Genomic DNA, 576,716 nt, shown 5'->3' on the forward strand with positions numbered 1-576,716 from the left:
CTAGATCTTTGCAAGTCCTTTCCACGCCTCTGATTGGACAGTTGGAGAGCCCGTCCGTGAGCATTTTGAGGGGCCTGTTTGGGCAAGGCCGCACCAGTTGCTCAGGTGAGCTGTAGGTGACGCAATGTTCAAGGCCATTTTTTTGGTCCAGTTTGTCTTCGCCCCTTCTTTCCTGGAGGCTCTAATCCCATGAGTGTAAACAATTAAGGGGTGATCGAATTAAGGTGTTTAAGAGGGTTAAGGGGGTCGATGGGGTAGATAGAGCGAAACTGGGCCAGAAATCACGATCCCTAGGGGTCCGTACGATGTGCGCACGGACCCGTAGAGGCCCTGCAAGTTCCGGGTTCAGGCGCGCAAAGCGCATTCTCCTAAACCCGGCACTTCCGAACTGTCAAAATGACAGTCCCAACGCATCCCCGGGAGAAGGGCCTTCGCGGGCAGAGATTTGGGCTATTCATCCAACTTCTGCCCAGCGAATGCCCTACAAACTCTTACGCCTGGTAAGGCCTGCTTTTATCAGCGTAAGAGTTTTAAAAGGTAGAAAAACTTATTTTATTTAAAGTGTTCTTTTTATTTATGTGTGCGGTTTTTTTTTCGGGATATTCTCATTGACAGTAACGGGAGCTCAGAGCTTTCATTACTGTGAATGAGAATACTACATTGCGATTGGTTGGTCCGGCCCACGTGATCCCAGGATACACATACTCTCCTGGGAGACGTGGCCCTCTGCGCTAGGCTGTGCAGCCAGGCCTCGGAGCACAAGTCTACGTACCTCCAGGACCACCAGGTATTTCATTAAAATGTTTTCGGTCAGAGGCATCCCCCCACAATGGGAAGCCTCCGACTGCAATTTTTAGCACAATATTTCCTCTGGTGGGTTGAGTCCAGAACAAGGGCGGGTATAACTTTAAAATTAGAGCTGGACTGTTCTGAGATGCTATCAGAAAGCAATTCTTCACACAAAGGGTGGTGGAAATCTGGAACTCTCTCCATCAAAAAAACTGCTGAGGCCGGGGGTCAGTTGAAATTGAAACTACATTCCTTCCCGAATCCCCTGCTAAATCTCTCTACCTCTCTCTCCTCCTTTTAAGTCGTTCCTTAAATCCTACCTCATTGACCAAGCTTTTGGTCATCTGTCTGTAATATATTTGCTTCATGGGTTCCTTTGTTTAAGAATTCATAGCAACACATTGTTGGTTTATTAACAAAAGGTTTAACAATCACACTACACATGATCAGTTCATCCACCAGGCTCATTTATGGATCCCCCGAACCCAACTGGCTGGGGTTTTATTGAGTCTTGTGAACATCACGTGACTGGCTAAGCCACTCACAACTCAACAGCTCTACAACTATTTTTGTAAAACGTTAATACAAGTGCCCCCTTATTAAAGGGGCACTAAAACTGACACATTAACCAATAAAACTTTTTAAACCATAAACGGTCAAATTAAAATTTGGTTGCCCGGGGTGATGATGCACACCAAACCTGGTAGCATACTCACAGATGCATACATTACACTGTCCTAATATGTTTGTTGCTCTGTCATATTTTGCCTGTTAGCGCTCCTACAAAGCACCTTGGGACGTTTTGACTGTGTTGAAGGCGCGACATACATGAAAGCTGCTGATGCTTAACACAATTAGCTTTCGCTCCCCCAGTGGCTTAGTAGGCAAACTGCACTTCGATTTTCATTGTCGCGGATGTTGCCATCGATAAACAGGCCTGAAATTTAACATGAGGGTCAAGAGGAAAGAGACATGGGAATGGAGAGAGCAAACATGACTTTTTATTGAGGCACATGTAACAGTTTAACAATCAACCAATGCAAGAAAACAAAAGAAGGTACAGCAAACAATTAGGAAAGCAAATGGTTTGTTAGCCTTTATTGCAAGGGGGTTGGAGTATTAGTCATAAGAACATAAGAAATAGGAGCAGGCGTAGGCCATTTGGCCCCATGAGCCTGCTCCGCCATTCAATAAGATCATGGCTGATCTGATCCTGGGCTCAGCTCCACTTCCCTGCCCGCTTTCCATAACCCTTTACTCTCTTATCACTCAAAAATCTGTCTATCTCAGCCTTAAACATAATCAATGACCCAGCCTCCACAGCTCTCTGGGGCAGAGAATTCCACAGATTTACAACCCTCAGAGAAGAAATTCCTCCTCATCTCAGTTTTAAATAGATGTCCCTTATTCTGAGACTATGTCCCCTAGTTTTAGTTTCCTCTATGAGTGGGAATATCCTCTCTGCATCCACCTTGTCGAGCCCCCTCATTATCTTATATGTTTCGATAAGATCACCTCTCATTCCTCTGAACTCCAATGTGTATAGGCCCAACCTACTCAACCTATCTTCATAAGTCAACCCCCTCATCTCCGGAATCAACCTAGTGAACCTTCTCTGAACAGCCTCCAATGCAAGTATATCCTTCCTTAAATACGGAGACCAAAAGGGTATGTAGTACTCCAGGTGTGGCCTTACCAAGACCCTGTACAGTTGTAGCAGGACTTAAGAGCAAGGAGTGATTATAGGGCTTTGGTGAAATCGTACCTGGAGTTCTCTGTACAATTTTGGTCTCCTTACCTAAGGAAGGATATATTTTCCTTGGAGGCAGTGCAACAAAGGTTCACTAGATTGATTCCTGGGATGAGAGGGTTGTCTTATGAGGAGAGGTTAAGTAAAATGGGCCTATTTTCTCTGGAGTTTAGAAGAATGAGAGGTGATCTCATGGAAATGTCTAAAATTCTTCAAGGACTTGACAGGGTAGATGCTGAGAGGCTATTTTTCCTGGCTGGAGAGTCTAGAACTAGAGGTCATGGTCTCAGGATAAGGTCTCGGCCATTTAGGACTCGAGAGTGTTGTGAATCTGTGGAATCCCCTACTCCAGAGAACTGTGGAAGCTCAGTCATTGAGTATATTCAAGACAGAGGTCGATAGATTTTTGGACACGAAGGGAATCAAGGGATATGGGGATAGTGCGGGAAGGTGGAGTTGAGGTCGAAGATCAGCCATGATCTTATTGAATGGCGGAGCAGGCTCGAGGGGCCTAATGGCCTACTCCTGCTCCTATTTCTTATGTTCTTAAACCTTTTCAATTGCCAGTAAAGATTCTGGTCAGAGATGTTATGTAATGCAATGTTCATTACTGAACTGTAAAAATCCATTCTCTCTTTTTCTGAAAGTGAGTAACTTTTGACTGATTTGAACACTGCAGCCCATGCTAAACGAACTTTAGGGAAGTTAAAATTCTACCTGTGTGAGAATCCCTGTGAAAGGAGTGTGATCATGGGAAGGCGCCAGGGAATCCATCTGAATCAATCGCTCTCGGCATTTCAGTAGGCAGCAGGGTTCAGTAACTGGGAGCATATTGTTTTTTTAACCGTCACTTACATCAGGCTGTAAGACAATCGGAGCCTGAGTATTGTATTGCAGCCACAGAAACAAAATAAATAATTGAACTCATTCACCCATGAGAATCTTCCACAGCTGGAGAAGGCCAGGTATTCTCAGCCAATCACTGCCGGCAAACACACACTTGTAGAAAGCCCGAAATAGTTCACGAAAACAAAGTCACTGTTGAAACATTGTGTTCAAACTGACCCGAGGCTATCAACGACCCCTTACAGCTATAGACGTACCTCAGGACAAAGAGCATGCTGAGCTGTGGTTAACCAAACTCACTTTCTTTCAAAGTATTAAGTGTTCTGAACATTTGGGGGAAAAAAAACTCCAGTTCGGTGTCTAAAGAAAAAGGTTTCTTTTGTTCGATCAGAGTTCAAAATTGTGAATTGTTAATGGAGTGATGGAAAGTATGGTGGTTAGGGGCTGCGTTGCTGCTGATTGAATCAGGCAGGGTATGGTGGCATAGTGGTTACTGGACCAGTAATCCCGAGGCATGGGCTAATGAGCCAGAGACATGAGTTCAAATCCCACCACGGCAGCTGGGGAATTTAAATTGAGTCCATTAAATTGAGTCCATTATTGGGGGGTACGGTAGCACAGTGGTTATGTTACTGGACTAGTAATCCAGAGGCCTGGAAAAATGATCCAGAGCTCTGAGTTCAAATCTCACCACGGCAGCTGGGGAATTTAAAGCCAGTAAATAAATCTGGAATGGGGGAAAAAAAAGCTAGCATCAGTAGTGGCGACCATGAAACTATTTATTTTCTATGTTTTCTACAGTCCTCACTACTAGGGGAATCAAGGGGTATGGCGAGAAAGCAGGAATGGGGTACTGAAGTTGCATGTTCAGCCATGAACTCATTGAATGGCGGTGCAGGCTCGAAGGGCCGAATGGCCTACTCCTGCACCTATTTTCTATGTTTCTATGAATCTGGAATAAAAAGCTAGTGTTAGTAATAGTGACCATAAAACTACCGAATTGTCGTTTAAAAACCCATCTGATTCACTAATGTCCTTTTTGAAAGAAGGAAATCTGCTGTCCTTACCCGGTCTGGCCTGACTCCAGACCCACCACAATGTATTTGACTCTTAACTGCCCCGTGAGAAGGTGCTTCACCGCCAACTTCGCAAGGGCGATTAGGGATGGGCAATGAATGAACAAAAGAAAAAAGGTTCGCTGCTGTGGTGCATTCTAATACAGAGAGAATGTTTCCGCTTGTGGGGAAGAGCATAACTAGAGTCCATCAATATAAGATGGTCACCAAGCAATCCATTCGGGAATTCAGAAGGAACCTTTACCCAGAGAGTGGGGAGAATGTTGGAATTGTTGCCACAGGGAGTGGTTGAAGCGAATAGTGTCGATGCATTTAAGGGGAGGCTAGATAAGCATATAAGGGAGAAGGGAATAGAGGGTTACGCTGATATATTTAGATGGGGAAAGACAGGAGGAGCTTCGAGTGGAGGATAAACACCGGCATGGACTGGATGGGCCGAATGGCCTATTTCTGTGGCATATAAAAACATAACATAAGAAATAGAAATAGGAGCAGGAGTAGGCCATACGGCCCCTCGAGCCTGCTCCGCCATTTAATACGATCATGGCTGATCCGATCATGGACTCGGGTCCACTTCCCCGCCCGCTCCCCATAACCCCTTATTCCTTTATCAGTTAAGAAACTGTCTATCTCTGTCTGTCTTAAATATATTCAATGACTCAGCTTCCACAGCTCTCTGAGGCAGCAAATTCCACAGATTTACAACCCTCTGAGAGAAGAAATTCCTCCTCATCTCAGTTTTAAATGGCCGGCCCCTTATTCTAAGATTATGCCGCCTAGTTCTAATCTCCCCCATCAGTGGACACATCCTCTCTGCATCCACCTTGTATATCCTATGTAATGCAAAAGCAGAATAATATGGAGTAGGTTATCAATGAGGAGGCATGCTTGATGGTACAGTCCATGGTCAGGGTTGCCCATGCCTTCGCTGCAGGAAACTCTGAGCCAATGAGTTAAAGCAGGATGGAGCGATGAGGTGACGACAAGCTTGGTTTTTGAAGGCCAAGGTTACAGAGGTAGGAAAGGGAGGGGGAATGAGCTTGTACAAGTTCTTCCTCAGCTTTGACATCTTGGCAAAGAATGAATTAGATTGGGATTTCGCTGCAATGAGGATGAAATGAGGAGGGAGTGTGGAACAATATTTTTTCCACTTGGGAGAAATAAGAGGCAAGTTCAAATGGACAAGGCTAGATGCGCACAGAAGCAAAATACCGCGGATGCTGGAATCTGAAATAAAAACAGAAAATGCTGGAAATACTCGGCGGGTCAGGCAGCAGCTGTGGAGAGAGAAACGGAGTTAACGTTTCAGGTCGATGACCCTTCGTCAGAACTGGCGAATGTTCACAATGAACAGATTCGTAAGGAGCAGTGAAAGGGGGAGGGGAGGAAAGAACAAAAGGGAAGGCCTGCGATAGGGTGGAAGATAGGAGAGATTAGAGAGACAAAAGGGATGATGGGCCGACTTGAGATTGTAATGGCAGAAGTTAGAAAATGATTAGTTTAGATAGGGTGTGTGTTGTGTATGAATAAAAAGACTGACCAGATGCTGTGAGCTCAAAGTAAAGTGTGACCTTAGTCTTTTATTGCGGGTCTCCAAAGTGCCTCTCCAGCCTGTGAGGCCTCCTTAAGTACAGGTGCTCCCAAGGGATTGAGATTCCAGGGGATGGGCCCTCTGGTGGTTAAACAAGGTATTTACAGATTTACATATATAACAGTGCAAATAGAGGAATAATTACCATCTGCCATGGGAAACAGAGAGAAAGAAAAAAATACATAAGATCGGGGCAGGGGGTGGGCAGTTTAACAAAAGGAGGAAAGTGAGCATAATATGGGCAGAGGTTATGGTCTGAAATTGTTGAACTCGAGGGCTGTAAAGTGCCTAAACGAAAGAAACATAGAAAATAGGAGCAGTAGTAGGCCATTCGACCCTTTGGAGTCTGCACCGCCATTCAATATGATCATGGCCGATCCTCTATCTCAACACTGAGGTGCTGTTCCTCGAGCTTGCGTTGAGCTTCATTGGAACAGTGCAGGAGGCCGAGGATGGAGAGGTCCGTTTTGGGAATGGAGTGGGGAATTAAAGTGACGGGCGACCGGAAGCTCGGGGTCACACTTGCGGACTGGCTGACGAATGGCTGTACGAGCACGGATGGAATAGAGATGAGAGAAGCTGCGATGGAGATGAGCAAGAAGCGCATCACACGTCCGAGCACGTTGGCTCAAGTGTAATTTTCCCTTTGCCCGTGTGCTAAAACCACCCTCGTTTCCAGAGAGTAATTAGAATCTTTTCTCCACATTTTGAGAAGAGTGAAATTGGTTTAGATACGGAGATTGAGGCAATGCAAATATCCAGGCTTTATTCTTTCATGCTCCGATTTTCGCCCCCTTTATTTCTCGCATTAGTTTGCTCTGTTGTTAGTGAGACCTTTTGATCCTGCATGTGTGTGTTTTCTCGCTGTGGGGGTGGCAGTAATTGGGTTTGAGTGGAAAGTTGGCATTTCATTCACTTGACAGTTCCAATGTTTAAATTGTGAAACAAGCCGGTTGCTGGCACCCTTCCGTGCCAGGCTTGGTCCCGCTAATATTTATATATTTCATTTTTATGTGGTGAATCTGTAGTTTGGGGATCCAGGACATTGTGAGCTCCAAAATGAGTGCTGCTTTTACCAACGCATACAACCAGAGCACTTATATTGTCAGAGGTGTACGGTAGCATTGTGGTTATGTTACTGGGCTAGTGTTCCAGAGGCCTGGGCTAATGACCTGGAGACCCGGAGACATGAGTTCAAATCCCACCACGGCAGCTGGGGAATTTAAATTCAGTGAATTAAATAAATCTGGAATTAAAATACCAGCGTCAGTAATGATGACTGTGTAACTACTGGATTGTCGGGAAAAAACTCATCGAGCTCACGAATGTCCTACATCAGAAATAGAAGCAGGAGTAGACCCTTTGAGCCTGCTCTGCCATTTGATAAGACCATGGCTGATCTTTAGGGAAGGAAATCTGCCGCCCTTACCCGGTCTGGGCCTATATGTGACTCCAGACCCACAGCGATGTGGTTGACTTTTAACTGCGCTCTGAAATGGCCCAGCGAGCCACTCAGTTGTGACCAACCCACTGCAACAAAGTCAGCTCTGTGGGACTACGTTCACCACACGGACTGCAGCGGCGGCTCACCATCCCCTCTCCAGGGCAATTTGGGATGGGCAATAAATGCCAGCGATGCCCACACTCTGTGAACGAATGAATTAAAAAAAAATAGGTGAGGTTGACTACTTCAACTTTTATTTTATTTTGTGCCCCCCCGATCCCCACTGTAAAAGTCCACGACCAGCAGCTTTCCAGCACACACACACTCACTCTCATATCGTTGTGTGCAATACCGCAAGGACTTTACCTAACTTTGTTAGGCCTCAGTTTATCTGGTGGTTGTCACATTGCCATTCGTGGGAGCTTGCTGTGCGCAAAATGGCTGCCCCCATTGCTCCATTCCAAGTGACTACACTTCAAAAAGTACTGTGTTTGGCTGTAAAGTGCTTTGGGACGTTCTGAGGTAGTGAATAGGCGCTACATAAATACAAGATCATTTCATTCAGTCACTCATTCCTCAATGAAGCCAATTAACCCAATTTCTGAGCAAGGAGATGATGTAGGGTAGCCTGCTTCACAAATGCCTGTCGGCATAGAAACCATCCCTTTTATATCGTAAGGTGGACTTAAAACAAGGACGTGTTTATTTGTACTGCAAAAATGGCCAACATGCTCCACCCTTTGGTTCCGATTGGTCCCCTTGGAGGATAAGCCACACCCTGAAGTTTCACTGGAATGTGTCACTGGAACCGCCCATCCCAAGGTCTCACTGACTTTGCAAATTGTAACTTGATCCACTTTGACTTCCTGAAGTGACACAGGACAGAGCTCCCCAGAAGACAGCAAGGGCCAGCCAAAGTGCCTTACCCCAGTCCAAGTGCGTGCCTCCCCCAGCCGAAGTGCCTTACCCCAGTCCAAGTACAACCGCCCCCCCCCCCCCCCAGCCAAAGTGCCCCGGGGCCGGGAGGGGGGTGCTGAGCTTGACAGTGGACGAGGCTTGTCGCCTGTCGGTCAAAAAAGTGCAGTACGGGCGGGGGAGTGGGGGGGGGGGGGGGCTTGACAGATGCCTGTCTGTCAAAAAAAGTGCAGTACAAATAGGTTACATCGTTACATGCAAAATGGATTCACAGTTGGTGTTTGTGATTATTTAACTGTTGCCAGCACCTTCCCCGCTGGCCAGGGATGATCTGAACCTGGCAGTGGCAGTAGAACACCAGCAGAGACAGGGCCAGGCACGACAGGGAGTAGGCTTCGGGCCTACCTTCAGAAAGTTGGCACTGAGCATTTACACCGGGGGTTCAGTTGACCTTGGCCTGGAAAGCTACCTCCACTGATGCTCTGCAGCGTCTCCGGTGTGTTCTTCCAATGGACACTGCAGTTGATGGTGGTCAGTAGAAGAGGCTGTGGATACTGAGTGAATTGAAATTTTTAAGCCTGAGATCGATTGACTTTTTTTCGGCAATAGAGCATATGGAACAAAAGTCGGTAAATGAAGTTGCAGAGGTAAGCCGGGATGTTGGAACAGGCTCGAGGTGCTCAACAGTCTACTCGTCTGTTTTTACTTTTAAAATGGGATGTGGGCATCGCTGGCAAGGCCAGCATTTATTGCCCATCCCAAATTGCCCTTGAGAAGGGGGTGGTGAGCTGCCGCCTTGAACCGCTGCAGTCTGTGTGGTGAAGGTACTCCCACAGTGCTGTTGGGGAGGGAGTTCTAGGATTTTGACCCAGCGACGATGGAACAGTGATACAATTCCAAATCAGAATGGAGTGTGACTCTGAGGGGAACTTGGAGGTGATGGTGTTCCCATGTGCCTTCTGCCCTTATCCTTCTAGCTAGTAGAGGTCACGGGTTTAGGAGGTGCTGTTGAAGAAGCCTTGGCGAGTTGCTGCAGTGCATCTTGTAGATGGTACACACTGCAGCCACGGTGCGCCGGTGGTGGAGGGAGTGAATGTTGAAGGTGGTGGATGGGGGGCCAATCAAGCGGGCTGCTTTGTCCTGGATGGTGTCGAAACATAGAAAATAGGTGCAGGAGTAGGCCATTCGGCTCTTCGAGCCTGCACCACCATTCAATATGATCATGGCTGATCATGCAACTTCAGTACCCCATTCCTGCTTTCTCTGCATACCCCTTGATCCCTTTAGCCGTAAGGGCCACATCTAACTTCCTTTTGAATTTATCAACAAACTGGCCTCAACAACTTTCTGTGGTAGAGAATTCCACAGGTTCACAATTCTCTGAGTGAAGAAGTTTCTCCTCATCTCGGTTCTAAATGGCTTACCCCTTATTTTTAGACTGTGACCCCTGGTTCTGGACTTCCTCAACATCGGGAACATTCTTCCTGCATCTAACCTGTCCAATCCCATCAGAATTTTATATGCTTCTATGAGATCCCCTCTCATTTTTCTCAATTCCAGTGAATATAAGCCTAGTCGATCTTCATATGTCAGTCCTGCCATCCCGGGAATCAGTCTAGTGAACCTTCGCTGCACTCCCTCAATAGCAAGAATGTCCTTCCTCAGTTTAAGAGACCAAAACTGTACACAATAGTCAAGGTGTGGCCTCAATAACGCCCTGTACAACTGCAGTGAGACCTCCCTGCTCCTATACTCAAATCCTCTCGCTATGAAGGCCAACATGCCATTTGCCGCCTTCATCGCCTGCTGTACCTGCATGCCAACTTTCAATGACTGATGTACCATGACACCCAGGTTTCTTTGCACGTCCACTTTTCCTAATCTGTCGCCATTCAGATAATATTCTGCCGCCTTGTTTTTGCCACAAACTGGATAACCTCACATTTATCTACATTATACTGCATCTGCCATGCATTTGCCCACACACCTAACCTGTCCAAGTCACCCTGCAGCCTCTTAGCATCCTCCTCACAGCTCACACTGCCTCCCAGCTTAGTGTCATCTGTAAACTTTGGAAATATTGCATTCAATTCCTTCGTCTAAATCATTAATGTATATTGTAAATAGCTGGCGTGCCAGCACTGAACCTTGCGGTACCCCACTAGTCACTGCCTGCCATTCTGTAAAGGATCCGTTTATTCCTACTCTTTGCTTCCTGTCTACCAACCAGTTCTCTGTCCACGTCAATACATTATCCCCAATACCATGTGCTTTAATTTTGCACACTACTCTCTTGTGTGGGACCTTGTCAAAAGCCTTTTCAAAGTCCAAATACACCACATCCACTGGTTCTCCCTTGTCCACTCTACTAGTTACATCCTCAAAAAATTACAGAAGATTTGTCAAGCATGATTTCCCTTTCATAAATCCATGCTGACTTGGACCGATCCTGTCACTGCTTTCCAAATGCACTGCTATTACATCTTTAATAATTGATTCCAACATTTTCCCCACTACCGATGTCAGGCTATAAATGGTCTATAATTCCCTGTTTTCTGTCTCGCTCCTTTTTTAAAAAGTGGGGTTACATTAGCTACCCTCCAATCCATAGGAACTGATCCAGAGTCGATAGAATGTTGGAAAATGACCACCAATGCATCCACTATTTCTAGGGCTACTTCCTTAAGTACTCTGGGATGCAGACTATCAGGCCCAAGGGATTTATCGGCCTTCAATCCCATCAATTTTCCTAACACAATTTCCTGACTAATAAGGATTTCCTTCAGTTCCTCCTTCTCGCTAGACCCTCAGTCCCATAGTATTTCCGTAAGGCTATTTGTGTCTTCTTTAGTGAAGACAGAACCAAAGTATTTGTTCAATTGGTCTGCCATTTCTTTGTTCCCCATTATAAATTCACCTGATTCTGACTGCAAGGGACCTACATTTGTCTTCACTAATCTTTTTCTCTTCACATAGCCATAGAAGCTTTTGCAGTCAGTTTTTATGTTCCCTGCAAGCTTACTCTCATCCTCTATTTTCCCCCACCTAATTAAACCCTTTGTCCTCCTCTGCTGAATTCTAAATTTCTCCCAGTCCTCAGGTTTGCTGCTTTTTCTGGCCAATTTATAAGCTCTTACTTCGATTTAACACTATCCCTAATTTCCCTTGTTAGTCACGGTTGAGCCACCTTCCCCGTTTTCTTTTTACGCCAGATAGGGATGTACAAGCTTCTTGATCGACCTGGATTGAGAAACTTGTGTCGAGCTTCTTGAGTGTTGTTGGAGCTGCACTCATCCAGGCAAGTGGAGAGTGTTCCAGCACACTCCCGACTTGTGCCTTGTAGATGGTGGAAAGGCTTTGGGGAGTCAGGAGGTGAGACACTTGCCGCAGAATACCCAGCCTCTGACCTGCTCCTGGAGTCCCAGTATTGATGTGGCTGGTCCAGTTAGGTTTCTCATCAATGGTGACCCCCAGGGTGCTAATGGTGGAGGATTTGATGATAATAATGCCATTGAATGTCAAGGGAAGGTAGTTAGACTCTCTCTTGTGGGAGATGGCCATTGCCTGTCACTTCGGAGGGAAGGGGGGGGGGCGGATTTTCACTGGCTGGCAGTAATCTGGCATTGCAGGTTACCCTCCATAATGGAACCTGCTGGATTTTCATCCCATTGATTAAACGTCCCCTCCATATCTCTCTGTTGATTGAATGGTGGGGACACGACCATTTTATTCTTGCGCGTGATCTTGGCAAAGAATGATCAGTGCTTCACGTGTCCAATCCCAACAGGTTCAGTGAGGTCACCACTACATTCCAGTCCTTAACCAGTACTTGGCATTTACTATTATAACAGATCAATAATATTGATCAATATAACAGATCAATAATATTGCCACCCATCTGGATATGAAGAAAGGTTGAGCAGGTTGGACCTGTACTCATTGGAGTTTAGAAGACTGAGAGGTGATCTTATTGAAACGTATAAGATTTTAGGGGGCTTGACAGGGTAGATGCAGAGAGGATGTTTCCCCTCGCGGGGGAATCTAGAACTAGGGGGTATAGTTTCAAAATAAGGGGTGGCCCATTTAAAATGGAAATGAGGAGGAATTTCTTCTCTCAGAGGGTCGTGAATCTTTGGAATTCTCTACCCCAGAGAGCTGTGGAGGCAGGGTCATTGAATATATTTAAGGTGGAAATAGACAGATTTTTGAACGATAAGGGAGTCGAGGGTTATGGGGAGCTGACGGGGAAATGGAGCTGAGCCCAAGATCAGATCAGCCATGATCTTATTGAATGGTGGAACAGGCTCGAAGGGCCAAATGGCCGACTCCTGCGCCTATTTCTTATGAGGTTATGTTCTTATGAACCATGCTGCACCATTTTTGAATGGGTTGTCCAGAAATTTCTCAGATGTAAGCCAAGGCACAAAAGGTTCAGGTTTTAAAATACATGTGCATTTGGCCCAATTTACTTCTGTGTCAGTGGTTGTGGAGGAATCGGTTATGAAGGTTATTATAATCAAACACCAGGCCCGAGCTCTCTGTGCACCATTATACAGCTCCCTATCCAGTTCTGGACCTGGTAAGCGATGGCATTTATAACCAGAATACAATCATATATATTTTTTATCTGATCACATTCCTGTGAAGCGCCTTGGGATTTTTTACTGCAACAATTTTATTTATGTAGTGCCTTTAATGCAGTAAAAACGTTCCAAGGCGCTTCACAGTTATGTTATAAGACAAAAAATAAAATAAATTTGACACGAGCCACGTAAGAAGAAATTACGGCAGGTGACCTAAACCTTGGTCAAAGAGGAAGGTTTTAAGGAGCATCTTAAAGGAGGAAAGAGAGGTAGAGAGGCGGAAAGGTTTAGGCAGCGTGTTCCAGAGCTTGGGGCCTAGGCAACAGAAGGCACGGCCACCAATGGTTAGAACATAAGAACATAAGAAATAGGAGCAGGGGTAGGCCATTTAATACAATCATGGCTGATCTGATCATGGACACGGGTCCATTTCCCTGCCCGCTCCCCATAACCGCTTATTCCCTTATCGGTTAAGAAACTGTCTATTTCTATCTTAAACTTATTCAATGAACCAGCTTCCACAGATTTAGAAACATAGAAACATAGAAAATAGGTGCAGGAGTAGGCCATTCGGCCCTTCTAGCCTGCACCGCCATTCAATGAGTTCATGGCTGAACATGCAACTTCAGTACCCCATTCCTGTTTTCTGACCATACCCCTTGATCCCCTTAGTAGTAAGAACTACATCTAACTCTTTTTTGAATGTATTTAGTGAATTGGCCTCAACAACTTTCTGTGGTAGAGAATTCCACAGGTTCACCACTCTCTGGGTGAAGAAGTTCCTCCTCATCTCAGTCCTAAATGGCTTACCCCTTATCCTTAGACTGTGACCCCCGGTTCTGGACTTCCCCAACATTGGGAACATTCTTCCTGCATCTAACCTGTCTAAACCCATCAGAATTTTAAACGTTTCTATGAGGTCCTCTCTCATTCTTCTGAACTCCAGTGAATACAAGCCCAGTTGATCCAGTCTTTCTTGATAGGTCAGTCCCGCCATCCCGGGAATCAGTCTGGTGAACCTTCGCTGCACTCCCTCAATAGCAAGGATGTCCTTCCTCAGGTTAGGAGACCAAAACTGTACACAATACTCCAGGTGTGGCCTCACCAATGCCCTGTACAACTGTAGCAACACCGCCCTGCCCCTGTACTCAAATCCCCTCGCTATGAAGGCCAACATGCCATTTGCTTTCTTAACCGCTGCTGTACTTGCATGCCAACCTTCAATGACTGATGTACCATGACACCCAGGTCTCGTTGCACCTGTCCTTTTCCTAATCTGTCACCATTCAGATAATAGTCTGTCTCTCTGTTTTTATCACCAAAGTGGATAACCTCACATTTATCCACATTATACTTCATCTGCCATGCATTTGCCCACTCACCTAACCTATCCAAGTCGCTCTGCAGCCTCATAGCATCCTCCTCGCAGCTCACACTGCCACCTAACTTAGTGTCATCCGCAAATTTGGAGATACTACATTTAATCCCCTCGTCTAAATCATTAATGTACAGTGTAAACAGCTGGGACCCCAGCACAGAACCTTGCGGTACCCCACTAGTCACTGCCTGCCATTCTGAAAAGTACCCATTTACTCCGACTCTTTGCTTCCTGTCTGACAACCATTTCTCAATCCATGTTAGAACACTACCCCCAATCCCATGTGCTTTAACTTTGAAAAATAATCTTTTGTGTGGGACCTTGTCGAAAGCCTTCTGAAAGTCCAAATATACCACATCAACTGGTTCTCCCTTGTCCACTCTACTGGAAACATCCTCAAAAAATTCTAGAAGATTTGTCAAGCATGATTTCCCTTTCACAAATCCATGTTGACTTGGATCTATCATGTCACCTCTTTCCAAATGCGCTGCTATAACATCCTTAATAATTGATTCCATCATTTTACCCACTACCGATGTCAGGCTGACCGGTCTATAATTCTCTGTTTTCTCTCTCCCTCCTTTTTTAAAAAGTGGGGTTACATTGGCTACCCTCCACTCGATAGGAACTGATCCAGAGTCAATGGAATGTTGGAAAATGACTGTCAATGCATCCGCTATTTCCAAGGCCACCTCCTTAAGTACTCTGGGATGCAGTCCATCAGGCCCTGGGGATTTATCGGCCTTCAATCCCATTAATTTCCCCAACACAATTTCCCGACTAATAAGGATTTCTCTCAGTTCCTCCTCCTTACTAGACCCTCTGACTCCTCTTATATCCGGAAGGTTGTTAGTGTCCTCCTTAGTGAATACCGAACCAAAGTACTTGTTCAATTGGTCCGCCATTTCTTTGTTCCCCGTTGTGACTTCCTCTGATTCTGACTGCAGGGGACCTACGTTTGTCTTTATTAACCTTTTTCTCTTTACATATCTATAGAAACTTTTGAAATCCGTCTTAATGTTCCCTGCAAGCTTTTTCTTGTACTCCATTTTCCCTGCCCTAATCAAACCCTTTGTTCTCCTCTGCTGAGTTCTAAATTTCTCCCAGTCCCCAGGTTCACTGCTATTTCTGGCCAATTTGTATGCCACTTCCTTGGCTTTAATACTATCCCTGGTTTCCCTTGATAGCCACGGTTGATCCACCTTCCCTTTTTTATTTTTACATCAGACAGGGATGTACAATTGTTGTCGTTCATCCATGCGGTCTCTAAATGTCTGCCATTGCCCATCCACAGTCAATCCCTTAAGTATCATTCGCCAATCTATCCTAGCTAATTCACGCCTCATACCTTCAAAGTTACCCTTCTTTAAGTTCTGGACCATGGTCTCTGAATTAACTGTTTCATTCTCCATCCTCATGCAGAATTCCACCATATTATGGTCACTCTTTCCCAAGGGGCCTTGCACAACGGTATTGCTAATTAATTCTCTCTCATTACACAACACCCAGTCTAAGATGGCCTCCCCTCTAGTTGGTTCCTCGACATATTGGTCTGGAAAACCATCCCTTATGCACTCCAGGAAATTCTCCTCCACCATATTGCTTCCAGTTTGGTTAGCCCAATCTATGTGCATATTAAAGTCACCCATTATAACTGCTGCACCCTTATTGCATGCACCCCTAATTTCCTGTTTGATGCCCTCCCCAACATTACTACTACTGTTTGGAGGTCTGTACACAACTCCCACTAACGTTTTTTGCCCTTTGGTGTTCTGCAGCTCTACCCATATAGATTCCACATCATCCAAGCTAATGTCCATTCTAACTATTGCATTAATCTCTCCTTTAACCAGCAATGCTACCCCACCTCCTTTTCCTTTTATTCTATCATTCCTGAATGTTGAATACCCCTGGATGTTGAGTTCCCAGCCCTGATCATCCTGGAGCCACGTCTCCGTAATCCCAATCACATCATATTTGTTAACATCTATTTGCACAGTTAATTCATCCACCTTATTACGGATACTCCTTGCATTAAGACACAAAGCCTTCAGGCTTGTTTTTTTAACACCCTTTTTCCTTTTAGAATTTTGCTGTACAGTGGCCCTTTTTGTTTTTTGTCTTGGATTTCTCTGCCCTGCATTTTTCCTCATCTTCTTTCTGTCTTTTGCTTTTGTCTCCTTTTTGTTTCCCTCTGTCTCCCTGCATTGATTCCCATCCCCCTGCCATATTAATTTAACTCCTCCCCAACAGCACTAGCAAACACTCCCCCTAGGACATTGGTTCCGGTCCTGCCCAGATGCAGATCGTCCAGTTTGTACTGGTCCCACCTCCCCCAGATCCGGTTCCAATGCCCCAGGAATTTGAATCCCTCCCTACTGCACCACTGCTCAAGCCACGTATTCATCTGCGCTATCCTGCGATTCCTACTCTGACTAGCACGTGGCACTGGTAGCAATCCCGAGATTACTGCTTTTGAGGTCCTACTTTTTAATTTACAATCCTCTGAGAGAAGAAATTCTTCCTCATCTCAGTTTTAAATGGACAGCCCCTTATTCTAAGATTATGTCGCCTAGTTCTAGTCTCCCCCATCAGTAGAAAGATCCTCTCTGCATCCACCTTGTCGAGCCCCCTCATAATCTTAAACGTTTCGATAAGATCACCTCTCATTCTTCTGAATTCCAATGAGTAGAGGCCCAACCTCCTCCACCTTTCCTCATAAGTCAAGCCCATCTTTGAGCAAAGGCGCTATGCAAATTCAAGTTGTTGTTTTTGTATTCCCCAGCAGGATAGTGAGGAGGGTGTACCTACATCATTTTTTGTGTTGAGGTGCTTAAGGGAATGGATCTTGAGCCAATGAGTTCTCAGCCCTGACTTCAAAAATAAATCTCCAGTCCGCCATGAATAGCAATGAAGAGCTACCTCCATCTACCACTCACACACATTGCATTTATTCAAATTACTCCAACACCCTCAATCATGAATTCTGCTCCACATCTTACATTTCAATTAGGGAATAACCTTGAAAAATCTCTAATTGATTATATGTGCCAACATTTTTCCATACTTCTTAACAGACTTTGATGTCTCTTGCTTGAGCGACAACCCCATAACAATTGATTTTTTTTTTCCCTTTTGGTGACCAGATATCTGACTCTGCAAAATTCTGAAGCAATTTCTGAAGGATACATGGTGCATACAGAATGTTTTAGTCTATAGTGGTGCCTTCCTAGTAATGATATTCCATCCCTCGCACAAAGTTTCATACTCTGTGTTCATATGTTTACTTAAAAAGAAGCCACTTTATTATATGTCATATTTCCTTTGTTCCTTTTTACTTACTTTCTAATATCTAAAACTGGATTAATGAGAAGTACAGATGGAGATGATTCAATGATCTACAGCATAGGATTTGGCCCATCTGGTCTATGCCGGTGTTTATGCTCCACACGAGCTTCCTCCCACCCTACTTCATCTTACGCCATCAGCACATCATTCTATTCTTTTCTCCCTTATCTACTTATCTAGCCTCCCCTTAAATGCATCAATGCTATTAACCTCAGCTACTCCTTGTCAGCCATGGCTCAGTGGGTAGCACAATTGTTTCTGAGTCAGAAGGTTCAAGTCCCACTGCATGAAACTTGAGCACAAAAATAATCTAGGCTGACACTCCGATGCAGTGCTGAGGGAGTGCTGCACTGTTGAAGGTGCCGTCTTTCGAATGAGACATTCAATTGAGGTCCTGTCTGCTTCCTCAGGTGGATGTAATGCATTCCATGGCACTATTTCAACAAAGAGCAGGGGAGTTATCCCCAGTGTCCTGGCCAATATTTATTCCTCAATCAACATAACAACAAAAGCAGATTATCTGGTCATTATCACATTGCAGTTTGGTGGGAGCTTGCTGTGTATAAATTGGCTGCCGTGTTTCCTACATTACAACAGACAAAAGGAATTCATTGGCTGTAAAGCACTTTGGGATGTCCTGAGGTTGTGAAAGGCGCTATATAAATGCAAGTCTTTTTTCTTTGCAATAGCAAGTTCCACATTCTTGCCTCTCGCTAGGCAAAGAAGATTTTCCTGAATTCCTTACATTAGAGCACTCCTCAGCCTTCAGAATATGATGAGTTCTGAACCATTGTAATATTAGGCCAGCAAAGGATGAATAATGTAGGTTGTAAAATGAGAGAAGCATTCTCCTTGTTGTGAGGTAGGAAGAGACGTTACATAACCTTTCATAAGGTGCAAGAAATGGATTGACTTGAGTTCATGCTAGAGCAGATTGTGGAAGGATTAAGCTTGATGGATCTTTGATGAATAAAAGGCTTTAATATCAATGATTATACAACAGTTTTGCTAAGCCACGCTCTGTTAATCACTTGCAGAACACGTTTGCCAAACAATTCTTTTTTTTAATGAAGATGACCACAGCCGAACTCTCTGCTCACCTGATTACAAATTTTGAATATTTTTGTTTCAATCGTGAATGCAAATATCATTGGAGCTCGTGGCTGGGTGGAGATTGTGCGATGGTGGGAGAGCTGAATTGATAAATAGCGAATAAAAACCGAAAAATGCTGGAAACACTCAGCAGGTCAGGGCAGCAACTGTGGAGAGAGAAAGAGAGTTAAACGTTTCAGGTCGATGGAAAAAGTTAGCGCTGTCCCCGTCGGAGAGAAGAGCAGCATTTCTTCAAGGTGGCAGCGAATTCAACACTAATACAGAAAACGCAAAATACTGCGGATGCTGGTAATGTGAAATGAAAGCAGAAAATGCAGGAAATGCTCAGTGGGTCACTAACCTGAAACGTTAACTCTGTTTCTCGCTCCACAGATGCTGCCTGACCTGCTGAGTATTTCCAGCATTTGCTGTTTTAATTTTACATTTCCGCCACCCGCAGTATTTTGCTTCCGTAATAACTAGGGAAAGCTGCTGGAGAATTGATTAGGAGGAGTTTGGAAACCGAATGATGGATGTAGCATTTTGGCACTTTTACATAATTGGCCTGAAAGGGAGTACATTTTATGTTATGTTGATACATGGTGAGATTCAGCGGAGAGAGGGATAGCTCCCACAGCCACTTAGAATATTGATTGGATAGGTTCCAGCCGGGATCGCAGATGAAACAGTCAATACTGGAAAATACTCAGCAGGTCAGGCAACATCTGCGGAAAGAGACATGGAGTTAATGATTCAGGTCATAAGAACATAAGAAATAGGAGCAGGAGTCGGCCATTTGGCCCCTCGAGCCTGCTCTGCCATTCAATAAGATCATGGCTGATCTGACCCTTGACCTCAACTCCACTTCCCTGCCCGCTCCCCATAACCCTTGAGTCCATGATCGGATCAGCCATGATCGTATTAAATGGCGGAGCAGGATCGAGGAGCCGTATGACCTACTCCTGCTCCTATTTTTTTATCTTATGTTGTTCTTATGACTCCTTTATGATTCCAAAATCTGTCTATCTTCACCTTAAATACATTCAATGACCCAGCCTCCACAGCTCTCTGGGTTAGAGAATTCCAAAGATTCACGACCCTCTGAGAGAAGAAATTCCTCCTCATTTCCGTTTTAAATGGACGACCCCTTATTCTGAAACGATGCCCCCTAGTTCTAGATTCCCCCGCGAGGGGAAACATCCTCTCTGCATCCACTTTGTCGAGCCCCCTCAGAACCTTACACTTTTGAGGTCGATGACCTTTCATCAGAACTGGGAGATGTTAGAGATGAACAACCTTTACGCAAGTATGGAGCCATGGGAAAGGGGGCGGGGACAGAACAAAAGGGAAAGGTCTGTGCTTGAGTGGAAGGCAGGAGTGATTAAATGACAAAAGAGAGGAGGATGTAATGCAAGAGGAGGTGATAATGAGATAAGTATAGAAACAAAAGATAGTTCCAGACGAGATGTAAATGGTTACAGCAGAGGAGAAGGAAAGCTTGCAAAATCTGGCAACAAGAAAGTTCCCGTGGCCCAGGAAACGTGACAGAAATAGAAAGACTTGGATTTATATAGCGCCTTTCATGACCACCGGATGTCCCAAAGCTCTTGACAGCCAATGAAATACTTTTGGAGTGTAGTCACTGTTGTAATGTTGGAAACGCGGCAACCAATTTGCGCACAGCAAGCTCCCACAATGTGATATTGACCAGATTATCTGTTTTTGTTATGTTGATTGAGGGATAAATATTGGCTAGGACACCAGGGATAACTCCCCTGCTCTTCTTCGAAATAGTGCCATGGGATCTTTATATCCATTTGAGGGAGTAGACTGGGCCTCATTTTGAAGCCTCATCCAAAAGACAGCGCCTCCGACAGTGCAGCGTAGCGCTCCCTCAGCACTACATTGAGAGTGTCAGCTTAGATATTTTTGTGCTCAAGTTACTGGGGTAGGACTTGAACCTACAACCTCTGACTCAGAGGCAAGTGTGCTGCCCACTGAGCCACTGGCTGACCCAGAAAGACAGGTAGGTGCCGAGTATTAGCCCACACCCAGTGGGGGAAGCTGGTAACTAAAGGTTGAGACCACTTTATTCTTTAGATTGAAAAATATCCTGTCCTGGCTACATGCGTAAATAACATTTCTGGCCTTGTTGCAGGGTGGGGAATTGAACAGCGACTGCATGATATCTGTGCAACCCAAGGCATACCTGAGAAATTCAAATAAATTGCAGTTAAGCTGGCTAGTATGCAAAGACCTTCCACTTCACTGAACTCCCTTACGTGTGATTCATAACCAAATGTACATTAGTATTAATGGAATATTTCAGTGGCCTTTCCATAAATTATTGAACACTCTTTCTTCACTTCTTACACAACAGACACGATTCTAGTTTACAGCCCAGCTGGATGAGTTCTACCAATAGGTGCCCTTTGAAGCTTCCTCACAAAATATCCCAGGCAATATCGTGCCCCCCACTCCCCCTGTTGGATAATGTTCTGCCATCTGTGATGTTCAGGAGTCAAAGGGCATTGGTCCTGGTGGATAACGCTGATTGTCATTCTAATCAAAGTCAGTGGGAAGCAAACCTCAGTTGCATTTTGTCCTGGCTAATTCATTTTATTATTGTACAGTGGCAGTGTCAGCTGTGGCTCAGTTGGTAGCACCCTTGCCTCCGAGTCAGAAGGTTGTGGGTTCAAGTCCCACTCCAGGGACTAGAGCACAAAAAAAATCTAGGCTGACACTCCCAGTGCAGTGCTGAGGGAGTGCTGTTCTGTTGGAGGTGCCATCTTTCAGATATGACATTAAACTGATGTCCCATCAGCTCTCTCAAGTGGATGTAAAAGATCACATGGCACTATTTTGCAGAAGAGCAGGGGAGTTATCCTCTGTGTACTGGCCAATATTTATCCCTCAATCAACATAACAGAAACAGATAATCTGGTCATCATCACATTGTGGGAGCTTGCTGCGTACAAATTGGCTGCTGCCTTTCCCATATTGCAACAGTGACTACACTCCAAAAGTACTTCGATGGCTGTAAAGAGCTTTGGGATGTCCGGTAGGCGTGATATAAATTCAAGTCTTTCTTTTGATAACAACAACAACTTACATTTATATAGCACAGTGAAGCATCCCAAGGCCCTTCAAACAAAATTTGACACCGAGCCACACATGGAGTCATTAGGACAGGTGACCAAAAGCTAGTTTAAAGAGGTAGGTTTGCCGTCAGGGGCTTTTTGAAGGAAGGAGAGAGAGTTAGAGAGGCAGGAGAGGTTTAGGGAGGGAACGCCAGAGCTTGGGGCCAATGAAAATCGGGGAGGCGCAAGAGGCCAGAATCGGAGGAGCACGGAGAGATCTCAGAGGGTTGCCGGGCTGGAAGAGGTTTCTGGGATGAGGAGGGACGAGGACGTGGAGCATTAAGAACACAAGGATGCCTTCGCTCTCTGTGCATCTGTCCATACTTCTGTGCCTGAATCAGATAGTTCGGTGAATATTTAGCCAATAACAGGACACTAAATTAAGTGGCGCAGTACGTAGTATAGATGGGAACAGAAAGTTCCCACTCACTTAAAGTTGATTGATTAAGTGAGTGGGAAAAACTCTGGCAGGTGGAGTTCATCGTGAGGTCAGGAAGCATTTTTTCGCACAATGGGTTCTGGATATCTGGAATTTTCTCCCCCAAAAAGCTGTTGTCAACTGGTCACTTCAAAACTAAGATTGATGGATTTTTGTTGGGTAAGGATTGCCCATTCCGAATTTCCCTTGAGAGGTTGGTGGTGAGCCACCTTCTTGAACCGCTGCAGTCCTTCATACAGGTTGAACCTCCCTTGTCCAGAACTCCCTTATCCAGAACCACCCCTCATCCACAACCATTCCCGGCCACCGGGTGGCGCACGCGCCGAACTCCGACATGAACAAATTGAAGTCCTTCTTCGCTGCCGACTCCCGCAATCGCTGGCCTGACCCCGCGATCCACCGCCCCCCCCACCACGCCCCCTCATGATCTCTCTGCAGCACTCCCTGCCCCAAGCCAGCCAGCCCCGATATTCTCTTGCTCAGTACCTGTACCATCCAATTTAACGTGACCGCCCCTCGTCCGGAAAAATCCCTTATCCAGAACAGGCCAGGTCCTGAGGGTTCAGGATAAGGGCGGTTCAACCTGTACCTCTTTGTAGTGGTTTGTTACAACTGAGAGGCCATTTCAGAGGGGCAGTTAAGAGACAACCACATATCATAGAAATTTACAGCACGGAAGGAGACCATTCGGCTCATCGTGTCCGCACCGGCCGACAAAGAGCTATCCAGCCTAATCCCACTTTCCAGCTCTTGGTCCGTAGCCCTGTAGGTTACAGCACTTCAAGTGGACATCCAAGTACTTTTTAAATGTGGTGAGGGTTTCCGCCTCTACCATCCCTTTCAGTCAGTGAGTTCCAGAACCCCACCACCCTCTGGGTGAAAATATTTTCCCTCAAATCCCCTCTAAACCTCCTACCAATTACTGTAAATCTCTGCCCCCTAGTTGTTGACCCCTCTGCTAAGCGAAATAGGTTCTTCCTATCTACTCCCCTCATAATTTTATACACCTCAATGGGGTCTCCCCTCATCCTCTTCTGTTCCAAAGAAAACACACAGTCCAGACCGGGTAAGGGCGGCAGATTTCCTTCCCTAAAGCAAATTAGTGACCCAAATGGGTTTTTACGACCATCCGGGTAGTTTCATGGTCACCTTTGCCAATTCTAGTTTTTAATTCCAGATTTATTTAATTAACTCGATTTAAATTCTCCCCTATTGCCATGGTGGGATCTGATCACCTCTCCGGATCATAGGTTTAGGTTTTTGGATCACTAATCCAGTAACATAACCACTATGCAACTGTATGGAGAGAGTACTGGGAGATCTGGAGCAAAGGTGGGTTATTGGAGCTGAGATACAGATAGGCCACGATCTAACGAATGGCGGAACTGGCTCGCTGGATTGAATGACCTACTTCTGTCTCGATGTCCCTACATAATAGATCAATGCAAACACAAACAAAACTACCAGGCTGCTAAGCTTGCCGCCGGCTATTGACATAAAATAAATTTAACGTGTTGTAGATGAACAAATAGTCGATTGTACACGATGAACGTCATTTGTGGAACGTCATGGTTAAGTAATGTCCAGTCATGGTGATTTCACTTTATTTCCCTCGAGGGCAGGGGGATTGAGGTCGTTCAAAAACAAATATAAGTTTACTCAGAAGTCTTTGTGTCTTGTCTATTCACCGCACTGGATATGATATCTTTTATTGGGGTCAGCTTGTCACATGGTGAAACCCAGCACCCAGCTTATGAGTTTCCAAACCAAGTTATATGAGAAATCCACATAACATTAAATCAACATTCACACCCTCCACCTCCGGCGCACCGTGGCTGCAGTGTGCACCATCTACAAGATGCACTGCAGCAACTCGCCAAGGCTTCTTCAGCAGCACCTCCCAAACCCGCGGCCTCTACCACCTAGAAGGACAAGGGCAGCAGGCACATGGGAACACCATCCACCTCCACGTTCCCCTCCAAGTCACACACCATCCTGACTTGGAAATATATTGTCCGTTCCTTCATCGTCGCCGGGTCACAATCCTGGAACCCCCTCCCTAACAGCACTGTGGGAGCACCTTCACCACACGGACTGCAGCGGTTCAAGAAGGCGGCTCACCACCACCTTCTCGAGGGGCAATTAGGGATGGGCAATAAATGCCGGCCTTGCCAGCGACGCCCACATCCCAGGAACTAATATATATATTTTTTTCAAACGGTAGAGAGTTCCTTGCGCGCTCGATACGGAGTGCACCCAATCTTGTCCGCACCCGATGTCAACAGGCATGGTCTTTTCAGCAGCAGTCACTGGCTAGTGAGCAGAAGCAGGAAATCTTTTCTCACCACCGAGCTCGACGGGCACAGGCTGGTGCTAGAACGGCTGCAAACGCCCTGGCTGTAACTCAGCCCAGATCCATCCTTCACAACTCGGTATAACACTCTGGGGCATTGCACGCTCCGTCCGGCCCATCACACCAACCCTAAAAAAGGGGAGGGCTTTGCGGCGGTTTCTAAATGGTATAAGAAACAAAAAAGCACACCCGGAACGTCACGGATTTAAGTGGGAGAAAATAAGTCAAACTCTAAAACGACTGGCAGTATTTTTACTGGTACGGCTGACATTTTGCAAATTTGTTAACGACTAAAAAACTGTCTCTCGGATCCATAAAGTTAATTTCATCTTCAGGTTCTAAATTGACTATCGCCGTAATTGCTGCCTCTCTCACTCTCGCTCTGCAAAAGGTCACTGGTTACGACAGTTTTGATTTTGTGTGTGCTGTTTTCTGTTGTTGCAGGAGCTGGAGCCGTGCAGATGGACCGAGTCAGCAGGAGCCTGTCGGACTTAGGACATCTCGCCCACGGCCTCGCTCCCCCGCGCCTGAGTCTCGGAAGGGCCGTTTGAACGAGAGCCGTTTACGCCGAAGGTGCTGGGGTGGGGGGGTGGTTGGGGGGTGGGGGGGGGTGGGGGTGGGGGGGGGGGGGTGGAAGAGTGGTGGTGGTGGGGGCGGGGGTTGGAAGGAGGGTGTGAGAAATCCCCCAACGAAAAGAAAAAGCACGAAGGATGCTCACAGGAAAGCTGCGTCCCGGATTTGAAAGCAAATTGAGAACTGTGTCAGCTGATCTGTTTTCCAAACCGTCGCCAAGCATTCAGTTCACCAGATACCAATCCTCTGTCACTCAGCTCCCCGGGGCCTTCCTGAAGAATTTAAACAAGGGGAAAGATATCAAAATACTCTGCTACGACAGCCCTGTGTGATTATAAGATTACAGTCTGCTCAACCAGAGCGTGTCTCGTCAGACGGGAATTTGGACAACTCGAATTATCATCTCTCTCTGGACAGAGCGGTGTGGGGAGGGGGGGGGGGGTGTGTCCGTTCCCTCCTCTTCCTTATTGACGACAGAACGTAAGTAGCTCTTCGAACTCAACGACGATGACAGCTACCTTATGAACGATCGCCTCGGGATCTCTACCAGGCTTTTTTTTTTTGATTACTTTTTTGTATCGAAAGGCAACGCGAAACCGATGAAGCACAAGTCGAGAGGTCGTCCCGGCAACTGAACAGTCGTGCGGCCATCCTCAGCCGCAACGTGGATTACAAAAACTTTGCCACGCCAGTCGATTTTTTTTTCCCGGTTGAAATAATACTCGATTTTTTTGTTTTTTTTGTTTGTTTTAACCCGCGGTCCTGAATTACAAAAAAAAACAGCGCTTAACAGAAGGTTATGAGTCGGGAATGGCCAGATTAGCGCTAAAGATCCAGCGGTATTTCCGACGGAAGCCAGTCCGATTCTTCACGCTGATCATCATTTACCTCATGGCCGGCAGCTTGGTGTTCCTGCACGCGGGCTTCGCCGGGGACAGCACCATGCCGGGCAGGACCCCGCTGCCCGGCGACGGGGCGGCGAACGGGGCCCTGGGCGGCTCGACGGGGGCGGCGTCTGCTGTTGCCGCTGCTGCCGCCGCCGGTGCAGGGGGCCTCCAGCAGTTCGCCTTCCTGCCCTTCGGCCGGGCCGACAAGGAGGCGGCGGCGGTGGCCGGGAGGGAGCAGCGAGCCGAGGAGCCGCCGGCCCTGCCGCGGCGGTACGGACCCCCCTGGCTGAAGCCGGTCTCGCAAGACCCCGCCGACAGGCCGCGACCCGGCGAGCACGTGGGCAGCTGGAGCCGGGCCCTGAAGGGGAAGATGTCCAGGGACCAGGACGAGAACAAAGGTAGGTCGAAAATAGCGGCCGCTTTGCTGCTTCTCTTGTCATTTGTGGATCCGGCCTTTACTGCGAGGGGTGGAATCGCGATCGTCTGACCCTACATCTCGAGCGCTTGCCCAGGGGAGAACCCCACCGTGCCACACGAGCGAGGAAGGTTGGTGCAGTTTATTTATCTCCGTGGCAACGGGTTAGTTTTCAAAAACGTGGAGATTTCACATCCGTAGAATATATTCAAATGCATGCATTTTTTGAAATGGGAATGAGCACTGGGATATAAGTCTCTGGGGACACTTTGTGAAGAATTACCACTGCAAATGCTTCATTCACCAAGACTGGGTTGACCCTGCTATCAATCCTATGTAAATGAGGCTCGTAGTTGGTATTCTATACCGTGTCAGTTTGACATGGGTATTTTACCCTCTCTTTTTTTTAAAACCATTTGATGGCAATGTGACAGAAGTAGAGCTCCACTGTGCATCAAGCTGGAGCATTGTGTAATACTTTGTGAGGTGGCCTTACGTAAGCGAAACAATGTGAATTTAAAACGGGTGTCCGTTACATAGTGTCTACGGCACAGAAACAGGCCATTCAGCCCAGCAGGTCCGTGCCGGTCTTTATACTTGTTAGATCGCTTAATTTCCAATGAAATGCAAACTCCGATTGTAGTTTTAATGTAACTTTATTCTGGCAGCAGCAACAAGCTCTTGGCTTTAAGCCAGGCCTTTGTCCTTCTGAGACCACATGGCCAAAATGGCTGTACTTATACCTGGTTCAATTTACAGAAAAGAACTCGCCTTCTTTGACCTTATTGGCTCATTTGATAGTCTGTTAACCTTTAATTGGCTCGCTACCCAAGGTGCTAAAATGTCAAGTTGATTGATGACTTAATGCAATGTGGTCTGTGTTTTTTTCAAGCTGCAGAGCTTGAATTCTCTATCAATACTCCACACGAGCTCCTCCCACCCCTTTCATCTCACCCCATCAAACAACAAGGAACAACTTACATTTAGACAGAGCACTGAACATAGCAAAATGTCCCAAGTTGTTTATCAAGAGCGAGAGCGATTTAAAAAAAAAATCTTTTTGACACCAAGCCTCATAAAGAGATATCAGGACTGATGACTAAAAGCTTGATCAAAGAGATAGGTTTTAAGGAGCATCTTAAAGGAGGAGAGAGAGGTAGAGAGGCGGAGTGGTTTAGGGAGGGAATTCCAGAGCTTGGGGCCCCGGCAGCTGAAGGCACGGCCACCGATGGTGGAGCGATTAAAATCGGGAATGCTCAAGAGGCCAGAATTGGAGGAGCGCAGAGAGCTCGAAGGCTTGTAGGGTGGGAGGAGGTTACTGAGGGGCGAGGCCGTGGAGGGGTTTGAAAACAAGGTTGAGGCGTTTAAAGATTTGCATATCCTTCTATTGCTCTCTTCCTCATGTGCGCATCCACCTCAAATGTCGTGGCTGAGAGTTGGGGCTGAATATTCAGAGGTTCTGAACAACTGGCCTGATTTCACAACCAGCTTATTGGAAAAGGTGCACTGCTGATTATTTTGGGTCCCAACGTCAGCGGGTGGTAAATGGCAAGCAGTCCCGCTCCTGTTCTTCTCTGCCTGGTATCTGTGAGGCCCAGCTACTGGCACACGGCACAGACCAGTATAGCTCATGAGCTGCGTGTTTCCTTGCCTCACTGCCTCCTGCCTTGCTGCTGTATATTCACTGGTAGTATGACGGAAACCCCTCTTCCGTATGTGAACTGACGTCAAGGAATCATAGAATGCTTTGGCCTTTATTGCAAGTGGGATAGAGTATAAAAGCACGGAAGTCCTGGTACAACTGTACAGGGTATTGGTGAGGCTGTTCAGAGAAGGTTCACTAGGTTGATTCCGGAGATGAGGGGGTTGACTTATGAGGAAAGGTTGAGTAGGTTGGGCCTCTACTCACTGGAGTTCAGAAGAATGAGAGGTGATCTTATCGAAACATATAAGATAATGAGGGGGCTCGACAAGGTGGATGCAGAGAGGATATTTCCACTCATAGAGGAAACTAAAACTAGGGGACATACTCTCAGAATAAGGGGCTGCCCATTTAAAACTGAGATGAGGATGAATTTCTTCTCAGAGGGTTGTAAATCTGTGGAATTCTTTACCCCAGAGAGCTGTGGAGGCTGGGTCATTGAATATATTTAAGGTGGAGCCAGACAGATTTTTGAACGATAAGGGAGTCAAGGGTAAAGTGGAGCTGAGTCCATGATCAGATCAGCCATGATCTTATTGAATGACGGAGCAGGTTCGAGGGGCCAGGTGGCCGACTCCTGCTCCTATTTCTTTTGTTCTAATGGTTACAGCACAGAAGGAGGCCATTTGGCCCATCGAGCCCGTGCTGGCTCTCTGCAAGAGCACTTCAGCTAGTCCCATTCCCCCGCCCTTTCCCCGTAACTCTGCACATTATTTTGTTTCAGACACTTATCCAGCTCCCTTTTGAAAGCCACGATTGAGTCTTTCAGCCAGTGCATTCCAGATCCTAACCACTCGCTGCATAAAAGGATTTTTCTTATGTTGCCTTTGGTTCTTTTGCCAATCACCTTAAATCTGTGTCCTGTGGTTCTTGATCTACTCTATCTACTCTGTCCAGACACCCCATGATTTCGAACACCTCGATCAAATCTCCTCTAAACCTCCTCTGCTCCAAGGAGAACAACCCCAGCTTCTCCAGTCTATCCACGTAACTGAAGTCCCTCATCCCTGGAATCATTCTAGTAAATCTTTCCTGCACCCTCTCTAAGGTCTTTATATCCTCCCTAAAGTGTGGTGCCCAGAATTGGACACAGCGCTCCAGTTGAGGCCGAACCAGCGTTTTATACAGGTTCATCATAACTTCCTCACTTTGTTAAAATGCTTCTTGCAAAGTTACATGTGACGGAGCAGCTCAGTGGGAATCCTTTCCCCCCCACCCCCCCATCCCACCCTCCACACTCCCCACCTTGCACTTCTTCTGTCTTGGTGTTGGAGAAGAAAAGCAATGCACAAAATTATCTGGAGATGGGCAGCTTTCTGGAGGAGATGGTGAAGAGGGTGAGAGGCGACGGGGCCATCTCCCTCATGCATTGACATCTGAAATCACCTCATACCTTTGAAAAGTTAATGTCTGCTGTTTTGCAGATGGAGAGAAGTTGAAACTCTTTGAAGAGTCAGTCCCATGGGGAGCACATCGTGGAAATTTGAGCGTGCAATTCCTTCGATTTCCTGACCGTTGAGTGAGTGGGGAAATCATGGACAGTGGATGGCAGGTTTTCTGATGTGCTCCCCTGATGGGATGGGCTCTCCACCCCCTATACAGAAAAATAGTATTACACTTCTGAATGAAAGGTGAAAGAGCTATGGGACTGAAATTGCCTTCCATTCGAAGTGGGGCGCACGCGCACCCTGTTTCTAGTGGTTTTATCGTTGAGGTAGCCTCTTGAGTGAAATTCTGCTGTTTGCCATTTTTTTCAGGCGGACCGGAAGTCAGTCATATTTGGGGTGGATATGAGGCGGTGAGCACACTAGAGGGGCGGAAGTTGGGGGCGGCGTGTTATAGACACCGCCGCTATTAGTCATCATTATAGGCAGTCCCTCGGAATTGAGGAAGACTTGCTTCCACTCTTAAAAATGAGTCCTTAGGTGGTTGAACAGTCTAATGCGAGAACCACAGTCCCTGTCACAGGTGGGGCAGATAGACGTTGAGGGAAGGGGAGGGTGGGACTGGTTTGCCGCACGCTCCTTCCGCTGCCTGCGCTTGGTTTCTGCATGCTCTCGGTGATGAGACTCGAGGTGCTCAGCGCACTCCCGGATGCTCTTCCTCCACTTCGGGCGGTCTTTGGCCAGGGACTCCCAGGTGTCAGTGGGGCGTCCGTGTAACGTTTCCTCCGCCCACCTTTGCCTCGTTTGCCGTGAAGGAGTTCAGAGTCAAGCGCTTGCTTTGGGAGTCTCGTGCCTGGCACGCGAACAATGTGGCCCCGCCCAGCGGAGCTGATCAACTGATGTCATCACGGCGGCGCGTCACCACAACTCTCCCCTTCACTTAACGGGGTCAGCCTGTGCGATTTTTAAAGGTTGGTCGGCTGGGCCACCAGGGAGGGTTTCAGCCAGGCCAAGAGGGGGGGGGGGGGCGGGTTTGCCAGGCTGCCTGTTGGCGGCTCGGCCGAACCCAGGGGGCATAATTGTCGACCCAACATGGTAGTCGGCCGACAAAAAAAAAAACATGGCGTCAGCGGCAGTGCGCCCTCCATTTAATGGGAAACCGCACCGCCATTTCAGAAGGCCGCAGCTTCACCACTGAGCAGGTTTTGGCACCGCCCGGCGGGAGGAAGATTTTCGCGGTGGAAATTCACCACGGGGGCGGGGACACGACATTAGCGACACAATCTGTGATGATGCACTTAGGATGGATCGGCAGCAGCGGAGCGGTGGTGAGCGGGTCAATGCCAGGATACCACGGGAGCAGATTTTGATAATGGCGGCCATTGCATGAGAAGCCGTTGGCCAATGCGCTCCGCAGCGTGACCGCCGATTTACGGTGTTAACGGGCCTGAAGGAAAGGGGCAATTTCAGCCCCTGTGTGTTCGCTTGTTCATTTAATATGCTCAGCCCACAGTTTGCGCAATGTCTTTGAACTTCGCTGTTGGAAATCCGGTAATTTGTTCGCGACATTGGTTTTACCTTGGGACAGGCAAGAGCACTCTGGGAGCTGAACAGAATAGAAGGTATCGGAATGCATGATTGTGATATTATTGGTTGTGTTGATACTCCATCTCTCTTCCTGGCATCTGTCTGAGGCTGGACCAGATTGTTTGCAACCTTGGTGTCAGATTTGACTTCGTCATGAGCTTCCAACCACATATCCACGGCATCTCAACAACCGCCCACTTCCACCTCTAACTTCGCCCTACTCCACCCCTGCCTCGGCTAATTTGCTGCTGACACCCTCATCCACACCTTTCTTACCGTTTGACTTGAATATTCCAACGCACTCTTGGCCGGCCTCCCATCTTCCCACCACCATGAACTTCAGCTCGTCCAAAACTCGGCTGCCCAAGTCCTAACTCGCACCAAGTCACGCTCTCCCATCACCCCCTGTGCTCGCTGTCCTACATTGGCTTCCAGTTAAGCAACGCCTCAATTTTAAAATTCCCATCCGTGTTTTCAAATCCCTCCATGGCCTCGCTCCCTCCCTATCTCTGTCATCTCCTCCAGCCCCACACCCCTCTGAAAGCTCTGTACTCCTCCAATTCTGGCCTGATTCTAATCGTTCCACCATCGACGGCCGTACTGTCAGCTGCCTGGGCCCTAAGCTCTGGAACACCCACCCTAAACCTCTCTACCTCTCTTTCCTCCATTATGATGCTCTTTAAAACCTACCTTTTTGACCAAACTTTTGGTCATCTGCCCCAATATCTCCTTTTATGGCTCGGTCGTTAAAGGCGCTATATAAATGCAACTTGTTGCAGTCTTCAACAACTTGTATTTATATAGCGCCATTAATGTAGTAAATCATCCCAATTCATAAAAATCAGGCTTATTAAGAAAAAAATCAATCTATACTAGAAAAACCTATGGAGAGTATGTATGTAGGATAATGAATATACTTGGTCAACGGTACTCCTGGGTACGATCCCAACCAACTGAGGGGATGTTTACCATTAAGACCACCAACCTTCAGATCAGGGGAGGAAGAGTAGTCGGAAAGGCAGCTACGAAGACATCTCTTACATAGAATGTACAGCACAGAAACAGGCCATTCAGCCCAACTGGTCTAAGCCGGTGTTTATGCTCCACACGAGCCTCCTCCAACCCCTCTTCATCTCACCCTATCTATTCCTTTCTCCCTCATGTGCCCTTACCTTGCTGCCTCTTGAATGCATCTATGAACTATTTAATCGCATCTTAAAAGAAAGACTTGCATTTATATAGCACCTTTCACGACCACCGGACATCTCAAAGCGCTTTACAGCCAATGCAGTACTTTTGGAGTGTAGCCACTGTTGTAATGTGGGAAACGCGGCAGCCAATTTGCACACAGCAACCTCCTACAAACAACAATGTGATAATGACCAGATAATCTGTTTTTGTTATGTTGATTGAGGGATAAATATTGGCCAGGAGACCGGGGATAACTCCCCTGCTCTTCTTCAAAATAGTGCCATGGGATCTTTTACGTCCGCCTTGGTCTAATGTCTCATCCTGAAGACGGCACCTCTGACACTGCAGCACTCCCTCAGCGCTGCACTGAAGTGTCAGCCTAGATTTATGTGCTCAAGTTCCAGGAATGGGACTTGAACCCACAACCTTCTGACTCAGAGGCAGGAATGCTACCCACTGAGCCGCAGCTGACACTGTCTTAAATTCTGACAGGGATTTGGATCGCTTACTTAAATTACAGGGTTGCAAATTCTCAGTTAAATGCAACGTGGTTGACTCTTAACTGCCCCTCTGAAATGCCCACTCAGTTGTACCAAACCGCTGCAAAGAAGTATTGTGGACTGCAGCGGTTCAAGAAGGCGGCTCACCACCCCTTCTCTAAGGCAATCAGTGATGGGCAATAAATGTCGGCCTTGCCGGCGACGCCCACATCCCATGAACGAGTTTTTTTTTAATTCTATTTGTTCAACTATGCCCTGTGGTCGCGAGTTTCACATTTGTTCAACACTCTTGCTCAACAGTCATTGGAATACCAAAGCTAAATTATTGGTGTCACAGAGCTCCAGGGCATCTGTTATTATTTTTTATGTATCTGCTACATACAGTTTTTTGGCAAGGTTATATTGTCTTGGTCCCTCTTATGTTAACGGTGCATTACCTATTGTTGATCTATTCTGATGTCTGCTTTGAAATATTAATGACTGTAATAACACTGTTGCAGTTTATGGCGTCATGTGAGCCCCTGCAGCTAGATTACTTGCTTGTAATGACTCTATTAGTCTTGCCGTATATTGTTCAGTGCAGTAGACAGTAAAGTATGAATTTATATTGCATAAAGTATGAGTCTCCTGTTAATAACCTAATAGAAACAAAGTAGATCACTGGGCTCAAGCCTTTCTATTTTTGACAGGTCCTTTCCCACTGACCCATCTGCTCACAAAATCCCTCAATCCTTTCACTGCATCTAATTGCCTTTTGAATCTATTTGTACTGCCTGCTTAAGTGTCTTTCTGTAACTTACACGGTTAACTAGAGTTTTTTTTAACTATAATCGAATTTCAAGTTTGGGAAATGAAGAGGCAATGCAATTAAATGTCCAACTTGAACCATTGAGTTGCATCTTAAATTCTGACAAGTATTTGGATCATTTATTTAAGTGACAGGGTTCAACATTCTCAGTTAAATGCAATGCATTCCGTTTTATGGTCGCTCCTCTCGCTGTCGATATGAGAGTTCCCCTGATGGTGCCCTGGTTTGGAACCCAGCCACAATCCTTTCATTATCCATCTAATCCCCGCCCGGAGATACTGCACTCGATTTCTACGGTAGCGGAAAGTCTCGGCTCGAGACTCATTAGCAGGCCGCTCCCCAACGCCCCGACCACAAAGGGGGGCCGGACGTCCGCGGGGAGCTGCTTGCTCGGCCTTTGAGATCAGGCAGCAGGACGCCTCTGCTGGGGACCCAGGGGCCAAGGTCCCTGGCACACGGTGATTGCTGCGGGAGGGGAATTGGTGGTGGTCGGGGAAGTAAGTATTGGCCCAGAAATCCTGTTCGGCTGCTTCCCGCGGGCGATCGGGTAAAAAAAACTTTAAAAAGATGCGCACCTACCTGTTCCTGCTGCGCCCACGCGAGTTCCCGGTCCTGAGGCCTCCACTGACTGCGCGTCGCAGCGCGTGCACGTCGGGTCGTGCGCAGGCCTGGAGCAGGAGTCACATGGCTCTGGGCAACCAATCAGGTATAGCATGTTCTCATTCATAATAATGGGAACTCCCGTAAGTTGGCATTCCCATTATTATGAATGAGAAACAGCCCCCAAAACACACACAACCAATAATTAAAAAATAGAAAAAAATACTCATTTTTATTAATTTAAATTAAAGTTATTTATGTATTTAAATATATATTCCAATTTAAAAAAAAAACATTTTTCTAATTATGGTTTAAAATAAACTTACTTTAGTGGGGAGGCTTTTTAATGATAAGTATTTTTATAATTTTATTTTAAGATGTTTTTGTGTATTTTAAAACTCTTACACCTGTACCAATAGGCTATGCGTCTGCTTTTATCAGGCGCAAAAGCTTTGAGGATATTTGCTGGGTAAATCCCGCAATCTTGCCCTTGCAAATGTCCTCACTCCCGAGATACGGAAGATCTGTCCAGCTCCAGCTTGACAGATCGGAAAAGCCAGTTTTCGGCACCTGCGTATTGTGCGCTGAAAACCGGCTTTTGCGATGCCTTCCCGGTTCCGTACACACTCCGTACACACTCTGTACACACTCCGTGCACACTCTGTACACACTCTGTACACACTCCTTATGGACCCGGTGAGGCCGGAATTTCTGCCCCATTGTCTTCAGTAGAGGAAGGGAGAAAATTGGGGAGAATTTTTTCAAAATACAACAACTTGAATTGATATGGCGCCTTCAACATCGTGAAATGTCCCACGGTGCTTCACGAGTGTTATCAATAAATATTTTTGACACCGAGCCACATAAGGTGATATTTGGACAGGTGACTAAAACTTGTTCAAAGAGGTCGGTTTTAAGGAGCGTCTTAAAGGAGAAGGGAAAGGTGGAGAGGCGGGGAGGTTTAGGGAGGGAATTCCAGAGCTTAGGGCCCAGGCAGCTGAAGGCACGGCCGCCAATGGTGGAGCGATTAAAATCGGGGATGCTCAAGAGGCCAGAATTGGAGGAGCGCAGAGATCTCGGGGGGTTGTGGGGCGGGAGGAGATTACAGAGATAGGGAGGGGCGAGGCCATGGAGGGATTTGAAAACAAGGAGGATTTTAAAACCAAGGCATTGCCAATTTATCAAAATACCTGTTCTTTTCCTGCCCCCACACTTGGTCCTGCTTTCTAGTCCAACCCACACTGATGAGGTAAAATCCTCTTTAAAATGACCCATTACATCTCATTGCCATCCCTCACCTTGCGATGCACAGCACTCACCAACAAAATACAATGCCCTGAAATTGCGGCCTCCCCAGGTCCGTACGGAGTGTGTACGGAGTGTGTACGGAGTGTGTACGGACCCAGGAAGGCTTCGCAAAAGACGGTTTTCAGCGCACAATACGCATGCGCCGAAAACTAGCTTTTCCAATCTCTCAAATTTTGGCTTGACAGATTCTCTGCATCCCTGTAGCCAGGACATCCACGCAGGCGAGACCATTTGCCCATCTCTTGCGCAGCGAATGTCCTTCAAACTCTTGCGCCTGGTAAAAGCAAATGCATAGCCTACTTTTACCAGCATAAGAGTTTTAAAACATATAAAAAACATATAAAAATAACATTTAAAACCACATTTTGCTGTTTAAAAGCCCTGCCCACTAAGATAAGTTATTTTAAATATGAGTGACAAAACTTTAAAAAAACATTGGAAAAATGTTTTTTTTTCGTAAGACATTTATTAACTTTAATTTAAATTAATTATGTGACTTTTTTTTTTCTATTCTTTTATTTGTGTTTGGGTGTTGTGGGGGGGGGGGGTGTTTCTCATTCATAATAATGAGAACTCCTACTTACGGAGTTCCTATTATTATGAATGAGAATACTTTACCTTGATTGGCTGCCCAGTGTCACGTGACTCCAGCCCCAGCCCTGCGCATCTGCAAGATGTGAACGCGCTCCGATGAACCGGGAGAGGAGGCCTCTGACCAGGATCGCCGGAGGGCGCAGGAGCAAAGAGTAGGTGCGCATCTTTTTTTTTTACTATTTTCTGACGCGCGCCCGCGGAAAGCCCAGCACCGGGATTCCAGGCCCATTAACGTCATGTGGAGGCACCAACCAACGTAAAAGGTTTGAGCTTTGCCAGAGTTCCCTCTGTGCAATTCCTGGGAGATCCACCAAGGGTTAACTTCTTGGTAGACACAACAAGGGTTATACTCCTGGGAGATACATCAAGGATTAACTTCCTGAGAGACACACCAAGGATTAACTTCTTGGTAGACACAACAAGGGTTATACTCCTGGGAGATACATCAAGGATTAACTTCCTGAGAGACACACCAAGGATTAACTTCTTGGTAGACATACCAAGAGTTATACACCTGGGAGATCCACCAAGGGTTAACTTCTTGGTAGACATACGAAGAGTTAGACTCCTGGGAGATCCACCAAGGGTTAACTTCTTAGTAGACACATCAAGGGTTATACTCCTGGGAGATACACCAAGGGTTAACTACTTGGATGACATGCCAAGGATTAAATTCTTAGGAGACGCACCAATTGTTACACTCCTGGGACACACACCAAGGATTAAATAACTCAGTTTGGTCAGGAATTAATTAATTGATAAATATACGAAAGCACTTCAAGCACCACCTCTATATTTACCACCTATAGTTTGTACAGCTGTGTGCTGATTTGTTACCTTGTAGGATATGTTGAACCCACTGTGTTACACACCTGCAGTGTATGTGAATAAATGAGTGTTGCTAGACCCCGAACGCTATGAATCAAAATGGCAGGAGACAATGTTTTAAAAGTGTTAGAATATTAATTTCTCTCTCCAGTTTTGCCTTTTACTCTCCTCCACTATTGAAGGTTTTGACCGTTACTGGAGGCTGGCTCCACAGGCAGCACTTGGCCTCCAGAAATTTGCCCAGGTGGCAGTTATTCATCTTTTGGCCTTCTCTATGGGTGGCAGGGTATCCAGTTGTGAGCCCGATGTTGTCCATACCAGGCACACACACTTCCAGTAATGTCAGGTTAGATGCAGGAAGAATGTTCCCGATGTTGAGGAAGTCCAGAACCAGGGGTCACAATCTAAGAATAAGGGGTAAGCCATTTAGGACCAAGATGAGGAGAAACTTCTTCACTCAGAGAATTGTGAACCTGTGGAATTCTCTACCACAGAAAGTTGTTGAGGCCAGTTCGTTAGATATATTCAAAAGGGAGTTAGATGTGGCCTTTATGGCTAAAGGGATCAGGGGTTATGGAGAGAAAGCAGGAATGGGGTACTGAAGTTACATGATCAGCCATGATCATATTGAATGGTGGTGCAGGCTCGAAGGGCCGAATGGCCTACTCCTGCACCTATTTTCTATGTTTTCTATGTGTCCTTGGACAGCAGTAAGGGGCGTGGAAACCCCGGCGATTTTCCCTCACTGCATTCCAAGGATGAATTGCGCTGTTCCATACGAGACCAGAGGTCTTCTGTTTACTTCAAAGACATCCCCAAAGCAACCATCTCCATGATGCCCCGTATCATTATGGGAAACAAGGAGGTGAACAGATTAACGATTCTGATATTAGTCTAGTGGTCATGGCAATGGGCAGAGGAAACGTTACATGGACACCCTCAAAGCCTCCCTGATAAAGTGCAACATTCCCACTGACACCTGGCCAAAGACCGCCCTAGGTGGAGGAAGTGTATCCGGGAGGGCACTGAGCGCCTCGAGTTTCATCGGCGAGAGCATGCAGAAATCAAACGCAGACAGTGGAAAGAGCGTGCGGCAAACCAGTTCCACCCACCTTTTCCCTCAATGACTATCTGTCCCACCTGTGACAGGGACTGTGGCACTCATATTGGACTGTTCAGCCACCTAAGGACTCACTTCAGGAGTGGAAGCAAGTCTTCCTCGATTCTGAGGGATTGCCTATGATGATGATGAGTGGCAATGATACCGGACTGGAGGGTTGTGAGTTCAAATCCCACCATGGCCAATTGGAAAATTGAAAGTAATCAATTTCTGAGCTGGTACCAGAGCATGAGCATGGAACTTGCCGGATTGTTGTAAAAACCCAACTGGTTCACAAATGTCCTCCAGGAAAGGGAGTCTTCCACCCTGACTACCCAGTCTGGCTGACATGTGACTCCAGTGCAGTGCTGAGAGAGTGCTGCACTGTCGGAGGTGCCGTCTTTCAGATGAGAGATGCTTTGAGATGTCGGTGGTCATGAAAGGTGCCATATAAATCCAAGTCTTTCTTTCCAGGCCCAAATTATATGGTTTACTTTTACTGCTCTCAGGTCAACTAGGGATGGGCAGTAAATACTTGCCTTGCATCTGTCACCCACATCCCCAGAAATGAGAAATGTGAGGTGAAAACATAACTTGCATGTAGCTTCCATTATGGGCCAATAGGTAAATGCCCAGTGTGGAACTGCATCATGCAGACCAGAACTGTCCCAGAGTCCCTGCGTTGAGTTAGCGGATCTCAACTCCTTTGGTAACACAGGAATTTGAGTTGACTTCAGGGGTGGGTTCCACCCCTGACTATCGTGCAGTGATCTCTGGTAGATTTGGGCCTATGGGGGAATTGTTGGGGGTAATATATTAGCATGGATGGTGGATTAGCTAACGAACAGAAAACAGAGAGTCGGGATAAATAGGTCATTTTCTGGTTGGTAAACGGTAACTAGTGGGGTGCCACAGGGATCAGTGCTGGGGCCTCAACTATTTGCAATCTATATTGATGACTTGGATGAAGGGACCGAGTATAATGCAGCCAAGTTTTCTGATGATACAAAGATCGTTGTGAAGAGGAAACACAAAATCTGCAAAGGGATATAGACAGGCTAAGTGAGTGGGCAAATGGATTATAATGTGGGAAAGTTTGAGGTTATCCATTTTGGCAGGAAAAGTAAAGCAAATTAAATTATTATTTAAATGGAGAGAAACTACAAAATGCTGCAGTGCAGAAGGACCTGGGGGTCCTTGTGCATGAAACACAAAGTTAGTATGCAGGTACAGCAAGAAATCAGGAAGGCAAATGGAATGTTGGCCTTTATTGCAAGGAGGATGGAGTATAAAAGCAGAGAAGTCCTTCTACAACTGTACAGGGTATTGGTGAGGCCACATCTAGACCACAGTGTACAGCATTGGAGGCAGTTCAGAGAAGGTTCACTAGGTTGATTCCGGAGATGAAGGGGTTGAATTATGAAGAAAGGTTGAGTAGGTTGGGCCTATACTCATTGGAGTTCAGAAGAATGAGAGGTGATCTTATCGAAACATATAATATAATGAGGGGGCTCAACAAGGTGGATGCAGAGAGGATATTTCCACACATAGGGGACATAGCCTCAGAATAAGGGGCCGCCCATTTAAAACTGAGATGAGGAGGAATTTCTTCTCTCAGAGGGTTGTAAATTTATGGAATTCTCTGCCCCAGAGAGCTGTGGAGGCTGGGTCATTGAATACATTTAAGGTGGAGATCGACATATTTTTGAGCGATAAGGGAATAAGGGGTTATGGGGAGCGGGCAGGGAAGTGGAGCTGAGTCCATGATCAGATCAGCCATGATATTGAATGGCGGAGCAGGCTCAAGGGGCCAAATGGCCTACTCCTGTTCCTATTTCTTGTGTTAAAACCTACCTCTGTGACCAAGCTTTTGGTCACCTGCGCTAATTTCTACTTATGTGACTCGGTGTCAAATGTATTTGTTTTGTCTTAAAACATCCTGTAAAACACCTTCGAATGTTTCAATATGTTAAAGGCGCTATATAAGACACAAGTAGTTGTTGTAATTCTTTAATCTCTTGCGTTCGTAAAATCCAAAAGCCCACTGCTTAAAAATAAATCCACATTTGAGATGGCCAGCTCCTGGTCGCCTGGATGGAAGTGTCTCCGATCAGAGATCACCTCAGGAAACATCTCACCGACATAAATCGTCCGCAATTGGTGAATCTCTAAAATGGACAGAAAAACGCCAGAAACGCCCGGCCAGTCCATTACCATCTGACAAAAAAAGGAGAAAAGCTGGGCTGGGTTCCAGATCACGACCCGAGCTGTGATAAAGGGTTTCCATCTGAAACCTTCATCTGTCTTTCCCAGAATGGAAGGACCGACCGGATTGCTGGCATTCTCCGAGCTTCTGACACCGACACGAGGCGCAGGCAGGAGCCACGAGCCTGGACTACAGTTTGAATGCGTTATGTATTCAGCAAATGGCTACATGGCACGATTAGCCCAAGAGACTCGTTAGACTTGTTCCAGATTCCGGACATAACCGCCGCTGTATTATAATATGCCACCTGGAAGGTGTTATTGTCAAAGAACGAGATCTTTTTCCCCCGCACACTTTTGGGCACCTAGCATCAAGACAAAACTACAGATTAAAGCTCCCTTCACTCTGCCTGAATAATTGATCTTACCCGTGACCTCGGAGCAACACTCCTATTCCAGCAGTCTGACATATCGTAGGCAGCACTGCACGGCGGCAACGTGTTAACTGGGGCAGTAGGCCGAGACGGCCCCAAATTCATTCCAAAGGGATCCCGATATCCAGCTGAGTTTGAGACGAGACCCCCGCTGTTTTGAAAGACGGGGGCCTCGATTTTAAGTCGGGGGAAGGTTTTTGGTCAGGTGGGTAGCGGTGTGAGAGCGCGGTGTGAGCCCCAGGCTGATTGAAACCGCCGGGCCTCATTTCAATCCCGTTGGTCAACTTCTTACCCAATCCGGGCAGACGGTCGGCGGGAAGTGGGGGGGAGAATCACGGTGCCCCGAGGCCCCCCCCACCTACACCAGGGTAGGTGTGTCGGATCAGCCAGCGGGTCCGCCTCGCCGGTTGGGGGGGCTCATGAACAGAGAGGGGAGGGCAAATCCATGACAGACGTCCGGTGGTCGTAAAAGGTGCGATATAACTGCAAGTCTTTTCTTTCTTTTTCCATTCATATTAAATGACATGCAAATAATACAGCCTGTTCTCCATTGGAGCTTAGAAAAATGAGAGGCGAGCTTATTGAAACATATAAGATACTGACATGGCTCGACAAGGTAGATGCAGAGAGGATGTTTCCACTCGTGGGGGAGACTAGAACTAGGAAGCTTTGTTTCAGAATAAGGGGTCGCCCATTTAGAACTGAGATGAGGAGGAATTTCTTCTCTCAGAGGGTTGTAAATCTGTGGAATTGAATATATTTGAAGTGGAGACAGATAGATTTTTGAGCGATAAGGGAGTCGCGGGTTATGGGTAGCGGGCGGGGAATTGGAGCTGAACCCAAGATCAGATCAGCCACGATCTTATTGAATAGCGGAGCAGGCTCGAGTGACCGTATGGCCTACTCCTGCTCCTGTTCTTATGTTCTTATGTAAATAAATGGGATCTGCCCGAGAGCCTCCCATGGCTCAATAACCCATTGGCACTCGCCATTGACGCACGTGCAGGAAGAATAGCCACTTGAGCAGGTGCAGAGGGCACCCTGTATCCGTAGATGCATAGCCCAGGGAAAACCCGGCACCCTCTGGGAGAGACAACAACAACAACCTGTATTTATATAGCGCCTTTCACATAGTGAAACGCCCCAAGGTGCTTCACAGGAGTATTATGAGATTAAAAATTTGACACTGAGCCACATAAGTAGAAATTATGGCAGGTGACCAAAAGCTTGGTTAAAGAAGCGTCTTGAAGCAGGAAGAAAGGTAGAGAGGTGGAGAGGTTTAGGCAGGGAGTCCCAGAGCTTGGGGTCCAGGTAACAGAAGGCACGGCCACCGATGGTTGATCGATTACAATCAGAGATGCTCAACAGGGCAGAATTAGAGGAGCGCAGACACCTCGGGTGAGGAGGGGGTGGTTGTGGGGCTGGAGGAGATTACAGAGATAGGGAGCGGCGAGGCCTCGGAGGAATTTGAAACTGAGGATGAGAATTTTGGACATCGAGGTGTTGCACAATGGCTGGCTTCACGATTGTTTCCTCCTTAAATGAACCCGCCCGGTTCATTCCAGTAACCTTTCTGGCTGGTTTGAGCTGCTACCTTGACATTTATTCGCACAGTGATCTTTCACACCTGTGCAACACTGCGCCAGTGAAATGCACCAAGAGCATATGTGCCCGGGAAGGAGTTCTGGCAAAGCTGTAAAAATAATTAGCAGTAATTAACAGGCGAGAGAAGCAGTGATGGAAAACGTCACAGTATTAGTTCCCCCAGTGACTGGCCAAAAAAAAAGATTCATTTAAAGAGGAGCAATTATTCTACTTTACAAAAGGTCTAAGTTTAGTCCCCACTAAACACTTTCTGACAGTGTTGTTTTCTCTCACGGTTCCCTCCCTGCCTCTCCTTAAGCTGCGGACTCTCACTGGAGTACAATCTATCGGTGCTTTCTTGCTCTCCAGTCGAGCCTTGCCGTCCCCTGATTGTTGTCCGGCGAAGATATTCCGACTTAAAGCCTAACGTTTGTGGGATTTCACGTGGGTGAACACCTGAAGTGAAATTGAGCCACTGGGAGCAGGGTGGGGGGGGGGGGTCCCAGGGCCCGATCCCTACTCTGTGCTACAAGTGGCTCAGTGGGCAGCCTCCGGGTCAGAGGGTTGTGGGTTCATGTCCCACTCCAGAGACTTGAGCGCAACAAAATCTAGGCTGACCCTCCCAGTGCAGTGTTGAGGGAGTGCTGCACTGTCGGTGGTGCCGTCTTTCGGGTGAGACGTTAAAACCGAGGCCCTGTCTACCCCCTCGGACACTATTTTGATGAAGAGCAGGGGCGTTCTCCCCGGTGTCCTGATCGATATTAATCCCTCAATCGAGACCGAAAACAGATGATCTATTTCGTGGCTGTTTGTGGGAGCTTGCTGTGCGCAAATTGGCTGCTGCCTTTCCTGCATTACAGCAGTGGCTACACTCCAAAAGTACTTCATTGGCTGTAAAGCATGTGCTGAGGTCATGAAAGGTGCTATATGAATGCAAGAACTTTCTTTAAGATTTCCGATCTCAGCCCAGAGAGTGAGCGTAGTCTTTGGAGTCTGTCTGCCCCCCGAATTAGCAGCAAAAGTGAGCCAGGTTCCAGCTTCTGATTATTATCCAGTGACCCTTTGCTGAAAATTGTATGTGTGCACAACAGATGATTTGTGGTGTCGTGCTCCATCCATGATTGGAAAGCCTGTTTGTATCCCATCCCGTACCAAGTCCTGCCCACCCATCGCTCTTTGTCCTTTCTGACTTGTATGGGCTCCCGTGTGAATCAGCAGCTTCACGAGAGAAGGAGAGCATTTTTCTTTACCCCCCCACTTCCAAGAAACAGAAAGTGAATAGAATTATGGCTTTCTCCCCCCGGCCCCCCCCCCCCACCGCTCCCAGTCAGAAACCCCCCCATGTCCCCTCTCTTCCCCCCCCATCTGCCTCCCCTCTCTCCCCTGTCAGCCCCCCCCCCCCCCCGCACCCCCCACACACAGTCCATTTTCTCCCTCCGTCACCCCCCTCTCCCCCTGTCAGGTGCCCCTAGACCCTTCTCTCCCCAGCAGCACCTCGTCCCAAATGTTTTCCCGACAACTTGGATCATGAGCGCATTGTTAAAAGCACCAAATTGTATTTTTTTTTTAAAGAGGTCGTGTTCCCTTCAAGAACTTGGACGTACAATTGATTTTCTTTTCAGCTGCTGTAACATTCTCTTCCCCGGCACTAACTGTACCTGAAGTTGCTGGAATTGTCTGCAGCCGTGTGTGACCGGGCGTCAAGTTGCTTCGCTCCCAACCTGACCTCCCAAGGCACTCTAGTTTATCATACTGCGTCCCATTGCATCGCACTTGTACACAACTTTCCACTTCCATCACTAGCGTGCTCCTTGAAGATAACCAAATCCGCACCTTACATTGTGTCAATGAGTGGACCAGAGAAAACTGGGTACGGAGATGATATCTGGAGAGACTGGAGAAACTGGGGGGCTTGGTGCAGGGCAGGTTAAGAGGGGCTTTGATAGAGGAGTTCAAAATCAATAATGATTTTGAAAGATTAAATAAAAGAGAGAAATTGTTTCCATTGGCGGAAGGGTTGCCAGCCAGAGGACACAGATTTAAGGTACTTGGCATAAGAACCAGAGGTGGCCTGAAGAATCAATTTTTTTTTACACAACAAGTTGTTGTGATTTGGAACGCGCTGCCTGAAAGGACGGTGGAAGCAGATTCGATAGTAAAATTCCAAAGAGAATCGAATAAATACTGGAAGGGAAAACAGTTATAGGGCTGTGGGGAAAGAGCAGGGGAGTGGGATTAATTGGATAGCTCTACCAAAGAGCCAGCACGGGCACGACGGGCCGAATAGCCTCTGTAATGTATGCACCTGTGAATATGCTAAAAAAAAGAAACACCAGTATGCTCGCGGCCTTCCGCGAGAGGTGGGCGCCGGAGGGACTGCAGTGCATCATCACCCCTGGCAACCAAATTTCAATTTGATCCATTTAATGTAAAAAGTTAATTTGTTTAATTTGTTGGTTTTAGTGCCCCATAAAATGAAACGCTTGATTTATTGTTGAGCAAAATTAGTTGTAGAGCTGTTGAATTGAGAGTGGCTTGGCCAGTCACGTGATGTTCATAAGACTCACGATTCACGACGAGGCATGCGGTTTGAATGGATGAACTGGTAATTTTACTGCGTGATTGTTAAATCTTTATTAATAAACCAACTAGTTCTCAATGTGTTGCTGTGAATTCTTCAGCAAAGAACCCATGAAGCAAATACATTACAACCTCCTTCTGTGCTGCATCGTTCTATGATTCTATGAGAATTTTAAGTATTGAGGCAATGGGGGACCAGGAGCCAATGTAGGCCAGCAAGGAGAGGGGCAAGGGTTGGTATATATAATCTGTGGTCAAGCTTGTGAGAATTCTTACACGTCGTACCATTCAGCAGTTTCTGCTGATCTGAAAAGTGCAATGCGAGAAGGATGGCAGTGGACAGAGGTGTTTGACATTGACTTTCACCCAAGACTTGTGCATGATTACAAAGCTGCCTGGCGGAGGAAATATGACAGACGGGTCTTCTTAATTTTTCCCTACTATTCCCGGGATTTCACTTACTCCAAGTGATATTCCAGATCAGAAATAGTCGGATCAACCAAGTGTATTAATCTAAATTTTGTAGGTTCGGACGCCAGAGACCAAACAACTTGTTGGTTTTAAGAATATCGACAGAAAGTATAAACAAGTTCTACGTCTATACTCACTGGTAGGTTATCCATCGGGGTCTGCCACTGCTTCCCAATCCAGGAGAGTTTTCAACACTGAATACCAAAGATTTACTGGAAGCGAGCCCAATGTCAGATGACTTGCGCTAAACCTGTCATGTGATCTTTATGTAGTTTATGCGACTACACACCAGTAGATGGCGATGGCGCACTACGTAACTTCAGTCACGCTGGAATGAGGCTGTCGTTTATATAGAAGATAACACAATTTTGCGTGGTTATAAACCTCGCACCTTATCAGAATAATAATCAGCTGAAACCTCGACATGGGTGGGGCCGAAATTCAGCTCCCCAATAAAGCCTGTTACCACCGGATTGCGGCAGTCAGGCGTTGGAATCCAATGGCCGCCGATTTCTGGACAATGGCCGCCGCCAGCAAAATTCAGCAGGGGGGGGTTTCTGACGGTCCCCACTTTCGCCCTGGCACTGCAGAGAGGCCGTAAGTGCGTCATCAGTGCGCGCACTGCCAGGAACCACCATCTCCCTTGAAATTCAGCCCGAAAAGTTTTACGCCCGCTGCGCGGTGCCCCGGAGAGCTTTTTTTGTCGGCACACTTTTCATTCCGGTTGAGCCCTGGCAGTGCACCGGCCATTAAAGGCAAGGGCCCAATGCCGCGCCCGCCATTTTATTTTTTTGCTGGCCGACTTCCACATGTTAGCCTTGATCGCACAAAATACATTCTCATAATACTTCTGCGTTGTAAAGCAATACTTCTGCATTGTAAAGCTATTTTTCCTATTGTACACATTCCTGTAGTCATAACAACTAAAGGTAGTAATGACAACTTCACCCAGATTCTCTCCCTTGGTGGACATCCTGGATAGATGCACGTTGGACATCTTGGGGGAGTTAAGGGTTCACAGTCGAACTTCTTTGTATCTTGGAGCAACAGGCTTTCCGATATAAACAGGATGGCTTTGAATTGCTGTGAGAGGAAGGCATAGCTTGTCCTTTGATATGAAAAGTACTTGTGTCAGGAAATACATGACAATACTGATGTCACCCATGAGTGGTTAAAGTTTAGTTTTAAGGAAATAGATATAGTTAGGGTATTAAACATTGCAACACCTGTGAATTCATCCCTTTTCGACTTGGAAGCAAGTCATCCTCGCTTCGAGGGACTGCCTATGATGACGATGATGATTTAAACATGGGTAGGTGGTATCCATTTGGTGCAGTGTAGAAATAGAACAGTTGGTAAAGCTTTTTCAAAGTTTTCAGTAGCAGTTAGTTCAGGAAGTCTTGTTTAAGGGAAATAGCTCTGGAGTCAACAACTGCAGCTGTGTGTATGAATAGTCCATTTTCAAAGGATTTGGGAATAGATACGTCATACAATCTTATCAATGATATTTTCCTACAGTGTCAGCTGTGGCTCAGTGGGTAGCACACTCACCTCTGATTCAGAAGGTTGTGGGTTCAAATCCTACTCCAGGGACTTGAGCACATAAATCTAGGCTGACACTCCCAGTGCAGTGCTGAGGGAGTGCTGCACTGTCGGAGGTGACGTCCTTCGGACGAGATGTTAAACCGAGGCCCCGTCTGCTCTCTCAGGTGGATATAAACGATCCCAGGGCACTATTTCAAAGAAAAGCAGGGGAGTTGGCCCTGGTGTCCTCGCCAATATTTATCCCTCAATCAACATAAACTCGTTTTGTTATCTGGTCATTGTCACATTGCTGTTTGTGGGAGCTTGCTGTGTGCAAATTGGCTGCAGCATTTCCTGCATTAAACAGTGAATACACTTCAAAAGTACTTCATTGGCTGTAAAGCACTTTAGGATGCCTGCTGTCTGTGAAAGGTGCTATATAAATGCAAGTCTTTATTTTCTTTGATGTTGTCAAAATATGGTGTATAAAGGACTATGATTTTCAATAGGTCTTCAGAGAGCTCCAGAGATACACAAACCGAAAAGCCACTTTCTGTTTACCATGAGGCTGATCACCTTTACTGTGTGTCAATAAAGTCTGCTCCGTTTACTCCACTACGAAGTGTCTCAAGCTTACACGAAGCGAGTTGTTGTAAATCAGAGAAAGATGGAGGTTGACTGCTAACATTGACAAACACAGCTGTTGGCGGGTTTTGGACAGATTCAGATGGCTGTGCAGAGTTTGCACCCAATTTTCCGTGGCCAGACCATTGGCATAAACTCAGGCGCAAATTTGGATGTCTCCAGGGAGCGTGCAAGTGGTGGGAGTGGAAAGCTACGTGTAAGTGGAGACCTGATGGAGGTCTTTAAAATGATGAAGTGTGTCGGAAGGGTAGACGTAGAGAAGATGTTTCCACTTGCAGCGGGAGTCCTAAACTCGGGGCCATTGGGGCTAGACTTGTTGCTTCAGATCGCTGGGCCCATTTCACATCGGTGGGCTATCGCTGAGCCGAAAGTCACAATCCCAAAAATGGGCAATGTTCCAGCGATCATCAAGGCTGACACATCGTCAAGGCTGGAACTTCACCCATTTTTTGGGCCTTAGCGATCTGAGTGGAAAGTCGAGCCCCATAAATATAAGATAGTCACTAATTAATCCAATAAGAAATTCAGCAGAAACTTCATTCCCCAGAGAGTGGTGAGAATGTGGAACTTGCGACCACAGAGAGTGGTTGGGGTGAACAGCACAGATGCATTTAAGGGGAGAAAGGATTTTTTGAAGTGTGATGGGAAGAGGCTCGGGTGGACCATAAAAGACTACTTCATTGGCTATAAAGTGCTTTGTGAGGTCCTGAAAGGAAAGTCTTTCTTGTGTACAAATGGGCTGACCTTGGCAGATGAAGTAAGGCTGCTGCATTGCTTTTATGCTCTGGTGTGTGTCTCATGGCCTGGCAAGGGTGTGAGGGCCTCTTTGTTGGACACTGGGGACCAGTGAAGGGCCACAGGCTGCCCTTTGTGGGCCAGGCACTTTCTCAGTGGGAAGGATGGGGCACGAGGTGGGGTGGTCATTGGTGTCCGGTTGTTGGGGAGGGCAGAGGGGCAAGATGACCAATTGTCTTTCATTTATTTTACGGTGAGCTCCTTGTTGGGGCCCATTCCAAACTGTCGCTGCAGGTTAAGAGCAGTGTTTAGGCACTATAATCGCATTAGAAGGAAAGACAGACTTGCATTTATATAGCCCCTTTCACGACCATCAGATGTCTCAAAGCACTTTACAGCCGATGAAGTATTTTTGGAGTGCAGTCACTGTTGTAATGTAGGAAACACAGCAGCCATTTTGCGCACACAAACAGCAATGTGATGATGACCAGATAGTCTGTTTTTGTTATGTTGATTGAGGGATAGCGATTGGCCAGGACACCGGGGATAACTCCCCCTGCTCTTCTTCGAAATAGTGCCATGGGATCTTTAACGTCCACCTGAGAGAGCAGACGGGGCCTCGGTTTAATTTCTCATCCGAAAGACAGCACCTCCGACAGCACCACCTAGAAGGACAAGGGCAGCAGGCGCATGGGAACACCACCACCTGCAAGCTCCCCTCCAAGCCGGCACGCCATCCCACTTGATATATCTTCCTTTCCTCCGCTGCCGCTGGGTCATAATCCTGGAACTCGCTCCCTATCGGCAATGTGGGAGCACCTTCACCACACGGACTGCAGCGGATCCAGAAGGCGGCTCACCACCACCTTCTCAAGGGGCAATTAGGGATGGGCAATAATTGCTGGGCCTTGCCAGCGACACTTGGGAATTACTGAATAAAAAAACGACGGCAACTCCCGGGTGCGATGTCGGAGTGACCGCTGGTTTGGCGACCCGCGAGATGTCAGTTCCTTGCAGTCAGTTGGGAATCATAACAAGTGGGCCTCACATCATTTGACGGACAACAGCTGATGGATCGGCTCGCTTTATCAACTGGCAAACCCCTTGGTTGACTTACATTGCGATACATATAATAGAACAAGATTTACAACTATTCGTTGGAATGAATCCTCAGTTTTGAGGCAGGAGAAATATGAATAGCTGCAAAGTAATTATTGGAGCTTAACATCTGGACAATATAACCTTTGGTCCATCGTAATACATTAAGCTGCCGTGAGTTCAGCTTATGTTCCTATTGCACCAAGTTATTGCAACTGGAGGCCAGGAACTTGTGCCTGGAATCAGGGACTGGGTGCCAAGATGACTGGCTTGATCAAACAACAGGTTTGATTTCCAAGCTACTGGCGCCAACGTGTCCCTTCAGCCACACTGCGCTCAACTCGGGGCTCATCGCACCTTCTTTCACCATCTCCTATCTTGACTCATTGTGGGAGGGGGGTAATATTAACCTCATCCGCCCCTCGGGGAATCCACGGGATCGGGGGAGCGCGGTTTTATGCCCCGCCCAATATTATTCTCGGTTGACTTCACCGGAATCGGGCGGGCTGTGAACCAGGGTTGCATTGCTCGTAAAATTGTCCCATTCTTGCCCGGGGACTTGTCAGAGCGCCTGAACCTCCTCCACAATGTGGATGTGCCACTCCTACAAACTTAGCATTATTTCCTACATTACAACAGTAACTACACTCCAAAAAGTACTTCATTGGCTGTAAAGCGCTTTGTAACGCCTGGTGGCCGTGAAAGGCGCTATATAAATGCACGCCTTTCTTTCTTCTTTCATTCACCCACAGTGGTAGGATACCACATGTGCACCCAACGCACGCCCACACTCCATGCAAATGACCAAAAAAAACCAGAAATGCAGGCACTTTGACGTCAGTCCAGCCAGAGCCTACTTCCAGCTTTCTGATTTTATACTCAATGGGAATGGAGTATAAAAGCAGGGAAGTTCTGCTACAACTGTACAGGGCGTTGGTGAGACCACACCTGGAGTACTGCGTATAGTTTTGGCCTCCTTATTTAAGGAGGGATATACTTGCAGACAAGGTGCACGAGGTTGATTCCTGAGATGAAAGGGCTGTCTTCGGAGGAAAGGTTGAGCAGGTTGGGCCTATATTCATTGGAGTTTAGAACTAGGGGGCCATAGTTTCAGAATAAGGGGCCGCCCATTTAAGATGGAGATGAGGAGGATTTTTTTTCTCTGAGAGTCGTGAATCTTTGGAATTCTCTACCCTAGAGAGCTGTGGAGGCTGGGTCATTGAGGTGAAGATAGACATATTTTTGACCGATAAGGGAGTGAAGGGTTATGGGAAGTGAAGTTGAGGCCAAGATCAGATCAGCCATGATCTTATTGAATGGCGGAGCAGGCTCGAGGGGCCAAATGGCCTACTCCTGCTCCTATTTCTTATGTTCTTATGTTTCCATTTACTGGGCACTCGAGCACAGACGCCAGGGGAAAGAAAATCTGCCCGTTCGGCCATTGCCGTATGTGACCCTCTGGCTGACAAAAGGGCAATGGTGGCCCAGATTGGGCTCCATCCAGCACCTGCCCAGAATGCACCACAGCCAATCGCCATTCAGGAAGTGTTTGACTGGAGCATAGTTTTACAATTGTTCACACAGATTATGAAGAAATATAATTGGGATGAAAACGTGTCATAGTCTCGGCCTGCCAGCACGAACTGGGCACAGGGAAATATCCCTAAAATGGCACCGAAAATGAAAAGTGTGCAATGTCTTTCAGCCTTGGGTTGGTTGACACTCCCTCGCCAGACCCCAACCCCTGTGGAATCCCAGCCATTTGCTATGAGAACTGTAAGGACTGCATGCACTCCCCAACATAAGGATTAGGAGCAGGCCATTCGCCCCTTGAGCCTGGTCCGCCACTCAGCAAGATCATGGCTGATCTTCTCAACTCCACTTTCCCTCACTCTCCCCATATCCCTTGATTCCCTTAATATCCCAAAGATCTATCGATCTCAGTCTTGAATATACTCAACGACTCAGCATCCACAGCCCTCTGGGGTAGAGAATTCCAAAGATTCACCACCCTCTGAGTGAAGAAATTTCTCCTCATCTCAGTCCTAAATGGCCGACCCCTTATTCTGAGACTGTGACCCCTGGTTCTAGACTCCCCAGCCACGGGAAACATCCTCCGTGCATCTACCCTGTCAAGCCCTGTAAGAATGTTGTATGTTTCAATGAGATCACCTCTCATTCTTCTAAACTTTGGCTGGAAGTCTAGGACATGACACTGAATTCCCTCCAGTATCAGTCATGGGAACGTCTGTGTTGGGCTATGATCGTATGTTCAACAACATAGTATTTTACTTGACAGGCAGTCAAGATCCCTGTGTCACGAAGCAACAGGTCATATTTTATGTATTCTTTCGGTTGTTGTCAGCTGTGGCTCAGTGGGTAGCACACTCGTCTCTGAGTCACAAGATTGTGGGTTTAAGTCCCACTCCCAGCACAAAAGATCTAGGCTGATGCTCCAGGGGAGTGCTATCAGAGGTGTTGTCCTTTGGATGAGATGTTAACCCATCTGCTCTCTCAGGTGAACGTAAAAGATTGCATGCCATTATTTAGAAGAAGGACAGGGGAGTTATTCCTGGCCAATATTTATCCCTCAATCAACATAACAAAAAAACAGATTATCTGGTCATTATCACATTGCTGTTTGTGGGAGCTTGCTGTGCGCAAATTGGCTGTTGCGTTTCCCACATTACAACAGTGACTACACTTCAAAAGTACTTCATTGACCGTAAAGCACTTTGAGACATCCGGTAGTTGTGAAAGGGGCTATATAAATGCAAGTCTTTCTTTCTCATTATTTCTGCATGATATAAAATGGAGCCTTGCCAACATTTTAATTTCTCTTAAAGTCTCTCGCTATAAAACTTCATAAATAGAATGGCAGCTTGTCTCAGTGGTACCATTCTGGTTTCTTTGGGGCCAAGTTTCAGCCTGATTTGCTCCTATTTTTTTGGAGCAACTGGTTTAGAATGGAGTATCTTAGAAATTTGAATTCTCGGCATTTAGTTTGCTCCAGTTCTAGTCAGTTAGAACAGTTTCACTTTGGAACAGAATTTTTTTTTCAAAAGGGGGCGTGTCCGGCCACTTACGCCTGTTTTCAAAGTTTAGGCAGTGAAAACTTACTCCAAACTTACTTCGGGCCCCTCCCACAGTTTTGGGCGCCTGGAGCTACTGCACATGCGCGCCCACTGTAGCGCGCATGTGCAGAGGTCCCGGCACTGTTTTCAGCGCAGGGACCTGGCTCCGCCCCCAACAGCTCATGCTCTGCCGTGCCCAGCTCCAGAGGACCTGCAGGGAGCAGGAGAATAGGTGAGTTTCATTTAGGCGCACTTTGTGGCGCGAAAAACGGGCGTCCAGGAAACGGCGCAGCCCGAAACTTGGGCCCATAGAGTCAGAAGGGTTTGGGTTTGAACCCTGCTATGGGACTTGAGCGCATGTATCGGCTGATATTTCAGTGTAATATTGGGGAGTGCTGCTTTGTCGGAACTGCTGCCTTTTGGATGAGACACTCAAAGGAAGGCCTGTTAAAATCACACGGTCTCTTTTTTTGAAGAACAGTAGAGATCCCTCCCAGTTTCCTGGCTACTATTCATCCCTCAACCAAAACCATCAAAACAAATGGACTGGTCTTTTATCTCCTTGCTGTTTGTGGGGAGCTTGCGAAGTGCAAATAACCGACATGGTCCTAACTCGCACCCAAATCCCGCTCACCCATTATCCCCTGTGCTCGCTGACCTACATTGGCTCACGGTTAGGCAAAGCTCAATTTTAAAATTTGCATTTTTGTTTTCAAATCCCTCCATGGCCTCGCCCCTCCCTATCTCTGTAATCTCTCCAGCCCCACAATTTCCCAAAATGTCTGCGATCCTCAAATTCTGCCCTCTTGAGCATCCCTGATTATAGCTGCCCAATCATCAGTGGCCGTGCCTTCTGTTGCCTGGGCACCAAGCTCTGGAACTCCCTCCCTAAACCTCTCCATCTCTCTACCTCTCTTTTATCCTTTAAGACGCTTCTTGAAACCTACCTCTTTGACCAAGTCTCCCCTAATATCTCCTTACACGGCTCGGTGTCAAATTTTGTTTGTTAACGCTCCTGTGAAGCGCCTTGGGACATTTTACTACGTTGACATAAGAGCATAAGAAATAGGAACAGGAGTCAGCCATACGGCCCCTCGAGCCTGCTCCACCATTAAATAAGATCATGGCTGATCTGATCATGGACTCAGCTCCACTTCACCGCCCGCTCCCCATAACCCCTTATCCCCTTATCGTTTAAGAAACTGTCTATTTCTGTCTTAAATTTATTTAATATCCCAGCTTCCACAGGTCTCTGAGGTTGTGAATTCCACAGATTTGCAACCCTCTGAGAGAAGAAATTTCTCCTCAATCTGTTTTGAATGGGCGGCCCCTTATTCTAAGATCATGTCCTCTAGTTCTAGTCTCCCCCATCAGTGGAAACATCCTCTCTGCATCCACCTTGTCAAGCCCCCTCATAATCTTATATGTTTTGATAAGATCACCTCTCATTCTTCTGAATTCCAATGAGTAGAGGCCCAACCTACTCAACCTTTCCTCATAAGTCAACCTCCTCATCCCTGGAATCAACCTAGTGAACCTTCTCTGAACTGCCTCCAAAGCAAGTATATCCTTTCATAAATATGGAAACCAAAACTGCACGCAGTATTCTAGGTGTGGCCTCACCAATACCCTGTATAGCTGTAGCAAGACTTCCCTGCTTTTATACTCCATCCCCTTTGCAATAAAGGCCAAGATTCCATTGGTCTTCCTGATCACTTGCTGTACCTGCATACTATCCTTTTGAGTTTCATGCACAAGTACCCCCAGGTCCCACTGTACTGCGGCACTTTGCAATCTTTCGACATTTAAATCATAACGTGCTCTTTGATTTTTTTTCTGCCAAAGTGCATGACCTCACACTTTCCAACATTATACTCCATCTGCCAAATTTTTGCCCACTCACTTAGCCTGTCTATGTCCTTTGGCAGATTTTTTTTGTCCTCCTCACACATTGCTTTTCCTCCCATATTTATATCGTCAGAATACTTGGTAAGGGCGCTGTCTATATGCAAGTTGCTATTGTATAACAATGACTATATTTCAAAACTAATTCTTTGGCCGTGAAGTGCCGACAACATGAAAGGTGCGATTTGATTAAAAGATCTTCTTCTTAAATATGTTCGACCTCCGAGGTAATTAAGAAAAAGACTCCACATTTATCTATCTCCATATGCCAACGATTACTCTCTATCCCTCACTGCCGCTATAGCCCAGAATCATTGTGTCCTGTATTAGATCATCTAACTCAACATCCGGCCACGACCTCCGTTTGCTCTATCATTCTACCTCCCCCCCCTGTAACCTTCAAGCTTGCTCCCAGTCATAGGTTTATCCAGCTCTTGACTGAATAAGATACTTGACACAATATCAGGTGTATTTTTCCATACTGCACAGCATGATGGCAAGAAGCCTTCTCTACGCTGCAGGATGAATATACATTAGACAGGGAGACTAACGAGAGGGCAGGAAAGTAACTAGGACATATAAAATTCGTGAGCGGCGAAATATATTTTTAGCTCAAATAACACAGAGCCTACTTTTCTGAAACTGGGAGGCCATGATGGGTGAGCAGATTAATGGGTTGTGAATATTAATTAGATTAATTAAAAGGTTTTTTCCCGAGAACTCAAAGCTGCACACTCTATATTTATGAATACATAACTGTTGTGATCGACAATATATTCGTGTGCTCTCAACAAAGAGACAGCCGTTCTGTCAGTTTGTGTAAAGGGAGAAGCCAGGTTAATGTATCGGGTGCTCACCCTTCATTCAGAATGCCAGTGATCAGAAACCTGGGAGCAATTTTAACCCGACTCGCTCAGCAGAAACCTGGCGGCTGGGCAGTTAGAATCGCTCTCGCTCGCACCTGTCCAAAAGCCGGCGTGATCGCCACATCTGCAATTTTAACCTGGGCAGGCAGCAAGGATAGGCGCCCGGAAACAACAGGGTCCTTCTTAACACATGCATGTCATCATTGAGACACGACTATAATTTTAACTCGGGCCTGAGGTGAGTGGGGAATCTACCTAGAGTATGTCAGCTGTGGCTCAGTGGGTAGCACATGTACATAGAAGGCATTTAAAGAAAGACTTACGTTTATATAGCGCCTTTCATGACTTCAGGACATCCCAAAGCGCTTGACAGCCAATGAAATACTTTTGCAGTGGAGTCATTTTTGTAATGTGGGAAACGCGGCTGCCAATTTATGCACAGCAAGCTCTCACAAACAGCAACATAATGACCAGATAATCTGTTTCAGTGATGTTGTTTGAGGGATAAATATTGGCCAGGACACCAGGGATAACTCTCATACTCTTCTTTGAAATTGTGCCATGGGAACCTTTGCGTCCACCTGGGAGCAGACCTCAGTTTAACATCTCGTCCGAAAGCTGGCACCTCCGACAGTGCAGCAGTCCCTCAGCACTGCACTGGCAGTGTCAGCCTAGATTTATGTGCTCAAGTCTCTGGAGTGGGACTTGAACCCACAGCCTTCTGACTCAGAGGCAAGAGGCAAGAGTGATTCCCACTGAGCCATAGCTGGGATCAAAGAAGAGCAAACTAGAGGGATGGAGTTGTTCAGGGAGGGATTTCTGGAGAGTCCGGACAAGAAGCTCAAAGCTTTGCCAGCAACGGTGGGAAGGTGGCAAGCTGCAAAAGGCTGAGGATTGGAGGAGTGTAAATTTAACCTATTGGGGGACAGATTTGGTCTAGGTAAGTGAGGACAGTGCTCCTGGATAAATGGGACCTAGTGTGGGAACAGGATGCATTTTATACAAGCTGAAGTTTGTGCAGGATGAGATGCCAAGAAGGAGAACTGTGTTCACTTGGTCCACGTTGAGCAAGCTGGCCACGGTGGGAGTTGTAATCAGTGACGAGGAAGTGGAATTTATGGCAGGGCCAAAAAAAATGCTAGTTTCAGTGCTCCAGATGATCAGCTGGAGGAAATTGTGGCGTACCCATAACTTGACGTTCGATAGGCAGTCTGCTCCCACGCAAGGTCAAGGGAGGCCAAGAGTTAGATGCTTCACTCGAGCCTCTTCCCGTCTTTCCTCATCTAAGTCTATCAGCATAACCCTCTATTCCCTTCTCCCTCATATACTTGTCCAGCCGCCCCTTAAATGCATCGATACTATTCATTTCAACCACTCCCTGTGGTAGCCAGTTCCACATTCTCAGATCTACGTCCTGTTTGTGGTGGATGTTTCCAAGGGACAGCATGTAAAGGAGGACGAGGGAGGTTGCCAAGGACAGAACCCTGGAAGAGCTCTGAAGGTTACAGCGCAGGGGGCGAGCAGAGAAGATGTTACATAAGAACATAAGAATTAGAGGGATGGAGTTGTTCAGGGAGGGATTTCTGGAGAGTCCGGACAAGAAGCTCAAAGCTTTGCCAGCAACGGTGGGGAGGTGGCAAGCTGCAAAAGGCTGGCTCGAGCCTGCTCCGCCATTTAATAAGGTCATGGCTGATCTTCTACCTCAACTCCACTTTCCTGCACTATCCCCATATCCCTTGATTCCCTTAATATCCAAAAATCTATCGATCTCTGTCTGGAATATATTCCATGACTGAGCCTCCACAGCCGTCTGGGGTAGAGAATTCCAGAGATTGACCACCCTCGAGTGAAGAAGCTCCTCCTCATTTCATCTCAGTCCTAAATAGCCGACCCCTGATTCTGAGACTGTGACCCCTGGTTCTACACTCCCCAGCCAGGGGGAAACATCCTCCCTGCATCTACCCTGTCAAGCCCTTTAAGGATTTGGTATGTTGCTGGAGATGCACTGGCTGTGTTGGGATAGATTAGGAGGGGAACCACAAACACAGGCTGGACAATGGGGAGAGCTGATGGAGGAATATGGACTGGTTCACCATAGGAACTGCGACGGAGAGTGTGAGGAGTAATAATAATACGCCACGGCCATTGATGTTTGCGTATTCAGCCAGAACCGTCTTGGTGCTATGCGCAGGTAGATTCCAACAGTCTGAGCAATGAGCGATGAGGCAATACTGTGTGTAATGTATTTGCTTCATGGGTTCTTTGCTTAAGAATTCATCGCAACAGATTGCTATTAAGAACTAGTTGGTTTATTAGCAAAGGTTTAACAATCATACTACACATTACCAGTTCATCCACCAGGCTCACAACCACCTGCCTCATCGTGGATCCCCCCGAACCCAACTGGCTGGGGTTTTATTGAGTCTTGTGAACATCATGTGACCTGGCTAAGCCCCTCCCAACTCAACAGCTCTAAAACTATGTAACTATTTTGAGCATAACGTTCAATCAAGTGCCCCTTTTGGTAAGGGTACGGGGACCCATAAATTTCCAAATAAAACTTTAAAGTAAACTTAGTTCAAATTAAAATTTGGTTGCCGGGGTGATGATGCACTCCAATCCCTCTGGCGCCCACCTCTTGCGGAAGGCCGCGAGCGTACCGGTGGACACCGCGTGCTCCCTCTCCAGAGACACCCTGGCGTGAATGTAACCGCGGAAGAGAGGCAGGCCGTTGGGCTGAACGATCCCCTCAATCGCCCGCTGCCTGGACCGGCAAATGACCCCCATGGCCAGGCCCAGGAGCAGTCCTACGAGGAGGCCTTCCGACCTGCCCGCTCCCCTCCGCACAGGGTGCCCAAAGATCAGGAGTGTGGGACTGAAGTGCAACCAGAATTTGAGAAGCAGCTCCTTCTGTGAGCATACTCACTGGTGCATACATTAGACTATGTTCGAGAACCTTGGAGAAAGAAGACCCGTCTGGTTTATGTCTATTTTAAATAGACTTTTAAATTTAAATGTCTATTTTTAATTTAAAGCAGGTACATCCATAAACTAGATGTCACAGTGAAACTGCCAACTTTACTAAATTTACACGGTATAATTGTTTTTCAGATCTCCACAACAATAATTACCCTAATGATCCTATTTACTTACAAAAATGAGATTAATTAAACATAGATTTCCCTCGTAACTTAATAAGTCTGATCATTATGCAGCAGGGGGATGACTTGATGTCGCACTTATTAGGCTTGTAGCTTAATGAATTGTGCTAAACCAATCAAATTTACTTATGAAATGTGGTTATCTACAAAATAATATGTGCTGGATCTTTGGCTTTGATGATTTTGTGGCGGTAAAGTTAGCCCCCGGGAACAGTTTGTGTCTCAGTCGGTAAGTTTGGGCAGCTGAGCCCTGAGTCAGGGGACCTACCGCTAAGGGAGGCATTGTACACTTCTCTGGGGGCATTAGGGTGGGAAACTCCCGAGCTAAAGAGCCGGGCCGGGAACACTCCGAGAGAGGCCGGGGGGGTGGGAAACAAAACCAAAAAAAAACCCGCCACAAAAACATTCCCTAAACATTGCCCACGCCGCCACAACACAAATCACAACAAAAATTAAAAGAGAAAACAGTCACACTTACCTTGGGAGTCCATCCCTGACCTCTCCGCTGTCGGGATGCTTGGGCCCCCTGATTTCCCAGGCGGTCAGTGCGGGAGAGCTGCGGGGTGGATGGGTCGGGCAAGTGTCAAGTCTCGTGCCGGTGTCCTAACCAGGGGGCATTGCACACCGGGCGCAGCTCTTCCGGGCCGTGCTGCTCCGCGCCGACACTAAACCGGACCCGAGGATCGCCGCGGGACATTGGAGGCTGACCGCCCGCCCAGAACACCTCACCCCCGCCATTGCCCGCCGCTCCGGGGCGTAAAACGGAGCAAAGAGGAGGTGGAGAGGAGGTGCCCGACCAGTCTGCCCCACAGCGCGCCCTGCGCTGACCATCCCATTCCAATTCCAATATTCGCCCTATCTTTCCTCAAGGTGCCAACTCTTGCTGGGCACAGTAGCACGGGTGGCAAAAGGCCACAGATACCTCACTCGTGTCTCCACGCTTCATACATAAGCTTCGCCAGTGAGTGTAGGCAGGTTATGCTACCACAGAGGCTTCACAGCCAAGCCTGATCCAGTCCCCCGCTTGACGTCCAGTGCGCATTTGGAATAGGAGTTACCACCTAATGGTCATAATAAGTAGGAGGTCTGGCCGATTGGCTTGGATTAGCTGACAGCTTAACGTCAGCTGTGGCTCTTGCTTCTGGGTCAGAAGGTTATGGGTTCAAGTCCCACTCCAGAGACTTGAGCACATAAATCTAGGCCGACACTCCCAGTGCTGAGGGAGTGCTGCACTGTCAGAGTTGCCGACTTTCGGATGAGACATTAAACCGAGGTCCCATCTGCTCTCTCAGGTGGACGTAAAAGATCTCATGACACTATTTCGAAGAAGGGCAGGGAAGTTATCCCTGGTGTCCTGGGTCAATATTTAACACTCAATCAATATCATTAAAAAAAAACAGACAATCTGGTCATTACCACATTGCTGTTGGTGGGAGCTTGCTGTGCGCAAGTTGGCTGTCGCGTTTCCCACATTACAACAGTGACTACACTTCACAAAGTACTTCATTTGCAGTAAAGCACTTTGGGAGGCCGGGAAAGGCTCTATGTAAATGCAATTCTTTCTTTCTGCCTCAGCACAGGCGGGAGATCAAACTTACGACCCTCCTAAGTCTGTAGCTCAGTGTCACCTCAGGCTTTTACCTGAAGCAGACTTTCCAATTCAAATCACTATTTGTAGATCTTACAATCACGTAATGTTGGTGCAGGTTCAACCCGTTACTGTAAGTTTAGGGACCAGCGAACAGTCATATCTGAATGTTTCAGCCAGGCTATTAAACTAAATGTACCTTTTCGACACGAGTGTGCAAACCAGGGAGAACTTTGTCCAATCTTTGTGTGGTCACCATGGAATGCCAACAACTCTAAGCAGAAGGGAGAAGGGATCAGCAGTTGCTATTTTAAGGGATTTATTTTTTTAGCATTATTTAGGATTGGGAGTTGTTGGCAAGATCAGTATTTATTGCCCATTCCCTGTTGCTCGAGAGAAGGTGACGATGGGCCGCCAATTGAACCGCTGCAGTTTAAGTGTCCTGGGTAAATGTCTATGCCCATGAGTCTCTTGTCCCGCTTGATCCAGCTGTTACTCCCAATTTGTCCAGCAGAAAAGATTTACGAGAGATTAATGTGCAAAGTTAAAGCACATGGGATTGGGGGTAGTGTGCTGACATGGATTGAGAACTGGTTGTCAGACAGGAAGCAAAGAGTAGGAGTAAATGGGGACTTTTCAGAATGGCAGGCGGTGACTAGTGGGGTACCGCAAGGTTCTGTGCTGGGGCCCCAGCTGTTTACATTGTACATTAATGATTTGGACGAGGGGATTAAATGTAGTATCTCCAAATTTGCGGATGACACTAAGTTGGGTGGCAGTGTGAGCTGCGAGGAGGATGCTATGAGGCTGCAGAGTGACTTGGATAGGTTAGGTGAGTGGGCAAATGCATGGCAGATGAAGTATAATGTGGATAAATGTGAGGTTATCCACTTTGGTGGTAAAAACAGAGAGACAGACTATTATCTGAATGGTGACAGATTAGGAAAAGGGGAGATGCAACAAGACCTGGGTGTCATGGTACATCAGTCATTGAAGGTTGGCATGCAGGTACAGCAGGCGGTGAAGAAAGCAAATGGCATGTTGGCCTTCATAGCGAGGGGATTTGAGTACAGGGGCAGAGGGAGGTGTTGTTACAGTTGTGCAGGGCCTTGGTGAGGCCACACCTGGAGTATTGTGTACAGTTTTGGTCTCCTAACTTGAGGAAGGACATTCTTGCTATTGAGGGAGTGCAGCGAAGGTTCACCAGACTGATTCCCGGGATGGCGGGACTGACATATCAAGAAAGACTGGATCAACTGGGCTTGTATTCACTGGAGTTCAGAAGAATGAGAGGGGATCGCATAGAAACGTTTAAAATTCTGACGGGTTTAGACAGGTTAGATGCAGGAAGAATGTTCCCAATGTTGGGGAAGTCCAGAACCAGGGGTCACAGTCTAAGGATAAGGGGTAAGCCATTTAGGACCGAGATGAGGAGAAACTTCTTCACCCAGAGAGTGGTGAACCTGTGGAATTCTCTACCACAGAAAGTTGTTGAGGCCAATTCACTAAATATATTCAAAAGGGATTTAGATGAAGTCCTTACTACTAGGGGGATCAAGGGGTATGGCGAGAAAGCAGGAATGGGGTACTGAAGTTGCATGTTCAGCCATGAACACATTGAATGGCGGGGCAGGCTCGAAGGGCCGAATGGCCTACTCCTGCACCTATTTTCTATGTTTCTATGTTTCTATGAGAATAGTTCCAGTTCTGTGGATAGATTGGAGAAGCTTGGGTTGTTCCCCTTGGAGCAGAGAAGGTTGAGAGGAGATTTGATCGAGGTGTTCAAAATCATGAGGGGTCTGGACAGAGTAGAGAGAGAGAGAAACTGTTCCCATTGGCGGAAGGGTCGAGAACCAGAGGACACAGATTTAAGGCGATTGGCGGAAGAACCAAAGGCGACATGAGGGAAAACCTTTTTACGCAGCGAGTGGTTAGGATCTGGAGCGCACTGCCGGGAATGATGGTGGAGGCAGACTCAGTTGTGGCTTTCAAAAGGGAGTTGGATAAGTAGCGGAAAGAAAAAATAATTGCAGGGCTACGGGGAAAAGTTGGAGAAGTGGGACTGGCTGAGTTGCTCTTGCAGAGAGCCGGCACGGGCTCGATGGGCTGAATGGCCTCCTTCTGTGCTGTAACCGTTCTATGACATCATCAATTGTCATCATTTAAACACATTTTGAGAATGTAACTGGACCAAGATTGGCTGTTGAAGTTATTTGAAATTCATTTCAATTCTGAGTTCTTAAAGGGGACTGTGAGAGTGACCACCACTCTTCCACACGTCAAAAAACTTTTTTGACATATTATTTGCTCTAATTATGGACAATTACTGAACCAAAAGCAAAATGCTGTGGATGCTGGAAATCTGAAATAATAAGCAGAAAATGCTGGAAAGATACTCAGCAGGTCGGGCAGAATCTGTGGAGAGAGAGAAACAGAGTTAGTGTTTCAGGTTGGTGACCTTTCACCAGAACCAGTACGGCTTTTACAAAAATCAGACAGCTTTTGTTTTGTCTGATGCTAGCCCAGAAATGATCAGATTTGTTGAATTCAACAACAACTTGTATTTATACAGCGCCTTTAACGTAGTGAAATGTACCAAGGCGTTTCAGAGGGGTATTATGCCGTATAAGTAGAAATTAGGGCAGGGCTTGGTCAAAGAGGAGCATCTTGAAGGAGCAAAGAGAGGTAGAGAGGTAGAGAGGCGGAGAGGTTTGGGCAGGGAGTTCCAGAGCTTGGGGCCCAGGCAGCTGAAGGCACGGCCACCGATGGTTGAGTGATTATAATCAGGGATGATCAAGAGGGATGAATTAGAGAAGTGCAGACATCTCGGGGGGGGGGGGGGGGTTGTGGGATTGGAGGACATTACAGAGGTAGGGAGGAGCGTGGCCATGGAGGGATTTGAAAACGGGTATGAGAGTTTTGAAATTGAGGCGTTGCTTAACCGGGAGCCAATGTAGGTCAGCGAGCACAGGGGTGAGGAGTGAACAGGACTTAGTGCGAGTTAGGACACGGGCAGCCGAGTTTTGGATCACCTCTCGTTTATGAGGGAGGCCAGCATGGAGTAGAGCTAACGATACTTGAAGGTCGAAAAAAAATCATTGATAGAGCCCCTGTTCTTTCCCCACAGCTCTATCAAAGAGCCGGCACAGGCACGATGGGCCGAATGGCCTCCTTCTCTGCTGTATCATTCTCCGATTCTATCTTTTGTAGGGGGTTTTACTACGACCTTTGAGCCCCCATGGCTTACGCCTGGCCTGTGGGGAACTTCTCTGAGCAGTTTCGAAGTGCTCCTAACCCCTGGTTCTGGACACTGGACTTATCACAGAAGTAATAAAGCAAAAGGCAGACAAGTGTGTGTTTGGAATGAATCGAAGGTGTTTAATAGAAAATTGAAGGCACCAAAACTTTATTTCAGACAAGTGAAAACTACCAAACTTTAATGCAACATAACAATCACGGTCAGGCAGAGCTAGAAGGGAGGAAGAAGAACACACAAAATTAGAGTGTATCTGTCTAAACCAAAAGGAAAAAAACGCCTCCGAACACCCAAACCATACTGACTGGGTCTACACCTTTAAGGTCAGAATTATACTTGCCAATGCAGCTTTAGATGTTATCTTCAGGGATGGTAGGCTTTGTTTCCCAGCGACGGGAGAGTTGTTTTATTGACGTTGGAGACCCCGCTTGATTCGACCACTCGTAGAGGGCGGGTGGTAAGCTCGATCGTCGCTGGTTGGCCCCTGGTAATATGGTGGCAGGTTCTTCTGTTGGTTTCGATGGGGCCACTTGGGTTTTAATCCCAAGCTGGACCTTGGTGGAGTTCGGGGCCTGGTTGCGGCTGACCGAACTGAGTGTCACGCTCTCGGTTGCGGTTTTGACTTGGCCTCCTTTGGTTGGAGCGAGGTTGCTTGTTGGTACTTTGCTGGTCAGCAAAATGCTGGAGACACTGCGAACACTTGGGCACGCACACGAACACTGACGCGAACACTCCCTTGCTGGAGAAGGTGGAGCCTAGAATCTCCAGACAGTCCAGCACACACAGGTTCTCCAGGGCCTAGTCTCAAGGTCCCAAAAGTTAGTCCAAGTTTCCACACAAGGTGTACACACACTGTCATGTATTCAACCAGCATTGTAACCTATGTAAAATCTGACCTAAGTTGTACACTGTGAGAACACTGACCACTAGGTGGCGAACTTGTGGGAGACACTCCTAACCTAGACCTTCAGATATAAAAGGGGAAGCTCCACCCACTTCCTTCACTTGAGTGCTATGAAATAAAGGACAGGTCACAGACTGACCTTCTCTCAAGCATGGGCCTCGTGTGCATTTATACTGTATAGTAAGGACGTATCACACACATGCTGTTTTTGGGGCTCCAGGCTTCAGATCCTTAACAGGAGTTTTAAACTGGCACAGTCCGAGACCAAGATGGATTCCCCAAACCAGGGAATTTTGGTCAATCCTTACACTTTGCACTTAGCACCTTGTCAGCAAAATGGAGAAAGATTGCAAAGTGCTGCAGTACAGCGGGACCTGGGGGTACTTGTGCATGAAACACAAAAGGATAGTATGCAGGTACAGCAAGTGATCAGGAAGGCCAATGGTATCTTGGCCTTTATTGCAAAGGGGATGGAGTATAAAAGCAGGGAAGTCTTGCTACAGTTATACAAGATATTGGTGAGGCCACATCTGGAATACTGCGTGCAGTTTTGGTTTCCATATTTACGAAAGGATATACTTGCTTTGGAGGCAGTTCAGAGAAGTTTCACTAGGTTGATTCCGGGGATGAGGGGGTTGACTTATGAGGAAAGGTTGAGTAGGTTGGGCCTCTGCTCATTGGAATTCAGAAGAATGAGAGGTGATCTTACCGAAACGTATAAGATTATGAGGGAGCTTGACAAGGTGGATGCAGAGAGGATGTTTCCACTGATGGGGGAGACTAGAACTAGAGAACATGATCTTAGAATAAGGGGCCGCCCATTTAAAACTGAGATGAGGAGGAATTTCTTCTCTCAGAGGGTTGTAAATCTGTGGAATTCGCTGCCTCAGAGAGCTGTGGAAGCCGGGGCATTGAATAAATTTAAGACAGACAGAGATAGACAGTTTCTTAACTAATAAGAGGATAAGGGGTTATGGGGAGCGGGCAGGGAAGTGGACCTGAGTCCATGATCAGATCAGGCATGTTCTTATTGAATGACGGAGCAGGCTTGAGGGTCCGTATGGTCTACTCCTGCTCCTATTTCTTATGTTCTTATGTAGTCGTCGTTTGCAACATCATCCCATTACATTTTAAGAGGTCTATCTCACTCCTGGGGTAAGTGCTGTATCCCAATTGCTCCCACTTACTTTGCCGCTATGTCTCTCCAGGGTTTGTGACTCAGCCGTATGAAAACGATTTACTCCCATTGCAAACGAGCAGCAGCATAACAGAGCCAAAGTATGTTGGTGCACAGCCCAGCCCCAATACCAATTATGTTGCCATGGCATTTAGCGAAATGGCTTTGGCATCATTCAGCGTGCTCGGCAGGACGGAATGTGAGTAGCAGAATGCGCTACTGAGAGCTGCAGTGTCGGCTCGGCTGTGTTTTGATCAACTGAGTGCAGAGTAAGTTTTGGCGTGCCACACAGGATACAATTATCGCGCCTTTGAAGTTTTCATTCAGGCTGGCGCTGGGTGCTTTGCTGGAAGGCCCAGGAGGATGTTGCTGTTTTTTTTGTTTGAGTTGCAGCTTCCTGCAGGTGTCGGCACGCGGGAGGTTGCGGAGCATGAAATCCATCGCTGGGAGGACTGAACAGGCAAACCTGTTTGTTTGCGATTTCTTGTGAGCCACACCGGACAGCAAGGGGCTGAGATGGGGGGGACAACTGGCATAGCAGGCTTCAGGCCAAGTGTGGAAGACCTCATATAAATCGGACGGAATTCGTAAAGGACATCCTGAAGCGGAATAAATGTGGTGCTAATCACACCTCGGTTCTTTTTATACCAGAATCAAACATCCAGCCACAGTAATTTCCTATTTGGTCTTTCATGATAAGGGACATCCGTCCATTCAGTGTCGCGATCAAGCAGTCCTGGCTCAGGAAGACTCACTATAAATAGACCCGCTTAGCAGCTGGGCTTATATTTGGCTTGCAACTGGATCTGCGTGGCCCGCAATCTGGAAACACTGGCACTAGCATGGGTTTTAAATCATCTTTCTTTTCTCTCTCTCTTTCTCTCCCTCTTTTTTTAAAGCTTTCTCTCTCTTTCTTTCTTTCTCTCTGTCTTTCTCTCTCTCTTATTTCTTTCTCTCCCTCTTTCTTCCTTTCTCTTTCCTTCTTTCCTCTTTTGTCCTTTCTTTCCTTCCTTCTTGCTTTCTTTCTCACAAACCACCACAACCTACCAACTAAGTGACACAGTATCCTAGGTGGGATCTTGCAAAATCCTGGGTGAAAAGAAAGAATTAACTTGCATTTAGATAGCGCCTTTCACAACCTGAGGAGGTCCAAAAGCACTTTGAAGCCACTGAAGTCCTTTTGGCGTGTCGTCACTGTTGTAACGTTGGAATGTTTGTGTAACACGATACAACTTCTCTCCATCCCTCTGCCGACACAGCTTATTTCTTGCTATCGAGACACAAAATGCTGGAAATACTCAGCAGGTCAGGCAACATCAGTGCAGAGGGAAAAAGCCTAGAAATTCGGTACTGCCCCGTTTGGGGGCGGTAATGCTCGAGAGACGCCAGGCATAGCACCAGGCACCGAAGTGCCGCCCCTCTCGATAAATAGTCGGAAATTGTTGAACTTGGTGTTGAGTCCGGACGGCTGTAAAGTGCCGAATCGAAAGATATCTTGCTGTCAGGTTCGGAATGACTTCAGTGCATCATCATCATCATCATCATCATCATCATCATAGGCAGTCCCCCGGGAAGACTTGCTTCCACTCTAAAAATGAGTCCTTAGGTGGCTGAACAGTCCAATACGAGAACCACAGACTCTGTCACAGGTGGGACAGATAGTCATTGAGGGAAAGGGTGGGTACGACAGGTTTGCCGCACGCCCCTTCCGCTGCCTGCGCTTGATTTCTGCACGTGCTCGGCGACGAGACTCGAGGTGCTCAGCGCCCTCCCGGATGCACTCCCTCCACTGAGGGCGGTCTTTGGCCAGGGATGTTACACTTTATCAGGGAGGCTTTGAAGGGTATCCTTGAAACACTTCCTCTGCTCACCTTTGGCTCGTTTGCCGTGAAGGAGTTCCGAGTCGAGCGCTTGCTTTGGGAGTCTCGTGTCTGGCATGCGGACAATGTGGCCCCGCCCAGCGGAGCCAATCACTGATCAAGTGCAGTGTATCTGTGAGCTGCGGAGATGTGCTTTCCACATGTAGAGAAACAGTGACTGCTCCTCAAAAGTAATTCATTGGCCATGAGGCATCCCGAGGATATGTTAATGTGCTAGGTGAACACAGGCTTGTTTCCCCAAGAGTCTTGCTGTAAACAAGGTAAAGATCTAACGAGTGCTGGTAATGATGTGGGGGAGGGGGTGGGGGAACGGAATCTCTGTTTGACTCTCTAGAAATATTGAACATAGAAAATTCTCCCTTGTCAGTGGTGAACAATGTAGCAAGCCTACTTACTGATGTGTATTGATCACTTGACTGTTGTACTTGTATCAAAAATATGAAATAATTGCACTCCATTCTGACTGATGAGCTTGGCACCAGCTAGCTGCCAAGGCCCCATGATGTAGCTTTTAATGGTCCTGCTCAGCCGCATTGATCACTGGCTATCTTTTATCAGCTCATGTCAGGCCAGTTCCCTGACATAAACCTCAACTGCTTCTGACCACCGAGGTCGATAACCATCTGCTTCACATGCAATAAGTGCTTCTGGAGAGGCACACAGGAGACTCAATCGAACGTTAAGCATTTTATATATATATAGATATATATATGCTGCTGTCTCTTCCTACGCTGCTCGGCACATTATTATTTGGTTTCAAAAGCCCCAATTATCTGCTCTGCACCGGCAGGATTCAGTAAATTCTTCGTCACAACTGTCTACATAACAACAGCGACTGCATTTCAAAAGTATCACATCAGTCGCGAAGTGTCCTGGGATGTTCTCAAGCTCTGATGAGCTACTCGAGGACGTGCCAATTCTGTTTCTTTCTTACAAAAAGAAGCTTGTATTTATGGAGCGGCTTTAATGTGGCAAAACATCCCAAGGTGCAACAGGAGTGTTAGTGAGAGAAAATATTTGACACCGGGCCACATAATGAAAAATGAGGGCAGGTGGCCAAAAGCTTTGGATAAGTTTTTAAGGAGCGTCCTAAAGGAGGAAAGAGACGTAGAGAGGCTTAAGCAGGGAATTCCAGAGCAAAGGGCCCAGGAAACAGAAGGCACGGCCGCCAATGGTTGAGCGATTATAATCAGGGGCAGATTTTGAGGAGTGCAGATATCTCACGGGTTTGTGGGGCTGGAGGAGATTACAGAGATAGGGAGGAGTGAGGCCATGGAGGGATTTGTAAACAAGGATGAGAATTTTGAAATTGAGGCGTTGCTTAACCGGGAGCCAATGTCAGCGAGCACAGGGGGTGATGGGTGAGCGGGACTTGGTGCGAGTTAGGACACATGGAAAGGAGAAGTCAAATTCCAATATTAGACCATTCCCATTTTTGGGAATGAAGAGATGACATCTTAACATAAGAACATAAGAATTAGGAGCAGGAGTAGGCCATTCAGCCCCTCGAGCCTGCTCCGCCATTCATTGAGGTCATGGCTGATCATCTACCTTAACTCCACTTTCCTGCACTATCCCCATATTCATTGATTCCCTTAATATCCAAAAATCTATCGATCTCGGTCTTGAATATATTCACAGCATCCACAGCCCTCTGGGGTAGAGAATTCCAAAGATTCACCACCCTCTGAGTGAAGAAATTTCTCCTCATCTCAGTCCTAAATGGCTGATCCCTTATTCTGAGACTGTGACCCCTGGTTCTAGACTCCCCAGCCAGGGGAAACATCCTCCCTGCATCTACCCTGTCAAGCCCTGTAAGTATTTTGTATGCTTTAATGAGATCACCTCTCATTCTTCTAAACTCTAGAGAATATCGGCCTAGACTACTCAATCTCTCCTCATAGGACAATCCCCCCATCCCAGGAATCAGTCTGATGAACCTTCATTGCAATCCCTCTATGGCAAGTATATCCTTCCTTCGGTAAGGAGACCAAAAATGTACACAATACTCCAGGTATGGTCTCACCAGGGCCCTACATAATTGCAGTAAGACATCTTGGAGCCGAAATTCAGCCTCCCAAAAAGGCCTCTCGGATTTGCGGTGGAATGGCCGCCGGCAGCGAAATTCACCTCGGGGGGTGGGAGGGGTGTTTCCAACAGGCCCCACTTTCACCCCGCTGGTGCTGACCCATCCTAAGTGCGTCATCAAAGCGCGCACCGCCAATCTCCCGCACCTCCAGCCAAATTCGCTGTGCAAAATCTTTGATGCGACAGCTTTTTCTGTCGGTGCACCCTGTTGGAAGTGCGTGCGACATTAAAGGGGAGGGCGCACTGCTGTGGCCGCCATGTTTATTTTTGTCGGCCGACCTGTCGGGTCGGGCCGACAACTATGCTCCCCGGGTTCGGTCGGGCCGCCAACAGGGTGTCAGGCCTCGAGCCCGGCCGAAACCCTCCCTGTTTTTAAATGGCGAAGGCGCTCCCCTTTAAGTGAAGGGGGGGGGGGGGTGGGAGCCGTGGTGATGCACAACCGTCTTCTCTCTGTGGCTGAGGAGCTCCGCCTGGAGTCACAGTGCGGATTCTGTCCGCAACAGGCGCGATCTTTATGGTGCAAGAGAAATGTTGGGAGCAGCACCAACCCTTGGGCATGCGCTGTCTTTGACCTGACAAAGGCCTTTGACACTGTTAACCGCGAAGGATTATGGAGCGTCCTCCTCCGTTTCGGCTGGCCCCCCCCCAAAAGGTTTGTAGCCATCCGCCGCCTGCTCCACGGCGACACGACATCACTGCTCCGCTGCTGACTCACAGTGACGGAGACCCCGGTCCGCCTCCACTCCCGCCCCTCTCGTTGGCAATCCGCTCACCCCCCCCCCACTTCCACCCCCATTATGACCGACTTCCGATCCGCCTGAAAAATACAATGACAAAGAGCTAAATCCCGCGAGAGAGGCCACCTCATCGGGCGCGACGGTGAAAACACGTTAAAAACGTTAGGTACGCCAGGTTTCCGGCGGACCCGAATTTCTTTACTGTTGTACTCAAATCCTCTTGTAATAAAGGCCAACATACCACTTGCTTGCTGACTTGCTCCAGTTTTAGTCCCGTTGCCATGGCGAAGCACTGTGACAATGCTGTGAAGTTATTGAGGGTGTAGTTAAGAGTCTTTGGGGACACTGAAACACGTCAAGAGGTGCCACTACCCCAGGGTAGCATTGCTACCAGCAGCAAATCTAATTTCTACTGCCACAAATGAGCATTTTTCTGGGCAGGAACTGGATGAACATTGAGTCCGCCCAAGCAAGCTAACAATTCAGTTTTCCTCATTAAGGAGCACTATGAACCCCAGAGTATTGGAGAACCATTTCTATTTGAAACATTCTTTGTAATGTCACCATCATCTTCATAGGCAGGCCCTCGGAATCGAGGAAGACTTGCTTCCACTCCTGAAGTGGTGGCTGAACAGTCCAACACGAGAGCCACAGACCCTGTCACAGGTGGGACAGATAGTCGTCAGGGGAAGGGGGATGGTGGCACGGATTTACCACACGCTCCTTCCGCTGCCTGCGCCTGGCCTCTTTGCGCTCGCAGCATTGAGATTCGAGGAGCTCAACGCCCTCCCGGATGTACTTTCTCCACCTAGGGCAGTCTTGGGCCAGGGACTCCCAGATGTCTGTCGCACTTCACCAGGGAGGCTTTGAGGGTGTCCTTGTAGCGTTTCCGCTGCCCACATTTGGCTCGTTTTTCCATGAAGGAAATCCGCGTAGAGCAATTGCTTAGGGATTCCCGTGTCTGGCACGCGGACAATGTGGCCTGCCCAGCGAAGCTGATCAAGTGTGGTTAGTGCTTCAATGTGAAAGAAGCCCAGCTCTCGGGAGAATGGATGGTGCAGTGCGCGCAGTATGGTGGCAAGAACGTGGGGCCTGAATGGTGCAATGGGTTTTCATTGATTCCTTTTCACCATCAGTCCTTGGTTTGAATCCAACCCAGACTGTTTGGGCTGAATATTCCTTCTCTCTGCTGACTGAAAGGACCCTAAATGAAATGGCCGTGGCTCAGTGCGTAGCACTCGCGTCTCTGAGTCAAAAGGTTATGGGTTCAAGTCCCACTCCAGAGACCAAAATCTATGCTGACACTCCAGTGAAGTGCTGAGGGAGTGCTGCACTGTCAGAGGTGCTGTCTTTTGGATGAGACGTTAAACCCAGGCCCCGTCTGCTCTCTCAGGTGGACAGAAAAGATCCCAAGGCGCTATTTCGAGGATGAGCAGGAGGGGAGTTATTCCTGGTGTCCTGGGACAATATTTATCCCTCAGTTGACATCAGTGAAAGAGATTATCTGGTCATTAACACATTGCTGTTTGTGGGAGCTTGCTGTGTACAAATTGGCTGCCGCGTTTCCCACATTACAACAGTGCCTACACTCCAAAAGTACTTCTTTGGCTGCAAAGTGCTTTGGGCTATTGTGAAAGACGCTATATAAATGTAAGTCTTTTTCTTTTTAGCTTGGGCCAGTCTCAGTACATTTGCTGGCGGGAGCAGTTTAACATTGCAAAACTGCCCCTCATCTGGCACTAATTGGCAATGAATCAGCAATTACATTCCGATCACTTGCCATGTCGGAGTTCCGAGCAGAGCGAGCGAGCCCCAGGTGCGCAGAGGACACGTTTCAAGGACACCCTCAAAGCCTCTTTGATAAAGTGCAACATCCCCACTGACACCTGCGAGTCCCTGGCCCAAGACCGCCCTAAGTGGAGGAAGTGCATCCGGGAGGGCGCTGAGTACCCAGAGTCTCGTCGCCGAGAGCACGCAGAAACCCAAGCGAAAGGAGCGTGCGGCAAACCAGACTCCCCACCCACCCTTTCTTCCAACCACTGTCTGTCCCACCTGTGACGGAGACTGTAATTCCCGTATTGGACTGTACAGTCACCTGAGAACTCGCTTTTAGAGTGGAAGCAAGTCTTCCTCGATTTCGAGGGACTGCCTACGATGATGACGTTCAGAGAGGCCTGGTGTAGCAAACAAAACTATCTCACAGGTCTTGTCTTGGAATTGGGCTGGTGCACATTGAGGGGACAGAGTTGAAGGAGCTTTAATCTACAACAGGCCATGCTATTTCCTGACTTGGGCATACTCGAGGCTGATGCTGGGGGTCGGAATGAGAAGCAATCCATGCTACCCGACTAACATCGCTCACCTTGATGGGACAAAAAAAAAAGACAGGTCTATCATGACATAATTTACTTTAACCGTCATCTAATGACGGATGGTGGCATTTGCTTAGCAATACAGGTTGAGTGATTTGCAGCACCATCATCAAACAAGAACAGCAAGTGACTTATTATACCTTCATTGGCTGAGCAAGCGTTCCGCCCTCGCTATAAACTTGCTTTGGAGCAGCTACTTGGCACCTTCTGTGGATCAGCTTTTCAAGTACAAATAAATGCCGAGCTTTCTACACTTAATTATGTTGCCGCTCTATTTACATCTCTGAAGTAATGTTGAACTGCAGTCGTGGCTTTGATCAACACCAACATTGGGAGTGGAATTAAAATTCTTACCGAGGAAAACCTGCAGGTCCAGGGAACTGATTGGAGATTGGATCTTCGTACTTCTTGGGCAGTCGAGGATGCCTTGCTTCCACACTAACACGAGTTCTCAGGTGACTGATGAGACCAATGCGGGATCTACAGTCTCTGTCACAGGTGGGGCCGATGGTGGTTGGAGGGACGGCTGGGTGGGGGGCTTGGGTTTGCCGTGCGCTCCTTCCGCTGTTTGCGCTTGGCTTCCGCATGTTCCCAGCGAAGAGCCTCGAGGTGTTCGCCGCCTTCCCGAATTCTTCTCCATTTTGAGCAGTCTTGGGCCAGGGATTCCCAGGTGTCGGTAGAGGTTGGATAGCTCTGGTGTGGACTTCTTCGTTGCACAGGCCTCCTTTTCTTCTTCGACTCATTTGGAATTTAAGATTTATGTGTTGCGAGGTTGCACGTATGTTCACAAAGGTTTCTTCCGGGTCAGCATTTACAGTGAAATTCCAAACAGGTTCTCAAGGAACATGCTTGTGATTGTGCTGGAAACGTGCATGAATGCAGTAGTGGGTTCACAACGTAGAAATCGCAAGAGGGAGAAATGGTCTGTCCGATCCCACTAATCGTGCTGGTGTTTATCTTTCATGCAAAGCGATCAGAAGAATTCTTGCCCAACACCAAAGCAAAATACCGCGGATGCTGGAAATCTGAAATAAAAACAGAAAATTGCTGGAAATACTCAGCGGGTCAGGCAGCACCTGTGGAGAGAGAACCAGAGTTAACGTTTCAGGTCGATGACCCTTCGTCAGAACTGGTGAATGTTCTGAAATGAACGGATTCTTGATGAGCGCTGAAAGGTGGGGGGAGGGGAGGAAAGAACAAAAGGGACGGTCTGTGATCGGGTGGAAGGCAGGAGAGATTAGAGAGACAAAAGGGATGATGGGCCAAATTGAGATGGTAATGGCACGAGTTAGGAAACAAAAGATGAGTCTAGATAGGGTGTGAATGGCGGAATAATTACCAGCTGCCACGGGAAACAGAGAAAGAAACAAAATTAAAAAAAAGGAAAAAAAATTTTAAAATTCTTGCCCTGTGTGTTTGTCTACGGACCGGTTCCAAAGGATGTTCTTGAGTGAGTCAAATGAGAAGAATATAAAGATTGATGTAGCCACCAGGAAAGGCTGCCAAAAAATGGGTACTCTCATTGGCAGCATGAAAAGGAAGGGTGTACTTAGATGAATAAAGGTCTCTGTGGTTCACCAAGGGCTCAATCCATATTACAAGCATTTTCAGTGTCGTGCCAAATATGCTGACTTGAGGTTATAGGTGCCGCACATGTTTGCGCTGAGTATTTGATTTTCAGAGGGTAGTTTGTCATGTCCATACCGATAGGATCAGCTGTGGCTCAGTGGGCAGCACTGTTGCCTCTGAGTTCGAAGATTCTGGGTTTAAGTCCCACTCCAACAACCTGAGCACATAAGTCTCGGCTGACACTTCCTGTGCAGTGCTGAGGGAGCGCTGCACTGTCGGAGGTGCCATCTTTTAGATGACATGTTAAACCGAGGCCCTATCTGATCTCAGGTCGACGTAAAAGATCCCATGGACTATTTCGAAGAACAGCAGGGGAGTTATCCCCGGTCCTGGCCAATATTTATCCCTCAATCAATATAACAAAAATAGATTACCTGGTCATTATCACATTGCCGTTTGTGGGAGCTTACTGTGCGCAAGTTGGCTGCCGCGTTTCCCACATTACAACAGTGACTACACTCCAAAAGTACTTCATTGGCTGTAAAGTGCATTGAGACGTCCGGTGGTCATGAAAGGCACCATATATATCCAAGACTTTGTATCTTTTTCTCTCTGCAGTCTGTGTCAACATCAGGTTCTCAGAGGTCAGGAACTGCACTGACCTATGTGCAGGATAAATTCTTCTCTATTCTGGCACAATAATCTATCCGAACCATAGGCTTCACAGAGCAAACCTACTGCCTTGCCATGTCAAATGACGGGTAGCAGTGTACCTTTCACCCATTGAGGACTATTGGGGAGGGTGGGGCCAGATTCTCCCTCTGTGCTGTCCATAACCAAGATCATGCAAATGTTTCCAGAATTATAGACTGGTGCAGCACATTTGGCCCATTGTGCCTGTGCCAGCTCTTTAAAAGAGCGATCCAATTAGTCCCACTCCCCCTGCTCTTTCCCCATAGTCCTGTCATTGTTTTCCCCCTTCACAAGTATTTAACCGATTCCCTTAGGAAGAATGGATTGACAATTTCATTACACAGAGCACACAGATAAATCTCTCTACGTAGGTGCTGCACGTGATCATTTGCTGCAAGACCCCTGCCGGAAAGATGAGTCATTCATCCCGTCATTCTTAAAGTCTGATGCCACAGGTAAAGGGTCAGTGTGTTAACCCACCATACCGATCTCCTGCCTAATTATCTATGTCAAATTACCCATTCGGGGGAGAAATTCGGTCGTGCTCCATTTGGGGCGTGAACTTGTGAAATCTAGAAAAATTAGCGGCAGGCTCTAATGATTCTCAGCTATCTCTAAATTGGATGTTAGCACTGCAGGAAGGACATGGGGCACTAAATCGAGCGCTGACACCTCCGTTGGAGCACTAAGCCATGCAGGGCAGGGCGGGAGTCGCGCAGCGCTGCCAGTATCCGAGGCTCCTTCCCTCCCGTAAAGGGAAAGGGCCCATCGCTGCAAGTTCCGCATTGGGATTAATGAGCCGGTCCCTGACGGCAGCCCAGATCCGGCCCGAACAGCCCCGAGCACTCCGGTCGAGCGAGTGCCGGGCTGATCGATCGCGGCCGAAGGAAAATCAGAAAAATATCCACTATGCATGTGGAATTGTTTTTCCTTTCCCGCTTTAAACGTTCCCTTTAACTTGCACGCGCCCCCCCCTGCCCCCCCCCCCCCCCAAGCTTCCAGCCTCCTGAACAATGCCTCCTGCAGCTGTCGGTGTTGTCGCCTGGCGACGCTGCAGGGGGCAGAACTGAAAATTTGGCTCCGGAGTGATGCGCAGCATGATAACGTCACGATCTCCGGGTGTAGGAGATGGTGGTGCTCTGGGCTGCCATCGCCGCAAACCTCACGGAGAAATCAACGGGAGTCGTTTTTCTTGCTGCGCTCGGTCAGTAAGTCAGTAAGTGCTTGGTATAGCCCTTTCCCCCACACCCCTCCCCCCCCGTGCCCCCTGGAGGTGATAACAGGAGGCATAGAGGATGCCAATTTCTAGGCCATAGAGTTATACAAAGCCTACAGCACAAAACCAGCCATTCGGCCCAACTGGACTATGCTAGTGTCTGTGCAATCCCATCCCTCCCTGTGTTATTCTTTTTCTTATGTAACATAACGTTACTGCCTATTTCAACTTATTGTTGCTGTTTGACCTCATTTACTTCCTTGTGTTCCTCTAGCTTCTAACTAGCACTGTCCCTATCCCTGTCATCTCCTCCAGCCTCACAAACCGAGATGTCTGCACTCCTCTAATTCTGCCCTCTTGAGCATCCCTGATTATAATCGCTCCACCATCGGCAGCCTTGCCTTCAGCTGCCGAGGCCACAAGCTTTGAAATTCCCTCACTGTCCTACCTCTTTGACCAAGCGTTTGGTCATCTGCCCTACTATCTCCTTATGTGGCTCAGGTGTCGAATTATGTCTCATAACGCTCGTGTGAATCAGCCTTGGGAGGTTTTTGCGATGTTAAAGGCCGCTATATAAATAAAAGTTATTTTTGTGAAAACCTGCTTTATTTCTTTTCTACCCTGAGTTTCTCTATCAGTAGGTAACTGAGGAACCTAATTTTTAACCTACTCATTAGGGAAGACCTTGTCAATTTGTTCATCACTTGTGGCTTTGTCAATGGTGGGTTAGGCAGTCTTCTTCATTCAAGGCAAAACAATAGTATTCCACTTACTAACTGCCTCCCCTGTTTATGTAAAATGATCATTGAGCTACTGCCCTTTGGCTGGGTCTGGTAGCTCCCTTGTTATTCTGTGGTTATTCATGCAGTCCCCCATAGCTGTATCACTTATCACTGAATTAGAACCTAATCAGCAAGCGATGATGGATGGGACTGCTATGATCTTCGACAGGTGCTTTCCAGACTGTCCTTTCCCACTCAGCCCCTCTCTGCTTCCTATTATCTCCTGAGAAAATTAAACGGAGGCAAGATGCAAGTGTTCAAGCAGAAGCGCCACATTCGTCGGCAGGGAAAGTCAAAAGGCCTTATCCACAAGACGGAAGGAAAGCTAATTATTGCGCTCATCTTCAAATTGTAACTCCACTGGTCATGATAATTTAAATTGACATTTGGAATATTCCTAGCAGATGGTGAGCCAGAATTTATTGTCGGCCGGGATAGAAGTACATGCCGCCTTTCATGTTTCGGGGCATGTGTAATGTGTCTCTAGCAATTAACCTTGAGAAAAATGACCTGTTGTGGAAATTGATGTAAATGCATCCTGGCGGCTGGTGGATTCCGCCTCCAGGAGCTGATGGGCACGGCGCTGGATGCACAGTCTGTTGCTGTCGGGCGTTGGACGTCCTTGTCGTCCAATCCTAACGCGAGAAGAACTTGCCAGCTTTATGCTGACATTTTTCTCTTAATTGTTGAGAAACCTGGTGAATGCCCATAGTTCTGGAGGCCAGCCAAGGCCGAAACGAGTAGGCGAGAAGGTGGGGTGTATTAAGAAAGACTTGCATTTATATAGCACCTTTCACAACCACCGTACATCCCAAAGCGCTTTACAGCCAATGAAGTACTTTTGGAGTGTAGTCACTGTTGTAATGTGGGAAACGCGGCAGCCAATAGGCACACAGCAAGCTCCCACAAACAGCAATGTGATAATGACCAGATAATCTGTTTTTTTTTTGTTAAGTTGATTGAGGGATAAATATTGGTCAGGACACCGGGGATAACTCCCCTGCTCTTCTTCGAAATAGCGCCAGGATCTTTTACAGGGCCTTGGTTAAACGTCTCATTCGAAAGCGCCTCCGACAGCACAGCACTGAACCGAACTGGAGCATCAGCCTAGATATTTATGTGCTGAAGTCTGCTGGAGTGGGACTTGAACCCACAACCTTCTGACTCAGAGGCAAGTGTGCTACCCAGTGAGCTGACAAGAGGTAGCCGCTCGCTAAAGCCTGTACCTTGTAGGTCGGTAGGAAAGAGAAAATAGTGCCTTCACAACCTCAGGACCAAAGCGCATTACAGCCAATGAAGCCAAGGATGACTCGGGGAGTACAGAGCTCCACAAGACTGGGGCGTGATATGTTTGATGAGATTCTGAATATGAAGGGATGGGAGCTGCAGTACTTTGGAACATATTGTATATGTTCCTTCAGAGATAGAACACCTCACTGGTACTTTTCACCTTTTGGAAGTTCCATCGAGTATGAATGAAACACTTCCAATCAAACCAATGCAGTTCAAGTGAGAGTGAGCAGTTGAACTAACTATCAGCCAGTTGGAAGTCGTTGAGTATATTCACGACTGAGATCGATAGATTTTTGGATATTAAGGGAATCAAGGGATATGGAGATCGGGCGAGAAAGTGGACTTGAGGTACAAGGTGGAGGTATTGAATGGTGGAGCAGGCTCGAGGGGCCGAATGGCCTACTTCTGCTCCTAATTCTTATGTTATGAAAGCCACGCAAATGCCTGATCTATAGCATCTCCAACAGTTACCATTTACAAGCGAGTGTCCATTGTATTCCTTAGCTCTCTCTTCATCATGCATCAAGGGAGGTGAAGCTTTTCTCTGAGCTGACATTTCACCCTCTTTCCTACACTGTTAGGTAGGGTTACCAACCCTCCAGGGTTACGCTGGAGACTCCAGTGGTCAAAGACTAATCTCCAGGACACCGCTGCGATCAAAACCAGGGAGAAAAGTCACAGGGACATTAAAAAGAAATTCTGTGATTTAAAAAAAAATTTCTTTGATCATTTTTGTTTATTAGCTATAAAAATATTGGACTTGGGGAAATAAGATGCTATATGACTGAGAGTTAAGAAGAAAGAAAGAAAGACTTGCATTTATATAGCGCCTTTCACGACTACTGGACGTCTCAAAGTGCTTTATAGCCGATGAAATACTTTTGGAGTGTGGTCACTGAAACATCCAATCGGGCAATGAAGAGCCCGTTCACTTTCATTGGCATAGGAAGGCAGGGCTCTATGAGAATGGACATGCCGGGCAAGCAACGGCGAGAGTGTGTGGATAGGACAGTTGGAGACAGGAGATCATGTGATGAAGCCTCCAGGAATACGTCCAACCAGAGATAACAGCCTTGCCTCTGGGCGTGATAAGAGAGCAGGATGGCAAAGTCTGGGATTCGGAGTGTTACCGTTGAACAAATCTGGCGAAGTGCAGATTTTGAGGCATTGGCTTAACAACTGAGACACCAGCTTCACACTTATTTAGCAACATCAAGCTGCACATGTCACATGAAGGGAGTCTCGCCTTCCTCAGGGCTTTGCCTTTCTCTCTCTTTTTCTCGCTATCCCTTTTTAAGAACATAAGAAATAGGAGCAGGAGTAGGCCCTATGGTCCCTTGAGCCTGCTCCGCCATTCAATATCATGGCTGATCATCGACCTCAACTCCATCTTCCCGTCCGATCTCCATATCCTTTAATTCCCTTAGACTCCAAAAATCTATCTATCTCAGTCTTGAATATATTCAGAGACTCAGCCATCTGGGGCAGGGAAATTCCAAAGAATCGCAATCATCTGAGTGAAGAAATTCCTGCTCTTCTCTGCCTTAAATGGTCGACTCCTTATCCTAAGTGTGTGCCCTCTCGTTCTAGACTCCAGGCAGGAATATCCCCTTTTCCTTTCCATAGCCCACCTCGAATTATGTGAGCTGCACTGTTTGCGTTTCGACATGTCTGCTATGGCTCACTCTTACCTTAGTCAGAAGGTTGTGGGTTCAAGTCTCACTCCAGAGACTAGAGCGCAAAATCTAGGCTGACACTCATTGTGCAGTGCTGAGGGAGCGCTGCACTGTCGGAAGTGCCGCCTTTCAGATGAGACGCTAAACCGAGGCCCCGTCTGTCCTCTCAGGTGAATGTAAAAGATCCCATGGCACTATTTCGAAGAAGAGCACGGGGAATTTTTTCCCGATGACCTGACCAATATTTATCTCTCAATCAACGGCACTAAAAAAAATATGATCTGGTCATTATCACATTGCTGTTTGTGGGAGCTTGCTGTGTGCAAATTGGCTGCCGCGTTTCCTTCATTCCTACACTTCGAATGTACTTCATTGGCTGCAACGTGTTTTGGCATGTCCTTAGGTGGTAGAAAGTGCCACATAAATATAAGTCTTTTATATTTCTTATTCTTGTTTTGAGAGATAATGGAAGCAAGCGAAGTCTATGAAGCTAGGTCTAAGCCAGCATTCACTGTGGTTCCTATTCGAACTCGCGTGCCACTGTTTCTCCATGTTCCCCACTCCTGACAAAATGGAACCAATGATCTTCCACTGTTTGTGACGTCAACTGGACCTCTCAACGTGTCACTCTAACCTAATCATTCCCAGGTGCCCATCACTCATTGTAGTAACCAAAAGAAAAGCTGTGAAATAGAAACTATTTCGATTACCAATTATCTTAGCCGATAAGGGAATAAGGGGTTATGGAGAGCGAGCAGGGAAGTGGACCTGAGTCATAGAAACATAGAAAATAGGTGCAGGAGTAGGCCATTCGGCCCTTCGAGCCTGCACCGCCATTCAATAAGTTCATGGCTGAACATGCAACTTCAGTACCCCATTCCTGCTTTCTCGCCATACTCCTTGATCTCCCTAGTAGTAAGGACTACATCTAACTCCTTTTTGAATATATTTAGTGAATTGGCCTCAACAACTTTCTGTGGTATGTAATGTAGTGACCAGAACTGTACTCAGTACTCAAGCTGCAGCCTAACTCGTGTTTTATAAATTTCTAGCATAACCTCCCTGCTCTTATATTCTATGCCTTGGCTAATAAAGGAAAGCATTTTGAATGCCTATTTAATTATTTTAACAACATGTCCTACTATCTTTAAGGACCCATGGACATACACTCCAAAGTCCCTGATCGGATCAGCGATGATCGTATTAAATGGTGGAGCAGGCTCGAGGGGCCGTATGGTCTACTCGTGCTCCTGTTTCTGATGTTCTTATGTACCATTTCCATTTCAATTCATCCCTTTTGTCTCTCTAATCTCTCCTGCCTTCCACCCTATTACAGACCTCCCCCTTTTGTTCTTTCCTCTCCTCCCTCTTTCAGTGCTCCTTAAGAATCTGTTCTTTCCGAACATTCGCCAGTTCTGACGAAAGGCCACCAACCCAAAACATTAACTCTGTTTCTCTCTCCACGGATGCTGCCTGACCCGCTGAGATTTCCAGCCTTTTCTGTTTCTATTTCAGATTCCAACATCCGCGGTATTTTGCTTTTGTAAAAATTACCCCCTTTAGGATGTCACTGTGTTTAAACGGATTATTTCAGCCTTAACTTCATCACTGCAGGACTTAAAAAATCCCTAGTCCCAGGAACGTCCTCCAACAAGGTTCATCTGCAGCCACTTCATTAGCAAATGAACACTATGATAAAGTATAAGTATGTGAGTCAATGAGACAAACATGACAGTGGTTCTTAAGGGAAAGAATGCAGTCTGTGTGACAGTGGGACACTGTCCTGCCAAGCTGTGAAAAAGACAATTCTTGAGCAGAACGCTATCTCTCAGCAAGCAGCCTATCATTCACAGCTTGGAGGATCAAGTGGTCACTGTTGTAAGATGGAGGTTATTACTGGGAACAGCATATCTTTTACTGGAAGGATAAAGGCTGCAGGCAGATTGAGAGTTTAAGACTGCTTGTCGATTTGAGCAAAAGAAAAAGAAGCGGTTAGTGTCAAAATTACAAGGGCACACACGGCATTTGTGCTCCTCATTTTGCCATGGCAACCGGAGGAAGGACTACGTTGATAGTTAACGGTGCTTCATATTCCCGAGCATGTGCCCTAATCAACTAGGATAGAGAAGGCACGTTATATTGGTTTTGTATATTTTTTCTTTGAATCACATTTCAAATTTCAAAATTCTCATCCTTGTTTTCAAATCCCTCCTCGCCCCTCCCTTTCCCTATAACCTCCACCTGCCCCACAATCCTCCCCCGAGATGTCTGCGCTCCTCTAATTCTGCCCTCCTGAGCATCCCAGATTGTAATCGCCCAACCATTGGTGGCCGTGCCTTCTGTTGCCTGGGCCCCAAGCTCTGGAACTCCCTGCCTAAACCTCTCTGCCTCTCTTTCCTCCTTCAAGACGCTCCTTAGAACCTACCTCTTTGACCATCTGCGCTAATTTCTACTTCTGCGACACAGTCTCAAATTTTTTATCTCATAATACTCCTGTGAAGCGCCTTGGGACATTTCACTACGTTAAAGGCGCTATATAAATACAAGTTGTTGTTATTATTCTCTCCTTTCCTTTCCAAAATGCATCGGCTCTCGCATTGTTCCACAGGCACCTTGCCTGCGTGATCATTCTTCATGGGTGGAGCTTAGAGAGTGCAGGCCGGCTGCTTGACCATGGCAGGCACTGCAGTTGAGTTTGATCCTGCCCCTCCCCTGGTGTCCACTCTCCAGCAGCGATGGTACTTATTATCTGACACCCTGGTTGACTGTACCCCCGCCCTAGCCGAGTGTAGCACCTCCACTGTTACCGTGCCTGAGCTAATTCGACACAGACAGGCGGTTGAATATGGAATATTTCTGCTTTGCATGGCTCAGTACCACACATCATCATCATCACAGGCAGCCCCTCGGAATCGAGGAAGACTCGCTTCCACTCTAAAAGTGAGTTCTCAGGTGACTGAACAGTCCAATATGGGAATTAGAGTCTCTGTCGCAGGTGGAACAGACAGCCATTGAGGGAAAGGGTGGGTGGGGAGTCTGGTTTGCCGCACGCTCCTTCCGCTGCCTGCGCTTGGTTTCTGCACACTCTCGGCGACGAGATTCGAGGTGCTCAGCGCCCTCCCGGATGCACTTCCTCTACTAAGGGCGATCTTTGGCCAGGGACTCCCAGGTGTCAGTGGGGATGTTGCACTTTATCAGGGAGGCTTTGAGAGTGTCCTTGAAATGTTTCCTCTGCTCACCTTGGGCTCGCTTGCTGTGTAGGAGTCCCGAGTAGAGCGCTTGCTTTGGGAGTCTTGTGTCAGGCATGCGAGCAATGTGGCCCACCCAGCGGAGCTGGTCGAGTGTGGCCAGTGCTTTGATGCTGGGGATGTTGGCCTGATCGAGGATGCTAATGTCGGCGTGTCTGTCCTCCCAGGGGATTTGCAGGATCTTGTGGAGACATCGTTGGTGGTATTTCTCTAGCGATTTGTGGTGTCTATGGTACATGGTCCACATCTCTGAGCCAGACAGTATCACATAGGGCATTGCCAAAACGCTGTTGAGGTTCGGGGTCAGTTGAAGTGTTGAAAGCTGAGCTTGACATATTTTTGTTAGGCCAGGGTATTAAGGGGTACGGGACCAAGGTGATTCGATGGCGGGTCGAGGGAGTTAAGATGTAGATCACCCATTGACGGAACGGGCTTGAGGGGCTGAATGGCCTAAGGTAGCTCACTAAGTGATCCATCCTGTTTAAATACTCCCCATGCTTCTCATAAGGCTCTCAGTTGTAGCTCTCTGGTACCAGTTGACTGGATCTTGGCCTCCGGCTTTTTCATGTTGCGTTTAATGATGAATTTAATGTATTATGCAGCTCATCATGAAATCCAAAATACTTTATCCTAAAGACCAGCGTTCTAATGAAGGCCAGTGTCGATTATCATCCATCATTTTGTTTTTACAGAGATCATTTATTTTTCATTGCAATAATCTGCTTGAACACTCTCCCAGCGCAGGAGATTTTTGAGTAGTGCCCACGAGGTTCTCCGTACAAGCTGTGAACAAAGGTCTGACCGTTCCCAATAACCAAATAAATAATATCTAAGTAAGACAATAGGAAGAACTTGCGTTTCTATAGTGCCTTGCACAACCTCAGGACATTCCAAAGTGCTTTACAGCCAATGAAGTACTATTGAATTGTCGTCACTGTTCAAATGTAAGAATGTACAGCAGGCACCTGAGCACCTCGAGTCTCGTCGCCGAAAGCATGCAGAAATCAAGCGTGGGCAGCGGAAGGCGCGTGCGGCAAACCAGACTCCCCACCCAACCTTTCCTTCAACCACTGTCTGTCCCACCTGTGACAGAGACTGTAATCCCCGTATTGGACTGTTCAGTCACCTGAGAACTCACTTTTGGAGTGGAAGCAAGTCTTCCTCGATTTCGAGGGACTGCCTATGATGATGAATGTAAGAAACGCGGCAGCCAATTTGCGCACAGCAAGCTCCCACAAACAGCAATGTGATAATGACCAGATCATCTGTTTTTTTTCTAGTGATGTTGGTTGAGGGATAAATATTGGCCAGGACACTGGGGATAACTCCCCTGCTCTTCTTCGAAATAGTGCCCTGTCATCTTTTCCATCCCTCCAAGGTGGCAGATGGATTTAACGTCTCATCGAAAATACAGCACCTCTGACAGTGCAGCACTCCCTCAGCACTGCACTGTAGTGTCAGCCTAGATTTTAGTGCTCAATTCTCAGGAGTGGGACTGGAACCCACAACCTCCTGACTCCAAGGCGAGAGTGTTGCCCACTGAGCCACGGCCGACACAATAAAACCAACATGCTCTGTGCCACTTCGATTCAGGTATCGAAAACGAGTTTGCCATTCGTACGCACGCTCCTAATTGCAAGCTGGCACTGCGTACGGACATCCAGTCTAGCTGTATTGCCACTTTGATGGTGTCTTCCCAGTGATGGCACTAGTGTGAACATGTGCTGGTGGAATCCATGCTTCCAATGCGTTTTGACGAGATTCAGATATTCTGCAATAGAGTGAAATGTGTTTGATCGTGATGCAGGCATACTATCCCTGATTCAGAATCAAAAGATACTTAAAAGGTAAAAATGATTGTGTATCCTTCAGAGTGCTGATAGACAGGGGAATCAAACATAGAATCATCGAAATCGACTGCGCAGAAGGGGACCATCTCGGCCCATCGTGTCCGCGCCGGCCGACAAAGAGCCGCACGGCCTTCGGTCAGCAGCCCCTGAAGGTTACATATAAACCTATGAACAATGAACAATGGTGGACAGGTAAAGAGCACCCGGCCCAACCAGTCCGCCTCACACAACTGCGACACCCCTTGCACCGAAACATTCTACACTCCACCCCAACCGGAGAATGCTTGTATTTTACAGGAGAAATCACTCGAATACAGATTTACGGAAGGTAATGAGGAGCGCTGATAATTTATATGTGTTTGAGAATGAACGCGAAGCTCTCTACTAATGCAGCAGAACCATTTAAGACAATACTGGAAAAAAAATCTTTGACTCCTATCTAATAAAATCTGTGTTTTAAACTTGTTCATGGGATTTGGGCAATGCTGCCATTAATTGCCCCATCACTGACTACCCTGAAAGGGTGGTGGTGGGACTTTTCTTTGAACCACTGCAGTCTCTCACAATGGTGTTAGGTGGACATTGCAAGGGCTGGATTTTCGTTCTTGGCTGATTTCGGGGCGGTAATGGCGGCAGGGCAGTAAAGTTTGCGCCCGGGAACAGTTTGCGACCCAGTTAGCAAAATTGGGCAGCTGGGCCCTGAGTGTGGGGCAGAGCGTTGAGGGAGGGGTTGCACCCCTCTCTCAGGGCGCTGGCCGGCTGAGCGTAGGAAAATCCCGAGCTAAACAGCCGGCCTCGGAGCGCGCTAAGAGAGACCTGGGGAGCAGAACAAACCTGAAAATATCCACCAAAAACATTCCCAATAAATAGCGCTCCTCATTATCTTCCATAAATCTGTGTTCGAGTGATTTCTCCTGTAAAATACAAGCATTCTCCGGTTGGGGTGGATTGTAGAATGTTTCGGTGCAAGGGGTGTCGCAGTTGTGTGAGGCGGACTGTTTGGGCTGGGTGCTCTTTACCTGTCCGCCATTGTTCATTGTTCATAGGTTTATATGTAACCTTCAGGGCTGCAGACCGAAGGCCGTGTGGCTCTTTGTCGGCCGGCGCGGACACAATGGGCCGAGATGGCCCCCTTCTGCGCTGTAAATTTCTATGATTCTATGTTTGATTCCCCCGTCTATCAGCACTCTGAAGGATACACAATCATTTTTACCTTTTAAGTACCTTTTGATTCTGAAGCAGGGATAGTATGCCTGCATCACGATCAAACACATTTCACTCTATTGCAGAATATCTGAATCTTGGAAGCATGGATTCCACCAGCACATGTTCACACTAGTGCCATCACTGGGAAGACACCATCAAAGTGGCAGTACAGCTAGACTGGATGTCCCTACGCACCACAGCATAAATCGCAAAAAAATAAAGAAAAAGCAATCACGCTTACCTGAGGTGGACATTACTTACCTCACCAGGTGTCACAGGCGGTCCCAGCAGGGGGCGCTATGCAGCGCTACGGGTTGGACGGGACTCAAAAATCGAGTCGGTGTCGCAACCAGGGTCGTTGCACACCGGCTCGCCTCTTCCGGGTGGTAATGCACCGCGCCCCGCCGAGACCGGCCCCGAAAACCCCAGCGGGGTGCTGGAAGCTGGCTGCACTCCAGGAAGAGCTCCCCGCCGCCATTGCTGCCCCCTCCGGGGTGCTAACAGAGGCGGACAGGACCGGAATATTCAACAGTTTGACCCAGCAGTGATGAAGAAACAATGGCATATTCATTCCGTCTTTCGGAAGAGACGTAAAACCAAGGCCCTGTTTGCCTTCCCAGGTGGTCATAAAAGATCCCATGGCATTATTTACTGGGACAGCATAATGGGCTGAATGGCCTCCTTCAGTGCTGTAGATTGAGTAGACTAGGCTTATATTCTCTCTCGAGTTTGCAAGAATGAGAGGTGATCTCATTGAAATATGCAACATTCTTACAGGGTAGGCGCAGGGAAGGTGTTCCCCCTGGCTGGGGAGTCTAGAACCACGGATCACAGTCTCAGAATAAGGGGTCGGCCATTTAGAGCTGAGATGAGGAGAAATTTCTTCACTCAGCGGGTGGTGAATCTTTGGAACTCTCTACCCCAGAAGGCTGTGGAAGCTCAGTCATTGAGTATATTCAAGACAGAGATCGATAGAATTTTGGATATTAAGAGAATCAAGGAATATGGGGATAGTACAGGAAAGTTGAGTTCCCACTCCTCTGTTTCATCCACCAGGCTCACAACCGCCTGCCTCATCGTAGATCCCCCCCAAACCCAACTGGCTGGGGTTTTATTGAGCCTTGTGAACATCATGTGACTGGCTAAGCCACTCACAACTCAATAGCTCTACAACTATTTTAAAGTAAACTTTAAATCAAACCTTGTTAAAGAGGCACTAAAACTGACAAATAGTCAAATTATACTTTTGAAAAACTATGGTCAAATTAAAAGTTGGTTGCCGGGGGTGATGATGCACTCCAGTCCCTCCGGCGCCCACCTCTCGTGGAAGGCCGCGAGCGTACCGGTGGACACCGCGTGCTCCATCTCCAGGGATACCCTGGCTCGGATGTACCCACGGAAGAGAGGCAGTTATTCGCGCTGAACGATCCCCTCGACTGACGACCCCCTCGACCGCCCGCTGCCTGGACTGATTAATGGGCAACAGCTCGACCAACCTTTGAGCATACTCACAGGTGCACACATTACAATGAGAACCATCCTCTGAGTAGGCCGGTCCATGCCTGTGCACGTGTGATGGCATGTCGCAGAATCGAGTGAAATTCCCTTATCACTTCGATTTTATTCTCAACCAAGGCTGGTAAGTAAGAGCGGTGACAGGTTGCGAGAGTGCCCAGGGGCTTCTGGGGTTTTGCTCGATGGTAGCTTTTAACGAATTCACTTTTGTGGCAAACAGGCGATTTGAGTCAACTGCAGTATTGTATTATCTGGCAATATCTGAATTCTTACACTGCACACTGTAGTGAGGGCTCCTACCCTTCAATCAGTTATGGTATGGCCCTGTAGCCCCTAGCTGCCATTTATATTGTAGAGCTACGTGACAAGCTTATTTTGCCCGAGTTCCTGTTGCGAAGGGCAGGTCATCAATCACTCCTGTGAAGGGTATTCAATCCTTTCCAGTAGTTTCTGACTTGAAAGAAAATACATTGGAAGCTGCCTTGCCGAAAGGTGTTGCATTATGGGTAGCAGGCTGACAGCACAAAAGTGCAACATCAAAGGAAAGAAATACTTGCCTCGATATAGCACCTTATCCGGCCTCTCAAACATGTCAAGGCAAAGCACTACGCACACAATGAATAACTGCACTGCAGAAAGCAGTGTCTATGTAAGGAAGGAAAGAAAGACTTGGATTTATATAGCGCCTTCCACGACCACCGTACATCTCAAAGCGCTCTACAGCCAATGAAGTACTTTTGGAGTGCAGTCACTGTTGTAATATGGGAAGCGCGGCAGCCAATTTGCGCAAAGCAAGCTCCCACAAACAGCGATGTGATAATGACTAGATAATCTGCTTTTTTGTTATGTTGATTGAGGGATAAATATTGGCCAGGACATCGGGGATAACTCCCATGGTCTTCTTCAAAGTAGTACCATGGGATCTTTTACGTCCACCTGAGAGAGCAGACGGGACCTCGGTTTAACGTCTCATTCGAAAGACGGCACCTCCGACAGTGCAGCACTCCCTCAGCACTGCACTGGAGTGTCAGCTTAGATTTTTTTGTGCTCAAGTCCCTGGAGTGGGACTTGAACCCTCAACCTTCTGACTGTAGAGGCGAGAGCACCACCCACTGAACCACAGCTGACATAGCAGCCATTTTACGCAGAGCAAGATCCCACAATCACTAATGAGAGGAAGAGCTGAATTAATCTGAGCTTTAGTGGTATTGGTTCAGGGAAGAACTTTTGCCCCGGATGCCTCCCGGCTTTTCTTCAAACCTTTCATGCTTGTTGGGAGAATCGAACCTCCCAACAATTCAGCATTGCTGCCGTGTTGTCCTGGTGCACCAGCCTGTATTATACGCTGAAGTGGGGCTTGAACCCACAGCCTGCTGATCAGCCCAGAGTGCTGCCAGTTGAGGCAAAATGGGAGACCAAACTAAATTAGCTTTGAAGGGTCTCCCCTCTTTCCCTGACTACCAGGAGCCATGCTGAGGGAGGCTTCCTCCAGTTACCCGCCAAAGTGTTCATTCTTCCAGTTCGTGCTTGGACAGTGCTTACTGGCGAGCGAATCCAGTGGGATAGGATCCCGGCCAAGACCCATCCAGCACTCATTCAACATCTGTACGAGTCTTCCTCTCGGCTGAGCTCATTAGAATGGACAGCAGCCCTGTCTGATTTTTAGAATTTCTTTCTCCCCTATTGCACAAGAAATGAAGGCTAATTGTAGCACCCCAACTGCTACCCCGGCCGAGGTTGGCTCACTGAGCACAAACCGACCACTTTCTGCTACGCTTGACTGTGCACCATATCATGCAGTGCATCTGCCTGTTAAGCTATCAAGCTGGGAGAGTATAACAACATAAACTTGAATTGATGCAACACCTTTGACGTAGTGAAATGCCCCAAGACGCTTCACAGCAGCACAGTCAGACATAAAATGTGACACCAAGCTAAAGAAGGAGACATCAGGACAGGCGACCAAATGCTGGGTCAATGGGGTAGGTTTTAAGGAACGTCTTAACAGAGAATTTATACAGCGCTTTTCACGACCACTGGATGTCTCAAAGCACTTTACAGCCAATGGACTGTGGTCACTGTTGTAATGTGGCAAACCCGGCAGCCATTTTGCACACAGCAAGCTCCCACAAACAGCAATGTGATAATGACCAGATAAACTTTTTTTGTTATGTTGATTGAGGGATAGATATCGGCCAGGACACAGGGGATATCTCCCCTGCTTTTCTTCGCAATAGTGCCGTGAGATCTTTTACGTCCACCTGAGAGAGCAGACGGGGCCTCAGTTTAACGTCTCATTCGAAAGATGCCATCTCCGACAGTGCGGCGCTCCCTCAGCACTGCACTGGAGTGTCAGCCTATATTTATGTGTTCAAGTCCCTGCAGTGGGATGGTTTAGGGATGGAATTCCAGAGCTTAGGGCCCAGAAGACTGAAGGCACGGCTATCAATGGTGGGTCAAAGGAAGTAGGCGATGTACAAGATGCTAGAGTTGGAGGAACGCAGTGTTCTCTGAGGGTTGTCGGGCTGGAGGAGGTAACAGAGGTAGGGAGGGGTGAGGCCATGGAGAGATTTGAAAAGTCATTTATAGTGCGATATTCTGGTGAATAGTCCTTGTTGAGATCACAAACACACTGGTTAATCTTACTCTCACCCTTCTTCCCAGTCATTATGTGATATCTTTATCACTATCTGTCGCATTACTTAGCGATGGGCCAAAAAGGTACTGGCTGGGTGATTGGCCTTCAGTTGAACTTACAAGTAGCCATTTGCCCATGGTGGTTCTCACCTCCCATAAACGAAGCAATTTATTCACGGCTTTTTGCTGCTGCAGTTTGGTGAATAATCATGCAAAGTGAAAGAGATGAAAGTATTAAATAGACATTTTATCTGAGATGCATTATAGCACAACAGTGTCTTTACATGATAGCCATAAAGTTAAGTGAGCTGTTGCTGGTTCCCATTTATAGTGCCATGATGGGATGAATTTATATTGCATCCTCTTTCCTTACCAATTAAAGTAAATGATAGCTATTAAACTGGCTTCTCCTTCCATTTATTCTATCAGCGCTAATCTTCCAGGTTTATTTAATGCACTTACTTTGCTAACATTGGGGAAGTGCTAATACATCAACTGTGAGCTGTTTGTCATTAAGCAAACACCGCAAAAAAATGTCGGTATTTTCGAACGCTGTCGATTATTTCCATTAAAAGGAGGTGCTGCGTGCATTGTGCACCCCAAGCCCTCACACTCGGATAGTGAAGGGCCCCCCGGCTCGATCGTCAGTCTGGCCCAAGGTAACTCGACCTGATCGCTATCTGGTGACTCCTGCTGCAAAGTGTAGCCATCGGATCAGGACAGCGTCAGGTTCAACTACAATGCCTCCCATGGTCAATCAGTGTGTTGGTACTCGCTGCCTGAGCTCTCGCCTGCAGCATTGGCAGGTGGGAAGGATGAAGGGAGGGGAGGGAGGGAGGAGAGAGAGAGAAAGGAGGAGAGAGAGAGAGAAAGGAGGAGAGAGAGTGAAAGAAGGAAAGAAAGAAAAAGAAAGAACGATTAAATTCTTTATATTAACTTTAGCTTTTATAATTTTCCTTTAACCATGTTCTGTTAGTAAAAGGGATTCCAGTCACAGTGGTTGAGCAAGGCCATGAAACTGTCTTTGCATACTCTAGGCATGAAAAGGCACCTGCCATACATCTGGAAAATTATGGAGCGAGTCAAGTAATGGGGAATTATTCTTGTTAAAACATAAGTGATTGCAGCTAATTGGATGAGGTAATACTTTGAAACATGCGGATCCTCACATAGCTGAGAGTGAAAGGAAAGGTATAACAGGAGGGGCTCTGGAATACAGAATACCGCGGGTGCTGGAAATCTGAAATAAAAGCAGAAAATGCTGGAAATTCTCAGCTGGTCAGGCAGCATCTGTGGAGAGAGAAACACAGTTAACGTTTCAGGTCGATGACCCTTAGTCAGCTGTCAGAATAGATATTTCAGAATTTGAAAGGGTCAGTGAGGGGTTGGCCGACTGACACTGTCGAACTGTACTCCAGCATAAGTCAGGAGAGGAGGAGGGGAACAGAGGTCAGCATCTCATAGAATCATAGAATGGTTACTGCACAGAAGGAGGCCATTCAGCCCATCGAGCTCTCTGCAAGATCACTTCAGCTTGTCCCAATCGCCTGCCCTTTCCCTGTAGGTCTTCAAATTTCTCTCCTTCGGTTACTTATCCAATTCCCTTTTCAAACCACCCTTTCAGGCAGTGCAGTGCATTCCACTAACCACTTGCTGCATAGGAACGTTTTTTCTTGCATCGCCTTTGCTTCTTTTGCCAAAAACCTGAAATCTGTGTCCTCTGGTTCTCGACCCATCCGCCAATGGGAACGGTTTCTCTCTACCTACCCTGCCCAGAACCCTCATGGTTTGGAACACCTCGATCAAATCTCCTCTCAACCTTCTGTGCTCTCAGCAGAATAACCCCAGCTTCTCCAGTCTAGCTTCTAGCTTACGAAGGAAGGTTGAGCAGGTTGGGCCGATACACATTGGAGTTTAGAAGAATGAGAGGTGATCTTATTAACAGAGAAACATAGAAACATAGAAAATAGGTGCAGGAGCAGGCCATTCAGCCCTTCTAGCCTGCACCGCCATTCAATGAGTTCATGGCTGAACATGAAACTTCAGTACCCCATTCCTGCTTTCTCGCCATACCCCTTGATCCCCCAAGTAGTAAGGACTTCATCTAACTCCCTTTTGAATATATTTAGTGAATTGGCCTCAACTACTTTCTGTGGTAGACAATTCCACAGGTTCACCACTCTCTGGGTGAAGACGTTTCTCCTCATCTCGGTCCTAAATGGCTTACCCCTTATCCTTAGACTGTGACCCCTGGTTCTGGACTTCCCCAACATTGGGAACATTCTTCCTGCATCTAACCTGTCTAAACCCGTCAGAATTTTAAACGTTTCTATGAGGTCCCCTCTCATTCTTCTGAACTCCAGTGAATACAAGCCCAGTTGATCCAGTCTTTCTTGATAGGTCAGTCCCACCATCCCGGGAATCAGTCTGGTGAATCTTCGCTGCACTCCCTCAATAGCAAGAATGTCCTTCCTCAAGTTAGGAGACCAAAACTGTACACAATACTCCAGGTGTGGCCTCACCAAGGCCCTGTACAACTGTAGCAGCGTATTGAAACGTATAAGGTTGTGAGGATATTTCCCCTCGTGGGGAAATCTCGAACTCGTGACAGGGGGCATCGTGACGTGGTGAAAGGCACAATGGAGATGCAAGGCTTCGTTTAACAGACTTGGAACCACGGTGACAATTAAGGAGCTTGTCATCATTGCATTAGGCTGTTCAACAGCTTTAATCAAAAAATATAATTACTGCAGAATGGTAGCCGATCCTCACCGGACTGTCACTGTGCTAATTGTCCTTGGCTTATTTCACCAGTCGCTTCATTTAGAAAAATTTGATCATGAAATTATACCCTTTTATATCCTTTTAAGCCTATATTGTTGAAAATATTCCCCGTTACCTCCAAGGTAATTAGCAATTAGCGATGAACGCGGGTAAATTGAACAATGACATGTTTGGCAGTCCCCACACCTAATGCTATCAATGGATTACCTGGCTGTAGCTTCACATCCCTTTGAAGCATTATTTTGATCTGAACATTTCCGAGCCAAGGTCGCCATTCAATCTCAGGGGCGGCATGACACATTGTAGCTCAATGGATTGAGATCATTGAATGTGCGAGCCGCTGAACTGTGTAAGATGGATGAGTCGCTTTACACTGGGGGCCAATCCCAATTTGGATTCTAAATTTGCTCTCTCTGTGTAAAAATGCAAATCCCAAACTCAGATTTTTTTTTTTTGTTGCAAAAATGAGTCATTTTGAAGGCATTTATTTGCAAGTTGCCAAATGGAATTGGCGGAATTCAATGTCTGTAGACATGTGAAAGAAAGAACTTTGCTTTTATACAGCGCCTTTCACAACCTCAGGGTGTCCCAAAGTGCTTTACTGTCAATGAAGTACTTTTGGATAAAGTTGATAAAGTGCAACATCCCCCACCGGCACCAGGGAGTCCCTGGCCAAAGACCGCCCCAAGTGGAGGAAGAGCATCCGGGAGGGCGCTGAGCACCTCGAGTCTCGTCGCCGAGAGCATGCAGAAATCAAGCGCAGGCAGCGGAAGGAGCATGCGGCAAACCAGACTCCCCACCCACCCTTTCCCTCAACCACTGTCTGTCCCACCTGTGACAGAGACTGTAATTCCCGTATTGGACTGTTCAGTCACCTGAGAACCCACTTTTAGAGTGGAAGCAAGTCTTCCTCGATTTCGAAGGACTGCCTATGATAATGATGACGTTTGGAGTGTAGTCACTGTTGTAATGTAGGAAACGCCGCAACCATTTTGCGTGCCGCAAGCTCCCACAATCATCAATGTGATTATGACCAGATAATTTGTTTCAGTAGTGTTGAGTGAGGGATAAATATTGGTCAGGAGAAATTAGACGAATCCAATCTTTCTTTCCCTCTTTATTTCTTAATTCGCGCACAGTAAGCTCCCACAAACAGCAATGAAATAAATAAACAGATCATTTTATCAGACTGGGGGGAAGTATACAGTGGTGTCCCTCAAGGGTCAGTATGAGGGCCACAGCTCTTTTCGATATATAGTATTGGTCTTGGGTATTGGAGGCAACATTTTAAAGTTTGCAGATAGGACACAACATTTGGAAATGTAGTTAACAGTGAGAAGGAAGTAAGGCATCCTTACGAGGATGTGAGGTAATTCGCAGGCAACCGACAAGATATCCACGCTGTTACACCGGGAAGCTTTGGCCTGGCTATCTGACTTAGATATTAACATTTGATTTGCTTTGGTACGACCATTCAGAAGAAGGAGAATGAGGAGGATAGTAGCAGAATTCAGAAGGACACTCATAGGGAAAACTAAAACTAGGGGGCATAGTCTCAGAATAAGGGGCCGCCCATTTAAAACTGAGATGAGGAGAAATTTCTTGGTCGGTGGAATTCTCTGCCCCAGAGAGCTGTGGAGGCTGGGTCATTGAATATATTTAAGGTGGACTCAGACAGATTTTTGAGAGCTAAGGGAATAAAGGGTTATGGGGAACGGGCAGGGAAGTGGAGCTGAGTCCATGATCAGATCAGCCATGATCTTATTGAATGGCGGAGCAGGCTCGAGGGGCCAAATAGCCGACTCCTGCTCCTATTTCTTATGTTCTTATGACTGGTTGAAATGGGAGACACATGGCAGATGAGATTTAATGCGGAGAAGTTCACCAATAAATCCAATAGGGAATTCAGGAGAAACTTCTGTAGCCAAACTGTGGTAAGGATCTGGAGCTCACTACCACAAGGAGTAGGTGGAGGCGAGTCAGATAGAGGCATTTAAGGGGAAGCTGGATAAACACGAGGGAGAAAGGAAAAGGGTGAGATGGAAATGGGTGGGAAGAGGTTTGTGTAGAGCCTCAACGCTAGTTATATAGAATGTCCTGCACAGAAACAGGCCATTGGGCCCAACTAGTCTGTGCTCGTGTTTATACTCCACATACGTCTCTTCCCATTCTATCTGCCTCATCGCAGCCTTTCCGCATATCTCTCGATTCCCTTTTCTCTCATGTACTCGTCTAGTTTCTTTTTGAAAGGCTCTAACCTATTTGCTGCACCCACTTCCTGTGGTAATGAGTTCCACATTCTAGCTACTTTCTGTTGGGCCATCATCATCAGCACAGGCAGTCCCTCAAAATCGAGGAAGACTTGCTTCCACTCTAAAAGTGAGTTCATAGGTGGCTGTACAGTCCAATATGGGAATTATAGTCTCTGTCACAGGTGGGACAGATAGTCGTTGAGGGAAAGGGTGGGTGGGACTGGTTTGCCGCACGCTCCTTCCGCTGCCTTCTGCTTTCTGCATGCTCTCAGCGACAAGACTCGAGGTGCTCAGCGCCCTCCCGGATGCTCTTCCTCCACTTAGGACGGTCTTTGGCCAGGGACTCCCAGGTGTTGGTGGGGTTGTTGCACTTTATCAGGGAGACTTTGAGGGTGTCCTTGAAATGTTTCCTCTGCCCACCTGGGGCTCGCTTGCCGTGTTGGAGTTCTGAGTAGATCGCTTGCTTTGGGAGTCTTGTGTCAGGCATGCGAACAATGTGGCCTGCCCAGCGGAGCTGGTCGAGTGTGGTCAATGCTTCGATGCTGGAGATGTTGGCCTGGTCGAGGACGCTAACGTTGGTGCGCCTGTCCTCCCAGGGGATTTGCAAGATCCTGCATTTCTCCAGTGATTTGAAGTGTCTACTGTACATGGTCCACGTCTCTGAGCCATACAGGAGGTTGGGTATCACTACAGCCCTGTAGACCATGAGCTTGGTGGCAGATTTGAGGGCCTGATCTTCGAACATTCTCTCCCTCAGGTGGCCGAAGGCCTGTCCATATGGTCTGTTTCTCTGCTGTACATTCTATATACTTCTACATTGTTAGAACCTGCTTCTGTGTCAGAGGCCATTGTCCGATTAGGATATGCTAATATTGGAGATTAGTCGGGACAATGAGGAGTAGCAGAACAGCAGACTGATTGGCTACATTTCATGTGAGGTGTTAGTTTCAGGATTGACCAGATCAATGGAAGCCCCCCCCCCCAGCAGTATCACATTAGCTATCTGGGATTGTCTAGGTCATCCGGTTCCTTTTGTAATGATAAGGCAGGATGTCAGGTTAAACTGATTAACAGTTAAAACCATCAAGATGGTTATTATGTCATCATGCGATATGAATCTGGAGGTTTGGTAAGGTTGTCTTCGATATACATTCTGGGCATCATATGATATGACTCGAGCGGAGGGTCTTTAAGGGTGGCTGGAAGGTTTTTGACGGGGTGACAAAGTACAGGGAGCAACCTCCTTGCGGTGGGAGCTCACGGGATGGTCGGACTTCCCACATCGCGGAGGCCAAGGCTGATCACCTTGGGTCTGCAGGAAACCAAGCTGTACGAGTCTATTGTATAAACGTAACAGTTCTTATACTATTGGTGTCTCTTAATTTCTCTCTCTTAGGCAGTCCCCCGGAGTCGAGGGTGACTTGCTTTGACTCTAAAAATAAGTTCTCAGGTAACTGATGAGTCCGATGCGGGACCCACAGTCTCTATCACAGGTGGGGCAGACGGTGGTTGGGGGGACGGGTGGGTGGGGGGCTTGATTTGTCGTGCGCTCCTTCCGCTGATTGTACTTGGCTTCCGCGTGCTCCCGGCGAAGAGACCCGAGGTGTTCCGCGCCTTCCCGGATGCTCCTCCTCCACTTTGGGCGGTCTTGGGCCAGGGATGCCCAAGAATCGGGGGGGGGTGGGGGGCGGGGGGGCGGTGTTACATTTTTTCAAGGAGGGTTTGAGGGTGTCCTTGAAGCATTTTCTCTGCCCTCCTGGGGCTCGCTTGCAGTGATAGAGCTCGGAGTAGAGCGCCTGTTTCGGGAGTCTTGTATCAGGTGTGAAGACCATGTGGCCTGCCCATCGGAGCTGATGGAACGTGATCAATGCTTCGATGCTGGGGATGTTGGCCTGAGAGAGAACGCTGACGGTGGTGCGCCTATCCTGCCAATGCATTTGCAGAATTTCGTGGCGGCAGCATTGGTGGTGCTTCTCCAGTGCTTTGAGATGCCTGCTGTACATTGTCCATCTCTCTGAAGCACATAGGTTGAACAGGTTCCCACTGGTTCTATAGTTTAATTCCACTCCAACTTGTTGAGTATGAGGTGGATAAAGTGGTACATCCCCACTGACACCTGGGAGTCCCTGGCCAAAGATCGCCCCAAGTGGAGGAAGAGCATCCGGGAGGGCGCTGAGCACCTCGAGTCTCGTCGCCGAGAGCATGCAGAAACCAAGCGCAGGCAGCGGGAGGAGCGTGCGGCAAACCAGACTCCCCACCCACCCTTTCCTTCAACTACTGTCGGTCCCACCTGTGACAGAGACTGTAATTCCCGTATTGGATTGTTCCGTCACCTGAGAACTCACTTTTAGAGTGGAAGCAAGTCTTCCTCGATTCCGAGGGACTGCCTCTGATGATGATGAGGGATATATGAGGGTGGCTATCACAACTGCTCTGTAGCAATCTGTCTGCGTCATAAACTTGCATTGGGATAAAAAGCCTGCGCCTGAATCACGAGGAATCTTTTAATGAAGATTTAAGAGATTTCCTTACATACGAAAGTATGAATTGATGCATTTTGGATAGAAGAATGAGGAGAGGCCAAGAAAAGAATGGTGCAATTTTAAGTATCAGCAAACTCCGCAACAGCCCAATAGATTCCAATTTAACCACAGCAGATCAACTCAAACTTCCGCGCAACTTGAAAATGCAACCCTAAGGCAACCCGGTGCTGCTTTGACTGAAGAGTCACAGTTAAGGTTGCGCAAATTAACCAGTTCCAATTGATTAATTGACTGGAAATTTTAATCAACAGATACTGACACAATCAATTAATCTCTTCTCGACTTGTCACGGGGCCAACTGGTAAGGGATTGGCGCAGTGCTTGTGTGCGCATATTGGATGGATCTGCATGTTCAGCCAGGATCGTACAGAGAGTGCTCACTCCAGTGTGACAAACACTGCCGAGGAGGTTTTTTTGAGAGTCCAGGGTGGGCGGGGGGGTGAGCTGGGAAATCAACACTGGACAAAAAATGCAATTAAATGAACTGGAGGTGGTTTTTCTTGTAACAGCAAAAGCACCTTTTAACAGAGAGCTTGTATCTTTTTTTAAACATAACCAAATATTTGATAGCTTCTCACCTTGTGTATATTTTAAAAGTCGAATATTTCTCCCACCCAGTTCTCTTGACGTAATTGGGGTACACACGAGTGCTCATCAGCTCAACACCAATATTTGTCCCTCAATCAACATAAAAAAAAAGCCCCAGAATATCTGGTCATTATCACATTGCTGTTTGTGGGAGCTTGCTGTGCACGAATTGGCTGCTGCGTTTCCCCACGTTACAAAAATGACTACACTCCAAAAGTACTCCATTGGCTGTAAAGTGCTTTGAGACATCCGACGGTCATGAAAGGCGCTATATAAATTCAAGTCTTTCTTTCATATCAGTGGGAGCTATGAAATTCGTATGTAAGGTACTATCATGGAATCATAGAATAGTACAGCAGAGAGGGAGGCCGTTCTGCCCATCGAGTCTGTGCCGGCTTTTTCGAAGAGTAGTCCCAATCCCCCCGCTCTTTTCCCATATCCCTACAATTTTTCTCCTTCAAGTATTTATCCAATTCCCTTTTGAAAGCTACTATCGATTCTGTTTCCACCATCCCATCAGGCAGTGCATTCCATCATTCCATACAAACATAAGAAGTAGGAGCAGGAGTAGGCCATTTGGCCCCTCGAGCCTGCTCCCCCCTAAGAAGTAGGAGCAGGAGTAGGCCATTTGGCCCCTCGAGCCTGCTCCCCCATTCAGTAAGACTATTCCAACACACTGTTGGCTGGCCTCCCACGTTCTACCCTAACCTGAGCTCATCTGAACCATCATCATCATCATAGGCAGTCTCTTGGAATCGAAGAAGACTTGCTTCCACACTAAAAGTGAGTTCTCAGGTGACTGAACAGTCCAATACGAGAATTACAGTCTCTGTCACAGGTGGGACAGACAGTGATTGAGAGAAAGGGTGGGTGGGACTGATTTGCCGCACGCTCCTTCCGCTGCCTGCACTTGTTTTCTGCATGCTCTCGGCGATGAGACTCGAGGTGCTCAGCGCCCTCCCGGATGCACTTCCTCCACTTAGGGCGGTCTTTGGCCAGGGACTCCCAGGTGTCGGTGGGGATGTTGCATTTTATTAGGGAGGCTTTGAGGGTATCCTTGTAACGTTTCCTCTGCCCACCTTTGGCTCATTTGCCGTGAAGGAGTTCCGAGTAGATCGCTTGCTTTGGGAGTCTCGTGTCGGGCATGCAAACAATGTGGCCCGCCCAGCGGAGCTGATCGAGTGTGGTCAGTGCTTCGATGCTGGAGATGTTGGCCTGAGCGAGAACACTGATGTTGGTGCGTCTGTCCTCCCAGGGGATTTGCAGGATCTTGCGGTGACATCGTTGGTGATATTTCTCCAGTGATGCGTTGCGTAAAAGCCTCTCCAGTACCTTGCCGGAGTGGCTATTCTCAATTTACGAGTCCAGGCGGTGAGCACCAACGGGCTATTTGGCTGCAGTAAGCAGCACAGTCAAACCAGCTCCTGTCCTTGACACACGCACGCACTCATTGTCTTGCGATCAGGATTCAGGTGCCCTGGATGATTTTATTCCCTTCTTTGTAGTTTGCGGCTGATAGACACGGCTACACCTGTAGATTTCACCGATTTCAGCACGGATTAAGGATCAAGTCAGGAACTGTCATAGAAACATAGAAACATAGAAAATAGGTACAGGAGTAGGCCATTCGGCCCTTCGAGCCTGCACCGCCATTCAATGGAGTTCATGGCTGAACATGCAACTTCAGTACCCCATTCCTGATTTCTCGCCATATCCCTTGATTCCCCTAGTAGTAACACCACTGTATTGCTGTATACACTCAACACAGATGCGCACCTTGACCACAGGGGGTGAACTTGTGGGAGACACTCCTTACCTGATCACTCAGGTATATAAAGGGAGTTCCCACGCAGGATCATCACTTCTGGAGTGCTGTAATAAAGCGTTAAGGTCACTGAGTGGCCTTGTCCCTGGAATGTGCCTCGTGTGGTTTCATGCTGTAGAGTAAGGACTTTACAGGAACTTACCTATTCGTTGCTGCTTCATTTTTCATTCAACCCCCAACCACGCTGGAAGAACATCGAGCATTTCCAAAGAATGCCAATTGATTAACCCTTTCCTTTCCCTCGTCTGCTTCTGTTGATTGACTTAGTAGTTGAAATATTTTTTGCCCGAGTAGTGACTTGGGGGAGAAATTGGCCTCCTTTGCACCTTCCATTAGCATCTCCAGGGGGCGATAGCGGGGCGCTACCGGGTCTGCGCCCGGGCGCGGCAAGAGCACCAACGACCGCGAACTTCCCCTGCAGGTCAGCGGCAGCGGTAAACTCTTAACGCCACGATCCCCTGCACCCCGGAGACCGTGACGTCATGGTCGTATGCAGCGCCCCGTTACCGCCCCGGGTGCAAACGTTAGTTCCGGCCCCTGCAGCATCGCCGGGCATCAACACCGGCAGCTGCAGGAGGCGTTGTGAGGTCGGCTGGCCGCTTGGAGAGCGGTATTTAAAGGCATCGCTGGTGAGGTAGGGGAAACATTTTCATTGAGCCCTCAGGCCATACTTTTTTAACATGTTCTTCTGCCGCGGCCGATCAGCCCCAAGCGAGCAGGAGGGGTTCGATTTGTTGCCGAGCCTGCAGCGATGGCCTGTCCCTTTAAGGGAGGGAAGGAGCCTCCGATCCCGGCTGCGCTGCCCGGGACATTGAGCTGCACTGCACCGCTACCGCCCTTCCTGTGTGGCGTAGCGCTCCAAGGGAAATGGCCGCGCTTGATTTAGCGCACCACTTCCCTCCTGGATCGCTAAGCTGGAAGTTTGCGTCTGCTAGAATTGGGTAATGCCCGGCGATACGTTTGTGCTCCCACAAAATGTTATAGAAACATAGAAAATAGGTGCAGGAGTAGGCCATTCGGCCCTTCGAGCCTGCACCGCCATTCAACAAGGCGGTGCAGGCTAGAAGGGCTGAATGGCCTACTCCTGCACCTATTTTCTATGTTTCTATGTTTCTATGTTTCTATGTTTCAATAAGATCATGGCTGATCATTCACCTCAGTACCCCTTTCCTGCTTTCTCTCCATAACCCTTGATCCCTTTAGCCGTAAGGGCCATATCTTATTCACGCTTGAATACATCTAACGAACTGGCCTCAACAACTCTCTGCGGTAGGGAATTCCACAGGTTCACCACTCTCTGAGTGAAGAAATTTCTCCTCATCTCGGTCCTAAATGGCTTACCCCTTATCCTTAGACTGTGACCCCTGGTTCTGGACTTCCCCATCATCGGGAACATTCTTCCTGCATCTAACCTGTCCAGCCCCGTCAGGCAACGACGCAATTCCTCGCCGTTTATTTCTATATCCCTCTTGGAAAAACTCCGATGCGGCCATCAGCAATTTTAAACGTCATTTTTTGACGTCAACTGACAGGGAAGAAAAGAATTTCGAAGCAGCTCAAAATTTTTTGTGTAATGTCCTTACACACTACTATAAATTCACACGTGGCACATTCTGCAGACAAGGTCACTCTGTGACCCGAACCTTTATTCACAGGGCCAAGAAGTGATGACCCTGCGTGGGACCTCCCTTTTATATGCCTGGATGACCAGGTAAGGAGTGTCTCCCACAAGTTCACCCCCTGTGGTCAAGGTGTGCATTTCTTAGGTGTATACAGTATTGCAGTGTTGTTACATGAAGGTTACAGTTACATGAAGGTTACATACATGACAATTTGTATCGTTTTTCAAAATGAATATGCATGGGTAATCACTCCATTCATTAATAGGGTATTTTCCACTTCGACCCTGTGGCACTGAAGCAAATATTAATATTGCAGAAACAAAAGCTGCTGAAAAATCAGCAGTAGCTTAATTGTTGTAATATAAACCATACACAACTGAAATGTGCTAATTGGGTTGGGTAATGTATTGGTTGTGGTACTGGAACAGTAGTCCAGAGAACGTGAGTTTAAATCCCACCATGGCCAATATCCCCTGTAAGCCATGCTTTGTTCTGGTCGGCCTGCTCCTTTGATATTTCCGCGACCTGCATGGGACCTTTCAGATTACTGCCCGGCCGCGCAGCTTCGGGGGAACATTGGCCATTGCGGTTTGAGAATTTGAATTCAGCTATAACTCTAGATGTGACTATTCCAACGCACTCCTGGCTGGCCTCCCACATTCTACCCTACGCAAACTTTGAGCTCGTCCGAAACTCGGCAGCCCGAGTCCTAACTCGCGCCGAGTCTCGCTCGCCCATCACCCCCTGTGCTCGCTGACCGACATTGGCTCCCAGTTAAGCAATGCCTCGATTTCACAATTCTCATCCTTGTTTACAAATCCCTCCGTGGCCCTCGCCCCTCCCTATCTCTGTAATCTCCTCCGGCCTCACAACCCCCCGAGATGTCTGCGCTCCTCTAATTCCGGCCTCTTGAGCATCCCCGATTTTAATCGCTCAACCATCGGTGGCTGTGCCTTCAGCTGCCTGGGCCCCAAGCTCTGGAACTCCCTTCCTAAGCCTCTCCACCTCTCTACCTCTCTCTCCTCCTTTAAGACGCTCCTTAAAACCTACCTCTTTGACCAAGCTTTTGGCCATCTGTCGTAATTTCTTCTTGTGTGGCTCGGTGTCAAATTTTTGACTTATAACAGCCCTGTGAAGCATTTTGGGACGTTTTACTACGTTAAAAGCGCTATATAAATACAAGTTGTTGTTGTATAAAAAGTCTGGAAATAGAAAGCTGGTATTGATAAAAGTGTCCGTGAAGCTGTCAGATTGTTGTAACCACCCAAGTGATGTCCACTCCAGCCCCACAGTGACATCATTGACTCTTAGCTGCCCACTCAGTTGCATCAACTCACCACTCAATGGTACAGGAAGAAGTCTCATCACCACCAGCTTTTTGGGGCAATGAGTGACCAGCAATAAATGCCAGCCTTATCACATCGCGAGAATTAATTTGGAAAAGAATACCTAAAATATAATTTTGAACAAGGCAACAATACTTCACCTCTTCTCAAATGGGTGGGATTTCTGTCCTCTGTAACCCTGACCCACTTTTCTTGCATAATTCGGGCTTTGCAAATAGGCCCGTCTCTTGCATAAGAACATAAGAATCAGGAGCAGGAGTAGGTCATTCGGCCCCTCGAGCCTGCTCCGACATTCACTGGGATCATGGCTAATCTTCAACCTCAGCCCCCCTTTCCTGCACTATCCCCATATCCCTTGATTCCCTTAATATCCAAAAATTTATCGATCTCTATCTTGAATATGCTCAGCGACTGAGTCTCCACAGCCCTCTGGGGGAGAGAATTCCAAAGATTCACCACCCTCTGAGTGAAGAAATTTCTCCTCATCTCAGTCCTAAATGGCCGACCCTTTATTCTGAGACTGTGACCCCTGGTTCTAGACTTCCCAGCCAGACGGAGACATCCTCCCTGCATCTACCCTGTCAAGCCCTGTAAGAATTTTGTATGTTTCAATGGGATCACCTAAATTCTTGAGAATATAGGCCTTCTCACCACCACGTGGAAACCTGCCACGTCAGGGGAGGAGGAGGTGGAGGAGGAGGAGAAGGAGCAGGAGGAGGAGCAGGAGGAGCGGGGGAAGGAGGGGGAAGAGGAGGTTGAGTAGGAGGTGAGGAGGGAGGGGAGGAGGAGGAGGAGGAGGAGGAGCAGGAGGAGGAGGAGGAGGAGCAGGAGGAGGAGGAGGTGGAGGAGCGGGGGGAGGAGGGGGAAGAGGAGGTTGAGGAGGAGGTGAGGAGGGAGGGGAGGAGGAGGAAGTGAGGAGGAGGAGGAGGAGCAGGAGGGAGGAGGGGGAGGAGCAGGAGGTGAGGAGGAGGAGCGGGAAGAGGAGGAGGAGGGTGAGGGGAGGAGCAGGAGGGGGGAGGGGGAGGAGGGGAGCCGGAGGTGGAGGAGGAGGGTGAGGGGAGGAACAGGAGGAGGAGAAGGAGGAGGAGGCTTCTGGCGGCACTGCAGTGGGACCAAATGCTGCTGTTTGTCCAAAGACTGAAGATGACAAACAATTCATTCACCTGTCCCAGGAATCTATAAAAGACCTCAACACGCATTGTGTTGGGAGGTCTCTGGCCCTGAGCTCTCTGTTACATGCCCTTCCCTTAGAGTGTGAATGCAGGGAGATTAAAACCGTAGACAGAAATGCTCCATGAGTCAGGTTTTGTTTGCCAGGCTCAGAAGATTACAATGCAGATGGATATATAGAAGTTATTTTGTTTGAAGTCAAGCAATACAACCCACTGATGCTTATTATTTTGTATTATTACATGAAGACAATTTGTACTGATTGAATTAAGTGACTAATCATAATTTTTGCTCTGTATGTTCATTTGCTGTGAAATTAAGTGGCTTAATGATTCATATCTGGACTCGGCTTACCCAGTGCTTCCTCTGTCCACCTTCAGACAGAATAGCGAGGCACAACAAGCGACAGGATTGTGTGCCAACCTGTCCAGATTGACCGGGCCTCTCCCCAAACTGGGGCTTTCTCTTCTGGAGCCCGCTGTTAGCAAACCCAGGAGGGAAATGCTTCACGGTGCCGGGATTCCTACGCTGGTGTGAAAACAGCAAGAACGTCCGTCACTTAAACACGTTTTCACAATTCGGCTGCGCTGAAAGAGCCGAAGGATTCTCACCCTCCCCTCCATTACTGCTCTTTATATTTATTCGTTCCTGGGATGTGGGGGTCACTGGCAAGACCGGCATTTATTGCCCGTCCCTAATTGTCCTCGAGAAGGTGGTGGTGAGCCGCCTTCTTGAACTATTGCAGTCCATGTGGTGAAGGTGCTCCCACAGTGCTGTTAGGGAGGGAGTTCTAGGATTTTGACCCAGCGACGATGAAGGAACGGCCGATATATTTCCAAGTCAGGATGGTGTGTGACTCGGAGGGGAACGTGGAGGTGGTGGTGTTCCCATGCACCTGCTGCCCTTGTCCTTCTAGGTGGTAGAGGTCGCGGGTTTGGGAGGTGCTGCCGAAGAAGCCTTGGCGAGTTGCTGCAGTGCATCTTGTAGATGGTACACACTGCAGCCACGGTGCGCCGGTGGTGGAGGGAGTGAATGTTGAAGGTGGTAGATGAGGTACAAATCAAGCGGGCTGCTTTGTCCTGGATGGTGTCGAGCTTCTTGAATACTTTTAGAGCTGCACTCACCCAGGCAAGTGGAGAGTATTCCATTACATTCCTGACTTGTGCCTTGTAGACGATGGAAAGACTTTGGGGAGTCAGGAGGTGAGACACTCGCCGCAGAATACCCAGCCTCTGACCCGCTCTTGTTGCCACAGTATTTATGTGGCTGGTCCAGTTAAGTTTCTGGTCAATGGTGACCCCCAGGATGTTGATGATGAGGGATTCGGCGATGGTAATGCCGTTGAATGTCAAGGTGCGGTGGTTAGACTCTCGCTTGTTGGAGATGGTCATTGCCTGGCACTTGTGTGGCGCGAATGTTACTTGCCACTTATCAGCCCGAGCCTGAATGTCGTCCAAGTCTTGTTGCATGCGGGCATGGACAGCTCCATTATCTACGCACACTTATTGGCCCCAAAATTGCGCAAACAATACTGGCAAGGTTACGGCGCCCGCCATTATTGGTGTGTGAAAAAAAAAACAGCAATTAGTGGTGAAGGAGCGATACACTGTGAGTTACCCAGCGTTGCAGATTACTGGACGATTTCCGGCGCTCTGCCGTCAGCCTTGCGAAAACGGGAGTTTGTCCTCAACCTCCCACTTCCAACAACTTGTGGCTTAAAATATGATCTGAGGGGTGAGATAAAAAAATCCGATTCACGACACTCACCGCAACACGCCCCGCTCCAGCAATTTCTGGGCCATTGCCTAAGAAAGAAAGAACTTGCATTTCTATAGCGCCTTTTTGACCTCAAGGTGTCCCAAAGCGCTTTTCAGCCAATGAAGTACTTTCGGAGTGCAGTCACGGTTGTAATGTGGGAAACGCGGCAGCCAATTTGTGCACAGTAAACTCCCACAAACAGCAAAGTGACAATGAGCAGTTTTGTTTTGTTGGTTGAGGGGTAATTATTGATCAGGACACTGGGGATAACTACCCCTGCTCTTCTTCAAAATGGTGCCATGGGATCCAATCCTAGGAATAGGAGTAGGCTTTCAGCCCCTCGATCCTGTTCAATTTAGATCCTGGCTGATCTGTATCTTAACTCCATCTACCCGCCTTGGTTCCGTAAGCCTGAATACTCTTGCCTAACAAAAATCTATCAATTTCAGTTTTGACATTTTCGATTGACATAGCCTCAACAGTTTTGTCGGGAACAGAGTTCCAGATTTCCACTATGCTTTGTGTGAAGAAGTGCTTCCTGACATCACCCCGAATGGTCTCGCTCTCATTGTAAAGTTATGCCCCCTGCTTCCCACCAAAGGAAATAGTTCCTCTCCATTTACTCGAGCAACTCATTTAATCATCTCAAACACTTCCATTATTTCACCCCTTAATCTTTTACACTCAAGGGTATACAAGGCACCTCCAACAATGAGGACATCCTCCCTGGAGTGGGACTTGAGGATAATATTGTTAAACCACCTACCACCAAGCTCATGGTCTACAGGGCTGTCATAATACCCGCTCTCCTGTATGGATCAGAGGCATGGACGATGTACAGAAGACACCGCAAGTCACTGGAGATATATCACCAATGATGTCTCCGCAAGATTCTGCAAATCCCCTGGGAGGACAGGCGCACCAACATCAGTGTCCTCGCCCAGGCTAACATCCCCAGCATTGAAGCACTGACCACACTCGATCAGCTTCGCCTGTCAGACACGAGGCTCCCTAAGCAATTGCTCTACACGGAGCTCCTTCATGGCAAACGAGCCAAAGGTGGGCAGCGGAAACGTTACAAGGACACCCTCAAAGCCTCGCTGGTGAAGTGCGATATCATCACTGACACCTGGGAGACTCTGGCCGAAGACCACCCTAGGTGGAGAAAGTTGAGCTCTTCGAATCTCAACGCTGTGAGCGTGAAGAGGTCAAGCGCAGGCAGCGGAAGGAGCGTGTGGTAAATCAGTCCCACCCCTCCTTCCCCCGACGAATATCTGTCCCACCTGTGACAGGGTCTGTGGCTCTCATGTTGGAATGTTCAGCCACCAAAGAACTCACTTTAGGAGTGGAAGCAAGTCTTCCTCGATTCGGAGGGACTGCCTATGATGATGATGATACACTATTGTATAGTTGAATATTGGACAGTACTGGCATACTCCTAAATAAAAGACATTCGGACTGTTTACAAAACTGTGCTATCCTAAGGCAAGATCCTAAACTGGTACCAATCCCAAATGTATACATGATTTCCTCTGGCAATACATTTTTTGTTCAAATATGGAATGGAGTAGGACCCCTGTAGCATACACCTCAGACTAGGCTTGATCATAAATTGAGTGCCAGGCTTTTGCAAGGTGCCAACTCAAATAGAATTTTAGTTGATATATATTGTTTTTAATGTTTACAGTTACTTCAAGCTTTAGTTACATAGCAGCACATATAGAAGAGTGCAGGACTGGACAAACACCATTTCAGTCCATCGAGTGCAACTTTAACTGTTTAGGATTTTTCAATGTGGGATCCTCGTAGGCCGAACAAAGATGACTTTCATCCCAGCAGTCAGAGCTAGATTTAAACTAAAAGCACCAAGAAGTGAAAGGCCAGTGTTTAACCCACTGCACTACCCAAGCAGCTTAATGTCTGACTTAAAAGAAAAAGAAAGACTTACATTTATATAGCGCCTTTCACGACCACCAGATGCCTCAAATTGCTTTACAGCCAATGAAGTTGTTTTGAAGTGTAGTCACTGTTGTAATGTAGGAAACGCAGAAATCAAGCGCACGCAGCAAACGGAGCGTGCGGCAAACCTGTCCCACCCATCCCTTCCCTCAATGACTATCTGCCCCACCTGTGACAGAGTATTGGACTGTTCAGCCACCTAAGGACTCATTCTAAGAGTGGAAGCAAGTCTTCCTCGATTCCAAGGGACTGCTTATGGTGATGGGGTAGGAAACACAGCAGCCAATTTGCACACAGCAAGCTCCCACAAACAGCAATATGATAATGACCAGATAATCTTTTGTTGTTATGTTGATTGAGGGATAAATATTGGCCCCAGGACACCGGGGATAACTCCTCTGCTCTTCTTCAAAATAGTGCCATGGGATCTTTTACGTCCACATGAAAGAGCAGACTTTAATGTCAGTTTAATGTCTCATCCGAAAGACAGCACCTCCAACAGTGCAGCACTCCCTCAGCACTGCACTGGGAGGGCCAGCCTAGATTGTGTGCTCAAATCTCTGGAGTGGGACTTGAACCCACAACCTTCTGACTCAGAGGCGAGAGTACTGCCCACTGAGCCACAGCTGGCACTGTGTCATAATATGCTGATGTTATGACGGTTGGGTGGCTTTTAAAAAAAAATCATCTTAGGATTTAGGCAACACAGGCAAGGTTATCATCCACATCATCATCATAGGCAGTCCCTCGGAATCGAGGAAGACTTGCTTCCACCCTTAGAATGAGTCCTTAGGTGGCTGAACAGTCCAATACGAGAACCACAGTCCCTGCCACAGGTGGACCAGACAGTCGTTGAGGGTAAATGTGGGTGGGACCGGTTTGCTGCACACTCTCTCACTGCCTGCGCTTGGTTTCTGCATGCTCTCGGCGATGAGACTTGAGGTGCTCAGCGCCCTCCCGGATGCACTTCCTCCACTTAGGGCGGTCTTTGGCCAGGGACTCCCAGCTGTCAATGGGGATGTTGCACTTTATCAAGGAGGCTTTGAGGGTGTCCTTGAAACGTTTCCTCTGCCCACCTTTGGCTCGTTTGCCTTGAAGGAGTTCCGAGTAGAGCGCTTGCTTTGGGAGTCTTGTGTCTGGCATGCGGACAGTGTGGCCCGCCCAGCGGAGTTGATTAAGTGTGGCTGATCAAGGTTATTGCTTATGCTCTCTGTTGGCTTATAACTCGGACATATCGAGCAGTATTTGCAAAACTCCCTGACATATTTACATAGAATTACATTACTTCGCATTTACAGCACAAGACCAGGCAATTCGGGTGTTTATCTTCCAAGAGTCTTGTTCCGAACCTCCTTCATCTAACCCTGCGAGCAAATCCTTCTATTCCTTCCTCCCTCATGAACCTATCTAGTTTCTCCGTAAAAGCATCAGTGCTATTCTCCTCAACCACTCCTTGTGGTAGCGAGACCCATGTACTAACCGCTCTCTGGGTAAAAGAAGTTTCTCCCGGATTCCAATGTTTACATGACAGCACAAAATATCTCAGTGCGATCGGCGACCAAAGTGGGACACTATCGGGAACAAATCTGGCTTGGTAGAAAGCAATGGCCGATCTGGCATTTTCTCTCAATCCGTATTGTGAAACGCGTGGGTATATCCTGCAGTTACCACTGATTTCAGATAAACAAGGCTTAGTGCTGAGCCGAATGATGTCAGAACAAAACGTTTGATTTCGCACCGTGAAGTCTATTTGTTCAGGTTCAGCGGTATCGCTGCCTGTTAGGGATAAAGGCCACATTTTGTAAAATTGGAAAAAAAATATTCTCTGCTTCAGTTCTGACCTTCGGCTGTTCATTGAGTAAGGTTAAGAATGAAACCTTGTGTTCCTGAGTGCGAGCTGTACAAATTGTCCCTTACTCATCTGTGTTGTTATTGAAGTGTTGTGAAGAATGGATTCTATTTTGTGCTGTCAGCAAACACCATGGGAGGGTCAGGAATTTTGCCTTTGGGCAATAGAGTAGAATGCGAGATATCGATTAAATGGAAATGTTTAACGGGCAGGCTGAATCAACATCGCCCATGTTGTGCTGTAGCCCAAAGTCAAAATTATCCCCAGTGACCCCAGGACATTTGATGGAAGCACCACAGGTACATTTCATCTGTGTTTTGGCTTAAATAAAGGAGAGAATAAGAAAGAACTAGCATTTATAAAGAGCCTTTCATAACCTCAGGGTGTCCCAAACCGCCTCGCAGCCAATGAAGTACGTATTTGATGTACTTAGTTGTTGTAATGTAGGAGACACGGCTGCCAATTTACACACAGCAAGATCCCACAGACAACAATATGATAATGACCAGATAGTCTGTTTTTAGGAGTTGGTTGGGAAGCAAATATTGGCCCAGGACACCAGCGATAACTCCCCTGCTCTTCTTTGAAAGAGTGCCAGTGGGATCTTTTGCGTCCACCTGAGAGAGCAGACGGGGCCTCAGTTTAACGTCTCATCCAACAAGATGTCCATGTCAAGATGAGCAGATAACTGTTGCTTGGTTCAGTGATACTGCCTGCACACCATCTACATGTACCAGATTACTGCAGGGACCGAGGCTTAGGTGTGATAACGGATTGAGTTCCATTGGAAATCCATTAAAACTAATATGGAGTTCAGAAGTGAGTCGATTCAAAAGTTCACCTCCTTTAAAAACAGAATTTATGAAAGTCATTTTCTCAATGAGCACTCACAGTGTGCTGAGTTTCCTCCCCCCTCCCCATCCTCCCATCAAGGTGTATGACGGGAAATCACAGGAAAACTGCTCATGGTTTTCCAATCATTAACAGTGAGGCACCGCATCAGAAGCACACAGACATAAAAGCAAAGTAGCATTTCCTTTTTAACCAGGACAAAGCAGGCCGCTTGACTGGCCCCCCATCCACCACCTCAAACATTCACTCCCTCCACCACCGGCGCACCGTGGCTGCAGTGTGTACCATCTACAAGATGCACTGCAGCAACTCGCCAAGTGTTCTTTGGCAGCACCTCCCAAACCCGCGACCTCTACCACTTAAAAGGACAAGGCGCACGGGAGCACCATCACCTCCACATTCCCCTCCAAGATACACACCATCCTGACTTGGAAATATATCGGCCGTTCCTTCATCGTTGCTCGGTCAAAATCCTGGAATTCCCTCCCTAGCAGCACTGTAGGAGCACCTTCACCACACGGACTGCAGCGGTTCAAGAAGGCAGCTCACCACCACCTTCTCAAGGGGCAATTAGGGATGGGCAATAAATGCTGGCCTTGCCAGCGATGCCAACATTCTAGGAACAAATTTTTAAAAAATGTTCTCATTTTTATCAGTCATTTAGATTCGTGTCTTTGCGTTGCAAGATAATAATACAGAAGTGCAGCTCTCTTCTATTTTTGATTATTGCTGTATTTCTGCCCTCTATCTAGTGTTACCCTGACAATTAATATAAATGTTGCAGAGAGCTGTCTAGAATGCAGAAATCCACACGAGATGGGATCCGCAGTCGATAATGTACATGTAGTCTAGGATTTGCGTCCGACTGAGGAAAGGAGGTAAATGCTCTGATATCTTCTTTCTGGGCATTAGAATGGCATTGCACCTTTTATTCAACCAATGAAGAAATCTTATCCGTGGCTCAGTGGGTAGCCCACTCGCCTCTGAGTCAGAAGGTCATGGGTTCAAGTCCCACTCCAGAGATTTGAGCACAAAGATCTAGGCTGACCCTCCAGTGCAGTGCTGAGGGAGCGCTACACTATTGGAGGTGCTGTCTTTCGGATGAGACATGAAACCGAGGCTTTGTCTGCTCTCTCAGGTGGTTCCTATGGCATTGTTTTGAAGAAGAGCAGCGAAGTTACCCCCGGTGTCCTGGCTGATATTTATCCCTCAATCAACATAACAAAAAAGCAGATTATGTGGTCATTATCACATTGCTGTTTGTGGGAGAGCTTGCTGTGTGCGAATTGGCTGCCGTGTTTCCTATAGTGTAGCAGTGATTACACTCCGTTGGCTGTAAAGCACTTTAGGGATGTCTGGTTGTGAAAGGCACAATATAAATGCGAGACTTTCTTTTTCCCGTAGGTTAAGCCACACCTCAAAATCGTGGATTTGGAATTTAGTACATTGGCTAATTTTAGGTTCATTTTTCAGAGCCTAAATAAAAGTGGATATCCACAACAAAAGAAACCAGTGAAGAGTACAATGCGTACTTCAGCAAATCAGAGTGTGAGAGGTAGCATGAGCGTGTCCAAATTGAGCTCTGTTAATGCACAGCCAGCTTTCAGCTAGTGCATACCATCTTTGTACCAGTGAAAACGTGCATTTAGATAGCGCAGCATCATTTGGTCATAAGTTCCCAAATCGCTTCACATCCAATGAGTTACTTTTGCAGTGTGACCACCGTTATATCGGCAAATACCGCGGCCCATTTGCACACAGCAAATGAGATTAATGACCAGTTAGTTAATCCTCTGCGGTGATGGTGGTGGTGTTTGTGGGGAGAATGTTGGCTTGGACACCGTGAGGACTCTGCTGCTGCCTGAATAGTGCCATGAGTTCTTTTATGTCCACCTGAGCAAGCAGATGGGGCCTTGTCTTAGTGTCTCATTAAAATAAAATTAAAACTGTGACAGCTTGAAACGTAGAAACATAGAAAATAGGAGCAGTAGTAGACCATTCGGACCTTCGAGCCTGTACCGCCATTCAATATGCTCATGGCTGATCCTCTATCTCAACACCATATTCCCGCTTTTTCCCCATACCCCTTGATGTCTTTTTTGTCTAGAAATCTATCTATCTCCCTCTTAAATATATTCAGTGACTTGGCCTCCACAGCCTCCTGTGGTTGAGAATTCCACAGGTTCGCCACCCTCTGCGTGAAGACATTTCTCCTCAGCTCGGTCCTAAATTTCCTACCCCGTATCATGAGACTGTGACCCCTTGTCCTAGACTTCCCAGCCCCGGGAAACATCCTCCCCGCATCCAGTCTATCCAACCCAGTCAGAATTTTGTACGATTCAATGAGATCCCCTCTCATTCTTCTTAATGCCAGTGAATACAGGCCTAGTCAACCCAATCGCTCCTTATACGACAGTCCTGCCATCCCAGGAATCAGACTGGTGAACCTTCACTGCACTCCCTCCGGCAAGTTTATTCTTTCTTAGGTAAGGAGACCAAAACTGCACACAATACTCCAGGTGCGGTCTCACCAAGGTCCTGTATAGCTGTAGTAAGACATCCTTGCTCCTGTACTCAAACCCTCTTGCAATCTATGACAGGAACAAACTTGGCCCATGCTTATGGGGACAAAATCACTGGATATAAAGGAACACTCTAGGGGCGGGGGGGGGCGTCCAACCAGCTTCGTGAGAGTTCGTAGAATCATCGAAAGTACAGCATAGAAGGAGGTCATTCAGCCTGTCATCTTTTGCTGGTGCTAACTCTGCCACAGGAACTATCCAGCCCAATCCCATTTCCCTGCCCTATACCCATGTCCTTTCATGGTCTGCAATTTCAAATACTTATCCGGTTCCCTTATAAATGTTTTTATTGGATGCTGACTTTCCTTTTGACACTGACGAAACAAATTCTGACCTGCCCAGATAGTTGGAAAGCAGCTGTGCTTGGATTGATCTATTTATTTCAGCGAAATTCTGTCCATGAATGTGCCTCCATCATACTATGTAGACAGTTTAGATAAATACATCCTTGGGGGCATTTTCAGCATGGCTTAAATATCTGAGCATGTTGGAGGCAGAACCCCGATATAAAGTCCGAGTTTAGATATCGATAAACCTATTGAAATCGGAAGTGCATCAGTTTCCCCCCTCACATTGCAAATCATGCAACGGCCCTGACAATGGAAGTGGCCCCATCTTATCATCAAAGCTGAAGGCTGTGTGGGGGTCAAACGACTCCAGTGATGAATCGTAAAATCTTACAGCTCACAAGGAGACCATTCGGCCTGTCGCCTCTGTGTCGGCTCTTTGAAAGAGCTGTCAAATAGAGGAGATAAAATGTAAGTCACATTTAAAAAAAAAAAATTAAATTGGAACAACTGTATTTGGGCAGGTACTGCTTCCCAATGTAGCGACATTGACTGGCATCAGATTATGCCAATCAATCTCCGATCTCTGCGCTCCTCTAATTCTGGCCTCTTGCGCATCCCCTATTTTAATCACTCCGGCATCGGTGGCCGTGCCTTCAGCTGTCAAGACCCTAAGCTCTGGAACTCCCTCCCTAAGCCCCTCAGCCTCTCTGCCTCTCTCTTCTCCTTCAAGACGCTCCTTAAAACCTACCTCTTTGTCCAAGCTTTTGGTGGCCTGTCCTAATATCTCCTTATGTGGCTTGGTGTCAGATTTTGTTTGATCACACTCCTGTGAAGCGCCTTGGGACGTTTTATCACGTTAAAGGCGCTATATAAATGCAAGTTGTTGATGTTGTACAACAGTTCCCGGCAGCTGAGTCAGTGACGACTCACCCACCTCGGCCCCCTTCACAATCGCACCTGGCTGCAGCTTGCACTGCGTACTAACGCGGCATAAATTGCTCTCTCGCTTGCAAAATAGCCATGCCTTGCAATTGGAAATGGGAACAATGCAAGGATTCCAGTGTGAATAGCTCATAAAAACATAAGAAATAGGAGCAGGAGCAGGCCATACGTCCCCTCGAGTCTGCTCCGCCATTCAATAGATCATGGCTGATCTGATCATGGACTCAACTCCAATTCTCCACCCGTTCCCCATAACCCCTTAACCTCTTATCGTTTAAGAAACTGTCTATTTCTGAGTAAAATTTATTCAATGTCCCAGCTTCCACAGCTCTCCGAGGCAGCGAATTCCACAAATTTACAACCCTCTGAGAGAAGAAATTTCTCCTCATCTCTGTTTTAAATGGGCGGCCCCTTATTCTAAGATCATGCCCTCTAGTTCTAGTCTCCCCCATCAGTGGAAACATCCTCTCTGCATCCACCTGGTTAAGCCGCTTCATAATCCGATACATTTCGATAAGATCACCTCTCATTCTTCTGAATTCCAATGAGGAGAGGCCCAACCTACTCAACCTTTCCTCATAAATCAACCCCCTCATTCCCAGAATCAACCGAGTGAAACTTCTCTGAACTGCCTCCAAAGCAAGTACATCCTTTCCTAAATATGGAAACCAAAACTGCACGCAGTATTCCAGGTGTGGCCTCAACAATACCTTATATAGCTGTAGCAAGACTTCCCCGCTTTATACTCCATCCCGTTTACAATAAAGGCCAAGATACCATTGACCTTCCTGATCACTTGCTGTACCTGCATACTATCCTTTTGTGTTTCATGCACAAGTACCCCCAGGTCCCGCTGTACTGCGGCACTTTGCAATCTTTCTCCATTTAAATAATAACTTGCTCTTTGATTTTTTTTCTGCCAAAGTGCATGACCTCACACTTTCCAACATTATACTCCATCTGCCAAATTTTTGCCCACTCACTTAGCCTGTCTATGTCCTTTTGTAGATTTTTTGTGTCCTCCTCACACATTGCTTTTCCTCCCATCTTTGTATCATCAGCAAACTTGGCTACAATACACTCAGTCCCTTCTTCCAAGTCGTGAATGTAGATTGTAAATAGTTGGGGAACCCTGCCCCCTCCCCACGCCCAGCCCAAAGTAAAGGCAAGACACTGCCACTTCCGCTTCCTTTCAACATTACTTGTTAATGTCATTGATATCTTCGCAGAGAGGTCAGCGGCCACACAAACCGTTCTGTGGCTGGTGGTGAATGGCCGCATTTAACGGGACCAGCCAAGGGTTCGATTCACCCAGGACAATTGTGGCAAATGGATTTTCTGCTCACCAAATGACTGAAAATAGCTGAGCACGAGCTCGATACTGCTGTTACCACACTGGTTAACCCCTCTTAATGTGTCTAGTAGGTATTGCTGGCTCTGCTTCTCACCCAAGAGAGCTTTTTTCCTTTCCTGCCTGTTGAGGGGGTCGTTTTAACCTAAATGGAATGTTGGCCATTATTGCAAGGGGGATGGAGTATAAAAGCAGAGAAGTCTTGCTACAACTGTTTGGGGTATTGGTGAGGCCACACCTAGAGTACTGCGTACTGTTTTGGTCTCCGTATTTAAGGAGGGATAGACTTGAATCGGAGGCTGTTCAGAGAAGGTTCACTAGGTTGGTTCCTGAGATGAAGGGATTGACTTATGAAGACAGATTGAGTTGGTCGGGCCTATACTCATAAGAGTTCAGAAGAATGAGAGGTGATCTTATTGAAACATATAAGATACTAAGGGGGCTCGACAGGGTAGATGCAGAGAGGATGTTTCCCCGTGGGGGAATCTAGAACTAGGGGGCATAGTTTAAGAATAAGGGATCGCCCATTTAGAACTGAGATGAGAAGAAATTTATTTTCTCTGAGAGTCGTACCCCAGAGAGCTGTGGAGGCTGGGTCATTGAATATATTTAAGGCAGAGAGAGACAGACTTTTGAACGATAAGGGAGTGAAGGGTTATGGGGAGCGGACGGGGAAGTGGAGCTGAGTCCATGATCAGATCAGCCATGATCTTATTAAATGGCGCAGCAGGCTTGAGGGGCCGAATGGCCTACTCCTGCTCCTATTTGTTATGTTCTGTGAGTGCCACACAATCGGGTACAGGACTGCAGTGGAGAGTAAAATCAGGCGGGGCGTAAAACCAATGTTGTTCCCCGATCCCGTCCATTTTCCGACAGGCAGGATGAGTCAAAATTGCCACTGATACATCCCTGGACCCAAGATCATTTTCAAACACACAAAATCCATGCTTATTAAAAACAGATTCATTAATAATGAAATCCAGCAGCAAATCCTCTGTGGCAAATGCTCATAGGCTGATCGGCTGATTATTAAAACGTGTGGAGGTATAGGCTCCGACAGAACCCCAACGGTTTGGGACTAAAAGATACAGAAGAGAAAAGAGCTGAAGGGGAGTGTATTTATCAATTGACAGTTCCTCAGAAGAAATGCAGTTTTCATTTTGCATAATTGCTTGTTTAAGTACTTAAATGAGGAGGTCTTCTCATCAGAGCCTGTCGTCTGAGAGATTTCATCTTTGCCCACACATAAGGATGAAAATTGTTGATGGGAAGTGTCTGGGTTGCTGTCTGTTGCCATGTGAACCGTTTCCTGAGCGTCTTTCACAATAATTGCTTCATTTGTATTTGCCAACTTTCATTCTAAGCTTCTCAAAATATCGTGTCGTGGTGAACTCGTACCAGAACCGATGCTCAGCACCCGCAAATTTCGGCAAAGTACTTATGATGATATGCGCCTCCGAATGCAGTGTCCCTTTAAGAACACAGGGGATCTGGTTCAATTGTCGGCTGTGCTGCATTTAAATGCCGTCGCCATAAAATAATGAGAGGGGATCTCATATAAAATTCTGACGGGATTGGACAGGTTAGATGCAGGAAGAATGTTCCCGATGTTGGGGAAGTCCAGAACCAGGGATCACAGTCTAAGGTTATAAAGGGTAAGCCATTTAGGACCGAGATGAGAAGAAACTTCTTCGCTCAGAGAATTGTGACCCTGTGGAATTCTCCATCACAGAAAGTTGTTGGGACCAGTTCATTAGATATATTCAAAAGGGAGTTAGATGTGGCCCTCATGGCTAAAGGGATCAAGGGGTATGGAGAGAAAGCAGGAATGGGGTACTGAAGTTGCATGATCAGCCATGATCATATTGAATGGTGGTGCAGGCTCGAAGGGCCGAACAGTCTACTCCTGCACTTATTTTCTATGTTTCTATGTCGCACCCAATAGATGACGGACCTTCCAATTGGACATGGTGGCAGAACAGAATAAAAGATTTTCAAACGGTCAATATGAATCAAACCCGGTGAAGTACTAGCGTTCTGCCATTAGGTGTCACTAGTAAGTTTTATTTTAAAGTGTCAGCCGTGGCTCAGGAGGCAGCACTCTCGCCTCTGAGTATCAAGATTGTGGGTTCAAGTCCCGCTTCAGGGACTTAAGCACATGATCCAGGCTGACACTCCAGTGCAGTGCTGAGGGAGCTCTGCACTGTCGGAGCTGCTGTCTTTGTGATGAGATGTTAAAACGAGGCCCTATCTGCTCTCTCAGGTTGACGTACAAGATCCCCTGGCACTATTTCAAAGAAAAGCCCGAACATTCTTTGGCTGCCCTGGCTGACATTTGTCCCTTAACCAACATTTAAACCAGATTATCTGGCAGCGGTTGTATTTCAAAGAAGAGCAGGGGAGTTCTCCCTGGTGTCCTGGCCAATATTTATCCCTCAACCAGCATCACTAATGTTATCTGCTCATTATCTCATCGCTGTGGGAGGGAGCTTGCTCTGTACAATTGACTGCCGCGTTTCCTACATTACAACTTCAAAAGTACCTCATTGGCTATAAAGCGCTTGGGATGTTCTGAGGTTGTCAAAGGCGCTATATAAATGCAAGTCTTTCTTTTTTCTCTCTCTTTCTCTCTCCAACAGCATCCGGGCCGGGTAGAATAACAGAGGCAGTCGCTTGTCTCGGGTGTAATGCCGCTTAGATATGTGGCAAATTGAGACTGGACTGGTCACAGTTCCCTCAACACAAGAAATAAATCAGCTGCCAATGTCAAAAGACTGCATTCAATTTGTTGTTTCAAATTAAATCAGAGTCGTTATTTCGCAGAGAGCTGGCATGGATTCTCAATATTGGCAATTCTGCCATTAGCTGTTCTAAAATGAGGCAAGATCCTCCTTTAACAAGCGGCATAAAGGCTGAGGCGTCAGAAACATAGAAACATAGAAACATAGAAAATAGGTGCAGGAGTAGGCCATTCGGCCCTTTGAGCCTGCACCACCATTCAATAAGATCATGGCTGATCATGCAGCCTCAGTACCCCACTCCTGCTTTCTCTCCATACCCCCTGATCCCTTTAGCCATAAGGGCCACATCTAACTCCCTTTTGATTATATCTAATGAACTGGCCTCAACAACTTTCTGTGGTCAAGAATTCCACATGCCCACCACTCTCTGAGTGAAGAAGTTTTTCCTCCTCTCGGTCCTAAATGGCTTACCCCTTAGACTGTGACCCCTGGTTCTGGACTTCCCCAACATCGGGAACATTCTTCCTGCATCTAACCTGTCCAATCCCATCAGAATTTTATATGTTTCTATGAGATCTCCTCTCATTCTTCTAAATTCCAGTGAATATAAGCCTAGTCGAGTATGACATTTTAAATTCAAGCACATCCTCTGCCACGGTAGAAAGCCTACGGGCAATGTTCGCCGCCCACGGTCTACCGGACATCTTGGTCAGCGACAATGGCCCGTGCTTCACAAGCACTGAATTCCAGGACTTGATGGCAGGCAATGGAATTAACCATGTTAGAACGGCACCGTTCAAGCCGGCCTCAAACGGCCAGGCAGAACGAGCAGTGCAGATAATCAAACAGGGAATGCTCAGAATCCTAGTCGATCCAGTCTTTCTGGTGTAAATCAGTGTTAAACTACATTGGAATCCAATACTAACTCGCACCAAATCCTGCTCAACCATCACCCCTGTGCTCGCTGGCCTACATTGGCTTCCCATTAAGCAACGCCTCGATTTCAAAATTCTCACCCTTATTTTCAATTCTTATTACCCGCCTTGGTCCTTACTATACAGTATAAATGCACACGAGGCCCATGCTTGAGAGAAGGTCAGTCTGTGACCTGTCCTTTATTTCATAGCACTCAAGTGCTGGAAGTGGGCGGAGCTTCCCCTTTTATATCTGAAGGTCCAGGTTAGGAGTGTCTCCCACAAGTTCACCACCTAGTGGTCAGTGTTCTCACAGTGTACAACTTAGGTTGGATTATACATGGGTTACAATGCTGGTTGAATACATGACATCACCTCCCCCCCCAAAGTCTTATTGGGATCACAGGTTAAGTCTCTCTGGTGGTTTATGCTCCCTTGTAGAGCGCCTGAGTTGGGGCTCCGGTTGTTGGGCGCTGGCCTGAGTGTCTGCTGTTTGCGGTGCCTCAGGCCTGTCCGGACTGCCCACAGTGACTGGGCTCTCCTCCACTTGGTTCCTGTGTTCGGTCACCGGTGGAGGAGTGAACTCTATATCGTGTTCTTCCTCTGCTTCTTCTATGGGGTTGCTGAACCTCCTTTTTGTTTGATCCACGTGTTTGCGGCAGAATTGTCCATTGGTAAGTTTAACTATCAGAATTCTATTTCCCTCTTTGGCAACCACAGTGCCTGCGAGCCATTTGGGCCCTGCAGCGTAGTTGAGGACAAAAACAGGGTCATTTACATCAATACATCGCGCCCTCGCATTCCTGTCATGGTAGTCATATTGTGACTGGTGCCTGCTCTCGACAATTTCTTTCATGGTGGGGTGTATAAGGGATAACCGGGTTTTGAGCGTCCTTTTCATTAGCAGCTCTGCGGGTGGAACCCCTGTGAGCGAGTGTGATCGCGATCTATTGGCCAACAGGAGGCGTGATAAGCGACATTGTAGGGAACCCCCTTGGATTCTGAGCATCCCCTGTTTGATTATCTGCACTGCTCGTTCTGCCTGGCCGTTTGAGGCCGGCTTGAACGGTGCCGTTCTAACATGGTTAATTCCATTGCCTGCCATCAAGTCCTGGAATTCAGTGCTTGTGAAGCACGGGCCATTGTCGCTGACCAAGCTGTCCGGTAGACTGTGGGCGGCGAACATTGCCCGTAGGCTTTCTACCGTGGCAGAGGATGTGCTTGAATTTAAAATGTCACACTCGATCCATTTGGAGTAGGCATCTACTACAACCAAAAACATTTTCCCCATGAAAGGACCTGCGTAGTCCACATGGATGCGTGACCAAGGCTTGGCGGGCCATGGCCAGGGGCTAAGGGGGGCTTCCCTGGGCGCATTGCCCAGCTGGGCACATGTGTTGCACCTGCGAACACAAAGTTCCAGATCTGCATCTATCCCTGGCCACCAAACGTGTGACCTGGCAATTGCCTTCATCGTGACAATGCCCGGGTGCCCATTGTGGAGTTCTCTGATGAACACCTCTCTGCCCATCTGGGGCATGACTACGCAGTTTCCCCACAGTAGGCAATCGGCCTGAATCGAGAATTCATCCTTGCGCCTGTGAAATGGCTTAAATTTCTCAGGGCTTGCCCTGTACGTGGCTGCCCAGTCCCCATTCAGGGCACATTTCTTGACTCGAGACAATAGCGGGTCTCTATTTGTCCAGACTTTAATCTGACGGGCTGTCACGGGTGAGCCTTTGCTTCCGAAAGCTTCAACAGCCATGACCATCTCAGCAGCATGCTCGGTAGCCTCCTCAGTGGTGGCTAGTGGGAGCCTGCTGAGTGCATCGCCGCAGTTTTCGGTGCCCAGTCTGTGCCGAATTGTGTAGTCATAGGCGGCTAACGTGAGTGCCCACCTCTGTATGCGGGCCGATGCGTTTGCATTTATGGCCTTGATGTCGGCCAAAAGGGACATTTGTGATCTGTCTCCAGCTCAAATTTCCTGCCAAAAAGGTACTGGTGCATTTTCTTTACCGCATATACACATGCGAGCGTCTCCTTTTCTACCATCCCGTAGCCCCTTTCTGCCTGGGACAGACTCCTGGAGGCATAAGCTACTGGCTGTAACTGACCCTTGACATTGACATGCTGCAACACACACCCGACACCATAGGACGACGCATCGCACGTTAACACAAGTTTCTTACATGGGTCATATAGCATTAACAGATTGTTGGAACATAACAATTTGCGTGCTCTATTAAAAACCCTTTCCTGGCTGTCCCCCCAGACCCATTCGCGACCTTTGCATAGGAGCACGTGTAGCGGCTCTAACAGTGTGCTCAATTTGGGAAGAAAGTTACCAAAATAGTTCAGGAGCCCCAGGAATGAACGCAGCTCCGTCGTGTTACGGGGTCTGGGTACTCTGTGGATCGCTTCCGTCTTGGACGCAGTAGGGCTGATCCTGTCTGCTGCTACCCTCATCCCCAGGAATTCTACCTCTGGAGCTAGGAAGACGCACTTCGCCTTTTTCAGTCGCAGCCCTACCCGGTCCAGTCTGCGTAGCACCTCCTCCAGATTGTGGAGGTGTTCTTCAGTATCGTAACCCGTAATGAGGATGTCGTCCTGAAAAACCACCGTCCCTGGAATCGACTTGAGGAGGCTTTCCATATTTCGTTGGAAGATCGCGGCGGCCGAGCGAATCCCGAACGGACATCTGTTGTACTCAAACAGCCCCTTGTGTGTCGTGATGGTGGTCAGCTTCTTCGACTCACTCGCCAGCTCCTGTCCTCATCGCCATTGATACGTCCTTACTATACAGTATAAATGCACACGAGGCCCATGCTTGAGAGAAGGTCAGTCTGTGACCTGTCCTTTATTTCATAGCACTCAAGTGCTGGAAGTGGGTGGAGCTTCCCCTTTTATATCTGAAGGTCCAGGTTAGGAGTGTCTCCCACAAGTTCACCACCTAGTGGACATTGTTCTCACAGTGTACAACTTAGGTCAGATTATACATGGGTGACAATGCTGGTTGAATACATGACAGGTTCTGTACAACTTAATACCGTTGCATAACAAAAATCTCAGTTTTGAAATGTTCTATTGACGCCTACGCCCCAGTCTCTCTCTCCCCCTGATCTCTCTCTCTCTCTCCCCAGTCTCTCTCTCTCTCCCCGGTCTCTCTCTCGCTCTCTCTCTCCCCTCAGTCTCTCTCTCTTTCCCGAATCTCTCTCTCTCTCCCTCCCCCCAGTCTCTCTCTCTCTCCCCCAGTCTCTCTCTCTCTCTCTCTCTCCCCCCAGTCTCTCTCTCTCTCTCTCCCTCCCCAGTCTCTCTCTCTCTCCCCCAGTCTCTCTCTCTCTCTTTCCCCAGTCTCTCTCTCTCTACCCCCAGTCTCTCTCTCTCTCTCCCTCCCCAGTCTCTCTCTCTCTCCCCCAGTCTCTCTCTCTCTCCCCAGTCTCTTTCTCTCTCTCTCTCTCCTCAGTCTCTCACTCCCCAGTCTCTCTCTCTCTCCCCAGTCTCTCTCTCCCTCCCCAGTCTCTCTCTCTCTCTCTCGCACCCCAGTCTCTCTCTCCCTCTTTCTCTCCCTCCCCAGTCTCTCTCTCTCTCACTCCCCAGTCTCTCTCTCTCCCCAATCTCTCTCCCCAGTCTCTCTCTCTCTCTCTCCTCATCTCTTTTTCCGTCCCCAGTCTCTCTCTCCCCAGTCTCTCTCTCTCTCTCTCTCTCCCTCCCCAGTCTCTCTCTCTCCCCCCAGTCTTTCTCTCTCTCTCCCCAGTCTCTCTCTCTCTCCCCCCCCCCAGTCTCTCTCTCTCTCCTCCCCCCCAGTCTTTCTCTCTCTCCCCCCAGTCTCTCTCTCTCTCTCTCCCCAGTCTCTCTCTCCCTCCCCAGTCTCTCTCTCCTCAGTCTCTCACTCCCCAGTCTCTCTCTCTCTCCCCAGTCTCTCTCTCCCTCCCCAGTCTCTCTCTCTCTCTCTCGCACCCCAGTCTCTCTCTCCCTCTTTCTCTCCCTCCCCAGTCTCTCTCTCTCTCACTCCCCAGTATCTCTCTCTCCCCAATCTCTCTTCCCCTCTCCCCAGTCTCTCTCTCTCTCTCCTCATCTCTTTTTCCGTCCCCAGTCTCTCTCTCCCCAGTCTCTCTCTCTCTCTCTCTCTCCCTCCCCAGTCTCTCTCTCTCCCCCCAGTCTTTCTCTCTCTCTCCCCAGTCTCTCTCTCTCTCCCCCCCCAGTCTCTCTCTCTCTCCTCCCCCCCAGTCTTTCTCTCTCTCCCCCCAGTCTCTCTCCCTCTCTCTCTCCAGTCTTTCTCTCTCTCTCCCCAGTCTCTCTCTCTCCCCCTCTCCCCAGTCTCTCTCTCTCTCTCTCTCTCTCCCCAGTCTCTCTCTCCCTCTCCCTAATCTCTCTCTCTCTCTCCCCCCAGTCTCTCTCTCTTTCCTCCCAGTCTCTCTCTCTCTCTCTCTCTTCCTCCCCAGTCTCTCTCTTTCTCCCCCAGTCTCTCTCTCTCTCCCCCCCAGTCTCTCTCTCTCTCTCCCTCCCCAGTCTCTCTCTCTCTCCCCCAGTCTCTCTCTCTCTCCCCCCAGTCTCTTTCTCTCCCTCTCTCCTCAGCCTCTCACTCCCCAGTCTCTCTCTCTCTCCCCAGTCTCTCTCTCTCGCACCCCTGTCTCTCTCTCCCTCTTTCTCTCCCTCCCCAGTCTCTCTCTCTCTCTCTCTCACTCCCCAGTCCCTCTCTCTCCCCAATCTCTCTCCCCCTCTCCCCAGTCTCTCTCTCTCTCTCTCCCCCCATCTCTTTCTCCGTCCCTAGTCTCTCTCTCCCCAGTCTCTCTCTCCCCAGTCTCTCTCTCTCTCTCTCTCTCTCTCTCCCTCCCCAGTCTCTCTCTCTCTCTCCCCCCGTCTTTCTCTCTCTCTCCCCAATCTCTCTCTCTCTCTCTCTCCCTCCCCAGTCTCTCTCTCTCTCCCCAGTCTCTCTCTCTCTCTCTCCCCAGTCTCTCTCTCTCTCTCTCTCTCTCCCTCCCCAGTCTCTCTCTCCCTCCTCAGTCTCTCTCTCCCTCCGCAGTCTCTCTCTCCCTCCTCAGTCTCTCTCTCCCTCCGCAGTCTCTCTCTCTCCCTCCCCAGTCTCTCTCTCTCTCTCCCCAGTCTCTCTCTCTCTCCCCCCAGTCTTTCTCTCTCTCTCCCCAATCTCTCTCTCTCTCTCTCTCCCCTTCCGCAGTCTCTCTCTCTCCCTCCCCAGTCTCTCTCTCTCTCTCCCCAGTCTCTCTCTCTCACCACAGTCTCTCTCTCTCTCTCCCTCAGTCTCTCTCTCTCTCTCTCTCTCCCTCCCCAGTCTCTCTCTCCCTCCTCAGTCTCTCTCCCTCCGCAGTCTCTCTCTCTCCCTCCCCAGTCTCTCTCTCTCTCTCCCCAATCTCTCTCTCTCACCCCAGTCTCTCTCTCTCTCTCTCCCCAATCTTTCTCTCTCTCCCTTTCCCCACTCTCTCTCTCTCTCTCTTCCTCCCCAGCCTCTCTCTCTCTCTCTCCCGTCTCTCTCTCTCTTCCCCAGTCTCTCTCTCTCTCCCCGTCTCTCTCTCTCTCCCCAGTCTCTCTCTCCCTCTCTCTCGCCAGTCTCTCTCTCCCTCCCCAGTCTCTCTCTCTCTCTCTCTCCCCCTACCCCGTCTCTCCCTCTCCCCCACCCCAGCCTCTCTCTCTCTCTCTCTTGATCCCCAGTCTCGCTCTCTCTCTCTCTCACTCCCCAGTCTCTCTCTCCCTCCCCAGTCTCTCTCTCTCTCTTTCTCATCTCTCTCTCTCCCTCCCCAGTCTCTCTCTCCCTCTCTCTCACCCCAGACTCTCTCTCCCTCTCTCCCCAGTCTCCCTCTCTCTCTTTCTCCCCACCCCCCCAGTCTCTCTCTCTCTCGTTCCCCAGTCTCTCTCTCTTTCTCTCCCTCCCCAGCCCCTCTCTCTCTCTCCCCAGTCTCTCTCTCTCTCTCACCCCAGTCTCTCGCTCTCTCTCCCCAATCTTTCTCTCTCTCCCTCTCCCCACTCTCTCTCTCTCTCTCCCTCCCCAGTCTCTCTCTCTCTCTCTCTCCCCCGTCTCGCTCTCTCTCTCTTCCCCCAGTCTCTCTCTCTCTCTCCCCCGTCTCTCTCTCTCTCTCTCTCTCTCTCTCTCTCTCTCCCCAGTCTCTCTCTCCCTCTCTCTCTCGCCAGTCTTTCTCTCCCTCCCCAGTCTCTCGTTCTCTCTCTCTCACCCCAGTCTCTCTCTCTCTCTCTCTCTCTCTCTCTCTCCCCCTACCCCATCTCTCTCTCTCCCCCACCCCAGCCTCTCTCTCTCTCTCTTGATCCCCAGTCTCTCTCTCTCTCTCTCACTCCCCAGTCTCTCTCTCCCTCCCCAGTCTCTCTCTCTCTCTTTCTAGTCTCTCTCTCTCCCTCCCCAGTCTCTCTCTCCCTCTCTCTCACCCCAGACTCTCTCTCCCTCTCTCCCCAGTCTCTCTCTCTCTCTCTCTCCCCCCGCCCCCCCCCAGTCTCTCTCTCTCTCTCGCTCCCCAGTCTCTCTCTCTTTCTCTCCCTCCCCAGCCCCTCTCTCTCACTCCCCAGTCTCTCGCTCTCACTCCCCAGCCTCTCTCTCTCACTCCCCACTCTCTCTCTCACTCCCCAGTCTTTCTCTCTCTCCCTCCCCAGTCTCTCTCTCACTCCCCAGTCTCTCTCTCTCTCTCTCCCTCTCTCCCCAGTCTCCCTCTCTCTCTTTCTCCCCACCCCCCCAGTCTCTCTCTCTCTCGTTCCCCAGTCTCTCTCTCTTTCTCTCCCTCCCCAGCCCCTCTCTCTCTCTCCCCAGTCTCTCTCTCTCTCTCACCCCAGTCTCTCTCTCTCTCTCCCCAATCTTTCTCTCTCTCCCTCTCCCCACTCTCTCTCTCTCTCTCCCTCCCCAGTCTCTCTCTCTCTCTCTCTCCCCCGTCTCGCTCTCTCTCTCTTCCCCCAGTCTCTCTCTCTCTCTCCCCCGTCTCTCTCTCTCTCTCTCTCTCTCTCTCTCTCTCCCCAGTCTCTCTCTCCCTCTCTCTCTCGCCAGTCTTTCTCTCCCTCCCCAGTCTCTCGTTCTCTCTCTCTCACCCCAGTCTCTCTCTCTCTCTCTCTCTCTCTCCCCCTACCCCATCTCTCTCTCTCCCCCACCCCAGCCTCTCTCTCTCTCTCTTGATCCCCAGTCTCTCTCTCTCTCTCTCACTCCCCAGTCTCTCTCTCCCTCCCCAGTCTCTCTCTCTCTCTTTCTAGTCTCTCTCTCTCCCTCCCCAGTCTCTCTCTCCCTCTCTCTCACCCCAGACTCTCTCTCCCTCTCTCCCCAGTCTCTCTCTCTCTCTCTCTCTCCCCCCGCCCCCCCCCCAGTCTCTCTCTCTCTCTCGCTCCCCAGTCTCTCTCTCTTTCTCTCCCTCCCCAGCCCCTCTCTCTCACTCCCCAGTCTCTCGCTCTCACTCCCCAGCCTCTCTCTCTCACTCCCCACTCTCTCTCTCACTCCCCAGTCTTTCTCTCTCTCCCTCCCCAGTCTCTCTCTCACTCCCCAGTCTCTCTCTCTCTCTCTCTCTCCCTCCCCAGTCTCTCTCTCTCTCCCCCCGTCTTTCTCTCTCTCTCCCCAATCTCTCTCTCTCTCTCCCTCCCCAGTCTCTCTCTCTCTCTCCCCAGTCTCTCTCTCTCTCTCTCCCCAGTCTCTCTCTCTCTCTCTCTCTCTCTCTCCCTCCCCAGTCTCTCTCTCCCTCCTCAGTCTCTCTCTCCCTCCGCAGTCTCTCTCTCCCTCCTCAGTCTCTCTCTCCCTCCGCAGTCTCTCTCTCTCCCTCCCCAGTCTCTCTCTCTCTCTCCCCAGTCTCTCTCTCTCTCCCCCCAGTCTTTCTCTCTCTCTCCCCAATCTCTCTCTCTCTCTCTCTCCCCTTCCGCAGTCTCTCTCTCTCCCTCCCCAGTCTCTCTCTCTCTCTCCCCAGTCTCTCTCTCTCACCACAGTCTCTCTCTCTCTCTCCCTCAGTCTCTCTCTCTCTCTCTCTCTCCCTCCCCAGTCTCTCTCTCCCTCCTCAGTCTCTCTCCCTCCGCAGTCTCTCTCTCTCCCTCCCCAGTCTCTCTCTCTCTCTCCCCAGTCTCTCTCTCTCACCCCAGTCTCTCTCTCTCTCTCCCCAATCTTTCTCTCTCTCCCTTTCCCCACTCTCTCTCTCTCTCTCTTCCTCCCCAGTCTCTCTCTCTCTCTCTCCCGTCTCTCTCTCTCTTCCCCAGTCTCTCTCTCTCACCCCGTCTCTCTCTCTCTCCCCAGTCTCTCTCTCCCTCTCTCTCGCCAGTCTCTCTCTCCCTCCCCAGTCTCTCTCTCTCTCTCTCTCCCCCTACCCCGTCTCTCCCTCTCCCCCACCCCAGCCTCTCTCTCTCTCTCTTGATCCCCAGTCTCTCTCTCTCTCTCTCTCTCTCACTCCCCAGTCTCTCTCTCCCTCCCCAGTCTCTCTCTCTCTCTTTCTCATCTCTCTCTCTCCCTCCCCAGTCTCTCTCTCCCTCTCTCTCACCCCAGACTCTCTTTCCCTCTCTCCCCAGTCTCCCTCTCTCTCTTTCTCCCCACCCCCCCAGTCTCTCTCTCTCTCGTTCCCCAGTCTCTCTCTCTTTCTCTCCCTCCCCAGCCCCTCTCTCTCTCTCCCCAGTCTCTCTCTCTCTCTCACCCCAGTCTCTCTCTCTCTCTCCCCAATCTTTCTCTCTCTCCCTCTCCCCTCTCTCTCTCTCTCTCTCCCTCCCCAGTCTCTCTCTCTCTCTCTCTCCCCCGTCTCGCTCTCTCTCTCTTCCCCCAGTCTCTCTCTCTCTCTCCCCCGTCTCTCTCTCTCTCTCTCTCTCTCTCTCTCTCTCTCTCCCCAGTCTCTCTCTCCCTCTCTCTCTCGCCAGTCTTTCTCTCCCTCCCCAGTCTCTCGTTCTCTCTCTCTCTCTCTCTCTCTCTCCCCCTACCCCATCTCTCTCTCTCCCCCACCCCAGCCTCTCTCTCTCTCTCTTGATCCCCAGTCTCTCTCTCTCTCTCTCACTCCCCAGTCTCTCTCTCCCTCCCCAGTCTCTCTCTCTCTCTTTCTAGTCTCTCTCTCTCCCTCCCCAGTCTCTCTCTCCCTCTCTCTCACCCCAGACTCTCTCTCCCTCTCTCCCCAGTCTCTCTCTCTCTCTCTCTCTCTCCCCCCGCTCCCCCCAGTCTCTCTCTCTCTCTCGCTCCCCAGTCTCTCTCTCTTTCTCTCCCTCCCCAGCCCCTCTCTCTCACTCCCCAGCCTCTCGCTCTCACTCCCCAGCCTCTCTCTCTCACTCCCCACTCTCTCTCTCACTCCCCAGTCTTTCTCTCTCTCCCTCCCCAGTCTCTCTCTCACTCCCCAGTCTCTCTCTCTCTCTCTCTCTCTCTCTCTCTCCCAGTCTTTCTCTCTCTCTCCCCCAGTCTCTTTCTCTCTCTCTCCCTCCCCGGTCTCTCTCTCTCCCCAGTCTCTCTCCCTCGCCAGTCTCTCTCTCTCGCCCCAGTCTCTCTCTCTTTCTCTCCCCAGTCTCTCTCTCCCACCAGTTTCTCTCTCTCTCTCCCCAGTCTTTCTCTCACCAGTTTCTCTCTCTCCAGTCTATCTCCCTCTCTCTCTCTTTCTCGCTCCCCCCGCCCAACCCCCCACCCCCCATTCTCTCTCTCTCTCTCTCTCCCCAGTCTCTCTCTCTCTCTCTCTCCCCCCAGTCTCTCTTTCTCTCTCTCCAGTCTCTCTCTCTCTCTCTCTCTCCCCCTTGGCCATCACAGATTTTTCGGGGTGAGAGTTCCGAATGTCTGCTCCCCTCGGTGTGAAGAAGTGCTTCCTGACTTCACCCCTGAACGGCCTGGCTCTAATTTTAAGGTGTCAAACGGTAGGGCCAAGAATGGGACTGAATACCTTTTTCAAATAAAAATTAGACTGACATGTGTAAAAATACAGACTTGCTTTCACTGAAGCTTATTTCAAAACTATATTTACCACCAACACAAACAAAATCTATTCAGAAACGGGCATCCTGGGAAAAGTCCGCCTATATTGGCTGTTGCAAATTAAATTCAGGATATAAAAGGTTAAGACAACTTAATAGTCCAAGTTTAAGGACGCTAATCCTGAATATCTAGTTGTGCTGAAACAGAGTCCCATGGGATTTTAAATCTCAAGTATTAACAGTCTTCCACCTTGTGATAATCCATTTAGCAGAGATTTTCAGGCTTGAACAATGAGTAAAAAATTAGGTCAGGACACTACGCTGAATGTAGCATCAGTAATGAAGCTTCAGAATACACTTAAAGGAGCTCCTGCTTGTGTGAGACAGAACAGGATGATCTATGGCCGTGTTGATTGCTTGCGGAGGCTGAAATTTAGTACACAGCCCACCAATATGCACTCTGACAAATTAATTCCTCTCATTCTGATCTCCGGTAATACCTGACAACAGGGAATTACGGAGAACTTATATCATGGCTCTGCCAGCACGTCAATGGACATGTCATTCATTTAATAAGAACATAAGAACATAGGAAATAGGAGCAAGAGTAGGCCATATGGCCCCTTGAGCCTGCCCCGCTATTCAATACGATCATGGCTGATCCGATCATGGACTCAGCTCCACTTCCCCGCCCGCTCCCCATAACCTCTTATCCCCTTATTGATTAAGAAACTGTCTATTTCTGACTTAAATTTATTCAATGTCCCAGCTTCCACAGCTCTCTGAGGCAGTGAATTCCACAAATTTACAATCCTCTGAGAGAAGAAGTTTCTCTTCATCTGTTTTAAATGGGCGGCCCCTTATTCTAAGATCATGCCCTCTAGTTCTAGTCTCCCCTATCAGTGGAAACATCTTCTCTGCATCCAGCTTGTCAAGCCCCCTCATAATCTTATACGTCTCGATCAGATCACCTCTCATTCTTCTGAATTCCAATGAGTAGAGGCCCAACCTACTCAACCTTTCCGATAAAACATTATTAATCATGTCGCGGCGAGGCTAAATGTGAAGCAGAGCTGATAGCCAAGCTGCTTAAATATTAGAATAAAAGAGAAACAATGGCTGAAGAGTGGATAAGCCAAGAGTACAGATCGAAGGTGATTACATAGAAACATAGAAACATAGAATATAGGTTCAGAAGTAGGCCATTCGGCCCTTTGAGCCTGCACCACCATTCAATAAGATCATGGCTGATCATTCACCTCAGTACCCCTTTTCTGCTTTCTCTCTATACCCCTTGATCCCGTTAGCCGTAAGGGCCACATCTAACTATCTCTTGAATATATCCAATGAACTGGCATCAACAACTCTCTGCGGCAGGGAATTCCACAGGTTAACAACTCTCTGAGTGAAGAAGTTTCTCCTCATCTCGGTCCTAAATGGCTTAGACTATGTCCCCTGGTTCTGGACTTCCCCAACATCGGGAACATTCTTCCTGCATCTAACCTGTTCAGTCCCATCAGAATTTTATATGTTTCTATGAGATCCCCTCTCATCCTTCTAAACTCCAATGAATACAGGCCCATTCAATCCAGTCTCTCCTCATATGTCAGTCCTGCCATCCCGGGAATCAGTCTGGTGAAGCTTTGCTGCACTCTCTCAATAGCAAGAATGTCCTTCCTCAGATTAGGAGACCAAAACTGAACACAATATTCCAGGTGAGGTCTCACTAAGGCCCTGTACAACTGCAGTAAGACCTCCCTGCTCCTATACTCAAATCCCCTAGCTATGAAGGCCAACTTACCATTTGCCTTCTTCACCACCTGCTGAACCTGCATGCCAACTTTCAATGACTGATGTACCATGACACCCAGGTCTCGTTGCACCTCCCCTTTTCCTAAACTGCCACCCATTCAGATAATATTCTGCCTTCGTGTTTTTGCCCCCAAAGTGGATAACCTCACATTATACTGCATCTGCCATGCATTTGCCCACTCACCTAACCTGTCCAAGTCACCCTGCAGCCTCTTAGCATCCTCCTCACAGCTCACACCGCCACCCAGCTTAGTGTCATCTGCAAACTTGGCGATATTACACTCAATTCCTTCATCTAAATCATTAATGTATATTGTAAATAGCTGGGGTCCCAGCACTGAGTCCTGTGGCACCCCACTAGTCACTGCCTGCCATTCTGAAAAGGACCCGTTTATCCCGACTCTCTGCTTCCTGTCTGCCAACCAGTTCTCTATCCACGTCAGTACATTACCCTCATTAATTAAATAGAGGTGACACGAGAGAAAAAAAAAATTAGTGGTTAGGATTTATTTTTTTATTCATTCACAGAATGTGGGCATCGCTGTACCCTGGGGTTATGCCCGCGTTGTAAAAGACCAGAGCGCAGAGTTGTACAGGTTCTCCGTGGGCACGAATGCACTGCCTGATCGGGTGGTGGATACAGAGTCCAGAGTAGCCTTCAAAAGGGAGCTGGATAAAGACCTGGAGCAAAATTTGCAGGGATATGGGGAAAGAGCGGCGAGGGGAGCGGGATTGTGCATTGTTCTTTGAGACAGCCGGCCTAACTCGATGGGCCGAATGGCCGCCTCCTGCCCTGTACTAATCTACGATTCTATGCGCACGAGTTTCCAGTTGCTCTAAAATTTGATGGTCAATTCACTTGAATTTATAATCAATTATTTCTTCATTATTATTATTATTATATGGTGAAGGGCCAAGTCCCATAATGGAGGCCACTGACAAAATTGGAAACAACAACATCAACTTGCAGTTATATAGTGCCTTTAACATAGTGAAACGTCCCAATGTGTCTCACAAGAGTGTTATGAGATAGGAATTTGTCACCGAGCCGCACAAGTAGAAATAACTGTTTGTGAGAGTTTGCTGTGAGCATTTTAGTTGCTTTACAGCGATGCACATCTCTCCTTCTGTCTCCCTCCCCCTCACTGGAGGAAAGAGTGGATTCAATTATTCAAAGTCGGGTTACTGTACATCAGAACCAGGCCCCGTTTAGATAAACGTGAGATATAACAAGAACCAGCGGTTGGGTGACACCAAGCTTGCGTTTCGCAAGTGGTGTAGGTGGTCGGGGGGTCGGGGGGGTGGGGTTGGGAGGGCAGGCGAGTGGTTCTGAGGCCCGAGGGTAGACGAGCCAGAGTACGAGATGTGTCTTGGTTTTGACACAGTCAAGATGCGGGGAGGCGGAAGTGGCTGTGGTACAACGTATTTGAAGGTAAAGAAAGAACTTGCATTTATATAGCGCCTTTCACGACCACCAGAATTCCCAAAGCACTTTACATCCAATGAAGTACTTTTGGAGTGTAGTCACTGTTGCAATGTGGGAAACGCAGCAACCAATTTGCGCACAGCAAGCTCCCACAAACAGCAATGTGATAATGACCAGATAATCTGTTTCAATGATGTTGTTTGAGAGATAAATATCGGCCAGGACAAATTAGAAGAATCCAATCTTTCTTTCCCTCTTTATTTCTCTTTCGGTATTAAACGTAACTCTGGTTCACCCCATTTCTCTTTTCTTTATCCCTAAATCTCATTGGTTGTGGAGATAGATTGTTGGTTGTTCACCAAGATCCCACAGGCCCCGTTGCCCTGGCTGCACCATTATCAGCTGGCCTTTCCAGCAGTTTGCAGTGTAAAGAATTTTTTGAGCTGGAACACAAAAAGAAAGACTTGCATTCATATAGCGCCTTTCACAACCACCAGTCGTCTCAAAGCCCTTTACAGCCAATGAAGTACTTTTGAAGCGTAGCCACTGTTGTAATGTGAGAAACGTGGCAACCAAATTGTGCACGGCAAGCTCCCACAAATAGCAACGTGATAATGACCCAGATAATTTGTTTTTTGTTATTTTGATTGAGGGTTAAATATTGGCCCCATGACGCACCGAGGATAAATCTCCTGCTGTTCTTCGAAATAGGGCCCTGGGGTATTTTACGTGCACCTGAGAGCGCGGACGGGGCCTCAGTTTTAACGTCTCATCTGAAAGACGGCACCTGCGACAGTGCAGCACTCCCTCAGCACTGCACTGGGAGTGTCAGCCGAGAGTTATGTGCTCAAGTCCCTGGAGAGGAGAAGGGGTAGGGAAAGAAATCGAATAAACGGGGCAGGCGCTCCAACAAGTTCTGGTCCCTTGGGGTTTTTTTTTTGTGCTAAGTGATGGATTGTGCCCTACAGGCCTCAGTGTGTCCCACAGGGAACCTAAGCAACTCTGTGCTCCTGTCTGTTACACCCTCCCGCTAGGGGGCATTGTCTCAGAATAAGGGGGCTGCCCATTTAGAACTGAGATGAGGAGGAATTTCTTCTCTCAGAGGGTCGTAAATCTGTGGAATTCTCTGCCCCAGAGAGCATAAGAACATAAGAAATAGGAGCAGAAGTAGGCCCCTTGAGCCTGCTCCGCCATTCAATAAGACCATGGCTGATCTGATCATGGACTCAGCTCCACTTCCCTGCCCGCTCCCCATAACCCTTCACTCCCTTGACGCTCAAAAATCCGCCTTAAATATATTCGATTACCCAGCCTCCACCGCTCTCTGGGGTAGAAAATTCCACAGATTTACAGCCCTCTGAGAGAAGAAATTCCTCCTCATCTCAGTTTTAAATGGGTGCCCCCTTATTCTAAGACTCTCTCCCCTAGTTTTAGTTTCCCCTATGAGTGGAAGTATCCTCTCTGCATCCACCTTGTCGAGCCCCCTCATTATCTTATATGCTTCAATAAGAGCGGTGGATTCTGGGTCATTGAATATATTCAAGACGGAGATAGACAGATTTTTGAACGATAAGGGCGCGAAGGGTTATGGGGAGCAGGCGGGGAAGTGGAGCTGAGTCCGTGATCAGATCAGCCATGAATGGCGGAGCAGGCTCGAGGGGCCAAATGACCTACTCCTGCTCCTATTTCTTATGTTCTTATGCTCTCTCACTGCAGTCCAGTGTTCCCAGCAGCTGAGTACGTACATGTTGTAGAGCTGAATTATTTCTTTGGCTATTCACGCCGCAGCTGATCTGAACAGGGCCGGGTTCTGATGTACAATAACCCGACTGTGATTAATTAAATACATCAATCACTCCTTCCGCCAGTGAGGATGGGTGGGTGAGGGGAAGGGAGACAGAAAGAGAGATGTGAGTCACTGCGAAGCAACTATAATGAGCACAGGACATTACTGGGGCATTAATGCAAAGTACCTTGTACATACTTAGCCTGCGCTGGCCGATGCGTAATTTATTCATGCTCTCATTATCTGCCTGAAGTTTATGGCCCTTTTGTACTGGAGGTTGAGACTGGGGCCTGATGCAGAGTGGTGCAATTCGCTAACACTGGATTGTACTGTCAGCTCCACGGTGCTGTAGCCCCGGGTTTGAGGTGAACGCAGAATGGTGGCCCATGTACTGTGCACCTTTCCGATTACCCTTGAGTAAAGTTATGAGACCGACAGCCCTTCTCCACATTTCCCCTCAACATGTCACCTTACTTAAGGAAGGATATACTGGCTTTGGAGGGGGTACAGAGACGATTCACGAGGCTGATTCCGGAGATGAGGGGGTTACCTTATGATGATAGATTGAGTAGACTGGGTCTTTACTCGTTGGAGTTCGGAAGGATGAGGGGTGATCTTATAGAAACATTTAAAATAATGAAAGGGATAGACAAGATAAAGGCGGAGAGGTTGTTTCCACTGATCGGGGAGACTAGAACTGGGGGGCACAGCCTCAAAATACGGGGGAGCCAATTTAAAACCGAGTTGAGAAGGAATTTCTTCTCCCTGAGGGTTGTGAATCTGTGGAATTCTCTGCCCAAGGAAGCAGTTGAGGCTAGCTCATTGAATGTATTCAAGTCACAGATAGATAGATTTTTAACCAATAAGGGAATTAAGGGTTACAGGGAGCGGGCGGGTAAGTGGAGCTGAGTCCACGGCCAGATCAGCCATGATCTTGTTGAATGGCGGAGCAGGCTCGAGGGGCTAGCTGGCCTTCTCCTGTTCCTAATTCTTATGTTCTTATGTTCTTATGTTTACTCGCAAATAAGGCCATTGCCGTAATCTACTCCAGCCCCACAACTCCCCCCCCTCCCACCCCCGCCGAGATGTCTGCGCTCCTCTAATTCTGCCCTCCTAAGCATCCCTGATTATAATCACTCAACCATTGGTGGCCGTGCCACCTCTCTACCTCTATTTTCCTTCAAGACATTCCTTAAGTGTTACCTGTGGCTCAGTGGGTAGCACACTCACCTTTTGGTCAGAAGGTTGTGGGTTCAAGTCCCACTCCAGACACTTTAGCGCACAAATCTAGGCTGACACTCCAGTGCAGTGCTGAGGGAGTGCTGCACTGTCGGAGGTGCAGTCTGTCGGATGAGATGTTAAACCGAGGCCCCGTTTGCTCTTTCAAGTGGATGTAAAAGATCCCATGGCACTATTTCAAAAAAGAGCAGGGGAGTTCTCCCTGGTGTCTTGGCTAATATTTATCCCTCAATCAACATCAATTATCTGGTGATTATCACATTGCTGTTTGTGGGAGCTTGCTGTGCGCAAAATGGGCTGCCGCGTTTCCCACATTACAACAGTGACTACACTCAAAATGCTTCATTGGCTGTAAAGCGCTTTGAGGCGATCGGTGGTCGTGAAAGGCGCTATATAAATGTAAATCTTTTTTTTCTTTTTAAATTCCTAACTCTTTGACCAGTCTTTTGATCATCTGCCGTAATGCTGCTCGGTGTGACATTGTTGTCGTCCTATAACACTCCTGTGAAGCACCTTGGGACTTTTGACTGCATTAAATATAATTTGTTGTTGTTGATGTTGATTTTGTGGATGATTGCATTGACATCCTGGTTTGAACTCAAACTTGACTCCCGCCGACAACTCCCACCCTCCGATAATATGAGGTTCTGTTGGTGGTGCCGAGGGAGGGATTGGATTTAGCATCTTCTTGCTGCAATCATTCGAGGTAATTGCTGGGCCCCGGAAAGCTCCGGCTGGCTACAGTAGTGCTCGAGACCAGAGGAGACAATTTTATTTTGTTTTCCAATGCAGTAATAATGTGCCGGTGTGATCGATGGGGCCTTGTCGCATTGTGTTGTCTGGTAGCTAAAGCCTGGGTGTCTGAGGAAAGTGCTCGTGTTCTGGGCAAATGTGTCAGAAAACCTGGACCATCAAAAATAAGCCTTGCACTCACTTCTCTGGAGCCAGACAGCATTGCTGTGTCTGTAGTTCCGAGTGAAAATGGATGATGGATCAACCCAGAAGTCGAGCTAAAAGGCAGAGTGTGGAGCTGTGACGGGCGCTGCTTTGACACACATTTGTGTCAATCATAAGTTACCAACAGTGATGTTACCATCGAGATGCCAAATTCCTCTCTCCCTTATGTCTCAATGCAGTTTGGGGTTTACGTTGACAGCAACTCCGATTCAGCATTGTCTGATTTCAACTTAAAGAAAGACTTGTGTTTATATAGCGCCTTTCACGACCTTAGCCAATGTCATAGTGCTTTACAGCTAATGAAGTACTTTTGAAGTGTAGTCACTGTTGAAATGTAGCAAATGCGGCAGCCAATTTGAGCACAGCAAGCTCCCACAAACTGCAATTAGGTAAATTGCCCAATCCACTGTTTTAGGTGGCGTTTGAGGGATAAATACCTGGGAGGACTAATACGAAAGCAAAATACTGCGGATGCTGGAATCTGAAATAAAACAGAAAATGCTGGAAACACTCAGCGGGTCAGGCAGCATCTGTGGAGAGAGAAACAGAGTTAACGTTTCAGGTCGATGACCCTTTGTCAGAACTGACCTGACCTGCTGGGTATTTCAAGCATTTTTTGTTTTTATACCTGGGAGAACGCTTATGCTCTTCCTTGAAATTGTGCCACGGAATCTTTTACATCCACCTGAGAGAAAGTTTAACGTCTCAGCTGAAAGACGGTGCCTCCGACAGTGCAGCACCCCCTCAGCACTGCACTGGAGTGTCGGCCTGGATTATGTGTTCAAGTCTCTAGAACATAAGAACATAAGAAATAGGAGCAGGAGTAGGCTATACAGCCCCTCGAGCCTGCTCCACCATTTAATACGATCATGGCTGATCCGATCATGGACTCAGGTCAACTTCCCTGCCCGCTCCCCATAACCCACTTAATCCCTTATCGGTTAAGAAACTGTCTATTTCTGTGTTAAATTTATTCAATGACCCAGCTTCCACAGCTCTCTGAGGCAGCGAAGCCTGAGAGAAGAAATTCTAAATGGGCTGCCCCTTTAGAGTGGGGCTTGAACCCATGACCCTGTCACTCAAAGCTTAGAGTGCCCCTGGGATAAGAAGACAAGAGGAAATGGTGATGGAGCAGGTGGGGGAAGAAATGGATGAAGAATAGACCTGCTAACTCTGCAGCTTTCAGTGAGTGTCTCACGTGGAATGAGACTGCAATCGCAGGCTGGTGTGTAACCACACCAAATGAGCATCTTCTATTTTGCTGTCACTATGACTGTGGGGATAGGCCTGCCTTCATCATTGTCTCCTACCTGTTTGGCTGTGAAGAGAAAACAAGAGATCAAAAAGCAAGGAAAAGAAAGAAAGACTTGGATTTCTATGGCGCCTTTCACAACCACTGGACGTCGCAAAGCGCTTTACAGCCAATGAAGTACTTTTGGAGTGCAGTCACTGTTCTAATGTGGGAAACGCGGCAGCCAACTTGTGCACAGCAAGCTCCCACAAACAACAATGTGATAATGACCAGATAATCTGTTTTTGTCATGTTGAACGAGGGATAAATAAGGCGCAGGACACCGGGGATAACTCCCCTGCTCCTCTTCGAAATAGTGCCATGGGATCTTTTATGTTCCCCTGAGAGGGCCTCGGTTTAATGTCTCATCCGGAAGGTGGCACCTCCGACAAAAGTCTCTAAAATGAAGAGAAAAAGAGGATGATAGAGAAAAGATGGCTTTATTAAGGATTCTTGGCCATCCCCCGTGGCCCAAGTGACAGATCCAACTTAACTTGGTTTATTTTGTTGGCGCCGGTCAACGTCTCAGGAGCCTGGCTGTGGCGGCTGGAAATCTCGCGCCTGGAATATGTCCCATGTGGACAGCTCTGCTGAAGGCCTGGCATGTGGTGGAGAACTCTTTGGAGATTACCGACGCACTGTCCTGATCCTCCACCCTGCTGACCATTGGCGAATAAGGCACAGCAACAGGACGTGAGAATGGTTCGCTCACTTTCTACCCAGGATCCTGGGCAAGAGCAGAATGTCCCAGTTTATACGCTGTTGATCTAAAACTGGAACCCTGGTGTGATAGATTGACAGAGAGACAGATGTGAGGATGAATGGATGGAACCATTTCAAGTGTTTAAAAGACACAGCTGATCACAACGAGAACAACTTGAATTTATATAGCGCCTCTAACAAGGCGCTTCACAGGAGTATTATGCGAGTAAAAATTTGACACCGAGCCGCATAAGTAGAAATTATCGCAAGGCTTGGTCAAAGACGTAGGTTTTAAGGGGCGTCTTGAAAGAGAGGGAGAGAGGCGGAGAGGTGTAGACAGGGAGTTCCAGAACTTGACAACAGAAGGCATGGCCACCAATGGTGGAGTGATTATAATGAGGCCAGAATTAGAGGAACGCAGACATCTCGGGGCAGGGAGGGGAGGGGGCGGTGGTTGTGGGGCTGGAGGAGATTATAGAGATAGGGAGGGACGAGGCCATTGAAAATAAGGATGAGAATTTTGAAATTTTGGCAAAGACACTTAAAGTCAGCGAGCACAGGGGTGATGGGTGAGTGGAACTTGGTGCGAGTTAGGACACGGGCAGCCGAGTTTTGGATCACCTCTGGTTTACCTAGCGTAGAATGTGGGAGGCCAGCCAGGAGTGCATTGGAATAGTCCAGTCTAGAGGTAACAAAGGCATGGATGAGGGCTTCATCAGGGGATGAGCTGATGCAGGAGCGAAGATGGGCGATGTTACGGAGGTGGAAATAGGCAGTCTTAGTTACGCTGCAGATATGTAGTCGAAAGCTCATTTCAAGGTCAAATATGACACCAAGGTTGCGAACAGTCTGGTTCACAATTATAATCCAAGAATTCTGAGGAAGATAAAATAAAAGCTATGTAAAAAAACATCCTATTTTAACCAGACACCAAAAACCCTTGGAAGTCAAAAGAGATCAAGACATATTTGCATATTTAAACTACAAATTCTGGTGTTGTAACAGAAATTAGGAATGACTTGATAAGCTAAGCCTTGTGAGACTCAAATAGAAACTCCTCAGGTGTGACCTTGTACCAACAGGATAGAGAAAGTATACTGGGAGCAGGATTTCCTGATGCACCGAAGCAGCAGAACGAAAGGGCATGGGTTCAGGGCTGTGAGGAGCATGTTAGGACATCCAGTAGGAAGTACTTCTTCACACACAGGCTGGCTGTCAGGAACGATAGTTGAGTCCTGAACATTTGTTTAAGAAGCAGCTCGATGCTGCAACCACACACACACACACACACACACATCATTGACCCACCCACTAACTACACAATGTCCTGGGCGAGTCAGGGTAGGTTTGGTAAGCTCGTGGTCAAATAGATTAAGGGGCCCTCTTCAGCTTGAAATCAAGTGATAAGAAAATTGGACGGAGGTGCAAAACTGGCTTACTGATTCGCAAGTTACCCATATTTCCGCGACCATCCGAGGAAAATTTCTGCCTCAATATCTCTGACTCATTTTAACCCTACTCGCTCGTCAGAAACCTGGCAGGTGGGCAGTTAAAATCGCCCTGGCTCTTACCTGTCCGATAGCTGCCACGATCGCAACATCTGCATTTTTAACCCGCACCTTTAAGCGGGCAGCAAGGACACCTGCCCGGAGTCAACAGGGTCCTTCCTCACACGTGCAAAATACCGCGGATACCGGAATCTGAAATAAAAACAGAAAGTGCTGGAAACACTCAGCAGATCGGGGCAGCGTCTGCGGAGAGAGAAACAGAGTTCATGTTTCAGGTCTGTGACCCTTCGTCGGGACTGGCGAAAGTTTGAGATGTAACAGGTTTATTCAGGAAGTGCAGGGGCAGTGAAAGGGGGAGGGGAGGAAAGAACAAAAGGGAAGGTCTGTGATCGGGGGGGAAGGCAGGAGAGATTAGAGAGACAAAAGGGATGATGGGCAAAACTGAGATGGTAATGGCAGAAGTTAGGAAACAAAAGATGAGTCTAGATAGGGTGTAAATGGTGGAATCATCATCAGCTGCCATGGGGGAGGGGGAGGAGGTTTAAAAAAAAGGGGGGGAAAAGTATGGCCAAAGGTTATGGTCTTAAATTGCTGAACTTGATGTTGAGTCCATAAGGCTGTAATGTATCTAATTGAAAGATGAGGTGCTGCTCCTCGTGTTGGATCCTTGTTTACATAGGCTGACGGTTAGTGTTACGACTCCTGTTCCAAAAATGACCACCCCCCCTTCCCCCGCCCTGACCCAGGGCCGGCAATGGGGCAGCATCAGAGCATTGGGTAGAAGGGCTATCCTGTCAGAACTTCACCCCCAAGGAGGAGAATCAAACCCACAGAATCTTCCATTTTCTTTGTCAGCAGTGAGATTTTCCATTCGGATGATCTAGTGCCTACATTAACTGAGGCCCCGACTCTGCTCTCTCAGGTGAAAAAAATAGATCCCATGGCACTATTTCAAAGAAGTGTAGGGAAGTTCGTCCCAGTGTCCTGGCCAATATTTTATCCCGCAATCAATATTACTACAAAACAGATTATCTGGGTCATTATCACATTGCTGTTTGTGGGAGCTTGCTGTGCCCAAATTGGCTGCTGCATTTCCCATATTACAGCAGTGATTACACTTCAAAAGTACTTCATTGGCTGTAAAGCGCTTTGGGGTGTCCGGTGGTCATGAAAGGCGCTATATAAATGCAAGTCTTTCTTTCTACATTGGGGGGGCCACTGAGTTTCACATAGATTATTACGTGGAGATGAGGGGGTTGACATGAGGAAAGGTTGAGTTGGTTGGGCCTCTATTCATTGGAATTCAGAAGAATGAGAGGTGATCTTATCGGAACGTGTAAGATTATGAGGGGGCTCGACAAGGTGGATGCAGAGAGGATGTTTCCGCTGATAAGGGAGACTAGAACTAGAGGGCATAATCTTAGAATAAGGGTCAGCCCATTTAAAACTGAGAGGAGGAAGAATTTCTTCTCTCAGAGGGTTGTAAATCTGTGGAATTCGCTGCCTCAGAGAGCTGTGGAAGCTGGGGCATCGAATAAATTTAAGACAGAGATTGACAGTTTCTTAACCGATAAGGGGTTATGGGGAGCGGGCAGGGAAGTGGACCTGAGTCTATGATCGGATCAGCCATGATCTTATTAAATGGCGGAGCAGGCTCGAGGGGCCGTATGGCCGACTCCTGCTCCTATTTCTTATGTTCTTATTGCTGTTATTTTTCCAATGGATTGAGGTTTCTAAAAGCATCTCACTAGTAAAAGTGAAGATGGTGATATTTGTCCAGTGTTGCACTTTGCACCCAACCTCAGTATTAGGCAGATTCTAATTAGGAACTACTTCTAAGGAGGCTAACGTTGGACCTGATCGTTAGCAAGGCCGCCCTGGCCGGATGGTGTCCACATTTGTGCTGTTTTCCCTGTGACATTAGAGCGGAGGATAACCAACCATCTGTCCCTCAGTTACTGCCAGGGCTTCAAGAGGGCTGCTGAGCTCTGCCAGCCATCTGAGGGGCTTTCCCCCGAGCCAGACAAACCCAAGAGCCACAGTTCTGTGCTCAACGAAAGTAGTGTAGATGGCAGGTTGTAGCCTCACATCGGTTGCTAACAATAATATCCTGGGAGTAGCAAAGCAAACAAAATGCAGCCAGGGAATCCTGTCCACGTCGTCACGTGGCTCCAGGGCCACATCTGGCCTGGTTAGTTTTCGTGTAGCCCGCATCAACAGGAGGCCAGTATTTGCTAGTCAGTGCACAGATTACAGCAGTGGCAGAGTCTCCAGACATTGGATTCCAACTGATAACCTGTCATTGGTACAGCAATAGTTCACTGCTCGCCAGCATTATTGAGCATTGCTATGAGCTTGAATCATCATCATAGGCGGTCCCTCGAACGAGGATGACTTGCTTCCACATGAGTTCACAGAGGTTTCAATGAAGGACCCGATATTCCAGTCCTGAACTCCAATTGAAGGGGTGGAAGATGCCTGTGCGTGGATTTTATTAACGTGTGGTGACTGTTGCACACCAGCCACCACACGGGCTTGACAGAGCTCGGTCTTTATCCAGTGGCAAGGGATGAACCAGGATGACTGGAGACCTGCTCTGCTGCATGGACCTAGTGCGCACACATATCGCAGTGTGGGCTGGCCCGTGCTGCCCCTGGGCCCCGTACCCTCATTCGTCACAGCTTTGCCACTCTGGTTGCCCTGTAGGAGGTAACATTAGAGAGAGGACATTTTTTCTTGTGTGTGTGTGTGTGTGTGTGTGTGTGTGTGTTGCTGCATTTGAAACCGGGAAAATGATATCGGAGCATAGGAACAGCAGGAGGCCATTCAGCCCCTCAAGTCTGTTCCACCATTCAATTAGATCACGGCTGATCTGTATCTTAACTCCGTCGACCCGCCTTGGCTCCGTAATCCTTAATACCCTCAACTGACCCTCCCATGGCAGCTGCTGATGATTCCACCAGTCACACCCTCAATTGACACCCAGCCTCAGCAGCTTTTGGGGCCGGTGGTGGGCAGGGGGTTGTGTGGAGGGAGGGTATGTGGGTGGGTGGGGAAGGTGGTGGGGTGGGGGGTGTGTGGGGGGTGGGGGAGGGGGGAGGGTGTGTGTGGGGAGGGTGTGTGGGGGGTAGGGGGGAAGGTGTGGGGGAGGGTGTGTGGGGGAGGGGGGAGGGTGTGTGGGGGGAGGGTGTGTGGGGGGTGGGGGGAAGGTGTGGGGGAGGGTGAGTGGGGGGGGGGGTTGGGGTGTGGGGGGTGGGGGGAGGGTGGTTGGGGCGGGGGGGGGGGAGAGAGAGTTCCAGATTTCCACCACCTTTTGTATAAAGAAGTGCTCTCTGACATCAGCCCTGAACAGCATATCTCTAACTTTAAGGCTGTGTCCCCTTGTTCCGGATTTCCCCACTAGAGGAAATAGTTTCTATCTACCCTTTTAACTCCTTTAATCATCTTAAACAACAATAACTCAGATAAACACCTCAATTACATCACCCTTAATGTTCTATACTCATCTGCATATCTGGTTGACTGACAAATTCCTGGCAGAAGTGCTTCAATCCTAAAATCTTTTTCCAACTTCTACCATCAAGTCGGCCCATCATCCTTTTGTCTCTCAAATCTCTCCTGCCTTCCACCCTATCACAGACCTTCCCTTTTGTTCTTTCCTCCCCTCCCCCTTTCAATGCTCCTTAAGAATCTGTTCATTTCGAACACTTGGGTCATGGACCTAAAACGTTAACTCTGTTTCTCTCCACACATGCTGCCTGACCCGCTGAGATCGCCAGCATTTTCTGATTTTTATTTCAGATTCCAGCATCCGCAGCATTTTGCTGTTGTAAATAATTGTTCTATTAATTGCCGCTCTTTAAAAAAAAAACACACCTCGAAAGGAAAGCGCCCACTTCTTAAAATAAATAATTTTATTTTCTGCTCGATGGTATCAACGGTTTCATCTTCCCATTTCGTTATTGGAGCTCGTGCGTATTTCGCTTGTATAAATCATTAGGAAAAACTCAGAGAGTGGAACATTAATCTTCCGTGTAAAGCACAGCAAGGGAACACTCTGTTCTCTGCATGAACCTCCAGCAGAAACCATTTCTCATTACAAGGCATGGCATGATGTAGAATTGATGTCCCAAACAAAGTGTAATTAGGCGACTGGATTTCAGAGTTCAAAGGGAGCAGTGGATCGCGTTCAGATTGTGAACTCTCGTGCAAGCATTGACTACAGATTCAGTTGGCTGTCTGTGTCAAACATCTCGCCGAGAGCAGGTGGCGGAGGCTTTGCGTCTCGAGGTGGCCTGGGGGGAATTGGCTCGAGCTCGCCAGTTTACATAAATCATCAGCTTTGCGAAGAGCAGAGCAGCTACTTCCAAGCTGTGTTGGCACTTGAGCTGAAATTCTTTATTTAAACAGCTGGAATTTAAATAAACACGCGAGACCAAAAGAGAGAGAGAATCAAAACCCCTGGAAATCTGAAGGAAAACAACAGTTGGAAAACATCGGTGCGGCCTTAGGTCAGTCAGACAGCTTAAACATTGCCAGGGCGAAGGTTCATTTCACAAAGAATACCACCTGAGAGATTAACTTCTGACCAACCTTTTGTTTTTATTCGAAGAGGAGGTCCTTGGGTTTAGAAATAAACAAGAAAAATAAATGTGTGTTGAGAGAATTGTTTAATATACAGCTTTTAATTTAGTTCCACCATCCCACAGTAGATAACCAGGATTTCAGTCTGGTGCACTCATAACGAAGGATGAAACTGAGTACTGTGCACAGTGAGCAAGTGTGACCTTAGCTCCTTTAATAAGACTCCAGAGTGCGGGTGCCTCATGGGTGGCCTGCTTATATACTGAGCTCCCATTGGATGCTGGGATCCCTTGGGACTCCAACAGGTGGGCCCCTTTGGTGGTCAGGTGTCATGCAGGTTACAAGGACGTTAAATACATAACCCAGTCCATCAGGAAATCTCATCATCATAGGCAGTCCATCGGAATCGAGGAAGACTTGCTTCCACTCTTAAAATAAGTCCTTAGATGGCTGAACAGTCCAATACGAGAATCACAGTCCCTGTCACAGGTGGGACAAGGGGTGGGTGGGACTTGCTGCACGCTCTTTCCGCTGTCTGTGCTCAAATAGATCTATCCTGGTCGTGGGACTGACATTCCTCAGTGTCCTTCATACTTCAGGTGCTGCACGTGATATAGGTAGTGTGCCGGTCAAATGCCAGAAAAGTGGTAAATAAATTTCCAATGAAAAGCTACGAAGGATTCACGAGAATACTGAACCCCGAGACAATCAGTCAGCAAAGCCGAACACCAACATAGAAACTGTGGCAGAGATATTGGGTCGCGCCCCGTTTGGGGGCGGTAACATCCGACGGTTGGGACTTTTTGCGTCCCGCTCTCGGAATTGGAGTTTCCGCCCCCGAGAGGAAGTGGAGCACAAAGAAACCTGCCTTCCTTCTTCCCTTGGGTGCTAACCGGCTGGACGGGTCGGGAGCGGGGCTCAGTGCTACGCACTAGGCTGCATAGTGCTGCCGCATAAGAGGGGCTGTTCCCCTTTCATTAAAGGTTTGAGCCCAAGCTGCAGACTCTGTAGGGACCCTCCCTGGACCACCGTGGAGCGGGGGTGCCGTACCACCAGCCCGCCACGCCAGCAAGCTGAGCGTTGGGCTGCCAGATGGCGGCACGGACCCCCGCGTTCAAAGTTCCCAACGGGCTGCAAGAAGTAAGTCGGCACGTTTTCTTTGCGCCCCGTCCGCCGTCTCCCCGTGAACTTGCGCTCCGCGAACCTCCCGCCGCCCCGTTCACGTCCCCTGAAGCAGTCGCTGTCATCGCCCGGCGCACCTTCAGGGGGCGGGGGGGGGGAAGGGCGGGACAATTTTTGTTCCGGGGCGAAAATGAGGTGCTGCGCACAGTGACGACATCTTCATCACCGGCGCAGCGGAACGGAGGGGGCGCTACGGGTTACCCTCACCACTGCACTCCCGCGGAATTTAGCGGCTGTTGTTAGCATCGCCGATGAGTTATTTACACCCCGTTGGCACCCCCGGGTCACAAACGACCCCAATTTCTCCCCCTATGAAACTGTTGAAATTTAGTAAAGACTTTGTCGACTGCCTTTGCTTGTCATTGAGTTGAGAACCACGGTGCAGAAAATAATGGTCGTAACATAATTGTCAGGGGAGCTTGGGGTGTGGGATCGAATCCACACTCCCCTGAGGTTCTGTACGTGCGATTTATGAGGATGGGTGAGTAACGAGGCACCAGTCACAGTGGGTAAGAGTGCAAAATGGCTAATGTTGTTGATTTAGAATAGTAAACACAAAGGTAGAGGGCATAGGAAGAGGTCGTGAATAGCAGTAATGGCACAATCTCACTCAACAACACGAAAAATTCTCACAACAGGGAAGGGGAAGATAAGAGGTTGAAACATTCCATCCACACACAACCCCACCTCCCAATTCCACCCTTCTTACCAATTCCTATCCTAAATTGAGTCTGTGAGAGGGTTTTGGCTATATTCACAATCCTATCAACTCTGGGGTTCTGGGGGCACTTATTTCAGCTCGGGGTCCCTCTGGGGTGGGTTTCACGTTGTTGGTCGGTTCGGTTTTCCTCCTCGATGTTGCGTCGGTTTCTTCTATTTGCCTCTCGTGTAAGCTGCTGGAGTTAAGCACACCTTCCCCAGAGCGAGGGCCCTGTGAAGAGTTGACTCAACTCCCCTTTAACTCAACTCCACCACAACGAAAACTGACTCCCACCTTCTTAACTCAACTCTACAACTCAATGCAAAAGCTGACTCCAACCTCCAGCCTCCAACCTCCAAAACCTCCCAAAACCTCCAACTCCAACCTCCAACCTCCAACCTCCAAAAAAACCTCCTTGCGTGTTTCTTATAGTCCGTTCATCTTCGCGCCAAAACTGCATGCCATTGTCTTGGGTCTTCCTTGAATAGAATCGGGTGTGAATGGCAGTTCGATGTGTATCGATCTGTCTGGAATGGGAGATTAGCCACACCTCCTGTATCCTGTCGCTCGCTGATGGGGTGAATGAAGATGATTGTTCACTAGCTCGACAGAGGAGCCACTCTGTCTGGGCTGGCCAAAATGATTGCATCAGACCTGTGGGCCTTTGTTTAATTATTCAAACTGATACCCATTGTGTTGCCTTGTGTATTACTGGGGAGATTTTGCCTGGACATGTTGCCTCTTCGGTGAGGGTTTTACACGAAAAGCTGGAAAAAATATAAAGTTGCCTTGTATCCATTTTCCTGGAAGAAACTGAATGTACACTCTTCCCCCTTACGGTAGCTGGCTCATCGCCCGTCGGGTTCCGAGCCCCTGTAACACTGTCTCTTACTGTACAGGGTGGCCAGAGTCCCATCATCCTCCGCGGTTTACAGGCTGTTGGCTGCAGTTGGTCATTTTAAACATGGCATCTTCCCATTCTCCCTGCCACATGTCTCCGTGGTTGGTTTTGCAGAACCTTACATAATGAAGATAAGTAAAATTAAAAAATTCTTTACTTATCCACGTATTGCCATCTTTGTGCGTTTGAAACGTGCCGATGTTTCCCAGTACATTCGAGGTGACAATCGTGTGAGCGGGCCTCGCCGGAGGATCGTTTTCTAGAGAAAAGAAGAAAGACTTGCATTTCTATAGCGCCTTTCACGTCCAGAGGACGTCACAAAGCATTTAGAGTCAATGAAGTGCTTCTTTGGAGTGTAGTCACTGTTGCAAAAATATGTAGGAAATATGTAGGAAACGTGGCAACTAATGAGTCGTAAATGATGCGTATTATTTTAGAGTATTACGGCAATAATATTGTAAAAGGGTGTATGAAAAGTTTATGTTGTTGGGAGAATATAAAGAAAGACTTACATTTATATAGCGCCTTTCACGATCACCGGGCGTCTTAAAGCGCTTTACAGCCATTGAGTACTTTTGTAACATGGGAAACGTACAGCTCCCATAAACAACAGTGTGTTAATGGTCAGATAATCTGTTGTTGTTATGTTGATTGAGGGATAAATATTGGCTCAAGACACTGGGGATAACTCCTCTCTCCTCTGCCATGGGATCTTTTATGTCCACTTGAGAGAGCAGACGGAGCCTCGGTTTAACGTCTCATCCGACAGTGCAGCGCTCCCTCAGCACCGCACTGGAGTGTCAGCCTAGATTTATGTACTCAAGGCCCTGGAGTGGGACTTGAACCCACAACCTTCTGACTCACAGGCGAGTGTGCTACCCACTGAGCCACAGCTGACACTTCAATCGACAAAGATTGCCCCTTAAGTGCGATATGAAAATCAGTTCGTTTTAGCTTCTTGTGTTCTGGCAGTTAAGCGTGTTGTTGGCACAGGAAATATTTCGCATCTGGGATCTGCCTCGTCATATAATCTACCAATCACTTTCATTCTCACATCTTTTCTTTTGCGGCAGCGTAACGGCCCATGGGATAGCGAGATAAAAAAAATCATATCTCATGGCTCTTCATAATGCATTCGGTTCATGCAATAGACTGGAAATCAGACAAAGTTAATTAGGTAAAGAGTTGAAAAATGTGAGTTTCATAAAGCTCCATCCCTTTGTACTTTGCTTTTTAAGCTGATCAAGGCAGCGCGGGTTCAATCAATTCCATTTTTATTGTGCTTTCATATACTTTTCTTTTGAACTTCTCCACATTAAATTTCAAAGGAAGTAGTATTCCAGTTATTACAACACATTTTTGTTTGAGTTGAGAAGGGTGGAGGGTGCCACCAAAATGGAAACAGGGTAGCAGAGAGTTCAACAGTTTCAGCTCATAACCTCTGCCCATATTTTTTTTTTCCCTTTCCTTCCTTTTTTTTTACAAACCCCCCCATTTTTTCTCTTTCCCATGGCAGCTGGTGATGATTCTGTCATTTACACCCTGTGTAGACTCATCTTTTGTTTCCTAACTTGTGCCATTACCATCTCCTTTTTGGCCATCATGCCTTTTGTCTCTCTAATCTCTCCTGCCTTCCACCTGATCACAGACCTTCCCTTTTGTTCTTTCCTCCCCTCCCCCTTTCACTGCCCCCCGCCCCCCCCCCCACCCCACCGCACTTCCGTAAGAATCTGTTACATCTCAAACTTTTCCAGTTCTGACGAAGGGTCACAGACCCGATGCTGCTATCACCACGGATGCTGCCCTGACCTGCTGAGCATTTCCAGCATTTTCTGTTTTTAGTATAGCAAAGAATAGAACTGTTTAATAGATTTAATGCTCTTAAAGGTTGATATTTCTTTCTTTTCCCGTGAAGGGATGGAGATATCAAGGATTGTCCGAAGGAAGGTATCCAAAATAATCCTCAGCACTCGTAGCTAGCAGAGGCTCAAGGATTTGGGCCTTTTTTCAAGAAATAGTGGAAGAATGTTGCAAAGGTTGTTTTTTTTAAAAAAAACCTCTAGGATTTGGCTTGGGATATCTGATCTTTTTAAGTTCATCTTTCCTCCTTGCTTTCCACCGACTGACACATGAAAAACCTGAGGAAACATCTCCAATTCAGCCTCGACTATACATCTCATCAATAATGCAAGTTCTCTGCTCACTGTGTGTCACTTTCAATTATGGTTTCTTCAAATCCATCCGAGCTGTCCAGACACATAACAGTGAGACTTCGGGGACTGATATTAAGAGTATCACTGGTAGAAATGTCACCTTTCACTTCATGGAAATAATGTCACTCACTAACTTCTCTTCAAGGACCAGAATACCAACGTATCCATTGCTCAAGGGCCACTCAGGAACGACGCACCACAGAAGGATGGGATACACATGTGATTCCCCTCACACCGCGTTCTTGCTATCAATCATTCCACTGTCAAGGTTCGACAAGTGAAGGCTAGCCATCTCCCCACTGGACAAGAAGGAAAAATAAATCTGTAGGACCAGTGATTCTATTGTCTGGTTCTATTTTAATGGGACTCTGCTTGGAGGCTAGTATAACCTTGCCTCCCAATTATATACCCTTGCTTCCTTTTACTAATGAACAAGTAAAAGTGAGGCAGTAGCACTGACACCTAGCTGAGTTTTTTTTATTCATTTACAGGATGTGGGCAACACTGGCAAGGCCAGCATTTGTTACCCATCCTTAATTGTCCTGGAGGAGTTGGTTTTGAGCTGCCTTACAAGGCTTGACAGAGTAGATGCAGGGAGGATGTTTCCCCCGGGCTGGGGAGTCTAGAACAAGGGTCACAGTCTCAGAATAAGGGGTCGGCCATTTAGGACGGAGATGAGGAGAAATTTCTTCACTCAGAGGCTGGTGAATCTTTGGAATTCTCTACCCCAGAGGGCTGTGGAGGCTCAGTCGTTGAGTATATTCAAGACAGAGATCGCTAGATTTTTTGATATTAAGGGAATCAAGGGATATGGGGGGTTCAGGAAAGTGGAGTCGAGGTAGAAGATCAGCCGCGATCTCATTGATTGGCTCGAGGGGCTGAAAGGCCTACTCCTGTTCCTAATTCTTATGTTCTTTATATTATGTTCTCATACAACTGAGTGTCTTGCTGGGCCATTTGAGAGGGGAAGTTAAGATTAACCACATTGCTGTGGGTCTGGAGTCACATCTAGGCCAGACCGGGTAAGGACAGCAGATTTCCTTCCCTAAAGGACATTAGTGAACCAGATGGGTTTTTATGATAATCCGATAGTTTCGTGGTCACCATTACTGATACTAGCACAACATCTCACTGCCAGACAGGCCATGAATGGAAGCCTGGAGATGCATGGAGTGGGAATTCTGCCAAGGGTCACAGGTGAAAGGGCAGTGTGCCGCAAAGTGGACCCCAGGATTCCTTACCATGACTCGCACCAAGTCCCGTTCACTCACCACCCACTGTGCTCGCTGACCTACATTGGCTCCCGGTCCACCAACATTAGCGTCCTCGATTAGGCCAACATCCCCACCGAAGCACTGACCACACTCGACCAGCTACTCGGAACTCCTACATGGCAAGCGAGCCCAAGGCGGGCAGAGGAAACGTTTCAAGGACATCCTCAAAGCCTCCTTGATAAAATGCAACATCCCCACCGACACCTGGGAGTCCCTGGCCAAAGACCACCCTAAGTGGAGGAAGAGCATCCGGGAGGGCGCTGAGCACCTCGAGTCTCATCGCCGATTGCATGCAGAAACCAAGCACAGACAGGGGAAGGAGCGTGCGGCAAACCAGACTCCCCACCCACCCTTTCCTTCAACCCTGTCTGTCCCACCTGTGACAGAGACTGTAATTCCCGTATTGGACTGTTCAGTCACCTGAGAACTCACTTTTAGAGTGGAAGCAAGTCTTCCTCAAATTTGAGGGACTGCCTATGATGATGATATTGGCAATGCCTCGATTTTAAAATTCACCTCCTCATGTTCAAATCCCTTCATGGCTTCGGCCCATATATCTCTGTGACCTCCTCCAGCCCTACAACCTGCCAAGGACACTGCGTTCCTCCAAGTCTTGTGCATCTTGTGCATCCCCATTTCCTTCGCTCCACCATTGGCGGCTATGCTTTCAGCTCCCTGGGACGTAAGCTCTGAAATTCCTTCCCCAAACCTCTCCGCCTCTCTACCTCTCTCCTCCTTTATTACGCTCCTTTGAAACCTACCTCTTTGACCAAGCTTTCGGTCACCTGTCCCAATGTCTCCTTCTTTGGCACGGTTTCAGTTTTTGACTGATTATGCTCATGCGCAACGCCTTGAGATGTTGTACTACATTAAAGGCACTATATAAATGCAAGTTGTTATTGTTGTCTTATGAATACCCCTGAAAAAATATTTTAAAAGTCGCTGTTTGGTTAGTGAACCTCCATTTGGATGAATATGAAAACTCATTCCTATAGAAGTGAGGCTCTATACTTTTCACACCCATTGCCAGCAGCAAGCACTACCAGGTCAGCTGTGATATCACAGAATCATAGAAAGTTACCACACAAAAGGAGGCCATTCGGCCCATCGTGTCCGTGCCAGTGGACAAAGAGCCTAATCCCACTATCCAGCCTAATCCCACTTTCCAGCTCTTGGTCCGTAGCCCTGTAGGTTACGGCATTTCAAATGCACATCCAAGTTCTTTAAAAATGTGGTGAGGGTTTCTGCCTCTACCACCCTTTCAGACAGTGAGCTCCAGACCCCCACCACCCTTTGGGTGAAAAAAGTCCTCAACTCTCCTTTAATCCTCCAACCAATTACTTTAAATCTATGCCCCCTGCTTATTGACCCCTCTGCTAAGGGAAATAAGTCCTTGCTATCCACTCTATCCAGATCCCTCATAATTTTATACACCTCAATTAAGCCTCCCCTCAGCCTTCTCTGTTCCAAAGAAAACAACCCTAGCCTATCCAGTCTTTCCTCATAGCTACAATTCTCCAGTCCTCTGTATGCTTTCTAGATGTGGGGTTGGTACCAAATAAATTTGCTTCTACTCTGCCCCACAAATGCATCATAACTCCAGACCTCAGAAGACCACTCCCTGCCACACTGATGCGTGAGGTCATGCACTTTGGCAGAAAAAAATCAAAGAGCAAGATATTATTTAAATGGAGAAAGATTGCAAAGTGCCGCAGTACAGCGGGACCTGGGGGTACTTGTGCATGAAACACAAAAGGATAGTATACAGGTACAGCAAGTGATCAGGAAGGCCAATGGAATCTTGTCTTTATTGCAAAGAGGACGTAGTATAAAAGCAAGGATGTCTTGCTACAGCTATATAAGGTATTGGTGAGGCCACACCTGGAATACTGCGTGCAGTTTTGGTTTCCATATTTACGAAAGGATATATTTGCTTTGGAGGCAGTTCAGAGAAGGTTCATTAGGTTAATCCCGGGGATGAGGGGGTTGACTTATGAGGAAAGGTTGAGTAGGTTAGGCATCCACTCATTGGAATTCAGAAGAATGAGAGGCGATCTAAGAGAAACGTATAAGATTATGAGAGGGCTTGACAAGGTGGATGCAGAGAGGATGTTTCCACTGGTGGGGGGGAGACTAGAATGAGAGGGCATGATCTTAGAATAAGGGGCCGCCCATTTAAAACAGAGATGAGGAGAAATTTCTTCTCTCAGAGGCTTGTGAATCTGTGGAATTCGCTGCCTCGGAGAGCTGTGGAAGCTGGGACATTGAATAAATTTAAGACAGAAATAGACAGTTTCTTAAATAATAAGGGAATCAGGGGTTATGGGGAGCGGGCAGGGAAGTGGAGCTGAGTCCATGATCAGATTAGTCATGATCGTATTAAATGGCGGAGCAGGCTCGAGGGGCAGTATGGCCTACTCCTGCTCCTATTTCTAATGTTCTTATTTTCCCCTGTCAGCCTTCATGTACCATCGCTCTCGGAACAAGATTAACAAATTCATGACTAAGTGTTGAATGTCGAATTGTTGTGTGCTGTGGATTCACACCCATTCGCAACTGCTGGATAGGTTATATAGTCTTCGACTCTACAGACACTAGTTCAACTTTCAGACAAAGATCTTTGACAAGCACTTTCCAAATAAACCTTCGCAGCAGATTCTTGGATCGTTGTGTATTTTTTTTTTTTTACGAACTCTGTCTGCACAGCAGTCCCAAGAAACAGCTGTGGTTTTCTTTCTTTTTTCTGTTGAGAACTCATTCATATGCCAGGTTTAAGATATTCAGGAGAAAACTTCTTTACCGGGAGAGTGGTGGGAATGTGGAACTGGCTGCCACAGGGAGTGGTTGAGGCGGATAGCACGTGCGTTTAAGGGGAGGCTGGACAAGCACATGAGGGAGAAAGGAAGAGAAGGACATGTAGCTAGGGTGAGATGAAGAGGGATGGGAGGAGGCGCGTGTGAAGCATAAACTCCGGCAATTTGGGCCGATTGGCCTGTTTGTGTGCTGTACAGAGTTCTGTGTACAGTTGGTGTTGAAACGTTGAACCTGCATTGACTTTCCCAGTCAAGATCTTCCCCCTTTTTGGCCGCAGTATGACGATCTCATTGTCGGCCTGAAACTCTGTGAGAACAAAATGGTGGCCCTGACCCTAAGCCAGAGGCCAAATTATTTTTGTTGAAGGCATCCAGATCACGATCAAGAAGAGTCCAGTATGATTCAAAGATTAAATTCCTTATTCCGCACGTGGAGAAAAATCTGCAAAGCGATATAGACAGGCTAAGTGAAAAATTTGGCAGACGGAGTATAATGTGGGAAACTGTGAGGTTATCCATTTTGGCAGAACTAATTGGAAAAGCAAATTATAATTTAAATGGAGAAAAATTGCAAAGTGCTGCAGTGCAGAGGGACCTGGGGGCCCTTGTGCATGAAACACAAAAAGTTAGTATGCAGGTACAGCAAGTGATCAGGAAGGCAAATGGAATGTTGGCCTTTATTGCAAGGGGGATAGAGTATAAAAGCAAAGAAGCCCTGCTACAACTGTACAGGGTATTGGTGAGACCACACCTGGAGTACTGCGTACAGTTTCGGTCTCCGTATTTAAGGAAGGATATACTTGCATTGGAGGCTGTTCAGCGAAGGTTCACTAGGTTGATTCCGGAGATGAGGGGGTTGACTTATGACGATAGGTTGAATAGGTTGGGCCTATACACATTGGAGTTCAGAAGAATGAGAGGTGATCTTATTGAAACATATAAGATAATGAGGGGGCTCGACAAGCTGGATGCAGAGAGGATATTTCCACTCATAGGGGAAACTAAAACTAGGGGACATAGTCTTAGAATGAGGGGTCGCCCATTTAAAACAGAGATGAGAAGAAATTTCTTCTCTCAGAGGGTTGTAAATCTATGGAATTCTCTGCCCCAGAGAGCTGTGGGGGCTGGGTCATTGAATATATTTAAGGCGGAGATAGACAGATTTTTGAGTGATAAGGCAGTAAAGGGTTATGGGGAGCGGGCGGGGAAGAGGAGCTGAGTCCATGATCAGATCAGCCATGATCGTATTAAATGGCGGAGCAGGCTCGAGGGGCTAAATGGCTAACTCCTGCTCCTATTTCTTATGTTCTTATGCGGCTTTCTTTTTAATGCTAGTGCAGAAATTGATTGCTGCCCTTGTGCATGCAGAATTACTGATAGTGAGCAAGGTATGGGTTAATAAAAACCAACTGTGTGGTGCGACTCACTTAGCTGTGGCTACAACAGATTTGTTTTAAATTAAAAGTCTCCAATTGAACGGTTGGCCCCTGAGGATGTGAGGCTATATCCAGCATCATGTGAAAATACTGCTTCTACAGTGGCCTTACCTAGGATTGCAAAGGGACACGACAATTTCTGACTGCAGTTGTTTTTCGGTCCAGTCTCATTCATGAGAACAGGATGTCTTGCTATTATTTACTTTGGCACATTTGAAATATATTGCGAATGATGCCAAGGCCACGTTTTTTCCTATAGAGCGGTAAGCTGAAATTTTCGCTTCAAATCGCCCTCTTGGTCCATTTATCTGCCTTGCTTAGCTCTTGCTGTCACGTTCCTCTGACATGTTTTGATGCCCTCTGCCCCGATCTCACCCTGGAACGCTCTGCACATTTTGTTCCTGATCTCATATCGCTCAGCATACTTTATACGCCTTATCTGATCTCAAACCTCACCTCGCCTCTCCCCAGCACACGCTACGCTCCCTATCCTAACAGTGTCAGCCTTTGCTCAGTGGGTAAGCACTCTGACCTCTACGTCAGAAGGTCGTGAGTTCAAGCTCCACTCCAGATAGTTGATCACGTAATCCAGGCTGACACTCCAGTGCAGTGCTGAAGGAGCGCTGCATGGATGAATTGGGGAACTCCCTTACACATCTTCAAATACTGTACTGGGATCTTTACCGTCCACTTAAACATACTGAAACACTCAGTTTAACATCTTATCTGAAAGGTGGTGCCTCCAACAGTGAGGCACTCCACTGAATTGTCAGCCTAGGTTTTACTGGAGATTGAATGCTCAAATCTTGGATGTCAAGTAGCATATGTGTCTTCAATGATCTATCATGCTTGGATACTGGATAACTCAGTGCTAGCCTGTAACGATCTTGTAGTTCTAGTGTAGAGGGAGTCTTCAATTTGTGTTCCCGATTAATCAACGTTACTGGTCGTTGAACCTGATCTTCTGCCTCCTTCATCCACATAGAATCATAGAACTTTAGGGCACAGAAGGAGGCCATTCGGCCCATCAGTTCTGTGCCAGCCGATAATGAGCTATCCGGGATAATCCCACTTTCCAGCTCTTGGTCTGTAGCCTTGTAGGTTACAGCACTTCAAACTGCAATGAGGGTTTCTGCCTCAACCACCCTCAGGCATGATGACCAGCACTATGGGGAGAACACCAGTGCTGTGCTTTGAAATAGTACCCTGGGATCTTTTACGTTCATGTGACAGGGCATCAGTTTTAACATCTCACCTGATGCTCCCCCCTCAGTGCAGTGCTCCCTCAGTGCAGCGTTCCCTCAGTACAGCGTTCCCTCAGTGCAGTGTTCCCTCAGTGCAGCGCTCCCTCAGTACAGCGTTCCCTCAGTACAGTACTCCCTCAGTGCAGCGTTCCCTCAGTACAGCGTTCCCTCAGTACAGCACTCCCTCAGGGCAGTGTTCCCTCAGTGCAGCGTTCCCTTAGTGCAGCGTTCCCTCAGTACAGCGTTCCCTCAGTACAGCACTCCCTCAGTGCAGTGTTCCCTCAGTGCAGTGTTCCCTCAGTGCAGCGTTCCCTCAGTACAGTGTTCCCTCAGTGCAGCGTTCCCTTAGTGCAGTGTTCCCTCAGTACAGCACTCCCTCAGTGCAGCGTTCCCTCAGTACAGCGTTCCCTCAGTACAGCACTCCCTCAGTGCAGCGTTCCCTCAGTGCAGCGTTCCCTCAGTACAGCACTCCCTCAGTGCAGTGTTCCCTCAGTGCAGCGTTCCCTCAGTACAGTGTTCCCTCAGTGCAGCGTTCCCTCAGTACAGCGTTCCCTCAGTACAGCACTCCCTCAGTGCAGTGTTCCCTCAGTGCAGCGTTCCCTCAGTACAGTGTTCCCTCAGTGCAGCGTTCCCTCAGTACAGCGTTCCCTCAGTACAGCACTCCCTCAGTGCAGTGTTCCCTCAGTGCAGCGTTCCCTTAGTGCAGTGTTCCCTCAGTGCAGCGCTCCCTCAGTGCAGCGTTCCCTCAGTACAGCACTCTCTCAGTGCAGCGTTCCCTCAGTGCAGCGTTCCCTCAGTGCAGCGTTCCCTCAGTACAGCGTTCCCTCAGTACAGCACTCCCTCAGTGCAGTGTTCCCTCAGTGCAGCGTTCCCTCAGTACAGCACTCCCTCAGTGCAGCGTTCCCTCAGTGCAGCGTTCCCTCAGTACAGCACTCCCTCAGTGCAGCGTTCCCTCAGTGCAGCGTTCCCTCAGTGCAGCGTTCCCTCAGGGCAGTGTTCCCTCAGTGCAGCGTTCCCTCAGTACAGCTCCTCCCTCAGTGCAGCGTTCCCTCAGTACAGCTCCTCCCTCAGTGCAGCGTTCCCTCAGTACAGCTCCTCTCTCAGTACAGCATTCCCTCAGTGCAGCTCCTCCCTCAGTGCAGCGTTCCCTCAATACAGCGCTCCCTCAGTGCAGCTCCTCCCTCAGTGCAGCGTTCCCTCAGTACAGCTCCTCCCTCAGTGCAGCGTTCCCTCAGTACAGCTCCTCCCTCAGTGCAGCGTTCCCTCAGTACAGCTCCTCCCTCAGTGCAGCGTTCCCTCAGTACAGCTCCTCCCTCAGTGCAGCGTTCCCTCAGTACAGCGTTCCCTCAGTACAGCTCCTCCCTCAGTGCAGCGTTCCCTCAGTGCAGCGTTCCCTCAGTGCAGCTCCTCCCTCAGTGCAGCGCTCCCTCAGTACAGTGCTCCCTCAGTACAGTACTCCCTCAGAACAGTTCCTCTCTCAGTGCAGAGCTCCCTCAGTACAGCGTTCCCTCAGTGCAGCGCTCCCTCAGTACAGCTCCTCCCTCAGTGCAGCGTTCCCTCAGTGCAGCGTTCCCTCAGTACAGCTCCTCCCTCAGTGCAACTCCTCCCTCAGTGCAGCATTCCCTCAATGCAGCACTCCCTCAGTACAGTTCCTCTCTCAGTGCAGAGCTCCCTCAGTACAGCGTTCCCTCAGTGCAGCGCTCCCTCAGTACAGCTCCTCCCTCAGTGCAGCGCTCCCTCAGTACAGCGCTCCCTCAGTGCAGCTCCTCCCTCAGTGCAGCGCTCCCTCAGTACAGCGCTCCCTCAGTGCAGCTCCTCCCTCAGTGCAGCGCTCCCTCAGTACAGCGCTCCCTCAGTACAGCTCCTCCCTCAGTGCAGCGCTCCCTCAGTACAGCTCCTCCCTCAGTACAGCTCCTCCCTCAGTGCAGCGCTCCCTCAGTGCAGCGCTCCCTCAGTGCAGTGCTCCCTCAGTGCAGCGCTCCCTCAGTACAGCTCCTCCCTCAGTGCAGTGCTCCCTCAGTACAGCTCCTCCCTCAGTGCAGTGCTCCCTCAGTACAGCTCCTCCCTCAGTGCAGTGCTCCCTCAGTACAGCTCCTCCCTCATTGCAGCGCTCCCTCAGTGCAGCGCTCCCTCAGTACAGCGCTCTCTCAGTGCAGCTCCTCCCTCAGTACAGCACCTCCCTCAGTACCGCATTGGGAATACCAGCCTAGGCTTTGTTCCCTTGGCCCCGGTTTCCATAAGCTGCAAGGCCCGCCCATTTGCCACCCGAAGGACCGCCGATGGGCGCCATGGGACCGGGCGGTACTTTGCCTGAAAGATTCCTCTAAAAGAGGTGGCAGTACTGCCCGGCGGGCAAAATAACTGCTTACACCGTCAATCTGGGCGGCAGCGGGCGGGAGCTCTCGATCTCGGCGGCAAATGAGCTTGCCACCCAAGTGCCGCCAAAGATGGAGTCGGGCCCAGGGAGGGGGGGAACTCTGAAAATTAAAAAAAACATTACCAAAAAAAACCCACCGGAACACCTTCAGGGGACCCAGGTAAGTCGCTGTAAAAAATGTTTTTCGTTAAAGATGTTCACTAACCTTTTCTTTAATGTCTTCATACCAACCGTTGGGGTTAGACAAGCCTCCACACAGCGCTCCTTCCCCTTGCTGGTGCCGACTCCCGCCGATTCCCGACCGCACCAATCTGGCATCTCGGTGGGCGGGAGGCCACTTTCGGGACTTGGCCGCCAGAACACGTCAGTGGGTGGTTCCTGGCGGTGCTCCCCTCCCTCCTGCTCCAGCCCGAGTGGAAAGTAGGAGCGAGGGAGAAAATGGCAGTAAAACTCGCCGGCAGTTGGCGGTAAGGCCACCAATATCAGGGCCCCAAGTGTCCGGAGTGGGGCTGTGAACCCACGACCTTCTGACCCAGAGGTGAGAGTGCTGACCACTGAGCCACGGCTGGCATCTATGTTGTGCTCGCTCAGTAACCTCCCATCCGGGAACTGCCAGCCATGAGAGGACATCTGCTCCATCCAATGGCTGAAATGAGGATAATTGGTTTGGAGGAGCTACAACATCTGATGGTGTGAGGGAGCCGAATTAACAGACGCAGATGGACATAAGGCAATCAGTTTATTCATGTTTGTTGTTGCTTGCTGTCAACACTGAAAGAGACATTGGGGCAATTGCTCAGTCCTGGTTGGGGACCCAAGCTCACAAGAGAGGAAGGTTGAAACTATTACAACTCTTCTCTCCAACCTGTGCCTTGACAACTGATACATACCAGCAATAGGCGCTCCGGACTGTGCCAGAGCTACTTTAATAATTCCGAAAGTAAGATACTCAGAAAGTGGTGAGAATGTGGAACTCGCTATCACAGGGAATGGTTGAGGCAGATAGGTTAACCCTTGCCACTGGATAAAGGCCTAGCTCTGTCAAGCCCGTGTGGGTGGCTGATGTGCAACGGTCACCACACGTTAAAAAAATCCACGCACAGGCATCTTCCACCCCCTCAATTGGAGATCAGGACTGGAACACCGGGTCCTTCATTGAAACATCTGTGAACCCATGTGGAAGCAAGTCATCCTCGTTCGAGGAACCGCCTGTGCTGATGATGAGATGCTTTCAAAAGGAAACTATACAGAAGAGAAAAGGGAATGGAAAGATATGCTGAAAGGCTTCAATGAGGTAGATATAATGGGAGGAGACTCGTGTGGGGTATAAACACCAACATTAGTTGGGCCGAATGGCCTTTTTCTCTGCTGTATATTGTATGTAACTATAGCCACTGAGAAACTTCTGACTGTCATTTTTTAATAAGATACTGTGGTTGGACTGAAGTCAGTTCCCTACTCAATTATGGGCAATTCAACTTCCATGTGAAATATAGGCTTCTCATGCAATGAGGTAGCAGAATAGGGTCATTGCATTATATTTGCCTTCTGAGATAATCATTGTGCTGATTGCATCTCTGTTTGATGCTTTCACTATTTTTTCTGGGCTAAAATCATGTTTTCAATTGTGATTGAGGCAAACCTTTGTGCTTATAGTGGTTACACCTGTCAGTGAAATACTAAGATAATATCTCATCGACCGAGACCAAAAACTCAAGTAGAGAACAGACAAGCTGGGCCTCACTGATGTCTCCATACGAAAGAAACCTTAAGGCAATGTACTGGGAATATACAGAATTACAAACTGCAATATCTTTCTACTTTTACTTAAATTGCAAAGGCCGAGAGCTCCTCTCTGTTGTGAATGCAGCGCCTGTCATTGGACTGAGGCTTTTAGGCTGGGAAGACCTCGTTCAATGTCCGGGCTGTGCTGAGTTATCATCATCATAAGCTGTCCCTCGAAATGAGGATGACTTGCTTCCACGCCAAAAATGGATAAGTTCATTGGTGTTTCAATGAAGGACCTAATATTCCAGGTCCCGAACTACATGTTGAAGGGTGGAAGATGCCTGTGCGTGGATTTTTTTAACGTGGGGTGGCCGTTGCACACCAGCCACCACACGGGCTTGACAGAGTTAGGTCTTGGTCCAGTGGCAAGGATTAACCAAGACGACTGGAGACCTGCTCTGCTGCACGGGCCGAGCGCACACACACATAGCAGTGTGGGCTGGCCCGTGCTGCCCCTGGGCCCTTGGCCCCGAATGCACGCCTCACCTGGGCCCCGATCACGTCCCGCTACAATCTCTCGCTGCTCCTTCGCCCGACCTCGCTGCTCCTGCTGTACCTGCCCGCGCTCCTAAACTTCTAAACTCCAATTAGTATAGGCCCAACCTGCTCAATCTTTCTTCACAAGGTTGATTCCTGAGATGAAGGGGTTGCCTTATGAAGAAAGGTTGAGCAGGTTGGACCTATATTCATTTAGAAGACTGAGAGATGATCTTATTGAAACATATAAGATTGTGAGGGTAGATGCTGAGAGGATGTTTCCCCTCATGGGGAATCTAGAGCTAGAGGGCATAGTTTCAGAATAAGGGGTCACACATTTAAAACGGAGATGAGGAGAAATGTCATCTTTCAGAGGGTTGTGAATCTTTAGAATTCTCTGCCCCAGAGAGCTGTGGAAGCTGGGTCATTGAATATATTTAAGGTGGAGATGGACAGATTTTTGAATGATAAGGGAGTCCAGGGTTATGGGGAGCAGGCGGGGAAGTGGAGTTGAGACCAGGATCAGATCAGCCATGATGTTATTGAATGGCGGAGCAGGCTCAAGGGGCCAAATGGCCGACTCCTGCTCCTATTTGTTATGTTCTTATGATTGCTATCCAATGACCCCTGTTGCACTATGTGCCCATGTGGAGATTGGGTAGAATAAGAACATAAGAAATAGGAGCAGGAGTGCTCCATCTCCCAGAATGTTTGTGACATCCTGGATCTAAGGTGGCCAACCCTCCAGTATTGCTCAGGGGTCTCCAGAAATTAAAGATAAATCTCCTGGACACAACTTCCAACAAACTTGGAGAACAATGATTGGTGCATTAGAAAAAGAAATATTTTTGTTTTCTTTGAACCCTTTCATTTCTTAGGCTGTTGGCCTGACAGTCCAAAATCATCCAATTGGGTAATGTAGAGTCTGTTTGATTTCTGATTGGCCATGGGAAGGTGGGACACTGCAAGGGTGTAAGTGTCAGGCACGGATTTGGGGACGGGGAGGTTGGAGACAGGAAGGTCATGTGATGGTTCCTCCAAGAATACGTCTATCGGAGTTGGCAACGTTGCCTGGAAATATTGGGTGTAATGTATTTGCTTCCTGGGATTTTTGCTTAAGAATTCATAGTAACACATTGCTATTAAGAACTAGTTGGTTTATTAGCAAAGGTTTAACAGTCACACTGCACATTACCAGTTCATCCACCAAGTTCTCAACTGCTTACGTCATCGTAGATGACCTAGACCCAACTGGCTGGGGTTTTATTGAGTATTGTGAACATCACGGGACTGGCTAAGCCATTTCTAACTCAACAGCTCTACAACTATTTTGTGTAAAACTTTTAAATCAAGTGCCCCCTTATTAAACCGGCAAATTAAAAAAATTAAACTTTTTGAAACTTTAAACGGTCAAATTAAAATTTGGTTGCAGGGGGTGATGATGCACTCTAGTCGCTCCGGCGTCCAGCTCTTGCAGAAGGCCGCAAGCGTACCGGTGGTCATCTCCAGGGACACCCTGGCGCGAACGTAACCACGGAAGAGAGGCAGGCAGTCGGGCTGAACGACCCCCTCGACTCCCACGCTGCCTGGACCGGTTAATGGCCACCTTGGCCAGGTCCAAGAGCAGTCCTACGAAGAGGCCCTCCGACCTGCCCGCTCCCCTCCGCACCGGGTGCCCAAAGGTCAGGAGCGTGGGACTGAAGTGCAGCTAAAGATCGAAGAGCAGCTCCTTCAAATAATGAAAGAGGGGCTGCAACCTCACACACTGCATATACACGTGGAACACGGAGTCCTCCAGGCCTTAGGAAATGCAGGCAGCCTGGGTGTCTGTGAACTGACTTAAAAACTTTTTGCATGGGATCAACAGCTCTACAAACCTGTGAGCGTACATTACATTGGGTAGATGAAGTGATCCCGTGCTTCCAGCACTTGAAGGACGCGCTGGTGGGAGAGAGGGCTACAGTACTGTGGAGTCTGTGATCTGTGCTCCATTTTGAAAGGTGCCCTCCCCTCTGCCGTGCACATGGGATCACTGTGGTTACCTCTTTGGGAGAAAAGGAGATGAAAGTTGGAAAAAGAATCGAGTCGTGATGGCATTGAGAGAACCGGTTTGGAAGAGTTAGCGAACCTGAAAGCTCTGAGGGGATTAACATGCACAATAAATTAGGTGTGCACCGGGATTAATGGCTGTTTCTACACTGATGTTAATCCAGCTTTCCCGCAAGTTCCCCAAGTGTGTTTCCATTGCGGGCTCATCAATATCTAATTTCTTAGAGATAAGCATTTGATTTAAAAGAAAATGAGATATGCAAAATCGATGTTGGAGTGAGTTATAATTCATTGTAACAGGATATTTTTTTAATAAAGAGTTTGAATCAAATAAAAGCAAGGGGGACAAAATGGCCCTCCAGCCCGCTGGGAGAGGGTAACTTTCCGGGGCATTTATCGCGCGGCACAAAAGGGTCGGCGCGAGGCGTCGAGAGGTCAGCACGCACGGCGATGACATCATGGCCGTGCGTGCGCCAGCCTAGGGCGCTAATCACGGGGCACGTCGCTAACATAACAACCCCCCACAAAACTCCAGGGCAATTTTCCCGGAAGCACTGTCGATCTCTTACGCCCCGCCCGCCGGGCGTTAACCTCATTGCGCCCTGTTAGAAGGCACTAATTGGGCTATAAAAAAAAAGGGTAATTTCGCCCACAAGATTTCAATTAACTTGAAGCATGTTTCATGCTAAGGTAAAGTTGGGAGAGATTTTGTGTGAAGTGCAATTCTCTGCGGAGGTTGGCGGGGGAGATGCGATAGTTGCAGGAAATGTCCACGAGTTAACACAAACTAACATGGCCGCCGCAATTACCATGGAGACGCAGAGATCCTCGTGGAGAGATGATCTCTCCCCTTCATTACTCGAATGTAAAGAATCAGCACACTGCCTGTCACCTTTTGGCAAATTGTTATTTTATTGATAGAAACAGTTTGCGGAATCAGTGTGTTTCCCTGTCCGGGGCAAATCGAGTGTAGTTTTGTTTTAATATTTCAGTGCTTTTTTCATTGACTTTAATTGCCTTTGAGAACTGACCCTATCCACCCAGAAACTAAAGAGAAGGGACTTTTTTGCATTGCACCTTACCACATCCTCAGGATGTGTCAATGCCAATACAGCCTTTGATCCTGCCTTCAGTCACTGCCTCCGAACCCTCTCTCCCACCACTGCTTGGTGTCTGGCGATTGGTTGAATGTGTCGGTACTTTGAGATGTTTGCTGATGTTAAGAATGCCATACTAATGCAAATTGTTGTTAACGATGACCAGCATTGGATGAAGAGTTGGTTTGTGAAGGATTTCGCACACTGCTGTATCTACGAGAATGCTGTATTTTTATCGGCGAAGGAGATATATGAGTTGGCAGCGAATAGGAAATAAAGAGAAAAGAAAGGCTTGCATTTATATAGCACCTTTCACCACCGCCAGCATGCTCCAAGTTAATTGAAATCTTGTTTTTATTTGTTTTGAACTCTTTTAAAAAAAAAACTGTTGCAATGAATTATAATTCATTTTAACATCGTTTTTGCATATCTCAATAAAAAAAAAATCAAATATTTATCTTGAAGAAATTCATCATCATCAGCAGTCCCTCGAAACAAAAAGGGATGAGTTCACAGGTGTTTCAATGAAGGACCTAATATTCCAAATCCCAAACTACATCTTGAAGGGTGGAAGATGCCTGTGCGTGGATTTTTTTAACGTGGGGTGGCCGTTGCATACCAGCCACCACACGGGCTTGACAGAGCTAGGTCTTGGTCCAGTGGCAAGGATTACCCAAGACTAACTGGAGACCAGCCCTGCTGCACGGGCCGAGCGCACACACACATAGCAGTGTGGGCTGGCCCGTGCTGCCCCTGGGCCCACGCCTCTCCTGGGCCCCGGCCACTTCCATCTACAAACCCTTGCCACTCCTTTGCCCCTCCTGCTGTGCCTGCCCGCACTGCGATCAGCGACCTGTCTTCGCAGCCGCCGCCCTCCTGCAGTGGTATGCTGCCGTACGCTGCTCCCTCTGATGGCCTCGGCCTGCTGATGGTCTTGCAGGCCTGGGACCGTGCCGATTTCCAGGCCAGGCTGCCACACGCTGCTCCTTCAAATGCAGCCTTTCAATCACATATTGATGAGCCCACAGTGGAAACCTACTTGGGAAACTTGCGGGGAAACTGGATTAACATTAGTACAGAAACAGTCATTAAATCTGGAGCACTTTACAGCCAATGAAGTACTTATTGAAGTGTAGTCACTGTTGTGATGTAGGAAATCAGAAAAGCCACAAAATATTTGGGTTTTGTGCCCGAGTCCATCTTGTGTTCACAGTGTAAAATGTTTCATGGCTCAACATTCACCACTCAACTGCGATCACAAATTACAACAACAACTTGTATTTATATAGTGCCTTTAATGTAGTGAAACGTCCCAAGACACTTCACAGGAGTATTATGCGATAGAAATTTGACACCGAGCCGCATAAATAGACATTAGTGCAGGTGACCAGAAGCTTGGTCAAAGAGGTAGGTTTTAAGGAGCGTCTTGAAGGAGCAAAGAGAGGTAGAGAGGTGGAGAGGTTTAGGCAGGGAGTTCCAGAGCTTGGGGCCCAGGCACAGCCACTGATGGTTGAGTGATTATAATCAGGGACGCTCAAGAGGGCAGAATTAGAGGAGCGTGGACATCTCGGAAGGGTTGAGGGGCTGGAGGAGATTACAGAGATAGGGAGGGGAGAGGCCATGGAGGGATTTGAAAATAAGGATGAGAATTTATGAAATTGAGACGCTGCTTAACCGGAAGCCAGTGTAGGTCAGTGAGCACAGGGATGATGGGTGAGCGGGACTTGGTGCGAGTTAGGACACGGGCAGCCGAGTTTTGGATCACCTCTAGTTCACGTAGGGTAATTAGAAAGCAAAGACACACAATTTATTAGATATTATTTTTCTTCAATAATTTTAGAACATTAGAAAACGTGGAATAAGAAAAAGACCTTTAACCCTCTAGTTCCAGATCATGTAGTGTCTACCTTAACCTGGACTCTACCCAAATTGTCTGATCTCCTGAAGAAAGGTCCCTAAAAGTTATCAAACAGGACACCAGAACGTTGATCCATGATTGCATCTCCACCATTCAGACTTGGTCTGTGGAACGGCCTGCACAGGAGATCATCAGGCATGTGGCCTCACATGCCCAATTTGATTGGTGCTTTTGAGATCCAGCTGGTGACACAGGTCCTTTAAAAATTTACCCTTAAGTCTGAAATGCAATAGCGTTTTATAATTTCTAGTAAGCCAGAAATATCAGAAGAAAGAAAGAAAGAAAGAAAGAAAGAAAGAAAGAAAGAAAGAAAGAAAGAAAGAAAGAAAGAGAGAAAGAAAAAAAGAATGAATTTGTTTAACAACTTTCATGACCTCACTATTGTGTTCCGAACACACATGAGACTCAACAGGGAGGTTAAAGTAACAGTGACCTCAGTCTTTATTAAGACACTCCAGAGTGAGGAACAGGCCTTGGGGGCCGGCTTATATACAGTGCTCCCAAGGGATGCTGGGATCCCTTGGGACTTCAGGGGATGCGCTCCCTGGTGGCAGAACATGGGAGTGCATGCTTTACAGATACACAACATCACTCCCCCCCGCAAAGTCAAAATGAAAATTATTTACAAGGTGAGGCAGTCGGGAGCCTTTCTTTCCCTGGTGGACCACCTCGGTACAAATATCTGTTCTGGTGTGTTGGCTGTGCCCTCGCTGGGCTGGCGTGTTGTTGGTCCTGCAGGGCTGCTAGGTGAGCCTGGCCTTGCTGGGCTGTTGGGCGTGATGGGTTCAATTTCCTGGTCTGGGGTGGTGTCGTTGATCCTTTGGGTGTGTGTTGTGGGCTCGAAAAAGGTGGTGTCTGCTGTGGGTTGTTCAGGGCAGTCTGTGAAACGCTGCCTCATTTGGTCCAGGTGCTTTCTGCAAATTTGTCCATTGTCTAGTTTGACTACAAACACCCTACTCCCTTCTTTAGCTATCACCGTGCCTGCGATCCAATTGGGACCATGTCCATAGTTCAGCACATACACAGGATCATTCAGATTAATTTCCCGTGACACAGTGGTGCGACCATCATTTACATTTTGTTGCTGCCACCTGCTCTCCACCTGATCGTGCAGGTTGGGATGAACCAGCGAGAGTCTGGTTTTAAGTGTCCTTTTCATGAGTAGCTCAGCCGGGGGCACCCCTGTGAGCGAGTGGGGTCTCGTGCGGTAGCTGAGCAGTACTCGGGACAGGCGGGTTTGGAGTGAGCCTTCTGTGACTCATTTAAGGCTCTGTTTGATTGTTTGTACTGCCTGCTCTGCCTGCCCATTGGAGGCTGGTTTAAACGGGGCCGAGGTGACATGTTTGATCCCATTGCGGGTCATGAATTCTTTAAATTCTGCACTGGTGAAACATGGCCCGTTGTCACTGACCAGTATGTCAGGCAGGCCGTGGGTGGCAAACATGGCCCTCAGGCTTTCAATGGTGGCGGTGGTGGTGCTTCCCGACATTATTTCACATTCAATCCATTTTGAAAAAGCATTCACCACCACCAGGAACATTTTTCCGAGAAACGGGCCCACATAGTCGACATGGATCCTCGACCATGGTCTGGAGGGCCAAGACCACAAACTTAGTGTTGCCTCTCTGGGTGCGTTGCTCAACTGAGCACACATGCTGCATTGCCGTACACAGGACTCTAAGTCAGAGTTGATACTGGGCCACTACATGTGGGATCTGGCTATCGCTTTCATCATTACCATATCCGGGTGTGTGCTGTGGAGATCCGAGATGAACGTCTCCCGTCCCTTTTTGGATAGCACTACGCGGTTACCCCACAACAGGCAGTCTGCCTGAATGGACAGCTCGTCCTTTTGCCGCTGGAACGGCTTGATTAGCTCTTGCATTTCAACGGGAATGCTGGCCCAGCTCCCATGTAGTACACTGTTTTTTTACTAGGGACAGCAGAAGATCTTGGCTGGTCAAAGTCCTAATCTGGTGACAGGTGATTTATCATTTTCAAACGCTTCCATGACCATCAACAAGTCTGCGGGCTGCGCCACCATCAACAAGTTTGCAGGCTGCGCCATTTCCACCCCCGTGGTGGACAATGGTAGCCGACTGAGAGCATCCGCACAGTTCTCGGTGCCTGGCCTGAGGTTGACGGTATAGTTATACGCTGATAGCGCGAGTGCTCACCTTTGTATGCAGGCTGAGGCATTGGTATTTATCTCCTTGTTTTCAGCGAACAGGGATATGAGGGGCTTGTGATCGGTTTCCAGCTCAAATTTGAGGCCAAACAGGTACTGATGCACTTTCTTTACCCCAAACACACACGCTAATGCCTCTTTCTCAATCATGCTGTAGGCCCTCTCGGCCTTAGACAAGCTCCTGGAGGCATAGGTGACAGGTTGCACCTTCCCCGCAACGTTAGCTTGTTGTAATACATACCCGACTCCATATGACAGTGCATCATATGCTAGCACAAGTCTTTTACACGGGTTATACAATACAAGCAGCTTGTTGGAGCATAAAATGTTTCTGGCTTTCTCAAAAGCAATTACTTGATTTTTTTCCCAATACCCAGTTCTCACCTTTACGCAATAACACATGTAGGGGCTCTAAGAGGGTGCTTAACCCCGGTAGAAAGTTACCAAAATAGTTGAGGAGTCCCAGGAACGACCGCACGTTCTGTGACGTTCTGTGGCCTGGGCGCATTCCTGATAGCCTCTGTCTTGGCATCTGTGGGCCGAATGCCGACCACCGCGATCTTTCTCCCCAAAAACTCCACTTCTGTTGCCATGAAAACGCATTTCAACCTCTTCAGCCGCAGCCCTACGCAATCCAGTCACTGGAGGACCTCCTCCAGGTTTTGTAGGTGCTCGACGGTGTCCCGACCCTTGACCAATATGTCGTCCTGAAAAACCACCATGCGTGGTACCGACTTGAGTAGGCTCTCCATGTTTCACTGGAAAGTCTCTGTAGCTGACCGAATTCCAAATGGGCATCTGTTGTAGATGAACAGTCCCTTATGCATGTTGATTAAGGTGAGGCCCTTCGGAGACTCCTCCAGCTCCTGCATCATGTAGGCCGAAGTCAGGTTGAGCTTGATGAACATCTTGCCTCCTGCCAGCATCGCAAATTGGTCATCTGCCTTCGGTAGCAGGTATTGGTCCTGTAGCGAGAAACGATTAATAGTTACTTTATAATTGCCGCAAATCCTGACCGTGCCATCACTTTTGAGTACTGGACAATCGGGCTGGCCCACTCACTGAATTCCACTTGGGAGATGATGCCCTCGCTTTGCAGCCTGTCAAGCTCGATTTCTATTCTCTCCCTCATTACGTGAGGTACCGCTCGATCCTTGGTGAATGGGTCATGCCTCTGGGACCAATGGATCCGGACTTTCGCCCCAGAAAGGTTTCCAATGCCTGGCTCAAAAAGGGAAGGAAATTTGTTAAGAACCTGGGTACATGAGGCCTCAGTGACATGTGATAGCGCTCGGATGTCATCCAGCAGATTTTGCCCAGCCAGCTCCTTCCAAGCAGTGTGGAGCCATCGCCCGGGACAATCCAGAGTGGCAGTTCGTGCACCATGCCCTTGTAGGTGTCCTTGACCATGGCGCTGCCCAGGACAGTGATGAGCTCTTTGGTGTACGTTCTCAGTTTCGTGTGGATGGGGCTCAGGGTTGGTCTGAATGCCTTGTTGCACCACATTCTCTCAAACATCTTTTTACTCATGATGGATTGGCTGGCGCCAGTGTCCAGTTCCATGGCTACGGGTCGGCCATTCAATTTTACGTTTCGTCATTTCGTCGAAAATGTGTGCACCCCATGTACTTCAGCATCTGCCTCCTCTCTCTCAGGCTCAAAATTGCTTTGATCCACCATGGACCAATTTTCCTCTGCCACGTGGTGGTTAGCAGGTTTTGCAGAGCTTGCAGCTCATCTGCAAGCTCATTGGAGGTGCCCCATTGTCCCATAGCTCTTGCAAACATACCCTTTGAAACGGCATGAATAGGCTGAATGAAAGCCTCCACAACGCCAACAAGGTGTGAATTGCCTTGCATTCATCCTTTGTTGTGGACTCTGAGTCATCTGGGTCACCTGAGGCCTGCTGGCAATTGCAGACTCGTGGTTCCTGCCCTGTACATTTCTGCTCGCAAACACAGTTCCAGTTAATTTATGAACATTGCTAACACTTGTGTGCTGAGAGATTTGTTTGGTGTTATCACTGGTGGACATAAATGCCTGTGCTATCGCAGTGGCCTTACTGAGGGTCTACAGTCAAAAGTTTTCGTAGGATGGCCTCGTGGCCAATGCCTAGTACAAAAAAGTCTCTAAGCATTTGCTCCAGGTAGCCATCAAACTCATATTGTCCTGCAAGTCGCCTTAACTCGGCGACGTAGCTCGCCACTTCCTGACCTTCAGATCGCTGGCACGTGTAGAACCGATACCTCGCTATCAGCACACTCTCCCTCGGGTTAAGATGCTCCCGAACCAGTGTACACAGCTCCTCATACGACTTATCTGTGGGTTTCACCGGAGCCAGAAGATTTTTCATGAGGCTGTAGGTTGGTGCCCCTCAGACTGTGAGGAGGACCGCTCTCCTTTTTGCAGCGCTTCCTTCTCCGTCCAGCTCGTTGGCTACAAAGTACTGGTCTAGCCGTTCGACATAGGCTTCCCAGTCCTCACCCTCCGAGAACTTCTCCAGGATGCCCACAGTTTGCTGCATCTTTGCGTTGGATTCGTATACTCGTTGCCAGTTATTGTGTTCCTAACGCAGATGAGACTGCACACAGGGAGGTTAAAGTAACATGTGACCTCAGTCTTTATTAAGACACTCCAGAGCGAGGAACAGGCCTTAGGGGCCGGCTTATATACAGTGCACCCAAGGGATGCTGGGATCCCTTGGGACTTCAGGGGATGCGCTCCCTGGTGGCGGAACATGCGAGTGAATGCTTTACAGATACACAACACTCACGACATCCCAAAGCGCTTTAGATCCAATGAAATACCTTTTGAAGTGTCGTCGCTGTGGTTCTGTAGGAAATGCGTCAGCCGATTTTCGCATAGCAAGCTCCCACAAACAGCAATGAGATAAGTGACCAGATCATCTGTTTTAGTGATGTTGGTTGAGCGATAAATTTTGGCTTTAGGACACGGGGGAGAACTCCCCTGCTCGTCTTCAAAGCAGTGTCATGGGATCTTTGACATCCACCTGAGATGGAAGGCAGGGCCGGGTTTTAACGTCTCACACGAAAGACGGCTTCTCCGACAGTGCGGCTCTCCCTCAGCACAGCACTGGAGTGTCAGCCTAGAGTATGTGCTGCTAGTGCGTAGCACAGCAAAGTCTAACAATCAAATGCACACCAACATTTCATCTTCCTGAGTGCTTATCGCTAAAATAGAGCAACACCTTCACCACACGGGTGCAAAATCGAGACACTTTTGCATTTGATGGACTGAGGATTGCTGTATTTTCTTATGCTTTGTATGGCGTAACTGAAGCTCATCTTCAAATAAATAATTGGTCAAGGAGAATGTTTAATGGTTCATGTTGGCTCCAGATGGGTACACACAGCTAATACGGGTCAACTAATTAATATAATTACTCTCAATAAGAAAAGGTTTGATGTCATTGGTGCCCAAAGGGATTTATTGCTATACACGAGCAAAGCAAATATTCTGTGTAGCTTCCCTAAGACAGAATAGAATGGGCCAGGAGGATACACACACAATATGTTCACATCATACTGCCGTGGATGAAGGTTTCAGGTCTATTGGGAGGTTATTGTTGAAGATAACACGCTAAGAATGCAGATTAATCCGGCCTGCTTAGCTACAAGGATTATGCAGCATCATTTCTTAACCCAGCATATTTTTCAATATGACCGCATTGCTTGGCAGCTTGTGTTAGCCGTGGCTCAGTGGGTAGCACTCTCGCCTCTGCGTCAGAAGGTTGTGGGTTCAAGTCCCACTCCAGGGACTTGATCATATAAATTGAGACTGACATTCCAGTACCGAGGGAGCGCTGCACTGTCGGAGGTACAGACTTTCAGATGAGACGTTAAACCGAGGCCCCGTCTGCTTGCTCTAGTGGACCTGAAAGATCCCATGGCACTATTTACCAAGTTCAAAAGAAAAATATATGAAAGCACAATAAAAACAGAATTGATTGAACCCACACTGCCTTGATCAGCTTAAAAAGCAAACTACAAAGGGATGGAACTTTATGAAACTCACATTTTTCAACTCTTTCCCAAATCAACTTTGTCTGGTTTCCAGTCTATTGCATGAACTGAATACATTATGAAGGCCTATGAGATATGACTTTTTATCTCGCTATCCCATGGGTATTTGCGCTGCCAAAAAAGAAAAGATGCGAGAATGAAAGTGATTGGTAGATTATATGACGAGGCAGACCCCAGATGTGAAATATTTTCTGTGCCAACAACACACTTAACTGCCAGAACACAAGAAGCTAAAACGAACTGATTTTCATATCGCACTCTTAGTTGATTGAAGTGTCAGCTGTGGCTCAGTGGGTAGCACACTCACCTCTGGGTCTGAAGGTTTGTGGGTTCAAGTCCCACTCCAGGGGCCTAAGCATATAAATCTAGAGCTTTGACACTCCAATGCAGAGCTGAGGGAGCGCTGCACTGTCAGAGGTGCCGTCTTTTGGATGAGATGTTAAACTGAAGCCCCATCTGCTTTCTCAGGTGGACATAAAAGATCCCACGGCACTATTTCGAAGAAGAGCAGGTGAGTTATCCCCAGTGGCCTGGCCAATATTTATCCTTCAATCAACATAACAAAAAAACAGATTATCTGGTCATTATCACTTAATCATTGCCTGTTTTTTGGAGCTTCCTGTGCACAAATTGGCTGCCACATTTCCTACATTACAACAGTGAGTACACTTCATTTGCTGTAAAACGCTTTGATGGGTCAGGTCATGAAAGGCACTATATAAATGCAAGTCTTTCCTTCCTTTCTCTCCTTTCTTCCTTCCTTTCTCTCCTTCCTTCCTTCCTTCCTTTCTCTCCTTCCTTCTTTCCTTCCTTTCTCTCTTTCCTTCTCTCCTTCTTTCCTTCCTTTCTCCTTCCTTCTTTCCTTCCTTTCTCTCCTTCCTTCCTTCTCTCCTTCCTTCCTTTCTCTCCTTCCTTCCTTCTCTCCTTCCTTCCTTTCCTTCCTTTCTCTCCTTCCTTCCTTCTCTCCTTCCTCTCCTTCCTTTCTCTCCTTTCTCTCCTTCCTTTCTCTCCTTGTCTCTTTCCTTCCTTCCTTTCTCTCCTTCCTTCCTTTCTCTCCTTCCTTTCTCTCCTTTCTCTCCTTGTCTCTTTCCTTCCTTCCTTTCTCTCCTTTCTCTCCTTCCTTCCTTTCCTTTATTTCCTTCCTTCCTTCTTGATGTAAAGCGTGCACTAGCGAGTCAACAGCCCACTTTACACCATCCCACAAAGCCCTAACGTCCCTTCCCCCCTCAAAGCGGTACAAAGCAACACCAAGTTGAAAATTTGTCCCTGAATGGTATAATGAAATGAAACTGGAATTGTTCAGTTGTTAATAATCACAACAGCAATAGCTATTGGGGACTTGTTCCCCTCTAACTCTGCGATGAGAAAAATCTCACCCGGTATGATTCCAGGAAATTGGATGGTAATCATTTATGACAGTGGGGAACTGGACAAGATTATCCAGTGCAAGGGTCTCAACTTGATTCTTTTGTGACAGCAGCTAATGGATAAGATATGGAGGAGGGAGTGAGCGATAACAGGAAGTGTGGTGAAAAAATAGTGATCTAGAAATTCCTCTCGGGGAACGGGGTATCGAATCGGCCGGCCGCTATACGCAGTGCCCGATATTCAGTTTCATTTTAGGAGGGGAGGATTAAGAGTACAACAACAAGAGGACATGTGAGAAGAAGAAAGGCGACTCGACTCATTAAACCCGTTGTCTGCAGCCGACCATGTACGGTTTACATTGTCACAGGCTCATTTCCTGAGGGAGGTAAAATTTTGCAAGCTGTGAAATATATTCCCGACTTTCAAAAGTAACTGTGCAAAACAACCTGCAAGTGATCCATCTAACATTACAGTCCGCATTATTCATCCCCAACTGATTCTATTCGACAAATTGCAATCCCCCACAGTAAATCAGGTGTGGGCTCCACGTACTCAGGCTGTGTTGTGAGTGTTGACACTTGTGGTTCCTTGTCTTGTTTTTAACTGATCTTAGAAGAAAGGGAAGCTCAGAAGGATTGTGAGGTTTCTGTGTTTGCCGAGTGATTCCGATCACAAGTGGAAAGCATTCTTCCAGTCCCATCATAACTGGGGCAGAAAATATTTGGTATCGGACTTGAATGAATGCAATGGGTTTTACGGTCAGCGGCGAAGGAACGGTGCTCACCGTTTATTACGCTTACGGCTTCCCACAGCCTTTTCATGGGCTTTTGAGCGGCAACTTGCGGTCATCGGGAGTCCAAACGCCCTCTACAGGGCATCTGGTACCTATGTGAACAGGGAAAGCACAAGCATGTCTCTTCAACCAATCATAGTGAAGAATCCTGACTGAGCAGTGCAGAGTCTAAACCAGGAAGTGTAAGTTAAAATATTTAATTCAATTGCAAATCAGGTACAGAAAGCAAAATAAAGAGAGGGAAAGAAAGATGGGAATCAAAGTGAAGAATCCTTATTGAGCAGCGCAGAATCTAAACCAGGAAGTGTAAGTTAGAATATTTAATTCAATTGCAAATCAGATACAGAAAGCAAAATAAAGAGAGCAAAAGAAAGATGGGATTAAGAGAGAGAGATCAAAGCAACAGAAAGATAAAGTTAAAACAATTACTTTAATTTTTAATTTAAAAAAAGTCTCCAACAATCATTAAAATCTGAAGGAATGAGACATCACACTTCTAAAAGTAAATTTTCAGTGCCAGAGAGGTTGTTTGGTAATAATGAAGATAATCACCAACGTTGCCTTTAAGCTGCACATCCGCGTAACTCTCTGTCGGGCCGCGCAGTCTGGGATCGGCTTTGCCAATGTTAAGTTTCGAGCGTTCTTGAAACTGTGAATGAGGCGCGCAGCCTGTTAAAGGGGCCATGCATCCAAAAAACATCAGGGAGAACATTGATTATCACACCATTAAAAATTCACTTACACTTGAATGGCGTTTATGCCCCACACGAGCCTCCTCCCACCCCTATTGATCTAACTCCAACACCTATTCCCTGCTCCCTCATCTGCTTATCCTGCTTCCCCATCAATGCATCTTTGCTATTCACCTCAATCACTCCCTGTGGTAGCGAGATCCACATTCTTATCACTCTCTGGGTGAAGAGGTTTTTCCCTCAATTCCTCATTGGATTTATTAGTGACCATCTTATATTTATGGCATCTAGTTTTGGTCTCCCCCACACAACTGGAAACATCTTCTCTACGTGTACCGTGTCAAACCCTTTCATAATCTTCAAGACCACTGTCAGTTCACCCCTCAGCCTTCTCTTTCCTAGAACAGGTAGCTTCTGGGCTTGATCTGGAGTCTGCGGAGTTAGCTGCTGCTACAAAGGTAGAGAACAGGGGGCATCGCAGTTGGTCCTAGTCTCCTTGAGCTGGGCAAGGGGCAAAAGAGCTCAGCCAGGGATCTTGGCATGCACTGACCTGTACAGGAAACCACACACACACAGGCGGGTAAAGTCAGGATGGGACTCTTCTGTGACACACTTACGGTCGAATAGCCCGACGACCATCAGTGTTAAGGTAACGAGTGGGTCATCAGCACTGATGAAAAGTCAGGAACAGACAAACAAGGGGAAACGGGGAAGATTAAAAAAAACTAATCTATTTGATTCATGGGTTCTTTGCTTAAGAATTCATAGCAATACATTGCTATTAAGAACTAGTTGGTTTATTAACAAAAGGTTTAACAATCACAGTACACATTACCAGTTCATCCACTAGGCTCACAACTGCATGCCTCATCGTGGATGACCTAGACCCAACTGGCTGGGGTTTTATTGAGTCTTGTGAACATCACGTGGCTGGCTAAGCCACTCACAATGCAACAGCTCTACCAACCTGTGGTGCATACATTACACCAACAACAAAAGAGGTTGATTTTAACAGCTGATTAACAAAAAAAAAGCTCAAGACTGAAAAGGTAATGTTTCCAAAGAGATTTTGTAAGCTGTAAAATTTTTGAAGCCTTTTGGCGTTTCTCCTTTTAAATATCACCCTTCAGAAACATCAGCTGGAGAAGGCAGCTTTCTACAAGAGCTTTTTAAACAAATTTCAAATTGCACTGCTGTTTTTCCTGGAAAAAAAATGTCAAAGCCACTTTGAGAAAGATATAATTTTTTCTCCATTAAAAATGCATTACTTCATCTGAACATTTTACTTTTAAAATTTAATGCGAAGGCTCAATCAAAGAAGAAACCTCTGGTATTTTTTCCTGGCCTTTTACCGGCATGAGATGCATCCATTTAAAGCCTTGAAGTTTTATTAAAGCTATATTTTTCTGCCGCGGTGACCTGGGACAGAAGGTAATGTTTTCCATCAGGTTTCTTCCCTAATGCCTCTTTAAATCATTGTAATACATTGTGATATCTCATGAAACTACTTATACATTCAGCAATGTATCTGCACTTAGTGTTCTTTATCACTTTCCCAAGGCTGAAATGCGTTTACGATGCAATCAGAAAATAGGGGAAATTTAAATTCATGGCTCTTTGTCGTCCTTGCTTAGACTGCCATTTGCTGCGATGGTGTTTGCTGTCCGACACATTCTAATGGCCTCTGTCCTTCGGAATTCAGCAGATATATTCTGGCTTGTGAGGGCTGCTGAGATATTGTTCAAATTAAACTTCTTCCGGTATTTAATTTTAAGGATGGCTATCAGCGGTGAAGATTGTGCTTCAGATAAAAACAGACAATGCTGGAAATACTCAGTGGGTCAAGCAGCATCTGTGGAGAGAGAAACAGAGTTAACGTTTCGGGTTGGTGACTCTTCGTCAGAACTGGCGAATGTTCGAAATGAACAGATTCTTAGGGACCACTGAAAGGGGCAGGGGAGGAAAGAAGAGGCACGCGATCGGGGCCCAGGAGAGGCGCGAGTTCGGGGCCCAGAAGAGGTGAGGGCCCAGGGGCAGCATGGGTCAGCCCACACTGCGATATGTGTGCGCGCACTAGGTCCGTGCAGCAGAGCAGGTCTCCAGTCGTCTTGGTTAACCCTTGCCACTGGACCAAGACCTAGCTCTGTCAAGCCCGTGTGGTGGCTGGTGTGCAACGGCCACCCCACGTTAAAAAAATCCATGCACAGGCATCTTCCACCCTTCAACATGTAGTTCAGGACCTGGAATATTAGGTCCTTCAATGAAACACCTGTGAACTTTTTGACGTGGAAGCAAGTCATTCTCGGTTCGAGGGACTGCCCTATGATGAGGGAAGGTCTGTGATCGGGTGGAAGACAGGAGAGATTCGAGAGACAAAAGGGATGATGAGCCGACTTGACATGGTAATCGCAGAAGTTAGAAAAATATTAGATGGGGTGTGAATGGCGGAATAATTACCAGCTGCTGCGGGAAACAAAGAGAGAGAAAAAATACATCAGAGCAAAATAATGCAGCATTTTGCTTTTGTATTAGTGCTTTAGATAACATTGGTTTGGTATTTTGGTGCCCCATGCAGTCACTATTTTGCTTCAGTCCTGGATCCGATTCTCTCAGCCTGGTAGCGCTCCTCTGATAATATGTAGTACAATATTTCACGTAAATATAGGTCTAGAAATTGGGCACCACCCCGTTTGGGGGCAGTAACACTCGGGAGGCGCGAGACTTTATGGCAGGCGCAGAAGTTTCGCGCCCCCCCCCCCCTCCCCCGGGATAAATTGGGGTCACCACCCGCAAAAGAAAAGCGCTCCACCAGAGTGCCGGGCTGAGCGATCGCAGCACTGACCCCGCGACCAAAGCAACACTGGAGCGGAAAGCGAAACCGAGATTGTCAGTGTCGTGTCTCTGCACCTTGTTACAAACTCACACGAGGCATGTATATATATATCAGACACGGTCACTCTGTGACCTTCACTTTATTCTCAGGACCAAGGAGAGCTGACCCTGGGTGGGACCTCCCCTTTTATACCTGGAAACCCAGGTGAGGAGTGTCTCCCGCAAGCTCACCCCCTGTGGTCAGGGTGTGCATTTCAAGGGTGCAGGTACAGTGTGCATGAGTTACAGTTACATAACTATTGTCATTGCAAGACGGTGAAATACATGACAGTCAGCAACCTCCCCAATATGTTTCACCAGGCACGCGCCCCCTCAAGCTGTCGCTGTTACCGCCTGGCGCAGATTGAGGGGGGCGGCGAAACCCAATTTCGGGGCCGGGGAGCTCATGGGGCGATGCGCACGGCGATGACATCACGATCGCCGGGCGCAGATGATCGTGGTACAGTCACTGCTAAACTCTCGCCGAATTTAGCCGGTGTTGTTAGCAGCGCCATGCCCGGTCGCAAAGTCATTTGCGCCCCATTAGCGCTAATGAGGGGCGCAAATGCATCCAATTTCCCCCCCCATAGTGTGCACCATTTAACATTGAACAACGGGCCTGAGGACCATGCATATGTTCAATGCAAATGCTCATTAAATTACAGAAACAGGATAAACGATGTTGCTCCGTGTCCTGGGGCTCTCCTCCTTTATGCCTCCTGCTCGGCTCCTGTTTCCCCTCAGGTCAGCACCAAGCTCATGGTCTACGGAGCAGTGGTGATACCCGCCCTCCTATATGGCTCAGAGACATGGACTATGTACAGCAGGCACCTCAAAACTCTGGAGAAGCACCACCAGCATTGCCGCCGCAAGATCCTACAAATACATTAGCAGGATAGGCACACAGTGTCCTCACTCAGGCCAACACCCCCGGCATCGAAGCACTGACCATGCTCAACCAGCTCCGTTGGACGGGCCACATTGTCCGCATGCCTGTTACGAGACTCCCGAAGCAAGCGCTCTACTCTGAGCTCCGACACGGCAAGCCCCAGGTGGGCAGAGGAAACCCTCAAAGCCTCCCTGAAAAAAGGTGCAACATCCCCACCGACACCTGGGAGCCCCTGGCCCAAGACCGCCCCAAGTGGAGGAAAAGCATCCGGGAGGGCGCTGAGCACCTCGAGTCTCGTCGCCGAGAGCAAGCTGAAGCCAAGCGCCGACAGCGGAAGGAGCGTGCGGCAAACCGGGTTCCCCACCCACCCTTTCCTTCAACCACCCTTTGTCCCACCTGTGACAGAGACTGTAGGTCCCACACTGGACTCTTCAGTCAGCTGAGAACTCACTTTCAGAGTGGAAGCACTGCGGCACTCTGAGGGACTGCCAATGATGTTGATGATGATCTATAATATATAAAAGAAATGTTGTTCATAGCACTGCTTGCTGACAACACTAAGTTAGGTAGCCTCCCTGATAAAAGTGCGACATCCCCACCGACACCTGGGAGTCCCTGGCCAAAGACCGTCCTAAGTGGAGGAAGAGCATCCGGGAGGGCGCTGAGCACCTCGAGTCTCGTCGCCGAGAGCGTGCAGAAATCGAGCGCAGGCAGCGGAAGGAGCGTGCAGCAAACCAGGCTCCCCGCCCACCCTTTCCTTCAACCACTGTCTGTTCCACCTGTGACAGAGACTGTGGTTCTCATATCGGACTGTACAGCCACCTTAAGAACTCATGGGTTAGAGTGGAAGCAAGTCTTCCTCGGTTCCGAGGGACTGCCTATGATGATGATGATGAGGCGGCACAGTAAATAGCGCAGATGGGAGCAGAGAGTTTGCAAAGAGACATCGATCGATGAAGCGAGTGAGCAAAGTAGTGGCCGATGGAGTTCAATGTGGGGAAGTGTGAGGTCATCCACGTGGGACCGAAGAAAGAGCGATCAGAGTATTTTCTAAATGGGATGAAGCCAGGAATTGCGGATGAGCAGAGTGTTCGAGAGGTCCAAGTGCAGAAATCGCTAAAAGCGAGTGGACAGGTCCAAATATTAATCTAAAATGCAATGCTGGCCTTTATGTCACGGGGGTGGGGTTGTGGGTGGGGGGGGGGGAGCGGTGGCTGGAATACAAAGTGGGGTAAGTTATGCTACAGTTATATAGAGCTCTGCTTACTCCCCATTCAGAGTGCTGCATTCAGTTCTGGGCACCGAGCCGCGGGGTGGATATATCGGCCTCGGAGGGGGTGCGCTGCACAGATGCGCCAGAATGATACCGGGGCTGAAAGGGTTAAATGACGAGGGCACAGACCTTCCCTTGAGTGCAGAAGGTGAAGGTGGCATGGGCAGGAAAGAGCTGCAGGACGAGAAACAGAAGTAAAGGAGGAGAGAGCACAAATAAATCAAAGGATGGGCAAAGTCTCGCGGCTGTGTTGTTCCATCGCACGCCGCCAATCCGAGAAAACTCCCACCTCTGGCTCTCGCTCGGGAACCAGCCTTCAAGTTCGTTAAAATATGCACTGCATTTTAAGATAGCAAAAGCACAGTGAAGGTTTTGAGCAACTTAAAGCCAGGCTCCCTCAGCTCAGATCGGGGAACATGACTACAGGGTTTTCCCCAGGGGGCAACAGGTTCTCACAAGCAGCTTCCCCGAAATGACCCCGGGGTCGTATTTTAGTTATTTAAAGCAGGTACCTGTACTGCGTATATTTTTGTTCACCAAGGGCATTGAGGATTAGGGAACCAAGGTGGGTGGGTGGAGTTAAGATACAGATCAGCCACGATCTTAATTGAATGGTGGAACAGGCTCAAGGGACAGAATGGGCCTATTCCTGTTCCTGTGTGCAATGTTATTACTGACCTCCAACTGATAATTACAGTAGCAGATGTTTAAATAGCTGAACAGGCTTCCTAGCTGTGTACAGGGAAATCACCTGTTCACCTCCACCCCTTGCCTCAGCTCATCTGCTGCTGAAACCCTCACCCATGCCTTTGTTACCTCTAGACTTGACTGCTCCAATGCTCTCCTGCCCAGCCTCCCATTTTCCATCCTCCGTCAACTGGAGATCATCCAAATCTCGGCTGCCCGTATCCCAAGTCCCGTTCACCCAACGCCCCCTGTGCTCGCTGACCTACATTGGCTCCAGGTTAAGCAACGCCTCGATTAAAAAAACTGTTCATCCTTCTTTTCAAATTTGTCCATGGCCTTGCTATCTTTGTAACCTCCTCCAGCCCTAGAATTCTCCGAGACCCCGCACTCCTCCAATTCTGCCCTCTTGCACGTCGATCGATTGTAATCGCTGCACCATCGATGGCCATGCCTTCTGTTGCCTCGGCCCTAAGCTCTGAAATTCCCTCTCTAAACCTCTCCGCCTCTCTACCTCTTTTTCCTCGTTTATAACGCTCCTTAAAACCTACCTCTTTGACCAAGCATTTGGTCACCTGCCCGAATATCACCCTATTGCAGCTCGATGTTAAATTTTGTTTGATAATGCTCCTGTTCAACGCCATGTGGAACATTTTACTAGGTTAAAGGCGCTATATAAATGCAAGTTGTTGCTAAAACTTAGGTTGCATTATCCTGGGCACTGGCACAGACTTCCCGTTGGGAAGTTGGAGACATTTAAATGTTTGTAGATAAATGTATGTAACTTTAACCGCGGGTAGCGTATTTACGGTCTGATTTTCCTTACCGCCCATGTCTCCTGCCTTTCCTACATTGCAACAGTGACTACAGTCCAAAAGCTTCATTGGCTTAAAAGCACTTTGAGACATCTGGTGGTTGTGAAAGGCACTATACAAAGGAAAGAAAGACTGACTTGCATTTATATACCACCTTTTACGACCACCTGACATCTCAAAGCACTTACAGCCAATTAAGTACTTTTGGAGTGTAGTCACTGTTGTAATGTGGGAAACACGGCAGCCAATTTGCACGCAGCAAGCTCCCACAAACAGCAATGCGATAATGACCGGATAATCTGTTTTTGTTATGTTGATTGAGGGATAAATATTGGCCCAGGACAACTCCCCTGCTCTTTTTTGAAATAGTGCCATGGGATCTTTGACCTGAGAGAACAGATGGGGCCTCGGTTTAACGTCTCATCGAAAGACGGCACCTCCGACAGTGCGGCGCTCCCTCAGCACTGCACTGGAATGAGGAGCCTGGATTTTGTGCTCAAGTTCCTGGAGTGGGACTTGAACTCACAACCTTCTGACTCCGAGGCAAGTGTGCTGCCCACTGAGCCACGGCTGACACTGACATAAATGCAAGTCTTGCTTTTTCTTTTTGTTATTTACTCTAAGCAGATATTTTGTGGCGAGGATGACTCAAAATGACCATTTGTGTGAAAGCAGCAGTAGAGCGAGACCATGATTGGAGTACAAGGGCAGGGAGGTGTTGCTACAGTTGTACAGGGCCTTGGTGAGGCCACACCTGGAGTATTGTGTACAGTTTTGGTCTCCTAACCTGAGGAAGGACATTCTTGCTATTGAGGGAGTGCAGCGAAGGTTCACCAGACTGATTCCCGGGATGGCGGGACTGACCTATCAAGAAAGACTGGATCAACTGGGCTTGTATTCACTGGAGTTCAGAAGAATGAGAGAGGGGACCTCATAGAAACGTTTAAAATTCTGACGGGGTTAGACAGGTTAGATGCAGGAAGAATGTTCCCAATGTTGGGGAAGTCCAGAACCAGGGGACACAGTCTAAGGATAAGGGGGAAGCCATTTAGGACCGAGATGAGGAGGAATTTCTTCACCCAGAGAGTGGTGAACCTGTGGAATTCTCTACCACAGAAAGTTGTTGAGGCCAATTCACTAAATATATTCAAAAAGGAGTTAGATGAAGTCCTTACTACTAGGGGAATCAAGGGGTATGGTGAGAAAGCAGGAATGGGGTACTGATGTTGCATGTTCAGCCATGAACTCATTGAATGGCGGTGCAGGCTAGAAGGGCCGAATGGCCTACTCTTGCACCTATTTTCTATGTTTCGATGTTTCTATGTAAATGTTGTTTTAATGAGCTGAGGAAAAACCTAATAGGAAGGACCTATTTCCCTTAGCAGAGGAGTCAACAACCAGGAGACATAGATTTCAAGTAATTGGTAGGAGGTTTAGAGGGGATTTGAGGGGAATTCTTTTCACCCAGAGGGTGGTGGGGGTCTGGAACTCACTGCCTGAAAGGGTGGTAGAGGCAGAAACCCTCACCACATTTAAAAAGTACTTGGCTGTGTTATATATGCAGACTGTAGATATACTCTCTGTGTAGTCACTGTATAGTTGCATAAGATGGAGACTGGTTTATCTGATGTACTATCAATAAGGTTTGCACTGTGTATATACATGCTGGCACCACTAGAGGGTGCAACTGGTGGAGACCGGGGTTTCCTGCCCTGATGGCAGGGGCTGTATAAAAGGGGAGCCACCATGCTTGTGCCTAACTCTGGAGTTACAATAAATGGGACTAAGATCACAACAGCTCAAATACAATACTAGGCCTCGTGGAGTCATTCATAAGAGTATTAAAGACGTAACAGGTTGTGCACCTGAAGTGCCGTAACCTGCAGGGTTACGGACCAAGAGCTGGAAAGTGGGATTAGGCTGGATAGCTCTTTGTCGGACGGCACAGACACGACGGACTGAAATGACCTCCTTCCGTGCTGTAAATTTCTATGATTCTATGAACCTATTGCTTCCACTGTGTTATTTAAGAGGGCAGAAAGTGATAGGTAAGTAAGTGCTTCTTTAGTACTCTCAGTGCAGCTAATAAATAAACTTGACTACATTTTACTTCGTTCCTGTCTTCTGCGGACCTGTGACAGAAGAACATAAAAAGCGTATAGCATGGAAACTGGTCATTTATACGTAAGAAATAGGAGCAGGAGTCGGCCATTTGGCCCCTCGAGCCTGCTCCGCCATTTAATAAAATCATGGCTGATCTGATCTTGGGCTCAGCTCTGTAATAAGTCTGATTTAAATCTGATTGCCATTGCAATGAGAGCTGGCTCCGATTGTGCTAAGCAGATTGTTCAGGAACGTGCGGGCTCGGGACTGATGGTTCAGCAGAGGTTAGGCTGACCCTTCAGGGAGTCTCCGCGGAGCTTTTAACACAAGAGCATCTGCAGAGCACTCTGCCTCGAGCAGGCTATTAATAATGGGAGAACGAATCCGGCCCCAGTTGTAGCGAGTCCCTGCAGTGTCATTTTGGGAACAGTGCAGCATGTAATTAGAAATAAAACTGATAAACAACAAGGGGAGCTTTCACAAAGTGCAGGAGCGTGGGGTAATAAATCATTTACTGGCAGAGCACAATGCCAGGGCAAGATAGCTCACAAAATACATCAGAAATATTTAAAAATAAGCAAGGGGAATGCTGCTTATTGTCGCGGAAGCGAGCACGTTAAATCCACTGGGATATACCATTCTTGTCATGCAAATTCAACGTTCATTTATTAAGGTGATAATCATAGTGTTCCTTTTACGGAAAAAAAGATTAATTATAACTGTATGGAAAACTCATTATGCTCCAGAGGAGGAGTTTGTTTTTTTTTACCACCGTGGCTGCGATTCAAAGTACCAGAAGGTCAAAATCATTGACTAGTGCTGTCGGAGTATATAAAAAAGTTATGAACAAATGATCTTTTGCTGTTACAAGGATTTCTTTCACTTTTTGGCTCCAGAGTTAGCACAGAGCTGTAAATGACAGATTATGGCGTACTGAGTTGTAGGCCGGGGAGTGGGAGGAGCAGTGTGGTGGCCTAGCCCAGCAGGCTGAGCAGCCCCCGGCCTGCGAGCACCATCGGAGCAGGCCGGGAAGCGGAAGGAGCAGTGTGGTGGCCTAGCCCAGCAGGCTGCGCGGCTCCCCCGGCCTGCGAGCACCATCGGAGCAGGCCGGGAAGCGGAAGGAGCAGTGTGGTGGCCTAGCCCAGCAGGCTGCGCGGCTCCCCCGGCCTGCGAGCACCATCGGAGCAGGCCGGGGAGCGGAAGGAGCAGTGTGGCAGCCTACCGCTCCAGGGAGCAGCACGTGCTGGAGCAGGAGAGCAACGGCAGCGAAGAGTGACATCATCAAGATCCAGGTCGGTGATTGGAGCGTGGGGCAGGTACAGCAGGAGCGGCGAGGTCGGGGCGAAGGAGCGGCGAGAGATTGTAGAGGGACGTGATCGGGGCCCAGGAGAGGCGCGAGTTCGAGGCCCAGAAGAGGCGAGGGCCCAGGGGCAGCACGGGCCAGCCCACACTGCGATATGCGTACACACTAGGTCCGTGCAGCAGAGCTGGTCTCCAGTTGTCTTGGGTAATCCTTGCCACTGGACAAAGACCTAGCTCTGTCAAGCCCGTGTGGTGGCTGGTGTGCAACGGTCACCCCACGTTAAAAAAATCCACGCACAGGTATCTTCCACCCTTCAACATGTAGTTCGGGATCTGGAATTTTAGGTCCTTCATTGAAACACCTGTGAACTTTTTGACGTGGAAGCAAGTCATCCTCGGTTCGAGGGGCTGCCTATGACGATGATGGTAAATGATGTGATTGGAATGTCTATGCATCAGACTCATTGTATTTTGCGCTGTGGGTCGTATGTGAGTGCACTTGTCAAAAAAAACAAATGTGCAGGAAATTAAATCCCAGTGAAGGGTGTAAAGAAGCCATTGTTTTTTTTATATAGAATGTACATCAGAGAAACAGGTCTTTTGGCCTAACGGGTCCACACCAGCCTCCTCCCACCCCTCTTCATCTCACCCCCATCAACATATCCTTCTAATCTATTCTCCCTCATGTGTTTATCTAGCTTACCCTTAAATACATCTGTGTCATTCACCTCAACCACTCCTTGTTTACAAATCACTCCATGGACTTGCCCCTTCCTATCTCGGTAATCTTTTTCAGCCTCACAATCCCACAAGATGTCTGCGCTCCTCAAATTCTGGCCTCTTGAATATCCCTGATTCTAATCGCTCAACCATCGGTGGCTGTGCCTTCAGCTGCCTGGGCCCCAAGCTCTGGAACTCCCTCCCTAAACCTCTCTGCCTCTCTGCCTCTCCTTCCTCCTTGAAGACGCTCGTTAAAACCTACCTCTTTAAACAAGCTTTGGATCATCTGCCTTATTATCTTCGGTGGCTCGGTGTCAATTCTATCTGTTTGTCTGTAACACTGTTGTGAAGCGCCTTGGCACGTTTTACTATGTTAAAGGCACTATATAAATAAAAATTATTATTATTGTGGCAGTAAGTTCCACAATCTCACCACTCTCTGGGTAAAGAAGTTTCTCCTGAATTCCCCATTGGATTTATTAGTGACTATCTTTTATTTATGGCCTCTAGTTTTGCTCTTTCCCACAAGTGGGAACCTCTCTTATGTCGACCCTATCATAATCTTACAGACCTCCATCAGCCTTGTCACTTTCTGGAGATTAGGGCCTATGGCATGTTCAATCTTTCCTGCGAGGTATAACCCCTCAGTTCAACCCCGCCCAAGTATGGCATAGAAAAACGCATTGACCTTTACTGTGGCAGATCAGAGGGGTCACCGGCAGCGATGAAATTATGCAGGGGGAAAGCGGGCAAGGCCGTGATGGGAGGGGCGGGTTAAATCAGAGCTGGAGAGACAGAATGGGAGAGTGAGATGAAAGAAGAAAGAACTCGCATTAATATAGCATCTTCCATAGCATCCCAAAGCGCTTTGCAGCCAATGAAGTACTGTATGAAGTGTTGTCACTATTGTAATGTGGGGAAACGTGATAGCCAATTTGCGCACAGCAAGCTCCCACATACAGCGATAGGTTTGTTCATTTTTCGTTGTATGATGGGACTATCAGGATGGCAGAAGGCGAATTAGCTGGACCTTGCTATTTTTTCATGCAGCAATGGGACGTGAGATTAAGATCAAGGGAAACAAGGCACAGCATAGCTGGAGCTTCTAATCACAGCACGGCAAGCAGCCCCTCCCCCACGCCCATGCCTCCAATTCAACAACTTGTGTTTATATAGCACCTTCAACGTAGTAAAACATCCGAAGAAGTTTTGCGAGATACAAATTTGACACCGAGCAGCATAAGTAGAAATGAGCGCAGGTGACCAAAAGCTTGGTCAAAGAGGAAGGTTTTAAGGAGCGTCTTGAAGGAGGAAAGAGAGGTAGTGAGGCAGAGAGGTTTAGGCAGGGAGTTCCAGAGTTTGGGCCCCAGGCAACAGAAGGCACGGCCACCAATGGTTGAGCGATTATAATCAGGGATGCTCAAGAGGGCAGAATTAGAGGAGCGCAGACATCTCGGGGGGAGGGGGTTGTGGGGCTGGAGGAGATTACAGAGATAGGGAGGGGCGAGGCCATGGAAGGATTTGAAAATAAGGATGAGAATTTTGAAATCGAGACTTAAAGTTGCTTAAACAACTTAAAGAACGAAAGACTTGCATTTATATAGCTCCTTTCACAACCTGAGGCTAAGCCAAAGCATTTTACAGCCAATTATGTACTTTTTTTGAAGTGTGGTCACTGTTGTAATGTTGTAAATGCAGAAACCAATTTGCGCACAGCAAGCTCCCACAAACAGCAATGTGTTGATGACCAGATCATCTGTTTTTTAGTGATGTTGTTTGAGGGATAAATATTGGCCAAGGCACCGGGGATAACTCCCCTGCTCTTCTTCGAAATAGTGCCATGGGATCTTTTACATCCACCTGAGAGGTCAGACGGGGCCTCAGTTTAACATCTCATCCGAAAGAAATAGTTGCTACCAGAGAAAGAACACATGAGAAGAAATGACTTTCAACCTGACATTTGATCAAAAGCAGCTACTCATATTACATAACATAAGAAGAAATAGGAGCAGGAGTCAGCCATTTGGCCTCTCGAGCCTGCTCCGCCATTCAATAAGACCACGGTCTGATCTACTCTTGGCTTGAACTCCACTTCCCCGCCCGCTCCCCATAACCCTTGACTCCCTTATCATTCAAAAATCTGTCTATCTCCGGCTTAAATATATTCAATGACTCAGCCTCCACAGCTCTCTGGGGTAAAGAATTCCAAAGATTCACGACCCGCTGAGAGAAGAAATTCCTCCTCATTTCTCTTTTAAATGGGCGACCCCTTATTCTGAAATTATGCCCCCTAGTTCTAGAAACCCCACGAGGGGAAATATCCTCTCTACATCCACCTTGTCGAGACCCCTCAGAATCTTATATGTTTCAATAAGATCCCCTCTCATTCTTCTGAACTCCAATGAGTATAGGCCCAACCTGCTCAACCTTTCTTCATAAGTCAACCCCTTCATAACAATGGAAGTTTGTGATTATGAGGCACAACCGCATGCAAATGTGGCAGGCCCCACCCTTCTGATATATCCAGCAGGCCCCACCCTTTTGATATAGCTGGCAGTAAAGAGTGCAAATGATATGCTGGCCTTCATAGCGAGAGGATTTGAGTATAGGAGCAGGGAGGTCTTGCTGCAGTTGTACAGGGCCTTGGTGAGACCACACCTTGAGTATTGTCTCCTAATCTGAGGAAGGACATGCTTGCTATTGAGAGAGTGCAGCGAAGGTTCACCAGACTAACATATGATGGCAGGACTGATATATGAAGAAAGACTGGATCGGCTAGGCTTATACTCACTGGAATTTAGAAGAATGAGAGGGGGTCTCATAGAAACATATAAGATGATGACGGGACTGGAAAGGTTAGATGTAGGAAGAATATTCCTGATATTGGGGAAGTCCAGAACCGGAGTCACAGTCTAAGGATAAGGAATAAGCCATTTAGGACCGAGATGAGGAGAAACTTTTTCACCCAGAGAGTGGTGAACCTGTGGAATTCTCTACCACAGAAAGTTGTTGAGTCCAGTTCGTTGGATATATTCAAGAGGGAGTTAGATGTGGCCCTTATGGCTAAAGGGATCAGGGGGTATGGGGAGAAGGCGGGAGTGAGGTACTGAAGTTGCATGATCAGCCATGATCATATTGAATGGTGGTGTAGGCTCGAAGGGCCGAATGGCCTGCTCCTGCATCTATTTTCTATGTTTCTATGTTTCTATGTTTCTATGATATAAATCAATTTTAGAGTCCAAGAAAAATATACTTGAACCCGTTCCCTTGCTTCAGTTTTGTCGCACCGGACATGCAAGAGCAATATTTGGGGGCTCTCTACTGTGCAACAATTTCCATTATTCAGCAGAGATCGTTGATTATGTTGAATAATGGAAGTTCCACGAATATAAAACAGCCAGTATGGATACCTCAATCTCCTTGAGCCCACTGACTTGGAGAACCTCTCTTCCCATTTCTTCCACAAGCCTCAGCTCATAATTCGGTTGAAGATTTCGCTTGAAGAGGACCCACAGTGTATTGCATTCCTCACCTTCTTCCTCCATGTACTTGACAAGATGGATGCAGAGAGGATGTTTCCACTGATAGGGGAGACTAGAACTAGGGGGCATAATCTTAGAATAAGGGGCCGCCCATTTAAAACTGAGATGAGGAGGAATTTCTTCTCTCAGAGGGTTGTAAATCTGTAGAATTCGCTGCCTCAGAGAGCTGTGGAGGCTGGGTTATTAAATAAATTTAAGACAGAAATAGACAGTTTCTTAACCAATAAAGGGTTATAGGGAGCGAGCAGGGAAGTGGACCTGAATCCATGATCGGATCAGCCATGATCGTATTAAATGGTGGAGCAGGCTCGAGGGCTCTATTTGTTATGTTCTTATGTTCTTATGTACATGTCACCCCTAGACGCAAAAGCTGAGCAATTTAGCTCAGGGAAATTCCTTCCAGCAGTCCATTCAGTTTAACGTCATGGCAGGTACAATATAATTTGCTAATTATATTTGTATTTCTTTTGTTGCTCCACCCTCTTTGCACCTGAAGGCCCAGGTTAGGAGTGTCTCCCACCTAGTGGTCATTGTTCTCACAGTGTACAACTTAGGTCAGATTATACATGGGTTACAATGCTGGTTGAATACATGACACCTCAGCTCTTAACTCAGTTGAAGATTTTGCTTGAAGAGGACCCACAGTGTATTGCATTCCTCACCTTCCTACATGTACTTGACAAGGTGGATGCAGAGAGGATGTTTCCACTGATAGGGGAGTGCGACCGTGTTTCATGTATTGATTACAAAGTCACCTCCATTTGTGTCTTACGCTGCAACTTCACAGCAATAGTCTTGCCATTCCTTTTCAAGTCTTGGCATTTGCTTTTTGGCCTCGCTCCCACTCCTCACCGTTGATTGACCCTGTGCTCACCTGATCTGTGATGTTGGGCAGTGTAATGTATTTGCTTCATGGGTTCTTTGCTTAAGAATTCATAGCAACACATTGCTATTAAGAACTAGTTGGTTTATCAACAAAAGGTTTAACAATCACACTGCACATTACCAGTTCATCCACCAGGCTCACAACCATCTGCCTCATCGTGGATCTCCTGAACCCAACTGGCTGGGGTTTTATTGAGTCTTGTGGTCATCAGGTGACTGGCTAAGCCACTCACAACTCAACAACTCTACAACTATTTTGTATTAAATAATCATGTGCCCCCTGATTAAAGGGCGGGGGTCACATTCCAAAACCTTTTCGGGTGCCCCCTGAAACACAAATTATTATACAAGTGCTCCCTGGCTAAAAGCAGGGGCAGGGGGCACTAAAACTGACAAACTTAAACAAATTAAACATTTAACATGGTTCATATCAAAATTTGGTTGATGGGGGTGATGATGCACTCCAGTCCCCCCGGCCCCCACCTCTCGCGGAAGGCCACAAGCGTACCGGTGGACATCACGTGCTCCATCTCCAGGGACACCCTGGCTCGGATGTAACTGCGGAAGAGAGGCAGGCAGTCGGGCTGAACGACCCCTCAACAGCTCTACAAACCTGCGAGCATACTCACAGATGCATACATTACAGGCAGCATGCTAATGGATTGCTGTGCCGCATCAAAAAGGACATCCCATAGTCCATTAGGTGATCAACAAGGAAGCGAATGGACTAGATGGTGCAAAGGATTGTACAAAAAATTCCTTGGTGAGCCATTTCTTAACCCATTCTCAATACAAATCTAGACTGACACACCAGTGCAGTGCTGAGGGAGCGCTGCACTGTCGGAGGTGCCGTTAAACCGAGGCCCCGTCTGCCCTCTCAGGTGGATGAAAAAGATCCCATGGCCGCTATTTTGAAGAAGAGCAGGGGAGTTCTCCCTGGTGTCCTGGACAATATTTATCCCTCAATCAACAGCACTAAAAACAAATTATCTGGACATTGTCACATTACTGTTTGTGGGAGCTTGCTGTGCACATATTGGCTGCCGCGTTTCCCACATTATAACAGTGACTATACTCCAAAAGTACTTCATTGGCTGTAAAGCGCTTTGGGACACCCAGTGGTTGTGAAGGGCGCGATATAAATGCAATCTTTTCTTTCCCATTCTATGGTTAGAGAACAAACGTTCATAGTAGTTCAGGAGCTCTTTAGATGCTTGAGGAATCTTAGAGTCATTATTCCAGCAATTGGTCTGTTTCCTGCTATTCTCGCGAACAGGAATTGTGTTGCACAAAATCAACTGTAGCAAAATTTGGCGCAGGGTCTATAAAATCCATGGACAAAGGGTATTTAACCACTTTTTGGACAAGAGAGAAAATATGGTGCTAAATCTTCACAGCGCAATTGTAACTGAAACAGCGTAGTCACATAAATTCATTGACAAAATTACTTATTTTCCTGTGACATTTATATATTTTCCCATTTTGGGACATAAAACACTTTATTTTCTGGTTGAAAGGCGCTTCAACAAAGTGTTCTCCGTTCATCTATAACATTAAACCAACGTGCATAGAGTTTATTGAACTGTTCCTACAGCACTGCCAAGGTTCAGCAAAAATAAAGTAAAAAGCTTGCAATAAAAGCAGGCCCGGCCTCAAAAAGACAATGATCCAGGCTTGCCGTGATGGAAATCTATGGCCTATTATTAATTATCGTGGGCTGCCCTTGGAACTAATTGAACGATGCTCTCAGTTATGTTTGTGCCAATTATTGTGCAGCATACCATGCACACTATGTAAGGCAGGTGTAAATTGTAGGGATTAGTCTTATCAATGAGATGAGATTCACGGAGAGATGGCGAGGGAGATGGACAGCTTCTGTACGACAATCTTCCTAGGGAGCTCAAGCTATACCTTAGAAGATGTTTATCAATTGTTTCCAAGAACTGCTTACAGCCGCATTTGCGGGCACCGGCTACGGAGTGAGCGATGATGAAGGTAATTCGTTGTCGGGGCTCCATTGGGGAAGTATTTGTCCTCATCGATGACAACAACAACTTGTATTTATATAGCGCCTTTAACATAGTAAAACGTCCCAAGGTGCTTCACAGGAGTGTTATAAGACAAAACAAATAAATTTGACACCGAGCCACATAGGAAGAAATTACGGCAGATGACCAAAAGCTTGGTCACAGAGGTAGGTTTTATAAGAACATAAAAACATATGAAATAGGAGCAGCAGTAGGCCATACGGCCCCTCGAGCCTGCTCCGCCATTTAATAAGATCATGGCTTATCTGATCATGGACTCAGCTCCACTTCCCTGTCCACTCTCCATAACCCCTTATTCCCTTATCGTTTAAGAAACTGTCTATTTCTGTCTTAAATTTATTCAATGTCCCAGCTTCCACAGCTCTCTGAGGCAGTGAATTTCACAGATTAACAACCCTCTGAGAGAAGAAATTTCTCCTTATCTCTGCTATAAATGGGCGGCCCCTTATTCTAAGATCATGCCCTCTAGTTCTAGTCTCCCCCATCAGTGGAAACATCCTCTCTGCATCCACCTTGTCAAGACCCCTCATAATCTTGCACGTTTCAATAAAATCACCTTTCATTCTTAAGGAGCGTCTTAAAGGAGGAAAGAGAGGTAGAGAGGCGGAGACGTGTAGAGAGGGAATTCCAGAGCTTGGGGCCCAGGCAACAGAAGGCACGGCCACCAATGGTTGAGCAGTTATAATCAGGCATGCTTAAGAGGGCAGAATTTGAGGAGCGCAGACATCTCGGAATGGGGGTGGGGGGGGAAATGAAACATATATTTTCTACTTGGCTCCCTGGTGCCAACATCATGTACCCTTAGCTGTAATATTTGCCAGATGTAGTCAGGAAGAGCTCCCACTTTATCTTTCTGACATGCAGCTGGGATTCCTCTGTCCTTTCTTGAACACAATAGTTGGCACATTCATGTCAATTGTTTGTGTGGGAAAAGTTTCAGCAAAGCCATGAACCCAAAACGGTTCAAATAGCAGACACATGTACACGGAGGGACGTGGGGAATCCCATTCTATCCTCCGATACTCCCACTGGTGGCAGTCACGGACGGAGAGTGCACCTTAAGAAATCACAGGTGCACATCCCATCATTTTCCATCCATTCGTTTTAGCGGATGGGAAATCACAGACTGCGTGCTGGCGGTTTCCCAAGATGCACTCACCACTCCCTCAGCACTGAAACACTGAATCTCCCTTGGAAATGTGAAGGTCTGTACTAAAAGTAACACACGGAGGAATTTTAACCCTTCTGTGTGTTATCTCTTCAAGTCTACAAAAGCCACAATCAGACGCTTCAACCAGTTCCCTTGTTCTCATTGCTGGGTGAGATTGGCAATTCATTCGGAAAATAGCCAGCAAAGGTTCATTCCCTTGTATCCATGTCCAGTATTGCCTTCCTCTGTAAATGCAAGAGCCTTTACTCTCCAGAGTTTACAAGAATGAGAGGCCATCTCATTGAAACATACAAGATTCTGAAGGGGATTGACATGGTAGATGCTGAGAGACTGTTTCCCCTGAGTAGGAGAGTCTACAACAAGGAGGCACAGACTTAGGATAAGGGGTCATAAGAACATAAGAACATAAGAAATAGGAGCAGAAGTAGGCCATACGGCCCCTCGAGCCTGCTCCACCATTTAATACGATCATGGCTAATCCGGTCATGGACTCAGGTCCACTTCCCTGCCCGCTCTCCATAACCCCCATATTCCCTTATTGTTTCAGAAACTATCTATTTCTGTCTTAAATTTATTCAATGTCCCAGCTTCCATAGCTCTTAGAGGTAGCAAATTACACAGATCCACAACCCTCTGAGAGAATAAATTTCTCCTCATCTCAGTTTTAAATGGGCGGCACCTTATTCTAAGATTATGCCCTCTAGTTCTAGATTAACCTATCAGTGTAAACATCCTCTCTGCATCCACCTTGTCAAGCCCCCTCATAATCTTATACGTTTCGATAAGATCACTTCTCATTCTTCTGAATTCCAATGAGTAGAAGCCTAACCTACTCAACCTTTCCTCATAAGTCAACCCCTTCTCTCTGGAATCAACCTTGTGAACCTTCTCTGAACTGCCTCCAAAGCAAGTATATCCTTTCGTAAATTATGGAAACCAAAACTGCACACAGTATTCCAGGTGTGGCCTCACCAATATCCTGTACAACTATAGCAAGACTTCCCTGCTTTTATACTCCATCCCCTTTGCAATAAAGGCCAAGATTCCATTGGCCTTCCTGATCACTTGCTGTACCTGCATTCTAATCTTTTGTGTTTCATGCACAAGTACCCCCAGGTCCCGCTGTACTGCGGCACGTTACAATCTGTCTCCATTTAAATAATAACTTGCTCTTTGATTTTTTTTCTGCCAAAGTGCATGACCTCACACTTTCCAACATTATACTCCATCTGCCAAATTTTTGCCCACTCACTTAGCCTGACTATGTCCTTTTGCAGATTTTGTGTGTCCTCCTCACACATTGCTTTTCCTCCCATCTTTGTATCATCGGCAAACTTGGCTACGTTACACTCAGTCCCTTCCTCCAAGTCGTTAATATAGATTGTAAATAGTTGGGGTCCCAGTACTGATCCCTGAGGCACCCCACTGATTACTGGTTGCCAATCTGAGAATGAACCATTTATCCCTATTCTCTGTTTTCTGTTCGTTAGCCAATCCTCTATCCATGCTAATATATTACACCCAACCCCGTGAAATTTTATCTTGTGCAGTAACCTTTTATGTGGCACCTTGTCAAATGCCTTCTGGAAGTCCAAATACACCACATCCACTGGTTCCCCTTTATCCACCCTGTCCGTTACATCCTCAAAGAATTCTAGCAAATTTGTCAAACATGACTTCCCCTTCATAAATCCATGCTGACTCTGCCTGACCGAATTATGCTTTTCCAAATGTCCTGCTACTGCTTCTTTAATAATGGACTCCAACATCTTCCCAACCACAGATGTTAAATATGTCGGCCATTTAAGACTGAGATGAGGAGTTTCTTCATTCAGAGGGTTGTGAATCTTTGGAATTCTCTACCCCAGAGGGCTGTGGATGCTGGGCCGTTGAGTATATTCAGGGCTGAGATCGTGAGATATTTGGACTCTAGAGGAATCAAGGGATATGGAGATCAGGTGGGAAAATGGAGTTGAGGTCGATGATCCTGTCGAATGGCGGAGCAGGCTCGAGGGGCCATATGGCCTACTCCTGCTCCTAATTCTTATGTTATATTCTTAAGAGCGCAGCACATCCCTCCATAAGCTTCTTCCAGTCTTAGGGATGGGCGGGTGAGTGACAGATGTCCACTGGTAGACTTTATGAGAAGGAAGAAAAAACTTGCATTTATATAGCACCTTTCATGACCTCAGGATGTCCCAAAGCGCTTTACAGCCAATGAAGTACTTTTGCAGTGTAGTCACTGTTGGAATGTAGGAAATGCAGCAGCCAATTTGGCACAGCAAGCTCCCACAAACAGCAATGTGATAATGACCAGATAATCTGTTTTAGTGATGTTGTTTGAGGGATAAATATTGGCTAGGATACTGGGGATAACTCCCCTGCTCTTCTTCAAAGTAGATCTTTTATGTCCACCTGAGAGTTTGCAGCAGTAAAAATTGGTCCTCTTCTTAATCTTCAATAGTTATTTATTCTGTGATGGTTTCTGTTATGTCTTGGATAAAGAGTCAGACTAGATACTGCAAGCTTAATGTAAGTGTGACCGTAGTCCTTTATTGCAGATCTCAGAGTGCCTCTCCAGCCTGTGAGGCCTCCTTATATACAGGTGCTCCCAAGGGATTGTGGGATCCCTTGGCACTCCAGGGGATACGCCCTCTGGTGGTTTAACATGGTAATTACAGGTTTACATACATAACAGTTTCAAAGTGAAGTGGAACTGGATGTAATCTTTCAATCCCCAGCAGCCCATTTGGGAGATGAATTCGTGGCCTGCTACTGTTGCCTAAGTGAGTCTAGTGGGCAGTCAATGTATGTACAATACAATGGATGGACGGAATGGCCTCCCTCACAACTTTGTGATGCCTGATATCCAGCAGCCCAGTGCTGGGTAAGCACATATCTGATCGCGGTCAGTCTAGTGATGATGTACAGTGTAGCTGTACAGAGCTGTAGTTTCAATGGAGAGCGTCATTGGGGAGTGGGGGCGTGGCGAGTAAGAATCAAGAAATTGGACTCGCAGATCCACATGCTCGCTTCACAGCGTGCCGGATTTTGCGGCAAAGAGAAAATTGCCCGGATTTTTGAGGCTGATTTGATTAGAATAGAGGATAAGTTACATAGACAAGACTTGTATTCCCTCGAGTGGAGAAGATAAGGGGTGATCTGATTGATGCGTTTAAAATGATTAAAGGATTTACTCCAGTGGATAGAGAAACTATTTGATCTGGTGGGAGGAGTCCAGGACAAGGGGGCCATAACCTTAAAAATAGTGCCAGGCCGTTCACGGGTGATGTCAGGAAGCACTTCTTCACACAAAGGGTAGTGGGAATCTGCAACTCTCCCCAAAGAAGCTGTCGAGGCTGGAGATCAATTGGAAATTTTGAAACTGAGATTGACAGTTCTTTGTCAGGCAGTGGTATTAAGGGTTACGGAGCCAGCGTATAGTGGGCTGGGCGGGCCACATTGCTCACATACCTGACACGAGACTCCCAAAGCAAGCGCTCTACTCGGGACTCCTACACAGCAAGCGAGCCCAAGGTGAGCAGAGGAAACGTTTCAAGGACACTCTCAAAGCCTCCCTGATAAAGTGCAACATCCCCACCGACACCGGGGAGTCCCTGGCCAAAGACTGCGGGCATGACGACCTGGTGCGTTCCACACTCCCTTCCCCAGGGGCTCGCATATTCCGGCCCTTGGCTTATGTGTTGGAGGACACCCTGTCTTCGACATCTCTGCTTCACCTGAAGTCGGCGCTGTCGACACTTACACCACTTAACTTCTTGGATTAAACTTTAATGCATCTCATATCTGTCATGGAATGGATGTTCCTACTTACAAATTTATAAGTAATTCCTCAAGATGATCTGGTTCAAAAGCATTTATTGGCTTTCATAGGAATTAAGCATACAACGATAACTACTTTTACCAATAATTACACATATACAAAGATAAGTTATTATTAATAATTACACATATCCTTAAGATCACACTTATGGTACAAGTTACCGGAAAATTTGCACACTACAGTACACAAGGTCGAAGGCAATGGCCTTGCCAAATTCTGAAGTATCTATTCTAACACCCCTCACTGTATATTTTTTTCCGCTAGTGCAGAGTCGACTGTTATTGAAGGCTTACCTCATCCCGTTAGTACAACAGAAAATGCTGGAAATACTCAGCAGGTCAGGGCTGCATCTGTGGAGAGAGAAACAGAGTTAACGTTTCAGGTCGATGTCCTTTCGTCAGAGCGACCAACACTTTCTCTCGTTATTTCAGATTCCAGCATCCACAGTATTTTGCGTTTCTGTCTCATCCTGTTTTTCAGTTCATCAGTTTCAGTTTTAACAAAAAAAGGAAATAAATAAATAAATAATTGGGTTTATATAGCGGCTTTCACGACCTCCAGGCGTCTCAGAGCGCTTTACAGCCAATGAAGTACTTTTCGGAGTGTAGTCACTGTTGTGCACTGGGAATGTATCTATTCTAACAACCCTCGCTATATATTTTTGGCTCTAGTGCGGAGACATATGTTATCGAAGGGGTAGCTCATCCCGTTATTACAACAGAAAATGCTGGAAATGGTCAGCAGGGGAGGGCAGCATCTGTGGAGAGAGAAATGTGAGAATGTAAGAGGGCCTCCCGTACACCTTATCAAGGCTTTATCTCGACTGAGCTGTGAATCAAATCATTCAACCGAAGACCGTTAAGGAGGCCCAACATTTTAGTTATCACTTGCCCGAATTTCTCAGCAATGCTCTCGGAGGGGTTGGCCATCTTAGCTTCTTCTTCTTCTTCTTAGGCAGTCTCCCGGTGTCGAGGATGACTTGCTTCCACACTAAAATGAGTTCTAAGAACATAAGAACATAAGAAATAGGAGCAAGAGTAGGCCATACGGTCCCTCGAGCCTGCTCCGCCATTCAATAAGATCATGGCTGATCTGATCATGGACTCAGCTCCACTTCCCCGCCCGCTCCCCATAACCCCTTATCCCCTTATCGTTTCAGAAACTGTCTATTTCTGTCTTAAATTTATTCAATGTCCCAGCTTCCACAGCTCTCTGAGGCAGCAAATTCCACAGAATTACAACCCTCTGAGAGAAGAAATTTCTCCTCATCTCTGTTTTAAATGGGCGGCTCCTTATTCTAAGATCATGCCCTCTAGTTCTAGTCTCCCCCATCAGTGAAAATAACCTCTCTGCATCCACCTTGTCAAGCCCCCTCATAATCTTATACGTTTTGATAAGATCACCTCTCATTCTTCTGAATTCCAACGAATAGAGACCCATCCTACTCAACCTTTCCTCATAAGTCAAACCCCTCATCTCCGGAATCAACCTAATGAACCGTCTCTGAACTGTCCCCAAAGCAAGTATATCCTTTTGTAAATATGGAAACTAAAACTGCACGCAGTATTCCAGGTGTGGCCTCACCAATACCTTGTATAACTGTAGCAAGACTTCCCTGCTTTTATACTCCATCCCCTTTGCAACTGATGCCAGGTCCCGAACTTCATATTAAAGGGTGGAAGGTGCCTGTACGTGAATTCTTTTAACGTGGGGTGGCCGTTGCACACCAGCTATCACACGGGCTTGATGGAGCAAGGCCTTGATCCAATGGCAAGGGGGTCCAAGACAATTGGAGACCAAGCTCTGCTGCATGGGCCTAGCACACACTGGCCCCCGCCTTCCCTCCCTCAGGCCCTCTCTCCCTGATTTTCAGAGATCGCTGAGTAGGTGAGCACATTAGTCTTTGAGTAGTTTGCGAATTTGTCCTTAGAATACTGACCCTGTACCCTGGGCTCCTCCCACCCCCCGGCTCCAGCTCCAGTTCGCTGCTCTCCATGTACAGCCTCTGCTGTGATTCTTCTGCTCTCTCTCTCCAGCCGCTCACACTTTGGCCATTGGTTCTTTACTAGTGACCACGCGCATTCTGGCCTTGTGTCCCGGCCTTGATGCTGGCCCGTGCTGTACCTTCCCTGGGTCCCGACTTGGTTGATGGCCTGTGCTGTACCTTCCCTGGGTCCCGACTTGTTTATTGGCCATCCTGGCACCCCAATGGAGGCACCATTCACCAGCTTAGCTACCTCGCAGCCGCACGACTTGTGGAAGTTGATGCCGCCCGCTAGCTTAGGAAATCCGCTTTTGCCTCTGCTGATCTATCTTACCGATCCCATCAAGCCACCACCCGTGAGCCCAGTCCGTCAGTCCGTCTGTCAGCTGAACACAGGGTGCACAGCAAAGGTGCAAGTGGGCAAGACGTTCCCTGTGGATAGGTGGTATCGGCCTGACAAGGCGCAGCACCGGCGGCAAGGCTCCCAACCGTGCAGAGCACCATAGATGGCAGCGGTGCAATGCACCGATCACCGAGCTTGCCCAGCACCTTCTGACAGGTGAGGTGCACTGCTCGGTGTTCTGGGGAGGGTGCCCTGAAGTGCCAAATGGGACAACCTTCCTCACGCACACTTGGTGCAAAAGAGTGTCCAGTTTGCCAGCCATCAAATCGAGGGCCGGATACTGCGCCTCTCTGCCATTTGCCCAATGACCCCATTCTTTTTCCAATGCCCCGCCTGCCACCTGCCCCCCCCCCCCCCCACCACCACAGCAAAGGCTGACAAATATGTCAAATCTATATCTGTACTGAAACGATACTTTCCTCAAATCTTAATTGATAAAGAAGGCCAGGCTGTTAGGAAGATGCCCAACTCCCTTTCTTTCCTCAAACCTCCATCACAATAAGAAGACAGTAAACCAGATAAGGAAAAGGCCTTTCTGGGAAACTCCCAGATATTCCTTATCTGGCCCGACAGCATGGCCTATTTTTTCGGTGGCTGTGATAGGCCCAGTGTTCATCCAGCTATCAGTTCAAAGAGGTTTTACTTCGTCACCTCTCTGAGAGTGTTGCCTGAAGTTCTCAGAAGTCGAGCATATTAACCCAAAGTTCGATTTTCCCAAAGTTCAGCAGCATCGCTTAAAATAACAACAACAACTTATATTTATGTCGCGCCTTTAACGGAATGAAACCTCCCATGGCGCTTTACAGGAGCGTTATCAAAATTTCACACCGAGCCATACAGGGAGATGTGGGGGCAGGTGACCAAAAGCTTGGTCAAACAGGTAGGATTTATGGAGCATTTTAGAGGAGGAGAGAGGAGAGAGAGGTTTAGGGGAGGGAGTTCCAGAGCTTAGGGCCCAGGCAGCTGAAGGCATGGCCGCCAATGGTGGAGCGATTATAATTGATCATGTTTCCGGACCCTTCCGGCACAAGGTAGTGTGAGAACATGTCTAATTTACACAATGGCCCACAGGTACCAATGAGTCCTAAAGACCGACTGAAATAGGATACGAAAGGAGAGAACGTGAAACACGGGGTAGAAGGGTACCTAATTTAGATGCTGAGAGGATGTTTCCCCTCATGGGGGAATCTAGAACTAGAGGGCATAGTTTCATAATAAGGGATCGCCCATTTAAGACAGAGATGAGGAGGAATTACTTCTCTCAGAGGGTAGTGAGTCTTTGGAATTCTCTACCCCAGAGAGCTGTGGAGGCTGGGTCACTGAATATATTCAAGGCTGATATAAACAGATTTATGCACTACAGGGGAGTCAGTGGTTATGAGGAAAGTGGAGTTGAGGCTGTAGTGTATGACTAAAGAGTCTGGCCAGATACTGTGAGCTCAAAGTAAAGTGTGACCTTCGTCTTTTATTGCAGGTCTCCAGAGCACCTATCCAGTCTGTGAGGCCTCCTTAAGTACAGATGCTCCCAAGGGATTGTGGGATCCCTTGGGATGCCAGGGAATGAGGCCTCTGGTGGTTAAACAAGATATTTACAGGTTTACATATATAACAACACTCCCCCCACCCCCCCTCCCAAGTCAATAGTGTAACTATTTACAAGGTGAGTCGATCTGGGGCCTTTCTTTCCCTGGTTGATCGTCTCGGTGCAAATGCTGGTTTTGGTGAGTCATTTGTTGGGCCCTCACTGGGCTGCTGCGCAGCTGGCCTTGCTGGGCTACCTGGCGTGGTGAGTCCTGTGGGTGGTGGGTTCTGCTTCGTAGTCAACCGTTGGGTCGGTTGCCTCTGGTGTGTGTGTTGGGGGCTCAAAAAAGGTAGAGTCTATTGTGGGTTGCTCTGGATACTCCGTGAATCTGAGTTTGGTTTGGTCCAAGTGTTTTCTGTAGGTGAGTCCATTTGAAAGTTTGACCAGAAACACCCTACTCCCCTCTTTGGCCACGACAGTGTCGGGAAGCCACTTGGGACCTTGTCCATAGTTCAACACAAATACAGGATCATTAATCTTAATTTTGCGTGACACATTTGCGCGATCATGATATGTATTTTGTTGAAGCCGCCTGCTCTCTACCTGTTCATGTAGATCAGGGTGAACCATAACGAGAGCCTTGTCTTAAGTGCCCTTTTCATGAGCAGTTCAGCAGGGGGAACCCCAGTGAGCGAGTGGGGTCTCATGCGGTAACTAAGCAGGACTCAGGATAGGCGAGTCTGCAGTGAGCCTTCAGTTACCCTCTTCAAGCTCTGCTTGATTGTTTGTACTGCTCTCTCTGCCTGACCATTGGATGCTGGTTTGAACAGGGCAGATGTAACATATTTGATCCCATTACGGGTCATGAACACTTTGAACTCGGCATTGGTGAAACACGGCCCGTTGTCACTCAGAAGAACATCAGGCAGGCCGTGCGTGGCAAACATGGCCCGCAGGCTTTCAGTGGTGGCAGCGGACGTGCTTGCCGACATTATCTCACATTCAATGCATTTGGAGTACGCGTCTACAACCACTAGGAACATTTTTCCCAAGAATGGTCCTGCATAGTCGACATAAACCCTAGACCACGGTTTGGAGGGCCAGGACCATAAACTTAGTGGCGCCTCCCTGGGTGCATTGCTTAACTGTGAACATGTATTACATTTGTGCATCGATACCAGGCCACCACACGTGGGATCTGGCTATCGCTTTCATCATTACAATGCCTGGGTGGGTACTGTGGAGATCACTAATGAAAGTGTCCCTGCCTTTTTTGGGTAACACTACGCGATTACCCCACAGTAGGCAGTCTGCCTGTATAGACATTTCATCTCTGCGCCACTGATACGGCTTTATTTCTTCCTGCATTTCTAACGGGACACTGGACCAGCTCCCGTGAAGTAAGGGGTCCTGGCTTGTCCAGGTTCTAATCTGTAGGCGGTAACAGGTGATTGCTCACTCTCGAATGCTTCCATTACCATGACTAAATCTGCGGGCTGTGCCATCTCCAACCCCGTGGTGGGCGATGGCAGTCTACTGAGAGCATCGGCACAGTTTACTGTGCCTGACCTGTGGCGGATGGCGTAGTTGTATGAGGACAACGTGAGCGCCCATCTCTGGATGCGGGCCAATGCATTCCTATTTATCCCTTTACATTCAGAAAAGAGAGATATAAGTGGCTTATGGTCGGTTTCCAATTCAAATTTGAGCCCAAACAGATATTGATGCATTTTCTTTACCCCATAAACACACGCTAACGGTTCTTTTTCAATCATGTTGTAGGCCCTCTCAGCCTTAGACAGACTTCTGGATGCATAAGCAACCGCTTGCAATGTCCCAGATTCATTAGCTTGTTGCAATACACACCCGACACCATATGACAATGCTAGTACCAAACACTTACATGGATCATACAACACAAGCAATTTGTTTGAGCACAACAGTTTTCTAGCTTTTACAAAGGCATTTTCTTGGCTTTTACCCCATACCCATTCATCTCCTTTATGCAGTAAAGCGTGCACTGGTTTAACAGTGTGCTGAGACCCGGTAAGAAGTTACCAAAGTAGTTCAGGAGTCCTAGAAATGACCGCAGCTCCATCACGTTCTGTGGTCTCGGTGCGTTCCCGATTGCCTCCGTCTTCGAATCGGTGGGCCTGATGCCGTCCGCCGCGATTCTTCTCCCCAGGAACTCCACTTCAGGCGCCAGGAAAACGCACTCCGGTCGTTTTGACCTGAGCCCCATGCGCTTAAGCCGACTAAGAACCTCCAATAGGTTCTGCAGATGCTCAACGGTGTCCCGACCTGTAACCAAGATGTCGTCCTGGAAGACCACGGTGCGCGGGACCAACTTCAGTAAACTTTCCATGTTTCTCTGGAATATCGCCGTGGCTGATTGAATCCCAAACAAACAACTGTTATAAATGAAGAGACCTTTGTGCCTGTTGATGCAGGTGAGGCCCTTCGATGATTTCTCCAGCTCCTGTGTCATGTTGGCCGAGGTCAAGTCCAGCTTCGTGAACGTCTTTCCTCCCGTCAGTGTCGTCTGCCTTTGGTAGTGGGTATTGATCCTGCAGGGAGAAACGATTGATAGTTACTTTCTGATTCTGATGGTGCCTTCTCTCTTGAGGACTGGAACAGTCGGACTGGCCCACTCGTTGAATTTGATCGGCGAAATGATGCCCTCTCGTTGCAGCCAGTCCAGCTCGATCTCCACCCTCTCTCTCATCATGTACGGTACTGCTTTGCCTTGTGATGGATGGGTCACGCCCCCGGAATCAGGTGGATCTGCACTTTTGCTCCTTGGAACTTCCCAATGCCTAGTTCGAACAGCGAGGAGAACTTGTTTAGGACCTGGGCACACGAAGTGTCGTCAACGGACGAGAGCGCTCGGACGTTGTCCCAGTTCCAGCATATCTTCCCCAGCCAGCTCCTGCCGAGCAGTGTGGGACCATCGTCTGGTATCACCCAGAATGGTAACTTGTGCACCGCTCCATCGTAGGAGACCTTTACAGTAGCACTGCCGATTACAGAAATCAGTTCCTTTGTGTAAGTTCTCAGTTTAGTGCGAATGGGAGTCAGGACTGGCCTTGTGGGGCCTTGATGCACCACAATTTTTGCTCATAATGGACTGGCTTGCGCCCGTGTCCACCTCCATTGACACCGGGAGTCCATTTAATTCAACCTTCAGCATTATCGGGGGACACTTTGTGGTAAATGTGTGCACCCCATGTACCTCTGCCTCCTCGGTCTGAGGCTCTGGTTTGTCGCAATCCGCCGTGGATCTGTGTCATCTGCAACATAGTGGTTTGCAGCATTAGCAGTGTTTGCAGCTCGCCTGCACATACGTTGGCGATGTCCCATTGTTCCACAGCCCTTGCAAACGTATCCTTTGAAGCGGCATCAATGGAAACGATGATCACCCCGCAGTGCCAACAAGGTGTTAATGGCCTAGCACTCATCACCCTTGATGGTGGACTCTGAGACGTCTGCGGACGTGCAGCTGCAGGCATGTGAGGCCTGCCCTCTATGTTACGATTCGAAAACAACATTACTTCGTTCACAGTATTGTAACAGCACTCAGTGCTGAGAGATTTGTTTGGTATTGTCACTGGTGACGATGAATGCCTGGGCTATCACTATGGCTTTATTCAAGGTTGTGGTCTCTATCGTCAAAAGTTTGCGAAGTATTACTTCAGGCCAATACCAAGTACAACGAAGTCCCTGAGCATGTGCTCCAAATTCGCAATGTCCTGCAAGGCCTCTTAGCTTGGCGACATAGCTCGCCACTTCCTGGCCTTCAGACCTCTTGTACGTGGAGAACCGGTACCTCGCCATCAGAACGTTTTCCTTCGGGTTCAGATGCTCCCGGACCATTGTGCACAAATCATCGTACGTTTTCTCCGTGGGTTTCGCTGGAGCAAGCAGATTTTTCATGAGGCCATACGTTGGTGCCCCGCAAATGGTGAGGAGAATCGCCCTTCATTTGGCAGCATTCACTTCTCCTTCCAGCTCATTGGCCACGAAGTATTGGTCGAGTCGATCCACGAAGGTTTCCCAATCATCTCCCTCTAAAAATTTCTCCAGGACGCCCACTGTTCTCTGCATCGTTACGGTGGGGTTCGTCATCTGTATCTCATTGCCAGTTGTAGTGTATGAATAAAGAGTCTGACCAGATACTGTGAGCTCAAAGTAAAGTGTGACCTTAGTCCTTTATTACAGGTCTCCAGAGTACCTCTCCAGCCTGTGAGGCCTCCTTATATACAGGTGCTCCCAAGGAATTGTGGGATCCCTTGGGACTCCAGGGGATGAGCCCTCTGGTGGTTAAACAAGGTATTTACAGGTTTACAGTGGAATATATAACAGAGGCCAAGATCAGATCATAGAAACATAGAAACATAGAAAATAGGTGCAGGAGTAGGCCATTCGGCCCTTCGAGCCCATTCAATGAGTTCACATCTGAACATACAACTTCAGTACCCCATTCCTGCTTTCTCGCCATACCCCTTGATCCCCCTAGTAGTAAGGACTACATCTAACTTATTGAATGGCGGAGCAGGCTCTAAACCTAAATGCCGACTCCTGCTCCTATTTCTTCTGTTGTTATGTACTAGACGTCCTCTGTTTCCTTTTGCGGATTGAGCTGCAGTCTGTGTCTGCTTTAATGTTGTTAAATCATGGATTAAATCGCATTTGGATCACACTGCAGCCACAGTTTGATTTTCCAGCACTTTCCAATCACTCACATCCCCGAACCATCATCATTTACACATAGAATCATAGAACGGTCACAGCCAGGAAGAAGGCCGTTCGGCCTGTCGAGCCCGTTCCGACTCTCAGCTCGTCACCCACCCCCCTCCCCTTTCCCTGTAGCCCTGAAAATTTTTTAACCGTCAGCTATTTATCCAACTTCCTTTTGAAAGATGATTGAGTCTGCCTCCACCAGCCTTTCAGGCAGAGCATTCCAGACCCTAACCACTTGCTGTGGGAAAAAAAGTTTGTTCTTACGTCGCCTTTGGTTCTTCTGCCAATCACCTTAAATCTGGGTCCTCTGGTTCTCGACCCTTCCTCCAATGGGAACAGTTTCTCTCAATCTACTCTGTCCAGACCCATCATGATTTTGAACACCTCGATCAAATCTCCTCTGAACCCTCTCTGCTCCAAGGAGAACAACCCCAGCTTCTCTAGTCTATCCACGTAACTGAAGTCCCTCATCCCTGGAACCATCGGTCCAGACAATCAACGATTTCTTTTTTTTGGAACGGTTTGGTGGCTTCACGTTCGAGTGAAGGTTGGAGCCGGCAGTAACAAGGAACGATTCATCACGAAATTGACCACAGTGACTGCTGTGGAAATTGCCTTGATGCTAATAGGCAGGCTATGGATTTTCCCATAGCCTGCTGTGTGAGGCAAGAGCCTCGGTTCAGCATTGATTGTTGTACGCAAAGCGAAGAGGCGATGGTGTGTTGTGAGCACCACGGAGAAGTTGTCCCGCTGTGCGGACTTTTTCCTGATGTAGAGAAACCATCTGGTCCCCACAATTGGGCGGGAGGAAAACCGGGATCGTGCCTGATCCCTGCTGGAATCCCGCAGTTTTCCAGTCGTGCTTAACACCCGCAGAGATTGCGCTTGCCCGTCTTGTGCATGTTAAACTGTAATGTATGCAATAAAGGTTCAAACTGAGTACATAAGAACATAAGAATTAGGAACAGGAGTAGGCCATCTAGCCCCTCGAGCCTGCTCCGCCATTCAACAAGATCATGGCTGATCTGGCCGTGGACTCAGCTCCACTTACCCGCCCGCTCCCCGTAACCCTTAATTCCCTTATTGGTTAAAAATCTATCTATCTGTGATTTGAATACATTCAATGAGCTAGCCTCAACTGCTTCCTTGGGCAGAGAATTCCACAGATTCACAACCCTCTGGGAGAAGAAATTCCTTCTCAATTCGGTTTTAAATTGGCTCCCCCGTATTTTGAGGCTGTGCCCCCTAGTTCTAGTCTCCCCGACCAGTGGAAACAACCTATCTTGTCTATCCCTACTGCTTAACGAAGCAAGGTACAACCTTGGCTCTGCTTTAGGCCCAAAGTGCCTGACTCTCAAAATGGCTGGCCTTTTATACCTGAGCAGCACCATGTGCGTGCTGCTCAGTGGCCTCCAACAGTGACGCCATCTGGTGGCTACAAACAGAATGTACATACATGACATAAACCTTTGAGATTTTTGTTCCCCCCCACTGCCTCCTCCGTTTGAAACAAAACAGAGTTATTTGACAACTATTCAGAATATTAAACTCCAGCCCAGTGCTATGGGTTACCAACATCAGAAGAAACAAAATCTAACTGCCAGAATGAACATGGTTCAGTCCTGGATGTGATTAAACAGCACCAATGAGAGTCGAACCCAACCCCTGCAGTCACTTGTGAACGCGCGCTGACGTGTGCGCAGGTTGGATGTCCGAGTCAATCTCTTCCCGCATACGGAGCAGGTGAACGGCCTCTCCCCAGTGGTGCGTTGGTGTTTCAGCCGATCATTTCTGCTTTTAAAGGCCTCCCACAAAGTTGAATCTTTGAAGTGTGCGAGTAATGCATGTAAAATTGGAGAGCATGACTTGCAGCTGTTTTAGGGTGGGTCCCCAACTGTGCACCCAGCCTTCCCTTCCACAGTGAGCACAAGGAGAAATTCCATGAATCGCTTCGCTCTAAAGGGAACAGAGGGATTTTAACGACGCATTTTTTCAATTCTTTATTGCCTTTTAATGTTATTTTTCTGAGCACTTTATTTTTTTGATTTGCTTTTTTGCTCAGTTGCTTTGCGGCAGCAGAAGTGGGGTTGGAATTTTTCCGTGGGGAAACCAAAGTATGCAAATAGTGTTTGCAACGTTCTCGGAAACGCCAACTGCAATGGGAAGAGTCCGGCTGAACGGGAAAATGGTTCGAGAGAAGCTGACAGACAGCTCAGGGAGCGCGAGGCCATCTCAGTGTCAGCCATGGCTCAGTGGGTGGCACTCTCGCCTCTGAGTCAGAAGGTTGTGGGTTCAAGTCCCACTCCAGAGATTGAGAACAAAAATCTTGGTTGACACCCCAATGCAATGCTGAGGGAGTGCCTGTCTGTCAGAAGTGCCGTCTTTCGGATGAGATATTAAACCAAGGCGCCGTCTGCTCTCTCGAGTGGACATAAAAGATCCCATGGCACTATTTCGAACAAGAGCAGGAGAGTTATCCCCGATGTCCTGGCCAATATTTATCCTTCATTCATCGTCAATAAAACAGATTATCCGGTCAATATCACATCGCTGTTTGTGGGAGCTTGCTGTGCGCAAATTGGCTGCCGCATTGCCTACATTACAACAGTGACTACACTTCAAAAAGTACTTCATTGGCTCTACAGCGCATAGGAATGTCCGGTGGTCGTGAAAGGTGCTATATAAATGCAAGTCTTTTTCTTTATTTAATACATGATGCAGAGCCACATGCCAGTGGTTTAAGGGACAATTTAAAATTAATCATGTGGATTTTTTTTGAAAGCTCTGCATTGTTCCATGACCTGAAGTGGTACCAGATGAAAGAAGACACGCCAGCGATATGCGCTGGCATGACAGCCAGACTGCCTGCCGCTGTTATGAAACGAGCCGTAACTGCAAGCCCTGGCATCACCCGCCGAAGACAACTGGTTCCACACACGCCAGGTTGATGAGCAATGGCTTGTGACAGGTACACCTGTGCCTGGTAAATGGTGCTGCTGGCAAGCCTTACCTTGGCAGCGTTGCTCAAATGCTCCATCTTCTGTCGACTTTCTAGCCCGCACAGCCTGGCTGCCATGGCCTGGCTGCACTTCTGTCCCCGGGGGTGCTTGCCCTAGAGTGGCAAACTGGGTAACCCTCTTTATACAGCAATACCCCTTCACCTCACCAGCCATGAAAAATGGTGTTTGGGTGCTATATCGGCCCATCACTTGCCCATTAATCCTGTTTCCAGCCTCCACCTATATTTCAACTGCCGCTGTTTATTGCCAACCACTATTCTTTTTGTGCTATGAAGCCTTCATAAAGACACAAAAAATCTATTTTAATGGGCCAGAATTTACTGTCAAAGTAACGGTGAGGCAACCACGCTCACTATTATTTATGCGCAAATCGCACAGCAATGCATTGAATGGTGTGAAGTTCCGGTACTTGCAGCTCTCTGGCAGGGAATATTAACTTTTACAAGTGTGGCGTCTCATTCCTTCGACTTTTAATTGTTGTTGGAGATTTTAACAAAAAGTGTGAATTAATTTTATTTTTACTTTTTCTTTCTGTCACTTTTTTGTCTTATCTCTTAATCCAATCTTTTATTCCCTCATGTAGTGGAATATTTGAAATAAACACTCAACGCCAAGTCTGGGTTCGAAGATTGAAGTAGTCTTTATTTGCACTGGTGAGGAGATCGCCTGCTCTCTGTCTGTAGCCAGGCTTCTCCGATGATACAAAGTCCCAAGCAACCTTTTATACACTTAATGATGCATGTCAGCCTCATGCACGATCCCCCTATGCCGTTTAATTGGCACAAAACCTGCGTGTACAATTGCTGCTTGACTAATTCCCTTTCACGTCACACAATCATTGGCCTATGTCTCATACCAGATGGAGTTTCTCCAACGTGTTACTTCTGACCCCTTGCTCTGCTTAACGGCCTCCTGTGGTTCAACAGTTTGGCATCAGTCAATCATTCTGACATGTGATTCTTAGCGTTATCTCTTCTGCCCATTAAGAAACTTGGAAAGCTGACCACTACAAAAAGCCTATTAGCTCTTTTTAGTCCCGAGACCCATTCTTAACCCTTTAATTATAACAGAGCTCAAAAGCCCCACTTCACCTCTCTTTATTTCATTTTCTGTACCTGATTTTACATTGAATTCACTATTCTGTGTTGAGTTCAGACCAGCCATGATCTTATCGAATGGGGGAACAGGCTCGAGGGGCCAAATGGCCGACTCCTGCTCCTATTTCTTATGTTCTTATTCTAACTTACACATCTTTGTTCAGACCCTGCGCTGCTCATTTCAAATTTCTCAATTTGATTGGTTAAGGGGATATACACAGTTGCTTGCCCTGTTCCCAGATGGCCTGGAGAGAGTGCTGCGCTGTTTGCATCTCCCAGCAACAGCTCATGGTATTAAAACGAGTAGGGCCAAATCTAATAAACGATGGCTGCCGGCTTCGGTAAACTCCGTCCCAGTGTATGCTTTTGCATCTCGGGTCAATTAATTGAATAACTGTGAAGAAGTCTTGAGTTTTATTGCAAATGTACTAAGGGAGTGCTGCACACTCTTTCGGATGAGGTGTTAAACCGAGGCCCCGCCTGCCCTCTCAGGTGTACTATTCGAAGAAGAGCAGGGGAGTTCTCCTCAGTGTGCACGCCAATATTTATTGCTCAATCAATATCAATAAAACATGATTGTCTGGTCTTTATCCCATTGATATTTCTGGGAGCTTGCTGTGTGCAGATGGGCTGCCACATTTCCTACATTACAACAGCAACTACATGTAATGTATGCTCACGGGTTGATAGTGCAGTTGAGTTGGGAGTGGCTTAGCCAGCCACATGATGTTCACAAGACTCAATAAAACCCCAGTCAGTTGGGTTCAGGGAATTCACGATAAGACAGGTGGTTGTGAGCCTAGTGGATGAACTGGTAATGTGTAGTGTGATTGTTAAACCTTTTGCGAATAAACCAACTAGTTCTTAATAGCAATGTTGTGCTGCTATGAATTCTTAAGCAAAGAACCCATGATGCAAATACATTACACTACACGTCAAAAATACGTAATTGGCTGTAAAGCACTATGGGACATCCTGGGATCCTGAAAGGTGCTATATAAATGCATGTCTAACTCTTTGGGTGGAAAATTCGGTATCTTAGCGCCTCCAATTAGCGCCTGTTGGGGGCGCTGAGGCAGTAGCGCCACAACGAGGCGAATCCAGCGACGCACGCCAAATCCACCCCCTCGCAGCGCCGCCGCTATGAGTTAGCACCTGGGCCTTCAGCACCAGGCAGAGTGTGACGTCAGTGAATGTGCAACGCTCACTGAGTGCCCGATCTGCAAAATTCCTCGTCCCCCCCTGCCTTGGCGCCCCGCCCCAACAACGACGGGGCGAGGAGTTGTCAAGCAGATGGATGCCGGCTCCAGGGGTGCTACATAAAGGGATCATGAGTGATGAGCCGCAACAGTCAGCTTAGTGCTGTTTCACTGCTTCCTCGGCAGTTTGACAATGTGCAACAGTTGAATTCAGTCATTTAAAGGTTGTTAGTCTCTGGAGTGTTGTGGCTACTAAAAATGAGTGACATTCTTATTCTCAAAACATATCAAAGTGCTACACTAGATTGAGGGTCTGCAGCATCAATGAACCTCCCCTTTAAGAACTGGAAAGAGCAATGATCACTTGCAATTATACTGCACCTAATATTGCTTAGTGCTTTGAGTCTAATGCCACTGAGCTAGGCCATTAGCGCTTGATTTAGCACTCCAATCCTTTCTTTGATGAAGGAGACCTTGCGTGCAGCGTGATTCATTAGCGCCTGGTGCTAAATCTCCAACTTTTCCAAAGTTACCACCCATTCCTAGTCTATAATGAATTTCTTCCCCCCCCGATCTACAAGTCGTCATCATCACAGGCAGTCCCTCGGAGTCGAGATGACTTGCTTCCACTCTAAAAGTGAGTTCTCAGCTGGCTGTACAGTCCAGTACGGGAATTACAGTCTCTGTCGCAGGTGGGACAGACAGTGGTTGAAGGAAAGGATGGATGGGGCGTCTTGGGTTGCCGCACGCTCCTTCTGCTGTCTACTCTTGGTTACTGTTTGTTCTTGGTGATAGGACACGAGGTGCTCAGTGCCCTCCCGGATGCTCTTCCTCTACTTTGGGCGGGCGTGGGCCAGGGGTTCCCAGGTGCCGGTGGGGATGTTGCACTTTGTCAAGGAGGCTTTGAGGGTGCAGTGTTTCCTCTGCCCACCTGGGGATCACATGCCGTGTCGAAGCTCCAAGTAGAGTGCTTGCTTTGGGAGTCTCGTGTCGGGCGTGCAGACAATGTGGCCCACCCAACGGAGCTGATCTACAAGTAAGAATTATTGACTCACTCACTGCTCCTCAGTTCCCATAGTTGCCGGTGATGCGCATAGATGTAGAAGAAGCTCTGCATTTATATAGCACCGTAAGACTTCTCCGCGGTTATTTCATTGACCAGGAAGGCAAAGGAAGTATTATTTTCCTCAAATGATTTCAACCCTGCCGTTGTCCACATCATAACAGCACTCAATGGGGCAGATTATTACTTTGTGCGATCGAGTAAAACATGCGATAGCGAGTCGGAAGCCCGTTTTACATCTCTCCCTCTAAATAAATGCAAGTCTTTCTTTTACTCAACCAATGGAATACGATCGAGATCTTCGCTGCCAGGTTGGCCACAACCCGTTAATGAATTTGTCATTCACAAGTTTTTCAATCGCTTCACTAATGGAGCTATTGATTGCATTCCCACCGCTGCCCATCGCGTATTCTCCATGTGTGCTCACAGATGCGACATCTGCATGAAGAATGGATTTCTAATAGTGATTTATTCCCAAGTTGCAGGCTTTGGAAAAGGAAGGGAAAAAAATCTGAAACAAGTGCTTGAAATGCACTATTCGAAGTGAAAGAGCGGTGTTTGTGAATGGGAGACTGGTGTTCCTGTTATGTGGTTTTCATTAGTGCCAAAGAGGTCACCCATCATCATACTGATGAGCAAGTGCTCTACTCGGAACTCCTTCACGGCAAACGAGCCAAAGGTGGGGCAGAGGAAACGATACAAGGACGCCCGCAAAGCCTCTCTGATAAAGTGCGACATCCCCACTGACACCTGGGAGTCCCTGGCCAAAGACCGCCCTAAATGGAGGGCGCTGAGCACCTCGAGTCTCGTCGCCGACAGCATGCAGAAATCAAGCAGTCCCACGGAATCGAGGAAGACCTGCTTCCACTCTTAAAATGAGTCCTTAGGTGGCTGAATAGTCCAATGCGAGAGCCACAGGTGGGACAGATAGTCGTTGCGGAAAAGGGTGGGTGGGACTGGTTTGCCGCACGCTCTTTCCGCTGCCTGCGCTTTGGCCAGGGACTCCCAGGTGTCAGTGGGGATGTCGCACTTTATCAGAGAGGCTTTGCGGGCGTCCTTGTATCGTTTCCTCTGCCCCACCTTTGGCTCGTTTGCCGTGAAGGAGTTCCGAGTAGAGCGCTTGCTCATCAGTCTGTTGTTAACTCCTGTGAAACGATCAGACACCCTTGAGGAAATAAAATCCATGGAGTGCCGACTTCCTCTCGGTATCCTCAGGCAGCACGTTGATTCAGAACAGTTGTATGTTGGAAATGGCTTTGACTGCTCTGCTGGGCTGCATGGAGATCGTTTGTCTGAGATCTAGGGCTCGATTTTGCGAGCTTAGCGCTGCTGGCATACAGCTCCGTGTGATGGGAACACATGCTGGGAAATCTCGCCTGGAGGACACCACGTCCCACATGATTGTCCATCTGCTAATGGGTAGAAAACCGTGAAGGGCAGGTTTCCTGTTGTGCACTGCAATCTGCTTCATCTTAGGCAGTCCCTCGAATCGAGGATGACTTTACACTGCAACCACGTTGCTGTTTGTGGGAGCTTGCTGTGCATGAAATTGGCTGCCACGTTTCCTACATTACAACAGTGACTACACTGCAAAGGAAAAAGTACTTTCTTGTCTGTAAAGTGCTGAGGTCATGAAAGGTGCTGTATAAATACAAGTCTTTTTTTTACAATCTTATGCAGCTCTGCTTTTATAGGAACAGGAATGGGCCAAATAGCTCACTCCAGCTCCTATTTCTTATGTTTCTTATTGCTCAGTCCCCTGAGCCTAGTCTACCACTCAGTTTGTTCTTGGCTGATCTGTATCTCAACTCCATCTACCCACCTTGGTTCCATAACCCTTAATACCCTTACCTAACGGAAGTCTATAAATCTCAGTTTTGAATTTTTCAATTGACCCTCAGCCTCAAAAACTTTTTGAGGGGAAAGTTGCAGAGTTCCACTAACCTTTGTGTGAAGAAGGGCCTCCTGACATCACCCCTGAACGGCCGAGCTCTAATTTTAAGGTTATGCCCCCCTTGTTCTGGGTTCCCCCACCAGAGGAAGTAGTTTATTTCCGGCTACCCCTATCAACTCCATTAATCAACTTCAAAACTAATTTGACTTTGGGAATAAGGGCTGCTGTTGTTTCCAGTCAAAGGTGTTATTGGCGCCAGAAAACCTAAGAACAAGTCCCTGAGACAAACGATTGGATAATTGAATCTGAGCCTCCTTGCCATGATTTGCCAATGCCATAGAAACAGCGTCAATTGTACTGAATTGCACCTCGAAATATAAAGCAAGCAAATGTATTGAACGGAACTGCCGTCAGCATCCAAATGTACGGAACTGCTTTCCAATGTACCGTGCAAATTTTTATATGAATAAAGTATATTTTGACATTTTTTTGAAAATTTCCGTTTTGAAGACGAGTCTCATAAGAACATAAGAATTAGGAGCAGGAGCAGGCCATTCGGCCCCTCGAGCCTGCTCCGCCATTTAATAAAATCATGGCTGATCTTCTACCTCAACTCCACTTTCCCGCCCGATCCCCATATCCCTCAGTGTCCAAAAATCTATAAACCTCAGCCTTAAGTATACTCAACAATTCATAAGAACTTAAGAAATAGGAGCAGGAGTAGGCCATTGGACCCCTCGAGCCTGTACTGCCATTCAGTAAGATTTTAACTTAATTTATAATTATGATATATGTTATTTAATTTTGTTTAATTATAATCTATCTTTACTTTACTGATTTTACTATTGTATACTCCTTATTGTATTATTTACAATGTAATTTGAATTTTTTTTTTAGTTTTTCCGCCTGTGTCTATCAGTGTGCGCATTTTGGCGACCGCTTCTGACCCAAGCCTTTAATCTCTTTTTACACGTCCTTCTCCCGCTTTTTCTCTCTTTCCCTCAATGGTCAATATCTAACGTGTTGTAAAATTGTTCTGAAGCACCTTGGGACGTTTTACTACTTTAAAGGCACTATATAAATAAAAGTTATCATTATTATTATAAGATCATGGCTGATCTGATCTTGGTCTCAACTCTCCTTCCCTGCCTACTCCCCATAGCCCTTTATTCGCTTATCATTGAAAAATCTGTCTATTTCAACCTTAAATATATTCAATGGCCCAGCATCCACAGCTCTCTGGAGTAGTGAATTCCAAAGATTCACAACCCTCTGAGTGAAGAAGTTTCTCCTCATCTCAGTCCTAAATGACCCAACTCCTTCTCCTGAGACTGTGCCCTCTAGTTCTAGTCTCTCCAGCCAGGGGAAACAGCCTCTTAGCATCTACCCTGTTATGCCCGCTAAGAAAGTTACACGTTTCTATGAAATCGGCTCTCAATTTTCTAAACTCCAGAGAATATTGGCCCATATTACTCAATTTCTCCTCAGAGGATAACCCTCTCATCCCAGGAATCAATCTAGTGAACTTTCGTTGCACCGCCTCTAAGGTAAGTGTGATATATTCACAGAGCACAAGCACACACAGCTTTCTAACATGACAGGCAGCTCTCTCGGAAGCCCCCAGAACCCCCTGGCTCTGTTTATTATTAACTCTAGTAGTTTTTTTTTAAATTCGTAGCCAATCTTTCCAATTCTTTGTCAAATCACAAACGCCAGAGGTCACCTTGCACACATCAAGGATCACTCTGCGCCAATGCTCTTAGCCAAAAGGCCGAGAGCCACTGCACCGTTCCTGGAAGTACTGCAATACCAGGTTCGTGCCATGGAGGTGGATGGGTCAGGCCCCCCACACACCTCCGTGGAGGTGGATGGGTCAATCCACCCCACCCACCTTTAACTCTAGTAGTTGCAGTACACAATATGTCCACATCCACAGTGTGGAGCTACAAACATTACAAGTTCACAGACATTACAGTAAGTAAATCCTCCCTTGGGTAAGGAGACCAAAACTGTACAGGAGAGTCATTGCACCGTTTCCAACTCATTCTTTCCTAGTGCCTCAAAACTGTGGAACTCTTCGCCCTCTTTCTGCCTACAACCCACAGGCCTTTAAACTCCAATGTCAGTATCACCTAATCACTAATCACCTCAGCCTCCTTCATCTTTCCAACCTTGTTGTTCTCTTGCATTGTAAAAGTAAGCCTTGCATTTATATAGCGCCTTTCATGACCATTGGACGTCTCAAAGCACTCTACAGTCAATTAAGTACTTTTGGAGTGTAGTCACTGTTGCAATGTGGGAAACGTGGCCGCCAACCTGCAAGCTCCCACAAACAGCAATGTGGTAATGACCAGATAATCTGTTTTTTTTATTCTGTTGATTGAGGGATAAAATATATATTGGCTAGGACACCGGGGATAACTCCCCTGCTCTTCTTTGAAATAGTGCCATGGGATCTTTTACATTCACTTGAGAGGGCAGACGGGGCCTCGATTTAACGTCTCATCCAAAAGACAGCATACCTCCGACGGTGCAATGCTCCCTCAGCACTACACTGGGAGTATCAGCCTAGATTTGTGTGCCCAAGATCTCTGTAGTGGGACTTGAACCCACAACCTTCTGACTCAGACACAGGTGTGCTACTCGCTGAGCCATTGGGGGATTTCAAATTTCATTTGGGTTTTTCAATAATAATTTAAAAAAATAGAAATACAAGTAATCCCATCAGCAAGTCTAAGGCAAACTGCTAATCTTCGCATTTTCTTAAATTTTAATATTTAATAATGAACAAGCTGTCCTCTAGCCTCACATTGTATGACCCAGTGAATTTAGCTTTAAAAGCAAATTATCATAAACTTGTCTCTGCAGCGGCTTCACGTAAAGAGGTCACTGTATGTTGCAAGGGTAGTCGCTGTTATCCCTATCTGTTCTCTGGAAGAATTCCAATTGACCATGTTTAGTATTCATCGAAGGAATCGGTGGGACTCAACGATTCTCAATTTACCAGCCATGAGGGATCTGACTGTGGGGTCCCTCCAACTCGTGGGACTAATTCAATCTGAGGACCATTGCAGCGAACAGAGTAATCCTTTTGTAAATCATTGATTTTCTGTCTTTTTCTGTTCTTGTTACCTTTTGAACCCCTCAGATTCAGGGGATTATCCATAATCAAGCTGTTGTAACATGCCGTAGGGAAAGATTAACAAGCCACAGCTTGAGAAGCACTTCTCTAGAGTGTGTACATAGAGGTGGCATGTATTCTGGGATTTCCTGTGGCACTGTCACCTCTGGTTGTCTTAGAATGCGGCGATGTTCAGGGATAGTTACCTTAGACCATTTCTTATTCTCTTGCCTTTTCACCCGACAACATTTGTGTCTCGTCTTATAAATAAAGTAGAAGGACTCGCGTTCATGTAGGACGTCAAAAAGCATTTCACAATCAAGTAAGTATTTTTTGAAGTGTAGTCTCTGTTGTAATGTGAGGGGCAACTTGGCAGCCAATTTGCGCACAGCAGGATCCACAGACACTAACACAATAAATGGCCAGATCATCCATTTTTTTAGGTGCCGATTGAGAGATAATTGTTGGCCAGGACACCGGGGAATACCTGCTCTTCTTCGAAATAGCATCATCTCCATCTTTTACATCTACCTGAGAGAGCAGACGGGGCCTCGGTTTAACATCTCATCTGAAAGATGGCACCTCCGACAGTGCAGCGCTCCCTCAGTATTGCGCTGGAGTGTCAGCCTAGATAAGGTTTTAGAGGAGCCATTGTTTGCCCTGTACAGGTCTCCCATTCCAGTTTCCCTTCCCTATCCATAGCGAGATTGTGCCTTCTCATTGCACTTTAATTTGAGACAGTACAGTTCATATTGTGACATCACTCAGGATCACACTTGACTGTACAGACGGGAAATTGCTTGCTCCTGTCTGGTAAGACGGCCTTTGATGTCTGGGTTCTTCAACCTGACATGAGCAGCACGCAGAGGATGTCAAGTGACCACAGAGATAGAGACAGCCCTCCCTCCTCACACTGAAACAAACCCGACCTTTCAAAGCTGAGCTTTCAACTTTAGTTTTGTTGCTTGATATGGACTTTGCAAGAGGAAGCCAACATTCCCTAGACCCACACAAAGTGAAACTCAAACAGAGACTGTTGTCAAGATAAAAAATTATATTGATACAAATAAAACTCAAATGTCAAACATTTAGGATGTTATTTTTTTCGAGGACATTTCTACAAAATAATGGCCCTGAATTCGCGGCCACTACGGGGGTGGGTGGGGGGGGGGGTGGAATACGAGGTGCACACACGCCCTTAGGGGCCCCGCAAGTTCCGGTGTTAGGTATGCGAAGTGCGTGCGCCTAAACCCGGAACTTGCGATCGGTCAAGAATCCTCGACAGATCGCACACATCCAGAAGTAAAGGACCTCCGCGGGCGGAGAGGTGGGCTATTTGCCCAGCGAATGCCCGTGAAATTCTTACGACTGATAAAAGCAGGCACACGGCTTGCTTTTATCAGTCGTAAGACTTTAACAGGACAGAAAAAGACACTTTATCAATAATATAAACATCCTGTTAAATAGGATAAGTTTAATTTTAGAACCTTTAAAATATGTAAATGTATTTTTCAAAAAAGTATTTTTTTGTTTTAAATAATTAATTACATTCCATTTTGATGAATTTTAAATATGTGATGTTTTTTTAAATGTATTTGAAGTGCGTGTGTATTTGGGAGGTATTCCCATTCATACTTCTGGTGATTCGGAATACCCCTGCTTGGATTGGTTGGGCCGGCCCATGTGATCCCAGGGACAGGTGTGAAGCGCCTGTATCCCTGGATACATGGGCCTCTACGCAGGCCCACGTGGAGAGACCCAGGACTGCAAGTCTCCGGACCTCCCGGACCACCAGGTAGATTCGTAGAAATTTCAACAGGTCAGAGGCATCCGCCCGCGGGAAGCCTTCGACCACAATTTCTGGGCCAACAGCTTGTGCCATTACCAGGACAATCTTGCCGTTCGGCAAGAACTAACAGACCCACCTTCACGTGTACAACTTCAAATTTCAGACATTTTCTGATACGGAACAGTGTAATTAGTTTAATTATCCGAGTAGATAATTAGCCAGTCTGTTTGTTGATGTATAGCGTTCCCTCTCCAGGGAGCAATATGTGAACTAACAATGTTTGCATCAACTGCACACTGCACCCTCCCCTCTCCCTGGGTGAAACACTGACTGCAAGAGAACGGTTCTCCGCTGAGCTCAAAAGGCTTTGTTTTTAAGCATTGCTTGATTCTGTTTCTACCCAGCCGAACGAAATGTTGGTAATGGTTGCTGCTGGCTCAGGTCAGGCATTGGTTAGTGACTCTCCCATGGCGCCCCCATTGGGATTGCCCCTGCTATAATACAATGGGGAAGCCCTGTCAATACCTCATGAATGCGGTGGTATCTGTCATTTGCCTGGTCACTCAGGAGTTTGACACTGTGACCTGTGCCTTGACCTCTGCTCTCCCCCAGGGGAGCAAAGGTCTTTGGCTACATTTGAAAGTCAATCAATCATTGCTTTTTTGAAAAGGAGGTGTTGTGGTCAGAGGTGATACCATGGGTTAGACGGTCAAATTGGACTTCGTGCTGCCTCAAAATCTCAATATGAATCCCAATTAAGTTGGGTGTCGTGTTGCCACTCTGGTTGGACATATTCCTGGAGGTTACATCACTTGACCTCCAAAACGTCCATTGCCTTGATAGGGGAGCCTAGATAGAGTGGATGGGAAGGACATATTTTCCTCAACAGAGGTGTCAACACCAGGGGGCACAGATTAAAGTAATTGGTAGGAGGTTTAGAGGGGATTTGAGGATACATTTTGTCACCAGAGGGTAGTGTGGGTCTAGAACTCACTGCCTGAAAGTGTGGTGGATGCAGAAACCCTCACCACATTTAAAAAGTACTTGGATGTGCACTTGAAGTGCCGTAACCTGCAGGGCTACGGACCAAGAGCTGGAGAGTGGGATTAGGCTGGATAGTTCTTTATCGGCCGTGCGCACATGCTGGGCCGGAATGGCCTCCTTCCGCTCTGTAACTTTCTATGATTCTACGCCCGCCCACCCCAACGCTCCCGGCAATGGCCACCCGACATGCCCATCCTTGCGGCACCCGGCCTTCCCACGGCCAATCGGAAAGCGAACAGACTCGCGTTACCAGACTGCATGGTTCCTGACTGTCAGTCAAACGTCTTTTCCCCATCTCCAATATTTTTATAACAGAAGTGTTCAAAGAAAATGAGAATTTTTTTTTTTTAATGTCTTGTCTTCTCTCGGCTGAGTCGGCATATGCAGTCTAGCTGTACTCCGCCAACTTTGTACGGGATTGGCCAGGATACCGGGGATGACTCCCCTGCTCTTCTTCGAACTAGTGCCACCTGAGAGAGCAGACGGGGCCTCGGTTTAATGTCTCAATCGAAAGACAGCACCTCCGGCAGTGCAGCGCTCCCTCAGCACTGCACTGGGAGTGTCAGCCTAGATTTTTGTGCTCAAGTCTCTGGAGTGGGACTTGAACCCACAACCTACTGACTCAGAGGCATGGGTGCTACCAATGTTTTTTTTTAACTGTCAAACAGATTTATTAATCAGCGAATGGATAAGTGAACAACAGCAATGAGACACTGTAAATTTACAGTACAGGTTGAACCTCCCTTATCCAGAACCCGGCCTGTTCTGGACAAGGGATTTTTCCGGACGAGGGGAGGTCACGTTAAATTGGATGGTACAGGTACTGAGCAAGGGGATATCAGGGCTGGCTGGCTTGGGGCTGGGAGTGCGGCAGAGAGATTGTGTGGGGGGGGGCGGTGGATTGCGGGGTCAGGCCCACGATTGCGGGAGTCGGCAACGAGGAAGGACTTCAATTTGTTCACGTCGGAGTTCTGCGCATGCGTCACCCGATGGCCGGCAATGGTTTTGGACAAGGGAGGTTCAACGAGCCGTTCGAACATAGGAACAGGAGTAGGCTGTTCTGCATTCAATGACTGATCTGTGATCTAACTCCATATACCCACCTTTGACCCATATCCCTTAATATAAATATTGGCCCAGGACAATAGGGATAACTCCCCTGCCCTACTTTGAAATAGTGCCATGGGATCTTGTACCTCTACCTGAGAGAGCAGACAGGGCCCTTGGTTTAATGTCTCATCTGAAAGATGGCACCTCCGATAGTGCAGTATTCCCTCAGCATTGGAGTAACAGCCAAGTATTTTGTGCTCAAGACTCTGGAGGGGGACTTGAACCCACAACGTTGGGACTCGAAGGCGAGAGTGCTATCCACTGAGCTACAGCTGACACTGTGTCACTTGCAGCAGCATCCTGGAGATTCATCTTTGATTCCTGGACACCCCAGGACAATCCTGGAGGGTTGTCAACTCTCACCAGCACTCTAACTCAGGGGCACTGGGCTGCACATAGTCTACACAGCTAGTGCTTCTTGTATATATTATCAGTCAATGCACAATAGTATTGAGCTACGAGACAGGGTTTATTCATTACTTAGATAGGCATGGATAGATACTCACATATATATATATATATATATGGAAGATTCAACCTGCAAACATCGCGCCTCAGTTGTGGTGTAAATCCAGGCGGAGTGTTACTTTTAGCGCCTTGAAAATGCTTGTGCCTCCTGCCCTGAAATTCGTCAGAATCAGCTGACAGCGCGATAAATCAGCTGTTGCTCACCAGAGCTGAGGGGGGGGGGGCTGGGGGGTGGGGGCGATAACGAACGTTTGGTCGGTACATTTTGCGGGCCCATTGCGCATGCGCAGAACTCCGAGTCAGACCCCGGGAAAAGCCGAGTCTTAAAGGCACAGCATGGTAATGCTCCCATTAAACGTTTCAGAATCACTTGTTTCCAAGCTGCACTGTTATGTCTGTCTGCCGCTGCACACTGGGAGGCACACGCACCGTGCTGTGTGTAAACGTTGCACTGACTGTGACCTCCCAGGGAAGCGCTTCCTCACCCCTTTAAGTAGCCGGCAATTAACGACTCTGCAAGCCTGGACCCACTGGTTTTCCAGACGGTGTTATTGGCGGGCGCTCAATGAGGCGGCTGCACCGAATTTACCGACCGGGGCGCGAGCCCGGGCGTTGCACCGGGAATACGTCAGGATCGGAGCGATCGCCAGCAGCCGGGCGCTAGCGGTTTGCACCTCCTCCCCCCCCCCCCCCCCCCACCCGGTGAGCCTCTAATTAATTTCCCGTCGGGGCATTAAACGCTGCGTTCCTGGACAGTAACCTCTTACGCTCCGATTACCGCCCTCTCTGGCCGCTAACTGAGGCATTCGAAAGCCGAAAATCTAGCTCCCTGCTTTATAAAAAAAAGATGAACCGATTCGTTGACCATGCACAGTTCCAGATGTTCTGAACGACAATACATCCTCATCCTTCAGCCTCCCAGTGTTGCAGTAATGCAAAATCCCCGCAGTTTTTGCATTCATCACCTGTGCTGATGGATAATTAAACCGTCCACATGTAACGCAGCCCAAGTTTGAAACACAGTCGGCTGGATGTACTTGACTCAGTGAGAAAAGAGAGACAGTTTTATCGGGAAGCGACTGTTGTCATTTTTTTAGCCCCAGGTGCGATCTTGTGAATCTCTCAAGTTTTATTTATTTATTTGTGTGTGCCTTGTGTTTTTTTTTCTGCCTTCCAGCGAAATATATGGGCTGTTACCTTGACAGCACCAAGCAGAGAGCCTTACGGGGAACAGCATTCTTTGACTACAGGAAGATGACCGTGTTCCGTTGCCAGGACAACTGCGCTGAAAGGTAGACCCATCTATGAATTTGTTTTAGTCATGATCTTCCCAATAATAAGAACTGATAATAGCAGCTAAGGACATTTTGCAGTGGTTTGCCTCTTATAAGAACATAAGAACATAAGAGTTAGGAACAGGAGTAGTCCATCTAGCCCCTCGAGCCTGCTCCGCCATTCAACAAGATCATGGCTCTTCCTCCTCCTCCTCCACCAGTTCCGCGGGTGTTGGCAGGACTCGGTCGGGTTGATCGAGAGAAGCTATCTCGGGGGTTCGAGAACAAGGGCCCATTACCTTTAAAATTGGAGCGAGGCCATTCAGGGATTGATGGTAGGAAGCAATTTTTCACACAGAGTATAGTGGAAATTTGGAACTCCCTCCCCCCAACATGCTGCCGAGGTTGGGGTGGCAATGGAAAATGTTGAAACTGATATTGATAGATATTTGTTAGTTAAGGGTTAGAGAACCAAGGTGTAAAGATGAAGCTAAGAGCTCAACTGGGGCTGGATTGTCGGTTATAAGCTTTTTTGGGCGATAATAGAAACATAGAAACATAGAAAATAGGTGCAGGAGTAGGCCATTCGGCCCTTTGAGCCTGCACCACCAATCATTAAGATCATGGCTGATTATTCACCTCAGTACCCCTTGCCTGCTTTCTCTCCATACCCCTTGATCCCCTTGGCCAAAACAGGCGTAAGTGGCTGGGAAGACCCCCTTTTGAAAAGAAAAAGAAACTAAAAAAAAACTAACTAACTTACTTACACTGGCGCAAATTAAATGGGCAGAATTGCAACTAAAAAGATACACCAGAAAAATCAAGTTCCTCCAAAAAAAATAGAGCAACTCCTCGGGAAATTTGGGCCCCACAGTCCCCGAGTTTTAGTTTCCCCGATGAGTGGAAATATTCTCTCTGCATCCACCTTGTCGAGCCCCCTCATTATCTTCTAAGTTTCGATAAGATCACCTCTCATTCTTCTGAACTCCAATGCGTAGAGGCCCAACCTATTCAACCTATCTTCATAAGTCAACCCCCTCATCCCCGGAATCAACCGAGCGAACCTTTAAGTGCCATTGGATAGGTGGATGAAGGAAAAAAGGTTGAAGTCAATATGGGAACAAGGCAGGTAAATGAGATTAGAACCAGTTGTTCACAAGGAGGGTAACTGCCAACACAGACTGGTTGGGCACAATGACCTGTTTCTGTGTTGTAACTTCTATGTATTTCCATAGACATATATCTTATCTAAGAATAAGTCCTGTCCCAATGTTTAATATTATGCGCATTGACTTGATAATATATACATACAGAAAACACTAGGCTGGTCGACTATGTGCAGCCCAGTGCCCCTGAGTCAGAGCGCTGCTTGAGAGAGGACTGATCCAACACGGTGTGAAGGGGTAGAGGGGATGTGAGGGGCACATTTTAATGGGATCTTGCTGTGTGAACTGAGATCTCCCTGGTGTCTGGTAGCCCTGGCATGAGTAGGGGGCTGGGTAGTGTCGGTCTACTCAGCTTCTCACTTTGGTAATAACAGGGACAACCTCAAAATAAATAAAAGGAACAGAGTTTCTCCCCAGAGAATAATGATTCCGGATTTTTTTTTTACATCAAATTCTGAGCAATAATGTGCATGTATTGGGTTTACATTTCATTCCAAATGTTGGGCTGTGCACCTATTCAGGGATTCAAACTCTGATGATCATGTTCCTCACGTGGGAACACCTCGCAAATCATGTGACCAGTGCACACATTGACTACCAGACGTGTACTATCTTCCTGCAGCTCACACCTGCCTCTCCCTCATTCCATAATAACAGCAAATTGCAGAGTTCAGAATGTGGAGAACGTGTGACTCTTCAGTCCTATTATATAAAGCCCGTAATGGATTGGCGACACGGCCCATTAACTTTCTATCAGACTGTAATAACTGCTGTGTACAAATTATACACAGATTGATTGACAGCTCAGTGCCACGGTGCAGTGGTTGCCAGTACGGATGAGCGCCAAGCCCAATTGCAAGTCTCCGATGTCCCGAAGGCCGACAATTCCAAGATTCCTCTCAGAAATGTTTTTTAAGTGGCCAAATATGAAAGAAAAGAAAGAAAGACGTGGATTTATATAGCGCACAAGGAATAATGGGTTATGGGGAGCGGGCAGGGAAGTGAACCTGAGTCCAAGACCAGATCAGCCATGATCTTATTGAATGGCGGAAGGAGCAGGCTCGAGGGGCCAATTAACCGACTCCTGCTCCTATTTCTTATGTTCTTTCACGACCACCGATACCATCTCAACACGCTTTACAGCCAGTGAAGGACATTTTGGAGTGTAGTCACTGTTGTAATGTAGGAAACACGGCAGCCAACTTGCGCACAGCAAGCTCCCACATACAGCAATGTGATAATGACCAGATAATCTTTTTTTGTTGTGTTGATTGAGGGATAAATATTAGCCAGGACACTGGGGAATAACTCCACTGCTCTTCTTCAAAGTAGTGCCCTGGGATTTTTTACGTCCACCTGATAGAGCAGACAGGGCCTTGGTTTGACGTCTCATCTGAAAAGTGGTTGTGACAGGCACTAAATAAGTATTTCTTTCCTGTCAACCATCTCTCTTGTTTACCTCCCCAGGGGGTATCAGTATGCAGGCCTGGAGTTTGGAGCCGAATGTTACTGTGGGCACAAGATACAGGCACAGAACACCAGCGACTCTGAGTGCAGCATGGAGTGCAAGGGCGAGAAGACCAACACCTGCGGCGGGCCCAATCGTCTGTCCGTCTACCGTCTGGAGCTCACCCGCGAATCCGCCCGACGCTGTAAGCATAGCCGCGGCTGATCAGCACGGGCACTGCATGGCACGCAACAGCCAGAATCCGCTACTGCCTCATCCTTCCTCTCTATAGTGTCGCATTGTGACACATTTTGATGGTGCCAATACTCTGCTCAATGGAAGAAACATTTGCAGGGCTGCACGTCAGGGGCAGGGGGGAGTGGAGACTAATTGGATCGCTCTTTCGAAGAGCCGGCACGATGGGGCAGTGGCCTCCTTCTGTGCTACGTGATGCTAGCAAAACCCAGAACAAATCACGCTTTAAAGGAGAGCATCACTCCTGATTTGTACTTGATCCAAAACATACCTGACACACAATGTGTTCAGACCGGAGTTATCTCCTTGACTAATATCAAACCCAACCCAAACACCAGAGAGTAAAGCCAAGCACTATTCTTACTTTATCTAAAGTTGCCGTAGGGTCGAACACTCCTGTAATCATTCAAGTATTGAATCCCTCAGAATCTCAAGTGCCAGGAGTGGGGATGGATTAAGGACCTGGTGGGCCTGGGGCAAACCGATCCAAATGGACCAATGGTTATCTTTGTTCATTACATTCCGTGTATGATTATGATTTTGAGTATGAAAACATAGGCGGTATATTCAACAATGACAGCATATATTCTGTATCAGGTAGGTATATATTCTGGTTCTGGTAACATTGCAATACTAGATTCCTAGACATATATGCAAATTTCTCTCAATAACTTGTGAAATTAAGCAGGCTAGTACATATTCTGTTCTGTTGGTACATTAGTGTATATAGGTCCTTCTGTATGAAGGTATATTAGTTTATATAGGTACCTCTGTATATAGGTATATTAGTGTATATAGGTACTTCTGTATATTGGTACATTAGTGTATATAGGTATAAACAAGTGAATCGAGCCTGTATAAGCAAGTATAGATCCTGTAGATACTTTACAAGATAACATTGCGAGACTTCCTATATGCGAATTTCTCAATGATGTCTCCTGTTTCAATAGCAGCCAACAAGTCATGCTCAATACACAGAAGTGAAAGGGCATTCAGTCGGATTTGGCCCATCATTGACCGAACTTGATTTTTCGCTCTCTTGAGCACATAACACGATTGTTCTCCGCGACGGTTCGTAATGTGCACATTAGGCCAAGAAACAATATTCTCCTTGGTCGTGTTTTTCCTCTCTCATTGTCTATTCTATTCATTCTATTTGGGAGGCCTTATATTTGTTTTCCTACATTTATTTGGTAGGCCTGTGTTCTTGGTGGGCCTGAGGCTGTAACCCAACCCGCCCCACGGTTAATCCACCCCTGGGTTAATCCAGCCTGCGTTAATGCACCCTGGGTTAATCCAGCCTGGGTTAATCCAGCCTGGGTTAATCCGCCCCCTGGGTTAATCCACCCTGGGTTAATCCACCCCTCGGTTAATCCAGCCTGGGTTAATGCACCCCCGGGTTAATGCATCCCTGGGTTAATGCATCCCTGGGTTAATCCGCCCCTGTGTTAATCCACCCCTGGGTTAATCCACCCTGGGTTAATCCACCCTGGGTTAATGCACCCCCGGGTTAATGCATCCCTGGGTTAATCCACCCCTGGGTTAATCCGCCCCTGGGTTAATCCACCCCGGGGTTAATCCGCCCCTGGGTTAATCCGCCCCTGGGTTAATCAACCCTGGGTTAATCCGCCCCTGGGTTAATCCACCCCGGGGTTAATCCACCCTGGGTTAATCCGCCCCGGGTTAATCCGCCCCACGGTAATCCACCCCGGGGTTAATCCACCCTGGGTTAATCCGCCCCTGGGTTAATCCGCCCCTGGGTTGATCCGCCCCTGGGTTAATCCGCCCCTGGGGTAATCCGCCCTGGGTTAATCCGCCCTGGGTTAATGCACCCCCGGGTTAATGCGCCCCTGAGTTAATCCGCCCCGGGGTTAATCCGCCCCTGGGTTAATCCACCCTGGGTTAATGCACCCCCGGGTTAATGCGCCCCTGGGTTAATCCGTCCCTGGGTTAATCCGTCCCTGGGTGAATCCACCCTGGGTTAATCCACCCCACGGTTAATCCACCCCTGGGTTAATGCACACCCGGGTTAATGCGCCCCTGGGTTAATCCGTCCCTGGGTTAATCCGTCCCTGGGTGAATCCACCCTGGGTTAATCCACCCCACGGTTAATCCACCCCTGGGTTAATCCGCCCCTGGGTTAATCCACCCTGTGTTAATCCACCCTGGGTTAAACCACCCCCGGGTTAATCAGCCCGAGGGTTAATCCGCCCCTGGGTTAATCCGCCCTGGGTTAATCCACCCCTGGGTTAATCCACCCTGGGTTAATGCATCCCTGGGTTAATCCACCCTGGGTTAATGCACCCCTGGGTTAATCCGCCCCGGGGTTAATGCGCCCCTGGGTTAATCCGCCCCTGGGTTAATCCGCCCCTGGGTTGATCCGCCCCTGGGTTAATCCGCCCCTGGGTTAATCCGCCCCTGGGTTAATCCGCCCTGGGTTAATGCACCCCTGGGTTAATGCGCCCCTGAGTTAATCCACCCCTGGGTTAATGCACTCCTGGGTTAATGCACCCCTGGGTTAATGCACTCCTGGGTTAATATACCCCTGGGTTAATGTACCCCTGGGCTAATCCGCCCCTGGGTTAATCCGCCCCTGGGTTAATCCGCCCCTGGGTTGATCCGCCCCTGGGTTAATCCGCCCCTGGGCTAATCCGCCACTGGGTTAATCCGCCCTGGGTTAATGCACCCCCGGGTTAATGCGCCCCTGAGTTAATCCACCCCAGGGTTAATCCGCCCCTGGGTTAATCCATCCCTGGGTTAATCCATCCTGGGTTAATGCACCCTCGGGTTAATGCGCCCCTGGGTTAATCCGTCCCTGGGTTAATCCGTCCCTGGGTGAATCCACCCTGGGTTAATCCACTCCACGGTTAATCCACCCCTGGGTTAATCCGCCCCTGGGTTAATCCGCCCCTGGGTTAATCCACCCTGTGTTAATCCACCCTGGGTTAATCCACCCCCGGGTTAATCCGCCCGAGGGTTAATCCGCCCCTGGGTTAATCCGCCCTGGGTTAATCCACCCCTGGGTTAATCCACCCTGGGTTAATCCACCCCTGGGTTAATCCACCCTGGGTTAATGCACCCCTGGGTTAATCCACCCTGGGTTAATGCACCCCTGGGTTAATCCGCCCCGGGGTTAATGCGCCCCTGGGTTAATCCGCCCCTGGGTTAATCCGCCCCTGGGTTAATCCACCCTGGGTTAATGCACCCTGGGTTAATGCACCCCTGGGTTAATCCACCCTGGGTTAATGCACCCCTGGGTTAATGCGCCCCTGGGTTAATCCGCCCCGGGGTTAATGCGCCTCTGGGTTAATGCACCCCTGGGTTAATGCACTCCTGGGTTAATGAACCCCTGGGTTAATGCACTCCTGGGTTAATATACCCCTGGGTTAATGCACCCCTGGGCTAACCCGCCCCTGGGTTAATGCACACCTGGGTTAATCCACCCCTGGGTTAATGCATCCCCGGGTTAATGCACCCCTGGGTTAATCCATCCCTGGGTTAATGCACTTCTGGGTTAATGCATCCCTGGGTTAATGCACCTCTGGGTTAATGCACCCCTGGGTTAATCCACCCCTGGGTTAATGCACCCCTGGGTTAATGCATCCCTGGGTTAATGCACCCCTGGGTTAATCCATCCCTGGGTTAATGCACTTCTGGGTTAATGCATCCCTGGGTTAATGCACCTCTGGGTTAATGCACCCCTGGGTTAATGCACCTCTGGGCTAATCCACCCCTGGGTTAATGCACCCCTGGGTTAATGCACCCCTGGGTTAATGCACCCTAGGGTTAATCCACCCCTGGGTTAATCTACCCCTGGGTTAATGCACCCCTGTGCTAATGCACCCCAGGGTTAATCCATCCCTGGGTTAATCCACCCCTGGGTTGAGGGCGGTGGGGATGTTGCAGTGGTGGGAAATGGTCCCTTTAAGATAGCCTCTTGGGCATCCCATTAAAGGGGCCACGTGGCCCCATAAAAATTGCCGGGAATATTTATGGCGGGCGGGTGGGAGGCAGGAGGGGAGACTGATAAAGTGCAGGTTTTGCGGCCTCCACTACTGCCAGTGGAAGCTGCTGTGGCTGTTTGAATTATTCAGCCTGCTGGCGTCATTAGTACCATGGCCCTCACAGCTAGATCAGAGCTCAGACAGATTGATAAATGAGCCTGCTGTCAGACAGAGAGAAGGAGGGAGGGCTGGCGAAGCTGCTCAGTCAGGCAAGATAAGAACAAGTTTGATCAACAGGAGCGACTTGTATTTATATCGCGCCATTAATGTAGAAAAGCGTCCCCAGGCGCTTCACAGGAGCGCTATCAAACAAAATTTGGCACCGAACCACATCAGGAGATGTTAGGGTAGGTGACGAAAAGCTTGGTCAAAAAGGTAGGTTTTAAGGAGCGTCTTAAAGGAGGAGAGAGAGGCGGAGAGGTTTAGGGAGGGAATTCCAGAGCTTGGGGCCCAGGCAGCTGAAGGCACGGCCGCCAATGGTGGAGCGATGAAAATCGGCGATGTTTGAGGCCAGAATTGGAGGAGCGCAGAGATCTCGGAGGGTTGTGGGGCTGGAGGAGGTGGTTGTTGTCGGAAAGTACACGGAAGATCTGTCAGAATTTTAACATTATTGGGTGACGACTCTCTCACCAGGATCTCGGAGTTGTGGGCTCCGTATTACCTCCCGGGTGGTGAACCGGGCAAAACGAGCGGCTTGCCCTATCGAGGGAGGCCATTGGCATGTCACTTGCCGAATTCCCCATAACAAACACAGGGCAAGAGGTCAGTGGGGAACCGGATGCCCGAATGTTAAAATCGGGCGGCAGGAGGTCACCTTCCCCCCCCGCCCCCCCCCCGAGGACCCGAGGGGCAAGGGGCCCCTGGCACAAGGTAAGTGCTCTGGGAGGGACATCCTAGGGCAAGAGAGAGGGCCGAAGGTTCCGTGTTGGGCCCGGAGCAGCCGTTGGCCTTGAACATAGAGCACAATTCCTGTGGGCGTCACACTTTAGCCGTCCCACTTTGGGTGTCGCACTTTTAACGTATCCTTTTGCCTCACCTTCAGCAATGCCACGGTGTCCTCATAAAACCCTCCGGCCTTATAGGGCTAACCTCCCTATCGGCTGGTATAATGAGAGTTACGCCCATGTTCACATCGCGGCCTGTTAATCAGCCTGCAATTCTTTCCATTACTTCTCACCATCCTTCGAGGGAAGAGTGTAACGATACGGCAACAGCATCTCATTGCTGCTTGCGGGAGCTTGCTGTGTGCAAATTGGCTGTCCCCCTTTTCCCTACGTTACGACACTGACTCCACTCCAAAAGTACTTCTTTGGCTGTGAAGCGCTTTGGGAGGTCATGACGGTGCTATATAAATGCAAGTTCTTCTTATTATTTTTGTGCAAAAATGTTCGCTCTGTCGAGTTTGCTTTGCCTCACATTTCTCCCGCGGGCGCTGGGATACTGATACGCACTTGAGAACAGAGGTTCTGAGTACAAGAGGCCATTCTCAATGAGTGGGCCGTGACAGTGAGTGTTGCCAAGAACATTAGAATATAAGAAATAGGAGCAGGAGTAGGCCACCTGGCCCCTCGAGCCTACTCCACCATTCAATAAGATCATGGCTGATCTGATCATGGACTCAGCTCCACTTCCCCGCCCGCTCCCCATAACCCTTTATTCCCTTATTGCTCAAAAATCTGTCCATCTCCACCTTGAATATATTCAATGACCCAGCCTCCACAGCTCTCTGAGGCAGAGAATTCCACAGATTTACAACCCTCTGAGAGAAGAAATTTCTCCTCGTCTCAGTTTTAAATGGGCCCCTTATTCTGAGACTATACCCCTTTGATCATGGGCAGTCTCACAACTGAACCAGATCCTGTATCAGCATGCTGGTTATATACACATACTGCTCAGCAGGTGTTTGGGATAATGATCAGAATGACAACAAGAGCTTGCATTTATATCGCGTCTTTATACATCCCAGGAGCGTTATCAAACAAAATTCGACACCGAGCCACAATAAGGAAATATTAGGACAAATGACCAAAAGCTTGGAGAAAGATATAGGTTTTAAGGAGGGGAGAGAGTTCAAGAGGCAGAGAGGTTTAGGGAGTGAAATACAGAACTTAGGACCCGGGCAGCCGAAAGCACGGCCACCAGTGGTGAAGCAATTAAAATTGCAGATACGCAAGAGGCCAGAATTGGATGAGCGAGGAAATCTCCAAGGCTTGTGGAGCTGAAGGACATTACAGAGATAGGGAGGGGCGAGGGCCATGTAGGGATTTGTAAACAAGGATGAAAATGTTGAAATCGAGGCGTTGCTTAACCGGGAGCCAATGTAGGTCAGCGAGCACAGGGGGGTGATGGGTGAGCGGGACTTGGTGCGAGTTAGGACACGGGCAGCCGAGTTTTAGATGAGCCCAAGTTTATAAGAACATAAGAAATAGGAGCAGGAGTAGGCCATACGGCCCCTCGAGCCTGCTCCGCCATTCAATAAGATCATGGCTGATCTGATCATGGACTCAGCTCCACTTCCCTGCCCGCTCCCCATAACCCCTTATTCCCTTATCCATTAAGAAACTGTCTATTTCTGTCTTAAATTTATTCGATATCCCAGCTTCCACAGCTCTCTGAGGCAGCAAATTCCACAGATTTACAACCCTCTGAGAGAAGAAATTTCTCCTCATCTCTGTTTTAAATGGGCGGCCCCTTATTCTAAGATCGTGCCCTCGAGTTCTAGTCTCCCCCATCAGTGGAAACATCCTCTCTGCATCCACCTTGTCAAGCCCCCTCATAATCTTACACGTTTCGATAAGATCACCTCTCATTCTTCTGAATTCCAATGAGTAGAGGCCCAGCCTACTCAACCTTTTCTCATAAGTCAAACCCTCATCCCGGGAATCAACCTAGTGAACCTTCTCTGAACTGCCTCCAAAGCAAGTATATCCTTTCGTAAATATGGAAACCAAAACTGCACGCAGTATTCCAGGTGTGGCCTCACCAATACCTTATATAGCTGTAGCAAGACTTCCCTGCTTTTATACTCCATCCCCTTTTTGGCCTTTCTGATCACTTGCTGTACCTGCATACTATCCTTTTGTGTATCATGCACAAGTACCCCCAGGTCCCACTGTACTGCGGCACTTTGCAATCTTTCTCCATTTAAATAATAACTTGCTCTTTGATTTTTTTCTGCAAAAGTGCATGCCCTCACACTTTCCGACATTATACTCCATCTGCTAAATTTTTGCCCACTCACTTAGCCTGTCTGTGTCCTTTTGCATATTTTTTGTGTCCTCCTCACACATTGCTTTTCCTCCCATCTTTGTATCATCAGCAAACTTGGCTACGTTACACTCAGCCCCTTCTTCCAAGTCGTTAATATAAATTGTAAATAGTTGGGTTCCCAGCACTGATCCCTGCGGCATCCCACTAGTTACTGTTTGCCAACCAGATAATGAACCATTTATCCCAACTCTCTGTTCTCTGTTAGTTAACCAATCCTATATCCATGCTAATATATTACCCCCAACCCCGTGAACTTTTATCTTATGCAGTAACCTTTATGCAGGGTAGATGATGGGAGGCTGGCCAGGAGCGCACTGGATTGGTTCAAGTCGAGAGGTAACAATGGCAAGGAACCATGGCTGGTTTTTCACCTGTTGCTATATGGTGGGTGTAGTCTACAATGGCAGGGCAGCCCTGGCTGAAAACAGCGAATTCAGCACAGGCCAGGTATCGAACCTGGAACCATCTTGATCCATCGGGCTCAGTACCACATCAGGCCGTCTTTTAGCCATTAATTGTGGGTTTTGGATAATATATTTGCTTCATGGGTTCTTTGGTGAAGAATTCATAGCAACACATTGCTGTTAAGAGCTAGCTGGTTTATTAGCAATGGTTTAACAATCACACTACACATTACCAGTTCATCCACCAGGCTCACAACCACCTGCCTCATTGTGGACCCAACTGGCTGGGGTTTTATTGAGTCTTGTGAACATCACGTGACTGGCTAAGCCATTCCCAACTTAACAGCTCAACCAACCTGTGAGCACCCTCACAGGTGTCAACATTGCAGATACCTTCAGCACAGCGGGCAATTGATATTTCTTCTCAAATAAACCCCCAATCCTCAGCAATGTGTGTGGTGAGCCATTGTCAACAGGTGCACTGATGAGATTAACAGGCTTAAATGTGGTGAAACATGACAGTAATGTCAGGAATTAATTATTCACCAATTACCCGCTGTTCCGCCCAACATCTTATTATGAGGAAGATTCACTTCTGCTGTCACGTCTCCAGGTGCAGTGCTACCCCGTAGCTGATCTGAGCCCTGTGTAGCTCCATAGAAGAGGAAGAGCCTGCGTCTCTCGGCTCTCTGCATAAAGAGGCAGGAGACTAACAATAATTCCATTGCAAAAAATTGCCCATTAGCATTCTATCGAGCCTCAGATTGCAGTGCGGTTACACTTGAGTGTTTGTTTCCTGGGTTGGAATCTACGGGGGAGAATTTTAATTTGGAGGCGGTCGGGAGTGGCGGAAATTGCCCCTTTGCGCAGGGCAAGTAAGCGCTGCCTGCTGGCGCTAATGGGTTAGCGCGCGAGCACGGCGTCCCCATCCACCCAGGCGGAATTGCCCCCGGGGCGATTAGCGCACCAGCGCGCCGACGACGTCATCACTGTGCGCGCCGACCCCTTTGCGCCCATCGGGGCAAAATGCCCCCGGAGACACGGAGCCGGCGAGGGGCGATGCCATCGACTGCTTCTTGGGGCAGGAAGCTGGGGCGCCCCCCCCAGGCCGCCGTTAAAGGGGAGATGGCGGTGCGGCGGCCGCCATCTTTCTTCTGTCGGCCGACTTTCGAGTCGTTCAGTCAATGGCGGCCGCTGGTTTGGTCGGGTCACCGACAGGCAGCCCAGCACACCCAACCCCCCCCCAACCTCTCGGGTGCCAGGCCACTGGCATGGACGACACTCTCCCTGGTGACCCAGTGTGCACCACTAAAGAGGTTGCAAAGTGCGCAGCGGCCCGCCCCTTTAATAGACCACAAATGGGCTCAGCCTCATGCCCGGCAAACGGCGCGTAAGCGCTGAGCTACTGCGGGCAAAACGTTTTGTTCATCAAAGAGTTCAAATCCGCCACGGCGCAAAAAAAAAAGTCACTTTTAGCGAAATGACTGCCCCCAGCGGGGTGACTTCGGCTCCTGGGTTTCTCTCAGGCCCTGACGAGTTTAATGGCAAGGCTTGATTAGCTTTTTGATTCTCTGTTTCCTGCCCGTAGCCAGCCAGATAGTTAGAGGGGAGCTCGCGGGGCGGTGGGGGGCGGTGGGGGGGTGTCAGATCGCCAGAGCCTTGCTACAGTATTTCAAATGCCGGCCCGCTGGAGTTGGCTGCCCCCCGCCTCCCCCCTCCCCACCCCCACACCCTGGCCTCTCCTCCCCCACCCCCCCTTCCCAAACCAGAAGTGGGTGAGTTGTATTGTGTTCCTAACACAGATGAGGCCGCACACAGGGAGGTTAAAGTAACAGTGACCTCAGTCTTTAATAAGACACTCCAGAGTGAGGAACAGGCCTTAGGGGCCGGCTTATATACAGTGCTCCCAAGTACTGCTGGGATCCCATGGGACTTCAGGGGATGAGCTCCCTGGTGGCGGAACATGGGAGTGCAGATACACAACATCACTCCCCCCCCCCAAAGTAAAAGTGAAAACTATTTACAAGGTGAGGCGGTCGGGAGCCTTTCTTTCCCTGCTGGACCACCTCGGTACAAATGTCTGTTCTGGTGTGTTGGCTGTGCCCTCGCTGGGCTGGCGTGTTGTTGGCCCTGCAGGGCTGCTGGGTGAGCCTGGCCTTGCTGGGCTGTTGGGCATGATGGGTTTGATTTCCTGGTCCGGCGTGGTGTCGTTGATCCTTTGGATGTGTGTTGTGGGCTCGAAAAAGGTGGTGTCTGCTGTGGGTTGTTCAGGGCAGTCTGTGAACCGCAGCCTCGTTTGGTCCAGGTGCTTTCTGCAAATTTGTCCATTATCTAGTTTGACTACATACACCCTATTCCCTTCTTTAGCTATCACTGTGCCCGCGATCCACTTGGGACCATGTCCATAGTTTAGCTCATACACAGGTCATTTAGATCAATTTCCCGTGACACAGTGGCGCGACCATCGTTTACATTTTGTTGCTGCCACCTGCTCTCTACCTGATCATGCAGGTTGGGATGAACCAGCGAGAGTCTGGTTTTAAGTGTCCTTTTCATGAGTAACTCAGCCAGGGGCATCCCCGTGAGTGAGTGGGGTCTCATGCGGTAGCTGAGCAGTACTCGGGACAGGCGGGTTTGGAGTGAGCCTTCTAAGACTCGTTTAAGGTTCTGTTTGATGGTTTGTACTGCCCGCTCTGCCTGCCCATTGGAGGCTGGTTTAAACGGGGCCGAGGTGACATGTTTGATCCCACTGCGGGTTATGAATTCTTTAAACTCGGCACTGGTGAAACATGGCCCGTTGTCACTGACCAGTATGTCAGGCAGGCCGTGGGTGGCAAACATGTCCCTCAGGCTTTCAATGGTGGCGGTGGCGGTGCTTCCCGACATTATTTCACATTCAATCCATTTTGAAAAAGCATCCACCGCCACCAGGAACATTTTACCGAGAAACGGACCCACATAGTCGACATGGATCCTCGACCATGGTCTGGAGGGCCAGGACCACAAACTTAGTGGTGCCTGTCTGGGCACGTTGCTCAACTGAGCACATACGTTGCATTGCCGTACACAGGACTCTAAGTCAGAGTCGATACCGGCCACCACACGTGGGATCTGGCTATCGCTTTCATCATCACTATACCCGAGTGTGTGCTGTGGAGATCCGAGATGAACGTCTCCCTGCCCTTTTTGGGTAGCACTACGCGGTTACCTCACAACTGGCAGTCTGCCTGAATGGACAGTTCGTCCTTTCGCCGCTGGAACTGCTTGATTAGCTCTTGCATTTGAACGGGGATGCTGGCCCAGCTCCCATGCAGTACACAGTTTTTTTTACTAGTAACAGCAAAGGATCTTGGCTGGTCCAAGTCCTAATCTGGCGGGCCGTGACAGGTAATTTATCATTTTTAAACGCTTCTATGACTAGCAACAAGTCTGCAGGCTGCATCACCATTAACAAGTTTGCAGGCTGCGCCATTTCCACCCCGTGGTGGGCAATGGTAGCCGACTGAGAGCATCTGCACAGTTCTCGGTGCCTGGCCTGTGGCGGATGGTATAGTTATACGCTGATAGCGCGAGTGCCCACCTTTGTATGCGGGCTGAGGCATTAGTATTTAATTCCCTTGTTTTCAGCGAACAGGGATGTGAGGGGATTGAGATCGGTTTCCAGCTCAAATTTAAGGCCAAACAGGTACTGATGCATTTTCGTTAACCCAAACACACACGCTAATGCCTCTTTCTCAATCATGCTGTAGGTCCTCTCGGCCTTAGACAAGCTCCTGGAAGCATAGGCGACAGGTTGCAACTTCCCCGCAACGTTAGCTTGTTGTAATACACACCTGACTTCGTACGACGACGCATCACATGCTAGCACAAGTTATTTACACGGATTATACAATACAAGCAGTTTGTTGGAGCATAAAATGTTTCTGGCTTTCTCAAAAGTAATTACTTGGTTTTTTTCCCCATACCCAGTTCTCACCTTTGCACAATAACACATGTAGGCGCTCTGTGGGTGCTTAACCCCGGTAGGAAGTTAATAGTTGAGGAGTCCAAGAACGACCGCAGCTCCATGACGTTCTGTGGCCTGGGTGCGTTCCTGATAGCCTTTGTCTTGGCGTCTGTGGGCCGAATGCCATCCACTGCGATCCTTCTCCCCAAAAACTCCACTTCTGTTGCCATGAAGACGCATTTCGACCTCTTCAGCCACAGCCCTACGCGATCCAGTCGCTGGAGGACCTCCTCCAGGTTTTGTAGATGCTCGGCGGTGTCCCGACCCATGACCAATATGTCGTCCTGAAAGACCACCGTGCGTGGTACCGACTTGAGTAGGCTCTCCATGTTTCTCTGGAAGATCGTTGCAGCCGACCGAATTCCAAACGGGCATCTATTGTAGATGAACAGTCCCTTGTGCATGTTGATGCAGGCGAGGCCCTTTGAAGACTCCTCCAGCTCCTGCGTCATGTAGGCCAAAGTCAAGTTGAGCTTGGTGAACGTCTTGCCCTCTGCCAGCGTCGCAAATAGGTCGTCTGCCTTAGGTAGCGGGTATTGGTCCTCTAGCAAGAAACGATTAATAGTTAATTTATAATCGCCGCAAATCCTGACCGTGCCATCACTTTTGAGTATTGGAACAATCGGGCTAGCCCATTCGGTGAATTCCACTGGGGAGATGATGCCCTCGCGTTGCAGTCTGTCCAGCTCGATTTTCCACTCTCTCCCTCATCATGTGAAGTACCGCTCGCGCTTTGTGGTGAATGGGTCGTGCCTTCATCTCGGAAAAGTTTCCAATGCCTGGCTCAAAAAGGGAAGGAAATTTGTTAAGAACCTGGGTACATGAGGCCTCATTGACATATGATAGCGCTCGGATGTCATCCCAGTTCCAGCGGATTTTTCCCAGCCAGCTCCTTCCAAGCAGTGTGGGGCCATCGCCCGGGACAATCCAGAGTCCGATCTTCCTCTGCCATGTGGTGGTTAGCAGGTTTCGTATTTTGTATTCGTATTCTCGTCGCCAGTTATTGTGTTCCTAACACAGATGAGGCTGCACACAGGGAGGTTAAAGTAACAGTGACCTCAGTCTTTAATAAGACACTCCAGAGTGAGGAACATGCTGGGATCCCTTGGGACTTCAGGGGATGAGCTCCCTGGTGGCAGAACATGGGAGTGCATGCTTTACAGATATACAACAAGTTGGGAACGGGGAAAAGAAAGAGAAAGAGTTGCATTTATATAGCACCTTTCACAACCACCGGACCACCGAAATTGCTTTACAGCCAATCAAATACATCAAAGTGTAGTCACTGCTGTAACGTGGGAAACACAGCAACCAGTTTGCACACAGCAAGCTCCCACAAACAGCAATGTGATAATGACCAGGCAATCTGTTTTTGTTATGTTGATTGAGGGGTAAATATTGGCCAGGACACCAGGGATAACTCCCCTGCTCTGATTCAAAATAATGCCATGGGATCTTTTGCATCCATCTGAAAGGGCAGATGGGGCCTCGGTTTAACGTCTCATCCACATGACGGCACCTCCGACAGTGCAGCACTCCCTCAGTTCTGCTATGGGATTGTCAGCTTAGATGTTTTTTGTGCTCAAGCCTCTGGGGTGGGATTTGAACCCACAACCTTCTGACTCAGAGGCAAGTGTGTAACCCACTGAGCCACGGCTGGCACAACAGGTATAGATTTTTACTGCTCTACCCTCCCACCCAACCCCAATACACCCGTTTTTTGTGGTTAGAATCCCGCCCCCCCCCACATGTTGCACTTGTATGTTCAGTCATGAGCACCCGAATGAAGGCCGTTGAACACGTAAAATTTCAACGTGACCAGTGGCTGTGCTGGAGAATGGAACACTGCCCTGGCACCTGTGACCAACACAGAATCAGAGAAATTTACAGCACGGAAGGAGACCATTCGGCCCATCGTGTCCGCGTCGGCCGACCAATAGCTATCCAGCCTAATCCCACTTTCCAGCTCTTGGTCTGTAGCCCTGTAGGTTACGGCACTTCAAGTGCACATCCAAGTACTTTTTAAATGTGGTGAGGGTTTCTGCCTCTACCTCCCTTTCAGGCAGTGAGTTCCAGACCCCCACCACCCTCTGGGTGAAAAAATTTCCCCTCTAAACGTCCGACCAATTACTTTAAATCTATGCCCCCTGGCTGTTAACCCCTCTGCTTTCTCATCTTCTGCAGACTTTGCTTGCTATTCGTGAAGTAGCCGCACTCTGTTAAGTCAGTGATTTATCTCAGTCGCTGTAATTCCCCAGGTGCGGATGCCACAAGGCTTTAGGTCATACTTCAGTTGTCTAACTTGATTCAACAACAACTTTCTGATTTATATAGCGTCTTTTAATGTGGTGAGACGTCCCAAGGCGCTTCACAGAAGGGTTATCAAACAAAATTTGAAACTGAGGCACATAAAGAGATGAAAGGACAAGTGACCAAAAACTTGGTCAGAGAGGTAGGTTTTAGCAGAGGGGCTAAAAGGAGGAAAGAGAGGTAGAGTGGCGAAGATGTTTGGCGAAGGGTTTCAAGAACATAGGGCCTCGGCGGCTGAAGGCACAGCCGCCAATGGTGGAGCGATTAAAATCAGGAATGCTCAAGAGGCCAGAATTGCAGGAGCGCAGAGATCTTGGAGGGTTGTGGGACTGGAGAAAGTCGCAGGGATAGGGAGGGGTGAGGCCGAGGAGGGATTTGAACACAAGGAATGAGAAAGCGCATTTCTTCTCTCGGCTGGAAGCAGAGTGCATCCTGAACAGCATGTCACCTGACCTCCGGACAACACGACACGCCCCAGTCCACTGAGCCTTGGAGGTAAAAAATTCCAAAATTTATAATCGCAAAGTTGCGCGCTCCCGCGACTTTTTCTCCAATGGAGTCGAGATTCCTCAGGGGATTCACCTGTCTTCCACCGATGTTCTGACAGTTCCCCCCCAAAGGAAACAGCTCGGACCCCATTTGTCTCCTCTGGGTCTCCTCCGTTGGCAGGAGTGGCCTTGGAAGGGGCAGAACTTTCTTCCACCCATCACATGGCAAACGATGGTCAAAGGGCAAAGGTAGGGTGGTGACACCCTCAGCCAGAAATTCCCACTGCTGTGGTTCTATTGGGATCCGACATAGTGATAGCAGTTTGGAATGGTGAGTGAGAGCAGGCGTGATCCTAATGTAATATCGGTGCATCTCTTCTAGTTTGAGGACCTATTATATCTCCAATGCATCCCTTACAGTATACTGTCTTAAGTGGATATCTTATAATGTGAGCTATACTGTCTCAGAAGAAGATAAGAATTAGGAGCAGGAGTAGGCCATATGGCCCCTCGAACCTGCTCCGCCATTCAATAAGATCATGGCTTATCTAAGACCTTAACTCCACTCTCCCGCCCCATCCCAATAATCTCTTGATTCTCAAAAATCTATCTATCTCAGCCTTGTATCAGCTCAACGACTGAGCATCCACAGCTCCCTGGGGGTAGAGAATTCCAAAGATTCACAGCCCTCTGAGAGAAGAAATTCCTCCTCATCTCAGCCCTAAATGACAGATCTCCTGATCCTGAGACTAAGCCCCCTAGTTCTAGACTCTCCCGCCAGGGGCAAACAACCTCTCAGCATCTACCCTGTCAATCCCCTCAGAAGTTTCAATGAGATCACCTCTCATTCTTCCAAACTCCAGCGAGTACAGGCCCAATGGGTCAGTGATAATACGAGAACCTATTCTCTCTCTCTAATGGGTCTCTTGTTGCTTGCAGACCTACAGTATCTCTGACAGAGCTGAACTTGAGAGTTCTCATTGAAACATTGAAAAATTAGAAAGACAAAAGTATTCCAAACCACCAAAAACTTAATTAATTCACAATTCACTCTAAATCATCTTTTATAAAAGATAGAATAATCTTGCTATAGTTTACAGCTTTGTGTAAAAACCGAACTAAAGTCATGTTAGCAATAACAGTGTTCCATACATAATTTGTGTATTGTATTTTTTAAAATCTGCAAAATGTGATAACGAACATTGCCTGGAAACATGAGACAGTTATCAAAAAAATGCATACATAATTTAATGACAATAATTACAGTTGCTTTCCTAATGATAATTTTGTGCACCTCGGTAATTATTTTTTAATTGCTTTTACCTTCATTAAGGAATCATCATTTAGTTCAATTTCCCCCTCAGTGTTATTAGTCTGATATTACTATTTGTTTAATTTGGTTAAATATAAGCCGATACTCCACGGGCTTGCAGCTTTAATGTTAGTTGTTTATTCCTGATGTTCAGGACATTAACAGGAGAACTGGAAACTGCAGAATATTGCGGTTAATTGTAGACAAGAATTTGAAAAAATGGAATGAGTTCAGGTAAAGTAATGCCTTTCAGAATCCAGGAGAAGTGTGACGAAGGAAGGACATTAGCTTGGAATCTGTATGGGTAGAGCTGCGGAACACCAAAGGTCAAAAAACGCTAGTGGGAGTTGTGTACAGACCACCAAACAGTAGTAGTGAGGTTGGGGATGGCATCAAACAAGAAATTAGGGATGCGTGCAATAAGGGTACAGCAGTTATCATGGGTGACTTTAATCTACATATAGATTGGGCTAACCAAACTGGTAGCAATACGGTGGAGGAGGATTTCCTGGCATGTATAAGGGATGGTTTTCTAGACCAATATGTCGAGGAACCAACTAGAGAGCTGGCAATCTGAGACTAGGTCTTGTGCAATGAGAGAGGATTAATTAGCAATCTTGTTGTGCGAGGCCTCTTGGGAAGAGTGATCATAATATGGTAGAATTCTTCATTAAGATGGAGAGTGACACAGTTAATTCAAAAACTAGGGTCATGAACTTAAAGAAAGGTAACTTTGATGGTATGAGACGTGAATTGGCTAGAATTGACTGGCAAATAATATTTAAAGGGTTGACGGTGGATAGGCAATGGCAGACATTTAAAGATCACATGGATGAACTTCAACAATTGTACATCCATGTCTGGAGTAAAAATAAAACGGGGAAGATGGCTCAACCGTGGCTAACAAGGGAAATTAACAATAGTGTTAAATCCAAGGAAGAGGCATATAAATTGGTCAGAAAAAGCAGCAAACCTGAGGACTAGGATAAATTTAGAATTCAGCAGAGGAGGACAAAGGGTTTAATTAGGAGGGGGGAAATAGAGTATGAGAGTTAGCTTGCAAGGAACATAAAAACTGACTGCAAAAGCTTCTATAGATATGTGAAGAGAAAAAGATTAGTGAAGACAAATGTAGTCAGAATCAGGTGAATTTATAATGGGGGACAAAGAAATGGCAGACCAATTGAACAAATACTTTGGTTCTGTTTTCACTAAAGAAGATACAAATTACCTTCCGGAAATACTCGGGGACCGAGGGTCTAGCGAGAAGGAGGAACTGAAGGAAATCCTTATTAGTCAGGAAATTGTGTTAGGGAAATTGATGGCATTGAAGGCTGATAAATCTCCAGGGCCTGATAGTCTGCATCCCAGAGTACTTAAGGAAGTGGCCCTAGAAATAGCGGACACATTGGTGGTCATTTTCCAACATTCTATTGACTCTGGATCAGTTCCTATGGATTGGAGGGTAGCTAATGTAACCCCACTTTTCAACAAAAGAGGGAGAGAGAAAACAGAATTATAGACCGGTTAGCCTGACATCGGCAGTGGGGAAAATGTTGGAATCAATTATTAAAGGTGTAATAGCAGCGCATTTGGAAAGCAGTGACAGGATCGGTCCAATTCTTCATGGATTTGCGAAAGGGAAATCATGCTTGACAAATCTTCTAGAATTGTTTGAGGATGTAACTAATAGAGTGGACAAGGGAGAACCAGTGGATGTGGTGTATTTGGACTTTCAAAAGGCTTTTGACAAGGTCCCACACAGGAGATTAGTGTGCAAAATTAAAACACATGGTATTGGAGGTAATGTATTGACATGGATAGAGAACTAGTTGGCAGACAGGAAGCAAAGAGTAGGTACATCAGTTATTGAAAGTTGGCGTGCAGGTGCGATGAAGAAGGCAAATGGCATGTTGGCCTTCATAGCGAGAGGAATTGAGTATAGGAGCAGCGAGGTCATCCTGCCGTTGTACAGGGCCTTGGTGAGGCCACACCTGGAATATTGTGTACAGTTTTGATCTCCTAATCTGAGGAAGGAAATTCTTGCTATTGAGGGAGTTCACCAGACTGATTCCCGGGATGGCAGAACTGACATATGAAGAAAGACTGGATCGACTAGGCTTATATTCACTGGAATTTAGAAGAATGAGAGGGGATCTCATGGAAACATATACAATTCTGACGGGATTGGACAGGTTAGATGCAGGAAGAATGTTCCCGATGTTGGGGAAGTCCAGAACCAGGAGTCACAGTTTAAGGATAAGGGGTAAGCCATTTAGGACCGAGATGAGGAGAAACTTCTTCACTCAGAGAATTGTGAACCTGTGGAATTCTCGACCACAGAAAGTTGTTGAGGCCAGTTCATTAGATATATTCAAAAGGGAGTTAGGTGTGGCCCTTATGGCTAAAGGGATCAAGGGGTATGGAGAGAAAGCAGTAATGGGGTACTGAAGTTGCATGATCAGCCATGATCATATTGAATGGTGGTGCAGGCTTGATGGGCAAAATGGCCTACTCCTGCACCTGCTTTTTATGGTTCTATGTTTCCAAAAATGATCTCCCCTTTGCCCCAATTCCATTCCCTTTCCCAGCTTCTCACAGGTTAAACCAGACAGTTCACAAACCTCGGTGCTGTATTTGACCTGGAGTTAGAAACATAGAAACAAAGAAAATAGGTGCAGGAGTCGGCCATTCGGCCCTTCGAGCCTGCACCGCCATTCAATGAGTTCAAGGCTGAACATGCAACTTCAGTACCCCATTCCTGCTTTCTCGCCATACCCCTTGATCCTCCTAGTAGTAAGGACTACATCTAACTCCTTTTTGAATATATTTAGTGAATTGGCCTCAACAACTTTCCGTGGTAGAGAATTCCACAGGTTCACCACTCTCTGGGTGAAGAAGTTTCTCCTCATCTCGGTCCTAAATGGCTTACCCCTTATCCTTAGACTGTGACCCCTGGTTCTAGACTTCCCCAACATTGGGAACATTCTTCCTGCATCTAACCTGTCTAAACCCGTCAGAATTTTAAACGTTTCTATGAGATCCCCTCTCATTCTTCTGAACTCCAGTGAATACAAGCCCAGTTGATTCAGTCTTTCTTGATATGTCAGTCCCGCCATCTCAGGAATCAGTCTGGTGAACCTTCGCTGCACGCCTTCAATAGCAAGAATGTCCTTCCTCAAGTTAGGAGACCAAAACTGTACACAATACTCCAGGTGTTGCCTCACCAAGGCCCTGTAGTAACACCTCCCTGCCCCTGTACTCAAATCCCCTCGCTATGAAGGCCAACATGCCATTTGCTTTCTTGGTGAACTTCAAAGCACATGTCTTCATCCATGCTTTTGTTGTAGCTGGAGACAACTTTTCCAATGCCTTTCTTGCTGACCTCTCAAGCCTCACCCTACACAATATCCAACTTGTCCAAAGCTGTGCATTAGATGGCCTGTCCTGCATGGACTGCTGCTCGTCCAACCTATTCCTGTTGACCTCTGCTATCTCTCTGCCCTGCACCACACCAAAGTCAAAACCTGGGGCCTTGTTTTTGACTCTCTCCGTGGCCTCCACCCTCTCTACTCTGTGATCTCCTCCAACGCTATGCCCCAGTCCTCACTCTCTGGTCCACTAACTCAGGCCTCATCCCGCCTTCTCTTCAAGGCACCCTACCATCGGTGGCAGAAACTTCCATCTGCCTCAGATCTACTGACTGGAACATGAACATAAGAAATAGGAGCAGGAGTAGACCATACTGCCCCTCGAGCCTGTTCTGCCATTTAATACAATCATGACTGATCCGATCATGGACACAGTTCCACTTCCCTGCCCACTTCCCATAACTCCTTATTCCCTTATTGGTTAAGAAACTGTCTATCTCTGTCTTAAATTTATTCAATGTCACAGCTTCCACAGCTCTCTGAGGCAGCGAATTCCACAGATTTACAACCCTCTGAAAGTTTTAAATGGGCGGCCCCTTATTCTAAGATTATGCCCTCTAGTTCTAGTCTCCCCCATCAGTGGAAACATCCTCTCTGCATCCACCTTGTCAAGCCCCCTCATAATCTTATACGTTTCGATAAGATCACCTCCCATTCTTCTGAATTCCAATGAGTAGAGACTCAACCTACTCAACCTTTCCTCATAAGTCAACCCCCTCATCTCCGGAATCAACCTAGTGAATCTTCTCTGAACTGCCTCCAAAGCAAGTATATCCTTTCTTAAATATGGAAACCAAAACTGCACGCAGTTTTCCAGGTGTGGCCTCACCAATACCTTGTATAGCTGTAGCAAGACTTCCCTGCTTTTATACTCCATCCCCTTTGCAATAAAGGCCAAGATTCCATTGGCCTTCCTGATCACTTGCTGTACCTGCATACTACCTGTGTTTCATGCACCAGGACTCCCAGGTCCCGCTGTACTGTAGCACTTTGCAATTTTTCTCCATTTAAATGATAACTTGCTCTTTGATTTTTTTCTGCCATCCACAAACCTCTCTGGTTTGCTGCTTCTCTGCTTTGAGGCCCCTTCAGCCACATTTTTTCAATCATGCGTTTGGCCACCTCTCCTAACTCTTCTATTACCTCCTACTGTCACCTCTTCCTTTCTGAGGTGTCTTGGAACTGTAATATGGCACCATCTAGTGGAATACTGCTCCACCGTGTGGACTACTGTGGCAATGCAACTGCTGATGTAAATACAATAAAAATCACATGGTTTGTTGGAGCCATCTTGTAGTCTGAGTGTGTGGTGATGTCGTAGAGAATATAACGGGACTTGTGCATGAAACACAAAAGGATAGTATGCAGGTACAGCAAGTGATCAGGAAGGTCAATGGTATCTTGGCCTTTATTGCAAAGGGGATGGAGTATAAAAGCAGGGAATGAGGGGGTTGACTTATGAGGCAAGGCTGAGTAGGTTGGGCCTCTACTCATTGGAATTCAGAAGAATGAAAGGTGATCTTATCAAAACGTGTAAGATTATGAGGGAGCTTGAAAAGGTGGATGCAGAGAGGATGTTTCCATTGATGGGAGAGACTAGAACTAGAGGGCCGCCCATTTAAAACTGAGATAAGGAGAAATTTCTTCTCTCAGAGGGTTGTGGATCTGTGGAATTCGCTGCCTCAGAGAGCTGTGGAAGTTGGGTCATTGAATATATTTAAGGCGGAGATAGACAGATTTTTGAGCGATAAGGAAATAAGGGGTTATGGAGAGCAGGTAGGGAAGTGGAGCTGAGTCCATGATCAGATCAGCCATGATCTTATAAAATGGCGGAGCAGGCTCGAGGGGCCGTATGGTCTACTCCTGCTTCTAGTTCTTATGTTCTTATGTTCCTTAATTCTGTATCCTAAGACCTGGAGACATTAGTTCGTTTCTTTTCCAGCAAGGGGGTCCCATGTGCTCTGTTAATTGCATGGAAAGCCCCCACAATTGGAACTTAAATACCCCAAAAACAAGCAAAAATAAGCGAAAAGCAGGTGATAGCAAATGGCAGAAGCTACTTGGTTGAGCTGTGCCATAGTGCCACCTAGGGGTGGGAGACCTGCTACTACAGTCCCACACCACCTTGTTCTCGCTCAGGCCAACATCTCCAACATTGAGGCATTGACCACGCACGATCAGCCCGATGGACGGGCCACATCGTCCGCATGCCCGGTACTAGACTCCCGAAACAAGCGCTCTACTCAGAGCTACGACACAGCAAGCGAGCCCCAGGTGGGCAGAGGAAACGCTTCAAGGACACCTTCAAAGCCTCCATGACAAAGTGCAACATCCCCACCGGCACCTGGGAATCGCTGGCCCACAGCCGCTCAAAGTGGAGGAGAAGTATCCGTGACGGTGCCGAATACCTCGAGTCTCTTCGCCGGGAGCGCGCGGAGGCCAAGCGCAGTCAGCGGAAGAAGCGCACGACAACACAAGCACTCCACCCACCTGTCCCTCCAACCACCGTCTGCCCCACCTGTGACAAAGCGTGTAGGTCCCGCATTGGTCTCATCAGTCACCTGAGAACTGATTTTCGTGTGGAAGCAAGTCATCCTCGACTCCGAGGGGACTGCTTAAGAAGAAGTGGTGGCCGGATGCTTGCAACTGCAGTTTGAGAGCACATGTGACTCCGTATCCTCTCCGATGTGGATGGAGAAAACGCGGGTGCAAAGGAGAAGCAAAAGGCACATGTGATACCGGGTCTCCGCCCCTTTTAAGTCACCCCTTGATTTCCTGGACAACCATCCCATTCCTGTTATGGCATCTTGCTGTGCTGAAATTGGCTGCCGCATTTGCCTGCAACCCATGCACTTCAAGAGTAATTGGTTGTCTGTGAAGGACTTTTGGATTTCCCGAGACCATGAAAGGCTTTAATTGGAGTATTTCTTTCCCCGGTTGGGGGATGGGGGATGGGGCTGAAACCGACATGTACTATAGAAGCCGGCATTGTGATGATGTGGAGATTAGGTGGAGAGGGGGTGGGGGAGCCTAGTTAGATCCACATTTACTGGGTGGGAGTGGTCAAAACACAAAGCACCAAATGACATTGGCGGTAGGGCTTGTATTGAGACAGCAGCCAGACAGCCCCATAGCCAGTAACAAGAAAGAAAGATTTGCATTTACATAGGCCCTTTTACGATCTCAGGACGTCACGGAGCACTTTACCGCCAATGACATTCACTGTTGTAATGTGGGAAACACAGCAGCCAATTTGCACACAAAGCAAGCACCCACAAACAGCAATGTGATAATGACCAGATAATCTGTTTTTTGGTATGTTGCTTGAGGGATAGATATTGTCCAGGACACCAGGGAGAACTCACCTGCACTTCTTCGAAATAGTGCAGTGGGATCTTTTATGTCCACCTGAGAGGGCAGACGGGGCCTCGGTTTAACGTCTCGTCCAAAAGACGGCACCTCCGACTGTGCAGCACCCTAGATTTTTTTGTGCTCAAGTCCCTGGAGTGGGATTTGAACCCACAACCTTCTGGCTCCGAGGTGAGTGTGCTACCCGCTGAGCCACAGCTGACATGTAAAGTAGGTTTCAATGGTCATTTCAGCTCGAGAGCCTTGAGCAGCGACTGTATAGCTGCCCGTGTTTATACCCAGGGACATGTTGGGTACCGATCTCCTTGCCTGTTTGCAGGCCTCATCCTTATTTACCCATTTGCAGCCTCGTGTTTTCCGGACCTGGAAACACAACAACAACAACAACAACAACAACTTGTATTTATATAGCGTCTTTAATGTAATGGAACATCCCAAGGCGCTTCACAGGAGTATTATGATTTTTAAAAATTTGACACTGAGCCGCTTAAGTAGAAATTAGGGCAGGCAAAGAGGTGGGTTTTGAAGGAGGAAAGAGAGGTAGAGAGGCGGAGAGGTTTAGGAAGGGAGTTCCAGAGCTTGGGGCCCAGGCAACAGAAGGCACGGCCACCAATGGTTGAGCGATTATGATCAGGGATGGTCAAGAGGGCAGAATTAGAGGAGCACAGACATCTCGGGGGGGTTGTGGGACTGGAGGAGATTACAGAGATAGGGAGGGGGCGAGGCCATGGAGGGATTTGAAAATGAGGATGAGAATTTTGAAATCGAGGCGTTGCTCAACCGGGAGCCAATGTAGGTCAGCGAGCACAGGGGTGACGGGTGAGCGGGACTTGGTGCGAGTTAGGACACGGGGGCAGTCGAGTTTTGGAATCACCTCTAGTTCACGTAGGGTAGAATGTGGGAGGCCAGCCAGGAGTGCATTGGAATGGTCAAGTCTAGAGGACCTGCTGAGAGTGAATACTCGGGTTGCCAACCCTTCCAGTTTGGCCTGGAGTCTCCAGGAATTGTAAATTGATCTCCAGGACTCTGCTGCGAGCAACACCCAGGGAGAAAAATCACAGGGGCCATTGAAAACTATTGTGCATATTTCTCATTTTTGTTTTATTAGTTATAAGCATATGTGAGAAAGGAGAAAAAAAGAAGGATTTGACCGAGTCGGGTGGAAGGAGGCGGGAGGTCATGTGATGAAACCTCCAGGATTTCATCCAGACTTGGCAAGTTATTACAGGCCTACCTTATTTCTGGTGCCTGGAGGAGGGAAATTGGGCCCACAGTTTTCCTATTAAAAATCCTGACACGCAAGTTAATCTCCAGGAAATGCTTGCCACACACAAGACTTGCCTTCCAACGAGAGCTAGACCACTTTTTGGTTGGGGGCGGATATCACTTCTTACAAAACTCGGCTGCCCCGTGTCCTAACTCGCACCAAGTCCCACTCACCCATCTCCCCTGTGCTCGCTGACCTACAATGGCCCCCGGTTAAGTAACACCTCGATTTCAAAAATCTCCATGTTTTCAAATCCCGCCATAGCCTCACCCCAACCCTATCTCTGTAATCTGCTTCAGTCTCAGCACTCCCCCAATACCTCCCCCCGCCTCGCACCGAGATATCTGCGTTCCTCTAATTCTGCCCTCCTGAGCATCCCTGATTATAATCGCTCAACCATCAGTGGCCGAGCCTTCTGTTGCCTGGGCCCCAAGCTCTGGAACTCCCTCCCTAAACTTCTCCACCTCTCTACCTCTCTTTCATCCTTCAAGACGCTCCTTAAAACATAACTCTTTGACCAAACTTTTGGTCACCTGCGCTCATTTCTCCCTGTGCTGCTCGGTGTCAAATTGTTTTATCTCATAATACTCCCGTGAAGTGGCTTGGGACGTGTCACTATGTCAAAGGCGCTATATAACTACAAGTTATAGTTGTTGTAGGGAATTCAGGGCCAGAGTGATCTCCTGGACTAATTTTGATCGCCTCGATGGGTCGGAGATGAATTTCCTCGATTTTTTTTTTCCCCTTTTAATTGGTCTGGGTTTTTAATCTGTTTTCTTTTCCCCATCACATGCTTTCGGGCGGGGTGGGGAGTCTATATTGTGATACACGAGGCATGACATTGTGTGGGGCAGGCTGGATGGGCCAAAGGGTCGTTACCTGTCCCACATTCTTCATTAGATACTGACCATAAGGGTTCAGTTGTACGGTTCCTAATTACACATTCCACGATCCTTGTGTTGAGGTAAAAGGCCATTAACAACTAATGATATCTCTCCTATTTTCCATTTCTGTGCAGCCAGTGATGAATAAAAAATGATAAAAATGTGATATATTATCCACTTTTCAATCCATTATTAGCCCCAGTGCTTGATGAATGAAATCAAAAGATTTTCAGAACCCTGCTTGTGAAAGCAGTTGTAACAATATGTCGAGTTACACCGTCATACTTTAACACATTGGTTTGATGCTGTGTTGCTTACCTAGAAGTTACAGCACAGAAACAGGCCAGTTGGCCCAACAGATCCATGCCGGTGTTTATGCTCCACACCAGCCCCCTCCCTCCCCTCTTTATCTAACCCTATCAGCATATCCTTCTATTCCTCTCTCCATCATCTGCTTAACGAGCTTCCCCTTAAATTCTGATGGGACTGGACAGGTCAAGATGCAGGAAGAATGTTCCCGATGTTGGGGAAGTCCAGAACCAGAGGTCACAGTCTAAGGATAAGGGGGAAGCCATTTAGGACCCAGATGAGGAGAAACCTCTTCACTCAGAGAATTGTGAACCTGTGGAATTCTCTACCACAGAAAGTTGTTGATGCCAGTTCGTTAGATGTATTCAAGAGGGAGTTAGATATGGCCCTTACGGCTAAAGGGATCAAGGGGTATGGAGAGAAAGCAGGAAAGGGGTACTGAGGTGAATGATCAGCCATGATCTTATTTGAATGGTGGTGCAGGCTCAAAGGGCCGAATGGCCCATTCCTGCACCCATTTTCTATGTTTCCAGGTTTCTAAATGCATCTTTGCTATTCGCCTCAACTCCTTGTGGTAGCGAGTTACACATTCTAAAGTCTCTCTGGGTAAAGATGTTTTATCTGATTTCCCTTTTTGATTTATTAGTGACTATCTTATATTTATGGACCCTAGTTTTTGTCTCACCCAAAACAGCAACAACAACTTTTATTTATATAGCGCCTCGCCCAGGCAAAAAGTCATTTGCGCTCAATTAACGGGAGGCGCAAACGACCCGAATTTCTCCCCACCACTCTTTTCTTCCACTGGAAACACATCGAGGTTTCCTGGCACTCATTTGCCAATAGACATTGTGACATGATCAAGTGATTGCCCTTAAACATCGTGACATCATCATCTGCCCGTGCCCTAACTCGCGGCAAGTCCCGTGCTCGCTGACCGACATGGGCTCCCGGTCCGGCAACACCTCGATTTTAAAATTCGCACCCTTGTGTTCAAATCCCTCCATGGCATCGCCCCTCCCTATCTGTGGAACCTCCTCCAGCCTCACAACCCTCCGAGATGTCTGCACTCCTCAATTTTGACCTTTTGCGCATCTCCGATTTTCATCGCTCTACCATTGGCGGCTGTGCCTTCAGCTGTCGAGGCCTAAAGCTCTGGAATTCCCTTCCTGAATCTTTCCGCCTCTCTCTCCTCCTGTCAGACGCTCCTTAAAACCGATCTCTTTGACCAAGTGTTTGGTCACTTGACCTAATATCTCCTTATGTGGCTCGGTGTCACATTTTGTTTGATTATCGCTCCTGTGAAAGGCCTTGGGACGTTTCATTACGTTAAAGGCGCCATATAAATGCAAGTTGCTGTTATTGTGCCAAAAGACTGCTAATAATCTCTCCAGAAGATACTAATGACTTCTGCTACCGCTGAATACAAAATAACCACTGCCAATAATGTGTTTTTGTTGCGTGCATAAAATGACTAAAGAGAGTTCACAAGGGGATTGGAATATTGGAAGGGTTCTATGTATTAAATTCCTCTTTGACACCAATTACCTTTGTTCAGTAAAGTGCCATTCGGATATGGGAACAACTCACAAAATATCAGCAATCTCTTTTAATATCTCCATTTCCCACCGGACTTATCCTACGGTTATGAAGTGGTTTCAGCAGTAATTTCTCCAGAGTCGTTTATAGGTCACGTCGATGACTTTGGTACAATTGGAATTGTTGATACATTAACAGTGCATTAATTGCGCTGTGCACTGCTCATCGTTGATTACCCGAACAGAAGACTAATTAGAGTTGGTTTAATTGCATCTTGCACGTGGTGCCGTCGACTCAAGCCTAATTAATGTGCCATTTCCCTCAAGTACGAGTACCTTAATGCTGAAGGCCATCAAAGTTAAATGAACTACATGCCCATCCTAAACTTCAGCTACTGCACGGACACCATTCAACTGCAATTAATATTAATCATTCAGCCTGTTTCTTTGGTAGTCAACTTGTAGGTAGGTATATTGGAAAAACAACACTCGCCTTGATGTAGCACCTTATCAAATCTCCTTTACACACAGTAAATTGCTTTGAACTGCACTGACTGATAGAAACATAGAAACATAGAAAATAGGTGCAGGAGTAGGCCATCCGGCCCTTCGAGCCTGCACCGCCATTCAATAAGATCATGGCTGATCATTCCTTCAGTACCCCATTCCTGCTTTCTCTCCATACCCCTTGATCCCTTTAGCTGCAAGGGCCATATCTAACTCCCTCTTGAATATATCCAATGAACCGGCATCAACAACTCTCTGTGGTAGGGAATTCCACAGGTTAACAACTCTCTGAGTGAAGAAATTTCTCCTCATCTCAGTCCTAAATGGCTTACCCCTTATCCTAAGACTATGTCCCCTGGTTCTGGACTTCCCCAACATCGGGAACATTCTTCCTGCATCTAACCTGTCCAGTCCCGTCAGAATTTTATATGTTTCTATGAGATCCCCTCTCATCCTTCTAAACTCCAGTGAATACAGACCCAGTCGATCTAATCTCTCCTCATGTGACAGTCCTGCCATCTCAGGAATCAGTCTGGTGAACCTTCGCTGCACTCCCTCACTAGCAAGAACGTCCTTCCTCAGATTAGGAGACCAAAACTGAACACAATATTCCAAGGCCCTGTACAACTACAGTAAGACTTCCCTGCTCCTATACTCAAATCCCCTTGCTATGAAGGCTATTTGACTTCTTCACGGCCTGCTGTACCTGCATGCCAACCTTCAATGACTGATGAATCATGACACCCAGGTCTCGCTGCACCTCCCCTTTTCCTAATCTTCCGCCATTCAGATAATATTCTGCCTTCGTGTTTTTGCCCCCAAAGTGGATAACCTCACATTTATCCACATTGTACTGCATCTGCCATGTATTTGCCAACTCACTTAACCTGTCCAAATCACCCTGCAACCTCTTAGCGTCCTCCTCACAGCTCACACCGCCACCCAGTTCAGTGTCCGAGTCACAGCCCTTTCAATTTTCCAATGTTGTGCAAGTAAGCGGGGCAGCCATTATGTCCACAACAAGACACCACAAACCACAATAAGATGAATAGCCAGTTAACCCATTTTTAGTGAGGTTGATTGAGTGAGGAATTGGTAATAGCACTGGGGGCACATAAGAACATAAGATATAGGAGCAGGAGTAGGCCATACAGCTCCTCGAGCCTGCTCCGCCATTCAATGAGATCATGGCTGATCTTCGACCTCAACTTCACATTCCCATATCCTTTGATTCCCTTCGAGTCCAAAAATCCATCAATCTGTGTCTTAAATATACTCAACGTCTGAGTATCCACAGCCCTCTGGGATAGAGAATTCCAAAGATTCACAACCCTCTGAGTGAAGAAATTTCTCCTCATCTCTGTCCTAAATGGCCGACCCCTTATCCTGAGACTGTGGCCTCTGGTTCTAGACTCTCCAACCCAGGGAGAAACAGCCTCTCAGCATCTACCCTGACAAGCCCTCTAAGAATGAGCTACCTTTCAATGAGATCACCTCTCATTCTTCTAAACTGCAGAGAACTCGTAGTTCTTCCTTGAATACTGCCATGGGAATCTTTAACCTGCTCTAGATTGTTTTAGCCTTGGGTTTTTGTTTTATCAATGCTGAAACCTTATTATGGACTTTCCACCAGGTTAAAGCATCCGTGCATAGATAATCGTACATTTTATGATAATCCTTCTTGACATAGATCATTTGGAACTTTTAAGCTAGATTGCCAAACTATTGCAGACTTGATAGCCAGAAACCTAAGAGGGGTGAATTTTATGAGGTGGCACTTCCTGCCGAGGTCCTCGCTTAATGGATGATGGATCGGAAATTAGGATTAATCATTGTAAAATTGAAAGGGCTGTGACTCGGACACTGACCTTTTTGTTTAATTTTCCAGTGAGCCTTCCCATTGAAAAAAAAGAAAGACTTGCATTTATATAGCACCTTTCACAACCACCGAATGTCTCAAAGCGCTTTACAATCGAGAACTTTTGGAGTGTAGACACTGTTGTAATGTGGGAAACACGGCAGCCAATTTGCACACGGTTAGCTCCGACAAACAGCAATGTGATAATGGCTAGATAATCTGTTGATTGAGGGATAAATATTGGCCAGGACACCAGGGATAACTTCCCTGCTCTTCTTCGAAATAGTGCCATGGGATCTTTTACATCCACCTGAGAGAGCAGACAGAGTCTCAGTTTAACATCTCATCTGAAAGACAGGGCCTCCACAATGCAACACTCCCTCAGCACTGCACTGGGAGTGTCAGTCTGGATTTATATGCTTAAGTCCCTGGAGTGGGATTGAACCCACAACCTTCTGAATCAGAGGCAATTATGCTACCCACTGAGCCACAGCTGACACTTGCTGAGACTTCCAGCGAGGAGCTCTAACTCATGAGTTCATTTTAGAGGAATTAGCTCCCGTTTTGGCTGAGGTTGTACGAGGAGGGGTTAAGGAGGAGAAAATATAGAATTCCACTCTACAGAAATATTCTTCTATTCTTCAGAAACCTAGGTGATGGGCCAAGGTCCCTTGTTTTGGGATACTACCAGTGCTAAATATAGGGAGGAAGATGAAAGTCAACCAAGAAGCAGTGAGTGGCACACTGGGCTTTGGAAAAACCTGTAGCTTGTAGACGGCGGAGGAGACTGAAGGAACTAATATTGACTGAAGATCTGTCGCGCCTAAATCACAGCCACGAACTGAGTGAAGACACCTTTGTTGGAGTTGAGATAGAAGATCAGCCATGATCTCACTGACTGGCAGAGCAGGCTCGAGGGGCCGAATGGCCTACTCCTGTTCCTAATTCTTAAGTTCTTTCACCACCTCAGGACATCCCAAAGTGCTTGACAGCCCCAACGAAGTACTTTTTGAAGTGTAGTCATGTTGTAATGTAGGAAACGCGACAGCCAATTTGCGCACAGCAACGTCCAATCACATTGGTTGAGGGATAAATATTGGCCCCAGGACACTGGGGATAACTCCCCTGCTCTTCTTCGAAATAGTGCCATGGGATCTTTTACGTACACCTGAGAGAGCAGACGGGGCTTCGGTTTAACAGATCATCTGAAAGACGTCACCTCCGACGGTGCGTGGTCCCTCAGCACTGCACTGATGTGACAGCATAGATTTTTGTTGAGAAATGGCTCACCATGAATTTTGTGTACTGTCCTTTCCACCATCTAGTCCATTTGCTTCCTTGTTGACCATCTAATGGAATTTTGTGTACTGTCCTTTTTGATGTTGCACGGCAACCCGTCAACCTACTGCCCAAAATCACAGAACAGGTGAGCGCAGGGCTGGTCAGTCACCTGTGAGGAGTGGGAGTTGGGCCGAAAAATAAATTCACCTGAGAGGGTATGTCCACCTGAGAAGGTTGAATGTTTCCTCCAAAAAGACGGCATCGCCAACAGTGCAGCACTCCCTCAGCTCTACTCGGAATTCCTTCACGGCAAACGAGCCAAAGGTGGGCAGCGGAAACGTTACAAGGACACCCTCAAAGCCTCTCTGATAAAGTACAACATCCCCACCGACACCTGGGAGTCCTTGGCCAAAGTCCGCCCTAAGTGGAGGAAGAGCATCCGGGAGGGCGCTGAGCACCTCGAGTCTCGTCGCCAAGAGCGTGCAGAAACCGAGCGCAGGCAGCGGAAGGAGCGTGCGACAAACCAGACTCCCCGCCCACCCTTTCCCTCAACCACTGCCTGTCCCACCTGTGGCAGGGACTGTGGTTCTCGTGTTGGATTGTTCAGCCACCTAGGGACTCATTTTTAGAGTGGATGCAAGTCTTCCCCAGGGACTGCCTATGATGCTGATGATGAGTCCCTCAGCACTGCACTGGAGTGTCCACCAGGATTGCACACTTGGGCCTCTGGAGTGGGGCCCACACCCTTCTGTCTCGGAGGTGAGGGTATGCGTCCCACGAGGTCACGGCTGACGGTAAAGCAGAAGTTACAATGTTAGTTTGACCACCTGAACCAACTCGCAGATTCGCAAGAATTCAATTAACTAACGCTGGCCTCAAATGAATCTTTGTGTAAAGTATTGCACATGTTAATTTGTTTGCATGACACTGACTAACTGAAATTTAATTTAATTTTGAATACCTTAGTTAAAGTAGATTGTAATGATTGTTATTTAATGCTTCATTTTCAGTAATTTGCTTCTCCTCCGAGGCGTATATTAGCATTTATTCACTCAGTCACCAGAATGACATGATCAGCTCCTTCAATTAATTTACTGAATATTATTACAGAACGGCTCATAGGAATACAGAAAACATTTCAATAACGTTCGGAAACAGCTGCTGAAGACTTGAGAGAGTACAAATGTTTTTTTGATGACAATAGTTCCTCACATCAAACAGAGGATATTTCTCCAGTTCAGTTCCAATCATTTCATCTCTGCTGTCAACTGTTCCAAAGTGGCCTTTTATTGCGCACAGTCTGTGTTAGATCTTCAGTGCTGGAGGTGGAACTTGATATATCTTTCCCCGTTTTCACTTCCGTTGGGGAAATTAAAACCGGGAGAGATGTAAAGCGCACTGGCGGGTCGCTAGCGCCCGTTTAATACCGTTGCACAACGTCCAAACTACGCCTCCGCCGCCCCCCCTCCCCCCTCCCAGTGTCTGCATCGACCCCACGGCTAGCTCAGGTACTGCACATTTCGATTCCGAGTGAGACTCCCTTTACTCCCCTTCACACCAAGCCCCCAACCTCAAAAGAGCTCCTCCGATAGGACGATCGTGACATTTTGCTGTTTGCCACACCCAGTCATCCTCTCTGAATGGGATTGCCCACGACATACTCAGCCATGCTGACGGAGGGACAGCATGGTGCTGTGATTTCCGCTACACTGGGTGCTAGACCACCTAGCCCCCGACAACGAGCATGCGCTCTCTCAGTCTGGCCTGGATTTTGAGCTCAATAAATATTAATCTAAAAATATCTTGTCGGGGGAAATCGAAACAAGGCTGGCTGTCAAAACACTTGCTCCGTTACATGTGTCAGCCGTGGCTCAGTGGGTAGCACCCTCACCTCTGCATCAGAAGGTTGTGGGTTCAAGTCCCACTCTTGGGACCTAAGTGCAAAAATCTAGGCTGACACTCCTGAATACTGAGGGAATGCTGCACTATCGGAGGGGCTGCCTTTCGGATCAGGTGTCAAACCGAGGCCCTGTTTGTCCCCTCAGGTGGATGTAAAAGATCCCAGGGCACTATTTTGAAGAAGTGCAGGGGTGTTCTCTCCGGTGTCCTGGGGCCAACGTTTATCCCCGCATTCAACATCACTGAAAACAGATTATCTGGTTATTATCACATTGCTGTTTGTGGGAGCTTGCTGTGCACAAATTGGCTGCTGCGTTTACAACATTACAACATCCCACAGTGACGACACTCCATTGGCTTTAAAGTGACTTGGGATGTGCTGAGATCGTGAAATGCGAGTTTCTCTTCCTTTTTACTTAATTGAGGTTTAGGATTTCAATGAAGTTCCTCGATCAAGTCCGACCCTTCAGCGGAGTGGTTTGAACACTGAACCTGAGCCCTCCAGCGCCATTCTGGAATGGTCCAAATGGTTGTGGTGCTAACGGTGGTGTTAATTCAACAAACCCAATCTCACCGTTGATTTTAATGCCGGGGCTGGGTGGAGTGGGGGCGGGGGGAGTGGGGGCGAGGGGATGATGCTATGGTATTTAGTGGTCCAATTTTTTCAGCAAGAGTCTCTTTGGAACAGTGCACAAGTCTCCCAGAAAACGATCGCACACCTCACGTAACAGCTTAAGTCACGTCATTCCCTGGAATCTCTGCCCCAGGCGAAGGCCCCAGACACTCCAGTACTCTGGTGCAAGTACTCAAGCAAATGCAGGCCCAAATACTGTTGCTCAGAGACGTGATTTGAGGCATGAGTGACGTCCACCCTGGATAGTGAACCTCCACCGGGGCAGAGTGGGTGGGGTGGTACCCACTCTCAAACGCCCGTCCTAACTTTGCCGGAAGGCCCGGGGAAAGTCCGTTCGAACCCGTCGCCGCCGTTTCTCCGGGATCTCCCGCACAGCTCCCACCGGAGGCATGCGGGACGGTGCCGCGGAGATTCAGCCCTGCGCGCCCTCGCGGATATCGGGCAAGGTCCGTACCCGGCTCGGGCTTGTGGCCACCTTGGAGCTGCGTCCATAGCTCTGACCGTGGGGCGGGGAGGGGGTGTGGGGGGTCTGACTTTGGAGCGCTCACTTCTTTGCAGGTGCTGACGGAGCCGCTGTGTAGTCGGCAGTTTTGTTCCGTGTCGCCACGCCCGTTGGCTTTATGGGGCGTTTTGCCACCTTAAAGGCGCTATATAAATTCAAGTTGTTGTTGTTTTGGATCATGTTGGTGGGTGTGGGGAGGTGGGCTGGTGGCGTGTCATCAAGTCCTCGCTTTTACCTATAGCGTGAGCGCGCGAGAACATCGTGGGACTAACGGGCTTTTTGAAGGTGCTGCTCAGCCGTTCAATTGCAATATCCATAGCCGGATTAGGGAATCTCTTGTCGGTAATCTGAGTTAAGTGGCCCGTTAACTGCATGAGAAGCGTTAAAGCATCATTAGTACAGGTGCATTACAATTTGTTGTGTATTTTTTTCATTCACGCTGATGGAATCTCATTCAGTGCATATTTAACAGTTTGTTAGCGGGCCATAAATAACGCCGGAAAGGGAGTGATGCAAACCTCCTTTCCTAGAGTGGGGGTTCTCTTGTAAAGTTCGAGCTTGCCTGGTTGTGCTGAATCACTGCATATATGTGATTGAAAACAGTCTGGGGGCAAAATTGATCCTTTTTTGAGGCCCGTTTTGGCCTATGGGGGGGGGGCGCTAACGGAGCGAAGGAGACTTTTCACCCGTGGGGAGTGCTACCACTCTCAGGAAATAGCCCTGGGGTTTGGGGAGCGTCTCGGACTGCCGTACAACCGGCGATGACATCATCACCATGCGTGCCGACCCCCCTCACTGCCCCACGGGAGAAATTTCACCGCGGGTCGCGAAGCTGGCCCACAACCGTTCTCGGGGTGCTACTTAAAGGGGCGCGGCGCCAGCGCCCCACGCCGCCATCTTTCTAGGATTGCCGACGTTCGGGTCGGCTCCAGGATGGCGGGTCTAGCGTGGTCCGGACACGTCTATCGTGTAACCCAGCACTAAGTTTTACGTGCCGGGTTGCAAGCCCCAGTCCCACGCAGCCCTGGTTGCCCAGTGGAGGCCGCCTGTCAGCAAAGAGAAGGGGCGTTGAAGCGCATCAGCGCTACACGTAGCGTTCGCGCAGCACTTGTCTCATCGCGCCCCCCCCCCCAGCGGCGCCCCCGGGAACCTCCCCTAAAGGAAGTGGAGCGTTTGAGATTGCGTTCGGCTTCCTTTGACGGGCGATGAGCCCAATTCACACAAAGCCCCGGCCCCAGCTAGTGACCGCCCCTCATCGGGGCGAGGGGGAATTCTTCCCCCGCTAGTTTTGTTTTCGGTGCAAGCGCAGCAGAAACTGTCGCTCTGTCGTTCTTCGATTTGCCTTTCTCTTCACTTGTTTGTGCTTCAGAAGCTTGTAACCAGCCAAGAATCGATAATGCTAAGAAGGGGACACTTCATGCTGCCCGCTCCGTCAAATATAATTTCCAGTAAAATATAAATGACAGAAGGGCACAAATCTATAACATTAAAAAAAAAGCTGATCGCAATAATATTCCCCTGTGGGCTTGGCTTTGATTAAGACATCAATTTTTTGGGTTTAATACTGCTGTATTTCAGCATTAATCCTGATCACTGCGCTCAATCTAAGAGCAGAGCAGTCACACTCACAGGGCCCACTGGAACACACCCAACTCTTTTGACTTCTCTCGCAATGATCCATCTTTCATGTGTGACACTGCTCTTGGCAGCATTCTTTAATTTTGCAGATGACTTATGCTGTCTCTGCTGGAGGGGCCATTTGTCAAAGAGCGCGATGTAAAAGGGATAATGTGTATTCAATACTATGAGTGCGGCGTAGTGTGGCAGACAGCCCGGCATATTATTCACCAATTTTTTTCCCCCCTTTGATTTCTGATTACAGATGGGAGTGCCGTGTTCCGAGGATGCTTTCAAAGGCCTGGTAACGTCTCCCTTGCCCTGCCGGCCAGCAGCATCTTATTGAATATGTCGGTGGATAAATGTGTGGATTTCTGCACCGAGAAGGTAACTTGGACAATGCTAACTTAGCCTGACTTAGATTTCTGTTGAATAAAGTGTAACATTGTAGGTGCATGAAACACAAAAGGATAATATGCAGGTCCAGCAAGTGATCAGGAAGGCCAATGGTTTCTTGGTCTTTATTGCAAAGTGGATGGACTTTAAAAGCGGGGAAGTCTTACTACAGCTATACAAGGTATTGGTGAGGCCACACCTGGAATACTGCGTGCAGTTTTAGTTTCCATATTTATGAAAGGATATACTTGCTTTGGAGTCAGTTCAGAGAGGGGTTGACTTATGAGGAAAGGTTGAGTAGGTTGGGCCTCTACTCATTGGAATTCAGAAGAATGAGAGGCGATCTTATCAGATGTATAAGATTATGAGGGGGCTTGACAAGGTGGATGCAGAGAGGATGTTTCCACTGATGGGGGAGCTCGAAGTAAAGGGCACAATCTTAGAATAAGGGGCCGCCCATTAAAAACTGAGATGAGGAGAAATTTCTTCTCTGAGTTGTGAATCTGTGGAATTTGTTACTTCAGAGAGCTGTGGAAGCTGGGATATTGAATAAATTTAAGACAGAAATAGTCGGTTTCTTAATGGATAAGGGGATAAGGGGTTATGGGGAGCGGGCAGGGAACTGGAGCTGAGTCCATGATCAGATCAGCCATGACTATTTGCGAGGGGCCGTATGGCCTACTCCTGTTCCTATTTCTTACATTCTTATGTTGATGAGACCACAGCTGGAGTACTGCGTACATCATTGGTCTCCGTATTTAAGGAGGGATATACCTGCATTGGAGGCTGTTCACAGAAGGTTCATGAGGTTGATTCCTGAGATGAAGGGGTTGCCGTATGAAGAACGGTTGAGCAGGTTGATTCATTTGGAGTTTAGAAGAATGAGAGGTGATCTTATTGAAACATGTAAGATTCTGAGGCGGCTTTCGTCTCGTAGGGGAATCTAGAACAAGAGGGGCATAGTCTCAGAATAAGGAGCTGCCCATCTAAAATGGAGACGAGGAGGAATTTCTTCTCTCAGAGGGTGGTGAATCTTTGGAATTCTCTACCCCAGAGAGCTGTGGAGGCTGGGTCATTAAAAAATGTTTAATGTGGAGATAGACAGATTTTTGAAAGATAAGGGAGTGAAGGGTTATGGGGAGCGGGCGGGGAAATGGAGTTGAGGCTAAGATCAGATTAGCCATGATCTTATTGACTGGCGGTGCAGGCTCGAGGGGCCGAGTGGCCTACTCCTGCTCCTATTTCTTAGGTACGCTCCAAATTTACCTGGGAGTTTGCGGAGGCGTTGCTATGGTGAGCGTCCCGGGCCGCCGCGCAACCGATGATGATGTCATCGCCTTGCGCAGCGACCCCTCACTGCCCTGCGGCGACCTCTTAACAACCCCAGCGGGTCAGCAAAGATGGCCGACATCCGCTCTCGGAGCGCGACTTAAAGGGGTGGATGCCAGCGCCCCACGCCGCCCCCTATTTTGGTTGCCGGTTAAGTTTGAAACTGTTTGCAAGTTTACAAAGCATCATTGCTTCTTTTCACCTATCCATTATTGTTTAGTAAACTTTTTTCAAGTCCATGGCCTAAGCCACAGTCGAGAGACGTGCTTACTCTACTGCCCGCCCGCCCCCCCACCCCCCCCCCACCACCCAAACATAGGAACAGGAGCAGGCCATTCAGCCCCTCAAGCTTGTTCCCATTCAGTTGAATTATGACTGAATTGTATCTTAACTCCATCTGCCCACCTTGGTTCCATAACCCTTAATACCCAACAAATTGAAGCCCTCCCTCCCCTCCCTCGCCCCAGCCTCAACAGCTTTTTGGGGGGAGAGTTGCACGTTCCCACCACCCTGTGTGTGAAAAAGTGATTCCTGACATCACCCCTGAACAGCCTCTAATTTTAAGGTTATGCTCTCTTGTTCTGGACACCTGAGGAAATAGTCCCTCTCTATCTACCCTGTCCTATCCTTCAATCATCTCAATAATCCCAATTAGATCACCCTTGACCTTCTTTACTCAAGGGAATACAGGACACAGTCAAGTATAGCAGTGATGCCAGCCACAGTCAAATAGCCTACTAATTACACTTCAGTAGCACCTCCCAAAACCTCGCCTCATAATTTAATCCTTTTAGCCCCACTGTCATTCTGAAAAGTTAAGGAAGATCACGCGATTGGCTGGTGATATCACCAGCGAGCCGAAATGCAATAACAAGGGTTTTTCTGTTTGGACCCTGGGCTCTCTGCAGTTTATTGAGTCGGCAAAGGTGAACTTCAGACCATTGGGAGTGGCCTGAGATGCTTAACCTGGGAAAAATATCTGGGGGAAAGACTCAGTGAATCAGGGAAGGCAGCAATGAGGTCTGTTGCTCTCTTCCTGTGGAAAGTGCCCAGCTTTGACATACAGAGTAATATGAGATAATCAGCAAATGTTCATTCAGAACTCATTTAAAGAGGTGCCGGGGTGGTTCTTGTGACACCAGGCCATACAGGTGAAATGTTCCCAGGTTCGATTCCTGGTTGCACCTCAGTCAGAGCAGGAATCGAGATATTTGACCCAGCAGTGACTCCAGCATATGCAGTGGAAAAGCACACCGTTTGTGATTGCTAGGCTGTGACCCACCAGGGAAAGAATGCCTGTTTGGATGGCTCAGTCACATATGGCAGTGATGCCAGCCACAGTCAAATAGCCTACTAATTACTCTTTAGTAGCACCTCCCAAAACCGCGTCTGTTAACACCCGGCTCTAATTGTGAGGTTATGCCCCCTCGTCTTCTGGACTCCCCGCACCAGAGGAAATAGTTTCTCTCGCTATCTACCCTGTCAAATCCTTCAATCACCTTAAACACCTCAGTTAGATCACCCTTAAGCACCACCACCTCCAAGTTCCCCTCCAACCATCCTGACTTGGAAATATATCGGCCGTTCCTTCATCGTCCAAATCCTGGAACTCCCTCCCTAACAGCACTGTGGGAGCACCTTCACCACACGGACTGCAGCGGTTCAAGAAGGCGGCTCACCACCACCTTCTCGAGGGGCAATTAGGGACGGGCAATAAATGCCGGCCTTGCCAGCGATCCCGTGAATGAACAAATAAAATCCAACACTCCGAACCCCGATTTTGACCCAGTCCGCCGGGCGGGAAAGGGGTGGGTCAGGTCGGATGCCCACATTTACACCCCCCCTTGCTCCGTTGAAGCCAATGGAGCAATAAAATCCATCAGGGTGTAAAATGGCCGACCAAGCAGTGACCGCCCCATTGCCGCGGGGCGGGTTGGCCAAAGCTCGGGGCTTCGCTGTCTCTTTCGGGAAGAATGGCCAATTGAAGGTGGCGCAGAGAGCTTGAGCGAGACCTGAGAGGGCGGGAGGAGGTCACCGTGTGGAACTGTACCCCAGGCAGAGTCAGAACCTTCAGAAAAAAGCCAGAAGATTGTCTGGGAAAGACACGAGGATGTGTTGAAAAAACCACCATCGCCATGGGAACCTTCTTATAAAAACAACAATACCTAGGTTGCAATGAATTTTCAATTGAATGAAACGCATTCGAGTGGAGTTTACTGACCTTGGCATGTTGCAGTATAGTTGTGGGTCGTCAACCCAGAATAATGGAGGTTCCAAACGTGCTTGTTAATTCAGCTCCCTCACAGTGCCAGGTTCAGGTCATGCCTCCAGGTCAGATCGCTAGAAGCTTCTATTGGTAGCGTACTGTTTAAAGAAATATCTTGCATTTCTATAGCGTCTATCATGACCTCAGGAGGACGTCTCTGTTATGCATGGGTTCTTGGCTTAAGAATTCATAGTAACACATTGCTATGAAGAACCAGTTGGTTTATTAACAAAGGTTTAACAATCACACTGCACATTACCAATTCATGCACTAGGCTCACAACTGTATACCTCATCGTGGATGACCCAGACACAACTGGCTGGGGTTTTATTGAGTCTTGTGAATGTCACGTGACTGGCTAAGCCACTCACAATGCAACAGCTCTACAACTATTTTAAAGTTGGACGTAGATCACATGACTAAAGAGGGGCACTAAAACCGACAAAATAAACCAATTAAACCAATTACATTTTTGATGTTAATGGATCAAATTAAAATTTGGTTGCCGGGGGTGATAATGCACTCCAGTCACTCTGGCGCCCACCTCTCGCGGAAGGCCGCGAGCGTACCGGCGGACACCGCGTGCTCCATCTCCAGGAACACCCTGGCTCGGATGTAACCGCAGAAGAGAGCCAGGCAGTCAGGCTGAACGACCCCCTCGACCGCCTGCTGCCTGGACCGGCTGATTGCCACCTTGGCCGTGCCCAGGAGCAGTCCTACGAGGAGGACTTCCGACCTGCCCACTCCCCTCCGCTCAGGGTGCCCAAAGATCAGGAGAGTGGGACTGAAGTGCAACCAGACTTTGAGGAGCAGCCCCTTCAAATAATGGAAGAGGGTCTGCAACCTCGCACATTCGACATAGACATGGAACACGGACTCCTCCAGACCGCAGAAATTGCAGGCGGCCTGGGGTAACAGCTCTACAAACCTGTGAGCATACTCACCGGTGCATACATTACAGTCCCAGGGCGCTTGCAGCCAATGCTTTTGAAGTGTAGTCTCTGTTTCAATGTTATGCAGAGCCCAGAAGGATCCCATGTTCAGTCCACACTCTTGTGCTGAATTAACTATTTATGACGGGCCAGTAATAGAGATGTCCCTTTTCTGCCAGGCACTTCCACCACAGGAAAGGCTTCGGGTTTGGGTTTGGGGGGAGTGCGGGAGGCGACCTCGAGGACCAATTGTTCTTTTCAAACTATAAAACCGAAAAGTGTATTTTTTGCTCCTGAGAAATTAAAGGACTCACAGCAGATTTCAAGACATATTGAAGATAATCAGTGTGGCACTGAGCCATGCGGATTAAAAAGAACCAAGAGGTTCTGCCCTCAGTTTGTTCAGTCCCAGCCAGGGCAGCAATGGAGGGCATAGTGTCCCGAGGTTTACTGAAGAGAAAAGCTCAGGTTCCTGTTTCTGATCAGTGACTTTGGGACAGGATAGGGCTTGAATGTTTTAGAAAGTCCATGCATTTATATAGTGCCTTTTACCACCTCAGGACATTCCCAAAGCACTTTTGTTATATATGCAGACTATAGATATACTCTCTGTGTCGTCACTGTATAGTTGCGAAAGATGGAGACTTGTTTACCTGATGCACTATCAATAAGGTTCACACCGTGTATATACCATGCTGGCACCACTAGAGGGTGCAACTGGTGGAGACCGGGGTTTCCTGCCCTGGTGGCAGGGGCTGTGTAAAAGGGCAGCCACCATGCGGTTGCCTCGCTCTGGAGTTACCGAATAAAGGACCAAGGTCACTACAGTTTGAGTACAACACATTGCCTCGTGGAGTCATTCATAAGTACCGTATAGACATAATAACGTTGAGGTCTAGAATTTGCCGCAGCCTGAGTTACATCAGCTGCCATGCCAATGAAACACTTTTTGACGTGTAGTCACTCTTGTAATGTGGCAGCCAATTTGCACACAGTAAGATTCCACAAACAGCAATGCAATAATGGCCATATAATCTGTTGTTCAGCAATGTTGGTTGAAGGTTAAATATCAGTCAAGATACCAGGGAGAATTCCCCTGCTCTTCTTTGTAATAGGGCCATGGGATATTTTACAACTACCCAAGAGAGCAGATGGTAGCTCGGTTTAACATCTCGTCTGAGAGATGGCAGTGCAGCACTCCCTCAGCACTGTACTGTGAGTGTCAGCCCAGATTTATATGTTCAAGTCCCTGGGGTGAGACTTGAACCCACAACCTTCTGACACAGTGTTACCCACTGAGCCATGGCTGACACGTAACTAGAAAGAAAGAAAGAGTAGTTGTTGTTAGACATCCCGGAGAGATGTCCGTCCGACAGCTTGGGGAGTTAAAAGTTTAAAAGTCGAATTTCTTTGTTAAGCAGGTTTTCCTGGAAGTGTTATCAAAGGAATTAATTGTCAGGCTTTCTGATATAAACAGGATGGATTTGAAGTCTCTGAGGAGAAGGCACTGCTTGTTTTCTAAGATGTAAAGTACTTGTGCAAGGGAATGAGTGTTAATGATGATGTAGTTTAGTTTAAGGGTAGAACTGGGGTAGCGAGTCTTTTTGCTAAAGATAACAGTATGTAAAGGAAGTTTTGCTTAAGGGAAGGTAAACAATTGCAAACTGTTTACATTGATAGTCTGTCTTCAGAGGACTTGGGAAATAGGTATGTCATTTTGACTTTTTCCTTTGATGTAGTAAATATATGGTATATTTACTACATCAAAGTATAAAGGATCACGGTTTTCAACACTTTGTCAGAGTGGGCTCGACAATGTAGAAACCAAATATTCACTCTCCAAGTACAGTTAAAAACTGATCACCTATACTGTGTGTGAATGCTGGAATGCTGGGTCTAGTGAGAAGGAGGAACTGAAGGATATCCTTATTAGGCGGGAAATTGTGTTAGGGAAATTGATGGGATTGAAGGCTGATAAATCCCCGGAGCCTGATTGTCTGTATCCCAGAGTACTTAGGGAAGTGGCCCTAGAACTAGTGGATGCATTGGTGATCATTTTCCAACAGTCTATCGACTCGGGATCAGTTCCTATGGACTGGAGGGTAGCTGATGTAACACCGCTTTTTAAAAAAGGAGGAGAGAGAAAACAGATCATTCTAGACCGGTTAGCCTGACATCAGTAGTGGGGAAAATGTTGGAATCAAATATTAAAGATGAAATAGCAGTGCATTTGCAGAACAGTGACAGAATTGGTCCAAGTCAGCATGGATTTATGAAAGGGAAATCATGCTTGACAAATCTTCTAGAATTTTTTGAGGATGTAACTAGTAGAGTGGACAAGGGAGAACCAGTGGATGTGGTGTATTTGGACTTTCAAAAGGCCTTTGACAAGGTCCCACACAAGAGATTGGTGTGCAAAATCAAAGCACATGGTATTGGGGGTAATATACTGGCATGGATAGAGAATTGGTTGGCAGTCAGGAAGCAGAGAGTCGGAATAAACGGGTCCTTTTCGGAATGGAAGGCAGTGACTAGTGGAGTGCCGCAGGGATCAGTGCTGGGACCCCAGCTCCTTACAAGATATATATCAATGATTTGGATGAAGGAATTGAGTATAATATCTCCAAGTTTGCAATGACACTAAACTGGTGGCAGTGTGAGCTGCGAGGAGAATGCTAAGAGGTTGCAGGGTGATTTGGACAGGTTAGGTGAGTGGGCAAATGCATGGCAGATGCAGTATAATGTGGATAAATGTGAGGTTATCCACTTTGGTGGTAAAAACACGAAGGCAGAATATTATCTGAATGGCAGCAGATTATGAAAAGGGGAGGTGCAACGAGACCTGGGTGTCATGGTTCATCAGTCATTGAAAGTTGGCATGCAAGTGCAGCAGGTGGTGAAGAAGGCAAATGGCATGTTGGCCTTCAGAGCTAGGGGATTTGAGTATAGGAGCAGGGAGGTCTTACTGCAATTGTACAGGGCCTTGGTGAGGCCTCACCTGGAATATTGTGTTCAGTTTTGGTCTCCTAATCTGAGGAAGGACGTTCTTGCTATACAGGGAGTGCAGCGAAGGTTCACCAGACAGATTCCCGGGATGGCTGGACTGACATACGAAGAGAGACTGGATCAACTGGGCCTTTATACACTGGAGTTTAGAAGGATGAGAGGGGATCTCATAGAAACATATAAGATTCTGACAGGACGGGACAGGTTAGATGCGGGAAGAATGTTCCCGACGTTGGAGAAGTCCAGAACCAGGGGACATAGTCTTAGGATAAGGGATAGACCATTTAGGACTGAGATGAGGAAAAACTTCTTCACGCAGAGTGTTGTTAATCTGTGGCATTCCCTGCCGCAGAGAGTTGTTGATGCCAGTTCATTGGATATATTCAAGAGGGAGTTAGATATGGCCCTTATGGCTAAAGGGATCAAGGAGTATGGAGAGAAAGCAGGAAAGGGGTACTGAGGTGAATGATCAGCCATGATCTTATTGAATGGTGGTACAGGCTTGAAGGGCTGAATGGCCTACTCCTGCACCTATTTTCTATGTTTCTATGTTTCTATGTTTCCATTGTTGAGGAAGTGGTATCAGGGCATTTGGAAAACCATAACATGATTAGGCAGAGTCAACATGGTTTTATGAGAGGGAAATCGTGGTTGATAAATTTATTAGAGTTTTTTGAGGATGTAACTAGCAGGGTAAATAAAGGGGAACCAGTGGATGTAGTATATTTGGATTTCCAAAAGGCATTCGATAAGGTGTCACATAAAAGGTTATTATACAAAATAAGGGCTTATGGGATTGGAGGTAATGTATTAGCATGGATAGAGGATTGAGTAACGGACAGAAAACAGAGAGTCGGGATAAACGGGTCTTTTTCAGGTTGGCAGGCTATAACTAGTGGGGTGCCGCAAGGATCAGTGCTGGGGCCTCAGCTATTTACAATCTATATTAATGACCTCGATGAAGGGACTGAGTGTTATGTATCCAAGTTTGCTGATGATACAAAGCTAGGTGGGACACTAAGCTGTGAGGAGAACACAAAGCGTCTACAAAGGGATATAGATAGACTGAGTGAGTGGGCGGTAAGGTGGCAGATAGAGTATAATGTAGGGAAATGAGAAGTTATTCACTTTGGTAGGAAGACTAGAGAAACAGAATAGTTTTTAAATGGTGAGAAACTTTGAAATGTTGGTGTTCAGAGAGATTTGGGTCTCCTTGTGCAAGAAATACAGAAAACTTGCATGGAGGTACAGCAAGCAATAAGGAAGGCAAATGGCATGTTGTCCTTTATTGTACGGGTGTTAGAATACAAGTGTAAGGAAGTCTTGCTACAATTGTACAGGGCCTTGGTGAGACCACACCTGGAGCACTGTACACGGTTTTGATCTCCTTATCTAAGGAAGGATATACTTGCCTTGGAGGCGGTACAACGGAGGTTCACTATGTTGATTCCTGGGATGAGAGGGATGTCTTATGATGAGAGATTGTGTCGAATGGGCCTATACTCTCTGGAGTTTAGAGGAATGAGAGATGATCTCATTGAAACTATTATGTCTGCAATTACCATCGAATAACTCCACGAGGCCTTATACTGTGAGTAAGAGCTGTGTGACTTCAGACCATTTAATATGACTGTAAAGTGAGGGGCAGCATGGCTGACCGCCTTTCATATGCCCCTGCACACCTGGGCAGGAAACCCCTGGGGCCTCCAATAGCAGCGCCCTCAGGTGGTACATCGTACATAGTTACATAGTGAATACAAAGAGTTTGCATACATGACATCATTCCCCCCCCCCCCCCCCAAAGTCTTTGATGCGTGTTGATTACAGGTTAAGGCGAGCCGGAGCCCTGCGCTCCCTGGTTCACCGTCTGAGTGTCGCTTCTGGCCTGGGTGAGTTGGTTGGGCCACTGCTGTCTTGCAGTGCGACTGGTTGGGCTAGACTGTTGGGGATGGTGGGATCATCCTCGTGGTTGGCAGCGAGGTCTGTTGTCGATTGGGCGTGTGTCGGTGCATCGCTGAGGATGAGGTCCTCTTCCGGTGGTTCCTGGTTATCTGTGAATCGTAATTTGGTTTGGTCCAAATGTTTTCTGCACATTTGACCGTTAAGCAGTTTGACAACAAACGCTCTATTCCCCTCCTTGGCTAATACAGTGCCGCCGACCCATTTAGGGCCCTGACCGTAATTCAGCACAAACGCAGGGTCATTTACAGTGATGTCGCGTGATACAGCCGTGCGATCATGGTACGTGTTTTGCTGATAACGCCTGGTTTCCACCTGGTCAATGAGGTCAGTGTGTACTAAGGAGAGCCTGGTTTTGAGTGCTCGTTTCATTAGTAATTCTGCAGCGGGAACCCTGGTAAGTGAGTGGGGCCGTGGCCTGTAGCTGAGCAGTACCCGAGACAGGCGGGTTTGTAAGGAACCTTCTGTTTCACGTTTCAAGCTCTGCTTTATGGTTTGGACTGCCCACTCCACTTGGCCGTTGGATGCGGGCTTGAACGGGGCAGATTTGACATGCTTGATGGCATTACGGGTCATGAGTTCATTGAATTCTGAGCTGGTGAAGCACGGACCATTGTCGCTGACAAGAATGTCGGGTAAGCCAGGGGTGGCAAACATGGCCCTGAGGCTTTCAATGGTGGCTGCGGATGTGCTGGATGCCATTTTTACACGTTCAATCCATTTGGAGTAGGCGTCCATAACAACCAGGAACATCTTTCCCAGAAAGGGGCTCGCATAATCCACATGGATCCTGGACCATGGTTTGGAGGGCCAGGACCAGAGACTAAGTGGAGCCTCCCTGGGAGCATTGCTCAGTTGTGAGGATGTGTTACACTGGTGTACACACGACTCCAGGTCCGTGTCAATGCCGGGCCTCCAGACGTGGGACCTGGCGATAGCCTTCATCATGGCTATGCCTGGGTGGGTGCTGTGAAGGTCACGTATGAAGGTTTCCCTGGCTTTCTTTGGCAAGATAACGTGGTTGCCCCATAAGAGGCAATCTGAATGGATCGACATTTCATCTTTACAACGGTGAAACGGCTTGATCTCGTCTTGCATGTCTCTAGGGACCACTGACCAGCTCCCATTGAGGACACAACTTTTTACAAGGGATAGCAGAGAATCCTGGCCGGTCCAGGTCTTAATTTGGCAGGCCGTTACGGGTGACTTTTCGCTATCAAAAGTAACCATGGCCAGTAGCAGGTCTGGGGGCTGCGCCGTTTCTACACCGGTGGTGGGCAACGGTAGTCGGCTGAGAGCATCGGCACAGTTTTCAGTGCCTGGCCTGTAGCGGATCACATAGTCGTAAGCAGACAGTGTTAGTGCCCATCTTTGGATTCGAGATGAAGCATTGGTGTTTATGCCTTTGCTTTCCGAAAACAGTGAGATTAGGAGCTTGTGATCCGTCTCTAACTCGAACCTGAGTCCGAACAAATATTGGCGCATCTTTTTTACACTGTTAACACAGGCTGAAGCCTCCTTTTTGACCATGCTGTGGCATCTTTCAGCCTTTGATAAGCTTCTGGACGCATATGCAACTGGTTGGAGCTTGCCCATTGCATTGGCTTGCTGCAAAACACACCCAACACCGTACAACGACGCATCACATGCTAAAACTAGACGTTTACATGGGTCATATAATACCAGCAACCTATTCGAAGGTTTCTGGCCTTCTCAAAGGCAGCCTCTTGATTTTTACCCCAAGCCCAATCGTCTCCCTTGTGTAGCAACTTGTGCAAAGGTTCCAGCAAGGTGCTCAACCCTGGAAGAAAGTTACCGAAATAGTTGAGGGGTCCCAGGAACGAACGCAGCTCCGTTACATTTCGTGGTCTGGGTGCATTCTTGATGGCCTCTGTCTTCGAGTCCATGGGCCTGATGCCATCTGCCGCAGTCTTCCTCCCCAGGAATTCTACCTCTGGCACCAGGAAGACACATTTGGATCGTTTCAACCGGAGTCCAACTCTGTTTAGTCGACTTAAAACCTCTTGCAGGTTGTGCAGGTGTTCGGAGGTGTTGCGGCCCGTGATGAGGATGTCGTCCTGAAATACGACGGTGCACGGAACCGATTTCAACAGGCTCTCCATGTTTCTTTGGAAGCTGGCTGCAGCCGAGCGAATCCCGAACGGGCACCTGTGGTACATAAACAGTCGCTTGTGCGTGTTAATGTATGTTAATTTTTTCGATGACTCAACCAGCTCCTGGGTCATGGAAGTGGAGGTTAGATCCAGCTTAGTGAACGCCTTTCCTCCTGCTAATGTCATGAAAAAGTCATCGGCTTTGGGTAGTGGGTACTGGTCCTGTAACGAGACTCGGTTGATCGTTATTTTGTAGTCGCCACAGATTCTGACCGTGCCATCGCTCTTTAGTACCGGAACAATCGGGCTGGCCCACTCGTTGAACTCGACTGGCGATATGATTCCCTCGCATTGAAGTCTGTCCAAATCGATCTCCACTTTCTCCCTCATCATGTAGGGGACCGCTTGAGCCCTGTGATGAACAGGACGTGCCTTGGGGACCAAATGGATCTGTACTTTGGCGCCGATGCCTGGTTCAAATAAAGATGGGAACTTGCTCAGCACTTGAGCACTGACGATAATACTTTGATGTCTTCCCAGTTCCACCGAATCTTCCCCATCCAGCTTCTGCCAAGCAGCGTTGGCCCATCGCCTGGTACAACCCACAATAGCAGCTCGTGTGCCTCTCCATCATAGGATACTTTTACGTTCGCACTGCCAATAACTGGTATCAGTTCCTTGATGTAAGTGTGCAGCTTTATCTGAATCGAGCTCAGCTTGGGTCTTTGTGCTTTGTTGTTGCCCCACAGCCTTTCAAATGCCTTCTGGCTCATAATTGACTGACTCACCCCCGTGTCCAGCTCCATGGATACAGGAATGCCATTGAATTTGACTTTTATCATCATGGGAGGACTTTCTATGGAGAAGGTGTGCACTCCGCACACTGCTCCCTTGGGCTGAGTTGCCTCTCTAGCTTGTCCTTTGTGAACCACGCTGGATCGGGACTCTTCTGCCGACTCCTCTCTCCTCTGCCATGTGGTGAGTCACCGTACGTTTGCACATTCGCTGGAGGTGGCCCCTTGTTCTGCAGCTTTTGCACGCATAGTCCTTAAATTGACATTGATGGGCCCCATGCATTGTGTTAATGATTTCGCATTTACACCCCTTGACGGCCTAGCAGTGGCAGGCATGTAGGCTCTGCCCTGTCCAGTTCTTATTAGTTCAACAGTGCTGCCTGCAATCGGCGTTATTTTACGTACAGTACTTGCCAGTGAGCTCCGATTCTGGTAGGAAGTCATCTGTATGGTATCGCGACTCGAGGACATGATGCTGGCCTTCTTCAGGTCAATGGTTTCAGCAGCCGGCAGCTTGCGAAGGATATCCTCATGGCCTGTGCCCATCACAAAAGCGTCTCACAACGCATCGTTCAAAAATCCTGCGAACTCACACGGTCCCGCGAGCCATCTTAAGTCGGCGACATACTTCGCCACGTCCTGGCCCTCCGGCCGGCGGTGTGTGTCGAAGCGATACCTGGCCGCTAAGATGCTCTCCGTTGATTTGAGGTGTTCCAGAATCAGCGTGTGCTTCTCCGTTGGTTTCACTGGTGCAAGCAGATCACTGATGTGGCCGTAGACCGTGGACCCACAGCTGGTCAAAAGAATCGCCCTGAGTTTTCCTTCCAGTGCCTCGCCGTCCAGGTCGTTGGCCACAAAGTGCTGGTCAAGCCGCTCGATAAAGGCTTCCCAATCTTCACCCTCTGCATACTTTTCTAAAACACCAACGGCAGCCGTGACTGCATAAAAGTTCGTTATCTGTAACTCGTCGCCAGTTATTATGTCTGCAATTACCATCGAATAACTGCACAAGGGCTTGTACTGTGAGTAAGAGCTGTGTGGCTTCAGTTCATTTAATACGACTGTAAAGTGAGGGGCAGCATGGCTGACCGCCTTTCATATGCCCCTGCACACCTGGGCAGGAAACCCCTGGGGCCTCCAACAGCAGCGCCCTCAGGTGGTACATCGTACATAGTTACATAGTGAATACAAAAAGTGCATACATGACAGAAACATACAAGATTCTGAAGGGAATTGACAGGGTAGATGCTGAGAGGTTGTTTACCCGGGATGGAGTTTATAGGACTCAAGGACATAGTCTCAGGATAAGGGGAAGGCCATTTAAGACAGAGATGAGGAAGAATTTCTTCACTCAGACGGTTGTGAATCTTTGGAATTCTCTGCCCCAGAGGGCTGTGGATGTTGAGACTCTGAATATATTCAAGGCTGAGATAGATAGATTTTTGGAGTCTAGGGGAATAAAGGGAAATGGAGCTCGTGCAGTAAAGTGGAGTGGAGGTCAATGATCAGCTGTGATCTTATTGAATGGTGGAACAGGCTCGAGGGACACCTAATTCTTACGTTTTTAATAAAGTCTGTTCCATATACTCCACTACGGCATACAGCAAGACCTGGATGACATTCAGGCTCGGGCTGATAAGTGGCAAGTAACAGTTGTGCCACACAAGTGCCAGGCAATGACTATCCTCAACAAGCGAGAGTCTAACCACCACCCCTTGACATTCAAATGGCATTACCATCGCCAAATCCCCCACCATCAACATCCTGGGGGTCACCACTGACTAGAAACTTAACTGGACCAGCCACATAAATACTGTGGCTGCAAGAGCAGGTCAGAGGCTGGGTATTCTGCAGCGAGTGTCTCACCTCCTGACTCCCCAAAGCCTTTCCACCATCTACAAGGCACAAGTCAGGAGTGTGATGGAATATTCTCCACTTGCCTGGATGAGTGCAGCTCCAACAACACTCAAGAAGCTCGACACCATCCAGGACAAAGCAGCCCGCTTTATTGGCATCCCATCCACCACCTTCAACATTCACTCCCTCCACCACCGGCGCACCGTGGCTGCAGTGTGCACCATCTACAAGATGCACTGCAGCAACTCGCCAAGGCTTCTTTGGCAGCACCTCCCAAACCCGTGACCTTTACCGCCTGGAAGGACAAGGGCAGCAGACTTGTGGGAACACCATCACCTGCAAGTTCCCCTCCAAGTCACACACCATCCTGACTTGGATGTCGATCGCTGTTCCTTCATTGTCGCTGGGTGAGCGGGACTTGGTGCGAGTTAGGACACGGGCAGCTGAGTTTTGGATCACCTCTAGTTTACGTAGGGTAGAATGTGGGAGGCCAGCCAGGAGTGCGTTGGAATAGCCAAGTCTAGAGGTAACAAAGGATAAAGTAGAATGTTGAGAGAGATTTAATGTGCAATAGTGAAGTAAGTGAGAATGCTTTGATAACCCCCCCACAAATTCCTAGATAATTGGAGCCAATCACTATAAGTGGATGGTGATAAAGTGCTGTTTGAGTGACTCGAGGAGCCAATCAGTTTAAGTGGACAGTGGTACGGTGTTTTTGACTAACTGTGCTCATCAGGAAAACATGACAGGTTATTTTTGGGCTCGAGGGTCATTTAATGCATGGCCAATGTTGTGTACCAGACTCGAGTGTACATTATAGGTCATTTAAACTCTGCAGTTCACATTATGTCATATTTTTGATACAAATGACAGTAATTTATGAGCATTTACTCAGTGTAATGTTGAGGGGGAAAGAACCAATCCAGTCTCTACTCCATACAGTTAGACATATATGCTTGGTGCACTGTATCTACAGAAAGAATGGATTGAGAGAGATACTGAGAAGCCAGGTAAATGGAGTTAGTTCACTTGTTGTAGTGCCGAATGTCCTAGTTCCATCTCTAAAAGTTCTTGTGGCCTTGTGTCAAATCCGGTGGCTTTTTGCTTCTTCACGCTGTTACATTTCTCTGATCCTGCTTCAGTTGTTCAAACTATTAAATCCTCTGCTTTATCTTGGCTATTATGGAGTCGATGACAGGGCCTTGTTTTAAAATTCTCATCCTTATTTTCAAATCTCATCATGGCCTCGCCCCCCTCCTCCCTATCTCTGCAACCTCCTCCAGCCCCACAACCCTCCAGATCACTGCGCTCCTCCAATTCTGGCCTCTTGTGCATCCCTGATTTTAATCGTTCCACCATTGGCGGCCGTGCCTTCAGCTGGCTGAGGCCCCAAGCTCTGGAATTCCCTCCCTGAACCTCTTCCGCCTCTCTCCCCTCCTTTTAAGACCTACCTCTTTGGTCACCTGTTCTAATATCTCATGAGGCTCGGTGTCAAATTCTGTCTGAGTACGCTCCTATGAAGCATCTTGGGATGTTTTACTGCATTAAGGGTGCTATTTAAATACATGTTCTTGTTGTATATTTGTGTGCAATTGGATTCTATGCAAAATCGGAAGATAAAACAGTCTTTTTACAAGATCATTCTCTCCATCTTATTATCTTTGTTTCAGTAACACGGTGGGGCTGGTGGGGGGGGGGGGTTGTGTGGGGGGGGCGGTAATTTTGACACTAAACAATAATGTAAAATGCTCATTGACTTCAATGGAAACAAAAATCAGTCAGGTTGTTGAATGGGTGGGGCCGGGCCAATATCACGCGTTTTATATTATCGCCCAAGCTCAAAATGACCTTCCCCCAGTTTCTTACTTGTTGACCACTGACTTTGCATGGAGTTTCCCCAATGACTGGCGGTGTTACTTCCATGGATAGCTCCCTCTGTTGGACTGATATGCAGTGACATGATATAAGAACATAAGAACATAAGAATTAGGAACAGGAGTAGGCCATCTAGCCCCTCGAGCCTGCTCCGCCATTCAATGGCTGATCTGGCCGTGGACTGAGCTCCACTTACCCGCCCTCTCCCCGTAACCCCAGTCCCAGACACGTTTGTGTTTCAACTGTGGTGTTGCTTCACTCAGGCCAGGAGGTTGTAGTCGCCCTGACCTTTGGTGTCAGCCAATGCTCAGTGGGCAGCACCCTTGCTTCTGAGTCAGAAGGTTGTGGGTTCAAGTCCCACTCCAGAGGTTTGAGCACAAAAATCTAGGCTGATGCTCCCAGTGCAGTGCTGAGGGAGCGCTGCACTGTCAGAGGAGCTGCCTTTTGGCTGAGATGTTAAACCGAGGCCCCGTCTGCTCTCTCAGGTAGATGTAAAAGATCCCGCAGCACTATTTGAAGAGCAGGGGAGTTATCCCTGGTGTCCTGGCCAATATTTATCCCTCAATCAACATCACTAAAAAAACTGATTATCTGGTCATTATCACTTTGCTGTTTGTGGGAGCTTGCTGTGCACAAATTGGCTGCCGCGTTGCCTACATTTCAACAGTGACTACACTCCAAAAGTACTTAATTGGCTGTAAAGTGCCTTGGGATGTCCTGGGGTCATAAAAGGCGCTATATAAATGCAAGTCTTTCTTTTTTTTTTGACCTGACACGTGAGTGAGACGCCCCACTGAAGCGACACTTAGACCCACAGTTATGGTATAAATTCAGCCTCAGGCATTCCAAGCGGGGAGCTGAGAGAGCAGAATGGACTTTTGCCCTATCAAATTACCTCTAATTAGAAAATAGCATCGCAACCTTTAACTAATCTACCTTGCCTTAAAAGGGGCTCTTTACTTACTGGAGCATTTAAATGTTTAAAAAAAAATCTTGCTTCAATCCATCTCCGGCTTGTCAAAAAAAACTGGTTCAGAGAGTATAAACAGTAAATGCTGGAAATACTCAGTGGGTCAGGCAGCATCTGTGCAGTCAGAAACAGAGTTAACGTCTCAGGTCGATGACCCTTTGTCAGAACTGGAAAAGGTTAGAGATGTAACAGGTTTTTAAGCAGGTGCAGGGGCAGGAAAAGGAGGGAGGGGAGGAAAGAACAAAAGGGAAGGTCTGTGATTGGGTGGAAGAGAACAACAACAACTTTCATTTATATAGCGCCTTTAACGTAGTAAAACATTCAAAGGCGCTTCACAGAAGTATTATAAGACAAAAAAATTGACACCGAGCCACATAAAGAGAAATTAGGGCAGCTGACCAAAGAGGTAGGTTTTAAGGAGCATCTTGAAGGAGGAAAGAGAGGCAGAGAGCTGGAGAGGTTTAGGGAGGGAGTTCCAGAGCTTGGGGCCCAGGCAACAGAAGGCATGGCCACCGATGGGTTGAGCGATTATAATCAGGGATGCTCAAGAGGGCAGAATCTGAGAAGCGCAGATATCTTTGAGGGGGGTTGTGGGGCTGGAGGAGATAACAGAGATAGGGAGGGGCCAGGCCATGGAGGGATTTGAAAATAAGGATGAGAATTTTGACCGGGAGCCAATGTAGGTCAGCGAGCACAGGTGGTGATGGGTGAGCGGGACTTGGTGTGAGGCAGGAGAGATTAATTCCACCCTATTACCGATTCACGGTGGCTGCAGATTCAATTGTTATTTTCAAAGGAGAATTGGATATATATTTGAAAAGGAAAAATTAGCAGGGGTTTGGAAAAAGAGCAGGGGGGAGTGGGACTAATTGGATCGCTCTTTCAAAGAGCCAGCACAGGCACGATGGGCCGAATGGCCTTCTTCTGTACTGTAAGATTCAGACATGAGAGTGGAACATATGAACCATGCCAGTAAAATGATTTTAGCCAATGCTTTAATCACTCTGTGATTCCCGTCTCAGTTTAAAATGATCGTGGGAAAGGATGGACCAGACAGTTTGCAGGGGCTGCTGCTGTGAGCATATAGCCTACAGTTCTGTGATGGGCAGTTTTTATTTTGAGCTGGTGGGTCTGGAGGGAATTTACTGTCCTAATGAATCGATGGACCACTTGCAGTTTTAACCTAAAGGATCGCCTTTGGCAACCGAGCCGTCTCATTCAAGGGAAAATAATTTTTAGAAACACTGTACTCCTCCATCTCCTTCACCCCTCCCTCCCCACTTCTGCTCTTTCTTTGTTCTTCTCATAAATCTCTGTGTCGTTCCTCCTCTCGCAGTGGTTCAGTGGGCAGCGCTCTCCCCTCTGAATCAAAAGGTTGTGGGTTCAAGTCCCGCTCTGGGAACTTGAGCGCAAAAATCTAGGCTGACACGCCCAGTGCAGTGCTGAGGGAGTGCCTTTTGGATCAGCCGTTAAACCAAAGCCCGTCTGCCCTCTCAGGTGGACGTAAACGTTCCCATGGCACTATTTCGAAGACGAGCAGGGGAGTTATCCTCAGTGCCCTGGCCAATATTTATCTCTCAATCAACATAACAAAACAGATTATCTGGTCATTATCACATTGCTGTTTGTGGGAGCTTGCTGTGCACATTTTGACTGACGAGTTTCCCACATTGCAACAGTGACTGCACTTTAAAAATACTTGCTTGACTGTAAAGTGCTTTGAGACGTCTGGCGGTTGATAAAGGCGCTATATAAATGCGAGTCTTCTTTCCTCTTCTAACATGTTCACTTCTGAAACCAATATATATATATAAAGAAAAAAATACCAACCACTCACGGTATTGTTGAAACACCTCCAAGTACTCCAGACAGCGAATTGCTGTTGATGTGCGGTAACTGTTGAAATGTCGGCCATCAGGGCAGCTATTCTGTGCCAACAATCAGCTAAATGACTCGAACATTTAATTTCTGGCCTGGTTGTCTGAGAATAAAACTGCCAGGGCACTGGGCGAACTTACAACTTTCCCTTGAGTCGTGCCATGGGACTTTTAATATTCACGAGACAGATTGGACCTTGGTTTATCATTCCAGTCACAGAATAATAGAGTGGATAGGCAGGACCCATTTCCCTTAGCAGGCGGTCAGTAACCAGGGGGCATAGATATCACACTTTAAATGCTAGTGACGTAGAGAGTCCGGAGAAGCTGGGGGCGTTCACCTGACAGCAGAAAAGGTTAAGAGGAGATTTGATAGAGGTGTTGATAATCATGAAGGGTTTTGATAGTGTTATGTCTTGAATAAAGAATCTGACCAGATACTGGAAGCTCAAAGTAATGTGTGACCTTAGTCCTTCATTGCAGGTCTCCAGAGTGCCTCTCCAGCCTGTGAGGCCTCCTTATGTACAGATACTCCCAAGGGATTGTGGGATCCCTTGGGACTCCAGGGGATGAGCCCTCTGGTGGTTAAACAAGGTATTTACAGGTTTACATATATAATAGATAGAGCAAATAAGGAGAAACTTTTTCCAGTGGCAGAAGGGTCAGGAACCAGACGACACAGATTTAAGGTGATTGGCAAAAGGATCAGAGGTGACATGAGGCAAAACATTTTTAGGCAGCGAGTTATTATGATCTGGAATGGGCTGGCTTAAAGGGTGGTTTAAGCAGATTCTGTAGTAATTTTTAAATGAGAATTAGATAAAATCTTGAAGGGGAAACATTTTGGGAATGGATAGAGGAGTGGGATGAATTGGATAACTCAAAGAGTTGGCACAGGCACAATGGGCCAAATGACCTCTGTCTATGCTGTATCATTCAATGATTCTATCAATTCTATGTTGATTCTATGATTCTATCCTATTTTGGACTCTGGAGGAATCAAGGGATATGGGGATCGGGCGGGAAAGTGAAGTTGAGGTCGATGATCAGCCATGATCTTATTGAATGGCAGAGCAGGCCCGAGGGGCTGCAGGGCCTACCCCTGCTCCTAATTCTGATGTTCTTATGAAAGCAGCAGTCACTTGGATCTTATAGGCATCTAATGCTTGATGGGATGAGTGGGTGGGACACCGTTTCATACAAAAGTGTATTTCTGAATAAAACACTAATTTTCCATCATGTATCTTACATTCCTTTAGGATCTTATCCTCAAATTTCTCAATGACCCAGCTCTGCAATTATCTGACCAACAAACCCATTGCTTTTTGATAGATGTTGGCCTCAGCTAAGCCTCTCTGATACCCCCTTTTCAACATACCTCAGAATCCCTTAGCTCCCAAACCCTCAATGTAATGTATTTGCTTCATGGGTTCTTTGCTTAAGAATTCATAGCAACACATTGCTATTAAAAACTAGTTGGTTTATTCGCAAAAGGTTTAACATCATCATCATCACTGGCAGTCCGTCAGAGTCGAGGAAGACTTGCTTCCACTCTAAAAGTGAGTTCTCAGGTGACTGTACAGTCCAATACGGGACCTACAGTCTGCCGCTAAATCTCCAACTTTTCTAAAGTTACCACCCATTCCTAGGCTATAATGAATTTCTTCCCCCCGATCTACAAGTTATCATCATCACAGGCAGTCCCTCGGAGTCGAAATGACTTGTTTCCACTCTAACAGTGAGTTCTCAGGTGGCTGTACAGTCCAATACAGGAATTACAGTCTCTGCCACAGGTGGGACAGACAGTGGTTGGAGGAAAGGGTGGGTGGGGAGTCTGGGTTGACGCATACTCCTTCCATTGTCTACACTTATTTTTTCCTTGTTCTTGGCGATGGGACGCGAGGTGCTCAGCGCCCTCCCGGATGCTGTTCCTCCACTTTGGGCGGTCTTTGGCCAGGGATTCCTAGTTCCCAGGAGTTGATGGGGATGTTGCACTTTGTCAAGGAGGCTTTGAGGGCATCCTTCAAGCGTTTCCTCTGCCACCCTGGGGCTGGTCTGCTGTGCCGATGCTCCACGTAGAGCGCTTGCTTTGAGAGTCTCGTGTTGGATAGGCGGACGATGTGGCCCATCTATCGGAGCTGATCGAGCGTGGTCAATGCTTCGATGCTGGGGATGTTGGCCTGAGCGAGAAAACTGACGTTGGTGCACCTGTCCTGTCAATGGATTTGCAGGATCTTGCGGAGGCAGCGCTGGTGGTACTTGTCCAGCGAATTGAGTTGTCTGCTGTATATGGTCCACGTCTCTGAGCCATACAGGAGGGCGGGTATCACTATTGCCTGTCGACCATAAGCTTGGTGCCGGGTTTGAGGTCCTGGTCTTCAAACACTCTCTTCCTCAGGCTGCGCTGGTGCACTAAAAGCGGTGTTGGACCTCGTCGTCAATGTCTGCTCTTACTGATAATCGGCTCCTGAGGTATGGAAAACGGTTCACCTTGTCCAAGGCCTCGTCGTGGATTCTGATAATCAGGGGGCAGTGCTGTGTGTCAGGGTCAGGTTGATTGAGGTCCTTTGTCTTACGGATGTTTAGTGTAAGGCCCATGCTCTTGTACGCCTCGGTGAAGGTGTTGACGATGGTTTGGAGTTCGGCCTCCGAGTGTGCGCAAACACAACCATCATCTGCAAACTGTAATTCGATGACGGAGGATGGGACAGTCTTGAATCTGGCCTGGAGGCAGCGGAGGTTGAACAGATTCCCATCTGTTCCATAATTTAGCTCCACTCCAGCGGGGAGCTTGTTGAGTGTGAGGTGGAAGATCGAAAAGAGCGTTGGTGCGATGACGCAGCCTTGCTTGACCCCGGTCCGGACATGAATTGGGTCTGTGGTGGATCCGTTGGTCAGGATCATGGCTAGCATGCCATCGTGGAGCAGACAACACTACACATTACCACACAACCACACTACACATTACCAGCACATCCACTTGCCTCACAACCACCTGCCTCATCGTGGAACTCCCGAATCCAACTGGTTGGGGTTTTATTGAGTCTTGTGAACGTCACGTGACTAGCTAAGCCACTCCCAACTCAACAGCTCTACCAACCTGTGAGCATCCACACAGGTGCATATATTACCCCCAAGAAACACATCTGTCTCTTTCACATTTTAATACTACTTGTTCCAAATGAGAAGCGGGACAATATTAATTTCTCACTTTGGCTAAATGGAATATTTATCTTTTCCACTGCCACCTCTACTGGCAGGTTGGCCAAGGATTAGCAAAACACAACTAAGTGAGGCAATTGTCGAAATCTCGACCTCCGATAAATGACTCAGACACCTTCAGCTCCGGCAGAAGTTTCTTTAATTTACTTGCTAGCAAGGGAAAGGTCACACTCAGTCAATGGCTAAGTGAATACCTCTGAAATGGTACAGTTTCACGAGATATTTATACAGTAAAACCCAAGTTATGGCCTCTCCCTGTGTATTGGCTCTGTCTCGCAGTCAGTGAATACAGATAAAAAGTTAATTACTACATCATTGTCCTGACATGGTTTCCAGATATTTCCTTTTGTCAGGGTTATTAGTTGGCCAGCCGGCCATTACTCCATGAGAGTGTGGTAATGAGCTATTACCTGTCTTGCATTGTGTCAGGATTGTCCAGTTTCCTCGTCAGTTATCTGTTTGCATCAAATGGATGAGGTCTCTACAAGAGATAATGGCTGGTGGTTTGAGTACTTCGAAAAGGGTGGGGGTGGCATGGAACTGGTGTCGTATAGACAATAGGAGAGCACCATGGCTGGGGGGCGGGGGGGTTACTTGTCTCAGCAGGACTTGTCTCCTAGCTGTCTGGTGGCTATCAGCCCTTTCAAGCCAGGTTTAGCTGTATATGCAAGCCCACTGCTTTATGCAGAAATTTCTGGAAGGACCAGGACTCCATTTTGTTATATATTAAAAAGGGCACAAAAATACCTGTGGTATCAGCTTAGATAAAAATACATTTCCACACAATCAAGTGAAGTAATGGGTAATCCCACACCTTTAACCCGGTGGTCAGATACCAAAACGCACAACTGACTCACCGACAACATTATAAATTCGTTAATTTGAAATCTCTTTTCCATGTTTCGTCTGTCCACACAGCCTTCAAATTCTATTGATTTTCATACTGTTTTCTGAAATATTACATTTAGATATTTGTAGTCGTTTATGAGAAAACCCGCCTTTGCAGCGATAAATTGAACCTGTCTTGTTTATATAGCACCTTTCACGACCTCAGGACTTCCCAATATGCTCTACAGTCAATGAATTACTTTTGAAGTGTAGTCACTGTTGCAAAGTAGGAAATGCAAACAGCAATGGGATAATGACCAGATCATCTGGTTTTGCTATTGATTGAAGATATATGTTGACACCGGAGAGCACTCCCCTTCTCTTTTTCGTATAGTGCCATGGGATCTTTTACATCCATCTAAGGGGAAAGAAGGGTTCTCAATTTAACATCGTATTGGAAAAAGACAGCACCTCCAACAGTGCAGCACTCCCTTATTACTCTTGGCCTCAAGCATCAGCCTAGCTTTCTGTACTCAAGTCTCCGGAGTGGGGCTTGAACCCACAACCTTCTGACTCAGAGACGAGAGTGCTACCTTTGAAGGGAGAGGGGTTGGGGGTGGAGTAGGGGATGGGTGGAGAGTACAGGGGACAAGGTCGGAATTCACAATGGAACTCTTTAAGATGAAGATTCCAGCCAAGGCTGTAAATGTTGATGGATACAAGTCATGTGTCTCTCAGTAGTCAGTGGTCCTGGGTCCAGTCCAACATTGTTAAGTTTATATGAAGACTTTGAGGTGGAAATACGTTGGGTAAGCACCCCTGGAATGGGTTGGAACAGGGGCACCAAAGGGCTCAGTGCTTCGAGCGCTGGCATTCACGGGGCTCGGCCAGTACCGCCCGGGGGCGTCGAGCCGGCGTGCAACGCTCCCCGGTTTCGACAGTGCGGTAATTTTAGTTTGGTGCTGACCCTGTAGCGCCCCGTAGCGCGCCCTAGTGGGACCGCCTGGGAAAGCGGGCGGTCCCGGCTGTTCCGGCGCCAGAGAGGGAAGGAATTGGTGAATGAGGTAAGTGTGATTTTTATTTTTATTTTTGCGATTTATGTTTATGTGGGGCGAGCAAACTATTGGGAATGTTTTTGTGGAGTTTTTTTTGCAATTTATTTTTTCTCCCAGGGAAGCCTCTCTCGGGGCGCTCCGAGGCCGGCTGTTTAGCTGGGGATTTTCAGTTGCTCAGCCGGCCTAGAGAGGCCTCCTTTAGCACTCCGCCCCACACTCAGGGCCCAGCGGCTGAATTTTGTGACTGCAAATGCAAACCATTTCCCGACGTAACCTTTACCACTAACGCCCTAATTAGCCTCGAACCGAATTTCCACCCCCTTTTGTTTTTTTAATGAGGGTTTCTTCTCGATCTGAAGCTGAAGTGATTTATTTTCCGTGCAGGAATATACGTTGGCGGTGCTAGCAGGAGCAACCTGTCACTGTGGTTTCCCCACCATGCACTTCACACTGCACGAGCCGGAGGATGAACAACTGTGTGCGCAGAAATGTACCGGCGAGGAATACGAAAACTGTGGGAATGAAGAATACTATGTTGTTTATCAAACACAAGTACAAGGTACCATTCACCTTACTGCCTTGCTGCTTTCTACAGTTAGCATTTAATGACCTTGTGGTGTAATGGTAGAGTGTCTGACTCTAGATCAGAAGACTGTGTGTTCAAATCACGTTGGGGGTCATTGTTCTTCACTAAACATATTCAAAAAGGAGTTAGATGAAGTCCTTACTATTAGGGGGATCAAGGGGTATGGCGAGAAAGCAGGAATGGGGTACTGAAGTTGCATGTTCAGCCATGAACTCATTGAATGGAGGTGCAGGCTCGAATGGCCTACTCCTGCACCTATTTTCTATATTCCTAATGAATCATATTTACAGATACATGTGGAAATGTTAAAAGTAAAAAAATAAATACTTACATTTATCTAGCGCCTTTCACGACCTCAAGGATGTCCCATAGCGCTTTACAACCAATGAAGAACTTTTGGGAGTGCAGTCACTGTTGTAATGTTGGGGCCAATTTGCGCACAGCAAGCTCCCACAAACAGCAATGTGATAATGACCAGATAATCTGCTTTACTGGATTACTAGTCCAGTTCGTTAGATATATTCAAGAGGGAGTTAGATATGGCCCTTACGGCTAAAGGGATCAAGGGGTATGAAGAGAAAGCAGGAAAAGGATACTGAGGTGAATGATCAGCCATGATCTTATTGAATGGCGGTGCAGGGCTCGAAGGGTCGAATGGCCTGCCCCTGCACCTATTTTCTATGTTTCTCTATAAATATTGGGAGAACTCCCTTACTGTGGTGGGATTTGAACTACAGGTCTCTGGATTACTAGTCCAGTAACTTAACCACTATACTACCATACCCCTATTCCTACGTTGATTTATTTCCCCTGAGACTTATTCGCTTGTTCATATTTTCCCCTGTTCTACCCCCTCTCTCACGCTGGGAAACAGATCTGTGGCTGATTGCCAGAATCTCACCCGAGTGCCAGTTTGTGAGTGTTGGCAGGACATTCGACCATGGGGGCGGGGGGGGACATCACAGGCGAGCCCAATCCTCTCCCCACCTGAGGTGTGCGCACTCCATGACTGATTGGTGGATGATGATCAGGAGCCGGAAGCCTGCCTGACTGTTTTGCCACCCTAGCCACGGTGGCATTGAGGCTAACTGTAGCACCCCACCCACTGAGGTCAGCTAACTGAGCACAGACTAGGGATTGGAATAGGTTCCGAGAACGTTGGAAGAGCAAGAGACCGACCATGGACCATTGCTATGGTCTCAGCAACCATTGAATGAATAATTATCTCACTGCAGCGATCTAACATCAACTGTAGGATTTGTCTGGAGCAAGAATTGCTTTGGTACCAAGTGATGTGAATGCATCGGTAAAGATCCCCTTGCTTAATATTTCTAGATTCTTATTTTCAATGTGTTCCCGATTTCATTAGAAAAATTGTCGGAGGAAAAGATCACCAATATCAATATACCCAGTGACCTGAAGAATTTTCAAACCCCGACCCTTTAGACACTTCTTAGCCCTTTTGGTTTTTAAAAAAATGCTATCTCTGTGACCTGCATGCTGATTTTCTGGTAATTCTGCACTTCCAACAATCAATGCCCTTTCTGATCATGCGCCCCGAACTCATTCTTCATACCAGCAGCCTCTTAGTACTGTGTGTGTGTGTGTGTGTGTGTGTGTGCATATGAGCAGTGTGTGTGTGCATATGCGCAGTGAGTGTGTGTGTGCGTGCGTGTGTGCATACGCGCAGTGTGCATGTGTGTGTGCGCGCGTATGCATGTGTGCGAGTGTCTGCGCGTGCGCATGCATGTGTGTGCATGTGTCTGTGCGCGCATGTGCGCGCGCATGTGTGTGCATGTGTCAGTGAGTGTGTGTGTGGGCTTGTGTGCAAACTGTGTTGCGCATGTGTGTTGCACGTGTATGCATGTGCATGTGAGTGCACATGCATGTGCGCTTCTGTGTGTGTGTGTATGCATGCACCTTACTCTGCTGTGAAACTGCCCATTGTCCATGAATGGAGCGGGAGTAATTCATGTATGCACACACTGTCATGTAGCGCATGGCTAGGAGATGCTATACTAAGTGTATTTGGGTTGTAGTGGAGGGATTGGATACACTGCTGCCAATCCATTCTGCTGTATGTGATCAACATCTGATCATAAAGAAATTAATCTGACTCCCTCCTTCACATGAAGGAAAGGTACGAAATTCTACCCTGATTTTGAAAGTAGATTATTTGGGCTATTAAAGCATTCTGACTGGATAAACTCTCAGTACATGGTCCTCTTTTCCATTTCCTTCCCAATTTTCTCCCCATTTCTCCTTGCCTGTCCAGAATTAGGGCTCACGGGATTGGGGGTAATATACTCGCATGGATTGAGGATTGGTTAATGGACAGAAAATAGAGAGTAGGAATAAACGGGTCATTTTCGGGTTGGCAGCCGCAAGGATCGGTGCTTGGGCCTCAATGATTTGGATGAGGGGACCAAATGTAATAATTCCACGTCTGCTGGTAATACAAAGCTAGGTGGGAATTTAAGTTGTGAGGAGGATGCAAAGAGGCTTCAAGGGGATATAGACAGCCTAAGTGAATGGGCAAGAAGGTGGCAAATGGAATATCATGTGGAGAAATATGAAATTATCCACGTTGGTAGGAAAAATAGAACAACAGTATTTTTTAAATGGTGCGAGATTGGGAAGAGCTGGTGTTCAGAGGGACCTGGGTGTCCTTGTACACGAATCACTAAAAGTTAACGTGCAGGTATAGCAAACAATTAAGAGAGCAAATGGCATGTTGGCCTTTACTACAAGAGGATTTGAGTACAAGAGTAAATATGTCTTACTGCAATTATGTAGGGTCCTGGTGAGACCATGCCTAGAGTATTGTGTGCCGTTTTGGTCTCCTTACCTAAGGAAGGATATACTTGCCATTGAGGGAGTGTAACGAAGGTTCACCAGACTGATTCCTGGGATGGGGGATTGTCCTATGAGGAGAGATTGAGCAGACTAGGTCTATATTCTCTAGAGTTTAGAAGAATGAGAGGTGATCTCATTGAAACATACAAAATTCTTACAGGGCTACTAGACAGGGTAGATGCAGGGAGGATGTTTCCCCTGGCTGGAGAGTCTAGAACCAGGGGTCACAGTCTCAGAATAAAGGATCGGCCATTTAGGACTGAGATGAGGAGAAACTTCTTCACTCAGAGGGTGGTGAATCTTTGGAATTCTCTACCCCTGAGAGCTGTGGATGCTCAGTCGTTGAGTATATTCGATAGATTTTTGGATATTAAGGGAATCAAGGGATATGGGGATAGTGCAGGAAAGTGGAATTGAGGTAGAAGATCAGCCATGATCTTATTGAATGGCAGAGCAGGCTCAAGGGGCCGAATGGCCCACTTCTGCTCCTATTTCTTATGCTCTTATGTATGGAATAAGACAGCATAGAAAGAGACCAAATCACTCATCGTGCTTGAGTCTGATTCGACAGGCCTGAACCCAAATTCTATTTCGAGGCATGGTGGACGTCAGTTAACCAACACTGCCCTTGGTCCACGGAGGAAATAAATCAGCTGGTGCAGGCGATTTTGATGACTGACCAGCGACTCCCTGTAGAAAGTGTGAGTGAGTGTGTGAATGAGCGTGTCTCGACATCAGGTAAGGGCCAGCTGAGGCTCAGCCGTGATGTTGCTTACCGATGAATAGCCTGCGAGCATGTCCAGGCTCTCAAAGTAAACATGGGCATTTGGGGCCTGTACATCAGGATGAGTCAACTGTATTTAGTGTCAGCTTGGCTCAGTGTCTCTGGGTCAGACAGCTAGGGGGCGAAGGTCGTGGGTTCAAGCCCCTCTCCAGGGCTTCAACGCATAATCTCGGCTGACACTTCAGTGCCGTACTGAGGAGGCACTACATTGCTCAAGGGCCTTTCAGATGGGACGTCAAACCAAGTAAGTGCGTGTAAAAGATTCCATGATGCTGCTCAAAAAATAGCGGGGGAGTTCTGCCAGTGTGCCGGGGCATATTTATCCCTCACTTAACCTCACCAAGACAGCTTAACTGGACATTCATCACATGTGTTGCAAGCGAGACCGTTCTGTCCAAGTCTGCTGACAACATTGACTAAAGTTATAAAGTACCTGATACTATAAAGCATTTTGGGGTGTCTTGATGATGTGAAAGGCACTACATAAATGCAAGGTCTCTTTCCTTTAGGAGGGAGGAGATAAATTGGGATCCAAATAAAAATTCTATGATCTGCAACCACTGTTGTACGGAGAAAATAGCCAATCATAAGAACATAAGAAATAGGAGCAGGAGTAGGCCATACAGCCCCTCGAGCCTGCTCCGCCATTTAATACGATCATGGCTAATCCAATCATCGACTCAGGTCCACTTCCCTGCCCGCTCCCCATAACCCCTTTATTCCCTGATCGGTTAAGAAACTGTCTATCTCTGTCTTAAATTTATTCAACAGCTTCCACAGCTCACTGGGGCAGAGAATTCCACAGATTTACGACCCTCAGAGAGAAGAAATTCCTCCTCATCTCAGTTTTAAATGGGCGGCCCCTTATTCTAAGATCATGCCCTCTAGTTCTAGTCTCCATTATCAATGGAAACATCCTCTCTGCATCCACCTTGTCAAGCCCCCTCATAATCTTATACGTCGGTCGTTTTTTCCTGTACGTGTTCGCTATTAATAACACGTCTTAGACCGCCATGTCTGATCCTGATCTCTGTCTGTAGTACAAGTTTATTTCTGGTCACTATCTGTTTCTAACAAAGCGGCTTCCATCTGGGACATCTCCCTTCCCCCACCAGACTTGAGATGTGGCAGATTGTCCTGTCATGCTCTTAATCATTATAACACACTAAACTATGAAAATGGCAGCGCTAAAATGTCAACAAGTCTCATTGGGGTTGTTGGCTCCACCAATGGGAATGGAAGTTTTCACACTGAGCCACGGCAGGAGTTACTTTGTCATCACTCGCTTTAATTCCAGAAGTGGATCAGCATTATTTGAATTTTTTGACATGTGGGTAGCGCTCTCATGCCTTTGAGTCAGAAGGTTGTGGGTTCAAGTCCCACTCCAGGGACTTGTGCACATAAATCTGGTCTGACGCTCCCAGTGCAGTGCTGAGGGAGCGCCGCACTGTCGGAGGTGCCAGCTTTCGGATGAGACGTTAAACCGAGGCCCCGTCTGCTCTCTCAGGTGGACGTAAAAAATCCCATGGCGCTATTTCGAAGAAGAGCAAGGGAGTTATCCCCGGTGTCCTGGCCAATATTTATCCCTCAATCAACATAACAAAAACAGATTATCTGGTCATTGTGATATTGCTGTTTGTGGGAGCTTGCTGTGCAATATTGGCTGCTGCGTTTCCTACATTACCACAGTGACTACACTTCAAAAAAGTATTTAATTGGCTGGAAAGCGCTTTGAGGCGCCTGGTGGTTGTGAAATGCGCTATATAAATGTAAGTCTTTTTTAAACAACAACTTATATTTATATAGGGTCTTTAATGTAGTAAAACGTCCCAGAGCGCTTCACAGGAGTATTGTAAATCTAAATTTGACACTAAGCCACATAAGGAGATGTTAGGACAGATGACCAGAAGCTTGGTCAAAGAGGTAGATTTTAAGGATTGTCTTAAAGGAGGAGAAAGAGAGAGAGGTGGAGAGGCAGAGAGCCTAGGTAACAGAAGGCACGGCCACCAATGGTTGAGCAAGTAAAATCACAGATGCTCGAGAGGGCAGAATTGGAGGAGCACAGAGATATCCCGGGGGGGCTGTGGGGCTGGAGGAGATTACAGAGAAAGGGAGGGGTGAGGCCATGGAGGGATTTGAAAGGAAGGATGATAATTTTGAAATCGAGGCATTGTTTAACCGGGAGCCGATGTAGGTCAGTGAGCACAGGGGTGATGGGTGAGCGGGACTTGGTGCGAGTTAGGACACAGGCAGCCGAGTTTTGGATCACCTCGAGTTTACGTAGGGTAGAATGTGGGAGGCCAACCAGGAGTGCGTTGGAATCGTCAAGTCTAGAGGTAACAAAGGCACGGATGAGGGTTTCAGCAGCGGATGCACTGAGCCAAGGGCAGAGACGGGCGATGTTAAGGAGGTGGAAATAGGAGGTCTTAGTTATGCTGCAGATATGTGTTAAAAGTTCATTTCAGGGTCAAATATATCACCAAGGTTGTGAACAGTCTTAACAGCGAGGAGAAGAAAATTGGATGGGGAGGATTGCACGCGGGTTACAGAACATTCTGGAATATCCTTCCATTAATAAAAATGCCGGAAAATCAGGCGGGCTCCATTGCTAGCATTAAACCATGTCACCTTATTGTTCCACTCTGCAGTCTGCCCAGCCAATACCTGAAGCCCAGGTGGTAAAGTCAGAAATCTACGCCCTCAAATTTGGGAAAGGTTAGATTTGGGCAGATCCTTAACAACAACTTGTATTTCTGTATTAAAACATCCCGATGCACTTCACAGGAGCGATTATCAAACAAAATTTGACACTGAGCCACAAAAGGAGATATTCGACTAGGTGTTTGGTCAAAGAGCTTGGTTTTAAGGAGCATCATAAAAGAGGAGAGAGAGAGCTAGAATGACAGGAGGGTATCCCAGAATTCAGGGCCGAGGCAGCTGAAGGAACGGCCACCAATGGTGGAGCGATGAAAATTGGGGATGCACGCGAGGCCAGAATTGGAGGAGCGCAGAGCTCTCGGAGGGTTGTAGGGCTGGAGGAGCTAGGGAGGGGCGAGGCCACGGAGAGATTTGAAACAAGGGTAAAAAGAGTGTAGGGACTATCCTTTGTTCAAAGTCCTCCTCCATCTGTTTAACTCTAAATATATTTCTTGACATTTAAAATAAAAAGCTCCCTACCCGATAGAGATCATTGAGAAAAGGTGACTAACATCCACGTTAGTTAGGCCATAACTTGAGACTGATTGAGAGACACCCAATACCAGCAAAGAATGCTACTATCTAAGTATGCTGTTGACTCGGCTTTGCTTCCCTTTGCATCATATGTCAGTTCTCTCAGAATTGTTTAATTCGTTCCTGGGATGCGGGCATCGCTGGCAAGGCCAGCATTTATTGCCCATCCCTAATTGCCCCTTGAGAAGGTGGTGGTGAGCCGCCTTCTTGAACCGCTGCAGTCCGTGTGGTGAAGGTGCTCCCACAGTGCTGTTAGGGAGGGAGTTCCAGGATTTTAACCCAGCGATGATGAAGGAACGGCCGATATATTTCCAAGTCAGGATGGCGTGTGACTTGGAGGGGAACGTGGAGGTGGTGGTGTTCCCATGCTGCCCTTATCCTTCTGGGTGGTCGAGGTCGTGGGTTTGGGAGGTGCTGCTGAAGAAGCCTTGGTGAGTTGCCGCAGTGCATCTTGTAGATGGTACACACTGCAGCCACGGTGCGCCGGTGGTGGAGGGAGTGAATGTTGAATGGGGGGCCGATTAAATGGGCTGCTTTGTCCTGGATGGTGTCGAGCTTCGTGAGTGTTGTTGGAGTTGCACTCATCCAGGCAAGTGGAGAGTATTCCATCACACTGCTGACTTGTGGTGGAAAGGCTTGGGGGATCAAACAATGAATGCGTAATTATTCTTTCCAGACAACCGTTGCATGGACAGACGTTTTCTGCCCGCTCGCTCGAAGTACCTTGTGGCCTTGGCCAGCTTTCCAGGAGCAGGGAACACTTGGGGTCGTCACCTCATGGAACTCACCACAGGCTATTACACCGGCAGCTATTACTTCGATGGCTCACTCTACAACAAAGGTAGGACCCTCGGTAAAGGGAAATAACCTCAGGGACATTCTTCCTGGGATGGGAACGGAGGTTGTGTTTAAAAGGTTCAAGGGCCTAAAATAGTCTCTTGAAGTTGTTCTGTGTTAAATAAATGGAACCTGTATTTTCATTGTCACTGTGATGCAGAATGGAAGATAAGTTAGTTCTTCAATATGCAAGTACATTCTTGCTGTTCAATCATACCTTCAAACTAGTGAAGAAAATTGTTTAATTGGTGAAGAAATTGGCTGAGGTTTTGTGCTTAAAAACGGTGCCCAGTCTCGGTGTGTGAAGAGAGCTGTGCAAGTCACCGGTTCGCCCACAAATATCCAGTTCTGGTCATCTCCCAGCCATCCTTTGCAAGTCAATCGAAGATTTGTTAGCTTCCTCAGTCACAGCAAAGGATTCTCAGCTAATTTTCAAAGTATAGGTGGGGAAACCACCATAATGGAATCGTCCCAATTGAATTGATAGTCTTCGTGTTCTTACCGTTCCTGAGAGGAAGTGGAGCACAATCTCCCGCGCTCCACATCCGTTAGGGGCGGGTCCCGGGGCGCTACTGGAGCGAAATGTTCAGCGCTACACAAACGCTCGGATCGCGCTGACGTGCTTCAATGCCCCCTCCCCTTTGATTAATGGGGAGGGGGCCACTGCGCACTCTGCACGGCCGCTGATGGCCTCCCCTGGCCCAGCGGGGCAGCGTGGGACCCGGGTCGGCAGCCTGGCACCCGAGGCGCTTTAATCACCAGCCCGAGACTGGGCGTCGGGCAGCTTCGCGACTGGGGTCGGAATGGGAGCGGGGGTGAGGGGATCGCCGCGCACGGTGACGACGTCATCGCCGGTTGCACGGTGGCCCGGGGCGCTAACCGCGGGGCGTGGCGCTGCCGTGGCAGCTCCTCCGCATTACTAGTGGCCAATTTCCCGGGGGGGGGGGTCGGTAACGCCCCCCTCCCCCGGGAGAAAACTGTCTCGCACCTCCCCCCCCCCCCCCGCCCCTCTCCCCCAGGGGCCCCTAACAGGTGAATGTTGTGCTTATCAAAATAAATGAAAGGTGTCAGCGTTGGAGAGCAAAACACATTTAGCAACCCACTATCGATACTGAGCATTCGCAGGTCAAGTACGACACAGCCAACTACATCGCAAAGCTCCAGCAGGGTACATTGCTAAATTAAAGCAGCTCGAAGCACAATGCTAATTGACTCCTAGAATAGAGCCATCTAGTGTACAAACGTAAGAATTACCTGTACCTATCGATAATTTAGCAAAATAATGATGTCTGATTGCACTTCCTGTCTGCACAATCTTACTTCCTGTTCCCACATATTCTCTCACAATTATAAATTCTAGTCCATATTTAGAATGGAACCTGCCGAGGTAATTCCACCCTCCCACCACTGCTGGTGCTGTAGCACCTGAGTTTTGCATCCAACAGCTCCTCAATCTGTGCTCCACCCAACTCTACTTCCCAAGTTACTGCAAGTCTTGCTATTTAATTATAATATAAAATCTCAAAGAATTACAGCGAATTAAAGACCGAATGTAGGACCTCAAAATGGAACTGACTGTCAGCGGCATACCTTTAACCCCACTTCACCTCAAGGCCTCTAATCATTGGAATTCAGAAGAATGAGAGGTGATCTTATCGAAACGTATAAGATTATGAGGGGGCTTGACAAGGTGGATGCAGATAGGATGTTTCCACTGATGGGGGAGACTAGAACTAGAGGGCACAATTTTAGAATAAGGGGCTGCCTATTTAAAACTGAAATGAGGAGGAATTTCTTCTCTCAGAGGGTTGTAAATCTGTGGAATTCGCTGCCTTAGAGAGCTGTGGAAGCTGGGTCACTGAATATATTTAAGACAGAAATAGACAGTTTCTTAACCGATAAGATAGTAAGGGGTTATGGGGAGCGGGCAGGGAAGTGGACCTGAGTCCATGATTGGATCATCCATGATTGAATTAAATGGTGAAGCAGGCTCGAGGGGCCATATGACCTTCTCCTGCTTCTATTTCTTATGTTCTTAAGTAATACGACATTCAGTCGCTTCTCCCTGTGTACACTGCCCAAGGTGATCAATATTTGTATATTTAGCACCAGCCATTGTAAAGGCTGGAGAGTAGTGATTGAATTGGCATGTAGGGCCGGATATTGGTTCCTATAAATCAAAGTGTTCATAACAACAACAACGTTTATTTATGTAGCGCCTTTAACGTAGTAAAATGTCCCAAGGCACTTCACAATGGCAATATCGGACAAAACAGATAAGCCACAGAAGAAACATAGAAACATAGAAAATAGGAGCAGGAGTAGGCCATTCGGCCCTTCGAGCCTGCACCACCATTCAATATGATCATGGCTGATCAATTAGGCAGAAATTAAGCAGATGATCAAAAACTTGTTTAAAGAGGTAGGTTTTAAGGAGCATCTTAAGAAAGAGAGGCAGAGAGGCGGAGAGGTTTAGGGAGGGAATTCCAGAGCTTAAAATATTCAAATACAGCCTGGCTTCTCACACTATAAAAGAATGAAATCGAGGAGACTCTGCCCCTATAATGTGTTTACTCCCCAACTTCAGAAACGTTCGATAGGAGCGGGCTGAGTCCCCGAGAGTGGCTAACATATCTACACATAGAAGGTAGGCAGATCATTAGGGGTCGTGTCACACAGTCACTGCGGTTCCCCCGCAGTTAATTTGACCACCTTTGCAAATCGGAGAGGAATTTCCCATTGTTTTTGCCTAAGGATTTTTCCCTCTTTTTTTTTTTGCCTTTCCCAGGACATTGCATGACTGCATGGAGTAATGTGTTTGCTTCTTGGGTTCTTTGCTTAAGAATTCATAGCAACTCATTGCTATTAAGAACTAGTTGGTTTATTAACAAAGGTTTAACAATCACACTACACATTACCAGTTCATCCACCAGGCTCACAACTGCATACCTCATCGTGGATAACCGAGACCCAACTGGTCGAGGTTTTATTGAGTCACTCACAATGCAACAACTCGACAAACCAGTCAGCATACTCACAGGTGCACAAAATTACACATGGGTTGGGGTGCGGGATGCAGAGTGATGGTATGCAGAAGTTACACCTTGCCAGGATAGGAGAACTCCATGGATCAACAATCTTTACTCGTCTTTTATTGTCTGTTTGTAATATTGTATCCCTCCATGGCCACGCCTCTCCCTATCTCTGTAACCTCCTCCAACCCTACAACCCTCTGAGATCTCTGCACTTCTCTAATTCTGGCCTCTTGTGCATCACTGATTTCAATCGATCCACCATTGGTGGCCGTGCCTTCAGCTGCCTGTGCCCTAAGCTCGGGGATTCCCTCCTTAAACCTCTCTACTGCTCCGCCTCTCTCTTTCCTCCTTTAAAACGCTCCTTAAAACCGACCTCTTTGACCAAGCTGTCGTAATATCTTGTTATGTGGCTTGGTGTCAAATTTTGTTTGATAACACTCCTCGCTCCTCTGAAGTGTCTCGAGACATTTCACTATGTTAAAAGTGCGATGTAAACGCAATTTGTTGTTGTAAGTGCCCTGACTGTGCCGATGTAAATGATCTCAGCTGAACGAGATTTTGCAACTGTTCGTGCTAGATCTGTACATTCGCAGAGAACTGGCACCGTCACAAACTCATTGCATTTAGCATCCTACAGCAAATAGAAGGGAAACATTTTCATCCCAAATATGCGTGCTGTTTATATTTGGCAAATAAAAAGACCAGTTTGCTCACCCATTGCTCCATCCCAATTCCTCTGCTCCCTTTCCCCATGTGTTGCCTTCTACTGCAGTATACACTCGTTACCTGATTAAGTTGGGGGGGGAGGGGGGCGGTCCATTTTGTTCCACCTCAGATACTGGCTATTATTTGAGCAAGAAGGGGCAAGGGCCTTTGCAAGGAGATGTTAATGCTGTTAGTCACGGAAAAAATTCAATGTAGCTGAATCGAATCGCGATGCACTCAGGCGTACTGAAGATGCATTCGAGTGAAAGTGAACGCAGTGTTCCAGTTCACCTGTAATCGAGTGTATAAAACAGCGTTACAGTCAAATTGACGCGAAGACTCCGGCAATAATTTTCTATTCTTTAGCCCTTACACAGAAGCAAAGTGCGCCTCAGAGACCCACGGAAACGCACCTGCAGTTGATAAAGCACCGAGGCACCCACTTTCCATCCAACTTGGTCCAAATGCTGATTGTTCAAGGGCGTTCGGACCTAAACTGAGCACGGATCTCTGTTTGCAATCAATTTGGCATCTCCTCCAGTTCTTTGTCGCTGAATATGTGGCACTAGAAAAAAGTGAACGCCTGATTTTATTTGAACAAAACATTATTTGCCCGACGCTATTTGAACTACGCAGTAAATTTCCATTCACTCTTTGAAGTGTCAACATGTTTCAATTTGCCTGTTACTATTTGTCTGTTGGCGGGTGTATTCCCACGGGAGCTTTCTGTGTATTTTGCTCGGCCCCTCAGCATTGCAGTCTAATATTAGCTTGTGTAAAATATAAAACAGGTTTGCCATTTGCCTGCTCGGCTTCTAAACACAAAACTGCAACCTGCAGGGCCATGGGGAAAAGAGTAGAGGGACTGGGGCGAATTAGATAGCTCTTTCAAAGAGCTGGCTCCCCACAATGGGCCGAATGTCCTCCTGTGCTGTGTGATTCTATGAATTCCTGTAGGACTCTTTCACCTTTTAGAGGGCTTGAGAATAGTCGTAGTGTTCCCTGACAGCCATCCTGTCTGACAGCCGCTGATTCGTTGTAAAGCAGTGATTAATCCAGGGGTCCTTCCTCATCAAAACGGTTCAGTACCACACCAGGCAGTGCCTTAACCAGATCAGCTATCAGGGGGAGCTCATCAAGAAAATGGAAAGACTTGCATTTATATTGTACGCTTCTCCTCAGGCAGTCCCCCGAAGGCGAGGATGACTTGCTTCCACACTAAAATGAGTTCTCAGGTGATTGATGAGACCAATTCAGGACCTACAGTCTCTGTCACAGGTGGGGCAGACGGTAGTTGGAGGGACGGGTGGGGTGGGGGGCTTGGGTTTGCCGCGCGCTCCTCCCGCTGTTTGCGCTTGGCTTCCGCGTGCTCCCGGCGAAGAGCCTCGAGGTGCTCGGCGGCTTCCCGGATGCTCCTCCTCCACTTTGAGCAGTCTTGGGCCAGGGATTCCCAAGAGTTGGTGAAGATGTTACATTTCTTATTAAGGAGGCTTTGAGGGTGCGCTTGAAGCGTTTTCTCTGCCCTCCCTGGGGCTCGCTCACCATGACGTAGCTCGGAGTGCTTGTTTCGGGAGTCTCGTATTGGGCATGCGGACAATGGTCCATTGGAGCTGATCGAGCGTGGTCAATGCATGACCACCGGACATCTCAAAGCACTATATAGCATAGTCACTGTTGTAATGTAGGAAACGCGGCAGTCAATTTGCACACAGCAAACTCCCACAAGCAGCGATCTGATAATGACCAGACAATCTGTTGTAGTGATATTGATTGAGGGATAAATATTGGCCCCAGGACACCAGGCATAACTCCTCTGATCTTCTTCGAAATAGTTCCATGGGATTGGGCAGATAGGGCCTCGGTTTAATGTCAGCACCTCTGACAGTGCAGCGCTCCCTCGGCACTGCACTGGAGTGAGCAAGGTTGTCCAAAGGTACGCATCGGTCGCGGTGATAGGTTGGTGTCTACACACGTGATACGAGCATATCATTCAAGACTCCTTTGGGAAGCCCAAGCTGACTCGTATGTTCCCTGAAAATTATGAAAATGGGGGAGTCATCAGTAAAACAGTCAAAATGAAGCAATCATGTAGCAAATTATTAACAATGGCGATCAATGTCACCTTTATAACTTTGATTTGTTTGTATGCTTAGAAATTTGCAGCCATGTTTTTTTCTTAGGCCGTAGTTCATTCCCTGCTCTTTATGCAGCTGTCTTTCTATTTTTTAGCCTCTTACTAACATGTTGATATTAGAATCATAGAAAATTACACACAGCGTGAGGCTACTCGGCCCATCGTGTTCGTGCTAGTCGACCAAGAGCTACCCAGCCTAATCCCACTTTCCAGCTCTCGGTCCGTAGCCCTGCAGGTTACATCACTTCAGGTGCACATCCAAGTACTTTTTAAATGTGGTGAGGGTTTCTGCCTCTTTTCAGACAGTGAGTTCCAGACCCCCACCACCCTCTGGGTGAAATGTTGTTTTCCTCATCTCTCCTCGAAACCTCACCCCCAATTACTTTAACTCTTTGCCCCCTGGTTATTGACCCCTCTGCTAAGGGAAATAGGTCCTTCCAATCCACTCTATCCAAGCCCCTCATAGTTTTATGCACCTCAATTAGATCTCCCCTCAGCCTTCTCTGTTCCAAAGAAAACAACCCAGCCTATCCAATCTTTCTTCATAGCCAAAATTCTCCAGTCCTGGCAACATCCTCGTAAATCTCCTTTTCGGAAATTAGGAACAATAAGGTGCAATATTTCCACAACACAGACTGCACAGTAACTGTCTCTGTAATGAAAAGACAGACTTGCATTTATATAGTGCCTTTCACAACCCAAAGTGCTTTAAACAATCAAACAAGTACTTTTTAAAGTTTAGTCTGAAATGTTGGAAACGCAGCAGCCAAAGTGTACACAGCACGGTCCTATAAACAGTAATGTAATCATGACCAGATTGTCTGAACATCAGAATTAGGAGCAGGAGTAGGCCATTCAGCCATTCCAGCCTGCTCCACTATTCAATAAGATCATGACTGATTTTCTGCATCAGTTCCACTTTCCTGCATTATCCCATAATATGCAAAAATCTATCAATCTCTGTTTTGAATATTATCAACTAGATATATACACTGAAGTGGGATTTGAACCAACAGCCTTCAGACTCAGAGTGCTACCCACTGAGCGACAGCTGATAATTAGCTCTTAAAGTTAGCATTTTTGGTAATTTTGGCTTGACTATTGCAACACATTCCTGGCAGGCCTCCCACATTCTACCCTACGTAAACCAGAGGTGATCCAAAACTCGGCTGCCTGTGTCCTAACTCGCACCAAGTCCCGCTCACCCATCACCCCTGTGTTCGCTGACCTACATTGGCTTCTGGTTAAACAATGCCTCGATTTCAAAATTATCATCCTTGTTTTCAAATCCCTTCATGGCCTCGCCCGCCCTATCTCTGTAATCTCCTTCAACCCCTCAAACCCCCGAGGTGTCTGCGCTCCTCTAACTCTGCCCTCTTGAGCATTCCTGATTATAATCGCTCCACCATTGGTGGCCATGCCTTCAGCTGCCTGGGCCCCATTCTCTGGAACTCCCTCCCTAAACCTCCCCGCCTCTCTACCTCTCTTTCCTCCTTTAAGACACTCCTTAAAACCTACCTCTTTGACCAAGCTTTTGGTCGCCTGCCCTAGTTTCTCCTTCTGTGGCTTGATGTCAATTTTTTTGTCTCATAACACTGCTGTGAAGCGCCTTGGGGATGATTTACAATGTTAAAGGCGCTTATATAAATACAGGTTGTTTTCGTATGTTTGTCAATGACCAAATTGTTTTATTTCCCAATACGAAACCTCCTTACCTAAGGAAGGATATACTTGCCATTGAAGGAGTGCAACAAAGGTTCACCATACTGATTCCTGGGATGAGGGTATTGTCCTATGAGAAGAGATTGAGCAGACTAGGCCTGTATTCTCCAGAGTTTAGAAGAATGAGAGATGATCTCATTGGAACATACAAAATTCTGATAGGGCTAGACGGGGTAGATGCAGAGAGGATGATTCCTCTGGCTGGAGAGTCTAGAACCAGGGGTCATAGTCTCAGAATAAGGGGTCAGCCATTTAGGACTGAGATGAGGAGAAACCTCTTCACTCAGACGGTGGTGAGTCTTTGGAATTCTCTACCCCAGAGGGCTGTGGAGGCTCAGTCATTGAATATATTCAAGACAGATATGGATAGTTATTTGGATATTAAGGGAATCAAGGGATATGAGGAAAGTGCAGGAAGGTGGAGTTGAGGTAGAAGATCAGCCATGATCTCATTGAATGGCGGAGCAGGCTTGAGGGGCCGAATGGCCTGCTCTTTCTCCTAATAATTATGTTCTTCTGTTATGTTATGAGACATCGCTGTTTCATAAAGTTGTGTTTGAATTGGTGTTGTATCCTGACTGTGGCCCATCAAATTTGAAACACAAGAGATCTTTTCTTTTTACAGTAAAGGTTTCTTTTGCAGTGAGAATGTCACCAGTGCAGTGCTGTGACCTTGACAAGGTCATGTGGTTGAGAAGTATGCCAATGAGATCAAAGACAAATGCAGCATCATTAAGTCAGGCCAAAGAACTTAAAATGAACAATCACACACTGTAAACTGGAAGAGTGATATGAACTTTAAAGCAAGCCTCATTGGAGAAAAAGTAGCAGTAACAATGGATCAGTTACACTGAAGAACTCCCAGACAGGACACGTCCCGATTTACAGATGAATGGGCAGGGAAGTAGAGGACCTAATCATACAGTCACTGATTTGATCACCCCTGCAATTCCTTGACTGATTGCTTCTTTTATGAAGACAGAGGCAGGAGAGGTTGAGGTGATGCCAAGAAGCAAGGCCTAGCAATATCGACAAGAGAGAAAGCCTCCTAGGTCATCCAAAACTCTGCTGCCCCGTGTCCTAACTCGCACCAAGTCCCGATCACCCATCACCTCCTGGCTCCCGAGTTAAGCAACGCCTCGATTTTAAAATTCTCAAGCTTGTTTTCAAATTTCTCCATGCCCTTGCCCATCATAAGAACATAAGAAATCGGAGCAGGAGTTGGCCATTTGGCCCTTCGAGCCTGCTCCGCTATTCAGTAAGGTCATGCCTGATCTGATCTTGGCCTCGCCGCTCCTTATCCCCTCCAGCCCTACAACCCCCCGAGATGTCTGCACTCCTCCAATTCTGACCTCTTGCGCATTCCAGATTTTATTCACTCCGCCATTCCTCTTAACTCGGTTTTAAATTGGCTCCTCCGTATTTTGAGGCTGTGCCCCCTCGTTCTAGTCTCCCCGACCAGTGGAAACAACCTCTCCGCCTCTATCTTGTCTATCCCTTTCATGATTTTAAATGTTTCTATAAGATCACCCCTCATCCTTCTGAACTCCAATGAGTAAAGACCCAGTCTACTCAATCTATCATCATAAGGTAACCCCCTCATTTCCGGAATCAACCTAGTGAATCGTCTCTGTACCTCTTCCAAAGCTAGTATATCCTTCCTTAAGTAAGGTGACCAAAACTGCACACAGTACTCCAGGTGCGGCCTTACCAATACCCTATACAGTTGCAGCAGGACCTCCCTGCTTTTGTATTCCATCCCTCTCGCAATGAAGGCCAACATTCCATTCGCCTTCCTGATTACCTGCTGCACCTGCAAACTAACCTTTTGGGATTCATGCACAAGGACCCCCAGGTCCCTCTGCACCTCAGCATGTTGTAATTTCTCCCCATTCAAATAATATTCCCTTTTACTGTTTTTTTTCCCAAGGTGGATGACCTCACACTTTCCGACATTGTATTCCATCTGCCAAACCTTAGCCCATTCGCTTAACCTATCTAAATCTCCTTGCAGCCTCTCTGAGTCCTCTACACAACCTGCTTTCCCACTAATCTTAGTGTCATCTGCAAATTTTGTTGCACTACACTCTGTCCCCTCTTCCAGGTCATCTATGTATATTGTAAACAGTTGTGGTCCCAGCACCGATCCCTGTGGCACACCACTAACCACCGATTTCCAACCCGAAAAGGACCCATTTATCCCGACTCTCTGCTTTCTGTTAGCCAGCCAATTCTCTATCCATGCTAATACATTTCCTCTGACGCCGCGTACCTCTATCTTCTGCAGTAACCTTTTGTGTGGCACCTTATCGAATGCCTTTTGGAAATCTAAATACACCACATCCATCGGTACACCTCTATCCACCATGCTCGTTATATCCTCAAAGAATTTCAGTAAATTAGTTAAACATGATTTCCCCTTCATGAATCCATGTTGCGTCTGCTTGATTGCACTATTCCTATCTAGATGTCCCGCTATTTCTTCCTTAATGATAGTTTCAAGCATTTTCCCCACTACAGATGTTAAACTAACCGGCCTATAGTTACCTGCCTTTTGCCTGCCCCCTTTTTTAAACAGAGGTGTTACATTAGCTGCTTTCCAATCCGCTGGTACCTCCCCAGAGTCCAGAGAATTTTGGTAGATTATAACGAATGCATCTGCCCTAATATGAGATGAGGAGAACTATTTTTGTGCAGGGAGTTATTATGATCTGGAATGCACTGCCGGAAAGGGTGGGTGGCAGCGGGCTCAATAGTGATAACGTTCAAAAGGAAATTTGGATAAATACTCGAAGGGGAGAAATTTGCAGGGCTAGGGGGAAAGTGCGGGGGGAGTGGGATTAATTTCAAAGAGCCAGCACCAGCACAGTGGGCTAAATAGCCTCCGTCTGTACTGTATCATTCTATGAAGGGAAAATCGAGCGGGGTGTATAATGGACCAACTGATCATCTGCGCTCCGTTTACAACCACAGCAGAAAGTTAAAATTAAACCAGCCAAGTTTCAGCAGAATCTGATGAATCACACCCAGCTGAATCAGCAGGTGGAGAGAATGAAAAAGAAAAGAAAGACTTGCATTTATATAGCGCCTTTCACCACCAACGCCTCAAAGCGCTTTACAGCCAATGAATTACTTTTGAAGTGTACTCACTGCTGTAATGTGGGAAACGTGGCAGCCAATTTGCACACAGCAAGCTCCCACAAGCAGCATTGTGACCATGACCAGATAATCTGTATTTTGCTGTGTTGATTGAGGGATAAATATTGGCCAGGACACCGGGGATAACTCCCCTGCTCTTCTTCGAAATAGTGCCGTGGGGTCCTGTATGTCCACCTGAGAGAGCAGACGGGGCCTCGGTTTAACGTCTCATCCAAAAGATGGCACCTCCGACAGTGCGGCGCTCCCTCAGCACTGCGCTGGACTGTCAGCCTAGATTTATGATGCTCAACTCCCTGAGCATCATAAGGTTCCCATTGGACCATTGTAAGGAAAGCCGAGGAATTCTCTATGAAGAATATGCAGCCAGGGTCATCTTTAGTATTGAAATACTCCATTTTGAATGAGTTAGGCTTTAATGAAGCGATTGGAAAATCTCTGGATTAAAGCAGGATGCCCAGTAAGTTAGCTCTTCTGAACTGTAAATAAATGAATTTCAACCAACCGGATGAATCAGATAAAAGGACTAGTTCCACAGAGCACCCGAGGCAAAGCAGCCTTGGTTTCTGAGTCTGCTGCTGAATGAATATCTTCCGACAAGGAAAAATGGTGAGCAAGAAGAGATTGTAAGTGTTGGTCAACAAAGAGATTCTGAATGTCTCTCTATATCGTGTCATATTTATAGTGGCTCAGCGAGTAGCACCCTCACCTTTGAGTCAGAAGGTTGTGGGTTCAAGTCCCCCACCAGGAACATGGGCACATAAAAGAATCCAAACTGACGCTCCAGTACAGTGCTGAGGGAGCCCTGCTCTGTCTTTTGGAAGACATGTTAAACCGAGGCCCCGTCTGCCCTCTCAGGTGCATGTAAAAAAAATCCCATGGCTCTATTTAGAAGACGAGCAGGAGAGTTATTCCCGGTGTCCTGGCCCCAGAGGCTGCCCGAAAAGCTGGGAAGGAGCATGAGAGGAGGGAAGAGCCGGAGATTAAATGCTGGGGGGATTATCAGGCGCACTTTCTTTATTAAGAGCCATGATTACATTGGTCTCGATTAATGTCAACGGACTGAGGGAGGAGAAGAAATTGCAGCAGTTGTTTTAAAGGCACGGACCTGTTGTATCTGCACAAAACGTTTTGGCATGAAGATATCCTAGATAGAGTTCGGAAGCTTTGGTTATGATCAATTTTTAAAGTACACTAGATTATTTTATGTTAAGGGAGACAAATTAAACTTCAGGTTTTGATGTTAATATGTGTTGGAGGAACGGCAGTGCAGAGGGGCGGAAAGGATTTGCGTGATACAATGGAATGATCATGATGTTGAAAATGCTTTTAACATTGAATAAATTATTTTTTTAAAAGTGGGTAGCACCCTCGCATCTGAGACAGAAGGTTGTGGGTTCAAGTCCCGCTCCAGGGATTCGAACACATAAATCTAGGCTGACACTCCAGTGCAGTGCTGAGGGATTGCTGCACTGATGGAGGTGCCGTCTCTCGGATGAGACGTTAAACCCGGGCCCCATCTGCCCTCTCAGGTGGATGTAAAAGTTCCCATGACAGTATTTTGAAGAAGAGCAGGGGAGTTAACCTCGGTGTCCTGGCCAATATTTATACGAACATACGAACAATGACAGACAGGTAAAGACTATCTGGTCCCACACAATCACAATACCTTGTGTATCACAACTCCATCCGACTCAAAACCATGAGATCTCCTGGGAGAGGCAAAAATAACAGATAAAAAAACCCAGGCCAATTTTGGAAAAACAAATCTGGGAAATTCCTCTCCGACCCATCTCGGTGATCGAGACTAGACCAGGAGATCAGTCTGGCCATTAAATTCCCTGCAGTACCTACCTTCTGTAAGAGGTGACCTCCGCCACAGCCAGAAATAAATCCAGCTTTTGTTTATCCCTCAATTGACATAACAAAAGCAGATGATCTGGTCATTACATTACTGTTTGTGGGAGCTTGATGTGTGCTACTTGGTGCCGTGTTCCCCACATTACAACAGTGACTACACTCCAAGAAGTAATTGGCTGTAAAGTGCTTTGTGCTATCCCAGGGTTGTGAAAGGTGCTATATAGATGCAAGTTGTTCTTTTTTCTTTTATATATTCCAAGTAATGGAGACAAAATTGTGGCCCAAATTTTCAGACCAGGTGTACACTTCTTTGCTTTGGCAATGAAAGTTATGGCTTTGCAGATGGAAGCATTTATGAACTGTACACTGATTGGGAACATGAGGAACATAGGAACAGGAACAGGTCTTTTATCCCCTCAAGCCTGCTCCGCCATTCAATGAGATCATGGCTGATCTGCAACTAACTCCATATACCCGCCTTTGACCTATATCCCTTAATACCTTTGGTTAACAGAAAGCTATCAATCTCCGATTTAAAATTAACAATTGATCTAGCATCAATTGCCGTTTGCGGAACAGAGTTCCAAACTTCTACCATCCTCTGTGTGTAGAAGTATTTCCTAATTTCACTCCTGAAAGGTCTGGCTCTAATTTTTAGACCATGCCCCCTAGTCCTAGACTCCCCAACCAGCAGGAATAGTTTCTCTCTATCTACCCTATCGGTTCCCCTTAATATATGTTTTTTATTCGTTCCGGGTGTGGGCACCGCCGGCAAGACCAGCATTTATTGACCATCCCTAATTGCCCTTGCGAAGGTGATGGTGAGCCGCCTTCTTGAACCGCTGCAGTCCATGTGGTGAAGGTGCTCCCACAGTGCTGTTAGTGAGGGAAATCATGGAAAACTTCGAATAGATCACCCCTTAACCTTCTAAATTCTAGGGAAGACAATCCTAAATTCTGTAACCTCTCCTCTTAACTTAATCCTTGGAGTCCGGGTATCATTCTGGTAAACCCATACTGCAGTCCCTCCAAGGCCAATATATCCTCCCTAAGGTGTGATGCCCAGAACAGCTCACAGTGCTCCAGGGTTTTGTACAGCTGCAGCATAACTTCTACCCACTTGTACTCTAGTCCTCTAGGTATATAGGCCAGCATTCCATTAGCCTCTTTGATTATTTTCTGTACTGTTCATGAGCATTAAGATGGCTAGCTACTGCAACATGTACAAGGAGAAATTATGAGATAGAAGTGGTGGAAAAAGAAGCAAACCTCTTGAAGAGGTTTTCAAATACTCTTAGGCTGAAGGACAATTAGTTTTGAGGGGCTGAAATGTGGAGAGAATCGGAATGAATTCCCTTGGAGCGAGAAACAGAGTTAACGTTTCAGGCCAATGACATTTCGTCAGAACTGGAAAAAGTTAGAGATGGAACAGGTTTTAAGCAAGTGCGGGGGAAAAGTGGGAGGGGAGGAAAGAACAAAAGGGAAGGTCTGCGATAGGGTGGAAGGCAGGAGAGATTAAATGACAAAAAGGGATTATGGTACAAAGCAAAAGGAGATGGTAATGGGTCAAGTAAAGAAACAGAAGATGAGTCCAGAGGAGGTGTAATTGGGAATGGCAGAATCATCAACAGGTGCCATGTGAAAAGATAGGGGCAGAGGTTCTGGTCTGAAATTGTTGAACTCGATGTTGAGTCCAGAAGGCGGTAAAGTGCCTAAACAAAAGATGAGGTGCTGTTCCTCGAGCTTACGTAATAGGCCGAGGACAGAGAGTTCAGTCTGTAAGCATGACCCCGAGCTTCCAGTCGCCTATCATTTTAATTCTCCGCTGCACTCGCACTCTTGACCTCTCTGTCCTCGGCCTCCTGGTCAATATTTATCCCTCAACCGACATCACTAAAGAAACAGATTATCTGGTCATTTTCACATTGCTGTTTGTGGGAGCTTGCTGTGCGCAAATTGACTGTCGCATTTCCTACATTACAGCAGTGACGACACTCCAAGAGTACTTCATTGGCTGTAAAGCGCTTTGTGACTTCCTGAGGTTGTGAAAGGGGCTACATCAATGCAAGTTCTTTCTTTCCTTATAACATTGAAAGAGAAGCACATGAACTCTCTGAAGACTGATGAAGCCCAGCATCTTGCTATATAAAGGTCAAGGGGGCGAGACTGCAATGGATAGGGTTTTTAACATAAAAATTTGTGATAACATTTAATTTTTCTATCTTTTAAAACACTTGCGCTGGAAAAAGTAGGCTATGCGCCTGCTTTTACCAGGCGTAAGTGTTTGAAGGATAGTCGCTGGGCAAGAACATAAGAAATAGGAATAGGAGTAGGCCGTACGGCTCCTCGAGCCTGCTCCACCATTCAATAAGATCTTGGCTAATCTGATCATGTACTCAGCTCCACTTCCCCACCCGCTCCCCATAACCCCTAATTCCCTCATCGTTTAATAAACTGTCTATTTCTTTCTTAAATTTATTCAATGTCCCAACTTCCACAGCTCTCTGAGGCAGCGAATTCCACATCTCTGTTTTAAGTGGGCGGACCCTTATTCTAACATCATGCCCTCTAGTTCTAGTCTCCCCCATCAGTGGAAACATCCTTTCTGCATCCACCTTGTCAAGCCCCCTCATAATCTTATACGTTTCGATAAGATCACCTCTCATTCTTCTAAATTTCAATGAGTAGAGGCCCAACCTACTCAACCTTTCCTCATAAGTCAACCCCCTCATCTCCGGAATCAACCTAGTGAACCTTTTCTGAACTGCCTCCAAAGCAAGTATATCCTTTTGTAAATATGGAAACCAAAACTGCACGCTGTATTCCAGGTGTGGCCTCACCAATACCTTGTATAGCTGTAGCAAGACTTCCCTGCTTTTATACTCCATCCCCTTTGCAATAAAGGCCAAGATACCACTGGCCTTCCTGATCATTTGCTGTATCTGCATACTATCCTTTTGTGTTTCATGCACAAGTACCCCCAGTCCCGCTGTACTGCGGCACTTTTCAATCTTTCTCCATTTAAAAATAACTTGCTCTTTGATTTTATCTGCCAAAGTGCATGACCTCACACTTTCCAACATAATACTCCATCTGCCAAATTTTTGCCCACTCATTTAGCCTGTCTATGTCCTTTTGCAGATTTTTTGTGTCCTCCTCACACATTGCTTTTCCTCCCATCTTTGTATTGTCAGCAAACTTGGCTACGTTACACTCAGTCCCTTCATCCAAGTCGTTAATATAGATTATAAATAGTTGGGGTCCCAGCACTGATCCCTGAGGCACCCCACTAGTTACTGGTTTCCAACCAGAGAATTAACCATTTATTCCGACTCTCTTCTCTATTAGTTAACCAATCCTCTATCCATGCTAATATATTATCCCTAACCCCGTGAGCTTTTATCTTGTGCAGTAACCGTTTATGTGACACCTTGTCAAATGCCTTCTGGAAGTGAAAATACACCACATCCACTTGTTCCCCTTTATCCATCCTGTTCGCTACATCCTCAAAGAACTCCAGCAAATTTGTCAAACGTGACTTCCCCGTCATAAATCGGTGCTGACTCTGCCTGACAAAATTTTGCTATTCCAAAATGTCCTGCTACTGTTTCTTTAATAATGGACTCCAACATTTTCCCAATCACAGATGTTAGGCTAACTGGTCCATAGTTTCCTGCTTTTTGTCTGCCTCCTTTTTTAAATAGGGGCGTTACATTTTCAGTTTTCCAATCAGCTGGGACCTCCCCAGAATCCAGGGAATTTTGGTAAATTACAACCAATGGATCCACAATCCCTGCTGCTGCTTCTCTCAAGACCCTAGGTTGCAAACCATCAGGTCGAGGGGATTTATCTGCCTTTAGTCCCATTATCTTACTGAGTACCACCTCCTTAGTGATTGTGATTGTGTTAAGTTCCTCTCCCCCTATAGCTCCTTGACTGTCCACTGTTGGAATATTGTTAGTAAAGACTGATAAAAAATATTTGTTCAGAGTTTCTGAGGTTCCAAGATGAGGAGAAACTTCTTCACCCAGAGAGTGGTGAACCTGTGGAATTCTCCAACACAGAAAGTTGTTGAGGCCAATTCACTAAATATATTCAAAAAGGAGTTAGATGTAGTCCTTACTACTAGGGGGATCAAGGGGTATGGCGAGAAAGCAGGAATGGGATACTGAAGTTGAATGTTCAGCCATGAACTCATTGAATGGTGGTGCAGGCTCAAAGGGCCGAATGGCCTACTCCTGCACCTATTTTCTATGTTTCTATGTTTCTGTCTCCATGTTCCTCATTACTAATTCTCCGGTCATGTCGTCTAAGGGACCAATATTTACTTTAGCCACTCTTTTTCTTTTTATACACCTGTAGCAACTCTTGCTATCTGGTTTTATATTTCGTGCTCGTTTACTTTCATAGTCTATCTTCCCTTTCTTAATCATTTTTTTAGTCATTATTTGCTGGCTTTTAAACGTTTCTCAGTCATCTGTCCTCCCACTAGTTTTGGCCACTTTGTATGACCTAGCTTTAAATTGGAAATCGTCCTTTATTTCTTTACTTGGCCACGGATGGCTATCTTTTCTTTTACACCGTTTCCTCCTCACTGGAATAAGAGTTGGGCAAATGGCTCCAATCTCTGCCCCGCGGATGTCCTTCTCCCGGGGATGCGTGCGATTGGTCAAAAGACCGTAAATTCCGGTTCTCGGCACATGTCCATCGCGGGCTGAGAACCTGTATTTGCGAGGCCTGTTCAGTTGCGCGCGCACATCGTACGCACTCAGAGCGGCTGCAATTTACAGCCCTTTATAAAGGGTACCACCTGACTTTATTTGTTGCCTTTACTAGGGGGCAGAATATAGGCTTGTATATGATGTTAGCAATGGCTCAGTGGGTAGCACCCTTGCCTCTGAGTCAGAAAGTTGTGGGTTCAAGTCCCACTCAAGTACAGAAATCTATGCTGACACTCCCGGTGCAGTGCTGCAGGAGTGCTGCACTGTCGGAGGTGCTGTCTTTTGGATGAGATGTTAAACTGAGGCCACTGCTCCCACAGTGGAAAAAGATCCCACTGTGCTATTTCGAAGAAGAGCAGGGGAGTTATCCCAGGTATCCTGGCCAATGTTTATTCCTCAGCCAACATCACTTAGAACAGATTATTTGGTCATCATCTCAGTGCTGTTGTGGGAGCTTGCTGTGTGCAAATTGGCTGCTGTGTTTCCTACATTACAACAGTGACTACACCTCAAAAATACTTAATTGGCTGTCAGGCACTGCGAGGCGTCCTGATAACAAAAGGTGCTATACATAGGTAAGTCTTTCTTTTTACGTATGTCCAGTCCTTCAACTCTTAAATAGGATTACACAGGGTATACGGCACAGAAATAGGCCATTTGGCCCAACCAGTCCATGCCAGCGTTTATGCTCCACATGAGCCTCCTCCCGTCTTTCCTCATCTAAATCTATCAGCATAACCCTCTGTTCCCTTCTCCCTCATATGCTTGTCTAGCCTCCCCTTTAAATGCATCGATACTATTCGCTTCAACCACTCCCTGTGGTAGCGAGCTCCACATTCTCACCACCTTCTGGGTAAAAGACGTTTCTTGCATCGTTACTACCCAGTCCTCTCTCCAGAGCTGACCCAGTTTCTATTTGTTACAGGATGCTCTACCAGTGAGCGTCTGTATCTCTCTGCTCGGCTGACAGAGTTATGCCTATGGAATCTTTTATTCCCGCTGAGAGACTCCGGCGAACAGCCGATAGAGATATATATATATATAAATATTCAGCGGCGATGTGGCTGGAAGGTTTGAATTCACAAACCAATGAGCCAAATCCAAGGCTGCAAAATCCAATAAAATCTGCCTCATTTTCCTATTGCCGATTGTTTGAAGATCCCACTGATTATTAACCAACAGCACGATGCTGCAGGATGTTTACAATGAATACAGATGGACAATCCATGCTTTAAGAATACATATCTGTAAGGATAGGGGTGGGTAAACTGCCTCGTCTCATAGCTGTGGCCAGGTCCCCAGTCCTTCCTCTCGCTTGCATCGTACAAACTTAGCTCGTCTTCACCATTGCAACCAGCACTTAGTCAGTGGCTCCGTGAGTAAATTGGAGCGTGTGGCGTGACCACTGATCAGTTCAGATGAGAACAATCCAAGCTTCGATCCCCCATCTGTGCTGATATCAGCTGAGGAGAACGGGACCGGTGGCATGGTACTGGACTAGTGATCCAGAGGCTTGGACTAATGATCCACGAGACATGAGTTCAAATCCCACCATGGCAGCTGGGGAATTTAAATTTAATTAATTAAATCTGGAATTAAAAAGCTAGCATCAGTAATGGTGACCATGAAACTACCAACAACAACTACAACTTGTATTTATATAGCGCCTTTAACAGGAGTATTATGAGATTAAAAAAAATGTAACACCAAGCTGCATAAGTAGAAATTAGGGCAGGTGACCAAAAGCTTAGTCAAAGAGGTAGGTTTTAAGGAGCGTCTTGAAGGAGGAAAGAGAAGCAGAGAGGTTTTAGGGAGGGAGTTCCAGAGCTTGGAGCCCAGGCAACAGAAGGCAGGGCCACCGATGGTTGACGGTTATAATCATGGAAATTCAAGAGGGCAGAATTAGAAGAGCAGACACCAGATTGTCGTTAAAAACCCATCTGGTTCACGAATGCCCTTTAGGGAAGGAAATCTGCCGTCCTTACCCGGTCTGGCCGATATGTGACTCCAGACCCACAGCAATGTGGTTGGCTTTTAATTGCCCTCTGAAATGGCCCAGCGAGACCCTCAGTTGTGTAAAGCAGCTCACCGCCACCTTCTCAAGGGCAATTAGAGACAGGCAAAAAAATGCCAGCCTTGCCAGCAACGCCCACAATCTTTAAGGTTTGAGCTTGGCTTTGCACTTGTCTTCACACATTTTTTTTGAATGATGCAATCAAATAAGTAAGCCATGTAAAGATGCCATCCCTATTCTACCGGTAGTTCTCATCTGATGCAAACCTTGACGCATTTTTTAAAGCGACTTGCTGTGCGTGAATGAAGTGAGATGCAAAGCTGTGAAGAGATTAAATAACCTAAGGTTGGCGTAACAATAATGAGTTTAATAAATCTGAAGTCTATTATCAAACAAAATGATAATTAACGGCTCAACCAATTCATTGTTCCAATAACAGCCCACGCAGGTAAAATATTTCTTAGCATATTAGTTTTCAAGAGGCTTAATCTACTCATCTGAAGGAAACATAACGAGTTGCATGCACATCGTGGTGACCAGAACAATCCCTGATTCTGCACTGGAACCAAATTATATCCAGCAGTATCTGTGACCGATTGTTTCATTGATCAATGGGGCAGAAATCTCGGCCTCCCTAGGTCCGTACGGAGTGTGTACGGAGTGTGTACGGTCCCGGGAAGGCATCGCAAAAGCCGGTTTTCAGCGCACAATGCGCATGCGCTGAAAACCGGCTGTTCCGATCTGTCCAGCAGGAGCTGGACAGATCTTCCGTATCTCGGGAGCGAATACATTTGCAAGGGCAAGATTGCGGGATTTACCCATATCTTGCCCAGCAAATGTCCTCAAAGCTTTTGGGCCTGATACAGGCGTAAGAGTTTTAAAATACACAAAAATATTTTAAAATAAAATTATAAAAACACATTTTATTGTTAGAAAAGCCCTCCCCACACATATTTTAAACCATAATTTTAAAAACTTTTTTAAAAATTGGAAAAAAAAAATGTTTTTAATTCATAAATAACTTTAATTTAAATTAATAAAAAATATGTTGTGTATTTTTTCAATTTTTTATTATTGATTTTGTGTGGGGGGTTTCCCAATCATAATAATGGGTACTCCAACTTACGGAGTTCCCATTATTATGAATGAGAACATTATCATCATAGGCAGTCCCTCGAAGCGAGGATGACTTGCTTCCACGCCAAAAAGGGATGAGTGCACAGGTGTTTAATGAAGGACTTAATATTCCAGATCCTGAACTACATATTGAAGGGTGGGAGATGCCTGTGTGTGGATTTATTTAACGTGTGGTGGCCGGTGCACACCAGCCACCACACGGGCTTGACAGAGCTGGGTCTTGGTCCAGTGGCAAGGGTTAACCAGGACGACTGGAGACCAGCTCTGCTGCACAGACCGAGCGCGCGCACACATACCGCGGTGTGGGCTGGGCCCGTGCTGCCCCTGGGCCCTCGCCTCTTCTGGGCCCCAGACTCACACCTCTCCTGGGCCCCCGATCACTTCCCTCTACAAACTCTTGCCGCCCCTTCGCCCCTCCTGCTGTGCCTGCCCGCACTGCAGTCAGCGACCTGGCTTCGTAGCCGTCGCCCTCCTGCAGCAGCACGCGCTGCTCCCTGCAGTGGTATGCCCCCGCACGCTGCTCCCTCCGATGGCCCCGGCCTGCTGCTGATGGTCTTGCAAGCTGGGACCAGGCCGATTTCCGGGCCGGGCCACCGCACACTGCTCCCTCTGATGGCGCCGGCCTGCTGAGAATGAGAACATACTTTACCTGATTGGCTGCCCAGAACCACGTGACTGCAGCTCTAGCCCTGCGCATGTCCCGACGTGCACGCGCTGCGACGCGCAGTCAGAGGAGGCCTGAGGACCGGGAACTCGCGCGGGCGCAGCAGGATAAGGTAAGTGCGCTTTAAAAAAAAGTTTTTTTACCCGATCGCCCGCAGGAAGCAGCCGACTGGGATTTCTGGGCCAATGTCGTGCCAGCAAACTGGGAAAGTATTTTGAAATGGTCAACGTTTCCCCCTTAATCAAAGACCAGCCAGAGAAAGAAAGAAAGAACTTGCATTTATATAGCGCCTTTCACGACCACCAGGTGTCTCAAAGCGCTTTACAGCCAATGAAGTACTTTTGGAGGGTAGTCACTGTTGTAATGTGGGAAATGTGGCAGCCAATTTGCGCACAGCAAGCTCCCACAAACACGGCACTATTTCAAAGAAGAGCAGGGGGGTTATCCCCGGTGTCCTGGCCCAATATTTATCCTTCAATCAACATATCGAAAAGAGATTATCTGGTCATTCTCACATTGCTGTTTGTGGGAGCTTGCTGTGAGCAAATTGGCTGCCGCGTTTCCCACATTACAGCAGTGACTGCACTCCAGAAGTACTTCATTGTCGGTATAGCGCATCGAGACATCTGGTGGTCGTTAAAGGCGCTATATAGATGCAAGCCTTTTTTTTCCTGCTGCGCTCCCATTGGAACTGTGTCAGACGTGTGCTGGAAGGGCTGTGTCTTTTCATTCTCGCAGATCTTCCCAACAATGTCAGTACCCATTTAGCCGTGAGGTAGACTGGAACCCACCTGTGGCGAGTCCCTTGCTCGGGTGGGATTACGCTTGCAGGAACATATTACCAGGTGCGGCATGTGAATCCCAATAACCTAATCACTGGAATATACAAACCCAAGTCGTTCACATTGAGTAACGAGTTGAACGTGAAGTACAGGCCCATTTTCCACACACTTTTGACAGATTGAGTAGATTGGGCCTGTACTCTCTGGAGTATAGAATGAGAGGTAGTTTCATTGAAACATTTAAGATTCTGAAGGGGATTGACAGGGTAGATGCTGAGAGGTTGTTACCCCTGGCTGGAGAGTCTAGAACTAGGGGGTCATAGTCTCAGGATAAGGGGTCGGATATTTAGGACTGAGATGAGGAGGAATTTCTTCACTTAGGGTCGTGCATTTTTGGAATCCCTACCCCAAAGCGCTGTGAATGTTGAATTGTTGAATGTATTCAAGATTGAAGTGGATAGATTTTTGGACTCGGTGGGGGAATCAAGGGATATGGGAATCGGGCGGGAAAGTGTTGAGGTCGAAGTTTAGCCATGATCTTACTGAATGGCGGAGCAGGCTCGAGGGGCTGTATGGTCTACTCCTGCTCCTATTTCTTATGTTTTTATCACGTAGATGGAGGTTTTGACATCGAGTTGTACCCGACTGAGACACTTAAACATCAGCCCATTTGACGAATCAGAGTAATGATCACAATAAGTGATGCAGAAATATGTGCATTGTTATCACTGTCTAATATCTTCAGTTTGAAATGCCAAAACGTATATTGCCCTTGGCAGCCAAAAAATAAAATTAAAAGTCCTTTAAAATGACTCAATAAATAGGAGAGAGAGGGTACCCAGAGGAGATTTACGAGGATGTTGCCACGACTGGAGAATTTTAGCCATGAGGAAAGATTGGATAGGCTGGCGATGGTTTCTTTGGAACAGAGGAGGCTGAGGGGAGACCTTATTGAGGTGTATAAAGTTATGAGGGGGCCTAGATAGAGTGGATAGGAAGGACCTGTTTCCCTTCGCAGATGGGTCAATAACCAGGGGACGTAGATTTAAAGTCGTTGGTAGAAGGATTAGTGGAGATTTTGAGAAGAACTTTGTTCACCCAGAGGGTGGTGGGAGTCTGGAAATCACTGCTTGAAAGGGATGGTAGAGGCAGAAACCCTCATTGTATTTAAAAAGTACTTGGATGTGCACCTGAAGTGCTGTAACCCACAGGGCTACGGACCGAGAGCTGGAAAGTGGGATCAGGCTGGGTGGCTCTTTGTCGGCCGGCACGGACACGATGGGCCGAAATGGCCTCCTTCTGTGCTGTAAATTTCTATGACTCTATGAAAGCGCCAGTCTTTACTATTCGGTTATTCAAAAAGTGCAGTAAATTAAGAAATAATTTGCGGCTCCCTCAAGCCGGCCCGCCTTTATTAAGCATTAATTTTAGCAGTTCTTGGCTCAGTTGCTGGGCGGGACAATACACAAGTGTTAGCTTTTATAAAAGTACATATATATATTGCCAGCTCACCCGTAATTCGTTGATTTCAATGCAACCGTCCTGGATTTGCAGGTTAAATGAAATCGCTTCATCATCTATCAAGAGGTCCACAGTTATTTACTGAGGCATGTGCTCACACTGAAGCAAAGGGGCCTTTACAGCTCACGCACATTAATAACTGAAGCTGGCATGTGTAATTCATCAAAAGGCATGAGAAAAACGACTTTGAGTCTAATGTGAGTGAACTGGGGGAGTGTGAATTTCTCCTTCAACATCCAAGGTGTGTGGAGCAGTCAATTTCTGCACTTTGATGAAGTATTGTCTCCCTGCTGCAGTTGTTCTTAAACCTCTTAAATAAAGATAGACTTATATAGCGCCTTTCACATCCACCGGACGTCTCAAAGCACTTTACAGCCAATGGGGTGTGGTCACTGTTGTATTGTGGGAAACATGGCAGAACAATTTGGGCACAGCAAGCGTCCACACACAGCAATGTGATAATGACCAGATAATCTGTTTTTGTGATGTTGATTGAGGGATAAATATTGGCCCCAAGGACAGAAGAACATAAGAAATAGGAACAGGAGTAGGCCATATGGCCCCTCAAGCCTGCTTTGCCATTTAATGCGATCATGGCTGATCCAATCATGGACTCAGGTCCACTTCCCTGCCCGCTCCCCATAACCCCTTATTCCCTTATCAGATAAGAAACTGTCTATCTCTGTCTTAAATGTATTCAATGTTCCAGCTTCCACAGCTCTCTGAGGCAGCGAATTCCACAGATTTACAACCCTCAGAGAAGAAATTCCTCTTCATCTCAGTTTTAAATGGGTGGCCCCTTATTCTAAGATTATGCCCTCTAGTTCTAGTCTCCCCCATCAGTGGAAACATCCTCTCTGAATCCACCTTGTCAAGCCCCCTCAAAATCTTATACGTTTCAATAAGATCACCTCTCATTCTTCTGAATTCCAGTGAGTAGAGGCCCAACCTCCTCAACCTTTCCTTAAAAGTCAACTCCCTCATCTCCAGGGATAACCCCCCCTGCTCTTCTTCGAAATAGTGCCTGTAATATTTCTAGAGAGCACACAGCACACATAAGCCTTTAAGATGAAGCAGCTTCCGGAAGCCTCCAGAAGCTCCTTGTCAGGTGACCTGATCTCTTTATTAAACATAGCACCGGCTGCAGAAACAGGAGTCCACAGTGTGGAGCTACGGACATTACAGTGCTGTGGAATCTTTCACATCCACCTGAGAGGGCAATCGGGTAGCGCTGAACATTTTGCCCCAGTAGGACCCCAGGACTCAAAGGAAGTGGAGCGCCAGAGATTGCTTTGAGGGGCGGAAAGGGTAATTCAGTGGCAGGGGCGAGACTTGCCCGCAATCGGGGCGCGGGGCAATTTCGCCCCCTTTGAGAAGGACGATACAGAGAAGCTATTTCTTCTGGTGGGAGGGGTGGAAGGCAGAGTCCAGAAAATTGGGGAAAGCAACAAATTTAAAATTTCATTGAAACGCACATTTTCCACACAAAGTGTAGCAAAGATCTGGCATTCCCTCCCCCAGCGGGCCGTGAGGCCGATGGAAAGATTCAAGGCTGAGATCGACAGAATTTTGTTAGGTGAGTGGGAACCAGGGGTATGGATCCAAGGCGGGTAGATGGAGTTGAGTTACAGTTCAGTCGTGATCTAAAGTACAACAGGCTCGAGGGGTTGAATGGCCTCTTCCTGTTATTATGTTCTTATCACTGTCAATATGATTCTCAGCATTGCCGTTCCACTGGGGAGCTTGTTGCCTAGGTTACTGGGACTCCGCTACTCAACACTTGGATGGAATATCTGTTTACTTATGTCACAGTTCCAAAGTCCGAGCACGGACTGAGAGCAGGCCCGGTTGCGTTTGTTTTCACATCGCAATGCGCCCGAAATCAGCGTGACTTTCGCAAAAGAATTTTGAGCGCAAATTACCATCGGCGCAAATTGAGTTTCCGCGCTCTTTTGCGCTAGATTAAAAAACATTGCTCTAGAAGCAAGCCCCACCCACAAAACTGGCCACACCCCCCCCCCACCCCAGGGTGAATGAATCACCATGGCGACTTTACACTAATTGCGCTCATTTACAGGCCTTCGAGGAGGCTCCAGAAATTTAGCTGGATTGTTTGGGCGCAAGGACACTAATAGATAAGTTTTAAAAGCTTTTGAATGTGATTGTTTTTTTTTAATTGTTAAAACTGACAACTGTTACCCCAATCTGACCAGCAAAATGGTTTTGTAAATTTTTTGAGAAAGTCATTTTCATTCATTTTAAATGGGATCTGGTGGTGGATTGAAACTGTGATTTTTTTGTGATTTTTTGTGATAGACGCATTTTCAGCTGAATTAATCAAACTGCACCAATTTGCCACATTAAATATATCAAGGAATATTTTTTAAAGCAAGTTTTTTTTTAATTATATTTTAAAATGCTCTGGCAGATATTGCATTCGGCGAAAGATATATGAGTTTGAGCAGAAGCTCGAAAAAAAAAACTTCTGAAAACAGGCACAATTTGGAGCATAATTTGCATTCGCTGATTGTAATTTGCTGATTATGCCCAAAGTGGAATCTCTATTATTTTATGTTTTTAAACGAGTTGTCACGTTTTGTGCTGTGTGCACTATCTTCCAAATGTTTGCCTATTCTGGAGATTTAAAAAAACACCCACACACCAGTGTGCCAGTTCTCTCTTCAATAACAATTTATGTAACAACTTCAACATAGCTAACTATCCCAGGGGTCTTAAAAGAGATATTATCATCAGAACATAAGGAGCAGGAGTAGGCCATTCGGCCCCTTGAGCCTGCTCCGTCACTCCATAAGATCAAGGCTGATCTTTGACCCCAACTCCACTTTCTCTACCCGATCCCCATATCCCTTGATTCCCCTAGAGTCCAAAGATCTCTCGATCTCAGCCTTGAATATACTCAACGATTCAGCATTCACAGCCCTCTGGGGCAAAGAATTGCAAAGATTCACAACCCTCTGAGCGAAGAATTTCCTTCACATCTCAGTCTTAAATTTCCTCTTCATCTTAGTCTTTAAAGGCACTCCTTATCCTGAGACTGTGCCCTCTAATTATGGACTCTGCAGCCAGGGGAAACAACCTCTCAGCATCTATCAACAACAGAAGCAAATGAAGAAAAGTTTGGTCAAAGAGGTATGTTTTAATGAGGGTCTTAAATGAGGTGGAGAGATGTAGGGAGAGGATACCAGAAGGTTGCCGAAGGAGTTCTCAGAGGAAATAACTCAGTGCTGTGTGGCAGTTTAAAAAGTAGCTTGTGGCCATCTTTGTCACTCACTGGCAGGTGAGACGAAGGGTGGATTTTGTGTGGCACAAAGACTAGGGGGCTGAAATATTCCTGTTGGCACCTCCGGGGGGGGGGGGCGCTAATGGGGCGGAGGAGCCTTTTCGCCCGGGGGAGGGGGGTGCTACTGCTTCCTGGGAAATTGCTCGGGGGTTTGCGGAGGCAGCGCCGTGCCCCACCGTTAGCGCCCCGGGCCGCCGCGCAACCCGTCGATGATGTCATTGCCGTGCACGGCGACCCCTCACCGCCCCCACACCGACCCCTCACCGCCCCGCACCAATCCCTTACCGCCTCATGGGGGAAATTGATGAGGGGCGGTAAGCCCAATAACAATGGCGGGGGTGGGAGTTCTGCACCAGGCGGAGAAAGTCCCGCCCCCAGATGGTTACCGTCCCAAATTGGGGCGCAGGGCAATTTCGGCCCCTCGGTTAACGAACAGTCAGTAATATTATACATTGGCCTAGAATTTGCGGTCAGTGGCGAAGCAATGGTGCTTGACACTGATCTTGTAGAAAGCTGCCCACAAAGAGTTAACGATCTCTGTGGCACCAATTTCAGCTCTCCCGACCTTAGTTTGAATCCGGCGCCAAATCCAGCGAATCACCAGCATCCAACAACAGTGATGTCAGCAACCTGGCTAAGCAGCCAATCACATTGAAGAATCCTCACAGGCAGCAAACCAAGAAGTAAACTGCACAGATTCTAATTTACTTCTAATAAATTTTGCAGCGAGCGAAATAACGATTGGGACATACACATGGTATTCAGGTAGAAGCTGAAATATCATAAACAAACTTTAAAAAAAAATGATTATATTAAAACTTTGCATTTCATAATCATATTAATGGAAAGATTTGTCATTCTGCAAATATAAAATTAGTTTTTTCAGTACCAAGACAGTTTTTCAGCAGTCAGTGCGCCCTTAGAAACCCAGTTACACCTCTTTCAACAAGGCGTAATGTTTTAGTGGGGTTTAACAGCAATATTCCAGCGTAAAGGAGGATGCCTTGATCAGTTCCACTGATTTCACCGATTGCCGGCTCTGGGGAGACCCACAGCGCAGCCTTGTGGCAGAGCAGGGAATGACTGACTGCACCTTCGGGATTCCCGCGATTGTCTGTGCATGCGCTAAATCCTGAAGTTGCTGTCAGTTTCAAGAGGGGTAATGACGGCAAAAGCTGACAGTTTCACCGTCATTAACGCCGCAAAATCCGGGCCATTGTCAAGTCTCCGATGTAAGCTCGACAGGATCCTGGAAACAAAGACAGGTAAGCAACAAAATCGTTGTCATCGCCCGATACCCAATTTGGAGTCCGGGGTGCTAACGGGAGGCGCAAATGACCCGAATTTCTCAGTCTTTATGCCATAAACAAGCTGTGCAAAGTAGCTGATTTTCTTTACCCTGTGAACCACTAGATATGGTTTTCACTTGTCACGGTGAGACTGTAGGAGAAGATTCTCCAATACGGTATATTCTCATTAATTTCGACAAACCGCAGGCAGCAGGAATAGAATTAGTGCTTTCGGATTGTGCAAAAAGTTTACTGCGTGTAATATGTGCTATGAACGTAATGATAGCTTAGCCTAAAAAACATTATTACATTACTGAGAAAGAAAGGAAGGACCGACCGACTGACCATCAATGTAAAGCCAATGAGTGACAATGACATCTATTCTGGGGATAGAGGGGTGGGGAGGGGGAGTAGGGGGGGGGTGGGGAGTGGGGGGGGGGAGTCGGTTGGGGAGGGAAAGCATAAAAACCCTTTGTTCCACAAGATGGTGCAGTATATTCTTCTTGTGACATAACAACAAGATAGTTGATTTAGTGCAAAATGTAGGACCTGGCAGAATTAATCGCGTAAATGATTGGTAGACAATGTAAATCAACGGGTCCTGGCCAATATTTATCCCTCAATCAACATAACAAAAACAGATTATCGCGTCATTATCCCATTGCGGCTTGTGGGAGCTTGCTGTGCGCAAATTGGCTGCCGCGTTTCCCACATTACAACAGTGACTCCACTCCAAAAGTACTTCATTGGCTGTAAAGCACTTTGAGACGTCCGGTGGTCATGAAAGGCGCTATATAAATGCAAATCTTTCTTTCTTTCTTAATCGCACCCAGGGACCGGCCCAACGAAGGCCCTGCTTATGCCAGGCAAGAATAAGAAGGCAAGAAAAATCCTGCCTATCTTTAACTATCCATCAGCTTTGACTTGAAACTGGCAAAAGTTCCCTTGAAGATCATTCAGTTTGAATAACAGTTACACAGAATTACATCGAATGTACAGGCCATTCGGCCCATCGGGTCCGTGCCGGTGTTTATGCTCCAAATGAGTCTCCTCCCGCCCTACTTCATCTAACCCAATCAATATATCCTTCTATCCCTTTCTCCCTCGTGTACCTACCTAGCTTTCCCTTAAATGTATCTAAGCTAATCACCTCAGCTACCATATGAAAGCCAAATCTGTCTTGTATTGATGGCTCCTAGTTTTGGATTCCTCCACAAGTGGAAAGATATTCTCTGCATCTACCCTATCAAACTCCTTTCATAATGTTAAAGACCTCCATCAACTATCTCTTTTCTAGAACACAGAGCCCCAACCTATCGAGGCTGGAATCTAAACTTGAACCTTCGTAATCGCCAATGTAAGGCTGGAGGAATAAGCTTCGAAGGACAATGAAGCATGCTCCCCAATGAATTGATATCACAGTTTATTGTGGAAACTTCGCCAGTTTATACACCCAACAATTCCAAACCAGTCTACTGCTTGAATGTCATACTGTTTATCCTCTTGTTATCGTTTTTAGCCATGGAATTTTTCACTTCTCAGAAACAGCCATGATTAGTCATGCGAATAGCATACTGCCTGATAGCCAGCTTTTTACAAATCTGAATATTATCCAACTGATTACTGTACACAGCAGCATCAACCGGTGCTGCCAAGAGAACTGAGACCTACTTAAAAACCAGCAATCAACAACAGTTTATTCTCAAACACAATCCTGTATCAAGTATTCACGACCTCAGGGCACCCCAAAGTGCTTTACAGCCGATGAAGTGTAGTCACTGTTGTAATGTGGGGAAAACACAGCAGCCGATATGCATACAACAAGGTTCTACAAACAGCAATGAGATAAGCGTCTAGATAACCTGCTTTTAACGATGTCGGTTGAGCGATAAATATCAACCATGACACCGGGGAATAACTCCCCTGCTCTTCTTCGAAATGGTGCCATGGGATCTTTTACGTCCACCTGAGAGGGCAGACGGAGCCTCGGTTTAACGTCACATCCGAAAGACGGCACCTCCGACAGTGCAGCGCTCCCCAAGCTTAGATTTTTGTGCTCAAGTCTCTGGAGTGGGACTGGAACGTACAACCTTCTGACTCCGAGGCGAGGGTGCTATCCACTCTGTACCTGGCCAACACTATTGCTTCTCCTTCAACCAGTGTACGCTGCATAACTGCTCACCCTCGCATCGCTGCGTGTTGCTTGATGTTTGATTGACAACTTCCACAGGAATTCTGGCTGCTAAACCAAAAGGGGAGTGATTTATCATAAGATCATAAGGATTAGGAGCAGGACCAGGCCATATGGTCCCTCGAGCCTCGATCATGGCTGATCTTCGACCTCAACTCCACTTTCCCGTCCGGTCTCCATACTCCCTTGATTCCTCAGGCGTCAAAAATCTCTCAGCCTTGAATATACTCATCGACTCAGCATCCACAGCCCTTTTGGGCACAGAATTCCAAAGATTCACAACCCTATGAGTAAAGAAATTCCTTCTCGTCTCGGTCTTAAATGGCTGACCCCTTATCCTGAGACTCTGCCCCCTAGTTCTAGACCCTTCAGCCCGGGGGGAAACAATTTCCGAGCCTCACATTATACTAAAGAGTCCTCAAAAATATTCCAAGTTTCAAGTCCTCACCATTTAAGCAACTGAAAAGATATTGCACTAACTGTACCAAACTTTACAAAGCTGCAGGACATACTTTGTTCCCCAATACCTAAGAATGTCAAACTCTCTTTCTCTCTTATATATATGTAGGTTATAGTTCTCTTTCTGCGCAACCCTCTGAACCAGTCGCTTAGCCAGCTCTTTGGCTTTTAAATGCAAAAACCGCGCATGTGCAGATCTTTGAAAGGGCCGCACTGCCTCCCCCCCCCCACCAAAATTAGATGGAACATTCCCGATCAGGTGGTCTGAATCGGGAGCATTCGGAAAATATTGGGTGCAGCCTGCAACGTTCCATTCAATGAAGGGAAAATTGCAGGCCATAGGCTTCCTTGTCCTCTTCCGGCCTGTGCTTCTGACAAAGTGTTCCAAATGTCTAAAACACTGGTTAGGCCGCAGCTGGAGTACTGCGTGCAGGTCTGGTCACCGCATTGCCGGAAAGATGTGATTGCACCGGAAAGGGTACAGAGGAGGTTAAGAGGATTTCTTTATTTTTTTGTTTGCGACATCTTTACGTAGCACAAACATTTTTTTTTAAAGGTGCGAGATTGTTGTACAAGATCTCAAATCTTTCTGTACATGGTCAAATCTGCAGAATGAACTAAAACAGACCAAAACTCACTGTCCGAATTTAACAGACAAATACAGGAAAAATAATTGATTTTCACTTCAATAAGAGAAGCAAAAGTATAAAGGCAACGAGACTATTCAGTTATTGATATAGCGACGATCAATTATAAACATCAATATAAACACTGAACGAGATCCATCAGGCAGGCGGTCCTTCAGAAATCCCACAGATCTCACTGTCAGTCAGCATCCTAAGTGCTGGCTTGCAGTACAGTTTGCAACTCGGGCAGTACACAAGTCAGATTTTTGCCCAGAGCATCTATTTGCAGCATGTTCGATGTGCCGTCTGTTTCTTCTGTATGTCTAACCTGCACCTGCTGTGCTCATCCCACCACGGTAACTCAAAGTTCTGTTGCGATAACTTAGGTAGAGGCCTCCCAAAAGCCACCACGGCTACAAATGGGGTAATAACATAAGAACATAAGAAATAGAAACAGGAGTAGGCCAAACGGCCCCTCGAGCCTGCTCCGCCATTCAATAAGATCATGGCTGATCCGATCATGGACTCAGCTCCACTTCCCCGCCCGCTCCCCATAACCCCTTATCCCCTTATCATTCAAGAAACTGTCTCTTTCGGTCTTAAATTTATTCAGTGACCCAGCTTCCACAGCTCTCCGAGGTAGCGAATTCCACAGATTTACAACCCTCTGAGAGAAGAAATTCCTCCTCATCTCAGTTTTAAATGGGTGGCCCCTTATTCTAAGATTATGCCCTCTAGTTCTAGTCTCCCCCATCAGTGGAAACATCCTCTCTGCACCCACCTTGTCAAGCCCCCTCATAATCTTATACGTTTCGATAAGATCACCTCTCATTCTTCTGCATTCCAATGAGTAGAGGCCCAACCTACTCAACCTTTCCTCATAAGTCAACCTCTTCATCCCCGGAATCAACCGAGTGAACCTTCTCTGAACTGCCTCCAAAGCAAGTATATCCTTTCGTAAATATGGAAACCAAAACTGCATGCAGTATTCCAGGTGTGGCCTCACCAATACCCTGTACAGCTGTAGTAAGACTTCCCTGCTTTTATACTCCATCCCCTTTGCAATAAAGGCCAAGATACCATTGGCCTTCCTGATCACTTGCTGTACCCGCATACTACCCTTTTGTGCTTCATGCACAAGCACCCCCAGGTCCCGCTGTACTGCGGTACTTTGCAATCTTTCTCCATTTAAATAATAACTTTACCAGAGATAGGTTGAGTGAGTGGGCAAACACATGGCAGATGCAGTATAACGTGGATAAATGTGAAGTTATCCACTTTGGTAAGAAAAACACAAGGACAAAGTATTATTTAAATGGTTATGGTTTGGGAAGTGTAAATGTACAGAGGGACCTGGGTGTCCTTGTACACCTGTCATTGAAAGCAAACATGCAGGTGCAGCAAGCAGTTAGGAAGGCAAATGGTATGCTGGCCTTCATTGCAAGAGGATTTGAGTACAGGAGCAAAGCTGTCTTACTACAGTTATACAGGGCCTTGGTGAGACCACATCTGGAGTATTGTGTGCAGTTTTGGTCTCCTTACCTAAGCAAGGATATACTTGCCATAGAGGGAGTGCAGCGAAGGTTCACCAAACTGATTCCTGGGATGGCAGGACTGTCGTATGAGGAGAGATTGGGTCGACTAGGCCTGTATTCACTAGAGTTTAGAAGAAAGAGAGGGGATCTCATTGAAACGTATAAAATTCTGACGGGGTTGAACAGACTGGATGCGGGGAGAATGTTTCCCCGGGCTGGGAAGTCTCGAACAAGGGGTCACAGTCTCAGGATACGGGATAGGAAATTTAGGAGCGAGATGAGAAATTTTTTCACTCAGAGGGTGGTGAACCTGTGGAATTCTCTACCACAGAAGGCTGTGGAGACCAAGTCACTGAATGTATTTAAGAGGGAGATGGATAGATTTCTAGACAAAAATTGCATCAAGGGGTATGGGGAAAAAGCGGGAATATGGTGTTGAGATAGAGGATCAGCCATGATCATATTGAATGGCGGTGCAGGCTCGAAGGGCTGAATGGCCTACTACTGCTCCTATTTTCTATGCTTTTATGTTTCTATTCCACATCCTCTGGTTCAGGGAAAAAGGACAGATTTCTGGCTCTGCTTCCTGCATTCCTTTCTTTTTATACATCCACAGTTGCAAACGTTTAAGCAGCCTTTGTTCCATGATCTGCTGAATAGCCCACCGTTACCTTCATTTTTCATCAAACTCAAGTTTTGCATGTCGCTTCGTAAACACACAGTCACCTAAATTCACAATTATTTCATCGGGCTGTGGGTCTACGAGGGGCTTGGCCGAGTGTCCTTTCCAGGATGGAATTGCTACAGTTTCTTCCTTCTTGGGTGAAGGTTCTCGTAGAGGAGAGAGTAGCCACTGATGCCACCGACACAGTTACATCTCAATGGTACAGAGCTTTGGCTCCTCTTCGAGGTCATTAGATATAGGCTGGTGGGCAGACCTGGAGTCTTTAACAGAAACATGGAAACATAGAAAACTACAGCGCAGAAGGAGGCCATTTCGGGCCATCGTGTCCACGCCGGCCAAAAAGAGCTGCCCGGCCCTCGGTCAGCAGCCCTGAAGGTTACATATAAACCTACAAACAATGAACAATGGCGGAAAGGCAAAGAGCACCCAGCCCAACCAGTCCGCCTCATACAACTGCGACACCCCTTATATTGAAACTTTCTACACTCCACCCCAACCGGAGCCATGTGATCTCCTGGGAGAGGCAAAAACCAGATAAAAACCCAGGCTAATTTAGGGAGAAAAAAAATCTGGGAAAATTCTTCTCCAACCCATCCAGGCGATCAAAACTAGTCCAGGAGATCACTCTGGCCGTCTTTGATTCCCTTCAGTACTTACCATTATATCTGTGCCGGCCAACAAAAGGTTATCCAGTCTAATCCCAATTACCAGCTCTAGGTAGTAGAAGGTTTGTAGGCTCCCTCAGTTGCCTGGACTGGAGAATTTTGGCTATGAGGAAAGATTGGAGATTGATGTCTGTTTTCTTTGGAACAGGGGAGGCTGAGGGGAGACCTTATTGAGGTGTATAAAATTATCAGGGGGCTGGATAGAGTGGATAGGAAGGACCTGTTTATCTTGGCGGATGGGTCAACAATCAGGGGGCATAGATTTAAAGTAATTGGGGGGAGGTTTAGAGGGGATTTGAGGGGAAATTTCTTCACCCAGAGGGTGATGGGGGTCTGGAACTCACTGCCTGAAAGGGTGGTAGAGGCAGATTTAAAAAGTACCTGGATGTGCACTTAAAGTGCTGTAACCTACATGGCTACGGACTAAGAGCTGGAAAATGGGATTAGGCTGGCTAGCTCTTGGTCGGCCGGCCGGACACACGGTGGGCTGAAATGGTCTCCTTCCGTGCTGTAAATTTCTATGATTCTGAAGTGCCAGTCCCTGCCGAAACTGCCCGAATGTGGCAATACCCTGAAAAAAAACGCCTTGAACCAAAGGAGTACAAATCTCACAAGGCGGATTTGCACCTGGCTAGTGATGGTGCAGACATAAACTTGTGTCAGGCATAAACAGATCAGATCAAAGTCTCCACAAAAGACAATGAGCCACTGGGATCAGGAAAGTAACTGGCTGCCGTTTAATAATGGATGGTTTGGCCTAGATAGACACTTTGGAGTTTTGTTTCATTACCTTTAGGGATCAGGGAGAAATACTTGCATAACTTCCCCTCAGGAGGTTTAGTAAGTGGAGCAGTGCACAGTCGGACAGATTGTACATGATCCATAAATGGAGGATTAATGAGCAACATAACCTTTCTCAGTCCATCCTTTAAATTCTAATGGTAGAAACATTGCAAAAGCACATTAAAAGAAAGAAAGACTTGTATTTATATAGCGCCATTCACGACCACCGGGCATCCAAAGCGCTTTACAGCCAATGAAGTACTTCTTGAAGCGTAGTCACTGTTGCAATGCAGGAAATGCTTCAGTCAATTTGCGCACAGCAAACTCCTACAAATAGAAATGTGATCATCTGATTTAGTGATAAATATCGGTCGGGGATTACCGGGGATAACTTCCTTGCTGTTTTGCAAAATAGTGCCTTGGGAACTTTTACGTCCATCTGGAAGGACAGACCTTGGTTGAATGTCGCATCCAAAAGACAGCACCTCCGACAGTGCAGCACTCTCTCAGCACTGCACTGGGAGCGTCAGCCTAGATTTATGAGCTCAAGTCCCTGGAGTGGGGCTTGAACCCACAACCTTCTGACTCAGAGGCGAGGATGCTGCCCACTGAGTCATGGCTGACAAAAACAAGTTCTTATAAATTCAAAAATAAAGCTTTTTACTCTCTTTTGGACTCCTTAATTGTGAGAGAACTTATACTGATACAGCACCTTATCACATCCTCGGAACATTGAGACATGATTGACAACCAATAGATTGCTTTTGAAGTGCAGTCACTTATGTAGCAAGTACCTCTTCTCGCTCTTAGGCGGTCCCTCGTATCGAGGATGACACCAAAAAGGGATGAGTTCACAGGTGTTTCAATGAAGGTCCTAATATTCCAGATCCCGAACTACATCGTGAAGGGTGGAAGATGCCTGTGCGTGGATTTTTTTAACGTGGGGTGGCCGTTGCACACCAGCCACCACACGGGCTTGACAGAGCTAGGTCTTGGTCCAGTGGCAGGGATTAACCAAGACAACTGGAGACCAGTTCTGCTGCACGGGCCTAGTGCGCACACATATCGCAGTGTGGGCTGGCCCGTGCTGCCCCTGGGCCCTCGCCTCTTCTGGGCCCCGAACTCACTATAAGTACAGCACCAACCGCGAAATCTTCCCCAATATTGTTTAAAAGGTGACAAGACCAGTAAATGTTGGCTCTCAGTGGGATTTGAGGGTCCTTATACGTGAAACAAAAAGTTAACATAGAAACATAGAAACATAGAAAATAGGTGCAGGAGTAGGCCATTTGGCCCTTCCAGCCTGCAGCACCATTCAATAAGATCATGGCTGATCATTCCCTCAGTACCCCTTTCCTGCTTTCTCTCCATACCCCTTGATCCCTTTAGCTGTAAGGGCCATATCTAACTCCCTCTTGAATATATCCGATGAACTGGCATCAACAACTCTCTGCGGTAGGGAATTCCACAGGTTAACAACTCTCTGAGTCAAGAAGTTTCTCCTCATCTCAGTCCTAAATGGCTTACCCCTTATCGTTAGACTATGTCCCCTGGTTCTGGACTTCCCCATCATCGGGAACATTCTTCCCGCATCTAACCTGTCCAGTCCTGTCAGAATCTTGTAAGTTTCTATGAGATCCCCTCTCATCCTTCTAAACTCCAATGTATAAAGGCCCAGTTGATCCAGTTTCTCCTCATATGTCAGTCCCGCCATCCCGGGAATCAGTCTGGTGAACCTTCGCTGCACTCCCTCAATAGCAAAAACATCCTTCCTCAGGTTAGGAGGCCAAAACTGAACACAATATTCCAGGTGAGGCCTCACCAAGGCCCTGTACAACTGCAGTAAGACCGCCCTGCTCCTATACTCAAATCCCCTAGCTATGAAGGCCAACTTGCCATTTGCCTTCTTCATCACCTGCTGTACCTGCATGCCAACTTTCAATGACTGATGTACCATGATCCACAGGTCTCGTTGCACCTCCCCCTTTCCTAATCTGCCGCCATTCAGATAATATTCTGCCTAACATGCAGGTACAGCAAGCAATTAGAAAGGCAAATAGTTTGTTCAACCTTTTGGCCCTCTTTTAACAATGACATTTCTTCAGCCACCGATCTGCTCAACCACACCCTCGCCACCATCTTTGATGCCCTAGTCCCTATTAAAAAGATTACTCCCTCCCACCATGGCCGTTCCCCCTGGTACAGCCCTGATCTTTGCTCCCTGAAGTCCAAAGAGCGCAAGTACAGCAGCCAGTTGACACACAGCAAGGTCCCACACATAGCAAATGAGCAACTGAGCAGTTACTCTGTTTGTGGTGATATTGATTAGGGGAGAAATGTTTACCCGGAGACTGCGCTGCTCTTCAATGTCAAGCTCAACAGGCAGACTGGCCCCGGTTTAACATCGCATCTGTAATGTTCTGGCTGGAGAATGTACATAGGGAGTTTCCATTATACATTTAGATGCAATAATTTAGAAAGAAATGACCAAAATAAAGGTAGAGGGGCCGCAATTGCCCACCGCCCGAAACGAGTCCCATCGACTCTTCGGTGTGTTCCGGCAATGCATGGGGTTGCCAAATCAGAGATATTTCAGCACTGAGTGCTTTTTTTTTGTGGCGGGGCAGAACTGGCCTCACCATGGGGGTGGGGGGGGGGCAGAGTGACTGTCGCTGCAAGGCATCAGAGCTGCATTGATGACGTCATCGCGCTGACGCATCACAACAGCCCTCCCCATCAGTTAAAGGGGAAGTCCGCCACGAACCCCGCAGCCATTTTGTGGCAAACACTGGGCCACCAAGAGAGTGTTTCGGCTGGGCCAGCGACCCTGAACACTACCCTCGGGTGATTTGGCAACACCATCCTCAATGTTTAGCGTTTCACTCGCATCCCATTTAAAAGCAAACTCACTAAATGAGACTGGCCATTGACAAATATATGACAAGTGTTGCCTTCTTAAAGGGGAAATACCAGGTCAAAAAAAAAAATGGACTCATTTAACTTGAGATAACCAAACTGTCAATATTGAGGGGCCATGTGGGCTGGATCTTGTTCAGTATCCCATTGGCCATGGATAGCTTCCATGGTGCCTGTGGACAGAGCACACAAGCATTCCAAAGCCATTTATTTACGAAGGCACTGCCCCTTTAACTACTAGCTGCACCTTCTGTGCTTGTTCAATCCCGGTGTGGCATCATATAATCGCTACTTGATTAATCAGTTTAAGTCCCCGTACCTGAGGAAGGATATACTTTCCTTAGAGGGGGTGCAACGAAGGTTCACTCGACTGATTCCTGGGATGAGAGGGTTGTCCGATGAGGAGAGATGGAGTAGATTGGGCCTATAGCCTATAGAGTAGAATGGGAGTTCAGAGAAGAATGAAAGGCTATCCTATTGAAACATATAAGATAATGAGGGGGCTCGACATGATGGATGCAAAGAGGATGTTTCCACTCATAGGGGAAACTAAAACTAGGGGGCATAGTCTCAGAATAAGGGGCTGCCCATTTAAAATGGAGATGAGAAGGAATTTCTTCTCTCAGGGGGTTGTAAATCAATGTAATTCTCTGCCCCAGAGAGCTGTGGAGGCTGGGTCATTAAATATATTTAAGGCGGAGATAGACTGATTTTTGAGCGATAAGGGAATAAAGGGTTATGGGGAGTGGGCGGGGAAGTAGAGCTGAGTCCATGATTGGATCAGCCGCGATCTTATTGAATGGTGGAGCAGGCTCGAGGGGCCAAATGGCCTACTCCTGCTCCTATTCTGTTCTTATACTCTCTGTAGTATAGAAGAATTAGAGGTGATCTCATTGAAACATATAAGATTCTGAGAGGGCGTGACAGGGGAGATACTGAAGACTGTTTTCCCTGGATAGAGAGTCGAGAACCAGGGGTCACAGTTTCAGGATAAAGGGGTCGGCCATTTAGGACTGAGATGAGGAGAAATTTCTTCATAGAGCGCTGTGGATGCTCAGGCGTTGAGTATATTCAAAGCTGAGATCAATAGACTTTTGGATAAGTGAACCAAGGGATGTGGGATCGCACAGGAAAGTGGAGTTGAGGTTGAAAATCAGCCGTGATCTTACTGAATGGCTAGAGGGGCCGTATAAGAACATAAGAATTAGGAACAGGAGTCGGCCATCTAGCCCCTCGAGCCTGCTCCACCATTCAAAAAGATCATGGCTGATCTGGCTGTGGACTCAGCTCCACTTACCCACCCTCTCCCCGTAACCCTTAATTCCCTTATTGGTTAAAAATCTATCTATCTGTGATTTGAATACATTCAATGAGCTAGCCTCAACTGCTTCCTTGGGCAGAGAATTCCACAGATTCACAACCCTCTGGGAGAAGAAATTTCTTCTCAACTAGGTTTTAAATTGGCTCCCCCATATTTTGAGGCTGTGCCCCCTAGTTCTAGTCTCCCCGACCAGTGGAAACAACCTCTCTGCCTCTATCTTGTCTATCCCTTTCATGATTTTAAAGGTTTCTATAAGATCACCCCTCATCCTTCTGAACTCCAACGAGTAAAGACCCAGTCTACTCAATCTGTCATCATAAGGTAACCCCCTCATCTCCGGAATCAGCCGAGTGAATCGTCTCTGTACCCCCTCCAAAGCTAGTATATCCTTCCTTAAGTAAGGTGACCAAAACTGCATACAGTACTCCAGGTGCAGCCTCACCAATACCCTGTACAGTTGCAGCAGGACCTCCCTGCTTTTGTACTCCATTGCTCTTGCAATGAAGGCCAACATTCCATTCGCCTTCCCGATTACCTGCTGCACCTGCAAACTAACTTTTTTGGGATTCATGCACAAGGAGGACCTGCCGAAGGTCAGCCCGGAGGGCGCCGGAAATCTGGAAGCTCCGCTAAGCCTGGCGGAGCTGACCGGTGCCCTCGCCCGGCTCTCGAGGGGAAAATCCCCGGGGCTGGACGGGCTGACCGTGGAGTTCCACAGGGCGTTCTGGGACGTCCTGGGGAGCGACTACGCGCGGGTCCTGGGGGAAAGTCTGGCGACCGGGGAGATGCCCCTCTCTTGGCGCAGGGCAGTCATCGTCCTGCTGCCTAAGAAGGGCGATCTCCGCCTCCTTAAGAACTGGCGCCCGGTCTCCCTCCTCAGCACGGACTACAAAATCTTCGCCAGGGCGATGTCTGCTCGCCTTGGTGCCGTGCTAGACCACATGATCCACCCCGACCAGTCCTACACGGTCCCGGGCCGGACAATCCACGATAACATCCATCTGGTCCGGGACCTCATCCATTGTTCCCAGGAGGCTGGTCTGTCGGTCGCCTTCCTATCCCTCGACCAAGAGAAGGCGTTCGACAGGGTGGATCACGACTATCTGCTCGGAACTCTGCGCGCTTTCGGGTTCGGGACGCATTTCGTCGCCCGGATCCGACTTTTGTACGCCGCCGCGGAGTGTCTGATTAAGGTTAACGGGTCCTTGACGGCGCCCCTTCGCTTTAGGAGAGGGGTGCGCCAGGGATGCCCCATGTCCGGCCAGTTATATGCTGTTTGCGTGGAGCCTTTCCTGCGCCTCTTGCGGACGAGGTTGACGGGACTGGCTCTGCAAGGGCCGGGCGTGGAGGTCGTCCTCTCGGCTTACGCCGATGACGTGCTCCTCGCGGTAGAGGATCCCGCTGACCTGCGGAGGATGCGTGAGTGCCAGGAGATTTACTCGGCCGCGTCCTCCGCCAGGATCAACTGGGAGAAATGTTCCGGACTCCTGGTGGGTCAGTGGCGGGTGGACTCCCTGCCGGAGGAGCTCAGGCCTTTTGCCTGGAGCACGACCCATCTCCTCTATCTGGGAGTCTACCTTAGCCCCGACGAGGGAGCCTGGCCGGCGAACTGGCAGGAGCTGGAGGCCAAGGTCGCCGCTCGCCTAGGGCGCTGGACAGGACTGCTCCGAGTGCTGTCCTACAGGGGTCGAGCGCTAGTCATAAACCAGCTGGTGGCCGCAATGTTGTGGTACCGGCTGGTCACTTTGACCCCTCCCCCTGCGTTTGTCGCCAAGATACAGAAGAAGCTGGTGGACTTCTTCTGGAACAACAGGAAGCACTGGGTCTCTGCCGCGGTCCTGAGTCTCCCGCTTGAGGAGGGCGGTCAGTCGTTGGTGTGCGTCAGCGCCCAGCTCGCGACTTTCCGTCTTCAGACCCTGCAGAGATACCTTTACGTCGAGCCCCCTCCTAGGTGGTGTGCTCTGGCGAGGTATTTCTTCCGCCAGCAGCTCGACCTCAATTATGACACGCAGCTCCTGTTTGAGAACTTGGGGGATGCCAGGACCGCCCTCCGGGAGCTGCCTGTCTTTTACAGGGAACTCATCAGGGTCTGGAACAAAGTCTCCACCAAGCGCAGCTCTCCGCCGGCTGGAGTGGCGGCCGTCCTGCAGGAACCGCTGCTCGGGAATCCGTACCTCCACGGCCGAGGTTTTATGTGGCGGTCGGAAGAGAGGGCTGTGGCTGGTGAGGTGACCAGGGTCAGGGACCTGCTCGATGGCGGAGGAGCGGGCTGGATGGCGCCAGACACGCTGGCGCGGCGCCTAAATTCTGCCAACGTCTGCCACGCGGCCGATGCCATCGAGTCGCTAAAAACAGCTCTGGGCCCTGACTCCGTTAGGTGTATCGAGGAGGCTCAAGCACGTGGGGAGATCCCGTCCGAACTGACCCCCGTCCGGACGGAATTCCTCATCGGCGCCAAACCCCGGAACCTCCCTCGGGGGCCGGCGCCTCACAACTTGAGCCGCCTCGGGGAAATCCCCTCCGTGCCTTTCAGTTCCGCGCGGAGGGGTTTCCTGTACGGGCTGCTCCTGCACACCCTCAACTTTGCCATCCTCGCCGGCCATCCGGACACGCCATGGCGTACCATCTTGCCGTCCGGAGGAGGCGGGGGTCCCCGATGGAGGGCACTCTACGCAGGGGTCCTCCCACTATTCATCGGGGACTTGGCCTGGAGAGTGGTGCACGGAGCAGTGCCGTGCAATAAATTTTTAAGCCGGTTCACGGACTCCCAGGCCGCCTGCAATTTCTGCGGTCTGGAGGAGTCTGTGTTCCATGTTTTTATTGAGTGCACAAGGTTGCAGCCCCTGTTCCATTATTTGAAGGGGCTGCTCCTGAAATTCTGGCTGCACTTCAGTCCCACACTCCTGATCTTTGGGCACCCTGTGCAGAGGGGAGCGGGTAGGTCCGAAGGCCTCCTCGTAGGACTGCTCCTGGGCACGGCCAAGGGTGCCATCAGCCGGTCCAGGCAGCGGGCGGTCGAGGGGGTCGTTCAACCTGACTGCCTGCCTCTCTTCCGCTCTTACATCCGGTCCAGGGTGTCCTTGGAGATGGAGCACGCGGTGTCCACCGGTACGCTTGCGGCCTTCCGCGAGAGGTGGGCACCGGAGGGACTGGAGTGCATCATCACGCCCGGCAACCAAATTTTAATTTGATTTTACGTTTTTTAAGTTTAATTTGTCTTAATTGCCGGTGCTTTTAGTGTCCCCCTTCCCTTTTATAGGGGGCACTGGGGAAAATTGTGATTTTAGTGCCCAAAAAAAAAAAAAAAAAGAAAAACACAAAAAAAACCAAAAAAAAAGGGGGGGGAAAAAAAAAAAAAAGGGCCTTGTAAATGTCTGGAGTGTCACCCAGGTCGGGTGGCACCGTTTAATGTTTTTATGTTTTGCAGGTAAACTCAAAAGAGTTTCATGCACAAGGACCTAAAAGAGTTTCATGCACAAGGACCCCCAGGTCCCTCTGCACCGCAGCATGTTGTAATTTCTCCCCATTCAAATAATATTCCCTTTTACTGTTTTTTTTTCCAAGGTGGATGACCTCACATTTTCCGACATTGTATTCCATCTGCCAAACCTTAGCCCATTCGCTTAATCTATCTAAATTTCTTTGCAGCCTCTCTGTGTCCTCTACACAACCCGCTTTCCCACTAATCTTTGTGTCATCTGCAAATTTTGTTACACTACACTCTGTCCCCTCTTCCAGGTCATCTATGTATATTGTAAACAGTTATGGTCCCAGCACCGATCCCTGTGGCACACCACTAACCACCGATTTCCAACCTGAAAAGTATCTCGACTCTCTGCTTTCTGTTAACCAGCCAATTCTCCATCCATGCTAATACATTTCCTCTGACTCCGCGTACCTTTATCTTCTGCATTAACCTTTTGTATGGCACCTTATCGAATGCCTTTTGGAAATCTAAATACACCACATCCATCGGTACACCTCTATCCACCATGCTCGTTATATCCTCAAAGAATTCCAGTAAATTAGTTAAACATGATTTCTCCTTCATGAATCCATGTTGCGTCTGCTTGATTGCACTATTCCTATCTAGATGTCCCGCTATTTCTTCCTTCATGATAGCTTCAAGCATTTTCCCCACTACAGATGTTAAACTAACGGGCCTATAGTTACCTGCCTTTTGTCTGCCCCCTTTTTTAAACAGAGGCGTTACATTAGCTGCTTTCCAATCCACTGGTACCTCCCCAGAGAATTTTGGTAGATTATAACGAATGCATCTGCTATAACTTCTGCTGTCTCTTTTAATACCCTGGGATGCATTTCATCAGGACCAGGGGACTTGTCTACCTTGAGTTCCATTAGCCTGTCCAGCACTACCTCCCTAGTGATAGTGATTGTCTCAAGGTCCTCCCTTCCCACATTCCCGTGACCAGCAATTTTTGGCATGGTTTTTGTGTCTTCCACTGTGAAGACCGAAGCAAAATAATTGTTTAAGGTCTCAGCCATTTCCACATTTCCCATTACTAAATCCTCCTTCTCATCTTCCAAAGGACCAACATTTAGTCACTCTTTTCCATTTTATATATCGGTAAAAGCTTTTACTATCTGTTTTTATGTTTTTCGCAAGTTTACTTTCGTAATCTATCTTTCCTTTCTTTATTGCTTTCTTGTCATTCTTTGCTGTCGTTTAAAATTTTCCCAATCTTCTAGTTTCCCACTAACCTTGGCCACCTTATACGCATTGGTTTTTAATTTGATACTCTTCTTTATTTCCTTGGTTATCCACGGCTGATTATCCCTTCTCTTACCGCCCTTCTTTTTTACTGGAATATATTTTTGTTGAGCACTATGAAAGAGCTCCTTAAAAGTCCTCCACTGTTCCTCAATTGTGCCACCGTTTAGTCTGTGTTCCCAGTCTATTTTAGCTAACTCTGCCCTCATCGCACTGTAGTCCCCTTTGTTTAACCATAGTACTTCCTCACCCTTAATCTGTATTACAAATTCAATCATACTGTGATCACTCATTCCGAGAGGATCTTTTACTAGGAGATCGTTTATTATTCCTGTCTCATTACCAGGACCAGATCGAAGATAGCTTGCTCCCTTGTAGGTTCTGTAACATACTGTTCTAAGAAACAATCCCGTATACATTCTATGAATTCCTCCTCCAGGCTACCTCATGCGATTTGATTTGATCAATCGATATGTAGGTTAAAATCCCCCATGATTACTGCCATTCCTTTTTCCCATGCCTCTATTATTCCCACTGTGAAGTTATTATTTGGGAGCCTATAAACTACGCCCACCAGTGACTTTTCCCCCTTACTATCTCTAATCTCCACCCACAATGATTCAACATTTTGTTCATTAGAGCCAATATCATCTCTCACAACTGCCCTGATATCATCCTTTATTAACAGAGCTACCCCACCTCCTTTCCCTTCTTGTCTATCCTTCCGAATTGTCAGATACCCCTGTATGTTTAATTCCCAGTCTTGGCCACCCTGCAGCCACGTTTCTGTAACGGCCACCGAATCATACCCATTTGTAATGATTTGTGCTGTCAACTCATTTACTTTATGTCAAATGCTGCGTGCGTTTAGGTAGAGTGTTTTAATACTAGCTTTTAAACCATGATTTTTAGTTTTGACCCCTCCTGCAGCCCCTTTATATTCATACATATTGTCCCTTCACCTAGTGGTTTACACTTACCCCAGTGCTGCTCTGCTCTGTTGCCTCCTGCCTTTTGCTTTCTTTCTTGGGGTCCTGTTCATCTGAGCTCTCACCCTCTCTAACTAGCTCAGAGCCCACTACTGGGTTCCGAATACTCCTCGCATTGAGGCACCGAGCTTTCAGGCTTGCATTTTTATTACACTTTGACCCTTTAGAATTTTGCTGTCCATTGGCCCTTTTTGTTTTTTGTCTTGGGTTTCTCTGCCCTCCACTTTTACTCATCTCCTTTCTGTCTTTTGCTTCTGTCTCCATTTTGTTTCCCTCTGTCTCCCTGCATTGGTTCCCATCCCCCTGCCATATTAGTTTAACTCCTCCCCAACAGCACTAGCAAACATTCCCCCTAGGACATTGGTTCCGGTCCTGCCCAGGTGCAGACCATCCGGTTTGTACTGCTCCCACCTCCCCCAGAACCAGTTCCAATGCCCCAGGAATTTGAATCCCTCCCTGCTGCACCACTGCTCAAGCCACGTATTCATCTGTGCTATCCTGTGATTCCTACTCTGACTAGCACGTGGCACTGGTAGCAATCCCGAGATTACTACTTTTGAGGTCCTACTTTTTAATTTATCTCCTAGCTCCTTAAATTCGTCTCGTAGGACCTCATCCCTTTTTTTATCGATGTCATTAGTACCAATGTGTACCACGACAACTGGCTGTTCTCCCTCCCTTTTCAGAATGTCCTCCACCCGATCCGAGACATCCTTGACCCTTGCACCAGGGAGGCAACATACCATCCTGGAGTCTCGGTTGCGACCGCAGAAAAGCCTATCTATTCCCCTTACAATTGAATCCCCTATCACTATCGCTCTTCCACTCTTTTTCCTGCCCTCCTGTGCAACAGAGCCAGCCACGGTGCCATGAACTTGGCTGCTGCTGCCCTCCTCTGATGAGTCATCCCCCTCAACAGTACTCAAAGCAGTGTATCTGTTTTGCAGGGGGATGACCGCAGGGGACCCCTGCACTACCTTCCTTGCACTGCTCTTCCTGCTGGTCTTCCATTCCCTAGCTGGCTGTGGATCCTTCACCTGCGGTAAGACCAACTCACTACACGTGCTACTCACGTCATTCTCAGCATCGTGGATGCTCCAGAGTAAATCCACCCTCAGCTCCAATTCCGCAACGCGGACCGTCAGGAGCTGGAGGCGGATACACTTCCCACACACGTAGTCATCAGGGACACTGGAAGGCCTACTCCTGCTCCTAATCTTAATGTTGTAATCTTGTTTAGTCCCTTTTTAGTGTTTAACGGCATCGCCTATTATACGCCTTTTTCCTTTAAACAAGTGTTGCAGCTAAAATTTAAAAAATAAATCTGATCATTCATTAAATGATTATGGTTCTCCATTATCTCTCGTTAAAAAAGTGTTCATTGTGGGTGCAAAATAGTTATTTTTTTATATAGAGAAATTAAAAATGAGTAGGAGTGTTTTATGGTACAACACAACTAAAGTACTGCTATCATAAAACACCAAAGGAGGTCTGAGGAGTTTATACTGTTATTAGGATAGTGAAATATTTCAATTGTGCTGCACCGTAAAGTAATATATTTTACAAGTCCAGATGACTTGATGGTTTCAAAGTTAGGCAGCTGCATACAAACTCTTAAATACAGTTTCGTTATGTACATAATGAGCCGTGTTTTATCGCAATCTTCTTCTGGCTTCTCATCCAGAATGTCATAAAACTGACAAAGACACACATACCTACAAGCTGATTTAAAAAAATATTATCCCTGAAATTCCAGTCGGAGGCTTCTTCCGGACAAATGCCTCCGACCGGAGAATTTTTCCGAAAGTACCCGGTGGGTCAGGGAGGAGCGTGGGATTCCGGTGGGGAGACCTTCTCTTCCCGCGCTGCGGAGCGCGCTCCCGTCCTCAGGTTCCCACGGAGACGGTACAGTCACGTGTGACTGCTCAGCCAATCAGGTACAGTATTCCACAGCTTTCTCATTAATAGCAACGGGAGCTCCGTATCTACCAGTTCTCATTGTTATTAATGAGAAAACAAACAAACACACTAAACACCATAATAAAAAATAAAAAAACACATCTCACATAATTAAAATTAATTGAAATTAAAGTTAATAAATGTCTTAGAAAAAAAAATATTTTTCCAATTTTTTAAAACGTTTTGTAATTAGGGTTAAAAATAAACTTACCTTAGTGGGCACGGTTTTTTACAATAAAATGAGTTTTGTTAATTTAATTTGATTATTTTTGTGTATTTTAAAACTCTTACGCCTGTAAAAAATAGGCTATGCCCCTGCTTTTATCAGGCGCAAGAGTTTTGAGGACATTTGCTGGGCAAGATATGGGTAAATCCCGCAATCTTGCCCTTGCAAATGTCCTCGCTACCGAAATACGGAAGATCTCTCCAGCTCCAGCTTGACAGATCGGAAAAGCCGGTTTTCAGCACATGCACATTGTGCGCTGAAAACCAACTTTTGCGATGCCTTCTCAAGTCCATACACACTCCGTACACACTCTGTACACACTCCGTACACACTCTGTACACACTCCGTACAGACCCGGGGAGGCCGCGATTTCCAGGCCATTAATTCCTGGGATGTTGGCGTCGCTGGCAAGGCCGGCATTTATTGCCCATCTCTAATTGCCCTTGAGAAGGTGGTGGTGAGCCGCCTTCTTAAACCGCTGCAGTCCGTGTGGTGAAGGTGCTCCCACAGTGCTGTTAGGGAGGGAGTTCGAGGATTTTGACCCAGTGACGATGAAGGAACAGCGACATATTTCCAAGTCAGGATGGTGTGTGACTCGGAAGGGAACGTGGAGGTGGTGGTGTTCCCATGCACCTGCTGCCCTTGTCCTTCTAGGTGGTAGAGGTCGCGGGTTTGGGAGGTGCTGCCAAAGAAGCCTTGGCGAGTTGCTGCAGTGCATCTTGTAGATGGTACACACTGCAGCCACGGTGCGCCGGTGGTGGAGGGAGTGAATGTGGAAGGTGATGGGTGGGGAGCCAATCAAGCGGGCTGCTTTGTCCTGGATGGTGTCGAGCTTCTTGAGTGTTGTTGGAGCTGCACTCATCCAGGCAAGTGGAGAGTATTCCATCGCACTCCTGACTTGTGCCTTAGAGATGGTTAGGAGATGAGTCACTCGCCGCAGAATACCCAGCCTCTGACCCGCTCTTGTAGGTTAGATTATATCTGTCTCGTCAACAGAGAATTTCCATCAGTGATCATTATAAGATGGAGGAATTGTGGTTCCTTGTTGTTACCTCACCTCGTGTACCCGCGTTTTAACCAAATCTCGATTGCTGGGATGAAAGAAAGAACAAAAAGCAAAGGGCTTGCATTTGTATAGCACCTTATCACATCTCTCAGTTGACCAGATAATCTTTCGGTGATGTGAGCTGAGGGATACATGTTGGCCAGGACACTGAGAGAACTTCCTTGTTCTTCTTCGAATAGTGTCACGGCATCTGTTATGTTCATCTGAACATGCAGGTGGGGCATCGGCTTAACATCTCATCTGAAAAAATGGCAACGCCGATATTGTACCCCTCCTTCAGTGCAGCTTGAACCTAGAATGTTCTGATTCAGAGGTGAGACTGCTGTGTCTGAGGAGATGGAAAGGGTTGGCTCAGTGTAGAAATACACTGGCTAGTGTGGAACTGAGCCGTACGGACCACGCAAATCGTCGGTTTGATGCCTGGTCCGTGCTGAGTTGTAGAGTCAGAGGGGCCGAAATTCACCTGCGCCTGAAACAGCGCGAATCTACTGTTTTCAAAGTCTTCTGGCCACCGTAATGGAGCCAGGGAAATTCAGCTCCTCCGATCATATTGTTGAAGCGGGGCGGAAGTGGCCTCTTCGTGGTTGGCGGCAGTGGGGGCTGAGCGGAGTGGGCGTCACTCGCTGGGCAGAAGTGGGAGCGGGGCGGAATCTCTGCCGTTGTCAGTCATCAGTGCCGCACCGATGATGTCAGTTGAAGGGGAGGGCCACTGTGAGCTCGGCATCTTTTTCAGTTAGGTCCACTGGGCCACCAGGCAGGGTTTCGGCCGGGCCCAGCGACCTGGCACCCAAGAGAGGGGGCAGGGGGGGGCTGCCTGCTGGTGGCCCGGCTGAACCGAGGGGCAATAATTGTCGGGTCGACCTGACAGTCGGCCGACAAAAAAAATAAAATGGCGTCGCCGTCAGCGCTACCTCCCCTTTAAGGGCAGCCGTGCCCCCCCCCCCCCGACCGACAAGGAGCGCACTGAGACACAAAACGCTGTCGGGGCCCAGCGAGCCGGGGCTGGGAGACTTTTGCAGGTGAAGTTTCCTCCCGGGGCAGCTCCGCTGCGATGCGCACTCCGATGACGTCCGTAAGATGCATCTGCCGGAGTGGGACGGATCATCACACCACAGCAAAAAGCCCCGCGGTGAACTTAGTGAGCGTCGGCCATTCGGCACCGCCCCATGGCCGCTGCCCTCAGCCGGCCAGAGGCCTCATTGGGAGGCTGACTTTGGGCCCCATAGAATCATAGTCATTGCGGCACAGAAGGAGGCCATTTCCCCATCGAGTCCATGCCGGCTCTCTGTAGAGCAATCCCAGTCAGTCCCATTCCCCCTGCTCTATCCCCGGAGCCCTGCAAGTTCATTTCCCTCAAGTGCCTATCCAATTTCCTTTTGAGATCATTGATCGTCTCCGCTTCCACCATCCTCATCAGCAGCGAGTTCCAGGTCATTACCACTCGCTGCGTCAAAAAGATCTTCCCCTCTGTATCTCTTGCCCAAAATCTTAAATCTGTGTCCCCTAGTCCTTGTACCATCAACTAATGAGAACAGCCTTTCTCTGTCCACCTGATCCAAACCCGTCATAATCTTGTACACCTCTATCAAATCTCCCCTCAGCCTCCTTTACTCCAAGGAGAACAACCCCAGCTTCTCCACCCTAATCTTGTGAATAAAATCCCTCATCCCTGGAACCATTCTGGCAAATCTCCTCTGCACTCTCTCAAGGACCTTCAGATCCTTCCTAAAGTGTGGCGACCAGAACTGGATGCAATACTCCACTTGTGACCTGACCAGAGCTTTATACTCAATACCTCTAATTGTGAAGCCATATGCTTTGCTGACAACTCTCTCGATATGTCGGAGAAGTGAGTTGATCTCAGCTAAGTAGAGCCACAACAGCTAGGCTCAGCACCCTTGGTGGGGTCGAGTAGGGTTGAGAGCGATCACAGGTTCAGCAACTCCAGCTGGAAAGAGCAAATGGGCTTCGATGCGATGCCCCCGTGATCAAATAGCTGTGTGGCACTCACTGTCTAGGCTCTCATGTGAAGAGTGGCCGCTTGGGCTGAGTGGCACTGGCACCTGTGAATCAGTGCCCCAGTGTGACTCAGAGCCTTCGGGAGATGCGCTGGATAACCATGAGTCAAGAACATAAGAAATAGGAGCAGGAGTAGGCCATACATCCCCTCGAGCCTGCTCCGCCATTTAATAAGATCGTGGCTGATTCCGATCATGGACACAGCTCCACTTCCCCGCCCGCTCCCCATAACCCCTTATTCCCTTATCGGCAAAGAAACTGTCTATCTCTGTCTTAAATTTATTCAATGACCCGGCTTCCACAGCTCTCTGAGGCAGCGAATTCCACAGATTTACAACCCTCTGAGAGAAGGCCCTGAACCTGTGGGCCGAGAGAGTTTTGCTGAACGACCTTTTGATGCTCTCACTTTCCTTTGCTCGACATACAGCATTAACTTTCGGATCAAATATTATAACCACACCAGACTGCCGTCAAAAGGAGACATTCGGTGTCCGCCGTGTTCAGCTGCAGATTGTTGACATCGATTTTCTGTTTTCTGTTTCCCCCCCCCACCCCCCCAACCCCCAACCCCACCCCCGCTCCCCTTTAGGCTTTAAGGGAGAGAGAGACCACTGGAAAAGTGGGCGATCGGTTTGCATAAAGACACATGAGAGTGGCAAGAAAGAAATCGAATCGTTCGACGCAGCCATCCTGCTCATTCGGAACCCTTACAAAGCACTCATGGCCGAATTCAACCGGAAATATGGAGGACACATTGGCTTTGCTTCTGAAGCTCACTGGAAGGGAAAAGGTATGATGTCGAGTGTTGCTTTTTTTTTTGCTTGTCCTAAGACCGAACACCAACAGTGGAGAGGATTGGAGTGACGACTCCATCTTATTGTCCTGGCTGTTGGATAAACCCAGGCGGAGGGTGAGGGCCAATAGAGCGGGACCACTGGTGTAATATATATAGCTCCACCCAGTGGGCTACTGTGCCATTGCAGCCAGTGCTAGTTACAAGAATAAACAGTTCGGGTCACCTGACTGGGCTTCCTGCAGTTATCAGCCATCTTACAGCCTGTGTGTTTGTGATGTTGTGCCAATAACATAACATTGGCGACGAGGGTGGGATAATTGGATAACCTCGCTGAAATTTGCAAGAGTAAAAGAGAACAACAACGACTACTTGCGTTTATACAGCGCCTTTAACATAGTAAAATATCCCAAGGCACTGAGTCACATAAGGAAATATTAGGACAGGTGAAGTAGATTTTAAGGAGCATCTTAAAGGAGGAAAGAGAAAGAGGTAGAGAGGCGAAGAGGTTTGGGGAGGGAATTCCAGAGCTTAGGGCCTGGGCAGCGGAAGGCACGGCCGCCAATGGTGGTGCGATGAAAATCGGGGATACTCAAGAGGCCAGAATTGGAGAAGTGCAGAGGTCTCGGAGGGTTGTAGGGCTGGAAGAGGTTCCACAGATAGGGAGGGGCAAGGCCAAGGAGGGATTTGAACACACTGTAAAATCAAGGCGTTGCCAGACCGGGAGCCGAGGTAAGTCAGGAAGCAATGAGGGCATGAGACCAAGTTTGGAGTTTAGAAGTCTGAAGGGTTAGTGAGGCCCCGCCCCTCTTGGGCCAGTAACGTGATTGGCGCAGAGGCAGGAAATGGGAAGCTTTGGCTCTTCCCCTGGGAAACCAGCGCAACGTCCGTTATCTCCTGGAGTCACTCAGTATTTATTGATTAGATACTTGAGTTCCTGCTGCGACAGAGAATTACACCGAGGGTAAAAATCACGCTGTTTAAAAGTAAAATTTCAGTTCTCCTGTTGCTTCAACCCCTCCAGTATAACGTTAAGACCAACTATTCAGGTTACAGCATTGGAAAAGCGAGCCCTCTCCCAGCACTCCGCTCCTCCAGCTTTGAAGTGATCTCTGTGTGACCCCGTGGACCATCAGAATATAATTAGCATTTAATTAAGGTAATTGAAGCTTGTGTCCGTGTTCAGTGTGTGACTACTCAGCAGATATTTAAAAACTCAGGGTGTTACTGAGTAAGATTAGCATATTTTGATTACATCTCTGTAAATATAGATTTTAATATATCGTTGGTTAAGGGTCAATATTAAAACTTCTAATTAGTGTATAATGTCACTGGAAATTCATGTGAGCTTACAGCTCCCCTCACTCCTCCCCCACAAAAGTTTGAGACTATAGTCCGAGAGCCTGCTTTTTTTCTGTCTTTTTCAAACGGTTATATTTTTTGACATCATCTTCAGCCTGCACCAAGAACTCTGTTCCCTTGCCACCGATTCAATATCTCTTCCCAGCCACTGTCTCAGGTTGAGCCAGACCGCGCTCAGCCGTAGCCTACTGTTCGACCCCGAGCTGAACTTCCCACCCCACGCCCTCCCCATCACAAAGACTGTCTGGTGGCAACTCTTGTTATCCGCCTCCGCAAGAGGCAACAGTGGCCTTTCTCCCGACGCCAGCCTGGCTCCCAGACGTCAGTATTCGCTCCAATCAAGCTGCCTGGTGTCTACGCGGAGCTCCTTCGTGGCAAACGAGCCAAAGGTGGGCAGCGGAAACGTTACAAGGACACCCCTCAAAGCCTCCCTGGTGAAGTGCGACATCACCACTGACCCCTGGGAGACCCTGGCCGAAGACCGCCCGAGGTGGAGAAAGTGCATCCGGGAGGGCGTTGAGCTCTTCGAATCTCAACGCTGCGAGCGCGAAGAGGTCACGCGCAGGCAGCGGAAGGAGCGTGCGGTAAATCAGTCCCACCGCCCCGCCCCCCCCCGACAAATATCTGTCCCACCTGTGACAGGGTCAGTGGCTCAAGTCTTCCTTGATTCCAAGGGACTGCCTATGATGATGATGATGTCTACCTGCAAGCTTGCATGGGTCGGGTAGGTTGGGGCAGATTATCGATCCATAGAAGCATAGAGAATGGTTACAGCACGGAAGGAGGCCATTCGGCCTGTCGAGCCCGTGCCGGCTCTCTGCAAGAGCACCTCAGCCAGTCCCACTCCCCCACCCTTTCCCCGTAGCCCTGCACATTATTTTCCTTCAGGTACTTATCCAACTCCCTTTTGAAAGCAGTGATTGAGTCTGCCTCCACCATCCTTTCAGGCAGCACATTCCAGATCCTAACCACTCGCTGCGTAAAAACGTTTTTTCTTACGTCGCCTTTGGTTCTTTTGCTAAATACCTTAAATCTGCGTCCTCTGGTTCTCGACCCTTCGGCCAATGGGAACAGTTTCTATCTACTTTGTCCAGACCCCCCTCATGATTTTGAACAGCTCCATCAAATTTCCTCTCAATCTTCTCTGCTCCAAGGAGAACAACCCCAGCTTCTCCAGTCTATCCACGTAACTGAAGTCCCTCATCCCGGGAATCATTCTCGGAAATCTTTTCTGCACCCTCTCTATAGGCCTTCACATCCTTCCTAAAGTGCGGTGCCCAGAATTGGACACAATACTCCAGTTGGGGCCGAACCAGAGTTTTATACAGGTTCTTCATAATATCCACACTTTTGTATGTTATGTTGTGAGAGTAATGTATTTGCTTCATGGGTTCTTTGCTTAAGAATTCATAGCAACACGTTGCTATTAAGAACTAGTTGGTTCATTAACAAAGGTTTAACAATCACACTGTACACGACCAGTTCATCCACCAGGCTCACAACTACATACCTCATCGTGGATGCCCTGAACCCAACTGGCTGGGGTTTTATTGAGTCTTGTGAACATCACTTGACTGGCTAAGCCACTCCCAACTCAACAGCTCTACAACTATTTTAAGTAGAACAATGATCAAGTGCCCCCTGATTGAAGGGGGGTGGGGGGGGGGGGTGGGGAGCTGTGGTCACATTCCAGAAGTTTTCATTCAAGTGCCCCCTTGTTTTTTTTTGAGGGCACCAAAAACACAAATTAACAATTCAACATAAAGGGAACCTTTGTCAAATCAAATCAAATTATATCAAATTGAAATTCTGTTCCCGGTTGAAATGATGCACTCCAGTCCCTCCGGCGCCCACCTCTCACGGAAGGCCGCGAGCGTACTGGTGGACACCACGTGCTCCATCTCCAGGGACACCTGGGCTCGGAGAAGCAGGCAGTCGGGCTGAACGACCTCCTTGACCGCTCGCTACCTGGAGTGGTTGATGGTCACCTTTCAACAGCTCTACAACTATTTTGTTGTAATACTTTAATCAAGTGCCCCTTGATTAAAGGAGGGGGGCACACTCCAAAAACTTTTCAGGTGCCCCCCTTGTATTTGTTTATTTTTTTGAGGGCACCAAAACACAAATTATACAAGTGCCCCCTGGCTAAAAGGGGGGGGGGGCACTAAAAACCGGCAAATTAAACAAATTAACCTTTAGACATTAAAAGCAAATAAAAATTTGGTTGCCGGGGGTGATGATGCACTCCAGTCCCTTCGGCGTCCACCTCTCACGGAAGGCCGCGAGCGTACCGGTGGACACCGCGTAAATGTTCCCACCCAGTTTCAAACTGGGGACCTTCCGCGTGTTAGTTGAACGTGATAACCACTACTCTACGGATCCGATGCCAAATGTTTGACACAATAACGACGAGGATGGGATTCGAACCGACGCGTACAGAGCACAATGGATTAGCAATCCATCGCCCCTGTGAGCATACTCACAGGTGCATACGTTACAGCTAGGTCTTCCTGGAATTGGCTAAATTGAGCCCTACATCCACAAAGAGCATCCCTCAATCCCTCACTGCACCAGCTGACAGATTCCATTTTACACCTTTCACTTGCTCCAGGGCTTTGCAAACTGGGAGTCTGAAGCCGCAGCCAAGTGGCCAGTTAACCATCGGGACAAAGGCACTATTTTTGTAAATTCTCTCTGGATTCGGAATATTTTTCACCTTAAGCCTTTGTTGCTGCACATGCATACATTATGACATTACCATGGTAACCGTATGGGCTTGCAAGAACCCCCTTTATTGGGACTGGGTTTGCTATAACGTTTAAAATTGATCAAATGCAGCTGGAAGTATTCATATCTCATGCAGCAATTGGTGCCCAGGTCGTTAGCAATTTACTTCAGCTTAAATTTTCATCAAAGTCTTTTCGAGTGAGACTCGAGCACATACTGGAATAAACAGGTCATCTTTAATGCAAAGTTAGGTACTAGAATCATTGCAACACAGGCTTGTCAAACTCTGTTTCTTTCCACCTTGAAGTAATTCCCACAATGTACTTTCTGTAACCTCTCACTGTAGAGAAACCGCCAGGGGGCTCCCATATTCCCGACTGGAGATTTGCGTCAACCTCAAGGTTGAATTGGGACAGTCCCATAAGATCGTTAGAAATAGGAGCAGGAGTCGGCCAGATTTTTATCCCCTGAATTGGCCTGGGTTTTTAATGTTTTTTTTTTCCCCTCCTTGAAGTAATGCCCGGGAGATCACGTGGTTTCGGGTGGGGTGGAGTGTGCATGTTGTAATACTCAAGGTATCGCAATTGTGTCATCATCATAGGGCAGTCCCTCGAATCGAGGATGACTTGCTTCCACGTCAAAAAGTTCACAGGTGTTTCAATGAGGGACCAAATATTCCAGACCCCGAACTACATGTTGCAGGGTGGAAGATGCCTGTGCGTGAATTTTTTTAACGTGTGGTGGCCGTTGCACACCAGCCACCACACAGGTTTGACAGAGCTCGGTCTTGGTCCAGCGGCAGTGGCTCTGTCACAATTGTGTGGGACAGGCTCGATGGACCAGACTGTTCTTACATAAGAACATAAGAAATAGGAGCAGGAGTAGGCCATACGGCCCCTCGAGCCTGCTCCGCCATTCAATAAGATCATGGCTGATCTGATCATGGACTCAGCTCCACTTCCCCGCCCACTCCCCATCACCCCTTATCCTCTTATCGTTTAAGAAACTGTCTATTTCTGTCTTAAATTTATTCAATGTCCCAGCATCCACAGCTCTCTGAGGCAGCGAATTCCACATCTATGTTTTAAATGGGCGGCCCCTTATTCTAAGATCGGCTCTCTAGTTCTAATCTCCCCCATCAGGGGAAACATCCTCTCTGCATCCACCTTGTCAAGCCCCCTCATAATCTTATACGTTTCGATAAGATCACCTCTCATTCTTCTGCATTCCAATGAGCAGAGGCCCAACCTACTCAACCTTTCCTCATAAGTCAACCCCCTCATCCCCGGAATCAACTTAGTGAACCTTCTCTGAACTGCCTCCAAAGCAAGTATATCCTTTCGTAAATATGGAAACCAAAACTGCACGCAGTATTCCAGGTGTGGCCTCACCAATACCTTGTATAACTGTAGCAAGACTTCCCTGCTTTTATACTCCATCCCCTTTGCAATAAAGGCCAAGATACCATTGGCCTTCCTGATCACTTGCTGTCTATACCTGTCCGCCATTGTCCTTATGTCCGTATGGCTCCTCGAGCCTGCTCCGCCACTCGATAAGATCATGCTGCTCTGATCTATTTGGTTTGGTTTTGAGTGTGTTTTTTTTGGGGGGTGGGGGTTCCATCGATGCCTCGGTTGATACATGCACTGTGCCACGTAATACAGATTAGGTCAGTCTGCGAAAGTTCCCAAGTGCACTCTGTGGGTCCTGATTTAAGTCAATTCAGCCAGGGCAATGTTGGAATGCTACACCTGGTCTCAGTTCCTCCTTCCCCTTCCCACAGTGAGTGAGGAATAAAGAAGTCAGCCATGGTTCCCACGTTCGATTGTTACCCAAAGAACCCTGGAACGGTTAGTCGGGACATTAGATGAGGACCTCCCACTTTCCCACGGCGGTCCAATGCCGCTTCCAAGTACCAACTCCAGTTATTTTCCCCAAAGAGGAAAGCGGAGCACTACGGGAAGCGTTGCACACTCCTCCTCGGGCCCCAACGGAGGGGTCCGACTCAAGTTGTTTGCCGCTAGGATGCCGGTATCCTGTCGCCTGAAGATGAGAGAAAAAATGTGAGCGAAAATGTCAATGACCTATACCCTCACTCCCCCGCTGCTGCCATAAATAAATTGCATTTCGCCACTTACCGTGCTCTCCAGACGATCCCGCCCCAGGATCACCGATGTACCGCCTGCTTTCCCCGTGAGGAACACCGCCCGACGGTAAAGCGGGCGATCCGGTTCAGTCTTGATGTTGCGGTGCCAAGGGGACCGTTGCACGCTCGATGACTTCACCACGTGGGTGGTGCTAGACTGCGCAGCGCTAACTGTTAGCGACGCCCCCATCGCTCCATTGACGTTTTGGGGAGGCGAGGGCAGCGGGCCATGGCATGAGTAGATGCTCAGCAGCCCGTTAGCGGCGCTAACGAGTGGCGCAAACAACCGAAATTCGGCCCCTGAACACTTTTAAGGCTCACACTGAAGACTGGCCATTTGGGTTAAGTTTCTTTAAAAGCTGCCTGATGCCAGTGGAACTGTATTCCTGGATGAGTCAGGGTTTGCAGGAATGGGGGTATCCAAGTGGCGATGTTACTGGACTAACAACCCAGAGGTTATGAGTTCAAACCCGTGCAATTAATCCGGTCATTTGTAGGCTAGTCCCAGAAAATGACCTGCTGCCCCTACCTTGTCTGGCCAACATGTGACTCCAGTCCTTCACACAGTCAGGGTAACCAACGATCGGCAATAAATACTGCCGTGGCAATATTGTCCACATAGAATCTTATAGCGTAGAAGGATGCCATTATCCTCTTATGCCGGTACGGCAGTCCGCTGCTCCATTTTATCTGTTTGCATCCCGCATTGTTCTGTCTTCCTGACCTGACCACCGAAGCTGAGGGGTGGGTGCACGGCGTACTGTGTGTTGTGACACCCCTTCTCCAGTTCCTCCCCGCCCATGTGACGGGAAGCCCGAGCCTCCAACCGGCAGCTCTGCAGTCGATGGCACTCGGGTAGGGAACTGAACAGAGTGGGGTATGGGTGGGGGGGTGGGGTATGGGTGGGGGGGGTGGGGGGGTGGGGTATGGGTGGGGGGGGTGGGGGGGGTGGGGTATGGGTGGGGGGGTGGGGGGGGGGGGGGTTTGAGCTGCTGCAGCGGCACTGAGTGAGTGGCCAAAGGCTTTGAAACGAAAAGCTGGCTCCTTAAAACCAGGGAAAATAACACAGGTTTAACGTATGCTGGGTAAATGAGGGTTACCTACAACAACAACTTGTATTTATATAGCGCCTTTAACGAAGCAAATCCCGCCAAGGTGCGTCATCAAATAAAATTGGACACTGAACCACATAAGGAGATATTGGGACAAACCATGATCGGTGGAATGTTTTTTTTTTCGTTCCTGTGATGTGGGCGTTGCTGGCAAGGCCGGCATTTCTTGCCCCATTCTTAATTTCCCTCAAGAAGGCAGTGGTGAGCTGCAGTCTGTGTGATGAAGGTGCTCCCATGGTGCTGACTTTGTCAAAGTGGTTTGGTACAACTGAGTGGCTCGCTGGGCCATTTCAGAGGGCAGTTCAGAGTTAACCCCATTGCTGTGGGGCTGGAGTCATGTGTAGGCCCAGACCAGGCAAGGACGGCAGATTTCCTTCCCGAAAGGACATTATTGATACTAACTTTTTAATTCCAGATTTATTCAATTAACTGAATTTAATTTCTCCACTTGCTGTGGTAGGATTTGAACTCGTGTCCCCGGATCATTAATCCGGGCCTCTGGTCCAGTAACATAACCACTATGCTGCCGTGCTCCTCCCAAGGATGCATCTAAGGAGAATGTGGGAGCTTTTAGGCCCAACAAGCCCGTCCCGTTTTGATCGATCAATGCCATCTTCTCACCTGATCCCATTGCGCATCTGAAACACAACCGATTGTCTCTTGCTTCCCACTTATACTGTCTGCTTCAAAGGCCTAGTCACTCAATCTGTTATCCCTGGAGTGAAAGATTTCGGACCGAATTTTGCTTTTTGCTCTTAACTTCTTCGGGGCCGAAATATCGGTTGCTAGCGCCAACTGATAACACCGGCGCTAGGCGTTGACTGGGCGGCAGCGGCTTCGCGTTAGGCGGCGTTAACACCAGGTGCGAAATTCGGTTCTGGTTCTCCAAGGGCATAAACGCGCAACGCCACGATTTAACGCTGCGATCCACTTTTCAGGCGGCAAAGCTGAATCTCGCAGTTCCAAGCGTCAAATGCCGCCTCGCGTTATAAACCTGCACTCTGCCGGTGTCACCGCCTCACGATCGGCGCTACCGAATTCCGACCCCTTAATCTTTCAACTGGTGTCGCGGGGATCTAATCCATCATAATCCTGCGACCTTCAATTTGTTCGCCTCAATGCCGTGTCTTTTTCCAGGGGAAACAAGCCTAACTTCCTTAACCTTTTCCTCACAACTTAACTTCCCGAAACCCAGAGCCCTCCTTAATGCTCAGAGCGAGGGATTATCTGAGAAACCTCGTTAAGTGCACACAGCTCTTTGGATTTTTTAAAGTTGATGTAACGTTTCGGAAAATATGCTCGGCGACTCCCGGAGCATTCTCGGAATTGTAAGGAACTCAAAATGATTAACATTGTTACCACAGCCAAGTGAAAGAGAAACATGCCCAGGGCTACCTTTCCCTTGTTAGCTTCAAACAAGGACACAGTGATTTTGTTTTCTTTGTCCTGATTTATTTCCGAGGGATCTTGCAGAAATGAACACTTAATAGCTACAATTCCCAGGATCCCAGGGCTGCTTTTGAGAAATTGCCTCCGCGACCGGTGCCTCCTCGGTCCCTACAAGCCACATCTTCATAATAATTATACCGTTCCAGATTCATTCGGTCTGAATCAGTGGAGGTGGCAGGCTGCCATGGACAGGAATCAATCGCCCTCCGAATAAGAACGCAAGAATTAGGAGCAGGAGCAGGCCATCGAGCCTGCTCCGCCATTCAATAAGATCACGCCTGATCTTGTACCTCAACTCCACTGTCCCGCCTGATCCCCATATCCCTTGATTCCCCTTAGTGCCCAAAAATCCATGGATCCCTGTCTTGAATATACTCAGCAGCCGCAGCCCACTGGGGCAGAGAATTCCAAAGATTCACAACCCTCTGAGGGAACAGGTTTCTCCTCATCTCAGTCCTAACTGGTTGTCACTTTATCCTGAGATTGCAATCGTTAGTTCGTCCATCGTTCTGGACAACAATTTATCCTTCAACCAATACCACCAAAAAAAAATAGATTCACTTGTGTTATGTATTAATGCTTGGGGGTCACCAGACACCAGAGGGCGTCGCGGCCGGAGGTCACCGGGCTGTACGCATGTGGCATGTGTGCTTGGTCACCTGTATATAAGCTGTGTGTCTTTGTCAAGCTGGCACTCTTGGGCTGGCATAAAGATGGATCAGGTTGCACCTGAGTGAGTTTACAGTGCCCAGACTCTTGAGTCATTACAACTTGCCGTTACTCCATGGGGCCCTGCTGTGCTCAAATTGGCTGCCGCATTTCCCACATTACAACCGTGACTACACTTCAAAAGTACTTCATTAGCTGTAAGGCGATTTGGGACGTCCTGAGGTTGTGAAAGGCGCTATATAAATGCAAGTTTCTTCCTGTGGTTGGGTAGGCCTCTGGGCGTCTTCTGTATGTGGGACTGGACAGAGGTGAGAGCAGTCTGCTTCACCGTGTGTTTCGCCTTCATAACTCAACCTGAACCTGAACCTGAACTCCCTCAGCTTCCGCACAAACCAAGCTTTCCTCCAGTGACACTGTGCACGGCAGGCGAGCCCCAGGTGGGCAGAGGAAACGTTTCAAGGACACTCTCAAAGCCTCCTTGATGAAATGCAAAATCCCCACCGACACCTGGGAGTCCCTGGCCAAAGACCGCCCCAAGTGGAGGAAGTGCATCCGGGAGGGCGCTGAGCACCTCGAGTCTCGTCGCCGAGAGCACGCAGAGATCAAGCGCAGGCAGCAGAAGGAGCGTGCGGCAAACCAGACTCCCCACCCACCCTTTCCTTCAACCACTGTCTGTCCCACCTGTGACAGAGACTGTAATTCCCGTATTGGACTGTTCAGTCACCTGAGAACTCACTCTTAAAATGGAAGCAAGTCTTCCTCGATTTTGAGGGACTGCTTATGATGATGATGCTGGTGATCTGGATAAACCCAGCCTGCGTTTTTCTCACCTGCCTGAACCCAGTGGCACTGAAGTGACTTGTGAAGCCCCCCCCACCGGTCTGGGACCAGTTGGCTCAGCACAGGTTAGGGATCGAGTGTGGCCACCTTCCTGAATCACGGAGCTCCGTACCACACAACATAGGACACTTGCCCAGAAATTCGCAGTGAAGCCTCGCCCACCATTTATGTCCGCTGTAAACCATTTTAACAAGGGCGTACAGGGATTCTTTTAAATGTATGGCTATGAGGCCCATGAACCATCGTAAGACATCTGAAGGAATCTAGTCTTGGCGTTATCTTTTTTAAAAACAACTACAACTATATTTATATAGCACCTTTGACATAATAAACTGCCACAAGGCGCTTCACAGGAGCGTGACCAAACAAAATTTGAGACTGAGCCGCTTAAGAAAGAAAGACTTGCATTTATATAGCGCCTTTCGTGACCACCAGACGTCTCAAAGCGCTTTACAGCCAATGAAGTACTTTTGGGAGTGTAATCACTGTTGTAATGTAGGAAACAAAGCAGCTAATTTGTGCACAGCAAGCTCCCACAAACAGCAATGTGATAGTGACCAGATAATCTGTTTTTTTGTTATGTTGATTGGGGGATAACTATTGGCCCAGGACACCGGGGACAACTCCCCCTGCTCTTCTTCGAAATAGCGTCGCGGGATCTTTTACGTCCACCTGAGAGAGCAGACAGGGCCTCGGTTTAACGCCTCATCCGAAAGTCGGCACCTCCGACAGCGCAGCGCTCCCTCAGCACTGCACTGGGAGTGTCAGTCTAGATTTTTGTGCTCAAATCTCTGGAGTGGAACTTGAACCCACAACCACAGCCTTGCGACTCAGAGGCGAGAGTGCTACCCACTGAGCCACAGCTGACACATTAGGGCAGAGCTTGGTCAACACGATAGCTTTTAAGGAGCATCTGAAAGGAGGAAAGAGAAGCGGAGAGATTTAGGGCGGGAGTTCCAGAGCTTGGGGCCTCGGCAGCTGAAGGCACGGCCTCCAATGGTGGAGCGATTATGATGGGGGGATGCGCTAGTCTTTCTTGGTTTTCAGTTGGGTCGCAGATCCCTCAGTGTTCAAACGCCGCTCGCTGCTGGTAGCTCGCTCGGTTTCCGAGGGAGGGGTTCCACTCTGCCCAGTTAAAAGTAGCAGCCAAACAATTATTTGCTTACTTGAGTAATTAATGCCATTTTATAATTGATGGGCTCATCGGATAGCTAAACAGTGGGCCTTAGATCTTTAGATTTCATTAAGAGGGACAGGCAGCTTCTCTGCCTGCTTTATGTGCAACACGCGGCTTGGGGAGAACAAATAAAAATGACTGCTGAGGAACATCAGCTGCAAGATTTACAGGAAAACAAATCAGCTGTGATCTGAACGCTGCTTATGGACATGTTGTAAAATTTGGGGAGATTAAGCTGCGTGGAGGACGTAAATCACATCCGTGCTCGAATTAAGTGCCCTTCGGTACACACTTAAAATGCTGCAGTGTGGAGAAAACAGAGTCTCTGTGGAGCTCTCGTGCAACGTGACACCAGGGAGTAATGACGCTTTTCCCCTTGAATTGCCCGCGGCCTTTGCACAGCGCCTCAAACTGTGCCGCCAACCTGCTGCTGTCACTTCTCCTCCTAAACATCAGGACGTAAGAAATAGGAGCAGGAGTAGGCCACCTGGCCCCTCGAGCCTGCTTCTGCCATTCAATGAGATCAGGGCTGATCTGACCATGGGCTCAGCTCCACTTCCCTGCCCGCTCCCCATAACCCTTCACTCCCTTATCGCTCAAAAACCTGTCTATCTCCACCTTAAATATATTCAATGACCCAGCCTCCCACAGCTCACTGGGGCAGAGAATTCCACAGATTTACAACCCTCCGAGAGAAGAAATTCCTCCTCATCTCAGTTTTAAATGGGCGGCCCCTTAACTTGAGACTATGTCCTCTAGTTTTAGTTTCCCCTATGAGGGGAAATATCCTCTCTGCATCCACCTTGTCGAGCCCCCTCATTATCTTATATGTTCCGATAAGATCACCTCTCATTCTTCGGACCTTCAGTCAGTATAGGCCCAACCTACTCGCACTGCTAAATGAGAAACAAATGTTGGCCTCCTTGGTCCAAGTGCTTTCATTCTGAGGAAAATGACTGCCCGTTTCCTCAAACGAAAATCCTGTTCGGTTTTGCTGCAGCGCTGGCCATGGCCAAAGTTCGAAAAAATTATAAAATAACAATAATAACTTTTATTTATATCGCGCCTTTAACGGAGTCAAACGATAAAGTGACTCCCATTAGCTGTTGTGTTATAGGTGCAGCGTCGAGAATCCGGAATGTTCTGGAATCCGTAAAATGTTCCGAATCCAGGCCCGACGAACCTGCCGACCTCGGGCCTTGCCTCATCGCTGCTGCCCTTACCTCGGGGCCTTCTCGCCGGCCCGACGATGACCTACTCGGTGAGGCCGGGCGGCCCAAACAGCTCCTCGGCGGGAATCTCCCCACCCCCTACCGCCCTTCTGACGTTCCGAAATCTGGGAATACCCGAACCTGGGCTTGGGTATTTCCGGATTCGTGACGTCAGAAAGCAAATCGAAAGTCCGGAAAAGCCCAGAATCCGGAACGGCCTCAGTCCCGAGGGTTCCGGGTTTTAGGGGCTGCACCTGTCTATTCTTATGACATCACTAACAAACAGAACCACACACTCCACAAGATGGCTCTTAACAGAAAAAACTGTCATCATGTGACCTTGCCACATGATCCTTTATTATTAACATCAGTAGTTGCAGTACATCAGCAGTCCACTAGGTGGAGCAGCAGTCCATGAGGGGGAGCTCTGTTACAGCTGGAACTTTCTGCTCAATCTCCAGTTCTTTCTGTCTCCCTCTCTGTTGGTCATCTCTTATTCCCTCTCTATACGGCGCTAGGATCTTGAGCACGTAAAAATAATCTAGGCTGACACTCCCATGTACAGTGCTGAGGGAAGGCAGCACTGTCGCAGGTGCCGCCTTAGGATGAGACGTTAAACCAAGGCCCCGTCTGCCCTCTCAGATGGACGTAAAAGATCCCACAGCACTATTTCGAAGAAGAACAGGGGAGTTAATCCCAGTGTCCCGGCCAATATTAATCCCTCAATCAACATAACAAAAAAAACGATTATCCGGTCATTATCACATTGCTGTTCGTGGGAGCTTGCTGTGAGCAAATTGGCTGCCGTGTTTCCTGCATTACAACAGTGACTACACTCCAAAAAGTATTTAATTGGCTGTAAAGCGCTTTGGGACGTACGGTGGTCGTGAAAGGCCCGTTATTAATGCAAGTTTTTCTTTCTAGCACACTTTGTCTCTGCTGCTGACTTTTGGTGCTTTTTCCATCTCCCTCATTGTCTTCTTCCCTCTGTCTCCTCTCTCACCTGCATATCTTGCATTCTCTGTCTGGCTCGCACACATCACATGTTGCTGCATTAATATACTAAATACCTTTTCTAAAGCCAACATGGTACACAGTGAGTTGGCAGTATCAGGGGTCGGTACTGCAGCAAAATAATAGAAAGAAGGAACTTGCATTCATATAGCGCCTTTCACAACTTCAGGACGTCCCAAAATGCTTTACAGCCAATGAAGTACGTTTGACGTGTAGTCCCTGTTGTAATGTAGGATACACAGCACTTCATTTGTGCACAGCAAGCTCCCACAAACAGCAATTTGTTTTTAGTGGTGTTGATTGAGGGATAAATATTGGCGAGGACACTGGGGGTAACTTCCCTGCTCTTCTTTGAAATAGTGCCGTGGGATCTTTTACGTCCACCTTGGAGAGCAGATGGGACCTCAGTTTTAACGTCTCATCCGAAAAATGGCACCTCCGACAGTGCAGCGCTCCCTCAGCGTCGGCCTAGATTTTTGTGCTCAAGTCTCTAGAGTGGGACTTGAACTCACAACCTTCTGATTCATAGATGAGAGTGCTGATACGGAGATGATGTGACCCAAGTATGGGAAGAGAGAGGCCACACACATGGGTGAGAGAGAAACCATGGGCTGGAAAAGAATTGGGTGAGATTTCAATGGGGAAGCGAGCAGAGCATTGAGCCTGGATTGGGAGAGAGTGAGGAGCTCTGGCAGTTGCCTGGGCTCAGAGCGAGAGGTTTGGTTTGGGGTCAGATTCGGGGGCCAGGGTTGGGGCTAACATTTAGTTCAAGTTAATGGTCTTCCTAAAGCTTAGGCAATGCGGGAGAAAGGAGGGTTTGGGGCAGAGAAAGCACTGGGGCTCCAGGGACCCAGTACACAGCCTAAATAGCTCAGAGAGGACACAACAGGGCTCAAGCGGGAGCAACCTGAAGAATTTCATGTCAGATTAGCCGCTGTTCCTTTGCGGTCAAATGCAGCAGCCATTTTACATCCAACTAGGTCCCAACAAATTGTGAAGAGGATGACTGTCCAATTGAACTGTTTTGGTGGTGTTAGTTGCGGGACGCTGTAGCTTAGAAGAATGAGAGATGATCTCATTGAAACATTAAGATTCGCAGGAGAATTGACAGGGTAGAGGCTGAGAGGCTGGTTCCCCTGGGCTGAGTGTCTAGAACTAGCGGGCAAAGTCTCAGAGGTCAGCCATTCAGGACTGAGATGAGGAGAAATTTCTTCACTCTGAGAATTGTGAATCTTTGGAATTATCTACCCCAGAGGGCTGTGGATGCTCAGTCGTTGAGTATATTCAAGACTGAGATAGATTTTTGAACTCCAGGGCAATCCAGGGATATGGGGATCGGGCGGGAAAGTGGAGTTGAGGTCGAAGTTCAGCTATGATCTTATTGAATGGCGTAGTAGGCTCGAGGGGCCGTATGGCCAACTCCTGCTCCTATTTCTTGTGTTCTTACGTTCTGATGGGACGAATGTTGTCCAACACAATTCTCTACTCGTAAAAAATAAAATGCCAAAGGATCTGCTCTCTCACTAGGCAGTTAGGGTCTCATTCTATTGTCTGATCTGCGAGGTAGCAGCTCTGACAGTGCAGCACTGCCTCAGTACTGCACAACAGTGCCAACCTAGATTACGGACTCAAGTACTGCCATGCGACTTATTCTGACTCAGAGATGAGCATGCTACTGGTGAACTAGGCCATGTGAGCTGTCAGTGGGATCACTCTCAGACGCCAGTCCATCTTTGAGCTGCGCGCAAATGCAGGAATATCTACCCTACAATGGCCAACTATGCAAGCACACACAGCTTTTTTTTGTTAAAGGGACCGTGGAGTGCAGGTCCACAGATCACCGAAGGTAGCAGGTCAGGTAGATAAGGTGGTGAAGAAGGCATACGGAATAACTTGCCTTTATTAGTCGAGGCATAGAATACAAGAGCAGGGAGGTTATGCTGAAACACTAATTAGGCCACAGCTAGAGTACTGCATGCAGTTCTGGTCACCTCATTACAGGAAGATGTGATTGCACAGGAGAAGGTACAGAGGAGATTTACGAGGATGTTGCCTGGTCTGGAAAAGTTTAGCTATGAGGAAAGATTGAATAGTCTGGTTTTACATAAGAACATAAGAACATAAGAATTAGGCACAGGCGTAGACCATCTAGCCCCTCGAGTCTACTCCGCCATTCAAAAAGATCATGGCTGATCTGGCCGTGGACTCAGCTCCACTTACCCACCCGCTCCCCATAACCCTTAATTCCCTTATTGGTTAAAAATTTATCTATCTGTGATTTGAATACATTCAATGATCTAGCCTTAACTGCTTCCTTGGGCAGAGAATTCCACAGATTCACAACCCTCTGGGAGAAGAAATTCCTTCTCAACTCGGTTTTAAATTGGCTCCCCCGTATTTTGAGGCTGTGCCCCCTAGTTCTAGTCTCTCCGACCAGTGGAAACAACCTCTCTGCCTCTATCTTGTCTATCCCTTTCATTATTTTAAATGTTTCTAAAAGATCACACCTCATCCTTCTGAACTCCAACGAGAAAAGACCCAGTCTACTCAATCTATCATCATAAGGTAACTCCCTCATCTCCGGAATCAGCCTAATGAATCGTCTCTGTACCCCCTCCAAAGCTAGTATATCATTCCGAAAGTAAGGTGACCAAAACTGTACGCAGTTCTCCAGGTGCAGCCTTACCAATAACCTATACAGTTGCAGCAGGACCTCCCTGCTTTTGTACTCCATCCCTCTTGCAATGAAGGCCAACATTCCTTGGAACAGAGGAGGCTGAGGGGCAACCTTGTTGAGGTGTATAAAATTATGAGGGGCCGAGATAGAGTGGATAGGAAGGACCCATTTCCCTTGGCAGTGGGGTCAACAACCAAGTGACATCAATTTAAAATAATTGGTAAGAGGTTTAGAGGAGATATGAGGGTAAGTTTCTTCACTCAGACGGTAGTGGGAGTCTGGAATTCACTCTGAAAGGGCGGTAGAGGCAGAAACCCTCACCACAGTTAAGGGGTGCTTGGATGTGCACTTGAAGTGCTGTAACCTGCAGAGACCAAGGGCTAGAAAGTTATCATCATCATAGGCAGTCACTCAAAATCGAGGAAGACTTGCTTCCACTCAAAGTATTGAACAGTCCAATTTGGGAATTACAGTCTCTGTCACAGGTGGGACAGACAGCGGTTGAGGGAAAGGGTGGGTGGGGAGTCTGGTTTGCCGCACGCTCCTTCCGCTGCCTGCGCTTGATCTCTGCACGCTCTCGGCGACGAGACTCGAGGTGCTCAGCGCCCTCCCGGATGCACTTCCTCCACTTAGGGTGGTCTTTGGCCAGGGACTCCCAGGTGTCGGTGGGGATGTTGCATTTGATCAAGGAGGCTTAGAGGGTGTCCTTGTCACGTTTCCTCTGCCCACCGGAAAGTGGGATTAGGCTGGACAGCTGTTTGTCGGCCGGCACCGACACGATGGGCCGAAATGGCCTCCTTCCGTGCCGTGAATTTGTACAAATCTATGATTCTATGACAGGCGCATTAACCAGATTAGGCTGCAAATTGGATACTCAGTTGGCGGGATCCAGCCGACTGCCAATAGGACGATTTGGTCAGGAGATGGAGCCAAACATTGATCGACTGCAGGCTCGATCGCCAGCATTTTTGTCAGCGGCGCTCAAGCGGGATTCCCGTTTGTGCCTTGTAAAGGTGGGTTTCCCGCCGGGATCAATGGAAAAAGCCCCCCCCGAAGAAATCCCTGGCACACTTGCACCCAGATCCATATAAGTTTCACCCGCGATCCATTTTCTCAACCCCCCCTGCGAGTCCTGTCACTGGAGAACGATTCAGCATTTGTGGCCAGATGTTCAATGAAAACAGCTTCATTTTGCTTCACCGCGGCTCTGGAGAGTCAGCATTCAGACTTTTTTCCCCCCCACAAGTTGGTGTGTTAGTTTTGTCCAAGAGTGGTGCGCATCATTTTAATAAACCATTCATCTTCCTTAAATGATCGTGGAGTGTTTGTTACAATACCCAGAAAGACAGATGGCATCTTAATCTCCTGGTATTTTTTAAGCTCTTCTGTCAAATAAAGAGTTTTAAAATGTCAAATAAACGGCAAAAGTTGTCGTAGGGAGGGTGAGTTATGTTCTGTGAAGGCTTTCTTAGACCATCAAAAAACGATAATTATGGATTGAATGCTATATTCTGATGAAATCTAGTGTCTGAAGCATAACAATCTACAGCTGTAGCACTCTCAAGATGTGCATTCGGATTGTCAACCTAGACTAGTGTAAAATAAGAACATGAGCTATTGGTTCACTGGCTCAACTCAATTGGAACCAACACGTGGTATTAACCATTGGAGTGCTGGACGTTTCTGAATCTCCTTCAACTTGATTTCTCTCTGTTTCTAATGGAAGAGCAAATTCATTTCTTGAAAATGCCGCAAGAGCCCCGTGTACTAATGGGAAGCTTCAATGAAGAGCCCATCGGGGTTCCAAAGAGTTGGAAGAGATGCTTAATCGGGAAGTGGTTAGGTTAGGTGACGGGCACATAAGAAACATAAGAAATAGGAGCAGGAGTAGGCCATTTGGCCCCTCGAGCCTGCTCCGCCATTCAGTAAGATCAGGGCTGATCTGGTACGGTAGCATCTGGTTTGGTAGCAGAGTGGTTACGTTGCTGGATTAGTAATCCTGGGGTAATGATCCGGGGACATGAGTTCAAATCCCACCACGGCAACTGGAGGAATTTAAATTCAGTTAATTAAATAAATCTGGAATGAAAAGCTAGGGTCGTAATGGTGACCATGAAACTATCGGATGTCCTTTAGGGAAGGAAATCTGCCGTCCTTACCTGGCCTGGCCTCTATGTGGCTCCAGACCCACAGCAATGTGGTTGACTCTCAACTGCCCTCTGACATTGTACCAAACCGCTACAAAGAAGTGTCACGGACTGCAGCGGTTCAAGAAGGTGGCTCACCACCACCTTCTCAAAGGAAATTAGGGATGGGCAACAAATGCCTGTCTTCCCAGCGACGCCCACATCCTGCGAATGAGTTTTTTAAAAATGCTTATATTTCAAAGGAGAAAGGAAAGAGGGAATGGAGGGATTATGCAGTTTTGAGGTCCTGGGAAAGGCTAAGTCAAAGCTGGAGAGAGATGGTGGAAGAGCCTTGACTTCAGCAGTCAGGACCAGTGGAAGTAAGCTTCGAGGATGGGAATCCCTTCAGCCTGGAATCATCAAGCGAGCGAAACAGTGAAACCACAAGAGGGCTGGAAATGCGCCCTCCCCCTCCTCCCCCCCCCCTGCCCCACAACCTGCTCTGGCAGGTACCCAAGATGCAGCTGTAATGGTGCGGATGCCTGCCAGGAATATTTTAGACGGGACCTGAATACTTTGACGGGATCAGTGGCAGAGGCTTCTGGTGGGAAGATCCCCACACTTAGGCGAGGTCAATAGGCTACGAGCTTACAGACCCCTTGGGGTAGATTTTCACCTTGCCGCCCAATAAGATCACTGGAAATGAAAATTGTGCGCTTTCTATAACAGCCGGTGGATCCACAAGGTCAGTTTTACGCTCAGGCAGCCATTCTATTCCCCCCTGCTCCCCCCACCATCTCTTTAAATATGCGTAATTCTTATTTAACCATTTGCCAGCACAGTGACGCCACGTAGGAGCTGGAGCACCGGGCCCTAGAAGATCGTGGTGGAGGTGCGGTGAATGAGAGTACGGGGCCCAGAAGAGCCGAGGGCCCAGGGGCAGCACGGGCCCAGCCCACACTGCGATATGTGTGCGCACTAGGTCCATGCAGCAGAGCAGATCTCCAGTCGTCCTAGTTAACCCTTGCCACTGGATAAAGGCCTAGCTCTGTCAAGCCCGTGTGGTGGCTGGTGTACCATAGCCACCCCACGTTAAAAAAAATTCACGCACAGGCATCTTCCACCCCCTCAACTGGAGTTCAGGACTGGAATATCGGGTCCTTCATTGAAACATCTGTGAACTCTCGTGGAAGCAAGTCACCCTCGTTCGAGGGACCGCCTATGATGATGATGATGATGATGAGACACGTAGGCTGGAATTCCCTTGAGTATAAAAGATTAAGGGGTGATCTAATTGAGGTGTTTAAGTTTATGAGAGGAGTTGATAGTGTGGATAGAGAGAAACTATTCCCTCTGGTGGGAACATTTAAAATAATGAAAGGGATAGACAAGATAGAGGCAGAGAGGTTGTTTCCACTGGTCGGAGAGACTAGAACTAGGGGGCACAGCCTCAAAATACGGGGGAGCCAATTTAAAACCGAGTTGAGAAGGAATTTCTTCTCCCAGAGGGTTGTGAATCTGTGGAATTCTCTGCCCAGGGAAGCAGTTGAGGCTAGCTCATTGAATGTATTCAAGTCACGGATAGATAGATTTTTAACCAATAAGGGAATTAAGGGTTACGGGGAGCGGGCGGGTAAGTGGAGCTGAGTCCACGGCCAGATCAGCCATGATCTTGTTGAATGGCGGAGCGGTTCGAGGGGCTAGATGGCCGACTCTTGTTCCTAATTCTTATGTTCTTATGTTCTCATGTGAATCCAGAACAAGGGGGCATAACCTTACAATTAGAGCCAGGCCGTTCAGGGGTGATGTCAGGAGCACTTCTTCACATATAGGGTAGTGGAAACATACAACTCTCTCCACCAACAGGGCTGTTGAGGCTGGGGGTCAATTAAAAATGTCAAAACTGAGAATTTTGTTAGACATGGGAATTCAGGGCTACAGAGCCAAGGTGGGTAGATGGAGTTCAGGTAAAGACCTGCCATGAGTGGCGGAAGAGGCTCGAGGGGCACAATGGCCTCCTCCTGTTCCTCTTCATCATCATCATTATAGACAGTCCCTCGGAATCGAGGAAGGCTTGCTTCCACTCTTAAAAATGAGTCCTTAGGTGGCTGAACAGTCTAATACGAGAACCACAGACCCTGTCACAGACAGTCAGTCGTTGAGGGAAACATAGAAACATAGAAACATAGAAAATAGGTGCAGGAGTAGGCCATTCGGCCCTTCTAGCCTGCACCGCCATTCAATGAGTTCATGGCTGAACATTCAACTTCAGTACCCCATTCCTGCTTTCTCGCCATACCCCTTGATCCCCCTAGTAGTAAGGACCTCATCTAACTCCTTTTTGAATATATTTAGTGAATTGGCCTCAACAACTTTCTGTGGTAGAGAATTCCACAGGTTCACCACTCTCTGGGTGAAGAAGTTCCTCCGCATCTCGGTCCTAAATGGCTTACCCCTTATCCTTAGACTGTGACCTCTGGTTCTGGACTTCCACAACATTGGGAACATTCTTCCTGCATCTAACCTGTCCAACCCCGTCAGAATTTTAAATGTTTCTATGAGGTCCCCTCTCATTCTTCTGAACTCCAGTGAATACAAGCCCAGTTGATCCAGTCTTTCTTGATAGGTCAGTCCCGCCATCCCGGGAATCAGTCTGGTGAACCTTCGCTGCACTCCCTCAATAGCAAGAATGTCCTTCCTCAGGTTAGGCGACCAAAACTGTACACAATACTCCAGGTGTGGCCTCACCAATGCCCTGTACAACTGTAGCAACACCTCCCTGCCCCTGTACTCAAATCCCCTTGCTATGAAGGCCAACATGCCATTTGCTTTCTTAACCGCCTGCTGCACCTGCATGCCAACCTTCAATGACTGATGTACCATGACACCCAGGTCTCTTTGCACCTCCCCTTTTCCTAATCTGTCACCATTCAGATAATAGTCTGTCTCTCTGTTTTTACCACCAAAGTGGATAACCTCACATTTATCCACATTATACTTCATCTGCCATGCATTTGCCCACTCACCTAACCTATCCAAGTCGCTCTGCAGCCTCACAGCATCCTCCTCGCAGCTCACACTGCCACCCAACTTAGTGTCGTCCGCAAATTTGGAGATACTACATTTAATCCCCTCATCTAAATCATTAATGTACAGTGTAAACAGCTGGGGCCCCAGCACAGAACCTTGCGGTACCCCACTAGTCACTGCCTGCCATTCTGAAAAGTCCCCATTTACTCCTACTCTTTGCTTCCTGTCTGACAACCAGTTCTCAATCCATGTCAGTACACTACCCCCAATCCCATGTGCTCTAACTTTGCACATCAATCTCTTGTGTGGGACCTTGTCGAACGCCTTCTGAAAGTCCAAATATACCACATCAACTGGTTCTCCCTTATCCATTCTACTGGAAACATCCTCAAAAAATTCCAGAAGATTTGTCAAGCATGATTTCCCTTTCACAAATCCATGCTGACTTGGACCTATCATCTCACCTCTTTCCAAATGCACTGCTATGACATCCTTAATAATTGATTCCATCATTTTACCCACTACCGATGTCAGGCTGACCGGTCTATAATTCCCTGTTTTCTCTCTCCCTCCTTTTTTAAAAAGTGGGGTTACATTGGCTACCCTCCACTCCATAGGAACTGATCCAGAGTCAATGGAATGTTGGAAAATGACTGTCAACGCATCCACTATTTCCAAGGCCACCTCCTTAAGTACTCTGGGATGCAGTCCATCAGGCCCTGGGGATTTATCGGCCTTCAATCCCATCAATTTCCCCAACACAATTTCCCGGCTAATAAGGATTTCCCTCAGTTCCTCCTCCTTACTAGACCCCCCGACCCCTTTTATAACCGGAAGGTTGTTCGTGTCCTCCTTCGTGAATACCGAACCAAAGTACTTGTTCAATTGGTCCGCCATTTCTTTGTTCCCCGTTATGACTTCCCCTGATTCTGACTGCAGGGGACCTACGTTTGTCTTTACTAACCTTTTTCTCTTTACATATCTATAGAAACTTTTGCAATCCGTCTTAATGTTCCCTGCAAGTTTCTTCTCATACTCCATTTTCCCTGCCCTAATCAAACCCTTTGTCCTCCTCTGCTGAGTTCTAAATTTCTCCCAGTCCCCAGGTTCGCTGCTATTTCTGGCCAGTTTGTATGCCACTTCCTTGGCTTTAATACTATCCCTGATTTCCCTTGATAGCCACGGTTGAGCCACCTTCCCTTTTTTATTTCTATGCCAGACAGGAATGTACAATTGTTGTAGTTCATCCATGCGGTCTCTAAATGTCTGCCATTGCCCATCCACAGTCAACCCCTTAAGTATCATTCGCCAATCCATCCCAGCCAATTCACGCCTCATACCTTCAAAGTTAGCCTTCTTTAAGTTCTGGACCATGGTCTCTGAATTAACTGTTTCATTCTCCATCCCAATGCAGAATTCCACCATATTATGGTCACTCTTCCCCAAGGGGCCTCGCACAACGAGATTGCTAATTAATCCTCTCTCATTACATAACACCCAGTCTAAGATGGCCTCCCCCCTAGTTGGTTCCTCGACATATTGGTCTAAAAAACCATCCCTTATGTACTCCAGAAAATCCTCCTCCACCGTATTGCTTCCAGTTTGGTTAGCCCAATCTATGTGCATATTAAAGTCACCCATTATAACTGCTGCACCTTTATTGCACGCACCCCTAATTTCCTGTTTGATGCCCTCCCCAACATCACTACTACTGTTTGGAGGTCTGTACACAATTCCCACTAATGTTTTTGCCCTTTGGTGTTCTGCAGCTCTACCCATATAGATTCCACATCATCCAAGCTAATGTCCTTCCTAACTATTGCCTTAATCTCCTCCTTAACCAGCAATGCTACCCCACCTCCTTTTCCTTTTATTCTATCCTTCCTGAATGTTGAATACCCCTGGATGTTGAGTTCCCAGCCCTGCTCATCCTGGAGCCACGTCTCCGTAATCCCAATCACATCATATTTGTTAACATCTATTTGCAGAGTTAATTCATCCACCTTATTGCGGATACTCCTTGCATTAAGACACAAAGCCTTTAGGCTTGTTTTTTTAACACCCTCCGTCCTTTTAGAATTTTGCTGTACAATGGCCCTTTTTGTTCTTTGCCTTGGGTTTCTCTGCCCCTCCACTTTTCCTCATCTCCTTTCTGTCTTTTGTTTTTGCCTCCTTTTTGTTTCCCTCTATCTCCCTGCATTGGTTCCCATCCCCCTGCCATATTAGTTTAACTCCTCCCCAACAGCACTAGCAAACACTCCCCTGAGGACATTGGTTCCGATTCTGCCCAGGTGCAGACCGTCCGGATTATACTGGTCCCACCTCCCCCAGAACCGGTTCCAATGCCCCAGGAATTTGAATCCCTCCCTGCTGCACCATTGCTCAAGCCACATATTCATCTGAGCTATCCTGCGATTCCTACTCTGACTAGCACGTGGCACTGGTAGCAATCCCGAGATTACTACTTTTGAGGTCCTACTTTTTAATTTAGCTCCTAGCTCCTTAAATTCATTTCGTAGGAACTCATCCCTTTTTTTAACCTATGTCATTGAAAGGGAGGGTGGAACTGGTTTGCCGCACTCTCCTTCCGCTGTCTGCGCTTGATTTCTGCACACTCTCGACGAGACTCGAGGTGCTCAGCGCCCTCCCGGATGCACTTCCTCCACTTAGGGCGGTCTTTGGCCAGGGACTCCCAGGTGTCAGTGGGGATGTTGTACTTTTTCAGGGAGGCTTTTAGGGTGTCCTTGTAACGTTTCCTCTGCCCACCTTGGGCTCGTTTGCCGTGAAGACCTGTTCCTCTTGTCGTCACTGTGGCTCACTTTCACGGCGCCCACCTGCAATAATGATGTTACTTCCAGTCCTGCGGTGGCCATTCAAAGTGAGCCACTCCAAGCCGCTGAAGGTGTTTTAATATTACCTCGCTCCCCCCTTCAGCATCAACTAGAAGAGCAGAGTATCTAAATGTGTGGGATACTCCCCTTTACAATGCTGGGCAATTGAATTATGTCCTGGAGCACAGCCAAACCATGAGGAACTCTCAAGGGTCTTTTCAATGATATGCACAATTGAGCTGTAAGCTTGTTTGAAATTAACTGTAATACATTGAATGATACTTTCAGAATCCTTTTAAATGAAGAAGTAGAATACTTTATTAGGCAGGCAATTAAAATAAGTATTAACGGAGGGGAAATATGTTGTTATAGCTCTAATCAAATAGGTAAAGATTAGGGGATTGGGAATTGCAGTGGTTTGGTACATTGTTCCCTTCATTTTTGGGACTGCAGTCTGAATTTAGTTTGCAACAATAAGAACATAAGAACATAAGAAATAGGAAAGGAGTAGGCCATATGGCCCCTCGAGACTGCTCCGCTATTTAATAAGATCATGGCTGATTCGATCTTTAACTCAGGTCCGCTTCCCTGCCCGTTCCCCATAACCCCTTATTCCCTCATCGTTTAAGAAACCATCTATTTCTGTCTTAAATTTATTCAATGTCCCAGCTTCCACAGCTCTCTGAGGCAACGAATTCCACAGATTTACAACCCTCTGAGAGAAGAAATTTCTCCTCATCTCAGTTTTAAATGGGCGGCCCCTTATTCTAAGATTATGCCCTCTAGTTCTAGTCTCCCCCATCAGTGGAAACATCCTCTCTGCATCCATCTTGTCAAGCCCCCTAATAATCTTATACATTTCGATAAGATCACCTCTCATTCTTCTGAATTCCAATGAGTAGGCCCAACCTACTCAACTTTTCCTTATAAGTCAACCCGCTCATCTCCGGAATCAACCTAGTGAACCTTCTCTGAACTGACTCCAAAACAAGTATATCCTTTCATAAATATGGAAACCAAAGCTGCACGCAGTATTCCAGGTGTGGCCTCACCAATACCTTGTATAGCTGTAGCAAGACATGCTTTTATACTCCATCCTCTTTGCAATAAAGGCCAAGATTCCACTGGCCTTCCTGATCACTGCATAGTATTCTTTTGTGTTTTATGCAGGTCCCGCTGTACTGCGGCATTTTGCAATGGGATGAAAGTATCTCTCCTGGATGGCCATAGAGGTCCTACACAAAATTAGTGTGGTTAATCACTTTCTTCAAGTATTCTCCCCTTTTACATGGAAATAGATAGGATATACGGCACAGAAACAGCCGTTCAGCTCAACCAGTCCATGCCGGCGTTTATGCTCCACTCGAGCCTCCTCCCGTCTTTCCTCATCTAACGCTTATCAGCATAACCCTCTATTCCCTTCTCCCTCATATGCTTATCTGTTGGCTTCATGTTGGCCTTTATTACAAGAGAATTTCAGTGTGAGAGTAAAGATGTCTTACTGCAATTATATAGGGCCCTGTTGAGACCACACCTGGAGTATTGTGTACAGTTTTGGTCTCCTTACCTAAGGAAGGATATACTTGCCATTGAGGGAGTGCAACGAAGGTTCACCAGACTGATTCCTGGGATGGGGGGGATTGTCCTATGAGGAGAGATTGAGCAGACTAGGCCTATATTCTTTATAGTTTAGAAGAATGAGAGGTGATCTCATTAAAACATACAAAATTCTTACAGGGCTTGACAGGGTAGATGCAGGGAGGATGCTTCCCCCGGGCTGGAGAGTCTAAACCAGGACTGAAATGAGGAGAAATTTCTTCACTCAGAGGGTGGTGAATCTTTGGAACTCTCTATCCCTGAGGGCTGTGGAGGCTCAGTCTTTGAGCCTATTCAAGACAGAAATCGTTAGATTTTTGGATTTTAAGGGAATCAAGGGATATGGGGAAAGTGCAGGAAAATAGAGTTGAGGTAGAAGACCGGCCATGATCTCATTGAATGGCGGAGCAGGCTCGAGGAGCCGAATGGCCTCCTCCTGCTCCTATTTCGTATCCAGCCTCCCCTTAACTGCGCCTGTGCTAGTTTTCTCCCTGAAGTGTTGACCCTTGCAGTGCCCCGAGAACTGACAGCCCTCTAGTACAGTAAGTGCCGAGGGGCTATTTTATCAAGGAGGGACTCAGTGCGTAGCCTGTTCCTGCCCTCAGTCCCGTTCACACCCTCAGGAGTCAGTAGTCATGGAAACCTTGGTTGGTCATTGCTTTCCACAGTAACTAATTGTGCAGAATCTAAACATCAAAACTGGGATCTTCTTTGCACCACAAAGATCGTTTGATTATCTACTAAGCCATTGAAGCCTTGCAGGTTTGAGTAGTCTTTGCCCATTTTCTGGTGGGCATGGAGCCAGGGCACAGAACATAAGAACATAGGAGCAGCAGTAGGCCATACGGCCCCTCTACCCTGCTCTGCCATTTAATACGATCATGGCAGATCCGATCATGGACTCAGCTCCACTTCCCATAACCCCTTATCGGTTACTTCCAGAGGCTGCTAAAATATCTGGAAATAAATACCCACTCCGGTGCCAGAAGGGGAACAACCATGAAGTTGGAGGGTTTTATTCGTTCATGGGTTATGGATTTCGCTGGCAAGGCCAGCATTTATTACCCATCCCTAATTACCCTGACAAGTTAGTGGTGAGCCACCTTCTTGAACCACTGCAGTCCGTGTGATGCTTAGTATTGTTTTCTGCAGCAGTTTGTTACAACTGAGTGTTTCGCTGGGCCATTTCAGAGGGCAGTTAAGAGTTAACCACATTGCTGTGGGTCTGGAGTCACATATAGGCCCAGACCGGGTAAGGGCGGCAGATTTCTCTAAAGGACATTAGTGAACCAGATGGGTTTTTATAACAAGTTGCTGGTTTCATGGTCACGATTTTTCCACAAATTCCACAGCTACCCTGGGATTTGAATTCACATCTCTGGATTATTATTTCCAGGCTTCTGGATTACTCGTCTCGTAACTTAACCACTATGCTACTGTTGAGGTGTACTGTTGAGGGGGTCGCCAATCGTCTTGGTTAACCCTTGCCACCGAACCAAGACCTCGCTCTGTCAAGCCCGTGTGGTGACTGGTGTGCAACGGCCACCACACGTTAAAAATATCCACGCACAGGCATCTTCCACCCTTCAACATGTAATTCGGGACCTGGAATATTAGGTCCTCCATTGAAACACCTGTGAACTTCTTGACGTGGAAGCAAGTCATCCTCGGTTCGAGGGACTGCCTATGATGATGACTGTTGGGGAAGCGTAGAAGGGACTTTATATCGAGCCAGTGCTATCCTTTATCGGTGAATATTTCATGTTGCAAAGAGGTGTTTCATTGCCCCACAGTCTCATTCTGCACCTTGAGAACATTCACTTAGAAGTGTAGCTTCTTTTTGAACTGTTAAGATTAATTAACGCTCATTAAATGGAGATTCTGTGCGATAAGATTACCAGTAAGGATTTGTAGGCCTTCCAACTTGGAATTCGCATGTGATGTTTGGTAGAGAAAGCGATTGATGCTTATGAGTGATAGTACAGTTTGTGGTATAATGCAAAATGTGGGACCAGACCAGAAGAGCAAAATGGGCTCGTTAGGTCCTCTACATACCTATGTCATCATCTTAGGCAGTCCCTCGAAACAAGGATGACTTGCTTCCACGCCAAAAAGGGATGAGTTCACAGGTGTTTCAAATGAAGGACCGAATATTCAAGGTCCCAAACTACATGTTGAAGGGTGGAAGATTCCTGTGCGTGGATTTTTTTAACATGGGGTGGCCGTTGCACACCAGCCACCACACGGGCTTGACAGAGCTAGGTCTTGGTCCAGTGACAGGGATTAACCAAGACGACTGGAGACCAGCTCTGCTGCATGGACCTAGTGCGCACACATATCGCAGTGTGGGCTGGGCCCGTGCTGCCCCTGGGCCCTCGCCTCTTCTGGGCCCCAAACATTCCTATGATACTACGACTGAAAGTATGTGTTCTCAGGTCTCTGAAAAAGCAGGGTTTTTCCAACTGAGAAACCTAGGTGAAGGGCAAGACTGACAGTGGAGGATGCTAACAAGATTGAAAAAAGATGAAGGTTGATCCCACGAGCTTGCGTTCCCAGTGTGGCGCCACGCTCATGAGAATATCAAATCATAGAATCCGTGCTATCGCATTGAAGCCCTATCTCTGACTCCGACCACAGAAATATTGACGAATGTACCTGGTGGTCCCGGAGGAATGAACACTTACACTACGAGGCCTCCAAGTGCAGCCCAGCGTGGGGGTCCACGTATTCCAGGAGCGTGAGTGCAGCCTGGGATCACGTGGGCCAGACCAACCAATGAAAATGGAACATCCCCATTCACAATAATGGGGAGTTCCGTTTGTTCAGAGATCACCATTTCTGTGAATGGGGATACCCCCAAAAACACACACATTTTAAATAAACAAGAAAGAAACTTCACATATTTAAAATTAATTGAAATTGAATTTAATTAAATGTTTGAGACAAAAAATTATTTTTTTGAATTTTTTAAAATATGTTTCAATAGGGGTAAAAAATAAACATACCTTAATAGACAAGCTTCTTAATATGAAAATGTTTGATAACATTTTATTTTTCTATCTTTTAAAACTATTACGCTAGTAAAAACATGCCTTACGCCTACTTTTACCAGGCGTAAGAGTTTGAAGGACATTCACTGGGCAGGAGTTAGGAAAAAAGCTCAAATCACTGCCCGCGATTATCTTTCTCCCGGGGAGGCATTGGAACGGTCAAAAGACATTTTGACAGATCGCAAGTACAGGGTTTAAGCGCATGCGCTTAAACCCGGAACATGCGGGGCGTGTGCGCACATTGTACGCACCCGGAGAGGCTGTCATTTCTGGCCCATTAGCAAGCCCCAGGTGGGCAGAGGAAACGTTTCAAGGACACCCTCAAAGCCATCTTGATAAAGTGCAACATCCCCCACCGGCACCTGGGAATCCTTGGCCCAAGACCGCCCAAAGTGAAGGAAGAGCACCTCGAGTCTCGTCGCCAAGAGCATGCAGAAAGCAAGCCAGGTAGTGGAAGGAGTGAGCGGCAAACCAGACTCCCCACCCACCTTTTCCTCCAACCACTGTCTGTTCCACCTGTGACAGAGACTGTAATTCCCGCATTGGACTGTTCAGTCACCTGAGAACTCACTTTTAGAGTGGAAGCAAGTCTTCCTCGATTTCGAGGGACTGCCTATGATGATGATGTGATATGGCTTTGTGAGCCCACTGCCCTGCTGGGAGTGTGCAATCGACCCTAAGGTAATTCAGGAAATGGAGCTTAGGTGATGGGTTCTAAAAACCAAAAAAGCAGGAGGAAGGGAAGGCTGACGGAGGTTGGGAGTTCCACAATGTAGACGTCCAGGAAAAGAGTGAGTTGGAGAAGGAGATGGTGCGATGTTCCCAGCCACTAGGAGGCAAGTGGACTCGGTGGGATGGGACATTGTGGCTCGACCTACACGGTTCCTGTTCTGCAGTATAGGGTGGCACCTGAACTCTTTTCTTTAGTGTCAGTTGTGGCTCATCTCTGAGTCAGAAGGTTGCTGGTTCAAATCCCATTCCAGAGACGTGAACACAAAAATCTAAGCTGTCACTCCAGTGCAGTACTGAGGGAGCGCTGCACTGTCAGAGGTGCCGTCTTTCTGATGAAACGTTAAACCGAGGCCCCATCTGCTCTCTCAGGTGGATGTAAAAGATCCCATAGCACTATTTCAAAGAAGAGCAGTGTCCTGGTCAATATTTAACCTTCAATCAACATCACTAAAAAACACAGATTATCTGGTCATTATCACATTACTGTTTGTGGGAGCTTGCTTTGTGCAAATTGGCTGCCGCATTTCCTACATTACAACAGTGACTACACTTGAAAAAGTAGTTCATTGGCTGTAAAGCACTTTGGGACGTCCGGTGGTCGTGAAGGGTGCTTTTTTTAAACGCAAGTCTTTCTTTCTTTTCCTGCCACTTCCTTCGACAAACCATATAAAATTCTGATGGGATTGGACAGGTTAGATGCAGGAAGAATGTTCCCGATGTTGGGGAAGTCCAGAACCAGGGGTCACAGTCTAAGGGTAATGGGTAAGCCATTTAGAACCGAGATGAGGAGAAATTCCTTCACTCAGAGAATTGCGAACCTGTGGAATTCTCTACCGCAGAAAGTTGTTGAGGCCAGTTCGTTGGATATGTTCAATAGGGAGTTAGATGTGGCCCTTACAGCTAAAGGGATCAAGGGGTATGGAGAGAAAGCAGGAATGGGGTTGCAAAAATGATCAGCCATGATCATGTTGAATGGTGGTGCAGGCTCGAAGGGCCGAATGGCCTGCTCCTGCATCTATTTGCTATGTTTCTATGTTTCTATGAAATGATACAGGAGCCATTACCTCCCAGAGACTGTTTACAGACCCACTGTGGCAGGGTGTTGTTGTGTATAATTACTGCGATTTATAACACTAAGGAAAAACACATACATAAATGTACTGTGGAACATCAGGACAGACTGAACCAGGTGGCAGCCGAATCACTAGCATGTCAAGTTCCAGAAATTTACGTGAAATTAACAGCTCCACAAAAGTTAGATGTTATCTTTTTAATAATCCATTTTCTTGTCATGGTTTTTAAACTGATGTTGATTTTATATAACAAAATAAATTACGCTCAAGCGTCCGTTAAATTGTAAACTCTCTTATGACTGGCACTGGTTGTTAAAATATGCTCATTAGATTCATCTTTGCCCCAGGGAAGATAATTCACTTACAGATCAAATCCGGTGGGGGTTGCCTGATAATGAAGAGATAACTAAATTGGTGCATCTTATTGCAATTAAGTACCCTGACAACTGGCTGATCTACACAGCTGAATGTCAAAGGTCACTCGAGACTTGATTGCATTTCTGTCTCTAATGTGCTCACAGCGTTACCTTGCGCATCAGAGAAAATTGACTCCAAAGTGTTCCATTCACCGTGTTTTCAATTTCATTCCCAGGTTGTAGCTACAACAGTGACATTCATAACGCAGCCTGATGGCCATTTGTGGATCGCCTTCCTTCACCTGTGGCCCTCAGCTGCTTCCTGCGTCTCCAAGGGTCTCCGTTTGCAAACTGCCCAAGGGGTGGGGGATGTTGGCCTACGGGGAAAGAGCGAGGGTAGGAGTGGGATTAATTGGATAGCTCTACCAAAGAGCCTGCACACCACACCGTGGGCCGAACGGCCTCCTTCTGTGCTGTGTCATTCTGTGATTCTACGATATTCGGGTAAGACACCGCCAAGAGGGAGTGCAGAGATGGAAAATCAGTTAGTGAAGTGTGGGAAAGGGAGGGTCACGCTTTGCCAGTTGTGCTTTGTGTAACCACTCGAACTTCTCACCGGAACAAACTGGGCGGCCCTCATTCACGGAGAGTTGCTGTTTGAATTTTCTGAGGGGGAGTGGAGGGATGGGATTTATTGCACAGCCACAGCCACAGGTTTGCAAAGGGCTTTGAAATGGAGAACATTGAGCCCTATTGTCTACATACACAAACAGACAAACATGCATGCAGATACAGAACAGCAGTGCCTGGTCTCCAGTCGTCTTGGACCCCCTTGCCACTGGACCAAGACCTTGTTCTGCTCAGCCCGTGTGGTAGCCGGTGTACAACAGCCACCCCACGTTAAAGGAACTCACGTACAGGCATCTTCCACCCCTTCAAAATAAGGTCGGGACCTGGAACGTCAGGACCCTCATGGACAACCTACAGAAAGCCACTGTTTATTGAAACATATAAGATTCTAAGGGGGCTTGACGGGGTAGATGCAGAGAGGGTGTTTCCCCTCGTGGGGGAATCTAGAACTAGGGGACATAGTTTCAGAATAAGGGATCGCCCATTTAAAATGGAGATGAGGAGAAATTTCTTCTCTGAGGGCCGTGAATCTTTAGAATTCTCTGCCCCAGAGAGCTGTGGAGGCTGGGTCATTGAATATATTTAAGGTGGAGATAGACAGATTTTTGAACGATAAGGGAGTCAAGGGTTATGGGGAGCGGGCGGGGAAAGTGGAGTTGAGGCCAAGATCAGACCAGCCATGATCTTATTGAATGGCGGAGCAGGCACGAGGGGCCGAAAAGCCTACTCCTGCTCCTATTTCTTATGTTCTTCTGAGCTCTGTATTTTACTGAAACAACAACGTGTGCCCGAAGGCTGATATTCGATGTGATTGCCAAATTGCTTTATGAAGCTATAGTTTTTTTTTTAGGTTTTTTTCCTCAATGCTTTATTACAAAGTGCCATCAGAGCGATCTAACACATGTATTATGCTGCCATTCTGTTATTACTTCAGCTATTGAACAATGTTTGATTTTAATATTTTATGTACAGCTTGGTAGGATTAAGACTGGGAGCTTGGCTTAATGATGTAACATGATTGTTAAGCGTACAGCAGATTATTATGAAGTAATGTTGACTTTTATATGATGTGACCAACGATTGAAAGTTTTTATGAATAATGTCCCCCCACTCCCCGCCCTGCAACCCAACAAGTAAGATTATAAAGTCGCCTGTGCTACACATCCTGGAAGATAGCTGGACTATCTGTGTTATCACATTAATCACAACCCGCTTACCTGGTCTATCACTCCTTACACCAAATGTTAGACTGAGACCTTCATTCCAACCGTGGCACATCAGAACACACCTCAGTCCTCAGTGACTGCACGGCGATTGAAAGAATTGGCAATCTTCCTGCACAAGACACAGAGAAAAGAAAAAAAAGAAAGACTTGCATTTATATAGCACCTTTCACAACCACCAGACGTCCCAAAGTGCTTTACAGCCAAGTACTTTTGAAGTGCAGTCACTGTTGTAATGTAGGAAACGCGGCAGCCAATTTGCTCACAGCAAGCAGCAATGTGATAATGACTGGATAATCTCTTTTAGTGATGTTGATTGAGGGATAAATATTGGCCCAGGACATCAGGGAGAACTCCCCCGCTCTTCTTCAAAATAGTGCCAGGGGGTCTTTTAAATCCATCTGAGAGAGCAGACAGGGCCTCAGTTGAAGTCTCACCTGAAAGACGGCACCTCTGACAGTGCAGCACACCCTCAGCACTGCCTTGGAACGTCAGCCTAGATCGATGTGCTCCATTGCCTGGAAGGGGGACTTGAACCCCCCACCTTCTGACCCAGAGGCGAGGGTGTTACCCACTGAGCCACAGCTGGAAATACAGCAAGTTGCTCTCTTCGCTGTTTCTACAACCCATCCCCCACCCACTTTCTACCGAGAGTACGGTGGCATCGTGGTTATGTTACTGGACTAGTCAGCCAGAGGCCTTGGGCTAATAATCTGTGTGAGACGTGAATTCAAATCACACCACGGCAGCTGGGGAATTTAAATTCTTCTAATTAAATAAATATGGAATTAAAAAGCTAGTATCAGTAATTGTGACCATAAGACTACCGGAATGCCATAAAAGCCCAACTGGTTCACTAATGTCCTTTAGGGAAGGAGATCTGCCGTCCTTATCCGGTCTGGCCTATATGTGACTCCAGACCCACAGCAATGTAGTTGAATCTTAACTGCCCTCTGAAATGGCCCAGTGAGGCACTCAGTTGTGCAAAATTGCCACAACTAAGTTCCGGTGGGAGAACCTTCACCACACGGACTGCAGCGGTTCAAGAAGGCAGCTCACCACCACATTCTCGAGGTCAATTGGGGATGGGCAATAAATGCCGGCCTTGCCAGTGAATGAATACATTTTAAAAAACGCAAAAAGTTCAATCTGAACAGTTGCCACTTGCTGCGGCCTCCATTTGCTGCATCGCGTACGGGAACATGTCCTCCGGGTACGGATACATATGCTGGAATCACATGGGTCTGGACCACCAATCACTGTGCAGTATTCTCATTGATAATAATGGGAGCTCTGTTTGTGCAAGTTCCCATTAAAATCAATGAGAATAACCCCCCCCAAATAAGAAACACCTCAAGTATTTAAAATTAATTGATATTGAATGTAATTAACTGTCTTAGAAAATAAAATATTTTTTTGATTTTTTTTTTTTGATGCGTTTTAATAGGGTTAAAAACAAACTTACCTTAATGGACAGGATTTTTAACATAAAAATGAGTGATTAACTTACATTTTTCTATGTTTTAAAACTCTTACGCTGGTAAAAGTAAACTGTGTGCCTGCTTTTACCAGGCGCCAGAGTTTGAAGGACATTTGCTGGGCAAATAGCCCAATCTCTTCCCCGCGGATGTCCTTCCTGCGGGGATGCGTTGGATCTGTCCAGATTGGAAGAAACGGTCCGCGGCGCGTGCACACCACGTCCTGAGAACCTGCATTTGCGAGGCCTCGTCGGGTGCGTGCGTACATCGTACACACCCGGCAAGGTCGGAATCTTCGGACCATTATAAAAACAGGCAGATATTAAGAAGTGAGCTTTGATTTAATCTCAGGGTTCTGAAAGCCAGATTCAATCAGAGATCCACGGATGGTTTTCAGTCTCTTAAAACTGAATCCAAGTGATTTATGCATTTCATTATACCAATATCTATAATGCCGTTTTTAAATTATGCTTTTGTTTAAAAGCAGTGCTGCCGGAAATGAAAGGAGCTCTCGTAGTTTATGGGCAACTTCTGCTCTCTCCTTTGAGGATTTTAATGCTTCTTTCCCTCTCTCAACTCCAGTGATTTTTTTGAGCAAAATGTTGTAAATTACAGGAAAAAAATCTGCACTTTGAGGCAAGGTGCGATGTTTGCTTTACGATCACAATATGCAGGGAGTGCCTGAGTCAATCACAGGGTCTCTGTCAATGTAACAAAGGAAAGGTATTTGTAAATGTTTCTGCTGCAGTACAAACCTCCTGTCACGCTGTGATGGCCAAGAAGATTGATTTGAGATTTTCCGACATATTAGTCTTGCTTCTGAGTCACTTGGATGTTTCAACTGCACTCCAGGACTGTACACTTTGGGGGCGATTTTAAAACCACGTGCTCAGTATCAGCTGTGACTCAGTGGGCAGCACTCTCTACCTCTGAGTCATCAAGGTTGTGGGTTCAAGTCCCACTCCAGGAACTTGAGCACATAAATCTAGGCTGACACTCCAAGTGCAGTGTTGAGGGAGTGCTGTACTGGCAGAGGTGTTGCCTTTCAGATGAGATGTTAAACTGAGGCCCCGTCTGCTCTCTCAGGTGGACGTAAAAGATCCTACGGCACTATTTCGAAAAAGAGCAGGGGAGTTATCCCTGGTGTCCTGGAGCCAATATTTATCCCTCAATCAACATAACAAAAAAAAAACAGATTATCTGGTCATTATCACATTGCTGTTTGTGGGAGCTTGCTGTGTGCAAATTGGCTGCCGTGTTTCCCACATTACAACAGTGACTACACTCCAAAAGTGCTTCATTGGCTATAAAGTGCTTTGAGACATCCAGTGGTCGTGTAAATGCGCTATATAAACGCAAGCCTTTCTTTCACTGCATACAGATAATCTAATCCACATGCGAAACCCCTTGTATAGCGTGAATCCAGAAAATGCTTATTTCGCTTGTGTGCTCTCCCTAAGTCTCAGAACAGGGAAAACAGAAGAAGAGAGCACTTCATAGTTTTACAACCCCCCAGTGAAAAACTATTGCTGTGTAGTTCATCCACATACATCATCCACAAAGGCATAAAACAGATGGTAAAACCTGTCAGACTCTATGCTGGCATGGAGCTTTTGTAAAAAGATAACAAAAGGCAGAATGAAGGAAGCAAGAACAAGGAAAACTTATATTTATATAGCACCTTTAATGTAGTAAAACACCCCAAGGTACTTCGCAGAAGAGTTATCAAACAACATTTGACACCTAGCTACATGAGAAATTAGGGCAGGTGACCAAAAGCTTGGTCAACGAGGTAGGTGTTATGTATGTATGTAAACCTCACCAAAATTGTAAGACTTGCCACTAGAGGGCACACCTGTGGGAGAGCTCAGGGTCATCTGTGCACCCTGGGGCAAGCAGGTATAAAAGGTGATTCACCACGCTGCTTCCCCACTCTGGGGTCTGAAATAAAGAGAGCAAGGTCACAACAGTTTGAGCTTGCGATACAGTCCCGTGGATTTATTCTGAACATAACGGTAGGTTTTAAGGAGCATCTTAAAAAAAAGGAGAGAGAGGTAGAGAGGTTTAGCGAGAGAATTTCAGAGCTTGGGGCCCAGGCAGCTGAAGGCACGGCCAGTGATGGTGGAGCGATTATAATCGAGGATGTGCAGGAGGCTGGAATGGGAGGAGTTCAGAGATCGGGGAGGATTGAAACGCTGGCGCAGTTTACAGAGATAGGGAGGGGCGAGGCCACGGTAAGTTGAGCCGGAGGTTGAGATCACCGAGGATGAGAAGTTGCTGGGTGAGAAACTGGCCATGGTCCTTGGTTGGGTGGTAGAGGATGAGAATTTTAACGGAGTGGGTGAGAGGGCTGGAACAAAGGATGAGAAGGAGCCAGAGGAGACAGGGGACAGATCGAGGTGTGCTTTGATGGTAAAAATCTCACCGCCACCACGCCAGCCTGGACTGGAAGTATAGCCAGGCGGAAGGTGTCATCACTCATCAACCGTGTCCCCATCAAGGCCATGATGTCGATGCAATCGTCCACAATAAGCCCATGGAGGCCAAGGACCATGGACGTTCTAGATAGAGGGGCGATGACAACTGATCCACTGGCAGACTTCACAGGGAAGCAACCTGGGTAAATGTCTATTTACATGGAGCATGATCGTATTGAATGGCGGAGCAGGCTCGAGGGGCCATCTGGCCTACTCCTGCTCCTATTTCTTATGTTCTTATGACTGCTGGCACTTCAACCTTTCCCTTTCAACTTACAACGCAGTGAAAGGTCGAGGTTTATAGTGTGGACAGGGCCAAGGGTGAAAACGGGAGGACACGCACCGAGATAAATCAGGAAGTAGTGTTTGAAAGTCAAGCCTGTCGAGAAGAATCATCTTTACAGTTGACTCCAGGCAGTCTGCATAAGAGCATAAGAAATAGAAGGAAAAAAAGGCCCATTAAGTCCACCTTTCCTCAAAATCGATTTACAGATTTCCCTAGCATAGACTTTACCTAACCTAGAGGGCACAGGTTCAAGTCAGTGTTAATGGATTCCTGGTGAGATTGACATCTGCAGTTACATATTTTACACGCCTGCAGGAAATGTAGAGCCATGCTACAAATGGTAGCGTCTTGGAAAGAGGCAGCATAGAATCAGAGAAAGTGAGCCTTTTAAATTGACTTTTGTAGTTTGCTTCATGGGTTCTTTGCTTCAGAATTCATAGCAACACATTGTTATTAAGAACTAGTTGGTTTATTAGCAAAGGTTTAACAATCACACTGCACATTACCAGTTCATCCACCAGGCTCACAACTGCATACCTCATCGTGGATGAGCTAGACCCAACTGGCTGGGGTTTTATTGAGTCTTGTGAACATCATGTGACTGGCTAAGCCACTCACAATGCAACAGCTCCACAAACCTGTGAGCATGCGCACGGATGCATACATTACAACTTTGGTGATTTTTCGTTCTGTGTTACAATGCACGTGGATGTCAATGCTGGCAAATGGAGTACTGTCCCATTCTGGACATCCATTGTCAGTGTCCAGCACTCCCAGATAAGAAAGAAGAAAGAAAGACTTGCATTTATATAGCACCTTTCACAGCCACCAGACATATCAAAGCTCTTTACAGCCAATTAAATACTTTTTGAAGTGTAGTCACTGTTGTATTGTGGGAAATGCGGTAGACAATTTGCGCACAGCAAGCTCCCACAAACAGCAATGTGATGATGACCAGATAATCTGTTTTTGTTATGTTGATTGAAGGATAAATATTGACCCAGGACACCGGGGGAAACTCCCCTGCTCCTCTTCGAAATAGTGCCTCGGGAGCTTTTACGTCCACCTGAGAGGGCAGACGGGGCCTCGGTTTAAAGTCTCATCTGAAAGATGGCACCTCCGACAGTGCAGCACTCCCTCAGCACTGCACTGGGTGTGTCAACCTAGATTTATCGGCTTAAGTCAGGTATAACAGGGGCTGGATGTCATTTAAAGCTCCCTGTCATCTGCTTCATAACCGATGGCGGAGCGCAGTCCAAGAGCCCGAGATCCACTTGCTCAATCTCGGCAGAGCACCCGCGTCTAAATCAGGTTCCCACACCAACCATTTTTTCATCCTAAGTCCAATTTCTGCCAAACTGTGAACAGTTTAATGCTTGTGGCCCCAGGCCCACTAATAGCTAGGTTGACCATGCCCAAACCCATCTTGCATCGATAGCTGGTATTTGGTGGCGAGACGAGACTTTCACCCCCAACAGTCTGCACTTGGCGACAAACCCAGCTGCTCGAAGTAAATCTTACCGCCGCACTCTGTCCTTGTCCAGGGACTGACCATCAGAAGGCAGGAAATGAGAGCGGGCAAAATTCTAACCCACTGCCAGAATGATCCACAACGAAGAGCAGGAGTTGGAAGGTCCCACATTGAGATGACAAGTATTGAATTAATGAAAAAGTGGCCAATTACATTTATTTAGTTAAAGATGTTGTTAGTGATGCAGTTAAACAGTGTTTAATTGTTCATGAAATTCTATTGCAAGACATGGTAGAAGATATTATGGTGTGTGCACTGTAATAACATTGCAATATTAAGACCCCTTGCCTCAGCGTTCAGCTGCAGATATGGTCACTCCAGCTGTTGCCTTTGCTGCGACTGAAGTAACTGTAAAATTGTCGCACTGTTCCGTGGCATTAGTTTTACGATCTCCTTGGGGGCCATTGTAAAGCAAAGTTTTATGTGCTGTGATTACACAAGGTGAATTGCCCTATATCTGCTTAATGAAATAGCTTCTGTCTCTGATGATTCAGTGGGGACTTGGCTACAGTTAGCTGCTTAATCGGGCATCTGCTCCGCGCATCTGACTGGGAGCACTGAACAAGAGGTTCAGACACTGGGGGCATCTCTGGCTGCGTCCCAGCTAACTGTGAGCCAGCAGGCTGTTGCACAAAGTCGAGAAGTGTTTGCCAGCTGACGTGAGAACTTTAAAAAAAAAAGCAAGCAAATAGTTTATTTTTAAGCCCTTCGATGTTTTCCCTCCACTGATGTGTGTTCGTGAAGAGGCTTCTGCGGCTGCGGGGTGGGGGGGGGCTGTGGATTTACGATGCTGCCCCACTTTTAGGCTGCTGGCCACCTTGGGGACATTTACCCGTGGCAATCGAGATGTGACACAGATGGCTTCATCTTCTCAGCTCATTGGTTACAGCACGGAAGGAGGCCATTCGGCCCGTCGAGCCCGTGACGGCTCTCCGCAAGAGCGCTTCAGCGAGTCCCACTCCCCCGAGACCTTCCCCGTAGCCCTGCATATTTTTTTTCCCCTCGGGTACTTATCCAACTCCCTTTTGAAAGCCATGATTGAGTCTGCCGCCACCAGCCTTTCATGCAGTGCATTCCAGATCCTAACCCCTCGCTACGTAAAAAGGTTTTACATCATGTCGCCTTTGGTTCTTCTGCCAATCACCTTAAATCTGTGTCCTCTGGTTCTCGACCCTTCCACCAATGGGAACAGTTTCTGTCTATCTACTCTGTCTAGACCCCTCACGATTTTTGAACACCTCTATCAAATCTCCTCTCAACCTTCTCTGCTCCAAGGAGAACAAACCCAGTTTTCCCCAATATACTTTCCCCCCAGTGTTCAGCACTTCCGTGCCCTAGTTGAGTTTGTCCTTAATGCAGTGCTGTATCCATTTCTCCTTGGCCAGCTCCGCTCGCGTTTTGTCTGAAAAGCAACCAGGAAAAGGTTGAAAACCATAAAATTGCTGTGCATTTGTTTTGCTACGTCGTAATCAAATAGATTCAGCCAACTGCAACCTCATATGTTGAGTCATCCTGTAACATCATTCGGGAGACACCATTTTAGATTGTAGAAACATGAGGCAGCCATTTTGGAAACAACTCATGCCCAACAACCTTGTTGGTTTACAAAAAGAAAAACTGTGCAAGGTGGAATTCTGAACTTAAGAACAAGCGCAACATAGCAAGCCCATTAAGACTAAAAACAGGTTATGTTTCTGGTAGAAGGCCTTTGTCGGAAATGAAAGAAGAGTCATGCATTTGCACGTACAAACGCACAGCTCAGCGTCCTAATGACTCTTCCCCATCAAAGTCTACGGACTGCGTGCTTCAGTAGCCCCACTAGGAAATGCATCACCCAGTGTTTTTCCAAACCATACAAATCAGGAAGCTCCCAGATGTGATCCCTCGTCTGAGATCACAGCTATGCTGATCTCTGCTGTGGCACGACAATTTGCTTGGACTTGGGAGGAGGGTAACGGGAATCAGTCATGGTTTACGTTCCTGACTCCAGTCTGCTGATCCCAGTCGAAACGGGTGCACATGTCGACATCAAGTGAGGACTGAACTTGGTCTGGGAGTGCTGCCCCCCACAGTGGTCGAACGTCTGCCTACATTCACTGTCTAGACTCAGACGTGCAGAATGCCACGTGGATGGAATGGTTAGGGGGGAAGCTGGCACCATGGAAACTCTCTCCCACCTTGATGATAGAATATTAGAGTTGGGAAAAAATGTGTCCCTGAGTTCAAATTACCTCAGATGTAATATCTTACACCAATGAGATTTTTAAAAATGTATTCATACACGGGATGTGGGCATCGGTAGCAAAGCCCAGCATTTATTGCCCATCCCTAATTGCCCCTTGAGAAGGTGGTGGTGAGCCGCCTTCTTGAACCGCTGCAGTCCGTGTGGTGAAGGTGCTCCCACAGTGCTGTTAGGGAGGGTGTTCCAGGATTTTGACCCAGCGACGATGAAGGAACGGCTGATGTATTTCCAAGTCAGGATGGTGTGTGACTTGGAGGGGAATGTGGAGCTGGTGGTGTTCCCATGCGCCTGCTGCCCTTGTCCTTCTAGGTGGTCGAGGTCGCGGGTTTGGGAGGTGCTGCTGAAGAAGCCTTGGCGAGTTGCTGCAGTGCATCTTGTAGATGGTACACACTGCAGCCACGGTGCGCCGGTGGTGGAGGGAGTGAGTGTTGAAGGTGGTGGATGGGGTGTCAATCAAGCGGCCTGCTTTGTCCTGGATGATGTCGCGCTTCTTGAGTGTTGTTGGAGCTGCATTCATCCAAGCAAGTGGAGAGTATTCCATCACACTCCTGACGTGTGCCTTGTAGATAGCTTGCATAAAATGACGCCGATATGAATTTTAATATTTTATCTTTCTTTCTCTCTTTCTTTTAATTGTTTGACAGAGTGGCCAGAGTTTGTGAAAAACTATGCCCCATGGTGGGCCTCCCACACTCTCGACTGGCTGAAGTACGGCAGGAAAGTCCTGGTGGTCCACTACGAAGACCTGAAACACGACCTTTTTAACCAGCTGAAGAAGATGGTGTCCGTGCTGGGCCTCGACGTGTCCGACGACCGGCTCCTTTGCGTTGAGAGTCAAAAGGACGGCAATTTCAAACGCTCCGGCCTACGGAAACTGGAATACGATCCCTACACGCCCGAGATGAGGAAGATGATTGGCATTTTGGTCAAGACCGTTGACCTGGCCCTCAAACTGAGAAACCTCACCGGCGTTCCTGAGGATTATGCTCCCAGATGATTTTTGTTGGCAATTGCATTCGAAAGATGGCTGTGTTTCCCTCCCCTTTCCCCGGCCAGTTACTCCTTTCCACCCAGTGGGTGGCTCGTTCTAGTATTCTGCAGCTATTAGCTTTCCAAGTGCATCAACTGTCTAGAGTAAAGGTCGCCAAAACGCAGCTGGGGACAGTAACCGTACAACATAGATGTGCCGGAAAGCCAACCTATAGGAAGCAAAGAGTCGCACGGCACAAGTGGCTTAATATGGAATTCACTGCTACCGGAAGGGAGGAATCAGCCTGGCTAGCAGGCTCTGTGCAGGCGCGAAGGATCTGGACAATACTCTTTTAGTTATTGCTTTTATTGTTTTGCTTGAACTGAAAAATGTGGGGCTGAGATGCAGAGGGAAGGGCCCATCCCCGAATAATCTCAAAGGGATGTGGTCATCGGCGCAGTTGCTTGGAACAAAGGTGGGGGAATGGAACAAGCGATAGCCAAGGTCTCATTTGTCATACACAGGAGAGTGAGGGGGTGGGGGGGGGGGCACGTATTGGGGACAAGCAAGTACATTTTAAATTTAACAGTTACCTAACGCCCACCTATTTCGGTACTAGCCTAACTATGATGGCCAATGGTTAGCAGTGTGCAGACCAGCTAACGGCCATCAGTATTCGACTCGCAGATTGATAAATCGGCCATTGCCTTGTCTTCCGTCGATCTCTCAGAACTTGCATTGATTCAGGGGCTGCTGTCGCCTGCGGTTTGGGGCTGCCGTGTCTGCTCGGCAAGTGCACTTGACGTGGCCAAGCCATCCAATGTGAGGAGGCAGCAGGCCCCGTTTACCACCCCTTGTCATCATCATCGTCATCATCATAGGCAGTCCCTCGAACCGAGGATGACTTGCTTCCACGCCAAAAAAGTTCACAGGTGTTTCAATGAAGGACCTGATATTCCAGGTCCTGAACTACATGTTGAAGGGCGGAAGATGCCTGTGGGTGGATTTTTTTAACGTGGGGTGGCCGTTGCACACCAGCCACCACACGGGCTTGACAGAGCTAGGTCTTGGTTCAGTGGCAAGGGTTAACCAGGACGACTGGAGACCAGCTCTGCTGCACGGGCCTGGTGCGCACACACATGTCGCAGTGTGGGCTGGGCCCGTGCTGCCCCTGGGGCCCTCGGCTCTTCTGGGCCCCGAACTCTCGCATCTCCTGGGTCCGATCGCGACGCTCCACAATCACTCGCCGCTCCTTCGCCCCGACCTCGCCGCTCCTGCTGTACCTGCCCACGCTCCAACCACCGACCATTGCAGCGCGATGGCCATTCCACTGCAAGGTACAGCGCGAGCTGGTGCAGGAGGGCAAGAGCAGCAAAGAGGACAACTGGTTTGGACGTCATCAAGGTCCACCCCTTGCAGGCCGCACTTCAGGCCACGTTTAACCATTCCCGTGCTCTGCCTCCTCCGTCAGATCATGGCAGTTCGTTTTTTTAAAATGGGATAAATGCATTTTCCAACCAGATATCTAGGAGTAGCAGCAGATCTCCAGCTCGCTCATGTAGCGACGGGGAAATGAGACCGTGACAGGCAACCTTCACTGCGGGGACTTGCCGGGTCTGATTGCACAATCCATTCGAGCTTCAGTCAGGGTTAATCAGTGGCAACGAAGGGGACGCTCTCTTGGACTGGGGCGTAGTTCTTGAAGGATCACACCAATGATACCATTGAGAGTGAGCAAAAAATCTGATTACTCCCAATCTGTAATTTAACCATCCATAGAGAGAGAGAGAGAGAGAGGTTCTGCCATAATCAGGGGCACTGAATCACATGAGGTGACTAAGTCAATGAATCACTCATTTCCGTCCATTTGACTGTGACATCCTAAATTAGTGGCTTTGACCAATGAGATTAAAAGGATAATTATTCCACTTCCACACCATGACTGAACAATATGTGTTATAAAATTATTAGTTTACAGATTGAGTTGACTGGCCTGCTGACTGTCTCGTACTATCTAGGCCACATATTGGAAACTTCACTCCCAACACCTGGGCTACCTTCCCACTCAATTGGCACAGCATCTTTTATTAACCAGCATCTCTGTCTGCCCAGTGACTGCTCTGCACTGGCTATCTACTCAAGAGTAATTAGTGGCTTTGTACTTTTAAACTCCGGCAGTAACAATCTGAGAAACGTAGCAAGCAGTCTCTCAACACCCTCAATCGCCTAACTCTCTCAAATATCCATTCAATGAAACAGGCTAAGGGAATGTTAGGCCTCATCTCAGCAGGGCCAGAATACAAAGGGGGAGGAAGTTACATTTCAGTTGCACAAAACTCCGGTTAGACGACACCTGGAAGTCACTGCGTTCAGTTTTGGGCACCGCACCTCAGGAAGGCCTTGGAGGGGGTTGCAGAGCAGATTGACCAGAATGATACCAGGGGCTTAGAGGAACACATTATGAGGACGGGTTGCCTAAATTGGCTCGCATTCCCTTGAGCATGGGAGATTGACGGGGGGAGGGGATCTTATCGAGGTGTTCAAAACATTAAATGGATTCGATAGGGTAGATCCAGAGCCATTATTTTGGGGGGATCAAGAACATAAAGGAGACATAATATTAAAATTAGGCCATTCAGGAGTGAAATCTGAAATCACTCAAAAGTGTAGAAGAAATCTTGAATTCTCTGCCCCGAAAGGTTGTAGGTGCTGGAGGACAATTGGAGCTTTCAAGACTTGCGATTGCAAGATTTTTATTGGACGAGGATATCAAGGGACATGGAGCAAAGGCAGGAAAATGGAGTTGAGGTCAGCCATACAGATGAATGGCCCACTCCTATTCTAATGTTCCGAAATTCCTATTCCTGCATTAGCTGCCTCCTTGGGAGGTCTATTGGCCACCCTTTGCATACACGAGTTACATCTAAAGAGTCACTGCACCTTTCCTTTTTAACGTTTGGGCCCGTATCCCCTGATTCTAGGGTGTCTGATAATCTCGAATGTATATTTGTTCAAAGTATCTATTCCTTTAATCAAATACAAATTCATTACATTGAAAGAAACAGGATGTAATGTATTTGCTTCATGGGTTCTTTGCTTAAGAATTCATAGCAATACGTTGCTATTAAGAACTAGTTGGTTTATTAGCAAAGGTTTAACAATCACACCACACATTTACCAGTCCATCCACCAGGCTCACAACCACCTGCCTCATCGTGGATCCCCCGAACCCAATGGGCCGGGGTTTTATTGAGTCTTGTGGACATCACGTGACTGGCTAAGCCACTCCCAACTCAACAGCTCTACCAACCTGTGAGCATATACATTAGACAGGAGATATAGAGTATTGAGTGCCGGAGTTTACTACCAAGAACTGGTCCCCTCAGTACTGCAGTGAGGGTGCTGCAGTAAAAGCAGAGTATTAGCGAATGAATGGGAAAGGCACAGGATTATTAAACATACCAGAACTTCTCTCCCATCTGTAGAGATGCCCTCCGTCCCCCCCCTCCCTGAAGTTTCTGCAGGGTATGAAACAAAGAAAGACTTGCATTTATATAGCGCCTTTCAGGACTTCAGGATGTCCCAAAGTGCTCAACAGCCAAGGAAGTACTTTTGAAATATAGTCACATTGTAATGTAGGAAACGCGGCAGTCAATTTACACACAGCAAGCTTCCAAAAAGAGCAATGTGATAATGACAAGATAATCTGTTTTAGTGATGTTGATTGAGGGATAAATATTGGCCAGGACACCAGGGATAACTCCCCTGCTCTTCTTCGAAATAGTGCTATGGGATCTTTTACATCCACCTGAGAGAGCAGATGGGGCCTCGGTTTAACGTCTCATCCGAAAGACGGCACCTCCAACAATGCAGCTCTCCCTCAGCACTGCACTGGAGTGTCAGCCTTGCTTCTTTTCTGCTCCAGTCCCTGGAGTGGGACTTGTACCCACAACCTTCTGGTTCAGAGGTAGGGGATGCTACCAACTGAACCATGGCTGGCACTTTCTCTCCTGTAAGATACAGCAAGGTATGGTCCCTTTCTCTCCTGAAGTAATGCAAAAAATGTGGTCCCCTCCTCTCCTGAAGATACTGAAGCATAGGGCGTATCTATCCCCGGCCCCACTCCCTCGAACATGGCCTTGCGAAGGATGATTTCAGACTGGGGCCCTTATCAGGCCATGCGGGATTTCCCCAAATGAGGTCAGGTCCTGGCATATCTGGATCTCGGCCTTTTTCAGGACTGTTCCACCAGACTCCCACCAGTATTATTGCGAGAGTCTGATGGAATGAGTCTTGACATCACGTGACTGGCTAAGCCACTCCCAATTCAACCCCTTTCCGTGAAGAGCCTGGGACAATGTTCCTCCATTTTCAGCCCTTGGCCACTGGAAATATCAGACACATAAAAAGCACAGCGTACCACTGACATATGACAAAATGATAGACCACAGCAAACAACTGCAGCAGAAATGGAGGAACTGCATACAGATACACACTTAAATGCGGCATGTAGAGGTAAGACAGCCAATGTTAGTCGAATGTATGAGTAAAAGGTCCTTGCAGATGATTAGCTTCCAAGTCAACCGTTCACAGAATCTACCACGGTAACACAGACATAACCCCGTTGTCAAGGGCAACCACAAAGAAAAAAAAGCCAGCTCTAAATGATTTGGAGTTCAAAGCAGCAAGAAGCACAATTCCCGCTGCATGTCCACTAACTCCAGGTGGTAAGCTAGTGCCACAAACAATTTTGACAAACCATTTAACTGGAGAATTTTAGCTATGAGGAAAGATTGGATAGGCTGGGTTTTTTTTCTTTGGAACAGAGGAGGCTGAGGGGAGACCTTATTGAGGTGTATAAAATTATGAGGGGCCTGAATAGAGTGGATAGGAAGGGCCTATTTCCCTTAGCGGAGGGGCCAATAAGCAGGGTGATAGATTTAAAGTAATTGGTAGGAGGTTTAGAGGGGATTTGAGGGGAAATTTCTTCACCCAGAGGGCGGTGGGGGTCTGGAACTCGCTGCCTGAAAGGGTGGTAGAGGCAGAAACCCTCACCACATTTAAAAAGTGCTTGGATATGCACTTGAAGTGCCGTAACCTACGGGGCTACGGACCAAGAGCTGGAAAGTGGGATTAGGCTGGGTAGCTCTTTGTCGGCCGGCACGGACACGATGGGCTGAAATGGCCTCCTACCGCCTATAAATTTCTATGATTCCGTATCCTAGTCTTTGGCAAGGCTAACTGACAGGAGGTATCCAACTTGGATTAAAGGACTTGGAGACAAGATTGTATTGTCAGTTAACACACTGAGCAGAGTACGAATCTCTGGTCACCATGTGTAGCGATTTTGTAAATACGCCATGTGAAGGTTACCTCTGTTTGGTATTTCGACTCAAATTGGGAACATGCCCAGCTCTACATAGCAATCAGAGGAATTCAAATCCCACTTCTCATAGAATCATAGAAAAACTAGGAGACAGAAGGAGGTCATTTGGTCCATCGTGTCCACGCCAGTTACTCCTTTTGATACTGGGATTGGAATCCCAACTCCCAATTTTTTTTAAAAAAGAATAGTTGAATTAGATTTTCTCGTGGGGTTCTGATTGACCTGCGGTGTCACATGGTTGGTTGTCACATGATTAAAAGAGCGGCAAATGACTGGGATAATCGGATGTGCCGTGATTCCAGCACGCTGACCGAAAGACCCAATTCACCGAGGTGATTGTACGGAGAGCAAGGCTCCACACTGGGAACATTGTATTGCAAAATGTACCCACTCCTGCTTTGGGGTTTTGCTGCTGTATTTTGAAGGAATAACAGGAATTGTCAACCCTCCAGGATCGCCCTGGAGTCTCCAGGAATTAAAGATTCATCTCCAGGACATTGCTGCGAGCAAAAATCCGGGAGAAAAATCACAGGGGCATTAAAAAAATCATTTTTATTTTCTTTCAACACTTGGGAAAGAAGAGGGTGTTGGACTGACAGTCAAAAATGATCCAATCGGGTAACAATGAATCTGTTCGCCTTCCAATTGGAAGGTGTAGCCGACCAATCGGGGGGAGAGTAGGGGCGGGCCGCTTGGAAGGAGGCGGGAGGTCACGTGATGAAACCTCCAGGAATACATCCAGTCAGAGTTGGCAACCTTAAATGACATGGGCCATCCAAAATGTCAGCTGAAACCGAAACCTGTTGAACACATTCTTGATGAATTTTCTTTTGTCTCGGAAGTTCTTTACAAATCTGAAGAGTAGAAACAATCAAACACAAGAGATGAATTGAGCTGGTATGGAGGTGATAACCATGTAATGCTTTGAGTGGTTAAGTGTTGAAGGAAGACGCTTTATCCCATTGAGGGAACTACACTTCATTTACCACTTTATACAGCCTAAACAGTCTGGTCTCGTGTAATACAATTAAGGAACAAAGTCAAGACAAACTTACTGGACTTTACTGGTGTAATGTATTTGCTTTGTGGGTACTTTGTTTAAGAATTCATAGCAACACATTGCTATTAAGCAAAGGTTTAACAATCACACTACATTTTACCAGTTCATCCACCAGGCTCACAACCACCTGCCTCGTCGTGGATCCCCAGAACCCAACTTTATTGAGTCTTGTGAACATCATGTGATCTGGCTAAGCCACTCCCAGCTCAACATATTGTGTTGTAAACTAATAATCAAGTGCCCCCTGATTAAAGGGAGGGGGGCACACTCCAAAGATCTTTTCAAGTGCCCCCTTGTATTTTTTTTCTTGAGGACTCAAAAACACAAATTATACAAGTGCCCCCTGGCTAAAAAGGGGGGGCAATAAAACTGACAAACATAGACAAATTAAACTCTAAACATTAAGAATCAAATTAAAATGTGGTTGCCAGGGGATCAACATATTTACAACTCTTTTGTTGAGAACAAATAAATAATTAAATTAAGTGTCCCCTTATTAAAGGGGGGGACACTCCAAAACTTTCAAACAAGTGTCCTTTTTTTTTTTGTGGGTTTTTTTTGTGGGTTTTTTTGGCACTAAAAACCACAAATTATACAAGTGCCCCCTGGCTAAAAGGGAGGGGACACTAAAACCCGGCAATAAAACAAATTTAACTTTAAACATTAAGGATCAAATTAAAATGTGGTTGCCGGGGGAATCAACATATTTACAAACCTGTGAGCATACTCACAGGTACATACCATACATCTGGGATACACGTTCGACCTCCCGAATCCAGAAACCTCGGGACCGACGCCATTCCGCATTTCGGGTATTTCCGCATTTCGGAACACATTCCCGACATCCCAAATTTTGACTTTTGCTGCATCCCTATTCTGGGCGAGAAAAAACGCCCGAGAAAAACCTGCCCAAAAACAGCGGTAAGTATGAAGACCTGCAAAAAAGTTAAGTTAAAGTTTTTATTTTTAAATTCTTTGTCAGCGATTTAGTAGGTAAGGGTTTTGTGAATGTTTTGTGAATTTTTATTTTTTGTTTTTTGCAATTTTTTTTGGTGTGTATGTCTGTCCGTTGTGGGTGGGTGGGGGGATTATTTACTGTTGCGAAAAAAAAAACTATTTGGCTCAGCGGTGACCGACCCGTAGTTAGTTCGGAAAAACCTGCATTGTAGCCCTTGGACAGGGTTAGGTATGAAGACCTACAAAAAAGGTAAGTTAAAGTTTTTATTTTCTAATTATTTTTCAGCGATTCAATAGTTAAGTGTCCTGCGAATGTTTTGTGATTTTTTTTGTTTTTTGTTATCTTTTTGTGTGTTTTCCCCCTCCCAAGGCCTCTCTCACAGCAATAATCAGCCTCGAACAAAAGTTGTCGTGGACCTTTAAAAAATAGCGGCGTGATTAGCGGCACTATTGGCGAAAAATGCTGGCAAAATACCGCTGTCGCGTTTTTTAAAAAAGTCCGGATTTTGGACCATTTTCCGGATTTCGGACGACCCCTCCACGGATCAGCGCACTGTCCGGATTTTGGAACATTACGGAGTTCAAAACTCTGGATTTGGGAGGTCGAACCTGTATTCAGGACAGGCCAGCTGATTGAAGGTCTGAGCTGGCTAGCTGAAAGCCTTAATTTCCCACTGCAGCACAGGATATTGCATTTCTGACATGGCCTTTAGAATATGGAAGAAAGCGAATGGGATGAGCTACAACCTTTTCCAATTTAACGTTGGCAAGACTGCAGTCATACTCTCAGTTCCTGCCCAAAAACTCCACACCCTTGGCTCCATTTCCATCCCCTTCCCCATCTGATTGGTTAAATAGTGCAGCACTCCCGTGTCCTGTTGGGCCCAGAGCCCAGAGCCCAAGAATGTCTGTTTCCACCAATGCAACACTGCAACACCTCTGCCCATATTTCACTCTCCCCACCGTTAAAACTCTCCTCCACGCTGTTGTCACATCTAGGCTCTCCGCTGCTCCCCTCTTACCCCTGAGCTCGCCAATGTCCTCAACCACCCCCCCCTCTCATGCACTCAATTTAAAGAAAATAAATACTTGCATTTATATAGCGCCTTTCACGACCACCGGACGTCCCACAGTGCTTTACAGCCAATGAAGTACTTTTTTGGAATCACTGTTGTGATGTGAGAAATTTAGAGATCCTCTGCTGCCTCATCCCTCTCTATCCCTGCATCCTCCTTCACCTCTACGTGCTCCCCCCCCGCCCGCCTTTGCTGTTCCACTTGGCCTCTTGTAGGTTCCCCCCTCCCTCCACTCCACAATAGCAGCTCAGCCTTCAGCCATCTTGCCCCTGTACCCTGATCTTCTCCGCTGAATCTCTACATCTTGCTACCTCTCTTCCCGCCCTTTAAAAACGTCCTCGAAACCTACCTCCGTGACCATGCCTTTAGTCACTTCCCCTAAATCATCTTCTTACTCCACCAGCTCCACTTTCACCTCTGTGCAGGGCCTTGGGACATTTTCAATGTTAAAAGCCTTGTATACATGCAAGTTCTTGCTCTTTTCTACTTCACAAACACTTGCCATACAACAGGGTTATTCATGGTTTTAATTCCGTTTTTGACAGAATCGGACTGACTTGGTAACACTGCACGGCAGGTCATCCATGTACTCATTAAATTAACCATACGTCATGTGACGTTCATTACTTTTACCGTGACAAGGAGTCTGTGTGGATTTTATTATTGGTCAACACGTTTCTGCCTGGTTTATAATGGAGTTTTCTCTGTCCTATATTTAGTCCCTCCTATCCTTTCTCCTCCCTGCATTATGTACGTGAGGCGGTAATACTACAGGTACTGGTCTCAGGACTGGTATTTGTCGTGTGTGATGCACGGCCAGCAGACCTGAGTTATACCGACAGCTACGCCTCGCATGGAGTTCAGTGGCGTAAGAACATAAGAAATAGGAACAGGAGTAGGCCATTCATCCCCTCGAGCCTGCTCCGCCATTCAACAAGATCATGGCTGATCTTCCACCTCAACTCCACCTTCCCACACTATCCCCAAATCCCTTAATTCCCTTCATCCGCAAAAATTTATCGACCTCTGTCTTGAATATACTCAACGACTGAGCATCCACAGCTTGCTGGGGTAGAGAATTCCAAAGATTCACAACCCTTTGAGTGAAGAAATTTCTCCTCATCTCAGCTCTAAATGGCTGACCCCTTATCCTGCGACTGTGACTCCCTGTGTTCCGGATTCATGGAAACATTTTCTCAGAATGAACCCTGTCAAGCCCCTTAAAAATTTTATATTTTTCAATTCAATCACCTCTCATTCGTCTAAACTCTAGGGAACATAGGCCGAGTCTACTTAATCTCATCTCATAGGGCAATCCCCTCATCCCAGGAACCAGTCTGGTGAACCTTTGTTGCACTCCCTCTAAGGCAAGTCTATCCTTCCTTAGGTAAGGAGACCAAAACTGTACACAGTGCTCCAGGTGTGGCCTCATCAATCCCCTGCATAATTGTAGTAATATGTCTTTACTCTTATACTCTAATCTCTTTGTAACAAAAGCTAACATAGCATTTGCTTTCCTAATTGCTTGCTGTATCTGCACGTTCACTTTCGTGAACCCAGGTCCCACTGAATGCAAACAATTCCCAATCTCTCATCATTCAAAAAATATTCTGCTATTTTGATTTTCCTGCCAGAGTGGAGAACTTCACACTTCCCCACGTTGGATTCCATTTGCCGTGTTCTTGCCCACACACTCAAATCTCGCTGCAATCTCGTTGCATCCTCCTCATAGCTTACTTTCACACCTAACTTTGCATCATCAGCAAACCTGGATCCGTTACATTCAGTCATAGAAACATAGAAAATAGGTGCAGGAGTAGGCCATTCGGCCCTTCTAGCCTGCACCGCCATTCAATGAGTTCATGGCTCATTAATATAGATTGTAAATCATTAATCATCATCATAGGCAGTCCCTCGAAATCGAGGCAGACTTGCTTCCACTCTAAAAGTGAGTTCTCAGGTGACTGTCCAGTCCGATACGGGAATGACAGTCTCTGTCACAGGTGGGGCAGACAGTGGTTGAAGGAAAGGGTGGGTGGGGAGTCTGGTTTGCCGCACGCTCCTTCCGCTGCCTGCGCTTGTTTTCTGCATGCTCTGGGCGACGAGATTCAAGGTGCTCAGCGCCCTCCCGGATGCTCTTCCTACACTTAGGGCAGTCTTTGGCCAGGGACTCAGCTGAAGCCTAAGTACTGATCCTTGTGGTACCCCGCTAGTTACAGCCTGTCAACCCAAAAACGTCCCATTTATTCCTACACTCTTTTTTTTGTCCATTAACCAATCCTCAATTGACGATGGATATCTGTGCATGTGGCTTGAAAATAGTTCTCAGCAAGCTTCATGGTAAATATCCTGAGAGTCCACTGGTAGGATGGTTCTCTCCTGACATGATAAAGAATCTAAAATACATTTCAAACACTCCCAGGACGTCCCGCGGAATTTCAAGGCACCTTTTAAGTGCGGCTGGCGTTGTGCTATCATTTGATGTGAAGTCTGAAGCAATGCAAAATAAAAAGCCTTCTGAGGAGGGGACCTCACACCTTCCAGCTTCAGTGACCTTGCGAGATAGAGTGGGACCTTAGCCTTGCATGTTAGTGGTGGTTTGCTGGAGATGCGAAAGCCAAATTGTTTCTCTTTGACACACTGCACCATAACTGCAGCCTGCGAAAACTGTTGGGGTTTCCTCCTGCCCGGTTTCTGCAACAGGTCAATCAGAGGTGAAATGTGTGGGTTGCTTGTGTGGCCGATTTACCCTCTCTCCTGCCCAGGGCCACAAAACGATGGAACTTTTCAATAGGTCTTTCATTCCTCTTACAATCTGTAGGCTATTAACATTCAATCTTTGTGCCATTTACACAGGATATGCTGCACAGAAACCGGCCATTCGGCCCAACCAGTCCATGCCAGCGTTTATACTCCATTCGAGCCTCCTCCCGTCTTTCCTCATCTAACTCTATCAACATAACCCTCTGTACCTTTCTCTCTCATATGCTTTTTTAGCCTTCCCTTAAATGGATCGATATTATTCGCCTCAACCACTCCCTGTGGCAGCGAGTTCCATATTCTCATCACTCTCTGGGTAAAGAAGTTTATTCTGAATTCCCTATTGGATTTCTTGGTGAATATCTTATATTGATGGCCTCTAGTTATGCTCTTCCCCACAAGTGGAAACATTCTCTCTGTATCCACTCTATCAAAACCTTTCATAATTTTAAAGACTCTATTAGATCACCCCGTAGCCTTTTTCCAAGAGAAAAGAGACCCAGCCTGTTCATCCTTTCCTGATAGGTGTACCCTCACATTTCTGGTATTATCCTTGTAAATCTTCTCTGCACCCTCTGCAGTGCCTCTATATCCTTTTTATAATATGGCGACCAGAACTGTACGCAGTACACTAAGTGTGGTCTAACCAAGGTTCGATACAGGTTTAGCATAACTTCTCTACTTTTCAATTCTATCCCTCTAGAAATAAAAAGTAGGGAAGTTATGCTAAATCTGTGCTTTAACCATAGATTTTCTTTTTGTCTTCTCTCTTGCTTCCTTGGCATTGTCTAACACCGTGAGCCTCGCTCTTCACTGAGGTTTTACCATTTAAAAGCAAACAATGGAAGCAGCATTGAGGGAAGTACAGTGTTTGGATCCCAGTTTGATCTGATGGTTACATTTCTCCATAGTAGGACCTGTCAGGTGTATGAAAGAAAGACTTGCAATTATATAGCACCTTTCACAACCACCAGACATTACGGCCGATGAAGTACTTTTGAAATGTAGTCACTGTTGTAATGTACCTTTGGAGCAAGGTGGGAGCTCAAAATGAGATGGTGATTAAATCAACGGAGACATCCCAATTCCTCGGGAAGCGGTTCTCTTTTTCCGATACACTTTGGATTTAACTTCCTCCGCGCTCTATCTGTAGTACACTGGCTGGCACGTTGCTGTTCAATTCCTGCCTGTACTATTCTAATTGGATGAACTGCATTAAATTAGCACAGACAGGAACGTACCGTGAACAGGTTGAACTCAAACCTGGAGGGCAGATGGAGTTAAGGTACAGGCCAACCATGATCCAACTGAATGGCAGAACTGGCTCGAGGGGCTGAATGGCCTCCTCGTATTCTTACTGCCCTCGCCAGGGTACTGATCGCAGGGTACTGAGGATTTCCAAGCCCTCTGTATTACATTCCATTTCCATACGCAGCACAGGGGTGATTCTGCAATCCTGGGCATGCAGGATGGGGCTTGGAGAATCAGGGGCTACAATTTGGTAGCCCAATCTGCGAACTCTGTGCACATTTGGGTGTTCAGGATCGCAGAATTACCCTTAATGTCTGAAGGAAGATGCGGGTGGAAAAAAAATAATTTTTACAGAAAGAGGAATCTGATTTCTTTTAGCGGACAAATCGTTGACAGGGGGTATCGCTTTATGGGAGAGTATTTTATGCAGATATATTTATTTTAGGATGCTGTTTTAAGACTGAGCTTTATATTTACTGATCGTGGACAATAAGAGTGGTGTTAAGATGAATTAACCCTCTCACTCCCTAGAATTTATGCCAACTTCGGGCAAGGAAAGGGATAAAGGACTTACAGGGAGGAGTGTAGAATGTTCATTCTACTTTAGGTCATGTGAAAAGCTAACAGCAACTGTGACTGTATTGCGCAGTGTTAGACCTTCTGTGGAGTTATGGGCTGCAAGTCCCACATCTAAACTGACTGGAGAGGGTGGCGCATGCTGGAATCTCCCTCCTTGGCCGTCACATTCCAAGAGTGAGGATGGAGTTCAACTTGGGAATTGAAACGTACGCATTCTCTCACATCAGGGTTGTGCTGGTAAGACCCTCCCCTCCATGAACACAAGCCCATTGTGTTGTTCTAGTCATCTCACTGCTGAAAGGGGGGGTGGTCAGGGATGTGGGGGTGCAGGGGAGGGGGGGGGGGAGCGATGGGAGGTGCGGGGCGTGGCGGGAGGGGGTGGGAGATGCTGGGCGGGGGGGATGGTTGGGGATGTGGGGGGGGGGGCCCGTAGGTGTTAGGAAGTGTCTATCAATGATGGTCCAGTCATCGTGAGGTTGGGGGGGTAGGCTTGATGGACCAGCTGGTCTTTTCCTGCCCACCAGTTCCGTATGTTCATATGGAAGAGAAGTGGCGAGATAAAAGTCATTACCTCATACAGTGGCATTCCAAGGCTGTAACTGAGGTTATATCTTGACACTGGTCTTGCTTTAAACTGCAGTCGATACCAGCTCAGTTCAGTTTGATCTGATCCCTAATGACCCGATTTGAATGTTGAGGAGGACGACATTGAAACGAGCCAGTATCCTGTATGCTGCAGGAATCCTACAGGCACACATGGAAAAATGGCCATCACTGCGAGGAGGCTGGCCAAGAATTGGCATTGCTTTTGTAAGTGCGCAGGACAGAATGTGCTGTTGGTGTTAAGTTTCAGAAAGCGCACGTTTTGAAGACTGCAAATAAGATCTTGTCTGCAAGGGGTTGAAAACAAATGTGGTGTTGGCTCTCAACGGCCCTCTGAAGGGGCACAGCAAGCCGCTCGGTTTTACCAAACCGCTAGATGGAGGCTCTCTACCACCTCCTCAGCGTAACCAAGGAAGGGATTTGGTTAGATGCTGGCCACATCCGTGAGAATGAATGAGAAGTTAGACAGGGGGAAGGAAAGCCCCATACTGTGTTTATATGGAAGGGTATCTTGTCGGAGAATTCTACAATCCTTCATCCCAGCATAAAGGGTCTCGATGGGAAGCAGTGAGTGGGGATCAGAGAATTGGTGCTGACCTATGACCCCTTATCCCTGTAGCCACCGTTTCCCACCGGCAACGCGGGATGGGACTCTGTGCCCAAGAGAGAATCTTGCCTCTTGTGAATCCAACCATGACGGCTAGGGTTCCCAACTCTGGTTGGACCTACTCTTGGCAGCTTCATCAGATGACCACCTGCCTCCAATGTCCAGTTAAATAGCCTTAGTTTCCCTCCCTATTTCCAACATTTCTTTAACTAATAAACCAAAATGTGAACGCTGCTTTGATTTTTCGCCCGGGTTTTTGCTCCCAACGGTGTCCTGGAGATGAATCTTCAATTCCTGGAGACTCCAGGGGCAATCCTGGAGGGGTTGGCAACCCTAATGACACCGGCTGACTTAAATCGACTCACAGAGTCGTATTCCGCTCCTGTCAGTTGCTCAGCATTTGGTTTCAGTGCAGTGTTTCTGTTGAAAAGTGTGCTGGCTGGTGGAAAAGGGGCGAGTGATTTGTTAGCACTCGGAAAGCACTCCCTCCCGGTGCATCATAGCCTCAACTCTGGTGCTTGGGAGGGAGGGCGACTGGGCGAAGAGAGACGCAGAAACTCTCGTGGCATGCAGAAGCCGGCGAGATTTATGGCGGAATGTTGTGTGGTGACAACTCATCTGTCCCACTGATGATGTCGTCGGGGAGAACTGGCTGTGCGGCCTTCCTGGTCTCAGTTGTGCTGAGGAGTTCAGCTTTTCGGGGGTGGAAACGCTCCTGGGGAAATCCGGCCCTCGCGCTCAGATCCAGCTCCCTTGAACTGTCGGAAACAGTAACGTTTGCCCAAGCCAGCTGACGCCATGCCATCTCTGTTAAAGCAAAAGTAAAGAAATCCATAAAAACTGAAAAGAGATAGATGTGCACCAGGACGGGAATTCATCGCAACTGAGTTCCAAATAAGGGTCTTGATGATGAGCAGCCTCCTTTACGAGCCGAGAGAGAGAGAGAGAGAGACGATAACACAGGGCAAGCAGTTAAAAAACCATTAAGAGGTTGCAGTCTTTATTTAAATGTGTTTGGCACTGTTTCTGTTGAAGCTCAGTCATTGTGTCATTGGCAGGATTTGCTGTTGGGAGGCTGCACTGAGCCAATTCATCGGCTCTATTGATCGCACCTTCAGGGGGGCAGCGGGAGGCGGGGCGGGGGGGGGGGGGGGGGGGCGGAGGATAATCCGCGGCTGCCCGGATTAAATCAGCAAAAGCCGCAGCGCTTCCGCGGCCTGCATTTTCACCTGTGCACGCCTCCCCCCACCCCCCCTCCCAGCCATGCCGTGCTGGCGAATGAACCCTTAACCCGTGCTCTCTGCTGCCTTAGCCGAGGCAACAGCCCGTTTGCAATAGGCGAGCTAAAATGGCAGAGGTACGTAGTTTGATATGACATCGTATTTACAGCACAGGAACAGGCCGTTCAGCCCAACCGGTGTTTGTGCTCCTCACCAGCCTCGCCCTACTTCATCTCATCCCATCAGCATGCCCTTCTATTCCTTTCTCCCCTCATGTATTTACCTCGCTTCCCCTTAAATGCATCTACCCCAATCGCCTCAACCACTCCCTGTGGCAGCGAGTTCCACATTCTCACCACTCTCTGGGGAAAGAAGTTTCTCTTGAATTCCCTGTAGGATTTATGAATGTTCATCTTCTATTTCTGATCCCCACCCCCCCCCCGCCGCCACCCCCCTAGTTTCGGACTCGCCCGCAAGGTTCAGACGGACGCGTTAAGTGTTCAGACGCCCGTATGGCACGGAGTAATTTCAAGGTCGGCATACGGTAAAAGGTTTTATTGCACGTGGGCGTCTGAGTGGTGGAAACGGCACTTGGCTCTTGTGACCCTTTCTTGCTCCCCCTTTAACTACTTCGGACACAACTTTCGCACAAAACAAATCGTCGATACTGACGTTTGTTCGCTCCCCTCTATAGAATAAACTGAAAAATGTTATTGGAAGGATTTCACTCGAAGCCGGCGATTGTGTTGGACTGGCCTTAACTATGCTTGTTTGTCAAACAAAACAGTGGTTTGTGGCAATTTATTGGCACTGACTGGCTTTGTGCAGAACTGATCTCTACACATATTTTGTACTCAGTCAACGTGACATGTTTTTACAAAAATAAATATGTAAAATTTTGTTATAAAGGGAAAAAAAAAGGTATTAATTTGATGTGACGTTTCTCATTTGTTTTATTCCGGATGTGAATTTCCCGAGAGGGAATGAATGAGATGAATTCCTATTCAAATTCTTGAAGTCCAATTCTTGCACTCACCTGAATTGTCCTCAGGTCAGCATTAAAATATTCCCCTTGTGATCCTCAACTGTGTCTCTCGAGTTTTTATTCCCAGCGTTAGCTGCTTCACTCCACGAGTGGAAAGCATTAAAAAGACGTGGAAAGGAATGCCGCACGTGTTTCAGTCGGAAGGTTACGCCAGTCAAGCGTTGCGCCTATCACAGTGTCTGGACGGGGGTCACGGTGCCTGGACGAGGGTCAAAGTGCCACCTCATGTTGACACTGAGCCGTATGGACGAAACAAAGAAAGACTTGCATTTATATAGCGTCTTTCATGACCACCGGACATCACAAAGCGCTTTACAGCCAATGAAGTACTTTTAAAGTGTAGTCACTGTTGTAATGTGGGAAACGTGGCAACCAGTTTGCGCACAGCAAGCTCCCACAAGCAACATCATCATCATCATAGGCAGTCTCTTGGAATCAAGAAAGACTTGCTTCCACTCTTAAAATGAGTCCTTAGGTGGCCGAACAATCCAATACAAGAGCCACAGTCTCTGTCACAGGTGGGACAGACAGTCGTTGAGGGTAAGGGTGGGTGGGACTGGTTTGCTGCATGCTCCTTCCGCTGCCTGCGCTTGATTTCTGCACGCTCTCGGCGACGAGACTCGAGGTGCTCACCGCCCTCCCGGATGCACTCCCTCCGCTTAGGGCGGTCTTTGGCCAGGGTCTCCCAGGTGTCAGTGGGGATGTTGCAACAATGTGATAATGACCAGATAATCTGCTTTAGTGATGTTGACTGAGGGATAAATATTGGCCAGGAAACCGGGGATAACTCACCCGCTCTTCTTCGAAACAGTTCCGTGGGATCTTTTATGTCCAGCTGAGAGGGAAGACGGGGCCTCGATCTAATGTCTCATCTGGAAGAAGGAACCTCCGACAGTTCAACGCTCCCTCAGCACTGCACTGGGAGGGTCAGCCTAGATTTTTCTGCTCAAGTCTTTGGAGTGGGTCTTGAACCCACAACCTTCTGACTTAGAGACGAGAGTGCCGCCCACTGAGCCATAGCTGACACTGTCATTACTGCATCCTTCAGTGATGTAATAAAGTGACACTGGTTCACTAATGTTCTTCAGGGAAGGAAATCTGCCGTCCTTACCCGGCTTGGCCTATATGTGACTCCTGACCCACAGTGACGTGGTTGATTCTTAACTGCCCTCTGAAATGGCCTAGCAAGCCACTCAGTTGTAACAAACCGCTACAAGAAACAATAAGAAGAATAAAACTGGACGGACCACCTGGCATCGATCTCGGCACCGGCTACGGACACGACAACGGCAAACCCGGCCCAGTCGACCCAGCAAAGTCCTCCTCACTAACATCTGGGGCCTTGTGGCAAAATTGGGAGAGCTGTCCCACAGACTAGTCAAGCCACAGCCTGACATAGTCATACTCACAGAATCATACCTTTCAACCAATGTCCCAGACTCCTCCATCACCATCCCTGGGTATGTCCTGTCCCACCGACAGGACAGACCCACCAGAGGCGATGGCACAGTGGTATACAGTCAGGAGGGAGTGGCCCTGGGAGTCCTCCACATGGACCCCGGACCCCATGAAGTTTCATGGAAGAGCTTGGCGAGAGGCACGGCTTGTTCTGGATTACAAGTCTTCAGCACCTTAGCCGGAATGTTGTCAGGGCCCATAGCCTTTGCTGTATCCAGTGCGCTCAGCCATTTCCTGATATCACTTGGAGTGAATCGAATTGGCTGAAGACTGGCTTCTGTGATGGTGGAGACCTCAGGTGGAGGCTGATACGGATCATCCACTCGGCACGTCTGGCTGAAGATGGTTGCCCTGCCTTGTCTTCTGCACTTGCGGGCTGGGCTCCGCCATCATTGAGGATGGGGATATTCATGGAGCCTCCTCCTCCTGTTAGTTGGTTAATGGTCCACCACCATTCATGACTGGATGTGGCAGGACTGCAGAGCTTTGATCTGATCTGTTGATTGTGGGATCGCTTATCTCTGTCTATAGCATGCTGCTTCACTGTTTAGTACACCTGTAGTCCTGTGTTGCTGCTTCCCCAGGTTCGCACCTCATTTTTAGGTACGCCTGGTGCTGCTCTTGGCATGCTCTTCTGCACTCCTCATTGAACCAGGGTTGGTCCCCTGGCTTGATGGTAAAGGTAGAGTGAGGGATATGCCGGGCCATGAGGTTACAGATTGTGGTAGAATGCAATTTTGCTGCTGCTGATGGCCCACAGCGCTTCATGGATGCCCAGTTTTGAGCTGCTAGATCTGCTCTGAATCTATCCAATTTAACATGGTGGTAGTTCCACACAACACGATGGAGGGTGTCTTCAGTGTAAAGCTGCAACACTGGCATCTACTCGACAATGTGGAAAATTGCCCAGGTATGTCCTGTCCACAAAAAGCAGGACAAATCTAATCCGGCCAATTACCGCCCCATCAGTCTACTCTCAATCATCAGCAAAGTAATGGAAGGTGTCGTCGACAGTGCTATCAAGCGGCACTTACTCACCAAGGCTCAGTTTGGGTTGGCTCCAGACCTCATTACAGCCTTGGTCCAAACATGGACAAATACCAGAGGTGAGGTGAGAGTGACTTCCCTTGACATCAAGGCAGCAGTTGATCGAGTGTGGCATCAAGGAGCCCGAGTCAAACTGGTCAATGGAAATCAGGGGGGAACTCTCCACTGGCTGGAGTCATGCATAGTACAAAGGAGGATGGCTGTGGTGGTTGGAGATCAATCATCCCAGCCCCAGGACATCGCTGCAGGAGTTCCTCAGGGCAGTGTCCTAGACCCAACCATCTTTAGCTGTTTCATCAATGACCTTCCCTCCATCACAAGGTCAGAAGTGGGGATATTCGCTGATGATTGCACAGTGTTCAGTGCCATTCACAACTCCTCAGATAATGGAGCAGTCCGTGCCCGCATGCAGCAAGACCTGGACGACATTCAGGCTTGGGCTGATAAGTGGCAAGTAACAATCATGCCGCACAAGTGCCAGGCAATGACCATCTCCAACAGGCGAGAATCTAACTACCTCCCCTTGATATTCAACGGCATTACCATCACCGAATCCCCCACCATCAACATTCTGGGGGTAACCATTGATCAGAAAGTTAACTGGACCAGCCACAGAAATACTGTGGCAACAAGAGCAGATCAGAGGCTGGGTATTCTACGGCGAGTGTCTCACCTCCTGACTCCCCAAAGCTTTTCCACCATCTACAAGGCACAAGTCAGGAGTGTGATGGAACACTCTCCACTTGCCTGGATGAGTGCAGCTCCAACAACACTCAAGAAGCTCGACACCATCCAGGACAAAGCAGCCCGCTTGATTGGCATCCCATCCACCACCTTCAACATTCACTCCCTCCACCACCGGCGCACCGTGGCTGCAGTGTGTACCGTCTACAAGAGGCACTGCAGCAACTCACCAAGGCCTCTTTAGCAGCACCTCCCAAACCCGCGACTTCTACCAACTAGAAGGACAAGGGCAGCAGGCGCATGGGAACACCATCACCTCCAAGTTCCCCTCCAAGTCACAAACCACCCTTACTTGGAAATATATCGGCCGTTCCTTCATCGTTGCTGGATCAAAATCCTGGAACTCCCTCCCTAACAGCGCTGTGGGAGTACTTTCACCACACGGACTGCAGCAGTTCAAGAAGGCGGCTCACCACCACATTCTCAAGGGCAATTAAGGATGGCCAATAAATGCTGGCCTGCCCAGCGATGCCCACATCCCAGGAACAAATAAATTAAAAAAACACATAACATTCTTCTCTTCTCGCATCATCATCGTCATCGTAGGCAGTCCCTCGGAATCGAGGAAGACTCGCTTCCACTCTGAAAGTGAGTTCTCAGGTGACTGAACAGTCCGATACGGGGATTGCAGTCTCTGTCACAGGTGGGACAGACAGTGGTTGGAGGAAAGGGTGGGTGGGACTGGTTTGCCGCACGCTCCTTCCGCTGCCTGCGCTTGATTTCTGCATGCTCTCGGCGACGAGACTTGAGGTGCTCAGTGCCCTCCCGGATGCTCTTCCTCCACTTAGGACGGTCTTTGGCCAGGGACTCCCAGGTGTCGGTGGGGATGTTGCATTTTATCAGGGAGGCTTTGAGGGCGACCTTGTAACGTTTCCTCTGCCCACCTGGGGTTCGCTTGCCGTGTAGGAGTTCCAAGTAGAGCGCTTGCTTTGGGAGTCTCGTATCGGGTATGCGGACGTCGTGGCCTGCCCAGCGGAGCTGGTCGAGTGTGGTCAGTGCTTCGATGCTGGGGATGTTGGTCTGATCGGGAACACCTGAGGAAGTACACAGGAAGAGCACATAGACTAAACTCCTTGAGGGAATCAAGTGACTGCACCTTCTTTGAAATGCAGTGTGTGCATTTATTGTGAGGAAAGACATATTCATGTAAGAGCTGATGAGATACAGGGATGTAATGGTGTGGTGATTAGGCACAGCATGTTGTTCATGCAGCCAGCATGTTATGATGAAGACTGTATGACTATTTATGCAGGGGCATCTTTAAATAAAAGTTCTGTCAATCAAAGATCATGTTTTCTACCTCCTTCTCTTCCTTCTCCTTCTCATTTGCCAAGGCTTCAGGCTGATCCACATGACCCTCTTACTGAAAGTTTCGCTCCTGTGGATAGCGGCATTTTGTCGATTGTTTCTGATATCTTGACAGGACTGCAGAGCAGTTCTTTCGCAATCTGTCCGGACAGCAGGAGGACAAATTTCTGCAGAGTGTTCCATCACACTCCTGACTTGCGCCTTGGAGATGGTGGAAAGGCTTTGGGGAGTCAGGAGGTGAGACACTTGCTGCAGAATACCCAGCCTCTGACCTGCTCTTGTAGCCACAGTATTTATGTGGCTGGTCCAGTTAAGTTTCTGGTCAATGGTGACCCCCAGGATGTTGATGGTGGGGGATTCAGCGATGGTAATGCTGCTTAATATCAAGGGGAGATGGTTGGGCTCTCGCTTGTTGGAGATGGTCATTGCCTGGCACTGGTGTGACATGAATTCAGTCTCTCGTACTGTTCCTCCTTTCCATGGGGATAAAGTGATCAAAGTGTCGGCCCTGACAAACAAGGCTTCTATTGTTCGCTTTATTCGTAAGTGGAGCAAAGGCTGGTTCATTCATTGAAAATGTTGCCAGTGACGGCTTGGAAGGTTCTGATCCCGAACAAAGTCAGATACTGTGGTTATTGTCTGGCTCTTGTGCTGGCTCTTCTCTGAAGGTAAGGCTCGAATGGAGGCCACCCTGAGGTGACATGAGGTCATGGCCGGGCTTCTTAGACATTTCCTCATCTCTGTGCCTAGGTCTGAAGACTTGGAACTCGGGAAAGGTCACCTGAGGTGTGAGCATGCACGCCATTGCTCCCTTTCAGCATAGTCCTCTTCCTCCACCAGATCCAGCAGGGCCATTTGAAGGTCCATTGCAATGTCCATGCTGAGCACAGTGGTTGCTGCTGCTACTAATGAAGCAGGTGCTTTCATGTCCAGGGCCCTGGAACATCATGGGCTACCCCGACCTGTATGAGAACACCTCCGCAGGTCGGGGCTACAAAAAGAGCTGGAGCATGCCATTACAAATTCTACCACGAGCTGCTCCAAGTGTGCGACGGCTTCGAGGTGGGCGACTGGGTGATGTCATCAGGACCCAGGTCACCGTTTGGAGCGTGGGCAGTAGCATCGGCGGGGCCCTGGCACAGCGGAGGAGCAGGAAGGGCGTGGCGGAGGTGCGGCAAGTGATCGAGGTGGAGGAGCGATGAGGGATCGTGGCTGAGCTTCGGCGGGTGATCGTGGTGTGACGCAGGTCCGGCGAATGTTTGGTGCGGAGGTGCGGCGGGAGATCGTGGCGGAGGTGCAGCGAGCATTTTGTGGCGGAGGAGCGGCTGAGAGATCGCGGCGGAGGTGCGGCGAATGTTTGGTGCGGAGGAGCGGCGAGGGATTGTGGCGGCGGTGAGGCAAATGCGGGTACGGAGCCCGGAAGGGCCGAGGGCCCAGGGGCAGCACGGGCCCAGCCCACACTGCGATATGTGTGCGCACTAGGTCCGTGCAGCAGAACAGGTCACCAGTCGTCCTGGGTAACCCTTGCCACTGGATAAAGACCTAGCTCTGTCAAGCCCGTGTGGTGGCTGATGTGCAACGGTCACCACACGTTAAAAAAATCCACGCACAGGCATCTTCCACCCCCTCAACTGGAGTTCAGGACTGGAACATCTTCATTGAAACATCTGTGAACTCATGTGGAAGCAAGTCATTCCCGTTCGAGGGACCGCCTATGATGATGATGATGTTGCCAAAGGTCTTTCCAAAATAGGTCTTGCAGTGCATGCATGCAATAGAAAGTTATGAGGGGCCTGGATAGAGTGCATAGGAAGGACCTGTTTCCCTTGGCAGTAGGGTCAACAACCAGGGGACATAGATTTAAAGTACAAAAGCAAATTACTGCAGATGCTGGAATCTGCAATAAAAACAGAAAATGCTGGAAATCAGCATCTGTGGAGAGAGAAACAGAGTTAACGTTTCAGGTGGGTGACCCTTCGTCAGAGAATGTTCGGAAAGAACACATGCTTAAGGAGCACTGAAAGGGGGAGGGGAAAAAAGAACAAAAGGGAAGGTCTGTGATCGGGTGGAAAACAGGAGAGATTAGAGAGACAAAAGGGATGATGGGCCAAATTGAAATGGTAATGGCAGGAGTTAGAAAAAACACTTAGTTAGATTTAAAGTAATTGGTGGCGGGGTGGGGGGGGGGGAGGTTTATAGGACATATGAGGGAATTTTTTTCACCCAGAGGGCGGTGGGGGTCTGGAACTCACTGCCTCAAAGGGTGGTACAGGCAGAAACCCTCACCACATTTAAAAGATACTTGGATGTGGACTTAAAGTGCCGTAACCTACAGGGCTACGGACCAAGAGCTGGAAAGAGGGATTAGGCTGGATAGCTCTTGGTCGGCTGGAGCGAACACGATGGGTTGAAATGGCCTCCTTCTGTGCTGTAAATTTCTATGATTCTAAAGTAAAGGTCCAAGGAAGAGCTACTTGAAAAGTCCGATTAGTATCAGAACTACCAACACGATAGTAAACCGTCACTCACACCTTTAAGGAGCCAAGCCCATGTTTCAAAAAGATGAGCATCACTAAAGAAGCGGGCAGGTCATAGATTTTGTGCATTTAATTGAGGGACCATTTGCATATGATTGTGCACAATTGGAAGATATAATTAAGCCCCATGCACTCTGTGGTCCCCAAAATCTTCAATATATTTCTACTGCTGAATTCAGTTCATAGGAATATAGGAACAGGAGCAGGCCATTCAGCTCCTTGAGCCTGTTCCGCCATTCAATGAGATCATGGCTGATCTGCAATCTAACACCACACATCTGCCTTTGCCCCAAATCTCTTAATACCATTGGTTAACACAAAGCTATCAATCTGTGATTTTTAATGAACAATTGATCTAGCATCAATTGTCGTTTGTGGAGGAGAGTTCCAAACTTCTACTACCCTTCGTGTGTCGAAGTGTTTCCTAATTTCACTCCTGAAAGGTCTTGCTCTACTTTTTAGACTATGCCCCCTAGTCCTAGACTCCCCATCCAGCGGAGAATAGTATCTCTCTCTCTACCCTATCTGTTCCCCTTTATATCCTGAAAACACAATCAGATCACCCCTTTACCTTCCAAATTCACGTGAATACAGCCCTAGTTTGTGTAATCTCTCCTCGTAACTTAACCCTTGGAGTCCGGGTATCATTCTGGCAAACCTACACCACACTCCCTCCAAAGCCAATATATCCTCCCTCAGGTGTGGTGCCCAGAACAGCTCACATTGCTCCAGGTGTGGTCTAACCAGGGTTCTCCACATTATAACAATGACTACACTCCTAAAGTACTTTATTGGCTGTAAAGTGCTTTGAGACGTCTGGTGTTCGTGAAAGACGCTATATAAATGCAAGTCTTTCTTTCATTCCTCCCTTCCTTCCTTCTTTCTTTCTTTTTCTCTCTCCCTCTTTCTGTCTTTCTTTCTTCCTTCCTTTCTCTGCAATGTAACTTCTTGTACTCTAGTCCTCTAGATATAAAGGCCAGCATTCCATTAGCCTTTTTTAATTGCTCACTAACTGGGCAGTAAGCCTCCTTGTCCAATTCAGTGGGGCATACTCACGGAATGCAAGGCTATGCTGTCCAAGTACACCATGCAGAGGCAGTGTATACTATCCGCAGGATGCACTTCAGCAAGTCCACATAACTGCTTCTTCAGCACCTCCTGGACCCGTGACCTCCATCATCACCGAGAAGGACATAAAAACAGAAGAAATAGGAGCAGGAGTAGGCCATATGGCCCCTCGAGCCTGCTCCGACATTCAATAAGATCATGGCTGATCCGATCATGGACTCAGCTCCATTTCACCGCCTGCTCCCCATAACCCCTTATCCCCTTATCGTTTAAGAAACTGTCTATTTCTGTCTTAAATTTATTCAATGTCCCAGCTTCCACAGCTCTCTGAGGCAGTGAATTCCACAGATTTACAACCCTCTGAGAGAAGACATTTCTCCTCATCTCTGTTTTAAATGGGCGGTCCCTTATTCTAAGATTGTGCCCTCTAATTCTAGTCTCCCCCATCAGTGGAAACATCCTCTCTGCATCCACCGTGTCAAGCCCCCTCATAATCTTATATTTTTCGATAAGATCACCTCTCATTCTTCTGAATTCCAATGAGTAGAGGCCCAACCTACTCAACCTTTCCTCATAAATCAACCCCCTTATCCCTAGTGAACCTTCTCTGAACTGCCTCCAAAGCAAGTATATTCTTTCGTAAATATGAAAACCAAAACTGCACGCAGTATTCTAGGTGTCGCCTCACGAATACCCTAAATAACTGCAGCAAGACTTCCCTGCTTTTATACTCCATCCCCTTTGCAATAAAGGCCAAGATATCATTGGCCTTCCTGATCATTTGCTGTACCTGCATACTATCCTTGAGAGCATTATCACCTCCAAGTTCCTCTCCAAGTCACACACCATCCTGAACTGGGTCATCTATTGGTCGTTCCTTCAGCTTCGCTGGGTCAAAATCCTGGAACTGCCTAACAGCACTGTAAGAATAAGCTCGCCAGAAGGACTGCGACGGTTCAAGAAACAGGCTGACCATCTACTTCTCAAGGCCAACTAGGGACAGATAATAAAGGCTGGGCCTTGCCAACGATGCCCACATCCAGAGAATGAATAGCAAAACTGGCCATTACATGCAATTGGGAAACCCTTACATTATCTAGCATCCTAAAATGTCACTGATGTTGCATCTTAGTGACTGTTAATGAATTCCTACAGTGGTACAAATCACAGGCGTATTCAGCTGAAAATATTATGCCATATTTCTGAATAAATGTTAGTTAAATGAAGTATTAAATCTTGCTGCACAGGCTTGGCATTGCATATCGAACTCCATTCTGGGAACTGAGTGGCCTCGTGAGACGCAACAGGAGCGACATTCCTTAGGAACAATGTTGATTCACAATGTATATAGGCCAAAGTCCTTGAACGTGTTGCCACTTCCCAAATCCGTGCCCATCTTTTCCGCAATTACATGTTTGAATCCTTCCAATTCAGTTTCCCTGCCTGCCACAGTACCGAAACGGCTCTCATCAAAGTCACAAATGACATCTATTGTTGTGACAGTGACAAAGGCAGACTATCCCTCCTCGCCCTTCTTGACCTGTCTGCAGCCTTTGGCACAGTTGATCACTCCATCCTCCTCCAACGCCTCTCCACCATCGTCTAGCTGGGTGGGACTGCACTCGCCTGGTTCCATTCTTATCGATCTAATCGTAGCCAGAGAATCTCCTGCAACAGCTTCTCTTCCCGCCCCCGCATCGTTCCCTCTGGTGTCCCCCAAGGATCTATCCTTGGCCCCTCCTATTTCTCATCTACATGATGCCGCTTGGCGACATCATCCAAAAACACATCAGTTTCCACATGTACGCTGATAACACCCAGCTCTACCTCACCACCACTTCTCTCGACCCCTCCACGGTCTCTAAATTGTCAGGCTGCTTGTCCGACATCCAGTTCTGGATGAGCAGAAATGTTCTCCAGTTGAATATTGGGAAAACCAAAGCCATTGTTTTCGGTCCTCGCCACAAACTCTGTTCCCCAGCCACTGACTCCATCCCTCTCCCGACTTCTGCCTGAGGCTGAACCAGACTGTTCGCAACCTTGGTGTCATATTTGACCCTGAAATGAGCTTCCAAACACATATTCGCAGCATAACTAAGACCGCCAATTTCCACCTCTGGAGCATTGTCCGTCTCCACTTTTGCCTTAGCTCATCTGCTGCTGAAGCCCTCATCCATGCCTTTGTTACCACTAGACTTGACTATTCCAATGCACTCCTGGCTGGCCTCCCACATTCTACCCTATGTAAACTAGAGGTGATCCAAAACTCGGCTGCCTGTGTCCTAACTCGCACCAAGTCCCGCTCACCCATCACCCCTGTGCTCGCTGACCTACATTGGCAACGCGTCGATTTCAAAATTCTCATCCTTATTTTCAAATTCCTCCATGACCTCACCCCTCCCTATCTCTGTAATCTCCTCCAGCCCCACAAACAACCCCCCCACCCACCTCTGAGATGTCTGCGCTCCTCTAATTCTGCCCTCTTGAGCATCCCTGATTATAATCGCTCAACCATTTGGTCACCTGCGCTAATTTCTACTTATGTGGCTCGGAGTCAAATTTTTAATCTCATAATATTCCTGTGAAGCTCCTCGTAACATTCCACTATGTTAAAGACGCTATATAAATACAAGGTGTTTTTGTTGTATGAACTGAATGAAAATATTGCTTTATTGTGTAACCATGTCAAATAAAAACAGAAAATGCTGGAAATACTCAGCGGGTCAAGAAGCATCTGTGGTGAGAGAAACAGAGTTAATGTTTCAGGTTGATAATATTTTGTCAGCACTGGAAAAAGTTCAAGATGTAACAGACTTTAAGCAAGTGTAAGGGCAGGGAAAGAAGGGAGGGGAGGAAAGAATAACAGGGAAGGTCTGTGATAAGGTGGAAGGCAGGTTATTAAATGACCAAAGGTATGCTAGCACAAAGCAAAAGGAGACGGTAATGGGACAAGAAAAGAAACAAAATATGAGTCGAGAACTAGGTTGTAGGCAAGATCATTGTGGCAGCAATATTGTAGTTGCTCAGGCAATTAATTAAAATACAGCTTTCCAAAGTGATCGTGCTGAATAATGGAAGGTGTTATATATGAATAAAGAGTCTGACCAGATACTGTGAGCTCAAAGTAAAGTGTGACCGTAGTCTTTTATTGCAGGTCTCCAGAGTGCCTCTTCAGCCTGTGAGGCCTCCTTAAGTACAGGTGCTCCCAAGGGATTGTGGGATCCCTTGGGACGCCAGGGGAGGAGCCCTCTGGTGGTTAAACAAGGTATTTATGGTTTTACATATATAACACCCCCCCCACCCCCCTCCGCCCCAATGTCACTAGTGTAACTATTTACAAGGTGAATCGATCTGGGGTCTTTCTTTCCCTGGTTGATCATCTCGGTGCAAATGCTGGTTTTGGTGAGTCGGTTGTTAGGCCCTCACTGGGCTGCTGTGCAGCTGGCCTTGCAGGGCTGCTGGATGCAGTGAGTCCTGCTGGGCTGCTACGGGTGATGGATTCTGCTTCGTGGTCAACCGCTGGGTATTGGGGGGTCAAAAAAGGTAGTGTCTAATGTGGGTTGCTCTGGATAGTCCGTGAACCTGAGTTTGGTTTGGTCCAAGTATTTCCTGTAGATGAGTCCATTTGAAAGTTTGACCCGAAACACCCTACTCCACTCTTTGGCCACGACAGTGCCGGGAAGCCACTTGGGACCTTGTCCATAGTTCAACACAGATACAGGATCATTAATCTCAATTTCGCGTGACACATTTGCGCTATCATGATATGTATTTTGTTGAAGCCGCCTGCTCTCTACCTGATCGTGTAGATCAGGTTGGACTAACGGGAGCTTTGTCTTAAGTGCCCTTTTCATGAGCAGTTCAGTGGGTGGAACCCCAGTGAGCGAGTGGGGTCTCGTGCGGTAACTAAGCAGGACTCGGGATAGGCAAGTCTGCAGTGAGCCTTCAGTTACCCTCTTCAAGTTCTGCTTGATTGTTTGCACTGCTCTCTCTGCCTGACCATTGGATGCTGGTTTGAACAGGGCAGATGTAACATGTTTAATCCCATTGCAGGTCATGAACTCTTTGAACTTGACATTGGTGAAACACGGCCCGTTGTCGCTCACAAGGATATCAGGCAGGCTGTGTGTGGCAAACATGGCCCTCAGGCTTTCAGTGGTGGCAGCGGATGTGCTTGCCGATATTATCTCACATTCAATCCATTTGGAGTACGCATCTACAACCACTAGGAACATTTTACCCAAGAACGGGCCTGTATAGTCGACATAAACCCTAGACCACAGTTTGCAGGGCCAGGACCATAAACTTAGTGGCACCTCCCTGGGTGCATTGCTTAACTGTGAACATGTGTTACGTTTGTGCACGCAGGACTCTAAGTCCGCATCGATACCGGGCCACCACACATGGGATCTAGCTATCGCTTTCATCATTACAATGCCTGGGTGGGTGCTGTGGAGATCGCTAATGAAATTGTCCTGCCCTTTTGTGGTACCACTACCCGATTACCCCACAGAAGGCAGTCTGCCTGGAGAGACATTTCATCTTTGCGCCGCTGGTACGGCTTTATCTCTTCCTGCATTTCTAATGGGACACTGGACCAGCTCCTGTGAAACACACAGTTTTTTACTAAGGACAGTAAGGGGTCCTGGCTCGTCCAGGTTCTAATCTGTCGGGCGGTAACAGGTGATTGCTCACTCTCGAATGCTTCCATTAAATCTGCGGGCTGTGCCATTTCCACCCCTGTGGTGGGCAATGGCAGCCTACTGAGAGCATCGGCACAGTTTTCTGTGCCTGGTCTGTGGCGGATGGCGTAGTTGTATGCGGACAACATGAGCGCCCATCTCTGGTTGCGGGCCGATGCATTCGTATTTATCCCCTTTCAGAAAAGAGGGACATCAGTGGCTTATGGTCAATTTCCAATTCAAATTTGAGCCCAAATAGATGTTGATGCATTTTCTTTACCCCATAAACACATGCTAACGCTTCTTTTTCAATCATGATGTAGGCTCTCTCAGCCTTAGACAGACTTCTGGATGCATAAGCAACCGGTTGCAATGTCCCAGATTCATTGCAATACACACCCGACAGCATATGACAATGCTAGTACCAAACGCTTACAAGGATCATACAACACAAGCAATTTGTTTGAGCATAACAGTTTCTAGCTTTTACAAAGGCATTTTCTTGGTTTTTACCCCATACCCATTCATCTCCTTTATGCAGTAAGGCGTGCAGTGGTTCTAACAGTGTGCTGAGACCCGGTAAGAAGTTACCAAAATAGTTCAGGAATCCTAGAAACAACCGCAGCTCCATCACGTTCTGTGGCCTCGGTGCATTCTCAATTGCCTCCGTTTTCAAATCGGTCGGCCTGATGCCGTCCGCTGTGATTCTTCTCCCCAGGAACTCCACTTCAGGTGCCAGGAAAATGCACTTCGAGCGTTTTAACCTGAGCCCCACACGATTAAGCCGACTAAGAATCTCCTCCAGGTTCTGCAGATGTTCGACTGTGTCCCGACCTGTAACCAAGATGTCGTCCAGTGCGCGGGACAGACTTCAGTAAGCTTTCCATGTTCCTCTCGCCACGGCTGATCGAATCCCAAACGGGCATCTGTTGTAAATGAAGAGACCTTTGAGTGTGTTGATGTTGGTAAAGGCCTTCGATGATTCCTCCAGTTCCTGCGTCATGTAGGCTGAAGTCAGATCCAGCTTCGTGAATGTCTTTCCTCTAACTTGTGCGCCGTTCCAACATAGGAGACCTTTACAGTAGCACTGCCGATTACGGGAATCAGTTCCTTTGTGTAAGTTCTCAGTTTAGTGCGAATGGGAGTCAGGACTGGCCTTGAGGCCTTGCTGCACCACAATTTATCAAAAATCTTTTTGCTCATAATTAACTGGCTTGCGCCCGTGTCCAGCTCCATTGACACCGGGAGTCCACTTAATTCAACCTTCAGCATTATTGGGGGACACTTTGTTGTAAATGTGTGCACCCCATATACCTCTGCCTCCTCGGTCTGAGGCTCTGGTTCATCGTAATCCGCCGTGGATCTGTCCTCCTCTGCAATAGGGCAATAAGGTGGTTTGCAGGATTAGCAGGATTTGCAGCTCGCCTGCACATACTTTGGAGATGTCCCAATATTCGACAGCCCTTGCAAACGTCTCCTTTGAAACGGCATGAATGGAAATGATGATCACCCCCCGCAGTGCCAACAAGGTGTTAATGGCCTAGCAGTCATCACCCTTGCTGGTGGACTCTGAGACATCTGTGGACGTGCAGCTGCAGGCATGTTAGGCCTGCCCTGTACGTTCCGAATCAAAAATAAAATTACTTTGTTCACAGTACTTGTAGCAGCACTCGAATGCTCAGAGATTTGTTTGGTATTGTCACTGGTGGCGATAAATGCCTGTGCTATCGCTATGGCTTTATTAAAGGTTGGGGTCTCTATAGTCAAAAGTTTGTGAAGTATCACTTCATGGCCCTGAGCTTGTGCTCCAAATGTCTTTCAAATTCACAATGTCCTGGCCTTCAGACCTCTTGTACATGTAGAACTGGTACCTCGCCATCAGAATGTTTTCCTTCAGGTTAAGATGCCTCCGGACCAGTGTACAGAAATCATCATATGATTTCTCTGTGGGTTTCACTGGGGCAGGCAGATTTTTCATGAGGCCATTTGTTGGTGCCCCACAAATGGTGAGGAAAATTGCCCTTTCGTTTGGCACTTCCACTTCTCCTCCCAGCTCGTTGGTCATGAAGTATTGGTCCAGTCGCTTCACAAAGCTTTCGCAATCATCTCCCTCCGAAAATTTCTCTAGGATGCCCACTGTTCTCTGCATCATTATGGTGGGGTTCGTCATCTGTATCTCGTCGTCAGTTGTTATATATGAATAAAGAGTCTGACCAGATACTGTGAGCTCAAAGTAAAGTGTGACCATAGTCTTTTATTGCAGGTCTCCAGAGTGCCTCTCCAGCCTGTGAGGCCTCCTTAAATACCTGTGCTCCCAAGGGATTGTGGGATGAGCCCTCTGGTGGTTAAACAAGGTATTTACAGGTTTACATATGTAACAGAAGCTGAGTTGAGAAGCAATAATAACGGGGACATTATATTTTCACAGACGTGGATCTCCTGAATAATTAGAGAGCTGGATTTTTTTTTAAGAGCTTGAATGATAACGTAATCACCCACGGGTTAATGATGTTTTTTGGGGGGTGATGGTGGAGTGGACAGTGACAGGATTTGGTGGTTTGCTGAAAGTTTACATTTATGTCACAACTTGCATCTCATTTTCAATGTTGTGATTGAGAAAAGACTTGCATTCGTACAGCGCCTTTTACGAGTCCCAAAGCATTTTACAGCCAATGAAGCACTTTTGAAGAGTAGTCACTGTGGTAATGTAGGAAATGCAGCAGCCAATTTGTGCACGGCAAGTTCCCACATACAGCAACGTGATAATGATGTTGATTGAGGAATAAATAGAGGCCGGGGTACCAAGTAGAACTCCCCTAGTCTTCTTCAAAATAGTGCCATGGTTCTTTGAACTAGTGCCATGGAATTCTTTACGTCTACCTGAGAGGGGTAGGTGGGGCCTCGGGTTTAATGTCTCATCCGAAAAACGGCACCTTCGGCAGTGCAGCACTCCCTCAGCACTGCACTGGAGTGTCAGCTTAGGTTTTTGTGCTCAAGTCTCTGGAGTGGGATGATGAACTCACAACCTTGTGACTCCGAGGCGAGAGTGCTGCCCACTGAGACACAGCTGCCACCATGAGATCCATTTGGTTACTACTGATCACCCAGCCTGGGCATCTGGTCACATAACTTGGAATCGTCAGCTAATAATTAGGCAATATTATATGATGTGCCCTCTGCCACATTGTTGATGAAATGTGTGAGCGATAGGGGACCCAGTGAAGATCTCTGGGGAACTCTAACATTCACAGTTCCCAAGAGCAAACCAGGTTTGCCTCATCGTCAGTTTACACTTCCTATTACCAACTTGATTTTCAATCCAACTAAAGAATTTTCCATTAATTCCACACACATCAATCTTCCCTAAAAGCCTTAAATGTGAAACATTAGCACGTGCCACCTGAAAATCCACACACGTTATAACCTTCGGAATGCCGTCGTCAACTAATTCAGTCACCTTCTCAAAGAATTTCAGCAGATTTGTGAGGCATGACCTATTGATTGTAAAATCATGCCCTTGAGTATTTCTCCGCTATAGCTGTTACACTAACTGATGTATTATTCTCTGATTTATGTCACACTGGCAGTTAGGAAAATATTTTATTGCAGCAGGGCATACAATCAGCGCAAAAGTAGCGAAAGCCCATTTTGCCGAGAGTAAAGGGCGTTGGGGCAGACTCGTCCTAATGTCGAGAGGGCCAAGGGCCCACAGCACCAAACCAGGCCATAATCTGACACTAATTGACACTAAGTCGTCAGTCTCACAAGGCTGGAATGCAGTGCCCATGGGTGTGTTGGGTGCTGACTTTCTGTATGTCTTCAAGAGAGAGCTGGGCCGGTTCTTGACTGGTGTAGGAATCGCGTCATATTGAAGGTAAGTGGTTTTACAGATAACTCGTGGTCTATGTGATCTCCTGGGCTGGTTTTGAGGGCTTCGGAGCAGAATTTTCCAGAATATTTCTTTTTTCTCTCTTTTTGGTCCTGGGATTTTCCCTGTTATTTTTTTTTACCTCTCCCAGGAGATGACATGGCTACGAGGATGGTAGGAAGTGTCTAGTCATGATACTCCAGCCACCATGAGTGTGGGACAGACTTGATGGACCAACTGGCCTTTCGTTGCTTGCTGTACGCGGAGGCTGTACGTTGGCTGGAATGAGAATTGGAACAGGGAGACTGGGGCTGAGCCACGTTATTGGGGCACAGTGGGGTGAGCTTTATCTTGGATTTAACCTTGCTATACCTGCCCACGGGGAGTTTGATGCTGCCCTTCCAGTCCCTGAAATGGAACATATTCAATTCTCTGCCACGAGCACCCTCACCTGCTTGAGCGCAAGAGAAATGAGGGACATGCAAATATGTACTCAGCACATGACTAATCAAAATTCTACACAATAAAGTTCATATAGATGCATTTAAGAGGAAGCTAGATAAATATATGAGGGAGAAAGTAATAGGAAGCTATGCTGATAGGCTTAGCTGGAATTGGGTGGAGCATAAACATCAGCATGGACCAGTTGGGCCAAATGGTCCATTTCTGTGCAGTAAATTCTGTGTAATAGTGTAATAGTATAAAATACCGCGGATTCTGGACATCTGAAATCAAACAGAAAATGCTGGAAATACTCAGCAGGTCAGGCAGCGCCTGTGGAGACAGAGAGAGAGTTAATGGCCCTGAATTTGCGGCCCCTACGGGTGGGTACGAGATGCACACTGCGCATGCGGCTAAACCCGGAACTTGTGATCTGTGTAACATTGGCTGGAGTCACAAAAACAGAGTGCGGCAAATCAAATATTTAAAGTCTTTTAAAAGTGATATTTACATTCAACTGCGAATGCAGGGAGCACATTGTCGAGCGCTGAAGGTCACAGTTCAGACGAATGAAAGTAAGATGTCAGTGACAAAGGTTGTCTCGTTAAACGTTGGCTGGGATGTGGGAAAATATTATGCAGACTCACTGTTTCATTTGTCAGCTGTGGCTCAGTGGGCAGTCCTCTCGCCTCTGAGTCAGAAGGTCGTGGGTCCAAGTCCCACTCCAGAGATTTGAGCACAAAAATCTAGGCTGACACTCCAGTGCAGTGCTGAGGGAGTGCTGCACTGCCTGAGGTGCCGTCTTTCAGATGAGACGTTAAACCGAGGCCCCGTCTGCGTTCTCGGGCGGACGTGAAAGATCCCCTGTGGCAGTATTTTCAGTTCCCCTCCAAGTCACACACCATGCTGACTTAGAAATATATCGGCCGTTCCTTCATCGTCACTGGGTCAAAATCCTGGAACTCCCTCCCTAGCAGCACTGTGGGAGCACTTTCACCACATGGACTGCAGCGGTTCAAGAAGGTGGCTCACCATCACCCTCTCGAGGGCGATTAGGGACGGGCAATAAATTCTGGTCTTACCAGCAACGTCCACATCTCATGAACGAATAAATAAAAAGATCAGGGGAGTTCTCTCTGGTGTCCTGGCCAATATCTATCCCTCAATCAACATCACTAAAATATTGATTATCTGGTCATTATCACATTGCTGTTTGTGGGAGCTTGCTGTGCTCAAATTGGCTGCCGCGTTTCCTACAGTGACTGCACTTCAAAAAAAGTACTTCATTGGCTGTAAAGCTGTATAAATGCAAGTCATTCTGTTTTTTTTTTGCATCAGTGCCAAAAATCGTCAGCTCCTCAACAATAGAAGCTGATTATTTCAGGCAATCCTTACCATTGCTAACAGGTTTTAGAAACAGTTAGGGGGAGACAAATGGCTGGAGAAGGAAAGGAGACAGCCACCCAGGGCATGCAGTAATGGGCGTAGCATTCATTGTCCATTAACGAGGCACAGCATGGGGTGAGGAATGAGGCCGAAGTCTATGTCAACCGCGCTGGGAGCTCACTGAACAAGGAGGGAGTAGTAGACGTCACAAAGATAAGTCAATTATATGAGTTTATCTTAATTTAATTATATTAGGGGTCCCTCCTCTGTCGAAAGGGGCCGTTGGTGACAGTGGGGCAACCCAACAACACCCTATTGGTTTAGATCAAATTTGCAGCTGAAACTCCTCCTTCTCTGCAAACTCCACAGTCCCAACCTCCACAGCCCCAGGAACCACGCTGACGCCTAGGAACGTAGGAACAGAAGGAGGCCATCCAGCCCCTCGAGCCTGTTCTGCCATTCAGTTAGATCATGGCTGATCTAATGGTTCTTCTTTAATTTATCCCTCAACCAACATAACAAAAACAGACTATCAGGTCGTTATCATATTGCTGTTTGTGGGAGCTTGCTGTGCGCAAATTGGCAGCCGCGTTTCCCACATTACATCAGTGACTACACTCCAAAAGTACTTCATTGGTTGTGAAGCGCTTTCAGACGTCCGATGGTTGTGAAAGGCGCTATATAAATGTAAGTCTTTCTTTCTCCAAAGCCCATTAGCATAATTTGTTGTTGCGCTAATGCATGTTCCACAGACCAGTCGGAGGGGTCTTGCCCTTGCTAATCTCCACTTGTTAAGTTCCCAATCTTGCTCGGTTACCAGAGAGACAGCACAGTCAGATAAAGTACTTCCACAAATTGAAAGACATGAAAATTAAAGGGAACATTAGACTGGCGCACACTGAAAATCTTCCCAGCAACAAGCCTAACGACAGCAGTGGGGGAAACTCAGAGTTAGGTTGTCTACCTCGAGGGCTTTAAGATTATGGAAGAGTTTGATTGGGTAGACAAAAAGATGTTTCCACTTGTGAGGGCGTCCAAAATTAGGGGCCATAAGTATAAAGTAATCACTAATAAATCCAATTCAGGAGAAACGTCTTTACTCAGAGAGTGGTTAGAATGTGGAACTCGCTACCATGAGGAGTAGTTGAGGCGATGACCTTAGATGCATTTAAGGGGAAGCTCGATAAGTAGGAGAAAGGAACAGAAGGATATGCTGATAGGCTGAGATGAAGTAGGGTGGGAGGAGGTTTGTGTGGAGCATAGACCATCAATACAGACGTGTTGGACCGAATGATCTGTACCTGTGCTGTAAAATTCTGTGCTCCCACTGATAGAATGGTGCATATCGCAGGGGAAGAGGCCCGAAGGGGGTTTAAAACTAACTGCAAAAATCAATCGGCACAATCAGTACCCAAATCAAGGAAAGTAACGGCTAGTAAGGAGTGGTTTTATCAACGTAAGCCAAAAGCAATCATCAAAATATAAAGAACTAAGAGAAGAAACAGCTTGACATTTCAACTCAAAAATCTTTGTCAACCAACGACTTCAACGATCGCCTAGATTTCCATGCAATCTTGATTAATAAAACATCTGCTCTGTTTTGTAGATGAAACAGCGCAATCTGTTGGGACGGTCAACGTAAGCAATTCTGAGGCACATTCAACAACAAACAGAACATTTATGCTTGTCGATCTAAACCAGCACTTCTGTTTTCTCTAGCTCGTTGGCCAGCTCAATTAGTCACCTTGTCCTTAGCGATCTTTGCCCCCGGGAAACGCTCCGGTGAAAGTGACATAATTGTTTACTATCCATGTCTCTTTTGTCTGCTGAGGAAGTTGTTGAAAAGCCAAGTCAGGTATTCACTCATTCTCAACTTCAAACCGCCTTTGGGGCATACACTCGGAATAAACTGATCTGAAACTTTGATGGGATCACCAAGTAAAACTTTCCCCTGCTGCATGACTATAATAACCAAGTGTCAGTCTGTCTCCATTTCTTTATGCTATCTCGGGGCTATGCAGAGAGCTGGAGCAGCGGGCCCTACACAATTGAGGGCCACCCCAACCTGCGTGGGAACACCTCCACGGGTTGGGGCTATAAAGAAAGCTGGAGTGGCGGGCCCTAGGAGCGATGAGGGATCGTGGCTGAGATTCGGTGGGTGATCGTGGCAGAGGTTTGGCGAATGTTTGGTGCGGAGGTGCGGCGGGAGATTGTGGCAAAGGTGCGGTGAGTGTTTTGTGGTGGAGGAGCGGCAAGAGATCGTGGCGGAGGTGCGGCGAATGTTTGTGGCGGAGGAGTGGCGAGAAATCGTGGCAAAGGTGCAGCAAATGAGGGTACGGGGCCCAGAGGAGCCGAGGGCCCAGGGGCAGCACGGGCCCAGCCCACACTGCGATATGTGTGCGCACTAGGTCCATGCAGCAGAGCAGGTCTCCAGTCGTCCTGGTTAACCCTTGCCACTGGACCAAGACCTAGCTCTGTCAAGCCCGTCTGATGGCTGATGCGCAAGGGTCACCACACGTTAAAAAAATTCACGCACAGGCATCTTCCACCCTTCAATTGGAGTTCAGGACTGGAACATCGGGTCCTTCATTGAAACATCTGTGAACCCATGTGGAAGCAAGTCATCCTCGTTCGAGGGACCGCCTATGATGATTTTATCTCCTCTTCTGAAAATGCTGACTCTTACAGGGGTATAACTCCAACTGCTGTACCTGAGCCAACTGACCATTCTAGTGTCAGCTGTGTCTCAGTGGGTAGCACTCTCGCCTCTGAGTCAGAAGGTCGTGGGTTCAAGTCCCACTCCAGAGAGTTGAGCACATAAATCTAGGCTGATACTCCAGTGCAGTGCTGAGGGAGCGCTGCACTTTCGGAAGTGCTGTCTTTCAGATAAGACGCTAAACCGAGGCCCCATTTGCTCTCTCAGGTGGACCTAAAAGATCCCATGGCACCAGTTCAAAGAAGAGCAGGGGAGTTCTCCCCGGTTCCTGAGGCCAATATTTATCCCTCAATCAACATAACAAAACAGATTACCTGATCATTATCGCATTGCTGTTTGTGGGAGCTTGCTGTGCGCAAATTGTCTGCCGTGTTTCCTAAATTACAACAGTGACTAAACTTCAAAAGTGCTTCATTGGCTGTAAAGCACTTTGAGACGTTCGGTGGCTGTGAATAACTCCCCTGCACTTCTTTGAAATAGTGCCACGGGATCGTTTATATCCACCTGAGAGAGCAGACGGGGCCTCGGTTTAATGTCTCATCTGAAAGACGGCACCTCCGACAGTGCAGCACTCCCTCAGCACTGCACTGGAGTGTCAGCCCAGATTTTTGTGCTCAAGCCTCTGGAATGGGAGTGAGGCAGAGAACATTGCATCTTTTAAAGGAAAATTGGATAAGTGTTGGAAGTAAGGGAAGATACAGGGTGTTGCGGAATGATAGCAGGGTAGTGAGGGTAGTTTTGGATTGGTCGAGCAAAGAGCTGGCATAGACACAAGGAGTTGAATGGCCTCTATCGGTGCTGAAAACATGCATGGTTCGATGGGAAAAGGCCAAACAGATGGGATTGGAGTGGATAGCTCCATAGATATAGGGGCTGAATTTGCTCAAGGCGTTCGCCCGCCCAAAGTGCCGCCGATGGCCGCTGAGGTACCGGATGGTACCTTGGGCGGGATATTCATGGCCGAGGTCCCTCGAAGTTCGGCGGACGGCAAATGGACGACGTACGCCGCCAATCTGGGTGGCAGCGGGCGGGAGCTCTCATTCTTGGCGGCAGAGACGCTTGCCGCCCAAGTGCTACCGAGGAAGGAGTCGGGCCCACGGAGGGTCGAAGACCTGAAAATAAAAATCAGCAGGAAAAATTTTTTTTAAACTTCAGGGAACCCCATCCAGGTTAGTCGCTGTGGGGAAAAAAAAAATGTTCAGTAACCTTTTTTTTCAAGTTCTTCAGACTTACCATCGGGGACGGACCAGCCTCCAGCCAGCGGCCCACGCCCGTTCTGCCGCTGACTCCCGCCCGCAGGAATATCGCATCTCGGCGGGCGGGAGCTCAGTTGCGCCACTTGGCCGTCCGCTGACGTCAGCGGGCGCTTCCCGGCGGCTCTCCCCTCCCGCCCGCTCCAGGCCACCCCGAAAGTGGCAATGAACGGTTCGAGCAGAGCAGTGTCGGTGGCAGTGGGCAGTGAGTTGATCAATTTCGGCCTCATTGGATATAATATTAAACATAAGAAATTTAGGACAGAGAGCTGGTGATCCTTTATGGCGCTGAGGTTTGTAAGGCTGTGGAATGCACAATTGGAGTTAGGGATTGAAGCAGACACCATGTTGACATTTATGAATGGACATGACTGCTGCCAACATAATATAAGAACATAAGAACATAAGAATTAGGAACAGGAGTAGGCCATCTAGCCCCTCGAGCCTGCTCCGCCATTCAACAAGATCATGGCTGATCTGGCCGTGGGCTCAGCTCCACTTACCCGCCCTCTCCCCGTAACTCTTAATTCCCTTATTGGTTAAAAATCTATCCATCTGTGATTTGAATACATTCAATGAGCTAGCCTCAACTGCTTCCTTGGGCAGAGAATTCCACAGATTCACAACCCTCTGGGAGAAGAAATTCCTTCTCAACTCGGTTTTAAATTGGCTCCCCCGTATTTTGAGGCTGTGCCCCCTAGTTCTAGTCTCCCCGACCAGTGGAAACAACCTCACTGCCTCTATCTTGTCTATCCCTTTCATTATTTTAAATGTTTCTATAAGAGCACACCTCATCCTTCTGAACTCCAACGAGAAAAGACCCAGTCTACTCAATCTATCATCATAAGGTAACCCCCTTATCTCCGGAATCAGCCTAGTGAATCGTCTCTGTACCCCCTCCAAAGCTAGTATATATCCTTCCTTAAGTAAGGTGACCAAAACTGCACGCAGTACTCCAGGTGCGGCCTCACCAATACCCTGTATAGTTGCAGCAGGACCTCCCTGCTTTTGTACTCCATCCCTCTCGCAATGAAGGCCAACATTCCATTCGCCTTCCTGATTACCTGCTGCACCTGAAAACTAACTTTTTGGGATTCATGCACAAGGACCCCCCAGGTCCCTCTGCACCGCAGCATGTTGTAATTTCTCCCCATTCAAATAATATTCCCTTTTACTGTTTTTTTTTTCCAAGGTGGATGACCTCACATTTTCTGACATTGTATTCCATCTGCCAAACCTTAGCCCATTCGCTTAACCTATCTAAATCTCTTTGCAGCCTCTCTGTGTCCTCTACACAACCCGCTTTCCCACTAATCTTTGTGCCATCTGCAAATTTTGTTACACTACACTCTGTCCCCTCTTCCAGGTCATCTAGGTATATTGTAAACAGTTGTGGTCCCAGCACCGATCCCTGTGGCACACCACTAACCATCGATTTCCAACCTGACAAGGACCCATTTATCTCAACTCTCTGCTTTCTGTTAGCTAGCCAATTCTCTATCCATGCTAATACATTTCCTCTGACTCCATGTACCTTTATCTTCTGCAGTAACCTTTTGTGTGGCACTTTATCAAATGCCTTTTGGAAATCTAAATACACCTCTATCCACCATACTCGCTATATCCTCAAAGAATTCCAGTAAATTAGTTAAACATGATTTCCCCTTCATGAATCCATGTTGCGTCTGCTTGATTGCACTATTCCTATCTAGATGTCCCGCTATTTCTTCCTTCATGATAGCTTCAAGCATTTTCCCCACTACAGATGTTAAACTAACCGGCCTATAGTTACCTGCCTTTTGTCTGCTCCCTTTTTTAAACAGAAGCGTTACATTAGCTGCTTTCCAATCCGCTGGTACCTCCCCAGAGTCCAGAGAATTTTGGTAGATTATAACCAATGCATCTGCTATAACTTCCGCCATCTCTTTTAATACCCTGGGATGCATTTCATCAGGACCAGGGAACTTGTCTACCTTGAGTCCCATTAGCCTGTCCAGCACTACCTCCCTAGTGATAGTGATTGTCTCAAGGTCCTCCCTTACAAAATTCCCGTGACCAGAAATTTTTGGCATGGTTTTTGTGTCTTCCACTGTGAAGACCGAAGCAAAATAATTGTTTAAGGTCTCAGCCATTTCCACATTTCCCATTATTAAATCCCCCTTCTCATCTTCTAAGGGACCAACATTTACTTTAGTCACTCTCTTCCATTTTATATATTGGTAAAAGCTTTTACTATCTGTTTTTATGTTTTGCGCAAGTTTACTTTCGTAATCTATCTTTCCTTTCTTTATTGCTTTCTTAGTCATTCTTTGCTGTCGTTTAAAATTTTCCCAATCTTCTAGTTTCCCACTAACCTTGGCCACCTTATACGCATTGGTTTTTAATTTGATACTCTCCTTTATTTCCTTGGTTATCCACGGCTAGTTATCCCTTCTCTTACCGCCCTTCTTTTTCACTGGAATATATTTTTGTTGAGCACTATGAAAGAGCTCCTTAAAAGTCCTCCACTGTTCCTCAGTTGTGCCACTGTTTAGTCCATGTTCCCAGTCTACTTTAGCTAACTCTGCCCTCATCCCACTGTAGTCCCCTTTGTTTAAGCATTGTATGCTCATTTGAGACAGTACTTCCTCACCCTCAATCTGTATTACAAATTCAACCATACTGTGATCACTCATTCCGAGAGGATCTTTTACTAAGAGATCGTTTATTATTCCTGTCTCATTATGCAGGACCAGATCTAAGATAGCTTGCTCCCTTGTAGGTTCTGTAATATACTGTTCTAAGAAACAATCCCGTATGCATTCTATGAATTCCTCCTCCAGGCTCCCCCGTGCGATTTGATTTGACCAATCGATATGTAGGTTAAAATCCCCCATGATTACTGCCGTTCCTTTTTCACATGCCTCTATTATTCCCTTGATTATTGTCCGCCCCACCGTGAAGTTATTATTTGGGGGCCTATAAACTACGCCCACCAGTGACTTTTTCCCCTTACTATCTCTAATCTCCACCCACAATGATTCAACACTTTGTTCATTCGAGCCAATATCATCTCTCACAACTGCCCTGATATCATCCTTTATTAATAGAGCTACCCGACCTCCTTTCCCTTCTTGTCTATCCTTCAGAATTGTCAGATACCCGTGTATGTTTAATTCCCAGTCTTGGCCACTCTGCAACCACGTTTCTGTAATGGCCACCAAATCATTTGTAATGATTTGTGCCGTCAACTCATTTACTTTATTTCAAATGCTGCGTGCGTTTAGGTAGAGTGTTTTAATACTAGCTTTTAAACCATGATTTTCAGTTTTGACCCCTCCTGCAGCCCCTTTATATTCATACATATTGTCCCTTCCTATCACCTTGTGGTTTACACTTACCCCAGTGCCACTCTTCTCTGTTGCCTCCTGCCTTTTGCATTCTTTCTTGGGGGTCCTGTTCATCTGCGCTCTCACCCACTCTAACTAGCTCAGAGCCCTCTCCTGGGTTCCGAATACTCCTCGCATTGAAGCACCGAGCTTTCAGGCTTGCCTTTTTATTACACTTTGACCCTTTAGAATTTTGCTGCACATTGGCCCTTTTTGTTTTTTGCCTTGGGTTTCTCTGCCCTCCACTTTTGCTCATCTCCTTTCTGTCTTTTGCTTCTGTCTCCATTTTGTTTCCCTCTGTCTCCCTGCATTAGTTCCCATCCCCCTGCCATATTAGTTTAACTCCTCCCCAACAGCACTAGCAAACACTCCCCCTAGGACATTGGTTCTGGTCCTGCCCAGGTGCAGACCGTCCGGTTTGTACTGGTCCCACCTCCCCCAGAACCGGTTCCAATGCCCCAGGAATTTGAATCCCTCCCTGCTGCACCGCTGCTCAAGCCACGTATTCATCTGCCCTATCCTGCGATTCCTCCTCTGACTAGCATGTGGCACTGGTAGCGATCCCGTGATTTCTACTTTTGAGTTCCTACCTTTTAATTTAGCTCCTCGCTCCTTAACTTTGTCTCGTAGGACCTCATCCCTTTTTTTACCTATGTCGTTGGTACCAATGTGCACCACGACAACTGTCTGCTCTCCCTCCCTTCTTAGAATGTCCTGCACCCGCTCCGAGACCTCCTTGACCCTTGCACATGCGCAGTTCCAGTGGTCTCTCGGTCATTCTTGCCAGACTTCGTTGTCAGCAGTCATTTTGATAGCATGGAAATTATGTTAGCTTTGACGGTCACTAGAGAAATTCACAGCCCTGCCTGTCAAATGTGGCCGTGGTCACCAAAGGTTTAGATGGGGAAAACGTTCTTTTTTTTTTACTGGATATAACGTTTCGGAGGTATTTTTGGTTTGGTTGTTTTAATTAATAGATCGAGTGATGCAGCAGCGAACAGTGAACCCAGGTCTCAATCGCAGGAGCCCTGAGGCGGTTGTCAAAATGCGTGCTCTTGGACCTTCTTTGGACTATTCAATATCTCTAAACTGGAAAAAGAAACATTTAAAAGATCGGGGAGTGATTTATTTCTGTGAGCCAGAATGTGGACTGATGATTGCCGGAACAGTTCCTTTGGAGTGAGGGATGTGGAGATAACCCACTTGTTGCACAGGGGCTTTATGTAGCAACAAGGGAAAGGCCGCACAGCACCCACAGCAACAACAACAACAACCTGTATTTATATAGCGCCTTTAACGTAGTAAAACATCCCAAGGCGCTTCACAGTAGTGTTATAAGACAACAACTAAAAATTTGACACCCAGCCAGATAAGAAGAAATTACGGCAGATGAGCAAGTGCTTGGTCAAAGAGGTCGGTTTTAAGGAGAATCTTGAAGGAGGATAGAGAGGCGGAGAGGTTTAGGCAGGGAGTTCCAGAGCTTGGGGCCCAGGCAACAGAAGGCACGGCCACCGATGGTGGAGTGATTATAATCAGGGATGCTCAGGAGGGCAGAACTTGAGATCATGGAATTTACCAGACATCCGTCTGTTGTGAACGTTATTTTTTTTAATTTGGGATCTGACAATTATGCGCAGAGCTTCCGGTAGCTTCCGGTTCATTGGCAGGAGTCACTCCATTTAAGGAATGGACTTGATATGTGGTTAAGGAAAGAGGGATAAAGGGTTATGGGAACAGGAAGGCCAGATGGCATTAGGGCTACTGCCCACGTGGAGGTGATTACCAACATGGAGAGGTTGGGCCGAAGGGGCCTGTTTCTTTGTGATTTCTTTGGAAGACCATGTTGTTGGCAAGCCAGCACTGGCACAGTTACACTGGGCTGAATGGTAACCTCTTTTGCTGTAATATCCGTGATTTTCCACTTGCTCCAGGGGCTGCCTTCCGGCAAGAGCCGACAATGGCATGTTGAGTTCAATTTTAGCTCAATTGTCACTAATTTGGCAATCTCCTTGAGAGTGCCCATAGTATATGGACAGTAGCAAGCAGAGTTACATTGATGCAGTAAATGAACTCCTGAGGTGAAGACTTGTTCGGTTAATGTAGAAGAAGCTATCTACTTATTACAATTGACCTTCGAATGCAGCTTTTTTTTTATGGAGTGGAACATGAAAGCGTAAATAATTTCACACAGCTGTCATCCATAGAGTTGATAAACAGAAGTATACATGCATACACACACACGTACTCAGGTACACTCAACTTCACTCACACACATATACACTCACACATACACACTCACACTCACACACACACACACACACACACGCACACACTCTCACACTCACACATACACACTCACACTCACATACACACACACACACACACACATACTCACACTCACATACTCACACTCACATACACACACACACTCACACACACACACTCACACACACACATTCACACTCTCACATACACACATACTCACACTCACATACACTCACACACTCACACACACACACACACACACACACACATATACACACACTCACATACACACACACACACACTCTCACACACACATTCACACACTCGCACATACACACACGCTGTAAGAGGCTAGAATTTTCACTGGTTGGGCAAATCAATGAAAAGAAACCTCGCTGGCCATTAGCCGCTAATGTGCAAACATTAACGCATTTGTCTGAATTTTTGAAACTAGCTGTAACTTAATTTTTAAAAATGGTTAATGTCTCGACTAAAGTAGAGGAAAATGAAACACTTGCATTTATATAGCACCTTTCACAGCCACCAGATGTCCCAAAGCATTTCTCAGCACTCCCTGGAAGTGTCAGCCTAGATTTTTGTACTTAAGTCCCTGGAGTGGGACTCGAACTCAGAACCTTCTGACAGAGGCAAGAGAGTGCTACCCACTGAGCCACGGCTGACACATAGGGAAAGAAAATTGCGGATGATGCATTAAGTCGTTGTATATTGGTGCTACTCTGTGTGATTTTGGGGCACATGTCTTCTCTGGGGGTTCTTTAATTAGTACCCAGCTAATTTGACTACTGGTCATTGGGAACCTTTTAAGCTGTGAGATCTGCATTTGTTGAAGCTGATGATATGAGTACTTTGAGACCTGATATACGGTAAGCGTGCTCGGAAGGAACAGGAAACTTTGGACCTATGGTTCCCAAAGCTCTCCATCACTGGAGGTTTTCCTGGCCTCAAGTCTGGGACTGTTGGTGACTCATTGATAGAGATCGACTGGTCAAGAACTCTATTATCGTTGTATCGTGTGACAAGGCTGACACTCCAATGCAGTGCTGAGGGAGCGCTGCACTGTCGGAAGTGCCATCTTTCGGATGAGACATTAAACCGAGACCCTGTCTGCTGTCAGACAGACGTAAAAGATCCCATGGCTCTATTTTGAAGACGACCTGGGGAGTTATCCCCGGTGTCCTGGGCCAATATTTATCCCTCAATCAACATAACAAAAACAGATTATCTGGTCATTATCCCATTACTGTTTGTGGGAGCTTGCTGTGCGCAGGTTGGCTGCTGCGTTTCCCACATTATAACAGTGACTACACTCCAAAAGTACTTAATTGGCTGATAAGCACTTTGGGACGTCTGGTGGTCATGAAAGGCGCTATATAAATGCAAGTCTTTCTTTTTACCAGGAGGCGAACCAAATGGATCATGGACTTTCTTCGCATTTCCTATTTTCCCGTGATTGAGCAATGTCTCCTTAATACCTTACTACCTAATCAGGATCAAATTAATAAAGAAAAGCTAATAAGGATAAATCCACCCAAACAATATCTAAATAACATCAGAATGTCAAATATGGGGTGAAAACAACCAGCGCGATGATTAAAGCCTTTGTGAAAATATAAAGCTAATAATTGCCTATGAGCCCATGAAGCCATCTGCATGTCACTCATATTTGAACCCATTTGTGTTTCACAATAGATTATAAAATGCATGATGCAGTCACTGTAGGACTGCCTCACCAGCGACAATCTCCTGGTGTGCAGCGGTGCCTGCAAGGATCACTGGTCACAAAATGTAGGCACCATCGGTTTTCCATCCACTTAAATGCTGAGCCTGTAATTGCACGATCCACTCTCCCTGCGATCAATGGGTCTGATCGGAGAATCGGCGCTTACAGTTTCACCATTACCTATCCGACATGCCACCACCTCTGGCACAACATTCGCGCATTGTTTAAGCTTGCGTCTCCAACAGAGAGCCCATCTCATCGTCCAGCGTGCAACGTAACCGCTTAAAAGACGTTTTCATTTTTGAGAAACCTAGGTGAGAAATCCCGAGCTCATCGTGCAAGGCACGACCAAGGCTGGCAAAGAGTAGGAGTGGAGAAAAGGGCCAGGAATAACCCCGGAGCCGCTCCTTATCTACCACCGTAACTTCGGCAGAAATGCACCCCTTTTATGTGTGTAAGATGTATTTGTGTTGTCTTAAAACACTCCTGTGAAGCGCCTTGGGGCATTTGACCACGTTAAAGGCGTTATATAAATACAAGTTGTTGTTGTAAACTGGATTGGCGCCACCCTGCAAGCAAGGTTACAACGTTGGAGCAGAATCAGCTCTGAGGAAATTCCCAGCTAAGGTAACGCAGGTAATGAATGCAGTGACTCGGGGAAGGCCAAATTTCGGTAACTGGCACATGCAATAATCCCACCAGCGTACTTACCGGTCTCCGAGCAAAACTGCTGAGGGATCCATGCAGGTAGAGTTTGCTTCTATGAGCTGCATACTCTCCCTCCATAGGGTTATATCACACTTACCGAAATCTAGTGAGCAGGTATTCAAGAGCCAAGGTTTTGGTTCTCCACACGTACATAGTACTGCCACCCCCCGCATCGTTACCTCTGGTGTCCCCTGAGGATCTATCCTTGGATCCCTCTTATTTCTCATCTACATGTTACCCCTTGGAGACATCATCCAAAAACACAGCGTCAGTTTCCCCATGTACACCCAACTCTACCTCACCACCACTTCTCTCAATTCCTCCACGGTCTCTAAATTGTCAGACTGCTTGTCCGATATCCAGTTCTGGATGAGCAGAAATTTTCTCCGGTTGAATATTGAGACGATCGAAGCCGTTGTTTTTGGTCCCCGTCACAATCTCCGTTCCCTAGCCACTGACTCCATCCCTCTCCCCAACTCCTGTCTGAGGCTGAACCAGACTGTTCGCAAGCTTGGTGTCATATTTGACCCTGAAATGAGCTTTCAACCACGTATCCGCAGCGTCTATTTCCACCTCCAAAACATCGCCCGTCTCTGCCCTTGCCTCAGCTCATCCGCTGCTGAAGCCCTCGTCTATGTCTTTGTTACCTCTAGACTTGACTACTCCAATGCACTCCTGGCTGGCCTCCCACATTCTATCCTATGTAAACTAGAGGTGATCCAAAACTCGGCTGCCCGTGTCCTAACTCGCACCAAGTCCCGCTCACTCATCACCCCCTGTGCTCACTGACCTACATTGGCTTCCGGTTAAGCAATGCCTCGATTTCAAAATTCTCATCCTTATTTTGAAATCCCTCCATGGCCTTGCCCTCCCTATCTCTGTAATCCCCTCCAGCCCCACAACTCCCCGGGATATCTGCGTTCCTCTAATTCTGCCCTCCTGAGCATCCCTGGTGGCCGTGCCTTATATTTCCTGGGCCCCAAGCTTTGGAACTCCCTGCCTATACCTCTCCGGCTCTCTATCTCTCTTTCCTCCTTCAAGACGCTCCTAAAAACCTACCTCTTTGGCCAAGCCTTTGGTCACATGTGCTAATTTCTACTTATGAGTCTTGGTGTCAGATTTTTTATCTCATAACACTTCTGTGAAGCGCCTTGGGTCGGTTCATTACGTTAAAGGCGCTATATAAATACAAGTTTTTGTTGTTGTTGCCACAGAGCAGCGGTAAGCTTCCCGCTGGAGTATCTGCTGAAGTACTACCATGAAACTATAGTAAGCTTCCTGTTGGTCGATGCTGAAGATAATGGTGATCGTCCTGTCACATGCCCAGTCTGCAGCAACCTGCCCATTTGCACGTTGTCAGGCAAGGGTATCTGGAGCTGGGTGGGGGGAATAAAAAACAACTCCCAGTGCCAAGCCGACCCCTCCATGTTCCACTAATGAGAAAGGATGGCTGGGCAGAGAGGTAGACACGGGGAGAAGGAGCGAGAGGGTTTACTGCACATTGCACAAGTTGAAAAAAAATGTATGGAGTGCGATTTACAATTTGTCTCAATGGATCCCTGAGGGTGTATTCCAAAATTATACAAGATTCATAGATAGAACATCCTGTGTGACATTTGGATAAGATGCACTCCAGCAAACTATGGAAGCGGAATTATTCGGAAATAAAATTCTCCTGGGTCGTATCAAACAGGGTGCGTGCAATTTTAAGTCAAGTTAACAAATGACCAAATTAGTTACGCTCAACTAAGTGCCACGGGACCTTGAATATATATTACACTATGATTCTTGACTCTGCATCTAGGCTGCTCAAGGTACAAAGCAGGGAGTTGCAGTTGAAGAGAGCAGGGTTCAGGGAATCAGTGTTACCGTCTTCCAACCCTCATTTCCTTGCAGTGTGGGACCCTGCACTTCCTGTAGGCAACATATTGTTCTCCTAATTCTGTGACATTTTTCGATATTTTTTTTCCGTGCGCTGATGAGTCAATGGACACACAGTATAACACAGCAACAGAACATTGTTAAACAGTGAAACATTGCAATACTTATATTTAGGAAGGATGTGAAGGCCTTAGAGAAGGCGCAGAAAAGATTTATGAGAATGGTTCCAGGGATGAGGGACTTCAGTTACGCGGATAGAATGGAGAAGCTGGGGTTGTTCTCCTTGGAGCAGAGAAGGTTGAGAGGAGATTTGATCGAGGTGTTCAAAATCATGAGGGGTCTGGACAGAGTAGATTGAGAGAAACCGTTCCCATTGGTGGAAGGGTCGAGAACCAGAGGACACAGATTTAAGGTGATTGGCAGAAGAACCAAAGGCGACAGGAGGAAAAGCTTTTTTATGCCACGAGTGGTTAGGATCTGGAATGCGCTGCCCGAGAGGGCGGTGGAGGCAGACTCAATCACGGCTTTCAAAATGGAGTTGGATAAGTACCTGAAGGACAAACATTTTCATGGCTACGGGGAAAGGGCGGGGGAGTGGGACTGGCTGAGGTGCTCTTGCAGAGAGCCGGCATGGGCTCGACGGGCCGAATGGCCTCCTTCTGTGCTGTAACCATTCCATGATTCTATAATTCTATGTTTTTAGTAAAGGCTGGTGTGATGAAACCGAGAGAGTTTGGCTTGTCACTGGGGGTTCTGCTTCAGATATCCCTGCATGCCAACATCCTAACAGTTTCCAATTGCTCATGAACCTTTTTCTTGCTGGTCAGCTGGCTGTCTTGACATGTATGGAAGCACAACATGGTGCTCCGGAATCTCCAAACCAAGATAGTGAGAAATACGCACAAGATACAGTACCTATAGATCCCGGATACGGAGTGAGCACTGGTCCCGGAAATCCTTCGGGTCGCATTCCCGGTAGTTGTGCCAGGATAGCACTCGTTTACGTCCTCCGACACTGATCCTGCCAGGATCTGGGAGTCAACGGGAAAACGCCTCATTGGCATTGGGCCAGTGGGGTCACTTTGGTCACACCTATGGCACCGGCCTGCCCCACGGGTCCAGGAAATCTGGTGGACCTCTGCCATCCCTGAAAGTACTCAAAATTTGCTGGGCTTTTTATAGAATGAGGTTGGGCAATCTCAACCCAGGTCCGAGCAGACAATTTCTCTCTCTCAGCCTCCCCCCCTTTCCCTCCTCCCCTCATGAAATTGCCAAATGCACTCAGAGTGAAGTGAGGGAGGGAGGAAGGGAGGGAGGGAGGGAAGGGAAGGAAGGGAAGGAGAATGGGAGGAAGGAAGCAAGGAAGGACTTAAGTTTATATAGCACCTTTAACAACCTCAGGACATCCCAGAGCGCTTTACAGTCAATGACGTACTTTTGAAGTGTAGTCACTGTTGTAATGTAGGAAATGCAGCCAATTTGTGCACAGCAAGGTCCCACAAAGAGCAAAGGGATAATGACCAGTTAACCTGTTGGCCAGGACACTGGGGAGAACTTCTTCTTCGACATAGTGCCATCATATTTTTTACATCCAGCTGGGAGAACGGATGGTGACCAGGGATTAACATTTCATCCAAAAGATGACACCTCCGATGGTGCAGCAATCCCTCAGCACTGCAGTGGAAGCGTGGAGATGGCGAACCAGGCATTCGGCACTGCCCCGACCTGTGAGGGACACCAGGGGCAGGTCGGGGCTTTAAAACGAGCGTGGAGGCGCCACTACAAGACACAGCACGTGCTGCTGCAGGAGGGCGACGGCTGTGACGAGGGCAACTGAATTAGACATGATCAAAATCAGGAGCGGTCAGGTCGGGGCGGAGGCACGCCGAGGTCAGGGGGAAAGAGAGGCGAGAATTCGTAGAGCGACGTGATTGGGGCCCAGGAGAGGCACGAGTTCGGGGCCCAGAAGAGCCGAGGTCCCAGGGGCAGCATGGGCCCAGCCCACACTGCGATATGTGCGCGCACTAGGTCCGTGCAGCCGAGCTGGTCTCCAGTCGTCTTGGTTAATCCTTGCCACTGGACCAAGACCTAGCTCTGTCAAGCCCGTGTGGTGGGCTGGTGAGCAACGGTCACCACACGTTAAAAAAGTCCACGCACAGGCATCTTCCACCCTTCAGGATGTAGTTCGGGATCTGGAATATTGGGTCCTTCATTGAAACACCTGTGAACTTATCCCTTTTTTGTGTGGAAGCAAGTCATCCTCGATTTCGAGGGACTGCCTATGAATGTGACTGGGAGTGTCAGCCTAGATCTTTGTCCTCATGTCTCTGGAATGGGACATGAACGCACAACATTACAATAACAACAAAAGATTGTAATTATTTAGCGCCTTTAAAGTAGTGAAATGTCCCAAGCTGCTTCACAGGAGTATTATGAGATAAAATTTTGACACCAAGCCGCATAAGTACAAAATAGCGCAGGTCAAAGAGGTATGTTTAAGGAGCATCTTGAAGGAGGATAGAGAGGCGGAGAGGTTTAGGGAGGGAGTTCCAGAGCTTGGGGCCCCGGCAGCTGAAGGCACGGCCACCAATGGTTGATTGATTTATAATCAGGGATGCTCAGGAGGGCAGAATTAGAGGAGTGCAGACATCTCGTGGGGTTGTAGGGCTGGAGGAGATTATAGAGATAGGGAGGGGCGAGGCCACAGATGGGTTTGAAAATAAGGATGAGAATTTTGAAATAAAGGCATTGCTTAACCGGGAGCCAATGTAGGTCAGCGAGCGCAGGGGTGATGGGTGAGCGGGACTTGGTGCAAATTAGGACATGGGCAGCCGAGTTTTGGATCACCTCCAGTTTACACAGGGTAGAATAAGAACATAAGAACATAAGAAATAGGGACAGGAGTAGGCCATACGGCCCCTCGAGCCTGCTCCGACATTCAATAAGATCATGGCTGATCTGATCATGGACTCAGCTCCACTTCACTGCCTGCTCCCCATAACCCCTTATCCCCTTATCGTTTAAGAAACTGTCTACTTCTGTCTTAAATATATTCAATGTCCCAGCTTCCACAGCTCTCTGAGGCAGCGAATTCCACAGATTTACAACCCTCTGAGAAAATAAATTTCTCCTTATCTCAGTTTTAAATGGGCGGCCCTTTATTCTAAGATCATGCCCTCTAGTTCTAGTCTCCCCCATCAGTGGAAACATCCTCTCTGCATCCACCCTGTCAAGCCCCCTCATAATCTTATACGTTTCGATAAGATCACCTCTCATTCTTCTGAATTCCAATGAATAGAGGCCCAACCAACTCAACCTTTCCTCATAAGTCAACCCCATCATCCCTGGAAACAACCAAGTGAACCTTCTCTGAACTGCCTCCAAAGCAAGTATATCCTTTCGTAAATATGGAAACCAAAACTGCACGCAGTATTTCAGGTGTGGCCTCAACAATACCTTATATAGCTGTAGCAAGACTTCTCTGCTTTTATACTCCATCCCCTTTGCAATAAAGGCCAAGATACCATTGGCCTTCCTGATCACTTGCTGTAGCTGCATATTAACCTTTTGTGTTTCATGCACAAGTACCCCCAGGTCCCGCTGTACTGCGGCACTTTGCAATCTTTCTCCATTTAAATAATAACCTGCTCTTTGATTTTTTTTCTCCCGAAGTGCATGACCTCACACTTTCCAACATTATACTCCATCTGCCAAATTTTTGCCCACTCACTTAGCCTGTCTATGTCCTTTTGCAGATTTTTTGTGCCCTCCTCACACATTGCTTTTCCTCCCATCTTTGTATCGTCAGCAAACTTGGCTATGTTACACTCAGTCCCTTCTTCCAAGTCGTTAATATAGATTGTAAATAGTTGGGTTCCCAGCACTGATCCCTGCGGCACCCCACTAGTTACTGGTTTCCAACCAGAGAATGAACCATTTATCCTGGCTCTCTGTTCTCTGTTAGTTAGCCAATCCTCTATTCACCCCAACCCCGTGAACATTTATCTTGTGCAGTAACCTTTTATGTGGCATCTTGTCAAATGCCTTCTGGAAATCCAAATACATCACATCCACTGGTTCTCCTTTATGTTGGAAACCAGCCAGGAGTGTGTTGGAATAGTCAAGTCTAGAGGTAACAAAGGCATGGATGAGGGCTTCAGTAGCGGATGAGCTGAAACAAGAGCGGAGACAAGCGATGTTATGGAGATGGAAATAGGCGGTCTTAGTAATGCTGCGGATATGGGGTCGAAAGCCCATTTCAGGGTCAAATATGACACCAAGGTTGCGAACAGTCTGGTTCAGCCTCAGGTAGATGTTGGGGAGAGGGATGGAATCAGTGGCTGGGGAACACAGTTTGTGGCGGGGACCGAAACAATGGCTTCAGTCTTCCAAATATTCAATTGGAGAAAATTTCTGCTCATCCAGAACTGGATGTCGGACAAGCAGTCTGACAATTGAGAAACCGTGGAGGGGTCGAGGTGAGTGGTAGTGAGGTCGAGATGGGTGTCATCAGCGTACACATGGAAACTGACTCCGTGTTTTCGGATGTCGCCAAAGGGGCAACATGTAGATGAGAAATAGGAGGGGCCAAGGATCGATCCTTGGGGGACACCAGAGGGAACGATGCGGGGGCGGGAAGATAAGCCGTTGCAGGTGATTCTCTGGCTACGATTGGATAGATAAGAATGGAACCAGGCGAGTGCAGTCCCACCCAGTTGGACGATGGTGGAGAAGCGTTGGAGAAGGATAGAGTGGTCAACCGTGTCAAAGGCTGCAGACAGGTCCAGAAGGACGAGGAGGGAATAGTCTGCCTTTGTCACAGTCACAAAGGATGTAATTTGTGACTTTGAAGAGAGTCCTTTCCGTACTGTGGCAGGCGTGGAAACTGGATTGTAGGGATTCAAACATGGCATTGCAGGAAAGCTGGGCATGGATTTGGGAGACGACAGCACGTTCAAGGACTTTGGAGAGGATAGGGAGTTTGCAAGGACGGAGGGGTCGAGGGTTGTTTTTTCGAAGATGGCAGATTTGAGGGAGAGGGGGACAATACCTGAGGAGGGCCAACCTGTTAACAATGTCGGCTAACATGGGAGCCAGAAAAGGAAGTTGGGTGGTCAGCAGATTGGTGGGAATAGGGTCAAGGGAGCAGGAACCTTAGTAGAAGATGCTTTCCGTAGCAGATCTGGAAAATGGTTGGTTGCCCAGTTTCTCAGCCCTGACATCCTTTGCTTTGACGAAAATGAAATGTTCTTTTATTCCCTGCCTGGCCTAGTACAGTCTCAAGGAATATTTGCTATACAGGATAGCTGAGCTGAATGGGATTGATAAACAGTTCTCCTTGCCATACATCTCTCAAGCTAGCAATGTCACCAGCGGAGTGTCCTGAGGCTAAAATCCTTAATTTCACTGTCAGGCACATTCCTTCTTCACGCTTGTTGTTTTTTTGCTGCCGTGCTGTTTTTCTGCACCTGAGCTAGCTCGGAGAGAGCGCACATTATCTGTGACATCTTTACTGTCCAAAGGCAAGGAAACTAAATATTCCTTTGCTATCTGCTCTGCTTGCACAAGGCGGTGGCTCCATTATTTTTAAATTTAATTATGATGGCGTATCAAAGATTTAGGGCTGCATTTTCGGCTGCTGGCCGTCCCTGTTTTTGCCCTGGCAGGGCGGCAATGGCAGCGGGGAGCTGTTCTGGGCGGACGGCCAATTTCCAGTGCCCCGCCGGGGTTTTCGCTGCCGGTTTCGGCGGGGCGTGGAACATTACCATCCGGAAGAGGCGAGCCGGTGTGCAATGCCACTCGTAGCTCAATTTTTGGTTTCGGTCCGACCTGTTGCGCTGTGTAGCGCCCCCTGCAGGGACCGCCTGTGAAAGCGGGCATTTCGACCTGTAGTAGCCGCAGTGATGCAAGTAATGTCCACCTCAGGTAAGTGCGATTTTTTTTTTTCTGTTGTGATTTATGTTATGGTAGCGTGGGCTATATATTGAAAATGTTTTTGGTGTTTTTTTTCTCCCCAGGCTTCTCTTAGACCGTTCCAATGCTCAGCCGGCCTAGGACCCTCAGAGTGGTGTGCAACACCTCCCTTAGCGCTCCCCCCCCCCACAATCAGGGCCCAGCTGCCCAATTTTTCGGACTGAGGCACAAACTTTTTCCAGGCGGTATCAGGACCACCCCGTCATCATTAATGCCCCGAAATCCGAGATTCCAGCCCCATCAATTCTATAAACACCTTTCGCGACCATCGGACGTCTCAAAGCATTTTACAGACAATGAAGTACTTTGTAATGTAGCAAATGCAGCAGCCAATTTGTGCACAGCAAGCTCCTACAAACAGCAACGTGATAGTGACCAGATAATCTGTTTTTTTGTTATGTTGATTGAGAGATAAATATTGGCCAGGACACCAGGGAGAGCTCTCCTGCTCTTCTTCAAAATAGTGCTGTGGGATTTGAACCCACAACCTTCTGACTCAGAGGCGAGTGTGCTTCCCCACTGAGACACAGCTAAGTTACTGGGTGAAGCGTGACTGAGATATCTGTTGCAAACTGTGACTGGAGTCTCCAGCTCACAAGGGCTCTCGCTGCCTTGTTTAAAGAGTTATGTTAATTTTTGTGGTGGTTATTGCTGCTGGTGCCCAGGAGGCTCTTGAACCTCAGCCTTAAAGGAAAGGGATGAATCCACTGCTTAACTGTTTATGTGATGGATTTAGAAAAAACAAAAATCTATACGGTGGAACTGTGTAACTTGCATTCATCAGTCAACGTGAAGGGTAACTATGAACAGCGAACACAATGTCTGCAGCACCACACATCAGTTCTGCTTGCTTTTGGAGTTCGTTGACAGGCATGAGCCGCTGCCCAGGGAATAAACCCAAGGTTTCAAAGCTAATTTTTATTCAGCAGCTAAAGTGATCGGTAAGCCAGAGAGTAGCAGGCAGCGTCGGGAGACTTTGCGGAGATCTTTATCAAACCACACAGACATAAATCATCCGCTGGCAGGTAACAGCTATTTAAAGAACATGACTCCATTTGCATATTAATGTCAGCAGCATGGGACACTTCGAGACTCTCTTCAGAGCCGAGGTAATACCCAACTGAGACAGCTGTGTGGACCTCATTTCAAACACTCTCGCAGATATTTCCAATAAAAGTGCAGCTGATGAAACCGAAACGTCGCGAAAACTGTGAGGCTCCCATCAATGAGACAGCTAATTCTCATCATCATCATAGGCAGTCCCTCGGAATCAAGGAAGACTTAGTTTCCACTCTAAAAGTGAGTCCTTAGATGGCTGAACAGTCCAATACCGGAATTACAGTCTCTGTCACAGGTGGGGCACACAGTCGTTGAAGGAAAGGGTGGGTGGGGAGTCTGGTTTGCCGCACGCACCTTCCGCTGCCTGCGCTTGGTTTCTGCACGCTCTCGGCGATGAGACTCCAGGTGCTCAGTGCCCTCCCGGATGCACTTCCTCCACTTAGGGCGGTCTTTGGCCAGGGACTCCCAGGTGTCGGTGGGGATGTTGCACTTTATCAGGGAGGCTTTGAGGGTGTCCTTGTAACATTTCCTCTGCCCACTTTGGCTCGTTTGCCGTGAAGGAATTTCGAGTAGAGCACTTGCTTTGGGAGTCTCGTGTCTGGCATCCGAACTATGTGGCCTGCCCAGCGGAGCTGATCGAACGTGGTCAGTGCTTCAATACTGGGGATGTTGGCCTCTAATTGTACTACTGCCGATGTAAATGTGGCAGACAAGGTTTTGTTCAGAGTGCACAGTTGAGGGTCTAGTTTGCTCTTTGCGGACTGATTTGACCCTGAAATGAGTTTCCGGCCACAGATCCGCAACATAACGAGGACCGCCTATTTCCACCTCCGTAACATCGCCCATCTCCGCCCTTGCCTCAGCTCATCCGCTGCTGAAGCCCTCAGTCATACTGTTGTTACCTCTAGACTTAACTATTCCAACGCACTCCTGGCTGGCTCCCACATTCTACCCTACGTAAACTAGAGTTGATTCATCATCATCATAGACAGTCCCACGAAATCGAGGAAGACTTGCTTCCACTCTAAAAGTGAGTTCTCAGGTGACTGAACAGTCCAATACGGGTATTACAGTCTCTGTCACAGGTGGGGCAGACAGTGGTTGAAGGAAAGGGTGGGTGGGGAGTCTGGTTTGCCGCACGCTCCTTCCGCTGCCTGCGCTTGCTTTCTGCATGCTCTCGGCGACAAGACTCGTCGAGTGTTAGAAGTGATTACAGAGATAGGGAGGGGCGAGACCATGGAGATTTGAAAATAAGGATGAGAATTTTGAAATCGAGGCGTTGCTTAACCGGGAGCCAATGTAGGTCAGCGAGCACAGGGGAGATGGGTGAGCGGGACTTGGTGGGAGATAGGACACGGGGCAGCCGTGTTTTGGATCACCGCTAGTTTACAACATAAAGGTACTGAGAATTCTTATCCTCGTGTTCAAATCCTTCCACGGCCTCTCCCCTCCCGATCTCTTTAACCTAGTCCAGCCTTACAACCCTCCGAGATGTCTGCATTCTTCCAAATCTGGCTTCTTGGGCATTCCCCTACAGCCTTCATTCCACCTTTGGTGGACATGCCTTCAGCTGCATGGGCCCTAAGCTATGGAATTCCTTCTCCAAACCGCTTCACCTCTCCATTTCTCTCTCCTCATTTAAGACCTCATTAAGCAAACCAAGTACTTGGTTTATTTCTCGAGGTGCAGAATTGAAAAGTAGAGAAGTTATGCTAAACCTGTATCGAACCTTGGTTAGACCACACTTAGTGTACTGCGTGCAGTTCTGTTCGCCATATTATAAAAAGGATACAGAGGCACTGGAGAGGCTGCAGAGAAGATTTACAAGGATGATACCAGAAATGCGAGGGTATATACATCAGGAAAGGATGAACAAGCTGGGTCTCTTTTCTCTTGTAAAGAGAAAGCTGAGGGAGTGACCTAATAGAGGTCTTTAAAATTCTGGAAGGTTTTGATAGAGTGGATACAGAGAGAATGTTTTCACTTGTGGGGAAGAGCATAACTAGAGGGCATCTGTAAAGTCCTTACTCTACAGCATGAAACCACACGAGGCACATTCCAGGGACAAGGCCACTCCGTGACCTTAACTCTTTATTACAGGACCCCAGAAGTGATGACCCTGCGTGGGACCTCCCTTTATATCCCTGTGATCAGGTAAGGAGTGTCTCCCACAAGTTCATCCCCTGTGGTCAAGGTGTGCATCTGAGTTGAGTGTATACAGTAATACAGTGGTGTTACATTGTGGTTACAAACATGACATCACCTCCCAAAGTCTTATTGGGATCATAGGTTCAGTCTTTCAGATGGTCTACGCTCCCTCGTGGAGCGCCGCAGTTGGGGCTCTGGTTGTTGGACACTGACGTGAGTGTCTGTCACCTGTGGTGATTCCGGCCTGTCCGGTCTGACCACAGGGACTGTGCATTCTTCTGATTGCTTTTGTTGCTCGTTCACTGGTGGTGGTGTGAGCTCCATCTCATGGTCTTCTTCAGGTTCCTCCGTGTCGATGCTGAAACTATTTTTTACTTGGTCCAGATACTTACAGCATATCTGGCCATTGTTGAGTTTTACCACAATGACCCTATTCCCTTCTTTGTCAATTACAGTGCCCTCAAGCCATTTGGGCCCCATGGCGTGATTGAGGATGAATACAGGATCATTTATTTCTATACATCTCCCCCTCGAATTACGGTCATGGTACTCATTTTGTGCCTTACGCTTGCCCTCAACTATGTCGGTCAGGACTGGGTGGATGAGGGACAACTGAGTTTTGAGTGTCTGTTTCATGAGTAGCTCTGCGGGCGGGACCCCCGTGAGCGAGTGCGGGCGGGACTTATAGGCCAGCAGGAGGCACGATAGGCGGCATTGTAGGGAGGGTCCTTAAATCCTGAGCATCCCTTGCTTAACGATTTGGACAGCACGTTCCGCCTGGCCATTGGAGGCCGGCTTGAACGGCGCAGTCCTGACGTGATTGATGCCATTGCCTAACATAAACTCTCGGAATTCATAGCTTGTGAAAAATGGGCCATTATCACTAACCAGGATGTCCGGCAAGCCATGGGTTGCGAAGATCGCACTCAGGCTTTCCACGGTGGTGGATGACGTGCATGAATTCAGGATGATGCACTTGATCCATTTCGAGTACGCATCTACAACGATAAGAAACATCTTCCCCATGAACAGGCCCGTGTAGTCAACATGAATGCGTGACCATGGCTTGGTGGGCCAGGGCCACGGGCTGAGCGGGGCCTCCCTGGGGGCATTGCCCAGCTGGGCACATGTCATGCATCTGCGAACACAGTGTTCCAGGTCTGAGTCAATTCCGGGCCACCAAACGTGTGACCGGGCAATGGTCTTCATCAGCACAATGCCTGGGTGCTCGCTGTGGAGTTCCCTGATGAACGCCTCCCTGCCCCATAGTAGGCAGTCAGCTTGGATGGCGAGCTCATCCATCTGTCTGTGGATTGGTCTGACCTCCTCAGGGCATGCTCCGTGTGCAGGTGCCCAATCCCCAGTCAGGACTCATTTCTTAATCAGGGATAGGAGGGGATCCCTGTTTGTCCAGATTTTGATCTGGCGGGCTGTGATAGGGGAGCCTGCACTGTCGAAGGCATCGACAGCCATGACCGTCTCAGCACTTTGCTCAGCTGCCCCCTCGGTGGTGGCCGGTGGGAGCCTGCTGAACACATTAGCGCAATTTTCAGTGCCGGGCCGGTACCGGATGGTATAGTCATAGGCCGCTAGCGTGAGAGCTGTATGCGAGCTGTTGCGTTGGCATTGACAGCCTTGTTGTCTGACAACAGGGATGTGAGTGGCTTATGGTCCGTCTCTAATTCAAACTTCCTACCAAAGAGGTACTGATGCATTTTCTTTACACCATAGACACATGCAAGCGCTTCCTTTTCAACCATCCCATAGCCCTGTTCTGCTTGAGAGAGCGACCTGGAGGCATAAGTCACAGCTGACCCTCAGCATTACCCTGTTGCAACATGCACCCAACCCCATGGGACGCTGCATCACATGTCAGAACTAAACTTTTGCAAGGGTCGTACAGAGTCAACAGCTTGTTTGAACACAGTAGGTTTCGCGCCCGATCAAAAGCCCATTCATGACAATCCCCCTAAAACCAATCGCAACCCTTACGCAGGAGCACGTGTAGCGGCTCCAACAACGTGCTCAAGTTCGGCAGAAAGTTCCCGAAATAGTTCAACAGTCCCAGGAATTAATGCAGTTCCGATGTGTTGCAGGGCCTGGGTACTCGTCGAATCGCTTCTGGTTTGGATTCGGTGGGCCGAATCCCATCTGCAGCAACCCTCCTGCCCAGAAACTCAACCTCGGAGCTAAGAACATGTATTTAGACATCTTGAGTCGCAGGCCTACCGGGTCCAGTCGGCACAGCACCTCCTCTAGGTTGTGGAGATGTTCCTCGGTGTCTCGACCCGTGATGAGAATGTCGTCCTGGAATACGATCGTTCCAGGGATGGATTTAAGCAGGCTTTCCATGTTGCGTTGAAAGATCGCGGCCGCTGATCGAATGCCAAACGGGTACCTGTTATACCCAAACAGTCCCTTGTGCGTGGTGATGGTGGTCAGTAGTTTAGATTCGTCGGCCAGTTCCTGGGTCATATAGGCTGAAGTGAGGTCCAAATTGGTGAACAGCTTGCCGCCTGCCAGCGTGGCGAAGAGGTCCTCCGCTCTTGGGAGTGGGTATTGGTCTTGTAAGGACACCCGATTGATGGTGGCCTTGTAGTCATCACAGATCTTGACAGAGCCATCTGCTTTAAGAACGGGGACGATGGGGCTCGCCCAGTCGCTGAATTCAACAGGCGAGATGATGCTCTCTCGCAAAAGCCGGTCTAATTCGCTCTCGATTTTCTCCCACATCTCATATGGCACCGCTCTGGCTTTGTGGTGCACTGGCCTGGTGTCCGGGGTGATGTTTATCACTACTTTAGTGCCTTTGAAAGTCCCAACGCCCGGTTGGAAAAGTGACTCGAATTGTTGTAGGACTTGTGAGCACGAACTTCGCTCCACCGAGGATATTGCGTAAACATCCCCCCATTTCCAGTTCATCTCGGCTAACCAGCTCCTCCCCAACAGTGTGGGACCATTGCCCAGGACAATCCAGAGCAGCAGCTGGTTCGCTAAGCCATTGTGCGTGACAGCCAACATTGCACTGCCTAGCACTGGAATGATTTCTTTGGTGTAAGTCCGTAATTGTGTCTCGATACGTTCTAATTTGGGTCTACTGGCTTTGAGTGGCCATAGCTTCTCGAATTGTTGAACGCCCATGAGTGACTGGCTGGCCCCCCTGTCCAGCTCCATGCGTACTGGGATACCATTCAATAAAGCCCTCATCATCATTGGTGGCGTTTTGGTGTATGAACTGTGAATATTCGCCACATGGACCCGCTGAACCTCGGCGTTCATCGATTTGCCCCAAAAGTCATCCTGCCTCAAAGAACTCTCTTCTGGTCCATCCGCCTCATATATTAGTCTGGTTGCAGACTTCCTGCACATACGAGCTAAATGGCCACTGAGGTTGCAGTTTCTGCAGACAAACTGTTGGAATCTGCAAGATCTAGCTGAGTGTTTTCCCCCACACCTCCAGCACGAGTTAAAGTTTCCATTGTTGGGGACAAAAGGGCTGTGGCCAGGAATTCCGCACTGACTGCCCCTCTGACTGCTCTTAAGTACCCTATTAGTGGTGTCAATGGCCCCATCCCGGGCCGCAATGTCCACTGTGATGGCGTGAATGTCTGTTCAGCCTGCCATTGTCTCTGTTGAGGTCCTACTCTGGGGTCTATTACTGCCTGATGAATGTCGGACTGCCCCTGCCTGCCTGCGGGCCTCTGAGTAGCATTGAGGACATTGACTCCCTGATCCATCGCCGCATTGGAGGCAGAATTGCGCGTGTAAATCATTTTTGTCTCTTCCTCCTCTGCCATGAAAGTCTGAGCCAACAATGCAGCCGCTTCCAAGGTCAAGTCCTTGGTCTCAATTAACTTGCGGAAAATTCCCGCATGAATGATACCCTCGATAAAGAAGTCCGTTAGCATCTTCCCCCTTCAGGCATCTGTGAAATAACAGAGGCTGGCCAAGCGCCTGAGGTCCGCTACAAAGTCCGGTATGCTCTGTCCTTAGCGACGTCGGTGGGTGTAGAATCTGTCATGTATCTTACATTATTATATATAACTGTATCCTAACATGCTATACATGGCTGTAATAAGATATGACCTGTAACCACCAGCATACCTTACCACCAGGGGTGCACTTGCAAGAGACAGGTATATAAGGACAGGTCTCAGGCAAGTGAGCATTCCAGAGCTGTGAAATAAAGGTGCAGGTCCAGAGTGACCTTGACTTCACTATATGCCTCGTGTGGATCTGTACTGAGGGGACAGGACTTTACAGTGGCGACGAGTTACAGGATTACAGAATCCACAGAATGGCGAACAACGGATCAGATGAAAAGTACAATGCGGGAGACAATTGGGAGGACTTTATAGAAAGGCTCCAGCAAAGCTTTGTAACCAAAGACTGGTTAGGCGACGATAAGGCAGACAAGAGAAGAGCCCATCTCTTGACCAGCTGTGGCTCGAAAACATACGCTTTAATGAAGGATCTGTTGGCACCCGAGAAACCAGCAAGCAAGTCGTTTGAAGAATTGAGCACACTGTTAAGAGACCACCTGAAGCCAGTGAGCAGCCTACACATGGCCAGACACAGGTTATACAACTACAGATGCTGTGTGGGCCAGAGCATACCCGACTTCGTGGCGGAACTTCGGAGGTTGGCTAGTTTATGTGAGTTCTCCGATGAACTGAGGAGAGAAATGCTGAGAGACTTTTTCATTGAAGGAATAGGCCACGCAGGCATATTCCAAAAGCTCATAGAGACCAAGAACCTGACTTAAGAGGCAGCAGCACTGGTTGCACAGACATTCTTGGTAGGGGAAGAAGAAACGAGGTTGATTTACAATGCAGGTACGACAACTAACGAAATATCGGAAGAAGAAGTTCACAACACTAAACAAGCTGCTATCCCCACACACAGACAAAACTGGGAGAACAGGCTCTTGATAGCAGGCAGAGGCCATCAATGGCCACAGGAATGGCCGTTCACACCTCATCAACCCACAATGCGAGCAATCAACTACAAACTGAGAGAAGCTCAAGAGAGATCAGCCAGATGCAGCTCATTCTTTGGGAACTCTTTGAACAATGGAACAGGTCTGTGCTGGAGGTGTGGGGGTGGGCTCTCATCAAGGGGATGTCGATTTCAGCAGGCTGTTTGCAGAAATTGTGAATATACAGGGCATTTGGCCCGCATGTGCAAAAAAACGTCAGCTCGGCTGGTATACGAATCAGATGGGTCGGAAAGCGAACCAGAAGATGGTGGGGACAGTAACCGGGACACCGATGTACAGCGGGTCAACACGATCAATGGCCGCTGCTCCTACAACAGGACGCCTCCTATAATGATGTGGGTCCTACTCAACGGGATATCTGTCAACATGGAGCTGGATACAGGAGCGAGTCAATCTCTCATGGGCGCTCAACAATTTGAACAACTGTGGCCGCATAAAAGAGACAGACCAAAACTCACAAGGGTCGACACCACACTAAGGACCTATACCAAAGAAATCGTACCAGTCCTCGGCAGCGCCGTGTTCTCTGTCACACACAAAGGGACAGTGAACCGACTTCCCCTGTGGATTGTCCCCGGAGACCCCCCAGCACTGCTGGGGAGAAGCTGGCTGGCAAAACTAAACTGGAAATGGGATGATGTCCATGTCATGTCATTAGAGCCAGGTGTGGGCACTTTCAAAGGGGCCAAAGTCAAAATCTACATCACACAGGATGCTAGACCGGTCCATCACAAGGCCAGAACTGTACCCTATGTGATGAGAGAAAAGATTGAACATGAACTAGACAGGCTTCTGCGGGAAGGCATTATATCACCTGTGGAATTTAGCGACTGGGCAAGTCCCATCATCCCAATCATGAAGCCTGATGGATCCGTACGAATCTGTGGGGACTACAAATCTACCATAAACAGAGTCTCCCTACAGGACCAGTACCCGCTGCCCAGAGCAGAGGATTTATTTGCCACATTGGCTGGAGGTAAACTTTTCTCAAAATTAGACCTCACATCTGCGTATATGACGCAAGAATTGACCGAGGAATCCAAGCTACTCACCACCATCAAGACACATCGAGACTTTTTCATGTACAATCGATGCCCATTCGGCATCAGGTCGGCAGCTGCCATATTCCAGCGCAACATGGAGAGTCTGCTCAAGTCCATCCCGGGGACGGTTGTATTTCAAGACGACATACTTATCACGGGCAGGGACACCGACTCCCATCTCCGTAATTTGGAAGAAGTACTAAAGAGGTTGGATCGGGTAGGCCTACGAGTCAAGAAATCCAAGTGCCTGTTTCTCGCACCTGAGGTTGAATTTTTGGGCAGAAAGATTGCCACTGATGGAATCCGCCCAACAGAGTCCAAAACAGAAGCAATTCGCCTGGCACCCAGGCCCCGGAATGTCTTAGAACTGTGCGCCTTTCTCGGGCTACCCAATTACTTTGGAACTTTATGCAGAACTTAAGCACTGGAGCCTCTCCACGTACTACTCAGGAAGGGGTGCGATTGGTTTTGGGGGGACGCCCAGGAACGCGCCTTCAATAAGGCACGCAACCTTCTGTGTTCCAACAGTGTTTTGACTTTCTTTGACCCAGGTAAAAAGCTAGTTCTCACATGCGATGCATCAGCATATGGGGTCGGGTGCATTTTGCAACATGTCAATAGTGCGGGTAAATTACAACCCATAGCTTATGTCTCCAGGTCACTTTCGCGGGCAGAGCGCGGGTACGGAATGGTAGAGAAGGAGGCGCTCGCGTGCGTGTACGGTGTCAAAAAGATGCACCAATACCTTTTCGGGGCCAAGTTCGCATTAGAAACCGACCACAAGCTCCTCACATCCCTCCCGTCCAAGAGCAAGGCAATAAACGGCAACGCATCGGCGCGAATTCAACGGTGGGCATTCATGCTGGCGTCCTACGACTATACCATAAGGCACAGACCAGGCACAGACAACTGTGCTGACGCGCTCAGCAGGCTACTCCTGGCAACCACGGAAGGGTCTGACGAACAGGACTGTGAGATAGTCATGGCAATCAATGCCTTTGAGTCCACAGGCTCGCCAAATCAGAGCCTGAATGGCCAGCGACCCCAAGTTATCCTTCGTAAAAAGATGTGTCCTAACCGGTGACTGGGCAGAGGCTCGCGATGCCTGCCCCTAGGAATTAAAACCCTTTCACAGGCGCATGCATGAGCTATCACTACAAGCAGACTGCCTGATGTGGGGCAGCCGAGTAGTCATGCCTCTGCGAGGCAGAGAGGCATTTGTCCGGGAGCTCCACCGCGAGCACCCGGGGATCGTTCTCATGAAGGCCATAGCCAGATCCCACGTCTGGTGGCCTGGTATTGACACGGACTTGGAGCTCGGCGTCTGAAGGTGCACCATTTGTGCCCAACTCAGCAATGCCACCAGGGAGGCTCCACTGAGCCCTTAGCCCTGGCCTACGAAACCGTGGTCGCGAGTGCACATAGACTATGTGGGCCCATTCATGGGCAAAATGTTCCTCGTAGTTGTAGATGCATTTTCAAAGTGGATCGAATGCACCATTTTAAACTCGAGCACAACCTCCACCACTGTGGAGAGCCTTGCAATCATGTTTGCAACGCACGGAATCCCCGACACATTGGTCAGTGACAATGGTCCGTGCTTCACCAGCGCAGAATTCCAAGACTTTATAATTGACCATGGCATAAATCACGTCAAGACGGCATCGTTCAAGCCGACCTCCAACAGTGCAAATCATTAAACAAGGCATGCTTAAAATCCAAGGTCCCACGCTGTAGGGTCGCCTGTCGTGACTGCTGCTGGCATACAGATCTCGTCCGCACTCACTGACTGGGATCCCCCCCGCGCAACTGTTGATGAAAAGGACTTTAAAAACAAAGCTCTCATTAATCCTCCCAGACATGCACAAAACCGTTGAGGTAAAGCGCCATAAGCTGACTGAGTACCATGACAGAAATTCAAGGGGGAGATGGAATGAGATAGGGGACAAAGTGTTTGTACTAAACTATGGCAGGGGTCCCAAATGGCTTGCAGGGACAGTAATGGGCAAGGAAGGAAACAGGCTACTAGTAATACAAGTGGATAAAGACAAAACCTGCCGGAGGCATGTAGACCAAGTCAAAAGCAGATTTACCAACAACACTGCGGAACCAGAGGCAGACTACAATATGGAACTCGCACCACACCTGGTGGACAGACAGAGGGAACAACCTGAGGAAAGGGCAATCCCAACAGACAGCCCAGGCGAGTCAACAACAATCACATCAATCGAAACAGACAACCCAGGCGAGATACCAGCAACCACACCCAAAGAAACACAGACACCAAGGCAAACAACTGAACCACAACTCAGACGCTCCACGCGAGAGCGTAGACCACCTGAAAGATTGAACCCATAAAGACAAAAAGACCTTGGGGGAGTGTGAAGTTATGTATCTTACATTATTATATATAATTGTATCCTAACATGCTATACATGACTGTCATAAGATATGATCTGTAACCACCAGCATACCTTACCACCAGGGGTGCACTTGCAAGAGACAGGTATATAAGGACAGGTCTCAGGCAAGTGCAGCATTCCAGAGCTGTGAAATAAAGGTGCAGGTCCAGAGTGACCTTGACTTCACTACATGTCTCGTGTGAATCTGTACTGAGGGGACAGGACTTTACAGAATCTGTGTCGAGCCATGAGTATGCTGCTCGCCGGCTTGAGGTGCTCCCCAATCAACTTGCTGAGCTCTTCAAAGGTTTTGTCCGCCGGTTTTTCGGGTGCCAATAAGTTCTTCATGAGCACATAAGTCTTTGGGCCGCAGCTGGTCAAAAGATGAGCCCTTCGCTTGTCGGCCGCTGCATCCCCCAGCCAGTCTTTCGTGATAAAGCTCTGCTGAAGCCTCTCAACAAAATCGTCCCAGTCTTCCCCAACACAGTACTGTTCATCTGTGCTACCGGTGGCCATTCTCATGGGTCGTGAATTCCCGTTTCTCGTCGCCAATGTAAAGTCCTCACTCTATAGCATGAAACCACATGAGGCACATTCCAGGGACAAGGCCACCCCGTGACCTTAACTCTTTATTAAAGCACTCCAGAAGTGATGACCCTGCGTGGGACCTCCCTTTATATACCTGAGTGATCAGGTAAGGAGTGTCTCCCACAAGTTCACCCCCTGTGGTCAAGGTGTGCATCAGAGTTGAGTGTATACAGTAATACAATGGTGTTACATTGTAGTTACAAACATGACACCATCAATATAAGATAATCACCAAGAAATCCAATAGGGAATTCAGAATAAACTTCTTTACCCAGTGAGTGGTGAGAATGTGGAACTCGCTGCCACAGGGAGAGGTTGAAGCGAATAGTATCGATGCATTTAAGGGGAGGCTGGACAAGCATATGAGGGGGGAGGAAATAGAGGGTTATGCTGATAGATTTAGATGAGGAAAGACGGGAAGAGGCTCGAGTGGAGCATAAACGCCGGCATGGACTGGTTGGGCCGAATGGCCTGTTTCTGTGCCGTACATCCGATGTAATCCTATATAAATGAAACCAACAATTAAAGACAATTGGCTTTGCCTCGCTGATTCAGCTCCAAAGTCTTGCATGATAACAAGTGAGACAACTGGCATTTTTAAGCTGCGCAGTCCCAGTGCTTGTCTATATATAAGAACATAAGAATTAGGAGCAGGAATAGGCCATTCAGCCCCTCGAGCCTGCTCCACCATGCCATACGATCATGGCTGATCTTCTACCTCAACTCCACTTCCCTGCTCTATCCCCATATCCCTTGATTTCCTTAATATCTAAAAATCTATCGACTTCAGGACAAACATCTTTTGTTTCACTAGATGGCTTGATTTAAATAAAAATTGTGTTTACGACAGTGAAAAAAAGTATCCATTGCAATTATTAAAATCTGTGGGCAGATCCCCTGTGCCATTGCTCATGGTAAGCGCCATTTTGCTCTGTTGAAAGCACTCTTGCTTCTGAGGCAGTTGCTGATGATTAAAGTCCCCACTCCATAGATTCAAAGGGATGGATTTTCAGCCCCACCCCAAACTCCCCCACCTGCCGTCAACGGGGCGGTAGCGGCCTGAAAATGGCGCCCCGTTTATGTTGCCGTTCCGACAGCCACCATCTTGTGTAGGGTCCTGCGATGGGCAGCTTGATCCTGTCAGTTTCTCCGCCGATTTGGGTTCGGTTAAAATTAGTGCTCTTTATCCAGGCTCAGGAAAATGTCACCCTATTGTAGTATTAATGTCCATCACTGCACAAAACTGCCACAGTAACTTTCTTGTATTCATTCACCAGGATGTGGGCATCGTCGGCAATAATTGCCCACCCATAATTTGCCCTTGAGAAGGTTGTGGTGAGCCACCTTCTTTGAATGCACTTGAGCAGCTAGCTCAGAGCGCAGTTAAGAGTCAACCACCTTGCTGTGGGTCTGGAGTCACATATAGGCCAGACCAGGTAAAAACAGCAGATTTCCTTCCTTCCCTAAAGGACATTAGTAAACCAGATGGGCTTAAACGACAAGTAGTTTCAAGATCACCATTACTGATGTCAGCTTTTCATTCCAGAATTATTTAATTGAATTTAAATTCCCCAGTTGCCATGGTGGGATTTGAACTCATGTCGCTGGATTACTAGTCCAGTAACATAACCACTATGCTACCATACCCTGGTGTAATAGATAACATTTCCTCCCACTCTACCCGGCCGAGTGTCCCCACTTGGCTGATAAAACTTCCTTTCAGCACTGTGTCCATGCACTTTGTGTTGCCAGGAACAATGGGTGGATAAGTGTTGCACAGGAGAAGTTACAGGCCTCATTGTTTTATCGTGGCATTCTTCGTTCATTTGAACAGGTTTTGCCACACCTCCTTGCAAGTGAGCCCATGTTGACCTCTTACCTGGCTGCGTGTTACCTCTGAGTCAGCAGGTTGTGGGTTCAAGTCCCACTCCAGGGACTTGAGCACAAAAATCTAGGCTGACACTCCCAGTGCAGTGCTGAGAGAGTGCTGCAGTGTCGGAGATGCCGTCTTTCGGATGAGGTGATCTTTTGGGTGGATGTAAAAGATCCCATGGCACTATTCTCCCCGGTGTCCTGGCCAATATGTATCCCTCAAGCAACATAACAAAAACAGATTATCTGGTCATTGTCACATTGCTGTTTGTGGGAGCTTGCTGTGCGCATATTGGCCACCGTGTTTCCTACATTACAACAGTGACTACACTTCAAAAAGTACTTCATTGGCTGTAAAGCGCTTTGGGACATCCTTAGGTCATGAAAGGCGCTATAGAAATGCAAGTCTACTTTTTTTCTCCCATGCCTATGCAACTCTCTGCTAAGTCCCACAAAGGGCATTTCTCTATTCCATGACCCCACAGCACTGGCGTGCCTATTGAGGGGGTTCGAGGGCAATTCAGCAGTACTATTCCAGATGATTTTCTGATTAGCTGTTCCGTCGTCCACTCCGAACATTAATATGCGCTCTGCGACAAGCTGCGTGCCCGTGCAAGTGCACTAAATGGGTTTCAGGATAATACGTCGCATTTAATGGACATTGCACTAGAGAGGGTACAGAGGAGATTTACGAGAATGTTGCCTGGACTGGAGAATTTTAGCTATGAGGAAAGATTGGATGGGCTGAGGATGTTTACTTTGGAACAGAGGAGACTGAAGGGAGATCTTACGGAGCTGAATAAAATTATGAGGGGCCGAGATAGAGTGGATAGGAAGGATCTATTTCCTTTAGATGAGAGGTCAACAACCAGGGGGCACAGATTGGAAGTAATTAGTAGGAGGTTTAGAGGGGGGTTGAGGGGAATTTTCTTCACCCAGAGGGCGGTGGGGGTCTGGAACTCACTGCCTGAAAGGGTGGCAGAAACCTTCACCACATTTAAAAAGTACCTGGATGTGCGCTTGAAGTGCCATAACTTACAGGGCTACGGACCAAGAGCTGGAAAGTGGGATTAGGCTGGTTAACTCTTGGTCGGCCGGGGGGGACACAATAGGCCAAAATGGCCATCTTCCGCGCTGTAAATTTCTATGATTCTGTGATGACATTCAAAGCGTGAACCCCTTAGATACCCTCCTGGATCATCCCTTGCCTTGATGGCCACAATCCCATTACCAAATTGAATTCGTTCTTAATAAACTTCAAGCTGATGCTCTTCACGCACAGTCTAACAGAAAAACAAACCCCATTATATTATGTAATAATACATTATAATTTGAAACGCTAAGGGATTTTGTAGATGCAACACAGCATACCGTGAAAAAATCTGAAAGAATATTCTCTTAAATAATAGCAAGCAATGATTGCAATATGGAATAACAGATTACTTTTCATTAAAAAAATCAATTATTCATAAGTTATAACCATTGCGCCTCTAATATACTGTGAACCTGATATTAAATATGACAAGATTATACATGTTCAAATTAATCATAAACAGTCATTATTATTTTTGCACCTTAATAGGGTGAGAGCATTTTCAATTCGTTCACTGTGTTATAACGCACAGTAATCCATATTCTGTAACATTTGTGATTACATTCACTAATAATCTCCCCCAGGATATATTTGTCTGCAAGTGATTTATACGCAATTTAATAACAATATAAATCACAATAACAGAAAACAGGATTTAATGGGATTTCTCTGCTCTCATGTGATCTAACCATTCATTCCAAATATTGATTACTGAGTGCAGTGGCACCAGTACATGAGCACACCAGCTACCCATCATAAAAGGGATTTGTGGATATCCTTCAGGGTGGGTTTTGGAGCAATATGAGATTTCTCCTGTTCTGTATGAACGCACTACTGTTTCTTTCCCCCCATCAAAATCCTCACTTAATGCAAAAAAATACGGCAAAGTGCCAAAGAAATAGAAATTGACAGACCTTTAAATCTTCAAGCGATGCAATTTTGAACTAGCTACAGGATATAAAGATCTGTCAAGAGTGCCAGGAAGGAAGACATTGCCGTCAGCCCCAATCTCTCTAACATTAAGAAAGAAAACAAAAACAAGCAACACTTGCAGTTATACAGTGCACGATACGACCTCGGGATGTCCCAAAGCGCTTTATAGCCGGTGAAGTACTTTTGAAGTGTAGTCACTGTTGTAATGTAGGAAATACAGCAGCCAATTTGCGCACAGCAAGCTCCCACAAACAGCAACGAACATCACTAAAACGGATCATCTGGTCATTATCACCTTGCCGTTTGTGGGAGCTTGCTGTGCGTAAATTGGCTGCTGCGGTTCCCCCATTACAACAGTGTCTGCCCTCTAAAAGGACTTCATTGGCTGTAAAGCACTGTGAGAAGTCTAGTGGTCTTGAAAGGTGCTATATAAATGCAAGTCTTTCTTTCTTTTCTTCTGCCTTTTGGTTGAGGGATAAACGCTGGCCAGGAAAACGAGGAGAACTCCCCTGCTCTTCTTCAATTAAGTTCTCATTGGACCCTTTACGTCCACCTGAGAAGACAGACAAAGCCTCAGTTTAATGCCTCATCCAAAAGATGGCACCTCCAACTGTTATGTCTTCAGGTTCTCTAATAATAACTCCACGAGACAATGTGTTGTACTTGAACTGTAGTGACCTTAGTCTATTTCATGTAACTCCAGAGTGAGGATCACACCTGGTGGCCTGCCTTTTATACTAGGCCAGGCACACCTGTACAGGTAACTTACAAGTCTCCCACTGCAGTGCCCTCTGGTGGCACACCTTGTGATAGTACAAGCAGTAACCAGGTCGGAAAAATGACACCAACAGTGCAGCACTCCCTTAGTCCTGCACTGAAGTGTCAGCCTAGATTATGTGCTCAAGTCTCTGGAGTGCAACGTGAACCTCAAACCTTCTGATTCAGGAGGCGAGAGTGCCACCCACTGAGCCACGGATGGCAGCCATTGCTTTCATTCCTATCTCAGAAAGAAGCAAAAAGAGTGAAAAGAATATTAAAAAACTTGTAGAATGTTACAGTCGGAGCAAAAAACATTGGGAAAGATCCAAAACGACCCCTGAAATTCAAAGGGGCCGATTTCCATCACGGCCCCCGCCCGCCCAAAGTGCCGCCCAAAGTGCCGCCGATGGCCACCGAGGTACCGGACGGTACTTTGGGCGGGATATTCATGGCCGAGGTCCCTCGAAGGTCGGCGGGCGGCAAATGGACGACGTACGCCGCCAATCTGGGTGGCAGCGGGCGGGAGCTCTCATTCTCGGCGGCAGAGGCGCTTGCCGCGCCCAAGTGCCACCGAGGATGGAGTCGGGGCCCACGGAGGGGCGAAGAGCTGGAAAAAAATGCATCAGTAAAACATTTTTTAAACTATTGGAAGACCTCCAGGGGACCCCACGCAGGTAAGTCACTGTGGGGATTTTTTTTTTTACGTGCTCACTTTCCTTTTTTTCGGGTTCTTGAAACTCACCGTCGGGGACAGACCAGCCTCCAGCCACAGCGGCCCGCGCCCCCCGTTCTGCCGCCGAGTCCCGCCCGCGGGAATCTGGGAGCTCGGCGGGCGGGAGCTCAGTTGCGCCACTCGGCCGTCCGCTGACGTCAGCGGGCGCTTCCCAGCGGCTCTCCCCTCCCCGCCCGCTCCTGGCCACCCCGAACGTGGCACTGGGCGGTTCGATCAGAGGAATATCGGCAGCAGTGGGCGGCAGCGGGCGGTGAGGTGATGAATTTCGGCCCCAAACTGATTATCATAGTGATTAACCGTGAAGAGATAAATGGACTGTACATCTTTGGCGTGTAGAAGCATTCTTCTACAGGCGAGATAAGAAGATTCAGCAGCGAGGTATACATCTCCTTCACACGTTGATTAGACATTGCAGCTTACGCATTCCACCATCGGCCTAAGATGCACTGCAGCAACTCGCCAAGGCTTCTTTGGCAGCATTTCCCAAACCCACGACATCCAGCACCTCGAATCGTGGGTAGCGGGCGAGTGGGAACACCACCGCCTCCAAGTTCCCCTCCGAGTCACACACAGACCATCTCAACTTGGACATATATTGGCCATTCCTTCAACTGGGAAATATGTTGCTGTTCCTTCAGCGTCGCTGGGTCAAAATCCTGGAACTCCCTCCCTAACAGCACTGTGGGAGCACCTTCACCACGAGGACTGCAGCGGTTCAAGAAGGCGGCTCACCACCACCTTCTCAAGGGCAAATAGGGGTGGGCAAATGATTCCGCCTTTGCCAATGATGCCCATATCCTCAGAATGAATGTTCTTTTAAATCGCCGTTGATGTTTACTAAAAGGATTTGCAGTAATTTTGAAGCATTTTGCATTAAAGCTAACAGAACAAGCACTTGGGAAGAAAATAAGTAAAGAACTTGCATTTATATAACTCCTTTCACATCCTTTGGATGTTCCAAAGTGCTTCACAACTACTTCTCTAAAGTATAGTTACTGTTGTAATGCAGGCAACTGTGGAGCCAATTTGTGCACAGCAAGGTCCCACAAACAGTGATGAGATAAATGACCAGCTAGTCTGTTTTAAAGGAGAGATAGGACCCCAATAGAACTCAGCCGCTCTTGCTCAATTAGTGCCAGACGACCTTTTACACCCACCAGAGCAGGCAGAGAGGGCCTTAGTTTAACATCTCATCCGAATTAGGATCTTTGACAGTGCAGTGGAACTCCCTCAGTACTGCACTGAAGTATCATCCTGGATTAGGTGAATCATAGAATCATATCATAGAAATTTACAGCACAGAAGGAGGCCATTCGGCCCTTCGTGTCCGTGCCGGCCAACAAAGAGCTATCCAGCCTAATCCCACTTTCCAGTTCTTGGTCCGTAACTCAGTAGGTTACGGCACTTCAAGTGCACATCCAAGCACCTTTTAAATGTGGTGAGGGTTTCTGCCTCTACCACCCTTTCAGGCAGTGAGTTCCAGACCCCCATCACCCTCTGGGTGCAAACATTTCTCCTCAACTCCCCTCTATACCTCCTACCAATTAATTTAAATCTATGCCCCCGGTTGTTGACCCTTCTGCTAAGGGAAATCGGTCCTTCCTATCCACTCTATCTAGGTCCCTGATAACTTATACACCTCAATAAGGTCTCCCCTCAGCCTCTTCTGTTCCAAAGAAAACAAGCCCAGCCTATCCAATCTTTCCTCATAACTAATATTCTCCAGTCCAGGTAACATCCTCGTAAATCTCATCTGTACCCTCTCTAGTGCAGTCACATCTTTCCTGTAATGTGGTGACCAGAACAACAATAACAATAACAATAACAACTTTTATTTATATAGCGCCTTTAACGTAGTAAAACTTCCCAAGGCACAGCACAGCAGTGTTATAAGACAAAAACAGATAAATTTGACACCGAGCCACATAAGATATTATGGCAGGTGACCAAAAGCTTTTTTAAAAGAGGTAGGTTTTAAGGAGCGTCTTGAAGGAGGAAAGAGAGGTGGAGAGGTGGAGAGGTTTAGACAGGGAGTTCCAGAGCTTGGGGCCCAGGCAGCTGAAGGCACGGCCACCGATGGTTGAGTGATTATAATCAGGGATGCTCAGGAGGACAGAATTAGAGGAGTGCAGACATTTCGGGGGGTTGTGGGGCTGGAAGAGATTACAGAGATAGGGAGGGGCGAGGCCATGAAGGGATTTGTAAACAAGGATGAGAATTTTGAAATAGAAACATAGAAACATAGAAAATAGGTACAGGAGTAGGCCATTCGGCCCTTCTAGCCTGCACCACCATTCAATGAGTTCATGGCTGAACATGCAACTTCAGTACCCCATTCCTGCTTTCTCACCATACCCCTTGATTCCTCTAGTAGTAAGGACTTCATCTAACTCCTTTTTGAATATATTTAGTGAATTGGCCTCAACAACTTTCTGTGGTAGAGAATTCCACAGGTTCACCACTCTCTGGGTGAAGAAATTCCTCCTCATCTCGGTCCTAAATGGCTTCCCCCATATCCTTAGACTGTGTCCCCTGGTTCTGGACTTCCCCAACATTGGGAACATTCTTCCTGCATCTAACCTGTCTAACCCCGTCAGAATTTTAAACGTTTCTATGAGGTCCCTTCTCATTCTTCTGAACTCCAGTGAATACAAGCCCAGTTGATCCAGTCTATCTTGATAGGTCAGTCCCACCATCCCGGGAATCAGTCTAGTGAACCTTCGCTGCACTCCCTCAATAGCAAGAATGTCCTTCCTCAGGTTAGGAGACCAAAACTGTACACAATACTCCAGGTGTGGCCTCACCAAGGCCCTGTACAACTGTAGCAACACCTCCCTGCCCCTGTACTCAAATCCCCTCGCTATGAAGGCCAACATGCCATTTGCTTTCTTAACCGCCTGCTGTACCTGCATGCCACCCTTCAATGACTGATGTACCATGACACCCAGGTCTCTTTGCACCTCCCCTTTTCCTAATCTGTCACCATTCAGATAATAGTCTGTCTCTCTGTTTTTACCACCAAAGTGGATAACCTCACATTTATCCACATTATACTTCATCTGCCATGCATTTTCCCACTCACCTAACCTATCCAAGCCGCTCTGAGCCTCATAGCATCCTCCTCGCAGCTCACACTGCCACCCAACTTAGTGTCATCCGCAAATTTGGAGATACTACATTTAATCTCCTCGTCTAAATCATTAATCTACAGTGTAAACAGCTGGGGCCCCAGCACAGAACCTTGCGGTACCCCACTAGTCACTGCCTGCCATTCTGAAAAGTACCCATTTACTCCTACTCTTTGCTTCCTGTCTGACAACCAGTTCTCAATCCATGTCAGCACACTACCCCCAATCCCATGTGCTTTAACTTTGCACATTAATCTCTTGTGTGGGACCTTGTCGAAAGCCTTCTGAAAGTCCAAATATACCACATCAACTGGTTCTCCCTTGTCCACTCTACTGGAAACATCCTCAAAAAATTCTAGAAGATTTGTCAAGCATGATTTCCCTTTCACAAATCCATGCTGACTTGGACCTATCATAACACCTCTTTCCAAATGCACTGCTATGACATCCTTAATAATTGATTCCATCATTTTACCCATTAACGATGTCAGGCTGACCGGTCTATAATTCCCTGTTTTCTCTCTCCCTCCTTTTTTAAAAAGTGGGGTTACATTGGCTACCCTCCACTCCATAGGAACTGATCCAGAGTCAATGGAATGTTGGAAAATGACTGTCAATGCATCCACTATTTCCAAGGCCACCTCCTTAAGTACTCTGGGATGCAGTCCATCAGGCCCTGGGGATTTATCGAGGCGTTGTTTACCGGGAGCCAATGTAGGTCAGCGAGCACAGGGGGTGATGGGTGAGCGGGACTTGGTGTAAGTTAGGACACGGGTAGCCGAGTTTTGGATGACCTCAAGTTTACGAAGTGTAGAATGTAGGAGGCTAGCCAGAAGTGCGTTGGAGTAGTCAAGTCTAGAGGTAACAAAAGCATGGATGAGGGTTTCAGCAGCAGAAGAGCTGAGGCAGGGGTGGAGGCCGGCAATGTCACGGAGGTGGAAATAGGTGGTTTTAGTTAATCCGCGGATATGTGGCTGGAAACTCATTTCAGGGTCAAAAATGACGCCTAGGTTGTGAACTAGGTCCCGAGGTTTAGCCTCAGATAGATGCTCGTGAGAGGGATGGAATCAATGGCTAGGGAACGCATTTTGTGATGGGGACCAAAGACAATGACTTTGGTTTTCCCAATATTTAATTGGAGAAAATATCTGTTCATCCAGTACTGGATGTAGGACAAACAGTCTAACAATTTAGAGACCGAGGAGGGATTGAGGGAAGTGGTGGAGAGATAGAGCTGGGTGTCGTCAGCGTACATGTGGAAACTGACGCTGTGTTTTCGGATGATGCCACCAAGGGGCAGTATGTAGATGAGAAATAGGAGGGGACCAAGGACAGATCCTTGAGGTAACGATGCGGGAGTTGGGAGAGAGGCCATTGCAGGAGATTCTCTGGCTGCGATGAGATAGATAAGAATGGAACCAGGCGAGTGCAGTCCCACCCAGCTGGACGATGGTGGAGAGGCGTGGGAGGAGGATGGAGTGATCAAGCGTGTCAAAGGCTGCAGACAGGTCCAGGAAGATGAGGAGAGATAGTTTACCTTTGTCACATTCACAAAGGATGTCATTTGTGACTTTGATGAGAGCCCTTTCCGTACTGTGGCAGGGCGGGGAAACCAGATTAAAAGGGTTCAAATATGGAATTCCGGGAAAGATGGGAACGGATTTGGGAGGCAACAACATGTTCAAGGACTTTGGAGAGGAAAGGGAGGTTGGAGATGGGGCGGATGAGATGCACGCAGTACACTAGCTGTTTTATACAGAGTTTTATACAGTTCAAGCCTGCTCTTCTATTTTATGCCTCGGCTAATAAAGGCTTGTATCCCGTATGCCTTCTTAACCGCCTTACCTTCCTGGCCTGCTACCTTTAGGGATCTGTGGACATGCACTCCAAGGTCCCTTTTTTCCTCTACATGTCTCAGTTTCCTACCACTTATTGTGCATTCCCTTGCCTTGTTAGCCCTCCCCAAATGCATTACCTCACACTTCCCAGAATTGAGGATTTGCCACTGTTCTGCCCACCTGACCAGTGATATCTTCCTGCAGTCTGCAGCTTTCTTCCTCACTATCAACCACACGGCCAAGTTTTGTTTCATCTGCAAACTTCTTATTCATGCCCCCTATATTCAAGTCTAAGTCATTGATATATACCACAAAAAGCAAGGGACCTCTAGAGCTGGGGTCTCTAGAGTGGGATTATAATCGGTTTAACATCTCATCTGAAAGACGGCACTTCTGACAATCACTGCACTGAAGTGTCGGCCCAGATTTTGTACTCAAGTCCCCGGAGTGGGACTTGAACCCACAACCGTCTGACTCAGAGACAAGAGTGCTACCAGTAAACTATGGCTGCCTCTTGATAAACTGAATTGCATGTGAAAGTTGCATACTTGAAACAACACAAAATGCATAGTGCGTGGAACATAGGAACAGGAGGAGGCCATTCCGCCCTTCGAGCCTGTTCCGCCATTCAATGAGATCAAGGCTGATCTGTATCGCAACTCCATAGGTTACTCAATTACCATTATGTAAATTCTCTCTTCGTTATGATGTTGGCATCTGTAACATTATAGCAAATATCAGACGAGGGCAGGATTAGGCTGATCTGTGATATCGTACTCGACCCCCCGCCCTCCCTCCCCCTCAAATGATTCAATGGCCTGCTGATTCTGATAGAATCACAGAACCATTGTATTTTACAGCACAAAATGAGGCCACTCAGCCCAATTAGTTGTCAGCTTTGGCCCAGTATTAGCACTCTCACCTCTGAGTCAGAAGGTTGTGGGTTCAAGTCCCACTCCAGAGACTTGAGCACATAAATCTAGGCTGACACTCCCAGTGCAGTGCTGAGGGAGCGCTGCACTGTCAGAGGTGCCGTCTTTCAGATAAGACATTCAACCGAGGCCCCATCTTCCTTCTCCGGTGAAAGTAATAAATTCCATCGCACTATTCCAACATCACTAAAATATAGATTATCTGGGCATTATCACATTGCTGTTTCTGGGACCTTGCTGTGCGCAAATTGTCTACTGCGCTTCCTACATTATTCAAAAGTACTTCATTGGTTGTAAAGCATTTTTTAATTGGTTTTGGCTCACACACTAAGAATAACCACTTAACCAGAGATGAGGGACTTCAGTTACGTGGATAGGCTGGAGAAGCTGGGGTTGTTCTCCTTGGAGCAGAGGAAGTTCAGAGGAGATTTGATCGAGGGCGTTCAAAATCATGAGGGGTTTCGATAAGAGTAAATACGGAGATACTGTTTCCAGTGACGGAAGGGTCAGTAACCAGAGGACACAGATGGAAGGCGATTGGCAAAAAAGCCAGAGGCGGCATGAAGAAACATTTTTTGACGCAATTAGTTGTTGTGATCTGGAACGCGCTGCCTGAAAAGATGGTGGAAGCAGATTCAGTAGTAACTGTCATAATAGAATTGGATAAATACTTGAAGGGAAAGAATTTACAGGTTAATGGGGAAAGTGCAGGGGAGTGGGACTAATTGGGTAACTCTACCAAAGAGCCGGCACAAGCACGATGGGCCGAATGGCCTCCTGTGCTGTCTCATTCTATGGCCCAGAAATTGAGGTCGGAGGATTTTTGACAGATCACAAGTTCCGGGTTTAGGCACACGCACTTAGAAACATAGAAATTTACAGCGCAGAAGGAGGCCATTTCGGCCCAGCGTGTCCGCGCCGGCCGACAAAGAGCCGCACGGCCCTCGGTCAGCAGCCCTGAAGGTTACATATAAACCTAGGAACAATGAACAATGGCGGAAAGACAAAGAGCACCCGGTCCAACCAGTCCGCCCCACACAACTGCGACACCCCTTGCACTGATACACTCTCCACTCCACCCCAACCGGAGCCATGTGATCTCCTGGGAGAGGCAAAAAACAGATAAAAACCCAGGCCAATTGGGGAAACAATATCAGGGATAATTCCTCTCTGGCCCATCCAGGCGATCGAAACTAGTCCAGGAGATCACCCTGGCCGTATTCGATTCCCTGCAGTACTTACCATCGTATCTGCGCCAGCCAACAAGAGGTTATCCATTCTAACCCTAATTACCAGCTCTAGGTCTGTAACCCTGCAGGTTACTGAACTTTAAGTGCCCATCCAAGCACCTTTTAAACGTAGTGAAGATTTCTGCATCCACCACCCTTCCAGGCTGTGAGTTCCAGACCCCCACAACCCTCTGCGTGAAGAAGACCCCCCTTCAAATCCTCCCCGAACCTTCCAGCAACCACCTTAAAACTATGCCCTCTCGTAATTGCCCCCTCCCCCAATGGAAATAGGCCCTTGCTATTCACTATATCCAGGCCCCTCAAAATGTTGTACACCTCAATCAGGTCTCCTGTCAACCTCCTCTGTTCCAATGAGATCCAACCCAGCCTATCCAATCTGTCCTCATAGCTAAGATTCTCCATTCCAGGCAGCATCCTAGTAAATCTCCTCTGCACCCTCTCTAGTGCAATCATGTCCTTCCTATAATATGGCGATCAGAACTGCACGCAGTACTCCAGCTGTGGCCTAACCAGAGTAATACAATTTAAGAATAACCTCCCTGCTCTTGTATTTTTTGCCTCGGCCAATAAAGGCAAGCATTCTTAATCACTTTATCCACCTCCAAGGTCCCTTTGTTCTTCTAAACTATTAAGTGGCCTACCGCTTAATGTGTATACCCTTTCCTTAATAGCCCCCCCCCCAAAGTGCATTACCGCACACTTCTCCGAATTAAATTCCATTTGCCACTGCTCTGCACACCTAACCAGTAGATAGATATCCTCCTGCAGTCCATGACTTTCCTCTTCATTATCAACCACACAGTCAATTTTAGTGTCATCTGCAAACTTCTTAATCATAACTCACCATATTCAAATCTAAATCATTGATATACACCGCAAAAAGTAAGGGACCCAGTACTGAGCCTTACAGAACCCCACTGGAAACATCCTTCCAGTCACAAAAACATCCATCAACCATTACCCTTTGGTTCCTACCTCTAAGCCAATTTTGACTCCAACTAGCCACTTTCCCCTGAAGTGCATGGTATTTTACCTTCGTAACCAGTCTGCCCTGTGGGACCTTATCAAAAGTTTTGCTAAAGTCCATGTACACTACATCGTACGTACAACCCTCGTCAATTCCTCTTGGTTACCTCCTCAAAAAATTAAATCAGGTTAGTCAAACACGATCTTCCCTTAACAAATCCGCGCTGACTGTCCCTAATTAATCCTTGTCTTTCCAAATGTAAGATTTATCCTGTCTTTCAGGACTTTTTCCAATAATTTTCCCACCATTGATTCTTCCAAAGATTCTGTAGCATTTAGCCGTCGGTATATGACATAAGCTTTACTTTTGTTCTTTATCCTTCCCTGTAAGTCCCTAGACATACAGGGGGCTCTAGAATTATTATTCCCACCCTTTTTCTTTAAGGGCACATGTTTGGCCTGAGCCTCCCGGATCTCCTCCTTGAATGCCTCCTACTGTTCCGACTCTGATTTACCCAAAAGTAGTTGTTTCTAGCCCACTGTGACCAAATCACACCTCAACGTAGCAAAGTTAGCTTTTCCCCAATTTGTGACTTTTATTCCAGGCCTAGCCCTCACACGCCTAAACCTGGAACTTGCAGGGCCCCTACAGGCACGTGTGCGCACCTTGTACGCGCCCGCGGGGGTTGCGAATTACGGCCCAAGGATTTTATGTGAGGTGTCGTGAGGCCCCGACACAACTACACCCTACGCAACTCATGATGGTCCAGCCAACTTTTGATGTTACCCACCACTGCGGTAACACCATCGCAAAGAACTGTTAGCAATAAGAAAGCAAACGCCTCTGCTTTTCTTCCATGCCATCACGCATAATGCAGTGGCTCTGACTCGTAATGAGATAGGTGATTAGAAAAGTTTATTGTAGGTCATTACCATTTGCACTTGTTAATGAGCGTAACCAGTTCATCAGAATCTACTCTCCTTCAACTGATGCTGATTGATGACACATCAAACTCATCAGGATAACCTAATTTCTTAGTTAAATTTGAAATTGCAACAGATTTTGCTTCTGGGTACTGCTTGATATGTATGCAAAGGATGTTAGACGCCACTAAATTGGAAGGATGCATTGCGGGTTAGAATTGTTTTGGCAGGAGTTAAATCCTTGCAAGTTAATTGCTTACATTTTTGCACTGGAGACCATCATAGATACCATGAAATGTGCTGATTCCTGCCAGATGTGGTTCAATCAGTACTGACTGTCTGCCTGCACCTCAATCAAGCAGCTATTCTTAATCTGTCGACCTCAATACTCAGTGTTGGTAGACTGTTCAACTAGCGTCAGTGTGGGTAGCGCTCTCGCCTCTGAGTCACAGGGTTGTGGGTTCAAATCTCACTCCAGGGACTTGTGCACAAATAATCTAGGCTGACATTCCAGTGCAGTATAGAGGGAGTGCTGCACTGTCGGCAGGTGCAGTCTTTCGGATGAGACATTAAAATGAGGCCCTGTCGGCTCTCTCGGGTGGACGTAAAAAGATCCCATTGTACTATTTCAAAGAAGAGCAGGGGAGTTATTCCTGGTGCCTTGACCAATATTTATTCCTCAATCAATAAAACAGATTATCTGATCATTATCACAGTGCTGTTTGTGGGAGCTTGCTTGTGTACAAATTGCCTGCTGTGTTTCCTACATTACAACAGTGACTACACTCCAAAGTACTTCATTGGCTGTAAAGTGTTGGAGATGTTGGGTCTGTTTTCTTTAGAACAGAGGAGGCTGAGGGGAGACCTGATTGAGGTGTATAAAATTATGACCAGCATCACTAAAAAATGGATTCTCTGTTTGTGGGAGCTTGCTGTGTGCATATTGGCTTTACAACCGTGACTATACCTCATTGGCAGTAAATGCTTTGGGATGTGCTGAGTTTGTGACAGGGCTTGCCCCGTCCACTCCATGCACCGACCTGGTATTGCAATATTTCCAGGAACGGTGCAACTTCGCCTTTTGGCCTAAGATTAAATATATTGGCGCAAAGTGATCTTTGGCGTTAGAGTTGATCTGGAAAGAAATTGGGGGGAAAAAAAAATGTGCTGAGTTTGTGACAGGCGCTGTCTAAATTGTTTCGTTCCTCTGTACAATCGAGAGGCTCCCTAAAGCTGGGCTCTGCCAGCCAACTTGCAACAAAGCTCTCTGAACTTAGTGGGATATGTCGGGAAGACAGAATCTCCATCTGGGTAGATTTCTCAAAAAGCTCGGTTTGGGAACTCTTCAACACGATGATGGGATGCCGTGTGCATCAGACATTTGGGCTGACAAAAGAAGTGGTTGAATTAAAACGCTAACATACTAACCCAAAATGCTGCGGTACAGAGGGATCTGGGGGTCCTAGTACATGAAACACAAAAAGTTAGCCTGCAGGTACAGCAAGTAATTAAGAAGGCAAATAGAATGTTGGACTTTATTGCAAGGGTGATGGAGTATAAAAGCAGAGAAGTCCTGTTACAATTGTACAGGGTATTGGTGAGACCACACCTGGAATACTACGTACAGTTTTGGTCTACTTTTTTAAGGAGGGATATACTTGCATTGGAGGCAGTTCAGAGAATCATAGAATCATTGAATCGTAGAAATTTACAGCACGGAAGGAGGCCATTTCAGCTCATCGTGTCCACACCGGCCGACCAAGAGCTATCTAGCCTAATCCCACTTTCCAGCTCTTGGTCCGTAGCCCTGCAGGTTACGACACATCCAAGTACTTTTTAAATGCGGTGAGGGTTTCTGTCTCTACCACCCTTTCAGGCAGTGAGTTTCAGACCCCCACCACTCTCTGGGTGAAGACGTTTACCCTCATATCACTTCTAAACCTTCCCCCAATTACTTTAAATCTATGTCCCCTCGTTGTTGACCCCTCTGCCAAGGGAAACAGGTCCTTCCTATCCACTCCAACCAGGCCCCTCATAATTTTATACAGCTTAATCAGGTCTCCCCTCAGCCTCCTCTGTTCCAAAGAAAGATCTCCAATCTTTCCTCATAATCTTTCAAGAATAGTGTTTGAGAAACCACCATTTCTAAAGTTATGTTTTAACTGGGTGCTGACAGTCACAAAAGGAATGCTTGGATATATTATTAAATCTCCAGTCCAGGCAACATTCTTGTAAATCTCCTCTGCACCCTTTCCAGTGTAATCACATCTTTCCTGTAATGTGGTGACCAGAACTGCACACAGAATGTTTATGAGGTTGATTCCTGAGATGAAGAGGTTAGTCCTGATGAAGAAAGGTTGAGCAGTTTGGGCCTATATTCATTAGAGTTTAGAAGAATGAGAGGTGATCTTATTGGAACGTATAAGATTACGAGGGGGCTTGACAGGGTAGATGCAGAGAGGATGTCTCCCCTCGTGGGAGAATCTAGAACTAGGGGGCATAGATTCAGAATAAGGGGTCACCCATTTAAAACAGAGATCAGGAGGAATTTCTTCTCTCAGAAGGTCGTGAATCTTTTGAATTCGCTACCCATTGGGTCATTGAATATATTTAAGGTGGAGATAGACAGATTTTTGAACTACAGGGGAGTCAAGGGTGATGGGGACAGTGCAGGAAAGTGGAGTTGAAGTCAATGATCAGCCATGATCGTATTGAATGGCGGAGCAGGCTCGAGGGGCCGTATGGCCTACTCCTGCTCCTATTTCTTATGTTCTTATGTTCTTTGTGTGACAGTGCTAATGTATCTCGATGGATTATCGGAGGGAGTGTTTTTAACGTTACGGATGACTTTTAAAGAGCATTGATACCGTCCCATAAGAGTGCGGTGCTGCAGTTATGGAAATCTTTGCAGTCTGACGTGCAAAGAGCTTACGCAATACAATGGGACAGGACTGAGAGTCGCAACCATTTATGTTCTTACATGTTAAAGAGGCCTGCAACATTATAAATTCACTTTCTGGCAAGTTGGTGCTGAATCAGCCAAGCCAGTATTTTTGCAAGGAGGCAATGCATTTTTAGCCATGTTTTCTGGTGCTATTTACTACTCCACAAAGAGAAAACAATGAATTATTCAGTGGCAAATGAAAATATGTTGGCGGTGTCCATATTATCGACTAAGCATTAAAACTGCAGTCACTCAATAACCTCTTAAAATGGACTAATGAGTTGAATGCAAAAAGAATTGGAATTTAGCATCCTGCTTTTTAAATCACTTCCAGTTACTTTGCAATTATACACACTTTGGGCGGATTTGAGCTCTTTTTCCTTGGGGCCGATTTTGGTGAACTTACCGCCCGCTGCCACCGACCTTCCTCTGCTCGAACCGCCCGGGGCCACTTCCCACGTGGCCTGGAGCGAGCGGGAGGGGAGAGCCGCCGGGAAGCGCCCGCCGACATCAGCGGACGGCCGATGCGCGCCAGTAGACTCCCGCCTGCCGAGATGCCGGATCGGTGCGTGGCGGGAGTCGGCGACGGACAGCTGCGTGGATGGTGAGCATCAAGATCCTGTAAAAAAAGTGAGCGGAATGTTGTAAAATTATTTCTTTACAGGTACTGGCCTGGATGGGGGTTCCCGGCAGGTCGTCAGATGTTTCTTTTTTGTTGGTGATGCTTTTTATTTTTACCTCCTCGACCCACCGTGGGCCCGGCTCCATCCTGGGCGGCGCTTGGGCGTCAAACGCCTCTGCCGCCGAGAACGAGACCTCCCGCCGGCTGCCGCCCAGATTTGCTGCCGGCTGCCGTCGTCAGTTTGCTGCCCGTCGACCTTCGGGGGACCTCGGTGATGAAAACCCCGCCGAAAGTACCGTCCGGTACCTCAGCGGCCATCGGCGGCACTTTGGGCGGGTGGAGGCCTTGATCAAGTTCGGTCCTATTCTGCAGATACTTGAGCTGCTAAAGTGGATTTTTTTTTTTAATAGGTGTGGGTAAAATGATGGAATCAATTATTAAGGATGTCACAGCAGCGCATTTGGAAAATGGTGACATGATAGGTCCAAGTCAGCATGGATTTGTGAAAGGGAAATCATGCTTGACAAATCTTCTGGAATTTTTTGAGGATATTTCCAGTAGAGTGGACAAAGGAGAACCAGTTGATGTGGTATATTTGGACTTTCAGAAGGCTTTCGACAAGCTCCCACACAAGAGATTAATGTGCAAAATTAAAGCACATGGGATTGGGGGTAGTGTGCTGACGTGGATTGAGAACTGGTTGTCAGACAGGAAGCAAAGAGTAGGAGTAAATGGGTACTTTTCAGAATGGCAGGCAGTGACTGGTGGGGTACCGCAAGGTTCTGTGCTGGGGCCCCAGCTGTTTACACTGTACATTAATGATTTAGACGAGGGGATTAAATGTAGTATCTCCAAATTTGCGGATGACACTAAGTTGGGTGGCAGTGTGAGCTGCGAGGAGGATGCTATGAGGCTGCAGAGTGACTTGGATAGGTGGGCAAATGCATGGCAGATGAAGTATAATGTGGATAAATGTGAGGTTATCCACTTTGGTGGTAAAAACAGAGAGACAGACTATTATCTGAATGGTGACAGATTAGGAAAAGGGGAGGTGCAACGAGACCTGGGTGTCATGGTACATCAGTCATTGAAGGTTGGCATGCAGGTACAGCAGGCGGTTAAGAAAGCAAATGGCATGTTGGCCTTCATAGCGAGGGGATTTGAGTACAGGGGCAGGGAGGTGTTGCTACAGTTGTACAGGGCCTTGGTGAGGCCACACCTGGAGTATTGTGTGCAGTTTTGGTCTCCTAACTTGAAGAAGGACATTCTTGCTATTGAGGGAGTGCAGCGAAGATTCACCAGACTGATTTCCGGGATGGTGGGGCTGACCTATCAAGAAAGACTGGATCAACTGGGCTTGTATTCACTGGAGTTCAGAAGAATGAGAGGGGACCTCATAGAAATGTTTAAAATTCTGACGGGTTTAGACAGGTTAGATGCAGGAAGAATGTTCCCAATGTTGGGGAAGTCCAGAACCAGGGGTCACAGTCTAAGGATAAGGGGTAAGCCATTTAGGACCGAGATGAGGAGAAACTTCTTCACCCAGAGATTGGTGAACCTGTGGAATTCTCTACCACAGAAAGTAGTTGAGGCCAATTCACTAAATATATTCAAAAGGGAGTTAGATGAAGTCCTTACTACTCGGGGGATCAAGGGGTATGGCGAGAAAGCAGGAATGGGGTACTGAAGTTGCATGTTCAGCCATGAACTCATTGAATGGCGGTGCAGGCTAGAAGGGCTGAATGGCCTGCTCCTGCACCTATTTTCTATGTTTCTATGTTTCTATGTATTTGCTTTCTGGGTTGTTTGCTTAAGAATTCATAGCAACACATTGTTATTAAGAACTAGTTGGTTTATTAACAAAGGTTTAACAATCACACTGCACATTATCAGTTCATCCACTAGGCTCACAACTGCACACCTCATTGTGGATGACCTAGTCCCAACTGACTGGGGTTCTTTTGAACATCACATGACTGGCTAAGCCACTCACAATGCAACAGCTCCACAACTATTTTGTATAATATTAAATCAAGTGCCCCCTTATTAAAGGGGCACTAAAACCGACAAATTAAACAAATTAACTTTTTACATTAATGGATCAAATTATAATTTGGTTGCCGGGGGTGATGATGCGCTCCAGTCCCTCCGGCGCCCACCTCTCGCGGAAGGCCCCGAGCGTACCGGTGGACACCGCGTGCTCCATCTCCAGGGACACCCCGGCTCGGATGTAACCACGGAAGAGAGGCAGGCAGTCGCGGCTGAATGACCCCCTCAACCGCCCGCTGACTGGACCGGCAACAGCTCCACAAACCTGCGAGCGTCCTCACAGGTACATCCATTACAATAGGGAACACTACCTCTGATCCTAATTCTATCCCTCCCATAGTCGAATGGAGACACTCTTGGTTCATGGACAAAGTTCGGATCGCCACTTTCGTTGATTCGTTCCTAACCTCAGCTTCAAATGATGCACTCTGGACTTGCAACAAGGTACAACAATAATTTGCATTTATATGGCGCCTTTAATGTTGTAAGGAATCCCAAGGTGCCTCACAGTGGTATTATAAGTTAAAAACATTACACTGGGCCACATAAGGAGATTTTAGGACATGAGAGAAAAGGGAATAGATCGACATGCCGACAGGCTGAGATGAGGTAGATGGTAAGTCGTGTGGTGTAAAAACCAGCCGAGGCCAATTGGGCTGAATGGCCTGTTTCCACGCTGTATATTCTGTGTCATTTTATGTAATTGTATTTATAGTACTCAGTGGGAGCTTTATGTTAACCAATCGCATTTCCTTCATGGTGCTTGTCTCCCTGTCAAGTATTAGACTGTGATTAAACCGCCATTAACCGTGAACCATGACCTTATCTGAAGAATGGAAATTAGGTTTCCCCCCCCAGAGATCAAGCGGAGACAACTTGCCAATATTTTCTCCACTAATTTTCTCGTCACCCGAAGGCACAGGCCTAGAACTTCAACTGGCCACTATTCGGCCTGCTGAGCCTCCAAGATGGAGGGCAGGAAGAACGCGCACATTCCAAGCCGCAAGTGCGCTGCCTGCCTTAGTGGTGGAGGCAAAAATATCGGCGCGCATGACCCGCATCTGAGACATGCGTTAGGCCCATTTTATATTCAAGTTAGGGGCCTAATGCCTGTTTGAAACCCCCTCCCCCCACCACCCCTCCAAAAATATTGGGTTGCCCTGAACGGAATCGGCGCTGGGCTGACTGCATTCAGGAAAAGGAAAATGCGGCCTAACAGGTGATCCTTAAAACCACACAGATAACTTCCCAGCCACCGCTTCTACCTTCCCCTCCCCCCCACCACCCCGCCCCATCATGTGAGGGACGGCAGGCTATTCAACTATGGTGGGGTGCTACATCGCCTGTGCTTGCTCTCACCCAGCATACACACACACACACACAGTCTCGTCACCGAGAGCATGTAGAAACCAAGCGCAGGCAGCGGAAGGAGCGTGCAGCAAATCAGTCTCCCTGCCCACCCTTTCCTCCAACGACTGTCCCATCTGCGACAGAGACTGTAATTCCTGTATTGGACTGTACAGTCACCTGAGAACTCACTTTTAGAGTGGAAACAAGTCTTCCGTGATTTCGAGGGACTGCCTATGATGATGACACACACACACACACACACACTTTTGGCATGGCTCATCCTGGCGTGCAAGCTGGCTGACAGTGGCGATGTCAGCACCTCGTTCAGATAAGTTTGTATTTAAGCTTTTGGACTGTTTTAAACATTTTTTTATTGAAGTTGTGGCTTGCTGCAATAGATATGAAATGATTTGCTGCTGGATGCTTGCAGGGGCTCGGATGGTAAATGAAGGCCTTTGCGAAGACAGAACATGTTGCAAGTACTCAGCAGGTCGGGCAACATCCACGTTTCGGGTCGAGATGCTGCCTGACCAGTTGTGAATTTCCAGCATTTAATGTTGTCATTTCACACTTACAGCATCCGCTCGCAGAGAGAAGAGGAGGACACAGAAGAGGAGGAAGCAGAAGAGGAGAAAGCAGATGGAAAGATGCATCCCAAACAGGAACAGGATCGGGATATCTGGGAATGGAATCATCCATCTGTGGTCCAAGTGACCACAACCCCAATTCCCCTTTCATCATTAGTACCTTCCCTCTGTTACTGACCATCGCCACATCTTTTTGGCCACAATGTTGAAATCAAAGCCGCCACAAAGCATACTTTCCAATTCAATTATATACATTTATCCATCCAAAGTGATATCAAGATATCAACTCATCACCCTTATGCATTCTCAGTGACTTTCCTGTGTGTGTCCCTTTGCCTATTCTACTGATGTCAAGCAGTGCTACCCCAGTGGCTGCAGTATGGCTGGTGGAAGGCTGCTGACTTTCAGTGGGGGACACTGTAATTGGCCTTGCTGGTTGACCTTGAGGAGCTGGTGGCTGGGAGTGTCATTCAATCTTCATCTTCTTGTTTTTCTTCACTCTCCTCTCCCTCTTTTTAGTCACCCACTGGCTGGGCAGGCTGCATTTCTTGAGTGTGTGAAATCAGGAAGGCACAAGGGTGGAGTTGTAATGATGTGAGAGTGGGAAAGCATGAGGTGTACGCCAGAAGGAGGATAGTATACGAGAATACCTGCCTCTTGCATCCTTTCAGCCCTGCCATTGGCCCAGGGCTCAGCCATGCCCCTGCCAAGAATGGCCTGCACCGTCTCTTCCAAGGGGGTGAGGTGAGGCTAGGATTGCGAGAATTGCCTCGTGATTGGTGCAAATTGTTAATCGGTGAGTGATTGGGGTCATGCATTGAGCAGTGTGTGAGGCTAGCGGTGCAGTTGGTAGGACACGGTTTGGGAAGATGCATTCATTGACCTTGACCAGTGGTCTGAGGTCATGAAACTTCTTTGGGCACTGAAACCAGGTCCAGGGGCTGACACTGCTGGCAGTGATGTACTCCCACATTGTTCTCTCTGGAGGGTCTCCTGGCTCCTGTGGACGGAGGGCCAGTCTTGCAGTTTTCACATTCTGCAAAAAGCTGGAGTGCTGCGTGAGTGGCCCCGGGTGCTCCTTCCCTGGCCAGTTGAGCCACTTAACATAGAAACATAGAAAATAGGTGCAGGAGTAGGCCATCCGGCCCTTCGAGCCTGCACCACCATTCAATAAGATCATGGCTGATCATTCCTTCAGTACCCCGTTCCTGCTTTCTCTCCATACCCCTTGATCCCTTTAGCCGCAAGGGCCATATCTAACTCCCTCTTGAATATATCCAATGAACTGGCATCAACAATTCTCTGTGATAGGGTAGGGAATTCCACAGGTTAACAACTCTCTGAGTGAAGAAGTTTCTCCTCATCTCAGTCCTAAATGGCTTACCCCTTATCCTAAGACTATGTCCCCTAGTCCTGTATTTCCCCTGCATCGGAAAAATTCTTCCTGCATCTAACCTGTCCCGTCCCGTCAGAATTTTATATGTTTCTATGAGATCCCCTCTCATCCTTCTAAATTCCAGTGAATACAGGCCCAGTCGATCCAGTCTCTCCTCATATGTCAGTCCTGCCATCCCAGGAATCAGTCTGGTGAACCTTTGCTGCACTCCCTCAATAGCAAGAACGTCCTTCCTCAGATTAGGAGACCAAAACTGAACACAATATTCCAGGTGGGGCCTCACCAAGGCACTGTACAACTGCAGTAAGACTTCCCTGCTCCTATTCTCAAATCCCCTAGCTATGAAGGCCAACATACCATTTGCCTTCTTCACCACCTGCTGTACCTGCATGCCAACCTTCAATGAGTGATGAATCATGGCACCCAGGTCTCGCTGTACCTCCCCTTTTCCTAATCTGCCACCATTCAGATAATATGCTGCCTTCGTGTTTTTGCCCTCAAAGTGGATAACCTCACATTTATCCACATTATACTACATCTGCCATGTATTTGCCCATTCGCCTAACCTGTCCAAGTCACCCTGCAACCTCTTAGCATCCTCCTCACAGCTCACATCGCAACCCAGTTTAGCGTCATCTGCAAACTTGGAGATATTACACTCAATTCCTTCATCCAAATCATTAATAAATATTGTAAAGAGCTGGGGTCCCAGCACTGAGCCCTGCGGCACTCCACTAGTCACTGCCTGCCATTCTGAAAATCCCGACTCTCTGCTTCCTTTCTGCCAACCAGTTCTCTATCCACGTCAGTACATTACCCTCAATACATGTGCTTTGATTTTGCACAACAATCTCTTGTGTGGGACCTTGTCAAACGCCTTTTGAACGTTCAAATGCACCACATCCACTGGTTCCCCCTTGTCCACTCTACGAGTTACATCCTCAAAAAATCCCAGAAGATTTGTCAAGCATGATTTCCCCTTCATAAATCCATGCTGACTTGGACCAATTCTATCACTGCTTTCCAAATGTGCTTCTATTTCATCCTTAATGATTAATTCCAACATTTTCCCCACCACTGATGTCAGGCTAACCGGTCTATAATTATCTGTTTTCTCTCTCCCTCCTTACATTAGCAACCCTCCAGTCCATAGGAACTGATCCAGAGTCGATAGACTGTTGAATAATTATCACCAATGCATCCACTATTTCTAGGGCCACTTCCTTAAGTACTCTGGGATGTAGACTATCAGGCCCTGGGGATTTATCCACCTTCAATCCCATCAATTTCCCGAACACAATTTCCCGCCTAATAAGGATATCCTTCAGTTCCTCCTTCTCACTAGACCTTCAGACCCCTAGTACATCGGGAAGGTTATTTGTGTCTTCCTTTGTGAAGACAGAACCAAAATACTTGTTCAATTGTCTGCCATTTCTTTGTTCTCCATTATAAATTCACCCGAATCCGACTGCAAGGGACCAACGTTTGTCTTCACTAATCTTTTTCTCTTGACATATCTATAGAAGCTTTTGCAGTCATTTTTTATGTTTCCGGCAAGCTTCCTGTCGTACTCTATTTTCCTCCTCTTAATTAAACCCTTTGTCCTCCTCTAAATTTCTCCCAGTCTTCCAGCTTGCTACTTTTTCTGGCTAATTTGTATGCCTCTTCCTTGGATTTAACACTATCCTTAATTTCCCTTGTTAGCCACGGTTGAGCCACCTTCCCCATTTTATTTTTACTCCAGACAGGGATGTACAATTGTTGAAGTTCATCCATGTGATCTTTAAATGTTTGCCATTGCCTATCCACCGTCAACCCTTTAAGTATAATTTGCCAGTCTAATCTCGCCAATTCACACCTCATACCGTCGAAGTTACCTTTTCTTAAGTTCAGGACCCTAGTTTCTGAATTAACTTTGTCACTCTCCATCTTAATAAAGAATTCTACCATGTTATGGTCACTCTTCCCCAAGGGGCCTCGCATAACAAGATTGCTAATTAGTCCCTTCTCATTACACATCACCCAGTCTAGGATGGCCAGCTCTCTGGTTGGTTCCTTGACATATTGGTCTAGAAATCCATCCCTAATACACTCCAGGAAATCCTCCTCCACCGCATTGCTACCAGTTAGGTTAGCCCAATTAATATGTAGATTAAAGTCGCCCATGATTACTGCTGTACCTTTATTGCACACATCCCTTATTTCTTGTTTGATGCTGTCCCCAACCTCACTACTACTATTTGGTGGCCTGTACACAACTCCCACTTGCGTTTTCTGCCCTTTGGTATTCCGTAGCTCCACCCATACCGATTCCACATCATCCAGGCTAACATCCTTCCTTACAATTGCATTAATTTCCTCTTTAACCAGCAACGCCACCCCGCCTCCTTTTCCTTTCTGTCTATCCTTCCTAAATGCTGAATACCCCTGGATGTTGAGTTCCCAGCCTTGGTCACCCTGGCGCCATGTCTCCGTGATGCCAATCACATCATACCCGTTAACTGCTATCTGCGCAGTGTTAGTGCAGAGGTATTTTTCCCTTTTTTGAGGTTAGGAAGGTAATTCAGCTCAAGTCACAATTGGGACTTCTTTTTAATGTTAAATATTGTGTTTAAAGGCAGAAAGGGCTGAACACTGCATTTATCACTGGATTTTAATTTGTATTGCTTCAGTGTGCATGGCCCCTTCAATTCTCAGAGCTCTTCATTGCCCACAATCCCTTGCGAAGTGCACAGCCTCACTCCCAGAGGCTGTTCGAAGCTCCAACGCAGCACCTGGACCGGAACCTTGCCTCAGATACCTCCAGCAACACCACCAGGAAGGTGTTGAGGTGGACCATATACAGTCGACACCTCAAATTGCTGGAGAAATACCACCAACGATGTCTCCGCAAGATCCTGCAAATCCCCCGGGAGGACAGACGCACCAACGATCAGCGTTCTCGACCAGGCCAACATCCCCAGCATCGAAGCACTGACCACACTCGATCAGCTCCGCTGGGCGGGGCCACATTGTCCGCATGCCCGACACAAGACTCCCAAAGCAAGCGCTCTGCTCGGAACTCCCACACGACAGGCGAGCCCCAGGTCAGCAGAGAAAATGTTTCAAGGACACCCTCAGAGCTCCTTGATAAAATGCAACATCCCCACCGACACCCGGGAGTCCCTGACCAAAGACCGCCCAAAGTGGAGGAAGAACATCCGGGAGGGCGCTGAGCACCTCGAGTCTCGTCGCCGAGAGCATGCAGAAAACAAGCGCAGGCAGCGGAAGGAGTGTGCGGCAAACCAGACTCCCCACCCACCCTTTCCCTCAACGACTATCTGTCCCACCTGTGACAAAGACTGTAATTCCCGTTTTGGACTGTTCAGTCACCTGAGAACTCACTATTAGAGCGGAAGCAAGTCTCCCTCAATTTCGCGGGACTGCCTATGATGACAATGCACGGAAGGCAAGCGGTGCGCCACAAATCGCTATCCCCCGACCCCCAGTTGAATTTTTCCCCATTAGCGTTGTGCCAATTTCCAGCATTAACTCCAGTTACCGGTGACACTGACAACGTTACTGGCTAACGTGAATTTCTCCCCCAGGGTTTACAATATCGCAGCCTTACCACCACCAACGTGCTCACCGCTAGCTGCCAAAGATGCCAAACTGAGACCAATCCTGTGCGAAATTACCCGTTGGTGTAAACGGTGAATGCAATGTAGTATACAGGTTGAAGCTCTCTTATCCGGAACTCCCTTATCCGGCACCACCCTTCGTCCCACACCATTCTTGGCTGCCGGTTAGAGCATGGGCCGCCGGGTGGAGAACTCCGACCCACCACGCCCCCACCCCCGGGGTTCCCATTCCCTTTTTTCGGCACAACTGTGATACCTTTCCTTTATGATTTAATTAAATCATTCACATAAACAGAAAATCAACACACTTACTAGAAAGAAAGCGATCAGCAGTAGCAGAAGCCCCCCCTCAACCTAGAACACCCCGGGGCCCGCTGACCTCCTCACTCGCCCCCCCCCACCCCCACCCCCCTCCCCCTGACCTCGGGGGACCTCCTCCCCCCACTAACCCCGCCCCCTCGGGCCGATGATCTCCCGTCATCCGGCAAAATCCCTCATCCGGCACAGGCCAGGTCCCAAGGGTGCCGGATAAGTGAAGTTCAACCTGTACTTCAAGCTGGTCTTTTATCACGTAGTCAAACTGGATATAGTGCTGGATGTCGAAGTCCTTAATCTCTCTGATCGGCAGAAAAACACCCAGCTGGCAGATCATGTGGTTCACGGCAAGTTAACAAACTGTTTGTTACAAGAAGGAAGGGTACGGAGAAGCAAGGTAACTCAGCAGGACAAAATATCAATCCAAGCACTTGCTCCAGTGCATTCCTGAGTCCAACGCTGTAACAAGCTATTCAGAAGACAATTTTTGCAGAGTTTGAGGGCTCCAGGCATATCGACTTCCTTCTCATTTCACTGACTTGGACAAATTAAATCAAAATAAGCAACAATCTCTAGGTCTTTATCCCAAGAGAGGCTTTTCGTATTACAGCTACCAATTTTGATATACAGGCAACTCTCGATTATCCGTACACGGATCCAACGGGAAACCGTTGTAATGGGATTTAAAATTCTGTTGCTAACAAGTGAAAAGACAGCGTCAAATAATTTGGAAAAATCGCTTTCCAAATAATGTGCTCACTTGTGTTTGCTCATTCTCTCTCCCGCACAATCTCCCTCTCTCTCACAGTCGCACAGTCTCTCTCTCTCTCTCACACACTCTCTTCTCTCTCACTCAGCGTAAAAATCCCCCTCCTCTGCCCTTGCTTTGCCGGTGTGTGTGCGCGCTGTTGCAGCCGCTGTCTCTCACGGCTGCTGCTGACGTTGGGAACGGGGGCAGTGTCGGCACTGGGTCCCAGACATAGCACCTGTACAACTCTTTTAGGGAGTACAAAATAAACATTAGATCGAGTGCCCCCCCCGATCTGGGGGACACTCCAGACACTTATAACTGCCCTCTTTTTTTTTCGTGTTTTTTTTTTTCCTTTTGTGATTTTTTTTTGGCATTAAAATCATATAATTTACAAGTGCCCCCTATAAAAGGGGAGGGGAACACTAAAACCCGGCAATTAAAACTAATTAAACTTTAAAACAAATAAAATCAAATTAAAATGTGGTTGCCGGGGGTGACGATGCACTCCAGTCCCTCCGGCGCCCACCTCTCGCGGAAGGCCGCGAGCGTACCGGTGGACACCGCGTGCTCCATCTCTAAGGACACCCTGGCCCGGATGTAGGCGCGGAAGAGAGGCAGGCAGTCGGGCTGCCTGGACCGGCTGATGGCACAGAACCTCGACATGCACGCTGGTCATCTCCATCTGTTGTTACTGCTTGCAGCTGATTGCATTGATTCATTAAAGTTTGAACTTATATAAATGTGAACTCGCCCTAAGGATTGTATTTAGTCATTAAAGTTTTAACTTTGAAATGTACCCGCCCGAACGGGAAAATCGTTTGCCCGGAACAGCCCAATCCCCGAGGGACCCGGATAATCGAGAGTTGCCTGTAATAACTGGCCTTCATTGTTGGGAACTGCTTGGTAAGGCAATCACATCTGATCAAGGGTCTATCTCTTGCTTGCAGTGACAAACAGGTAAATATTGTCTGAGAAAGTACTCAAACCAATCTTGTCCTGTGTGCAGTAATTACTATAACGAGGTGTAGCTTCATAGAATAGGGGACAAATTTGGTCAAGGCCTCCACCCGCCCAAGAGCAGCCCAAAGTGCCGACGATGGCTGCCGAGGTACCGGACGGTACTTTCGGCGGGGTTTTCATGGCCCAAGTCCCTCGAAGGTCGGCGGGCAGCAAGTCGACGACGTACGCCGCCAATCCGGGCGGCAGCAGAGGGCGGGAGCTCCCATTCTCGGCGGCAGAGGCGCTTGCCGCCAAAGTGCCGACCGAGGATGGAGTCGGGCCCACGGAGGGGTCGAAGAGGTAAAAATAAAAAGCATCGACAAAAAAAAAAAAGAAACCTGTGACGACCTTCAGGGGATCCCATCCGGGTAAGTCCCTGTAAAAGAAATAATTTAAAAACATTACACTTCGAGCAGAGCAATGTCGGCGGCATGCGGACCGTAAGTTCATCAAAATCGGCCCCATTGAATCGTTCCAGCACAGAAGGAGGCCATTCGGCCCGTCGAGCCCGTGCCGGCTCTCTGCAAGAGCACCTCAGCCAGTCCCACACCCTCCGCCCTTTCCCCGCGATTCTACAAATTCTTTTTCCTTCAGGTACTTATCCAATTCCCTTTTGAAAGTTGCGATTGGGTCTGCCTCCACCACCCTGTCAGGCCGCGCATTCCAGATCCTAACCACTCGCTGCGTAAAAAGGTTTTCCCTCATGTCGCCTTTGGTTCTTCTGCCAGCCGCCTTAAATCTGTGTCCTCTGGTTCTCGGCCCTTCCGCCAATGGGACCAGTTTCTGGCTATCTCATTAGAAGCATGAGAGGTGATCTCATTGAAACATACAAATTTCTGACAGGGCTTGACAGTTTCGATGCAGGAAGGATGTTTCCCCCGGGCTGGGGAGTCTAGAACCAAGGGTCACCGTCTCAGAATAAAGGGGTCGGCCATTTCGGACTGAGGTGAGGAGAATCTTTGGAATTGTCCACCCCAGAGGGCTGTGGAGGCTCAGTCGTTGAGTATATTCAAGACAGAGATCGCTCGATTTCTGGACTCCTGGGGAAATCAAAGGATATAGGGATTGTGCAGGAAAGTGGAGTTGAGTTCGAAGATCAAGCCATGATCTCATTGAATGGTGGAGCAGGATCGAGGGGCCGAATGGCCGATTGCTCCTAAGTCTTATGTACTCTGTCTAGACCCCTCATGATTTTGAATACGTCGATCAAATCTCCTCTCAACCTTCGCTGCTCTAAGGAGAACAACTCCAGCTGTCCATTCAAGTGAGAAGCATATGTTACAGACAGGTCTCAGGTATTGGCTTCTACTTGCAGGCTAATTAAGACAAAAGGGAAATAAAGAAAGCAGTAACTGCAGTCAGCCGAAGCAGCTTTCAACGTGTTGTTAATATGAAATGATCCCAAGCTTGATTGCCCCCGCTAATTTCCTTGGAGTTTGCTCTGCTCCATTGCTGTAGCTTTAAGCGGGCATTCAGCAGAAGTCCCTGGAAAACTGCTGGCCTGGGGTCATTCAATCAATACTTGAGAATTTAAGAACATAAGAATTAGGAGCATGAGTAGGCCATTCGGCCCCTCGAGCCTGCTCCGCCATTCAATAAGACCATGGCTGATCTTCGAGCTCAACTCCACCTTCCCGCACTATCCCCATATCTCTTGGTTCCCGTAATATCCAAAAATCTATCGATCTCAGTCTTGAATACGCTCAGCGACTGAGCCTCCACAGCCCTCTGGGGTAGAGAATTCCAAAGATTCACCACCCTCTGAGAGAAAAAGTTTCTCCTCATCTCAGTCCTAAATGGCCGACCCCTTATTCTGAGACTGTGACCCCTGGTTCGACACCCCTCAGCCAGAGGAAACATCCTCTCCGCATCTACCCTGTCTAGCCCTGTAAGAATTTTACGCACATGTAAGAGACAAACGCACACCCCACCTCCAAAAACAGATAGAATAAGCCCCATCCACACAGCACTGAATACAAATTAGTTTAGTGGTGAACACTACTATTTCGGATCTTGGTAAAAGTGGACTGTAATGCCTTGGTCAATAATCTGTTAATAGTGTCTACTGCACCACTAGCACAGCTCTCGTATAGATTTTTATTATTCATTCACGGGCTGTGGACATCGCTGGCAAGGCTGGCATTTATTGTCCATTCTTAATTGCCCTTGAGAAGCTGGTGGTGAGCTGCCTTCTTGAACCGCTGCAGTCCATGTGGTGAAGGTACTTCCACAGTGCTGTAACGGAGAGAGTTCCAGGACTTTGACCCAGCAACAATGAAGGAATGGCGATATATTTCCAAGTCAGGATGGTGTGTGATTTGGAGGGGAACGTGGAGGTGGTGGTGTTCCCGTGCGCCTGCTGCCCTTGTCCTTCTAGACAGCAGAGGTCGCGGGTTTGGGAGGTGCTGCCGAAGAAGCCTTGGCGAGTTGCCAAGTGTGATATTCTCGCCTCTGAGTCAGCAGGTTGTGGGTTCCAGTCCCACTCCAGGGATTTGAGCACAAAAATCTAGGCTGACACTCCCAGTGCAGTGCTGAGGGAGTGCTGCACTGTCGGAGGTGCTGTTTTTCGGCTGAGATGATAAACCGAGGCAGCACTCTCAGGTAGACGTAAAGGATCCCATGGCACTATTGGGGAGTTGTCCCTGGTGTCCTGGCCAATATTTATCCCTCAATCAACATAACAAAAAAAAACAGATTATCTGCTCATTATCACATTGCTGTTTGTGGGAGCTTGCTGTGCGCAAATTGGCTGCTGCATTTCCCACGTTATGACAGTGACCACACTCCAAAAGTACTTCATTGGCTGTGAAGCGCTTTGAAACGTCTGGTGGTCGTGAAAGGCGCTATATAAATGCAAGTCTTTCTTTCTTTATAGCATCTATTTATAGTGTGCAGTCAAGATTGTACACTTGGCTCTCACGATTTTAACCAGTCTGTACTCTCACTGCCAGCAACAAAAGAGAAACTGTAAAGACCAAAACAAATTCAAGTGGGAAAGCGTTACAGCAATCATCGGTTCAACCAATAGTTTTTAACAAGCCAGTATAACAGATTGCAACCAGCTACAGACCTCACAACAGACTGAGAGACGAGCTTGTCTCGAAAGTATGCCTACCTGCACCACGATATCGAGTCATCACCTCTTGGACCTCCTGTTGTTCGGAGACAGAGCCCAAGATTACAAAGTAGATACAGATCAGGCAGGCCACGAGGCTCATTAGGAGTTAGCGCACAGGAACAGGCCATTCGGCCCAACTGGTCTGTGCTGGCATTTGTGATCCACACGAGCCTCCTCCCACCGTTCTAACTCATCGCTAGACTCCCGAAACAAGCACTCTACTCCAAGCTCCGTCATGGCAGGCGAGCCCCAGGAGGGCAGAGAAAATGCTTCAAGGACACCCTCAAAGCCTTCTTGAAAGAAATGCAACATCCCCACCGACTCTTGGGAATCCCTGGGCCGAGACCGCTCAAAGTGGAGGAGAAGCATCTGGGAAGGTGCCGAACACTTTGAGTCTCTTCGCCGGGAGCACGGGGAAGCCAAGTACAAACAGTGGAAGGAACGTACGACAAATCAAGCCCCCCCACCCACCCGTCCCTCCAACCCCCATCTGACCCACCTGTGACAGAGTCTGTAGATCCCGCATTGGTCTCATCAGTCACCTGAGAACTCGTGTTAGTGTGGAAGCAAATCATCCTCGACTCCGAGGCACTGCCTGAGAAGAAAAAGAAGCTCATCACTCCAGAAAAACTTACAGTCACCCATCACGGTATCCAACTGCTTCTTAATCGATTCATGGGTTCTGTCTCCAGTAAGTGTCAGCTGTGGTTCAGTGGGTAGCACACTTGTCTCCAAATCAGAAGGTTGTGGGTTCAAGTCCCACTCTAGAGACTTGAGCACATAAATCTAAGCTAACACTCCAGCTGGAGTACTGTGTGCAGTTCTGGTCACCACATTACAGGAAAGATGTGATTGCACTGGAAAGTGAGCAGAGGAGATTTACAAGAATGTTGCCTGGACTGGAGAATTTTGCTTATGAGGAAAGATTGGAGATACTGGGTCTGTTTTCTTTGGAACAGAAAGGCTGAGGGGAGACCTGATTGGGGTGTATAAAATTATGAGGGGCCTGGATAGAGTGGATAGGGAGGACCTGTTTCTCTTAGCAGAGACATCAACAACTAGGGGGCATAAATTGAAAGTAATTGGGGGGAGGTTTAGAGGAGATATAAGGGGAAATTTCTTCATCCAGAGGATGGTGGGGTCTGGAACTCACTGCCTGAAAGGGTGGTAGAGGCAGAAACCCTCACCACATTTGAAAGATACTTGGATGTGCACTTAAAGTGCCGTAACCTACAGGGCTACGGACCACGAGCTGGGAAGTGGGATTAGGCTGGGTAGCTCTTGGTCGGCCGGTGTGGACACGATGGGCCGAAATGGCTTCCTTCCGTGTTGTAAATTTCTATGATTCTATGATTCTATGACTAGCGGATTGATGTAAAAGCACATCTGGTTCACTAACAGCCTTTAGGGAAGGAAATCTGCCGTCCTTACCTGGTCTGGCCTACATGTGCCTCCAGACCCACAGCAATGTGGTTGAATCTTAACTGCCCTCTGAAATGGCCCAGCGAGCCATTCAAGAACATGGATCACCACCACCTTATCAAGGGCAATTACAGATGGACAATAAATGCTGGTCTGGCCAGCGACATCCACATCCCTTAACTGAATAAAAAAATATATATATATTAGCCTGTAGATGGAATAGACCTTGACAGATACTGTTGCCACAGTGATACAGGAACTGATGATGCAGTACTTGGTTTTCAAAGGCACAAAAGGAGACCTAATTAATCATGTACTATGCTAATTAATCGCATACTGTATAATCTTGATCTAATTGATATTGATCTAACAAACTGAAGCTTTTAAAAGGCTTTATATAAATTTCAATAGCTGAATATAATTGATATGCTAGGATTATTCTTGTTGTACCAACATTATCAATTTTATGTTTGGTAAATTGCAAACCAGCAGTAGATTTACATTTTGTACAGATAAGAAAATAATATCTTGTATTACAATCACAAAGACATCTAGAACTACCACAGGGAGTGAGGAGTGAGAGTGAGTGTTTAACAGTGAAATCGGCGGGGGGGGGAGTTTGGTGAAGGGAAGCAGGGAATTGGGATTCAGTAAGGGTCTGAAGGGAAGTTTCGACACGGCAAGCGAGCCCCAGATGGCCAGAGGAAATGTTTCAAGGACACTCTCAAAGCCTCCCTGATAAAGTACAACATCCCCACCGACATCTGGGAGTCCCTGGCCCAAGACCGTCCTAAGTGGAGGAAGAGCAACCGGGAGGGTGCTGAGCACCTCGAGTCTCGTCGTCGAAATCAAGTGCAGACAGTGGAAGGAGCATGAGGCAAACCAGCCTCCCCACTCTGCCTTTCCTGCAACCACTGTTTGTCCCACTTGTGACAGAGACTGTGGTTCTCATATTGGACTGTTCAGCCACCTAAGGACTCAGTTTTTAGAGTGGAAGCAAGTCATCCTCAACTCCGAGGGACTGCCTATGATGATGATGATGATGACGATGAAGGGGATAGAGAGCAGATAGTGCAGGGCAAAAAGTGGGAGGGGAGGTTGTTATGTCTGAAATGTACTTATGAATGACTCCACGAGGCACTGTGTTGTACTCATACTGTAGTGACCTTGGTCCTTTATTTGTAACTCCAGAGTGAGGCACAAGCATGGTGGGCAGACTTTTATACTGGACCCTGCACACCTATGCAGGTGACCCTCAGGTCTCCCACCGCAGTGCCCTCTGGTGGACAGCCTCTGCCACAGGGGCAGGAAACCCCGGTCTCCACCAGTTGCACCCTCTAGTGGTGCTATTGAGAGTACATCAGGGTAACAAGTCTCCATCTTATGCAACTAGACAGTGACGACACAGAGAGTATATCTATAGTCTGCATATATAACAGAGGTCACAATAGCAGACAAGCAAAGGCTGAGGCTTGGTGCAGTCAATCTGCCTGGTCAGTGTAAGTGTGGAGACAGAGCCAATACCTTATAAAGTTGCCGTTGTTGCCCTTGGCAACTGATATGTCATGAATGTTAGCTTGGCTCAGTTGGTAGCACTCTCACCTCTAAGTCAGAAGGATGTGGGTTCAAGTCCCTCGCCTAAGACTTGACTGCATAGTCAGTCTAAGATGTCAGTAGAATGACTGAAAGTGTGCTGTACTGTTGGAGGTGCTGTCTCTTGCAATGTATGCACCTATGAGTATGCTCACTGCTTTGTAGAGCTGTTGAGTTGGGAGTGACTTAGCCAGTCATGTGATGTTCACAAGACTCAATAAAACCCCAGCCAGTTGGGTTCGGGGGAATCCATGATGAGGCAGGTGGTTGTAAGCCTGGTGGATGAACTGGTAATGTGCAGTGTGATTGTTAATAAACCTACTAGTTCTTAATAGCAATGTGTTGCTATGAATTCTTAAGCAAAGAACCCATGAAGCAAATATATTTACATCTCTCACATGAGATGTTAAACTGAAGAGATTACCTGCCTTTTCAGGTGGATGCAAAAGATCTCATGCCATTGTTTTAAAGAACTATTGTTCTCCTGTTGCCCTGCTCAATATCCCTCAAACCATGAAAACAAATGAAGTTTCCATTCATGTCATTTTCTGTTTCCGGAGCCTAGCGGTGTGCAAAATGGCTGCCTTGTCTGCCTATATAACAGGAAGGCAAATGGAATGTTGACCTGTATTGCAAGGGGGATGGAGTATAAAAGTAGGGAAGTCCTGCTACAACTGTACAGGGTATTGGTGAGACCACACCTGGAGTGCTGTGTACAGTTTTGGTCTCCATATTTAAGGATGGATATATTTGCATTGGAGGCAGTTCAGAGAGGGTTCACAAGGTTGATTCCTGAGATGAAAGGGTTGTCTTATGAATAATGGTTGAGCAGGTAGGGCCAGTACTCATTGGAGTTTAGAAGACAGAGATGTGATCTTATTGAAACATACAAGATTCTGAGGGGGCTTGACAAGGTAGATGCAGAGAGGATGTTTCCCCTTGTGGGAGAATCTAGAACTAGGGAACATCATTTCAGAATAAGGGCTCACCCATTTAAAACAAAAATGAGGAGGAATTTTTTCTCAAAGGGTCGTGAATCTTTGGAATTCTCTACCCAAGAGAGCTGTGCAGGCTGGTTCACTGAATATATTTAAGACGGAGATAGACAGATTTTTGAACAATAAGGGAATCAAGGGTTATGGGGAGCGGGCAGGGAAGTGGAGCTGAGTCCATGATCGGATCAGCCACGATCTTATTGAATGGCGGTGCAGGCTCGAGGGGCCACATGGCCTACTCCTGCTCCTATGTGGCTACACATAGAAAAGTAACTCTCTGGTTTCGAAGCACTTTAGGATGTACCGAGGATGTGATATGGCCTCATGCAAAATGCAGCTTTGTTCTTTCCTCGAATATTGAGCCTCGGTTACAATAATAACTTCGTTCAGCAGAGTGGGGTAGGATGTATGATTCGAAAGCTAGACAAGGTCAGGATCTGTCTCAGACATGACGTGCTCATTAAGCGCAAGAGAACGATCATATTACCGCGATGAGACATCCTTAGATTTTTGTTTCTTGCAAAGCCCATTTCTGTGAATCTTTTTTTTACCTGACGGAACACTCAGTATATCATCTAGCTCAGGGTTTTTTATAAAACAATCTCTCTCTCTCCTTTTTTGTTGCCTCTTCAAGCCATGTAAAGAAACCAAGCGAATTAAAGGCGCTACTGCAAAATGCCTTAAATAACAACGTTATAAATTGGGTATCCCTTCCTGACATGATGAATGAACCAATTTGTCTTGTCTGTACAGCCAGAACGTTCCAACCACCTTCCTTTTTTAGAGTGTCATATTAATCTTGTGCTCTGTTGGCACCAACCATTCCCGATAATAAGCCCACGGCCTCTGATAAGAACATAAGAACATTTACAAAATAGGAGTAGGCCATTGGGCCCCTCGAGCCTGCTCCTCCGTTCAATAAGATCATGGCTGATCTGATCATGGACTCAGCTCCACTTCCCCGCCCTGCTCCCCATAACCCTTCATTCCCTTATCGTTCAAAAATCTGTTCATCTCCACCTTAAATATATTCAATGACCCAGCCGCCACAGCTCTCTGGGGCAGAGAATTCCACAGACTAGAACTACAGGGCATAATCTTAGAATAAGGGGCCGTCCATTTAAAACAGATGAGGAGGAATTTCTTCTCTCAGAGAGTTGTAAATCTGTGGAATTCACTGCCTCAGAGATCTGTGGAAGATGGGACATTGAATAAATTTAAGACAGAAATAGACAGTTTCTTAACCGATAAAGGATTAAGGGGTTATGGGGAGCGGGCGGGGAAGTGGAGCTGAGTCCATGATCAGATCAGCCATGATCTTATTGAATGGCGGAGCAGGCTCGAGGGGCCGTATTTCTTATATTCTTATGTTCTTATGATTCATAAGAACATTTTCTGAACTGCCTCCAAAGCAAGTGTATCCTTTTGTAAATATGGAAACCAAAACTGCACGCAGTATTCCAGATGTGGCCTCACCAATACCTTATATAGCTGTAGCAAGACTTCCCTGCTTTTATACTCCATCCCCTTTGCAATAAAGGCCAAGATACCATTGGCCTTCCTGATCACTTGCTGTACCTGCATACTATCCTTTTGTGTTTCATGCACAAGTACCCCCAGGTCCCGCTGTTCTGTGGCACTTTGCAATCTTTCTCCATTTAAATAATAACTTGCTCTTTGATTTTTTTCTGCCAAAGTGCATGACCTCACATTTTACAACATTATACTCCATCTGCCAAATTTTTGCCCACTCACTTAGCCTGTCTATGTCCTTTTGCAGATTTTTTTTGTGTCCTCCTCACACATTGCTTTTCCTCCCACATTTGTATCGTCAACAAGCTTGGCTACGTTACACTCAGTCCCTTCTTTCAAGTCGTTCATGACCCTCTGAGAGAAGAAATTCCTTCTCATCTCAGTTCTAAATGGGTGGCCCTTATTCTGAAACTATGCCCCCTAGTTCCAGATTCCCCCATGAGGGGAAACATCCTCTCTGCATCTATCTTGTCGAGTCCCCTCAGAATTTTGTATGTTTCAATAAGATCACCTCTCATGAGAACAACAATTCTTCCCTCAGCTTAATCTTCTTCTTTCTTTGAAGAACGCCATGCCAATAAAGAGAGAAGGGGGGAATTTGTCCACCATGGAAAAGCTCGTTATTTTCTTTACAATTTGTGTCTAAGTGAAGAACGACCGTGCTGGGAAACTTAAAAAAGAATGCCTTCGCTTTGCAGCCTCAGGGAGAATCAATCGCTGATCATGTACAGCAAGGTCCCTACAAAGAGAAAGCTTCCCCTACAATTCCCAGTCGAAAGGTGTGTGATTGCAACCTCTGAAAATCAATCTGTTCCCCGCCAGTATGGCAACTCCATCTCTAGCAACGCTAAAAGGCTTTTAGCGGGGTTTGTGAGTGGAACTGCTAAGAGGTTTTGGGGAGCCTGTGGGTGGATTATGAGTCAGGAGGTAGTGGGTTCAAGTCCCACTCCAGGGACTTGAGCTCATAATCCAGGATGACACTCCTGAGGGAGCGCTGCAGTGTCGGGGGTGCCGTCGTTTGGATGAGGCATTATACAGAGGCCCCGCCTATCCTCTCAGTAAAAGATCCCACGGCCATTATTCGAAGAAGAGCAGGGGAGTTCTCCCCGGTATCCTGGTGGAAACATATCCCTCAACCAACATCATTAAAAAAAACATGTTGTCTAGTCGCTATTTCATTGCTGTTTGTGGGACCTTGCTGTGCACAAATTGGTTGGTGCATTTCCTGCATTGACTGCACTTTAAAAGTACTTAATTGGCTGTAAAGCACTTTGGTATGTCCTGGCATCGTGATAAATGTTATATGAATGCAATTTCTTTCTTTCTTAAGTGCGATTCATTTTGCACTCTTAGACAGTTAAAGGGGGGGAGGGAGGGGCCTGGGGAAGTGATAGCTGAGCATGAGACCTTTGGCACATCAGCATAAACTGTATTGAAAAGGCCAATATCCAAGACATTGCACTATCCAAAGCCTTCAAACAAGCATCTTTGATGCTTTATGGATGCATTAACTGCTCTTTAGCAAAATTTATTACCCTGCTTTCTACTGAATAGAGAAACTATATTTCAAAATGTTAGAAATCAAATGGCTGTAACACCCTTTTATGCCACAAAAATTAAGTGTGAGCTACAGAGGTTACAGGGACCATCCATATTGGCAGAAGTTTTCACTGACAATATTTAATGAGGCAGTGCTTCTTGCTGCAGTCCTTTGAGCAAATGCTAACAATCTGTGGGACACAATGGGGCTGCATTTACATACGGGCGGGTACGCGGTGCGCACATGCCCCTGGGGGGCCCCACAAGTTCCGAGTTTAGGCAGGCACGACGCACGGGCTGAAACCCGGAACTTACGATCTGTCAAGAATTGTACGATTGCAAAAGAAAAGGGCCTCCGCGGGCAGAGAGCTGGGCTGTTTGCCCGACTTCTGCCCAGCGAAGGCCCGTGAAGTGCTTACGCCTGGTAAAAGCCTGCGTAAGGCCTGCCTTTACCAGTGTAAGAGTTTAAAAAAATAGAACAATACATTGTTTTCACTCATTTATGTATTAAAAACCCCTTTCCACTAAGGTAAGTTTATTTTTAGCCCCGTTAAAACATAAAAAGAAAATTAAAAAAATATATATATTTTAATTATTTAATTAAATGTCATTTTAAATGTGTATTTACAAAAAAAAAATGTCATGTGTTTGTGTATTTTATGGGGTATTCCCATTCATACGTATGGCAGCTCCATAAAAACAGAACACAGCATTAAGTGTGAATAGGGATCCCCCTACTTGGATTGGTTGGGCTGGCCCATGTGATCCCAGGGATGCTTGTGAAGCGCCTGCATCCCTGGGATATGTGGGCCTCAACGCAGGCCCATGCGGAGAGGCCCGGGAGCTCACGTCTCCAAACCTCCCGCTGTAGCTTTTAACTTAGAAGCTTTTTGCCACTTTGCTAATTATAGCAATTCAACTATTCTCAGGGTTTATATTTAATTCAAACTAGGAGACTCTTGTTCAGATTATAACAAATACTTTTAATACAGGTATATTGAGTCAAAATAACCGGGATTTGCCAAGAAAAATTACGTTCTGTTACAAAAAGTGATACTTAACAAATGATAGTCACAGCCTGAATCTCAATAGCATTCTCTCCTTATCTCCTGTTATCTTGATTCGCACTGCCTTCCTGGTAGAAGAGTTGCTTTCTTTATACCCTTTTTGTGCCAAATGTGGCAAGCTAGCAAAATATCTCACGTTTTCTATGTCCGAGCTTTGAAACCTTGAAAAGCGTCCGTTCCAATTTCTGTACCTCCCACCAGTCTAAACATTCTCAAGATACACTGCTTTTCTACTGATTAGGTACATCGAGCCACGCAGAACTTGATGAACCTTGTTATTCTGTACTAAAGTTCAACACATGGTTTTGGTTACTTAGGGTGGTTCATTTACCATCAAGCTTTGCTTCTTAGCCTTTCTCCATTTTAGAACCCATTTTATGTTATACGGCCATTTTCTATCATTTATAAACGAGTTTTACATGCAGTCAATGCATATAAAGGAAGTTACAAACATAAAGGTTATTCTTTAATTAAAGACATGTAAATTAAGCTTCTTAATTCTAACTTCTAATATCTGTCAATAAGCGATATATTACCTATCCCTCAATCAACATAACAAAATAACAGATTATCTGGTCATCATCACATTGCTGATTGTGGGAGCTTGCTGTGCACAAATTGGCTGCTGCGTTTCCCACATTGCAACAGTGACTACACTCCAAAAGTACTTAATTTGCTGTAAAGCGCTTTGAGATATCCGGTGGTAGTGATAGGCGCTATATAAATCCTAGTTTTTATTTCTTTCTAGTAGATAAGTAGGTTGGAGTTTTATGTCAGGCATAAACATGCAGATTAGAGTTAACGCAAGTGGTATTTATTTCCATTTTTTAAACTGCTATATTTTCTTTTTTAAAAACAAAACAGCAGGTAAGTTCCTGGATATTGTGCAGGTCGGAGGCATCCGCCCGCAGGAAGCCTGCGACCGCAAATTCCACCCCAATAACGTCTGACAATTTCATAGCTACACAAAAATAAAGAATTGTTCCCACTTACTGAAAACTTTTGGTCGAGTAATTATTTTCTCCAAACACTGCGGGCTCCCGGGCTTCCGGACAAACAATTAACTTAAAGAATTATTTGGTTGTAAATATTAGTTAAGAAAATAAGGGAATCGAGGGATATGGGGATCAGGCGGGAAAGTGGAGTTGAGGTCGAAGATCAACCACGATCTTATTGAATGGCGGAGCAGGCTCGAGGGGCCGAATGGCCAACTCCTGCTCCTAATTCTTATGTGCTTAAGACACTTTAGGAGCAAAAAGAAGCCATTAGGCTCAACGAGCCCATCATTTTGAAGGACCAACCCTTCCTGCCGACCTTTACATTATATCCTTCACTCCATGCTCTCCAATAATGTATCTAAATATCTCTGGACCTCACTTCTATTGCTTGCTTCAGTGGCCAAAGGTAACTTATTTTATAACTTTATTTGGGTGACAAGTTGTGTCAGATTTCCCCTGTTAACTCTTAACTTCCTAACATTTAACTTGTGGCCAGTGGTATTTTAACACTTCATCGCAGTGCACAATTTGTCTGTGACCCACTTTGTCAATCCCCTTCTAGATCTGGAGAATTTCAGCTAGCTCACTAAGAAGTCTCCTCTTTTAGAAAGAAAATGAGATCATAGAATCATAGAATGGTTACAGCAGGAAAGAAGACCATTCGGCCCATCGAGCCCGTGCCGGCTCTCTGCAAGAGTACCTCAGCCAGTCCCACTTCCCTACCCTTTCCCCATAGCCCTGAAATGTTTATTTTTCAGGAACTTATCCAACTCCCTTTAGAAAGCAGGGATTGAGTGTGCCTCCACCGCCTTTTCAGGCCGTGCATTCCAGATCCCAACCACTCGCTGCGTAAAAAAGTTTTTTCTTATGTCACCTTTAGTTCGTTTGCCAATCACCTTAAATCTGTGTCCTCTTCTGCCAATGGGAACAGTTTCTCTCACTCTACTCTGTCCAGACCCCTCATGATTTTGAACACCTCGATCAAATCTCCTCTCCATCTTCACTGCTCCAAGGAGAACAACCCCAGCTTCTCCAGTCTATCCCCGTCACTGAAGTCCCTCATCCCTGGAACCATTCTCGTAAATCTTTTCTGCACCCTCTCTATAGGCCTTCACATCCTTCCTAAAGTGCGGTGCCCAGAATTGGACACAATACTCCAGTTGGGGCCGTTCCTGATTACCTGCTGCACCTGCAAACTATCCTTCTGTGATTCATGCACAAGGAACCAATGGTAGAGCAGTGGAGGCGTGTCCTGCTCAGTAGGAGCTGTGAGCAGTGAGGGAAGCAGCTAGCAACTTGAGCTCCTGCCTGGAGAGCCCTGAGACCAGCCCAGGAGGAGAAGGAAGGAAGGGGCTTCACCTTCAACTTCTATCCAGAGGGAGAGGAGGAGAACAGAAAACTTTGCAACAACTTCATCATTCTGCAAGGAGTTGGAGAGAGGGGGAAAAGACAAACAACATCCAGTGTGGAAGGAGGGAGACTCAACATTTCTACAGGTGGGTGTGGGTGCATTTCCCCAAACAGACTTTGTTGTATCGGTGGGGGGAGGAAAGAAGACCACTGAGGGCCGGAACATCGCGGGGGGTGTGTGTGTGTGTGTGGTAGTGTGCGTGGGGGCTGTGCTTACAACTGGGCCCCCCCCACAATTGGAACCCCCCCCACCCCCCCCACATTTGCCTAGCCTGGGATAGCTGGAGCTACCAGGCTGAAGAGTCATTAATCACCCTATTGAGGATCGTTAGGAGTGCCTGGTGGCTCCAGCTACCCCAGGTGAAGACATCTTCTCCCCCCACCTGAAGACCACCCCAAGGACTTTTGTGTTTTTGCCATCTGGGGAGTGCACCCACCCACAGCTGCGAGGGGAGACCTGCCCTCGCAGTCCCCCCCCCCCCTTCCCACCCCCCTCTCTCTTTCTCTGCTACTCTGTTTCTCCCCTCTCTCTCTGAGGCCTCTTCCTTCCAAATTTGCAAAAAAAACCAATTAAGACAACTGAGCAGAGGGAGCAAGGCCTCTCCCCAATTGTCAACGAGGGGAGAGGTGCCTCGTTAAGGGCTCCTCTGCTCAGTTAACATACGAGGCCATTAAAGACCATTAAGGCCTGTGACTCTGGGGTGGGTGTAGCCCTTAAAGGGACCCCGTGATGGCGACCCCATCCACGCCGGTGGCAGGGCCAGCAAGGACGTATGCGCAGGTGGCAACCGCTTCCACAGCACCTCCTGCGCCACCCGCTGCCCTGCCACCGTTCAGACTTATAACCAAAAAACACGGGGTCAAGAGCTACACTCACCCCACAATGAGCATTGAGGAGTGCGTGCGGGCGATGGCTGGGGTAGTCGGCCCCTCGGCCATTGTCGCAGCCTCCAAGATGTCTGGGAAGGCCGTGTTCTTCCTGGGGTCGGAGCGGGCGGTGTCCCTGGCCCTTGAAAAGGGGCTCACGGTGGGCGGGACGTTCCTGCCGGTGGACCCTCTCGAGGCCACCGCGCAGAGGGTCATCATTTCAAACGTCCCGCCCTTTGTTCCCGCTGAGCTCCTCCTCCCTCACCTACACCAACTGGGGGAGGTAAGGTCGGGGATCAACCCCATACCGCTCGGCCTCAGGGAGAACAGCCTGCGCCACGTGTTCTCCTTCCGCCGCCAGCTCTTTGTCCGGCTGGCGCGGGAGGAGACGACGGAGGGGAACTTTAATGTGGTGCACGAGGGGACTGCCTACCGCGTCTTCTGGACGTCGGACGGCGTGCGGTGCCATGCCTGTAGGGAGGTGGGGCATGTTCGTAAGAACTGCCCCGCCTCCAAGGCCGCCAAACCACCGAAGGCGGCCAAGGCTGGCACCGCCGCCACCCCTCCCCCTAGTTGCGTCCGCGTGCCGGGAGCCATGGGTGCGCGGGCATCGTCGGAGGCCTTTGTTTTCAGGGCCTCCGGCGGGGGGGAGGGAGAGCGTTCGACCGGAAAGAAGGCGCGGAAGAAGGCGAAACATCTCGAGGCGGGTCCCCTCGGTGCGCCGGAAAGTCTGACCACCGCGCTCAGCCCAACCCAGTCACCGGCGAGCGCGGGGTGCCCCGAGCCCGTGCCCGGGCCCTTGAATACCACCACAGAGGGGCCCAGGCGCGGGCAAGAAAAGGAAAAGGGGGGGGCGGAGCGGGAGGCCTCGGCAGACATGGAGGTCTCCCTGACTCCGCGCGCCCCCAGGAACAAAAAGAGGCACCGCCCCAATGAGGCGGAGGGGGAACAACATCCCTCCGCGGAGGAGGCGGTGCCCGCCGCGTGTCCCGCGTCCCCCACCAGCGCCCCCAAATTGCGCTGCAGGCGCGAGGAGTCTTTCCCCGGGGAGGGTGAGACAGTTGAGGCTGCCCAGCCTCTGCCTCCCGGGGATGGAGTGGAAGATCTGCCTGTCGTGGGGGGCGTGGGAACCGCGGAGGAATGCGTAGCCGCCGGGCCGGGCGTCCCGGGGACTGAGGCGGGCGAGGCCGAAAAGGCCGAACCTGAGCCCGCCCAGCTATTATCCAACTTCCCCCGGGAGTCGCTCGACCTGGCAGAAAAACAATTAAATAATTATGACACTGTAGATGCTGGGCCGGGGGGTGGCAGCGGGGAGGGGGAGGAACACCCACCCTCGCCCCTTACTTTGGAGCTGGAGCACTTGGAGGGCCTGGGGATTTCCTATGGCCGGGTCTCTCCTTGTTCTCCGGTTCCTGGGGCGGAGGGGGAACCCCTTCCGCTGTCATTTCCCGACCCAGCACCATTTTTAAAAGAGCCCAGTGGGGACTCCTCTGCCGACGATCCTGGGGGTGGGATCGGGGCAGTGCCAGGGCCGGTTGGAGCGGCCGGTTCATTTGCCGTACCTTGTGCGGTCGATGCGCCGGCTGCTGGCGGCCACCTCCCGGAGGAGGACGGGGACTCGGTGGGGGACGCGGGTGAAGACCTAGAGACCACCGCCAGTGAGGCGGTGGATCTGCTCGCGGCCGCCGCTGAGGCCCTCCTCGTTCCTGCAAAGGAACTCCGGGACTTTTTGGCCCAGAGCCGGGGTCGCCGCGACCAAGCCCGACTGGCCCTGGAAAAATGGTCCGAGCCGGAGCTGATCAAGGGGTCCGTCCGCGCCGCCGTTAAAACCTTGGCCGCGGGCGGGCCCTTGACAAAGGAGCAGCACCTTGAGCTGCGCGAGCTCGAGGGACTCCTCGCTGGGCTGCGGAGGGAGCGGAGTTCAACAAAAGACTCCGCTCCCTCCCCCACAATAGGTTAAGGTAGAGGTTGCACTATGCTTTTGCCATGAAGATAACCATAGCCAGCCTCAACATCAACGGCGGCAGAGGGGCACGCCGTAGATTTGACAATTTTTCGCTCCTGCGGGAGGGGAAATATGCGGTGTGCTTCCTGCAAGAAACCCACACCGTTCCGGGAGACGAAGCCACGTGGCTCCTGGAATGGCAAGGAGAGGTCCGCATGAGCCACCTCACCGCCATTTCTAGTGGGGTGGCCATCTTGCTGGGCCCGCATTTTCAGCCGGAGATCTTGGGGGTCGAGGAGCCCGTGCCAGGCCGCTTGCTGCACGTAACGGTTCGCCTGGGGGACGTGCCGCTCCATCTCGTGAACGTGTACGCCCCTCATCCCGGCCCGCAGCAAACGCGCTTCTTTGAAGAGGTGTCCGCTCTTCTTGGCTCCGTCGACGTCGGCGACTGCATTGTCCTCGGGGGGGATTTTAACTGCACCCTCGAGGCGAGGGACCGCTCCGGTGCCCCGCAGTGCATGACGGCGATGGAGAAGTTGAGGGACCTGGTCGGGTCCTTCGACTTGGTGGACGTCTGGCGAAATCTCCACCCCGACTCCAGCGCCTTTACTTGGGTGAGGCCTGGAGTTGGATGGTCTAGAGTCGACCGCCTTTACGTGTCTCGGGCGTACGTTTCCTGCGTCCCGGCGGCCTCCATGCGGCCGGTGCCGTGTTCGGACCACCACCTGGTGTGGGCGGAGCTCGCTTCGCTCCGCGCGAGGACGGGGTCCGCGTACTGGCACTTTAACAACCGGCTGCTGGAGGACGTGCGGTTCCAGGACTCGTTCCGTCGATTCTGGTCCGACTGGAGAAGGAAGCAGGGGGGCTTCCCCTCCTTGAGGCTATGGTGGGACGTGGGCAAGGCTCACGTCCGCGTCTTCTGTCAAGAGTACGCGAGGGGGTCGACCAAGAGGCGGGCGGCCAGAGTCGGGCGCCTAGAAAAAGAGGTGCTCGACCTGGAAGCCCGTCTCGGTCAAGTCGTCCAGGACCCGGCCCTGCGGACGGTGTACGAAGCGAAGAAGGCCGCGCTGAAGGACCTGCAGCTCGTCGGGTCCCGAGGCGCGTTCGTGAGGTCGCGGATCCGGTTCCTGCGGGATCTGGACCGCGGCTCCCCCTTCTTCTACTCGCTGGAAAAAAGGCAGAGTGTCCGTAAGCAGCTCTTGACGCTGCTGGCCGACGACGGCTCTCTCGTCTCGGATCCGGAGGGCGTCAACAACAGGGTCCGTGAATATTACGGGGCCCTGTTCTCTCCGGATCCGTCCAGCGAGGAAGCGCGTAGAGTTTTGTGGGAGGACCTGCCGAAGGTCGGCCCGGAGGGCGCCGAAAATCTGGAAGCTCCGCTAAGCCTGGCGGAGCTGACCGGTGCCCTCGCCCGGCTCTCGAGGGGAAAATCCCCGGGGCTGGACGGGCTGACCGTGGAGTTCCACAGGGCGTTCTGGGACGTCCTGGGGAGCGACTACGCGCGGGTCCTGGGGGAAAGTCTGGCGACCGGGGAGATGCCCCTCTCTTGGCGCAGGGCAGTCATCGTCCTGCTGCCTAAGAAGGGCGATCTCCGCCTCCTTAAGAACTGGCGCCCGGTCTCCCTCCTCAGCACGGACTACAAAATCTTCGCCAGGGCGATGTCTGCTCGCCTTGGTGCCGTGCTGGACCACATGATCCACCCCGACCAGTCATACACGGTCCCGGGCCGGACGATCCACGACAACATCCATCTGGTCCGGGACCTCATCCATTGTTCCCAGGAGGCTGGTCTGTCGGTCGCCTTCCTATCCCTCGACCAAGAGAAGGCGTTCGACAGGGTGGATCACGACTATCTGCTCGGAACTCTGCGCGTTTTCGGGTTCGGGACGCATTTCGTCGCCCGGATCCGACTTTTGTACGCCGCCGCGGAGTGTCTGATTAAGGTTAACGGGTCCTTGACGGCGCCCCTTCGCTTTAGGAGAGGGGTGCGCCAGGGATGCCCCATGTCCGGCCAGTTATACGCCGTTTGCGTGGAGCCTTTCCTGCGCCTCTTGCGGACGAGGTTGACGGGACTGGCTCTGCAAGGGCCGGGCGTGGAGGTCGTCCTCTCGGCTTACGCCGATGACGTGCTCCTCGCGATAGAGGATCCCGCTGACCTGCGGAGGATGCGTGAGTGCCAGGAGATTTACTCGGCCGCGTCCTCCGCCAGGATCAACTGGGAGAAATGTTCCGGACTCCTGGTGGGTCAGTGGCGGGTGGACTCCCTGCCGGAGGAGCTCAGGCCTTTTGCCTGGAGCACGACCCATCTCCTCTATCTGGGAGTCTACCTTAGCCCCGACGAGGAAGCCTGGCCGGCGAACTGGCAGGAGCTGGAGGCCAAGGTCGCCGCTCGCCTAGGGCGCTGGACAGGACTGCTCCGAGTGCTGTCCTACAGGGGTCGAGCGCTAGTCATAAACCAGCTGGTGGCCGCAATGCTGTGGTACCGGCTGGTCACTTTGACCCCTCCCCCTGCGTTTGTCGCCAAGATACAGAAGAAGCTGGTGGACTTCTTCTGGAACAACAGGAAGCACTGGGTCTCTGCCGCGGTTTTGAGTCTCCCGCTTGAGGAGGGCGGTCAGTCGTTGGTGTGCGTCAGCGCCCAGCTCGCGACTTTCCGTCTTCAGACCCTGCAGAGATACCTTTACGTCGAGCCCCCTCCTAGGTGGTGCGCTCTGGCGAGGTATTTCTTCCGCCAGCAGCTCGACCTCAATTATGACACGCAGCTCCTGTTTGTGAACTTGGGGGGTGCCAGGACCGCCCTCCGGGAGCTGCCTGTCTTTTACAGGGAACTCATCAGGGTCTGGAACAAAGTCTCCACCAAGCGCAGCTCTCCACCGGCTGGAGTGGCGGCCGTCCTGCAGGAGCCGCTGCTCGGGAATCCGTACCTCCACGGCCGAGGCTTCATGTGGCGGTCGGAAGAGAGGGCTGTGGCTGGTGAGGTGACCAGGGTCAGGGACCTGCTCGATGGCGGAGGAGCGGGCTGGATGGCGCCAGTCACGCTGGCGCGGCGCCTAAATTCTGCCAACGTCCGCCGCGCGGCCGATGCCATCGAGTCGCTAAAAACAGCTCTGGGCCCTGACTCCGTTAGGTGTATCGAGGAGGCTCAAGCACGTGGGGAGATCCCGTCCGAACTGACCCCCGTCCGGACGGAATTCCTCATCGGCGCCAAACCCCGGAACCTCCCTCGGGGGCCGGCGCCTCACAACTTGAGCCGCCTCGGGGAAATCCCCTCCGTGCCTTTCAGTTCCGCGCGGAGGGGTTTCCTGTACGGGCTGCTCCTGCACACCCTCAACTTTGCCATCCTCGCCGGCCGTCCGGACACGCCATGGCGTACCATCTTGCCGTCCGGAGGAGGCGGGGGTCCCCGATGGAGGGCACTCTACGCAGGGGTCCTCCCACTATTCATCGGGGACTTGGCCTGGAGGGTGGTGCACGGAGCAGTGCCGTGCAACAAATTTTTAAGCCGGTTCACGGACTCCCAGGCCGCCTGCAATTTCTGCGGTCTGGAGGAGTCCGTGTTCCATGTTTTTATTGAATGCACAAGGTTGCAGCCCCTGTTCCACTATTTGAAGGGGCTGCTCCTGAAATTCTGGCTGCACTTCAGTCCCACTCTCCTGATCTTTGGGCACCCTGTGCGGAGGGGAGCGGGTAGGTCCGAGGGCCTCCTCGTAGGACTGCTCCTGGGCACGGCCAAGGGTGCCATCAGCCGGTCCAGGCAGCGGGCGGTCGAGGGGGTCGTTCAACCTGACTGCCTGCCTCTCTTCCGCTCTTACATCCGATCCAGGGTGTCCTTGGAGATGGAGCACGCGGTGTCCACCGGTACGCTCGCGGCCTTCCGCGAGAGGTGGGCACCGGAGGGACTGGAGTGCATCATCACGCCCGGCAACCAAATTTTAATTTGATTTTACGTTTTAAAGTTTAATTTGTTTTAATTGCCGGTGCTTTTAGTGTCCCCCTCTCCTTTTATAGGGGGCACTGGAAAAAGGAAAAATTGGATTTTAGTGCCCCAAAAAAAAAAACACAAAAAAAAAAAGAAAAAAAAAAAACACAAAAAAGGGGGGAAAAAAAAAATGGGCCTTGTAAATGTCTGGAGTGTCACCCAGGTCGGGTGGCACAGTTTAATGTTTATGTTTTCGCAGGTAGACTCTAAAAGAGTTTCATGCAGAGTTTCATGCACAAGGAACCAATGGTAGAGCAGTGGAGGCGTGTCCTGCTCAGTTGGAGCTGTGAGCAGTGAGTGGAGCTGCTAGCAACTTGAGCTCCTGCCTGGAGAGCCCTGAGACCAGCCCAGGAAGAGAAGGAAGGAAGGGGCTTCACCTTCAACTTTTATCCAGAGGGAGAGGAGGAAAAAGCAGAAAACTCTTTTAAACATCTTTATCATTCTGCAAAGAGTTGGAGAGAGGGGGAAAAGACCAACAACCATCCAGTGTGGAAGGAGGGAGACTCTACTATCTCTACAGGTGGGTGTGGGTGCATTTCCCAAAAAGACTTTGTTGTATCGGTGGGGGGAGGAAAGAAGACCACTGAGGGCCGGAACATCGCGGGGGGTGTGTGTGTGTGTGGTAGTGTGCGTGGGGGCCGTGCTTACAACTAGGCCCCCCCCCATAATTGGAACCCCCCCCACCCCCCACATTTGCCTAGCCTGGGATAGCTGGAGCTACCAGGCTGAAGATTGTTATTAATCACCCAATTAAAGATCGTTAGGAGTGCCTGGTGGCTCCAGCTACCCCAGGTGAAGACATCTTCTCCCCCCACCTGAAGACCACCTCAAAGACTTTTGTGTTTTGCCATCTGGGGAGTGCACCCACCCACAGCTGCGAGGAGAGACCTGCCCTCGCAGCCCCCCCCCCTTCCCACCCCCCTCTCTCTTTTCTCTGTTACTCTGTTTCTCCCCTCTCTCTCTGAGAGCCCTTCCTTCCAAATTTAATTTAAAAAAAAAAAACAATTTAAGACAACTGAGCAGAGGGAGCAAGGCCCCTCCCCAATTGCCAACTAGGGGAGAGGTGTGCCTCATTAAGGGCTCCTCTGCTCAGTCATTACACAAGAGGCCAATAAAGACCATTAAGGCCTGTGACTTTGGGGTGGGTGTAGCCCTTAAAGGGACCCCGTGATGGCGACCCCATCCACGCCGGTGGCAGGGCCAGCAAGGACGTATGCGCAGGCGGTGTCTACATCCACGGCACCTCCTGCGCCACCTGCTGCCCTGCCACCATTCAAACTAATAACCAAGAAACACGGGGTCAAGAGCTACACTCACCCCACAATGAGCATCGAGGAGTGCGTGCGGGCGATGGCTGGGGTAGTCGGCCCCTCGGCCATTGTCGCAGCCTCCAAGATGTCTGGGAAGGCCGTGTTCTTCCTGGGGTCGGAGCGGGCGGTGTCCCTGGCCCTTGAAAAGGGGCTCACGGTGGGCGGGACGTTCCTGCCGGTGGACCCTCTCGAGGCCACCGCGCAGAGGGTCATCGTGTCAAACGTCCCGCCCTTTGTTTCCGCTGAGCTCCTCCTCCCTCACCTACACCAACTGGGGGAGGTAAGGTCGGGGATCAACCCCATACCGCTCGGCCTCAGGGAGAACAGCCTGCGCCACGTGTTCTCCTTCCGCCGCCAGCTCTTTGTCCGGCTGGCGCGGGAGGACGTGACAGAAGGGCACTTTAATGTGGTGCACGAGGGGACTGCCTACCGCGTCTTCTGGACGTCGGACGGCGTGCGGTGCCATGCCTGCAGGGAGGTGGGGCACGTTCGTAAGAACTGCCCCGCCTCCAAGGCCGCCAAACCACCGAAGGCGGCCATAGCTGGCGCCGCCGCCACCCCTCCCCCTAGTTGCGTCCGCGTGCCGGGAGCCATGGGTGCGCGGGCATCGTCGGAGGCCTTTGTTTTCAGGGCCTCCGGCGGGGGGGAGGGAGAGCGTCCGAGCGGAAAGAAGGCGCGGAAGAAGGAGAAACATCTAGAGGCGGGTCCCCTCGGTGCGCCGGATAATTTGACCACCGCGCTCAGCCCAACCCCGTCACCGGCGAGCGCGGGGTGCCCCGAGCCCGTGCCCGAGCCCTTGAACAACACCACAGAGGGGCCCGGGCGCGGGCAAGAAAAGGAAAAGGGGGGGGCGGAGCGGGAGGCCTCGGCAGACATGGAGGTCTCCCTGACTCCGCGCGCCCCCAGGAACAAAAAGAGGCACCGCCCCAATGACGCGGAGGGGGAACAATATCCCTCCGCGGAGGAGTCGGTGCCCGCCGCGTGTCCCGCGTCCCCCACCAGCGCCCCCAAATTGCGCTGCAGGCGCGAGGAGTCTTTCCCCGGGGAGGGTGAGACAGTTGAGGCTGCCCAGCCTCTGCCTCCCGGGGATGGAGTGGAAGACCCTGCAGAGATACCTTTACGTCGAGCCCCCTCCTAGGTGGTGTGCTCTGGCGAGGTATTTCTTCCGCCAGCAGCTCGACCTCAATTATGACACGCAGCTCCTGTTTGTGAACTTGGGGGGTGCCAGGACCGCCCTCCGGGAGCTGCCTGTCTTTTACAGGGAACTCATCAGGGTCTGGAACAAAGTCTCCACCAAGCGCAGCTCTCCGCCGGCTGGAGTGGCGGCCGTCCTGCAGGAACCGCTGCTCGGGAATCCGTACCTCCACGGCCGAGGCTTTATGTGGCGGTCGGAAGAGAGGGCTGTGGCTGGTGAGGTGACCAGGGTCAGGGACCTGCTCGATGGCGGAGGAGCGGGCTGGATGGCGCCAGACACGCTGGCGCGGCGCCTAAATTCCGCCAACGTCCGCCACGCGGCCGATGCCATCGAGTCGCTAAAAACAGCTCTGGGCCCTGACTCCGTTAGGTGCATCGAGGAGGCTCAAGCACGTGGGGAGATCCCGTCCGAACTGACCCCCGTCCGGACGGAATTCCTCATCGGCGCCAAACCCCGGAACCTCCCTCGGGGGCCGGCGCCTCACAACTTGAGCCGCCTCCGGGAAATCCCCTCCGTGCCTTTCAGTTCCGCGCGGAGGGGTTTCCTGTACGGGCTGCTCCTGCACACCCTCAACTTTGCCATCCTCGCCGGCCGTCCGGACACGCCATGGCGTACCATCTTGCCGTCCGCAGGAGGCGGGGGTCCCCGATGGAGGGCACTCTATGCGGGAGTCCTCCCACTATTCATCGGGGACTTGGCCTGGAGGGTGGTGCACGGAGCAGTGCCGTGCAACAAATTTTTAAGCCGGTTCACGGACTCCCAGGCCGCCTGCAATTTCTGCGGTCTGGAGGAGTCCGTGTTCCATGTTTTTATTGAATGCACGAGGTTGCAGCCCCTGTTCCACTATTTGAAGGGGCTGCTCCTGAAATTCTGGCTGCACTTCAGTCCCACTCTCCTGATCTTTGGGCACCCTGTGCGGAGGGGAGCGGGTAGGTCCGAAGGCCTCCTCGTAGGACTGCTCCTGGGCACGGCCAAGGGTGCCATCAGCCGGTCCAGGCAGCGGGCGGTCGAGGGGGTCGTTCAACCTGACTGCCTGCCTCTCTTCCGCTCTTACATCCGGTCCAGGGTGTCCTTGGAGATGGAGCACGCGGTGTCCACCGGTACGCTCGCGGCCTTCCGCGAGAGGTGGGCACCGGAGGGACTGGAGTGCATCATCACGCCCGGCAACCAAATTTTAATTTGATTTTACGTTTTAAAGTTAATTTGTTTTAATTGCCGGTGCTTTTAGTGTCCCCTTCCCTTTTATAGGGGGCACTGGGGAAAAATTGTGATTTTAGTGCCCAAAAAAAAAACCAAAAAAAGAAAAACACAAAAAAAAAAAAAAGGGGGGAAAAAAAAAAGGGCCTTGTAAATGTCTGGAGTGTCACCCAGGTCGGGTGGCACTCTTTAATGTTTTATGTTTTCGCAGATAAACTCAAAAGAGTTTCATGCAGAGTTTCATGCACAAGGAACCAATGGTAGAGCAGTGGAGGCGTGTCCTGCTCAGTTGGAGCTGTGAGCAGTGAGTGGAGCTGCTAGCAACTTGAGCTCCTGCCTGGAGAGCCCTGAGACCAGCCCAGGAAGAGAAGGAAGGAAGGGGCTTCACCTTCAACTTTTATCCAGAGGGAGAGGAGGAAAAAGCAGAAAACTCTTTTAAACATCTTTACCATTCTGCAAAGAGTTGGAGAGAGGGGGAAAAGACCAACAACCATCCAGTGTGGAAGGAGGGAGACTCTACATTCTACAGGTGGGTGTGGGTGCATTTCCCCAAACAGACTTTGTTGTATCGGTGGGGGGAGGAAAGAAGACCACTGAGGGCCGGAACATCGCGGGGGGTGTGTGTGTGTGTGGTAGTGTGCGTGGGGGCCGTGCTTACAACTAGGCCCCCCCCCACAATTGGAACCCCCCCCACCCCCCACATTTGCCTAGCCTGGGATAGCTGGAGCTACCAGGCTGAAGATTGTTATTAATCACCCAATTAAAGATCGTTTAGGATTGTGTGCCTGGTGGCTCTAGCTACCCCAGGTGAAGACGTCTTCTCCCCCCACCTGAAGACCAACCCACAGACTTTTGTGATTTGCCATCTGGGGAGTGCACCCACCCACAGCTGCGAGGGGAGACCTGCCCTCGCAGTCCCCCCCCCCCCCTTCCCACCCCCCTCTCTCTTTCTCTGCTACTCTGTTTCTCCCCTCTCTCTCTGAGAACCCTTTCCTTCCAAATTAAAAAAAAAACAATTAAGACAACTGAGCAGAGGGAGCAAGGCCTCTCCCCAATTGTCAACGAGGGGAGAGGTGCCTCGTTAAGGGCTCCTCTGCTCAGTTAAATACACGAGGCCATTAAAGACCATTAAGGCCTGTGACTTTGGGGTGGGTGTAGCCCTTAAAGGGACCCCGTGATGGCGACCCCATCCACGCCGGTGGCAGGGCCAGCAAGGACGTATGCGCAGGTGGCAACCGCTTCCACAGCACCTCCTGCGCCACCCGCTGCCCTGCCACCATTTACACTTATAACAAAAAAACACGGGGTCAAGAGCTACACTCACCCCACAATGAGCATCGAGGAGTGCGTGCGGGCGATGGCTGGGGTCGTCGGCCCCTCGGCCATTGTCGCAGCCTCCAAGATGTCTGGGAAGGCTGTTTTCTTCCTGGGGTCGGAGCGGGCGGTGTCCCTGGCCCTCGAAAAGGGGCTCACGGTGGGCGGGACGTTCCTGCCGGTGGATCCTCTCGAGGCCACCGCGCAGAGGGTCATCGTGTCGAACGTCCCGCCCTTTGTTCCCGCTGGGCTCCTCCTCCCTCACCTACAACAACTGGGGGAGGTAAGGTCAGGGATCAACCCCATACCGCTCGGCCTCAGGGAGAACAGCCTGCGCCACGTGTTCTCCTTCCGCCGCCAGCTCTTTGTCCGGCTGGCGCGGGAGGACATGACAGAAGGGCATTTTAATGTGGTGCACGAGGGGACTGCCTACCGCGTCTTCTGGACGTCGGACGGCGTGCGGTGCCATGCCTGCAGGGAGGTGGGGCATGTTCGCAAGAACTGCCCCGCCTCCAAGGCCGCCAAACCACCGAAGGCGGCCAAGGCTGGCGCCGCCGCCACCCCTCCCCCTAGTTGCGTCCGCGTGCCGGGAGCCATGGGTGCGCGGGCATCGTCGGAGGCCTTTGTTTTCAGGGCCTCCGGCGGGGGGGAGGGAGAGCGTCCGACCGGAAAGAAGGCGCGGAAGAAGACAAAACATCAAGAGGCGGGTCCCCTCGGTGCGCCGGATAATTTGACCACCGCGCTCAGCCCAACCCCGTCACCGGCGAGCGCGGGGTGCCCCGAGCCCGTGCCCGAGCCCTTGAACAACACCACAGAGGGGCCCGGGCGCGGGCAAGAAAAGGAAAAGGGGGGGGCGGAGCGGGAGGCCTCGGCAGACATGGAGGTCTCCCTGACTCCGCGCGCCCCCAGGAACAAAAAGAGGCACCGCCCCAATGACGCGGAGGGGGAACAACATCCCTCCGCGGAGGAGTCGGTGCCCGCCGCGTGTCCCGCGTCCCCCACCAGCGCCCCCAAATTGCGCTGCAGGCGCGAGGAGTCTTTCCCCGGGGAGGGTGAGACAGTTGAGGCTGCCCAGCCTCTGCCTCCCGGGGATGGAGTGGAAGATCTGCCTGTCGTGGGGGGCGTGGGGACCGCGGAGGAATGCGTAGCCGCCGGGCCGGGCGTCCCGGGGACTGAGGCGGGCGAGGCCGAAAAGGCCGAACCTGAGCCCGCCCAGCTATTACCCAACTTCCCCCGGGAGTTGCTCGACCCGGCAGAAACAAAATATATTGATTTTAATGAAACTGTAGACGCTGGGCCGGGGGGTGGCAGCGGGGAGGGGGAGGAACACCCACCCTCGCCCCTTACTTTGGAGCTGGAGCACTTGGAGGGCCTGGGGATTTCCTATGGCCGGGTCTCTCCTTGTTCTCCGGTTCCTGGGGCGGAGGGGGAACCCCTTCCGCTGTCATTTCCCGACCCAGCACCATTTTTAAAAGAGCCCAGTGGGGACTCCTCTGCCGACGATCCTGGGGGTGGGATCGGGGCAGTGCCAGGGCCGGTTGGAGCGGCCGGTTCATTTGCCGTACCTTGTGCGGTCGATGGGCCGGCTGCTGGCGGCCACCTCCCGGAGGAGGACGGGGACTCGGTGGGGGACGCGGGTGAAGACCTAGAGACCACCGCCAGGGAGGCGGTGGATCTGCTCGCGGCCGCCGCTGAGGCCCTCCTCGTTCCTGCAAAGGAACTCCGGGACTTTTTGGCCCAGAGCCGGGGTCGCCGCGACCAAGCCCGACTGGCCCTGGAAAAATGGTCCGAGCCGGAGCTGATCAAAGGGTCCGTCCGCGCCGCCGTTAAAACCTTGGCCGCGGGCGGGCCCTTGACAAAGGAGCAGCACCTTGAGCTGCGCGAGCTCGAGGGACTCCTCGCTGGGCTGCGGAGGGAGCGGAGTTCAACAAAAGACTCCGCTCCCTCCCCCACAATAGGTTAAGGTAGAGGTTGCACTATGCTTTTGCCATGAAGATAACCATAGCCAGCCTCAACATCAACGGCGGCAGAGGGGCACGCCGTAGATTTGACAATTTTTCGCTCCTGCGGGAGGGGAAATATGCGGTGTGCTTCCTGCAAGAAACCCACACCGTTCCGGGAGACGAAGCCACGTGGCTCCTGGAATGGCAAGGAGAGGTCCGCATGAGCCACCTCACCGCCATTTCTAGTGGGGTGGCCATCTTGCTGGGCCCGCATTTTCAGCCGGAGATCTTGGGGGTCGAGGAGCCCGTGCCAGGCCGCTTGCTGCACGTAACGGTTCGCCTGGGGGACGTGCCGCTCCATCTCGTGAACGTGTACGCCCCTCATCCCGGCCCGCAGCAGACGCGCTTCTTTGAAGAGGTGTCCGCTCTTCTTGGCTCCGTCGACGTCGGCGACTGCATTGTCCTCGGGGGGGATTTTAACTGCACCCTCGAGGCGAGGGACCGCTCCGGTGCCCCGCAGTGCATGACGGCGATGGAGAAGTTGAGGGACCTGGTCGGGTCCTTCGACTTGGTGGACGTCTGGCGAAATCTCCACCCCGACTCCAGCGCCTTTACTTGGGTGAGGCCTGGAGTTGGATGGTCTAGAGTCGACCGCCTTTACGTGTCTCGGGCGTACGTTTCCTGCGTCCCGGCGGCCTCCATGCGGCCGGTGCCGTGTTCGGACCACCACCTGGTGTGGGCGGAGCTCGCTTCGCTCCGCGCGAGGACGGGGTCCGCGTACTGGCACTTTAACAACCGGCTGCTGGAGGACGTGCGGTTCCAGGACTCGTTCCGTCGATTCTGGTCCGACTGGAGAAGGAAGCAGGGGGGCTTCCCCTCCTTGAGGCTATGGTGGGACGTGGGCAAGGCTCACGTCCGCGTCTTCTGTCAAGAGTACGCGAGGGGGTCGACCAAGAGGCGGGCGGCCAGAGTCGTGCGCCTAGAAAAAGAGGTGCTCGACCTGGAAGGCCGTCTCGGTCAAGTCGTCCAGGACCCGGCCCTGCGGACGGTGTACGAAGCGAAGAAGGCCGCGCTGAAGGACCTGCAGCTCGTCGGGTCCCGAGGCGCGTTCGTGAGGTCGCGGATCCGGTTCCTGCGGGATCTGGACCGCGGCTCCCCCTTCTTCTACTCGCTGGAAAAAAGGCAGAGTGTCCGTAAGCAGCTCTTGACGCTGCTGGCCGACGACGGCTCTCTCGTCTCGGATCCGGAGGGCGTCAACAACAGGGTCCGTGAATATTACGGGGCTCTGTTCTCTCCGGATCCGTCCAGCGAGGAAGCGCGTAGAGTTTTGTGGGAGGACCTGCCGAAGGTCGGCCCGGAGGGCGCCGAAAATCTGGAAGCTCCGCTAAGCCTGGCGGAGCTGATCGGTGCCCTCGCCCGGCTCTCGAGGGGAAAATCCCCGGGGCTGGACGGGCTGACCGTGGAGTTCCACAGGGCGTTCTGGGACGTCCTGGGGAGCGACTACGCGCGGGTCCTGGGGGAAAGTCTGGCGACCGGGGAGATGCCCCTCTCTTGGCGCAGGGCAGTCATCGTCCTGCTGCCTAAGAAGGGCGATCTCCGCCTCCTTAAGAACTGGCGCCCGGTCTCCCTCCTCAGCACGGACTACAAAATTTTCGCCAGGGCGATGTCTGCTCGCCTTGGTGCCGTGCTGGACCACATGATCCACCCCGACCAGTCATACACGGTCCCGGGCCGGACGATCCACGACAACATCCATCTGGTCCGGGACCTCATCCATTGCTCCCAGGAGGCTGGTCTGTCGGTCGCCTTCCTAACCCTCGACCAAGAGAAGGCGTTCGACAGGGTGGATCACGACTATCTGCTCGGAACTCTGCGCGCTTTCGGGTTCGGGACGCATTTCGTCGCCCGGATCCGACTTTTGTACGCCGCCGCGGAGTGTCTGATTAAGGTTAACGGGTCCTTGACGGCGCCCCTTCGCTTTAGGAGAGGGGTGCGCCAGGGATGCCCCATGTCCGGCCAGTTATACGCCGTTTGCGTGGAGCCTTTCCTGCGCCTCTTGCGGACGAGGTTGACGGGACTGGCTCTGCAAGGGCCGGGCGTGGAGGTCGTCCTCTCGGCTTACGCCGATGACGTGCTCCTCGCGGTAGAGGATCCCGCTGACCTGCGGAGGATGCGTGAGTGCCAGGAGATTTACTCGGCCGCGTCCTCCGCCAGGATCAACTGGGAGAAATGTTCCGGACTCCTGGTGGGTCAGTGGCGGGTGGACTCCCTGCCGGAGGAGCTCAGGCCTTTTGCCTGGAGCACGACCCATCTCCTCTATCTGGGAGTCTACCTTAGCCCCGACGAGGGAACCTGGCCGGCGAACTGGCAGGAGCTGGAGGCCAAGGTCGCCGCTCGCCTAGGGCGCTGGACAGGACTGCTCCGAGTGCTGTCCTACAGGGGTCGAGCGCTAGTCATAAACCAGCTGGTGGCCGCAATGCTGTGGTACCGGCTGGTCACTTTGACCCCTCCCCCTGCGTTTGTCGCCAAGATACAGAAGAAGCTGGTGGACTTCTTCTGGAACAACAGGAAGCACTGGGTCTCTGCCGCGGTTTTGAGTCTCCCGCTTGAGGAGGGCGGTCAGTCGTTGGTGTGCGTCAGCGCCCAGCTCGCGACTTTCCGTCTTCAGACCCTGCAGAGATACCTTTACGTCGAGCCCCCTCCTAGGTGGTGCGCTCTGGCGAGGTATTTCTTCCGCCAGCAGCTCGACCTCAATTATGACACGCAGCTCCTGTTTGTGAACTTGGGGGGTGCCAGGACCGCCCTCCGGGAGCTGCCTGTCTTTTACAGGGAACTCATCAGGGTCTGGAACAAAGTCTCCACCAAGCGCAGCTCTCCGCCGGCTGGAGTGGCGGCCGTCCTGCAGGAACCGCTGCTCGGGAATCCGTACCTCCACGGCCGAGGTTTTATGTGGCGGTCGGAAGAGAGGGCTGTGGCTGGTGAGGTGACCAGGGTCAGGGACCTGCTCGATGGCGGAGGAGCGGGCTGGATGGCGCCAGACACGCTGGCGCGGCGCCTAAATTCTGCCAACGTCCGCCACGCGGCCGATGCCATTGAGTCGCTAAAAACAGCTCTGGGCCCTGACTCCGTTAGGTGTATCGAGGAGGCTCAAGCACGTGGGGAGATCCCGTCCGAACTGACCCCCGTCCGGACGGAATTCCTCATCGGCGCCAAACCCCGGAACCTCCCTCGGGGGCCGGCGCCTCACAACTTGAGCCGCCTCGGGGAAATCCCCTCCGTGCCTTTCAGTTCCGCGCGGAGGGGTTTCCTGTACGGGCTGCTCCTGCACACCCTCAACTTTGCCATCCTCGCCGGCCGTCCGGACACGCCATGGCGTACCATCTTGCCGTCCGGAGGAGGCGGGGGTCCCCGATGGAGGGCACTCTACGCAGGGGTCCTCCCACTATTCATCGGGGACTTGGCCTGGAGGGTGGTGCACGTAGCAGTGCCGTGCAATAAATTTTTAAGCCGGTTCACGGACTCCCAGGCCGCCTGCAATTTCTGCGGTCTGGAGGAGTCCGTGTTCCATGTTTTTATTGAGTGTACGAGGTTGCAGCCCCTGTTCCATTATTTGAAGGGGCTGCTCCTGAAATTCTGGCTGCACTTCAGTCCCACACTCCTGATCTTTGGGCACCCTGAGCGGAGGGGAGCGGGTAGGTCCGAGGGCCTCCTCGTAGGACTGCTCCTGGGCACGGCCAAGGGTGCCATCAGCCGGTCCAGGCAGCGGGCGGTCGAGGGGGTCGTTCAACCTGACTGCCTGCCTCTCTTCCGCTCTTACATCCGGTCCAGGGTGTCCTTGGAGATGGAGCACGCGGTGTCCACCGGTACGCTCGCGGCCTTCCGCGAGAGGTGGGCACCGGAGGGACTGGAGTGCATCATCACGCCCGGCAACCAAATTTTAATTTGATTTTACGTTTTAAAGTTTAATTTGTTTTAATTGCCGGTGCTTTTAGTGTCCCCCTCTCCTTTTATAGGGGGCACTGGAAAAAGGAAAAATTTGATTTTAGTGCCCCAAAAAAAAAAAACCACAAAAAAAAAATAAATAAATAAATAAATAAATAAAAAAAAATAAAAAAAAAAAATAAAAAAAAATAAATAAATAAAAAAGGGGCCTTGTAAATGTCTTGTGTGTGTCATCCAGGTCGGGTGGCACGGATACATGTTTTATGTTTTTGCAGTTTAACTCAAAAGAGTTTCATGCAGAGTTTCATACACAAGGAACCAATGGTAGAGCAGTGGAGGCGTGTCCTGCTCGGTTGGAGCTGTGAGCAGTGAGTGGAGCTGCTAGCAACTTGAGCTCCTGCCTGGAGAGCCCTGAGACCAGCCCAGGAAGAGAAGGAAGGAAGGGGCTTCACCTTCAACTTTTATCCAGAGGGAGAGGAGGAAAAAGCAGAAAACTCTTTTAAACATCTTTACCATTCTGCAAAGAGTTGGAGAGAGGGGGAAAAGACCAACAACATCCAGTGTGGAAGGAGGGAGACTCTACATTCTACAGGTGGGTGTGGGTGCATTTCCCCAAACAGACTTTGTTGTATCGGTGGGGGGAGGAAAGAAGACCACTGAGGGCCGGAACATCGCGGGGGGTGTGTGTGTGTGTGGTAGTGTGCGTGGGGGCCGTGCTTACAACTAGGCCCCCCCCCCACAATTGGAACCCCCCCCACCCCCCCCACATTTGCCTAGCCTGGGATAGCTGGAGCTACCAGGCTGAAGATTTTTTCATTAAACACCCTATTAAAGATCGTTTAGGATTGTGTGCCTGGTGGCTCCAGCTACCCCAGGTGAAGACGTCTTCTCCCCCCACCTGAAGACCAACCCAAAGACTGTGTTTTTTGTGTGTGTTTTGCCATCTGGGGAGTGCACCCACCCACAGCTGCGAGGGGAGACCTGCCCTCGCAGCCCCCCCCCCTTCCCACCCCCCTCTCTCTTTCTCTGCTACTCTGTTTCTCCCCTCTCTCTCTGAGAACCCTTTCCTTCCAAATTTAAAAAAAAAACAATTAAGACAACTGAGCAGAGGGAGCAAGGCCTCTCCCCAATTGTCAACGAGGGGAGAGGTGCCTCGTTAAGGGCTCCTCTGCTCAGTTAAATACACGAGGCCATTAAAGACCATTAAGGCCTGTGACTTTGGGGTGGGTGTAGCCCTTAAAGGGACCCCGTGATGGCGACCCCATCCACGCCGGTGGCAGGGCCAGCAAGGACGTATGCGCAGGTGGCAACCGCTTCCACAGCACCTCCTGCACCACCCGCTGCCCTGCCACCATTTACACTTATAACAAAAAAACACGGGGTCAAGAGCTACACTCACCCCACAATGAGCATCGAGGAGTGCGTGCGGGCGATGGCTGGGGTAGTCGGCCCCTCGGCCATTGTCGCAGCCTCCAAGATGTCTGGGAAGGCTGTTTTCTTCCTGGGGTCGGAGCGGGCGGTGTCCCTGGCCCTCGAAAAGGGGCTCACGGTGGGCGGGACGTTCCTGCCGGTGGATCCTCTCGAGGCCACCGCGCAGAGGGTCATCGTGTCGAACGTCCCGCCCTTTGTTCCCGCTGGGCTCCTCCTCCCTCACCTACAACAACTGGGGGAGGTAAGGTCAGGGATCAACCCCATACCGCTCGGCCTCAGGGAGAACAGCCTGCGCCACGTGTTCTCCTTCCGCCGCCAGCTCTTTGTCCGGCTGGCGCGGGAGGACATGACAGAAGGGCACTTTAATGTGGTGCACGAGGGGACTGCCTACCGCGTCTTCTGGACGTCGGACGGCGTGCGGTGCCATGCCTGCAGGGAGGTGGGGCATGTTCGCAAGAACTGCCCCGCCTCCAAGGCCGCCAAACCACCGAAGGCGGCCAAGGCTGGCGCTGCCGCCACCCCTCCCCCTAGTTGCGTCCGCGTGCCGGGAGCCATGGGTGCGCGGGCATCGTCGGAGGCCTTTGTTTTCAGGGCCTCCGGCGGGGGGGAGGGAGAGCGTCCGACCGGAAAGAAGGCGCGGAAGAAGACAAAACATCAAGAGGCGGGTCCCCTCGGTGCGCCGGATAATTTGACCACCGCGCTCAGCCCAACCCCGTCACCGGCGAGCGCGGGGTGCCCCGAGCCCGTGCCCGAGCCCTTGAACAACACCACAGAGGGGCCCGGGCGCGGGCAAGAAAAGGAAAAGGGGGGGGCGGAGCGGGAGGCCTCGGCAGACATGGAGGTCTCCCTGACTCCGCGCGCCCCCAGGAACAAAAAGAGGCACCGCCCCAATGACGCGGAGGGGGAACAATATCCCTCCGCGGAGGAGTCGGTGCCCGCCGCGTGTCCCGCGTCCCCCACCAGCGCCCCCAAATTGCGCTGCAGGCGCGAGGAGTCTTTCCCCGGGGAGGGTGAGACAGTTGAGGCTGCCCAGCCTCTGCCTCCCGGGGATGGAGTGGAAGATCTGCCTGTCGTGGGGGGCGTGGGGACCGCGGAGGAATGCGTAGCCGCCGGGCCGGGCGTCCCGGGGACTGAGGCGGGCGAGGCCGAAAAGGCCGAACCTGAGCCCGCCCAGCTATTACCCAACTTCCCCCGGGAGTTGCTCGACCCGGCAGAAACAAAATATATTTATTTTAATGGAACTGTAGACGCTGGGCCGGGGGGTGGCAGCGGGGAGGGGGAGGAACACCCACCCTCGCCCCTTACTTTGGAGCTGGAGCACTTGGAGGGCCTGGGGATTTCCTATGGCCGGGTCTCTCCTTGTTCTCCGGTTCCTGGGGCGGAGGGGGAACCCCTTCCGCTGTCATTTCCCGACCCAGCACCATTTTTAAAAGAGCCCAGTGGGGACTCCTCTGCCGACGATCCTGGGGGTGGGATCGGGGCAGTGCCAGGGCCGGTTGGAGCGGCCGGTTCATTTGCCGTACCTTGTGCGGTCGATGGGCCGGCTGCTGGCGGCCACCTCCCGGAGGAGGACGGGGACTCGGTGGGGGACGCGGGTGAAGACCTAGAGACCACCGCCAGTGAGGCGGTGGATCTGCTCGCGGCCGCCGCTGAGGCCCTCCTCGTTCCTGCAAAGGAACTCCGGGACTTTTTGGCCCAGAGCCGGGGTCGCCGCGACCAAGCCCGACTGGCCCTGGAAAAATGGTCCGAGCCGGAGCTGATCAAGGGGTCCGTCCGCGCCGCCGTTAAAACCTTGGCCGCGGGCGGGCCCTTGACAAAGGAGCAGCACCTTGAGCTGCGCGAGCTCGAGGGACTCCTCGCTGGGCTGCGGAGGGAGCGGAGTTCAACAAAAGACTCCGCTCCCTCCCCCACAATAGGTTAAGGTAGAGGTTGCACTATGCTTTTGCCATGAAGATAACCATAGCCAGCCTCAACATCAACGGCGGCAGAGGGGCACGCCGTAGATTTGACAATTTTTCGCTCCTGCGGGAGGGGAAATATGCGGTGTGCTTCCTGCAAGAAACCCACACCGTTCCGGGAGACGAAGCCACGTGGCTCCTGGAATGGCAAGGAGAGGTCCGCATGAGCCACCTCACCGCCATTTCTAGTGGGGTGGCCATCTTGCTGGGCCCGCATTTTCAGCCGGAGATCTTGGGGGTCGAGGAGCCCGTGCCAGGCCGCTTGCTGCACGTAACGGTTCGCCTGGGGGACGTGCCGCTCCATCTCGTGAACGTGTACGCCCCTCATCCCGGCCCGCAGCAAACGCGCTTCTTTGAAGAGGTGTCCGCTCTTCTTGGCTCCGTCGACGTCGGCGACTGCATTGTCCTCGGGGGGGATTTTAACTGCACCCTCGAGGCGAGGGACCGCTCCGGTGCCCCGCAGTGCATGACGGCGATGGAGAAGTTGAGGGACCTGGTCGGGTCCTTCGACTTGGTGGACGTCTGGCGAAATCTCCACCCCGACTCCAGCGCCTTTACTTGGGTGAGGCCTGGAGTTGGATGGTCTAGAGTCGACCGCCTTTACGTGTCTCGGGCGTACGTTTCCTGCGTCCCGGCGGCCTCCATGCGGCCGGTGCCGTGTTCGGACCACCACCTGGTGTGGGCGGAGCTCGCTTCGCTCCGCGCGAGGACGGGGTCCGCGTACTGGCACTTTAACAACCGGCTGCTGGAGGACGTGCGGTTCCAGGACTCGTTCCGTCGATTCTGGTCCGACTGGAGAAGGAAGCAGGGGGGCTTCCCCTCCTTGAGGCTATGGTGGGACGTGGGCAAGGCTCACGTCCGCGTCTTCTGTCAAGAGTACGCGAGGGGGTCGACCAAGAGGCGGGCGGCCAGAGTCGGGCGCCTAGAAAAAGAGGTGCTCGACCTGGAAGCCCGTCTCGGTCAAGTCGTCCAGGACCCGGCCCTGCGGACGGTGTACGAAGCGAAGAAGGCCGCGCTGAAGGACCTGCAGCTCGTCGGGTCCCGAGGCGCGTTCGTGAGGTCGCGGATCCGGTTCCTGCGGGATCTGGACCGCGGCTCCCCCTTCTTCTACTCGCTGGAAAAAAGGCAGAGTGTCCGTAAGCAGCTCTTGACGCTGCTGGCCGACGACGGCTCTCTCGTCTCGGATCCGGAGGGCGTCAACAACAGGGTCCGTGAATATTACGGGGCTCTGTTCTCTCCGGATCCGTCCAGCGAGGAAGCGCGTAGAGTTTTGTGGGAGGACCTGCCGAAGGTCGGCCCGGAGGGCGCCGAAAATCTGGAAGCTCCGCTAAGCCTGGCGGAGCTGACCGGTGCCCTCGCCCGGCTCTCGAGGGGAAAATCCCCGGGGCTGGACGGGCTGACCGTGGAGTTCCACAGGGCGTTCTGGGACGTCCTGGGGGGCGACTACGCGCGGGTCCTGGGGGAAAGTCTGGCGACCGGGGAGATGCCCCTCTCTTGGCGCAGGGCAGTCATCGTCCTGCTGCCTAAGAAGGGCGATCTCCGCCTCCTTAAGAACTGGCGCCCGGTCTCCCTCCTCAGCACGGACTACAAAATCTTCGCCAGGGCGATGTCTGCTCGCCTTGGTGCCGTGCTGGACCACATGATCCACCCCGACCAGTCATACACGGTCCCGGGCCGGACAATCCACGATAACATCCATCTGGTCCGGGACCTCATCCATTGTTCCCAGGAGGCTGGTCTGTCGGTCGCCTTCCTATCCCTCGACCAAGAGAAGGCGTTCGACAGGGTGGATCACGACTATCTGCTCGGAACTCTGCGCGCTTTCGGGTTCGGGACGCATTTCGTCGCCCGGATCCGACTTTTGTACGCCGCCGCGGAGTGTCTGATTAAGGTTAACGGGTCCTTGACGGCGCCCCTTCGCTTTAGGAGAGGGGTGCGCCAGGGATGCCCCATGTCCGGCCAGTTATACGCCGTTTGCGTGGAGCCTTTCCTGCGCCTCTTGCGGACGAGGTTGACGGGACTGGCTCTGCAAGGGCCGGGCGTGGAGGTCGTCCTCTCGGCTTACGCCGATGACGTGCTCCTCGCGATAGAGGATCCCGCTGACCTGCGGAGGATGCGTGAGTGCCAGGAGATTTACTCGGCCGCGTCCTCCGCCAGGATCAACTGGGAGAAATGTTCCGGACTCCTGGTGGGTCAGTGGCGGGTGGACTCCCTGCCGGAGGAGCTCAGGCCTTTTGCCTGGAGCACGACCCATCTCCTCTATCTGGGAGTCTACCTTAGCCCCGACGAGGGAGCCTGGCCGGCGAACTGGCAGGAGCTGGAGGCCAAGGTCGCCGCTCGCCTAGGGCGCTGGACAGGACTGCTCCGAGTGCTGTCCTACAGGGGTCGAGCGCTAGTCATAAACCAGCTGGTGGCCGCAATGCTGTGGTACCGGCTGGTCACTTTGACCCCTCCCCCTGCGTTTGTCGCCAAGATACAGAAGAAGCTGGTGGACTTCTTCTGGAACAACAGGAAGCACTGGGTCTCTGCCGCGGTCTTGAGTCTCCCGCTTGAGGAGGGCGGTCAGTCGTTGGTGTGCGTCAGCGCCCAGCTCGCGACTTTCCGTCTTCAGATCCTGCAGAGATACCTTTACGTCGAGCCCCCTCCTAGGTGGTGCGCTCTGGCGAGGTATTTCTTCCGCCAGCAGCTCGACCTCAATTATGACACGCAGCTCCTGTTTGTGAACTTGGGGGGTGCCAGGACCGCCCTCCGGGAGCTGCCTGTCTTTTACAGGGAACTCATCAGGGTCTGGAACAAAGTCTCCACCAAGCGCAGCTCTCCGCCGGCTGGAGTGGCGGCCGTCCTGCAGGAGCCGCTGCTCGGGAATCCGTACCTCCACGGCCGAGGCTTCATGTGGCGGTCGGAAGAGAGGGCTGTGGCTGGTGAGGTGACCAGGGTCAGGGACCTGCTCGATGGCGGAGGAGCGGGCTGGATGGCGCCAGACACGCTGGCGCGGCGCCTAAACTCTGCCAACGTCCGCCACGCGGCCGATGCCATCGAGTCGCTAAAAACAGCTCTGGGCCCTGACTCCGTTAGGTGCATCGAGGAGGCTCAAGCACGTGGGGAGATCCCGTCCGAACTGACCCCCGTCCGGACGGAATTCCTCATCGGCGCCAAACTCCGGAACCTCCCTCGGGGGCCGGCGCCTCACAACTTGAGCCGCCTCGGGGAAATCCCCTCCGTGCCTTTCAGTTCCGCGCGGAGGGGTTTCCTGTACGGGCTGCTCCTGCACACCCTCAACTTTGCCATCCTCGCCGGCCGTCCGGACACGCCATGGCGTACCATCTTGCCGTCCGGAGGAGGCGGGGGTCCCCGATGGAGGGCACTCTACGCAGGGGTCCTCCCACTATTCATCGGGGACTTGGCCTGGAGGGTGGTGCACGGAGCAGTGCCGTGCAACAAATTTTTAAGCCGGTTCACGGACTCCCAGGCCGCCTGCAATTTCTGCGGTCTGGAGGAGTCCGTGTTCCATGTTTTTATGGAGTGCACAAGGTTGCAGCCCCTGTTCCATTATTTGAAGGGGCTGCTCCTGAAATTCTGGCTGCACTTCAGTCCCACTCTCCTGATCTTTGGGCACCCTGTGCGGAGGGGAGCGGGTAGGTCCGAAGGCCTCCTCGTAGGACTGCTCCTGGGCACGGCCAAGGGTGCCATCAGCCGGTCCAGGCAGCGGGCGGTCGAGGGGGTCGTTCAACCTGACTGCCTGCCTCTCTTCCGCTCTTACATCCGGTCCAGGGTGTCCTTGGAGATGGAGCACGCGGTGTCCACCGGTACGCTCGCGGCCTTCCGCGAGAGGTGGGCACCGGAGGGACTGGAGTGCATCATCACGCCCGGCAACCAAATTTTAATTTGATTTTACGTTTTTTTAAGTTTAATTTGTTTTAATTGCCGGTGCTTTTAGTGTCCCCCTTCCCTTTTATAGGGGGCACTGGGGAAAATTGTGAATTTAGTGCCCAAAAAAAAAACCAAAAAAGAAAAACACAAAAAAAAACAAAAAAAGGGGGGAAAAAAAAAAAAAGGGCCTTGTAATGTCTGGAGTGTCACCCAGGTCGGGTGGCACTGTTTAATGTTTTTATGTTTTGCAGGTAAACTTAAAAGAGTTTCATGCAGAGTTTCATGCACAAGGAACCAATGGTAGAGCAGTGGAGGCGTGTCCTGCTCAGTTGGAGCTGTGAGCAGTGAGTGGAGCTGCTAGCAACTTGAGCTCCTGCCTGGAGAGCCCTGAGACCAGCCCAGGAAGAGAAGGAAGGAAGGGGCTTCACCTTCAACTTTTATCCAGAGGGAGAGGAGGAAAAAGCAGAAAACTCTTTTAAACATCTTTACCATTCTGCAAAGAGTTGGAGAGAGGGGGAAAAGACCAACAACATCCAGTGTGGAAGGAGGGAGACTCTACATTCTACAGGTGGGTGTGGGTGCATTTCCCCAAACAGACTTTGTTGTATCGGTGGGGGGAGGAAAGAAGACCACTGAGGGCCGGAACATCGCGGGGGGTGTGTGTGTGTGTGGTAGTGTGCGTGGGGGCCGTGCTTACAACTAGGCCCCCCCCCACAATTGGAACCCCCCCCACCCCCCCCACATTTGCCTAGCCTGGGATAGCTGGAGCTACCAGGCTGAAGATTCTTTAATCACCCAATTGGAGATCGTTTGGGATTGTGTGCCTGGTGGCTCCAGCTACCCCAGGTGAAGACGTCTTCTCCCCCCACCTGAAGACCAACCCAAAGACTGTGTTTTTTGTGTGTTTTGCCATCTGGGGAGTGCACCCACCCACAGCTGCGAGGGGAGACCTGCCCTCGCAGCCCCCCCCCCTTCCCACCCCCCTCTCTCTTTCTCCGTTACCCTCTGTTTCTCCCCTCTCTCTCTGAGGCCCCTTTTCTTCCTAATTTTAAAAAACAAAACCCAATTAAGACAACTGAGCAGAGGGAGCAAGGCCCCTCCCCAATTGCCAACTAGGGGAGAGGTACCTCGTTAAGGGCTCCTCTGCTCAGTCATTATATAAGAGGCCAATAAAGACCATTAAGGCCTGTGACTTTGGAGTGGGTGTAGCCCTTAAAGGGACCCCGTGATGGCGACCCCATCCACGCCGGTGGCAGGGCCAGCGAAGACGTATGCGCAGGTGGCAACCGCTTCCACAGCACCTCCTGCGCCACCCGCTGCCCTGCCACCATTTACACTTATAACAAAAAAACACGGGGTCAAGAGCTACACTCACCCCACAATGAGCATTGAGGAGTGCGTGCGGGCGATGGCTGGGGTAGTCGGCCCCTCGGCCATTGTCGCAGCCTCCAAGATGTCTGGGAAGGCCGTGTTCTTCCTGGGGTCGGAGCGGGCGGTGTCCCTGGCCCTCGAAAGGGGGCTCACGGTGGGCGGGACGTTCCTGCCGGTGGATCCCCTCGAGGCCACCGCGCAGAGGGTCATCGTGTCGAACGTCCCGCCCTTTGTTCCCGCTGGGCTCCTCCTCCCTCACCTACAACAACTGGGGGAGGTAAGGTCGGGGATCAACCCCATACCGCTCGGCCTCAGGGAGAACAGCCTGCGCCACGTGTTCTCCTTCCGCCGCCAGCTCTTTGTCCGGCTGGCGCGGGAGGAGACGACAGAGGGGTATTTTAATGTGGTGCACGAGGGGACTGCCTACCGCGTCTTCTGGACGTCGGACGGCGTGCGGTGCCATGCCTGCAGGGAGGTGGGGCACGTTCGCAAGAACTGCCCCGCCTCCAAGGCCGCCAAACCACCGAAGGCGGCCAAGGCTGGCGCCGCCGCCACCCCTCCCCCTAGTTGCGTCCGCGTGCCGGGAGCCATGGGTGCGCGGGCATCGTCGGAGGCCTTTGTTTTCAGGGCCTCCGGCGGGGGGGAGGGAGAGCGTCCGACCGGAAAGAAGGCGCGGAAGAAGACAAAACATCAAGAGGCGGGTCCCCTCAGTGCGCCGGATAATTTGACCACCGCGCTCAGCCCAACCCCGTCACCGGCGAGCGCGGGGTGCCCCGAGCCCGTGCCCGAGCCCTTGAACAACACCACAGAGGGGCCCGGGCGCGGGCAAGAAAAGGAAAAGGGGGGGGCGGAGCGGGAGGCCTCGGCAGACATGGAGGTCTCCCTGACTCCGCGCGCCCCCAGGAACAAAAAGAGGCACCGCCCCAATGACGCGGAGGGGGAACAACATCCCTCCGCGGAGGAGTCGGTGCCCGCCGCGTGTCCCGCGTCCCCCACCAGCGCTCCCAAATTGCGCTGCAGGCGCGAAGAGTCTGTCCCCGGGGAGGGTGAGGTAGTCGAGGCTGCCCAGCCGCTGCCTCCTGGGGATGGAGTGGAAGATCTGCCTGTCGTGGGGGGCGTGGGGCCAGCGGAAGAATGCATTGCCGCCGGGCCGGGCGTCCCGGGGACTGAGGCGGGCGAGGCCGAAAAGGCCGAACCTGAGCCCGCCCAGCCAATACCCAACTTCCCCCGGGAGTCGCTCGACCCGGCAGAAACACTATTTAGTGATTTTAATGAAACTGTAGATGCTGGGCCGGGGGGTGGCAGCGGGGAGGGGGAGGAACACCCACCCTCGCCTCTTACTTTGGAGATGGAGCACTTGGGGAGCCTGGGGATCTCCTATGGCCGGGTCTCTCCTTGTTCTCCGGTTCCTGGGGCGGAGGGGGAACCCCTTCCGCTGTCATTTCCCGACCCAGCACCATTTTTAAAAGAGCCCAGTGGGGACTCCTCTGCCGACGATCCTGGGGGTGGGATCGGGGCAGTGCCAGGGCCGGTTGGAGCGGCCGGTTCATTTGCCGTACCTTGTGCGGTCGATGGGCTGGCTGCTGGCGGCCACCTCCCGGAGGAGGACGGGGACTCGGTGGGGGACGCGGGTGAAGACCTAGAGACCACCGCCAGTGAGGCGGTGGATCTGCTCGCGGCCGCCGCTGAGGCCCTCCTCATTCCTGCAAAGGAACTCCGGGACTTTTTGGCCCAGAGCCGGGGTCGCCGCGACCAAGCCCGACTGGCCCTGGAAAAATGGTCCGAGCCAGAGCTGATCAAGGGGTCTGTCCGCGCCGCCGTTAAAACCTTGGCCGCGGGCGGGCCCTTGACAAAGGAGCAGCACCTTGAGCTGCGCGAGCTCGAGGGACTCCTCGCTGGGCTGCGGAGGGAGCGGAGTTCAACAAAAGACTCCGCTCCCTCCCCCACAATAGGTTAAGGTAGAGGTTGCACTATGCTTTTGCCATGAAGATAACCATAGCCAGCCTCAACATCAACGGCGGCAGAGGGGCACGCCGTAGATTTGACAATTTTTCGCTCCTGCGGGAGGGGAAATATGCGGTGTGCTTCCTGCAAGAAACCCACACCGTTCCGGGAGACGAAGCCACGTGGCTCCTGGAATGGCAAGGAGAGGTCCGCATGAGCCACCTCACCGCCATTTCTAGTGGGGTGGCCATCTTGCTGGGCCCGCATTTTCAGCCGGAGATCTTGGGGGTCGAGGAGCCCGTGCCAGGCCGCTTGCTGCACGTTACGGTTCGCCTGGGGGACGTGCCGCTCCATCTCGTGAACGTGTACGCCCCTCATCCCGGCCCGCAGCAGACGCGCTTCTTTGAAGAGGTGTCCGCTCTTCTTGGCTCCGTCGACGTCGGCGACTGCATTGTCCTCGGGGGGGATTTTAACTGCACCCTCGAGGCGAGGGACCGCTCCGGTGCCCCGCAGTGCATGACGGCGATGGAGAAGTTGAGGGACCTGGTCGGGTCCTTCGACTTGGTGGACGTCTGGCGAAATCTCCACCCCGACTCCAGCGCCTTTACTTGGGTGAGGCCTGGAGTAGGATGGTCTAGAGTCGACCGCCTTTACGTGTCTCGGGCGTACGTTTCCTGCGTCCCGGCGGCCTCCATGCGGCCGGTGCCGTGTTCGGACCACCACCTGGTGTGGGCAGAGCTCACTTCGCTCCGCGCGAGGACGGGGTCCGCGTACTGGCACTTTAACAACCGGCTGCTGGAGGACGTGCGGTTCCAGGACTCGTTCCGTCGATTCTGGTCCGACTGGAGAAGGAAGCAGGGGGGCTTCCCCTCCTTGAGGCTATGGTGGGACGTGGGCAAGGCTCACGTCCGCGTCTTCTGTCAAGAGTACGCGAGGGGGTCGACCAAGAGGCGGGCGGCCAGAGTCGGGCGCCTAGAAAAAGAGGTGCTCGACCTGGAAGCCCGTCTCGGTCAAGTCGTCCAGGACCCGGCCCTGCGGACGGTGTACGAAGCGAAGAAGGCCGCGCTGAAGGACCTGCAGCTCGTCGGGTCCCGAGGCGCGTTCGTGAGGTCGCGGATCCGGTTCCTGCGGGATCTGGACCGCGGCTCCCCCTTCTTCTACTCGCTGGAAAAAAGGCAGAGTGTCCGTAAGCAGCTCTTGACGCTGCTGGCCGACGACGGCTCTCTCGTCTCGGATCCGGAGGGCGTCAACAACAGGGCCCGTGAATATTACGGGGCTCTGTTCTCTCCGGATCCGTCCAGCGAGGAAGCGCGTAGAGTTTTGTGGGAGGACCTGCCGAAGGTCAGCCCGGAGGGCGCCGAAAATCTGGAAGCTCCGCTAAGCCTGGCGGAGCTGACCGGTGCCCTCGCCCGGCTCTCGAGGGGAAAATCCCCGGGGCTGGACGGGCTGACCGTGGAGTTCCACAGGGCGTTCTGGGACGTCCTGGGGAGCGACTACGCGCGGGTCCTGGGGGAAAGTCTGGCGACCGGGGAGATGCCCCTCTCTTGGCGCAGGGCAGTCATCGTCCTGCTGCCTAAGAAGGGCGATCTCCGCCTCCTTAAGAACTGGCGCCCGGTCTCCCTCCTCAGCACGGACTACAAAATCTTCGCCAGGGCGATGTCTGCTCGCCTTGGTGCTGTGCTGGACCACATGATCCACCCCGACCAGTCCTACACGGTCCCGGGCCGGACAATCCACGATAACATCCATCTGGTCCGGGACCTCATCCATTGTTCCCAGGAGGCTGGTCTGTCGGTCGCCTTCCTATCCCTCGACCAAGAGAAGGCGTTCGACAGGGTGGATCACGACTATCTGCTCGGAACTCTGCGCGCTTTCGGGTTCGGGACGCATTTCGTCGCCCGGATCCGACTTTTGTACGCCGCCGCGGAGTGTCTGATTAAGGTTAACGGGTCCTTGACGGCGCCCCTTCGCTTTAGGAGAGGGGTGCGCCAGGGATGCCCGGCCAGTTATACGCTGTTTGCGTGGAGCCTTTCCTGCGCCTCTTGCGGATGAGGTTGACGGGACTGGCTCTGCAAGGGCCGGGCGTGGAGGTCGTCCTCTCGGCTCACGCCGATGACGTGCTCCTCGCGGTAGAGGATCCCGCTGACCTGCGGAGGATGCGTGAGTGCCAGGAGATTTACTCGGCCGCGTCTTCCGCCAGGATCAACTGGGAGAAATGTTCCGGACTCCTGGTGGGTCAGTGGCGGGTGGACTCCCTGCCAGAGGAGCTCAGGCCTTTTGCCTGGAGCACGACCCATCTCCTCTATCTGGGAGTCTACCTTAGCCCCGACGAGGGAGCCTGGCCGGCGAACTGGCAGGAGCTGGAGGCCAAGGTCGCCGCTCGCCTAGGGCGCTGGACAGGACTGCTCCGAGTGCTGTCCTACAGGGGTCGAGCGCTAGTCATAAACCAGCTGGTGGCCGCAATGTTGTGGTACCGGCTGGTCACTTTGACCCCTCCCCCTGCGTTTGTCGCCAAGATACAGAAGAAGCTGGTGGACTTCTTCTGGAACAACAGGAAGCACTGGGTCTCTGCTGCGGTCTTGAGTCTCCCGCTTGAGGAGGGCGGTCAGTCGTTGGTGTGCGTCAGCGCCCAGCTCACGACTTTCCGTCTTCAGACCCTGCAGAGATACCTTTACGTCGAGCCCCCTCCTAGATGGTGTGCTCTGGCGAGGTATTTCTTCCGCCAGCAGCGCGACCTCAATTATGACACGCAGCTCCTGTTTGTGAACTTGGGGGGTGCCAGGACCGCCCTCCGGGAGCTGCCTGTCTTTTACAGGGAACTCATCAGGGTCTGGAACAAAGTCTCCACCAAGCGCAGCTCTCCGCCGGCTGGAGTGGCGGCCGTCCTGCAGGAGCCGCTGCTCGGGAATCCGTACCTCCACGACCGAGGTTTCATGTGGCGGTCGGAAGAGAGGGCTGTGGCTGGTGAGGTGACCAGGGTCAGGGACCTGCTCGATGGCGGAGGAGCGGGCTGGATGGCGCCAGACACGCTGGCGCGGCGCCTAAATTCTGCCAACGTCCGCCACGCGGCCGATGCCATCGAGTCGCTAAAAACAGCTCTGGGCCCTGACTCTGTTAGGTGCATCGAGGAGGCTCAAGCACGTGGGGAGATCCCGTCCGAACTGACCCCCGTCCGGACGGAATTCCTCATCGGCGCCAAACCCCGGAACCTCCCTCGGGGGCCGGCGCCTCACAACTTGAGCCGCTTCGGGGAAATCCCCTCCGTGCCTTTCAGTTCCGCGCGGAGGGGTTTCCTGTACGGGCTGCTCCTGCACACTCTCAACTTTGCCATCCTCGCCGGCCGTCCGGACACGCCATGGCGTACCATCCTGCCGTCCGGAGGAGGCGGGGGTCCCCGATGGAGGGCACTCTACGCAGGGGTCCTCCCACTATTCATCGGGGACTTGGCCTGGAGGGTGGTGCACGGAGCAGTGCCGTGCAATAAATTTTTAAGTCGGTTCACGGACTCCCAGGCCGCCTGCAATTTCTGCGGGCTGGAGGAGTCCGTGTTCCATGTTTTTATTGAGTGCACGAGGTTGCAGCCCCTGTTCCATTATTTGAAGGGGCTGCTCCTGAAATTCTGGCTGCACTTCAGTCCCACTCTCCTGATCTTTGGGCACCCTGTGCGGAGGGGAGCGGGTAGGTCCGAAGGCCTCCTCGTAGGACTGCTCCTGGGCACGGCCAAGGGTGCCATCAGCCGGTCCAGGCAGCGGGCGGTCGAGGGGGTCGTTCAACCTGACTGCCTGCCTCTCTTCCGCTCTTACATCCGGTCCAGGGTGTCCTTGGAGATGGAGCACGCGGTGTCCACCGGTACGCTCGCGGCCTTCCGCGAGAGGTGGGCACCGGAGGGACTGGAGTGCATCATCACGCCCGGCAACCAAATTTTAATTTGATTTTACGTTTTAAAGTTTAATTTGTTTTAATTGCCGGTGCTTTTAGTGTCCCCCTTCCCTTTTATAGGGGGCACTGGGGAAAAATTGTGATTTTCGTGCCCAAAAAAAAAACCAAAAAAAAAAAAAGAAAAACACAAAAAAAAAGGAAAAAAAAAGGGCCTTGTAAATGTCTGGTGTGTCACCCAGGTCGGGTGGCACGGTTTAATGTCTTTTTGTTTTTGCAGATAAACTCCAAAAAGAGTTTCATGCACAAGGACCCCCAGGTCCCTGTGCACCACAGCATGTTGTAATTTCTCCCCATTCAAATAATATTCCCTTTTACTGTTTCTTTTCCCAAGGTGGATGACCTCACACTTTCTGACATTGTATTCCATCTGCCAAACCTTAGCCCATTCGCTTAATCTATCCAAATCTCCTTGCAGCCTCTCTGAGTCCTCTGCACAACCCGCTTTCACACTAATCTTAGTGTCATCTGCAAATTTTGTTGCACTACACTCTGTCCCCTCTTCTAGGTCATCTATGTATATTGTAAACAGTTGTGGTCCCAGTACTGATCCCTGTGGCACACCACTAACCACTGACTTCCAACCGTAAAAGGACCCATTTATCCCGACTCTCTGCTTTCTGTTTGCCAGCCAATTCTCTATCCATGCTAATACATTTCCTCTGACTCCGCGTATCTTTATCTTCTGAAGTAACCTTTTGTGTGGCACCTTATCGAATGCCTTTTGGAAATCTAAATACACCACATCCATCGGTACATCTCTATCCACCATGCTTGTTATATCCTCAAAGAATTCCAGTAAGTTAGTTAAACATGATTTCTCTTTCATGAATCCATGCTGCGTCTGCTTGATTGCACTATTCCTATACAGATGTCCCGCTATTTCTTCCTTAATGATAGTTTCAAGCATTTTCCCCACTACAGATGTTAAACTAACCGGCCTATAGTTACCTGCCTTTTGCCTGCCCACTTTTTTAAACAGAGGCGTTACATTAGCTGCTCTCCAATCCGCTGGTACCTCCCCAGAGTCCAGAGGATTTTGGTAGATTATAACAAATGCATCTGCTATAACTTCCGCCATCTCTTTTAATACCCTGGGATGCATTTCATCAGGACCAGGGGACTTGTCTACCTTCAGTCCCATTAGTCTGTCCAGCACTACCTTCCTAGTGATAGTGATCATCTCAAGGTCCTCCCTTCCCACATTCCTATGACCAGAAAATTTTGGCATGGTTTTTGTGTCTTCCACTGTGAAGACCGAAGCAAAATAATTGTTTAAGGTCTCAGCCATCTCCACATTTCCCATTATTAAATCCCCCTTTTCATCTTCTAAGGGACCAACATTTACTTTAGTCACTCTTTTCCATTTTATATATCTGTAAAAGCTTTTACTATCTGTTTTTATGTTTTGCGCAAGTTTACCTTCGTAATCTATCTTCCCTTTCTTTATTGCTTTTTTAGTCATTCTTTGCTGTTGCTTAAAATTTTCCCAATCCTCTAGTTTCCCACTAACCTTGGCCACCTTATACGCATTGGTCTTTGATTTAATACTTTCCTTTATTTCCTTGGTTATCCACGGCTGGTTCTCTCTTCTCTTGCCACCCTTCTTTTTCACTGGAATATATTTTTGTTGCGCATTATGAAAGAGCTCCTTAAAAGTCCTCCACTGTTCCTCAATTGTGCCACCGTTTAGTCCTTGTTTCCAGTCTACTTTAGCCAACTCTGCCCTCATCCCACTGTAGTCCCCTTTGTTTAAGCATAGTATGCTCATTTCTGACACAACTTCCTCATCCTCAATCTGTATTACAAATTCAACCATATTGTGATCACTCATTCCGAGAGGATCTTTTACGAGGAGATCGTTTATTTTTCCTGTCTCGTTACACAGGACCAGATCCAAAATGGCTTGCTCCCTTGTAGGCTCTGTTACATACTGTTCTAAGAAACAATCCCGTATGCATTCTATGAATTCCTCCTCCAGGCTACCCCCTGCGATTTGATTTGACTAATCGATATGTAGGTTAAAATCCCCAATAACTACTGCCGTTCCTTTTTCACATGCCTCCATTATTCCCTTGATTATTGCTCGCCCCACCATGAAGTTATTATTTGGGGGCCTATAAACTACGCCGATCAGTGACTTTTTCCTCTTACTATTTCTAATCTCCACCCACAATGATTCAACATTTTGTTCATTGGAGCCAATATCATCCCTCACAACTGCCCTGATATCATCCTTTATTAACAGAGCTACCTCACCTCCTTTCCCTTCTTGCCTATCTTTCTGAATCGTCAGATACCCCTGTATGTTTAATTCCCAGTCTTGGCCACCTTGCAACCATGTTTCTGTAATGGCCACCAAATCATACCCATTTGTAATGATTTGTGCCGTCAACTCATTTACTTTATTTCTAATGCTGCGTGCATTTAGGTAGAGTGTTTTCATCCTAGTTTTTAAACCATGATTTTAGTTTTTACTCCTCCTGCAGCACTTTTATATTCGGTGGCCCTTTTTGTTTCTTGCCTTTGGTTTCTCTGCCATCCACTTTTACTCATCTCTTTTCTGTCTTTTGTTTTTGTCTCCTTTTTGTTTCCCTCTGTCTCCCTGTATTGGTTCCCATCCCCCTGCCATATTAGTTTAACTCCTCACCAACAGCACTAGCAAACACTCCCCCTAGGACATTGGTTTGTACTGGTCCCACCTCCCCCAGAACCTGTTCCAATGCCCCACGAATTTGAATCCCTCCCTGCTGCACCACTGCTCAAGCCACGTATTCATCAGCATAACACTTTTAAAACATAGCAAAATGAAATGTAATGACTCATATTTATATTAATATCCCTTGTCCATTAAGGTAAGTTTATTTTTAACCCTATTAAAACACATAAAAAAACCATTGCTCCCCCAAATATTTTTTTTTCTAAAACATTTAAGTACATTTGACTTCAATTAATAATAAATATGTGAGGTGTTTTTTTTTTAATTATTGCGCTGTGTTTCTTGTTTCAGTGGGTTATTCTCATTGATAGTAATGGGAGCTCGTACATATGGAACTCATTATTATTATCAATGAGAATACTGCACAGTGATTGGTGGTCCAGGCCCACGAGATTCCAGCATGTGCGTCCATTCGTGGAAGATATGTTCCCGTACGCTGCGTAGCGAATGAAGGCCTCCGACTGGAATCCTACGTTCCTCTGGGACCACCAGGTTGCTCCGTAAAATTTTTTCGGGTTGGAGGCGATCATACGAAGGAAGCCTCCGACCGCAATTTTCGGCCATTATAGAAACATAGAAATTTACAGCGCAGAAGGAGGCCATTTTGCCCCATCGTGTCCGCGCCGTCCAACAAAGAGCCACACGGCCCTCGGTCAGCTGCCCTGAAGGTTACATATAAACCTATTGTTATGTATTGTCCAGGTACATTAAATGTATAAGTACAATGGTGTGCCACAGAGGGCGCTATGGTGGGAGTCCTGAAAGTACCTGCAAGACAGAGTATAAAAGGCTGCCCACCACACCTGAGAGGCACTCTGGAGTTGCACACTAAAGGACTAAGGTCACAGCAGTTACTACAACACCAGACTGTGTGGAGTCAGTGATTTGAGTGCTACATACATTACATTGGCGACGAGGTCACGGATGACCTTCACTCAACCATGGCTACTCTGGGCTCGTTAAAGGATTTTACGGTGGCCAATGATTGGGAGGCCTTTACGGAAAGGCTCAAGTACTACTTTACAGCAAACGACCTGACCGGGGGCACGGACACACTGAGAGAGAAGTGTAAGGCGATATTGCTTTCCAGTTGTGGCGATGAGGTTCACTGTCTCGTCAGGGATTTGCCGGCGCCCGCGAGCGCCAGGGACAAGTCATGTGAGGAGCTGGTCGCACTCATTCGTGACCAACTGAAACCGAAGGAGAGCATCCTCACGGCCAGGCACAAATTCTACCACCACTGCAGTCCTGAAGGCCAGGATGTCACCAAATATGCTGCGGACCTCAGGAGACTCGCGGCGCTGTGTGACTTTGGCACACACCTTGACGAGGCGTTGCGAGACGTTTTTGTTATGGGGATTGGCCATGAAGGTCTCCTTCACAAGCTGCTATCCACTGAACCTACAGTCACCCTGAAGCAAGCCATCACCATCAGCAGGGCCTTTATGACCTCGACTTGCAGCACCAAACAGATGATCCACACAGTCTCGAACCCGGCAGCCACTGTCCACAGGATAGCGCCCGCCTTGGACAAAATTGCAGAATGTGGCTCTGCCCAGGGCAGAGAGCATGGACCTTGGGCCCTGGAACTCAGAGTCCGCCGAAAGGGGCCAATCGAGTAGCACCATGCTGGTGCTGCAGAGGAAGGCATGGGGCTCACCGGTGCAGGTTTGCGGAGTACACGTGCAATGCCTGCCACACGAAAGGCCACCTTCAGCGTATGTGCAAAAGAAACCTGACTCACCGTGTGGCTGAGGAGATGGTAGAGGATCCCAGCGAGGAGCAGGCAGAAGATGATGAGGTGTTTGGACTGTACACGTGTACCGGCGATTCGGCCCCAGTGATTATGGAAGTCAAGATTAACGGAGTCCCCGTGAGTGTGGAAGTGGACACTGGATCGGGTCCGTCGTTGATGAGTCAGGAAACCTTTGATTAAACTGTGGGTCAACCCAGCTGCATGACCCAAGCTGGTCCCGGTCACGGCAAAGCCCCGCACCTACACCAATGAACTGTCAAGGAACACATCAGAGCGGATGTGCAGGTATCTCACGGGGGCGAGTCGCACGGTTTACCTTTGTGGGTCATTGCAGGCGATGGGCCGACGCTACTAGGCAGGAGGTGGATGAGGAAGGTCCGTGGGAGCTGGGAAGACTTCATTCCTCCACAGACCGCTGTTCCCCCGGGTTCCCAAAGAGCAGCGCCGACCGAGCTGGAGAAGAAAGAAGCAGTTCATCGGCAGTCTTTAAATCACCACACAGACGAGCAGACCCGGGAAGAGCAGTTTTGTAAGTACGGGCCCATCATTGAGGTGCGAGCTGGTGGGGCGCTGCAGGCGATGAACGGGAAATCCACCGATGGCCAGCAAGTCCGGGGGGTCCACGCGGAGAAAAAGTCGGGCGGCGGTCGCGGTGGTGTCGGCTACGGCGGCCGCAGGAGAGGCGGCAGTTACGGGGACAATGACAGGAGCGGAGGCTACAGCAGCGGCGGAGGCTACGGCGGCAGCCGATGTGACTCGGGAGAACGCGATTACTCGGGCGGGTACGGCCGCAATTACGGAGGCCGCTCTCACAGGGACTATGACTGATCGAATCCAAAGAACCAATTCTGCCAGAGTCAAGATCAAATTGTTCTTGGCCGTTTTTCTTCCTTCTTTCTTTATTCCTTCTATGCCTTCTTTAAACTCCATCCACAACTGCACGAAGAGAGCAAAACGTCACGCCAGCGAGCTCAAGATGGTGGCGAGCCTCGTGGCAGCAGAGCTCTGCAGAGAAAGGCAAGCAGAGAAACTAAAATGGCGCCACCCAGTGGAAGCCTCGTGGAAAGGGAAATGCACCCAGGAGTCTTAAAAGGGCCTTACACGATTGGCGGCCCCCACAAAGAGACTTTTGTAAGGCAAGAGCGAGTCTAAATGAGCAATGTGATTGTAGGATGACGGATTTATGATAAGAGTTAATATTATAATGCGGAATGGTTACTGTGTTTAAAATAATGGATCTGAATTACGAAAAGAGTTAATACCATGAGGTACAAGTAAAAGAGTAATGGACCCGTGACTAACGATTAATGGACTAATACGATTTTCGATTTATGTGATTCATGCAATGGTTCAGCGGCTGCAGATGAGCCGCTAAGGCAACTACTTTCTGAGAACAGAGGCAATGCACCAGTTGCGATGCCCTGTCTCAGCGCAGCCCATTACCTCGGGCAAAAAGGGGCTATATACCACCACCTTACCTCACCCAGAGGAGCTGGGATTAAACAACTGTTCAGTGTACCTGCAAACTTTTGACATAACATATGTACCATACAAATGTACTGTCTATGTATACCTGCTTTCTGTTGGAGGTTATGCTCGTGTACTTCATCACCCGTGTAAGGACTGCAAACACCACATGCTTGCACTGGATCACAAGCATAATCTCCACATGGGGGAGAAGAGGGAAGTGGCTGGTCATGGACTCTCATTCACAAATCAACCAGGACGAACAAGGCCAAGGTTACCGGCAATGGCTTTTGGAACTGAGGTGGGGGGGGAGTGAGATGTTATGTATTGTCCAGGTACATTAAATGTATAAGTACAATGGTGTGCCACAGAGGGCGCTGTGGTGGGAGACCTGAAAGTACCTGCGAGACAGAGCATAAAAGGCTGCCTGCCACACCTGAGAGGCACTCTGGAGTTACACAATAAAGGACTAAGGTCACAGCAGTTACTACAGCACCAGACTGTGTGGAGTCAGTGATTTGAGTGCTACATACATCACACCTATGAACAATAAACAATGGCGGAAAGGCAAAGAGCACCCAGCCCAACCAGTCCGCCCCACACAACTGCGACACTCCTCACACTGAAATATTCTACACTCCACCCCAACCGGTGCCATGTGATCTCCTGGGAGAGGCAAAAACCAGATTAAAAACCTTGGCTAATTGGGGGGAAAAATCTGGGAAAATTACTCTCCGACCCATCCAGGCAATCGAAACTAGTCCAGGAGATCACCTTGGCCGCATTTGATTCCCTGCAGTACTTACTGTTGTGTATCTGTAAAGCATGCACTCCCATGTTCCGCCACCAGGGAGCTCATCCCCTGAAGTCCCAAGGGATCCCAGCATCCCTTGGGAGCACTGTATATAAGCCGGCCCCTAAGGCCTGTTCCTCACTCTGGAGTGTCTTATTAAAGACTGAGGTCACTGTTACTTTAACCTCCCTGTGTGCAGCCTCATCTGTGTTAGGAATGCAATACTTACCAAAATGTTAATAATAATCATCTCCCTTTATTGTCTCTCTGGTCAGGGAGTCAGTGACGAGGAATCCTCAATTTAAATCTGGCATTCGAAGAGTAAGGAGAGAAGTTAGGAGAAACACATTTGTTGGTGTATGAAGTGTTTTGCCTCAGGAAATAGTTGAGGCGCACACCATTGCATCTTTTAAGGGAAACAACTCAATATATATTTGGACCAGAGGCAGATACAAAGAGTGATAGCTGTGGGATTAACTTTTGGGATTGAGGTTGCAACACAGGCACAATGAGCCCAACGGTCTCTTTCTGTGCTGCAAACTTCCATAACTGAAACCCAAAGTCTCTTTGTTGCTGGAATCAAAGACTTGCACAGAGCTTGAAAATGGTGTGATTACCTACTGTAGTTAAAAAGGCCCAGTTCTATTTAAAAGCTACTTCTGCAATGTTAGTGGTGGCTATGACCCACAATGCACTGGAACAAAAGAAACAATGGCCTCCAGGTACAATGTTAACTGGATTTTTCTGAACAACAGTCGGGTATTGTTCAGAGGAATAGGCCGAGACTGTGTATGTGAGCAAACTATAGATATGTATCGCATTTTAAAGCTAGTACAGACAATTCTCTTTTATGGTTCTGGCCCTTTATGATCCAAGGCCTGTTCCATTCTGTGCTTTTGGGAGTGTTGCCTAGCAACCATTTGAAATTCTGTCAAAGTCAGTGATTTTTTTTTTCGTAACCATTTAATGTCTGGGACAGTTACAACCTTGCAATCACACTTTGCATACCGTCGAGGGGGTACGATAGCAACACGGTTAGGTTAGTAATCTAGAGGCCTGAACTTATGATCTATAGTTCAACCCCCCCCCCCCATCGCAGCTGGGGAATATAAATTTGGTTACTGAACTAAATCTGAAATAAAAAAAGCTCCGGCGAGAAATTGCGTGGTGCCCCATTTGGGGCGTTAACTTTTCAGGGAGCGCAAAAGCATCGCCGGGCGGTAAAGATTTAATCCTGCCAGGAACTCCCGCTTTAGTGCTTCAAGAAGGTAAGTGGACCGCCAACTCAAGCGCTATCACTTCCCTTAGTGCGCTAAAGGGAGTGAGAGGCGTGGAGTCGACAGAGAGCTGAGCAGTGTTCCGTGCAACGCTGCCGTCTATACAGGTTCCTACCTTCATTTAAAGGGAAGGGCCAATGCTGCGTTGAAGGATTCCTCAGGCTGTGTGTGTTGGGCAACGGCACCTGCGATACGCGCATAGCAGCCCCAAGCGCTCTATGGAAGTGCAGGGCTGGGCAATCACGGGGGCAAAAGAAAGCAGGAGACATCAGAATGGGGACATAAATACATTTTGGCCACCACTGCCTTTAATTATCACTCCCCAAGCGGCCAGCCAAGGTAACAACGCCTCCTGCAGTTGCCGTTATTGACGCCCGGCGATGCTGCAGGGGGCGGGAGCGAATATTGCATCTGGGGCGGTAACGGGGCGCTGCGCCCTGGACGATGTCACGATCGACGGGGCGCCAGAGACCGAGGCGGTAAGTGTTAGTGCCAGCACAAAACCGCCAGGGAAGTTCACGGGCATCGTTGATTTTGTCGCGCCCGGATGGTAACCCCTTAGCGTCCCGTTACCGCCCCCCCGCGGGCGCTAACCGGAGGCGCAAGGGAGGCCAATTTCCCCCCCCCCCACCCTCCCCGCAAGTGTCAGTAATGGTAACCATGAAACTACCGGATTGTCACGAAAAACCCGTTTGGTTCATTAACGTTAGTGGTCTTTAGAGAAGGAAAATTGCCTTCCTTACCCGGTCTGGCCTACATGTGACTCCAGACCCACAGCAATGCGGGTGTACTCTTAACTGCCCTCTGAAATGGCCCAGCGAGCCATTCAGTTGGCAAAGTAGGGATGGGCAATAAATGCTGGCCTTGCCAGCGACGCCCACATCCCGTGAAATGAATTTAAAAAAAGTAAGCTCAGTGCCACTGGACAAATGCTACTTTTATCTGCGAGTATGAACACTTTAGAAGCTGTCCAGGGAAATTCCTGGTTGGATGCTATTTGTTCTTACCCACGCACCTACAGCTGAAAATAACACTCACCCTGCATCGATAGAGCACTTTACAGCCTTCCGGAGTCAAAGCTGAGTTCAATCATTTCAGATCATAAACTCTGCCCCACTCCCCCCTCACTTTTTCGGAGAGTAGAACCTGGTAATGATTTTGCTGCTGCCATTTACACCTTCTCTCGACCCATCTTTTGTTCCTTCACTTGTCCCATTACCATCTCCTTCTGCTTTGCAATATCATCCCCTTTTTGTCATTTAGGGCCAGACTTTCCCGACAGGCCCTCAACGCCTGATTGCCCGCTGAGAAGGATCGCTAAGGCTCGGCGAAAAAAAGCCGGCGGTAATTTCCATTTTTAACCGTAAAGTAAGTAGAACTGATCGCCCGCCGATAAAATGGGCGTTGCACACTCATTCTCGACAGCTTTCTCGCCGGGGTAAGTGCAAAGTTAGACGAATGGGCGGTTGTTACCGGAACGGACGGCAAGTAGAAAAATTTAGTCTGAGGCTGCAGTTGGGCCTACGGAGTGGGGGGGGGGGGAAACTTAAAAAAAATGTCATATAAAAAAAAAATCACCACATGCAAAGCATTCCCAAGACAGTTTTAACCCTAATCGCCGTGGTAAAATTAAAAAAAAAATTGAAGAACCTTTAACTGACCTTTCTTTGCAGAGTCCCCCTTCCCGCCCTGTTTAAGCGGCTTTTACAGGGCGGGTCTCTCAGCGATCTGGGCCTCGGCGGTTCAGGCCAAACTTATGCCCTGGTGGTTATTCTCGCCGTTGCACGTGGGCAGTTTGGTCCGGGCGGGGAGACTTCAAATGTGGGCGATAACGTTCAAAAACTTAAATGCAAATTCTCACCGGGCGTGAAAAACCGGCTGTTAACGCCGAGAAAATCGCCGACAATGAAGCCAAAAGTCTGGCCCTTAATCTCTCCTGCCTTCTACCCTATCACAGACCTTCCCTTTTGTGCACTCCTCTCCTCCCGCCTTTCCCAATCCTCTGCACTTGTTTAAAAGTTTAGGAGTAAATGGGTACTTTTCGGAATGGCAGGCAGTGACTAGTGGGGTACCGCAGGCTTCTGTGCTGGGGCCCAAGCTGTTTACATTGTACATTAATGATTTAGACGAGGGGATTAAATGTAGTATCTCCAAATTTGCGGATGACACTAAGTTGGGTGGCAGTGTGAGCTGCGAGGAGGATGCTATGAGGCTACAGAGTGACTTGGATAGGTTAGGTGAGTGGGCAAATGCGTGGCAGATGAAGTATAATGTGGATAAATGTGAGGTTATCCACTTTGGTGGTAAAAACAGAGAGACAGACTATTATCTGAATGGTGACAGATTAGGAAAAGGGAAGGTGCAACGAGACCTGGGTGTCATGGTACATCAGTCATTGAAGGTTGGCATGCAGGTACAGCAGGCGGTTAAGAAAGCAAATGGCATGTTGGCCTTCATAGCGAGGGGATTTGAGTACAGGGGCAGGGAGGTGTTGCTACAGTTGTACAGGGCCTTGGTGAGGCCACACCTGGAGTATTGTGTACAGTTTTGGTCTCCTTACTTGAGGAAGGACATTCTTGCTATTGAGGGAGTGCAGCGAAGATTCACCAGACTGATTCCCGGGATGGTGGGACTGACCTATCAAGAAAGACTGGATCAACTGGGCTTGTATTCACTGGAGTTCAGAAGAGTGAGAGGAGACCTCATAGAAACGTTTAAAATTCTGACGGGTTTGGACAGGTTGGATGCAGGAAGAATGTTCCCAATGTTGGGGAAGTCCAGAACCGGGGGTCACAGTCTAAGGATAAGGGGTAAGCCATTTAGGACCGAGATAAGGAGAAACTTCTTCACCCAGAGAGTGGTGAACCTGTGGGATTCTCTACCACAGGAAGTAGTTGAGGCCAATTCACTAAATATATTCAAAAGGGAGTTAGATGAAGTCCTTACTACTAGGGGAATCAAGGGGTATGGCGTGAAAGCAGGAAGTGGGTACTGAAGTTTCATGTTCAGCCATGAACTCATTGAATGGCGGTGCAGGCTAGAAGGGCTGAATGGCCTGCTCCTGCACCTATTTTCTATGTTTCTAAAACTTGGTACATCCCGAACTTTTTCCCATTTCCGGTGAAAGGTCTTCGCGCTGAAACATTAGGCTAGAAATTGATCAGCCTATTGCCGGGGGCCGCCGGGTTTCCCAGCGGTACTTCCTTGCCTTGGGCGGTCTTTCATTCGTTGGGGAAATTCATTGCCGGCTTCCGCAGTCGGTTTGGAAATACCGCTGGGGAACGGACCGCTGGCCTGCAACGCTGGGAAAACCGCTCCCGCCCGAGTTTGGTGGGAGCGGTGATCTGTACTTCTTCAAAAAAAAACACCCAGTCGGAGCAGCCTTTCGATAGGTATGAAACCTTGCAATAAAAGGTACTTTAATGTTTCTTTTTAAATTATTTTGCAGCGATTCAGTGGAAAAAGGACTTTGAATGTTGTCCGCTGTTTTATTTTTTAATTTTTGAAAAAATATTTTTCAGTGATTTCCCCCCTCCCCAGGGCGACTCGAGCCTCGGACATAATTTGATCGGGACCGACGAGAATCCATGTGCAATGCCCATTTTTCCCGCCTTGCAATTTTTTTTCTATTTTTTGATCAATTTTTCGCCAGCGTTAATTGCAGAATCATAGTGGTATTTTGGGGAGTAAACAGGCGGTGGCAGACTTCGATCAATTTCTAGTCCATGAACTCTATTACTCTCTCCACAGATTCTGCCTGACCTGCTGAGTAGTTCCAGCATTTTTAATTTTTATTTCAGATTTCCAGCATCCGTAGTATTTAGGGTTTGTAACAGGAATAGAGCTTTCTGCATATCAGCAATGCTTTCAGACTGAAATCATAGAATCATAGAATCATAAAAGTTTACAGCACGGAAGGAGGCCATTTCAGCCCATCGTGTCCATGCACAAATATTAAATCTTAACTGTTCAAATAAACACTGACCACACAGTTTCAACGCATAACAATTTCAATAATGTATGATGAATCCAATTGAAGCTTCAGTACACTGCACTGTCACACTGCACCCTCACACTGCACTGTCACACTGCACTGTCACACTGCATCCTCGCACTGCACTGTCACACTGCACCCTCACACTGCACTGCCACACTGCATCCTCACACTGCACTGTCACACTGCACTGTCACATTGAACACTCACACTGCACTGTCAGACTGCACCCTCACACTGCACCCTCACACTGCACTGTCACACTGCATCCTCACACTGCACTGTCACACTGCACTGCCACACTGCATCCTCACACTGCACTGTCACACTGCACCCTCACACTGCACTGTCACACTGCACTGTCACACTGCACCCTCACACTGCACCCTGCACCCTCACACTGCACCCTCACACTGCACTGTCACACTGCACCCCCACACTGCACCCTCACACTGCACTGTCACACTGCACTGTCACACTGCACCCTCACACTGCACCCTGCACCCCCACACTGCACCCTCGCACTGCACTGTCACACTGCACCCTCACACTGCACTGTCACTGCACCCTCACACTGCACCCTCACACTGCACCCTCACACTACACCCCCACACTGCACTGTCACACTGCACTGTCACACTGCACCCTCACACTGCACCCTGCACCCTCACACTGCACCCTCACACTGCACTGTCATACTGCACCCCCACACTGCACCCTCACACTGCACTGTCACACTGCACTGTCACACTGCACCCTGATACTGCACCCTGCACCCTCACACTGCACCCTCACACTGCACTGTCACACTGCACCCCCACACTGCACCCTCACACTGCACTGTCACACTGCACCCTCACACTGCACTGTCACTGCACCCTCACACTGCACCCTCACACTGCACCCCCACACTGCACTGTCACACTGCACCCTCACACAGCACCCTCACACTGCACCCTCACACTGCACCCCCACACTGCACTGTCACACTGCACTGTCACACTGCACCCTCACACTGCACTGTCACACTGCACCCTCACACTGCACTGTCACACTGCACCCTCATACTGCACTGTCACACTGCACCCTCACACTGCACCCCCACATTGCACCCCCACACTGCACCCTCACACTGCACCCCCACACTGCACTGTCACACTGCACCCTCTCACTGCACCCTCACACTGCACCCTCACACTGCACTGTCACACTGCACCCTCACGCTGCACTGTCACACTGCACTCTCACACTGCACTGTCACACTGCACCCTCACACTGCACTGTCACACTGCACCCTCACACTGCACTGTCACACTGCACTGTCACACTGAACCCCCACACTGCACTGTCACACTGCACCCTCACACTGCACTGTCACACTGCACTGTCACACTGCACTGTTACATTGAACCCTCACACTGCACTGTCACACTGCACTCTGCACTGTCACACTGCACTGTTACATTGAACCCTCACACTGCACTGTCACACTGCACTCTCACACTGCACTGTCACACTGCACTGTCACACTGCATCCTCACACTGCACTGTCACACTGCACCCTCACACTGCACTGTCACACTGCATCCTCACACTGCACTGTCACACTGCACCCTCACACTGCACTGTCACACTGCACTGTCACACTGCACCCTCACACTGCACCCTGCACCCTCACACTGCACCCTCACACTGCACTGTCACACTGCACCCCCACACTGCACCCTCACACTGCACTGTCACACTGCACTGTCACACTGCACCCTCACACTGCACCCTGCACCCTCACACTGCACCCTCACACTGCACTATCACACTGCACCCTCACACTGCACTGTCACTGCACCCTCACACTGCACCCTCACACTACACCCCCACACTGCACTGTCACACTGCACTGTCACACTGCACCCTCACACTGCACTGTCACACTGCACCCTCACACTGCACCCTGCATCCTCACACTGCACCCTCACACTGCACTGTCACACTGCACCCCCACACTGCACCCTCACACTGCACTGTCACACTGCACCCTCACACTGCACTGTCACTGCACCCTCACACTGCACCCTCACACTGCACCCTCACACTGCACCCCCACACTGCACTGTCACACTGCACCCTCACACTGCACCCTCACACTGCACCCTCACACTACACCCCCACACTGCACTGTCACACTGCACTGTCACACTGCACCCTCACACTGCACCCTGCACCCTCACACTGCACCCTCACACTGCACTGTCATACTGCACCCCCACACTGCACCCTCACACTGCACTGTCACACTGCACTGTCACACTGCACCCTGATACTGCACCCTGCACCCTCACACTGCACCCTCACACTGCACTGTCACACTGCACCCCCCACACTGCACCCTCACACTGCACTGTCACACTGCACCCTCACACTGCACTGTCACTGCACCCTCACACTGCACCCTCACACTGCACCCCCACACTGCACTGTCACACTGCACCCTCACACAGCACCCTCACACTGCACCCTCACACTGCACCCCCACACTGCACTGTCACACTGCACTGTCACACTGCACTGTCACACTGCACCCTCACACTGCACTGTCACACTGCACCCTCACACTGCACTGTCACACTGCACCCTCATACTGCACTGTCACACTGCACCCTCACACTGCACCCCCACATTGCACCCCCACACTGCACCCTCACACTGCACCCCCACACTGCACTGTCACACTGCACCCTCTCACTGCACCCTCACACTGCACCCTCACACTGCACTGTCACACTGCACCCTCACGCTGCACTGTCACACTGCACTCTCACACTGCACTGTCACACTGCACCCTCACACTGCACTGTCACACTGCACCCTCACACTGCACTGTCACACTGCACTGTCACACTGAACCCCCACACTGCACTGTCACACTGCACCCTCACACTGCACTGTCACACTGCACTGTCACACTGCACTGTTACATTGAACCCTCACACTGCACTGTCACACTGCACTCTGCACTGTCACACTGCACTGTTACATTGAACCCTCACACTGCACTGTCACACTGCACTCTCACACTGCACTGTCACACTGCACTGTCACACTGCATCCTCACAATGCACTGTCACACTGCACCCTCACACTGCACTGTCACACTGCATCCTCACACTGCACTGTCACACTGCACCCTCACACTGCACTGTCACACTGCACTGTCACACTGCACCCTCACACTGCACCCTGCACCCTCACACTGCACCCTCACACTGCACTGTCACACTGCACCCCCACACTGCACCCTCACACTGCACTGTCACACTGCACTGTCACACTGCACCCTCACACTGCACCCTGCACCCTCACACTGCACCCTCACACTGCACTATCACACTGCACCCTCACACTGCACTGTCACTGCACCCTCACACTGCACCCTCACACTACACCCCCACACTGCACTGTCACACTGCACTGTCACACTGCACCCTCACACTGCACTGTCACACTGCACCCTCACACTGCACCCTGCATCCTCACACTGCACCCTCACACTGCACTGTCACACTGCACCCCCACACTGCACCCTCACACTGCACTGTCACACTGCACCCTCACACTGCACTGTCACTGCACCCTCACACTGCACCCTCACACTGCACCCTCACACTGCACCCCCACACTGCACTGTCACACTGCACCCTCACACTGCACCCTCACACTGCACCCTCACACTGCACCCCCACACTGCACTGTCACACTGCACTCTCACACTGCACTGTCACACTGCACTGTCACACTGCATCCTTGCACTGTCACACTGCATCCTCACACTGCACTGTCACACTGCACTGTCACACTGCACCCTCACACTGCACTGTCACACTGCATCCTCACACTGCACTGTCACACTGCACCCTCACACTGCACCCTGCACCCTCACACTGCACCCTCACACTGCACTGTCACACTGCACCCCCACACTGCACCCTCACACTGCACTGTCACACTGCACTGTCACACTGCACCCTCACACTGCACCCTGCACCCTCACACTGCACCCTCACACTGCACTATCACACTGCACCCTCACACTGCACTGTCACTGCACCCTCACACTGCACCCTCACACTACACCCCCACACTGCACTGTCACACTGCACCCTCACACTGCACTGTCACACTGCACCCTCACACTGCACCCTGCATCCTCACACTGCACCCTCACACTGCACTGTCACACTGCACCCCCACACTGCACCATCACACTGCACTGTCACACTGCACCCTCACACTGCACTGTCACTGCACCCTCACACTGCACCCTCACACTGCACCCTCACACTGAACCCCCACACTGCACTGTCACACTGCACCCTCACACTGCACCCTCACACTGCACCCTCACACTGCACCCCCACACTGCACTGTCACACTGCACTCTCACACTGCACTGTCACACTGCACTGTCACACTGCATCCTTGCACTGTCACACTGCATCCTCACACTGCACTGTCACACTGCACTGTCACACTGCACCCTCACATTGCACTGTCACACTGCATCCTCACACTGCACTGTCACACTGCACCCTCACACTGCACCCTGCACCCTCACACTGCACCCTCACACTGCACTGTCACACTGCACCCCCACACTGCACCCTCACACTGCACTGTCACACTGCACTGTCACACTGCACCCTGATACTGCACCCTGCACCCTCACACTGCACCCTCACACTGCACTGTCACACTGCACCCCCACACTGCACCCTCACACTGCACTGTCACACTGCACCCTCACACTGCACTGTCACTGCACCCTCACACTGCACCCTCACACTGCACCCCCACACTGCACTGTCACACTGCACCCTCACACAGCACCCTCACACTGCACCCTCACACTGCACCCCCGCACTGCACTGTCACACTGCACTGTCACACTGCACCCTCACACTGCACTGTCACACTGCACCCTCACACTGCACTGTCACACTGCACCCTCATACTGCACTGTCACACTGCACCCTCACACTGCACCCCCACATTGCACCCCCACACTGCACCCTCACACTGCACCCCCACACTGCACTGTCACACTGCACCCTCTCACTGCACCCTCACACTGCACCCTCACACTGCACTGTCACACTGCACCCTCACGCTGCACTGTCACACTGCACTCTCACACTGCACTGTCACACTGCACCCTCACACTGCACTGTCACACTGCACCCTCACACTGCACTGTCACACTGCACTGTCACACTGAACCCCCACACTGCACTGTCACACTGCACCCTCACACTGCACTGTCACACTGCACTGTCACACTGCACTGTTACATTGAACCCTCACACTGCACTGTCACACTGCACTCTGCACTGTCACACTGCACTGTTACATTGAACCCTCACACTGCACTGCCACACTGCACTCTCACACTGCACTGTCACACTGCACTGTCACACTGCATCCTCACACTGCACTGTCACACTGCACCCTCACACTGCACTGTCACACTGCATCCTCACACTGCACTGTCACACTGCACCCTCACACTGCACTGTCACACTGCACTATCACACTGCACCCTCACACTGCACCCTGTACCCTCACACTGCACCCTCACACTGCACTGTCACACTGCACCCCCACACTGCACCCTCACACTGCACTGTCACACTGCACTGTCACACTGCACCCTCACACTGCACCCTGCACCCTCACACTGCACCCTCACACTGCACTATCACACTGCACCCTCACACTGCACTGTCACTGCACCCTCACACTGCACCCTCACACTGCACTGTCACACTGCACCCCCACACTGCACCCTAACACTGCACTGTCACACTGCACTGTCACACTGCACCCTCACACTGCACCCTGCATCCTCACACTGCACCCTCACACTGCACTGTCACACTGCACCCCCACACTGCACCCTCACACTGCACTGTCACACTGCACCCTCACACTGCACTGTCACTGCACCCTCACACTGCACCCTCACACTGCACCCCCACACTGCACTGTCACACTGCACCCTCACACTGCACCCTCACACTGCACCCTCACACTGCACCCCCACACTGCACTGTCACACTGCACTCTCACACTGCACTGTCACACTGCACTGTCACACTGCATCCTTGCACTGTCACACTGCATCCTCACACTGCACTCTCACACTGCACTGTCACACTGCACCCTCACACTGCACTGTCACACTGCATCCTCACACTGCACTGTCACACTGCACCCTCACACTGCACCCTCACACTGCACTGTCACACTGCACTGTCACATTGAACCCTCACACTGCACTGTCACACTGCACCCTCACACTGCACTGTCACACTGCACTGTCACACTGCACCCTCACACTGCACTGCCACACTGCATCCTCACACTGCACTGTCACACTGCACTGCCACACTGCACCCTCACACTGCACTGTCACACTGCACTGTCACACTGCACCCTGCACCCTCACACTGCACCCTCACACTGCACTGTCACACTGCACCCCCACACTGCACCCTCACACTGCACTGTCACACTGCACTGTCACACTGCACCCTCACACTGCACCCTGCACCCTCACACTGCACCCTCACACTGCACTGTCACACTGCATCCCCACACTGCACCCTCACACTGCACTGTCACACTGCACCCTCACACTGCACTGTCACTGCACCCTCACACTGCACCCCCACACTGCACTGTCACACTGCACCCTCACACTGCACCCTCACACTGCACCCTCACACTGCACCCCCACACTGCACTGTCACACTGCACCATCACACTGCACCCCCACACTGCACTGTCACACTGCACCCTCACACTGCACTGTCACACTGCACCCTCACACTGCACTGTCACACTGCACCCTCACACTACACCCCCACATTGCACCCCCGCACTGCACCCTCACACTGCACTGTCACACTGCTCCCTCACACTGCACCCTCTCACTGCACCCTCACACTGCACCCTCACACTGCACTGTCACAGTGCACCCTCACACTGCACCCTCTCACTGCACTCTCACACTGCACTGTCACACTGCACCCTCACACTGCACTGTCACACTGCACTCTCACACTGCACTGTCACACTGCACCCTCACACTGCACTGTCACACTGCACCCTCACACTGCACTGTCACACTGCACTGTCACACTGCACCCTCGCACTGCACTGTCACACTGCACCCTCACACTGCACTGTCACACTGCACCCTCACACTGCACTCTCACACTGCACTGTCACACTGCACCCTCACACTGCACTGCCACACTGCACCCTCACACTGCACCCTCACACTGCACCCTCACACTGCACCCCCACACTGCACTGTCACACTGCACTGTCACACTGCACCCTCACACTGCACTGTCACACTGCACCCTCACACTGCACTGTCACACTGCACCCTCACACTGCACCCCCACATTGCACCCCCACACTGCACCCTCACACTGCACCCTCACACTGCACCCCCACACTGCACTGTCACACTGCACCCTCACACTGCACCCTCTCACTTCACCCTCACACTGCACCCTCACACTGCACTGTCACACTGCACCCTCACACTGCACCCTCTCACTGCACCTACACACTGCACCCTCACACTGCACTGTCACACTGCACCCTCACACTGCACCCTCACACTGCACCCTCACACTGCACCCCCACACTGCACTGTCACACTGCACCATCACACTGCACCCCCACACTGCACTGTCACACTGCACCCTCACACTGCACTGTCACACTGCACCCTCACACTGCACTGTCACACTGCACCCTCACACTACGCCCCCACATTGCACCCCCACACTGCACCCTCACACTGCACTCTCACACTGCACTGTCACACTGCACCCTCACACTGCACTGTCACAGTGCACCCTCACACTGCACCCTCTCACTGCACCCTCACATTGCACTGTCACACTGCACCCTCACACTGCACTGTCACACTACACTCTCACACTGCACTGTCACACTGCACCCTCACACTGCACTGTCACACTGCACCCTCGCACTGCACTGTCACACTGCACCCTCACACTGCACTGTCACACTGCACCCTCACACTGCACTCTCACACTGCACTGTCACACTGCACCCTCACACTGCACTGCCACACTGCATCCTCACACTGCACTGTCACACTGCACTGCCACACTGCACCCTCACACTGCACCCTCACACTGCACCCTCACACTGCACCCCCACACTGCACCCCCACACTGCACTGTCACACTGCACCCTCACACTGCACTGTCACACTGCACCCTCACACTGCACTGTCACACTGCACCCTCACACTGCACCCCCACATTGCACCCCCACACTGCACCCTCACACTGCACCCTCACACTGCACCCCCACACTGCACTGTCACACTGCACCCTCACACTGCACCCTCTCACTTCACCCTCACACTGCACTGTCACACTGCACCCTCACACTGCACCCTCTCACTGCACCCTCACACTGCACCCTCACACTGCACCCTCACACTGCACCCTCACACTGCACTGTCACACTGCACCCTCACACTGCACTGTCACACTGCACTCTCACACTGCACTGTCACACTGCACCCTCACACTGCACTGTCACACTGCACTGTCACACTGCACTGTCACACGGAACCCTCACACTGCACTGTCACACTGCACCCTCACACTGCACCGTCACAATGCACTGTCACACTGCACTGTCACACTGCACCCTCACACTGCACTGTCACACTGCACTCTCACACTGCACTGTCACACTGCACCCTCACACTGCACTGTCACACTGCACTGTCACACTGCACTGTCACACGGAACCCTCACACTGCACTGTCACACTGCACCCTCACACTGCACTGTCACACTGCACTCTCACACTGCACTGTCACACTGCATCCTCACACGGTGGGTGATATTGAGGCTTTGGAAAGGGTGCAGAGGAGGGTCACTAGACCCATCATAGGCAATCCCTCGAAGTGAGGATGACTTGCTTCCAAGCCAAAAAGGGATGAGTTCACAGGTGTTTCAATGACGGACCTAATATTCCAGGTCCCAAACTGCATTGTGAAGGGTGGAAGATGCCTGTGCGTGGATTTTTTTAACGTGGGGTGGCCGTTGCACACCAGCCACCACACGGGCTTGACAGAGCGAGGTCTTGGTCCAGTGGCAAGGATTAACCAAGACTAACTGGAGACCAGCTCTGCTGCACAAACTGAGCGTGCAAATATATAGACTAATTCCCAGTCTAAAGCATCTTAGTCATCAATATAGGGTAAAAGAGACAGGACTCTACACATTAGAGGAACATAGACTTAGGGGAGATTTGATTGAGATTTATAAGATGATGAAGGGAATAGATTGTGTTCCAGTTCAAAGTTTATTCCAATTAAATCGATTAGGGAGGATCAGGGGTCACAAATTTAACGATGATAAAGCCAGATCTAGGTTAGAGGTCAGGAGATGGTTCTTTACCCGGAGAATAGTGGACCTCTGGAACAGGCTGACATCTCATGTGTTGGACAGTGATTCACTGAATTCCTTCAAGCAAGAGCTGGACCTGTTTCTGATGCGCGGAGATCACCTCTTACAGAAGGTAGTTACTAATGTGTATGGAGAAAGAGTCAGACTGAACACTGTGAGCTCAAAGTTAAGTGTGACCTTAGTCTTTTATTGCAGGTCTCCAGAGTGCCTCTCCAGCCTGTGAAGCCTTCTTAAATACCTGTGCTCCCAAGGGATTATGGGAATACTTGGGACTCTTGGGAATGGGCCCTCTGGTGGCTGTACAGAATAACTACAAGTCTACATATATCACAAATATTCGCCCCCAAAGTCAATAGTGTAACTATTTACAATGTGAGTTGATCAGGGGCCCTTGTTGCCCTGGTTGATCGTCTCGGTGTGAAAGCTGGTGTTGTTGAATCATTTGTTGGGCCGTCGCTGGGTTGCTGTGCAGCTGGCCTTGCTGGGCTGCCTGGTGTGTTGGGCTCTGCAGGGCTGCCGTGGATGATGGGTTCTGCTTCGTGGTCAACCGTGATGCTGGTTGCCACGGGTGTGTATTTTGGGGATCAATAAAGTTAGGGTCCAAGGTGGGTTGCTCAGGGTGGTCCGTGAATCTGAGTTTGATTTGGTCCAAGTGTTTCCGGTGAATGAGTCCATTTGAAAGTTTGACCCGAAACACCCTGCTCTCCTCTTTGGCCACGACAGTGCCGGGAAGCCACTTGGGACCTTGTCCATAATTTAATACAAATACAGTATCATTGACTTCAATCTCGCGTGACACATTTGCGCTATCATGGTATGCACTTTGTTAAAGCTGCCTGCTCTCTACCTGTTCATGTACATCAGGGTGAACTAACGAGAGCCTTGTCTTAAGTGCTCTTTTCATGAGCAGTTCAGCAGGTAGGATCCCAGTGAGTGAGTGTGGTCTCGTGCGGTAGCTAAGCAAGACTCGGGATAGGCGAGTCTGCAGTGAGCCTTCAGTTACCCTCTTCAAGCCTTGCTTGATGGTTTGCACTGCTCGCTCTGACTGACCATTGGACACTGGTTTAAATGGGGCAGATGTGACATGTTTGATCCCGTTACGGGTCATGAATTCTTTGAACTCAGCACTGGTAAAACATGGCCCATTGTCGCTCACCAGGACATCAGGTAAGCCGTGTGTGGCAAACATGGCCCGCAGGCTTTCAGTGGTGGCAGCGGATGTGCTAGCCGACATTATCTCACACTCAATCCATTTGGAGTACGCGTCTACAACCACAAGGAATATTTTACCCAAGAACGGGCCTGCATAGTCGACATGTACTCTAGACAACGGTTTGGAGGGCCAAGACCATAAACTTAGCGGCGCCTCCCTGGGTGCATTGCTTAACTGCGAGCATGTATTACATCTGTGAATGCAGGACTTTAAGTCCGCATCGATACCGGGCCACCACACGTGGGATCTGGCTATCGCTTTCATCATTACAATGCCTGGGTGGGTACTGTGGAGGTCATTAATGAAGGTGTCTCTGCCCTTCTTGGGGACCACTACTCGATTGCCCCACAGAAGGCAGTCTGCCTGTATAGACGTTTCATCTTTGCGCCGCTGGAACGGCTTGATCTCTTCCTGCATTTCCACTGGGACACTGGAACATTTTACCCAAGAACGGGCCTGCATGGTCGACGTGTACTCTAGACAACGGTTTGCAGGGCCAAGACCATAAACTTAGCGGCGCCTCCCTGGGTGCATTGCTTAACTGCGAGCACACAGCTTTTGACTAGAGATAATAAGGGATCCTGGCTTGTCCAGGTTTTGATCTGCCATGCAGTGACGGGTGATTGCTCACTCTCAAATTCTTCCATAACCATGGCTGGATCTGCGGGCTGCACCATTTCCACCCCTGTGGTGGGCAATGGCAGCCTACCGAGAGCATCGGCGCAGTTTTCTGTGCCTGGCCTGTGGCGGATGACGTAGATGTATGCGGACAACATGAGCGCCCATCTCTGGATGCGGGCCGATGGGTTGGTATTTATCCCTTTACTCTCGGAAAACAGGGATCTAAGTGGCTTATGGTCAGTTTCCAATTCGAATTTTAGCCCAAACAGGTATTGATGCATTTTCTTTACCCCATAGACACACGCTAACGCTTCTTTTTCAATCATGCTGTAGGCTCTCTCAGCCTTAGACAGACTCCTGGATGCATAAGCAACCAGTTGCAGATTCCCAAAATCATTAGCTTGTTGCAATACACACCCAACGCCATATGACGACGCATCACATGCTAGTACCAAACGTTTACATGGATCATACAACACAAGCAATTTGTATGCGCATCACAATTTTCTCGCTTTTACAAAGGCATTTTCTTGGCTTTTGCCCCAAACCCATTCACCCCCTTTTCGTAGTCAGACATGTAGTGGTTCTAGCAGGGTGCTGAGACCCGGTAAGAAGTTAACAAAGTAGTTCAGGAGTCCCAGAATCTACCGCAGCTCCGTCACGTTCTGTGGCCTCGATGCGTTCTCGATTGCCTCCATCTTCGCCTTGGTGGGCCTGATGCCGTTCGTCGTAATCCCCCTTCCCAGGAACGCGATTTCAGGTGCCAGGGAAATGCACTTCGAACATTTTAACCTGAGCCTCATGCGGTTGAGTCGACTAAGAACTCTGCAGGTGCTCGACTGTGTTCCGACCTGTGACCAAGATGTCATCCTGGAAGACCACGGCATGCAGGACTGACTTCAGTAAACTTTCCATGTTTCTCTGGAATATCGCCATCGCTGATCGGATTCCAAACAGGCATCTGTTATAAACAAAAAGACCTTTGTGCGTGTTGATGCAGGTGAGGGCCTTCGATAAATCCTCCAGTTCCTGCGTCATGTAGGCTGAAGTCAGATCCAGCTTCGTGAATGTCTTTCCTCCCGCCAGCGTTGCAACGAGGTCATCGGCCTTTGGTAGTGGGTATTGGTCCTGCAGGGAGAAACGATTGATAGCTACTTTGTAATCGCCACAGATTCTGACGGTGCCGTCTCCCTTGAGGATTGGGACAATAGGACTGGCCCACTCGCTGAACTCGATCGGTGAAATGATGCCCTCTCGTTGCAGCCGGTCTAGCTTGATCTCTACCCTTTCTCTCATCATGTACGGTACTGCTCTCGCCTTGTGATAGATGGGTCGTGCTCCCGGAATTAGGTGGATCTGCACTTTTGCTCCTTGGAATTTCCCGATGCCTGCTTCGAACAGCAAAGGAAATTTGTTTAAGACCTGGGCACACGAAGTGTCGTCAGCGGGCGATAGCACTCGGACATTGTCCCAGTTCCAGTGTAACTTTCCCAACCAGCTCCTGCCAAGCAGCGTGGGACCATCGCCCGGTACCACCCAGAGTGGTAGCTTGTGCACCGCTCCATCGTAGGAGACCTATACGATGGCACTGCCAATTACAGGAATCAGTTCTTTAGTGTAAGCTCTTAGTCTCGTTCAAACTGGAATTAAGACTGGCCTTGAGGCCTTGTTGCACCACAACCTTTCGAAAGTCTTTTTGCCCATGATGGACTGGCTCGCGCCCGTGTTCAGCTCCATTGACACCGGGAGTCCATTTATTTCAACATTCAGCATTATCAGGGGACAATTCGTGGTGAATGTGTGCACCCCATGTACCCCTGTCTCCTCTCTCTGAGGCTCTGGTTCGTGTTGATCCTCCGTGGATCTGTCCTCCTCTGCAACGTGGTGGTTTGCAGGTTTAACAGGCTTAGCAGCTCGCCTGCACACTCGTTGGAGGTGTCCCATTGTTTCACAGCCCTTGCAAATGTATCCTTTGAATCGGCATGAATGGAAACGATGATCACCCCCGCAGCGCCAACAAGGTGTTAATGGCCTTGCATTCATCACCCTTGATGGTGGACTCTGAGACATCTGCGGACGTGTAGCTGCAAGTATGTGTGACCTGCTCAGTACTTTACAATTTGAAAACAACATCACTTTGTTCACAGTACTTGTAGCAGCACTTGTGTGCTGAGAGATTTGCTTAGTATTGTCACTGGTGGCAATGAACACCTGGGCTATCGCTATGGCCTTACTCAAGGTTGGGGTCTCTACAGTCAAAAGCTTGCGAAGTATGGTTTCGTGGCCAATGCCAAGTATGAAAAAGTCTCTGAGCATGTGCTCCAAATGTCCTTCAAATTCGCAATGTCCTGCAAGGCGTCTCAGCTCGGTGATACAACTCACCACTTCCTGGCCTTCAGACCTTTTGTAGGTGTAGAACTGGTACCTCGCCATCAGAATGCTTTCCTTAGGGTTCAAATGCTCTCGGACCAGTGTGCACAAATTGTCATATGATTTCTCCGTGGGTTTTGCTAGAGTGAGCAGATTCTTCATGAGGCCATACATGGGTCCCCACAGACGGTGAGGAGGTTCGCTGTACCTTTGGCAGCGCTCTCTTCCCCATCTAGCTCGTTGGCCACGAAGTATTGGTCGAGTTGCTCCACAAAAGTTTCCCAATCATCTCCCTCCAAAGATTTCTCCAGGATGCCTACTGTTCTCTCTGCATCTTTGGGTTCCCTATCTGTATCTCGTCACCAGTTGTTGTGTATGGAGAAAGAGTCAGACTGAACACTGTGAGCTCAAAGTAAAGTGTGACCTTAAGTCTTTTATTGCAGGTCTCCAGAGTGCCTCTCCAACCTATGAAGCCTTCTTAAATACCTGTGCTCCCAAGGGATTATAGGATCCCTTGGGACTCTGGGGAATGAGCCCTCTGGTGGCTGTACAGAGTAAATACAAGTCCACACAAATAACAATTACTGCTGGGAATTCAGAGTGATCTCCTGAATTAGTTTCAATCACCTCGATGGGTTGTGGAGGAATTTCCTAGAATTTTTTCCCCTAATTATCCTGGGGCTTTTAATCTGTTTTTTCACCTCTCCCAGGAGATCACATGAGTTCAGGAGGGGTGAAGAGTATATATTGCAAAACATGGTGGTTTGATGGAATGAAGGAACATTCTGATGGGATGGTCTGACAGGATAGTTAGCACAAGGTTATGTAGCTCATTGAGTTGTGTCGCTGTGTAAAGTATGGAGTTAAGACAGACATAGAAACATAGACAATAGGTGCGGGAGCAGGCCATTTGGCCCTTCGAGCCTGCACCACCATTCAATATGATCATGGCTGATCATTCGACCTCAGTACCCCATTCCTGCTTTCTCTCCATACCCCCTGATCCCTTTAGCCGTAAGGGCCACATCTAACTCTCTTTTGAATATATCTAACGAACTGGCCTCAACAACTTTCTGTGGCCGAGAATTCCACAGGTTCACAACTCTCTGGGTGAAAATATTTCTCCTCATCTCGGTCCTATATGGCTTACCCCTTATCCATGTATCATCAACTTGCATTTATATAGCGCCCTTAACGTAGTAAAATGTCCCAAGACCCTTCACAGGAGCGATTATCAAGCAAAATTTGTCACCAAGCCACATAAGGAGATATTTGGACAGATGACGAGGTTTTAAGAAGCGTTTTAAAGCAGTAGAAAGAGGTAGAGAGGTGGAGAGGTTTAGGGAGGGAATCCCAGAGCTTGTGGCCCAGGCAGCTCAAGGCACGGCCACCGATGGTTGAGCAATTATAATCAGGGATGAGCAAGAGGCCAGAATTAGAGGTAGCACAGACATCTCGGGGGAGGGGAGTGGTTGTGGGGTGGAGGAGGTTACAGAGATAGGGAGGGGCGAGACCATGGAGGGATTTGAAAACAAGGATGAGAATTTTGAAGTCTAGGTGTTGTCGGACCAGGAGTCAATGTAGGTCAGCGAACACAGGGGTGATGGGTGAGCGGGACTCGGTGCGAGTTAGGACACGGGCAGTTTTGGAGAGTGGAAGATGGGAGACCAGTAAGATTGGCCGTCCGGGAGTGTTTCAAGCGCACACGTGAGAAGCTCTCTCCTGGCAGTGAAAGCGTGATTCACCACCAATAAATATAATAGGGGTCTTGCTGACTCTGAATTGCACTCTGCACCGATCACTCAGAAGATGTTTCCAGGCCAATATATTTTCAGACTGCTTACAGTAATAGTAACAACAGCAATTAAATAAACTTCTGGTTAATGATTTGGATTTGAGCAACCTTGATGGAGGGCAAAGACCGACACCGTGAAGATTGAAGAAAGTCGGAGATAAGATGAGGTAAAAGTAGTGATTCGATGATGTCATAGGAACAGGATTGGGACATTCACCTCCTCAGGTCTGTTCTACCATTCAATGAGATAACGGCAGATCTGTATCTTAACTCCACCTACCAGCCTTGGTTCTGTAACCTTTAAGAGCCTTGCCGAACAAAAAACTATTGTAGTCAGGCCTGCAGGAAGAATGCATTTAACTTAAAGTAAGCCGACAGTTAAAGGGTTAAGAAGCTGTCAGCAGGAGCGACATTCAGGAACAGATTACTCAAACAGAGACACAAATTGACGACACAATGCCATGTGTGAGTTTAATTTAAAGGACTACTTGTCGATTGACCTCCCTTAGTGAGGCTGTTGCCTCACTCTTTTGAAATGCTAATGTTAATCTTGTTGCAGGAGTGAAAAGCCCATTATAGGCCCAAAACTCCCCGTCAAAAACACTTTGTGTGATAATGGTCGAACATCGAACAGAAGGAGGACATTTCTTTGTGTGATAATGGTCTATTCACTGACCCAGGGTGGGGAGGTGATCTTATTGAAACATGTACGATAATGAGGGGGCTCGACAAGGTGGATGCAGAGAGGATATTTCCACTCATAGGGGAAACTAAAACTAGGGGGTATAGTCTCCGAATAATGGGCCACCCATTTAAAACTGAGATGAGGAGGAATTTCTTCTCTCAGAGGGCTGTAAATCTATGGAATTCTCTGCCCCAGAGAGCTGTGGAGGCTGGGTCATTGAATATATTTAAGGCAGAGATAGACAGATTTTTGAGAGATAAGGGAGTAAAGTGTTACTGGAAGTGGGCAGGGAAGTGGAGCTGAGTCCTTGATCAGATCAGCCATCATCATCATAGGCAGTCCCTCGAAACGAGGATAACTTACTTCCACGCCGAAAAGGGATGAGTTCACAGGTGTTCCAATGAAGGACCTAATATTCCAGATCTCGAACTGCATCCTGAAGGGTGGAAGATGCCTGTGCGTGGATTTTTTTAACGTGGGGTGACCGTTGCACACCAGCCACTACGCGGGCTTGACAGAGCTAGGTCTTGGTCCAGTGACAAGGGTTAACCAAGGCGACTGGAGACCAGCTCTGCTGCACGGACCTAGTGCGTGCACCACATATCGCACAGTGTGGGCTGGCATCGTGCTGCCCCTGGGCCCTCGTCTCTCCTGGGCCCCAATCACATCCCTCTACGATCTGTCGCCGCTCCTTCGCCCCGACCTCGCTGCTCCTGCTGTACCTGCCCGCGCTCCAATCAGCCGTCGCCCTCCTGCAGCAGCACGAGCTGCTCCCTGTAGTAGCATGCCACCGCACGCTGCTCCCACTAATGGCCACGGCTTGCTAATGGTCTTGCAGGCCGGGACCACGCCAATTTCCGGGCCGAGCGGCCACACACTGCTCCCTTATTGGGCTTATTAAATGGCGGAGCAGACTCGAGGGGCCAAATGGCCTACTCCTGCTCCTATTTCTTATGTCCATAAATGGTACATCAAAGGGGGATTGCATCATTCGTTTTCACGGGTAGGACCTTTGTATTATACAAGGAGTGTGCTTAGGGACGAAACTCAGCAACTTGCAAAGTAACTGCGGTTGGTCTTGGTCAACCGTACACATGGAGACATGTTCCCCTGAGTGACCGCTGGGGTGAGTAGGGTTTGAAGGTAAAGAGAATTGACGTTAACAGCAACAGTACAGTGACGTTTGGTATCTGTAGGTATAATAAACAGTTACAAGAATACTGAGTAGTGAGTCTTGACCATTTTATCCCACCCGGAGAGGCTCAGGTCGGATTCTGGAATTGGAGGAAAGAGAAAGGTGTGGGTCACATAGAAACATAGGAAGTAGGTGCAGGAGTAGGCCATTCGGCCCTTCGAGCCTGCACCACCATTCAATAAGATCATGGCTGAACATGCAACCTCAGTACCCCATTCCTGCTTTCTCTCCATACCCCTTGATCCCTTTAGCCGTAAGGGTAACATCTAACTCCCTTCTGAATATATCTAACAAACTGGCCTCAACAACTTTCTGCGGTAGAGAATTCCACAGGTTCACAATTCTCTGAGTGAAGAAGTTTCTCCTCATCTCGGTCCTAAATGGCTTACCCCTTATCCTTAGACTGTGACCCCTGGTTCTGGACTTCCCCAACATCGGGAACATTCCTACCTACACTATCGATCTTAGTTTTAACATTTCCAATTGCAATCTGGAACTCTCTCCCCCAGCCTCAACAGCTTTTTGGGGGAGAGAGTTTCAGATTGCCACTACCCTTTGTGTGAAGAATTGCTTCCTGACATCACACCTGGCTCTAATTTTCAGGCTATGCTTCTATGCTCTGGACTCCGCCATCAGGGGGAATAGTTTCTCTCTATCTACCCTATAGAAATGTATAAGGTTATGAGGGGACTTGACAAGGTGGATGCAGAGAGGATGTTTCCACTCATAGGGGAGACTTGAACGAGAGGACATGATCTTAGAATAAGGGGCCGCCCATTTAAAAGTTAAATGAGGAGAAATTTCTTCTCTCAGAGGGTTGTGGATCTGTGGAATTCGCTGCCTCAGGGAACTGTGGAAGCTGGGTCATTGAATAAATTTAAGTCAGAAATAGACAGTTTCTTAAAAGATAAGGGAGTAAGGGGTTATGGGAACGGGCGGGGAAGTGGAGCTGTGTCCATGATCAGATCAGCCATAATCTTATTGAATGGCGGAGCAGGCTCGAGGGGCTGTATGGCCTACTCCTGTTCCTACTTCTTATGTTCTAATGAACTCCTTTCATCATCTTGATCACCTCCATTAGATCAGCCCTTAACCCTCTATAACCGAGGGAATACAAGCCTTGGCCATGCAATCTGTACTCATAATTTAAAACTTTCATCCCTGGTGTTATCTGGTGAATATGCACTTCACACCTCCAAGGCTGATATATCCTTCCTGAGGTGTGGTACCCAGAGCTGAACGCAGTCTAACCAGAGCTCTGCACAGCTGTAGCATAACTTCAACGCCCCCCCTCCCACCCCGCCCGGCCCCCGCCCTGCCAACCTTTTGTATTCCAGCTCTCTTGAGATAAAGGCCAACATTCCATTCGCCTTTTAAGTTATTTTTTGTACTCGTCCAGCTCTGGTGCAGATTGTAGGTGGAGGAGAAGGGTGAGAGAGGTGTGGATTCGCATGGTTATGAATTGCTGGGGAAGAATGATTTGGAGCAGGAGAATGCGTGATGACTATTGATTTCAACACACTGAGGATGCAAGAGAAGGAAGCTCGTGTAAGACAGTCATTGCCGAACTCTGCACAATCTAAAAGAGTAGTATACACCTTGCAGCATAAGAACATAAGAAATAGGAGCAGGAGTCGGCCATTTGGTCCCTCGAGCCTGCTCCGCCATTCAATAAGATCGTGGCTGATCTGATCTTGGCCTCAACTCCACTTTCCTGCCTGTTCCCTGTAACCCTTGACTCCCTTATAGTTCAAGTCTGTCTATCTCCGCCTTGAATATATTCAATGACCCAGCCTCCACAGCTCTCTGGGGCTAGAGAATTCTTAAGATTCACGACCCTCTGAGAGAAGAAATTCCTCCTTATCTCCATCTTAAATGGGTGAGCCCTTATTCTGAAACTATGCCCCCTGGTTCTAGATTCCCCCATGAGTGGAACCATCCTCTCTGCATCTACCCTGTCAAGCCCCCTCGGAATCTTATATGTTTCAATAAGATCACCTCTCATTCTTCTAAACTCCAATGAGTACAGGCCCAACCTGCTCAACCTTTCTTCATATGACAACCCCTTCATCTCAGGAACCAACCTCGTGAACCTTCTCTGAACAGCAACAGATTGTAGGTAACAGTATAATTTTGAAACTGGCAAAATCAAAAAATTTGTTCCAGGCAATGTAAGTGAAAAATCTGCTTTAATTTCTATGCCAAGCTGACGGAGTCGTTCAGTTAGATGAAAGAGTCAAGGCAGACATCACGCTCAAGTATCCGCTATAGGAGGAGGACACAAAAAATCTGCAAAGCGATATAGACAGGCTAAGTGAATGGGCAACAATTTGGCAGATGGAGTATAATGTGGGAAAATATGAGGTTATCCATTTTGGCAGAAAAAATAGAAAAGCAAATTATAATTTAAATGGAGAAAAATTGCAAAGTGCTGCAGTACAGAGGGACCTGGGGGTCCTTGTGCATGAAACACAAAAAGTTAATACGCAGGTACAGCAAGTGATCAGGAAGGCAAATGGAATGTTGGCCTTTATTGCAAGGGGGATAGAGTATAAAAGCAGAGAAGTCCTGCTACAACTGTACAGGGTATTGGTGAGGCCACATCTAAGGTACTGCATACAGTTTTGGTCTCCATATTTAAAGAAGGATATACTTGTATTGGAGGCTGTTCAGAGAAGGTTCACTGGGTTGATTCCGGAGATGAGGGGGTTGAGTTATGAAGATAGGTTAAGTAGGTTGTGTCTATACTCATTGGAGTTCAGAAGAATGAGAGGTGATCTTATCGAAACATATAAGATAATGAGGGGACTCGACAAGGTGGATGCAGAGAGGATATTTCCACTCATAGGGGAAACTAGAACTAGGGGACATAGTCTCAGAATAAGGGGCCGCCCATTTAAAACTGAGATGAGGAGAAGTTTCTTCTCTGAGGGTTGTAAGTCTATGGAATTCTCTGCCCCAGAGAGCTGTGGCGGCTGGGTCATTGAATATATTTAAGGCGGAGATTAGACAGATTTTTGAGCGACAAGGGAATAAAGGGTAATGGGGAGCTGGCAGGGAAGTGGAGCTGAGTCCATGATCAGATCAGCCATGATCTTATTGAATGGCGGAGCAGGCTAGAGGGGCCAGGTGCTCCTATTTCTTATGTTCTTATATACCCCTTTAAAACGGAGCTTCAGAGAAATACAAATAACTTTACTTTCCTTCTGTTTATTCATGTCAGCTTGTTGGATTTCTTTTAGTAAGTTGTTGCCGATGGCATTAACATGGGAATTCGCTTGGAATAGTCACTGTGCTGAAATGCGGAAAAGAGCTGAATTAAATCAGTGGAGTCCTGGGGAGGGTTCTTCCCCACTGTGATAATGCTACCACCCTCTGATCGCTTATCATGGAATGGTTATTTTTAACTAATTACAGCAAACTTGGATTTTTACAGAGATAATCACAGCACCAGTGCATTACCTCAATGTGACTAAAGCACCAATTAACCTAATTATTAAGGACTAGACCTGCCTAACACAAGCCAATCTGTGATTTTCCACAACCTTTTTGATACACAGAACACGTGTGCTACGTTCTACGAGGTACACTTGAAACAGGCTCAATACTTCCCTCTCTCCTTGTATCATTCCTGCAGCGCAGTCCTACTCATGAACCTTTTGTCATAAATCCAAGCGACAGTTCAGACCTGTTCTCTGTAATAAGAACATAAGAAATAGGAACAGGAGTAGGCCATACGGCCCCTCGAGCCTGCTCCGTCATTCAATAAGATCATGGTTGATCTGATCATGGACTCAGCTCCACTTCCCCGCCCGCTCCCCATAACCCCTTATCCCCTTATCGTTTAAGAAACTGCGCCATGGAGTGATGGAGCTGAACACAAAGTGGACAGGGGATATCCAAGGCTCAGACAGACAGATAGTCTGTCTCAGGGTGTCTCAGGACATGTCAAACACCTCATTCATTTCTTACCTTCGTATGCAATGCTGAAACACAGGATGGCAAGAGAGAAATTAACACAGCAAGTGAGAGGCAGCAATAGAAAATAAAAAGACTTGCATTTATATAGCGCCTTTCTTGACCACCGGACTTCCCAAAGCGCTCGACAGCCAATGAAGTGCTTTTTGAAGTGTGGTCACTGTTGTAATGTAGGAAACGCTGCAGCCAATTTGCGCACAGCAAGCTCCCACAAACAGCAATGTGATAAGGACTGGATAATCTGTTTAAGTGATGCCAAACGGCAAGAGAGCAGAATACACTCACCGCAACCATCATCACAACGCATACAATTTGCAACTAAGTACAGTTCCACTGATAAGGTGCAACATTCACACTGATACCTGGGAGTCCCTGGCCAAAGACCGCCCTAAGTGGAGGAAGAGCATACGCGAGGGCGCTGAGCACCTCGAGTCTCATCACTGAGAGCATGCAGAAATCGAGTGCAGGCAGCGGTAAAAGCATGCGGCAAACCAGTCCCACCCACCCCTTCCCTCAACGGCTATCTACCTCACCTGTGACAGGGACTGTGGTTCTCAAATTGGTCTGTTCAGCCACCTAAGGACTCATTTTTAGAGTAGAAGCAAGTCTTCCTCGATTCCGAGGGACTGCCTATGATGATAATGATAAAGTACGGTTACACCATTGAACAATTGCCGACACAATCATTCAAGAGAGCGCAGGAGGAAGGAAGGAGCTTAGTCCCGAAAAGGAGAGGGGCAAGAGAAAGCAAGGAAGACCAACAGAAACGAGATATAGAGAGGTCGGGTCCATTTTCTCCGATAAGCAGTCCAAAGCTACCAGCTAACCAGTTTTTTCACAGCTTATTATCCAGTTTTAAAGATCTCAGAAAAATGGCTTTCCTTCTTAGTGGATCTTTCCTGGTGAGATATCTTAATAGCACTGAGGTGTTCATTATAATGTGACGGAATCTAAACCCTGCCTTGCTTCAAGCCATTCAAGCTGTGTGCGATATATTTTTCATGTCAAATTTTACTTGGCCCAATATATTGTGAATTGGAAATGTTAACTATTGTTGATTGATTGTTTTCGTAAAACAATTCTTTCGTCTTTGTGTGTTGGAGGGACGTGAGTTGATACACAGAGATGTAATGGGGATGGCACAGGAGGAGGGAAGCTGGCTATCTATTGAGTCGGCCTCCTACTGTACAGCTGATGGCCTTTACTTACAAACTGATTGCATTATCCACCTAGTCGGCTCTTTGAAATGTTAAGTATAGCCATTCTCGCAAGCTCTCATCAGTCTGAAGATCAATGTTTCAAAGGACCAAATTACTTGACATGGAGGTCGGGTGTTCAAAGCTGAAATTCACACTCTTCCACGGCAAAAGAAAAAAAACTGATTTATGATAAATTACCTGCTACGGGAAGATAGAGTCCCTCGGTCTTGTGCGTTGTACTCTACCTTGGAGTCCCTGAGGAATGGTATAAAAGGAGGGGGTATTCTTTGTCTCATCAATTCCCAGTCCTTTGTCTCAACTTTTTGTTTTTGGCCATTGCACCAGTAATCTGGAATGCTGTCAGACAGAGGTGCGTCTACATTTCTATCAAAAACTGTTAAACCACTTCTCAGATTTCAGATACTTCCATACTTTAAAGAAAGTATATGCAGTGTATAAGTTAAATATACATACTGCTGATTATGGTGCTGTATTCCTCCAGCTTCAGTATAATTATACAAACCGCTAATAAACTCCATTCTTCGTTTTAACCTGAATTATATGGTGTAATATTATGTTGTTTTCAGCGATTCAGACAATATACATGAGTGCATGGGAGGCCCATGCAACATCTGGTGTAAAATATATTGGTTAAAGGGGTCACAGCTTATCTTATGGCACCTTGCGTTTTCACAGTGTGCGCAGTCATATTGGCCCTGAATATGCGGTCGGAGGCTTCCCGCGAGGAAATGCCTCCGATCCGAAAATAAAATGCCCATGTACTTGGTGTTCCAGAGGTACGGAGTCTCAGGGTCCTGGGCCTCTCTGGGAACCTGTGGGTAGAGGCCCATGTATCTCATGTAAACAGGCAGTTCACAAGCGCCCCTGGGATCATGTGGGCCAGCCCAATGAATGAACGAAGGGAATCCCCATTCAAGATAATGGGGATTCCGTATGTATGGAATACCCCCAAAAAGTGCATCTACACGGCAAATAAAAAAAGTTACCTATTTAAAATTAATTAAAATGCCATTTAATTAAATATTTGAATGTGTTAAAGGAGGTAAATTTTATTTATTTTTTGTTTTTTTAAGCTCTTACACTGGTAAAAAGCAGGCCTTATGCCTGCTTTTACCGGACGTAAGAATTCCATGGGCATTCGCTCAGCAGAAGTTGGGAAAATAGCTCAAATTTCCGCCCTGTTCCCGGGCATCCGTTGAATCGGTCAAGAAAATTCTTGACAGGTGCATGTGCACCTCCTACCTGCCCATGGGGTTGCAAATTATGGCCCGTAAATTTCTAATCGTAGGATATGAGGATCTGCTTATGAAAGTGCGATTCACTGCAACTGCAAACAGAGAACTGGGAGAAAGCTCAAACTGTAATGAGCCGTTTATACCTTTATGTTAATACAAGTTTTTCTTGCTTTGCAAATAAGGTTTACACCTTTTGCAGATTCCTAAACATAGAAACATAGAAAATAGGTGCAGGAGTAGACCATTCGGCCCTTCGAGCCTGCACCACCATACAATAAGATCATGGCTGATCATTCACCTCAGTACCCCTTTCCTGCTTTCTCTCCATACCCCTTGATCCCTTTAGCCGTCAGGGCCATATCTAACTCCCTCTTGAATATATCTAATGAACTGACATCAACAACTGTCTGCGGAAGGGAATTCCACAGGTTGACAACTCTCTGAGTAAAGAAGTTTTTCCTCATCACGGTCCTAAATGGTTTACCCCTTATCCTTAGACTGTGACCACTGGTTCTGGACTTCCCCAACTCGAGAACATTCTTCCCGCATCTAACCTGTCCAGTCCTGTCAGAATATTATATGTTTCTATGAGATCCCCTTTCATCCTTCTAAACTCCAGTGAATACAGGCCCAGTCGATCCAGTCTCTCTTCATATGTCAGTCCTGCGATCCCGGGAATTAGTCTGGTGAACCTTCGCTGCACTCCCTCAATAGCAAGAATGTCCTTCCTCAGATTAGGAGACCAAAACTGAACACAATATTCCAGGTGAGGCCTCACCAAGGCCCTGTACAAGTGCAGTAAGACCTCCCTGCTCCTATACTCACATCCCCTAGCTATGAAGGCCAACATACCATTTGCCTTCTTCACCGTCTGCTGTACCTGCATGCCAACTTACCATGACACCCAGGTCTCATTGCACCTCCCCTTTTCCTAATCTGCCGCCATTCAGATAATATTCTTCCTTCGTGTTTTTGCCAACAAAGTGGATAACCTCACATTTATCCACATTATACTGCATCTGCCATGCATTTGCCCGCTCACCTAACCTATCCAAGCCACCCTGCAGCCTCTTAGCATCCTCCTCACAGCTCACACCACCACCCAGCTTAGTGTCATCCGCAAACTTGGAGATATTACACTCAATTCCTTCATCTAAATCATTAATGTATATTGTAAATAGCTGGGGTCCCAGCACCTGCGGCACCCCACTAGTCACTGCCTGCCATTCTGAAAAGGACCCATTTATCCCGACTCTCTGCTTCCTGTCTGTCAAGCAGTTCTCTATCCCCGTCAGTACATTACCCCCAATGCCATGTGCTTTAATTTTGCACACCAATCTCTTGTGTGGGACCTTGTCAAAATCCTTTTGAAAGTCCAAATACACCACATCCACTGGTTCTCCCTTGTTCACTCTACTAGTTACATCCTGAAAAAATTCTAGAAGATTTGTCAAGCATGATTTCCCTTTCATAAGTCCATGCTGACTTGGACCAATCCTGTCACTGCTTTCCAAATGCATTGCTATTTCATCTTTAATAATTGATTCCAACATTTTCCCCACTACTGATTTCAGGCTAACCGGTCTATAATTACCCGTTTTCTCTCAGTGGTGTTACATTAGCTACCCTCCAGTCCATAGGATCTGATCCAGAGTCGATAGACTGTTGGAAAATGATCACCAATGCATCCACTATTTCTTGGGCCACTTCCTTAAGTACTCTGGGATGCAGACTATCAGGCCCCAGGGATTTATTGGCCTTCAATCCCATCAATTTCCCTAACACAATTTCCCGCCTAATAAGGATTTCCTTCAGTTCCTCCTTTTCTCTAGGCCCTCGGTCCCCTAATATTTCCGGAAGGTTAATTGTGTCTTCCTTCATGAAGACAGAACCAAAGTATTTGTTCAACTGGCCTGCCAGTTCTTTGTTCCCCATTATAAATTCACCTGAATCTGACTGCAAGGGACCTACGTTTGTCTTCACTAATCTTTTTCTCTTCACATATCTATAGAAGTTTTTGCAGTCAGTTTTTATGTTCCCAGCAAGCTTCCTCTCATATTCTATTTTCCCCTTCCAATTAAACCCTTTGTCCTCCTCTGCTGAATTCAAAATTTCTCCCAGTCCTCAGGTTTGCTGCTTTTTCTGGCCAATTTATATGCCTCTTCTTTGGATTTAACACTATCCTTAATTTTCCTTGTTCGCCACGGTTGAGCCACCTTCCCCGTTTTGTTTTTACTCCAGACAGTGATGTACAATTGTTGAAGTTCATCTATGTGATCTTTAAATGTTTGCCATTGCCTATCCACCGTCAACCCTTTAAGTATCACTCGCCAGTCTACTCTAGCCAATTCACGTCTCATACCATCAAAGTTACCTTTCCTTAAGTTCAGGGCCCTCGTCTCTGAATGAACTGTGTCACTCTCCAGCTTAATAAAGAATTCTACCATATTATGGTCACTCTTCCCCAAGGGACCTCGCACAACAAGATTGCTAATTAGTCCTTTCTCATTACACATTAGCCAGACAGGTGGTGTGGCTGGGGGTTCAGGCACATCGTCACATCAAACAAACCAGAAAAGTTGTGAACACATGAACTGTCCCGGGAGGATCTGCCAGATAGTGATCAGGGACAGGGTCCTTGGCAGATTCTATCCCTCCTTAATCTGGGATCGCCCAGGCTAATCAGCGAACTTAGCACAAGCCAGGAATCGAAGCGAGTGCCACTCTTGCCCTGCAGAGCTCAGCCTCACATTGCATTAATTGCTGAACCGCCACAGAGAATTTATCTCCTCCATCCCTGCAACTTTCCGAGATCTCTGCGCTCCTCCAACTCTGACCTCTTGCGCATCCCCAATTTCCATCTCTGCACCATTGGCGGTCGTGCCTTCCGCGACCTGAGCCTTCAGCTCTGGAATTCCTCTTCTAAACCTCTCCAGCTCTGCCCCCTCTCTCTCCTCCTTTGTCACTTCTTGAAACCTACCCCACTGGCCAAACTTTTGGGCATCTCTCCTAATACCTGCTGATGTGGCTCGGTGTCAAAGTTTGGTTTGATAACGGTCCTGTGAAGTACCTTGGGACGTTTTACTACGTTAGAAGTGCTATATAAATGCAAGTTGTTGTTGTTATATAGGAGGGGTGTGTCTGAACTCCATACATTACGCAGCGACACAACTCAGATTGAGAATTCAATTCGCTATGGCACCATGCTGTAACCCTGCACCTTTTAAGCGGCCTTATATATGTACATAATGCTATTCGCAACTGGTTTTCACTTAAACGTGGTTGACTTAATTGCCCTGTGAGGTGGCCTTGCAAGCCACCCAGTTGCATCAAAAATGCTTTTAAGAACTTCTTAGGGCAACTAGGGATTGCCAGTCTTGTCAGCTACACCCCACGACTGAATAATAAGAAAAATATTATAGTCGGTTAAAGAGGCAGGATACTGAACACATGATACAATATTGTTACGTATGTAAACATTGTAACTGTGTAAGACTTGCCACCAGAGGGCGCAACTGTTGGAGGCCCAAGGGTCACCTGCACACCTCGTTCTTGGAGTATAAAAGGTTGTCTGCCATGCTGCTTAGGCACTCTGGAGTTGTATTAAAGAGACTAAGGTCACATCAGTTTTAGCTCACAGTACTCAGTCTTGTGGAGTTCTTCCACACTAAACAAATACAAGCGTAGAAATGACTGTTACTAATATTAGTGGGCACAAGCTTAGCATGTTGGTCTGGCGTTCTCCCGCGCACTATTCTAATGGAGGCATTGACGTCTTCATTTAGAAAGCAGACAGAGGAATGTCATGTGATCACATCAAATGTCCATCCGTTAATATCACCAACAGTAACTTGTACCTTTTAGTTCTTAATGCAATTCTCAGCAACCACAGTTTTAAAGTGGTGAAGGGTATGTGTCAGGATTTATGTTAGACATTATGGGATTGTTGATTCCAGCTGGTTCACGGTGAATGGACAAGTGGCATAAAGAACCAGAGGGGAGGTGAGACCAGTTTTCTTTATGGTCGGGAACGTGCTGCCTGAAAGAGCGGTGGGAGCAAATTAAACAGTAACTTTCAAAAGGAATTGGATAAATACTTGGAAAGAAAAAAAGTTGCTATGGGCTACGGGAAAGAGCGGGGGAGCAGGAATAATTTTTCTTTCACAAGCACGGTGGGCCGAATGGCCTCCTTCTGTGCTGTATGATTTTATGTAAAGCACCAAGACAGAATGTCGGCCATCCTGACCCCCCACTCCTCTCCCGTCCCGACCTCCGCTCCTCGCCCATCCCGACCCCCGCTCCTCGCCCATCCCAACCTCCGCTCTCGCTGCTCCCGACCCCCGCTCCTCGCCCATCCCGACCTCCGCTCCTCGCCCATCCCGACCCCCGCTCCTCGCCCATCACAACCTCCGCTCCTCGCTGCTCCCGACCTCCGCTCCTCGCCCATCCCGACTTCCGCTCCACACCCATCCCGACCTCCGCCCCTCGCCCATCCCGACCTCCGCCCCTCGCCCATCCCGACCTCCGCCCCTCGCCCATCCCGACCTCCGCTCCTCGCCCATCCCGACTTCCGCTCCTCGCTACTCCCGACCTCCGCTCCTCGCTACTCCCGACCTCCGCTCCTCGCTACTCCCGACCTCCGCCCCTCGCCCATCCCGACCTCTGCTCCTCGCCCATCCCGACCCCCGCTCCTCGCCCATCACAACCTCCGCTCCTCGCTGCTCCCGACCTCCGCTCCTCGCCCATCCCGACTTCCGCTCCACACCCATCCCGACCTCCGCCCCTCGCCCATCCCGACCTCCGCCCCTCGCCCATCCCGACCTCCGCCCCTCGCCCATCCCGACCTCCGCTCCTCGCCCATCCCGACTTCCGCTCCTAGCTGCTCCCAACCTCCGCTCCTCGCTGCTCCCGTGCCCCCGCTCCTCGCTGCTCCTGACCTCCGCATCTCGCTGCTCCCGACCTCCGCTCCTCGCTGCTCCCGACCCCCGCTCCTCGCTGCTCCCGACCTCTGCTCCTCGCTGCTCCCGACCCCCGCTCCTCACTGCTCCCGACCCCCGCTCCTCGCTGCTCCCGACCCCCGCTCCTCGCTGCTCCCGACCCCCGCTCCTCGCTGCTCCCGACCCCCGCTCCTCGCTGCTCCCGACACCCTCTCCTCGCTGCTCCCGACCTCCGCTCCTCGCTGCTCCCGACCCCCGCTCCTCGCTGCTCCCGACCCCCGCTCCTCGCTGCTCCCGACCCCCGCTCCTCGCTGCTCCCGACCTCTGCGTTGGTCATCCTGCTGTTGCGTTAGTTGCGTTTTTTGATTTGCCCACAGCTCCAGCCTCGTGCCCCAAACTGCTCCTCTGACTGAGGTCCTGTGAGAAGGAGGAAGGGAAGAAGGACAGTAGCAGTATGTTTGAGTTTGTGTGTATGTATTGGCACATGCGGTGGAGCCTGGTTTCCAGTCGTCTTGGATCCCCTGGCCACTGGACTAAGACCTCGCTCTGTCAAACCCGAGTAGTGGCTGGTGTGCAACGGCCACCCCGCATTAAAATAATTCAAGCACAGGCATCTTTCACTGTTTAAAATGAGTTCATCAGTCATCTGAGAACTCATTTTTAGTGTGGAAGCAAGTCATCCTCGGCCCCGAGGGATGGCCTATGATGATGATGATGTTCGTAGATTCTCCAACCTCTGCTGGATTAGCCGGTCTTAGTTAGACTCTAGTTGGAGCACTCCCATTAGCCTCACCGTCACAGGGTTGAGAGGAAATAAAATATCTAGGGTTCACGTTCTTGACTGTTTTCTGGTGCCCCAGTTGGAAAGTGCATGGGCAGTGCAATGTACGCATCTGTGAGGGAGCTCACAGGTTGAGGAGGCTCAAGCACCTGGGGCGATTCCGTCCGAACTGATCCCGTCCGGACGGAATTCTTCATCGGCGCCAATCCCCGAAACCTCCCTCGGGAGCCGGCGCCTCACAACTTGAGCCCTCTCCGGGAAATCCCCTCCGTGCCTTTCAGTTCTGCACGGAGGGGTTTCCTGTACGGGCTGCTCTTGCACACTCTCCACTTTGCCATCCTCGTCTGCCGTCCGGACACGCCATGGCGCACCATCTTGACGTCCGGAGGAGGAGGGGGTCTCCAATGGTGTGCTCTCTATGCGGGCGTCCTCCCTTTATTTATTGGGGACTTGGCCTGGAGGGTGTTGCACGGAGCAGTCCTGTGCAATTGGTTTTTAACCAATTACAGGCTCCCAGGTCGCCTGCAATTTCTGCGATCTGGAGGAGTCTTTGTTCCATGTCTGTGTCTAACGTGCGAGGTTGCAGCCCCTCTTTCAATATCTGAAGGGGCTGTTCCTCAAATTCTGGTTGCACTTCAGTCCCACACTCCTGATCTTTGGGCACCCTGTGCGGAAGGGAGCGGGTAGGTCTGAGGGCCTCCTCATAGGACTGCTCCTGGGCCTGGCCAGTCCAGGCAGCGGGCGGTCGAGGGGGTCGTTCAGCCCGACTACCTGCCTCTCTTTTGCAGTTACATCTGAGCCAGGGTATCCCTGGAGATGGAGCACGCGGTGTCCACCGGTACACTCGCGGCCTTCCGCGAGAGGTGGGCGCTGGAGGTACTGGAGTGCTTCATCACCCCCGGCAACCAAATTTTAATTTGACCGTTTTATTGGTTAATTTGTCAGTTTTAGTGTTTAGTGTTTTAGTTTAATAATGTTTTGTACTAAAATAGTTGTAGAGCTGTTGAGTTGGGGGTGGCTTAGCCAGTCACGTGATGGTCACAAGACTCAATAAAACCCCAGTCCATTGGGTCTAGGTCATTCACGATGAGGTATGGAGTTGTGAGCCTTGGAGCATGCTGCTGCAGGAGTGCGATGGCTACGAAGCCAGGTCGCTGATTGCAGTGCAGGCAGGCACAGCAGGAGGGATGAAGGAGTGGCAAGAGTTTGTAGAGGGAAGTGATCGGGGGCTCAGGAGAGGTGTGAACCTGGGGCCCAGAAGAGGCGAAGGCCCAGGGGCAGCACAGGCCAGCCCACACTGCGATATGTGTGCGCACCAGGTCCGTGCAGCAGAGCAGGTCTCCAGTTAGTCTTGGGTAATCCTTGCCACTGGACCAAGACCTAGCTCTGTCAAGCCCGTGTGGTGGCTGGTGTGCAACGGCCACCACACGTTAAAAAAATCCACGCACAGTCATCTTCCGCCCTTCAACATGTAGTTCGGGATCTGGAATATTAGGTCCTTCATTCAAACACCTGTGAACTCATCCCTTTTTGGCATGGAAGCAAGTCATCCTCGCTTCGAGGGACTGCCTATGATGATGATGATGTTAAACCTTTGTTAATAAACCAACTAGTTCTTAATAGCAATGTCTTGTTATGAATTCTTAAGTAAAGAACCCATGAAGCAAATATATTACAGGCAGTGCCAGCTTATGAGACCAGGATCAGGTCTGAGCTGGGATGTCATCATCATCATCATAGGCAGTCCCTCGAAAATGAGGAAGACTTGCTTCCACTCTAAAAGTGAGTTCTCAGGTGACTGTACAGTCCAATACAGGAATTACAGTCTCTGTCGCAGGTGGGCCAGACAGTGGTTGAAGGAAAGGTAGGTGGGGAGTCTGGTTTGCCGCACGCTCCTTCCGCTGCCTGCGTTTGGTTTCTGCATGCTCTCAGTGACGAGACTCGAGGTGCTCAGTGCCCTCCCGGATGCACTTAGGGCGGCCTTTGGCCAGGGACTCCCAGGTGTCGGTGGGGATGTTGCACTTTATCAAGGAGGGTTTGCGGATGTCCTTGAAACGTTTCCTCTGCCCACCTGGGACTCGCTTGCCGTGTAGGAGTTCCGAGTAGAGCGCTTGGTTGGGAGTCTCGTGTCGAGAATGTGGCCAATGTGGCCCTCCCAATGGAGCTGGTCGAGTGTGGTCAGTGCTTCGATGCTGTGGATGTTGGCCTGACCGAAATGTCACCCTGCCATGACCCACAGTCAACTTGCCTGCCGACACTGGTGGCTAGCTAGATGAGGCACTGGATGTTGGCCAATCTCCGTGGAAATGAGTCAATGCTTGAAACAGTGGGTTTGATGCTTTGTTTTAGCAGTGCACATACGTGAATCACAAAACACTGCTCATCGACAAAAATGCTCAAGCATACACTGTACAGTGTCATAGTACACCAATGTTACCCCAGAGAATGCAACAATAATGGGAAGGACAGTGTGCTTAACAAATGTAATAGGACCAGACCTAGCAAATTGGTAGTCTAAATAGTGATTCCGAGCTCATTATTGGATGTGCTAGTGTTAAACTCGTGTTTAATTCAGGAACTTCCAATCATACAGACCCTACATGATTTTGTGCTTGTTAATTAGCGCTCCGTTGCAGATGGTACTTTATGTGTTCTGCTTGCGATCTGCACTGGGAACACTTTCCATTCCAAGGCGGCTCATAACTCAAACCTTCGTTACCGAGTCGTGCCATATGCCCGCTGAAGTGAGGCATTAAGGAAACATATGATACACAACACTAAATGCCTTCGTAAATCAAATGCTCATTACATAGCTCGATGGAGTTTAAGTGATGCTTAACTGCTTGATCAGCAGCGACTGAAGAGATGCCGATCTTGGATTGGAGTTGGCTCATTAGTGCCTCGTTCTGGTTGGTTTGTTTGCTCGCAGCATGCCCGCCAGCGGTCCCCTCCAGTCACAGCTCAGCTCTCTGGGTTGGGCCGCAGAGGCGGCTTGATGTATTTGTGGGACCCGCATAACTCAGGAACGCTGCGTGAGCAGCGTGCGGAGGTCTCAAATCACCCGAGCTCACCCTTCTTGGTGAGATCTCATAGAAACATAGAAAATAGGTGCAGGAGCAGGCCATTCGGCCCTTCAAGCCTGCACCACCATTCAATAAGATCATGGCTGATCATTCAACCTCAGTAGCCCTTTCCCGCCTTCTCTCCATACCATTTGATCCCTTTAGCCGTAAGGGCCACATCTAACTCCCTCTTGAATATACCTAACGAATTGGCCTCAACAACTCCCTGGGGTGGAGAATTCCACAGGTTCACAATTCTCTGAGTGAAGAAGTTTCTCCTCATCTCGGTCCTGAATGGCTTACCCCTTATCCTTAGACTGTGACCCCTGGTTCTGGACATCCCCAGCATCGGGAACATTCTCCTCCTTGTTCACTGAGTGACTGATCTAGGGGCTTGCCGCCCTTTGCCAAGTTCAGACAGGGGGCAGAGATAGAGCCTTGAGTGCTTTGATGTTCTCTTTGTTTGCAGATTGAAAATTCAGTAAAGCTCTCAAAATTAAAATCATTCCCAGTTCATAAAGTATGATGAAATAGTCAATAGAATCTTTCAAATCACTTTGGCACAGTATTGTTCATTAGTACAACCTTAAGGAATGTCTCAACATCATCAGGATGTGGATAATAAAAACGTAAGAAATAGGAGCAGGAGTAAGCCATGCGGCCCCTCGAGCCTGCTCCACCATTCAGCAAGATCACGGCTGATCTTCGACCTCAACTCCGCTTTCCCGCCCTATCCCCATATCCCTTGATTCCCCTAGAGTCCAAAAGTCTATTGATCTCAGTCTTGAACGACTCAGCATCCACAGCCCTCTGGAGTAGAGAATTCCAAAGATTCACCACCCTCTGAGTGAAGAGATTTCTCCTCATCGCAACAACAACTTGTATTTATATAGCGCCTTTAACGTAGTGAAATGTCCCAAGACGCTTCACAGGAGTATTATGAGATAAAAATTTGACACCGAGCCGCATAAGTAGAAATTAGTGCAGCTTGGTCAAAGAGGTAGGTTTTAAGGAACGTCTTGAAGGAGGAAAGAGAGGTGGAGAGGTTTAGGCAGGGAGTTCCAGAGCTTGGGGCCCAAGCAACAGAAGGCATGGCCACCAATGGTTTAGTGATTATAATCAGGGATGCTCAAGAGGGCAGAATTAGAGGAGCGCAGATCTCAGTCCTAAATGGCTGACCCCTTATCCTGAGACTGTGACGCCTGGTTCTAGACTCTTCAGCCAGGGGAAAGAATCTTTCATCATCTACCCTGTCAAGCCCTCTAAGCATTTTATACTTGCCATTGAGGGAGTGCAATGAAGATTCACCAGACTAATTCCTGGGATGGGGAAATTGTCCTATGAGGAGAGATTGAGTCGACTTGGCCTATGTTCTGTAGAATATAGAAGAATGAGAGGTGACCTCAGTGAAACATATAAAATTCTGACAGGGCTTGACAGGGTAGATGCAGGGAGGATGTTTCCTCTGGCTGGGGAGTCTAGAACCAGGGGCCACAGTCTCAAATAAGGGGTCAGCCATTTAGGACTGAGATGAGGAAGAACTTCTTCACTCAGAGGGTGGTGAATCTTTGGAATTCTCCAGCCCAGAGGGCTGTGGAGGCTCAGTCATTGAGTATATTCAAGACAGAGATCGCTAGATTTTTGGACTCTGTGGGAATCAAGGGATATGGGGATAGTGCAGGAAAGTGGAGTTGAGGTCGAAGATTAGCCATGATCTCATTGAATGGCAGAACAGGCTCGAGGGGCCGAATGGCCTACTCCTGCTCCTAATTCTTATGTTCTTATGGTTGGTGGGGAGGGGCTGTGGGAGGACCATGGCGGGGGGCGGGGGGTGGGGGGGGGGGGGGAGGTGGAAATCCTGCTCCTCCTGGCTTCACGTCAATCTGTGAAAGAAAATGTACTTTGCTTTTTTTGGCGGAGGCCACTCGCCAGGCTGCATCCTTGACAGGAAAAGCAGGCCCGACCAATGCTCTGCTAAAGACAGTCCTAAAACAGGCACTGGGCCGCTCATTAACAGATGCCAGGGGGCCTCGCGTCTGTTTCAGGCGGTTACCCGGGACGTCTGCAGAGATGCCTTTACCAATATGGCGGTGCCCGCAATGCCAGCGCAGATCGGGCACGAGGCGTTGCGCCGAGAAACTGCTCCTCTGGGCTACTGTTTTCCAGCTAGAAAATAGACACAAGAGGAACCAATTTCTACATTGCTGAATTTTTACAATAATTTAGCAGCTTTAGTGATTATTGTTCTGCTGCTAACTCACTAATTATTGCATTTTAATTTCACACTTGCCACAGTGGGAGTCCATCCCGTACCATAACCATGCTGTGCCCATATTTTTCGATCGCCCACTCCAAAAAACAGACAGTTAGCCAACCTGGGGCCTCAAATGTGTTCATTCTGGAACATTGTCCGCTGTTGCTGACCATTAAAAGTTTTTTTTTCAAGCTGTGCTGATTAAGGTCGTAATTTCGAGTGATGTTAATGCTGTGATGTAGACCACGTCCATGTCAAGCCCCCAGATCAGCATCAAGCACTCCCAGGCCCCTTAGCATAGCTCGATGTAGAGTAAAACTCTTGCTACTTTGCCCCAGCTCTGAAGAACACCACCTACTTCATTAGTGCAGTTTATTTCCATTTCCAATGCCAGGCAACCTTTTAGTGAGATTGTCAATTTGGCAGTAAATTGGGAACTGCATTAAGACTGTTTAAGACATGTAAATCCCAGCAGACAGAGGAGACTTCCATCTAATTGGTCTGGGCTGAAATTGAATCCAAGGTTAGGAAGAAAGACTTGCATTTATATAACAGACCGAAAATTACAGTCGGAGGCTTCCTTCGTACCAACGCCCTGACCTGAAAGAAATCAACGAAAATACGTGTTGGTCCCGGAGGGTCGCAGGATTCCAGTCGGAGGCCTTCATTCGCTGCTCAGCACACGGGGATCTGTCTTCCACGTGCGGACGTGTCTGCTGGAGTCACATGGGCCTGGAACGCCAATCACTATCTGGTATTCTCATTGATAAAAATGGAAACTCTGTTTGTACGGGCTCCCATTGCCATCAATGTGACTTACCCCCTACACACAATAAATTAAAAAAAACATCTCATATTTTTAAAATTAACTGAAATTAAATGTAATTAAATGTTTTAGAAAAAAAACATATTTTCTAGAATTTTATTTTAATGTGTTTTAATAGGGTTAAAAATAAACTTACCTTAATGGACA

The 576,716-nt window shown here is 48.5% G+C and overlaps 1 protein-coding gene and 1 pseudogene across 1 annotated transcript; one reads left to right on the forward strand and one right to left on the reverse strand.

Annotated features, from left to right (window-relative positions):
* Window positions 1-25,406: 25,406 nt before the first annotated feature.
* On the forward strand, window positions 25,407-395,816 carry wscd2 (WSC domain containing 2). The gene is made up of 8 exons (XM_070888043.1): window positions 25,407-26,602; window positions 223,047-223,161; window positions 225,777-225,961; window positions 261,167-261,288; window positions 285,766-285,940; window positions 293,515-293,679; window positions 344,478-344,678; window positions 386,371-395,816. Exons 1-8 carry the CDS (start codon window positions 26,128-26,130, stop codon window positions 386,721-386,723), a joined length of 1,791 nt encoding a protein of 596 aa, XP_070744144.1. The 5' UTR covers window positions 25,407-26,127; the 3' UTR covers window positions 386,724-395,816.
* Window positions 325,272-327,533, reverse strand: LOC139268356 (male-specific lethal 1 homolog; annotated as a pseudogene).
* Window positions 395,817-576,716: the final 180,900 nt, after the last annotated feature.

This window comes from Pristiophorus japonicus, chromosome 8 (assembly GCF_044704955.1).
Source record: "Pristiophorus japonicus isolate sPriJap1 chromosome 8, sPriJap1.hap1, whole genome shotgun sequence".
Taxonomy (NCBI): Eukaryota; Metazoa; Chordata; class Chondrichthyes; family Pristiophoridae; genus Pristiophorus; species Pristiophorus japonicus.

What these genes read in the sequence shown, in the direction of transcription:
- wscd2 (XM_070888043.1), top strand. Translation starts at nt 26,128, where the DNA reads ATGGCCAGATTAGCGCTAAAGATCCAGCGGTATTTCCGACGGAAGCCA. An exon ending in CCGCGAATCCGCCCGACGCT is followed by an intron (nt 225,962 to 261,166) that starts GTAAGCATAGCC and finishes TTCTGATTACAG; the next exon opens with ATGGGAGTGCCGTGTTCCGA. An exon ending in TTATCAAACACAAGTACAAG is followed by an intron (nt 285,941 to 293,514) that starts GTACCATTCACC and finishes TATTCTTTCCAG; the next exon opens with ACAACCGTTGCATGGACAGA.